General features: G+C 43.4%; 5 protein-coding genes and 1 pseudogene across 13 annotated transcripts; 4 read left to right on the top strand and 2 right to left on the bottom strand.

Moving 5' to 3' along the window:
* Positions 1 to 58,026: 58,026 nt before the first annotated feature.
* On the top strand, positions 58,027 to 58,679 carry LOC101389661 (grpE protein homolog 1, mitochondrial pseudogene; annotated as a pseudogene).
* Positions 58,680 to 85,613: 26,934 nt separating this feature from the next.
* SELENOK (selenoprotein K) lies at positions 85,614 to 91,285 on the top strand. The gene is made up of 4 exons (XM_004419828.3): positions 85,614 to 85,769; positions 88,965 to 89,055; positions 90,518 to 90,601; positions 91,195 to 91,285. Exons 1-4 carry the CDS (start codon positions 85,751 to 85,753, stop codon positions 91,283 to 91,285), a joined length of 285 nt encoding a protein of 94 aa, XP_004419885.2. The 5' UTR covers positions 85,614 to 85,750.
* Positions 91,286 to 94,905: 3,620 nt separating this feature from the next.
* ACTR8 (actin related protein 8) lies at positions 94,906 to 109,345 on the top strand. The gene is made up of 13 exons (XM_004419827.3): positions 94,906 to 95,104; positions 99,070 to 99,240; positions 100,473 to 100,583; positions 101,218 to 101,322; positions 101,600 to 101,773; positions 102,595 to 102,688; positions 102,906 to 103,038; positions 104,335 to 104,488; positions 105,425 to 105,520; positions 106,029 to 106,169; positions 107,110 to 107,374; positions 108,102 to 108,265; positions 109,065 to 109,345. Exons 1-13 carry the CDS (start codon positions 94,982 to 94,984, stop codon positions 109,206 to 109,208), a joined length of 1,875 nt encoding a protein of 624 aa, XP_004419884.1. The 5' UTR covers positions 94,906 to 94,981; the 3' UTR covers positions 109,209 to 109,345.
* Positions 109,346 to 112,014: 2,669 nt separating this feature from the next.
* On the bottom strand, positions 112,015 to 126,113 carry IL17RB (interleukin 17 receptor B). 2 transcript variants are annotated; one of them, XM_087431746.1, is made up of 11 exons: positions 126,054 to 126,113; positions 124,161 to 124,185; positions 123,267 to 123,407; positions 121,633 to 121,760; positions 121,064 to 121,190; positions 119,165 to 119,212; positions 117,531 to 117,674; positions 117,092 to 117,165; positions 115,744 to 115,847; positions 114,469 to 114,563; positions 112,015 to 112,697 (listed from the first exon to the last, which is right to left on the bottom strand). In XM_087431746.1, exons 1-11 carry the CDS (start codon positions 126,111 to 126,113, stop codon positions 112,135 to 112,137), a joined length of 1,509 nt encoding a protein of 502 aa, XP_087287872.1. In that variant the 3' UTR covers positions 112,015 to 112,134. The 2 variants fall into 2 exon arrangements, with proteins under 2 accessions (XP_087287872.1, XP_014648522.1); XM_014793036.2 differs by having other exon boundaries at positions 114,469 to 114,567; positions 115,748 to 115,847; positions 117,092 to 117,157; positions 117,532 to 117,674.
* A 25,762-nt stretch (positions 126,114 to 151,875) lies between these two features.
* CHDH (choline dehydrogenase) lies at positions 151,876 to 160,784 on the top strand. The gene is made up of 7 exons (XM_004419825.3): positions 151,876 to 152,619; positions 153,305 to 153,456; positions 154,249 to 154,378; positions 155,430 to 155,564; positions 156,924 to 157,066; positions 157,523 to 157,625; positions 158,640 to 160,784. Exons 1-7 carry the CDS (start codon positions 151,917 to 151,919, stop codon positions 159,056 to 159,058), a joined length of 1,785 nt encoding a protein of 594 aa, XP_004419882.1. The 5' UTR covers positions 151,876 to 151,916; the 3' UTR covers positions 159,059 to 160,784.
* Positions 160,785 to 163,448: 2,664 nt separating this feature from the next.
* On the bottom strand, positions 163,449 to 504,005 carry CACNA1D (calcium voltage-gated channel subunit alpha1 D). 8 transcript variants are annotated; one of them, XM_087431185.1, is made up of 49 exons: positions 503,873 to 504,005; positions 478,789 to 479,098; positions 474,907 to 475,012; positions 327,160 to 327,299; positions 318,345 to 318,487; positions 313,572 to 313,724; positions 312,845 to 313,041; positions 306,705 to 306,808; positions 270,370 to 270,539; positions 255,488 to 255,575; positions 254,136 to 254,162; positions 249,947 to 250,107; positions 248,791 to 249,016; positions 248,452 to 248,659; positions 245,506 to 245,626; positions 242,335 to 242,449; positions 241,748 to 241,817; positions 240,806 to 240,872; positions 239,917 to 240,064; positions 237,697 to 237,826; positions 234,286 to 234,345; positions 231,560 to 231,666; positions 229,903 to 229,990; positions 229,120 to 229,227; positions 228,982 to 229,034; positions 227,405 to 227,551; positions 225,339 to 225,540; positions 223,072 to 223,230; positions 221,607 to 221,717; positions 213,131 to 213,214; positions 212,583 to 212,666; positions 205,499 to 205,543; positions 204,959 to 205,087; positions 202,505 to 202,570; positions 200,805 to 200,896; positions 199,463 to 199,622; positions 198,754 to 198,881; positions 198,525 to 198,621; positions 196,019 to 196,121; positions 194,516 to 194,617; positions 189,712 to 189,842; positions 175,813 to 175,929; positions 174,728 to 175,095; positions 173,999 to 174,025; positions 172,601 to 172,750; positions 170,928 to 171,091; positions 168,002 to 168,123; positions 166,072 to 166,392; positions 163,449 to 165,550 (listed from the first exon to the last, which is right to left on the bottom strand). In XM_087431185.1, exons 1-49 carry the CDS (start codon positions 503,928 to 503,930, stop codon positions 165,257 to 165,259), a joined length of 6,561 nt encoding a protein of 2,186 aa, XP_087287311.1. In that variant the 5' UTR covers positions 503,931 to 504,005; the 3' UTR covers positions 163,449 to 165,256. The 8 variants fall into 8 exon arrangements, with proteins under 8 accessions (XP_087287311.1, XP_087287310.1, XP_087287312.1 ...); XM_087431184.1 differs by lacking the exon at positions 503,873 to 504,005 and adding an exon at positions 481,051 to 481,470 and having other exon boundaries at positions 239,917 to 240,061; XM_087431186.1 differs by lacking the exons at positions 212,583 to 212,666; positions 503,873 to 504,005 and adding an exon at positions 481,051 to 481,469.
* Positions 504,006 to 576,716: the final 72,711 nt, after the last annotated feature.

The following is a 576,716-nucleotide window of genomic DNA, read 5'->3' as shown; positions in this document are numbered from 1 at the left end:
AGGAAGCTATTGGAGGATATACTCCTTAAAAACAAGGGAGTAAATCAAGAATGAGGAAGTCATGGGAACCAGAATACGAGGGAGGCAAAGAGAAACCTGTGGCTAAAGGAGGAGAACCCAGACCCACAAAACAACTGTATACCTGGTATACAGAAGGCAACAAATCCACAGTAGCATGTCAGAAGGCTCCGAAGAGGCTTCTTCAAGAAGACAAAACTGACAGAATACTTGATATGTTTAGACGTATTAACAGGTGATCTGACAGTGTTACACAAAGTATGATCTGGTGCTATCCATGAACTCTTCTAGAAATGTATTTTTATTGTATTTTATAAAAGTAACTATCTGTAACAAATTAGAAATTTAAAAAAAATCGTCCTTCATCACAGATAGTTTGAGAAATGCTATTTTAGACAATGGGTTGAATCAGAAATAAATATACAGAAAACTGAAGCAAAAATTTTTTTTAAAAAGGACAATTATTAACTTGAGAGAAAACAAAATTGTGCAGGAAAGAAAAAGTAATTACTGCTTTCCACATCATTGAGCTCTGAAGAGCATATAGAGTCATAATAACATAAACACTAAATATTGATTTAACTAAAATTATGATAAATTATCCTGGGAGGATGGGAAGTAAGCATGTGTGGCGGGGATAGGACAAGGTGGGAGTTAATCATCATCTTCCATGGGGGGTAGTCAATAGATATAGCCAAAAAAGGGAAAATAAAGAAGTAGCAACACAGCCCTGTTAGTTATAGATATGGAAGGGAATTTTTTGAGCCAGCTGAAAAGGGTACAAGTGGTTCCCCATGGGGAAGGAGAGATAGGAGCACGGTAGACAGGGGACTACTGTTTTTCTTAACAAATCTTGAAGAACTTGTCTCTTTGAACTATGTGCCTACATAACTCTAATAAAACTAAAAATCTGTAGTCTGGGAGCAAGCAATTCTGCACATACAGTCAGCCTTCCGTATCCACAGGTTCCGCATCCATGGATTCAACCAACCTCGGATCGAAAGGCCCACAGTGGTTGCGTCTGTACTAAACATGCCCAGACTTTTTTCTTGTCATTATTCCCTAAGCAATACAGTATAACACTATTTACATAGTATTTACATTGTATTAGGTATTATAAGTAATCTAGAGATGATTTAAAGTTTACAGGAAGATGTGTGTAAGTTATATGCAAATACTGTACCATTTTATACAAGGGACTTGAGCATCCTCAGATTTTGGCATCCCACGGGGTGTCCTGGAACCAATCCAAGGGATGACTATACTTCAATAGGCAACAAGATTACCTAGGCCTAAAGATTATTAAAGACTATCATATAACACGACATAATAATTAATGCTCACAGGGGGGCTATGTTCCAGATAACCTGTTTAAGAAGGCAGTTAAGTGTATAGCACATTTCAGAAAGATATCTCTCCAAAATGGTTAAAGAAAAAAAAAAAGATTTAGTACTTCAAGTAGTAAATCGTCAACCAACTAGAAAACATCACTATCCAAACCGAATTTTTCCATCAGGGTTCCAGGTAGTATATAGAAAGCTAACCTTGAATATCAGGCTACTATTTTGAATCAAGAGTTTTAAAGAACAGTAGTTCTAGTGATCAATCTTGACAACTTCAAATAATTCTTGAATATATACATAATTCTTGAATGTATAGTATATATAAATCTTGAATATATATATTCTGTATATATACATTCTGTGTGTGTGTGTGTGTGTATATATATATATCCTGACATTCTGTAAGACGTGGGTTCTTAAAGATAAACTGGAGAATGTTTAATTAACCCTATATTGTAACATAGAAGCACAAGTTCCCTTGTATATTCCCTTAAATATTGTCCATATTTTGTACAGGTGTTTAAAATATTATAAATCTGTCCTAAACTTACCGAGGTTTACAGATGGCCTTGTACATAATCCATATTATTATAATTAGGCATTGTTAAGCATTCAACTGCATTCTAACCACAGCAACAAATACAAAGACAGAGACAGCCTTTGCCCCAGAGACCCCACTCTAAATAGATAGCCAGGGTAAATCAAAGGGAAAAGAAAGAACATAGCCTCTAAGACAGGCAGCACCATTTCTATCCTTCTTTCTTTGGAAGAGATAAGGTGATTTAAAATGAAGAGGTCATGTCTTTGTTTGCAGAATCATAAAAATAGAAAACATAAGAGCATGAAAGAGTTTTGGAGACCATCTAATTCCTGAGTGTTGAGGGTGGGAGGAAGGAGGAGTAATTGCCATAAAAGGTGTGTAAATATTTCGTGCATTTTCCCAGGGAGAGGCTCCTTGGTGTTCACCAAATTATCAAAGAAGCTTGTGAACCTTTGTCTAATCCCACTCTGTCATTTGGCAGATTTATGCATATTAGAGTTAATAGAACTCAGACTTTTAGTGTACATTTTTATTTACAAGAAGAGAAGGAAGGTCCAGGGAAGATACAAGATCTGTCCAGTGGGCAGCTAGAAAGTGGCAGAGCTGGGAAAAGAACCTGGTTTCCTGACTCCCAGTCCTGGTCTCTTTGCCCCATCTCGCTGCCTCTAGCATGCTGCATCTGCCTGTTTACAAATTACCACGTATGTAGCTAATTAAATCAGTCATACATAAGGAGTTAATTTTCAATAAAGGACTAGCGATTTTTACAAAAACATTTTTCTGCCCAGATGTCCAAGCCAAAAACCTGGGCAGCATCTCTGGCTCCCTCCTCTCCCCTCAACATCCTCTTCCCTAACATCTAATGAGTCATTAAATCTTTTTTTTATATAATTTTATTTATTTATTTACTTTCCCCCCAAAGCCCCAGTAGATAGTTGTATGTCATAGCTGCACGTCCTTCTAGTTGCTGTATGTGGGACGCGGCCTCAGCATGGCTAGAGAAGCGGCCCGTGGATGCACGCCCAGGATCCGAACCCGGGCCGCCAGCATTGGAACACATGCACTTAACCGCTAGGCCACGGGGCTGGCCCATGAGTCATTAAATCTTACCTGTCCTCTGCCCTAAGTAGCTCTGAAATCTCTCCATCCCCACATCTAGGCCACTACCACCTCTGCCTCTGACCATGACAGACTCCTAACCTGACTTCCTGGAGAGACCGTCAAGCAAAATACATAAGGAATTCAGAATCCAATGGGATGGTAAAGAGATTAATTTAATCCAATCAACTGGTGACAAAACTAGTCACAATATAGGTGATAAGAGTTGAAGGAAGTTAAGAGAAATAATGAGCCATGGTGAAAGACTTCTAAGAGAAATGGAATGCGTTGAGTTGTAATAAATCCCAGTGGAAGGTATGGCCATGGAAGGCATCCACCAACAATGGAAGGCAGAAACTGACACTAAGAAAGGGCCCAGTGGCATGGGTACAATAATCCAGGTGGTATGTAGTACCGGGTCCCAGGTCCCAGTCTCAAATATGATTGGTAAGTAACGATATCATGGTCCTAATTTTTTGACCTAGTAACCGTAGCCTGTCTGAGGTAGTAATACTGCTCCTCTGACTCAGGTCAGTGACTTTACAAACTGAGATGGCTTAAAAAAAAAGGTACCTTAAACCTGTAATTTAATACTGTTAACTAGAGAACTAAATTTTGTAACCTTCAGGAAAATCTGTGTACCTTTTTTATTTAAAAATGCAATGTCTGATACGGCATTTGGTGAACCTATGTGGTTTATTTCAGATTTGGCATTTTTAAAAAGTTTTTAAAGGTGTACTAAAATTTGATCAGGTTGCTAAGGTTTTTGGAATGTTTGAAAGAATATGCTTTGTGACATTTAAGATTTTGACTTATTATATTTGCAAGAAATGCATCAATGCTTAGGAAGCTGTTGTTGGTTGTAAGATTGCTGTGATAGTTGTAAGTCTTCCCAACCAGGCATTTGGAGTGCTTGAAAGAAGTCAGATATATTAAATAAGTCTATAAATGTAGTATACTGTGTTTAAGACCATTAAATTGGCTAACTGTATAATTAGGGATAAATGTTTAGGGGAATGTAATACACATTAATGAAAGTGATTGCTCTTATTTGCACCTCTAATTTAAATATCTGCAATTGTAAATAGTTTTTCCTGATGACAATGAGAGACTCAACACACAAACAGTGGCCAGACCATATACAAAAATAGAACTCTGACCCACAACCTGCAGCAACCTGCCCAGGAGACAAACCCCTTATCTGCAGTTGGTCTTACCAGCCCAGAAAGCCAGCCTGCTGTGAGTCAGACTCATAGGAAGTCAGACTCATAGGAAGTCAGACTGTTATCTCTAGTAATAATCCAAGAAGTCAAACAATAACTTCTGGAACAATCAACCCAAAATGGCCAGGACTTCATGAATCACTGACAGTTTTCCTAATTTTTGTCCCTGCTTTCAACTTAGGACCAACTAGAATAAACCAAATATTCACCCCTAACCCATCACACAGGATGCCCAGCTCCTAGTCAGCCGGCCTACAGCTGCCCCATGCCAACCGCCAACACTCCAGGCATCCCTGAAGCCTTCCCTTTTTCCCACTATAAGGCTTTCCCACTCTTCTGCCTGCCTTTGAGTTTCTGCCAAAACGCAAGTGATGGTGGCTGACTCCCTTGTATAGCAAGCTCTGAATAAATAGCCTTTGCTCATTCTCATTTGGTTAGTCTTCATTTAATTCCACAATAAAATGCCCCCCTGGACATTAAAAATCCAAACTGACCCAAGTGTTGGTCTCTCTGATTCATCCTCCATGCTATGGCCAGACCCCCTTCATGCTTCCCTCATGCTCCTTGGGATCCACTCCAAACTCTTCCACACAGGTAACACGGCTTCTCCCAACCTGCTCTGGACAGCCTCCTCTGCTGTCTCTCCCCTCTCTGTGCCTTCCTCTCTAGGCTCTGGCTCTGCCAAATTTCAGTTCCTCATGCCTAGAACCTCTATCCCATCCACATTGCCTGGCTAACTCCTCCTTGTCCTTGAGGTCTAGCTCAAACGTCACTTCCATTCCTGCCATGTGCTCCACTCTATCAGCACTTTCCTCGCTGTTGTTACCTCTCATTCCTGTGCCTTGCCCCCTTGACCGTAAGCTCTACAGGGGCAAAAACGCTATCTGTCTTGCTCACTGTATCCCCAGCTACTAGCTCAGTGCCTGGCACATGATAGGCATTCAGTAAATGAACTTGTCAGTGGGAAGCCAGAGTTCCTACAGATGGCCTGTGGAAGGGAAGATTAAATAATTGTTTTAAAGGGATATGCTAATGAGAAGATTTTTACAAGTACAAAAATCCATACTACTTCCAAAGAAGGAAACATATTTAGCTATTTCAATTCAACAAACATTTTCTGAGTGCCCCCCAAATGCCAGTCTCTAAACCAGGTGCCAAGGATAGAAAGAAAATAAGACATGAATCCAGCTGTCAAGGACCCTGCTGAATATTGGAGATACACAGATAATTAAGATGTGCTCCTTGACAGCAAAGGACTCACTCTATAGTGGTAAAAACAGATACGACAACAAATGATCACAACCTACAGAGTACGGTAGGGCAAATCATAGAAATGTGCACCAGGTTTGGAAGCAGCACACATCATGCCCACACAAATCACACTTGTCTACCTTCCTCCCTACACATTATATTTTCCTGAAAGATTGTGTGCAAATTAAGTGTTTGTAAATCAAGTCATTTGAAATGCCTCCAAGGTACCTCTCTGTTTAAAGAAAGCTTGTGGTGATTCTTTTTTAAATCAATTTCTAATTTAATTCTTTTGTCAATTTGACACAAATAGAATAATCTTTTTTTTGCAAAGCAGATCACAATTGTATTACATTCTAGGAGCCAGAATGGCCATGTGTAGAGGAACACAGTAAACTTTAAGAGAAGGAATTTTCTCTTGGGAGCTTCTGATGGTGCTCAGGGCAAGCTGCCCCAGGAAGCACCACTCTGGTATGCGGATTATTTCGAGCTGAAGACAATAAGGACTCAGAGAGCTCAGGAAAAATATTTGAGTTTCCCCTCTCAAACTGCCTAAAAAAATTTAAAACCAAAAAATTTGTTTTAGGAAGGGGTTATTATCATGACTGCTATAAAAGATAATTTAGGATAGAGGTTACAATAGAAAAGGCACCAACAAGCCCATCTTATCGGGAGTTCTGTCTCTCTGGCCACATTCTTTGGATGGCCCTGCGAGGAGTTGTCAGACAATCATTTACAAGGGAAGTCTCCATTTGTAAAGGTATCTCTCTCTCTGTATTGAGAAAAAGGGGGGGTGAGCTCATTTCTAGTAACTTATCAATGTGGAAGTGAAGGAAGTAAAATTGTATTAAAAATTAAAAAGTTACTACCTTAGAGACAGGCACCTCCACGCCCTAAGGATTCCTGGTATAGGAGGGAACGTTTATCGATCCTGACTGACTCTATTCATGAAAGACCCACCCTAAACTGTTCGGGGAAGAATTGAGAACAAGAGAGTGCTCCAGAGGGATAAGTTTGGGAGGGTCGGGGTGGAGGGGGTCCAGATGGGGACGCGTGTGTGTAACCTGATAATCGCTTCGCGCCATAGCAATTCGCGCCATAAAATGTAACTGTTTAAATGTTTTAAATTAGCCAATCATGTAAGACCGTGCCAACCTTTTCCCGCTTTGTGCTTCCAAACCCTATATAAGAATTTGCCCTTTAAGGTCCAGGGTCGACTCCTCTGTCTCCTGCGAGAGATACGTGTCGACCCGGAGCTCCGCTTAATAAACCTCTTACCTCTTGCGTTTGCATCAAGCTCGGTCTTCTGTGTCTGTGGGTCCGCGCCTTCCCGAGGCTGGAGTTGGGGTTCCCTTTTTGGGATCCTACATTTGGGGGCTCGTCCGGGATCTGTGTGGTCACCCCAGACTCCGAAGACCCCTTGGAGGTAAGCCTGAGTGACTGGGTGTGTGAGTGTGTGCGGCGCCGTGAAGCATTGTTTTGGTTTCCGTATCTGGGCAGCCGCCGCTTCGGGCCGTGAAGACCGAGCGGCTGCAGTGGCAGACGTGCTGGGAACTGCAGGCTGCAACCCTGGGGGACGCCCCAAGGGACAAGGAGAGTCAGGAAAGCCTGACCACCCCCTCTTCAGGTGGAAAAAGAAACGGCACTCTTTTTCCCAGGGAGGACACGAAAACCCCTCCCGTCTGAAGCCGCCTTCGGTTGGCTTGTAGAGACGCCAACCGGGCGAGATTGTTTATGTTTTGGTGTGTCTTTGGTGTTCGTTGTTCTGTTTTTGTTCGTCACGTGGACCCCATTTGACGGGATGGGATCCTACAGCTGGAGGACCTGCCTTCTCCCTGGACTACTGCAGATGGTGAGATACGGGAACGCCTGACAAAAGCCGGCAAAAAGGTAAGACTTCTTACCACGTCAGCCTCCCGGAATCTCTATCTGCGGAGTCCGGCGGAAGGAAATGGTGAGAATTTTTTTCTCTTTCTAAATTTAGATTGGCAGGAGAAAATATTTGGGAAACTAGTTTCTTGGGCTTTTAGTGACTCTTGGTTTAAATTTGGTAGAGTACTCTTGGTTTTTGATCTTGATCCCTTTTCCTCCCAAAGGTAATCTCTGTTTTTCTCTTTTGTCTGTGTCTTTTGTCATAAGAAGGAAATACCATAGGGTAGGACGCAGGCATAGGCCCTATTAGCCTGCTGTCCGGGCCGGCCCCACAGACTGGTGAGTTTGCGGGTCTCACCAGACCGGCGTCTCCAAACTTTGCTGTGGGTTATTATGCACATGAAGTGAAGGTCATTGCCGAGGGCATCTTGGAAGCCAAAAAGGCCGCAAATTTAAGTGGGCGCGGGTCGAGCAGTTAAGAGCCATTAGGGCGCTCGCCACTTTCAGAAGACTCCCGTGACAGGATAAGTTGGGTCACGGAACGGGGTAGATGACACAGGTCCCCCGCCAACTGCAAGAAAATGTCCGTGCAACGACGAGGTACTCTGTAAAGCACACAGTCCCCGACCCCGCGGCACCTTCCCCCCAGGTATTATTCTGGCTCCAAGAGACCTAAGGCATGACGTGGTTAGAGCTGTCATTGTGCACGTAAGGAAAAAAAAAAAAAAAAAAAAAAACCGGATGAGGTTTTTCCTTCTGTCTTGTTCTGTGTCCTGAGAAAACTTGGCTTTGTGACCAGTGAGAATATTCTCCTTGGTCTCCACCATACGGAAGGTGCATTTACCGGGGTACACCTTGGTGGCCAGTCGAGTACACTGGGGTTCCGAACTGTCTCTGTCCGGCTGGGCCAAGCTCTCAGGGGAGTCTGAATATCTTTGGGAGTGAATTCTGTGGATCATGGGGGCTACATCATCTGCGCCCTCACCAGGGACGCCTCTTGCGTCCATGGGAAAGATTTATTCTAAGCGTGGAAAGTTACCTCCGGGTCTTTCCTTAAAAAGGCTTATTGGTTCGAGTCACTATTGGAATAAATATACAAGTGAAGATCCTACTCGTCAATGGCCAGACGACGGATCCTTTAAATTGGAAAAACTTCTAAATTGAAGAAAAAAAAAATGTTTTGAGAGCTCTCACATAATTGCTTAATTGGTACCTAAGAATTAAGGCTAGAAAAAGGAAGGAAAAAATTTGACTAGTCTTAAGACCTTGACTCAGGTTACAATTGAGTTGAGAACATGTAAAAGTGTAAGTGTTGATAAGATTATAAAGGTTGGAATGTTTGAGCTAATTTTATATAAAGAGGTTACATCAACCTTGCCTGAGTATGTTTTAAAATGTCTGACTGAAAATGCTCCCCTGGTCCAAAATTATAAGACCAAGACCTATTGATAAAAATCTTAATGATAACTATGTTTAAAGGTATAAGAAGTGATGAAAACTGCATGAAATTTTGTAGGAAAAAACTGATGTTATTTCTATTACAGAACTGGTTAACAAAAATAGTAATTTAAATGATGGCTAATTTTATCTAAAGTCTTATGAAGTCTTGTAGGCAATCTAAATAATTATTGGGAATAAGTAACTAAATAGTTGTGAAAAAGATGAACGTTGGATAAACTTTACACAATAATTATGTGTTATGGTGGTTACAGCTTCCAAACTCTTTCTGGTAACTTAAAACTTTAGAGTTTTGCTAAATTTTATGATAAAAATTCTCTGAGTATCATCATTTCCAAATAAGATAAGATATTAGACATTGATTGCTAAATGTACATTTGTCTACTTTTGGCTTTTCATTACAGGAAAACTAAAAGGTGTTTTAGGTCTATTGGTAAACATGTGTTTTATTAAAAGATTGTACTATAAAGTAACATATTTCTAGAAGTTATGAAGTGTTCATAAATTTTCCAATCCACAAAATGCTAATGTAAAAAAGTTTATAACTGCTTACTTAGTTTTTACTTAGAAGTCAAAGTCTATAAGGGTTAAAATTTCTAATTAATATATGTGATTAAAGCTACTAAAAAATTAAGAAAAATATGTCTGTGTACAAGAAAAGTAAGATGTATAAAGAAGAAACAAAGAATGGAAATGTTTTGTTTGGTCGATTAAGAAAGATAAATTTGTCCTCAAGTACTAGAAGGGAAAAGAAAGACATGGGACAAATTCTGAATGTAAAAAGAAAGTTATAAGTTTGTGAAAGAGGAATTCTGGAAAAAGAGTTTTTACATGGTCAAGTTGGCTAAGATTAAAATAAATTTAATTAAGTAAATGAGTTTTAATATCAAAAGTAAGCTGGTACAAAATTATAATTTGGTCTTATTTCTCTTAAAAGGATAATTTTCTTAAACTTGATAAAGAGGTTACAAAAGATTTTTCTTTACCTTTGAGTAAGTCTACCTAAAAGACAAAAAATCTATGTTTTGTTAAAATAATTTCCTGTGTTCAAAAGACTGAGGTCTCTATTAAGGCTTTTTGGACTGTTAATGCTATGTTTGCTTTGACTGTTTATATTTTTGACAAGCTCCCCCAAAATTCATATCTTAAAGTCTTTTTTTACTTTTTTCTTTGAGAATTTTCAAAGGGCCCTGGAACTTCTCAAAGAAATTTGCTCTCTTCCTATAAGGGGAAAGATACTAAACTTATTAGGCTGATTCAGTATGTTAAATTACATGGAAAAGATTGTCAGACAAGTGATGATAAGTCTGCTTAGGTGCTATTATGTGGGTAAATGTTATTGATATAGGTGTTTTAAAATTGTACAACATTACTGAAATGCTGATCTGTCCTGATTATCAGTCATAATTCTGGTTATTATTATTTTAAAGTGTTGTATGTCACAAAATTAACCAAATTTCTCTGTCAATTGCCATTTTGCTCTAATGCTTTTGCAAAATGTTTTAACTTCAGAAAAATTCATAGAAAGTGCTCTGACATTTACACTGAAGTACAGGCTTCTGATAAACTTTCTGATCATAAAACTGAACTTGATAAGAAATTACAGAAATCTGTTGGAGAGACTGATAACTTCATGAAGCTGCTAACAAAAAGATTGGGATCAAAAATGGATTACACAGGACTGGATGAACTGATTATAATTTTTATGATTTTTCATTTGAAGTATTGCTGAATTTTTAATGTTTTGTTTTTTCAGATTTAAGGAAAACTTTTTCTCTTTTCTCCTGAGCTAGCTATGACTTATAGCAATTTGGTAAATAATACTTTTGTAAGTAAAATTGAAATATTTATCTTTTTCTCTCTATCTGATCCCTCGAATTTGGAAACTCTTAGTGAGTATTGTTGTTTTCATGGCAATATAGTTATTTGCATAAGTTCAATAAGAATCTGTTCTCCTTGTAACAGGACACAATTGGAAACACTGGTTATATTACCAAGGTTATGACTGGAACATCATATTTGCGATATAACCATACAGCTTTTGAGGAATGAAGATTGGACTTTATGGAATAAAGCCACGTGGAAATATTGGCCTGGTACCTTGTGTTCCAAGCAGCACTTACCAGGATAAGTAAAGAATGTCACTTATCTGGCAGGTACAAGGAACCTTGAAATATTTTGGGAAACCTCGGAATAGAGGAATTCACCCAAATTTATAGGTATTGCAGGCAAAGTCTGGTGACAAAATCCTTGGCTTGGCTTTCCTGGCCTCGAGAGGCCTTTAAAGTTCAATGTGAGATTCCTTATAAAAAGTTCCAGCAAAGCAGATTTAAAAGAGCCTATGTGATCAATTGCTATTCTTGCTGTACTTATGTTAATAATTGGGCCAACTCTATTAGAACTAGACTTATTTTGCAAACTAGTTAGTTTTAATTTTGCTATCTTAATAAAAATGAGGGTGATTTTAGAGAAAAAAATTATATTTCAGTAAAAACTATAGTATACATTTGCAGATATTAGATCCTAGTTTTGTTAATTGTCTTTTGAGGTTTTTATTTTATATCTGTTGACTAGACTGGATCCTGATTTCTTCCAGTCTCCTGAAATATCTGGCTACAGATCTCCAAACTAACGTTTTTGATTTTTTCCATCATTTTCATTTGGAATCACTGAGAACTGAACCTGCCCTTTTTCCTGAAGACTTACAAACTGAAGCTGATAGACTTGCTTCCATAATATAGGCGTAACCTTGAGAGCCCACCTGCATCACAACCTTCCAAAAGGAACTCAACTGAACTGATCTATCATCAGGACTATGAAATGTGTTCAATGAGATGAAACAATCTACCAACTCAGCCTCTGGACTATGAAACTTCTTTAAGTTTCAAAAGGACTGTGAAACTTTTAGTTTCAAAGGCGGGACTGTGGGAGATCAAAATTTGGCCACCCTGAAATATATCTCTTTACCTTGATTGTTTTCTCTGAAGGACATTTGACCTCCCGCAGTACCTACTGGGCAAAGATGACACAGACTGTTTAACTTAGTACGGGGAGCTTACTACACCTTAAATGGCTCCAATCTGAAATGACTGAAGCATGCTGGCTATGCCTAGCGGTCAGCCCCCCCTTATTATGAAGGAATTGCCACCATGGGGGTCTATAATAACACCACGGACCACACGACTTGTCTTTGGGGCAAAGAAGGGCGGATAACCCTAACGGATGTATCGGGGACCGGTTCAGGACTATGCTTAGGAAAAATTCCCCCGGGCTACCAGGCTCTATGTAATAAGACTGAAGTCAGCCTTCCGACCACTCCTGGTTATTTTTTGATACCAGGGCCCAATAGGTGATGGGCTTGCTCCACAGGCCTGACCCCCTGCATCTCAACTGGCGTATTCAATTCGTCACAAGATTTTTGCGTGCTTGTGCAGTTGGTGCCTAAAATTTATTATCATACTGCCAATAGTTTCGAGGATGAATTTGACCAGAGATCCAGATTATGGAAAAGAGAACCAGTATCCCTCACCCTGGCTGTACTCCTGGGACTGGGAGTTGCCGCGGGCGTAGGGACTGGCACTACGGCCTTAGTCACAGGAGAAAGGAGATTAACTGCCTTGAGCAATGCTATAGATGAAGACCTCAGGACTTTAGAACAGTCCATCTCTAAATTAGAGGAGTCCCTCACCTCCCTGTCTGAAGTAGTGCTCCAGAATAGAAAAAGATTAGACCTGCTGTTTTTAAGAGAGGGAGGACTTTGTGCGGCCCTTAAAGAAGACTGCTGTTTCTATGCAGATCACACAGGGGTAATCCGAGATTCAATGCAAAGATTAAAGAAAAGATTAGACATGAGGCAGCAAAGCAGGGAGGCGCAACAAGGCTGGTTTGAATCCTGGTTCACTAAGTCCCCCTGGATGACGACCTTACTATCCTCCCTAGCAGGACCCTTGTTGATTCTTTGTCTACTTTTAGTTTTCGGACCGTGTGTTTTCAATAGAATTACTGCTTTCATAAGAAAAAGGGTCAATGCAGTGCATGCTATGATGCTCCAACGCCATTACCAAGCTCTCCCACGCAATGAGCCACTGATAGTAGACACCGAAAACTAAGTTCTAAGATTAGAACTAGGGACAAAAGAAGAAGTGGGGAATGAAGGAAGTAAAATTGTATTAAAAATTAAAAAGTTACTACCTTAGAGACAGGCACCTCCACGCCCTAAGGATTCCTGGTATAGGAGGGAACGTTTATCGATCCTGACTGACTCTATTCATGAAAGACCCACCCTAAACTGTTCGGGGAAGAATTGAGAACAAGAGAGTGCTCCAGAGGGATAAGTTTGGGAGGGTCGGGGTGGAGGGGGTCCAGATGGGGACGCGTGTGTGTAACCTGATAATCGCTTCGCGCCATAGCAATTCGCGCCATAAAATGTAACTGTTTAAATGTTTTAAATTAGCCAATCATGTAAGACCGCGCCAACCTTTTCCCGCTTTGTGCTTCCAAACCCTATATAAGAATTTGCCCTTTAAGGTCCGGGGTCGACTCCTCTGTCTCCTGCGAGAGATACGTGTCGACCCAGAGCTCCGCTTAATAAACCTCTTACCTCTTGCGTTTGCATCAAGCTCGGTCTTCTGTGTCTGTGGGTCCGCGCCTTCCCGAGGCTGGAGTTGGGGTTCCCTTTTTGGGATCCTACAGAAGATGAGGCCTTGGGGCTGTATAATAAACCTTACTCTTGTTTACTGTGCTTTAGTGGTAATCTCTTATAACTGACTCCCCCCACCCCCAAATCCTCCTTTGTCATTGGCTGAAAATGGTATTTAAGACGAGAATTTCTGCTATTGTGTTGAGAAACGCAGTGTCCCTGCTTTCTCCCATGTATACGTGTTATTAAACTTGGTATTATTTTCTCCTGCTAACCTGTCTTGTTGATTATTTGGCCAGCCAGAAGAACCTTAAGGGAAAGGGCAGAGGGAGATTCTCCCTCTTCCCCCGACAGTTTTGGCGAGCCAGGCAGGAGAAGCACTGGCTGGTAAGTTGCCTTCTCTGTCTGGAAGACCTGCCTTCTCCCTGGACTACTGCAGATGGTGAGATATGGGAACGCCTGACGAAAGCCGGCAAAAGGTAAGACTTCTTACCATGTCAGCCTCCCGGAATCTCTATCTGTGGAGTCCGGCGGAAGGAAGTGGTGAGAATTTTTTCTCTTTCTAAATTTAGATTGGCAGGAGAAAATATTTGGGAAACTAGTTTCTTGGGCTTTTAGTGACTCTTGGTTTAAATTTGGTAGAGTACTCTTGGTTTTGATCTTGATCCCTTTTCCTCCCAGAGGTAGTCTCTGTTTTTCTCTTTTGTCTGTGTCTTTTGTCATAAGAAGGAAATACCATAGGGTAGGACACAGGCATAGGCCCTATAAGCCTGCTGTCCGGGCCGGCCCCACAGACTGGTGAGTTTGCGGGTCTCACCAGACCGGCGTCTCCAAACTTTGCTGTGGGTTATTATGCACATGAAGTGAAGGTCATTGCCAAGGGCATCTTGGAAGCCAAAAAGGCCGCAAATTTGGTGGGCGCAGGTCGAGCAGTTAAGAGCCATTAGGGCGCTCGCCACTTTCAAAAGACTCCCGTGTCAAGATAAGTTGGGTCACGGAACGGGGTAGATGACACAGGTCCCCCGCCAACTGCAAGAAAATGTCCGTGCAATGACGAGGTACTCTGTAAAGCACACAGTCCCCAACCCCGCGGCACCTCCCCCTCTAGGTATTATTCTGGCTCCAAGAGACCTAAGGCTTGGCTAAAGCTGTCATTGTGCACAGAAGAAAAAAAAAAACAAAAAAAACCGGATGAGGTTTTTCCTTCTGTCTTGTTCTGTGTCCTGAGAAAACTTGGCTTTGTGACCAGTGAGAATCTTCTCCTTGGTCTCCACCATACGGAAGGTGCATTTACCGGGGTGAACCTTGGTGGCCAGTCGAGTAGACTGGGGTTCCGAACTGTCTCTTTGTCCGGCTGTGCCAAGTTCTCAGGGGAGTTTGTCATAAAAGGCCCAGTCCATAAGGGCTTTTGTCGTCTTTACCTTCGTTGCTTGTTAGTGCTGGAAAAATCCCATTCCAGTATCGCCCGCCCGGTGTCACAGATTAGCGGGTCTGTGACTGGAGGCGTCCCACACTATTGTGGGAGACCGGAGACACCGTTTTCACTACACCATCCTTACCGCCTGTGCAACGAAGGTCTTTACTGTCTCTGAATATCTTTGGGAGTAAATTCTGTGGATCATGGGGGCTACATCATCTGCACCCACCCAGGGACGCCTCTTGCGTCCATGGTGAAGATTTATTCTAAGCATGGAAAGTTACCTCCGGGTCTTTCCTTAAAAAGGCTTATTGGTTCGAGTCACTATTGGAATAAATATACAAGTGAAGATCCTACTGTCAATGGCCAGACGACGGATCCTTTGAATTGGAAAAACTTCTAAATTGGGGGAAAAAAAAATGTTTTGAGAGCTCTCACATAATTGCTTAATTGGTACCTAAGAATTAAGGCCAAAAAAAAAAAGGAAGGGAAAAATTTGACTAGTCTTAAGACCTTGACTCAGGTTACAATTGAATTGAGAACATGTAAAAGTATAAGTGTTGATAAGATTATAAAGGTTAGAATGTTTGAGCTAATTTTATATAAAGAGGTTACATCAACCTTGCCTGAGTATGTTTTAAAATGTCTGACTGAAAATGCTCCCCTGGCCCAAAATTAAAAGACCAAGACCTATTGATAAAAAATCTTAATGATAACTATGTTTAAAGGTATAAGAGGTGATGAAATTTACATAAAATTTTGTAGAGAAAAACTGATGTTATTTCTATTACAGAATTGGTTAACAAAAATAGTAATTTAAATGATGGCTAATTTTATCTAAAGTCTTATGAAGTCTTATAGGCAATCTAAATAATTATTGGGAATAAGTAACTAAATAGTTGTAAAAAAGATGAATGTTAGATGAACTTTAAACAATAATTATGTGTTATGGTGGTTACAGCTTCCAAACTCTTTTTGGTGACTTAAAACTTGAGAGTTTTGCTAAGTTTTATGATAAAAATTCTCTGAGTATCATCATTTCCAAATAAGATAAGATATTAGACATTGATTGCTAAATGTACATTTGTCTACTTTTGGCTTTTCATTACAGGAAAACTAAAAGATATTTTGGGTCTATTGGTAAACATGTGTTTTATTAAAAGATTGTACTATAAAGTAATGTGTTTCTAGAAGTTATGAAGTGTTTATAAATTTTCCAAGCCACAAGATACTAATGTAAAAAAAAGTTTATAATTGTTTACTTAGATGTATAAAGATACAAAGAATAGAAATATTTTGTTTGGTTAAGAAAAATAAATTTGTCCTCAAGTACTAGGAGGGAAAAGAAAGACATGGGACAAATTCTGAATGTAAAAAGAAAGTTATAAAAGGTTTGTGAAAGAGGAATTCTGGAAAAAGAGTTTTATGCATGGTCAAGTTGGCTAAGATTGAAATGAATTTAATTAAATAAATGAGTTTTAATAGCAAAAATAAGCTGGTACAAAATTAAAATTTGGTCTTCTGTCTCTTAAAAGGATAATTTGCTTAAACTTGATAAAGACGTTACAAAAGATTTTTCTTTACCTTTGAGTAAGTCTACCTAAAAGACAGAAAAAAAAAAAAAACTGTTAAAATAATTTCCTACGTTCAAAAGACTGAGGTCTCTCTATTAAGGCTTTTAGACTGTTAATGCTCTGTTTGCTTTGATTGTTTATATTTTTGACAAGCTCCCCCAAAATTCATATCTTAAAGTCTTTTTTTAACTTTTATTTCTTTGAGAATTTTCAAAGGGCCCTGGAACTTCTCAAAAAAATTTGCTCTCTTCCTATAAGGGAAAAGATACTAAACTTATTAGGCTTATTCCATATGTTCAATTACATGAAAAACATTGTCAGAACAGTGATGATAAGCCTGCTTAGGTGCTATTATGTGGACAAATGTTATTGATATAGACGTTTTAAAATTGTATAACATTACTGAAATTCTGATCTGTCCTGGTTATCAGTCATAATTCTGGTTATTATTTAAAATGTTATATGTCACAAATTAACCAAATTTCTCTGTCAATTGCCATTTTGAGGTCTTGTTGTTTACAGACATTTCTTTGCTCTAATGCTTTTGCAAAATGTTTCAACTTTAAAAAAATTCATAAAAAAGACTCTGACATTTACACTGAAGTATAGACTTCTGATAAACTTTCTGATCATAAAACTGAACTGGGTAAGAAATTACAGAAATCCGATAGAAAGACTGATAACTTCATGAAGCTGCTAACAAAAAGATTGGAATAAAAAATAGATTACACAGGACTAAATGAACTGATAAAGATGATTATAATTTTTATGATTTTTCGTTTGAAGTATTGCTGAATTTTTAATGTTTTGTTTTTTCAGATTTAAGGAAAACTTTTTCTTGTTTCTTCTGAGCTAGCTATGACTTATAACAATTTGGTAAATGATATTTTTATAAATAAAATGAAAATATTTATCTTTTTCTCTCTACCTGATCCCTCCAAGATTTGGAAACTCTTAGTAAGTGAATATTGTTGTTTTCATGGCAATATAGTTGTTTGCATAAGTTCAATAAAAATCTGTTCTCCTTATAACAGGACACAATTGGAAACACTGGTTATATTACCAAGGTTGTGACTGGAACATCATATTTGCGATGTAACCATACAGCTTTTGAGAAATGAAGATTAGACTTTATAAAATAAAGCCACGTGGAAGTATTGGCCTGGTACCTTATGTTCCAAGCAACACTTACCAGGATAAGTAAAAAATGTCACTTATCTGGCAGGTACAAGGAACCTCAAAATATTTTGGAGAACCTCGGAAGAGAGGAATTCACCCAAATCTGTAGGTATTACAGGCGAAGTCTGATGACAAAATCCTTGGCTTGGCTTTCCTGGCCTAGAGAGGCCTTTAAAGTTAAATCTGAGATTCCTTATAAAAAGTTCCAACAAAGCAGATTTAAAAGAGCCTATGTGATCAACTGCTATTCTTGCTGTACTTATGTAAATAATTGGGCCAACTCTATTGAAACTAGACTTATTTTGCAAGCTAGTTAGTTTTAATTTGGCTATCTTAATGAAAATGAGGGTGATTTTAGAGAAAAAAATTATATTTCAGTAAAAACTATAATATACATTTGCAGATATTAGATCCTAGTTTTGTTAATTGTCTTTTAAGGTTTTTGTTTTATATCTGTTGACTGGACTGGATCCTGATTTCTTCTAGTCTCCTGAAATATCTGGCTACAGATGTCCAAACTAACGTTTTTGATTTTTTCCATCATTTTCATTTAAAATCACTAAAAACTGAACCTGCCCTTTTTCCTAAAGCCTTACAAACTGAAGCTGATGAACTTGATATAAACTTAAGAGATGACCTGACGATACCATCAGTTCCATCAGAGACATTTTAAACTGCAAAAGATACTTTGACGCTGACATCTAAAATTCTTCTTCACTGGCTGTCCTCTAAACTCAAAAACTGGTTTACAATTTGCTCTAACCATTAACCTTGTTTTTCTTTCGTTTACACAAATATGCTTTTAGAGTCTGCCATGCTGTTGGCACAATTTAGAAATCCCGTAGATTCTTAACTTCTACAGGAACTCCTATTGCTAATAGACACTTAATTGCAGCCTTATTACAAGCTATTCACCTTCCTTCAAAAATTGCCATTGTTCATTGTTCAGCCCATACTAAAGAGACTGATGTCATATCTTTAGGGAATGACAGGGCTGACAGAGCTGCTAAACATGCAGCTCACTATGGACCCCCTTATCTGTTTTCCACCCAATTCTTAAACCTGCCTTTATCCCTGACTGATGTCATTAACTATCAGGCAAATGCCCCACAATCTAAAAAAGACAATTAGATACAAAAGGGTGCCAAACAATTATCAGATAGATTATACATTAGACCAAATAGACTTCCAATAGCTCCTTTTCTTTTGACTTTTTGGCTTACACTTATCTCCCACCAAATGGGACATATGTACAAACGGGGGATAGTTAAGGAACTGAAAGACAATTGGTTTTGCCCTGGCATCCATAAAATTTCTGACCAAATCACCTCCCAGTGCACAACTTGCAAATCTTACCAAGTCTCTGGGAGAAATCAGTGTGATCCAGGAAGTCCTCCCAGGCCCACGCTGCCTTTTGCGGCACTCCAAATGGATTTTATAGACTTGCCTTCAGCTTTAGGTTACTCTCACTGTTTGGTTATTGTCTGCATGTTTAGTGGGTGGACTGAATGCTATCCGACCAGACATGCAGATGCCACAACAGTGGTAAAAAAATGAATAACTGAAGTTATTCCTCGTTTTGGCATTCCTTTATGGATTGAATCAGACCAAGGAACTCATTTTACAGCAGAGATAAACCACTTGCTTGCAAAAACTCTGGGGTATTCATTAAAATTTCATACCCCATATCACCCTCAGTCATCAGGGCAAGTGGAACGTAAAAATCTAGATATAAAAAGAACTCTAGGAAAAATCTGTCAAGAAACTGGACTTAAATGGCCAGAAGCTCTGCCCTTGGCCCTTATGAAGATTCAAAATACTCCAAATAGAAGGCATGGATTGACTCCTTTTGAAATAGTTTTTGGACGTCCAATGCCTACTGGTGTCTCTAAACCTTCAATTCCTGGATTAAATGAATATTATGGGAACTTAAGTGAACAATTTGATGCTATGACTTGTTATATACAAAAATTAACTAGTATACTTGAAGCATATCGTCAACAGGTAAAAGAGGCATGGCCACCACCTTCTGACAAGCCTTGCCATCCCTTTCGACCAGGAGACCGGGTGTACATCAAGGTCTTTAGAAAAAAACACACACTGTCACCTCGCTGGGAAAGACCTTATGAAGTCTTACTGATGACCTGCACTGCCATCAAAATAAAGAAAAAATCTTCCTGGATCCATGCGAACCACGCCAAAATAGACCCAGAACATCGCTCTCAAGACAACTGAGAGATAATCCCCACAGGTGACCTTAAATTAAAGATTTCGAGGGCCAAAACACAGGCCCCAGAAACAGCCGACATCACGAAGTAGACAGCTTTTCCCAAGATCACGGATCAAGAAAACCTACTTTGACCCATTTCCCCCCCCTTGCTTTAAAATTCCCTATATATATATACACACTCACACACACAATCTATTAGTGGATATATATATATATTTTAATCATTTATTAAAAAGCTGACTGGAGAGTGCTGGTCTCTATCTGCTTCCCTCTCTAAGTCTCCGCTATGGGCTCTTTTCCGATCTGTGTCTTGCTTTTACTAACCCTCTCCTTTTCAACAGGTCGGGCACAGACCAAACACCCCCTCGTGCCAGTTTACCAAGCCCTAGCCACGTTAACTAATCAATCTGACTGTTGGTTATGTCAACAGCTAGATAGTGCAAAAAAAACCTGAACTCGTCTTTGTTCCTGCTGATGTGAACACCTGGTGGACTAAGTACGGAAAATAGATGAGTAACAGAGTATGGTATCCGCAACAAGGGAAACTTCACTCTGCTTCTTCTCCTGGTGGCATCTTCAGAACTCTCAAGGAAATTGTAAGTGACTCTATCACTACTCCCTCTGGCACAAACATTTGCCAAATCACCAAGTGCTCTAGATGGCTTACGAGCCACCCGTGTGCAACTTGGGATATAGCAGCTATCCACATGGTTAAGCTGCCCAATGCCACAGACTATATATGGGTGGATCAAAAATCTGGACTCACCTGGTCAGGTGACAAGACCTGGCTTTATAGCTGTCAGAATCAGACTGCAGGCCTCCTGTACCAGCTATTCCGCAATCTGTTCTGTTCTCACAGACTGACAGGAGTTCATGGGAAATGGAGATGTTTAGGTAGTAACAGTGCAAGTGGCACAGATCATAAAATAGTCCAGATCCTGGGAACTACAGACTCAATTCTAACCTTGTCTTTAAACTACACTGGTCTTTTCATTTTATGCGGCAACAAAGTATATAAAAGATTCCCACCTAATTGGTCAAGACGATGCGGACTTAGATACCTGGCTCCTTCTGTCACCAAGCACTCCACCTTAAATGCTAGCCAAATTACAAACTTGGGTTCGTTTGTTCATAAGATTGTGCCACATAAACGTGCCAGTCAAGAAATCGTGGAAAATCCATTTGTGTATCACAACTCCAAGTTCTTTTCAGCCTTGAGAGTCCTATTCCCCGGCTTTGGAGATTATGAGTTGGAAAAAGCAATATTAAATCTCTCTATGGTAATGGAACAAGAGTTCAACACCACCATGCAAACCTTAAACATACTCCAGTCAGAGATTAACAGCCTAGCATCTGTGGTGCTCCAAAATCGACGTGCTCTAGACGTACTCACTGCCCAGCAAAGAAGAACATGCGCAATCATTAGAGAAAAATGTTACTTTTATGTGAATCAAACAGGTCAAGTAATATCTAACTTAAATCTATTAAACGAAAAGATTGACATTTTTCATCAGATAAACAAAGCTCACACATTTTATTAGACTGACTTATTTCCAGGATTGGGGGACTGGTTTAATAGAGTGTGGAAAAATATACTCCGATTTGTTCTTTTCTGCTTGTTCATCCTCATTCTAATCTATGTTCTTTTCTCTCTTTGCAGACTTCTTATCACTCGGGTACTAACACGATTTCTCTCTCCATAGTCACCAGCTCAGCTTTAATATGTGAAACTTCTAGGGAAGTTTCAGAGGAGGGAACTGATGGTGCTCAGGGCAAGCTGCCCCAGGAAGCACCACTCTGGTATGCGGATTATTTCGAGCTGAAGACAATAAGGACTCAGAGAGCTCAGGAAAAATATTTGAGTTTCCCCTCCCAAACTGCCTAAAAAAATTTAAAACCAAAAAATCTGTTTTAGGAAGGGGTTATTATCATGACTGCTATAAAAGATAATTTAGGATAGAGGTTACAATAGAAAAGGCACCAACAAGCCCATCTTATCGGGAGTTCTGTCTCTCTGGCCACATTCTTTGGATGGCCCTGCGAGGAGTTGTCAGACAATCATTTACAAGGGAAGTCTCCATTTGTAAAGGTATCTCCCTCTCTGTATTGAGAAAAAGGGGGGGTGAGCTCATTTCTAGTAACTTATCAATGTGGAAGATGAGGCCTTGGGGCTGTGTAATAAACCTTACTCTTGTTTACTGTGCTTTAGTGGTAATCTCCTATAACTGACTCCCCCCACCCCCAAATCCTCCTTTGTCATTGGCTGAAAATGATATTTAAGACGAGAATTTCTGCTATTGTGTTGAGAAACGCAGTGTCCCTGCTTTCTCCCATGTATACATGTTATTAAACTTGGTATTATTTTCTCCTGCTAACCTGTCTTGTTGATTATTTGGCCAGCCAGAAGAACCTTAAGGGAAAGCGCAGAGGGAGATTCTCCCTCTTCCCCCGACACTTCCTTAGCTGCATTTGAAAATACCCCATCAGAGGAGGCTACTGGGTGTGTGTGTGAGGAGGGTGGGGCCAAGGCCAGGTCTGAAGGCTCAGGGCCTGCCCACTCAGTGCCAGCTCTAGCTCTGACTAGTTCAGTCACCTTGAGCAAAGCCTGTGCCACGCCTGGTATTGCCTCCCTCCCTCCCGCCCTCCAAGGGCTGCTGTGAGCACCTAGGTGCCTTTGAGAGAGCTCTGTCAACCACAAAGTGCTCCAAGCACAAGGGGGTTCTCCCATTACACCATACAGGGAAAATTAAAATCCAGAAAGCTATTTTCAAAGGCAGGGGGTAACCCTTCCTAGGGTCTTAAGGTCCAGTGACCAGGAAGCAAATGGTCTTAGTCTCCAGCCTTCCAGGCTCACTGGTCTCACTTTTAGGTCTCTATGGAATATCTCACAGGGGAAGGAACTTGACTGGAGATAAATGACCCTTGAGATGTGAGTCCCTTGGGCCAGACACAAGCAGGGAAGCTCACCCTGCTTCAGATGGGACGAGTAGGCCAAGTGAGGAGAGCAGCTGGGGGACTCTGGTTGGATGCAGCATCTTACAGAGCACATGCTTCACTCCACTGGCATGCAGAGCACAAGAAATGAAGCAACAGCAAAACCCTTCTCCATGTGCAGTAAACTCAAGGGCTCATGGCGAGTCTGTGGTTGTGTGTAAAGTATGTAGTATAGTGCCTCGCACCTAGGAGGCTGTCTTAGTCAGTCTGGGCTGCTATAACAGAATACTATAGACGAGTGGCTTAAACAAAAAACATTTAATCCTCACAGTTCTGGAGGCTGGGAAGTCCAAGATCAAGCCACCAGTAGACTCAGTGTCTAATGAGAACCTACTTCCTGGTTCACAGCCAGCCATCTTCTACTGTGTCCTCACATGGTGGAAGGGGCAAGAGAGCTCTCTGGGGTTTCTTTGATAAGGGCACTAATCCCATTCATGTGGGCTCCACCCTAATACCTAATGACCTAATCGCCTCCCAAATGCCTCAGTCCTAATACTATCACCTTGGGGACTACGTTTCTACATATGAATTTGGGGGTGTGGGGGATAGGAACATTCAGTCCACGGCAAAGTCAGTCAGTAAACAGCAGCTATTATTAGGTACTTGTCATTAACGCTGCCCACCGAATATTCTGGCTGTCTGCCTTCTGAGCACGTGGTAAGATGATACTTCCTGCTTCCCTGCAGGTGGGTGGAAACACACAACCAGTTCCAGCCAATGAGCTGTGAGCAGAAATACGAAATTAAACGTCACTCAATACTACTACTTACACCGAAGATGATATTAGCTACTCTGTATACAGATTGTCTACTGTGTGCCAGGGACTATACTGGTATCTTAATATACATGATCTTATTTAATCTCCTCACAAAGATACTGTTGTAATCCCTACTTTACAGGAGGATCCTGAGTTCCAAAAAGCTAAACACTTACACAATATGTTGTTTTTGATGGAAAGGCCAGAATGCAAATTCAGCTCTGTCTGAGAACACATCCCTTGTTCTTCCTCTGTGCCCCATCACTACATATGGAACTTGGTCGGCCTCCTTTTTCCATCTCAGACGAATTTAAGTCTGGAAAAGGGATGAAGGCAGAAGAATTCTATATACTGAAGCAAAAGTTCTTTTGATCTCTGCTTGGAATATTCAAAGGTTTAGTGCAACATAAAGATAATACTAGGTTTGAACTCCTAGGCATAACCAGACAACTGGCATGTTGGATGGTCCTTAAGGGCATTTGTGAAACCTGCTTCCCCTCCTTTCTATCTACAACAAACAGAGCATCTGACCAACTGGCTTCACACTAGAGGCTCCTTGATGCTGTACTGAGCCCCAATCAGGACCAGGCATGTGCTGAGCCCCGGGGAGACGGTATGGAGTAGCCAAAGCCACTGCCTTCAGGATACTTACAACACAAAGGGTGGGCTGACAACACCTACATAAGCAAGAAGGTATGTAAAATAATTACGAATCAGGAGAAGGGCTAGAAAGATACAGTGAACCTGCCTCACCAATTCTTTTTCACCTTCCTTTCGGGAATATAAGCAGCTTTTGGTGGTAAAAGTGGGTGGGGGCTGCTGCATACCCCTGCTGCTACCTCCTTGCTGCCAGGTCACTGTGAGAGTAAATCTAGACCAAATTCCAAGAGTGAACAGACTTTTTTACAAGCAGGAAAAGTCCCTAGCATGTTGGTAGGCAGGCAGAGGCCCCTCTCTGCCCTCTGGTATTCGGACCAGCACCTTGCAGTGAAAGACAGACACCTGGTGCACTCAGGACAAGATCCACAAGCTTTGCAACAGGAGCCCGGAGCCCTGTGCTGCTGGCAAGTGCCAGGCTTCCCATTTCCCAAACTTTCTCCTGCCAAGGCCAGGAATCTGGCTGCCCCACTCCTGAACAATGTGTGCCCTCAGGGCTGACTTGGCGGGCATGTGACCAGTGTGGGCACACAGAGAAGGGCTCACACTTGGGCTTAACGTTCCACAGTCACCATATTGAAATTTCAGTGATTTTATCTTTGAATTTGTGTTTTGTAAGAGAAGCGCAAAGGGACAACGGAGTATGTTCTGGGGGCTCAGAGCCATGGTCTGGCCTCCTGCTGCTTCCCCAGAACAGGTTCTCAGCTTCTGGCATCCTGAACCCCATCTGGCCTTCCACTCCCCACCCTGTCCCACCTGCTGCTACCCTTTGTCCCCACTGGGGACCAGAGCATGAGTGTAGGAATTGTTGGGGTCAGCACAGATGCCATGAAGTGTTTCTGAGTGGGACATGGCAGCGCCAGAGGTGGGGACCCAGCAGAGGCAAGCTTCTCGCCCAGCCCAATCAGGTACCTAGCATGTCTCAGCCAGAGGTTGCAATACTCTTAGGGGTCATGCACCCACTGTGGGCCGGGTGGTGGGCCTGTGGAAAGAGTTGCTGCGTGGCTCCCAGTTGGGCACAGTGCGTTGGGCCAGAGGTTGGCAGGAAGGGAACCTGGAGATCAGTGGATCCTGTGAGCAAACTGAGTCACAGAGGAGGACCCCTCACCTCCACCTGAGTGCCTGTGAGGGTTTGCACTTCTCCACATGTATCCCGGCGGTTGAGAGAGTATGGCATTAAATAACAAAGTAAAAAACACCATGACAGGTCAAGAGAGAGTCCATGGAAGAAGAAAAAACTGTTACGTCTTAGAATCTTTAACGTTACTTTTTCCTGCTTTCTGAACAAGGGGCTGTACGTTCGTTTTGCATTGAACCCAGCAAATTATGTAGCCCATTCTGCATACCCTAACCACCACTAATTTCACCGGTCAAAAATTACTTCTATGGCCGGCTCCGTGGCTTAGCGGTTAAGTGCACGCGCTCTGATGCTGGCGGCCCAGGTTCGGATCCCAGGCGCGCCCCAAGGCACCACTTCTCTGTCCAACCCAAGGCCGAGTCCCACGTACAGCAACTAGAAGGATGTGAACCTATGACATACACCTATCTACTGGGGCTTTGGGGGGAAAAAATGAATAAATAAAATCTTAAAAAAAAAAAAAATTACTTCTAATCTTCCTATGTTTATTAACCAGGCCTAAGGGGTTGATTCAGATTAGGACTCTTCATATGCTAATTAGCCACCCAGAAGGTGTCAAATGGAATAATTTTTTGGTACTCACATCCTTTTCAAAGCCAAACACAACCAATCCGATATAATGAAGGAAACAAACAGGATCTTGAGACAGGGTAAAGATGGAGGGGGTTTGTCTTAGTTTCTTTGAGCTGTTCCTTTGAGTAACAGAAATACTACAGGCTGGGTGGTTTAAACAACAAACGCTTATTCCTCACAGTTCTGGAGTCTGGGAAGTCCCAGATCGAGATGCTGGTCAATTCAGTGTCTGGTGAGGGTCATCTTCTCACTGTGTCCTCACACGGTGGAAGGGACAAGGGAGCATTCTGGGGTCTCCTTTATACGGGCACTGATCCCATTCATGTGGGCTCTACCCTAATGGCCTAATCACCTCCCAAAGGCCCCACCTCCTAATGCCATCCCCTTGGGGGTTAGGATTTCAACATATGAATCTGGGGGAACATGAACATTCCTTTCAGAGCAGGACACTGCTGTCACTGAGGTGGTCAGGGAAGACCTCTCTGAATTACAAGCACAATGAGGTGCCCAGAGATTGAACTCTCTTGCAAAATACTTTTCTGCAAAATACATCACCAGCTATTCCACTCTTGGTCTTGTAGAAATAATTCTGGTTTTGTAGAAACACTTGGGTATGTTCGTAAAGCCTGGAAAAAGGTTTGGAAGGACACATACCAAGCTGTTATCAGTGGTCACCTCTGGTGGGAGAGGATTGAGGGGGTTGGGGGATTTACTCTGTATTTTTTAAACTTCTTCATTGTTTACATTTTTATTAATGATAGCAGTAAAGTCCAGTGGCCTTGGAGCCCCTATATGTTCAGAGATGTTTTGCTGTGTAGATGAGGCAGCATGGAGCAGGTTAAAAAACCAAGGTGTGGAAGGTGGGTTCAAACCAGACAGGGTATAATTTTGGGCAATTACTTTCTCTGTGCCTTATTTTCCTTACATAAGATGAGGATGATATTAAGGCCTACTTTATAGAGTATGTGTGAAGATTAAATGAGCTAATCCATATAAAAGACTTAAAACGATGCCTGCACACAGTAAGTGCTCAGAAATGTTAGTGATCATTATTAGCAGTAGGACATGTTGGAACCCATTGTTTAGAAACAGTGGTCCCTGGGAAGGGGTGGGATATCCTGGGCCTTCCTGGAGGAAAAGAACCAAGAACATCTCTGAGGCTCAAAGTCACAGGAACCTGTTAGGGCCTGGAGTGGCTATAACCAAAGCTGCAGGCTAGGGAGGGGCAGTGAGATTACCATCAACTTGACCCTGAGGGTCCACAGAACCAGGTCCAGGAGGCTGGCTCTTCGGCCATGAGCTGAGTGGGCATCAAGCAAGGCCCTTCTGCACTGCCCTGGCACTCACGGAGACGGAGACTTCACTGCCTCAAAAATAACCATCTCACTAGAGCTGTAACCTGGCTACCCTCTGCTTGGCCTGCAGTGCCCACAGCTGAGTGGACCACTGGCAAGGGAAAAGGGAGGCTTCCTCCTTCCCCCAAATCCTGAGAAAACCGGCAAGACCAGAGAGAGCAACTTGCACCTCGGCCTCCCCCTGCCCCCTGCACTGGATGAGGCTGCCCAGTGTAGGGGAGGAAAAAGTTTCCCTCAACCCTCTCACGGTCCCTGGCTGGGTCTGAAAAGTAAACTGACAAAGACAGATTAGCAGGAGAAAATCATATAAATTTATTTAATATAAGTGTTACTTGACACAAGAGCCTTCATAAGGAAATGAAAACCCAAAGAAACAGGCTTGTGTATTTTTATGCTAGGTTTGATGAAAAGTGGATGGTCATGGAGGAATGTGATAGCTTAAGGAATATGAGACAAGTGCAATGGACTGGGGGAAATTTAGCAAGTCCTGTTTGTTCAGATTCTTCTTGACATCCCTTTGTCTTTAGAGATAAGGATGCTCCTCTGGGTGTAGGGAGGGCAATTCTCACATGAAGGTTTTATGACCAGTTTCAGGGAAGAAGGGCGAAGGTGCAGGAGGTCAGAGTGTCCTCCCTGTTTGAAATATTCAATACGCCAACATGCCGTATTTGGGGGGAGAGCATGTCCTGAACTCCATCCCCAGGACTGCTGGACTCTCTGTTTTCTGCAGTGACACCAAAGGCAATGAATACTGACCACTTTGGACTGAGTCAGCCCTGGGGTTCTCGGAGTTATTAGAAAAGGAGGGCAGGGGAGGGGAGTACCAGACTTCCTCCCAGTATACGACTGTGGGGATGGGGCACTCAAGTGTTGTCATTTGTGTCCTTATCTTAGGTCACTTTTTACACCTCAAATTGTAAGGAAGAAGGCCTCAATTTCACGAGTCAAGGCACCACTATCCTACCTGACGATTTTCAGAAATGGAACCACATTGCTTGAGGTGGTGAATTATATTTCTCCAATTTCAAGAGTCAATTAGACATCATGTCTATTCATTCCTTTTCTACCCAGACAATCTGATAGGTGATTGCCTTCTTACTATTATATGCTCACACCAACATATACACAAAAAATGACTTGTGAAACAACACTTTAAAGACGAAGCTGGCTTATAAAGAGGAAAAAAAGGCATTTACCACCCATCTCCTTGGACTCAGAGGCAGGTGCCAGATGTGCTATGGAGCTGCCATGCCAGTACTAATGGTAGCGTATTTTCTCTCTGCCCCATAAAGTACCAATAACAAGTCCTTAATCAGACGCCCTCATCATCCAAGAGGAGGCTCATGCCTTCCCGGGCACCTGTGATTACGGAGCCTCTCTGCTCACAATGAATGCCTTTCTGTGAAGGGAACTGGTGCTTTTTAGAGGGGCTCGCCTGGCAGCAGCAGCAAGGAAAGCCTGTCTGCTTGCTGGCTCTCTCTCTCCAGCACTGACACAGTGTAGGGGGGAGCTTCAACAGGACGACTTGTCTACATGACTCGCTCCCTCCTGCAGCCAAGCACTGACTGCTCTTACCCATCGGGCAGTCCCTGCACCACAGTGCTGGCAAAGGGATGTAACAGTGAGCAATACTGTCACCCTCTTTAGCCTCACTGAGCTGAAAGTCTAGTCGAGTCACAGGCAGTTAAAATAAAGTGCTTCAGGAGCTTGTGTGCCCACCAAAATTCATGCTCCTCCTTCTGTCACATTATAACACTGTGCCTGGACAGTGACCATGGCAACTAGGTGACACCATATTCATGTCAGTGAAATGGGGGTGGAAGGGACACAGGACACCTCCACTCCAAGGCAGTAAGGGGTACATGTGCCTTCCAGCCCCTCTTTCTCCTTCTGCCCCAGCTGGATGCTGAGGACTTGGAAGCCCTAGAAGGTGGCAGAGCTACAATGTGGACAGAGTTCGGGGCCTTGAATCACCCTGGAGAGAACCCCCTAACAGCCAAGAGCACCTGCATTGGATATTAGATGAGGGAGAAATAAAAGCCACTGAAATGTTGGGCTTTGTCTCTGCAGCTGGCATTTTCCTGACTAGTACAATGCTGTAGTTGGAGAAAGCAAAGGATGCTTGGGAGCACCCAGCAGAGGCACCTCCAGGACCACTCCCAGGAAGGACTAATTTCTGGGCTATAACCTGAACCAGTAGGTGCAGGCCAGCCTAATGAATGAAAGGGTAAAAACAGTTTTTCAAGAGTAAGGAATAGCACATGCCTGGGCCTAGGGGAAGAAAGAGAATATAGGAAGCTCAAGGAACTGAAAAGTGTGGACAATTGTAGAGCAGCAGTGGTGAGGGAGAGAAGGAGGGGAAGAAGGGAGGGTCGCGGCTGTAGAGAGGAGTTGAGGGTCTGGTTAAGCACACTCAAACCTGCAGCTCTATCCTGAGGGGCATGGGTAGCATCAGAGAGGTGACGTGATATGTCCTAAAAGATACTGGTGACTGACTGTGGCGTTGTGAGTGAATTGGAGTATTCATGGAAGAACACGTGTTCGTTATTTTCTCTTTTCTTGCCAAAAATGTACAAGGACCATGCCTCTGGGAAAATGTGAGTGGCCTACTGTTGGAGCCTGGAGGGGTTCCCAAACCCCACAGAGGCCTCAGGAGTTTTTGAGAGGCAGGTGCCGGGCAGCTGGATGACAGCATCAATGATCTTTGTTTACAGCATGTCAGGGTGCCAGACGAATTCCCAGGGCCTCGGAGGAGGCCTGCATGTGGGAGCGACCCTGAGATGAAGACCCCCAATCCTCACTGATGGCTGAGGGGCTGCAGCCAACCGAGCTCATGGGGCACCCACCAAGATCCTCAGCACACAGAGGGGGACTTGCTCTGTCTGCTGACTCATGGACCCACTCACTCTTGAAGGCAACAGCGTAAAGAGCTGAACTGTTTGTGCTGTTGGAAGAGGACTGTCCCAACTCTGGAGAAGCATAAGGCCTACCACCACCACCACTCCGCCTCCAACACCTTGCAACACATCACACATGCCCACGCACCCTTCCTTCCTCCCGGTGCCTCTAATGGGCCTGACGGATTCTCCTGTTAGCGCGCCAAAACACAAAAAGGGAGACTGAAGCTGCTTCCCAGACCCTGACGGTCTCTGCAAATGCCTTTGACCGCTCACCCTTTCACTAAAGCACAGGGAAGAACGTGCACGCACAAGTTTAACTTCTGCAGGGCTCAGCAGGGAAGAAACAGTGTTTATGGAGGATTGCTCGCTCATCTGCTCCTCTAGACACTCTTAATTTATGCCTTGGTTAACCCACCAATGCAGAGGGAACCTGGAATATGTCCCTTTGATCCCTTGCAGGGAGATTTTGCTGAATCCTGCTGTAGTATGATGTCACAGGCCGATACTGAAGGCTGTGACAAGACACAGCCCTGAGGAATCTGTTGTTTCTTCAGGGAGGATGCTGCTGAGGGCTATGCTTGCTGAATTCCACAGGGGTCCTCTTTATGGAGCCCTGTGAGAGAAGTTTCTCTCTGGTTGGATTTCCAGGAATTATTGTGCTGCTTCTGACCAACAGACCTGACTCATGAGACTGATCATTTTCCCCCTTTTGAGCTGGTTGCTGGAAAGCCGGGGCCAAATTTAGTGTTCACCCCTGGCGAGGGCTCAGAGCCTCATGGAGCACATTTTGTACTCCCCGTTTCTTATTTTTCCCACCTTTATCTTCCTTTTGCTCTAATTTCCTCACTTTGCTAATCTTTATTTCATCTTGTTGTACTGCATATAGTTTTGCAACCCACCTTAAATCCTTTTTGGAAAAAGGTGGGAGTGAAAATAAATAAATAATGGAACTATTAGCTATCTTTTGCCATCGTTATTGTAAAACAGCTACTAATGAACAAAATATTACACTCTCAAGCAGAACATGGCTCCTGGTAATTAGGAAAGGAAGCGGGGAGGAGAATAATGACAAGCGGCATAGGTTAGCATAGACAGAAAGGAGCTTTAGGAATATTTTTTAATGCTGTTCAATGCAGAAGTTTAGCAAATAGAATAGAAAAGGATATTCATCTATCAGGATTTGGTAAAAGATAAAGGATTGCTGCAACCAGTCTAGCTGGGTGTCTACCATCGGTGATCTTTGGGGCCGTTCATGGAAGTCTGCAACAGTTTTTTATTCTGAGCCAAATTCTTGTCCCTCTATACAAGTTCTAGCTGCTGGTGATTCTAAAGAACGACTTCGTTATATTTTACATTCTTTGGGAATCTTTTCAAGGGAGTGAAATGTATATATTCATATATATGTTCACATATATATTCCCATATATGTTCATATATATATCCACATATATATTCATATATATAGACTATATATTCATGCATAAAAGCAAATATAGTTTTTGTGACGGCATACACGGTCTTCCTTGGAAACTGGGAACTTTGCTATTCACCTTGGCTACATCCCAGATTCAAGATAGACAAATTGTGCACATTATCCATAATCCTAATCTTTTTTTTTTAACCAAATAAAGCATCACACACAAAGTCATTTTCTAGCATATCAACCCTAGCCCTCACCTGCTCCAAAGCCATCCATCAGTCACTCCTCTGAATACTTGCTAAATTTTATCCACAAATTCTTAGTTCTTCCAATGCCATGTGAAATTCTGATAAAATTGGTGCTTTCCATTTTTTTCTTCTCCCATTACTTTGCATACATTTCTCAACAGATTGACAAGCCTACCTATGAATAGAATGGAAAAGATGCATCTTTACAATTTCCCCAGAAAATGTGCTTTTCCAGCTTTCTCTCCTTCCTCCAAGAATGTCTGAGGCTGTTTGGAGGGATGTTGACAAGAAGAGAATATAATTCCATATTTTTCACGCATAGCCTTCCAGGAAACTTGCTCTGCCCAATCATCACTGATGGCTGAGGGGCCCCAGCCAACAGAGCTCATGGGGCACGCATCAAGATACTCAGCACACAGAGGGGAACTTAGGATATTACCACAAACTTAGTGGCTTAAAACAACACAAGTTGATCTTACAGTTCTAGAGGTGAGAAACCTGAAATGGGTCTCATTGGGCTAAATCAAGGTGTTGGCAGGGCTGCATTCCTTCTGGAGTCTCTAGGGGAGAATCCATTTCCTTGCCTTTTTCCAGCTTCTAGAGCCTACCCACATTCTTTTGTTTACACCCCTCTCCCTCCATCTTCAAAGCCAGCAATATCAGCCCAAGTCTGATCTCTCTGGTTCTGACCTCTTGTTCCACTTCCCTCTTCCACTTGAAAGGACCTTTGTGATCATCTTAAAGTCAGCTAATTAGATTCTATCTGCAACCTTAATTCTTCCTTGCCATGTAACAGATTCACAGATTCCAGGTATTGGGACATGGCATTTTTGGGGTGCCATGATTCTGCCAACCACAGCACGAGTCCTCTAAAAAGAAGTCCAAATATAGTCTCCCGTAAGGGATTTAATAAGTTCATCTTTATGCAGATACCAAAATACATAAGTCATCAATAGTTACTTTTAAATTTTGTGGCACAGTCATTTCAATAATCTGGAAGCATTTCCCATATTTATTTCATCACCCTCACAGTAAAGAAAATCTCATTCAGGGACATTTTTTTGTTTTTCCAGTTAATGAATCAACAGAGAGGCAAAAGTTCTCCTAGATTTTCTAATGGTCTAATGTAGGCCTTTTCATCAATGCCCAGAGAGCCTCTACTTCCAGGCTCGTGGAAAGATGGGAGCTTACTCCCTTACTCCATGGCCAAGTGACTTGCAACCCTTCCAAGAGCCTGGAAGTGGCGCCCCTCTCCTCTGCTACATTTCATTGGCGGAAGCATTTAATTGTCATTGCTCCACTCTCCAGCCCTCTCTTCCCCTGACACAGTGATCACAGAAGAGCGTGTTAGCATGGATGTGGCATAAGATTGACATATCCTGGAATGATGAGTGAACACATGGAGGACAGCTGCTTTGAAGAGTTCCTCTGATTTACAGTAGAGTTTGCATGAGTGAGAAATAAACTTTTGTTGCACTAAGCCAGTAATATTTGGGGTTATTTGTTATGAGGGGTACCAGATTTGGGGTTATTTGTTATGAGGGGGAGCAGAATATGCCACCTCAAAATATTCCACTTTGGCATATTGATTATTTTGAGCTGTAGGCATTTGGAAACAGTATATGCAGGGAGAGGCTTTCCCTGATCTCTCCTTATCTCCCTAAAGACAGATGCTCCAAAAGGAAATCACTTGTCGTAAATCCTCTCGCCAGGAGTTTCATCAACCAGGGAAGATTGACTCTTATCACAAGAGAGAAGACTAGAAGTTAACACCACATCCACACAAACTTTGTCACAAACTATCATATCTCCCATCTAGTCTTCTAAGGGTCCATTCATCTTTCCTAAAAATCACTTACTCTCCCCTAAAGGGCCTACATCCCCTCTCCCCTTTTCCTATTAAGACAGTATTTAATCCTGAATTCTAAGTCACCTCAGAGTTACTCATTTTCTCTGGGTATCTCCCTTGTATGCATGAGGTATACATGTTAATAAACTTCTTGTTTTTCTCTTGTTAATAGTCTTTTTTCAAAGGAGTCCCAACCAAGAATTCAGAAGGGTAGAGAGAATTATTTTTCCTCCCCTCTAGTTATCATAATATAATATTGCCTACCTTGATTGGTACATGGCCTATCTATAGAAGTATCCGCCTCAATACCAATACCAAAAGAAGGGAAATAATAGCATCATCATTTAAGGACATTACTGGCAAAACACCCAAGCTGGAGTTTATCTGACACACTTCCCAAGCTGTTAGATTCTACTCTTAAAATATTAATGAAAGTCCACTACAATATAAGGAACAAATATTAATCTTTATATTCTTATATTGATAAAAACAAGCTTTGGAACTCCCATTTTATAACAAAGTATTCTTTGCTTATTAACAGAATATTGATTATAAAGTTAATCATAATTGATGATGAACCAAAGATTCAGGAGAAAGACCTTTTGGTTAAACGGCTCATTGTCAAATGCTGACAAATGTAAAGCAAACGGGGTTTCAAAGCATTGACAATAATCTGTGCTTGGGATCTAGAAATCAAGTTCCATATTAAAGAGGAATTAAATTTTTGTTTTCTTTACTGCATTCCTAACAACCATTAGAAGGATCTAACCCAGGTGCTCTGGGCACAGTGGTATGTACACAGTAGGAATCTAATAAATATTTGCTGCATGATAGAAGAATCTTCATGGCACCTTATATTCAGAACAAGTCTGTTATTACAAAGGCACCACCAAAAAATGAAAATTTTGCTCTTGTTGCATGCCTCCAGCACTGGCTGTGAGAGCATCAAAGTACTGATACTGACCAATAGTTTATTCCATTTCAACCCAAACTTCTCCTCAAATCAACATGCCTCCTCCTGTTGGCTTAGGCTTAAATGATCAGACCAACCATATGGAATACTAATTTCACATGCAAATGAAGCATTATTAATCATTGACTAGTGTGAGCAATGAGCCATTAATTATTTATCATACACAAGATTGAGAGACAGTTTAGATCAAAAGTCCTGTTGTAAGGAATTTACTTTAATAAAAACTTCTCTAATTTTCAAAATAAAAAGGAATGAATTAGTCAGTCATTACACGACCTTCATTGCCTGAGGAATTGAGCTGTCCTGAAAACTGCAAATTGGGGTGCCTGCTTCAAGCCACAGGCTGCCAGGGCACCTTAGGGGCCAACAAGAGAGAAGGAGCTGGCAGCTCTTGCAGAAGGACACAGACAGCATACTGAGTGCACTCACCTGCTGGGCCATGTCTATACCTGCAGCATGTCTCAAGTTCATGAATAGGCAGGGCGTACGCATTCACACTAAGAGGCCAATCGGAGTCCTAGCCACAGGCTAAGACTAAGGTGACTAAGCCCCGGGGTGGGGCCCCACAGGGACAGGGACAGGGCCCTGGTGGTTAGTAAGGAAGCAAGCACCTAAAAATGGAACTCCTTTTCTAATATCTTCTCTCTGCATTTCATGTATTGATTCCATACTGTTTTTTCTCATGCCTTTTCCTCATACTATAAAGTCTTACAGACTGTGCTTGGGAGAATGAAGTCTCTCCCCTGCTCCTCCCCAGCTCTGATTCTGTACCTATCAAAGGAAACTGAGAAGGGCATAGCAAAGGGGAGACAGAGGGGGTCCTATATGCCTCGGTATCCAGTCTAGGGGATTGCCAGTTGTTGCAAATTCTTACAATGTCAACAGAGTATTGGGAGAAAAGGAGAAAACACATTCCATCACTCCCAAGTGCCATTTACCTTGGCCATGCTGCTAGAGATGGATCTAAGGTATTTTTATGCCTGTGATTGGTATATGGCGTGAGGGTCAGATTTATTTCCCCTTCCATACTAAACGAACCCAAGTTGTAAAACTACTCAGCAGTAATGAATAGGCAGGGAAGATCTCCAAAAAGATGCCAGGCCACATATCTCTCCATCTGCCACCACCCTGGGATATGGTGATGAATTTTCATGGGGTAAAAAACAACTATATGCTATATGCTGCGAGGACAGCAAAGAACGAAGGTCAGTGAGAAATCTGTTTCAAAGCAGGAGAAGTTTTGGACACATTCACACTTAGCTGACAAGATCCTGCCCAAGTGTCAGCTATCTCACAATTAACTTTACTTCATGTAATGCTACTTGGACATTGTATTTAATTACAAAATTTGTTGTTCAAACTTTGCCAATGTTGTGCTGAAACAGTGGGTTTGAAAAGTAAAAATCTTTGCCAAAAATTAACCATTTTTATTTACATTAGGTCCAAAAATAATTTAGCTGGTTTTTAAAAATTGAACTAACTGCTTTGGGAGCTGCATTGCCTAAACTGGCTAGATACATTGTCAATATTTGATAACTCTTAGGCATTTGATAGGTTTCCTCCTTTGTAGCAGTTGACTGGAAGTGGCTACCTGGGGCTCAGTATTTCAAGGGATTCTGAGGTCACATGCAGGCTTCAGCGGATAAACATTTGCTAAATGATTAGTGATGCCCATCAAGGATGTGCGGCAAAGGGGTGGGGGTGGTGGGGGAGGATGGGGGGATGTGGGGTAGTGAGTGGGTGGAGGTGGATTTCAGGGCATGAGGAGCAGTGCTTGTGTCATATATGGTGTCCTATTGCCCTGTTGTGGGCATTGAACCAAATGATAATGCATCTGAAGTTCATAATATTGGAGAGAGAGTACTGAATTATTATTACACTTCAAGGAATCCTTGGTCCTTCGTTAAAAAAAAATTGTTTGACAAATGCAAATGTACCATTAACATTTCTCCACTGAAGGGCACATTTTTTTTGCTGAGTACATAATTTTCCCAATTATTAAATTAAATTATTAAATAAATACTACCAGGAACACAACAGCCTCATTCCCACCATGCATGAGAACTGGGTGTAAATGCCGCCTGGCTTTCATAACTTCTCCAGCTGAACTGGATGTTTGTGTAATTTGACCTTTTTCTTCCTACACGCTGGTGAAGTTGAGGCATCAAGGAGCTAGCAAAATTCATAAAAACTGCAAGTCAGAGTCACTCTTTTTTGAGAAGGCAGCACATTTAAAAAGCATCACTTGTAATTATAAAGCTATTATAAAAAACATTTTAAAAATGTGGAAGTACATTAAATCTACTCAAGAGAACAGACACAAGAACATGGCCTAATGTCATCTCTTGGAATAAATTTAATATGTTGAAAGTTGCTTCATTTAAAAATAATAAAAATGTTCAAAAATCATATAAAGCATTTTAAAATTAAAAGTCTATACTCAGGAAATGAACAGATACTTTTTAGGGGCTGCCTTAATGACTAATACAAACTGTCAGATAAGGACTTGAGCAGTGATGAATCAAAATGAATGAAAGATTCTTCTTCATACAGACCTAGAACATGAGCTGTGATGGCCTAGCATAAAATCTTAGATAATTTTGTCTACTTCCAATTCCATACGTCAAATTGCTTTCAATGCTACAAGGATAGGAAGCACAAATAAAGAAAATGAAGGCCTAGAAAAATGGGAATTTGATCCTGAACCTTTCCAAAATATTAATAACAGTAGTGGCTTCCATTTATGAATCCTGACCATGTGCCAGGCACTGAGTGAGACATTTTATATATATTACTACATTTAACACTCAAAATAATCCTTTAAGGCAAGGATTATTATTATCTCCAAATTATAGATAAGGAAATCTCCTTATCTTCAGAAGCTCACCCAAACATCCCACAATTGTAATGAAAATTGTCTATTAATATCAAAGAACAGAATCACACAGGCCTGGGCTCTATGGTGTCCACTAGAAGTGGGAAAGAGAAAGCTGCAGGCTTGGCTCAGCCCTAAACTGAATTTGGCTGGGCTCCTACTGGAGCACAGAGAACAACTTGATCCCAGTTACGAAATCTCTTCTCAATGCATCAGACACATAAGTTATTCTCTAATTTTCATCTTCTCAAAGATTAATAAATATCATTGTAATAATTTACTTTCACATCCAAAACTTGCAACAGTTTAGCATATATCCATCCAGACTGTTTTTTGATGCATACACATATACACACACTTTTTGTTTTTACAAAATGGGAATCATACCACACACAATTTTCTGTAACATGCTTCTTTCACTCTATCACATACATGTGTATCTTTCCACATCAATATACATAACTCTATCTTCTTCTTCTCAATGACTGCCTAGAATTCCACTGAACAAAGTACTTTTACCTATTTAACCATTTCCCTACTGTTCCACATTTGAATTGTCTGTAGTTTTTGCTGTTGTAAACATGCTGCAATAAACATCCCTGCATGCCTGCGTGAGTATTTCTGTGGTAAAGACACCCAGAAATACTACTGCCGGGTTAAAGAGTTAGGAACTTAAACATTTGATAGATACTGTCAAATTGTTCTCTAAATGATCTTCATAATCAACTTCTTTTTCTCTGCATGTGTTCCTTTCCTGCTTTGGGGGATGGTGTTCAGACTATGCCACCCCCTCACCCCGCCTTTGCCCCTCTTATCTGTCTTCTTCACTTTTCCTGGTCTATCCTCCACTTCTATATGCTTCCCATCGTTTTACCATGCTGTTTGACTATAAAGTGACATAAAAGCATATTTTAAATTTTAACTTATTATGAATGAATTTTTCTGTTTCTACTTAAATAATCAGGTAGTTTTATCTTTCATATGTCTCTCTCTAAAAACAAAAAAAAAGGTAATAAAATGCAATAAATAAGTTACTTCCATGTGGCCCTTGATTCCAATGGCAGGGAAAATGCCCCACCTCTGCCCCAGATACACAATTCTAGTGTGAAAAATGTCACAATCCATCCATATAGAAAATTTCAAAACTTCATTTCATTATCATGAATTACTTTTGGTACGTGATGCTGAAACATCCAGATATTTAAACTTTGCAGGTTTTAATTAGATATTCAGTGTTAATAGTTAGGATAAGATACAAGCAATCATGATCACAAAGAGTACTTGCAAGAATTATTTTTTCCAACAAACCTTTGGCATAGCAGAATAATAATCATGGAGAATCTGTTTGACTTTCATTTCTGCATAACGAATGTCTCCAAAAACAAGTCTCCACCTGGTCTCACATGCTTATTTCCCTTTAGGAGTCAGTAAACTGCCCCTGGACAAACACACAGAAGGCAGTTCAAGGACTTAGAAGACCCTAGAAAACAAGTCTTGGGGGCTTTCAATTTATTTATCCAGAAAAAAAGAAAACTTTCTATTTCTAAGGTAAACACTATAGAGAGAAATACAAAGAGTTAACTTTGATGGGAAACAGAAGAAACATCAATATGGTGTGCAAAGCAAACAGCAAAGTGAAAGGATAAAACCTAATCAAGAGAAAAGATGAAATTTCCCTTGAACTACATATAGGAGTAGTGATGTAGAAATCACATATGCATGTGTGTTGGTGGAGGGAGACTGTTTATGTTCATTGAAAATGTCTAGAAGGATATGCATCCAAATGCTAATATTGGTTATCTCTGGGGATTGGGATTATAGGCAGTTTCTTTTTTCGTACTGTTTGTCTGAACTTCCTAATTTTTCTCCAGTGAACACAGATAACTTTTATAAAAAAATCAATGAAAGTTAAAAATACCAAGACATTTAAAAGTCTTTGCAAAATATAACTAGGCTCTGTCAAACTCCAAATACCTGACATTTGACTTGATAAATTTTGTTAGACCCCGAATTTCCACACTTTAACAAGTGAAAGACTGTTCACAGAGTTGATAGAATGAAATGGAAAGTCCCAGAAATACCAATTAAAGATAGTCAAACAATTTGGTTGTTGGTATTAAACAATTCAATATTTACATAAGATAGTTAATAAGAAATGGCATTTACTATCAAGGACTTGTTTCCAAAACATTTTAGGAGCTTAGAAAAACGAATAATTTCAAAGTGATTCAAACCAACAGGTAGTCCAAATGGAACTTCTTTACAAACAGTACTGGATGGGTTATACAAGCTTGGCTTGCCAAAGGACAGACTTATTCAGACGCCAAAGATTGTTTATAGTTTGCACCTTAAATTTCCTGCAACTTCAAGGCTGTGCGTTGCAGTGTTATGTATAATAGGAAAAGACTGGAAACAATCCAAATGATTATGACCAAGAAACTGGCTAAATAAACCATGGCACACGACACAATGGAGCACTATGCCACCAAAACAAAGGAATGGGCGTGATCTCTACCACCACGGCATAACCACTAGGAGACTGTTAAGTGAAAAAAAGGAGCAAGGGGACAAGGTTTATAACATGGTATCTTATGGTGAGAAAAGGAGACGGGGAAAAATATGGATAAGTGTACATATTTGCTTATTTTTTCAAAAAATAAAAAAATTGAAGGATAATCCAAAAACTGAAAAATGATTACCTATAGAGAGAAGAAGGGGACAAGGTAGGAATGAGGATAGAAGCTAGAATTCTCAATGTACCTTATTGTATAGTTTTGACTTTGAAACCATATAAAAATTTTACAGACCTAAATATTTTAAATAAAAAAGAAAAACATTTACTGTATCTTGATTGAAGTTTACTTTGGCTAACAAAATCTTTCACTTCTACTAAGTTGGAAATTCATAAATAGAAATGATAAATCTTTCTAGTTTCATTATTCCTTAAAATGAATATTTTGCCTACTTGAACTGTTAGGCCAAATTTTATGGTTCCCACAAGTTTTTTTTTCTTTCCTACCAATTGTTCTGCTCTACAGATAGAGAATTTAGGGTTGAGAAAGAGATAAGTGGGTTTTGGGGGTTTCTTAAAAAATTATAATTGGGGCTGGCCCAGTGGCGTAATGGTTAAGTTCGCATGCTCCGTTTTGGCAGCCCAGGGTTCAAAGGTTCAGATCCCAGGCGCAGACCTACACACTGCTCATCAAGCCATGCTGTGGTGGCATCCCACATACAAAATAGAGGAAGATGGGCACAGATGTTAGCTCAGGGCCAATCTTCCTCAGCAAAAGGAGGAAGATTGGCAATGGATTTTAGCTCAGGGGCTGATCTTCCACAAAAAAAATTATTATTAAGACTTTACTTTTTTAGAACAGTTTTTTAGGTTTATAGCAAAATTGGGTGGAAGGTACAGAGAGTTCCCATATACTCCCTGCCCCTACACATGCATAGCCTCCTCCATTATCAACACCTTCCTTCAGAGTGGTACATTTCTTATGGTTGAAGAACATAAATTGATACATCATTATCATCCAAAATCTATAGTTTACATTAGGGTTCACTCTTGGTGTTGTATATTCTATGGGTTTGGACAAGTGTATAACGGCATATATCCATCATTATGGCATCATACAGTGTATTTTCACTGCCCCCAAAATCCTCTGTGCTCCACCTATTCATCCTACTCACCCCCACCAACCCCCAGCAACCACTGATCTTTTTACTGTTTCCATGGTTTTGCCTTTTCAAGAATGTCATATACTTAGAATCTCATAGTATGCAGCCTTTTCAGATTGGCTTCTTTTACTTAGTAAAATGCATTTAAGTTTCCCCCACGTCTTTTCAAGTGGTTTTTAATATATCAATATCTTCCACAAGAGAAACAAATTCCTCTTATTCCTTCAGAACTTTGTTTTGATGTTTCAAAATAATCGTAGAAACTAATATTTCATTGAGTCTTTACTATATGATAGGCACGCTAACTTTAAACCTTATGTATGTATTTTCTCACTTGATCTGCCCGATGACCCTAGGAGGGAAATACTTTCATTATCCCCATTTTAAAGATGAAAGGCTAAAGCATAGAGGTTAGTCACCTGCCCACACACATGTTTTTTCTTTAACAACTTTATTGAGATATATTTTACATGTCATAAAATTCTCTCAATTCAAGTGTACCACTCAATAATTTTCAGTAATTTTACCAAGTGGTACAACCCTCACCATAAATCAGTTCCAAAACATTTTCATCCCTCCGACAAGATCCCTCATGCCCATTTACAGTTAATCCCTATTCATATCCTGAGCCTCAGGCAATCACTAACCTACTTTCTGTCTCTATATTTCTGGGAATTTCATGTAAATGAAATTATTATAGATGGTCACTTGTATCTGACTTCTTTTACTTAGTATGTTTCCGAGGTTCACCCATGATCAGCATGTGTTAGTAGTTTTTTTTAATTGCTGCATGGTATTCCATTGTGTGAATATACCATATTTTGTCTATACATTCACCAGTTGGTGGACAGTTAAGTTGTTCCAGTTTGGGACTCTTAGGAATAACCTGTGTGCAAGTCTTTATGTGGACTTATGTTTTTGTTTCTCACTACCTAGGAGTGGAATTGCATATTATACAGTAGTTTTATGTTTATCTTTTTGAGAAATTGCCAAAATGCTTACAAAGTGGCTGCACCATTTTACATTCCCATCAGCAGTGCCTGAGAGTTCCCGTTTCTTCACATCCTCACCAACATTTGTTATTATCTGTCTTTTTTCTTACAGCCATTCTAGTGAGTATGAAATGGTATCTCATTGCAGTTTTAATTTGCATTTCCCTAATGACTAATAATGTTGAGCATCTTTTCATGTGCTTCTTAGCCATTCTTTTTTTTTTTTTCCCTGGTGTAATGTCTGTTTATAGCCTTTGGCCATTTTTTGATTGGGTTATTTATCCTATAATTCAACTGTACTTACATGTTTGCAAATTCTTAATATGAGTCCTTGACTGGATATGTGTTTTGCAAATATTTTCTCCCAATCTATTTCTTGCCTTTTCTTTTCTTCATGGTGTCTTTTGTAGTGCAAAAGTTTTGAATTTTGATGAGACCTAAATTATCAATTTTTCCTTTTATTGACTATGCTTTTTTCGTATATGTCTTTGCCTAACTCATGGTCCTGAAGATTCTCTTGTATGTTTCTTTTCTAAGAGTTTTATTGTTTTAACTCTTACATTTAAGTCTCTGATCCATTTTAAGGTAATTTGTGTGTACGGTATGAGGTGAGAGTCTAAGTTTATCTTTTTGCATTATGGATATCTAATTATCCAAGCACCATTTGTTGAATAGAGTATCCGTTCCCCAGTAAATTACCTTGGCATCTTGTAAAAAATCAATTGACTATAGATACAAGCATTTATTTCTGAACTCTCAATTCTGTTCCTTTGATTTATATAGCTATCCTTGTGCCAATATCACATTGTATTGATAACTGTAGCTTAATAGTAATCTTTGAAATTGGGAGATAAGAATCCTCCAATTTCATTCTTCTTTTTCAAAATTGTTTTGGCTAGTCTAGGTATTTGCATTTCCATATAAAGTTTAGGATCTTCTTGTCAATTTTGCACCAAAAAACATGTAAGAATTTTGAAAGGAGTTGCATTGTATCTAAAGATTAATTTGGAGATAACCGACGTCTTAACAATATTGTGTCTTCCAATCCATGTACATGGAATGTCTCTCCATTTACTTAAATCTTCTTTAGGTTGCTTCAGCAAAGTTTTATAATTTTCAGTGTACAAGTCTTCAATTTCTTTTTAAAAATTTATTCTTGGGGCCAGACCAGTGGTGTAGTGATTAAGTTCACACACTCCACTTCGGTGGCCTGGAGTTCACAGGTTCGGATCCCGGGCGTGGACCTACGCACCGCTTATCAAGCCATGATGTGGCAGGCATTGCACATATAAAGTAGAAGAAGATGGGCACAGATGTTAGCCCAGGGCCAATCTTTCTCAGCAAAAAAGAGGAGGATTGGCAACGGACGTTAGCTCAGGGCTAATCTTCCTCACCAAAAAAAAAAAAAATTTATTCTTGAGTATTCAATTATTTTTGATACTATTGTGAATGGAATTCTATTCTTAATTTCATTTTTGGAATGTTCATTGCTTGTATACACAAATACAATTGATTTTTGTATACTGATCTTGTATCTTACAGCCTTGCTATAGTTGTTTATTGGTTCTAACAGTTTTGTGTGTGCGTGTATGTGTGTGTGTGTGTGTGTATTCCTTAGACTATTCTATATACAAGATCATATCATCTGTGAATAAAAACAATATTACTTCTCCCTTTCTAGTCTGTATGCCTTTTATTTCTTTTTCTTGCCTAATTCCACTGGCTAAAATCTCCAGCACAATGCTGAATAAAAGAGGCAACAACAGATATCCTGGCCTTGGTCCTAATGTTAAGAGGAAAGCATTCAGTCTTGCACCATTAAGTATGATGTTCACTGTAGGTTTTTCATAGATGCCTTTTACCAGATTGAGGAAGTTCCTTTCTATTCCAAGTTTGTTAAGAGTTTTTATCATGAATGGGTATTGGAAATCGGCAAATGCTTTTTCTGTATCTATTGAGATGATCATGTGGTTTTTGGTGTCTTACATTAGTTGATTTTTGAGTGTTAAATCAACCTTGTATTCCTAGGATAAATCCTACTTGATCACGGTGTATAATCTTTTTGGTATATTGTTGGATTTGGATTGCTAGTATTTTGTTGAGGATTTTCACATCTATATTCATGTAGAATATTGGTCTTTAGTTTTTCTTTCTTATGATGTCTTTTTCTGGCTTTGGTATCTGAGTAATACTGTCCTCATAGAATGAGTTGGGAATGTTCCATTCTCCTCCATTTTTTGGAAGAGTTTGTGCAGTACTGGTATTATTTCTTTTTTGTATGTTTAATAAAATTCACCAGTGAAACCATCTGGCCCAGGATTTTCCTTTGTGCAAAGATTTTTAATTGCTAATTTGATTTCTTTACTTGTTAATTGTCTATTAGTTCTTTTTTTATTTCTTTCTCAGTCAGTTTCAGTAGTTTGTGTCTTTCTAGGAATTTGTCCGTTTCATCTAAATTATCAAATTTGTCTGTATAAAATTAGTCATCAAAGTCACATGACTTTAAGGAGTGAATCTGGGAGTTAAACAAAAGGAGATCTAATTCAAACCCCCAACCTTTACTGTTACACATACTGCCTCCCATTCATTTATTATTCAATATGCTATTTCAGGAACCAGGCATAAAATGACAAGCATAAAGATGTTAATTCAGTCCAGTTCTCAGAAGTAGTAGCAATGACATGACCCATATATAAGGGACATGATTTTCAAAATAAACTGGAACATATACTTTACGAGTGGATCCTCGTGGTTTTAAAACTCTTCCCAGAGGTTCCCAGATGTGACTCCTTGACTGCTTGTGCTCTGAGATCAAAAGGTCTGAAAATCATTAGGGTCCATGCAACCAAATGGGTGACATTGAGCAGGAGCAGACTGCAAACACAATATGTGCAATAGTGAGCATTCTCTGTGATGGTAGCCTTTCAAGAGCAGTAGATGCTCTGATTTTTAGTAATTTTGTCCATTCCTGTTAGCCTAAATGGAAAACTATTCTTGTGAACAAACAGAAAAATACGAATTCTAGAATTTTATGGTTAAGACCTTAGAGGTCATCTAACCTAAACCTATCCACTTTTTTTTTTACAGGTAAAGAAAACAGAAACCCTAAGAGGGCACTAGCTTTTGCCAAGGTCACCGAAGCAGTTGAAGGCAAGGTCTTCATTGAAACGTAGTCAGGTGGTTGGGAAGCAAACGTATGGAGGGGAAAAATAAAAGAGAAGGAAGGTTGTTTAGGATGGCAAGGTTATTTTCTTGGTGCATCAGCATCTTCTAACTCTGGGATGATTTAAAAATAAGTATAGAAATATTTAAGAATTTCAAATGTGTAGTATTAATATTTTCAGGTTAAGGAGTTTGTGCATTTTGGGCCTTTTATATACTTATAATGTTTAAGAGAATTTGGTCTAACGGAGCAAGACGTCATCCTTGTGATTCTAATTTTAAATGTGTACTTGATTTAGACTTGTGATTCTAAGTTCAAATCTTAATAAGTTTATTACAAAACTGAATAATTTAATAGAACTAAAGGTTTACCATATTTATAAGTTTAATGTATTAGATTTATAAGAGTTATTTAAGTATTCAGGAAGGTTTTGTTAAGTCAGACAATTATAGTATTTAAAAGGAAATTGAATATATTAAATTTATAAAAGCAGTTTAAAAGGAGTTTAACCAAATTTGTAAATGAGACCAAACATTAATCAAAGCCCCCTTAAAAATGACTGTTAGAACTTGCTGGGCTTATAAACAAAATAATAAGATTTGTAATCTAAATTTAAAAGCTTAAGAAATAAAAGGATTTTTTTTTTAAATTCTAACTTTAATAAATCAAAGACTAATTTAAAAATCAAAGTTACTCATGGGTAATCTCTTGTGTACAAAAACTACCATTGAGGACCTTAAAAGTCACATTTAATATGTTGGAGCAGAATATCTCTTGGGTAAGATAGGCTGTCATTCAATAGGCATGTATGAAGTGCCTACTGTGTACCAGAGACTGTGCTGGGTGCCAAAGACTGAGGAGCTCACGGGCTCCTTGTGGTGGTGCTCACACGAGGACTCTAAACACAGCCAACCTGTACAGATATTAGCTAGGCAACCAAAGGTATTGAGTTGCTTAGCATTCTCCATAAAATAAAGCCATACTGCTAGGGCAGGATACTATTTTGAAATAGTAAAGCACAACAAATACAGGAATCAATGCTTGGCTTTTGACTTTCAAAAGTCTCTCCTTAAATTAGTTACAAGATTTGCAAAAATGCATGGTAGGAGATGGCTTATCCTGTCCAACAGTTCCCCGTTCCCCACCCCAGGCTAGATCCAAATTCCTCGGCTTAGTGGGAAGGAGCAAGTGGGAAAGAGGGGAAGAAAAAAGAAAAGTCCTAGATGCTAAGGCATCTCTGAGAAGGAGCCCTGTACCTGCGTCTCTGGGCCAACTTCCTGATGAAGAGGAGGGCAGATCTTTCCCAGTTAATTTTGGACGTTTGAGAAAGGGAGAGCTACGCCCTCGTCCCCAGGGAGCCCAATAGGTAGCAGGACCCAGAGCTCCCCCTGCCCTGTGTGCTCAGGTTTGTCTAGGCAGAGAGGCCACAGGTAGCCTCACCAAGTGGCTTAGGAACGGCAGCATGACCTCAGGTGGCCCTGAAGAGCTCAGAAGTGGAACTCCCCCAGCCTAGGAGGGGCTAGTGTCTTGGCACTGTGCTCAGTACCTTCATGCCTACCTCATTTCACCCTGACAACGGCCCGAGGAGGGAGGCAGTTGCAGAATCTGTGCAGATGAAGAAATGAAGACTCTGCATTAAATGACATGCTCAAGGACACACAGCTCGACAGTGCTGGAGCCAGGTCTCGAATGCACCTTCCTAACTCTTATGCTGTATTGCTTCCCATTAAAATGTATATAATATCTATCACCTTTCTTGAGAGATGGATGAGGTGGAGACCTGTCTTCATGCCTTGTAGCACACAGAGAATGGCAGCAAGCCAAAGACAAGGACCCAAGCAGAGAAAAAGATAAGTCAGGCCCTGACTCAGCATTGTTCTTGATGACAGCTAAGCTAATGGAAGCTACAAAACACAGCCAAGAAAATTCATTTTTTTCTCCCTTTGCCGAATAGGATCTGACTGTTTGGGGGTCATTTAAAGGCCCTGGCACATATCTTTAGCACCTTGTGCCCTTCTTAGCATTCCACCCCTCAGTCTACCTAGCTGTACAGGAAGAACCCCGCAAGAGGGAAGTGAGGGATTACCTTAAAAATGAAGACAAACTTTCGTGAATATTGCTAAAAGAAGAAAATTACCAAACAGTACACAAGTAGGATCCAGTTCTGTCTTACTGTATGCAAATGAATACATTTGCATGGAGAATGGGCTCTCTCTGGACAGTAGAATGATGAGTAATTCTATTACCTTCAGCGAGATAGAGCTAAGTGGTTAAGATGTAAGTGGCTTGGTTTTGAAGCCCCACTCTGCCACTTACTGGCTGTGGGACCTGGCTGTGGGTGAAGTGACTGAACCTCTCAGAGTCTCAAAATTTTCATCTGTGAAATGAGGGTACTGGCAGAACCCACCTCACAGGGCTGTTGTAGGATCATATCAAATTGTCCCTGAACTGAGCTCCGCAGATGGCTTGGCACATGGCAAGCACTCAGTTATCACATGTGTAGACAACCTCCACCTTCTTCCAGAGGCCATAATGCAGCTCCTGGTTTCACCACTCCATTGGAGACCACCCCACCCAGGCTCCTACAGATGTGAAATCCCAGAGCCGGCAGTGGCAAAGCTCAGTCCAGAACCCAGGGCTCCAACCACCATTCCAGTCTCTCTCCACCCCTTCAGGGACTTCTCCCCGGAGCATTCTCTGCATGAGGGTCCCTTGGAGGGTCTCCTGTTGTCATTTGTCAGTCCCCTCAGGTTCTGCGCACCCAAAGAAAGTCTGGCTGTAAACAGCTGTGTCAAGGAAATCCAAACAAACCCTGTCAGACACTCCTAATCTGAAAGGAATTCTGTTCCACCTAATTTAAGCACTGACAAGTCAGACTATAGAGACATGCAGAAACTATTGCATTGTTCTAAGAATCATGTCACAAACGTATATGCTAACGAGAAATATGAGAGAGAGAGAGGGTAAATGGAATCTAGATACAGAGGAACAGAGACTTATCTCATCCCCATGTGAAAGTTTGTTTTCTACTTCGAGTCACATGGGTATTTGGCCAGGAGAAACCGAACTCCATGAGACCCATTTCGAGGACCCGGCATAGAACTCGCTTTGAACTTGTGCCCCCGCAGGGGGTTTGAAAAAAAACAAGACAAGGCTGAAGATGACTAGAAGTTCTTAAGAACTGTAAGTCTGAGTGCTATGGAAGTAGACAGACCTTGGTTTAAATGCCTTCTTCTCCACTTGCTGTGCATCCTTGGGCAAGTTACCTAACATCTCTGAGTCTTCGTTTCCTTACCGGAAAGATGAGGACAATCCTTAACTCACAGGGTAAATGTAAGAATTATAAAAGACAATGCATATAAGGACCCGAGCACACGTTGAAATTGAACAGATGACAGTCCTTTCCTTACTTAGAAAACTACATCCCAAAATCAATTAGCAATTTCTGCTTAAGGCTTATAAATTTAGTTTCATGATGATTTGCCTCAGAGGAAAAGGTATATACATAAAATTCGGAAACTGACATCATCCAGACTTGGGTTTAAAGTCTACCTCTGCCATTTTCTACATTTTAACCTTGAATGAGTTGCCTCAGTTTCCTCAAGTGTGAACTGGAACTGATCAGCGTAACTAACTCAAAGGGGTTAAGGATAAAGCTTGCAAAGTGCTTGGCATGACCCCTAACATTCTAAAAATGTTGGCTGTTTATTTTTGGCTTTGTTTCTATTTTTCTCAGAATTATTCATATAATTGCCTTGTACCTTTCCTTCAATTTATGCCTGAAGTCATAGCCACAGATTTTGCATTTCACAGCACGGCGCATTTCCACTGCAACGATTTTATCCGTATAAAACTTGGACAAAAAAATATGGAAATGTTTACTTAGATAAACCTAAGAAACTGACACGGAAATAATAGAGCCAAACAGTTTCTTCGTTTTAGAAGCACCCTGACCCAGCATAAGACAGCTCAAAGGGTCCATCTGCAGACTGAAATGGAGAGATAACAAATATATCCAGCAGAAAATTACTGCTCAGTCTGCTCAGAAAGAGAGAGGCTATAAAGCCCCTGGCAGCCCAAGTGAGTGTGGGTGAGGAGGGAATGAACGTTTATTAAGTATCTGCTATGTGTCAAGGGCTGCACTTACACTCTCTCCCTTGTCAGTCACACCGCTGCAGCCTGTGACATCACAGCTAATGCCAAGCACAGTGGGGTTCTTTGTTCCCTTATGTTCTTTTCAAACATTTCCTTGAACACTTAACAGATACTAACTCGTCGAGTCCTCTCAAAAACACTTCAAAGTAGGATTTATCATCATTTATTAAAAAGGGAACCGAGGCACAGAGAAGTTAAATAGACCTGCCCTGGGTCCACAGCTAATAAGTAACAGAGGCAGAATTTATTTATTTATTTATTTATTTATTTATTTATTTATTTATTTATTTATTTATTTATTTATTTTTGTGAGGAGGATCAGCCCTGTGCTAACATCTGCCAATCCTCCTCTTTTTTTGCTGAGGAAGATTGGCCCTGGGCTAACATCCGTGCCCCTCTTCCACAGTGGAGCTCGCGAACTTAACTGCTTGAGCCACGGGGCCAGCCCCCAGAGGCAGAATTTAAACCCCAGTGCTAAATTACACTGTCATTTTAGTAGTGAGATGATCCTGGTGTGAAGCTGCACCACCAAAGTGAATTAGCAATGAGTTGGGCTACACTGTGAGAATATTGTATCTTAGACTGCTACAGTGATTATCAGCCGTTTTGGGTGGATTTTTTGGGGGGTGGGGGAGTGGAGATTTGGGCTATTATTAATATTGCTATTACTGTTATTTGATTAGGTAATACATTCATGTAGTTCAAAATTCAGAAGGTACAAAAGGTATCCAATAAGTGCCCTCTCTCCCTGTCCATGCAGTCAGTACCTTGCTGTGAAGGCAAACAGTGCTACTAGTTCCTTGGGTATCTTTCCAGAAATTTCTCATGCATGTACAAGCAGATAAACAAATACACACACATGCACTCAAGGTAACATATTATTCATGCTTTTCTGCACCATGCTCTTTTCCTGGGACCCTGTATTGGAGACCATTCCATACACAGGGAGCTTCCTCATTCCTTGTGAGAGCTGCCAAGTATTCCGTTGTGTGATTTGTCCTCTATTGGACATTCAGGTTGTTTCCAGTCTTTTGCTGTTCCCAACAATGCAGCAATGAATAACTCTGTTGATAGATCATTTTTCATATTTGAGAGTACATCTGATAACATCCTAGAAGTGGAATTGCTGGGTTAAACAGTATGTGCATTTGATAGATATTCCCTTCTTCCCCTCCACAGAGATTACCCAAATTTCAAACTGTGTGATCATTGCCACTCTTATTTATGAGTGTCCAGATCTGTTTGATTAAAGAGTTCCTGAGATTTCAACTGCTTATCTGCATGATCTGAGATGCTGATGTTGATAAAAGGGCAACTTTCACCCATAACTCACAATTTTAAATTTGACTTTCATCAAAAGGGTATTTCCTACTGATTGGCTATTAAATAAAGATTCAAAATTGGAATGTACAATTTTTATATCACTAAAACACTGCTTTTATCTGCTTTATGTGTTGGGATGCTGCCCACGCACCACATATGGTTACGCAGACAACATTGCAAACAGCACCCCCTGGAGTTGTGACAACTGTATACAGCAGTTCTGGTTCTGCCTAAGATTTCATTTAGGAGAAGTGTGTAGGGGGAGGTGTTCTATTTAAGGTAAAACACATTTGAGACCCCTGCTAAGTTAGACACAGACAGTTACTTTATAAACGCTGCTTGATGTTGATGATGGTGGCTGAAATCCCAGTTCTCCCTCTGAGAGCTTACAGACTCCCAGAACATTGTTACAGCAATCTCAGACGACCTAGCTGAAATTAACTTTAAACCTTGCACCAAAAGGAAGGCTAGATGTCAGCGGCAGCTTGTCCTCATCAAAAGACAGAACACAGGGTAATCACAGGGACTGACCCACCAGCTTCCCGACTCCTGGATGTTAAATTATTATCTGTGGGAAGTTAGATAGTGGTACGCAGGAAGACGTGTCTTGGAGATGGAAGGGGTCAGCCTAGTGGAGCTAAGCTTTATTAGATTTAGATACATTCACAAGTGTTTATCACTTATCTTGTGAGATACATTGAATTAGCTGTGCTTTGCTTTCCACCAAGCATCCCAATATCCTAAATTAGATTTGAAATCAAGCTGATATTCACCGGCCCGGCCTGTGGAGGCTGGATGTTCAGGGAATACGAAGGATCTTTTATTCTCCCAGCGGGACAGCTTAGCAACCCGAGTGTTGGAAACGAAATGCTGCAGAGGCTGCCACGTTCACTCCTCCCTTATCTCTGGCATCTTATCTTCGCCTTCACAGAAGAGTGACCACAAAGGAGGCACCAGGAGGAAGAAGGATGTTAAAGCACTGTGGATGGAGAAGGATCATGTCTAATCCCCAGCAGCCGCAAGAGCTCAGCTCTGGTGATAAAGGGATCTAGCAGTAATCCAACCTCTCAACAAAGAGATTTAATATCCTGAGGGGTGAGATCCACTCAGCCGTGCAGGGTCATCAGCTGATTTAATCCAGCCAGGTTTTTTTTTTTACAGATAGAGTAGCTCCTCTCTGCTTGGGTCTCCAAGACTGATAGCATTTTAAGAGAGTGAATGAATGAAGTAACTTACTTTCCGGCCTGATTATATGTGATATTCACATCTTAAAGATACAGTTTACTAACTAAACTAATGCCCAATTTGCTGCTAACCTAAACACAACCATTTCTCTAAAGTCTAGAAGCCTTGCACACTCTCCTTGTAGGGCATTTCCCTGCATTACTGTGTAGTGTGGTGACACCTAGTGGGAGAAAGAAGGAGAGCACCCGAGCAGGAGCCTGGAAAAAATTGTATTTTCGGTGACTTTTTTCCACGAAGTATATAGAAACTGCACTCTGTGGTAGGCAGGGCCACCAGTTCCAGTTGAAAAGCTCTTGCGTATTTCCTCCATGCTAACAACAAATGTAGCCTTATCTCCTTTTAAAACTTTTGTGACTTGACTCCTATTTAACGTAGTATTGGAAGTCCTAGCCAGAGCAATCAGGCAAGAGAAAGAAATAAAAGGGATCCAAATTGGAAAGGAAGAAGTGAAACTGTCACTATTTGCAGATGACATGATTTTATGTATAGAAAACCCTAAAGAATCCACCAGAAAACTTTTAGAAGTAATAAACGAATATGGTAAAGTTGCAGGATACAAAATCAACATACAAAAATCAGTTGCATTTCTGTACACTAACAACGAAGTAGCAGAAAGAGAAATTAAGAATACCATCCCATTTACAATTGCAACAAAAAGAATGAAATACCTAGGAATAAACTTAACCAAAGAGGTGAAAGATCTGTACACCAAAAACTATAAAACATTTCTGAAAGAAATTGAAGAAGACACAAAGAAATGGAAAGATATTCCGTGCTCTTGGATTGGAAGAATTAACATAGTTAAGATGTCCATACTTCCTAAAGCCATCTATAGATTCAATGCAATCCCTATCAAAGTTCCAATGACATTTTTCACAGAAATAGAACAAAGAATCCTAAAATTTATATGGAACAACAAAAGACCCCGAATAGCTAAAGGAATCCTGAGAAAAAAGAACAAAGCTGGAGGTATCACACTCCCTGATTTCAAAATATACTACAAAGCTATAGTAACCAAAACAGCATGGTACTGGCACAAAAACAGACACACAGATCAATGGAATAGAATCGAAAGCCCAGAAATAAACCCACACATCTATGGACAGCTAATCTTTGACAAAGGAGCCAAGAACATACAATGGGGAAAAGAAAGTCTCTTCAACAAATGGTGTTGGGAAAACTGGATAGCAATATGCAAAAAAATGAAAGTAGACTCTTACCTTACACCATACACAAAAATTAACTCCAAATGGATTAAAGACTTGAATGTAAGACCTGAAACTATGAAACTTCTAGAAGAAAACATAGGCAGTACGCTCTTCCACATTGGTCTTAGCAACATCTTTTCAAACACCACATCTGACCGGGCAAGAGAAACAATAGAAAAAATAAACAAATGGGACTACATCAAACTAAAAAGCTTCTGCACAGCAAAGGAAACCATCAACAAAACGAAAAGACAACCTAACAATTAGGAGAAGATATTTGCAAACCATACATCTGATAAGGGCTTAATCTCCAAAATATATAAAGAACTCATGCATCTCAACAACAAAAAAACTACCAACCCAATTAAAAAATGGGCAAAAGACCTGAACAGACATTTCTCCAAAGAAGATATACAGATGGCCAACAGACACATGAAAAGATGTTCAAAATCACTAACTATCAGGGAAATGCAAATCAAAACTACAATGAGATATCACCTCACGCCCGTCAGAATGGCTATAATTAACAAGACAGGAAACAACATGTGTTGGAGAGGATGTGGAGAGAAGGGAACTCTCATACACTGCTGGTGGGAGTGCAAACTGGTGCAGCCACTATGGAAAACGGTATGGAGATTCCTCAAAAAATCAAGGATAGAACTGCCATATGATCCAGCTATTCCACTGTTGGGTATTTATCCAAAGAACTTGAAAACACCAATTTGCAAAGATACATGCACCCCTGTGTTCATTGCAGCGTTATTCACAATAGCCAAGACTTGGAAGCAACCTAAGTGCCCATCAAGGGACGAATGGATAAAGAAGCTGTGGTATATATACACAATGGAATACTACTCAGCCATAAGAAACGATGAAATCCAGCCATTTGTGACAACATGGATGGACATTGAGGGTATAATGCAAAGTGAAATAAGTCAGAGGGAGAGGGTCAAATACTGTATGATTTCCTTCATTAAGTAGTAGATAATAACAACAATAAACAAACACATAGGGACAGAGGTTGGATTGGTGGTTACCAGAGGGGAAGGGGGGAGGGAGGAGGGTGAAAGGGATAATTCGGTACATGTGTGTGGTGATGGGTTGTAATTAGTATTTTGGTGGTGAACATGATGTAGTCCATGCAGAAATAGAAGTACAATGATGTACACCTGAAATTTTTACAATGTTATAAACCACTGTTACTGCAATAAACAAAAAATTTAAAAAATAAAAAAATAAAAACTTTTGTGACTTGAATAAGGCAGAGAGATGAGAAGTTAATAAACACTGTTCTGTCCAAAACACTTCTCCCACAGAAATGATACTTGTTTTAGGCCTGAGTGAAGCCTGAAAATGGCCATTCTAAGATTGGGATGACTATGTCACTTAAAACAAGTAGCCCCATGGCTGCCACGGTGGTTTAAGAATGGGCAGACTAGGAAACAGCCTACTGAAAAGACTGCCCTGCCTCCCAAATATTTCCTTCCTCACCTGTATCAACGCCTGGATTTCCACCACTTTGTAGCTTATTCCTTTGGCACTGGAAAACTTTCTGCAGCCTTTAACAATACATACTGAGTGCAAATGAGCCTGACATGGGTAACAGTGATAGTTTAAGCCTTGCTAACATTCTGAGGAAGTAAGGTACATTAAAGCTGAGACCAACTGACTATTTATTAAAGAAGCTAGAAGGGGAATTTATATATTGGATCAAACTAGATGACCTTGAGAATTCCTTGTCTGTGTAGGGGAGGAAGGCTATCCTCTACCCACTCTGGGTCCTTTCTGGCTGGGCTACAAATTAAATTGACACGAGACCAAATAGCAGGAGAAAATCAAACAAAGCTTTATAACATGTATATATGGGAGAAACCCAGGAAACTGGGTTTCTCCACAAAATGGCAGAGGTTCTCATTTTAAATACTATCTTCCGCTAAAGACAAAGGAGGATGTGGGGGGTGGGGATTATGGGAGGTTACCAGAAAAGCACAGTAAATAAGAATAAGGTTATTATGCAGACTTAAGGCCTCACCTTCCGCATTATAAGTTTCTAGAGATGAGGTTGTCCCTCCTTCTTCCCAGTATAGAGAGGGAGATACCTGTACACATGGAGATTTCTCTTACAAATGTAAATTTTTGGTAAACAGAACTTTGATAAGAATGGACTTAGCAAGGACACTCCTGGTCTATCCACACCCAGAGTTATCTACAGTGATAGCTTGTCCTGGGGACAAGGCAGCTGTCCTTTTAGGCAGTTAGTGGGGGGGAGGTCAAAGTTTCTTTCAGAGTCTTCTGAGCCTTTATTGTCTTCAGCTTGAAATAATCCGCATACCAGAGTGGCACATCTTGGGGCGGCCTGCCCTGAACCCCATCCCATCATGGTTATAGCAACTAGCTGAGATCTAGGCCCTGATGAAAATGGAGTAAACGAAGGTGTGAGGAGAAGGACAGAGGCTGGGAGGTGAGAGATGGGAACTGAAATCAGACGAAAGGTAGGAGGGACCCAAGACCCATTTGTTACCCTCCAAATCATTTTTATTTACAACACTTGTGACACCAAATGCATGGTGTCTTTTCCAACACCATTTCTCCAACTCTCTGACACCATCTAAGTGTCCTATTCACTTCAATTCTAACACTATCTAGCTGGAGTTAGCATCGGATCCCACAAGCTAAGGGCTCTGTCCCACAAGACTGTCCCCCACTTCAGATGCCACTCAAGTCCCAGGTTGTCACTTCTGACTGAACGGCTGTAAATTCAGAGTGTTCCCACAACTCCCTCCTGAGGTTCAATAATCCACCAGAATGACTTACAGAACTCAGGAAAGCAATTTACTTACTGTTACCATAATGTAAAGGATACAAATGAGCAGCCAGATGAAGAGGTACATAGAACAAGGCCCCGAAGGGTCTAAAGCACTGTCCCTTGGAGTTGGTGTGTGTCACCCTCCGACACATGGATGCAGTTTCAGCCATAATTCCAGCATGTTTTTTTGTAGAAACTGGTAAAATGATTCTAAAATGTATATAGAAATGGAAAGGACCTAGAATATCCAAAGAAATCTTGAAAAAGATGAACAAAGTTGGAAGTTTGAAATGAATCAAAATAATGAAATACCGAGGGATAGGTACAAGGATGGATTGATGGAGAGATAAAGCAAGTATAAAAAAATGTTAACAGTTGAAACTATGGATAGATATAAGGGTGTTCACTCTAAAATTCTTTCAATTTTTCTGTACATTTGAAAATTTCATCATAAAATGTTGGGGAAAACTTGTATGAGTCTTTATTGAAGGTCTTTTGGGAGGGACAGCTTATTTCACATGACACACAGCAAAGCCTTCTAAAAATTCTTACTCATCTATTTCCTCAAAGTCCCACACCTAGCTTATCATTACAAATCTGCATTATTCTTCTGTTCTAGAATGTAAGGAAAGTATCTACTTTTTTCAATAAAACAAGAGAGCTCAAATGTATATATCAAAGGTAGAAGCCAGTGAAAATACAAAGATTTAAGGCAAGTGACAAATTTTACTCCTTACTTGATAATCACAGGTTGTTTCTGACCCCAGATGGTAATTTAGACTTGATTCCAAGTGACCACAGGTATTTCCAAAAATCAAATTTATCTTTAAAAGATGAGATCATTCCACCACTAAGGAAATCTGAAGTAATATGACTAAGGCTGAGTTTTAAACATGTTTTACACAGTAACAGCATTGTTAGAATAGTATAAAACCTCACAAGATAACTATTTTGAAAAGAACCATATCTATTTGGAGGTATACATTAAAAGAACTTTCTAAATTAATTGCATTGTTTCACATTCTAGAGCAGAACAATAATGGATGTTCATAATGATAAGCTTATGTCATCAAGATTAAATTACAAGTAGTATATTGTATACCACCAGGCATGATAAACAATTTTGAAAGACTTCCAATAGAAAGAATAAATCTTTAAAAGCTCTGATGCTTGAACATCAGCTATCTGAAGAATTTACTATGTGGGATAGTTTGGTCTATTTCAGAATATTATATATTATTAAATTCACTTCTGGATACATCTTGACATCTTATTTCTTCTAGCATGGGATATAATCTTCAAGCCAAGACTTCAAAACATTAGCTCTCTCTACAGGTGTATTGAGAGACATCACAAAGCGAGCATCAGAAATTTATATCCTAGCAGCAACAGGATGACTAAAAGAGAAGACAATTATGTTTACTTCTGTTTGAACAGCCCATCAAATTGATAGTAAATCCAATGAAAAGATAGTATCTCCAAATGATGTTTTGTGGAGTTCAGTATTTATAACATATTCCTAAGAACAATACGTGTGATGCAGTAGCTGTAGATAATCCCTACGTGGTTAACTCTCTAACTTCAACCTTTTTTCCTTCCTAGGATTCTGGTGAGGATTAAAGGTGAAGGCACTTGTAACGCACTTAACACAGTGCCCGACATTAGGTACACGCTCAGTAAGGGCAGCCTACTGTTATATGTTATGGATTGTGGGCACAGCATTTTAAAAAGTGTAACATATTCGAGTGGTGAACATGAGAACATGATGTAATCCATGCAGAAACAGAAGTATAACGATATACACCTGAAATTTATACAATGTTATAAACCAATGTTACCACAATAAACCAAAAAATAAATAAATAAATAAAAAGTATAACATGAGGTGCATGCATGCGCAGGGCCACGGCGGCAGTAATGGCGGTTCGGTGGCCTTTACGTTGTCTATGCGGCCCTCCCCTCGGCTGTTATGCACAACTACTAAACAAAAGAAGAATGGCCAGAACTTGGAAGAGGACGTGGGTCACAATGAACAGAAGACAGATCCTCCCTCTACAGAGGAGATACTCATGGAAGAGAAGGTCAAGTTAGACGAGCAGCTAAAGGAGACGATGGAGAAATATAACCGAGCTTTGGCAGATAGTGAGAACTTGCGGCAGAGGAGCCAAAAATTGGTGGAGGAGGCAAAATTATATGGCTTTCAGGGCTTCTGCAAGGGCTTGTTAGAGGTTGCAGACATTTTGGAGAAGGCAACACAGTGTGTTCCAAAAGAGGAGATTAAAGACGACAATCCCCACCTGAAGATCCTCTACGAGGGGCTCATAATGACTGAAGTCCAGATCCAGAAGGTGTTCACAAAGCACAGCTTACTCAGGCCAAACCCTCTAGGGGCCACGTTCGACCCTTACGAACATGAGGCATTGTTCCACACCCCGGTTGAGGGCAAAGAGCCGGCATGGCTGCGCTAGTTAACAAGGTGGGGTACTAGCTGCACGGGTGCACCCTGAGAGCCGCCCTGGTGAAGGAAGCGTAGCTGTCTCTGAAGGGTTTCAGTGGGTTTTTTTGGTAATCACTTGCTATTACTATTAAAGGCTGGCTCATCCTTTCTCATCTATGAATATTTTGACCTTCTCCCAAACCTTGGGGGAAAGCTTCGGTAACCCCTGGGATAAACAGAAAATTAAGCCAGTTGCACAGCTGCGTTAAATAACTCTAATTCAGGAGTCTGTTCGTTGATTTTTAATACATGTTGAATAGTTCCACATGTTTACAGTACAGGCCGACAGGACACTATCGGACCCTCGAGTATCAGGAATAACGCTGTATCTGCTCAAACTTGGGTGACGTCCAAGTATTTTAAATGAATAAATGGTCTTCGGGAATCCTGCTCTTTTGCTAGCTGGCTGTGCCCAGCTGCACTGTGTCTTCTGCATCTCATTGTAGCATGCAAGCTCCTGGAACCCTTAACCCATTACATTTCATTCAATGAAGGAAAGGCAAGCATTTAAACATTTTTCTTGCTAAGAAAGATTTTATGATGCTCCCCTCGGTAGGGAACACAGGTGAGTTCATTACAAGTAGTTACTATCTAGCAGCTAGAAATGATTGACTTCTGGCTTTTCTTTGAGATGTGAAATGAGCACATGAAACTTAAGAGTTCTCACCTGCTTATTTTGCTAGTAACTAAATTTGACAAAATCATTTACTTTTGCCTTGTTCTGTTCATCTATTTGTAGAAATGTTTAAATCTACACTCGACTAGTTACTGATGACCTGACAGTATTTTCCCTAGTAAGATGGACTTGCCCAAAATCTGAGGACTGCATGCTTGGTATAATTTACATGTTAAATGTTTAATTTTTAAATTTTATTTAAGAAGATTAAAGCCCTCCTATGTTTATTTTCCTACTTTCTGATCACTATTTTGTGTACTTTGGTGGAGGAGATCCTTACTAAGGAAAGCATGACAGCTTTCCTGTTCTCTGCTCAAATCCTGAAGCTGTGTACTGGACGCGAACACACAACACGCCTGAGCTTCGGTACCAGAAAAGAGAGCAGCCTCCCTCTGGTGCAGTTGCAGGCTGGCCTGTGACTGGGCCTCTGCTGGGGGCAGACATGTCTGCCTACAGACCGTGAAGGGGACCTCAAACACTCAGGAGCCACAGCAAGAACACATACCATCTGCAGAAGCCAGCTCCGAGACTCGCCATAGGACTATCCATTCTTCAGTTACATTAGGGGAAAGTCGAGTGATTGAGGTACCTGTTATACGCAAGAGAAAAAATAACCTTCCACTGCCTTTGCTTCTAAGAGGTACTTCTAGGATTGAAGGTCAATATTGTTAAATCCATTTACTGCATTAAAAAGATGGGGCAGTTATTTATTTTGCTTATAATTTTGAAAGATGTAGGTAATATTGGCATAATTAAAATTCCAATTTATACCATTTCAAAACATTTTCCCCTTTTCCTTTAAGCTGCCTTAAATTATTTGGTCAAAAACATACCCCAGAGCTAAAGGCAGCATCATATATCGAGAAGATATCCAACTGGGCCTTACAGCTCTGCTTTTTATACTGTGTAGCTGTGTGTACATCATTTCACCTCCCAGGAAATCATCTGTAAAATGAAGGCTGAATAAGAAAAGTAATTTTCAAACTAAAAAAAATTAAAATAAATAAATAAATAAAAAGTGTAACATGCAAGTCAGGAAGGAGAAAACAAGAAAATTGTTTCAGTTAATCAGTCCACTCCCACTTACTTTCAAAAAAAGCATCCAAAACATTTGGCATTAATTACCCAAGTATTTTGGGGTTTGTTTTCATTTTAGTTCAAGATTTATATTTTTATCTTCATTGATTTTAAACGACATAATACAAATATTCTAATTTTTAAAAAAATCATACCAAATTGAAGCATGTTAAGATAAAATGTGAAAGCTCCTCTCTCTGCCTCTTAATTTTGCTCCATCTCCTCCCCAAGAGATGTCAACCTGTATCTGTATCCCTCCAGTCATTCATCTCCATATGAAACAGCATTCACATTCTAGGCCTTATCCTGGGCATTTCAACACAAGATTTCATTCTCTTAGTCATTGCATAAAAACTTCAAGTTCTCCCCCTAGTAAAGTTCCCTCTGCAGCTTTGATAATAATCTCAACACATTTGAAAGGATTTGACAAGCCCACCCATCTCCATCCTCACAAATAGACATATCTCTGCGTTAACTTAGGAATTCAGGAGACTCAGATATACCACAAGATTTTGGAGGCCCAATTCCATCAAAGAATCTGGAAATAGGAGACTCGAACGCTCACTGCCACAGCCAACCAAGTGAGTCATGTGATAGGTTGGAACCAGCTAATTTCTTCTAGGCCTGCTGTCTGTCTATTCTGCTCTGAGGAATACAGTAAAAGATGAGCCTCAATTTAATAAAAGTATCATAGAGAGATTCCACAAGGCTGGGAACATTCTCTTTCTTTGTCTATGCAAGTTATCACACAGGCCATGAAATGTAGAAAGAGGCTTTCCAAATGAAATGATTCCATAGCAAATATGCCACATAGATGACTAAAATTCAGCAGATTATGCTTGCTGCCATTCTACAGGTGCTTTTCTAGGCAGGCATTATATTTTGTGAGCTATCTGTCCTATAGCTTTGATATTCTGGAAGGACTGATGACATCCATATCTTTTCAAATAGGGCAGTTTTCAATTGAGCTACATTCAGCAACCTACAAATCAGTCTGCAAGGCACTGTGAGGAAGATGGCTTTCAGACCTCAGCTATGTCACAGGTGATTCTGCCGAGAATCATGGAATACAGATGTTCTGAAACATTTGATGAGCCCGAAGTAGAACAACATCAAAAGTGAGCTTCCCTTTGAGCAAGTGTAGGAGAGCAAAATTTTCCATCCCAAAATGTGTCTCTTTGGGCATGAGGATTATTTTAGGTTGATTATTTTTAAGAAACAAAAGACTCAGGAAGAGCTTTTACTTCTCGCTTACCTGCCTAAAAGAATTTAGATAAAGGGCCTGTTCCAGGAAGAAGAGCCATCACCAGAGATATCTACAAAGAACATGAGCTAGGTGTGGTAGACTAGGGGAAATTTAGCAAGGCCTGTTTGATCAAAGTCCTCTGTGTGTCTCATTGTCTCTGCATAGCATGGCAAACATTTGTTTACCAAAGATGTGCTTTTCCCATCTTCCTGTGAATTGTCTTCCTTCCCATTGAAGCTCCAGACCCCTGCTCCCTTCTTCTTAGCTTTGGATGGCATACAAACTCAATTGCGTGACTCCCTGTGTGCCTCAAATTCTTATGGAGCCCTGTACGTACAAAATTAAATTTGATTTTCTCCTATTAATCTGTCTTATGTCAATTTAATTCTTAGACCAGCCAGAAGAACTTAGAAAGTTAGAAGAGAAAGTTTTCCTCCTTGACATAAGATACATGGAAGCGAAAACTTAGCTGACAGCATCATGTCACAGGACTCTTTAAATAATGTGAAGAAATGAGGCAAGTGCAATATTTATTTCCTCATTGCATGAAATTAGATCTCCACTAAAAAAAGATACATGACATAGAAATAATCTGTAAATTCTTGTGAACTTTAAAAATGGCAAAATAAAAATAGTCACAAAATGTTTCCATTTCTATAGCTTTCTATAGCTTTGTTAAAGAGTTGCTTGGCTTCAAAAAATTATACGTTTGCTAGGGCTGCCATAACAAAGTACCACAAACAGCGTGGCTTAAACCATAGAAATTTAGTGTCTTACCATTCTGGAAGATAAAAGTCCAAAATCAAGGTGTCAGCAGGTTTGGACCCTTCTAAGGTCTGTTAGAGAAGGATCTGTTCTATACCTTCCTCCTTGGCTTGTAGATGGCTGTTCTCTTCCTATCTCTTTTCACATCATCTTCCTTCTATATGTATCTCTGTGCCCAAATTTCCTTTTTTTATAAGGACACCAGTCATATTGGATTAGGGCCCACCCTAATGACCTCACATTAACTTGATTATCTCTGTAACGACCCTATGTCCAAATAAGGTCACATTCTAAGGTACCAGGAGTTAGGACTTAAACATATGAATGGGGGGGGAGCATAATTCAATCCTTAACAAGTAATTTAAAAGTTACTTGAAGGTAAAAGTTACAGAAAGATGCATGGTGTCGCTTAAACCATGAAACTTAAGTTGGGCCTTACAAAGAAAACAAAAACCTGCAATAAAATCAGTCACAAAGGAGTTTCTTGTTGTCAGGCATCAAGAAAGGAAGGGAGGGAAGGAGAGAAAAAGAGAAGGGTACTAATTAATTGAGCTATAAAACCTTACGCAGTGGCCAAAAACTTCTCAAATTTGATGAAAGACATGAATATAAGCATCCAAGCAGCTCAAAGAACTTCAAGTATGGTAAACTCAAAGAGATCCACACCAAGAAACATTATAATCCAACTGTTGAAAGGCAAAGACAAAGAAAGAATCTTGAAAGCAGTAAAAGAGAAGTGACTCGTCATGCACAAGGAATCCTCAAAAAGATTATCAGCATATTTCTCATAAGAAACTTTGCAGACCAGAAGGCAGTGACTAATATATTCAAAGTGCTAAAAGAAAAGAACTGTCAACAAAGAACCCTATATCTAGCAAAGTAGCCCTTCAAAAACGAGGGAGAAATTAAGATATTCTTAGAATAAACAAAAGTTGAGGCAGTTCACTCCATTGTATGGATATACCACATTTTGTTTACTCATTCATCAGTTGATGGACACTTGAGTTGTTTTCACTTTGTGGTTATTATGAATAATACTGCTATAAACGTTTGTGTACAAGTTTTTGTATGGACATTATGTTTTCAATTCCCTTGGGTATATATCTAGGAGTAGAATTCCTGGGTCATATGGTAACTCTGTTTAACTGTTTGAGAAACTATCAAAGTGTTTTCCAAAGTGGCTGTACCAGTCTACATTCCCATCAGCGATGATAAGTGTTCTGATTTCCCCACATTCTCATCAACACTTGTTATTGTCCATCTTTCTTATTATAGCAATCCTAGTGTGTGATATCACAATGAGATATTTCACTGCGGCTTTGGTTTGCATTTTCCTGATTACTAATGATGTTGAGCATCTTTTCATGTGCTTATTGGCCATTTGTATATCTATCTTCTTTCGAGAAATGTCTATTCAAATCATTTGTCCGTTTTTAAATTGGGTTGTTTTTTTATTGTTGAGTTCTGTATGTATTCTGGATACTCTTATCAGATATACAATTTATAGACTTTTTTCCCATTCTGTGGGTTGTCTTTTCATTTTCTTGATAGTGTCCTTTGATGCACAGAAGTTGTTAATTTTGACAAAGTCTAATTTGCCTGTTTTTTCTTTGGTTGCCTGTACCTTAGGTGTCATATCTAAAGACACCATTGCCAGATCCAAGGTCACATAGATTTATATTTATGTTTTATTCTAAGAGTTTTATAGTTTTAGCTCTTAGATATTTAGAGCTTTGAGTCGTTTTGAGTTAATCTTTGTTTATGGCATAAGCTGAGGTCCAACAACATTCTTTTACATGTGAATACAGCACCATTATTGGAAAGACTATTCTTTCCTCCCATTGAATTGTTTTGGCACTCTGTCAAAATCAATTGACCATAGATCTATGGATTTATTTTTAGACTCTAAATTCTATTCCATTGATCTTTATGTCTATCCTTATGCCAGTACTACATTATCTTGATTACTGTTGCTTTGTAGTAAATTTTGAAATCAGGAAGTGTGCGTCCTCCAACTTTGTTCTTTTTCAGGATGGTCCTGGTTATTTTGGGTCCCTAGAATTTCCCTATGAATTTTGGGATTAATTGTCAATTTCTGCAAAAAATCCAGTTGGGATTTGATATAGGTTTTGTTGAATCTGTAGATCAATTTGGGAAGTATTGTCTTCTTAATATTGTCTTACTATCCACAAACATGGGATATCTTTAGATTTATTTAGGTGTCCTTTAATTCCTTCCAACAACGTCTTAAGCTTTCATTGTTCAGGGCCGGCCCCGTGGCTTGGTGGTTAAGTGAGCGCGCTCCACTGCTGGCGACCCGGGTTCGGATCCCGGGCTCGCACCGACGTGCTGCTTCTCCGGCCATGCTGAGGCCGCGTCCCACATACAGCAACTAGAAGGATGTGCAGCTATGACATACAACTATCTACTGGGGCTTTGGGGGGAAAAAATAAATAAATAAAATCTTTAAAAAAAAAAAAAAAAAAGACTAGATTGTGTTCATTGTTCAAGTCTTGCCCTACTTTTGTTAAGTTTATTCCTACTTTATTATTATTATTATTATTTATTATTATTATTATTTTTTGTGAGGAAGATCGGCCCTGAGCTAACATCTGCCAATCTTCTTCTTTTTTTTTTGCTGAGGAAGACTGGTCCTGGGCTAACATCCATGTCCATCTTCCTCCACTTTATATGTGATGCTGCCACAGCATGGCTTGACAAGCAGTGCGTCAGTGCACGCCCTGGATCCAAACTGGCAAACCCCGGGCTGCCGCGGCGGAGCATGCACACTTAACTGCCTGTGCAACTGGGCCGGCCCCCATATTTTATTATTTTTGATGCTATTGTAAATGGATATTTTTTAACTTCATTTTTGGACCATTTATTGATAGTATATAGAAATACAACAAATTTTTTATATATTAATCTTGAATCTTGAAACCTAGCTGAATTCATTTATTATCTCTAATACTTTGTGTGCGCGCATGTGTATGCGAGTATGTGTATTCCCTAGGATTTTCTACATATAAGATCGTGTAATTTGTAAATTGAGATAGTTTTATTTCTTTTTTTTCAATCTGAATGCCTTTTATTTCTTTTTCTTGCCTAATTGCTGTGGTTAGATCTTCCAGTACAATGTTGAATAGAAATGGTGAGAGTGAACATCCTTGTCTTTTTCCTGATCTTAGGGGGAAAGCATTCACTCTTTCACTTATTAAATATAATCTTAGCTGTGTTTTATTTTTTTTTAGAGAGACTTTTATCAGGTTGAGGAAGTTCACATCTGTCCTCATTTGTTGACTATTTTTTATCATGAAAAGTTTTAGATTTTGTCAAATGCATTTTCTGCAACTATTAAGATGATCATGTGGTTTTTCCATTAACATGGTGTATTACATTGATTTTAGATGTTAAAACAAACATGCATTCCTGGGATAAATTACAGTTGGTCATGGTGTATAATTCTTTTAATGTGTTGCTGGATTCTGTTTGTTAGTATATTTGGTGAGGAATTTTGCATCTCTATTTATCAGGGATATTGGCCTGTAATTTTCTTTTTTTGTGTGTGATGCCTTCACCTGGTTTTGGTATCACAGTAGTACTGGTCTCAAAGATGAGCTGGGAGGTGTTCCTCCCTTTTCTATTTTTTGGAACAGTTTGTGAAGGATTGGTATTAATTCTTTAGATATTTGGCAGAGTTCACCAGAAAAGGTACCTGGTTCTGGGCTTTTATTTGTAGGAAGATTTTTGATTACTAATTTAATCTCTTTCCTTTGTATAGATCTATTTAGATTTTCTATTTCTTCTTGCATCAATTTAGGTAGTTTGTGTCTTTTTAGGAATTTGTTCATTTTATCTATGTTATCTAATTTGTTGGCATACAACTGTTCATAGTATTTCCTTATAATCCTTTTTATTTCTGTAAGGTCAGTAATAATGTCTCCTTTATCATTCCTGATTCCTGATTTTAGTAATTTGAGCCTTCTTTCTTCTTTTTCTTGGTCAGTCTAGTTTAAAGCTTATAAATTTCATTGATCTTTTTAAAGAACCAACTTTTGATTTTGTTTATTTTTTCTATTCTCTATTTACTTTACTTCTATACTTATCTTTGTTCTTTCCTTCTTTCTCCTTGTTTTGGGTTAAGTTTGCTCTTCTTTTTCTAGCTTCTTAAGTTGTAAGATTAAGTTATTGATTTGAAATCTTTCTTTTTTTTTTTTAATACAGGCATTTGATTTTATAATTTGTCCTCTAAGCATTTCTTTCACTGCACGCCATAAGTTTTGGTATGCTGTGTTTTCATTTTTATTTATCTCAAATTACTTTCTAATTTCCCTTGTGATTTCTTCTTTGACTCATTGGTATTTAGGAGTGTGTTATTTAATTTCCACATACTTGTGAATTCAAGTTCATCTCTGTTATTATTTCTAATTTCATTCCATTGTAGTCAGAAAAGACATTTTGTATGATTTCAATCCTTTTAAATTTATTGATACTTGCTATGGCTTAACATATATCTATGCTGGAGAATGTTCCATATGCGCTTGAAAAGAATATGTATTTTGATGTTTTCAGGTGGAGTATTCTAGAGATGTCAGTGAGGTCTAGTTGGTTTATAGTGTTCAAGTCTTCTATTCACTTGTCCATCTCTGTCCAATTTTCTTGCCACTATTGAAAGTGGGATATTAAAGTATCCAACTATTATTGTTGAATTGTCTTTCTTCTTTCCATTTTGCCAGTTTTTGCTTAATGTATTTTGGGACTCTGTGGTCAGGTGCATATATGTTTATAATTGTTATATCTTCTAGCTGTATTGACCTTTTTTTTTTCTTTCTGAAGAAGATTTTCCCTGAGCTAACATTCATTGCCAATCTTCCGCTTTTTGCTTGAGGAAGATTCACCCTGAGCTAACATCTGTGCCAGTCTTCCTCTATTTTGTATGTGGGTCACCGCCACAGCATGGCCACCAATGAGTGGTGTAGGTGTGTGCCTGGGAAACAAACCTGTGCCACTGAAGCAGAGTGCACTGAACTTAACCACTAGGCCTCAGGGTCAGCCCTGTATTGACCCTTTTATCATTATAAAATAACTTTCTTTGTCTCTAGTGACAATTTTTGCCTTAAATTCTACTAAGTCTGATATTAGTGTAGCTACTTCAGCTCTCTTTTGGTTATAGTTTGCATGGTTTATCTTTTTTCATTCTTCTACTTTCAACTTATTTGTGTATCTAAAGCTAAATATGTCTTGTAGACAGTATATATCATGTTTTTTTTCCGACCCATTCTGCCAATCGTTGCCTTTTAATTGGCATGTTTAACCCATTTACATTTAATGCAGTTACTGATAAGGCAAGATTTATGTCTACTATTCTGCTATTTGTTTTCTATATGTCATGCCTTTTTTTGTTTTCTATTCCTCCATTACTGAATTTTCTTGTGTTAAATTCTTTCTAGTATACCATTTTAATTTCTTTGTTGCTTCTTTTACCATATATTTTGAGTAATTTTCTTAGTGGTTGCCCTGGGGTTTATAATTAACATCTTAACTTTTAACAATCTAGCTTGAATTTATACCAACTTAATTTCAGTATATATAAAAACTTTGCTCCCATATAGATCCATCCCCTCTCCTTCTTTGTGCTGTTATTGGCATTTAAATTACATCTTTATTAATTGTTTTCCCATCAATAATATTTTATAATTATTGCTTATTGTAGTTGTCTTTTAGATCAAATAAGTGGGGAAAAAAAGAGTTACCAACAAAAATACATTTAAGTTATCTTTTATATTTACCTATGTAACTATCTTTATTGATTGTGGAGAGGTGAATTGTGGCCCTCAAAAAGAGATGTCCATGTCCTAATCCTGAAACCTTTAATGTTACCTTTTTTGGAAACATTTGAATGTTACCTTATCTTTGAAGATGTAATTAAGTTAAAGATCTGGAGATGGTATCATCTTGTATTATCTAGATGGGCCATAAATCTAATGATAAGTGTCCTTATATGATAAACACAGAGAAGAAGACAAAGAGAAGGAGGCAATATGAAAACAGAGGCGGAGATTGGAGTCATGTGGCTACAAGCCCAGGACTGCTGGGAAGCCATCAGAAACTGGAAGGTGCAAGGAATGGTTCTTCCCTAGATCCTCTGGAGGGAATGTGGCCCTGCCAGATTTTGGCTTTCTAGCCTCCAGAAATGTGAGAGAATACATTTCTATTATTTTAAGACATCTAGTTTGTGGTAATCTTTTTCAGAAACTCTAGGAAGCTAATACACCAGTGTTCTTTACTTCTTCATATGGATTTAAGTTACTGTCTGGTATCTTCTCATTTCAGTCTAAATGACAACCTTTAGTATTTCCCATAGGGAAGATTTTATAGCAATGAGTTCTTTCAGTTTTTGTCTAGGAATGTCTTAATTTCCCCTGTATTTTTGAAAGATAGTTTTGCTGAATATACAATTCTTGGTTGACAATCCTTTCTTTTCATCACTTAGAATATGTCATGTTATTGCCTTCTGGCCCCCATGGTTTCTGATGAGAAACCTAGTGTTAATCTTATTGAGGATTCCTTCTGTATGATGAGTCACTTCTATCTTGTTGCTTTCAAGATTCTCTCTTTGGCTTCAGCTTTTGACACCCAGATTGATTATCATGTGTCCAGGTGTGGCTCTCTTTGATTTTATCTCACTTGGAGTTATTTCAGCTCTTGGACAGATAGATTAATATTTTTCACCAAATTTAGGGAGTTTTTGGCCATTATTTCTTCAAATATTCTTTCTGCTTCTTTCTTTTCTCTCCTTTTGGAAGTCTCATTATGCATATGTTGGTATGCTTGATGGTGTCCCACAGGTTTCTGAAACTGTTCACTTCTCTTCATTCTTTTGTCTTTCCGTCCATCATATTGGATATCTTTCTTCAAATTCATTGATTCTTTCTTTTGCCTGCTCAACTCTGCTATTGAGCCACTCATTCTAATGAATTTTCATTTCAGTGACTATAATTTTCACCTCCAGATTTCTTTTATTTTATTTTTTTTGTGAGGAAGATCAGCCCTGAGCTAACATCTGTGCTAATCCTCCTCTTTTTGCTGAGGAAGACTGGCTCTGAGCTAACATCTATTGCCAATCCTCCTCCATTTTTTTTCCCCAAAGCCCCAGTAGATAGTTGTATGTCATAGTTGCACATCCTTCTAGTTGCTGTATGTGGGACACGGCCTCAGCATGGCAGAAGAAGCGGTGCGTTGGTGCGCGCCTGGGATCTGAACCCAGGCCGCCAGTAGCGGAGCACGCGCACTTAACCACTAAGCCACAGGGCCAGCCCCTCACCTCCAGATTTCTATTTGGTTCTCTTTTTTAAATAATTTTTATCTCTTCATTAATATTTCTATCTGTTGAGACATCATACTCATACTTTTCTTTAGTCCTTTTGACACTGTTACGTTTAGCTTTTTTAACATACTTAAAATAGCTGATTTAAAGTCTTTGTGTAGCAAGTGCAATGTTTGGATTTCATCAGGGACAGTTTCTACCGTTCATTTTTTTTTTCATCTATAGGTCATACTTTCTTGTTTCTTTACATGTCTTATAGTTTTCATTAAAAACTGGACATTTCAAGTAATACAATGTTGCAACTCTACAAATAAGATTCTTTTCCTTCCTCTAATTTGTTGTTGTTGCTGTTTGTAGTTTGTTTAGTGACTTTTTTTTAACTAATTCTGTAAAGGCCCTATTTTTTGTCATGTGCAGCCACTGAAGTCTCTGCTCAGTTAGCTTAGTGGTCAGTTCAGAGAGTTCTTTAAACATCTGGAATCAATTAGTTTTAATCCCACTCTTTGCTGAAGCACTCTGTGTGTCTTGGGGCCTGCCTTCAATGTTCAGTCAGGCAGTTGGCAATTCTGCTTTACTCTTCACTTTCTACTTGTACAGAATCTCAAGATCAGTCAGCGTTGAGAGTTTAGGGCCTTCTTAGGTCTTTCTTGAGCATGCAATCAGCTCTAGGCATGCACACAGCCCTATAGATACAGGTGACTTCTAGATTCCCCAAAACATGTCAGACTTTTTCAAAGCCCCTAGAGACATCTCATTGCCCAGTTTTTCCTTTTAAACATTTTGGTTATCTTTTCCCCAACTGTTATTTACTTCCTCAGGCAATCACAAAGTTAATCAGTTGCTTTTAATTGTTTTCAACAAATGCCCCTGGGAAAAGCCTTTTCCACACTTTCTGAATGCTGACAGCCTTGCAATTGTTGTCTTTTAGGGAATCTCCAGACAAGTCAGATAATGACAATTTTCTCTGAACGAGGCTTTGAAGGTGCTCCAACCCCATTCTGCCCCTCTGGTGGCTGCAAGACTGTTGCTTCTCAAGGCTACTACAGAGCTGGAGAGGGGGGAATGGGAACAGGGCTAGTTAACACACCAGAAAGATTGCTATTCTTACTGAGATTCAGCCATTTTCCTTGAATAGAGGGTCTCCAGATTGCTGTAAGTCTTTGCTTAATTTCTACAGTTCCAAAAAAGTTGATTCTGACAATTTTTGCCAGTTTTCTCATTGTTTTTATGGGGGGAAAATTTTTAGAGATTCTTACTCTACCATTTTTGCTGATGTCTTCCTAATGTAATATTTTCATGATTTTTTTTTTACTTAAAAAATATTACTTCTTAAAAAGTACTCTGGTAATAAGGTGATGGTGAGGGTATCGACACAGTATTTGGTACTTTCCTAGTTCCCAGAAAACATATCACATTTTTATTCATCAAATCACTAGACCAATGGATTTTTCTCCCATGGACACAAGTTTTGTTGGTTTTCTCTTCTTTATTGAAAAGTTTTATTTTTATTAAAATGTTGCATTCATCTATAGATTAAAAGATTTATCAAGACATATCAACCACTGCAATGTATTTTAATCCTGATTTGAAAAATGAAAATTTTAAAAAAAATTTTGTGACAGGAGGGGATTTTTGAACACTGGATATTTAATGATATTAAGGAATTATTGTTAATTTTTTGTTGATGGAAAAATGGCATTGAGATCATATAGTTTTAAAGAGTTTTTATCTTTTAGAGATACATGTCAAAATATTTACAGATAAAACTATATGATGTCTAGGATTTGCTTCAAAATAATCTGAGGAAATGGAGGAAAGTGGGTAGGAGAATGGATGAAACAAGACTGGCTGGGAGTTGACAATTGTCTAAACTGGGTAGTGAGTACAAAGGGGATTATTATACTATTATACTTTTCAATGTTTTGATAAATAAATGAAAAGCAATAGGCTCTATTGGAGTATATGAGGAAGCCATTTGGTGTAAAACTAATTTGGCCTGATCTTATTTTTCCAAAAGGGCCTGACGTGGCCTGTTGAGCATGCATTGTACGTCTGCTTTACATATTTACTATGTTCCAAAGACAAGAATGATTCCTTTAAAGAAAGGGATGTAGCTTCCCCCGTATCTGCATTTCTCTAAGGATAAGCATCTCTTATGGAAACTAAGGATTAATTACTGACCTGCTGTACTCACCTTGTGACCACTGACCTGCTGACCACTGATCTCCTGTGCCAGCTAAGCATCTTGTGACAATTGTAAATGGGACATTCCTATCATATGTGATTTATGCTCTTTGTTCCAAGATTGTATATAACCACTCTGTACACCCCACGTCTTTGGTGCCCTTTCTTCCTTGGGGAAGGAAGGCCTCAGCTAGTCCTCAGATCTGGCTCATAATAAACTCACCCCAATTTTGATTTATAGATTGATTATGGATTATTTGCATCAACAGTTTGAAAATTTCCATAATAAAAGGCTTGGTGGGGTTTTTTGTTTGTTTTTGTAATGTTATGTTTCTTGAAGCCTGAGCCTGTAAAGAATTTTAGTAATTTCTACTGGGCATGTCTTAAAGCACAGGTTGCAAACAGGTGGCCCTTGAGCTGTATTTGGCCCATAGGCATGTTTTGTTTGGCCAGAACCATGTTTTTAAAAAAGATGAATTAGTCACCATGTTAACATTTTAAAACAGGGACATTTAAAATAATCATCCTGATTTCAAGCTTCTCTTGAAACCATCAGAAGCTCTGGCTACACTGGACTCTCATCCCACATGGTGACAACTGGCTGGAGCTGAAAAGTTTCTGCCCCCTTTAGAGAGGAAAGGTGTTCTCTGTTTGCTGCAGTTTCCACTTTCCTGGCCTTTGCAGGCTCCTAAGTGTGCCATTCCTATCTTATTGTGACTTAAAGGTTTGTTGACAATAGGAGATGACAATGAACAATATTAAAATGTTTACTTGAGTTTAATCATGGTATAGTTCAGCTATCCATTGAACAACGTACAATGCAGCTACACATTTTGTTCTGTAGAATAAAAATAATTTAAGATATTTTACCCATATATAAAACATTCAAAAGAGACAGGAAAATATCCTGTACGACTCGATGCCAATTAGAACTTTTCTAAAGTGACAGTCTACCAGTTAGGTTTTAACATATAGACAACAAATCTAAGTCAATGAGAAAATAATTGTCTTTCATAAGATAAACTATGGAAACAGGATGCTTAAAAAAAGCAGTCAATTCAAGTTAATCCCATCATAAATCTTATTAGTTTTAAGGTATGTGATCATTTGGAGATTTGGCTGAAGTGAAAGAATTTTTGAATGACAGATGCAATCTCATCATACTTTCTTCATTTCATTTCTAGCTCCTTACTGCTCCTGTCAAAATACTCTTTATCTTACAAGATACACTTCAATTATCACTTCTCAGGAATCCTTTTCCAAGTCCCTTCAGGTAACATGTGCTCTTCCTCCTCCACATCTATTGGGCACTTAGTGCGTGATTCTCTTATGACACTTGGCCTTCCTCAGTCTCATATTAGTCATTTGTGCTGTCACAATCCTCATCCTTCTCGTGGAGAATGAAAGTTTCTTAACGGCAGGGACTCCGCAGCCAGACTGCCTGGATTTCAATCCCAGTTCTACCACTTGTTAGCTGTGAACAAGTTACTAACATTCTCTAAGCCTCAATTTCCTCATCGATAAAACGGAGATGATAATCATCCCAACTTCATAGCATCACTGTGAGGACTCAGTGGAATAATATATGTATAACAGGATGTTAAAATGGAAGTTTTGACTGAGGCACCTGGACAAAATAGATGCAATATTTTGAAAGAGGAACTAGAGCAAGATGTGTGTTTTCAAAGTAGCCATCTGAAAACCAGCTCCTTAACTCCTAAGCTCTTCTCCACATGGGGACACAAAAGGGTCCAAGAGTAGAGATTGAGGAGAATTCTTAAAAGAGGATTTCTTTGGAGATAGTTATTCTGCGATTCCTCCCCTAAGGAGAATAGGTAGAGAGCTTCACTACTATCATCTCAAGTTATGAGAGAGAGGCTTTAAGGAAACCACCTAGAGAAATGAATATGCACCCCTAAGGGTGCTGTAGAACTATAATGTGTGCTTATTATATTATTTAAGACTATGCTATTCTGTCATAGAAGATAAGGAAAATGAATAGGATGGATGTTAAAAAGATAGTATGTTAGTAACATCTAAGGTGTGATAAAGATAAAAAGAATAAATGGATTATATGATTTTTAAAAAATGCAACAGGGGCCGGCCCTATGGCCAAGTGGTTAAAGTTCTGCACTCCCCACTTTGGCAGCCCGGGTTCACAGGTTCAGATCCCAGGCACAGACCTACACCAAGCCATGCTGTAGTGGCAACCCACATACAAAATAGAGGAACATTGGTATGGATGTTAGCTCAGGGCTAATCTTCCTCAGCAAAAAAAAAAAAAAAAAAAGAGGAACAAACGAGAGTATGTCTTATGGATAGAAAAGGATGGAGAGACGAAGTCATAAGGTAATGGATCATGCCATCCCCATACTGACAACTGTGTTATCCCTTAATTGTTCATCCACCTGTGAGATCTGTTATGGTCCATTATGAACCTACCATGCTCTTCTCAAGAGATGCACATAAAATCCATTGCTGCTCAACAGGCTAATTGACAAGCTAGACTCCTATGTCTCTCTGACAGAGTAAGTACGTTGGCTCTAAGCACCTTCTATCTGCTGAGCCTCAAATCTGGTTCTCATAACCACACCATCAAATCTGGTTCTCATAACCACACCATCAGTGGGGAGACTGATGCAGCAGGGGGCCAGGGTCAGGGGATGGGGAGGAGGGAGGACACGTGAACAATGAGTAACAAAGGGTTCAGGTTTGTATCCTATCCCAAGCTGTTATAAACCTAGCCATCTCTTTCCATTTGCTTTTCACTGTGTGTTTTAAATTGGTTGAATAAATCACATCATTTGAGCATCCTATTTTGGTCTGTGAGAGATTCTATTCTGTGACCTCTGGGATAGCTTGCCTGGTAATGTACTAGAAGCTCCCTCTGCATCAGGATAATTTTCCACATGACAGAGACACAATAGGCTGGTGTCTGACTCCTGCCTAGAAAACCTAAAAGGTGAAGGAGGTCTGGATGGCTACTTTTAAGGCGAGAGTGAAGATGTTTCTGCTATGCTGGACTTGGCTGGCACTCCCAGAATTTGCCAGGCAAAGGTTGTGGGAGAGAGCTGGCATTGGGTTGACCTGGTCCTGTCAAGATGGCTGCCTGGCAGGATGGCAGGACTGAGCAGAAAAGGCTGGAAGTAAACCATGGATTACCAGGAACAGAGGAAGGAGCTGTGAGTGAGCCAAGAGCAGGAATACAGATGCTTTTGGCCTTATCTAGGGTGTTATTTGTGATAGATCCCCAGAAATTGAGAGAATTTCAAAAGAATCCAGAAAGGGTTCAGAGGGCACCAACCCAGATTATGCGGGACCATACGTAAGAAGTTTTCTGGTCCCTTTAGCTCCCCCTCCCATCTCTAGGGGTCAGAAACCACAGCAAGTCAGCTCCAGGAAGTGGAATTAAAAACCCCGGGGTAGGGGCCGGCCTCATGGCTTAGCGGTTAAGTGCGCGTGCTCCGCTACCGGCGGCCCGGGTTCGGATCCCGGGCTCGCACCGACGCACCGCTTCTCTGGCCACGCTGAGGCTGCATCCCACATACAGCAACTACAAGGATGTGCAACTATGACATACAACTATCTACTGGGGCTTTGGGGGAAAAAAAGGAGGAGGATTGGCAATAGATGTTAGCTCAAAGCCAGTCTTCCTCAGCAAAAAGAGGAGGATTAGCACAGATGTTAGCTCAGGGCTGATCTTCCTCACAAAAAACAAAAAACAAAAAAAACCCGGGGTAGGTGTGGGGGGCAAGAAGAGGGAACCATCTAGTCATACCCACTTCCTGCCTATAGCAAGCCTCATCTGGGAATGGGAAAAGCCTTAATTTTCAATCAAGATCAGGAGTTTTACTATTTCTTAGGACCAAACATTCTTCTTCTTAAATTGAAACAGAGTGTATGACCTATGAGAAACCAGGGAAGTCACGGGGGTGCCCAAGTTTTCATTTAGAAGGATAGAAGAACTAGCGCCACTGAACAAAATGTAAAGGAGTGATGGGAGAAAATAAAATTATTAATCACAACCCATAAGTCTTGCCTGTTCAATACGATGTTTACATATGGAAAGTGTTTAGAACAATACCTGGCACATCGTAAGTGCTAAATAAATATTAGCTATTATTATTATCTGTGCCATTGCCAAGCATGATAACTCTTACATATTAAGAGCCTAATAAATGTTTGTCAAGTTAAAATGAATTCATAGTAGGGGTGATTGAATACTTTAATGGATTCTCAAAAAGTAAAGTGCCCAGAACTTTTTTGAAGCTCTCTCCTGAAATCCACAGCTCATTAAAAAGGATAGAAAAGAGAATACCCTGAAACATCCAGAGGTCTTTTTTTTCTGACTCATATCAGAAAAACCAGGGAAGCTCTTAAATAGGCCTCACATCATCCAGAGGATCAAAGGAAACCTTCTCTTTCTCTAGTCTTAGATTTCAAAAATAATTTCTTTATCCCTAAAACTGAAATAATGCTTATTGGGGAGTGAGAGCTACAGAAAACAAATTGCCCAGAGGATGTTCCAGAGCACACTTGGTGGGCACTATGTGGACAAATCTCCCCAATTTCCTTGCCCTGTAGATCCTAGGCATGACCCAGGGGCTCTGCAGCCCATCTCCACTCTGTTTTAGAAGGCAGCTCAAGTCTTGCATTTCACTGTTTGTGTATTTAAAGGAAATTACTTATTTTCAGCATTGATTCCCTGCATGTTTTTTCCAGAGGGTGACTTCCAGCTGGCAGGCAAAAATCATTGAGTTGGACTCTAATTTTGTCCCCTGAAAATAAGACTCAGTTGCCACAGTTTATTTTTCATACCCTCTAAATTGTACTAAAGGAAAGCATGTTAGATCAAACACTCATAGGGCAACTTTTTGGGTTTGTTTTATGGTCACTTACTTTGAGGATTTGTTTGTTTCAAGTTTTTTGCCATTATATCAAATTCCATAAATTTTCTTGATTCACAGGTCATTTTTTTCAGCATGGTCAAAATACTGGTAGGATAATTCTACTGTATCGACAATCAGTCAGCTACCCAAAAGAAGGGCTGAAGATCTACAATGGTCCATAGCCTTATTTGAATTCTTTTTAAAAATTTTTATTTAGAAGTATGATAGGACTCTCTGAAAAAGCACATTTAAAATGAATGTTTTTATTCAGCAACCTTGCCAATAGATCATTCACAAAATTTGAACACCTAAATCTTCATTTTGATCAGCATTCAGGATTATTTTGAGCTAACTAGCAAAGAGTTTGAAACTATGTTTACTTGATTGTTACTAGACTCTACTCACACTTAGGGAAAACTAAAGAACATTGACTAACTCACTTGAGTGGGGTGCCTATGTGTATACTTGTGTGTACTAGAGCAATCAGGCAAAGCAAAGCCTTATTAAATAAAACGGCCTTTAAAATGTACTCCAAAAGTTAACAACTACCTGAGCAAATCCTTTGGTTATTAATTTTCTATCACTTCTGCTAGAAAAAAAACATTTTGAAGAATGTACAAACCATTAAAATGAAATTAGAGATGAATCCTTAGTTTCTAACAGTGTAACTTGAAAAAATTATTGATGTTTATTTCTAATGACAAAAGAAATACATGTTTATTGTAGAAAATTTGGGAACTATAGAAAAGCACAAAGAAAAATTACAGCTCTCATAACCCCATTTTTAGTGTATTTCTATATATATATATTTCTTTCTTTTTTGCATTGATATCATACTGTACATAGTGTTTTGTAATCTGCTTTTTTCACTTAATATATCATGAATGGTTTTCCATTATTTTAATATACTGTATGCTATTGTAATCCAGAATTTAGGTAATCCCCCATTGTTGCACAATTTTATGACTTCAATTTTTTCATTTCAAATAACACTGGGCTAAATATCCTTGCACATAAATCTGTTTGAACATCTCTTATTGTTTCTTTAGAATAAACTCTAGAAAAGGAAATGCTGGGTTAAGGATATGAACATTTTCAAGGGTTATGATGGAAAACGTAATTTAGTGGGGTTTCTTTGGAATTTTACATCTCTAAAAATAGTGACTCAATTGAAATACATGGAGTCATATTCTGGGTGGTTCCCCCGTGCAGGAACTGTCCCAAAGCTGAGCTCCCTGGTACCTGGTGAGCCTATTAAATCCCAGTGTGAACTGTTTGTGCTGCCACCACCACTGCAGCAGTAAGCCTGAGTGACAGCTCTCCGTCTTGTGTGCCAGCCCTTGTTGGCAGCCTCTACATCTGCTCTCGTCCCTTGCCAGCCAGCTGACTGTGGTACAGGAACTAGAGAGACCAAACAGGTCAGCAACGCAAGGTGACTATATCCATTTCCACTTGCTTCTCCTCTTTTCTGCACATATGGTCTCCAACACCTTTGCGAAATGTCTCAGTCTGAACGTGAAAGACTGGGTGCCACTAAGGAGTAGCTAAATACATTCAAAATGAAATGAGAAAATAATATCAAGCGACACTTCTTCAGTTACCAGATTCCATTTTCAGATTCTCTGTTTATACTTCCCATCAAAAATAAGCTGGAGTTTCATAGCAAAAGAGATGAATTACTGATAATTGTGAAAGATGATTTTTTGAAGTTGAGAACCATATTTGACCTTGGGTGATGTTAACCAAGCTGCTTGTGTTATACAATTAATAAGAAAAAATAAAGTGATGTTGAGGCAACAGCAACAGCCTGTCTAGACACCTAGTTGAGGCAACAGCAACCTCCCTAACAGTATCCTTTTGAGCCTAGCTAATAATCTTTCCAAGGAACAGTCATCACCGGGCCATAAAGAATTCTTCCCTAAGAGACTATAAAATAAACCTATTTTCACTGAACCTACATTAAAAGGACTGAGAGTGTCAAATCAAGGTAAGGTTTTATTCATCCGTTTGGTTGCAGAAAGATTAAAAGCAGAAAGTTCATCGGCAAAATAAATATTTTTTTAATCGCCCACACATTTTAATTTACTACTTATAACTATCCTTTCTGTTCGTAAGTAATAATGTGTTTTGACTATGCTAGGAAAATAGCAGTTGTTCTGCAAATCTTATTTATACATAAATAACAGAATTTTTAAAGTCAAAGGCAAACTAGTGTTTAATCTAAAACCCAATCTAAATTGTCATGTTGATTAGGTTAAATAAATGCATCAATTTCCACTTCTGTTATGGAGGATTAAGTAATTTGTACTAACTCTCCTTCCAAGGACAACTAAAAAAATCTGGACAAAATAATGGGGGGAAAAGCTTTAAAAACATTAAAGAGCTGGTAAGTGAGTGAGGAATTGCTTCACGAAGATCCAAGAGAAGATGGAACTTCAAAGAAATGAGTCTGTCATTGAGGTTTCTATTGCCCAAGAGGAATTTGCTGAGCAGTGCTTATAACAGCATCACTAAGCTAAAGGGTCAAAATTTAGAATCCTGGGTTAGAGGGGAAGATAGGAGACTTGCTCTTCATGGAATATCCATTTGTATCCTTTGATTTTTGTAATACATACAGATATCACCTTAAAACAAAACAAAACAAAATCTAAGGACTATCAAATTCTCTGCTGCAAATCATTTAGTGAATAAGAATAATAAATTATATGTTCCTTAAAATCAATGGACACACATATATATACTCTAATTTTTCAAAATATAAAAATCAATGTTATTTTGAGACTTATAAACATAGTAATAGACTGTACACTTCTCTTATATTTTGTTACTCCATTTTTAGGAATCTAGAGATAAGGCTTAGAAAGAAATACTTTTTTGTACTATAGAATACAATTCTAAAAATATTAAAAATTTGCTTTTAATGATCAGTCAATGGCCCTAGGATAGAGGCCAACAAACACCTTACAAATCTGGACCAGTATTCCCTTCCATTTACCACTACAACAGTTTCCATTACAGTTACCAAGATTGCTAAAACTGGATCAGGAGTTTAAAAGGTTAGAAATTATAATTAGAATAGTATTTCTCTTCCCATAATGGAACCACAAAATTGAATCTAGATATTCCTTATTCATTTAAAGATAGACTGTTTAAATTTAACCACACAGGCTCACTAATGAAACTGATAATATAATTTTGTCATATGATTTAGAGACTATGATGAAATCCTCAATTTTTTAATCAACCAAATTCTCCAAGGAAGATAGCACTGTGAATTTTTATAAACATTTTCCCATTTTGATGCAGAAAATGAGTTCAAGTCATCTAAGAAAGTGACTTGTAAAGCAATACAACCATCACTTCAGCTGAAGGGATGAAGTGCTTATTTGCTCAAAAAAGTAAGCCCCTGATTTGCACAGCAAGTCCAGTCTGAGGCTACATAACTTAAAAGAAATACAAAAAAGTAGAAGTTACTGTGAAAGGCAACAATAAAGAGTATAACGTAGAAAAATGAAACAAAGAGCTAAGATTTCTGAGCCCAGATGAAATTAAGTATACAAAGAAAATAAATGTAAGGACAAACACATAAAAGGTTAATAAAGAAAATAAGTGACTTCTGTTTTCCATGTTCCCTAAAGGCAGTATTGAGGGCATCTTACTCTTTTGAGGTAACCCAGCATTCCTATCTTGTGGTCAACACTAACCCTCTCCACCTCCCAACCCATGTGGCTTAAGTGGGATTGACTCGAGCTCCAGCTCCAGAAGTAGCTATCATTCAGAACAGCCCATCCTTCTGGCCAAGGGATTGGTACAAAGATGGGAAGGTAATTGACTTATAAATGTTTAGGGGAATTTTATGTTTAGGATATCTAGAAAAGAAAAACTGTGGGAAGCTATTTTGCAACTTTGAGAAAACTGAGATACATTCAAATAGTCTTCAGAAACCACTTCCCATTCTGTACTAGGAGTACCACATTGGATTATATCCTCCTATTTCAATACCTTTGCTTATGCGTGGAGAAGCATTATAGCACAGGAGTTAAGAGCACAAACTATAGAGCCAAACTCTTGGTCGTAATCTCAGCCCTGCTTCTTACTAGCTGTGTGACCTTGAGCAAGTCACTTGAGCACTTTATGACTCAGTTTCCTCATCTGTAAAATGGGAATCATAGTTGAACCCACTTAATAAGGTTGAGGTTTAAATGAATTAATACCTGAAAAGCACTTAGAACATTTCCTGGTATACGGTAAGAGCTATGTTAAATGTTAGCTATTATTATTATTGCTGTAAGGATTAAATGAACTAATAAATGGAAAGTGCTTAGGACAGTGCCTAACATAGTACACCCTGTATTAATATTATCTGTTACAAAGACCATTCATTCATCTGTTCAACAAATATTTACTGAATGCCTTTTCTGTGCTAGGCCAATGTCTTCATTCTTGACTAGCAGTGTCCAACAGAAATGTAACATGAACCATAAATGCAAGCCAAGTACGTAATTTAACATTTTCTAGCAGTCACATTAAAAAAGTAAAAAGAAACAGGAAAAATTATTTTTAATAAAATATTTTAATCCAATATCCAAAATATTATCATTTCAATATGTAATCAATATAAAAAATTGAGATATTTTACATTCTACTTTTCATTCTAAATCTTGGTAACCTAGTGTGTATTTTGCATGCACAGCATATCTCAATTCAGACTAGCCACATTTCAACTGCTCAACAGCCACATATGGCTAGTAGCTAACATGCTGTTCTTTACATTAAAGAAGATTAGGGGAAGAGGGGGAATGTTATCTTTGTCCCACACCCCATCTTGCTACTAATTATATAAATTTTTTCAATTTGCACAGTCCTTTCATATTCATTATTTCTTTTGATAGGAACATGCCTCAACTTGAAGAATGGATTAGATTTTAAGAGGTGGGGAATATTCCCATCAAGGGGGAACACATGAGCAGAAGCAAGAAGGAAGGGAAACAAGGGGTCTATTAGGAAATTAAAAGCCAGGGAGATAAACCTAAGAAAATGTATCAGGGAAGCCCTCAATGCCAGACCAGAGAGACCTGACATTACTTGTCAAGGGTGGGGAGAAATTGAAGGTTGTGAGCAGGAAAGAGGCAAGATTGGATTAAATGGGCAGGTAAATATAACATGAAAGGGAATGGGAAAGGCTAGAGGTAGTTCATTAGGAAATCATTACATTAAATCTCAGGAAGAAATGATCTAGCTAGAGGGATGGAAGGGAAGAGATAGCCTGGCAGGATCTGGTACTCAGGAGATCCAAATATTAGCCCCCTTCCTCTTTTAGTGATTGGAGAATTTTTCAGGGACCTTTTAGAAAGATATTTCTCTCTCTATTTAGACCAACAAATACCTGAATACCTACTACCTGCCAACGACTATGATAGACCTTGAAGATACAAAAGGGAACAAGGCAGGTAGGCTTCCTAACCTCTTAGATCATATATTTTCTTGAGAGTGTGGGGGACCAGAATTTGCCCCCCTCAAACTGTGCCTCTTTGGCTTGATTATTTTTAAGAACAGAAGATTTAGGAAGAAACGTTGACCTCCCGCCTAAATGCCCCAAAGAATTTAAGACAGAAGGTCTGTTTCGGGAAGGAGCTAATTCCATAGGTAACTATAGTATAATATAAACTAAGTGTGGTAAACGAGGAGGAACCTAGCAAGGCCTATTTGATCAAAGTCCTCCCTATGTCTACTGTCTTCACAAGGTATGGCAAACATTTGTTTAGGAAACATTTGCTTTTCCATCTCCATGTGAATTACCGCCCTCCCCTTTGGAGTCCCAAACCACTACCCCCAACAGCCTCCTTTGTCTTTAGCTGAAGATGGTATTTAAGGTGGTGGCTTCAGCCATTCTGGCAAGTTACTCAGTTTTCCTGGGTTTCCTCCATGCACACGTTATTAAACTTTGATTTTCTCCTATTATTCTGTCTCATGATTTAATTCTTAGACCAGCCAGAAGAACCTAGAAAGGTAGAGGAATATTTCTTCCTTCCCTACTAAAGAGACAAAAGCCAATTATCAGAGAAATAAAATAACTTCACATTGTGATAAGTACTATGAAGAAAATAATCACGGAGATGAGTGGCCAGGGAAAGGCACTCAGAAGTGGTGACACTGAAGCTGAGATCTAAAGGTTGAAAGGAGCTGGATGCGCAAAGAGTGAAGAGAAGTGTTCCATGTAGAAGGAAAAGCATGCAGAGTCCTGCAGGCATGAAAGAACTAGGGGTGTTCAACAAACTAAAAGAACAATGTTGCCAGAACATAATTTGGGTGGGGATGGTGGCAGGAAGTATAGTGAAAGGCACAATCAAGTGGACAGGTCAAGATGGGCCTGTAGACCATGACAAGGAACTGGATTTTATTTTAAGAACAATAAGAAATCACTAAATTTTAGTATCTAAAAGGTTGTAGGCAAGTGAGTGAGATGATTTACATTTTAAGATCTCTCTTGCTGCAGTGTGAAAAACTGCTTAAGGCTCGTAAAGGTGGAAGTCAGGACTTCAGCCAGAAGGCAGCTAGAGTAGAGCAGGTAAGAGACAATGGTGGCACCATCTAGATTAAGACAGGTCCTCGGGAAAATTAATGACTCCCCCTCAGTATTTTTGCAAAAATAATCCTCTATGATTGTGCTGCAAAAATTTCAAGTTAAGGATGTTGTATTGTCCCAAAAAAGTCAACATGAAATTAAATCATTGTTTATTCTAGATATTAAAACATATTTACAATTTTAACCAATATTGTTAAATGCAAAATATGATTATTTCCAAAATGTAATTTTCAGTTTCATTTTAGTTAAGGTGATTGGGAACCTTTCAGAGATGACAGGACTTGAGAACTGAAAAAAAAGCAGCCATTAGGACTAAATGGAAGCAGCAGAGTAAACACACATCAGCACATAGTATGCGGTCGCTATCTAATGAATGACCAAGCGAGATTCTTATTCACCTGCCACCTCTACAATGCTGGCATGTGGTGGCCATCAATAACAAAGAAGCAGAGAAAGGTCTGGTGCTGCAGTATTTATTTTTCACAGTTGCCTTGCAAGAGCTGATTAAAAAAAAACCCAGTGAGTTCTGGTGAACCAAGAGCCAAAACCCTGGTTTAAAAGCAAACAAACACATCCAAAAGGTGCCCGTCTGCGTATTAGTGCTGCCTAAATAACTAGGATAGATACAGCCAAAGGTAGCATAAGTTAGCATAAGGGAAGCCATCTTATAGAGGGGAACCATGTTGGAACTATAAATGACCCTGATCCACAAGATACCCCCTTTGCTGAGCCAGCAATGCTTTAGTTTGCAGGTAGCCTGTGTGGGAGATCAAGATTTGGCCACCCTGAAATCTATCTCTTTACCTTGGTTGTTTTCTCTAGGGACATTTCACCTCCCCCACTAACTGCCTAAAAAATTTGACATGGTGGCTCCTTCCTGGAACAGATCTATCATGATGGCTGTAAAGATAACGCAGGGTAAATGTTACAATAGGAAAGGCACCAACAAGCCCCTCATATCAGAAGTTCTGTCTCTCTGGCCACATTCTCTGGATGACCCTGCGAGGAGTTGCCAGACAATCATTTACATTTATAAGGGAAATCTCCATTTGTAAAGGTGTCTCCCTCTCTGTTTTGAGAAGAGAGGGGGATGAGCTCATTTTTAGTGACTTATCAATGTGGAATGTGAGGCCTTGGGCTGCATAATAAACCTTACTCTTATTTACTGTGCTTTAGTGGTAATCTCCTGTAACTGACTCCCCCCACCCCCAAAATCCTCCTTTGTCATTGGCTGAAAATGGTATTTAAGACGAGAATTTCTGCTATTGTGTTGAGAAATGCAGTGTCCCTGCTTTCTCCCATGTATACATGTTATTAAACTTGGTATTATTTTCTCCTACTAACCTGTCTTGTTGATTATTTGGCCAGCCAGAAGAACCTTAAGGGAAAGGGCAGAGGGAGATTCTCCCTCTTCCCCCGACACCTGGATAAGTCCCACTCGCTTGTGAGAAACATGCATGCTCTGCCACTTTCTCAGCCTTGGCTTATACATAGACCTCCCTATCACCGTAAAGCAGGACCTTTGTTCTTTAAGTTTTCCCAGGAACTTAAGGACCTCCAGAAAGGAGCCCTATGCTGGTTTCCATCACCGCTGACGAGAAAAAGGGATGATCCGGCATCTCACAGACTACAACACCCGATGGTCACATTCCAAGACCCCCCTCTTTTCAGCCTGGTTGCCCTACATAACTGCTTCAAAATTTTGTAGTTTTAAGATGGTTCTTTAGGACACTAGTCCACCATCTTCCCCCTTGCAAGCTGTAATAAAAAGACCCTTTCTCTCCTACCACCTTGCCTCTGGATTGTTGGCTTGTCTTTGCAGCGAGCAGAGGACCCCTATTTGGCGGTGACATGTGGAGTCCGAAAGGCTTGACAAAAAACTTCCCTCCAGTCTGGTCACCGCCTCAGCCCGAAAGGCACTTCCCTCCACGTCCTCAAATGTCAACACTTCTGGAAAATTCTGAGGAATTTCTTATGCCTGAGATTCTCCAAGCCCCTCCACAGGCACCAGACTTGCCTCCCCCAAGCCTGGGCCTATCAAACAGCTAAAAAGCAGCTTCTCTTTACAGGACAGTGCAAACGAGCTCCCCAAACTCAAATCCAAAAAGGCACAAGAAGGCTCGCCTTTAAAAGACAAATCCCAGCCTGCACTTTACCGGAAGTCGCCGGCGTGAGGAAGCAAAAACGCCGGTCTGGGCGTCTCTCCCCGGCAGCCAATGGGCTCTGTCCACCTCCCGCCTCGTCGCCGTTTTATCTAATCCTGGGCTGTGACGCTAAAGGGCGGGGTGCGGAGGAGATACGGAAGCCGAGAGGGGTCAGCCTCCTCGTCACTCGGGAGGCGGGGAAGCGGAGGCAAGATGGTTTACATCTCGAATGGTGAGTTGGAGGGGCTACAGGGGGCGACCGCTGGCGGGGAGGCAGGACCCCGGGTTTCTTCCATCCTCGGCCGCCGGGCTGGGTGCCCGTGGCGGCTGTCCTGGACCTTGCGTCCGTCAGTCAGGCGGAGTCGGAAGCGAAGTCGGCCCGGCTTTCGGTGCGTCATCCGATGGTCCGTCAGCCGGCGGGCAGGGGCCGAGTCCCCGTGGCGACGACGGGGCCGGTGCCCTGCGTCCTCGCCCTCGTAGAGCTTCTTGACGGTGGGACTCGCGACAGTGGTCTGTCTTCTCGGGCGTCCGTGTTCGTAACTAGTAATGGCAATAGTGTTAACACCATCTGCGTAGCGCTCATGCCTCGGGCACTGAGCGTAATCCACTTATCAACTCGTTCAGTCTGTATAACAGTTCTGTTCAGGAAAGATTTTATTTTCCTGTTTTATGAATGGAGACTCTGAGGCGCAGATAAAGTAAATAGCTTGCTCGGGATCATAAAGGTAGTTGATGTCTCAGTTCGGATTCGAATCGAGGTAGGCTGACGTCAGCCTCCTTGCTCTTATCAACTCGCTCGCCTTTCCTTAACGTGTAAAGAGAGTTAGATGGAAGCTTTGGATAGGCTTTTTCTTCCAGGAGAGGGTAGCTAGGTATTCATGTAATTTTTTGCCCAATTTCAGGGGGTACAGGAAGAGGCACCACGCCTTCTAGAATCAAGTTAATTATTCCCGGAATAGAGAATCTGAGAGAGACCTAATTCAGTGACTCCACAAAGCAGATGACTGCCAAGGAAAGACACAATATGGCTAGGTTAGAACAATGCCAGAACTGCCTGCCCACCTGTTGGACTCAGGTGAAATAAATGCCTTGGTGCAATCTGGAGTTGTTCTTGGATCAGTAGAACTAGGTCCTGGTTCTATTTGAGTCATCTGTTTATTTTCAGAGATGATCAAGATAGTCAGTGAGAAGCCTTCTGGCTGAGTGCACTTTACATTTCTTTGCTCTTCAAAATGGTACTCTCTCTTCCTTATCTCCCACTTAAAAATCTTTGAAACAAGTAGGTTGAAGGACACTAAAGAAAAGCATCAAAGTTTCATCTTAGTTTTGGGCACTTGCAGACTTGGTGTTTTATCCTTTGTGGTTAAGGCTGGCAGCTTCTATTTGTGCGTTATTGAATAATTCTTTGTATTTGTAGTGTGTCTTATTTTGTATGCATTATCATATTTCATCTGCCTGAATAACATAAAGGTCCTATTAGGGCCTTTTGTCTCACTTTTATAGTTGAGAAATGCCAGTTGCATTCAAGGAACTTATTTCTCTCTGAGGATATTGGGAGGGGAGGTTTCTGCCTTTAGAAACTAGGAGAGAAAGTGCAAAAAGCAAGATAGAATGATGCAAGTGCACACAAGAATCACAAAGGAAGACTTGATGGGTTCCAATTAGATCTGTTTTCTTAGAAGGACTGTATTTATCAGCACTTCATAGTTGACAAAACATTTCTCTTACTGTCATGACTTTTTCAACAATCCTTATGATTAGCCCTTTTTCAGAGAAGAAACATGTCACATCAGCCTTTGAAGCAGAGCTACTAGGAGACAGAACCAAGCCTCTCACGCATGCTCTGTCTTTAAGTGTAGCTCTTTTTTCTCAATAGCTCTGTGAGAGCGCAGGGCTGAGTGAATATCATACCTGAAAGCGAGATGGTCAAGGAAAGAGGAGAAGTAAACCCTGGCTGGAGGGGTAGAGGTGAGCATGAAGTCCTTAGGAAAATGGAGAGAAGAGGTAGTTGACAGCTCTTCTCCCAAAATATTCTGACCTCTTGATTTGCAAGGCTGTAACTCAAGAGCAGTAACTTCTCACATCATAGCTTCTATTATTTAAAGTAGTTTGAAAAATAGATCCATTTTTGCTAAAGATAAAGCTGAAGTCTATAATTAGAATCAACAGTATCCTGTTATAGAAAAATAGTGGTCATTTTAATGAATAAGCCAAATTCTCTCGGTACTTAGAGCACACAGATTCTTTGATTTATAAAAATTTTATCATTATAACTGATCCCAAAGACTTGTAAGATTATGTATAAAGAATCTTTTTATATAAGCAATAGAAAAGAAATACTCTGAACACATTTAGGAAAATGGAAGTGGTGTGAGCATTCTTTTATATTTACCCATCCCATTTGTTTTCCTCAAAATACTTGAATAAACAGATATTTGTACACGTATGTTCCTATCAGCATTTTCACAATAGCTGAAAGGTGGAAGCAACCCAAGTGTCCAGGAACAGATGAATGGATAAATAAAATGTGGTATACACATACAATGGAATATTAATCAGTCTTTAAAAAGAAGGAAATTTTCATAGATAAGGAGAACAGATTAGTGGTTACCAGAGGAAAGGGGGTGGGAGGAGGGGTAAAGGGGCTCATGTGTATGGTGACAGATAAAAATGAGACTTTTGGTGGTGAACATGATGCAATCTGTACAGAAACTGAAATATAATAATGTATACCTGAAATTTACACAATGTTAAAAGCCAATATGACCTCAATAAAATAAAAAAATAAATTAAAAAAGAAGAGAATTTTGACACATGCTACAGTATAGGTGAACCTTGAAGACATCATGCCAAGGGAAATAGCTAGTTACCAAAGTACAAATATTGTGTGATTCCTCATGTGAGGTTCCTACAGCAGTCAAATTCATAGAGACAGAAAGTAGCATGGTGGTTGCCAGAGGCTGGGGGGAGGGAGAAATGGGAAGTTAGTGTTTAATAGGTACAGAGTTTCAGTTGAGGAAGATTAAAAAGTTCTGGTGATGGATGGTGGTGATGGTTGTACAACAATGTGAACGTACTTAATGCTGTAGAACTGTACACTTAAAAATGGTTAAAATGGTAAATTTTTTGTGTATGTTTTACGACAATAAAGAAAAAGAAAAAATACTTCGTGTCACCCACCAAAATTACAAACTGTAGGAAGGCATTTGACATATTAAAGGTATGACCCCTAGATCACAGAGCTTTACTTCCCTGAACCCTTCCTTAGAGTTATGTGCACATAACACACCTCTGCTTTTGTTGACCATTTGGGACAAAGGACAAGTTGAAAACAGAGTCTGTGATTGTTACCTAACTGATTAAATGTAATGCATCTTGTGTCAGGGATTGGTAGCACTAACTGAAATGTCTTTATTCTTGCCTGTAGGACAAGTATTGGACAGCCGGAGTCAGTCCCCATGGAGATTATCTTTCATAACAGATTTCTTCTGGGGAATAGCTGAGTTTGTGGTTTTGTTGTAAGTATAGGAGTGCTCTTAATAGCCCTGATATTTAAGTTGACAGAAGTACCTTAGGTACATTATGTTCCATATCTTAAGCTCAGCTTTCCTAAAGCAGTTTTTAATTGTAAATTTTTTATTAATAGCTTTACTAAGGGAAATGAAGACTTGCGTAGTGGTAAAGCTGCCACCAGACATCTTGAGATTATGAATATGTTAGTTGAGTTGGTAAGGTTGACCATATCTTAGCCTTGATGGTAACCATTTCAACCTGTAGCTGTGGAGCCAGGCCTGCCCATGCTAATGCCAAATGACAGCACCTCTCTTTCTCTCTACTATTCCTGGCTTTAGTGTGTATGTGCAACTTTTATTCCATATTATACAAGTGAACAAGGGGAATTAGAACTTGATGAAAAAGCTCCCAAGTAGTGAACTTTTTTTTAAGAGAAGGGTTAGAATCAATACAGAGGAGACAAAAATTTAAACTTCTCCGTAATTTCAAGCAATTCTTAGTTAAATGCATTTTTTGGTCTTTTATATGCTGTTTGTTTTATAAAAATTGTTCATAGCTACTAACAAGTCTTACTTATCCTAAGTTTGAATACATAGTTGAGTGTCTCATGGGCAGAGAACTGCAGAGATGCAAAGATGTGGGAAACAGTCCCTTCATTGACTTTAATATCAGTAAATATCTTCATATTACAAGGGGCTTTGGGTGGGCATGATTGTGGGAGGCAGACTTCAGGGGAAGTTATTTCAGGTGGATGAAACATAGGAAAGATGGCAGAGAAGTTTGAATATCAGGCTGTGATCTTTATACTTAATTTGATTGTAGCTGTGGTTTAGAAAGATTACTCTGATGGCTGTGTGTAGCATAAATTAGAAAGGGTAAAACAGAAGAGACAGTTTCATAGAAAAATACGGCAGGGGACAAGAGAGGCCCTAAGTTAAGCTACCCAGTGCAAAACTTCTTTAAAGTCTCTTACAGACTTTACCTACTCCATATTGTTTATTAAAAATATTGTTTTAACTTCAATTCTTCCCCTCCACAAATAAAGAAAATTCCATTTAAATGGATTCCCAGAAGGCCACTACCCTCAGCCACTCCCTCCCCAAGGTAAGGTTAGGTAGGCTGTCAGCAGGGGAAATGCAGGGGCAATGAATGTGCAATACTGTAAAAACAGACTCTGGGACCCGACAGCTGATAGAGAGTGGAGGAAGGAAGTTGGGGTGACTCTGGTTTCGGAGTCATCCCTAGACTTTGTCTAGTCGGGTTATCAGTAAAAAAGACAAGGAAGGGTGGCTTTGGCACAGAACATAACACACTTGTTTAGACACATGCTTGCATTAGATGGCGTCTAGCTGGCTTCGAGAAATGTGGGTTGGGCACTGAGGCAGTTTAGTCATCCTCTTACAGAGATGATTGTTGAAACCATATGTTGACAGTGGCACTTCTCTTGTTTTCTGCCCCTTGTTTCAGTTTCAAAACTCTGCTGCAGCAAGATGTGAAAAAGAGAAGAGGTTATGGAAGCTCATCTGATTCCAGATATGATGATGGAAGAGGGTATAGCTTTTAAATTAATAATAGATTTTTTTTCCTTTTTATATTTTGATTAAATATTATAGATAGATACGCACATAGGCTCATGGAAATTAAAGGTTTAAATTCTATTGCACAAAATTAATGCATTACTGTAAATTAAGTCAAGTTGCCTCTGATTTGATAATCAGAGTTAATCTGGCAAAGCTAAAATATACATCAAATATCTCATGGGAAATATGTAAATTAGAGGAAGAAAACTGATGGCCAACATTAAAATTTAGAGATTTCACTTTAGAATCTGTATTTCCAGCTGCTAATGGAAAACTCAGAAGATCAAGCAGCACTGGGTTAGGCTTATGTTTCCATGGGGCAAAAATCAGCTGGAGCTGGGTTTCGGTTGGGCATTTAGGGGGTGCTGTTCAGTTCATCACAATCCTTCCTTGACTCAACTTTCCTCCTCGGCACTAACTATGTGTCTGCTCTCTGTAAGGGTTTGAATTTTCGACCTAAATGGTAGTTCCTATTTTAAAGAAAAGAGTCTATTTGAGTGTTTAAAAGGAACCAATTGAAGTAATGTCTACTAAACGGTAGAAATTAACTTTTTCTTTTTTTAGGCCTCCAGGAAACCCCCCGAGAAGAATGGGTCGAATTAATCATCTACATGGCCCTAGTCCTCCTCCAATGGCTGGTGGATGAGGAAGGTAACTTAAAATCTGAAATTCTGTGGGGATTTCATTTTGAAAATGCCTCCTTAAGAAGGTTTTCTTTAGGAAAAGAAGTTGCCCAACATTTTGTAATTGCTCAGACATCACCATTTGGAAGAATATTTGTATCTTAACCCTTGAAAAATTCATTGGCTTTATTATCCAAGTGCCTTTTGAAAAAGGTTTTTATAACATGTAATGATTGTTGGGTTTTTCATACAGATCCAAATTAATAACTGGTAACTAATTATAATGTTTTCTTTTAGGTAAATGTCTGCTCTAAGAAGCAGACAACTGGGCATGCACATTCATAGTAGAAGGAAACCATCAAGAAGTGGAGGGCTGATCATGCTGGACAAGTAGATGGATGTGTACGTCTAAATAAGGGTTGCGCTGTGTCCTCACAGATGAATGAGGTCGTGCTGGGAATTCCCTCCACAGGGATCTGGCATGACTGACATGCAGTTCTGAAAATGCATATGTTTGTCTCATTGTCCTTTTTGTATAGTTTATGAAAGTATTAGTATAGTTTTAATAAGTAAATATTTTTAGGTTACAAAACTGATTTCTCATCTTTATATAATTAAAACACAAAAACTCCAAATTCAAAGAAAAATAAAAGGCTGTGTATTAGTACTATTAGTGTCTTCTTTTTTTTTTTTTTTTTTTTTTTTTTAAATTTTTATTTTTTCCCCCCAAAGCCCCAGTGGATAGTTGTATGTCGTAGCTGCACATCCTTCTAGTTGCTGTATGTGGGACTCAGCCTCAGGATGAACGGAGAAGCGGTGCCTCGATGCGCACCCGGGATCCGAACCCGGGCCACCAGCATCGCAGCGCGCGCGCTTAACCACCAAGCCACAGGGCTGGCCCAGTGTCTTCTTTTTCAACTTCTGAAATAGTTGATTGTTAATTTGTTCTCGTTTATAAATAAATCACATTGTATTTATTTCAATAGTATGTATACAATATCTGTCCTCTTGAATTAATTTTTATCTTGAAACATTTGTCCCATGAATCTTTAATACATGTCTGATTTGCTACCAAATATAATTATCAGGGTATTTATAAAGCCATAACCAACAAAACTGAGCTACAAAATGAAGATTTGCTAGATGATCTTTAAATTCATGGACTTCAATGCTATCTTGACAAATTTGAATTCTAAACTATTGCATAAGATACTGCCTGTTGGCTTTAACCACATCTGAATGCTGATAACTCTTATTCTTTCAGTATAGTGGAAGCCCTATGAGGTTAGAGATTTTGTTGTCTTTACCCCAGTGCTTTGAACAGTGACTACATGTAATAGGCACTGACATATTTATTGGAAAAATGAATAAAACAGATAATTGTACTTCCAGTGTTTAACAGGCTTTGAAACCAAGTGTTCAGGTAAAGGCATTTTTATGTCTATTTGTAAGTATTTATTCAACCCTGTTTGCCAGGAAATGGGGATGTAGTGACATAAGACAGTGGTCTTCAAAGATAAGGAAAGAGGCAATTATAACACAAGTTTAAGGATAAGGATAATGAAGATAAGTTCACCCATCACTCAAGTCTGTGTCAGACATTTTATCTTTTACGTACTGCTAATTCTGACACCCTGAGTTAGGTAGATGATATTTGTATTATATAGACACACACAAGGGCTCGGTAAAGTTCAGTAACATCCCAGATAGTATGGCTAGTGAATGAATGGTGGAGTCAGTCTGTCAAACTTCCACCTAAGGCTGCAGTGGGGGAGACAAGGGCAGAGTCTCAGTAGGTGATGGCTTCTCTGCATGTGACCCATGATCTTCCCCCCCATCCCCACCCCCCAACTGCTGCTGCAGGACTCTTCCTTAGGGCTTATCCTCAAGTCCTGACTGCATTTGACATTTAGCTGTCCCACTCTGCATGTGAGGTGGACTCTTGTAGTGCAGAATGTAGCCTCTTGAGTAGCTTGTGCTCAGATTCGTCTTCACTACTCAAGAGCTTATGATCTTGAGTGAGTTATGTCACTCTATCCCAGTTTACTCATCTGTAAAATGGGGATTAAATTCCTTCCTCAAGGGGTTCTTCACTGAGCAGTATTTAATCAACAGATGTTTATTGGGCACCAACCATATGCTGAAGAGAACAGTGGCAAATAAGACAGAGTCTTCTCATGGAGCATTCTTTCTAGTGTGGGAAATAGTGAGCAGACAACATAAGTACAGGCAATTCCTGCTGCAAAGAAAATGACAAGAGGATAACTGGAGGAGGCGTCTCTGAGGTGACATTTGAGTTGAGACACGAGAATAGCCGAATGATGGGAAGGGCTTGGTTTGTCTGAGAAGCTGAAAGAAAGCCTGTGTGGCTGGAAATGCCAAAGGAGGGAGGAGAGAGGTATGAGGTGAACCTAGAAATGTAGCAGGTACTAGATTAAGTATGGCCTTTTAGGCTGTGGTTAGTTTAGATACTGTTCCGTGAGCAAAGGGAAACAGAGTTTAAAGCATGGGCTTAATTTTTGTTTGAGATAACTCATTAGTAATATTAAGTGGAGTGCTGGGTATGTGCTATTGATTGTCTTAACTACTTCATAATATTTTAAAACTTGGTGGGGCCTGCCCTGTGGCATAGCGCTTAAGTGGCGCGCTCCGCTGCTGGCAGCCCGGGTTCGGAACCCCGGGCGTGCACCAATGCACTACTTGTCCGGCCATGCTGTGGCGGTGTCCCATATAAAGTAGAGGAAGATGGGCACAGATGTTAGCCCAGGGCCAGTCTCCCTCAGCAAAAACAGGAGGATTGGCGTGGAGGTTAGCTCAGAGCTGATCTTCCTCACACACACACACACAAAAAAACAACTTGACACTTGGGCAATTGTCTGAAGAACAGATCACAGGAAAACAAGACTAAAAGCAGGAACTCCGGTTCAGAGGCTGTTGTCGTCTAGGTGAGATGATAGTAGCTTGGACCGGGTAGTGGCAGTAGGAATGGAGAAGCGCATGCATTCAAAATATATTTTAGGGACTGCAGGATTTGCTGATGGACTAGATGTAGAAGATGTGGGCAACTGAAGAATCAAAGTGATATTACTGGGATGGTTAAAGTGGGAGTAGGGTTCTTTTGGCGGGAGGAGGATCAAAAGTTCCATTTTCGACATATTTAAGTTTGCAATGCCTTGTCGACATCCAAGTGAAAATTCCAAATATATCAGTCTGGATTTCAGGAAGAAGTCCAAACTGGAAATACATATTTGGAAGTTTCTTCATATCTAAAGCCATGAAACTGGATAAAGTCATCCAAGGAGTGTGTAGAGAGGAGACCTAGCTCCAGAGAACACTAACATCCGCGTCTGGATGAGCACGGCCAGTCATGTATGAGGACAACTAGGAGTATGCATGGTGTCTGGGAATCCAGAAGGGCCAGGTGTGAGGACAAAATGAGATACCAGTTATTGGCTGGTCCGCGGTAAACACTCAAAACAAAAACCAAGTTTCTAGCCGGTTGCTACAGCCGGAACCAATCACAGCAACATCCACCCACTCCACTCCCCGCCCCGCCCCGCCCGCGGCCCCCTCAGGGTAGCCCCGCCCTTCCACTGTCCCGGAACTCCCCGGCCGCCATCTTGGTTGTGGGCAGCGGGCGGGGAGGCTGCGCCTGCGCGGGGGCGCTTGTCGTCTGGCTGTCGCGGCACAGCCCTGAGACTAGAAGCTGGTGGGTGCCGGCGGCCGTGATGACCCAGGCGGAGAAGGGCGACGCGGAGAATGGGAAGGAGAAGGGCGGGGAGAAGGAGAAGGAGCAGCGCGGCGTGAAGCGGCCCATCGTGCCCGCGCTGGTACCGGAGTCGCTGCAGGAGGTGAGGCGCCGGAGGCGGGGCTCGGTGAGGGCCTGCGCTGTCGTCGCCTCGGCGGCGGGGCAGGGAGGCTGGAGGCCGCGTACGGCCTCGGGCCCCCACCCTCGTGGGTGTTGCAAGGGGGTTCTCGTTCCCCTCCCGGGTCGTTGCGAGCCGGGACGCCGGGGCAGGGGAGCGCCGCGCGCTGGGGGGCCAAGCGGGCTCGCTCCGAGGCCCCGGGGCGACAGACGGGCCAGTGATGCGTCCCCACCGCCCGCCGCCACCAGCCGCCGGGCGAGCCCCGGCTTCCCCGCCATGAACCGAGGACAGGGCTGTCACCTACCGCCCGAGTTGCTGTGAGGTTTCAGTGATCGCGGGTGGAGTTAGCACCGGGCCCGGCTCCCGGGGAGTCTCTGCCAGTGCTTGGTGAGGGAGAGTTAGAGGTTCAGGTTTTCTTCTTCTTAGGGAAATCTCAGGTAGTGGAGGTCATCTCAAACTTAAAAGCAAGGAAAAGGCAGACATTTGTCTAAATAGACATTAGGAACTAGTGTGTCAAAAACAGAGCTAGATTAAGTCATTCTAACCAGAAAAAAATTATTTGCAGTAGCATGGCAGGCAGAGGGTCTTTATATATATCATCTTACTTATTGGTGAAGAAAACACCAACAGTGCTGTAGGAAAACGGGCAAAGGCAGTGTACAATTCTCAGCAGAGATAAGGAGGTGTTCAATGGGCAGAATTTCATGTTGGACATCTCTGAGGGGGCTTCGTCACTGGTAGGTGGGTTAAGGATAATACCCACCTAGCAGGGCAGCTGTAAAATACACCACACAGTGCCTGGCACATGGTAAGCCCTCAGAGTGGTTATTACTGTTGCACAGGCCTCAGTTTCTCCACCTGTCTAGTTGAGGGGGCAGACTGGATGGTCTGTAAGGGCCTTGCAGTTCTCACCCACTAGGATTCTCCTGCTCTGGGAGGGGGAAGCAGGAAGGAGAGCTCCCAGTTGGGGTGGGGCCACGGGTATCAGAGCGTGGTGTGGGATGGGCTAGTGCAGAGGACCCAGTGGAAGTAGTGGGCACCCACAGCAGGTACCTCCTCCAGCCCTGATGGCCTGGGATGGTTTCTTCAAAGGAAGTGATGTCTGGATTAAGACCTGAATGACGATTAGGAGTTAGCCAGGAGGAAGGAGGAATCTCGGAGAACAGCGTGGAAAAGACCTGGGCCAAGACAGGATACGAAATGTTGGAGATCAAGATGTCTGGAGTTGAGGAAGAAGAGGGAGCAGTAGATGAGACTGGGGACTTTAGCAGGGGCCATATCATGAGGGTTATATAAGCCAAAGGGTCTGCCCTCTTCTGAAGGCGATGGAGAACTTTTGAAGAATTAGCCAGACTCTGAGTTACATGATTCACTCAGTTAATCCTCACAGTCACTCTATGAGGTAGAAACTTCATCCAGAGCAGGGAAGTGACACAGTCTGAATTTGAAGCCAGATCTTTGAATCCAGAGCCTGGGCCGTTAAACACTATAGCAACATTTCCTTAACTTTTGTCAGTTGTATAACACCATTTGATTTTTCCATATCCTCTGTGGCACATGCTGTTATTTGCTTAATAACTTTTTACTCTGTCTTTTTTTTTTTGTGAGAAAGACTGGCCCTGGGCTAACATCCGTGCCCGTCTTCCTCCACTTTATATGGGATGCCGCCACAGCATGGCTTGCCAAGTGATCGTCAGTGCGCGCCGGGATCCGAACCGGCGAACCCCAGGCCGCCGCAGCGGAGCACGCACACTTAACCGCTTGCGCCACTGGGCCGGCCCCCTACTCTGTCTTATCTTAAGCAGTAATATCCAGGAAATGATGTGTGGGGTGTACTGGCTAGTTTTTCTAATACATTAAAATAAATATGTAATTATTAAAAAAATATTTGTCCACACTTTTGAAAACTGCATTTACTACCCCAGAGCTTTTAAGTCAATGTCCTGCAGCCTATGTGCCATTAATGAGGTACGGGTATCCCTGATGGCAGGCAGCGTCATCTGTTTACCCTAGTCTGCTAGACAAGTGTTGTCTGTCATAGCACAAAAAGCTTGGAAAGTACTGTTCAGTATCATGCCATGTGAAAGTGACGACATTGTCATTCAACAGGTACCTCCTAGGCTCCTTTGTACCATGTGCTGGCATAGAGTAGTGAAGAAGACAGAAGTGATCCCTTCTCACAAGAAGATTTTTGTCTATTGAGAGGGCAGACAGTAAATAATTGAGTGACAAGTGTCATGAAAAGAAGGGATGCTGTAAGATTACAGTCATGTGCCACATAACAACGTTTCAGTCACCAGCAGACCGCACGTACGATGGTTGTCCCATAAGATTAGTACTATATAGCCTAGGTGTGTAGTAGACTGTACCATCCAGGTCAGTGTAACTAGGTCAGCCTAAACTCTGTGATTTTTGCACAACTACAAAATCGCCTAATAACGCTTTTTTCAGAATATGTCCCCGTTGTTAAGTGATGCTTGACTGTATATTGCAGGAGAACAAGGAAACCTAGTCTGATGACATTTAACTTCAAACTTGAAGGAAGGAGTAAGATTTACCAGGGAGAAAGAACATTGCAGGCAAAGGGAATTGCCTCTGTGAAGGCCTGGAGGTCAGCATGGTGAGTTAAGAAATCAAGAGACCTCTAGATGGGGAAGATTAGAGAGACCAAAAAGGAAGTTGTTCTAGAGTAAGGCTAGAGAAGTAGGCAGGGTCTTGATCTTGGAGGTTCTGGACTTTATCTTTTTGGCAAGCTATGGAAATGTTTTAAATGCAAACATGCCAAGAAGACACAAGTGTAGCTCAAGGACAGGGCAGAGTCTGTGCTAGCTAAGGAGTCATGCTGGAATGGTAGCTCTTAACAGAGGGATCCTGTTGTTAAAGGGATTATCAAAGTCCCTTCTTCCTTCCCCCACTCCCTACTGAAGCCTTGGGTCCCTCAACAAGTTTACGTGGTAAAGGTTCCCCAAGTGATTCAGATTATATTTTGCCCCCTTGAGAATTACGGATCTAAAACAACTATCATCTAAAAGTAGAGTCCACAGTCATCACTCGATTGTCCAGATTCGTGCTGCTGTGTCAGTCCTTGTTCACCATCTCCCAAGAATGGATTGTGAAATGCAGCAAAGTTTTCTGACTTATGAGGATAAAATTGTGAACTCTGGCTTTTTAACCCCAAATTCTTGCCAGATCAGGTAAGTAGCACAGAACCAACAAGGGTAAAGTGTTTTTAAAAACAATGACCAAAGTACGGTTTATGCACACACTTGGAAGTGGCCTTACTTTCCAGCATTACAAAATAATACTTTTATCCTTACATTAATTTCTTTCCTCACCTGTTCAACCAGTGGTTTTAAACCTGAGTGATCATACTGATCACCTCAGGAGCTTTTGAAAATTGCAGATTCCTAGGTTCTCTCTGTGGAGATTCTGAATCAGAAAATTTGTAGTTAGAGGCTTAGGGTCTTTTTTTTTTTTTTTTTTTTTTTAACAAGCATCTTTAGGTGATTCAGATTTGGAACCCAGCACTTTACTAGTCATAGTATTCCCTACACACTTATTTCTCGTTTAACTGTCTTCCCCAGTAAACAGAAGCTTCTCTGACGGTTGGGACTTTGTCTTGGTCACCATTGTATCCAGAGAAATGCCCAATAATTATAGGTTAATTTACGTTGGATTATTATGGTTTCATTCATTTAAACAAATATTTGTTGGGCTATGTATTGTGAGTCAGATCCTGGGAACACAGATACAAAATGAGTTTGTATTCAGGCAGAGAGCAGTAATTGGATGCCTCTCAAAGAACTCGCTTTACTGAGTTATTTTGATACCTTTGAGTTCGATGGTCTTTACAGGAAACTAACTTCTTAATCTAGCCTGTGACTATATGTTATTTAACTTGTTACCTGCATGTTCTTTACTAAGGTGATGCCTCTCGTTTATATTTGCAGCAAATACAGAGCAACTTCATCGTTGTCATACATCCAGGTTCAACAACTTTAAGGATTGGTCGAGCCACAGACACACTTCCTGCCAGCATTCCTCATGTCATTGCACGAAGACACAAACAACAAGGGCAGCCCCTATACAAGGACAACTGGCTCCTAAGGGAGGGACTAAATGTAAGTCAGAAACAGAGGACCTAGAGAGAAAACCAAAGGTTATTTCCCTGAGAGGGCGTAGACATTCAAGTGTACTGCAATAATTTTGAATAAACATTTTCATAGCTTTAATGGGTTTTAAGACAATAGCATCATTCGGGGTTACAAATGTCATTTTTCATCTGATAGATTGTAAAGAAATAATTATAACAAAAGTAAGTCCAATTTTTTTTTAACCCATCAGGATGAATTGAATATTGATAAACATGATCTTTAATGGAAGATACAGAATTGTCACTCACTTAAAATGATGCGTTCAGGTCTCTATTAACTGCCATATTTTCTCTTCCAGATACTTAGAGTTTAAATTGAACTCATATTTTCAGTCCATAAGTAAATTGAATTGCTACAATAAGCACTTATTACAATCTTAGGTCAAATCATAATTTAAAGGCAAAAAAATGTATTTCCTTGCAGTAAGCATTTACTTTATCCTGTTTTGCAGATGGTAATTATCAGGAAAAATTTTCATGATAGGTGTTAAATATGTATATTGCATCATAATCCACTTTTAAGTTTTAAATCAAGGATAGTTTTAGGAACTTGCAGTTTCTGTAATTCTGATAGTAAGCCTTAGGGTTCCATTTTTTTAGCATAACTAGCAGACTATACTTAAGTCCATTTCTAAGTTTAAATATAACTTGACAATGTAAGAGTCTAAAATTCACTTATGTCTTTGGATCTTATAATTCTACTTTAGGGAATAAATCTCAGGAATAAAAATGGAAAGAAAACAAAATAACATTTCTACAAAAGTATTTATGGATACTGTATCACGATAACTTGAATACTTGTTGATTAAGCAAAGTAACGTGAAGGAATATAACATTGTTACAAATCATAAACATGAGAATTATATAGATGTATGGAAGAGTCTCTGAAATACTTTGTGAATATAAAGTAGCTATGCTCTGACCAGTGCTATGAAAAATTTTATCAACCAAGTCATTTGAGGTTATAGATTTTGGCAAATAGTTGGTTTATGGTGAGGGTTCCTTTCTGACTTTTTTATTTATAAATAATAAAAAGATTATTTTGAATTCTAAAGATTAATACATATGACAGATTAAGAAAATGCCTATTTATTGACAAGGGAGCATTTCCCATTGCTGGATTAAATTAGTAGTTTGCCAGATTGCCTTCTTTTTTCACTAAATTGTTTGTACTGCTCATCTTTCATTTTTTTTTCCCAGAAACCTGAAAGTAATGAACAAAGACAAAATGGTCTTAAAATGGTGGATCAAGCAATATGGTCTAAAAAGATGTCAAATGGTACAAGACGGATTCCTGTGTCCCCGGAACAGGTTCAGTCTCGGCTCTTTAGATTGGTTCTTTTACCACAGTGATTATATCATAATGCTGTTCGTGTGCCCTCTCTATTTTGTTATGCAAATGGAAGATGGGATTTCCTTAAAAAAGAAAGAAAAAATATTCATAACCACCTACGGAATACCTGAATCAGTGTCATATATGTTTAGGCAAGCCAAATAATTTTTAAGGTAGTGGTTTTTATAGCAAGTGGATGAAAAGTTACAGTTTACCTGAGTCTTAAGTGTATAATTCCAGGATCTTGGTGGGAAGCTGTATTCTTACTACATTAGTCATTTTATACGATAAACAATCCTATCAGGAATGGACATGAGTCAGTATGATATATAAATTTGTATTCAACTTTAAGCAGAGTGTAGTATTAATTTTGGACTGGCTGTGAATCACCACCTGGGTGTTAAAATCTTGAGAAAAATCAAGATTGCGGAAGAGGGCAAGAGAATCCTTTTGTTACCAGTTAATATTTTGCCAAATATCTTGGATTTGTGATTAAAATTTGCCACTGTATCTGGTCTGTGAGAGAGAGAAGAAAAGGGGACTCGTATACTATACCCGCCGGCTTTTTTCTTGCGTAAATTCAGAGAATTTTCTGATGGTCTTTCATTTCAGGCACGCTCCTACAACAAGCAGATGCGACCTGCAATTTTAGATCACTGTTCTGGAAACAAGTGGACAAACACATCTCATCACCCTGAGTTTTTGGTAGGAGAAGAGGTAGGAAACTTCTTTACAACGAAATGGAAAGAGAAAACTTGATCCTACTCCAAAAATTTATTTACTTTGCCATCCAGTTATTGTTTTCTAGCATTCCATAATCCTACTTTGAGGACCAGATATTCACACTGGCTCCTGAAATGTTAGATTCTCCACTCTCAACATTTAGAACATTCAGCAAATGTTAATAATTTCTGGCCTTAGATTTTTTAATGTGAACCCAGAAAACCCTGAGAGAAGAGTTTTAACAATGTATCCATCTCCCTGTCTTTTCTAGGCCTTGTATGTTAATCCATTGGACTGTTATAATATTCACTGGCCTATTAGAAGAGGTCAGTTAAATATTCATCCAGGACCTGGGGGCTCTCTTACAGCTGTTCTGGCAGATATTGAAGTAATATGGTCTCATGCCATACAAAAATACTTGGAAATCCCACTGAAAGATTTAAAGGTGAGCTAAAATTCCCAGTTACTTGGATTGCCTTTAAGATTCTTGGTCAATAAAAATACATTACCCAGGGCTGGCCCCGTGGTTTAGCGGTTAAGTGCGCGAGCCCACTACTGGCGGCCCGGGTTCGGATCCTGGGCGCGCACCTACGCACCGCTTCTCTGGCCCTGCTGCGGCCGCGTCCCACATACAGCAACTAGAAGGATGTGCAACTACGACATACAACTATCTACTGGGGCTTTGGGGGGAAAAAAAATGGAGGAGGATTGGCAATAGATGTTAGCTCAGAGCCGGTCTTCCTCAGCAAAAAGAGGAGGATTAGCACGGATGTTAGCTCAGGGCTGATCTTCCTCACACACACAAAAAAAATACATTACCGAGTTGTCTGTAATACAGTGTTCTTGAAGCATTCTCGGTCTCAGAGCATTGAGGATATCTTTTCTTCTTCACTGAGTTCCCCTCTGGTGCTTTCTCTTTTTCTTATTCTGTTTGTTTCTTTCATGTCTCTCTCTACTTCTCTGCAATTAGTAAGCTTTCTCATGTTTATGCCCTCTCTGGACCTTTTTCAGACACACCAGTTGTCTTATTTTTTATTTCATAAGTTTTAAGTAATTCAAAGGGAAAAACCCCCAAAACTTTAATATTTTCTGTTTTTCCATAAAACTCAAAAAGTTGCAGAGAGGTTTGAGCTTTTATTCTGGGCCTCTAACCATTACTGCTACTCCTTTAAAGAGAATCCTCTCTGAAGACAGGTGTGGTGACATTTATTTTGACTGGACTCTAGTGTTAACTATTTTATCTTCTTTCTTTGTTCTTCTTTTTAGTATTATAGATGTATCTTGTTAATTCCTGATATCTATAATAAACAGCATGTGAAAGAATTAGTGAATATGATCCTAATGAAGATGGGTTTTTCAGGTATGTCTGATATTCCAGTGAAACCTACTTGAAATGAGATTCTTTTTCTTTTTTTAATGACAAAGTTAATCTGATTCACTGCTTTCCTGAAATGCTTATTTGAGAGGATCACCAATGCTTGGACACTTGCCCAGAGGTTCCTCAACTTTAATTGATTATTTGTCTTAGGATCTTCACTACTCCCCAGCTGAGTGCTCCTCTGCCTTTTGTTTTTCAGGGATTGTGGTCCATCAAGAGTCTGTGTGCGCCACCTTTGGAAGTGGTTTAAGCAGCACGTGTATTGTAGATGTTGGGGACCAGAAGACAAGTGTGTGCTGTGTGGAGGATGGGGTCTCTCATCGGAACACTCGGTAAGGAACTCAGGAGGTGGCATTCCCCACTCCTTCTCCCCTCACAGTCTGTTCAACTATAAAAGATCACAAATTAGAAAGAAATTTTTTACAAGGAATTGTATTTTCAAAGTTTGTATAGGAAACCAGCATTATTGTGGAAGTGCAAATTCTATAAGGCTATAAACAACTGATTTTACCCTTTCCGTTGGAACTCTCTAGTATGAGTTCAGTCAGCAGCTCCTGAATGTCCTAGAGTGTGTTGTGTGCTTGCCCACAGAGATTAGCTCTGTGTCTTTTGCTGTGGTCTGACATACAGATACCAATCACACTCACAGCAAAGCTTTATTTAAGCAAGTTGTGTAGGAAAAAATAGGTTTTCGGGTCTGAATTCTCTAGCTAGCTAGCATTTTTGAGTATTTGCTTTTCTTGTTGTAATCATGTTCAGAGAGTAAGGAATAACTTTGTGGTGGTTAGGTTCCTTCATGATGTCATTACTGAAACAAAAGTTAATGAAATAACTATCAGGAGCAGGTTTACTCCTTATCCTTCCTGAGACAAGCCCAACACAGGTAAGCACAGTCAGGTAGTGCACATATGGCTTCTCTGCAGTATTCTGTGCTCCCAGGATGGCTTCTTTAGGATGCTTTAATTCTCCCTGTCTCTCACATAGGTAGTTTGAAGTCTCAAGGTATAGAAACAAATTTAAAAGAGGGCCCAAGCAGTCCATGAGAAAGATTAATCTGTTGCCTCCCACCCCAAGTTACAATGCATTCAAAAACTCTAAATGAGTTATTTTGGTTCATCCATTGTTTGTATTATCTAATGCCAGTAGTTCTCAAAGTATGGCAAAAACACTAGACCCAGGTCTCCTACCACTAAAATAACTCAGCAGTGGTCTTTCCAAACTGTAGAAATGTTCAGTTAGTGGATAGTATTCTCTAAGACTTTCTCCCATAAGTTTGTCTTATGGTGTCAGTGCCTGCCACCTTTACTTGCTGGTGAGTGTAGATAGGCAAACAACTGTCATGTAGTAAACATATTGACTTGGAAATGAGCTGGATTTAATAATGTGTATTCTGTTTCTTGGAGACTTTTTACAAACAGCTTGACTGCTTCTAGGTGCCCCATCACTGGTTTTTTCCAGAGTTCCCTTTCTCCCATCCATCCATTCTGTCCTTTCATTCTTTAATTTATTCCGACAACAAACATTTCTTGAAACTTGCTGTGTTTCATTGTACCTAATTGAGTTCTTGAATCACCCTTTGCACCTTCTTAACCAACAGATACCCATGTGCCCTTTTCTCTTAACTTTAGGCTCTGTCTGGCATATGGGGGATCTGATGTGTCAAGATGTTTTTACTGGCTGATGCAGCGAGCTGGGTTCCCATACAGAGAATGCCAGTTAACAAATAAAATGGATTGCCTTCTTCTGCAGCACCTTAAGGAAACTTTTTGTCATTTAGATCAGGTGGGAGCAAAACCAAAATTGCTGATTATTTTTGTTTTCAGGAAAAATTTAAGATATTTAAAAGGCAATTAAAATTTTAACAATATTATGCTACCCTTTCAACCCAAGGCTTGATAAAGCCTTGAAAAAAACTGAAACTTTTAAGGACAGAGTTTTTTGGTAAGGTCAGAGCCGTGATGATGTGTCTCAGGCTCTGGAAAACACAGCTTGTTTTTCTAAGAAAGAGAATTTAGCAAATTTCTTTCTCTGTAGGATCTGTGATCATTCTGCTAAAGGATGAAGGTAAACCTTTAGGTGTAGTGAACAGCAGCAGGTAAATGTTTAGGTACAGACATTTAATAAAATAGCACCGTTTGAAGCACTTCCTTAGTATTGTAAACAGTCAACATTTAATCATTGCTCTATGTGGATTGTTACCTTTTTATACTTTTTGTTTTAGACATTTTTATTTTTTTACCTTAAGTAATATAATTTTGAATAAGAAAATTGTGAGAAACATAAGACTAGGTAACATTCCCCAGTTATTGAGGGAATTGGCTTATTGATTTGGGTCTTTGTTTATATTACTGTGTATCAATAATGAAGAAAACAAAAAAATGCAGATGGTGGAAATTTCAGAAACGTTAAAAGAGAAGCAAGGTACAATTGAACTCTTGTTTTATTAAGTTCCACTGAAGTGGTAGAAAGTTGTGGAGCAGGCTTTTTTTTTTTTCAACTTTATGAGTTTTTTTTTTAATTTTTTGTTTATTGCAGTAACATTGGTTTATAACATTGTATAAATTTCAGGTGTACATCATTATACTTCTATTTCTGCATAGATTACTTGGAGCAGCCTTTTTATAGGTGAGATTTAGATGGTAGAGAGGCTTAATTGTAATTTGAGGAGTTTACATGCACTTTTACTGATTCAGTGACAGCATCTTTTCCTGGAATCAGGATATTTCTGGGCTTCAAGACCATGAGTTTCAGATTCGACATCCAGACTCCCCTGCCCTACTTTACCAGTTCCGATTGGGAGATGAAAAACTCCAGGTAACATATGGGTATATTTCCATGGGTAGAAAGAAAGTCAGCCGTGTTCAATCAGACTGAGAGAATATGCACTTGCTGGAAACCTCATGAGGTCAGAATGTCACCTAGTTGTGGATTATCCACGAAACCAACATTTAAGCAACTGATAGAGTACGGATTAGAACAGATCTGAGGACCATCTTTTTATGAGCCACTATGTGATTGGTTGTTATTTAGAGAGAGAGGCACCATCCTTATTAGGAAATTATAAAGTAGATTGCTAGGTACTTTACATTTGCTTTGAGATTTCTCTCTGTGGTGTCATATCACCCATTCAGTTGGATGGTAAGTGAGTTTTCTGGCCTATCATGCACTGAAGAAGTAATGCTACTCCCAAAACGGAATGCTACCCAGTCTAACTTCTAGGATCTGATTTGCCTGTTTTGATTTTGGAAGAACAAAATTTAATGTATCAGTTTTTTCAAGAGGCAGTACCCTCAGTTGATCCTTCTTTTCCTTCCATGCACAGGCTCCAATGGCTTTGTTTTACCCAGCAACTTTTGGGATTGTTGGACAAAAAATGACAACTTTGCAGCACAGATCCCAGGGCGACCCTGAGGATCCTCATGATGAACACTACCTCTTGGCCACACAGAGCAAGCAAGAACAGGTCTGCAGTAATTCTGGTGTGAGAGGAGACAGCTTTGTCCCTGAAGCAGTTTGCCCATAATTAATGGATCATGGCAGCCACTGCAATCTTACAGCCTACTAAAGCTGATACTATTTTAAGAAATGTAGAGGAAATGAAGTCTAAATTTAAAATTTGGATGACAGATTTCTGTATTCAGCAGACATTAATCTACTTTTCAGAATACCAGTCCACACATTTAAAAGTTAATTTAAAGAATTTGGTGTATATTATTCACTTACATTATCTACTTTTGAATATTTATCGAATAGTATTTTCAGTAAAATCTCACCTACTTTTTAGTTTTAAGGTGAAAGGTATGTGGCATAGGCAGAGCTGAATTTCTTTGTCCAAAGCTGATCTCAGTAATAGGATGTCTGATGCAGGGGCACAAACTAAAGCTACTATCTGCCAATGAAACAGCAGCTCCTGATGGAGAGAAGAGGGCTGTAAACCTTTTCTAGTCTTTGTTCCTGTCCCAAAGGTGAGCATGAGGTGGTTAGATAAGGTCTGAAAATGAGGATTCCATAACAGCCACTGGTCCAAGAATTCCACTGAAATATTCCACTTAAAAGCCTAGTTCAAGGGGGAAAAAGTCCATCTACGCTGACATTTCAATTTTAAAATCCAACCAGTATAGTAAGGTTCTGAGATCTGCCCTGCCTGCCAGTGACTGCTTTAGAATTGTCAACTCATCCTCATCTCTGTACACCACCTGTCACTCCAGGTTATCTGGGAGGTGGGTACTGGGTGGTTGGTTGTATACTATCGTGTATTTTCTCACTGCACCATGGCGACAGGCCTTCGTTTTATAGTAGTGTATAGTAGGCGGGGAGGGAGGGTGGGATCTAGCTGGAACACATCAGCAGTATTCTGTCGTGGTCATACCATCTACTTGATTGTTCTTTTCATTAATTTAAAGTCTGCAAAAGCTACTGCTGACCGAAAGTCTGCATCCAAACCCATTGGATTTGAAGGGGATCTTCGTGGCCAGTCCTCTGATCTTCCAGAAAGACTCCATTCCCAGGAGGTGGATTTGGGATCCTCCCAGGGAGACTGTCTGATGGCTGGCAATGATTCTGAGGAGGCCCTCACTGCACTGATGTCCAGGAAGACTGCCATTTCACTGTTCGAAGGGAAAGCCCTGGGTCTGGATAAAGCCATCCTTCATAGCATAGACTGCTGTTGTAAGCACATTTGAGGAGGCGGGGAGATAGCAATTAAATGAAGTGGTTCAGGGGGTGGTTGTGTAGTATGGCATATTCATTCAAAACTATCGAGCACTTAGTTTGTGCTTCATTGTCAGGTGTTGGGATTTGGTTCCTGGCCTCACTGAGCATGTAGCCTAGTGCTACATTTGGTCAATTTATCACACAAATGTGAAATCACAACTATGGCAGGTACTGCAAAATTGAACTAAAGGGTACTGACAGAGCTTCTGATGGAGGGGTTTAACAAGGGATTTTCACTCAGTAGGGGAAGTTGTGGAGGGTGGGAAGCAGGGAAGGCTTCCTTGAGGAATTGCTGCTTGAGAGAGATCTAAGGGGTGAGTGGGGGTTAGCCAGTCTCAGATGGGGTGGCATTCCAGGCAGAACAAGAAGCCTAGGTGAAGGCCAGAGTGGCTGGGAAGCAGGGTGTGAGGGTCAGACTAGAGGAGTGGTGAGTACACACCACACTGGACTTTGTTGGTCCCTTTAGAGATTTTGGTCCTCATCCTGCAAGTAGTAGGGTGGGGGGTGGGGGAAGCAGTGTGCTCACATTGGTGTTTTGCAAGATTCTTCTGGCTGCATTCTTGAGGGTGGGTTGGAGAGAGCTTCTTAAGGCTCTTGCAGTTGTCCAAGCAAGAGATGATGGGGCTTAGGGTGGTGGTGGATATGGAGAAAAAGCGTGGAAGGAATATCACTGTCTTTTCAGCATCTGATGATACCAAAAAGAAGATGTACAGCTCCATCCTCGTGGTGGGAGGTGGTTTGATGTTTCATAAAGCTCAAGAATTTCTGCAGCACAGAATTCTCAACAAAATGCCACCTTCATTCAGGCGAATTATTGAAAATGTAGACGTGATCACAAGGCCCAAGGTATGCTGTTCATGGTGCGAGTTGGACTATATACAGATGAAACCAGCCTTGATTATTTCTAATTGTAATGTGTGTGGACAGATAAAATCCTGGGAGGCTTGGGCTTGTGTCTGGAGAATTCTTGAGGGCTTGGGGCAAGTGGGAAAAATTAGTTTCAGCAGGTCACAGATGTGGTGGGAGGAGCTCTGGACCAGGGGACTGGATTCCTGGGTTGTAGTCCCTCCTGCGCTCTCCAGATTAGCATGACTTTGTGAAAGGACTGGGTGGGGCAAGAAGAAGACTGCTCTCTCCCCTCAGCCAGAAGAGCTCCATTTTTCTGTCTTTCATGTTAAGGATCTGACTCTGGTTCCTGGACCAGGTGATCTTTAAGGATCTTTTTGGCTTAACTATCTTGAAAAGAAACATAAACCTAGGAATTTAGAAACAGATTGTGTCCATATTTCATTATATCTCACAGATGATTCCTGGAAACATTCATATTTAATTTTAATCCTGAGGGAGGGATTGTGGGATATATTTATTCCACTCACAAACTTCAAATTAAGTTGTTTCCTTACATATGTTCCTGCCTACAGGGCCTGTTTGTGGAATAATAGTGAATAGTAGCATCTTCAGTAATAAAAACTAAAAAGTTCTCTTGTCTATTGAAACAGAAAGATGTCTGTAGTGCATGGATCTTTAATGCAGGTTGAAATCTATCCTATTAGGTATTGACCCAGCAGAGTTTTTTTCCACCCCTAAATTCAAGTAAATGACTAAGTCTTGTCTGCTTATGCTGGAATATCTTTATCACCCGTAGGACATGGATCCCCGGCTGATTGCGTGGAAAGGAGGGGCGGTGTTGGCTTGTCTTGATACAACCCAGGAACTGTGGATTTATCAGCGAGAGTGGCAGCGCTTTGGTGTCCGCATGTTGCGAGAGCGCGCTGCCTTTGTGTGGTGAAATGGGGAGGAAAAAGTCACTGTTGAAGACCACAAGCAAGCCTCTTGATATAAAAGACTCTTACAGAATATATGTATTTTAATTTATTGACCTAAGATGCTTAAGTTTCATGGGAAATAAAGGAATTTTAACTTTTATATTGAGGACATGACATTGGTGTGAAATTATAAGCTGCTTTTGTAGTCAGGACATTTGAGAATAAATATGAACTTGCCCTTCAGTGGTAAACTGTCCTGCCCCTTTCTCAGGATCTCAGCAACTCCCCAGTGATGTAAAATGCTGCTGTTGAGTGGTTCTCAGGTGTTGAAGCTCTTCATTGAAATTGACTTCTGAGTGTCTCATGCAACCATGAGGGGTGGGTGTGTGACTTATATACCTGAATTGTGAGAAGAACTGTGGTCATGACATTTTCCCTCTTGTCTAGTACAGCAGGACATATGACATGACCCTTGCTCATTCTAAATAGGAAAAAAGTTTCTTGTTTTTTTCCATTTTCTATTGGATTACAAAAAATATTGGGGCCCATTCAGGTCTCGATTTCCAGAGGCAAAGATTTAAGGCTGGGCTGGCTGGCTTTTGTTACCTGACATGCTCTAGGGTGGTCTTGGGGAAAGAAAAGAATCATTTAACCAAAACAGAACAAAAGCTGTAAAGGAAAACTTGTTTCCTTCCTAAAGCCAAATAGAGATGATTTAGGTATAGTTGCGAGTTAACTTGTGTTGTACAGATAAACAAGGTGACTGTGTAATTACTGCTAACTTAATTATCAAGCCCCCAGTTTTCCTTTATCTGAAGAACCAGTGGAAGCGTTTGGAGTTCTTTCTATTCAGTATGATGGTTGACCTTAATCTGAGCAGTGTGAAGGAAAATCTCAGTAATACAGACAGTTATTACCACCAGTGGTCCAGGCCTTGGTGAAGCCTTCTGAGCCCATGGCTAGAGGAAGCAAAGGCATTGTCTGGAGATGGGAGCCAGTCAGTGAGCATAGCCTGTGGCTCAGACACCTGGGAGGATAGAGAGCATGCTGATTCCTGCCACTCCCTGCTAGGCACCCGCTTCTACCTTCCCACTTGACTAAGAGAGGGGGTAGAGCTCGGGGAAAGACAAAATAAGAGACGGATAAGAGATGGAGGTTACCAGTGGACTGTAGAAACAGTAAGGATGTTTAGAAGTCTTAAGGCATGGAGAAATGCTGGTATTGGAGCATTTTCATAAATAGGAGTAGTCTATATATCTGCTCGGTAGGTTAGGAATAAAGAAGAGTCCACCAGAGTAACAAAATTTTAACTTGCTAGTACTATTTGGGATGTGTGTCTTCAATCGGAAAATTTTATGTTCTTTGATTTTTTTTTTTACTTTTTAACAAAATAAATTTAAACAGTGTTGATTTTATTTATGTTCCTAGGCTGTTTCAACACAATTTAGTATTGGCTACCTAGTTCCAAAAGCATAATGTATTTCTGTTTATAATAGTTTTTCACATAATAGCATATGTGATGTTGGTAGATGTTGATTCAGATGAAGTTAGTTTCTGGTCCAAGTTTTGATATAAGCCATGTCTATCTTCTATTACCAGCACTTATAAACGCTGTGAAAACTGATCATGACAAATAAGTGAGCTTTACCACATTAAACATATTTCCTCAGCCGTTACTAAGTATCTGCTTGTGAAGCTAGACACGGTGAGTTTTCACTCTATGCTGCTTTATTTTGGTTTTTATTTTATCCATAGACATGTATTAGAAGGAGTGGTATGGCCCTTTAAGGATAATCTACAGATAGATTTTAACAGTTGTCCACCTGAAACTGATCCACCTTCTAGAGCAGATTCATGATTGCACTGTGTGAAAGAGACAAGCATTCCTAGAAAAATACGTATGTTAATGTAATAACCTTTTGGTGACCTCTGCAGTAAGAAAAAGATGCTTTTAGGAAAATAAAAAGTTGAAAGGCTTAAAATACCACGTATCTCTGTGTTCTGTAACTCTGGTAGTTTCTGTTTTTACTTAAGTAAACCATTATAATAACTCAGTTACAAAAAGATTACTTCAAGAAGGCTAACTTCCAACACAACAGGAATTATTTTTGTTTTGAACATGAAAAGTTTTGTAATAACCAAGAAACTCTGAACTCTGACAGTGACCTCTAATAGGTAACTTTGGGCAAAAGTAGACATCAGGTCTGCCTGTAAGGTATTTTGGTGTTCATGTTAAAGTCACCGGTACAAGGGTCAGACAGGACGTGACTCTAGTTCAGAGAGGGAAGGTCCTGTGCAAATACCAAATAATACAAGTGGTTACACATATACTAGGTCATCTGGTCAGCAAAGATGGATTCAGCTTGTTATTTCCTGTTTTTGTTATCTTAAAAATAAAGACGTGTGTGTATAATAGAGGGTTTTTCACCTAAGAAGTTACTGAGTGACTTAGCGAGTGCTTGTTAAATCTGGTATTCATTAATTAAATTTAGAAATGTTACCGAGCTAAATAATTCTACCTACAGTGCAGTGCATGGATTATTCAAGAATGGATGTTTGGCTGGAAGGTGCTTTATCATTGCATTATCACAATGGTTATAGTTTATGTTATAACTATTCTTGATTTTTAGGTATGAAATTGATTTAGCTTTATAATTATAAATTTAGTCTCCATTCCTTAGTTAATGCTACAAGTAGTTAACATTTTTAACAATTTTGTTGGCATAAAAAGTTTAAATTACTAGGCTAAGGCATATGTATTCAGTTATGATTCCTCCCTATTCCTATTGCTAAAGCAGGTGTGTGTGTGTGTGTGTCTGTGTGTGTGTATGTGTATAATCTTCCCTACAAGTAGCCTGTATAGTAAACTTCAGAATCATCATAGATGCTTTTTTCCCTGTAATTGGAGGGGTAGGAAGGCTTCAAGGTCTCTTGCTTCTCATGGGTGGGCTACAAGGCAAAGCATCTGTTGTGGCAGGCTTGCAGCCTTTTTCCCACTGACACATGCTGCTGGACGTGGAGAAGTTCTGTGCAGAAAGCAGTAGCGTCCTTCATGAGGCGGTACTTGGGGCAGACATTGAGCGCGTCATAATCGTCTTTGGTATCAGCCTCTCTAAAATATACCACCATGTATTTGCACAGGTGAGTCTGGCTTCTCAGATCGCTGCAGAAGAGGTTAAAGGCAAGGGGGAACAGGTCTTGGGAGTTCTCATGAGGGCTGCCCTTGCTCTTGCCACAGGTACCATCACACACGTTATTGACATCATCAGAAAGAAGGAAAATGACTTTATCTGCTGCTTTCTTCTGAGTGGTAAGCCACTGCACTGGACCCATCTCGGCTATTTTCTTTTTCTGCCATTTTTCAAGGATAACTTCACTTCTGCAATGGTTTTGAAGAAATTCAGTGAAGTAACAAACTGTGTGATGAAAACATATTTCAGATGGGTAAACCACAAGAACCTTAATGGGGGGCAGCAGTGTGGTAGTAGGGAAGGAAGTCGTCTTGATCCTCTCTGTGGGGCAGAAAAGCATTTGTTATTTATGAACAGCAAATGGCAGGCTTTCACTCTAGTGTAAACTATCGCTGATAAATGATCCCTTGCTAGGGAATGTCAGCTGAGCACCAGAGACGTTGTTACTGCCAGAGAGGAAAATACCCTGATGTTCCTTTTGAGCACATCACCTGAAACACACTGATGCTTAAACCTTAAAGATGCTTTAAAAGATGTATTTTCTAAATTCCTATCACTAAATCAGTCCTCTTAATCAAGCCATATCTTTTCAGATAAATTCATAGAAACTGTTTAGGTTTAACATACTTTGTTTTAGGTAAGTTGTTGTAACTTTAGTATTTTTAGTGCCATATATAAACAGGGACACATGATCTCTGCCCTTCACATCATGTTTTGAGTTGGGTCAACTCAGTAGTTGTTCCATCTTCTACCTGCAGGGGGCAGAGTTTCTTTATCGTTCCATAGGTTAAGTGGTACCCCATTTCAGCTGGAACTTAACTGGAATTCTGTGCTATAGAACAGAAACTATATATGAAAGTACTGTAACTAATACAGGCCAAAAAACATCTTCTAAATTTAAGTATTCCCAAGGTCAAAGTTCTACATGGCTTGCTTAGTTTAGATCATGAGGTTAGTCTTGTTATACCTGCAACGTCACAAATAGCTCAAAGGCTGCATTTATATTTCCTTATCTCCATGTGGAGAAGAGAAGCGGAGGTTTTCAGTGGGCTTCCCTCTAGCTGTGTATCCATATAAATACTCTGATTTCTGTATTCAAATCCTCAATTTCTATATTCAGATCCTCAGTGTTTTAGATTTGCCAAGGTCCTTAGTGTATATGAATCCAAGTGAGCATTGTTCTTATGCCTTGGAAGAATTATATTTAAAAAGTAGGAACTAGCATAGAGTACCTATCACAGGTAAAATGCAGTTCATTATTAGCTGTCTTTTGCCGCATTTCAGTACTTTAAAAAAATTTTTTTTTGAGGAAGATTGGCCCTGAGCTAACATCTGTTGCCAATCTTCCTCTTTTTTTTCTTTCTTTTCTCCCCAAAGCCCCAGTGTATAGTTGTATATCCTAGTTGTAGTCCTTCTATTTCTTCTATGTGGGATGCTGCCTCAGCATGGCTTAATGAGCAGTGAGTAGGTCCGCTCCAGTATCCGAACGGGCGAACCCTGGGCTGCTGAAGCGGAACGTGCGAACTTAACCACTGCGCCACCGGGCTGGCCGCATTTCAGTACTTTAGATGCTTCAATGGTAAAAATAAAATGGGTGATAGTCACCAGATCTGGAGGTCCAGATTCTTGCTTGTCTTGGCAGATGCGAGCCATTAGATCAGTCTTTTTAGGAGAGCTCTATGGCATTAAGTAAATGCTGTCTAACTCCTGTCTAATGCCAACATGTGACTGCCTCTAGAGGAATCTCCTTTAAAAAAATTCAAAGTGTAGGGGCCAGCCCCATGGTGTAGTGGTTAAGTGCACGCGCTCTGCTGCTGGTGGCCCGGGTTCGGATCCCAGGCACGCACTGATGCACCGCTTGTCAGGCCACGCTGTGGCGGCATCCCACATAAAGTGGAGGAAGATGGACACAGATGTTAGCTCAGGGCCAGTCTTCCTCAGCAAAAAAAAAAAAAAAAAGAGGATTGGCATGGATGTTAGCTCAGGGCTGATCTTCCTTACAAAAAAATAAAATAAATAAATTAATTAAAAATAAATTCAAAGTGTTATTTCCTTATTCAGGTTTCTTTAAAGAACCGAATTTAACCCTTACCATGCCTCCACATAAGGTAGATCCCGACCGCCAGCACCCATGTGGCCACCAGCAGAGCTGGGAGGAGAAGAGGCAGCCAGCCACCCAGCACGCTTCTGCCTGGGGAAAACAAAGCTTATTCACCTTCAGCAAAACAAAACCAAATTTATCTCCTGTTTGGAAACTAAGATTTTTACTCTATACTTTGTAGAAGTTTAGATCCCTTTAAAATCAAGGGTCAGTATATTTCTAGGGGTTCTGCACATTGCTGTATGCTGTAGAGTGTCCAGGTCTTGCATTAGATTCTCAAAATGGATATGGGACCCAAGTGGTTAAGAACAGTCCTCTAAAATCACTCTGGCTTCTTACTCCACACATACACAGGCATTTTCACTGTGGTAATCCAAAGTTTACATTCTTTTTTTTTTGTTCTTTGACAAATTCATGTTATTCTGGGCACAGTTGCTTAAATATAGTATGCATAGATGCCATTTTTAAAGGCTGTTTTCTTAGATTGGCAAATGTGGGGATAATGCCACCCCCTCACAGGAATGTCAGTCAGCTAAGGTCAAGCACACAAAGTGCTCAGGAGTCCATAGGCACTGTGCCCACACCGAAGTCAGGATTGTTAGGCACCTGGGTTGTCTTCAGTTGGTTTGGCTGAGTTTCTAAGAATGACACCTTCCAACTTTTGACCCCACCTCTGGGCTAGCTGCAGAAACATTTTCTTTGTCCATCTGTAATGAAAGAACTAACAACTTTAAATCCAGAGACACATTTTCCAGAACATGCTGCTCTCAAGCACCAGTGAGGCGTGTCTTTTGGTGCCAATGTTCCTAATTTGTTATCCAAATGTTGGTGGCTTGACCACATCAGGTTACAGTAACAGCTAGGCCTGGGCCACTGAGACTGATAAGAAAATCAAAACACAGTGCAATGCACATTCCCTTATATACTCAGTTCATTTATTCTGTTTACTTTTTTCACCAGATCCTTGTGGCACTTTGAACATCCATTTTCCACTGTTTATTTTTTTCCCCTCTTGTGTATATCCTGCTTCATAAAGGATCTTGAGTGATTTTATAAATAAAGCCATCATTCCTACTCAGATTACAGGCTCTCTGGGGCAGCACTGACATCTTTCCCTGCACCCCATTTCAGCGTACACAGGCAGGGACGCTCTCCCTCACACTCCACCCTCCTACACACACACACCCTGTCACATGTTGAATGGTGATGTGATGGTGGGACCTTCATGTCCTGAGCCTCTGGTCATCCTGTGAGATGACCAGGCACTTACTGGTATCCTGAGGGGAGGAGGCTCCTGTGTGTGGGCAAAGCTCCACAGTTCCCCTGCGTCGGATGCAGTCGGTGCCACAAGTATGGAAATACGGAGTCAGCTAAGGAAAAATGAGAGAGGCTCAGAAAGTCCAATCAGCATTATCTACTTCCACCCAAACTTCTCTTCCCTTTTTTTCTGGTTTCACACCCCACCCTCCAGCATTGTAATAGGACATTTTTTTCCTTGGTTACACTACTGGAACAAAGCCCTAAACTCCAAACCCGTGACCCAAGACCAAAATGCCTTCTGAGACTCCTGGGTTGTGAACCTAAACTTTGTACATGTTGCTATCATGTTAATTTCCTTATCTAAAAGGGTTAGGTCAGGCCTTAATACATACACAAATATTTCCTCTAAAAAAACAGAGCAGTAGAGCTCCTATTGACGTGTAAGTGCCCTGGCACTAGGAAAGTCTGATTCCCTGGAAAAGGGGTGTAGTCATAATATGCTGACAGGTATTGCTCCCTCTGGCGTGTCTGAGCACTGCGTTTCTGTTCCAGGGAATGAACAAAAGCTCCCTATATCTTGGGTGTAGCTGTGTCCCACTGGGACCCTCCCTGGTCCCACATCATAAACTCAGAGTTGAAAGGGACCTGAGAGCATGTGTTAGTCCAACTTCCTGAGGCCCTGAGAGGACAGGCAGCTGCCCTTTAAAGTTCATATACTGACTGGGAACCCAAACCTTCTGATTTCAAATCCTTTGTTGCTTTATTTTGCACTTAAAACTGAAGCTTGGGAAAATAAAATGGTACTCCTATCCCAGAATTACTCTGAAGCTCTGTGACAAAAAAAAAAAAAAAAATGGAAATAAAAGCACTTTAGAAAGTCAACAGCCACTCATAAAAGCAATAGGAACCATGATTGTTGGTCAGCTTCCTGAGCTCACCACTGTAAAGACAGACCAGGATTCCCCATTAACATCACTTCATGCGAGGGCCGGCCCCATGGCTTGGCGGTTAAGTGCGTGCGCTCTGCTGCTGGCGGCCCGGGTTCGGATCCCGGGCGCACACCGACACACCGCTTCTCTGGCCATGCTGAGGCCACGTCCCACATACAGCAACTAGAAGAATGTGCAGCTATGACATACAACTATCTACTGGGGCTTTGGGGGGGAAAAATAAATAAATAAAATCTTTAAAAAAAAAAAACAAAACATCACTTCATGCGAGACTGCTGGGAGGAGTGAACTGCGGGAGAATGCAGCCGCTCTCTCTCTGAAAGGACTCATCAAAAGCAATCAGTGGTGGAACAGTCAGTCTTCCAGGGCCCGTCCCCTCCCCAAAGCGCCTCATTAAACTTTACCTGGACCACAGCACCTTCACTTTCCCCAGTCACTGGAATCACCACAGAAGCGCGAGTTAGTTTGTTCTGGTGCAGACAAGTGAGACACAATCAACAATTATGAGCCACATGAGTGAGGCTGCCAATGAAGATACTGCGCTCCCCAAACTGACTTTCAGGTCACTGGACTGAATATGTGTGAATGAGGATCCGTGTCATACTTCTGAAACCTCTACCTTTGGTGGGGTTTAGATTCACAGGGACATTTCCAGGGATGCCCCCAGGGGTTTGTTTTTCTTTGTTGAATTAATCAAAATAGCCCAGCACATTTGGACAATAGACAGTTCAAAAGAGCCTGTCTAGGGAATCCTACAGTGTCTACATTTTTCTTTAACAAGGTAAGGAAAGCAGGAGGTTGAGGATAGGGGTGGGTGTTAAGGAAATGAAGGGAAAAAAAGTACCTCCAACACATTAGAAAACCCAATTACAGTGTTATTTTGGATAAGAGCCATGTATCTGTTTCCAAGGGGACTGGTTGTAAAATTCACTTCTACCGTCTTCTCGTTCTTTTTACAAGCAGTGATGTTTGGATCCCACAGACTTCCTGTGAGTCGAGAGAGAATCACATGGATGAAGTTGCCGACTCCTCCCTCATCCAAGTTCCCAAAAGGCCTTGACAGAAATAAACCCAAGTTCTCAGGCCCACAACCAAGAGATATGGACTCTACTACACAGTGTACTTTTATTCGTCATTGAGAATCTCAAAGTACCTGTGCCCAAGAAAGTTTAGGGGTCCCGTGTCACTGCTTTCCTAAAAGAGCCGTGGGCTGAGGGTGGTGGGTTCCACCACTCACTCTATTCTCAACATCCATTTTGAGTTAAGGGCTGGGGTCAGTATTTTCTCCTTTCCAGGGTGGGGAGAAGGAGCCACAGGTCTAAGATTACAGAGCAGGTGAATTTAGGATCAGGACTACAACTCCTAGGACATCCTGGGTTCCAGGAGTTTCCTCCATCAGACCATTCTGCTGGCTTTACTAGATGTGAAGAAATAAGGAAATGCCTTATAGCTTAGAGGATACCCTGACAGGTCTACTCTGTGAGAAAATGTCAGTTGTTTCATTTATGTGACTTGCAAATCAGCTCTAGGTTCACCTCCAGGAACATGATATATAATGGCATGCACCATTTTCTCCACCTAGGAGACTGTTTCAAGCCCTAGCCCAGAACTGTCTTTAGGAGCTCAGGTCTGGGACTGATTGAAGGCCCTCAGAGCTCCTCACACCCGCAGTGTCCTCAATTATCCATCTCTCTCTTGGCAGAAGGCAAGTGAGGAAGCACAACGCCCAAGTCTGCCTTCCAACAAGACCATGTGCAGCTCAGTCTGACAGGGTACACAGGGATGCCTTGTGGGGTGGGGTGCCTAAAAGATTGGGACCAATTCCGCCAGATACCACTAGCCTCATCAGCATCCTAAGACTACGTTACCCAGAAATTTACACAAATCCTTGTAAAATTCTTGGAAATTGGACACTTGGGATGGATTATCCTGAAGGGGCTTATTTAAAAGTTCAAGGGTAGGGGCAGGTTCTAATAGTCTAGCTTGTGAGAAGTGAACCCCTGTGAGGACTCAGGTTGAAAGCATACTTCTAGGTCATTACTTTAGCTAACATTCCCACCTTGAATGTTTGCTAATCCAAACAGAAGGTTCTCAGGGTTCTCATGGCCACAGGTCAGTGGTACTGGTGTCTGAGCAGGTGGAAGCACTTACAGATTCCTCTTCAGTCAGGAAGGAGGGGCCTTTGATCACACCACTGTAAGTGCAGTTTGGGCTAAAATGTTTAACCAAGGGAGTGGAGTGTTTTTCTGTGACTACTGCTCACTACATAACCTACTAAGAGTCTGTCCTTCCATGGACAGACTGCCTGATGCAGTGGGCACAGCACTGGCCAGGGATCAACCTTCACTGTCTGAGCAGCTTGCATACATAGCTCCCCTGCTCTAAGCCTCAGTTTCTTCGTGCAAGATGGATTGAGCTGTGCTGGCCCAAGTTCTGAGTTTCTTCTAAGAACAAAAGCAAATGCTGTATTTACTTACCTGCCTCGATGCACTTTTTTTTGTACTTCATTACGTGGTCTAGGCAGCCTGGAAATTTGAATGAAAGTTTTTACATTTTAGAAAAAGGTATCTGCTCTGCCCCCTTGCTGACAAGTGTGCATGCACATATGCTTACCACACTTGTGACGAATTGCCAGAACATTCAAGATGTGGGTTAAGAAGCAAATTTAAATGGGACACTAACATTTTACTGTTAAACTGAAGATTATCTACCCATGAAGTGATAACTAGAGTCTAATTTAAATACAACCTTTGTCAAAACACTATCTGTGATCCCCAGGAGAAGACTCAAACCATCCTTTGAAAATGAGGCTTGGTAATATATGTAAACACTGCCCCTTCCAGGAAGTGGAGCTTAATCCACCCCACCCCAGGGTAGGGTAGCATTAGTGACTTGTTTCCAAAAACTAGAGTTGGGAAAAGGAAAAATGGTAGATTTACATGGAGAAGCCTGGCAGACACCACTTAGCCAAGCAATGAAGGTGACCACCACCATGATGTTGTGTGGACGTCACCATCCCTGACAGGATGCCATGAGAAGGGTGCTTCAACTCCACAGTACTCTTTCCCAAAGCCTATATCCCCAGTCTAATCGAGAGACAAATGGCAGACAAACCCAGATGGGGGCATTCTACAGGATGCCTGGCCAGTATTCCTCAAGACTGCTGAGGTCATGAAGAACAAAGAAAGACTAAGAAACTGTCACAGACCAGAGGAAACTAAGCAGATAAGAGACTAAATGCAACTGGAACAGAAAGAGGACATTAATGGAAAAGCAGGCGAAATCCAAATCAAGTCTGGAGTTTAGTTAATAGAAGTGCACCAATGTTAGTTTCTTAGTTTCGACAAATGTACCGTGGTAACTTCAGATGTTAACAATAGGGGAAACAGAGTAAGAGGTGGGAACTCTTTGTACTATCCTTGCAACTTTTCTGTAAGTCTAAAATTATTCCAATATAAAAACGTTTATATTTTTAAAAATGAAGCTTGGTCTCAAAAAGAAAGCTGGGAACTACTGTGTAGTAAATGATGTGGCACCAAGAACACCCTGGACCACAATCTCAAAGAACAACAATGAATTTGGAAATTGCCCCATTTGGCTTCGATGCTTCACCTGAGACAGAGGACAAGAGTGGGGTACAGAACAGGTTGCCCAGCCTAGATGGGGTGGCGTGGGAACTGCTGCAGCCAGGGACTGTGCTGGACCCTTCACACATGATCCCCTCTTATCCTCGCCACAGCCCCATGCATGACATTGCAGTGTGACACTAGAAAGCTGATCATGTCACAGAGCAGAGGAAAGAACCCAGCATTCACTTCAGCACCACGCTGCCTCTCACCGACAGCCCAGATGATGAGCCTACTGGAGTCCGTGGATCTTCAGAGACTCAGCCACACACTGTCAAACAATGCAGCCTGCTAGGAAGCCGAAACTAGAACAAACGTTTTGCATCAGTGACGTAAACAGTGGCTAAAGTGCATTGGTGAAGAAGGACCAGAGTTTGAAAGCCAGCTTCACTTTTACTGTGTGTGTAACACAGGGCAAGTTACTTAAGCTCTCAATTTCTCCATCTGTAAAATGGGGCTATCCTAACCTTGGGGTTGCTGGAGGCTTAAGTGAGATGATATATGTCAAGTGCTCAGCACAGTGCCTGACACACAGGAATGGGCTTTTTCCTACATTTTACCCGACTTAATCCTCTCCCCCACTCTGTGAGTGAGGTGCATTTCCTATTGTGTCCGTATGACAGATGAGGAAACTGAGTCTGAGCAAGGCCAAACGCCTTGTCCAAGATACCCTGGCCTCTCTGTACCAAACCACATACCCCAAAGCGAGCGTCCCAGCAAGACAGAGAATAACCAAAGATTGCAGTTTACCTGGTGAGGTGAAATTCACAGACATGGAGGGGCCATCTTCATTCATATTTGCATTGGGGATATTATGGGCCCCGATGAAATAGAGCGTGTTCAGCTCCACAGGAAAGCCTATGTAGGAAAACGTCCACTGAAAGGCAAAGCAAGGAACCCCTGAATTTCCAGAAGACTGCAACACAGAAACGTAGTTCCTTTGTGTATTGCCCATTTCATTTATAATTTCATTCCTTATCTTACTGTTGAAATTTATGTCTCTAGCCAATTCTACTAAGGGAGTGGACCCCACACAATTTGCCAATGTAATTCAGAATCAGAGTAATGTCAAATTTTAGAGGTAGGATATAATTTAAGTTCAGCTCCCCTCACTTTGCTGATGGGGCAACTGAGGCCCAGAGATGCTGACTTGCCCAAGGCACACAGCAAAGTGGCCAAAAATGGGATTTGAACCCAGGCATCCTGCTCCAAGCTCCAAGTTGCAGCTGCTCACCAGCCTGAGTGTGCAGCACATCATCCATGCTCCCCAAGCAAAGGGCCTAGCTTTAACAATTAGCCAAGGGCTTCACTGTTCTTACTTTACCGCCAGAGGGTCTGGTCTGAGTCTGGAAGGCCTCTGTGTAATTGCACCTCACGCAGCTATAGGACTGGAAGTTGCTTTTCCCTGTCACGCAGATCTTGGTGGCCTTCAAAAAGCGTATGCTGGCTGCCGAGACAGGCAAGAGGACAGTTGTTTATTTAGCACCTACTATGTGGCTGACTTGATGCAGACAGTTCACATGCCTTATCTCAGTTCGTATTCACAACAGCCCTAGAAGGTAGGCCCCGTTACTGTCCCCAGTTCACAGACGGGGTGAGTGAGGCTCAAGGAATTTCAGGGAGCTTTGCCTAAGCTTACAAAGCTCAGCAGCAGCAGAACATGGATTCAAATCCAAAGCCCAAGCTCTTCCCTCCTCACAGGTGAGCCTGAATTTCACAGGATACCTGCAAAGGTGACTCTAGTTCTGCACTATTCTGGGTGTCTTTTAAGAGGAACAGTCTTGCCATGGGGAATACCACAAAGGTCCTCCAGTGTCATCACCAAACCTGCCTGTTCTGACTCCACCTTTATCCGTGCTGATCCTTCTCCCTGGAATACCCTTTCCTCCTATTCTCTACCTCTCCAGGGCTTACTCCTTTAAGGCCCAACTCACGCCTATAGCAGCAGCTAACACACAAGAGCTCACCCTGTGCTAGGTATGGGGCCAAATGCCTTCTTGCATCATCTAATTTAAAGTGGTCTCACTCCTCTCTGCCCCCATCCCACTCAGATGGAGCACTGCTCCTTCCGGGATTCCCCTGACACTGGGCCTGTACCTGTGTCTGCCTCCCCCGCCCTCTAAGAACCCTGTTGGGCAGGGATGTAGCCAACTTGCCTCCCTGTGCCTGGCACTCCCAGATTCCTGACTGGATGGAATTTAACTGAATTTAGCGGGGGAAAACCACCAACGTGGGCTTTAGGATTCATTCATCGAAAGACCTCACAAGCTGCCTTGGGGAAATGCCGGGACTTTCATGATTTGGGAAATGGAAAAGTAATCTACCTAAGCCAGCACTTTTCCTAAACTTGGAGGAATCATCTGTGGCCTTACTCTGTTTTCTTCCACGAAACAACATAACATACAGAAAAGTACACATCCTAAGTGTACCACTTCATGTGTTTTCACACTGATGTAGCCAGTACCCAGGACAAGAGGCACCCCAGGAGTGCCCCTCACGTTTCGGTCAGTCACTCCCCACCCAAGAGGAACCACTGTCCTGACGCTTAGCCGCCTAGATGAGTTTTGCCTGTTTTGCACTTTTTGTTAATGGAATCGTACAGTAGGTACAGCTATAGGCATGCATTCAGATGTGAATGTGAACTCTCTTGAATCTGACTTCTTATGTTTGTGAGATTCATCCATATTGCGTCTAGTTATAGCTTGTTCATGCTCACTGCTGTATTGGATTCCGTTGTGTGGTTCCAATTCTACTGTCAGGCATTTGAGTGCTTTCTATTTTTTGGCTTTTATGAATAATGCTACTATGAACATTCTAGCATATGGCTTTGGGTGCATGTATGTATATATTCTGTTGGGCATATGCCTAGGAGTGGAATTAATGGGTCATACAGTCAGCACATTTCTGCTTTAGTAGGCACTTTAGGCCTTATCTTTGATTGATGCAAACTTACCATCTGCCCGGAGTATCCAGCTTACATTCATCAAAATTGAATAGTCCTCTGTTGCAATCCTGCTTTTAACGGGTTCCACTCGGAGGTCCCTCAAGTCTCCTGGGGTCAGAGGATGTTGAACCATCCACTCTGGAGACGGTCCTAGGAGAAGGTGAGACTGCCCATGACAGTCCCCTCCCTGGCCCAGTCTGATGCCATCTGCTCTAAGTGACCCCCCCCATCCATCCTTTATTTACAATTCATCTCTTCTTCCTGCTAAGGCAGGCCAGACATTTCTCAGTGCTTTATGGCTGAGGTGATGCTCAACCCCTGGCCTCAATCTACAGAGCACTTGGGACCACTCCAGGTGCCTGTGTACATATGTATGTATTTGACACGTTTATTAGGATCAGTCCTGCCTTCCTCATGCCTCAGCCTGGACTCCAGCCAGCTGGCCCACATGACTCCCACTTCCCACCTCCTAGTTTTTGCTGGTACCATCTCTCCTCCAGATCACTTCAATCCACGTTTCTTGGGCAGAAGCCCACCTATTCTTCAAATGCTATCATCTCAAACACTCCCTCTTCTCTAAAACACTTGCTTCCTGTTCCTAACTGTAAATGACCTCCCTCCCACAGCACTTGGTCTCCCTCCGAGGAGTGGCAGGCTTTGCTATCCACCTTGCACAGCAATTCCTGCCCCGCCTGTGTCCCGCTTACTGGCCAGGAGGCCAGCCCATCGGAAACACTGGGAGCTCTGCTTTGGGCAGATAGAGGCTTCATCTACATCGGCTAACAAAGCAATGGTTCACCCTGAGCCTGGTCTCGATGACCCACTGCCTGGATTCAGGCCCCCTAAAAGTTCAACTGTCCTTTCACTGTACAGCCCCAAATACCTGTTTCCTAGTGCACCTACCAGTTTCAGAGCCACACTGAATCGTCTGCAAGAGAGAAAGAAACCAAGTGTCACATTGAATGCCAGCAAACCACAAGCCTTCATTTGCCAAATTAGACAAAACAGCCTCTTTTTCCTAAAATTCATATACAAGTGACAAACACTCAAAGAAAAGCTGAGCTGGTTCCACTTCACAGTTTGGGGAAGACTAAGCTGCCCCATTATAGGCTATGATAGACCATAGATTAGCCATCAGTATACTTCATCCTCCAGCCCACTTATCACCTCACTTAAAGACCAGGGATGGGTCTCCACCCCTGTCTGTGCCTCGGCCTTCCCTGCTACAAGCAGGGGATGACTCTGGACCATCACGGAGGCCCCTTCACACTCTAATGTTTAACTGTAGGTTTTCAGGACAGTCTATTCATTTATCTTCCCCAGGTTACAGACTGGCTGTGCTAAGATGATGAACAGAAGAAAGCTATGAATGCAGTCCCTAGTACCATCCCCAGATTCTTTAAAATACAAAAGAATTTCTTCTAATTCCACGCCTCTTCTAATACAAAATGATTCACCTGAGCTCTTTAGAAAATCATAAAGCAACTGTGATCTCATCACGTTATCTTTTTAAAAGAGCTTTAAAAAAATAATACATATCCTCAGTGTCCAGGAAAAGCCAGTACTAAATCTTTGGAGTTAACTGCTCATGTCTTTTTATAAGAAAAAGTAACTAGTACTTTGGTTTTAGAATAAAATACTGGACCCAAAATATTTAACTTTTAGGCAGCAGCAAGTTCCAGTGACAAGACCCAGTGTGATAAGACCAGCAGCTCTGGAGTCTGATCCCTCTCAGCCTCAATGTTTCCAAACACCTTGTAAGACAGAAGGCAAGCCTTCTGACGGTTTGAGTAATCTGGGTTTGGGTGAAATCGTCAGTCGGTCATCTTTGTCTTTTTATAGCTGAACTTCAAGGATATCATCAGGCTTTTTTTTAGACAAATAAGCCACCATACTGGGAGCTGAGTTCTTGTCAGAGCGCTAGTGAAATGAGTTTGTGAAGAAGCAAAGCAACAGCTCTAAACTTTACAGAGTTCCAACTGTTCGCCTTATAGCAACTACTGCAAAGGCAATGAATTCCCTGTGGAAAGGGCAAGGGGGCCTCGGAACTGAGACAGAGGGCAAGGAGAGTAGCTGAAGACAGGAGAGCACGTGACCTGGGTTTGTCTGTTCATAACCATTTAACAAGTAACCACCATGCTTTTATGGTATATGCTGCACTAAGAGGGCAGGGATATAGTTTCAAATGCTATTCTGCAGATGAGCTTTTTCTTCTTTAATGACCCAGAAGATTCCCTCATCCTTCAAGGATGGGGAAGAAAGGAAATCTTCCAGAGAATTCACGAGTTCACCAGCTCCGGGGGCACAGTGCCCCAGCACAGCAGAATCAACATGGCAGAACAGACAAGCGGTAATGAAGAAGCAGTTCTTGTGCCCCACAAGGTGGGCAGACCTCAAGATGCCAAGCATCAATACTGAGCACCTACCATGTGCCAGGCTCTTTGCTGCTGCCTTCCGGGCCCTGTCGCTGTCCCTCACTGCACCCTGTGAGGTAGGTATTACCCTTCGTTTTACGGATGAGGACACTGAGGGTCAGTAAGCATAAATGACTGAATCAAGAGCGCATGGTGGCATTGAGGCAGGTCTGTCTGGTTCCCACGCCCCTGACTCAAGCAGCCTGACGCCCAATGCCTGCCTGGCCAGGACCAGACGGGCTGCCCCAGAGGGTACAGACGATCCCCCTCTAGACGGCCCTCCGCGAACGCCTCCAAGGAGCGTGAGCTGGCGGGTCGGACGCCGTCTGGGTCTGGGGTCGAGGGACAGGAGCGCGGGAAACGGGGGTGGATGAGGGCTTACCGGCTCTCGGGCCATGGTACCCCAGCACAGCGCGGCCAGGCTCAGCAGCGCTAGCGACATCGCGGGGCCCCGGCCAGCCTCCCGCCGTGCTCTTATGCCCGCGCCCCGGGCCACCCCTCCGGGCTCCGCCTCCCACAGCGCCGCCCCGGCCCTGCCGCCCTGGCAGAGGGCGGGCCCCTCGCCACCTCCCCGGGTGGGGAACGTAGAATCGCCCTCGCCTGCAGGGGCTCGGAGGGATGGGCCGGGTCCGAGCGGCTCGGGGCCCTTCGCGGGCAGAGCCCGAGCAGCCGCGGCGCGCGCCGGCCCCCGCGCACAGGTGCGTACAGTGAGCCAGGTGCACCGACTGCGCTCACGCCCTTGGGCTCCGCGCGCCCCGCCCGCCCGAGCCCGGCCGGCCAGCCTGCGCCCCGGCCCTCGCCCCGGAGCAGACTGGGTCCGAGCCGCCTGCGGTTCCCTCCTGGCCGCGGAGAGCGCGCGGTGCGCCGGCGCCGCCAGTTAAGTGGAGCGGGGCAGGGCCGGGCCGCCGCCGCCCGGCTCCTTCTGCTCCTGCTCCGCCGCAGTCGACGGTCCCGGCACTCGGCTCGAGCCGCCGACGGTGAGTAGCGGGGGACGCCGCAACCCCCGGTCCACCCGCCCCACAGCGGACCCCGCCCCGCACGGCCCTGGCGGCAGTCCCGGTGGCCTCGGGGCCGGAGTTTGGGTGGGTCGGTAGCACCCGGGCTGGACGCCGAGACTGGGGTTCCCTGGAAACAGAAGGGGTGGGACGCGGGCAGCCGAAGGCTCATTGAGTTCTTCGGCGACGCTAGTTCTTCTCAGGAACTAAGTTATATGTTAGAGTAATAGAAATGCTCCCTTTCTTCAGGTTTTCCGATAAATGTATATTTCCACAAAGTGAGGTCTCTCACTAGCACTTGGGTCCCCGAAGGCGGAAGCCTCCAGCACTATCGGTTGGGAGTTGCCCTGTGCCCAGGATCTCGCCCCGCTACGATACCTGCAAATTATGGGCCCGCCTTCAGAGATCCCGACCCAACCCCACAGATCAGGGCAGGGTCCGGGATCAGCGCTTAACAAGCCCTCCCTGGTAATTCTGACGCCGGTGGCCGGGACCATCCTTTGAGACACAATGGTTTGCAGGAAAGTTAACAAAAATCACTTGGGCTAAAAGTGGATCACAGAGCTTGGAACTCTGCTGCTTCAGCCCCCTTCATTTGTAAAGGACAAGGTTGGGGTGACCAACTCAAGGTCACTTAAATTTGTAGGCTAAGGTCGCTCCATTCTACAGATAAGGAGACCAAGGCCCAGAGAGGGATGTGGGACTTATGGATGGAATTGTCAGCTGGCCAGAATTTCAACTAGTCAAGCAGCTGTTTTTGCTGAGGTCCTAATGTGAGTCAGGCCTGGCCCACCAGCTGGGTTCAGATTTGGGCTTGGATGGAGCCAGGCCCAGCCTCAAGTTCAGCTGGCAGCCCTGGCATGCATACCTGTGGGGTTCTAGGTGACGTTCCCAGAGGACTGGCCTTGTCCCTGACCAAGGAGTGTTGCTCAAGTGAGGTTGTTGCCTCACTGCCCTTGGGGCTGGACCACCCTGGGTCCCTTGCTCAACTTCTCTGAGTTGCTTTGAGCCCAGTGTTCCCTGAGATCATTTCCAGCTTGAATAGCTGTCTTTCTTCTCAGCAAACACCTGCAGGGTGCTAATACTGGGGTGCAAAGGTGAACGACACACGGGTGCCGGCTGATGGGCACTCTTGGACTGAGGATGAGTGTGGTGAGAATACGTTCAAAGGCACATGGGCCCGCCCTGCTGTGAAAGCACAGATGGAAACAGCCTTGTCTGCCAGCTCAAGACCATGAACTTTGTCCCATGGTGCCAAGGAACCACGGCAGAGGTTTAGGTAGTAGTCAATTTTCAGTTTTAGAAAGGCCACTTGGGTGGCTGTGCAGGGCAGTGTGGGGCCACCCCCTCTGAGACCAGCGAGGAGGCAGCTAACCACAGCTAACCAGTGAACTATCTGTTCACTCGACAGATAGCTGAGTCCCTGCTGTGGGCTCTGAGCTGTGCTGGCTGTACAGCTGTGCGCCAACACAGGCCCTGTGGGAGCTTGGGACTATTGATGCGAGGCTTTTGGGGACAACCAGGGATGCAGACATTAAGCCTGGAGGTAGGGATTGTAAGTCAGACATTTATAGAGGGGAGGAGGATAGGGCCCGGGGGAAAGAGAGCTTCGTGGGGGTACGGGCCAGGAGGGGCTGCACCAGGAAACCCAGGAGTGAGGGAGCAGCCTGTGGCACTAGATGGGACAGAGAGGCCAGGGAGGGCCTGGCTTGAGGTGGGCCCCTGGCTTAAGTCACTGGCATTAAGGGGGGCTTTGGCAAGAGGGGGTGAGACAGGCCTGGGAGGAAGTGTGTTCAGAGAGGGGAGTGGGGTGGGGTGGTTTTGTCTCGGAGGTTCTTTCTCCAGGGGAAGGAGCTGGTGGGCAAAGGAGAGAGGAAGGGTGGCGTGAGGGTGGCATGCAGGTCGCTGAGCATGTGGGTAGGAGTGGAAGGAGGGGAATTGGGCAGGGGGTGCTGGCCACTGACTCGGGACAGACTGAGCAAGTCCCCTCCACCCACTGCCCTGGGGCCAGGGTGGGACAGAGATGACACCACCACCCTGGTCCTGGCCCTGGCCCTCTGGGGCTTCGGGGATTCAGATGATGCCCACAACCAGCTCTGCAGATAGGCTTGCGGCATGGGGGGTCGAGAGGAGAGCCCTGCAGCCATAGCTGGTGTTGTCTGTGGGCAAACAAGATGTCCCTGCCTGTCTCCTTAGCGTTCTCTGCACTGGCCCAGAAGGTCATTCCAAAAAGTGTCCCTCCATGAGAGGTCCTTGTTCATTAAACATGCAGTCTCTGAGGTGACCTGCTGGAAGGGACACCATTTGCTTAAATGCCTAAACCCAATAACTTTGTGGCTTTATAAACTGGAGGCAGGGCCACCACAGGTCGAGAAGTCTCAGATTCCTCTCTCTCTGTGACTTCTGGCAGGTCACTGCCCTTCTCATAGCCTCAGTTTCCTTTTCTGTAAAATGGTGTGATGAGACAGTGAAGTGGCAATGGCTCAATGAGGTGACTCAAGTCTGTGAGGGAAGCGACCTCTGGAGATGCTCTGATCTTCCCCCTTCAGTCATGAATTCTGCCAGCTCTGGGTTTCTGAAAGAGCCACCGTGCAGTGCACTTTCAGGTCTGGGTTAAATGCTTGAATGAACAAATGAATGCATACCTTCCTCCAAGCCTGGCGCCTAAGCCTGCCCATCCAGGAGACAGGCTGGGCTTCCTCCCCCTTCTCCTCTTCCTCCTCAGGTGGAGTGAAGGTCAGGGCCTCTACTGGAGCTGGAAGACCGCTCTGTCCAGTACCCATAGCCCCTGATCCTAGGCCCTCTGAGACAGGTTCTGTGCTGCTGCTGGGGGTCAGATCCCCTGGCTGTGCTGCTCACTCACCGGCTGCTAGGCTTGGATGAAGCTCTTGGTGTCTTGGAGCCTCAGTTTCTCCATCCATAATATGGGCTGACATCAGTCCTGCTGGCCTGGCAGGGCCACTGGGAGACTCTAAAGAGATAGGAAGAAAGTTGAAGGATTTAAGGTGCTGTGTAAATTTAGGGCTAGGGGAGGCAGGACAATGAAAAAACAAATTCATCTCTCTACAACCCAAATAGGGACATTCTTTTGGACCCAAGTGCAATGACACCCTGAGGTTCTGTCACTTTCCTCAGACCTTTCTTTCTCTGCTGGGTCCATCCCTGATAGAACAAGGGGTTGTTGACATGTCCCAGACCCAGCCTCCGCCCACACAGGTGGAATTTTCCACTTTTTTCCTTTTGCAAATATTAATCAAGGTCCCGGCCGGGCAACAGTGGACTCATTGTCTCGTGAAGAGCAAGCTGTTTCTGGCAAATCCTGGCTGCCTCCCAGGGCCCTGGAGGCTGGGCCTGAGCTGGGAGATGGGTTCACTGGGAGCACGCCTGCCCTTGGTACTCTCCAACCCGAGTTCTGCTCCAGCTGGTTGGGCTTCACAGAGTCAATGGTAATGCCTGCTTTGAGCCAGGGACTCTGAAGCCACACTGAGAGCTGGCACCCCAGTGTTCCCAGTAGAACCACACAACTACAAACATTATTTCTGGTCCAGTGAGGAGGGGCTGGCCCAGGAAAATTCACAGACGCAGGCTGCAGTGTGAACTCAACATCAGTACTACTCCTACCAGCTCCCAGGACAACACCCCATGAAGTCACAGCCCATGTGTACTTGCATTGATTTTCACATGTGTTGTCCCATCGGGGCCTCAAAGAAAGTCCAGAATGCAGAGGAGGCAGGTGCCGTTGTTGTTTTCTCAAAGCCCCGTCTGTCCGTGGGGTGATGAGGTCAGCCTCACAGGGAGGATGTATGGAGGGAGGGTGGAGCAGTGAGCACCATGTTGGACACACGTAGCAGGGTTGGTGATCTATTTTTTAATCAATGATACTTATTAGTAATATTGTTATTAGTCATAGTTGCAGCATCAGTATCCGTACTTTATGGAGGAGGAAACGGGATGAGTGAGGCCGTGCAGGGAGTAGAGCGAGAATGGAACCCAGGCCAGGCTGTGAACTTGATAAAATCACCATGTGCTTTTAGCTTCGCACTTTTAATTCTTTGCAGTGTGTTTTTGCTCTCCTAGGAAGTGCGTGGCTCTAGTCCCATTTTATAGATGAGGAAACTTGAGATGTGAGATTTTTTTTGTTTTTTTTTTTTTTATAATTTTATTTTTATTTTATTTATTTTTCCCCCAAAGCCCCAGTAGATAGTTGTATGTCATAGCTGCACATCCTTCCAGTTGCTGTATGTGGGACGCGGCCTCAGCATGGCTGGAGAAGGGGTGCGTCGGTGCGCGCCCGGGATCCGAACCCGGGCCGCCAGCAGCGGAGTGTGCGCACTTAACCACTAAGCCATGGGGCGGGCCCGAGATGTGAGATTTTAAAGTAGTGAAACTTGAACATGGAACTCTGAACATGGAACTCTAATATATAAAACAAATACAGGCGATGTTGCATATTAGTGTGAGTTTATAAGTTTGTATTTGTTCTTTTTTTTTTTTTCGTGAGGAAGATTAGCCCTGAGTTAACATCTGTTGCCAATCCTCTTTTTTGCTGAGGAAGATCAGCCCTGGGCTAACATCTGTGCCCGTCTTCCTCTACTTTATATGGGACACCACCACGGCACGGCCTGACAAGCAGTGCATCAGTGCACGCCTGGGATAGGAACCTGCGAACTGCGGGCCACCGCAGCGGAGCGCATGCACTTAACCACTGCGCCACCAGGCCGGCCCCGATATAAGTTCGTATTTGTGATTTTTTTTTTCCTGCGTATCATAGTGAGAGCAGCGATACTATTTTCATGAGCGCACTCTTGAAACCAGGAACTCTGGGTGCTGGTTGATGTCTTACTCTGGCCCTGGTGCCTGATTGATTCCTGCATTTCAGTTCAGTGATGGAGTAATTTGTAGTTGACACAAAGAAGCAGTGGGACTTTTTTAAGCAGTTCGCCTTGCAGTCGTAGGACCCTGTGGTGTTAAACTCATCCAGAAGTTTGAAAAGGAACTGGTGGTGGGCCTGTGTGTGAAAGTTGGCTGGCTAACTAATGTCTCACTACTGCTCAGGTGGTTTATAAACAAGAGTGTGCATGCTACCCACTAGGCTACTGGGATGTGATCTGGTGCCACTGCCACGCCGTGGCTGGAGATGGCGTCTTGACAGGGCCGGCGCTCAGCGCCTCCTGGGCCTTGCTGGCTTCTGGTGGATACTGTGGTAGTGCACCAGCAAATGTGGATTAACATCAAGCAAGCTTTGCAGGGCTGCTGCTCTCTAGTCAGTGCTGGGTTGTAGGAAGTGCTGGAGTCAGCGCATGCGGTGGGAAGGCAAGTTTTGTCCTGGGGTCTTCGGCAGGCCACCTACGTAGATGAGTTTGAGTCTCCAGGGGATCAATGTCCAGTCCATAACCGTGCTTCTCAAATGTGTGGTGAGGGACCAGTCATTTGTTTGGTTTTTAAATTTTAATCTCTCACGGGCTTATTAAAAAATAAAATAAAAATTGTTATAATAAAAACGAAGATACATAAAATTTAAGCCCATTGTCTTCTTATGAGACTTAACAGACATAAGGTCACTGTGTCAAATCGCTGTAAAAGTTTCTAAACTCTGACTTTCTATGCTGTACTTATCTTTCACAGACAATTGAAAATAGCATGTGGGCGGGCACTGGCCACAGACTGCCTTGAATCCTGTCGCATAGGGTGAGGTGGGTGTTTTTAAGTTGAGATTTAAAGAACTGGTTAAAAGTGTACTTGAAGGAGGAAGCTGGTAGTGACCGTTTGTGGAACACTGCAGACTTCTGTGGAATGGTCTGAAATCCCTCAACCTAGTCCTGGCTCTCCATCTGGAAGGTTCCCCGGCCCTAGTTTCTTCCCCTCGCTCCTTTAGTGGGGATATTTGAGATTTAAAACAAACAGCAACAACAAAAACCCCCTTTGTTATGGAAAATTTGAAACCCATAAAAAGTTAGCCAAAAGAGATGGTTGAACACCACATCCCAGTTTTGTCTGTCCCCCTAATCCCTGGGGTTATTTTGAACCAAATCTCAAATATTGTTTATTTTTTCTATCAATTTTTCAGTACGTATTTCTGAAAGACTCGTTTTAAACAACTACAGGACCATTGGCACATCTGACAAACAAACACTGATTTCTTAACATCCTCAAATATCCAGTCAGGGTTCAAAATCCCAAGATTCTACATAAGATCCATGTATTGTTCTCTCATATTCTATGGATTTCCCTCCATCTCTCTCTGTCTTGTTCATTTTTCACTTGAGTATGTTGTTGAAGAACTGTATGGAGTTTCTCTTAGCCTGGATTCTGTTGATGGGTGTCCCTTCACATGTTCCTCTGACCTTTGAGTTTCCTCTGAATTGGTGGGTGGATCTAGAAGTGTGAGCAGATTTGAGTTTGAATTCTTGGGGGAAAATATTTCATAGGCATTCTCCCAGTCAGACCCCTGTCTTGACTTGAAGGAGAAGTTTGTTTTTTTCATTGTCTCCTGTGTGTGCAGTTACTTTGGTGGGGCCCAAGCTGACCCTCCGCTGGTTCTGGGCTCCCCTTCATTCTGAGATCACTGCAGCTGCTGTGTGGAGAACAGATGGTGAGGTGGCACGGGAAGGGAGCTGGGGTAGCAGGGATGCTGCTAGGATGCCGTTGGAAGGGTCCCAGCCGGAGATGATGGAGCCTGATCCAGGTGGATGTCCATGGGTGGACAAAAGTGGGCAGATTCAGCAGTGCTGGCCCCACTTCTCATAAGAGAAGTCACTGCCCCACTGTGCCTCGGTTTCCTGAAGTGTCTGCCTCCTCTCCTGAAGTGAACAATGTATTTTTATATCTTAGTCAAATAACAAGCATTTATTGAGTGCCTGCTGTGTGCCTGGCTCTGGGAGCTGCAAGCTCCCCCTACTGCTGAATGTGAGTGAACAAACATGGTTGCAGCTCTGTGGACAGGCCCTGCCAGGTAGAAATCTTGGTGAGTTGTAGCCACTGGGCTGCCAGGCTTCTGGTGGCCTCTGAGCCCAACACTGTGCCTGGCCCAAGGAGGACGTTCACACCCCTAGAGAGAGAAGAGCAATCCCTCTTTCTGGTGTGGATCATTACTGCATAAGAGCCAAGGTACCAGGGTCTTTTGTCCCCTCCACCCGCCTCTGGTTTCCGCTCTGACTTACCAGCGTCCACCTCCAGTGTGCCCTCATGTCCCTGCTGTCACCTGGGGCCTTCTCTGCTGCAGGAACCCACTCCCCGAGGCCTAGTGCAGCCCAGAGTGCAGGGGGTGGTTAATGTCTGGAGGGGCACCCCTCTCCCTCAGGGGTCAGCCCAAGATGCTCCTGCTCGCCCCCCCAGGCCATCAGGTGATTGATTCTGGGAGGGGCGCTGGGGGACTTGACCTCAATATTGCTCCCTGCTTCCTAAACACACCTTGTGTGCATACCCTGCCCACACAGACTGAATCCACAGAGGCACCTGGGAGGGAAAGAAATGGGGGCAAGCCCAAGGAGCTGTCTCTAGGGGTCTTGCACCCAGGTCCCCTCCCCGAGGGTATTAGGACTCTAGGTTCTCCTACCTTACACTGCTCTTGGTGAGCTACAACCATGGAGGTTTTAGAAAGCGGGGAGACCAACTAGGGAGTGGGGGGCTGTGTACAGAGGGCAGATGCCTGAAACACAGGGCACAGGGTCTCACAGACACTGCGGGGACAGTAGAGGGGAGGAGGGAGAGCAGATTGCTTTCGAGTTGCTGTGAACATCAGAGGCACCTGCAGAAGCCAGCCCCCTTGCATTACCAACAGGAGATCCCCGGCCCCAGGTCACACAGCAAGTCCCAGCAGAGCTGCGGACGAAAGCCCAGCCTTTGGTGCTGCATCAGACTCGGGGGCTTCCAGCTTGGGGCTTTCTTGGCAACCCAAGGCATGTCCAGACCAGCGTCTGCCCTGCCCCGTGTCACCCCCTCAGCTGCTGCACCAAGAGGGCCAGAGACAAGTGGGCCCTGCCTAAGCAGACCAGAGTCATCTCCAAAGCAGCAAATGATTAGCTATGTCGAGAAGAGAAGAGAATTTCTGATCCATTTGTTTATTGTGCGCAAGTATGTGGGAGATGAGATTCCTAGGAAGAGAAACTTGATTTTTAAAGAGAATGCCTTCCTTTTAAAATTTTTTAAACATTGAGCTACAACAGTGCAGGGGGTTGTAAAGTGTACTGATGGTGAAATTTTTTTTTTTTTTTGTGAGGAAGATTAGCCCTGAGCTAACATCTGTTGCCAATCCTCCTCTTTTTGCAGAGGAAGATTGGCCCTGGGCTAACATCCATGCCCATCTTCCTCTACTTTATATGTGGCACGCCTGCCACGCCATGGCTTGATAAGTGGTGCGTAGGTCCGCGCCTGGGATCCACACCTGCGAACCCTGGGCTGCCAAAGCGGAGCACTTGAACTTAACCACTATGCCACCGGGCCGGCGCCCTGACGGTGAATTTTGATCTGTCTATACATCCAGGTGACAACCACCAGGTCAGGATCCAGAATGCTCCCTGTGCGCCTCCTACGTGGTACCTCTGTCCATCCTGGCAAAGACGTATGAGTTCAGCATGCGCGTCTCTGACTGCCCAGCTGTGGGTGTCTTAGACCACATGCAGGCCCATCTTCCTCAGGTGTCCATTCAGCCAGCGTGACAGAGCACAGAATTTGAGAAGGATTGATGTTAATTCTTCTTTAAGTGTTTGGTAGAATTAATGGGTGAAGCCATCTTGTCCGGGGCTTTTTTTTTGTTGGGAGGTTTTTGGTTACTGATTCTATCTCCTTACTAGTTATAGGTTTTTCATATTTTCTATTTCTTCATGATTCAGTTTTGGTAGATGGTGTATTTCTGGGAATTTATCCATTTCATCTAGGTTATCCAATTTGTTGGTATACAGTTGTTCGTAGTACTCTCTTATAATCCTTTTTATTTCTGTAAAATCAGTAACGATGTCCCTACTTTCATTTCTGATTTTACTAATTTGACTCTTCTCTCTTTTTTTCTTAGTCAATGTACCTGAGGGTTTGTCAATTGTTTTTTGAAGAACCAACTTTTTGTCTTCTCTCTTGCTTCTCTGTACTTTATTTCATTTATCTCTGCTCTAATCTTTGTTGTTTCCTTCCTTCTGCTAGCTTTGAGTTTAGTTTGCTCTTTTTCTAGTTCCTTAAGATGTAAAGTTAGGTTATTTTTTGAGCTCTTTCTTCTTTTTTAATGTCTGCATTTACAACTATAAATTTCCCTCTTAGCATTGCTTTCACTGCATCTCATAAGTTTTGGTATGTTGTGTTTTTGTTTTCATTCATCTCAAGGTATTTTCTAAATTCCCTTGTGATTTCTTCTTGAACACATTGGTTGTTTAAGAGTGTGTTGTTTAATTTCCACATATTTGTGAATTTTCCAGTTTTCCTTCTGATATTTATCACTAGTTTCATTCCATTATGATCAGAAAAGATATTTTGTATGATTTCAGTATTTTAAAATTTATTAAGATTTGTTTTGTGGCCTAACATATTGTCTGTCCTAGAGAATGTTGCATGTACACTTGAGAAAAATGTATTTTCTGCTGTTGTTGGATGGAGTGTTTTGTTTATGTCTGTTAGGCCTAATTGGTTTGTAGTCTTATTCAAGTCCTCTATTTCCTTATTGATCTTCTTTCTGGTTATCCTATCCATTATTGAAATCTGAGTATCAAAGTCTTCATTTATTACTGTAGAACTGTCTATTTCTCCCTTTAACTCTGTCAGTGTTTGCTTCATAGATTTTGGGACTCTGATGTTGGATACATATATGAATTGCATGTTTTAAAACTTTATTTGCATAACAGTCTCATTGGGTCACACCATCCTATAGTTTGCTTTTTATATTTTGAATATGTTTTTAGATTCATCCATGTTGATGTGAGGTGCTGTGATTCCTTCATTTTCACTGCTGTGTGAGATTTCTTTGTATGACTGTACTATAACTTTTCCTGTGTCCTTTGTATCTCCATGTACATTTTGGAGTCAGCATGTCAATTTCTACAAAAAAAATCCTGCTGCGATTTGATTGGCATTGCATCAAATCTCCCCAAATCAATTTTGGGAGTTGGCATCATAACAAAATTAAGTTTTCCTATTCGTGGTTATCTCTCTCTATTTACGTCATCTTTAATTTCTATCAAAAATGTTTTGTAGTTTTCAGTATCTAAGTCTTGCACATATTTTATTAAATTTACTCAAGTATTTCATTTTTCCTGATGTTCTTGTAAGTGGTATTGTTTTGCCTTGTGGTTGCCCCACAGAGTGTGGGATCAACCCCACCACCACCCAAAATTTGTTTGAAAGTTGAGACTGATGATGCCACATATGTACCAAGAGGCTATGAAAAGGTTTATTACTCACATAATGGGGCTTACTAGGGAAAGCAGGGCAGATGCCCAAGCTGGTCTGGGATAGCTTGAATGAAGGGAAAGATGAGTGCATCTGGTTTTTATTATGGTTGTGTAGTGGGAACAAGGTAAGGATTCTCGTATATGGATTGGATTTGCATGATTTGAACTTCCCCACTGATAGTGAGGGCAGGAATGCTAGAGCTTTCTTATTGACTTGCCAGATATGGGGCACAAAGGAGGAATGGGGCTTGAAATCTGTCAACAGTCAAACAAATCAAAAATGGACTCAGACTCTTTATTACTTTTTTTTTTTTTTTTTTTGTTGAGGCAGATTGTCCCTGAGCTAACATCTGTGCCAGTCTTCCTCTATTTTGTATATGGGATGCCACCACAGCATGGCTTGATGAGCGGTGTGTAGGTCCGCGCCCAGGATCCAAACCCACAAACCCCAGGCCACTGAAGAGGAGCGCGCAAACTTAACCACTATGCCACTGGGCCGGGCCTCTTGATTACATTTTTTTCGCTTAAGTTTTTAGTTGTTCATTAATAGAATGTAAAAATACAATTGACTTTTGTATGTTGACCTTGTATCCTGTGACCTTGCTAAATTCACTTATTAATGCCAGCAACTTTTTTTGTAAATTCCTTGGGAATTTCTAAGTAGATGATCATGTTGTCTGCAAATAAGGACATTTCTAATTGTTTTTTTCTAATCTGTATGTCTTTTACTTTTATTTTAATTAATTAACCTTACATTCCTGGTTAGAACCTTCCTACAATGTTGAATAAACGTGGTGAGAGTGAACATCCTTTCTTTGTTCCTGGGGATCTCAGGGGGAAAGCTTTCAGTTTTTCACCATTTGGTACAAAGTTAGCTGTAGGTATTTCATAGATGCCCTTATCTGGAAGTTCTCTTCCATTCCTTAAGTATACAGAGATTTTATGGATGTTGAGATGATCATATCGTTTTTCTTTTTTGGTTTGTTAATATGATGAAATACATTGATTTTTGAATATTGAACCAACCTTACATTCCTAGGATAAATGATGTATGCTTTTCATATGTTGCTGGATTTAATTTGCTAAAATTAGTTTAAAAATTTTTGCATCTTTGTTCATGATGGATACTGGTCTGTAGTTTTCTTTTCTTGTGATATCTTTATCTTGTTTTGATAACAGGATAATGCTGGCTTTAAAAAATAAATTGGGGAGAGTTCTCTATTCTTCTGTTTTCTATAGTATTGGTATTATTCCATCTTGAATGTTATATTTTACCAATGAAGTCTAGAGATTTCTTTGTGGGAAGAATTTAAATTATGAATTCAATTTCTTTAATAGATATATACAGCTATTTAGGTTATATAGTTCTTCTTGAATGAGCTTTGATAATCTGTCTTTCAAGAAATGTATTTATATCATCTTAATTATAAAATTTGTTGGCATAAAGTTGTCATAATGTTCTTATATTGTCCTTTTATTGTCTGTAGAATATGTAGTGATACTCCTCTATCATTGCTGATGTTGGACATTTGTGTTCTCTCTCTTCTTCTCTTTGTCTGGGTAGAGGTTTATTAATTTTATTAATTGTTTTAAAGAATGGCATTTTGGTTTTAATTTTTTTCTACTTTTAAATTTGTTTTCAATTTTCTGCTGTTGATTTCTGCTGTTATGTTTATTACCTTCTTCTGATTACTGTGGGATTAATTTTCTTTCTTTCTGATTTTCTTAAAAGTGAAATTATAGATCATCAATTTGAGACCATACTTTTCTAATATGAGCATTTTAATGCTGTATTTTTCTCTCAAAGCACTGCTTTACCTTAATCCCACACATTTTGATCTGTTGTGTTTTCATTTTCATTCAGTTAAAAAATGTGCTAATTTCTCTTGTGATTTCTTCTTTGACTCTTGGGTTATTTAGAAGTATGTTGTTTAATTTCTTAATATTTAGAGATTTTTCAGATATATATATTTTTTATTTCTAAATCAATTCTTTTGTGGTCAGAGAACATACTTGTATCATTTCAGTCCTTTTAAACTTGTTGAGATTTTTATTATGGCCCATAATAAAGTCTCTCTTGGTGGTGTGCACTTGCAAAGAACAGGTATTCTGCTGTTGTTTGGGTATTCCATAATAAGTATTAATTAGGTCAATTTAGTTCAAAGGTTGCTCAAGTCTTCTATATTCTTATTGACTTTTTGTCTTAGTGTTTTATCTATTACTGAAAGAGGAGTGTTGAGATCTCCAAGTGTAATTGTATATTTATTCATTTCTCTTTTCAATTGTATCAATTTTTGCTTCATGATTTTGAAGCTCTATTAGGCACATTCACATTTATAATTGTTTTGTCTTTATGATAAATTGATCCCTTTATCATTTTGAAATGTCTTCTAAACCTTGGTAATATTCTTTATACTGAAGTCTACATTGTGTGATATTAATATAGTCACTCTCTTTTTTGTTAGTGTTTATGTGGTGTATCTTTTTCTGTTTTCTTACTTATTATCTATGTCTTTATATTTAAAGTGGGGTTTTTTTTGTAAACAGCATATATTTGAGTCTTGCTTTTTTAATCCCATATGACAATCTCTGCATTTTAATTGGAGTGTTTATACTATTTACACTTAATGCAGTTATTGATATCATTGGATTTAAATCTATCATTTTGCTATTTGCTCTTTATTTTTCCCATCTCTCCTTAGTTTATTGTACCTCTTTTGATTATTTTATCCCCACTATTGACTTATTAGCTACAATTCTTTGTTTTATTTAATTTTTTTAGTGGTTGTGCTAGGGTTTACAATATGTATCTTTAACTTATCACAGCATACCTTCAAGTAATATTATACCACTTCATGTATGGTATAAAAACCTTATAAGGACATTGAGGGTATTATGCAAAGTGAAATAAGTCAGAGGGAAATACCGTATGATCTCACTCATTAAGTAGTAGATAATAACAATAACAAACAAACACATAGAGACAGAGATTGGATTGGTGGTTACCAGAGGGGAAGAGGGGAGGGAGGAGGGCAAAAGGGATAATTCGGCACATGTGTGTGGTGATGGGTTGTAATTAGTATTTGGGTGGTGAACATGATGTAATCTATGGAGAAAGAGAAGTATAATGATGTACACCTGAAATTTATACAATGTTATAAACCAATGTTACTGCAATAAACAAAAAATTTTTAAAAAACCTTATAAAAGTATACTTATATTTCTCCCCCTTCCATCCTTTGTATTATTGTTGTTATATATATTTTAATGCTACAAATATTATAAACCCTATAGTATATTTTACTACTTTTGCTTTAGACAGTCAATTATATTCTAAAGAGATTAAAAATAAGGAGCAGTGACATCAGCATCATGACAAAGTGAGTTGTTCCCTTTGTCTCTCCCCTCTAAGTTACAAGTAAACAGACATTCATTAACCAATAGAGGATTCCCTACCCAACACAACAGGATGCCTGAGAGATCCACGCAGCTATACATCTGAAGGTGGGTGGACTGGATCCCTGGAAAGCAGTGGAACTAGGTGAGCAGACCCCTCCCTGTCCCCAAAAGCAGTGATCCAGGTCACAGATTCTCACACAGCAGCCAGCATGACTGAGTGGAGGTAGGGGCAGCATGGCCTGCATGTGAATGCTTTCAGAGTGGTAGTCTGGCCTGAGGGAGCACTCACCGACCAAGGCGGCCCCACCCATGCAAACACTCCCCACTGACCAGCTTTGGCCAGCCTTTACGAATGCAGAGTGGCCCAGCCGGCGCAACTACCAGCAGATGGGGCGGGATCAGAAAACACAGTTCCTGCCCACCTCCCCAGCAGTGGCAGGTGGAACCTGCGGCCTGATACTACCACAAATGCACCATCAGAGGATCAGTTCATCAAACACCATGAGGAACTACAGTAACACTGCAGAACAGAAGGAAAATGACAAGTCTCCATAAACCAATCCCATGAAGTCACAGAAGATTGCAATCTAAATGACAGAGAATTCAAAATAGTGTCATAAAGAAACTCAGTGAGTTACAAAAAAACACAGAAAGACAGTTCAGTGAGCTCAGGAATAAAATTAATGAACAGAAGGAATACTTCACCAAAGAGATTGAAGCCATTAAAAAGACTATTGAAATTATGGATATGAAGAACACAATTAATGAGATAAAAAATAGTGTAAAAAGGAGTGACGTCAGCATCATGGTGGAGTGAGCTTTCCAGTAAACTCTTCCCCCGACGAGATACAACAAAAGGGTCAAGCATAGACCAACAAGAGACACACTGCACAGAGAGACATTGGAAAGACCCACACTGCCACACATCTGAGAGTGGACGTGCTGGGGCCCCCAGAGGAAGTGGGGAGAGGTAAGGAGAAATCCTCTCCCTCCCCATCAGATAGGCGTCTCAGGTCACACGGCTCCCAGAGAGAGCGGAGGGGCAGCCCTCTGCAGGGAAACTATAGCTCTTTAGGCTCTCTAAGCCAGTGAGAAATTCCACACAGAGGAGAACTGCTGCAGGGGTGCCATCAACATCTGAGCACCGTAGGAGAGCAGATAATGAGGGGCGAGTGAGAAGCCCCCCCCCAGAGACCCAGCAGGCAAGGGAGAGAGCCCCTCACCCCCGCATGCCTGACAGTGCAGCTCAGCCAACTAGTCTGAGCAGCCCCGGCGAAGTGTGGGCAGCCTGCAGCAGCGGAGCAGCTGGGGCAGAGTGCAGGTGGCCTGTGGCAGTGGCGGAGTAGCCGGGGCAAGGAACAGCCGGGGTGGAGCACAGGCAGCCGCGGCGGCAGGGTAGCCAGGGTAGAGCGTGGGCTACCTGTGGCAGAGGAACAGCCGGGGTGGAGTGCAGGCAGCCCACAGTGGTGGAACAGTCGAGGTGGAGCAGAGCGCGGTCAGCCCGTGGCAGCAGAACAGCCACAGTGGAGCGCAGGGGGCTCAGATTACACAGCCCTCGACCCCCACACAGTGATGGCAGGTGGAAACTGCAACCAGATATTTCCAGGATGAGAAACAACAAAGCTAATACAGCAACCATAATGCAAAAGTACATTAAATCGCCAGACCAGAAGGAAAATGAGAAGCACTCAGAAATCAACCCTGAAGGCACAGAAATCCATAACCTAAACGACAGAGAATTCAAAATAGCTATCATAAAAAAGCTCGATGAAAGACAAGAAAACATAATTCAACGAGATAAGGAGTTTCTTCACAAAAGAGATTGAAATCATAAAGAAAAACCAATCAGTATTGATGGAAATGAAGAACACAGTGGAGGAGATAAAGGAGAATATGGAATCTTTAAAGAACAGAGCTGACAATGTGGAGGAAAGAGAATTAGCATTAGAGGATAGGAATACAGCTATGCTCCAGATGGAGGAGGAGAGAGAACTAAGACTAAAAAGAAATGAAGAAAGTCTTCGAGAAATATCCAACTCAATTAGGAAATGTAACATAAGAATTATAGGTATTCCTGAGGGAGAAGAGAGGGAAAGAGGAACAGAGAGCCTATTCAAGGAAATAATAGCTGAGAACTTCCCAAATCTGGGGAAGGAGCAGGAAATACCAGTAAGTGAAGCCAATAGATCGCCTAAATATGTCAATAGGCAAAGGCCCACTCCAAGGCATATAGTAGTGAAACTGGCAAAGATCAATGACAAACAATATTAAGGGCAGCTAGACAAAAACAAAGAATAACATACAAAGGAACTCCCCTCAGGCTCTCAGTGGATTTCTCAACAGAAACTTTACAGGCTAGGAGAGACTGGAATGATACATTCAAAATACTGAAAGACAAAAACTTTCAGCCACGAATACTCTATCCAGGAAAATATCCTTCAAATATGATGGAGAAATAATAACTTTCCCAGATAAACAAAAGCTAAGGGAGTTCATGGCCACGAGACCCCCACTACAAGAAATGCTCAAGAAGGCCCTCAGGCCTGAGAAAAAGAAGAGAAAGGGAATACAAAGGTTGGAGCAAGGATCAAAATAGGTAAACAAAATCAGAAAAATAGTAGATCTTCACTAGAATAGGATAGCAACCACTTAAATACCAAAATCAAAGATCAAAGGAAGGAATTCACCAAAAATAAGTATAACCTCATCACTTTAAACACACACCCATAACACAAGATAGAATGAGTTGTGACAAGAATAACTTAGAAGGGGAAGAGGAAAGAGATAGAATTGACTTAGTAAAAGGGAATAAGAGGCCATCAGATAATGGACTATCTCACACACAAGATTTTTTATACAAACCTCAAGGTAACCACTAAACAAATAATCAGAACAAAATCACATAGGATAAATCAAGAGAAAACTAGAAGAGTCATAAGACAGAACAACCAAACTGAACTGGCAGGCCAAAACACATGGGATAAGAAACAAAGGAAATGCAAAAGAACCAGAAAATAAGTGATAAAACAGCAACATTAAGTCCTCATATATCAATAATTACTCTAAATGTAAATGGATTGAACTTGCCAATCAAAAGACACAGAGTGGCAGAATGGATTAAAAAGCAAGACCCAACAATATGCTGCCTCCAGGAAACACAGCTCTAAAGACAAACATAGGCTCAGAGTGAAAGGATGGAAGACAATACTCCAAGCTAATGGCAAACAAAAGAAAGCAGGTGTTGCCATACTCATATCAGACAAAGTTGACTTCAAGATAAAACAGGTTAAGAGAGATAAAGAGGGGCAATATATAATGATAAAAGGGATACTCCACCAAGAAGACATATCAATTATAAGTATATATGCACCCAACATATGCACACCAAAGTACATAAAGCAACTAGTAACAAACCTAAAAGGAGAGATTAACAACAACACAATAATAGTAGGTGATCTTAATACCCCACTTACATTAATGGATAAATCATCCAGACAAAAAATCAATAAAGAAACAGTGGACTTAAATGAAAAACTGGACGAGATGGACCTAGTAGACATAAACAGAGCACTCCATCCAAAAACAGCTGACTACACATTCTTCTCAAGCATGCATGGAACATTCTCAAGAACAGACCATATATTGGGAAACAAGGCAAGCCTCAATAAATTTAAGAAGATTGAAATCATAACAAGCATTTTTTCAGACCATAATGCTACGAAACTGGAAATCAACCACAAGAAAAAAACTGGGAAAGTGACAAAGATGTGGAGATTAAACAACATGCTATTGAACAACCAATGGATCATTGATGAAATTAAAGGAGAAATAAAAAAATATCTGGAAACAAATGAAAATGAAAATATGCCATACTAACTCCTATGGGATGCAGCAAAAGCAGTCCTGAGAGGGAAATTCATAGCAATACAGGCCCACCTCAACAAACAAGAAAAAGCCCAAATAAGCAACCTTAAATTACACCTAACAGAACTAGAAAAAGAAGAACAAACAAAGCCCAAAGTCAGCAGAAGGAGAGAAATAATAAAAATTAGAGCAGAAATAAATGAAATGGAGACCAAAAAAACAGTAGAAAGGATTAATGAAACAAAGAGTTGGTTTTTTGAGAAGATAAACAAAATTGACAAACCCTTAGCCAGACTTACTAAGAAAAAAAGAGGAAAGGCTCAAATAAATAAAATTAGAAATAAAAGAGGAGAAATTACAATGGATACCACGGAAATACAAAGGATTATAAGAGAATACTATGAGAAATTATATGCCAACAAATTGGACAATCTAGAAGAAATGGATAAATTATTAGACTCATACAACCTCCCAAAACTGAACCAAGAAGAAATAGAGAATCTGATAGACCAATCACAAGTAAAGAGATTGAAATAGTAATCAAAAACCTCCCAAAAAATAAAAGTCCAGGACCAGATGGCTTCTCCGGTGAATTTTACCAAACATTCAAAGAAGATCTAACACCTATCCTTCTCAAACTATTCCAAAAAATAGAGGAAGATGGAACACTTCCTAACTCATTCTACAAGGCCAACATCACCCTGATACTAAAGCCAGACAAAGACAATACAGAAAAGGAAAATTACAGGCCAATATTGCTGATGAACATAGATACAAAAATCCTCAACAAAATATTGGCAAACCGAATACAGCAATACATTAAAATATCATACACCATGATCAAGTGGGATTTATACCACGGACACAGGGATGGTTCAACATCCACAAGTTAATCAACGTGATACACCGTATCAACAAAATGAGGAATAAAAACCACATGGTCATCTCAATAGATGCAGAGCAGGCATTTGACAAGATCCAACATCCATTTGTGATAAAAACTCTCAACAAAATGGGTATAGAAGGAAAGTTCCTCAACATAATAAAGGCTATTTATGACAAACCCACAACCAACATCATACTCAACGGGGAAAGTCTGAAAGCCATTCGTCTGAGAACAGGAACAATACAAAGCTGCCCACTCTCACCACTCTTATGCAACATAGTTCTGGAGGTTTTGGCCAGAGCAATTAGGCAAGAAAAGGAATAAAAGAAATCCAAATAGGCAACGAAGAAGTGAAGCTCTCACTATTTGCAGATGACATGATTTTATATATAGAAAACCATAAAGAATCCATTGGAAAACTATTAGAAATAATCAACAACTACAGCAAAGTCGCAGGATACAAAATCAACCTATAAAAATCAGTTGCATTTCTGTATGCTCATAACGAGCTAACAGAAAGAAAGCTCAAAATGATAATACCATTTACAATTGCATCAAAAAGAATAAAATATCTAGGAATAAATCTTACCAGGGAAGTGAAAGACCTATACAATGAAAACTACAAGACATTATTGAAAGAAATCGATAATGACATAAAGAAATGGAAAGATGTCCCATGCACATGGATTGGAAGAATAAACATAGTTAAAATGTCTATATTACCTAAAGCAATCTACAGATTCAACACAATCCCAATCAGAATCCCAATGACATTCTTCATGGAAATAGAAAAAAGAATACTAAAATTCATATGGTGCAACAAAAGACCCCAAATAGCTAAAGCAATCCTAAAAAAAAAGAACAAAGCAGGAGGCATCACAATCACTGACTTCAAAACATACTACAAAGCAATAGTAATCAAAACAGCGTGGTACTGGTACAAAAACAGACACACAGTTCAATGGAACAGAATTGAAAGCCCAGATATAAAACCACACATACACAGACAGCTAATTTTTGACAAAGGAGCTAAGAACATACAATGGAGAAAGGAAAGTCTCTTCAATAAATGGTGTTGAGAAAACCGGACAGCAACATGCAAAAGAATGAAAATGGACCATCTGCTATTGCCATTCACAAAAATTAACTCAAAATGGATCCAAGACCTGAAGGTGAGACCTGAAACTATAAAATTCATAGAAGGAAATATAGGCAACACACCTATTTGACATTGGTCACAAAGGAATCTTTTCAGATGCCATGCCTAGTCAGACTAGGGAAACTAAAGAAAAAATAAGCAAGTGGGACGTTATCAGATTAAAGAGCTTCTACAAGACAAACGAAACCAGGATCAAAATGAATAGACAACGCACCAGCTGGGAGAAAATATTTGCAAAACATATATCTGACAAGGGGTTAATCTCCATAATATATAAAGAACTCACGCAACTGAACAACCAAAAAACAAACAACCCGATCAAAAAATAGGCAGAGGAAATGAACAGACACTTCTCCAAAGAAGATATACAGATGGCCAATAGGCATACGAAAAGATGTTCAACGTCACTAATCATCAGGGAAATGCAAATCAAAACAACACTAAGATATCACCTCATGCCCATTAGAATGGCTATAATCACCAAGACAAAAAACAACAAATGTTGGAGAGGATGTGGAGAAACGGAAACCCTCATACACAGCTGGTGGGAATGCAAACTGGTGCAGCCTCTATGGAAAATGGTATGGAGATTCCTCAAAAAATTAAAAATAGAAATACCCTCTGATCAAGCTATCCTACTACTGGGAATCTAGCCAATGAACCTGAAATCAATAATCCAAAGAGGCTTATGCACCCCTATGTTCATTGCAGCATTATTCACTATAGCCAAGAAGCGGAAGCAGCCCAAGTGTCCCTCAACTGATGATTGAATCAAGAAAATGTGGTATATATATATACACAATGGAATACTACTCAACCACAAAAAAGACAAAATTGTCCCATTTACAACCACATGGATGGACCTGGAGGGTATTATGTTAAGTGAAATAAGCCAGGAAGAGAAAGACAAACACCACATGATTTCACTCATATGTGGAATATAAACCAACACATGGTCAGAGAGAACTGTACTGTGGTTACCAGCGGCAAAGGGGGTGGGGGGTGGGCACAAGGGGTGAAGGGAGACATGTATATGGTGATTGACAAACAAAAATGTACAACCAAAGTTTCACAATGTTATAAACTATTAAGACATCAATAAAAAATAATAATAATAATGTAGAAACTATAAAAATAGAGCAGACTTTATGGAGGACAGAATTAGTGAATTAGAAGATAGAAATATAGAAATGCTTCAGGTGGAGGAGGAGAGAGAACTAAGATTTTTAAAAAATGAAGAAATTCTTTGAGAAATATCCGACTCAATTCAGAAAAGTAATGTAAGGATTATAGGTATTCCAGAGGGAGAAGAAAGGGATAAAGGAGCAGAGAGCTTGTTCAAAGAAATAATAGCTGAGAACTTCCCAAACCTGGGGAAGAAACTGGACTTAACAGGTACATGAAGCTCTTAATTACATCAATGCAAAAAGATGTAATGCCTTCTCCAAGGCATATATTATTAAAACTGTCAAAAGTCTATGACAAAGAAAAAATATTAAGGGCAGCAAGGCAGAAGAAAATAACCTACAAAAGAACCCCTATCAGGCTTTCAGCGGATTTCTCAGCAGAAACCTTACAGGCTAGGAGAGAAGGAGACGATATATTCACATTACTGAAAGACAAAAACTTTCAGCCAAGAATACTCTATCCAGTGAAATTATCCTTCAGATTTGACGGAGAAATAAAAGCTTTTCCGGATAAACAAAAGCTGAAGGAGTTCATCACAACTAGACTTGCCTTATAAGAAATGATGAAGGGAGCCCTCCTACCGGAAACAAAAAGGCAAAGGTTTATAAAGCTTTGAGCAAGGAGATAAATAGACAGACAAAATCAGAAAATTGCAGCTCTCTATCAGAATAGGTTAGCAAACACTTAATTATAACATAAAAGATAAAGGGAAGTAAAGCATCAAAAATAACTATAAACACTTCAATTTAGTCACAAACTCACAACACAAAAAAGAATAATTTGTGACAATAACTCAGAAGGGAAAGAGGAAAGGGATGGAACCTGCTTAGGCTAAGAGAGGTAAGAGGCTATCAGAAAATGGACTATCTCATCTGTGAGATCTTTTATACAAAACTCATGGTAACCACTAAACAAAAACTCAGAGCAGAGCCACAAATCATAAATAAAGATAAAACTGAGAAAACCATCACAGAAAACCACCAAACTGAAATGGCAGTCAGAAATACATGGGAAAAGAAACAACGGAGATATAGAACAATGGAAAACAAGAGATAAAATGGCAGTGTTAAGCCGTCATATATCAATAATCACTCTAAATATAAATGGATTGAAATCTCCAATCAAAAGACACAGAGTGGCTGGCTGGATTAAAAACAAGACCCAACAATATGGTGCCTCCAAGAAACACATCTCAGCTCTAAAGACAAACATAGGCTCAGAATGAAGGAATGGAAGATAATACTCCAAGCAAATGGCAAGCAAGAGAAAGTGGGTGTTTCCATACTTATATCAGACAAAGCAGACTTCATGAGAGACAGAATGGGGCAGTATATAATGATAAAAGGGACATTCCACCAAGAGGACATAACACTTATGAATATATATGCACCTAACATAGGAGCATCAAAGTATATAAAGCAACTTTTAACAGACCTAAAGGGAGAAGTTGACAGCAACACAATAATAGTAGGGGACCTCAACACCCCACTTACATCAATGGATAGATCATCCAGACAGAAAGACAACAAGGAACCAGTGGCCTTAAATGAAACACTAGACCAGATGGACTTAATAGATATTTAGAGAATATGCCATCCAAAAACAGCAGAATACACATTATTCTCAAGTGCACATGGAACATTCTCAAAGTAGACCATATATTGGGAAACAAGACAACCCTCAATAAATTTAAGAAGATTGAAATCATATCAAGCATCTTTTCTGGCCACAATGCTACGAAACTAGAAATCAACTACAAGAAAAACCTGGGAAAGTCAAAAATATGTGGAGACTAAATAAAATGCTACTGAACAACCATTGGATGAATGAAGAAATCAAAGGAGAAATCAAAAAATACGTAAAGACAAGTGAAAATGAAAACACAACATACCAGCTCTTATGGGATGCAGCAAAAGTGGTACTAAGAGGGAAACTTATAGCAAACAGGCCTACCTCAACAAACAAGAAAAATATCAAATAAGTAATCTTAAACTATACCTAAAAGAACTAGAAAAAGAAGAACAAAGCCCAAAGTCAGCAGAAGGAGGGAAATAATAAAAATTAGAGAAGAAATAAATGAAATTAAAACCAAAGAAAACAGTAGGAAGGATCAATGAAACTAAGAGCTGGTTCTTTGAGAAGATAAACAAAATTGACAAACCCTTAGCCAGACTCACTAAAAAAAAGAGAGAGAAGGCTCAAATAAATAAAATTAAAAATGAAAGAGGATAAATTACAACAGATAGTACAGAAATACAAAGGATTATAAGAGAATACTATGAAAAACTATATGCCAACAAATTCGATAACCTAGAAGAAATGGATAAATTCTTAGACTAATACAACCTCCCAAAACTGCATCAAGAAGTAATAGAGAATCTGAATTGATCAATCACAAGTAAAGAGATTGAAACAGTAATCAAAAACCTCCCAAAAAACAAACATCCAGGACCGGATGGCTTCTCAAGAGAATTCTACCAGACATTCAAAGAAGATTTAATACCTATCCTTCTCAAACTATTCCAAAAAATTGAAGAAGACGGGATGCTTCCTAACTCATTCTATGAGGCCAACATTACCCTGATACCAAAACCAAAAACAACACAAAAAAGGAAAATTATAGGCTAATACCACTGATGAACATAGATGCAAAAATCCTCAGCAAAATATTAGCAAATCAAATACAGCAATACATTAAAAGAGTCATACACCATGATCAAGTGAGATTATACCAGGGATTCAGGGATGGTTCAACATCTGGAAATCAATCAATGTGATACACCACATTAACAAAATGAGGAATAAAAATCACATGATCATCTCAATAGACAAAGAGAAAGCATTTGACAAGATTCAACATCCATTTATGATAAAAACTCTCAATAAAATGGGCATAGAAGGAAAGTACCTCAACATAATAAAGGTCATATATGACAGACCCACGGCCAACATACTTAACGGTGAAAAACTGAAAGTCATCCCTCTGAGAACAGGAACAAGACAAGGGTGCCCACTCTTGCCACTCTTATTCAACATAGTACTGGAGGTTTTGGCCAGAGCAATTAGGCAAGAAAAAGAAATAAAAGGTATCTAAATTGGAAAGGAAGAAGTAAAACTCTTGATGTTTGCAGATGACATGATTCTATATGTAGGAAGCCCTAGAGAATCCATCAGAAAACTATTAGAAATAACCAACAACTACAGCAAAGTTGTAGGGTACAAAATCAACTTACAAAAATCAGTTGCATTTCTATACACTGATAATGAACGAATAAGAAGTCAAGAATACAACCTGGCTGCCTCTTTCTCCTGTGCCTACATGAATGGGGAGTGGGTGGGAAGCAGGAATCTTTCTCTGCACTCTTACCTCTTAGCCTGCCTCCATTGATAGGCTGCTGTTGTTACTTGGCGTAGACTCATGGAAGGGGTGGGGGGATTTGTCAGGGTTTTCTTGAGGTTTCGCAGTTCTCTTCATGCAGCCTCAGTCTTGGGCAGGCCTTGTGTGCCTGAGCCTCATGGGTGGGGCTTTCTCAGATGTTCTTGTGTCAGTGGAGGTCTTGATGGAATATCCTGGTTCTTTTCCACCTCTGTGCACCGAGCATGTTGGGACTGATTTGAACATTGTTAGGAAAGGACCCTCCAAAACTATTGGCGTTTCTTTGTTAAAACTTCAGCACCCTACAGAGTGATCTTTGAAGACTGTAGCTCTGACTCCATCCCCAGCTGAAAAGCCCTCTGGTGCACCTGGTGGCCCTCAGGTCAAAGGCTTTGAGTTCTGCAGTCTTGAGCCTCTCACCCTGGCCTTCCTTCAGTTAGTTAAGTCTTATCTGTCTCCCAAGCCCCAGACCATCAGTTTTGAGGGCAGATATCTTTTTCTCTGTGCATTGCTAGAGATGAAGTGGTGGCTGGCACATGGTAGGGGCCCAGCAACTGTCTTGAATGGATGAGGGATGAGTGCAAGCCCGGAAAGCCCTTACCACCCCTGCTTTCCAGCAGAGAGACTCCTGCCCAGCCTCCAGGTTCCTGCACAGATGTCACAGAGAAGCCTTTCTGGGGACTCCCCAAGTTTGGGGAGGGGCCTCTCTTCTGTGCATGTCAGTCCTGGCATAGATCTTGCAGTACTGGTATTTGTTTGTACCTCTGCTCCCTCCTCCTAGTTCCCCAGGGCAGGGACATGCCAGCCACGCCTGCCCTACCCAGCCCTGGGCAGACACATGGTGAGCCTACAAGGAGACCTTTGTGGCACCAGCGTGGCTGCCCTAGCTTTGGACTGATTCTGTATGTGCATGCCAAGTTAACATTTTTAAATCCTCTTTTCCTGTTTTAGGAAAAGTGAATCATCACATTCCCTTCCGTGGATAAGAGGACTTGGGCTGGAAGCATGTGGTGCGTCCTGCGAGGCTGGAGGCGACAGCGTGTAGGCCCATGGGGAGCTCTGGGACAGCAGTGGCCCCTGGGCATCCGTGCTCTGGCCAGTGCGGGCTCCCGGAGTAGGGACGAGTACAGCCATGTGGTGGTGGGTGCCGGCTCCGCGGGCTGTGTGCTGGCCAGACGGCTCACGGAGGACTCTGACAAGCGTGTGCTGCTGCTAGAGGCTGGGCCCAAGGACACGTATGCAGGGAGCAAGCGGCTCTTGTGGAAGATCCACATGCCCGCAGCCCTTGTGGCCAACCTGAGCGATGACAGGTACAACTGGTACTACCACACGGAGCCGCAGCCAGGCCTGGACGGCCGCGTGCTGTACTGGCCGCGCGGCCGGGTCTGGGGAGGCTCCTCATCCCTCAACGCCATGGTCTACATCCGCGGGCACGCTGAGGACTATGACCGCTGGCACCGAGAAGGTGCCGCAGGCTGGGACTATGCACACTGCCTGCCCTACTTCCGCAAGGCCCAGGGCCACGAGCTGGGTGCCAGCATGTACCGCGGCGGTGAAGGCCCGCTGCGTGTGTCCCGGGGCAAGACCAACCATCCGCTGCACCGGGCATTCCTGGAGGCAGCACAGCAGGCCGGCTACCCCCTCACCGAGGACATGAACGGCTTCCAGCAAGAAGGCTTCGGCTGGATGGACATGACCATCCACGAAGGTAGCATAAGGCCCCCATCCCCCACCTCTCTGGGTCCTGCTTTTTTTAAAGAAAGAGAACTACTGTCTATCACAGCCCCATCCCTCCTGCCCCCATCATGGTCAGCAAGTGTGGATAAACTCGCCAGGTATGAGGTGGAGGGGGTGGGACATATGGCACCCCCTACAGGCCACAGAATACAACCCAGAGCCAATGAAAAGTGCCTAGGAGTTGGCAACACCTTGGGCATTCTCTGGGCCTCTGGCCCCAGTTGGTGTGGATAATGGAGGGTCAGGTCTCTGAGCAAAGAGTCCAAAGTCCTCTTCGAGACTTATAGATGAGGAAACTGAGGCACAGAGCAGAGAAGGGCCTTGCTCACAGCAGGAGAGAGGCAAGGCCAGGGGGACCCAAGCCTCCTGCCTGCCTCCACAGGGTTCTCACCCCCTTTTATCAGCCGCTTCTGGTCTCTGTCATCCTGTCAAGGGTGAAGGCTATTTTTTCACCTGCATCCAGGGACCCCTAGGTATATGTGGGTTTCAGTTGGGCAGGGTCTTTTGGGCTCAGCCTTACTTTGAAGGCAGAGCTTGCACGGTCAGGGGAAGAACAAATTCCCTCTTGCTGCAGCGCCTTCCCTCTTTGCCCTGCACAGGTAGGTGCCGGGGGAATGGGCAGGGGCTGCGCCTGACACCCTTGCTCTGTCCTGCAGGCAAGCGCTGGAGCACGGCCTGCGCGTACCTGCACCCGGTGCTGAGCCGCCCAAACCTCACCGCTGAGGCCCAGACGTTTGTGAGCAAGGTGCTGTTTGAAGGCACCCGCGCAATGGGCGTGGAGTACATCAAGAATGGCCAGAGCCACAGGGTGAGCGAATTACGGCGGGGCCAGGCAGTTCACAGCAGGAAGGAGGTGGGCAGGGACCCCGGCAGTTGTGCTCGGTGTGGGCAGGAGTCATGCTCTCGTCCCCATCAGCACTGTGCCAAGGAGTGAGCAGCTGGTGGCAATGGCCTGAAAGACTGTCCCTAGGGCCTCGCAGGAGGCAGTGGCCTGTGGAGGTGAGGAAGCCCCCCGTCCAGCCACTGCAGAGAGCCTGTGGTGCCCTAGCTGTGAGTGAGTGCCCCCTGTGAGCCTCGTCTGCCCCTCCCTGCCTCAGAGCAGCCCCTCAGTGCCTTCCACACCTTTTCAGAAATTGATAGGTTTATACTAAGGCTTTAGAAACCATAAATGTGATCATACTCCATATTTCTGCACTGCACTGTTTCCCACCTAGCGGTGTGTGAGCATTGTTCTGCATCCCAGGTGAAGATCTGGCTCACTGCTTGCTTTATTTAAGCCTCTCTTGGAGTACCTTTTATCATTTTTTTCATTTAAGCTCTACAGTCTTGTTTTTTTAAGACCATCGTTACTGTCTGGGTGTTGCAGAGTGTATCAGAGTAAGAGCCACGCTTTAGTAATGACCGCATACCGTAGCTGCATGTGTGGGGTGCTTTCAGCAACATCAGCATGCACCCTGAGCATCCTCTTCCTCACTCTTGGGCCTGTGAGCAGGATCTCTGCCCACCACTTGGGTACGTCATGCCAAGGCCACATTCTGAGGGTTCTGTCTGGCTTTTCGGGAAGGGAAGTGTGACCTGCATGGCCCTCTGCCTCTTCCAGGCTTATGCCAGTGAGGAGGTGATTCTGAGTGGAGGCGCCATCAACTCGCCACAGCTGCTCATGCTCTCAGGCGTCGGCAATGCAGATGAGCTCAAGAAACTGGGCATCCCAGTGGTGTGCCACCTCCCTGGTGAGCCCCCTTTCCCACTGCTCCCCAGAGGGCGTCTATGCTAAATAAAATGGTTTATTGTATTGTATTAGCATGGAGTGGGGAGGGGACAGGAGTCAGTGCTCCTTGGAACTGTCACATTCTTCCCATGAGCCTGAAGTTCCCCTATGCCTCACTGGACAGTCCTGCCCCCTGGGGACCCCAAGTCTTCGTGCTATTTTCCTCTCTGCGCCAGCCATCCTATCTCATTGAGAGGCAAGGCCCCTCTAGCAGGGAGCATCTGCCCGTAAAGCCCGCTGGGCCAGGCTCGGGAGGGTCACCAGGGCAGCTCTATGGAGAGAGGGGTCCAGGCCTTTGTGTTTTCCATCCTCAGAACTCACCAGCTGCCCTGACGTTAAAGATGCCAACTCAGTGCTCCAGAGCATGCTTTTCATGTTAAGACAATTCTCCCAGGCCTAAAATTTTTTATAAACTGTCTTTGATGCCTTTCAGGGCCTGGCCCTGGCTCTCTTGCCGTCTGTTATAACCCGAGCTCCCGGAGGCCTGCGCCTTTTTGCACTGAGGCTTCATAAAAAGTCTTTGAAGGTGCTGTGAAGGTCTATGACAGTTACCTGCCCAGTGTCCCCTTGACCTTGGATGACCTCACGCAGCGTCTGCACAGCACAACGGGGCCTGCTTGCCTTCTTCCTCAGGCCAGGGGTGAGGGTGGGGCTGGCAGTCCATCTGCCGTCAGCCATTCAGCAACGGCTCCGCGAGCGGTGCCTGCTGCAGGCGGGGGCCCTGCCCTCATGGAGGGTGCTACTTAGCAGGAAGGCACCTGGATGGTTACAGGTGTTGTCCTGGAGTGACAAGGGCAGGTGGCTTTGGTGGCATCTAAGAGGGCCGGACTTGGTGGGGAGTGTGGGAATGGTGTCCCTGGGAAGTGACCTTTAAGCTGAGACCTGGGGAATGATCAGGCACTGGCCTGCCAGATAAGTGGATGGGGAGAAGTTTTCAAAACCAGGGGGATGTTGAGAGGCCAGCTAAGCCCCCTTTGGTAGCCATTTTTCCTCACCACTCCTTCCCGTTTCAGGAGTCGGCCAGAACCTGCAGGACCACCTGGAGATATACATCCAGCAGGCGTGCACCCACCCTATCACCCTCCACTCGGCACAGAAGCCCTGGAGAAAGGTCCGGATTGGTCTGGAGTGGCTCTGGAAGTTCACAGGTGGGCGTGCTCATCCATGACCGTGGTAGAGATGGTCTGTGGGTAGTGCAACCTTGTTCCTGAGGTGCAAAGCAAGGGCTCTGGCCCCAGGTTGCTGGTTCAAAGCTGAGCTTTGCTATTTACCTCAGCTCTTTGAGCCTCTGTTTTCTCATCTGCAAAAGGGGGAGACACAGTTCCTGCCTAACGGGCTGGTGTCAGGACCAGACGCAACAGCACAGCACCTGCCTGGGTCCTCAGGCGCTAGGTGCTGCTCTTCCTTAGAGATGGACAGTGATGGCCTTGTGCTGGACACCATCGGGGGTCCAAGGAGCCAGGAGAAAAGACACAGAAAGGCACTTGGTACTACACTGCAGATACAGCACCCATTGCTCAGCATTTTCCATTTGTTCTCAAGCTGAGTCTCAGAGTACTGAGTGTGGCCAGGAAATGGGGCTTTGAAATCCTGCTCACTCAGCATGTATTTCTCGCATACCTACTATGTGCTGTGCTAGATGGTGAGAAGTGCCGATAAGGCAGGTTCCCTCGGGGAGTTTTCACTTTAGTGGGGACAATGGAAAGAAATCAAGTAAACATGCTAAGTTTTAAGTACAGTGAAAGAAAGATCAGAATGCTAATTCAACTAGAGGATGGTGGCAGAGGATCTGAGAAGCAGGAAGGATATGTGCAAAGGCCCTGGGGCTAGGCATCTGGTGGGTTTGAAGAACTAATATGTTGGGCTGGGGAGACTGCAGCACATTGAGGAGGAAGCAGTAATGGGAGGTGGGATGGAAGAGGGCCTGAGCTGGATCATGAGGGCTGGTTGTGTGTGAAGGGTGGGCTGCAGGAGGCACAGCTAGGTGGGAGCACCAGCAAGGAGGCCACTGGAGCCACCAGGTAAGAGGTGATCTGGACTTGGACCGAGGTAGGGGTGGTAATGCCAGGTAGATGGGTTCATGTCGATTTTGGAGCTGAAGTTGGTGAGACTTTCCGATGGGCCGCATGGTGGGTGATAAGGAAGAGGGAGGAGGCAGGGACAGCTTGAGTTTCTGACTTCAGCCTTGTGTGAAAGGAAGAGTCAGGGGGTGGAGCCTGGGCTGGGTGAGGGTCAGGATGCCCGTGGGACATCAGGTCTCGGAGATGAGTTGGCAGCAGTGGAGTCGAGGGAGAGGGCAAAGCTGAAGACCCTTGGCATGTAGCTGGTATCAAAAGCCGTGGTACTGGGTGAGCCCACCTCAGGCAGAGAGGACAGAGTTGAGGACTTGGGTCCAGGCCCCAGAATAGAGGCCAGGAAGAGGAGGAGGAGCTGCCCAGGAGAGAGGAGGCCGGCTTACCTGCCACACCCTGACTTGCTCTTCTGCCTCGTCTCCTTCTGATCCTCAGGGGATGGAGCCACGGCCCATCTGGAAACAGGTGGGTTCATCCGGAGCCAACCTGGGGTCCCCCATCCGGACATCCAGTTCCACTTCCTGCCATCCCAAGTGATCGACCATGGGCGGGTCCCCACCCAGCAGGAGGCCTACCAGGTGAGCAGATAGTCTCATCTTCTTGGCAGGCCACATTCTCCTGCTGCAGCAAGGCCTTCAGGGAGGGGGCCCAGAGCCTGTGCCTGAGTGGGGAGAGGAACGGGGGAGCCAGAGTGGAGTGAGGCAGTTGGCATGGTACCTGGAAAGGTGAGACTCGCTCCTAGCTCAGGGCATGTGCGCTAGGTCCTGAGCACAAGAAATGGACAAATGAGGCTGACTCTGCCCGGGGATTGCCAGCCCCTGAAAGTTTTGGACAATCAGGTATAAAGCTGGGAGACAGGAGTGATTCATTGAGGGGGTTTTTGATCACTTGTGGAAGGGTAGCGGGTAAGACGCAAATACTGAAATGGATCTGCTCTGAACTGACTTTGGATATAGAGTCCCATCCCTCAGGAAACCCAGGGCCTCTCAGTTGGGGGGCTGATGCAGGTCACTGCTTCTTCTGGGTTCTTCTAGGTGCATGTGGGGACCATGAGGGGCACGAGTGTGGGCTGGCTCAAACTGAGAAGTGCCAACCCCCAGGACCACCCTGTGATCCAGCCCAACTACCTGTCAACAGGTAATTCTCCAGTCACCTGTCTCCCCCAGGCCTGGGCTTGCTGGGCCATTGGTTGAGTGAAGGCCTTTATGGGGTTCATGTTTGTCCCTGACCACATTTTCTGAGATAGAGTCACTCTCTATCCTCCCTCTGCCCCATCATTCTAGCTGTAAACTTGCACATGCCGCTATGTGGTGGCCTGGGTCATCTGAAGTAACCCTGAGATGTCATTTTACACAATGGGGGAGATTTGAAGCTTTCAGAACAATCTACCAAGAGGTTCAAGGAGATGTGGCTGTGTACATACAGCTCACGGAGCGTTTTTCCTGCCATCACTGTGAGCATCCTCCAAAAGTGAATTGTATTCCCGGGCCTGCCTCTTTGTGTGCAGCAAAAATGAGCATGCCACAGTGCTGGCCCGGTGGTGCAAGTGGTTAAGTGGGCGTGCTCCGCTGCGGCGGCCCGGGGTTTGCAGGTTCGGATGCCAGGCGCGCACTGACGCACCACTTGGCAAGCCGTGCTGTGGCTGCGTCCCATATAAAGTAGAGGAAGATGGGCACGGATGTTAGCCCAGGGCCAATCTTCCGCAGCATAAAAAGAGGAGGATTGGCATCGGATGTTGGCTCAGGGCTGATCTTCTTCACAAAAAAAAATATATATATATATGAGCATGCCTTATCACATAGGTTGTGCCCAGCAGTGACTCATGGGGCACTCACGGCCACACTGTGGCAGAGGCAGGGCTTGTATTCTCATCCCCAGTTTACAGATAAAATTCAGATCCCCGATTTAAACCTGGGGCCTCTGGGGCAGGCTGTGTCCGTCCAGGATGGTGCCTGTTTGGGCTCCATGAGCCCCTGCTTGGTTGCAGTGTAACCATCTGTGGGTAGGTGACAAGCAACCTGGTGGCTCAGACCTCCATGTCCCTGAATTGTGTCCCCTGGGGCAGCTTGTTGAGCCTCTCCATTCTGAGAATCTTCCAGCAAGGCCAGCATCGTAAGAGGTGGAGTCTCACCTGTTTCTTTTCCTCGACAGAAACTGATATTGAGGACTTCCGTCGGTGTGTGAAGCTGACCAGAGAAATTTTTGCACAGAAAGCCCTGGCACCATTCCGGGGAAAAGAGCTCCAGCCAGGAAGCCACGTCCAGTCAGATAAAGAGATAGACGCCTTTGTGCGGGCGAAAGCGGACAGCGCCTACCACCCCTCGTGCACATGTAAGATGGGCCAGCCCTCCGATCCCACTGCTGTGGTGGATCCGCAGACCAGGGTGCTTGGAGTGGAAAACCTACGGGTGGTCGATGCCTCCATCATGCCCAGTGTCGTCAGCGGCAACCTGAATGCCCCCACCATCATGATCGCAGAGAAAGCAGCCGACATCATTAAGGGGCAGCCTGCACTCTGGGACAAGGATGTCCCCGTCTACAAGCCCAGGACCCTGGCCACCCAGCGTTGAGGCAGTCACTGCCTGAGAAGCCCCCTGACAGGCTAAGAGGGCCAGTAGAGCCCTTGCTCCAAATGCTCTTTCCTGAAACTATCTAGAACGTTAGGATTTGGTGGTTGAGAATTGGATAATTTCTTAAGAAATGAGACCAATAGTGCTGGTCAGTGAATCAGGTTCCTTTCTCCAGCATTTCCCTGTGGGCCCTTTGGGGAAGGCCAGTATTCTGGTTGCTGCTCCTCCTCCCTGCCTCCTGGAGGGATGGCAGAGGGGCGGGAGGCCAGCGGGGGAGGATGATTAACTCCTGCCATGTTCTTGTCTCGTGTTCATGGTGCTCTCCAACCCAGGGTCCTGCTGCCTTCGTGGATCCTGGTCGGACTCAAGGAAGGTGGTTCCTTCCCAGGCCTCCCTCTGAAGGCCAGCCCCTCACAGAGCAGGGGTGCTGTGCACCGAGGCTGGGTGCTGGCTAGACCTGCACTGGTTCTCCAAGGGGGGCGTCCTCCATCTCAGGCTGCAAGCTGTAGCTGAGGCCATGAGTCGCACAGTCAGCTCAGCGTGTGCAGAAGCCTCCAGCGTCCCTGTTCAGAGGGGAAAGCTGCCCGCTGGAAGAAACACAGCCTTCTCCTTTCTCTTCCGCTTCCCGATTTCACTCCCAGAGTGAGGCAGGAACTGGTGCTCAGTTGTGTCACCCTGAGGGCCTTGCAGCCCACCTTGCCGATGCTCTGGTTCTTATTAAACACGATCAGCCCAATGAGAGGATTTCTGGGCCTTGTTCAAGGAGAGAAGAGTCTGGAGGGACTCTTCGCTATCATAGATTTCATAATTTAGCATTTTGAAAGATTTTCTTGTTACCAGGAAACCTGGAAACCCAGAGCAAAGCCCACATACCAGACCGCCACTCCATGCCAAAGCAGCCAGCCCGAGAGGACGCTTTCCTCTCAGACTGGGGAAATGACTCAGCAGTGGACAAGGCTGGCTAATTCCTATTCTTCAGACGTCCGTGGGAACAGACCAGGGTGGAGCCGAGACTGACAGAGAAAGCAGTCAAGTAAAACTATGCACCCTGAGCCTGTGAAAATGTAGTTGAGTGAAAGAAAAATAAATTGGCAAAAGATTTGAGTTTTGCGGGAGAAAACAGTTACAAGTAGCATTTAAAACAGCTCTTGATCTTTAAACTTCTTATAATTCAATAATATAACCCAGTAACTTATTTTTGAACTGAGATGCCTTATCCAGACTGTTCTGACGAGGTAATGAAAACTAAATGCATTTTGTATTGATTTTTCTGAAGCCATCCAAAGCTACCATCTATGGCAGGGAAGCAAAGAATTGCTACGTGGGAACCTGCCAGGCTGGGCCCAGAATGAGGGTCAGCTTCACCCAGGATCAGAGTGGACTGAAGTGGCTTGGAGGCCTAACAGCCACAACTTATGTTTCTGAGGAAGACCTTCCAGGAAGGTGAAAAGAAGAAAACCATCACACCTCTCCTTCCTTTAAAAATTTTAAGCAACTCTTGTTTGATCTTACCTGTATCTTGCTTTATTTTCTATTCCAAGGGAGAGTCAAGAAAGAAAATTCTAAACTGCCAAGAGATTTATTTCTTCTAGAGAGGAAGAAACGCCCCACAGCCGTGGTCCACAGCCATCATCCTCTGGTTCCTGGAGCCGCCTGCAGGGGCAGAGGAACAGCAGACAAGTGCAGGTGCCAGCCCCACTCCTCTGAGGGCCAAGAAGTAACAAGTTAGGTGTGTGTGTGGGGGGGGGGGTCCCAGGCGACCGTGACTATGCTGACCTTCTCTGGTGTGGTATGGCAGGTGACACAGCCATTCAGCTCTGACATCTCTGTGTTCTCTGGTGTCCTCAGCCTCTGAGGCAATGGCTGATTTGCTACTGTGGCTGTAACGTAAGATAAGCAAAATGACATGCGATAGGAGGAGCCTGTCCCTGTTCGGCTTGATGACATCCAGGCCCGTCTCCCACTCTTGCTTACGGGGCCTTGTTCCATATGATCACATGATTTAGCCATGCACAGAAATAAGTTTCAAAAGAGAAGACCGTCAGTGTTATAGATCAGGACCCACAGAAGGTAAAATGGAAAACTGTGCTTTTGGGGTTCAGACATAGGACAGAATATTCTGATAAGAAGCAGTTCCTCACGAGCCCTGACAGGTGAGTGCGGTGGCCTTCTGAGCAGAGTGGAGCAGTGGCCCGTGCCATAACAAGGGGGCTGTCTGAAAGTCCCACCATCACGAGGGAACCTTCGACCTCAGAAAGAGGGCTGTTGGCTGAGGAAGCCATAGAGGGGAGCAAAGTGCCGACTCGAGTTGGGGAGGATGAGCCACAGTCAGGCGGCCCATGGGGAACACAGAGACCAGGCCAGCACTCGGCCTCTCAAGGAATCGGGCAGACTCCGTCATTTAAGCCCCTTAGCAAAAAGCTTGTGATACCTAAAAACCAGAAGAATGCATTTTTCAAAAAATGGTTGAAAAGGCATAACAGAAGGCTGTGCATGTACCTAGTGAACAGCTCTGAGGAGCACTGACCCCTCTGAAGAAGCCTGCGTTTAAGCTGCCCCATCAGCAGAAGGTTCTTCCTGGTAGAATAAGGGACAGAACATGCAGGTGTAGGTGCAGCCTGACTGCAGCGTGACCGGGAGATGGCGGGTCCCACAAGCAGCAGGTCTGGCGCCTTTACAGACAGCCTTTCTGCTTCAGGAACCACCATTTCCATAAATTCAAAAATAGATTCTTCTCTCCAGACAAACCACATTCCTCTGCCCAAAGGTTGTTTCATATTTCCACTGACCGACCTAACATCAGCTCTAATACCTAGATCCTTTTCTCTTAAAATTCAGAAAAACACTCACCCTCACCACTGGCCTTGTCTTGAGACCCAGGCAGTCTCCCATCTCACCTGCCATCATCCCACCCCTACAGGGTGTCCTCAAGACCACTCTCTCAGTTGTTCCCACGTTGGAAGCAAGGGCCCCAGGCCTGCTCCTCACTCTTGCCTGCTCTCCCAAATCCCCAGTAGAGGAGGAATATATTTTAGAAAAATAAAAACTTTTTCAACAAATTAAAGTGTAGCTGGAGTCCATTTCTTTTTTTTTGGTGCAGCAGATTGGCCCTGAGCTAACATCTGTTGCCGAGCTAACATCTCTTGCCAATATCTTCCTCTCTTTGCTTGAGGAAAATTGTCACTGAGCTAACATCTGTGCCAGTCTTCCTCTATTTTGTATGTATGTGGGATGCCACCACAGCATGGCCTGATGAGTGGCATGTAGGTCTGCACCCAGGATCCAAACCCACGAACCCCAGGTGGCCAAAGTGGAGCACGTGAACTTGACCACTATGCCATGGGGCTGGCCCCTGGAGTCCATTTTTGAGTTGGGTAGGCTCATAAAGAAGCCAGAGCTCTGTGCTTGATGACAGTTCTATCGCTAACCAACTTGCAGAACAAATCGACCACCCACCATAACAATAAGATCCTTTGTAGGAAAACAGGCAATTGGCAAAGTTAGTTACTTTAGACCATAAAAATCAAACATCAAATAAACTAAACTGCCCTGGTTTCTTTCACAAGCGTGGGGTCAGCAATAAAGTGGGTTCGTCAAGCAGGTAAAGCCTATACTGTGCACCGAGAAGCTTCCAGGGCCTCCACAACCTGCCCTTCCAGGCCTGGGGCTGATTCTGAAACATGTTGGACTAGAGCTGGGAAGCGCGACCTGGCCGAGCTGTCTGGATGGAAATCACAGAGACGGTTATTAACGAGGCTCTTGCTCGCTGATAGTTAAATCAGAGCTCCTACTTCCATTTTGTGATATTACGAGAAACACAAAATTAATGACGCTAAATGCACTGCTCCTGGGGACACAACAAAATAATGAATTTTTTTTTAGGAGGTGGGATGGGAGCCAAAAAGGAAAGACATTTAATCTTAAAACTTTTCTAAAACAAAGAAAAAATCATGCTCTACAACTTCAAATTTTTCTTACAAAGAAAAATTTAATGTTAGATGCGAGGTTGCAGCAGGCTTAAAGCAGACAGATATGAGGAGTGGTGCAGCCCGTAAAAATCCAGTTTTTAGGTACTGACTGGCAAAGATCATCGCCCATACCAGAAACTTCAGTCCTGGTCGGGTGATGCTGGACTGATGGTGTGAAGCCACACAGTAAGACCCACACCCAACGGAGAAACACAGTCCGAGATGAGGCGACAGTGGGTTAGCCCTTTAGGAGAAACAGTGCTCTCTGCAGCTGGTATGAAGTTACCATCAGCACCAAAGGAGCCAGGAAGGTAAGAAGAAATCTACATAATTACAGAACTGCCCTCAAGAGTGCCCGCCCCTTCTAAAGCTCTCACTAGCAAACACCAGCTCTTTGCAAGGAGAGCTCCCAAAGACAATAAAATTATTACACAGTTTTATTCTGAAGAACATGTTGCATTTTAATAAAAAAGAATTTATGTCAGGAAAGAGTCATTTACAAACCTTGAAGTGTTTTTGCTTGGATCTGGAGTAAGAATGTCTTAAGAAGAGGTCTGTAAGGTCTTGATAACAAAGTGTTGTTATTTACAAAAAAAAAAAAATTAACACGTTGTCTATGTAACATTTAAAAATTTTGAACCCAAAATTGCTACCTGTCTTTTTGACTGCAGGGAATCCCTGCCAAGGTACCTTGATAAAGTCGGCATAATTCTGTGAACAGAAAAGGAAGCCTTGACAAGTCTAATGATCCAAAAGTGGGGTTTCCATCGGGAAGTACAATCAGCATGTGAGTGCATTCTAATGAAAACTTCAGCCCTCATTCAATTGCATATAAAAGCCCTCAGAGAGAACACACAGTACAGCAAATGTTTTATAAAAAGGCAGCAATACGATTTGTACAGACCCCGACATTCTAATCCTGCAGATCTTCACTTTGCTCCCTCCGTCCCCCCGCCCCTTCTCCAGCACTCCTAGTCCCCAGGGGATAAGAGCAAAGGGACTTCGTTCATCTTTGCGATGGTTTCTGTACCAGAAATGCAAAAATGTCCTGTGGGGGCAGCTGAGAAAACCAGAACTGTGAATGCCATAGGGTCAGAGCAACCAGCTTGACCTCCTTTGTCATGAACTTTTCAGAGGGTTAGCAGGGGAAAAAAGACAGTTGCAACCCATGGTGGATCAAAAGGTACAATATCAAATCATAGAACTTGCACCCAAAGACAAGACCGCGAAGAGTCATCTGGTATACCTTGTGTAAAGATAGGCTCATAGTGACTCAAAATATTTTAGAAAAATCTCTGTAGTGTCAAGTTCTTTTGAACTTAAAATTGTACCCCCAAAAGATTTTCACTGACTAAATGAGAATTGGCTCTATTTCTTCTACTTCTGGATAGCCCAAGTAAAAATACTAATAATTTCTAGATTTCAGTGGGGAACTACAATTATTAGGACCCATGGATATTGCTGCAGTTCAAATACGGTACAATAATTACAAAATATAGACCATCTCTTTACAAATACAAATTATAGTATATTACAAGTCATGTACAGTAAATCTATAATTTTTAAACAAACTAGCGTATCTAAGTTTACCTGGTTGCGAGTGCATTATTATTCCAGTTTACAATTGCCCTTAGCCTGACGGTCAGACACTGACCGTCGGAGCGATGCTCTCTCATGTAAACTGGCGTCACGTAACAGAAGGGTTCTGCTCCCTTTCAGGATGACGGCTGGTAGGTAGCTCCTGACTTACACACTGTATTTCAGAACAGCTAAACAGGAACCAGGAAGCAGTGTATTTTGGGGGAAAGGGTGTAAAAATGGATATGCTGGGCCCAGTGAATGTCTGATATGCTAGACCGATGGCTGAGGTAATGACACAGGTATGGTGATCGTCATCACCTGTAACCTTCCCCACCGTGCTTGCAGGCAGGTGGGCGTGGGTGAGTGCCCCAGGTGCGCTCTGGACGAGCGGGCGGGGCTCGTCCGACCTCCTCGCAGGTCCTCTCCGAGAGGGCTGAACCTGCCCTTTCCCGCAGCTGGGGCTGGACACGTGTGCACGGCTGTTCCCTACCAGGTTTATGGCTTCCTTGAGGCATGACATCACTTGTACAAAAGTCTAATTGAACATGGACTCCACACTAGTGCCTAAACTTTCCTAACTACGAGGCACTTTTTCCCTGGCCCTCCGGCGCCCCACCTGAGGCCAGAGTCAGTCCGCCCCTCCTGGGGGCTACAGGGTAGTGATGCATATCATTTCATCTGCCAGGTCCTCCTCATCTCTCCCGGGGTCCGGCTCTTCGTCACTGTAGCCCGGCCCGAAGTCCTGGAGCTCATAGTCCTGCCGGTGTGCGCCGGAGCCCACGTCCCCATTGGCCCGGGGATGCACGTTCCCGTTAAGCAGGTTGCTGGCTGCACTCTCCATCTCGTCGATGGTTAGGTCACAGGCATCGGCGATTTCGTGTTTTGTCGCCGACACGAACTTTGGGTCCCTTGCATACCGTCCTAAGCCTTCGGATATCAGGACCTGTACAGGAAAGAGGATCAATGGTATGAATGCGTGATAAGGCTTTGGTAGGGGAAAAATGACAGAAAAACCACCTCGAGCACTAACTGCATGATGGGCTTTTGGGACTCAGCCAATCAGGTTTGCTAGACCTTGTACATAACTACACGTAAATGTAAATGGCTTTGGCTTTGAAAATGTCATGGAGCTCAAAAACTACACATGGCCCAACAAGAGTGAAACCCATTGGGGAAAAATGTTTTAGTATAAACCGGTAAAATTTGCAGGAACAGCACCCATAATCCTAGGCACAGCTGATTCATGAGACTTGGCAGTGGTGGTGTTTTATATTCGAACTTTAAGTACCATCCTTGCTTCTAACAAGTGGGCAGAGTCCAGATTCAAAGTGACGCCCCCTGGCTCTGGAGCCCACCCACCTGCAGAACCACCACCCAGTCCTCCTGAGCGAGGTTCTCCACAGTTCCACCTCTGCTGTGCCTGGAGCCTGCCCTCCTGTGGCATACTCAGTGAGCTGTACTCACGGCCTCCACCAAGCTGTCTGCGCTCCTCTGCTTGTCACTGTTTTTGTTGCGGAAGCTGCTGGGGACAGTCAGGCTGGCTGGTGTGAAAGTCCGATAGGAGATGCCAGGCTCATCCGTGTACCATGAGCTGCGGTGCAGGGATGGCAGGCTGCCGTTGACCTGGTCCAGGGCCTCCGACCGCTCGACCTGGATCAGGGGGGTGTAGCACAGCGTCCAGTCCCGGTATGGGGGGGTCGCTGGAGGGGTGGCCCATGACCTGGTTGAGTGGCTCGGCGAGTACTTCTGGGCTTTAGTTGAATCTAGGCCTGCAACTGCCATGATCTGAGGAGAAAGGGCAAGGTGGGAGACCAGAGGTCCTCAGAGGTCCAGGCCTCAGGCCCCCTCAGAACAGACCAAGTGTGAGGCACTGTTTCACAGGGGCAGCCTCAGACGAGGACTTGAAAAGGACATGAGCACAGTGAGTAAATTAGATGAATTGGCAGTAAAAATTTGGCTTTCTAGCAGACTGTATTTTCTTTTTCCCCAAATCCATAATGTATTTCCAAAGACTGTTCCCCAGTAGGAAACAGTTGCTAATTCATGAAATTGCTTTAGAACGTTAAAGACTCAGGGAAGATGTACAAGCTGTGGTATATGAACATACCACCCAGTTCACTCTGGGTTTAAATACAAAAGTACTTTCAGGGCAAACTAGCGATCCTCAGCACTGGTAGGGAACACAGCTGGTTCTCTTCACTAGAGCAACTCGTCACATGGCCAGCATTTGGTCTGTTCTGAAGCTCTGGGCACAGCCCTGCTCCTTCCACCTACAGCTGCACCATGGTAGGTCTGCCCTGGCATCCCACTGCACAGAGGGACACTGAGGCCCGGTCTTGTGAACAGCACAGGCCCGTGGCCAAGTCGGGAGCCACGACCTCCCGAGGAGGCAGTGCAGACAGGCAGATCTGGGCCTCGTTGGGGCAGAGCAGCAGAAAGAAGACCGTCTTCAGGCTCGTGCCTGTGTAGACTGCCAAGGCTGCTTGGTTCATGGTATCTGATGGCCTGGACCTTCCCTAGGGTTGTCCTTCTTCCATGATAAAGCAGGACACAAGTAAAAATTAACGTAAAAACCGAAGGCAGAGAAGTAAAACATTCGCAGAGAGATGTGAGCAGAAAATCTGAAATGTGGTTAGTGCAAGCTAAGGACGCTCACGGTAAGAAACCAGCTGGGAGAGCTGGCTCGGCAGATTTACAGGCTGGGGGCCCTGTAGGATGGAGCTCTCCCTGCCTCCCCCCCGCCACCAACACATACACAAGTGGACAGATCTCTGACGTGCTCTCTTCAGAAAGAAAAAGCACCCTATCTTGTCCTTGAGGCAAAGCCCTGGTGAGTGGGCTCCAGTCTGCACTCCCTCCTGTCCAGCCGCCCTCGCTGTGTACGGGTCCTTCTCCCTGGACCAGACTGCCATTGCAGGCAGAGGGGAGGTCCACCCACCCTCGTGACCATGGGGCCCTGCCTCGAGACAGCTCCATAAACATGTTCTAATGAAGGAATGGCCTCTCAGAGCAGGTAAGGGGCAGCGCTGATTGTTCAGGGTCAGCTGAGTGGTCCCAGGTGGTCTTCAGTGCTGGAGGGATGTGGGGGAGAAGACTGTGGACTGAGGCTGAGAGCCAGCTCTGGAAGCTGGCAGCCTTGGATTCAAATGCCAACTTGGTCACTCACCTCCTGTGTGAGCTTGAGCATGTCACCTGCCCTCTCTGATGTCTGCTTATCCATAAAATGGGGCTCATGATAGTATCTATTGTTGTTACAGGATTGAACCCGAGGGTATGTGAAGGTTCTTTCCTTCCCTTCTAGTGCTGGCAGCCAGGGGAAGGCGGTGTCCTGAGGGTGGGTCCCATGCAGGGTGCCCCTCGGGCACTGGGGGAAAGGTCAGGTGGGCCAGCTCACCTGTTGCTGCATCAGGTGCAGAGGCAGGGCCGTGCGGTGGGGGAAGGCGGGGGATGGCGGGACCTCCTCCTGGCTGCTCTGCCTGCGCAGGCACTCGAAGTTGAAGGAGGACCTCCGGTGGGCTGAGGAGTTAAAGCACATGGTGTGGTTGTTAAAGAAGTTCTCTGTCAGGACTCTGGGGCTCTGGGAGCCAGGGCGGTCCACTGGACATTCAGCAGGGACCCCAGGAGGAAGCAAGTGGTACGTCCAAGAAAAAGCATTTGGTAGTGAGATCTCAGAGCTTTGGAAGGGAGGATGAAAAAGAAACCCAACTGAGGGATGTTTTTAAAAAGTGCAAGCTGGTTTCTTGTAAATGCCGTGCCTCTTCACAAGGGGAGGAGCTGAAGGCATCCAGAGGGCAGCTGTTCTGACGTGAAGCCCCCGGCCCTACATTCCCGGCCCCGGGAAAGCAGCATTTCAGGTCAAGTACAAGCTGTCATTCTAGAATCCCACAGGCACTTGCTGACTGCCCCGTTCTCACCTTGGGGGCCGCGGTATCTTGCTGGTGCTCCCGTGTTCACACCCATCTTAAAGGGAGTACCTTGCTAGCTGCCCTATCAGCTCAACCAGGTAACAAGCAAATTCTCTCGTTGGGAAAGACCCAGCTTCTCTAGCACCAAAGACAAAACCAACAAAAAAGAACACTTCTAACTTTAAAGAACGTAGCTGTCCTGTTAACAGCCACTCTGGATAGAAGCTTATACACAGGCTGAATCATGACAAGAGATTCAGAGCTTGGGGCTTCACGGGGCACCAGGCCCAGGAGGTCAGCCTGGATTCTGGGTCCCCAGGCACAGACCAGAGGCCTCCCCGTGGAAACACCTCCACCCTCACAGGTGCTGGCACGGTGGGTGGAAGCTGCTCTGGGAGCCTTGCCGATAGTTTGCAACGGGGTGGCCAACTCACTCCAACAGCTCCTTTCTTGACCTCTGCTTTCTAAGCTCACAGAGCATTTCTCATGCCCCAGCAAAACTCCACACACCCCTAATTCCTGTATTGGAAAACTGCAGGGACCAGCCTTGGGGGAGATCTCCCAGGTATCCTGGGGCTGCACATGAAGCTGCAGAAACTGGGTTCTGTTTTAGAGGGCCCTGCTCTAAAAGTGCACGAAGACCAGGCTGAGCCCTTGGCAGGCCACTGCTCAAGGGAGAGGAACAAGACAGACAACCAGTCCTCGTCTGGCAGGCCCCACGCGCACTGTGGGGCGTGCTGGGGCCTCCTCGAGTTGCCTATATAGGACACAGCCGTCAGACAGCCAACCTCCGTCCCCCACACAGGGGCCGAATTCAACAGTGCACTAAGGAGGATGGGCTTCTCTTGTCCGCACAACCTCTAGGACCCTCCTAGGATCAGATGGCAGGGGCCAGGGGCTCAGAGCCAGAAAAGGAAAAGCACCACCCCTCTCACTCAGGTGGTGCCTATCAGTTTTGAAAATGGGTCCACGTACAGCTATCATCTTGTTTGCTCTGCACAACCATCTCTGATGGAGGAAGTAATCACACTGTAGCTGAGAACACAGGCCGAGGAGTTCCACGTTCTCCCTGCCCAAGGTCTGAACTCATGGGCAGCAAAGCAAATAAAATACATTTTATTTGCTCTTACAAATAAAGAGGGCAGCCGCTCTTGCCCGCTCAGATCCCTCGCTTCACTAGGGTGGCGCACGTGGATGGTGGGCATTAACACTGCCACCAAAGAGAGTGAAGGGAGGTGTGAGGAGGGCAGTGGAACTCACATGAGCAAGGGGCATCCGCCCGGCCTCACCTGCACATGCGTCATCCGGTATTTATGGAGACAGAATTGCTGTGTTTAGCAGCATGTGTTTGGGGCTGTGAAATTAAATATTAACTATGGAAATAGGTCTGATTACACTCCCTTCCCAGCAGGGTTGTGACAGCTGGAGAGAGGCAGAGGGCCCTGGGCGCCACCCAACCACATTCATTATTGTGCATGTAGTCAGCAGACTCGGAGCCGACCTGTCTTGGCTATTTTTGGTTACTGATTAGAGTCCTGCTCAATCCTGGGTTGAGCTTCATTCCTCAGAAACACCAGAAATGGACATTCTTTAACCACCATCAAGATGCCCACATGTCCAAAATCACGCTGCCCAGCCAGGAGCGGCTGCATTTCTTTTTGCAGCCTGAGTTCCTCCCTCAAGGTGACCCAGATCTCCTGGGGGCGCCAGTTACGCCACCTGCACAAGAAAACCAGGTAGGGGAGCATCCAGCCTCTGCTCCTTCTCAGCAGGATGGGATGCCCCGGCCCGAGGATGGGAGCGCCCACCCTAGAGGTCATCACCAAGGCCAAAACCTGCCCCACAAGCAGAGGGCACTGGCAGACCCAAGGCAAAGATGAGAGAGGAGGGGGGAAAGGTGAAAAAGGAGGAGAACTCCCCAGGTGCGGACTGAGGAGAGATGGACACCACAAGTTTCAGGTGCCCCTCAGAGACGTGGGCCTTGTAAGATAGGCCTGGGCTCATCCCTTCCCCACAGAGGGTCAGTTACCCCATCCACCCGAGGGGGCCTGACAACAACATGGTGCACGTCTTCCTACCTCTCAGGATGGATCCCAGGCTCAGAGGCAATGATAACATGCACAAAACATGCCTCTTATCAGATGCTACGTACTGGGCAACTTTAGGGCCACACACTGCCTTTCTCTGTTCTCAAAGAGAGTCAAGAACAGCGCTGAAGTGGCTCAGGCTCTCCCACGTGGGATACGGATAAGATAAAGGGAAGATGATAGGATCTCCAACCAGGCGGCTGGTCTTAAGGACTAAAGGTTCCTGACATGGCAGGACCACATCTGTCACATTCTCCAAGGCTGGGGTTGGGGGAGAGGCACGCTGTTCTCTGGGAGGCTTCACCCAAAACAAAAAATCTGGCCTCACATGTTGGGGTGGGAGGTAGTAGGCGTCTCCTTGGAGATCTCCGGGAATCGTAGCAAACGGGTGAGTCATCGTCCTCTAAGAAGCCTTGGGGGTGATGGTAGCCTCGAGGCCGCTCGAAGTCCAAGTTGCTGCCTGGATATCGGTTGTAGTAGCCATAGTTTTGCCTGGTGGTCAGGAAGCCCAAAGAGAGTAAGGGGCCCATGAGAGCCTAGTGAACAAGGCCTGTCCCTTAGCTCTAACAGACCCACATCTACAGTCCTCTCCCCACCTCCTTGGACACAGTAGACTAGCTGAGAATAAGGCAGTCCTCAGCTTCATGGAGGATTCTAGATGGAGGGCACAGGCCATTACAGGAAAGTTCAGGACGGCAGGCCTACGATGAGTGAGGTGCTGGTGGTTTCCCTCCCTGGGCAGCCTCAGACCCGGGTCAGATGTGATTGCAGGTGCCCTGCAAGCCTGACTCTCACCCGCTCACCTCTTCCTTGAGAACCCCTCTCCTGATGCCTGTCCCTGGCCAGGTGCTGGGCTGGGCAACAGGACACAAAGATGCATGAAGCACACCACCCCTCCCCCACTCAAGGAGCTTAGCAGATACCACACACACACAGACATCCAATGCAAGCTGAAGAAGGTCTGCGCCAGGAAAGGAGTTCAGGGTGGGTTCCGTGAGCTTTGGGGAGGGGGAACATTTCAGTTCCAGTCAGGGAATGAGAAGCAAGTCCCTGCACCAGGCTCTTGAAGAGAGGGTAGAATCAGGCCAGCAGAGATGGGGAAAGGGGTCCAAGTGGTGGCCATGGTGTGACGGAGGCCCAGAAGGAGGAAACTCAGAATCCATTTGGCTCAGAATCAGTGGTTCCGGAAGTGAGGCGTTATAGGAGGCTAATGGAGGAACTGGTGGAGAGCAGGGTGAGGGGGGGCAGGCTGCGGCTGGCCTGGAATATGAGGCTGGCCTGGAATATGAGGCTAACGTCTACTAATAGCTCAGGTGCCAGAGGTGACCTCACTGCAGTACCACATCCACTTCAATGGGCCACCTGGGCATGGTGAGATGCAGTTTATAGAGGAGAGGGTGGCAGACGATCTTTGTCCCCTGCACCGCCTGCTACGTGTCCCAAAGCAAATTACCCCTTTTAACTTCAAACATTCTTTCTTCAGCACAGTAGCCTGGAGAGGCACCTCTGCTGAGAGATGCCACTCTGACCTCGTCTTCTCATCTCCAGGAGGGACCTCTCGATGGGAGTGGGCAACAGGTGCTGTTCATTAGGACCCCATGCAAGCTGCGGGCTGGCCAAGCTGCCATGCAGATGAGCCCCCAGCCCAGAGCGCTCAGCATTAATGAAACAAAATAGGATCTCTCAGAAGACAGGGACTGATGGAAAGGGGTAACCCGCCATGAGGCAGGCCCAGCTCTCACTTCCGGAGCCTCTACTAACAGCCTCACAGGCCCCTGGCAGAAAGAGTGACTGGGTCTAAAGAACAGCCTCCAATTTGCCTCTCTCTGGCCCTGTTTCTCCAGCTCTGACTTGTCCTGTGGCCTGGAGTCTGTGCTCCTGTCTTGCTCTCCAGGACAGTCCTGGGAGCAGCCGCAGGGGCCCACGGTCTCATGAGCGAGCAGAGCACAAGGGGCAGGAGAGGCGAGGCCCCCAAGGTCGGCCCAGCTGCAGAGCCCTCACCTACTCCAGGTTGGCGAGCTGTCATCCTCGTAGTACTCCTCACCACTGAAATACTCCTGCTCCCCCCAGCAGCGGGGGTCCCGGAAGTAGCCGTGAATCTCTGGGTCTTCCTGGCAGATAGTTGGGAACTGCTCATCTCCTGAGTCAGACCTGCAGTTAGGAGAGAGGACCTGAGCGCCTGGGTAGGCAGCAGATAATTCCTGCGGCCATGCCTCAGCCTATGGCCAGCACCCCTGCCCGAGGTGCTCCTGGTCTCTCCCAGGATGCACCTGCCTCACGTGGGACTGGACTCCTAAGGCCTCTGGCAACGGCGGGGGGTGAGTGTGTGTGTGTCTGTGTGTGTGTGTGTACATGCACACGCCAGGAAGGCATTTCTCTCTCAGCACCCCGCACAATGCTGGTGCCAAACCACTATGCCCAGAGGCCTCAGAACCAAAGGAGTAGGTGTAATTTGGGGAACAGAGCAAGAAAACAGACCTAGAGACCTGCAGTGATCGGCAGCCCTGGGGAAATGATGCTGGACTCCCAGGCCATCCACTCTGATCCCTGCTCCTTCCTACCATGGCCCAGGGTGACATCGGAGCCTCGAACACAGAGGCTCCCTCACCACCAACTTCCCACTGCGTCCAACCCAGGAAGTGCGACGGGAGTTTAAGATACAGTGTCACAGAGGAGACTCTCCTGGACAATGTCTGCCAAATTTTCAAAGACTGCCCTGCCCCGGGACTGCCGTAATATCTCCCTGAACACCAGCCAGGCTCTGGGACATCACATCTCTCCAAAGAGAGGACAGTTTTTCCTCCAAGTTCTTCAATCTCTCGCCTGCCCTCCTCTGGCTCAAGTTGCTCCCGATTTCATGTGATATAATTAAACGAGGAGACCTATCCTCCCCGTCGCCAACAAAACAACCATCCCACACATTATTCAACCCAGTTCAACAAACAGGGGGCAGGATACACTGCATGTGTGTTGAGCGCTGCAGGGGAGACCAAGGAGAAGACCTGGCCCCTGGTCTTGAGGAGACTGGGGTCATGCTTTTATGAAGCCCCCACAAGAGGCTTTGACCGCAGAGAGCAGCAGGCAGTGCCCAGGCCCAGGCATCTGGAAGTGCACAGTGGGCTCTCCCAGCACTGTTGTGAGGCCTGCAGGGGCTGGCTAGTGGACATGCTGGCATGTGAATCTCAGTCCTTGGGTGGTAACCGTCTACACAGATATGGATCGGAAAGCTCCTTGGCTTAGAAATCAAAACAACTACCTCCGACTCCTGAGTCCACAGCCCTGAGCTCTAACATCCTAGTTGGCTCAAAGGAATTTCTCATCTCAGCATTGAGAGAGGCTAGCTGGTCACACTTATAACACGCAGTATTTAACACATGAACACAGGCAATGAGCACATACCTAATGTAAGTTTCATAATAGCGGGTTCTATCCAGGAAAAGCATAACATGGGAGGGAAGGAGAAGATACAAGTTAAATATTTCCAACAACATTTAAAATGCAGATATCAGGCTACTTCCTAGAGCAGAGGTCAGCAAAGTATGGTTCACAGGCCAAATATGGGCTGCTACCTGTTTTTGTGTGGCCCACAAGCTACAAACTGTTTTTATACTTTTAAAGGACTGAAAAAAAATCAAAGGAAGAAAAATATTTTATCACACGTGACTATATGAAGTTCACATTTCGGTGTCCATAAATAAAGTTTTATTGGGACACACCTAAGCGTTTGCATATTATCTACGTTGCTTTCTCCCTACAATGGCACAGTTGAGTAGCTGCGATAGAGACTTGATGGTGCTAGAAGCCTGAAATATTTATCTGGCCCTTTACAGAAAAAGCGTGCCAACTCCCGTCCCAAAGTACGTTAGCACAATTGGGGAGGGCAGAGTTTGCAGCAGCTGCTGCCATTTTAAGAGGCATCCCACATAGCGCGATACAGGACAGCAGGCGGCCCTTTATCCTTGAGGTTCATCACGTGGCTAGTGCCTGAAGAGGCCGTGACATCGTGGAGCTCACAGGTTCTAATGCAAATACCCACTGGGAATCTCCTGCACGTGCCAGAGCATGGGGAGAAGGAACCGCCTTGGGCAGACACTACGTTACCAAGTGCAAACACATTTTAAAGGTTACCTTTTAATACTGGACCTTCTTTGAGGCTCACGGTCATGCTTGTGGGAGGAATGATGCCCATTTTCAGACACATGCTCAAGGTTCCCAATGCTGGGCCGCTTTCCAGGGGCAGCTTTGGACATATTGGCATTATTGAGATTGGCATTTGTTGAGCTGGGAACTTGCTTTCCTATGGAATTATGGTTATGATGGTTATGACACACCGAATTTCCTGCTGGAGGAAACAGCGGTTTCTCAGTATCACTTGCAGGTGGAATTGAAGGCCTTTGGACATGCAGGGGACGGTGGGTGGTATTGGTCTGCTGAAGGGAATCTCTCCTATCACTATTAACATGATTGACATGGTTTCCAAGCAGGGCACCATTTCTCTGCAAAATAATGGGAGACAACACCAGGTAATTTAACAAGTATTTGATGCAGGCTAGCTATGTTAGGTAATTTTTTTCTACATGAAATACAAATTCTAGGTAAGCTCCATAGGATCTCTGTAGAACAATCTGAGTGTCTCAACGATTGGGGTGAATGCATCTGTGTGGCAGCTGGTCCCCACTGAAATGAGGAAGGTTACCGATTTCTGAGCTGGGGAGCAAGCTCTCAGCTGTCACTCGAGTGTGTTCTTCCAGTCGCTCCAAGTTGAGGTGACTTATACCCAGCAGGGCTGGTTGGCAGCCCCAGCGGTTGAGGTTGGGAGTAGGCAAGCTCTCTGGGCTGGGGAGCTGGGGGATTGAGGGTCGGCTGGCAGATCAAAGAGCTGGCCCAGGGAAGAAGGGGGTGGTTCCGGCAGGCAGCTGCTAGAAGGACCCAGGATGGTCATCCACACCGGCCAGTGGCTGTGGCCAAGCTCCTCTGAAGCTGCCAGTGTGGGGCAGAGGAGCAAGCTCAGGGAAGGAGCAGGCCCGGCCCTAGAAGAGGTGCTGTTGAATGGGGAGGCCCTGCTGGGGGGAGGGCATGGTCCGCAAGCCCCTCTATGCCCTGGAGCTTGTTTGCGTTCTCCGGGCTCTTTTGTGGCTCATGAACTACCCAAACTAGAGTCCTGCCCCACTATTTCCAGGTGGCCAGTGTGTAGCTAGGCGTGGAATAATTACTTTGAATACATCTTCTTCTTCTTCTCGTTTTGTTTCCTCGGGCTCATCATCTTGCAAATCACATGATATAGCACGCCGGATTTCGGGCCCAATGTCATGCAGTGTCCTTAATCCCGCCTAGATCAATGAAAATGGCAAAACAGATTAGACAACACGAGTGCCCTGGGCCTGGCCTGGGTCCTGGCTTTGCTCCTGCCTGATTCAGCGGTGGGAGGGGAAGGTTTCTCCAAAGGACAGCCCAGGGAACCGACTGCTTGTTGAATGGAACTGAAGGAGTCCCTGCAGCCTCAGGGTTGTAGGGTGTGGCCAGAAGTTCAAGATAAGCCTAGCATGGGGTGCTTGAGGCCCTTAACCCAGTAACCTCCTTTTCCAATACCCCACTTGCAGGGAACAGTGCCTGGTACTAGGGTCTGCCGTGGCCAAGAGCCCATGCCCATGTCTAAATGTCAGTCTACGGAACAGTGGCCTGCAGAGCGCCATCTCCCGGAGCCCCAGACAGGGCAAGGAGCACAGCCTGGCTATTTTACAGGGACGGTGGCAAGGACTCGCTGGCTGTGTCCAGGATGAGGAAGGCTACGTGCAATTGCCACAGTGCAAGCAGACCAAGCAGCCATCAGGGCCACTGGTTCTGCTAAGAAGCCATGGGAATGAGGGAGTGACACACACACTGCAACCACCAGCACACTCACAACCATGACAGATGGACTGACACACACACAAACCTGGGCTGCTGTGCAGTGCCAGCCTCTGAGGCCATCCACGGTGCCCTGGCCCACAGCCTGTGCTCAGGTTGAGAACGTGCCAACAGTCAGGTCATCCTCTTGAAGACCACAACACGTTGAAAGGGGCTCACCAGCCTCTGGAGGCAGTGTGAGACTGCCTCCAGTCTCCAGGTGCCCCCTCCAGGCCCCTCACAGACATTCTGCATTTCCCTGAGGCCCTCACAGAGGCCTTCCTCACCCTGGGCCTGGCTCCACTGGGACACGGCCTGGAAGAAACCCTTCTGTTGTTCCCGACTTCATTAGGGAAACATTCGAGATGCTTACGGACTATATATGGGGAAGGTGCAGCTGCTGACTCCGAGAAAATTGATGTTTTGACCATCAATTTGAAGAAAAACAGCATGCTGACTTAAAGACTAACAGGGGCAGTATAGCTACCTTATCCTTTTCCACAAAAAGACTTGCATCTGAAAGAGGCCTTTCCTCCCTGCCCCCAGGTCTAAGGCCACCCGTCCTGTGGCAGGGCAGCACTCCCCCATTTGCTGGCAGTCTGTCAGCAACTCAGAGCCACTAAAGGCTTGGAAAATGTGTGAGACTCTGGCTGTGCAGGTCTCCATCCGCAGCTACTCCAACATCAGGGTGGTCTGCAGAGGAGAAGTGGGCCAAGTGGGGGGTCATCAGGGGAGGGGACCACTTTCCTGTCTTTCCTCCACAACCCCCAGCAGCAGGTGGGCATAGGACATAGACAAAGCATGATGACTGAGACATGCCCAGCAGTGGCGAGGGGCGGGAGGTGAAGTGATGGTGGCCACAGTCTGGCCAGATCCAGCAGGGCTAGCCCACTGGTGTGGGAATGCTCAGACTGGTCTTCCGCAGAAGCTAGTGGTGATGATGTTCATTTAGAATGTGAAGTCATATGGGAACTTCCCAAGAGGCTCTTGTGAAAATGGCCTCATCCATAATAGCACCCAGCCTATGAGATGGTCCTGTTAAAAAGGGCACACCAGGGGGCCGGCCCAGTGGCGCAAGTGGTTAAGTGTGCGTGCTCCGCTGCCGCGGCATGGGGTTCCCGGGCCCGGATCCCAGGCGCGCACCGACACACTGCTTGGCAAGTGTGGCGGCGTCCCACATAAAGTGGAGGATTATGGGCACAGATGTTAGCCCAGGGCCAGTCTTCCTCAGCAGAAAAAAGAGGAGGATTGGCAGATGTTAGCACAGGGCTGGTCTCCTCACACACACACAAAAAAATGGCACACCAGGCTGGGTCTGGTCTGAACCATTCTTTGAATAGAGGAGCAGCAGGTCTTTCCATTTCATGAATTACAGAGGTGAAAGAGCTGCATGGAGTCAAGTTTTAAGTTTCCTGGCTAGGAATGCTGTGGTCTTGCAGGGGAAAGACACAGGTCCCAGAGCCAAACCCAGAACAGTTCATGGTGTGGTCAGTGCACGCATACATATGTACACACACACGTACGTGCAGACACACGTTTTTCCTCTCTCAGGATCCCCAAGTCCAACACATCTGAGCCTGGGGAACCATCTGGCTTGGAGGCAGACCCAACTTGCCATTCTTTTTTTTTTTTTTTTTTTCTGTGAGGAAGATCAGCCCTGAGCTAATATCCGTGCTAATCCTCCTCTTTTTGCTGAGGAAGACCAGCTCTGAGCTAACATCTATTGCCAATCCTCCTCCTTTTTTCTCCCCAAAGCCCCAGTAGATAGTTGTATGTCATAGTTGTACATCCTTCTAGTTGCTGTATGTGGGACGCGGCCTCAGCATGGCCGGAGAAGCGGTGCGTTGGTGCACACCCAGGATCTGAACCCAGGCCACCAGTAGCAGAGCGCACGCACTTAACCGCTAAGCCACAGGGCCGGCCCCCAACTTGCCATTCTAATGGAAACATCAAGAAGGAAACTCTAATGTCAAGTGGGTGAAACCTCTTACATAGCCAAGCTGCAGGTATGTGCAGAGAGGTGGAGCCTGGCAACATGAAACAGCCTGCAATTCCTTCCTTCCACATTTTTTAGGGCACCGTTATCAAGGGAAGATAAGCCCAGCCAGGGTTTCATCGTCCGACTTTGGATCACTGGGAAGAAAGGGCTGTTACATATCTGAGGCTCCCAAACAGGAGACCAGGTTTGAGACACCTGCTGCCATCTCCACAAAATAAACACAGATAACCATGCACTAAGTCAACACCTCCAGGTAAATTATGTACGTTAATCCATGTTACAGACAGCATGGGCCAGGAACACACTGCTGAGTTCGAATAACAACAGATAATCCTATTCATTGTCATTCAACTGATTGAACTAGGTCTGATTAAAAGAAATAGAAAACTATTTATTTGGATAATTTTTAACATCATCCTCTGTTGACGGGTTGACATTTCACTGAAATATACATATAACAGAATTGCATAATAAAAACAAAAACTGTCTCCAGCACATCTTCAATGATACACAAGATTAGAAAAGTACAGTGAACAGACACAGGACAGAGATTTTGTTTGCAACATAAATCATGGAGAAGGTTGAGAGGTGACCCAAGAGGCCACTTCCAAAGACAAACAATGACAACATATTTATTAAAGAGACATCAGAGGAGGAGAGAAAGCATCACTCTCCCCAGACACGAAAGCAGAGGTTTAGAAATCATGATTATATTTTGCTTGCTCCACGTAGGAAGAAACACACCTTCTAGGAGTCAGGGACTGACTTGACTCTTTCTCGTGGGATCAGGGGAAGGGCAGGGTGGGGTGGGGGGCTGCATGGGGTAGGGGTGTCTGCCTGGGTTGGGAATGAGGGAAGGAGATGTTCCCAAACTTGAACTGAAACAAAGATTAAGCACAGCACCCTGAATTTATTACATATCACAAAACATGATAATGAAATTTTTCTAGCACACATATCAAGCTAACAGGTAGCTTAGGCTGCTCCAAAAATTCCATAGGCACAAGTTCCAATCCCCAAAAATGCAGAAAACTGTCTTAAACCCTTGAAAAAGTTACTTTTTTCCCTCACATTCCTAAAAAAGAACATTTTTTTCTTGAAATAAACACTTTACAATCAGTAAAATTATCTATTCTTTTGTATTTCATATCTGTGTCTACCTCTATCAGCAAAATACTATTTTAATTTGAAATGTGGTCATTAGCACTTAAACCAATACAATTAAAGCCATATAAAGTCATTCCGCTAACATCACAGTAGAATTATGGTTTTGAATAAACACAAAATTGCTATAAAAGATAAACATTATTGATTTAAGATGTCCAATTATATAAAATATTAAACAGAATCAAGCCTAGTTTCTGGTTGATTTTTAAATGCTAGATGTTATCATAAATATTTTTTAAAAAAAGAAATGTTGGCGCTTTGCCTGTAGACTGCTGCTTGAAATTTTAGACACCATTTAATTGGAATTTTATAGATATTTACTCTATTGAATGATTAAGTCACCCAAAAAAACTCCAAACTGTAAAATCTCTCTAAATATTTCTGAAGCAATAGCATAAAAGTATGATATTTTAACATCAAATATGAACATTCATTTACCTTCCTTTCTCTTGCCCACCTTTAGGGTTATGTTTTTCCTACCTGGGTGCATTTGAAATGCTTTTGCTGCCTCTCCCCCTAAGCTAGCTCCATCAGACACACCAGTCACCTGCCAGCTCTCGGCACCACGGCAAGCACGTACAAAAGCCCGGAAACCCCTCCTGAACATACACTGTAACAGTGCAGATAAGAGATGTGAGTCTCCAGTCGGGACCAAGCCAGGCCATTCATCTTCGAATGTGAGTGCCAGCCTTTCAGACTCCAGCCAAAGAGCCTGCGTCTGGCAGAGCCTGTTCTCCATCACAGGCAGGTTTCGCTAGCCAGGGCTGGCTCTGCACGACCATCTCGTTAAAGACAATTCTGGTTAACCCGTTAGCAGGATTCAGCCCCTACCCAGTCCGGGGGGATAATTTTAGACTAGCTCCATCAGAAGAAAGAACTGGAGATTAAATTCTTATGGAATAAACCTGCTCATCTACAAGCTGTCCCCTGCCTCCTCCGCACGCACACATCACACACGGGCACACCCCTTCTTTTGTTGTCGTCATCCTCCAGGGAAAGTGTGATGGTGTGGCCTTTGTGTCCATTATGAGCAGTCCTTGAGTTATATATAAAGGTTTAGAATCATGAGCACAACACCCCATGAGTCATCCACAGTGATTCCGAGCCTCCCTGAAAAGTCAGCTGTAACGTTACCCTATAAGTTACCCTTGGCGTCGCACTCAACTGTACACACTGAGTTTGTTACCATCACTTGTAAAGATAAAGCACACTTAAAAAAAATTACCTAAAGTGATCTATGACATTTCCCTGCAAACAATCTGATAGAGCTAGCTGCTTTCGTTCCACCTTGATTCTTGGTTGTAGTTTAAGACCAGAATTGGAGAAATTCTTGCCAGTTTCCTGATAATAGAGAGAGTATTACTTAAAACTTAGGCTCAGCAGAAGCCGCAAATCACGACTTCTATTCTGATGGCATCTTTGTACCTGTCAATGTGATCTCACATACTTCATCCCACTACATCCTGGGAGGGAGGGCAGGCCAAGATTTTTCCCATTTGGTTAAGTGACCTGCCCCGACTAGTGAAGGCTCAGCTAGGACTCTTGATCCCCAAGCCTGCAGTTCTCATGATGCCGTGCTGGCCCCACTTGGACCACCACCAAGATAAAGTCGTTGAGTCTACGGGAAAGAGTGCTGGGATCAATTCTCAATCATGCACTCACTCATCACCGTGACCCCTAAATGACTGTGGGTGCCACTCAATCAAGGTTAACCTTTCAACTAACTTAGCAGAGCTCTTTATCACTAAGTCAACATGGAAACAACAAATGATCACAAGATGTCACGAAAACTGATCCTATGCTGGGCACACATCCTTGTCTCAGCCATGCCACTCTGAGGAGGTGAGATCTTTAAAAACACTGACTATCACGCACTGCTTCAGACCACCATTCCTCTAGATGGGCACAGGCAGTGAGACGTGGCCATGTGGGGAACAACACTCAGTCTGAACTTAGCTGGACACATGGGGGCACAGGCAGCTCCATGTCTAGGTGGGGGACTGGGGATGGTTCAAGTTAGGGGCAGTGCTATATGCAGAAGGCTCTTACCAGGGAGATCATAAAGAGGCTCCAGCACCCTTTTCCTTGAGGGTATTTGGGATTCTTCCTCTAGAGCAGCAGTTTTCAAAGTGTGGCCCAGGGACCTTGGGGCTCCCTAAGATACCTTCAGGGATCCATGAGGTCATCGTGATTTGCATACTACTACTAGGATGTTCTTTGCCTTGTACACTCTTGTTCTCTCATGAAAGCACAGTGGGGTTTTTCAAAGGCTACACGCCCCGTGATGATGTCATCTCTCTGGCATTTTTGTGCTTGCATATTCTGAGTTTTAAAAATTTGTTTTGATTTATAATGCAGTAAATATTGAAATAAAAGCATCCTTAATAATTTTTAAGAGCACAAAAGGGTCCTGAGACCAAAGAGTTTGAGAACTGCTGATAACCTGTCCTCAGACAGGCAATACCATCTTTTCCTCAGGCACCTGACTCTTTCACCCCATCCAGGATTCCTGTGACTCCGCTGACCTTTCTCCACTTTTGGAAGAAATGTCCTTCCTGTGGCTTCTCTGGGCTAGCCTGTGGCACTTCTGAACAGATTGCCTTCACTGTGCCTTAGGCATGACATGTCCCCTCCCATTACCCCAAACAGCCACCTCTCCTAGGTCTATGATGTGCCAGGGAGAATAGACTCACACAGGTACCTACCCAACCTCGAAACAGTTAGCAAGTGTTAGCAAGCTCCTTCCCATGGATAATTGAATCGTGACACATTTGGGCTAATGAGGGTACTAGGTGGGTATTATTCAATAACACACTAAGATAAAGACCTTTTGCTACTGCATAATATAACTTGCCTTAACTTCTTTCCAGTAATTCTACCTTCTCAAAGACTTTGAAAATAATCATTACTGTTCTCAGAAGGGAAAGGTCGCCCACTTCTCAGAAAAAGTAGAGAATCCAGTACCCAATAATCCTGTGGATTAATTTAGTTTTTAATTGGGTCACACCATAGTGTAAGCTACTTAGAAAGAGCCTGATGCCCAATCTTACATCTGCTTTCCTCCAATGGATACTGGCCTGCGTCGTGTCTTCCATCCAGGAGCTTAAGAGTTTAGCACCATGGATTGTGGAGTTGGGTACCAAGTTTGCTGAGTGAGTCTGTGACAATTCTGAGATAACAGACTTGAGTCGTGTCTTACAACTTTTCTACATTGAAAGCCATACTCTTCTGCCAAGGTTTTAGGAGAAAGGACAGAGGTGTCTGCAGTTTGACTGTAAACCAAGTCTCAGGGAAGACTTGTTTCCCTTTTGAGCCGAGGCCGGAAGTAGCCCCCCACCATTTCTGGCTGTCTTTCATGAACTAGCCTTGGCTACCAACGACCACCAGTGCCGTTACTCAGCAACACAGCCAGGCCCACGTGGGGCAAGATTCTTGTTTCGTTTAAAGCATTCCCTAAGTTCCATCTAGAAAGTTACTATTTTCCAGTTTTTACTTATTTGGAAGGACTGTGAAGAAAGGCATGTGGAAACACCAGCCATGCAAATTGCCTGGGGCTGTTCTGCTGAGGCTTTGGCATATGGAGACAGATCTGGGAGACAGTTGGTCACACTGGCTCTCTGAGAGAGGGGCGACACAGTGGGTGAGCAGACCATCCTTCAGTGTTTAATAAACTTGACATCACGGTGGGTCAGAGACGAAGAGGGATCATCTGTCTGATGGTGGACCAGCTCTCATCTGTGCCCACAGGGCTGACCAGCTTTCTTTTCAGGGATGACAGACCAAATACTTAATAACTGGTACATCCCAGGCGCTACCCAGTCAGAGCAGAAGTAGGCCTGCAGACCACAGTAGGGTCCGAGAGGCCCCGCTACACCAGGCATTAGCCCTTTAGTTGCTGGATCACAGAGGGGTCTGGAGAGGGGCCGGGATGTTGGCAGAGCGTGAAGAGACTCAAGGTGCTGGGGCCACATTGCTAACTGGCAGGTACAGACATGCCTCAGATCTTCACATGGGGTCCAGCCACACTGCAGCGTGATGGCTGGCTTTCAACGCCAGCCCCACGTCACCACTCACGGTGCTGTGTGAAGAAGTCAAACCTCCTCTCAGGCCCCCTGGCCACTGTGGTGAGAATCTGTTAAACCCACCACGAGCAACTAGACTTAGGATAATCCGCACATGTGGGAGCAGAATCAGGGGCCAGGTCTGTTTCCATAGTGAGGCCAGGGAGTCCACTTAAGTCCAGGCAGGTCAGACCACTTGGTATTGTGAACCCCTGGGGTCAAAAGGCAAAGGTCACAAAAGACATCACCGGAACACCCTCCCTCAAAGCTGGGAGGGACCCTGTCAGTCACGCACAGGATGGGCCTGCAGGACTTCCACTAGCACGCCTCTCCCCACTGGTGACACTGCTCCCCCATCTGCCTTGTCTTGGATGAGCACAGCCAGGAACAGGGCTTCCCCACATTCTGCAGGCTCTCCCCACCTCGTTCTCCACAATCCCTCATGCATGTAGACATGCATGCAGCCTCCAGCCTGCATAGACCAGGGCAGGTAAAAAGAACTTATAACCCTTCCTTTCTCAAGACACTTCAGAAACTTCAAGTTCTGACACTAAGGTTACTTTTGAATATTGATTTTAAAACTCAGATAGGCTCCTCTGGGTATCCTGGGCTCAATGTCAGATGTACTGACTCCTTAACCACTGTTTGGAATCAGCTGAGATTTTCAGATGGGATGCCCTCATGAAGCAACTTGTGCAAAAATCTACTGTTCGTAAGATGTGAAAACACAACCTATAGAATTACCTGTTTACATTTTTACGCATTTCCACGATATCTTAAAAAGGAGAGAATTCTCTTTCTCAATGGGTAACTACAGTACAGAACAGAAAAGAGATCAAAGAAAAACAAGAATTTCTTAAAGTTCTGGTAGTAAACAGGCATATGATATTATTATTGTTGTAGTCTTAATAATAAGCAATTATACGTTCAAAGTGCTTTACAATCACTTAGCTATTCCTCACAACAGCCCTGTGAGGTAGGTCGACATTATTACCCCCATTTTACAGATGGGGAAACTGAGGCACAGAGAGGTTAAGTGTCTTGCCCAAGGTCACGCAGCAAGTGAACGCTGGAGCTGGGACTAGAACCCCGGTTCCCTGACTCCCAGTGTCCTTGAAACTAGACCACACTGCTTCCAAAGAGGCACCCCCAGACTGGCTTTGAGCACGAGTTAAAGACGGACAATGTTGGATGAGGTTTGGGTGTGGTGGTATTTCCCGTAGACACGTTAAGATGGAACCTGAGGTGTTGCCTGGATTGGTTTTGGCATGCGGGTGTATGTGTTAGTTTGAATGGGTGTATCTGAGCTTCCTGTCCTGCCCACTTCTCACTGCATTCTGAATGGGGTCACTGCAGAGAGCAGGAGCCGGATGGTCAGGAGGTTGTGACAGACTGGCATACACAAAAGGAACTCGGTCAGCTCAGCGCCAAGGGGCCTGCCGGTCTCTGGGAGTTCGGGCAACCTAGGGATGTAGGACTCGGGAACGGAGTCAGCTGCCCACCTTAGGCAGGTCTGCTTAATCTTTTTATTTTTTAAACTTTTCATTTTGTTTTGTTTTACTGGCCAGTATCAGGAAGTTGTGTTCATTTCGTTTCTCTGCGGGGCGGCTGCCCCCCTCCTTTGCTCTTTCCCACTCTTTCCCTTTCTCTGAGTCTCTGGTTGGAAGGAAAAACTGTTAAGACTTGCACGTTCCCTTTCATGAAAAAGAGCCACCACGAGCAGCGTCCGCGATGGGAGGCCACGGCTCGGCAGGTGAGCCACGGCCCTGCTTCCACCTTCCGGAGGAGTGCTTTGCTTGGAAGGGGTCTCCCTGGGGCCTTGGGTTTGCTTTTTCCTGCATTTCTCCTGAAATGCTGTTTCAGTGGAAATAAGCCCACTTGAGACTTTTCCCTTTCAAGGCCTTAGCCACAAACGCCTTCCGACTAACGAGCTTGGTGCTGTAGCTCAGGCAGAAAATTCTAAAGCATCCGTTCAAGCATCTGAAACAAATGAATCAGCCAGTGAAATCTCATCTGTTAGCATCTGTTCTCCTCTTAGATTAAAAAAGAGAAAAAAAAAAAAAGCCCTTTTTATGTCTTTAGATGGCATGCTTTAAAAAAAGAAAAAAATCTTGCTACTTTTTAGACTAAGGTGGCTAGATAACAGGTATCCGATATTCCACAAATTATTCCATTTTTCCTCTGTTTTTATGCACTGAGCCTCCCTCAGAAGGCCACATCAAGGCACATTAGGGACCAAGTGCCATTTGCTTCTTGTATACCACCCACCTTTTCATTTGACCACCTACATCACCATCTGTTGGCTGGGGCACAGGCTTTAACATTATAAAACCTGACAACCTAATTCTTTACAAGCTGGAAGTAGTGGTCTCCTCCTTAAATTCAAATTCCAAACTGGTTAAACAAAAAAAAAAAAAAAAAAAAAATACTATCCTTCTAAAGTCTTCCTGTCATTAAGGCTCCTATTTGGGATGAATGGGGGACAGTCTCCTCAGATTCCACCAGAGTGTCTTTTGCATAAAGGAAATCCTTGAACGTCGAAAGCAAAAGAAATGAACAGAACTTTTCCCACTTTAGGATCTTTTTTTTGTTTGTTTTCCATGAGATACTGGACTAATTCATGTCTGTATCTTGCATGGACATCCTCATCTGGAAGGTCTGATGGGCATTACTCTTTGCTGTGAAGGGCACTGAGAGTGCTCGTGGCTGCAGAGCTGTGTTCCTTTATTTACTGGCTCCTCGTGGAACCTTGCAGGTCACTTGGATGCAGCAACAATGATGAAGAGCAAATGCTGAGTCAAACTAAAGTGAAATGGCATGTAGGGGATGAGTGAGGGAAAAAAAAAAAGAGGCCTGATGCAGCTTCTCCGATTCCCTCTGTAGAGGGCTGGAGAGAAAGCTGGCTTTTATGAGAAGATGGATGGATAGATGGAAACTGCACACTCATTCAGACCACATAGGCCAGAGGACACGAGGTGCCGAGCTCCTACCCACTCACGGATCTAGGAGCTCCTCAAGCCATTTCCCTTCATGTAGAAGGGGACACTGTAGTTGGTCTGAACAGAGGGAGACCAGATGGAGCCCACAGGGTTGAAAACCAGAGTGCATCTGTGTGCCCTTGAAAACCATTCCACGGGAAGGGCAGAGGATGTGGACCAGTTCTGATCCTGTTCAGACAGACTGCACGCTACGCAGCACAAGCACGCACATGCCTATGTCTTGACTTCTGCGCTCACACCATGATGCCCACACTCCACTTTCCATGAGCAATCGGTCTGCCAGCCATGTGGCACCTGTGGCATGAGGAGGAGCAACTTATCCCACTTCTCAACAGGCCATGTCCACTTTCAGGGCTTCCCTGAGGATCCATGGACTTGTCCTCGTGACACTGTTGGTACATTTCTCCCGCTGCAATTCAACCCCATTTCCCTAATTGCTACATTGTCACGTTAATATTTCATCATGCGGAAAGGAAGGGCCTCCTCATGCTAATTAAATGTAGAGTGACAAATCTCATTTACAGCCATTTCTAGAGCAGAGGAAACCAAAAAATGTAATGAGAATTATCCTTTAAGGAAACAAAAATTTTCTATTTTTAATGTTTGCTTCAGATTCAAATGCATTTTCAGAATTTATCTGTCAAGATTATGAACACAATTTTCTAGGCTGTGTACTCAACATAAATTATAGACATAGCCTCAACTCCCAATGGAACCATGTGAAAATATGCTGATATTATCATCTAACTGGAAATGTTTGAATTTCACCAAGGAAATAAAACTCTTTCTATAAACAACAAAATTAAAAATGTTTAGGAGGAAAAAACTCTCAACATTATTGTAACACAATGTAATAGAGTCTTTTAACCTGTGACTTATAAATGTAGCTTTAGCATCATTTGAATCTTCAAAACCGAGTGAAGCCCATCCATGATATATGGTAATTACTTACTAATTAATTACCTAGCCATGTGTTGTTTTTCAGGTTTCAAACATCAAAACACTATACCCAGCCACCAGAGCAAGCACTGAAGCCATCTAATTGGGAAGTCTTGGGGATTCACAAAAGGTATAACTCTGTACCCGGGTCGTCATCATACATGTCTTCCACAGAAAACACAAGGGTCTCATAGCATAGAGCTAACATGGTTACTGTAAATTACAACATAGCCATCCATGAAAGAGTATGTTTGCCCCTCCAGAAAAGTCATCAAGTTCCAGTGACCCACCACCTAGAATCTGAGAACAGCAAGCAGTTCCCTACAAGTAGAAGGCACCACGGCACTCTGAAATCCAGCCAGCCTATCATCCAGGCCCAGAGCTACTTTAGGGAAGAGCCTTCAGAAACACATTAATCACTCCCTTTCCTTGCACCCATCTTGGCCATACTGTCCTCAAGAATGTAGGGCCCAGCGACCTATTCAAATCCGCAAACACGTCTTTTCAGTTTGCTTCGTCTCTCTAAGGCATCTTGTGAACTGTGATCAGGAGAAGGGCTGTCACTTTTACCAACTGGATCTGCCAGAGGTGAAAGAGCTTTACTCACAAATTCCACAACTGGAGACAGCAATTAGCTATTTGACTGAGCCTGTGATTCACTGAGCTACCTTAAGGAGATGTGATCAGACAAAGAAATATCAGAAATTGTCTTCCGTCAGATTCAACACCATCCTGCCCCCCGCCCTGCTGCTGTCTGAGCAGAGCAGAGGTTTCACCATGAATCAGCAGGTCACTGTCACACAAGGTCATCTACTAACCCACCATATGCATACGCACCCCACACTCCTCCATTCATTCATTGTCATTCATGTTCATATTCTCTCTCTCAGCGAGACCACAAACAAGCCTTCCCTGTGGTAGTTACCATCACTTTGAACACAAAACAATGTCGGGCATTTTTCCCAGAAAAAAAATGAAGGACTACTCCACATTGAACCTTACCAATACCTACAAGGCCCAATTTAAGACACGTGGTGATAACAGGGATATAAAAGTAATTTTAGAGTAAATAAATTAAAAAGGACAAAATTCCCTATCTTGTTCATGAAGGACTTAAAGCATTCCAGGTAGCAGAGTTGCCAGGGCTTTTGATTAATTTGGACAGTTGTTTCTGACAGCTTGCCAACCTCTGTAGTTTCCTTTGTCCTGTTCTTACCATCTTTTTCTTGTTCCCCCTTCACCCTGCTTTCTCCATTACCAGCACTCACAGACTTCCTAGGTCCTTTTCCTGCAGGTCTCCACTGTGATTCCCTTGCCCACACCACCTCCCCACCCGCCACCTGCTTCCTTCCCATCAGAGCTTTGGGCTTACCTATGATTCTCTATCCTCAAATGTATGGACCCTAGTTGGAACCAGAGGTTCCTGAAAGCCACATCCACACTCTAGGAGCCTGGGGTGGGGCCAGGGCTGGCGTAGGGGTAGGGACCAGAGGCTGGCCTGGGTGTGAGAGAGCAGCATTTTCACAGCAAGCCTCAAGGCCATCAGGAGACAACGCACAGAGAGACAGACACATTGCACATACACGCACACACACACACTAGGAGGTGATGGATGTTACTGAAATGGACCGAAAACCAACAAGCAGTGGGGTAAGAAACAAACAGAAACAAAACAAAGCACTTGCGTTCAGATGGAAAGCTGTTTCTGGGCAGCTAGGGCCCGAGCCCAGGGCTGGGGGAGGGTGGGGGCCTGCTTGGAGGACACTGCCTTTGGAGAAGCCTGGAGGAGACAGCGTGCTAGGGCAGGTGTGCCTCTGCCGCTGTCCAGGGGCCCAGCCCCGGGGCCGCAGGGAATGCGGGGCACAAGAAAGAAAGCCAGGAGAGGGAGGCACTTACCTCATGGCCCAGAAATGGCTAGTCCACATTTTGGGGAGTGTGCAGTATCTCAGTTAAACAAAATCCTTGTGGTACTGCTCAACCATGAATAGTCAGCTCTCTAGTGTTTCAAATAAGCTTGCAAAATCGTTAGTGAAAAGAGAAAAAAACAAAACAACAATTCACCTGTAGGGCAATGGTGGTGTTCTTCGCAGGGTACTTTCCCACCAGTCCTTGTTCTTTCCGTTTCTTGAATTTCCTAAAGTAGTCCTGTATCAGGAAAGTGGCATAGAACTTCCCCACGGTTACCTCATCATCTAAACGGAGAGACCAGACAGAGCTCTCCCAAATCAGCACGTTTGCACCAAGAGCCTAAACCCTGGCTGCTGGCTGGGGGCAGGGAGGGTGGGACGGTGCAGGAGGCACTGAGCTCTGGGCTTACAACATAGGAGACTAGGTCTAGCAAAAAGCGAGGTTTTGCAAAGCAGTTAAGGCTCAAAATTAGAGTCAGTAAGTGAACTGATACTCAAAATTACAGAAAATAATATATTTGTCATGAGTTTAACAGAGCAGCGTATTAGTAACACTATGAAGTGCTGTCTTGGTTATTTACTTAAAACAAAAAGTACAAAACAAAAAAGGCTTCACGGGTCATATTTTCACCCCTGTGCATAGGGATTTGCATGCGCAATTACCATGAACACGAACGGCAATTAACCATCCAAATCCCGATGCCTTGAGATAAAGATAGAGACCTCAGAAAGGCGACAGACAAGCTCAGAAGAAGAGGAAGGTTCAGAAAGGTGACTGCAAACCCAGATTTTCACGTGCTCCCCTAGTTCTCTGCCAGTAGCCTCCACGGACTGTTTCTTGGTTTGTAATTCAGAACTGCTTGCTTTCGGCACTGCAAGCGACAGCTCCAACTAAGCTCAAAGTGGAGCTGACTTCTTTCTGCTTTGTTCAGAAGCAACCCCAACAGTATCACTGGGGAACTGGAACTCTGCTGGGCATTTTAAAAGTGATGCATGAGGCAGAATAGGGGCTCTAGCCATCTTGTGGTAAACCACCTTGGCAGTGGAAGTGAGGCCCAGGGGTCTCCACAAGCCCTACTCTCCCAGGGGTGCTCGCCACCAGATCTGCAGTGTGCCAAGGGCTCCTGGGAGGAAAGCTTAAGGCCCCTTTAGCAGCACACCCACATGGGGCCGTGCTGGGGCTGGGGGCTGTTGGCCATGACTTGCAGAGGCTGGGAGGAGGAACGGCTGCTGACCCTCAGGCTTTAGCACAGCTAAACTTTTGGCCAGGTCGCCCTTGCAAGAGTTACATGTGATCTGGGGCAAGGGGTTCAACCCTTCTGGGCTTGTGTTCTCCTGTGTAAACAGGGCTGTGCCTTTTAGAGGAGCTGTGAGATGTACAGAGAAGAGGCATAAAGCACTCAGCCCCCTGCTTCGTGGTCCTAAGCACCAGGCAGGGGCTGGATGACTGTGAGCCCTCAGAGTCACTGTTACTTTATACAATCTGCCCACAGTGGCATCCACTGAAAGCGACTGTAGAGCATGACAGGTTAGGGACACTGGGAGCCACTGTATTCACTAACACACCCTGGGTGGGGTTCATTTAGTGCCCACTGGGAGGTGTCCCCATCTGGACACCACTGGGCTCCTCTCCAAACTTCCTTGTCAGAAGCCCCTACGAGAGAAGATGCCTTAGGGTGCTCGGCCTCAAGAAGTATGTTACATTCCTTCTAAACCCAAGCTGGGCAAGTCCTAGGGTGGTGTAGGAGCCACCAAAGTGAACCTATGGCTTTGCGTAGCATGTGAAACCATGGTCCCTCATTAGTCTCAGTCTAGTCTAAACTGTCCAACAATGCTCTGTCCGTAGGTGAGGGGTGAATGGAGACTGCTCAGGTCCTGGCATTTCACCCTGCTCTGCTCTCGGGCCACTCCCCATTTGCCCAGGGTACATGTGGAACACCAGTTCCAGCTACCCTACTACTAGGCATTATAGGTGCCAGGCCCCGGCCAGAGGAGCTCCATGTGGGTCTGATGGCCTCTTCACAACAGCTCTGAGATGGTGGACCTGCTCATCCCCTCCCACAGGTGGAGAGAGGTTAAATGACTTGCCCCAGGCCAGTCGAGTTGGGATGTGAGCCCCCTGAGCCTGACTGAGACTGGGCCCAGGAAGAGTTCTTAAGAACAGGAAAAGTCCAAGCTATAGCAGGATAGAAAAGGAAGGAAGAGAAGGAAGGAACGAGATGAGGCCATTTGAGCTCAGGACTGGAGAGAAAGAGATGAGGCCAGCTCTATGTGTTCTTCAGGGAAAAGGAGCCAAAGATCCAGGTCAAGGAGCCAAGGCCCAAAGACAAGGAGAGCCTCTGGGAGAAGAGGGACTTCTAAAGTGAGGCGGAAGACCCATGAAATGGCAGGAGAAGACTGGAGAGTGGAGGTGAGAACACGAGCGAGATTCAGAGATGGGAAACGAGACAGCTCAGCCCTCATGACAGAGAGTGCGGACAGGCTGTTCCCGCAGCCAAAAGCCCTTGTACCACTGAGACTCAGAAGGAAAGGTCCCAACTCGTATCCCATGGCTCATTCCTGAGTATCACGCCTCATTATCAAGCTCATGATGACCTGGGGGGCACCTCACATCACACTGGTGCCAGCAAAGCCTCCTAAGACGGGCACATACTCTGTTCTGTCACCCGGGGCTCCCTAAGCACCTGACATCGGCCAGTCCAGGCACTGGGAGCAGCTGGCCCGGCTCAGTCTGCTGCTCTCTGACCAGGTTACAGTACGAGGCACATCAAGCCCCTCAGCCTCGGGGAGCTGCCCATCTGCTGGCCCAGAGGGCTGTACAAATATTTCTGTTTTCTAAGGGTGTCATGATGTGGGCAAGGCTGAGAACCACTGGTCTACTAGAAGGTAAAAGAGGAAAAACAAAGAAACAAATGGTGAATACAGACACTTGAGTAACCCTGCCCAGCAACTCAATCAGGGTCTGTTCACTGAAGCCTGGAAGTCACTGTCTTTTGAACTCCTTCAGTGGCAATAGCACTTATTTGAGATTCAGCCTGGATAAGCACTACCCTGGGCACAGAAACAAGGACACGGAACTTCTGGAGCATTCTTTCTCCTACTAAGGGCCCCTTTCCTCCTTCTCAGGTTTCACAGTGCCTCTTGTGCCATTTTGGAACAGATTAACGCTTGTCATCCTAAACCCCAATCCATTTTAAGAAACACAGCGGAAAAGCCAGTGCCCTATTGGGCCAAGAAAGCAGGAGAATATTTAGCCTTTATTAGAAGTCTGGTAGAGCTAAAAGTTGATCAGTTTTTCAAAGGAACAGAGCTCAGATGGTGGGCCAAATTCTGGACGTTTTTTCTAGTACAATGAAAAGAAATGAAGTTTCACAGTAATGCGAATGACACTGTCCAAGCGAGTCTCGCCAGGATGGGCACTGACGTGCGAGAGAGACTAGTTTGTAACGAAGGGGGCATTTCAAGAGAGACGTGGGGTGGAGCGGGGAGGCGCAGGGCTCCGGACCATGGGAGGAAGGTTTACTCAGGCCGCTATTCTGAAGCATGCATCTGTATTTCAAGAAACATCGTCGGGGAATATAGTTGGCAAGAGATAACTCTGATTCCATGCCACCACCCTAAAACAGAATTGCTTCAGAATATTCTTAAAGACTGAGAGTTGAAAGGAAGGGAGGCTGCAGAAAAAGCTCAAGCACATCGTTACAACAATTTACAAAAGCAATTGATCTAAGCCATGCGAGCACCTGGGTGCGCAGCTAAAAAGAAAAGAACGAAGACCAGAGAGTTGTTTTAAACGTGCAGTATCAGTTCCCCTGCGGAGAGCCAGGCTTCTCTAGGTGGGAGTTTTGGTTTTTTTGTTCTTCTGGGGGTTTTTTGTTTTTGGGTTGTTTTTTGCTTTCCCTTTATTATTTATTTGTGGGTCGTCTTCCCCAGCTTTGAGCCGGTGGCCAGGTCAGCTCTGGGTGGCTCCCTCCAGCGACAAAAGCTCGTACTGCTTCTCGCTTCACGCTGAGGAGCAGAGCTGGCCAGCATGCTGCTCTCTCTGGCCCCCAAGAGCCAGAGGTTGTCACCTTTCCAGAGGGAGAGGCGGTGGCTATCATCCTGCCCCGGGGTTCCAGAGTCGGCTTCCAGACCTGAGCCAGACCAATCTCGAAAGCTGCAGGGGCAGAGATACTCTAGAAGTTTGGTTGGTTACAAAAAACACCAAAGGCTTATAATGTGCCCAGGGCCGGGGATGGCTGGAAGGCTGGTGTGGGGGCACTAAGTGAACGGATCCTGCACCTTTAAAATGTGAAAATAAAACAGTCCAAATACAACCACCTCAACCTCTAAGTCCATGTGTACTTAAATGAAAATGGAAAAACAGTATATATATTATATATATATGTATTATATATATATAAATCTGAAAAAAGTTTAGTCAGTTATTTTATGATAAATAACAAAAGGAAATAAGCATGCCTGTTAGTTCTGTCTCTTCTCGAAATTCTAATTAAGGGGACATTTTTGGTAATTATGGTAGTAAATTCAGTCTTGGCAAGAACATTTCAAAAATATCATTTTCTAAAAGCTATTTTTTGTGAGAGGTTTTCAACACTATGTTGAAGGATAAACGGAAACTAATTTTAAATATTTCATTTTGGACAAAAAAAATCCAGGCTTTTCACTTTGAGGCAGCAAGCTAGTCCTCTAACATTAATTCCCCCACCAACAAGGAAACCCCTGCTCCAGCCATCTGGATCTTGGTTTCCTTCCCACTGAAGCCTCTCCTTTGTCTGGAATGGTCTTCTGATCACCCAAATAATTACAGCTATGGCTGGAGGGCCTTCTTTAGCTGTTGGCCTTAATGCTCTAGCTGATACAGACAACATTCTGCAAACACTCCGGGCTTGCTGGAGACGCTGTCACTGAAACCAATGGGTTGGCCAAGAACTACTTAAGAAATAGATGACACTGACCACCAGCTGGAGGGACGACTTGGTCAAGTAGTTTCATGCTGGTTTTCTTCCAGATTTTCTTTATCACAGCTCGGAGTTCTTCATTAGCTTGCTCCAGGTTCCCTGAATTCGAAAAGCAAGAGGGGAAAACAAGCCTTGCTTCTTCACCCAGCAAAACCTCACTGTTCTCACTACAGCTGCTTCCCTCCCAGCCTGAGCTGGATTAGAGATGGCCCCAGGATGGGTTTCCCCTCCCCCCAGGCTCTCCCCTGTTAGGGACATGCACCTTTCCTATATTCAGCAAATAGTTATCAAGCCTTCCAATGGGCAGTCACTCTACTGTGGGGACAACCGTGTTTTATTCTGGAATTTAAGGCCCATCTCAATCTGCTCCTGTCCTACCCCCCCACAGCCAAGACCTACTCCTTTCCCACGGCTCCCAGCTTAGAATGCCTTTTAACTCCTTCGCTGGCTGTTCCAAATCCTGCCTCCATCCTTGATGATCCAGACTAAATTTCACCCAAATAAGACTTTTTCAATTTCTACTTGCATGTACCCGTCAGTACCACATAATCTTGGTCTTTTATTATATGAGCTAATGTTTGTCTCCTCAACTAACATGTCAGTATATAAAACCATCCTGCCTTCTGCATCCCTCATTGCTGCTGGCCAGGGGCCAGGGAGAGATGAACACATTGCACAGAGTACATGTTAGCTTGAAGAGGCTGGCTTTGCTGGATAGATTCACCCTGAACTCTGGGGCTGCAAGAAAACAGCTGTCCATCGACTCCTCACATGTCCCTTGCTGGCCCCTCTTCCCTCTCCTCCACCAAGTGCGTCAAAGAGTTGGCTCCCTCACAGTCTCCACTTCCTCACCTCTTGGTCACTCCTCGACCCACTGCAGTCTGCTTTCCATCCCACCTCTACAGTCGCCACTGAGCCAACTCCAATGGCCACGCTCCAGGGCTTGTCCTACCAGGGCTGAGCGTGGCCATGAAGACCACTCTGGTTTGCTCTCAGCTGGGAAGATGCTGGTGCTAATAGTATTTCCCAAGTGCCGATGACGTGCTAGCACTACAGATGGGCTCCCGCAGACATCACCTCCTCTCATCCTCAGGACTTCCCCTGACGTAGGTGTATTTATTTCCTCTTAATAGAGGAAAAAACTACTGCTCAGAACAGCAAAATCCCTCACCGCAGGTCACGCCATCAGTAAGGAACAGCTGGATGACCTCATCTGTGATGGTTCTGCCTCTGCCCTGATCTCCCACCTGTTCCTCCTGCTCTGCAGTCAGCAGTGGCATGAGTCACCTCAAAACTTTCTGGGACAAAGGGAAGCATTAAGGAAGGAAAGAAGGAATGAGGGAGGCAGGGACAGCCAGCTGGCCCTCGTTCTCATTACACTCATCATCTCCTCCCCCACGGCCTCGCCTTGACAAGAAAAGGCCCAGATGGGAGGATGCAAGGTGGGGATGGCATCGCCTCCCTCTTCTACCACCTGTGCTGCTTCCAGGGAACGCTCACCTTCAGTCTTGATTTTAAGAGCCGTTCGAACCAAAGCAAAGAGGGTTGCATTAAACATGACTGTCCCATCACTGTTGAGAGGCATGTTCATGGCAACGAGTCTCTGTAAACAGAAAGAAAAGTTTCTTAATAGGATGCGAATGACTGATGACAGCTGTATCCCTTCCCGATGTTTATTCTGTTTATCCCTCATCTCTTTCCCTCAATTCAATACAACAGCCATTTGGGGAGCACCTACCATCTGCAGGGCTCTGAGATGACAAAGATTAAAGCTTTAGTCATGAAATGCAAATGCTGGCACTCAGATGGTGTGTTTTATTTTGTTACCCTTAATTGTTGAATCAACGCACTGTTCCCGCATTCTTCTCTCTTTCTCATTAACCAGCTCTCTCTGTGTCTTGGGGTCAGCTCTCCATCCTGGGCACATCCTTAAGGCTGTTGTGAGGGTAAAATGATGTGCCAGATACAACGAGCCAGGCTCAGGGCTTGGGATTTAGGTCCTCAACCCAGAGGGTCCATGATCATTCCTAACACAGGGAGTGTCCTTCAAGGACCCTGCCCTGGTGAGACCATTGTGTAGTGTTTTGTACAAGTCCATGTGCTTTCTCCGAGTGTTTGGTCTTTCAGACTAGGATCCCCACTTCCTGCTTCTCTTCTCTCTCTCCTGGTCCCTCTAACACCAGCACAGAGAGTTGGAGAGGACTTGGGTTAGTGACACCCTCTCTGGGCCCCATTTACCTCACCTGTAAATGCAGATGACATGCCCACACCAAAGGGGCTGCCCATGGATTAAAGGAGATCATAGACACGAAGATTTCAGCCTGGTGCCTGGCACACGGTGGGTGCTAAAGAAGTAGTACTTGTCATTGTTAATAGTTTCAAATTTCTTAATTTTGGCTGACAAGGTGTCCCAAGAAAAATATTTTAGAAACTTTTTCTCCTCCCTATTAATGAATTGGAATCTTGTGTTCACATGACTCATCCTATCTAAATTCCTAGTCCTATTGCCAACCATCCCCATTTCCAAAACCAGCAGAGGCAGCCAGGATAGCCTGGACACTCATTTGCTTTTCCTGGCAAGTTCCTGAGTCCATAAAACGGACCACTTGATGCCTTAAGGACACTCAGATCCTTTACATAAAAGGGTCTGGAAATGCGAACCCAAGACGACAGCCATGAGCTAGAACCTATCCTGCTTTTAGATAGCAGAAAAGAGGCTGGTACTGGAAAACTTAGGGAAAAAAGTCAATTTCTGCAGCTTATTCTCTGTACCCACATCCAGAGTCCAGGCTGAAGAGAAGCAAGGACCCAAAGGATTTGCCAATGGGGCTTTCTGAACTTGCAGGGCAGGAAACGAGGAGCTTGGCTCAGAAGAGTTCTTTGAAAGCCCGAAATACATTGCAGACTCCACTCTTACCTTGGGTTCTGTCTAGAGCTGGCCCAGGAACCTGGAGAGGTAAAACCCCTGACCACAGAATCCCCCAGGATCTGTGAGGGGAGGGGGCCAGTTGTTGGGCAGATTGGCTGGATTTCTATAAGGTAGAGTTTCAACAGGCAAATCTTGCATTTCTCCTTTAAAAAGGGGAATCCTTTGAGGTTGCAACAACTGACACAACGTGGGTCACTGTGAGCTCTATGGAAGGAAAACAAATCTCAAGTATGGCTCACAGAGAGCATGGTCTGATGTGAAATCTATGGAAGCCGGGTAGGAGATCTGGATCCATCCCTGAGAGGCCGGATGCACGTCTCACCAGGAAAGAAGCCCATGCCCAGTGGTTACCACAGAGCTCTGGCAGCAGAGGGGCCACGTGATCCATACATCACCACATCCACCATCACAAAAGCTATGAAATGTCCAGGTCACCAAATTTCCTCCATTCACCTTCCTAAGTAGATCTCTATGCCATCCCCTCCTCTCTATCCCCACTTTCCTACCCTCACTCATGGCCCTTGTTACTTCACACTTAGACAACTACAGCAGCTCTCCTGGGGGCTCTCCCGTCTCCAGTTTACTTCTCATTGCCAAGAGTCAACTTTCTAAAATGTAAGTCTACTCATGCTTCTTCCACGGGACTCAGCATGGCATAGAAGGCTTCTCACAGCTACACTCAGCTTGTGCCTGTGCCCTTCTGCCACTTTCTCTTCTGTTCTAGCCACATCAATGACTCCCCATCCTCCTGCTTCTGCATCTGGACTCTCTGTGCTCCCTTTCTGCAATGACTGTCCTGCTCTGACAAACTCCTACTTCTCTCCTTCTGGACCTGATGCAAACGTCACCTTCCCCCCATCCACCCAATGACAAATTACATAATTCCCTTCCTATTCTTATGTTGGCTGACAGGCTGTCCTAAGAGTTACATATCTGAGAGCTCCTAAAGGACAGGAACCACATATTATTCATCTCTGCAGCCCCAGCGCCTGACAGAGTGTCACTTAGTAAGTGTTGTTGAATGAAGCAGGGAGCCCCTGCAAGAGAGGCTGTCAGACACACAACCAGGACACTTACCTTACAAGCTACTCTGTGTGGGCACAATTTCCCAAACCCCAGGGGAGGCTGGATGCGTCGGAGCAGAGTGACCACATCAAGGTGCTTGATCCTCCCCCTGGAGACAAAGTACGACATGAGGTCCAGGTCAGTTGGCCTGAGCTTTGAGTCCATCCCACTCTCCATGAAAACCACAGCCAACATTCCAGAAACAGCCCACACAAACCAGATGGAATCCTTTTCAACCTACTTTGCCTCAGGGTCATATTCTGACCATATTCTTTTGAATTCGTCTAAATGGTGAGGCCCCAGAATAGACCAGTCCCGGGTCAGATAATCAAAATTATCCATGATGACAGCCACAAACAGATTGATGATCTGAAAAAGCAAATCAGAAGGAGCGGGCTTTAGCTGTAGAGGGATGGATTGGGTTAGATCCTAGTAAGTACTTCCTAATTATAAGGGTCATGAAACTTTCAAACCCATTTCTCCAAGAGAGGCTGTAAAAACATTCCTTCTAGAGCATGTTTGAGAAAAAGGCAGGCTTCTAGTTTTCCAAAATGGCCTTGGTGTAGTCCCAGGGGAAGAGAGGGGATGTATTATCTAGCCTTCTGAAGTACACTGCAGTTTTATAACTTCATTGTCACCAAATAACTCACACCCTTAAGTCACTGCTACGTGTGGTGGCTTTGAAATTTTTATACAGGAATCAGCAGCCTAAGAAACTGGGGTGGTGACTTCCCGAAGCCGATTAGTAAGCACCAAATCCCTGCTCACAACAAAGGCGGTAGTAACACTCGCCTAATTAAGCAAAAACCTCCCACTGCCAAGTAGAGGGTACAGTGCTCATCAACATAAAATACCCCATAGCGATTTGACGGGGCAACATCATTGGTCTGCATCCCAACTGCTACACAAACATCTGTCAATCGAGAGGAGGAGCTATTCTGATCACTTACCAGAAATGCGCAGAGCATGTAAAAACTGATGAAATAAACAATGGCAAAGTTGCTCCCACACGTGTATTCCTCCCCGGGGTTGTAATCCGACTCCGGGTCGCAGAGCTTTCCCGGGAGGCAGGCCAGCATAATTTCCTGCCAGGCCTCACCTGTCGCACACCTTTTTTAGATTAAGCAAGGAAAGGGCTTTAGTAGGGGAAGGAGGGATTTGAGGCTTAGACTTTTAAGGAATTTTAAGAAAAAATATTTTTTTTTTTTTTTTGTGAGGAAGACTAGCACTGAGCTAACATCTGTTGCCAATCCTCCTCTTTTTGCTGAGGAAGATTGGCCCTGGGCTAACATCCGTGCCCCTCTTCCTCTACTTTATATGTGGGACGCCTGCCACAGCATGGCTTGATGAGCAGTACACATATAATCCCTAGGTCCATGCCTGGGATTGGAACCTGCGAACCCCAGGCTGCCGAAGCGGAGCAAGAGAACTTAACTGCTACACCACCAGGCCAGCCCCAAGAAAAAATATTTTTAATTAGAGCAAAACCTAATTTGGGGAAAAGCCAGTCTGAATTAGCAAAAATCTGAAATCCTTGCTTATTTTCAAATGCAACTTATCTCAGTAAGTGGAGGCCCTGCTACAACTCCCTTTGATTTATAACAATCATTTGACACAGGTACATCAATTCTTTTCTATAAATGGATGTTTGTTTTTGTGTCTTCTCTACTTTAAACACTTACATTATAATTTTTAATGATTATTAATCATTTTTTAATGACCTAACATCTGACAACTTCATTGGTTTCCTGTTCAATTTTGTTGAAAGCAAAGAACTGGAAACTACCTAACTTGCGAATGACTTGGTATCTAGTCACTAGAGTCATTAGAAATTACTTGTATGATTTCTAGAAAGTTCTCTCACTTTGAGGTACCTTGTTTACAAAGTTAATTAACTGGGGTAAATCCCACAAAATTTGAATTGCACATCTTAGGATGTTCTCCGTTGGCTGTGCAAAAGGCCTCTACATTCCTGTTAAATGTCCATGTTTCTGGTTGTGTTTAAGTACATGCTCCCATGCATACGCATATGTCCTATAACTCTCCAGGTGGTCTTCATAGACCTACTAACTCCCAAATGGATAAATCTTAAGCCAGTCACAATCTGAACGACCACAGCAGTTTCAACAGTCCAGCAAAATTCCTCTGTGACTGAAATGCTAGGGTCTCTGTTTAAGAATACAAACAAACACAACTGGGATCAACCGGGAAAGGCCACACTGCTTTAACAACAGGTGTCCTCTGTCACTCTGGAGCCCAGAGCTAGAAACAGGACGAGCCAGACTCAGTTACCTGAAGAGCAGCAGCACCGCCTGCGGAAAGGTCTGGAAATTGTTGTTCCTGTTGATCTGGTTGTTATCTCTCATGGCAACTTTCCCAAACATCTAAGTGGAGAATTATTAGGAAAAAAAGAATAGATTTTGTCATACAAAGACAACCCCATATGTGAATTTAGAACTGATTCAAGTTTGATTGGCACTTCATTCATTCAACAAACATGTGCTGGGCGCGACCGTGTGCCGGGCACTGTGCTAACCACTGGGAACACCGTGAAGTCAGGCACATTCTCACCTCAAGGAGTTCCTACCCTGGGGAGGACACAAAGGTGACTAGACAGGCTACCCCTCCTGATAAGAGCTGGGAGGGTCCAGCCAGCCAGGGAAGCACAGAACAGGCTCACATATCTGAGGCTGGAGGCTTGGGCCAGGGAAGGCCTCTGGGAGAGTGACATTTAGGTCCAGAACTGAAGGGTAAGTAGAAGCCTACCAGATGACAAGGAGGGTGAAGAGTGTTCCAGGCAGAGAGAGCACCGCCTGCAGAGGAGCAGAGGCGACATGCACAGGTGCACCAGGAAATGAAAAGATTGAGTGTGCACAGAGAGATAAAGGTCAGGCTGCAGACAAGCGTGGGGGACCGTGGGTGGGAGCTTGTGGGCTTTACCTTAAGGGCCAGAGGAAGTCAGTAAATACTGTACTTGTGGGGATTATAGAAGCAGACTGACATTTTAGAAGACTGACGCCTGGCCAAGCCTCTCCAGAGGACCCATGGTGGTATGTGCAACGTGGTTTACGGTTCCCTGAGACTACTCTTGTTTTGTATGAGAACATCGTGTCACACAAGACCCTTCAGGGCACACAGCATCACATGCTGCTGAATTACAGGGGCTCATGTGTGCTGACTCTTTGTTCATAACTCCTGAGAAGATTCATAGTAACTTGCAAGTGCTTCTAGGCTTCACAATAAGAAAATAAGCACAACCATTTCCCCGCGCTGGAATACTTCACCTCTGTCACTCACAGCCCTCCCTTATCTGAAAGACGGCATCTGAACCAGCGGAGCATGTGGCGGAGAGGCCAACCAGGAGGTCCAGCGCCACACGCTGCTCGCCACCTCCCTTTCCTCCTGGAGGCTCTGCCCCCTACTTACCCACTTCATGTTAGGGCTTAGCTGTTAATGAAGCCCACTCCCTTTCCCCACCCCAAGAGGAGCTGGGTAGTATCCTGCAGCCCCTCAGCCAGGGTCACAGAAAGGTCTGGTTTCATGCTTCTTCCTAAGGGGTGCTACTGAGGCAAGATAATAGTTCCAGTTCAGCCCTCACCACAGCATCTGGAAATAGTTTGTTTCAAGTGAGAATCTCACTTGGTTACAAGAACCATTTCCTGATTCCTAAAATCAGCTATGTGTTTTCTCAATCAGTTGACTCTCCCAAGACTCAGACTGGAGATGAGGGGTACCACTAACTCCAGCTTTCTGTGGCATATTCCAACCTCTCCTTGCTTTTCTCAGCCTGGCCCTCTCTGGCACAGGCTCTTTCCTGTGGAACTCTCCTACGGAGCCACAGCTTTCTCATCTCCATATCTCTTCAGCAGCCAAGGCATTTCGCTGAAAAATCATGACCTTGTCTTTCCATTCCACCTCACCAAGGTACATCTTGCCACAGATTTGGGGCTACCCAGCAGAGGGGACCCTGGGAAAAGGTGGCTGGAGCTTACCTGCATGCCGATAACTGCATAGATGAAGAACAACATGGCTATGAGAAGGGCGACATATGGGAGCGCCTGGAACAGAGGAAGCACGTGGCTCAGTGCAGGCCTCTTGCCCCTGTGACTGCTCAGGCACAGACTGAAGACCCACGTGGGGCCACATGCTTTTCTTTTCCGTGTTATATTAAAAGGACATCAACAGTGAGGAAGGACTTTTTAAACCCCAGCCCAGCACCATGACCTCAGTCCTGAGTATACCAGCCACATGCACACCTAGTGTTATGAAGCTGCAGGCAGGATGTGCTTTCCACAGTCATTAACGGTGTATCCTAACCCTAAACAGTGTCAAGGCAGACACATCACTCTCATAATAATGTTTAAATTCATCACTGGATCTCTTTGTTGAAATTATCACAATTGATCAAACCATTCCAGAACATGGACGTTTAGATTGCTTCCACTTTCTTTTGTGGGCATGTTTGGGGTGGGGGCGAGGGGCTATTGTAGATCATGTTGCAAAGGAACACCTTTATGCAAAATCACCTTGTGTCTGCTGAAGTATTTCCTTAGGGTGAAGTCTTAGGAGTGGAATTACTGGGTCAGAGGGGAAGAACCACTTTCTGGCTGTTGCTGTAGAAAGCAAGACACCTTTCTTAAAATGCACACTTTCTGAAAGGACCACAGAGTTGGGGGTTGAGCTAGGGAAGAAAACAAGCTAGCTGGGTGGTTGCCAAGCCTGGGATCTCCTTAGGAATGTTAAATACAAGTAGATGGATCGGGTTAGACTCCTGGTCCTTTAACCAATGTTTCTCAACTGCTTTTCTACCTTATCACACGTGACAGAGATGTCCATGTATATGGCACACCTCCACGGAGTGCCCAGACTGTTAAACTAATGCCAAGCACATATGCTTAAAGCATCCACTTTCTCTCCTACCCAAGAAAGGTCATCAGAAAGCCAGTGGCTAAAAAACTTTCCGACGTGTGCCAGCTCTGGATCTGTGACTACCAGCCTGGTCTGGTGCAGTAGCACCATCCTGACAGCTGGACTGGTTAACAGAGTCCCACAGGGTTCGTTTCAGGCTTTCCTCACCATACCTATATACATTTTCTTCCTAGATTACCAAATATTTAGGGATTTTGTTGGTACTGTTTCTCAGTTTTCATGAACCACTACTCTGTGACATGAATTTATCTATAGTGACCAAATCTTTAAAAAAAAAAAAAGTTTAATAATTTCTTTAAAAGTGAGTAAGAATGACATTATTGCACGAATTCATTCTATTTTTATAGCAGTTCAATCAGAAACTTTGGTATTTTATATTAATAACAACTGTCTACGATTTCATTTCTCACCAAGACCATAGCTCACCTGTCTGAGTCCCCCCACTTCGCCCGGCTTCTCTCACAGCTGCATTCCCGTTCCTCCTACAACCTCATTTTCCCCAATAGGACTTGTGATTTTCCTTCATTGAGTTTTTGGATCTACCTCCTTCCCCAGATGCGATCCCTTCTCCTCTTTATGTGTTAAAATCCTTCCCACCGCAGAAAAATGCTTCCTGGGATGCTGACACTGGTTCCCTCAGAGACGGAGGGTGGCAGTGTGAACTCTTTCTTTATACATCTGTGGATAGCTTCATTTGTTAATGGGAATATTTATGACTTTTGAATTAAAAATAGTCAAATAATAAAGAAACAAAGATTCATGATTCACTTTCTGATGTTTGTGCGTATCTACAAATTCCCTATGTGGGTGCACCTTTTAACAAGAATCTGTACCCTTCTATAACCCAATGGATTTAGTGCAGAAGACTAGACTATCTGGGTAGGGTCCTGGAAGGTACAGGAGAAGCCAGATTCTGTTCAAGAATAGACGAGAAACAGGCTGCACCAGCCTGGAGAATCATAGATGACAAATGAGACTTGGCTTATGCCTAAATGTCCTCAACTCTGTAATCCTTTCAGGCAATGGATAACCTGGAGATGGTGATGGTGTGCTGGCTTAGGCGAAGTGGTCTCTGATTCGTATCTAGATTAGTTGACAGACAGGACTGTTGCAGCCTTACGAAGATAAGCCATCCTAGCAAGAGGCTGTTAGGCTTCCAGGGATCTGCTGGGACCCTCACTCTCAAACATCACCATTCACCACTGGGGATTCGGGGGAGGACTGAGGAGCTTGGAGGCTCCTCATCTCTATCAGTGTTGGAAATGTTGCAGATCTCTCAGCTGCTGGTCCTTACTGCTTTCTTTTTTGTTTCCTGTAAGCAAGTAATCCTATCTGATTTACCCAAGTAATGCTGGTTCCGGGTCTCTCCAGCATTCCATATTCTCATGTTCTCACGTGACTTAGGTGGTCACAGTAGTCACGCAGAAGGGAGTCTGGATCCTCCACGACAAGGGACAATCACTGACTTACATACGATCTTCAAAGACAAATAGAGAAGCCCTTGGCATGGCTCTTACCTGAAAGGACTTAATAAAAGTCCACAGCAATGTCCGGATGCCTTCCCCCCTGCTGAGAAGCTTCACCAATCGCATCACTCGGAAAAGACGGAAAAAGGTGATGGAGATTCTATTGCTCTCTTCAGAGTTCTGAAGGGTTATCATGGAGAGGTCAAACCCAATGGAAAGTAGAACATGCAACACTTTCAGAAAAACAGCAACAGATGCAAACAAAGGTGACAGAGGTAAGAATTGAAGATGTGTTTCTAGGGCCTTTTCACCTTAAAAAGCATGATATGAAAGGAAAAGTTACATGCTAACAACACAGGGCTTGGAAAACTGCGTCCACACAGCACATGCATGTCCACGTGGTCTGGTGTGTTAAGAGGAGAACGCTGGACTGGTCAAGAGAACTGGACACTAATGACGAATGCAAACCACTGCAGACACCGTTCTGGAAGGACAATCATGGAGAATACAGAAAAACTAGTGGAAAACTCGACATGGTCAAATAAACTCAAGGAAAAGGCCCAGCCCCTGGGGACTAGTCACTGATCTTACCCCTGGAGTAGCAGTTGGGACAGGGACATTTTCACTTTCAGTTGGCTTTAAGAAATCAAAGATTGAAAATGCATTAATGAACCAGGAATAAAGCAGTGGTTCAGGAGGACATACCCTCCCCCTTTCGAAAAATTTGTGGTTAATGTCCTAGGACCACACGCCTGCTCCCTCCCTGAGAAAAAGCCAGGGGCACTGCTTGGAACTGGACTTGAGGTTGGGGAGCCATTGACACAGGCGCCGACATGTTACTTTCTAATGCACAGCCCAGGACATGCTGCTCCAAGGCTGACAGACATCCAATAAAAGGTAATGCTGCAAGACCTCAGTGTCCCTAAAAACAGAAATGCAGAGAGGGACTCTGCTTCTCATGGGGAGATTGCTTAGGCAGGACTGTGGGTCTCAGCAGCAGGCCACTCCTAACTCTGAGGAACAGAAGGACTCTATCATATGAGGCAGAATCGGGGCACCTGCTGCAGCCCACAGACCTCCTGGACCACAGTCTGTTCTGGGGTCGCATGCCTGGGCAGGATGTGTTCGATGACGCCCTCTCAGACAGGGCTGCCGAGGAGCTGGACAGACTGAGTCAGTGTAAGTAGGAGAAGAGGCTGGTTTCCCTGCAGAAGCCTTCACGGCCCAACCTACAGCTCAGACTGCTGTCAGAGAAGAGAACGCTCGGCTCTGCACGTATCTCGGGAAGAAACAGCTCAGAACCAGCTCACCCTGAGCTCCAGCAGTTCTGCCTCCTCTGCAGTCTGGCTGGGTTCCTGTCGCTAGAGCCCCAGGGTGCAGAATCACAGCACTCATCGCCCTATATGCACCTGTCACCCCCTCAGGCTGTGAGCCCCCAGAGGGCAGGGACCTTGCCTCACTTTGCTCAGTGCCCAGCATGGTATCTGGCACTTATTAGGTGTCCAATAAGTGTTTAAGAGAATGCTAAGAGGTTGTAAGCAAACTCTAACAAACATCAGGAGGCATCTTTAAACTACACAGTAAGGGCTGAACAGGAGTTGGGAGATGATGGCCTTTCTCTTCCCTTCAGTAGGGTCACCCCCACTGAAGCAGCTGGTTTACCTGGTAACCAACGAGGAAGGAGCTCTTCTAGTGGGGGGCCCAGAATGTCTGGGTGCAGCCTGGAGCTCCTAGGGGGCCTTTCTGCATGGTGTGTCTGTACAGCGAGGGGTCTGTGTGCATGCAGGGATGTGCACGCTAATCTGATGGGTTCTCTTCCCTGGGGATACAGGGAAAGTAAGGGCTCCATTCTCAGATCTCACTCTCATCAACAGCTGCCTCCTGACATCAAACACAAAATTCTATAAAATTCATAGAAAATAAGGAGGTTGGGCACATCATATCACAAGCGAAATTTAGCAATGAGAGTACGAACCCAGGACTAACAGGTTTTGATAAGGTTAAAAAGAAGTCCCTGCTTCACCTGGGATGCTCAGAATGTGAACTCTCAATGGGTTTGTCCAGCCCAGGGTCACTATTTTTATTTTCTTCTTCTATTATCTCACCTCAAAACAAATAACATCTCCTTAAAGGGACAGATGATGGTTTTTAACTCAAGACCTTAACAAAAGAAGGAATTCGTTTTCCAAAGTTCTCACTGTTTCCCACACCATCATCCCAAAAGCTGTGTGCAGGGAGGATTCAGTCTCGCCCATGCAGCTGGAGGGTGAGGGTGTGTGTGTGTGTGTGTGTGTGTGCGTGCGTGTGTGTGCGCGCGTGTGCACGCACGCATCTTTGTGCCGATGCTCAAGGGGACCAGAGTGTGCATAAGACAGAGCACTCTCCAGTATACTTTTGAAATGTCCATAACTTGTGTGTTGGACCTGTAAGAGAATAAGGAGGTCTGGTCGGGGAGACACTCTTTCTGGCCACCGTCTGGCCCAGGCCTCTTTTGCCTGCCACTCCCTATCCTGCTCCAAATCTGACAGATCTTGCACCACCTCCTTCCTTGCGACGTGGCCAGACTGACTTTTGAAGTGCACATCTCTTTCTCAACTGATATCTTTGAAGTATGACAAATCTTGGGCTATGAACTTGAAACCCTGGATATTCTTTTGTTTAAAAAAAAACAAAGATAAAGAGGAGACAGCATTTGTGAAGGCACAAGGCAGCACAACATGCAAGAAAGGCAGGAAAGAGCAAATGGCACACCAAGCTGCGCGCACCCCTGTCCAGCCTGTGACACTTCCCCTTTCCCCACATGCCACACTGGGCAGTGAGGACCGCTGCAGGGGAGGATGTCACTGGTAGCATTGGGGGACAGTGCAAGTTGCCAAAATATCTTACAAATTGGAGGAACTCTGAGGATGGCTTTGCCCAAACTACAAATGCCAGCCTGATGAAAAAGCAGGCCAGCTCTCACTCTGGGCTGCACACTGGAACTGCCTGGGGATCATTAACACCATCTGATGCCTAGGTGCCACCCCAAAGATGCTTATTTAATTGCTCTGGGGTGTGTCTGAACTTTGGGGGTTTTAGAAGCTCCCAGGTGATTTTTATGTGCTGCCAGAGCTGAGAACTGCAGTCTTACACCAGGGTAGAGGTAGGCCATGTCTTCACCTGGTCACCCACACCGGCTAATTCCCTTTAGGTCTGGAGTGGCCAGAGAGTGGAACCATTAGAGCTGAGCAGTGGGTTCTTTTGGAATTGATGAGGGTTCAGTCCTCTGATGAATGCAAAGAGATTAGACTCCATCCACATCTTCCTTTCAAAGGATGGAGGCGGCTTGGAAACAAAGGGAGCTGGTAAAGGGTGGAAATGGCACATGAGTGAGCTGATGCTCTGCTGGACTCCTGGCATCAGCCACAGGACACCCCTTAGAGGACATGAGAGTGAGGAAGGACGCACCCTCAGGTAGCTTTCCAAAGACAGCTGCTAGAGGCTGCGTGATCAGTTTTTAAAGAGGGAATCCCAGTGTCACCTCAGGGTTTGGACCAGATGACCTCAGTAGCTCCTTGCACCCCTGAGATGCCACATACTTCATCTGGGACCCCTACATGGAGATGGCCACTCAGCCTCAGGAGGCCAAACTCTATGCCAGGATCCAGAAAGCTCCTTCGATCCCTGGGGCTCTCCTGAGGTTCCTTCCAGCCCGTTCTCACAGGCTCCCAAGCAGGCTCTTGAGATACAGGCTTGGGGCCAGCCCCCTGCAAGGAGGCAAACAAGCCCTGAGTTCCCACGTGCAATCAAATGGATCAGCCTGCTCTTTCCGCATTAATTCGTACCTTTTCCTGGAAAAGCTGAGAGAATTCAGGCAGGAAGCAAACCAGCATCCCAGAACCAGGTAACCTGAGGCATCCCGGAGAGCCCAGTGTTTTGGGGGAGGCTCCCTCTGACTACTTCTGACCTGGCATGTAACAACTCTGGGAGGGAAGGCTTCTGTATTTGGGATTGCTGAGTCTGTGTCCAGAAACCAGCGACCCGGTCCCTAGAAAAGGGTCAGCATACAGAACGGAGGGCTGAACAACCTGCCCACAGGTTCAGAACAAGAAGTTGAGTGCAACTGTTGGCCACCTGGTCCAAACTGGGTACCTGAGAAGTCAGGGACAATCCCTGGGAGTGACATCCTACTGACTTTTTAAATGCTCTTCAGTAAGTGATAACAAGGCAGACATGGCTTTTAAACCCACATTTTGCTTTCCCAGCAATGATGATAATGGGTAAAGACTAAATGTCAGAGACAGCCATTCCCAGGTTATGGAGAATAAGATGCTAGGTCATTTCACCATTCAAGGAACATACTGGCACCAAAGAGGGAGCAAACGTGAGCCTGCCAGTCCTCATCTGACATTTTAGCAGCTTGGGGAATGTTATGACCAAATGTGATGAACACAAGTCCATGAGAGCTATCAAACCAGGATCAAGCAGGGTGGGGACCGTGGGAGAGGGCAGCAGGATAGAGAGGGCCAGGTGAGCGTGCAGGCAGGACAACGGAAAGGGCCATCCAAAATGTTTTTGCAAAGAATACAAACGCAAGCTCGATTCCTCATTTCCAGGCCAGATCATTCATTCTTGAAGACTGTGTTGGCATGTCACAGAGCCAAGTGTAACTGACCAAGGTGGCCCCAGCTCAGGCCCCAGCTCAGTCCCCAGGCTGGAGACAATGAAATATGGGATGGGAAACAATTTAGATGACCATGACCAACAGCATGTCCTGTGAAACTCAGTGAAAACCAAAGGTGGGGAAGCAAAATGAGCACAAAGTCTTTAAAGTGCTTTTGCTTCAGCAACGACTTCACCGTATATATGTTTATATATACTTGCCGCTACAATTTTCTAAAAACAAAACCAACATGAAAATCAATTAGGAACAGAAAAGAAAGATCAACAGAGGTTGGGGGAGAGAGCACAGCAAGTTAAATATTGCAAAAAATCATGACTTATGGCAGCTAAAGCAGCCAACAGTGGACCAACAGTGTTCATGCTCAGCTGACCCAGGAGCTTGGGGACAAGGCCACCAAGGGAGATGATGTGCGCCACTCCCCCTGGGGACCCAGCGTGTGTGGAGAGGGGGCGTAGGAATCAACAGTTCCACTTGGATAGTTACACCATCAGAGGGTAAGGACACCCAGTCTCTTTTATCTTTGTGCCCATGGCCTACGAATTGTAGATCCCCAATAAGCACGTGTCAAAAGACTGAATAAAGGAAAAGGTGGCCTTAGGCATTCCCTCTGCAATGAGGCCCAGCACAAAAATGCTGAGCTCTCCTAAGGTGGTATCCTACCGGCCCAGGGCGGAGAACTGGCATCGCCACTGGCTGAGGACGGTGTGGTCTCGGGCTACATCTGACCAGGGGAAAGGTCACTTACTGAAAACCAGTAAGAGAATGTTTACGGAGTGATTTTGAAAGTCTGACTGAATGCCAAAATGGGCCAATGAAAGCCTGTTTTGTACAGACACCCAATGTCAAATGCTAACTAAAAAATTTAGTGTGGGCTTTTACAGACTCGTGGCTTTCCTAACTGATGAAAGGCGAGGACGGACATGTCTGGGACACTGATGAGCATGCTGGGCCAGAAGGGACAGCTGCCATGGGCTCCTGCCCCAGCACACGGCAAGGCAGCCAGGAAGCCAGGCATGTGCCGTCACCGAGCACACCGGCCAACAGGTGGATCAGGTGTTAGAGAGCTGGGCTGTTCACCTGGTGAACAAACCTTGGCCACATTCTGGTACCCAGAAACGAAGCATTTACACCCACCACCTGCACAACACTGTAAGCACTGAGCGCTCCAGGGAGACCTGGTGAAATGGTAGTCACTATAATTTCACTTCCATTCTAGATTGTCTCTGACTGACGTAAGGGTGGTTCCAAAATTTTCCTGTAAGTATTCTTGGATTTAGGTTGTAAGCACTTGACACTGTGAGATAATTAAGCAGGCAGAGTCTGGTCATAAACTCAGGAGAGAGCCCAAAGCAGCCCAGTGAGGGTCCTGCTGTTCTCCCATTAGCATCAGATTATTTTATAACCAAGCATAATTCACAATGAACGGCAATTTTATAGCTGACTTACAGAATATCTCACATAAAGTGGAATTTACTAAGTCTGGGCTGATGGAGGCTGGGGGACATATGTACCTAGGTCTAGTAAAATACCATTTTAATACCTTGTCATAGCATGAATTTGGGTGTCACAAGGCTTAAATCACACCCTCATGGACATGGTAATGTCTTATAGTCCATTTCATTATTATTACATGGAAAATCTACATTTAAAATAATACCATAGTATCTCCCTAACACTTTGGGTTTTTAGCAAGTATTTTCACAAATATTCATATCATTTTATCATCACAATGTATCTAAGAAGCAAGGAGGGTAGATATTTACCCCGGTTGATCCACGAGGGAACTGAGGCCTGGGGCCAACAAGCCAGTTTTAAACCAGGACTAAACTAGCCCCTGCCAGGTCTCGGGGCTGCCAGGCTGGCGGCTGTCCCACTATTCTACACTCCAGAATCAGCCTGGACCCAAAACCAGTGGCATAAAGAGATTTCATCATTCTTATTTGATGCAGGCAGTCTAGGCACCAGGATGGACCATATAATTACATAGATGTCAGCCAGGCAGAGCGTGATGGCCCCTTCCCAGCCAGGCATTGAGGGAGGAGGGCCGGGCTGGCAACATGGAACAGAAAGCCAACACTGCACACAGTCCCGCCCCATGCTCCGCTCAGCCCCACGAAGGGCTCTGCACAACCTGGGCACACACACTGGACACCCACTAAGACTTGCTGATGAGCTGGGGACAGACCAAGTGGGCAGGGCCATTTCTGCCTGCCTCAGGCCCTCTGGCCTAGGCATGGGTCAGATCCGAGAGGAGCTGGTGGGAGGCAGTGCTTCCCTTTCTCGAGCCTCTTAATTTTGAAAGAGGGCTCTCAGGATGCTTCTTGAAGGGGGCTGGCTCCACCTACCATGCTGCTACTACACTCGTTCCTTCGTCAAAGGATTCAACTGAGTGCAGCAAAGGAATCCTGACGTATCCCCTGATACGCACTGGGCCCTCCTGCCCCTGGTCCAGGGCAGCCTTCAACCTGCATCACTGTCTGGGGAGCTAGGATGGACTGTTCCCCAGTGTCACCAGTCAGACCTAGCAGACACAGGGTATAACTGAGGACACCAGTGGCATGTCCACGTGCTCAGGGCACGGCTGTGGGTTTTCCCTCCCGTGCCTTCACATAACCACTGTGGGTACCAGGGCACATGTTATGAACCCCGTTTTACAACTGGAAAAACCAAGGCATAAAGCAATCAGATGACTGCCAAAGTCACAAAGCTAGCAAGTGATAATGTTCACATACTCACATAATTAACTCCTAGCCCTTAACATTTTCACAAGGTCTTCTTTTAAAATAATGTTTTCGTTTCAAAATGGCAATTCTACATTTACTTCCCCACTCTCTTTCAGGGGAGGGGGCTGGGGTGAGGGAGGGGAGACTATAGAATGTTCTTAGTCTTTCTAAACAAGTATGTGCATGGATTTCTAAGATGCCCAGAGATCCAGGGGTGGGGTTTCTAGTCTCCTCCATGTCAGAGTTAATGAAAACAATCACATTACAGGACACAAAGTTTGCTACTTACATTCACTTCAGTTATAGCAATATCAACGACGCTACCAACAACAATCAAGGCATCAAAAGTGTTCCATGCATCAGTGAAATAGTGCTGTTAGGGCAAGCATTCAGAAGCCACAGAGGAGAGGAGGCACAATAGGAAAAAAGAAGAAAATGACAGTGTTATAAAAGGCGAACATTCTAGCATTATGCCACCCGGCTACTTGAAAAGTCACCCTAAACCAAACGTATTATAGGCATGTCACTTTGGGGATTGCTTCCGACATAGCAAATAAAAACAATTACAGACACCTATCATGCCCTGCCTACCAGTGACCTGCGTAATGCTGCAACATAGTCAGTCCTCCAAAAGGTTATTGGTGTCCAAAAAGGCCCAGGATAAGGCTCTATCTCAATGGCCTCTTTTCCACAGCTCTCATTAGACAATTCCGGTTTAGATCAAGTGAAATTGGGATCTGTGACTTGTCCAGGTGATGCCAGTGTGGGGCAGAAGGGGAATGTGCACAGACAGAGAGAGCACAAGAGGCGGGCGGCCACAGGCGGGTGCGTACTCACGTCAGCTTCGCTGAGGGCCACATCTATAATGCTGCCGATTACGATGAGGGAGTCAAACGTGTTCCAGGCGTCACTAAAATACCCCTGGACAGAGCAGGCAGGGGGCAGACGTTTATGAGCACCAATGAATGAAACGCCACACAGACCATATGGGGACACATCCGAGGCCCCGCAGCACCCATGGCAACCAAGTGGGGCGGGAGAGCCAAGGGGAGGCAACAATACTGTTCACTGGTGGAAAGGGACACAGGGGAGTGTGTGTACCTGCATGTGAGAAAGAGGGTGCACGCATGCACACACGTACACACACAATGCAGAACCATGGCCCTGAGCAGTACCAGACCAAACAGAATATCTGCAGGACAGAGGAAGACATCTGGCAACCCTGCCCTGGCACCAGGGTCACAATCCCAAACCCTCAGAAGCTGATGGAAGAGTAAGGCCCTCCCTTTCCTTGCATAGGGTCCCTAATCACCCCTCTTCCTCCTCTTCTCCCACTTGAAGAGCACTGTGACCGGCCATCTGACATGATCTCATTTCTGTGCCCTTGAAACAAACTAGTAACCCTTCCCTCCCCTTGCCTGTCCAACAAGAATTACAAAAGCTGTGCCCTGTGGCAGGATGCCCGAGACAAGTCCCTGTCCTCCCAGAGCTCTCAGTCTCACAAGGACACAGACAGGGGGCAATGACTTACAGGGAGAAAGGCACAGCAATACACACAGTCTAAGGCACAGAGTTGTGGCAAAGAAACTCAGTCTGCATTGTGGGGATGGGGGCTCTGTAGGGAAGCCACGTAGGAAGTAGGTGTTACAGAGGAAAAGGGCAGTGAAGGATGACGAGGATGCTCGAGGGCTCCCACTATCCTCAAGAGAAGCCCCAAATTGCCAACGGGCTCCTCCTCCCCCCCAGCTCTTGCTCTCTTCCCCTCCCTTTTCCCCCTCCAGGCTAAGAGGACTCCTTTCCATCCCTCAAAACCACCATCACGTTCTTCCACACCTCTGGATGCCTCTGTAAGCCTAGCCTCCCCACTCGAACTCTATCTGCTAAATCTACTTCCTCCTTCAAGGTCAGATCTAATGCCCGCTCCTTGAGGGAACCTTTTCAGATCCTCCTGGCTTCCATCCCCATCCTGTTGACTCTGCATCTCTCTCATGTCTTGACCACTGAATCTGGGGTCTTTGTCTGTGGGTCTACCCCACCGAAAGTCCTCTGAGGATGAGGACTATGCTGATTATTCTCTCTCCTCCTCCACTGACCCCACTATCTAGCCCAGAGCCTTGAACCCAGTTAGTGCTTGACACATTGCAATTTCTCTTTCATCCATCAACTTGCACCCTACCGGTCATTCAGCTCTGCCCGGTTCTTGTTTCTTCAGGTCCTTATATTTTGCAACAATTCTGAAGGTACAACACATCCCTATAATTGTGAATTACAAATCCGTATATATGTGGCATACATTTTACGTATGTCCTCTTCTGGGCTCAATATAGTACGTGCTAAATTAGCACCTGTTGTCTCCTGACACCACCAGGAAGTCCTTGATTGGAGGGGGTGGTGGGGAGCGCGTGCACAGAGGCTTCTGGTTGCAAGCTCCATGACTCTGCCAGTAAATCAACCATGTCTTTTCAAAAAGTCAGAACATGTTTTGGAAATAAAAATTCACATCTAAATTATGTAAAAAGGGGCCCAGCATGCTTACAGTTGGGTACACTTAGTGCTGGATCAAAAAAACAGAGCAGAAAGTACTTTGAAGTGTCAGGTCCCATGAACTTGTGATCAAACGCAGGCCCAGAGGAAGCCACTGCAGAGCCCCAGGCTTTTATGACACGATAGAAAATGTGGACATGTTGGCTGTCCTAACAACTGGAATAGGGATGTTTATCCTAGTTACTCTTAATCACGCAAGTGCATTTATAGGGGAGCTATGACACTGATTGATGGTTTGGTTTTATTAAAAATTTCATCTTAGATAATGTAAGATTTTCCCAACCAGCTGCCATGACCTCTGAGCCACTCTTCACCCCTCTCCTCCTGGCCTACAATCATAGTGCCTCTCTCACACATGACCCCCATCTCGGCCCTCTAACAAGTGAACAAAAGGAGTTCACCTGCACCAACTCTTATGATCTGTGTATACAAGTCTAATGGGAAGGTCTACGTACTAAATACCACATCTTACATCTGCTAGCTTTTCTTCTCATGATGCAGGGCTCTTGGCTGGTAGAACTGAGGAAAGGTGGGCCGCTTTGAGGACTAGACCAGTGCCGCTCAGCATGAGGGTCACGTTGGGTAGAGATGAGATAAAGCGCTTGTACCAGGACGTAAAGGAACACACTGCTTCCTTCATTGAGGAAGACTCGTAACAAAAAAGTCAGCTGGATCAAAGCATGCTGAGTGCGGCCGCTGACATCCCCATGTGGTGAGAGTACAGGTTCTCTCGTAAACTGTTCACATGGTCGCAAGTGGGTAACACACAGCTGGCTGACCGGCAGCCTTGCCATAGAGTATACTTGAGGGGCAGAGCCCGCCCTTTTCTTTGTGGATTTAACAGCAACTCAAAAGTTAAAGAGAGCGTGGTGATCCTCCCCCTCTGCTCAAGAGAGGAATTGATGCCTTAATAAAATAGTTGGTCATCAGTTAACAGTCAGGCCTCTAGGTACAAAGAGAGCAGAAGACCAAGTGTTCCTCCTTCTCTCCTGTCCTAGCACATGACCAACCCCTGCCCGCGTCTGCACCACATGCTTTACTCCTCCCATTACAGTGCATCATTTATGGAGGCCAAGCCCACCTGTGCACTGGATGCCAGCCTCTCTCACCCACTTCGTTTATTCCTGAACAACTCCTCTCTCTCTCTCCTGCTCTCCCCCCGGCCCCCGCCCCCAAATTATCAGAATTCACCTTTGGATCATTCCTACCATTCTACAAACTATTCTCCAGCTGGCCCATTCTGGCCCACTGTGGTGTATAAAATCCCTTTAAATCAACATAATAGGGGCTTAACATTTGGGTCCTGGAACTTTTTGGTAATCTCATCAACTCTCTTTCCAGAAGATCCCTCACACTCACAAAATTGTGCCCAAATCCTGGAGGATCCATGGACTGAAGACTGACACCCCTAATCCAGTGACAGGAGGCTTGGGTTAGGACAGGTGGCTGGAATCACAGGCTCTGATCAGGTGGCTCTGCTAGAGATCCAGGGGAGGCAGAAAATGCCAGCCCTCCTTTTATGCCTACATCCCGTTTCCCTGTTTAGTAGCCTCCTAGGTAATAAAATCACTGTCAAGTGAGCACGACTCAGTGCCCTACCCCTTTCCCACCAAAGTCACCATAGTGTCTAGGCAACCAGAAGATGAGACATGGGCTTCTAACAGAGCATGCATCTCCATGCTGTCTCCTCTTGGCCAGTGGAGAACCTCCTACAATTGAATACTGAGTCCAGGGCCGCTCAAGTGGAACCAGCAGTCCCTACCAGCCCAGCCAGAGTCAGTCCTTATATCATTTTTGTCCAGCCCATGTGCTTAAAAAGACCAAGCAAGTCTGCCACATGCAATAACATCTATTACTCAGAAACATTTCTGACTCTGAGAATTCAAACAATAAACCAGACTAATGTGGGCCTTAGGGCCAGGAAGCTCCATTATTTCCAAGAACTCTATTCCGGTTATCTGTTGATAACTGTTTCCTGCCCTACTGTGGGCTCCTGGAGGCAGGGCCATGACCAGTAGCCAGGATAGAGCATAGGTGTGGCACACAGTAGGGGGAAATGTTTATGGAATGGAAACAAGAAAAGCAGCCCAAGTCCAGGTTCTTTTTGCTGCCTGGAGACTCTCTCATCTGCAGATTTGAAGAAGCCTATACAAATGACCTGCCTTTTGCTGTTAACCATGGCAGCCAGACCACTCACCAATTTCTGCCAGGGATTGTTTGGGCAGTGTTTGACCCAAGTGATGACCCAGAGTGCCAACTTTTGCTAGAAACTGGAACTGACAGCTTTCTAACTAGCATAAGCCTTTTCTAAAGGTCAAGCGAGGGCTCAGAGAAAAAGCTCTTCACTTTTGGCCACTCTACTCTGCCCAAACATCCTGTGATGGAAAAGCAGGTACCATCTGAAAGCCTCTTGGCTATCTGAAGGCTCTACACCTAAAGGCTCCTCCATTTACTCCTTTCATTTATTCCACCAATCTTTACTGAGTAACCAGCACGTAGCAGGCACCGTGTGAGACAAAGAAGACCCAGGCTGCGACCTCGAGTAGCTGCTCATCTCAGTACTAATGGAGTAGTACTGATGATGGTGATGCACAGTAAGCATGTAACAGATGCACACGTGAAGGGAAGAGCTGACTCTAGCTGGGCTGGTAGGCACAGTGTCACAGAGGAGCCAACATTGCAGACAGGCCTTACAGGATAACAAAGTGGGAGAAGGGCCTCCAAATGCAGAAGCACAAGCCGTGGAAGCGTCTAGCATGTTAACAGTTGGGGATGGGGTAGGCAGAAGGAATGACAGGGAGAAAACGGCTGGAAATGAAGCAGAAATGTAAATGGGCCAGTGTTTGGCAGAAGACTTTGACCGTTAGACTAAGAAAATTATATATTTTTTCTCCTGCAATAGGTGGCCAGTATCAGAATTTCATTGGAAAAGTCGTGTGGCCAGCTCTGGGTTTACAAAGGGAGTATGTGGAAGGTGAATGGCAGGGGCCTGAGGCCAGCAGCAGGGAGATGATTTAGTGGTCAGAGTACCTCGGAAGAGAGAGGGCAGTCGAGGTTTGGATGAGATGGAGCTGGCCACTGAAGCCTCGAGAGTGTACACATTTACCAGGTGAGAAGGGGACCAGGAGAGAGCTCTGGGAAACCCCAATGTTGAAAGGACAGGACAAGCCCATGAAGAGATCTAACATAAAGTTCTGGTGAACGAGAGGGATATTTGGTCTCAAGCATTATTCAGCATTAAAATAAATCCCCTAAAATATATATGATCACTGAAGAACTGAAAAGACAGTATCCAATTTCCTTTCCAGGAGGTGGAGAACGAACTCCAGGAAGACTGCGGGGGCTTGATCAAGCAGCCATATTCCCACCAGGCACCCTAGGGCAGGGAGTGCTGTCCTGGGAGGCTGACAGGACCAGATGACCCAGTGTCCTCTGTGCACCAGCTCTGAACAGAAGCATGAGGACAGCAGTAAAATATTTTTTCTTTCCCCAAGCCCAACCACTCTTTACTGTTTCCAAGCCCAAGTGGCTAGGGGTATAAATTAGACATTTTTGAGGTAGAACCAAGATCAACATGCTTTGAGGTCTAAGACTTGGGAACAAAGTGTGCCTCTCTGGGGAAAAGTCCACAACCAAGGCAGGTAACCTGGCCTGGAACACATGCTGGACAGAACACCAGATGGGTGACACCTGGAAGCACGAAGAGGGACCCGCAGACAAATCAGAAGTGCTCTTTATACCTGTAGGAGCCAGTACTTTGGAAAAGCCCCTTCTTCCTCAATCTGCCTGCTTGAGGTAAGAGAATTCATCGGAGAATTCCAGTGAATTCCCTTGAGATTACTGGAGGGAAAGGCCAGGAGAACGGGGCTGGTCCCTTACCTAAATTATGGCCAACCTTTCAAAACCCTAGGGCGCCATGGTCAACTCCAAGTCAAAAGCACAAACAAGAGTGCACAAGGTCAACACCCACCTGCGGGGTTTCCCTTGGGGAGCTGACACACACTCAACAGCCTGCTGGCTTTGCCCTAATTCTCTGGCTCTCTGGCATCTCACCACCTTCCACTCTTACCTGACCCAGGCTCAAACAACTCTTCCCGTGCAGGGAGCCTGCCTCCCTCACCAGAGAAGCTCCCAGCTCTGGGTCTCCTGCCTCTGAGCCTCACCTCAGCCCTTCTGCTTCTGGAGGGTCCTGGACTCTTCCCTCTACATGTGCTCTCTCTCAGGAGGCCCCGTTTCTCAGTCAGGCTCTTGAACAGAGAAGTCCCAGGTCCCAGGGCCAGGTTTCTCAACTTGTTTTAACCCTTCCTCCTAAAACACCTTCTCGCCTACCAGGAAGGATTTTGTTGAACTTCACTTTCTGCAATTCTATTACAAAACAGCCACAACCCTATCTCTCCTGACAGAGATGCTGACGAGTTCTCCTAAGGTGTGCCCCTCACTGCAGAGAACCCCACCCCACGGACCCTGTTACAGAGCTCCTCACGGGAGACAAAGATTTTCCTGAGATGAGACTGAGGTGGGCCAGGAGGTCCAACCCTCCGTCCTACATGACCATCTTCTCGAAGATTGTTCCTCTGCAGCCTTTACAACGTGGTTCTTCAGCCTGGCTGCCCCTCTGGCAGGGAAGGAGGGGCCTCACTTCTCTGTGAAAGACCCCTAGCCGGGCTTGGTTTGCTAACACTGAAGACAAGATGAGGACAAGTCAGGGAGCATTTTAAGACGGGCTTCGCTTCTTGGTGAACTGAGTCTCTCCGGCTCCTCCAGACACATAACAACAACATAAAATCTCTCCCCCTGGCTCTGGTGAATGCAGCGACAGTGCTCCTCAAGCATAGAGAGGCTGCTATTGCTGTTTTAAAATTTCTCTCAATTGTAATCTGAGGTTATCTTATTCACTGAAAATATCCCGTTGGGTAAAACTACAAAGCAGCACAATTTCTAGCGGAAATCACTCATCTTAAAACTCTGATCAATCAGTACTGATTATAAATTAGCTACTCATTTCCCCTTATTATCACTAGTCTGTTCACACGCCACAGAACTCTCCTCCCAGGTTTGCTATCAGCAGTTTACTGGGCCAGCAGTGTGCTACAAGCCATCGAAGAGACGGCCTGAGAGAGGCTACCCACATACAGACACACACACACACGCCATGGGCGACTGTGCCTTCTCTTTAGCCTGGAACGAGCTTTCAAAAACTTCAGAGCTTCATCACCAGGCAAGGGAAGATACAGCAGAGGATCTAGGAAATGTTCCATAGATATGTTCTGTGTTGCATTTCTCAACAACAATTTTGACATTCTTACTTTGCAACCTTTTCCATCAGTCCAGACAAATATTGTTCAAAGAGTAAAGGGGAAAGGGAAGCAAATCAAAATCTCAAAAGAAATTAAGATGAATTTGGAGAAGGAGGAAATGTTTATGTATGTAGATATGGACAAGTCACAGTAAATAACATCTGGCCATGCAGAAAGTGCCAAATTTGACCCCACTGCAATCACCCCAATTGGTCACTTACAAGTGTCCTTTCTTTTTGGTCCACAAAGATCTGATAAAGATTGCATAGAAATTAATTCAAATTAAAGAAAGGAACAGTTGTGAATTAGAATTCCACGTAAGTATGGAGTATATGAAACCATTATTTCATAATCCAAGTCTTAAATTACTGTTGTCAGATATGCTACATACAGATGAACAAGTATCTGGTCACTGAACTCTGTCATTCTCTAACTCTGATTGTTTGAAGCTTTCCTAGAAAAGAAACTGAGGGTCAAATGCCCCACAGCTCAGCCAGGATTTGCCCCTCTGTCTAGGGTCTTAGAATGAGGGAATATCATTGCCTGATGATGGTGATGACGATGGTGGCCAGTAACAACATTGACATGTCTACAGCATGGTAGTACATGTCAGGTACTCTTCTAAGCATGGCACATATAGTGATTCTTACTCCTTACAACCACTCTATGAAATAGGACTATTAGTGTCCCCATTTCATGGATGAGAACATTGAGGCACAGAGCAGTTAAGTAACTTGCTTGAGTTAGCAAGAAGAGAGTAGGGATTTGAATCCAGTCTGGTTCCAGAACCGTGCATGCTCTCTGACACTGCACTTCTCTGTCTCTTCTACTACAGACACTGACAACCGTGGAACTGGATTCATTCCCTCCAAAGGAGACACAATACACTGAGTAGTCCAATAGAGTTTAAAAATTTCATGTCTTGTTTTGTCTTAAAGTCAAGTGAAATTTTTCTAAATTAAACAAACGAAAGATGGTATGGCTGTGAGAGGTCCGCAGCTGCTAGAATTTCCCATAAAAGGTGAAAAAGATGCTGTAGACCAGGAACAAATAAAACCAAAGTCTTCATGCTGGAAATCTAAAAGTAAAATCAGGGCCGAATTCTTTCTGATGGGTATGTTAAAACAATTCCTCCAATGCTCAAGTAATGAGGCCAGTTTCCCCGAGACAGCATGATATATGCTATTCTAGAAACAGAAAATCAGGTTTCAAAACAATCTCCATTCTACAAATTCCCAATTCTCTCTTCCCTTCTTCTTTTTCTCAAAATTGTTTTTACGAGGTTTTGTTTTTGCAGATTTATTTTCCCACATGTATACAGATGCCTTAATCAGATTTTAACATTATCAGGTGATAAGCCAGTTAGCGGCCAGAACAATGCAGCATAATTCAGTAACGCCAGACTAACAGGAAGTGGGTGCTTCTCTGGGGTGATTCAGCGACAGCCTTTGAAAGTGGGTTCGGCAACTCACCTTAGGTTTAAATGCAATGACTTTCAAAACCATCTCGACAGTGAACACCCCAGTGAAGACCATGTTCAGAATGTCCATGGCGTCATTGAACATCTTGGACTGCTCATAGTGCTGTGGATGAAGACAGAAGCACAGTTCTCAGAGGTCCATTCCAGACTTGCAAAAGGAGGCTCCCCAGCCCTCTCCTCCCTGCAGGCATCCCTCCTCCACCTGGACATGGAGGCAACCTCCACAGGCCAGCATCCTCTCCCAACGATTCCACTGGCACTGTGAGGTCACATGGTTAACTCCCCACAAAGCGCAGGGGGCCTTGACAAGACGAGGATGACTGGATGAGGAAAGGGAAAGACGTCAATTTCCTGTGCTCAGGATAAAGGAATCCACCCTTTCTTCTGGCAGGGTTTATACTCAGGGCCTTGACCCAGGCACCATGCATAACACACCCACAAGTCTATGAATACAGGTAGGATTTGGTTACGGATAAATTTTATGCCATTTAGGTCTATATTCAATAAAAGGCAACATTATCTTGACTTCACACTTTTCCCTACATCAGCATATGGTTCTTCTCATTCATAAAGAATTCTTAAATGTAAGGAAAGTGCCAGAAAATTTATCCTTGGCTATCTTTAGACCCATTTTCCAGACAGCAGTGGGAGTTGGTTTGATTTGCTCAAGTTCTTGAAGTCAGTGTGAAAAATGAATCTAGACATTGGTCTTTGCTTCCTGTCCTAGTGCAATATCCACCAGACCACATAACTGCTAGAAACGCTCACTATTAACACTGCACTGTAGTCCAATGTGAACAATTGAGTGGAGTTACACTCTTTGCCCCCAGCATGAACAAGGAAGAGCTGTAATGTAGGTCAAACTCGATACTCCAGGAACTGGAAGATTCCTCACTGTCACTGAGAGCTCTTTGAGGACAGGAATGTGACTGAGGTTTTGTTTTTTAACATTGGGTGTTTACTCTGTGACAGGCCCAGAGCTAAGTGCCTGACGTGAATTATCCGGTATAAACTCTATTTCTGCAGCGAGCATGATAGATTTCCCATTTTACCAATAGAGAAAGCAAGGCTCAGGGGGTTTAAGTAACTTTCCCAAGGTCGCCCAGCTGGTAAGGAGTAAAGTCAGGATTGAAACCCCTGTCTGCCCAACTCCACACAGACAGGGCATTAGTCCTCAGACACTGCCTGGCCCACTGTTTATGGAACTGAATGCCACGCTCAGGCTCCATGGAAGTGTTTCCTACAGTCACACTGTACAGTCTCTTAAACAAAAGAGTGATCTTAAACTCCTACCGTGACCACTGTTAGCCAGAATGGGATTCTGGCCAAACTACAGCCCAGACTCATCAGAAATCAAACCCATCCTCTTGTGAGGGGGCGGCACTCCACCCTCAGGATTTGGGGCATGGGGCTGTGCAGAGGCCCAGACGTGACCCCACGGCTGTCTCCATTTTTACCTGCATGGCCAAGCAGAGTGTGTTGAGCATGATGAGGACAAACATCATGTATTCGAAAGGCGAGGAGTTCACCACGTACCAGAACTTGTACTGGTAGGGGTTTTTGGGGATGTATCTCCGCAGGGGACGTGCTTTCAAGGCGTATTCGACACATTGACGCTGCAAAGGCAGAAAAGAGCAGGAGGGGTCCTGAGCACATCCATGGAAGGAGGACACAGTTCTCATCTGTTCTGAGAGCCGACGCACACCTACTGGGAGGGACTGTGGACAGAAACTGCTATGGCAACAACCACGGGCACCACTCTGCATTGCTGACAGAGGGCCCCCACCTCCATGACCTCATCTGACCCTCACAGCAACCGCGGGCATGGGCAGAGCACCCAGTTTGCTTCCCTTTCAATTGCTGAAAAACTGAGGTTCGGAGATCTGGACTGCCTTGCCTGAGGTCCAGTGGTGCATAAGCACAGAAGCGAGGCCTAACCCAGGTCTTATCCCTCCCTTTCCTCTACACCGGGGGATTCCGTCTACAGTTCTCCTGCCCGTGCCGTCATCCAGGAAAGGAAGCCAGGTAATGAGAGGCACAGAAGTCCTCAGGTAACACAGAGGCGGGGCTCACTCCCTGAGACTGGACTCCCCCAGCTGCTCCGGGATGGACCCACATGCAACACCTCTCAGGAGCCAGAGCATGTTGACCATGAGCATCTAATGGTGAGCTAGCTGTGTGTCCATCTGGGAGTTTTTGAGGCTTGGGAGCTTGTCATGATCCTCTCAGAACCTCCAGGACGTGGTCAGTAATGATGGCCAGAGCACTGTCCTTCCCATTCGCTTTGGGGCCGAGACTGGTCCACGCTCTGCAGAAAAGCCCAGAGGGAGCCCCTGGCTCAGCATCAGGCTCTACCTGCTCCTGGGCCCAGCCCCACCCCCATTCCCCCACTTTGACTCCAGGTTGTGACTTCAGACAGGCACCCTCTGTCAGGGACCTGGCCCTGCTGTGACCTCACGTGCTGAGTGCAGAGACCCCTGATTTGAACCTGTCCTGGACCTCAGGTGGTAGCACAATTTCAGCTCTGATGCTGCCTGGCTAGCCTGGGCCTGGGTCTTTCCCTGACACTCTTCTTCCTTGGGGGTGGGGGGCTGAAGAGCCGGGCCAGGCCTCCCTCTGACTGTCACTGGTGGAATCTGCAAGGACACTTTGACAACTCAAAGCAACATCTTCCTACAAACCAAGCGGCACTATCCTCATGTTTCCCCCAGTGGGTACAGCTGCAGCCCGGGACAGTGCCTCATGACAGCCACTTCCTCCAAAAAGGCCCAGGCTGGCCGATGATTCTTGCTCACTATGTCACCATCAAACAGAGATGCTACAGATAGAGGACCTGGGGGAAACTCCCAGAGCAGAATCTCGATCTCACAGACAATCTTTTAGGGCTGAAAGGGGCCTCCAAAAGCAATCCTTAATGCCCTCGATTTAGAAAAAGGGAACAAGCCCAGAGAGAAGCGGGGATGCACCCACAGTCACAGAGCAGGTGTGGGTAGAACAGCACCAGAACACAGGTCAGCCAGCTCCCTCGCACCATCACGTGATCAGAGCCAAAGGCCCCTGCTTCTATCAGATTGGTTAAAACAAGGTGCTAGATAAAGAGAGAATGACGGTAGAGCAATCTCAGTCCCAAGTTTAAAGTTAGCAACTTTTCCTTTGGTGTGATAGAGTACTTCCTCCTAAGTCAACAGTTCTCAACCAGGGGACAACATCTGGAGATGTTTTTGGTTGTCACAACTGGGGAGGGGAGGGGGTTGCTCCTGAATCTAATCTAGCAGGGATGCTGCTAAACATCCTACAAAGCACAGAAAGCACAACAAAGAATTATCCAGCCTAAAACGTCAACAGTGCCGAGGGTATACAAGACCATCCCTCAGTAGGGACTGTGGGAGTGTCAGTGGTGCTCTCTGGCCCCTGGCCACACCACCCGACAAGATTCTGAGCTGTCACTAGGGGGTCATGACCACAGAAAGCGGCCTAAGCATCCTCTGACTTCTCACCCACAGGTCTGGGCTGGACTTCACAATTACCAAGTCTAATCTGTATCTGGGAACCTAACTCTCAACAGCAATGCCTCAACTGGCTGAGAACGTGCTCTGAACAGGACCCCAGCCCAGGGACAGACAGCAGGTGGGTGCCCTTCTCCGTGCATGGGGGAAGTCATCAAGAGAGAAGTCAGTCCTCTCTCGCTCAGGGGATGGAAGCCCAAACAGTGTGTGACTTTAACCTGATTTTTGTCCAGCTCACAGTTCTTATACTCTTTCTCTCCCTGCTCCTGAAATGTGACGATGACGAAGCCCACAAAGATGTTCATCATGAAGAAGGCTACGATGATGATGTAGATGATGAAGAAGATGGAGATCTCCACACGGTAGTTGTAGACTGGGCCGACATTCTCTCCATTCGAGTCGATGGCTTTATACAGCAACCTGGAGAGCAGAGGACTGAGTGAGCACCGCCAACCCCACTCTGCCCAAGCAGTCCAGCCTCGCTGCCTCCCAGGAGTGTCCCTTTCCTGGACACTTCCGTGGGCACTGACTGCCAGACCCCTCACTGGGAGCCCACCCCAGGGCCCCTGGACAGCAGGTCTCTGAGATCCCCCTTCACAATAGGCCCAGTCAGCCCAGTACCTAGAGGAGGGCACCTAGGATATATTCGTTGACTGACTGTTTTGAGGACTGAAAAACAAAAGATTTCACAAACATTCAACAATGCTCCTTCCTATTCACAGAGAGAAGAGAGGTAGAACGTCTCATGTTAGACATTGGCAGAAGTGAAAAATGGACACACGCTGGCAAAGATAATAAGCAAGCAACCAGAGAGGTTATTCCAAAGAACTAAGCGAGGTTCCCCCAAACTGAAATATGCACTAAAATTAAACAAATGCCAAACAGAACACTTAACAGGAAGTGGAGGAAATACTGTAACACCCTCAGGTTAAAGTGACCCCCATTCGGATGCAGACTCAACACCTCCAGGCACCCACCCCGTGGACACACTATGCCCGACACTTGCACCTTCACCTGGAAAGGTGCACATCACTGTCATCCCCCTCTGACGGAAGCTCAGAGAGGGATCAGAGTGCCCAAGGTCACACTCCTCGGGGCAGAGCTAGGAGTTGAGCCCGGCTCCTCTGAGCCCCAGGTTTGCTCATCTCCCCTCAGCTGCTGCCCTGATTTGCTAAAAGTGCAGTTTCAAAACCTAAGACTGCAGCCAGTGCCTCTACAGAGTGAAGGGTCTTACTCCATGCCTCTTCTGTCCCCAGGATGAATTTTCTAATGAACAAGCCCCACTCCTCCGCCCTTTTTCTCCACAGGAACTCCTCTAAAGATCCCTGACTCTCCCATGCATCCAGAGAGTTCTGCCAGCCTGAGAGGACCAGCCTGTCCATCTTTTGCAGTTCCTCTGGGCATGGGAACTTGACATTCAGGACTCCATCTACGTATATACATGCTCTGGTGACAGGAGCTGGGGTGAGTGGGGCATCAGAGAGCAGAGAGTAACAAAGGTACAAGAGACTCTCCTGTTACGTTCTACCTTCTTCCTACATGTCCTTCTTTACCCATCAAAATCCTAGCCGCTCTTCAGGACCATATTCCGCACATCTCTGACACACCAGACTCTCCTGCCTGGCTTGGCCGCCTGACACTCTGACTAGATTTGGGCTTTGAAGGCAGGAACCATGTAGAGACAGCTCTGTTTCTTCCACGGTGCCTAAGACAGCGTGCTGCACAGAGCTGGTACTGAAAGCACATTTTATGAATGAGCAAGTGAGTGTGTCAGTGAAAGACTGGCAGCAGTGGCACAATGGCAGCCGTCCATGATTGGCATATATTAGTACTCAATAAGTACTAGGAATGAATGAATGAATGAATGAGTGAACAGTATGAGACATTCTCAAGCCCCTCTTCAGAAACAGTGGGATGGCTTTACCCACATGGCTACCAATGGGAGTTGGCATGACAAATGTCTCTGAGGACTCTTCATTCCCATCCAGAGACGCTCCCCAGGAGCCAGCTAAGAGAAGCTGCCTGCCTGGGATCTATGCCACCCCCACCTCACAAATCCGAGAGCCCTGTCAGCTGGCCACAAAGGCTACTCACTTGCCTATTCAGACAGAGGAGCACTGTGGGCCAAGAAGTGATTGATAAGTGGCCTGAAGTTAAACAGTCACAGGAAAAGCCTGTAACTGGAGAAAAGAAACGGGACTCACTCCAGGAGAGATGCTCAGCCCAGAGTGCCCCAAGAAGCAAGGAGGAGCCTCTCTGGAAGACGTCCATGCTCTATACTTACGCAGGCCAGCCCTCAAATGTGGAGACCGTGAAAAGCGCCATCATAGCAGACAGGACGTTGTCAAAGTTGAAATCACTATTTTGCCAGATCCTCTCACGGACCACAGGGTTATCAACATCCCCATCCTTGTAGAGGATGAAGAGCCCCCTAGAGAGGAAGAGAAGTGTGGGTCACCCTAGACTGACATTCACTCAGTCACGGCTGCCCCAAACCCACCTCCAGGCACCACCACACCCACCTGCCAGCCAGGCCACAGACCTGAGTGCTGCACAGTCTGGGTTTCTCTTTTTCTTGCATTTAATTCTCTGCATTTAATCTACTCTGCAGTTCAAATAATCATCGAGTAACGACTAGTTCAATGAATATTCTCCAGAGCAACTAGACAGACGCCTAGCATGTGCCTGTTAACAAGTGAAAACTAGTGAACAGTAAACACCTCTCACACACAACAGGCTCAAATTGCGCAGCGAAGAGTCAGAAGCTTTGGCTGTAGAGAACTCCATAAGCACTGGGAAACAAGCCCAGATATTCTCTTATCTGCATTTTAGTATTAATCAAATTCCTGCTCTTCATACTAACAATATTCCCAGTTTTTTCCCCAAAGAATGCTATAATTTCTGGCACACAATACTTCTCATAGAATTTCATTTCTGGAAGGAGTCTAGTGTCTTCATTTCACAGATGAGGAAGTAGAGGCTGAGAGAAGGAAAGGAAGGTGTCTTTACATGGCTGCTCAACTCCAGGGGGCGCCCTCCACCCAACAGCCTGCATGAACGGTGCCCCTGGAGGCGTACAGCTACAGCCATATTGCGATCAGGGCTCTCTCACTGCACCTTCTGCTGAAGGGACACCCCAAAGGGACGTAAGTGCACGCAGGGAAAGCTCAGTTGGTGATATCTCAAAAGGACGGGGAACACAGACTTCTGCCAAGTTTTAGAATTTTAGGCAGTGGTTTCCATGTCTGCCTTCATATTCTTCTGGACATCTTGGGGTAAGAGGCATGAGTATTTCCCACCTTGTCTCTCTTCTGTCCCTTCTTATGAGTGGAACTATGGTCAAAAGGTGGGTTACAGGAGCTGGGGTAGAGAAGCAGCCTGGAAAACTTGTCAGAGGAGGGTAGCCAGCTCCTGAACACCAGGGAGTGGAGCGTCAAGCTCTGGTTTGGGTGAAAAATTATCCACGTGGCTGTAGGGGGAGCTTTCTGGGGCATTTCATAATTGCTGTTTTAGGTTTTAGTGGGTTTTTCCCCCAGTTTACAGATTCTACACCAAACATCGAAAGCCACCCATCCATTCTTTCGGGGTGATGAAAAGCTCTGGAGTAGACAGAGAGGGTGCTTACACTGCAATGTGATTGCATGGAATGCCACTGAACTGTACAGTTTAAAATGGTTAATTTTATGTTACATGAATTTCACCTCAGATAAAACAAAAACGCTCCACCTCTCCAGCCATGAGCTGAGCACACAGACCTCTTGTAAGACGGGATGAACACTTCCAAAATGCTAGCACAAGCGAATCCTTGAAGTTTTCTATTTGTTTTTCTAAATTCCAAACTCTCGAGTTCAGGACACTCACCTGCATTCTTCCGGGTTACTTTTGGCTTCATCTGTGCAGCGATAGAACTTTCCCTGGGTACAAAACAGACAACAGTCAAATGCAGGCTTCCCCTGGAGGAATCAGCTGGGCTCCATGCTTGAAGGCGCCTTCCTGTACCTTGAACAACTGGACCCCAATGCAGGCAAACATGAACTGGAGGAGGGTGGTGACGATCATGATGTTGCCAATTGTCCGGATGGCCACAAAGACGCACTGGACGACGTGCTGGGGAGAGAGGACAGAGGAGCACGAGAGGATGGAGGAGGAGTGTTACTTGCCTTTGTTGTTTTAGCCTCAGCGTGAGCTAATACCAGCCAAGATTTTCTACGTTTTTGTGCATTTTATATGATTTTCCAACTTTGCGGCCCCTGTGCCTCGTTTTTCAGGTAGTTATCTGTGGGGAGTTACCCCCAGGGCATCGTGGCCACCCGGGTGGAGCACCCTGTAAGTGGGCCCCTCCTTGTTTCCTCCACAGCAGTTAGCTGAGTCAGAAGAAATGCCATTGGGTGCAGCCCTGCCTGGCACACAGGCCCACAGGCCCCACACCCCATAAAAGGACTTAGGAAAATGCACACCCTCTGGCCTTTTGCACAACTTGTGGGAGAACAGACTTAAAGACTAAAATAAACCCAAAGAAATACTATTAATAATGAAACAAGTAATAAATGAACAGTAATCACATAAAGAAAAGTACCTTAAATGAACACAAATAAAGAAAATAATAATTTTTAAAATGCTATCAGCACTTGACAGAGGCAGCTTCATTGGTTAGAAACATCCTTTTCAAACGTATGACCCACTTTAAAAACCATCAGCACTCAGCCCAGCCCTGGCCCAGAAAAGTGAGTAATCACAGCTAACCCCAACCAAAGCAAGCCCAGCCTGGAGAGGAATCCAAACCTTAAGTCCTTTTGCTCTGTTGATTGCCCTGAGCGGTCTCAGGACCCTTAAGACCCTCAGAATCTTCACAACAGAGATGGCACTGGATCTAAGGAAAAGAGCAGAGGACAGAAAGAAAGTAGAGTGTGTCACAGATAAAATACTTGGAGATGATTTCACTTGGCCTTCACTTTACACCACTACACAATGTGGCGGGACCCACGCGGAGCTGAGCTGAGCTCTGCCCACGACTCACATATGAAGGGCCTTCTTCCAGTGCTCACTGCACAGTCCCTTCTGAGCCAGGCCCCTGGGCCCTGTGCCTAAGCACACAGCTAACGCAGCAGAAACAAGACTTAGGATTTGCTTTCTTCTTTTCACTTGGTGTAAGCAGTAGGCAGTACTTGGCTTTTAGGCTTCAGTTTTGTGTTCTGAGTGTGGAGACCTGCTGCGGTGGTCTGGTGCTGGGCTTCTCTGGCCTTCTAGGAGTCCACTATTTGGTGGGAGAGATGGGAAATTACAACCCAGTGTGGCAAGTACGACAACAGAGGTAATGCAGCCTGCGGTGCTAGAGGAGCACAACCTTGGGGGCCCTGGGAAGGCCCCCGAGGTGATACCCAGGTGAGTCCAAGGGGGGGTGGGAGTTAGCTAGACAAAGGGGGAAGGGGCTCCAGCCGAGGGAGCAGCACCTACGAAGGCGCTAGACGAGAGAATGCAGCTCATTTAGCACCACAGGTGGCTGAGTGTGGCCACAGCACATGCTTAGGAGGCAGTGGGCAAGGGCTGCAGCCGCAGAGGGCAGGCGCAGCTGGGCGTCTATAGGAGCTGCAAAGACACCAGTGAGAATGTCCTTCTAAGCTGCAACAACATGGCTCCCTCCCCAGGGGCATTGGTGGGAGGTGAGGAGGACCAACACAGAGCGCTGTTTCAGGTAGGCATCCTTGGTCTTCACAGGGGGATGGAGCCTCCCCACTGACCTTTAGCTCAGAGGTCGTGTGCACACACGTGCGCTCATATAGGGGTACCAATGGTCAGCACCTGAGCAGAGGTGCTTATAAGCAAGGCCACCCCTGGATGCTCCCCTTGGAGCCTCTGTCCCCGACCCCTGAGTAGGGCAGGCAGGCGGTATGCAGCTCGGACTATTTTCCACCAGAAATCCCTAAATGCCATGGAAAGGCCCCAGGGCCCTGACTTGCAGCCTCGTCCCCTCTTAGCTGAAAGTTTTAATGGCCAAAAAAAAGGGTCATAGCAGCTGATATATCCTGGAGATCAAGGGAAGGCTTCAATATCCAAGCTGGTCCTAGCCCCTCCTGTATAGATGAGGAACTGAGAGATGTCCTCAAGGCCCTGGGGCCAGCTCCTAGAGGAACCCAAACTGGAACCCAGCTTCCCTCCCTCCTAGGTAAGACTTCTTCATCCTCTTTTGAAAGCAATTATCACAGAGAGTAATAACCTAACAGAAGGCATGCAAAGAAAAAGAGAAACACAAGAGCATGAGTTGTCCCAATGCTTTCTGGCATGGGCACAAATTAAGCTTCCCAGATAATTAATGTAATCATTAAAATGATGCCTAGCCTTTATGAATTATGTTAAAATTCCTCACATAAACCACCCTGCCCAACAGTCCTGTGTACACACACACACACACCCACCCACCCACCCACCCCAGAATACTTACTGGATCCCAAATGACACCAGAGACACTCCAACAACCAGCATATCCAGCAAATTGAAGTAGTTCCTGCAGAAAGCCCCTTTGTGGAGGAAAGCTCCAAAGGTTGTCATCTACAAGCAGAATCGTGAGTGATTTACTACTCTTTCTCTTCAAAGGAAAAGAAACCTGGGCTCTTTACAAAACCTTGAGAAAAGTATGACTTTATGAACAGGGTGCGTTAAGAAGCCAGAAATGTAAACCAACAGGGTAGAGCAACCAAATAATTTGTTTAAAAATGGAAAAAGGGCAGCTGATTTCTGATACATTTTAAAAGAAGAGACCAATACAGACTTTATTACAGTGATGACAAAATTCAAATATGAAGACATTGTTGGCATGTCCGAAGAGCCTGTCTCAGGAGAGAGCCCACACGACCATGCTTGTCAGGACATAACTGCTGCCCAGACAACTTGGCTTCTCCACAAAATGCCAGTTCTGGCCCCTCTGAGACCCCAGGAGAGCCTGCATTGGTCCAATCCAGCCTTCCCAGTGGGGGCTAGAAAAAGCGCTGGTGTCCAGTGCTCACAGGCTCTGTTCACATGGAAACCTGCATCATTTTTCCAGGTACCCCTTACTGCTCCTGGCGGTCCTTAGCCATACATCCATTTTAAAGGGCTCCTCCAAGTCCAGTTACTCTAGCACGTGCAAGGTGTGGCTAGGAAGTGTCACATGCGTCTCACTGCTCTCCAGTCACATGCCATGTGTACCCAGAGCCCACATTGTGGGTGCTCCAGTGAGGTTCCTACTAGTGATGGAAAAGGAATTTCATGAGGAAGTTCCCCAGAGTAAAAACAGCAAAATACATAGAGTTCACTATTTAAAAAAAAAAAAAAAAAAAAAGAGGGAAGGCTCAGGTAAGTATAGGGGAGGAGAGGCAGAGTCAGGAACTACACTGGACCATATGAAATTGCCAATACTCAACCCTTTGTGACCTATAAAAATGGCAATTTCAAATGGTTTAACCAAAATAGCCTTCCAAATCTTCCCAAGGCCACCAGGAACCACCATCTCAGATGTCAGATGCTTCTCGATGAATCTCCATTTTCTGAATCCTTCTTGTTTTAGCTTATTTTCCACCCTCTAAAATGCTTTCAAAATGAAGAACTTGGAAGACTTAAGTCACTGAGGCAAATATATAGAAATTGAAAAGCAGTAATTGTTTTTTTTTCTTTTAAATAAACCTGTACCTCATTTGCCCCAAAGCTCAAGAGTAACTGCATTCATTTGACAATGTAAAAATGTGGAAAGCAAAATAAAACCTCAATTAACCAGGGTAACAGAATAAGTAGAACATTTCCCCATTCAGTTTGAAGAGAAGGCAAATTACCGAAAAAAAAGCAGCTCAAGATCAAATCGAGGCCGATGACTGTCCCTGTACCCCACCACTGTGCCTCGCGTGTCTACGTTCCTAACCATGGAGAACGTGTCAGCACACGCTCACGACCCAGGCAAGGGTCTCCCTTAGGAAAAAACTGTCAGCCAAATCCACCGGTTTAAAGGCAGGAAAATGAACTCACATTTTTAGAAGATTTTTAATAAAGGTTTAAACAGAGGTTGGATGGTTTTGTGCTAAGATTTTCATTAACCAAAAAGAAAAAGAAAATAACTAAATATACCCATTCTCTGGCAACATTAATTGAAGTTTCATTTTATGAAAGATTTTGTAAAGAGCCCAAGTTCTACAGTAGTCTAACATAAAATACATTTTTTCCTGAGATGCACACACAGAAAACCCAAAAAAGAAAATTGTGGTTAGACATCCTCATTTCCCAGCTTGTCTCCCCACTAGGAGCTGATTGCTCTGACAGTTGTCATGGGCCACGCTGCCCCAGCACTGCAAGGACGCACACCACTTAGCAGGTCTGGGAGGTTCTCGGCTCTCTGCAGTGGGTCTCCAGACCTCTGAGTACAGAAGGAATGAGCTGCCCCCAGAGGGGCCTTCACCCTCAGGACACAAACCACATGCAGCAATGGCAACTGTTAGCTCATGCATGGGCAGCACATTTAGGACACCCTGTCCAAAGGGTGCTCTTTTGGTTTGTGTAAATGTAAGCCCATCCATTAAAACAGATATAAAATATCTTAACACAAATAGACCCAAGTTATCTTGCAAATCCTGTTGCAAGAAAATAGTGTGCTACTATTTTAGGCCACTGAAAACAATTCAGTCAAAGAAATGAAAAGAGATACATTCCCTTCATAGGATAAATGCTTTTCCTCTGACTTGGATGTCAGGAAGGGTGGAAGAAAGTTCACACATAGTGATGTATCCTGTTATCAGCTGACACATTTCAGAGGATATAAAAAAAAGCATAATATAATTTCCAATCACTATTATGAAGCCAAAGTAGCTTCCACATGCATTCAAAGGTTAAAAAGAAATAGCAAAAACAAGTTGAATGGTTACAGGAAAAAATCCTTTGGATAAAAAAAAGTGTAGCTTGATCACAGAAGATAAAAAATAAAAATAATCAAAAGCACGTCACGCTTCTTTGCCGTGTGTCACACGTAGGAGCAGGCCCCTAAACACACTGCTGTGGAACCTGTTACCTTCAAAACGATCTCAAATGCAAAAGTACCAGTGAAGACATAATCTGCGTAACCTAGTATCTGGAAGGTAAACAAAGAATTGCAACTATTATTGCTACAGCTGCTTTAGGCTATGTGAGGATCAATGAAAAAGCCGTTACCTTTAACAGGATTTCAACAGTAAAGATGGCTGTGAAAGCATAGTCAAAGTAACCCAGTATCTGCAAGGTACAACACATGGACATGAGAAAAAGGCATTCGGACAAACTGACAGCTGCATGCCCATGGGTAGGACAGCTACACGCCCACGTGGGTAGAACCCCCACATGCAGTCAGAGACCATTCTCCTGGGGTAAGCCCGCCACTCTGGAGATAAGTGCCAAGATGCTCATAAATGCCCCATTTGGTCCAATTATAGCTCATCTTTATGACCAACAAATAACATCTGGGAATACTTACCTCCTTTAACCACTCAGGCTCTCTTCCCAGTCTCATGTCTTGGACAGACAGAGGCTCATTTCTAGAAGTGTTTTATTAATAACCTTTGCTCATCAGAGCACTACATTGACAAATTACTTGTGGCACCAGATAAATTAGAGTCTTACACACATTTTAGATTTTTAACTGCATTTTTGGCTGAATGAAATATGTTGCCATCCAGCTGAGCTTCAGATTGGCAGAGAAATGTAAATAAAGATATAAGTGGCATCAAACGGACCAGAAGCTTTCACACGTCTCCTCCAATTCCAGTCCATTTAATCAGCGAGTAAACACCCTTCCCCCACTGATGTGCGGGCTGGATAAATCTGTAAGGAAGAGTTTCACTTATGGTCTTGCTCTGCATCAAACACTGCTCCCTCCCAAGGCCAGTTCTTACCTCGCCAGACCCACTCAAACAGCGACTGACTCAGCCTCTGAGTTATCACTCCAGGCTACTTTATCACATTCCTGAAAATACCTTCTACTCTCCAACCAAGCGAGTCCTGCTCACCCCTTCTGAGGTCCCTGAGTCTACTCAGAGCTACAGGGATAGGAGGGTAGAGGAAGTGGGCCAGCAGCAAGAAGTCTGACCACTCAACTAAGGCTACTCACAGGGAACTCTTCCCCACAAAGATGGCAGCTGAGACTCTGCCAGCAGAAGAGGCCATCTTGATGGCTCATCTTTATGACAACTATGCTCTATGGTTTGAAAGAACTGAAGAGAACAGAGCTGGAGGGGACCACGGAGACCACTCAGGCCAACTCCTTTCACTTAACAGACGTGGATGCTAGGAATAGGGACAGCTGCTGAGGCCACGCAGCCAGTCACAGGTGTTGCTGAGCAAGGAGCTAGGCCTGTGGAATGCTACTCAAGAGCCACGGGCCCTGTTGTTTAAGTGTGGGGTCCACCTCAGGGGTCCTTTACTGCTGTTACAATAAGGTGAGGACCTCTGCTTCAAAGGCCAGCTCTCCTCAGCTGAGTTCTCCAGAGGGTATTCATCGTCCAAACTGTTTCTGTTTTTGGATTTACAAATTTTGCTGGAACACGTCTGTGTATCTGTGTTTCGGGCCAGAAACAATGAAAGGTATTTCCAGTACAGTAGGCCCCCACCACCCCTCACTCCTTATTCCCTCCTAGGTCACAGCAGGACTGTCAATGTTGAAAGCACCTGGGTAGCCAAGAAAGACACTGCCGCCCACAAGCCAACAGCCACCTGGTGCCGGTGGTCAAAGCTCTTAGATTTCAGTTGTTCTTTCCTCACTCAGTCTCCATTCTCTTTTTCACTAATAACTCAGCTAAGATTAAAAAAAAAACCCAAAAACTGCACGACTCCAGTTATATTGAGGTATCTAAAGTAGTCAAACTCATAGACAGAAAGTGGCATGGTGGTTGTCAAGGCTGGAGGAGGGAGAAACGGGGAGGGGAGCTGTCGTTCAATGGGTATAAAGCTTCAGTCACGCAAGATGAATAAATTCTGGAGATCTGCTGTAGAATATAGTGCCTATCATTAAGAATACTGTCTTGTACACTTAAACATTTGTTAAGAGGGTAGATCTCATGTTAAGTGTTTTTATCACAATAAAAAACCCGTAGGATTTTAAAAGCAAGATATATACTCATATGCACATCTATCAAAAAAGAACAATAACATTCTTGGGAAAAGCAGTAGGGAAATAAACTCATGGATAAGTAATTATAATAAAAAAATAAGAACATGAGGCCCCATGTAAATTAACTTTCGTCAATCTGTGTTCTAGACTAGCTCCTGACCTAGTCTGTCACATACTGATATTTTTTCCCAAACAGCTTTATCCCCTTGAGTCTTATTATGATGATGGAATTCAATGACACGGAGATCTTTGTTCCATTTGAATGTCTATATAGAGACAGCCTCAGAATCTCTAATGAAAGCCCTAACCTGCGAGCACAGATTAAGATAGGCCCAAGGCCTTTGTCTTTACATCAACACCAACACATGCCTTGGGGGAACATTCTTTTTATCTTCATGTCAGAGTGCGGTTTTATCAATCCAATAGACTGGGTTTGGCAGGCTTCAAACCAAGAGCGCTGGAAATGGAAAGACACCGCATAAGGCTTGGTTGTCACGAGAGAAATCCTGGGGCGCTGATCTGGTGATTTGTCTTCATCCTCAAATCTCTAAAAATATCATGTACAGAAAGAGGTACCAACCAGGCAAGGCAGTGACGCCTGAGGGCCCCGCACACTTGCTGGCCTCCCTCTCCTGGGACGGTTTCTTGGGAACCATCTGAAACTGCGCTATAACATCAAGGCCAGAGAGTCAACAGGTTACTCATCTTCTGAAGCCAGTCTCTGGATTGTTCTCAGAGCTAAACTGGCTGAGCTGCTAAGATGGGACTGCTTAGGCAAGAACTAATTTAGGTATCAGTTTCTGTCCCTCATAGACACAGTGGAAGGGTGCTATCCCTAAATTATGCAACTGATTAGTAGTACAAAACTTAACTCTCTACTTGTTTTCTTCGTAAAACCCCCCATGCCCCACCAAAACACAGTTCTTCCTCTTCACTGAACCACTCAACTCCACAGCCCATCTTCCCCCTAACTTGTATTTCTCCTCAGTAATGGAGCCAAGTAGCCGTGTGAATCTAAGTCCACATAAGATAAGTCTTCCCTGCCAACTCTAAACAAGAGCTCCTGGGCATGTGACATACCTGGTTTCAATTTTACTTTCTGTCCTGATGGACGCTTCCACTAGGCAAAAATCTCAAAATAGGTGTGAATGTGAATTCGACCCAGGAGGGGAAAAGAGACCAAATGTTGGCAGCAAGGAATGAAGAGGAAGAGAAGCAGGTCCCTGAATGCACTACAAGTTCCTGAAGAGTACTTAAAATGAAGTTTAAAATACATGATTCAATCAAGGTTTGTCCCGATGAAACAGAACCTCTCTGGCACTTACAAACCTGACACACGAAATGCTTGCAGGTGAACAAGAGGCCTACTCTAGCTTCCAGCCTCATGGGCCTCCACAGGCCCTGCCCTGCCTGCCTCTGCCTGAGGGGACAGCACTGATCCCAGATGGAGCCGACCCGCCTGTCCTCACCCAGTGGCTTACAGTGTTGCGGAAGGAGTGGCTGCGGATGGGGTCCTCGGCGGCGAGGGCGGCACTGCTCAGCATGATGAAGACGAGGATGAGGTTGGTGAAGATGTGGTGGTTGATGAGCTTGTGGCAGCCCACGCGGATCCTGCAGGGAAAGCCACCGCATGGAGACAGCCCCAGACAGGGCCCGGGCAGACCGGCCAGCGCTTTCAGGATCTGGGGCCTCTCTGCGGTGACAGGTCAGGCAGAGGACAGCTGTCTGCTGTGCCGCCCACGCCCCCCTCCAGCAAACCAGAACCACCTGACCATCAGCCCCCTGAAACCCCGGGACGGCAGACCCTGAGGGCCCGTGGTATCCTGGCTCTGTGTGGGTGCTCAAGAGGCCACTCACTGAGTCCTTAAAGTGGGGATCATCACCCTTCTAAAGGTGGAGAAATGAGGCTTCAGCATGGGAAAGGACTTTCTTAAGGGGACATAGCTAGTAAGGACCAGAGGCGGATTTCCAGTCCAGGTCTGACTGTGACGTTTTCCCACTATAGCATGAAGCTCAGCTGCTCACCTTCCTTTCCTCAGAAAGGAGACCAGGTCAGAGCTCATGGCAACAGCTCACAAAGAATGAGAGCACCCCCTTTCTTGTATGGCAGCTGGGCTATATTAAAACATGACTGGAGTAGTGAGGCTTGGTGACGTCTCCTGTTACGTGGAGATTCTGTCATAGGCACTATTTCTTTTTGGGGTGGGAGTTGACCCCCGACAAGCACTCCTGAGAAAGTGAAGTGAAAGCTACGTCATCGTGCAAGAATCTCACGGGATCTTCCTGTACCGTGTGACAGAGCCACCAGAGTCCTGCGGTCCTGTGAAGCAAGGCAGGGCCATGCGTGCCCAGCTCCCCGGTCCCGGCTCTCACGATGGCTCCATGGGCCCTCAGAGCCTCTCCTGCTGCCCTCAATGTCCATGGGCGAGTTACTGCCTGACTACCCTGAACCTCAATATTTGACTTCAGAATTTAAAGATCTTTTTTGTTTTTTGGCCCATAGAATACATGTAGGTTTTCCTTTGAAAAGATTTTTTCACTTTTAAAACTAGAGTCAACTTTACATAAAGGTGACCCCTTGCTTCAAATCCTCCCTTGTGGGGCTGCTTACTGCTGGGATGTGCCCCTGGAGGGCTTGCAGGCTGTCAGCAGCCGGGGAAGGCCTTCCAGGGCTGTGAGGGCAGGAGTGCTCACAGCTTTGGGGGAAAATCAATGCATTCTTTCAACATACAAGATACAGTGAGCTGTAGGTGTTGGTTACGTCAGTTGAATAATTTTTTTTAAGAGACACCTAAACTCTCAACAGTGATGAGCTATAAAAACTACCATCAGATCTTCAAGTCCCTACGGACTGCAGCATGCCCTGTTTCCCACCGGTGTCTCCCACCGGGGCCTGCGAATTATACAGAGTTCTTCTCTGACAGCCAAGAACTACTTCTGCAATTCTAGAAACCTTTCCAGGAGCCATTTATACCCCCTGGCATTTCACTCAATCCCAGATGATTTAAAACCTAGAAACCAGCTAGTAAATAAACGTCTTCCTCTTATCATACTTGCGAGTAATTACCATGTTCCTGGTGAGCACGTTATCATTTAACATGAGAAATGCTATGTTAAGCAGAATATCATAGAGCTGAATTGAATAGCTACAACCTATTACCTATCATTGAGTAATATTACTTTACAGCCATAAAACTCAAGACCGAGAAATGATCAGCTAAACTGGATCTCTGGACGAAGATGCTGTGCAGAAGTTGGTCACAAAATTGTCACCCCACAAAGCATCTTAACAGAAGACCCATTTGTGAAGAAAGGGTCCTTCGCATGGAAAACACTTCACAGGTGACAGCCCATGGAACACTAAGTCACAGGTATTCCACCACTGCTGGCGCCGGGGCAGGGGTTAAGGGGGAGGAGAATCTGGAATGGCGCTCCCCCCAGGACCTGGTCACACCCCTCCAGCCCCTTGGTCCAGGAGCAGGAAGGCCAGGAAGAGATGGACAGAGGGCAAAGGCAAGGCAGGAGCAGGAGAGGGGTCGGAGAGGGGTCAGAGGGGGATCAGGTGGCTCAGGGGGCTCCAACACTCACGTGCAGAAAAAAGCTATAAACCACCTTCCTTCACCCCATCCCAGCCACCCTCAACAACCTGTAGGGTCCCAGGTGAGACGGGGCAGTGATGTGACCAGAAAGGGGGTATTTACGGGTTGGTCTTGCTAAGAATGAAGAAAGCGCTCCCTTCAGGAATGGGAGCGATTTTCTCCTTCATGTTCAACTCCGAGATTCTGCGAGGACGGGGGCCAGCTGGAACCTCAGGTTCATCCTCCTCCTCCTCCTCTTCCTCTTCACCTACTTTAAATGAGACACTTTTTTTATAGGCATGAAATAAACCAAGATTGCATTTGGGTTTGAATTATTATTCTCAATTCACATGAAATTTGGCTTAAACTTGAACAATATCTATCAGCTTACATTAATCAAAACTCTTCAGAATATGGACTGAATGTGTGTGGAGAGCCGAGAAGTGCGCCCATCCATGAGTCTGTGTAGTCGTGGGAATGAGGTCCCTAGCAGTTTAAGACGGGAGCACAGGTAGAAGGTAGCAGCAGTGGGGTTCTCACTGCCATCCCCCCAGCACCTGGCTGTTTCCCCAGTAACCTCTTGCTCAGCCTCAGCCTGGAAAATCTGTGTGGGACTTCAAGTCACACACAATCAGTGACCCAGGCTCCATACTCCACAGTCCCTCCTACATCAGCCAATAAAGGCACCAGTCAAATGCGAAAGTGTCAGGTGAATAGTATTAACTGGTCACCTCCTCAAGAGATTTCCCAGCAAAAGCTGGGCTTGCCAGGATCCACCTACACTTTTTCTCCCCACCACCTGGAATTTGGGTTATGTAAGCTGTCTGCGACCAAGAGAAAAAGAGCTAACTGGCCCACAAAGGGACTAGAACCATGGCCTCGACAGCCTCAGCAGCCCAGTGTGTGCCCCAACTGGGCTAGCCAGCTACAGACTCAGCTGCTGACCACACAGTGGTGGCAAAGCCACATCCCTCAGGAGCTGAGAGCCTGTCTCTGGCCTCCACCACCATACCTGGCACATCACAAGGCGGGTATGGGTCCTTGTCCTCATCCTCTTCTCGGTAGTCATCGATTGTAACCTAGGATGACAGAGAGGTCTTGGGAGGAGGGGAGACTCTGACTTAAATGCACTTTAGAGAGCCAAAGTGGAGACTCAACCCCACCCTTCCGCACAGAGCAGAGTAGTTCTCTTCAAAGTGTGCGCTGTACGTGAGTGAGTGTGTAGGGACAGCACATGTCCCCAGATGATGATTCTGCTTAAGACAGAAGGTCTGAGGGCAGATGAGGAGAAAATTGGTATAACCCCTATCCAGCCATGGTTAGCCAGCACCATCCACACCTTTTCCTATCCTAGTGATGTCACACACACCGCATGTATGCCATGTATGGTAACTACATTGTAGACTCCTGTCTCTCTACTAGACTGTAAGTCTCGTGCAGGCAGGAACCTCGTTGGTCTTGATGGTGCCTGATCCCCAGTATCTGACACACAGTAACCACTCAAAAAGTATTTACTGATTCAGTGAACAAATGAATGAAAAATCCAGAGCTGTCATAAGTGGGATGAAGTTAGACAGTATAGCCCTGAGCACCCAGACCTCCTGATTTTGAGATCCCTCTGGGGGCAGACACCTATTAATAATCCTTGATTTTAATCCCCACTGAGAAGATACTAACATAGGTCAGGTCTGACAACACAATTCCAACAAGGAAAAAATAAGTGGTCAGACCAGCCAAATATATACTGGTTCTCTGGTGAAATACTGGTTAACAACCAGCTGAGTGCCTAAATTCCCTCAGAACCCCCCTGGAAAGCCAGCGTCTATAATGGTGTGCCACACACTCACACCACAATATCACACAGGACACTTTCACTGAGTAAATGGTACATTTATGGTGCTATCAACAGAATCATTTTGAAACAAAAAGGGGAGAAGGGCTTCAGAACACACACCTTGTTGTCACTGTTGGCTATCTGGTTGACTTCTGGTTTGTTGGTCTTTTTATTTTCCAGGCTCTCTTTTCTACAGAGACAAGAACACAAGAAACCAAGTAATCATATTGCTACGTATAAAAATGCTAATCAGGATTCTGAATCAACAGTGGCCTGATGAAGGAGAGAATTTAATTGGAAACAACACTAACAGCAAGAACATAGCACAACCCACACTCAGAGCTTCCTGCTCATCTCAGTGCACTGGACTCATTACACAGATCATCTTATTAAAATTCTCATCCAAGAGCTAATCAGCATTGAATGCTTCATTTATTTTATGACGCCAAAATTAACCGCAGCCATTCTTTAAGCATGGGGACGTGCAACTCCTACTCTCAACTCCGAGGGAATGACAGCCAAGGGCCTGGCTTCTGCCCAAGACTCCATCCTGGTTGGTTTGCCCCACGTGGTCATCCACAATCACCACAAAGCAGCAACATGGGAGTTACAGCTGCCTGGAGTCCAGGTGGCTGCCCCAGGCCTCACCTGCAGCTGGCTCCCCAGGCAGTTCCCTGAGCAAACACTTCAGGTGAAAATGGGGTTACCTGGCAATCTTTTTCCTCTCCTTTTCTTCAGCTTCCTCTTTCTGAGCAGTATTCAAACTTTCAGCATCAGCCAAATTGTCTACAGCGATGGCCAAGAAGACATTCAGTAGAATATCTAATTTGAAAATTTTAAGGGTACAACACATTTCTAAATGCAACGACATCTGGTCAACAATGGCAACGTGACCCCTCTGTGTTCTGGGAGGCTGGTAACAGGGGACTGTCCCCTAGTGCTATGTTCACTTGGTATAGCCAGAGGACCAGAGCCCTGTTTTTTAAAAAAAAACTAGAAACCTGTAGAAGACAGTTTGGAAAAAAAAAATTAAGATTCACTAAAATCCGTGAAAACCTACAAACCTTACCATTTCCTTTCGTGTGTGTGCATATGTGCATGCCTGCACGTGCACACATGTGTCTCTCTATACATCTAGGTATCTATAGCTGATACGCATTGCATAAAACAACCTATAACATTAACATGGTGTTTTCATGCATTTTGCATTTCACTTTATGCATTTTGTTACTTTCAAAACACACACACCCATAACATATATCGGGGGCATGCTTTCCAAAACAGACACCTTTAAAGGCTACACATTATTCAAATGGTGATCCTATTGCATGAGACAGTCTGAGCTTTTCTCATCTGAAATGGCCCTCAGAGTCTACGATACCTCATTCATTCATTCACTCCACAAACACTGACCGACTATGGCGTGCCTGACTTATTGCCAGATGGTGCCAGACTATTCTTTTGAGTAGCCGCATGTGGCTATATCTTTGGCTACTGTGGTTGAATTACATTTTTTCAAATAGTAAAACGTTAGATGATTACACAAGTTATCAGGTTTTCGGCTCTTACTATAATGTTAAATGTGTGGTTTTCCCTGAATGATTGAAAAAATAAATTCTGAACAAACTTCCCAAATCAGAAGATGACTGTTTCTTATTCACTATCAGTGAAGTACATTTTTGAGAAGGACAGGATCAAAGGTCAGTAAGTCAAGACGGTTCTCTGCTACTGATGCTTCTCTTTGGCTGATGCACAGCCATCTGCATGCAAGACTGCAGGAGCCCAGGGACCCAGAGATGGGAGAGGCACACCACTGTCCCACATGCCCTGTGCAATCTGACACTTCAGGGGCTGCTGAACATGTAAACAAGCATAACCCAACAAGGCACTGATGATGAGAGAGCTTCCAGGGGATCTCACGCTTGACTAATCTATTCAAGTCTTTACAGAAGATAGGAACGTGAGTGAATTGTATTAGGACTTTCAAAATGCCTTTGATATGCTAGACTATTTCTTAAACAGAGCTGCAATGAGCCTGGGGAAGCAGTTTGTCCTGGGCTGGACGAGGGTTGGTAACACAAGCTCTCCTCTGACGGACGTGGGGTAATCATGGCTCAGAGAAGAATTAGTGCTGGGACTAACCGTACTGAGAATTCTCACAATGATCTCAATGAAGAAATGATACATCTCTAGTCTTGCAATGACACTAAACTCTCTTCCAGGCTCTCCTGGAAAGCAAATCCAGAGTAATACACCACAGGAAAACCTTACAAGTTCCAAAGTAACTTGTACAAGTTCCAAATACCCATCATCTGTATTTAGAGGCCTTACCCAGATCCTCCTAAACAGTAGTGTGCTATGGAATTCATTCGAAAAGATCTACCAAGCACCTCCGACATGCCAGACACTGTTCTGGGTGCTGGGGGCGTGGGAGGAAACACGACAGACTGGAGTCCAGCTCCCAGGTAGCATTTATTCCAGCTGGGGGAGATAGAACATAAACTATTTAGGCATTTCAGATAGTGGTATGTGTGCTACGAAGAAAACACAACATGTAACCAGACAGAGAGTAGCCAAGGAATACTTCTGTGCAGACTTAAGGCCGGTACACTGCTATGGCCTAAAGAGTTAATCACGAGGAGAGCAGAAAAAGAAAATATCAATCGTTCAGTTCACAAACATTTACCAACGGCTGACTGCGCAAGACCCTGTAGTATAAGCCATGAGAGACGTGAACACAAAAAAGAAAAGATTCCTGACTCAAGAAACTTATCCTCTAGTTGGGGAGATGGAGAAGTGCCCACCCCAAACCCCAGCAGACGGCAGAACCCACCCCAAACCCCAGCAGACGGCAGAAACCGCATGCTGTAAGAGACCGCTGCATAAAATCTGGCAGGAGATGGGCACAGGTGGCTCTCTGCATGGGGGACTAGAAGGATTTCTAGGTGTTGAGATAGGGGTTTCCATACAATACCTTGAAGCACAAAGCATTGTCCTTACGGGTTTGTCCCGGGGTTTCCACACTGAAGACAATTCACTAACAAGCCAGAGAAGATTAGGGAAAAACAGCTAAAGGGATCTGGGACTTCTTAGGAGAAGAATCCAGAGCAGGATGCTTTACAATAAAAAGATGAAGACCAAGAGTGGTATTCACATGTCCATACACTGCTCTTTCACTAAACATCCCCTGAGGGCCTCCACCTGCCAGGTCTTGCACTACCAGGGAGGACACAGATAAAGCAGACAAAACCAAAGGTCACAGGGTCACGAAGGGTCCGACTAAGGTGAATAGAGATTGAGAATTTTCAGAAGTCTAGGATTAGAGAGTACCTCTTTGCAAGGAAAAGGAATAAAATGAGTCAGAGAAAAGACAGCAGCCTGATACAGCTGCTAGCCAATGGACACTTGATCCCCAAAGACGCACAGATCAGCAAAGCAAAATTAGGTTCAGGGGAGCTTAGGTCAATCCACTGAAGGGGGGTTCCCTGTTGGTTACAAAGGGTCTTAAGAAGACACAGATGCGCCCCCAACCTCTCAAGGATGATGGCACAGAGGACAACCTGGCTTTGACTTAAGCCATCGCTTGGGATCTGTGACACCGAGCTGGGTGACCACTGGTGCAGCCCACGTGCTGTCTCATGCTCCTTCCCCTGGCCTGCTCTCATTCCTCAAAGCCTAACTGGAACTCTGCCTCTACTCTGGCCTTCCCATCAACAGTGAAGAAGAGTATATTAACACGGTAAGGGCATTTACCTCCCACCACAACTGCTACCACCACCACCACCACACCACCACCACCACCACCACGGGCCAATTCAGAGAGGGAGAAACAAAACAAGACAATGACACCACAGTGCCCTCGTCAGCTTGAAGGATACAGTTACCGCAAATGAAGAGGATGATGAAGTAGATGCAGACGATCATTCCCGAAGATGACGGGCCCCCATACGCCATAATGCCATCATACATCACAGCATTCCAGTCTTCACCTGTCAGAATCTAGAAGCCAAAACTGGGATCAGCCGGCAGGTGGACTCACAATTCCCAGTTGTTCTCCCAGGGCTCCTAAATCTGGTTTAAGTCGCCTTTCACAGTCCAATTTATACTGAACAAACCTATCTGCTATCCCAGAGAGTTTTCAAAACATGATTTCTTTTTCTCCCCAAAGCCCCAGTGCATGGTTGTATATGCTAATTCTAAGTCCTTCTAGTTCTTCTACGTGAGCTGCTGCCACAGCATGGCTACTGACAGACGAGTGGTATGGTTCCACGACCAGGAAACAAACCCAGGCCACTGAAGCAGGAGTGCAGAACTTTAACACTAGACCATCGGGGCTGGCTCCAAAACATGACTTTTAATCATACCAATACATGAGTTAATCTTCTGGTGAAAATAAAGTAACATTACATACAAGACTTATGTACTCTTTGATGACCCCCCAGCCCAGTTTTAGTCCTCTCCCCAGAGAGCATGCTATTGGTGTCTCTCTCCAGGAGCTTTGTGCATTTATACATATATACACACCCAGAGAAAACAAGCAGTTGGTGTCTTCTCTGATTTATTAGACATAAAGAGTATCATACTATATAAACTTTCTGCAATTTGCTTTTTTCCCCACTCAATAATATACTCTGGAGGCCCTCTGTGCCAGTAGGTTCACCTCATTCTTTTTAACTGTGCCTGGTAGTCCACATAGTTAACCAACTGTGCAAATGGGGAATTATATCTATGAGTTGTTAGAAGCAGGGAATTCCAAATATCTCATGTAAATTTACAAACTACCCCATGAGTAGATACTCATGACCATCTGAAGTTTCAAATTTAATCTTCTCTACTGATGATACCTGACAATTCAATCCATCGTGAAACAGAATCCGATGAACACGAACAGCAATTTAAAAATATACTATCTTCCACAGAGATTGAGAGAGCGAGAGAGTGAGAGTGAGATCGCACGCTCCTTTATCTTTTATCTGGACAAGATATTTTAAAAATTAAAACTGTTGTGGATCACAACCAAACAGAAAAACGGGCAAATGATTTGAAAAGATAAAACAATTCATAGAAAAGGAACTATAAATGGCTGTTAGTCACATGAAAAGACATTCAGGTTCATCCCTGATAAGAGAAGTATGAATTAAAACTCCAATAAGACAGCATTTTCACCTATCAGACAGGCAACAATCTAAAAGTGTGAACCCCCACTGTGGTGAAGAGGAGTGAGGCCACGGGAAGGCTCCACACTGCTCGCCGAGGAGGAGTTACTACTCCTGTAAGGAGCGTCCTTGGATGAGAGTATCAGCGTTGAAAATGGACATACACCCTTTAAACCAGCAACTCCACTTCTGGGAATTTATCCCACAGATCTACTCACACACGTGCCCCACAATGTATGTTCAAGGTCACCCACAGAGCAAAGAGCGGACATGACAAAATAGTTATCAGCAGGGGACTGGTTACACGAATTATGGCACATCCACACTATGGAATTTATGCAGCATTGAAAAAGAGGAGGCAACCTTTTATGAACCAATAAGGAAGATTCTTAGGACACTTTAAATGATAAAAAGCAAGATGGAAAACAGCATGCAGAGTGAGCCACCATCTGTGTATATTCATCTATAGGTAGGCAGGTTAACTGCTTTATATCTATGAGCAACTATATCTCAAGGAATATACAAGAAACTGATTAATGGTGGTTGCCTCCTAGAAGGGGAAATTGGTGGCTGAGTGGCAGAGAGACTTGTAACTTTATATCCTTCTGTAACATTTGAATTTTGTGCCTCATATATGTATTCCAAAAGCCACCACCACATAAGTTTCTCTGAAAGAAATCGGGATAAAGAATGACTAATCAGTGGCCAAAATTAAGTATAATTCAAAAAATTAAAGCTATGGCTTTATAGCAGTGCCACTACCTCCATTCATCTCAAAACGGCCAAGTGGGAAAGGTTCTTAGAGATCATTCCCTCTAGTCTCTTGTTTTTTCAGAAAAGGATAGTGACTTTCCAAGGTCACAGAGCTGAGCACAGAAAGAGCCACCACGGGACCTCAATGTCCACTGTCCTCTCAACAGGCCTCTCTGGCAGGGCTCCTAAGCTCACCGACATTGAATGTGAAAAGCAACAAGGGCGAGATGAGTCTTTCAAATTTATCTGCTAGGTTCTATCCAAGGAAGGGCTTCAGCTCACAACACAGGAAGAGGGGGTTTAGAACACCTCAGCTTACAGCCAGCTGGGGTGGAGAGGCTGCTCTGAGTGCAGAGCCGCCTGCACACTCTGGCACTGTCACTCCCTTCTCAGCCCAGTGCCTATAAAGGCCTCAACAGCCCAGATACCCTCAGAGTCTGTGTGTCCTCATTACATCACACGAAGGAGGACAAGAAAGGGGCAGAAGCCTATCACAACACTTTTATCACCTTGATTCCTCTGACTACACACCAAAGCATCAGGGCTTTAGAATTCACTGCTTTGCATAAATCCATTATAACCAGGATTACAAAACTTGCCTGCAATCACAAATTAGCAAAGAACAGAAAGAGGATTTAAAAGCCTATCTTACAGAAACCTCATGAAATCAAACAGAAGTTTTGGGTTTATTATTTTTTCAATATCCAGCGGTCTTATAAAAACACTCAATCACATCACAGAGATAGCTGGAGCAAGATGCAAAATAAATGACTTATATGGCACACAGCTTATCAGAACATTATTAGGACAGAGGTTACTAATAAAAACGGAAGCATTTTGTCTTATTGAGTTGTGACCAGACAAGAAGGCATCTCATGATGTGCTCCTCAGGGAGAGGAGGACAGGCGGACTCACCTGGAACACTGTGAGAAGTGCTTGAGGGAAATTGTCAAAGGTGCTTCGCTTGGTTTGCGTTTCGTCAAAATTAAACTTGCCGCCAAACAGCTGCATTCCAAGCAAGGAAAAGATGATGATGAAGAGAAAAAGCAGAAGCAACAGCGAAGCGATGGACTTCATGGAGTTTAACAAAGATGCCACTAAGTTGCTCAGGGAAGTCCAGTGCCTACAAGTCAAGATGAGGATGTGAGCCCAGAACACCCGTGCGGACAGAGCCAAACATCACCTGCCCAGCGATGCGGCTGATCCCTACCCCATGTCCAGAAAACATCTGCAGCAAGACACACATGTCCTTACCTGGTCACTTTGAAAATTCTCAAGAGACGCACACACCGAAACACAGAAATCCCCAGGGGAGACATGATTTCCAGTTCCACCAAGATCGTCTCAGTAATTCCGCCACACACCACGAAGCAATCAAACCGATTAAAAAGAGAGACGAAATACGCCTGGAGACCCAAGCTGTACATTTTTACCAGCATCTCACAGGTGAACAGAGCCAAGAGGACTTTGTTAGCGATATCTGGAAAGACAAAGAGACATAGGTTGGGATCTCACGGTGGGGGTGGCTCAGATTCCTCTCCGCACACCTCCCTCCCACCAGTCCCCGTGGGAAATGCCCCAAGCACTTCTGTCCCTCTCTCTGGTACCGCACCCACTACAGAAGAGTGGCACTAACGTTACAGTCTGTTTGCCTGCCAGGTTCTGGTCCTGCTTCTGCTACAACATAGACGTGTGACTCTGGAGAAGTTCCTTGAATTCTCTGGGCCTCAGTTTCACTGATTATAAAATGGGGAAGGCTGGTTTATCACATGACCTCTGACACTTTCCAGCCCTAAAAGCCTAGGATTCTGCGTTTAGATCACCCATCGTATTATATTTTTTGCTTCAGTCACAGACAAAAAGACCCATCTGGTCTTGCCTACGGCATGATATAAGCAGCAGTTGCCTGCCAATGTCATTTATAACAGCAGCAAATACCACCCAGCAGGCTGGAGAGCTGGACGGAAACAGCTCTAACTTGATGTAAGGCAGGCCTTCTCGACAGCTCAAAACTCAGAATGGGCTGTCTCTGGGGATATGAACAATAGGGGAACCACCACCACTTGCCAAGAATACCATAGGGAAAAATAAAGCTTCCCATGGGGGCAGGGAAAGGGCTATGAGGTCCCTTCCAGCTGCAAGATTCCTTGATCCTAGGTTGTCATGGGGTTAGGACAATGGGATGCTCCGGCCTTAATCAGCTCCAAGGTGCTTCATTCACCATACAGCACAGACCGCACCCCCACTCCAGGTGCACCCTATGTTTAGATGGTTCTACCATCTTCCAAGATAATGCTTATAGAACTGTTCCAATACTTTATTATACATCCATCAGATAAGACTAAACTGCAGTTGGACAGCTTCAGGGATCCCCAATTCAGAACAAAAAGCGAGTGGCCTCTGCTTGTACCTTGAATCTGCGTCAACCAGTCAGGCTGGTTGTAGTGCTCCGAGGAAATGGTTAAGGTGTTGAGAAACACCAGGACGATGACCAGCCAGTAAAACGAGACAGACTTCACAGCAGCTCTGCACCTTCTGCGGTTAAATCGGTTCCAGCGACGCCAGCGGCGGCTGAAAGAGACGCAAACGTTACTCCCTGGATGACAGACACCGCATCTGAGTGTCCAATAAACATTACTGAGAAGCAATTGGCTTTCACTTGAGAGGTCTGGATTGGGGTGGGGGTGCAAGAAGGAAAGACGAGAACAAATAGCATAGAAATTAACAGACTTCATAATGTAAATTATGTTGGTCTTAAAATGCAACTTTTAAAAGTATGATCTTAATCATGCTATCGGTTTCCTTCCTATGGCTTTAGATAACTCCAGAATCTGTCATACGCAGTCCTCAAACCAGTTAGAAAATCTAGACATTCGCAGATTTGGTGCAGATGCAAAACGGCACTCGCACATGTATGTGGTTCACATTCCCACCATACGGTGCACGGATCTGTTCATGCTATCGCTGCAGAGAGCCACTTAGCTCATTATACACATCTCTTGCAGCATCTCTGTCATCATACGGAATTTATCAGGCAGCGAAGTGCTCCAAAACCACAGCTTTCCTTTTAGGGACATTTCCAGTCCTTTCTCAAATACGTGAGGTTCCTCTGGAGCCTGGCCGAGTTGTCAAAGCTGAGTAGGACATGAGTGTTCATACTGAGTCATCAGGTGCCCTTTCTAACCAGTCGATGCTCAAAATATACCTTTAGGAGAAGAGCCAATATTGAATTGTGTTTTCATACAAATAAAATGAGCTGAACCCAACAGACAAGTAGCATGTCCCCTACCTACTTTCATTTCCTGTCTATAATTAGGGAAAGTATCCTCTCCCTTAGCCTGTCTCCCTGTGGAAAACGTTCCCTGCCACAGGATGGTTTGGTGAAGTATGTTCCAGGGAAGGGCCAGCCAAGTGTCGATGTCAGCCTCGTCCAGGCTGGGCTCACTGACCGGGGCGGGTCGCACTTTCTTTAAGGGCTTGAGTCAGAGGACTCTCTAGGCTGTGTCCAAGCTGCAGCCCTGGCTGACTAGGCTGTACTACGCTAAAAACACCATGACCCAGGGACTGGGCAAAGAACTCTTCAGCAAGACCTGGAACAAGCAAGGTGCATTTTGTTATTGCTTTTGCTATGTGGTTTCCAATGGTAATAGCAGCTGGAAACATGATGACCAGCAAAGAAAAATTCCACAGAGGACACTAAAGACTGCCCTCCTCCAGGCTGGGTCTCTCCTGTGATGCATAATTCAGTACACACAAGCAAAGTGGTCTGAACAAGATCCAGCCTGGGTGGTCTATTTAGGCTATAGCGACAAGTCACAGGTGTCTCCCAAATCCAGGAGACCTCATTGTCACATCCCCTGAAATCCTGCAGAACTGCACCCCCCCATCTTGCCCCTTACTGGGCGCTGAGTGTCCAGGCCCTGTACTGGGGACTGGGCATATTGAGATGAAGAAGGCATGGTCCCATGACCCCTGTCCTTGAAAAGCACGCAGGGCTATGGCAAATAATTATAAATCCATGGCAAGTGCTATTCCCAGGGTACTACGTAAAGAACAAAGATAAGGGAGGTGCAGATGCTCTTTTGGAAGAGTCAGGAAAGGCTTCTCCAAAAAGCTGAGATTTGGGCTGGCTCTCAGTAGTCGAGTAAGAGCCAGCGGCCAGAGAGAAGGGCACTCCACCCAGAGGAGCCTGCATGGCCAAAGGGACCAAGGTGGGAAGAGACAGAGCGTGTGGTACATTTGAAAGCTGAGGGCAGTCCAGTACAGCTGCGAAGTGGGGTGGATGGGAGGGTTGTCAAAAGACGAGGCCAGAGGTGAGCTGGGGGCCAAGTTATGAAGGAACTTATACGCCCTCTGGCAACAGGGTGGCATGGAAGGGCTTCCGATTCTTTTTATTTATTTATTTATTTTTTAATTTTTTGTTTATTGCAGTAACATTGGTTTATAACATTGTAAAACTTTCAGGTGTATATCATTGTACTTCCATTTCTGCATGGACTACATCATGTTCACCACCAAAATACTAATTACAACCCATCACCACACACATGTACCGAATTATCCCTTTCACCCTCCTCCCTCCCCCCTTCCCCTCTGGTAACCACCAATCCAATCTCTGTCTCTATGTGTTTGTTTATTGTTGTTATTATCTACTACTTAATGAAGGAAATCATACGGTATTTGACCTTCTTTAAAGTCAGGTTTATTGAGATGTAATTTATATATGGTAAAATGTACTCTTCTTAGGTTTACAGTTTGGAGCCACCACCACTATCAAGATGTAGATTATTTCCACTACTCAGAGGTTCCTTTGTGGCCCTTCGGGTTAATCCCCTCTCCTCACACCAGCCCCTAACAGCTACTGATCTGTTTTCTGTCCCTACTGTTTTGCTTCATCCAGAATGTCCTATAAACAGAGTCATACAATACACAGTTTTTTGAGAGTGGCTCCCTTCCCTTAGCAAAAATACTTTTGAGATTCATTTGTGTTGTTGCATCTATCAGTAGTCTTTTCCTTCTTATTGCTGAATATTAGTCCATCATATGGATGAACCACAATTTGTCTACCCATTCACCATTTGATGGACATTTGAGTTATTTATGGCAATTATGAATAGAAATACTATAAAAATTCGTGTAAAAATTGTTTGTGTAGGCATATATCTTTATTTCTCTTATATAAATACCTTAGAAGTGAGATTGCTGGGTCACATGGTAAATATGTTTGACTTCACAAGAAACTGTCAACTTTTTATTTTTTATTTTTTTTAGAATCCATACAAGTTGGATTTCTTTATTTTTTTTAATTATTTCTTTTTTAAGATTTTATTTATTTATTTTTTTCCCCCCAAAGCCCCAGTAGATAGTTGTATGTCATAGTTGCACATCCTTCTAGTTGCTGTATGTGGGACACGGCCTCAGCATGGCCGGAGAAGCGGTGCATCGGTGCGCACCCAGGATCTGAACCCGGGGCCGCCAGCAGCAGAGCACGCGCACTTAACTGCTAAGCCATGGGGCCGGCCCTCAACTTGTTTTTAAAATGGCTGTGTTATTCGACAAGTAGCAATGTATGAGAACTCCCATCGATCTGCATCCTTGTCAGAACTTGGTACTGTCAGATTTTTAAATTTGATCTATTCTAATAGGTTTGTAGTGGTATCTCATTGTGATTTTAATTTGCATTTTCCTAATGACCAAGTCATCTCAGGTGCTTATTTGCCATTCATCTCTCTTCTTTGATAACATGCCTGTTAAAATCTATTGCTCATTTTTTTATTGAGTGGTTTTCTTATCATTGACACTATTGCGTATATATTATTCTCTCTGTATACAGGATACTATACTATACTATATATACTAGTCCTTTATCAAATATGTTTTGCATATTTTCTCTTCCAGTCTGCAGCTTATCTTTTTATTTTCTTTCAAAGAGCAGGATTTTTAATTTTGATAACTTCTAACTTATCAGTTTTTTCTGTTATGTCCAGTGCTTCGGGTGTCGTATCCAAGAAACTTTTGCCTAATCCAAGGTCACAAAAATTTTCCCGTTTTCTTCCAGAATTTTTACAGTTTTAAGTTTTACATTTAGTTCTATGTCTGTTTCAAGTTAATTTTTGTACATAGTGGTAAAACGTTGTTTTTAACTGAAAAACAACATACATGGAAAAGGACACAAATGACAGGTATATGGTTCAATGCGTTTTTACCAACTGACCATGCAACTTACATCCAGAGCAAGAAACAGAACATGACACCTCAGAAAACCTCTTGAACCCTCTTCTACGGAAAGCTTAATTTTAAGCAGAAAGTGTCTCTCTTAGAGAAATGACTCTGGGAGGCAATATGAAGGGTTGATTAGTAGGCAAAACACTGTTCATCGTTGTGTCTTGGTTTGCTTGTTTTAGGGGGAGATCTTCGGCACCTCCTACACTGCTCTCCAGGCAGGTGCTTAATGTTTCCTGGGGGGATTGATCTTCTATGTGAACATTACAGCCCAGAGAGCAAAAATCAGGTCTAGAGCAACTCCATGTAAAATTCAGAAGTTAGAACATAAAAACCCAACACATGGGCTTAAGAAAAAATAGAAAGAAGATACTGACCTGAGCTTGGATTTTGAGATGGCTTGACTGAAAGAAAGACAAAAAAATATGATTCCTGTTAGGAAGGCTTGAGCATACACTCCCCCATCATTTCAGCAGAGATATTGTAAAAGCCATGCACAGAAGCCCAGACTCAGCACCCCAGTCCCCACGGTGGGCCAGCTGGTTAAGAGCAGAGCAGGAGGCAAAGTGTTGCCAGTGCCAGGCGGGTCAGGCTGAGCACCCTCCAGGGCCCAGGCAAGAGAAGACTCTTAGCCAGAATCCCTGAGCAGCCCCAGCACAGGCAGTGATGCCAGGGTTCTCCCCCTACCCCCGCCCCCACAGTCCCCAAACTGAAGCCAGCAGGCCTTCTCCTGCCCGTGACTCAGTCACTCATCTCAACAGCAGTATGTGCTGCTACTATAGCAAAAGGAGCACTAGACTAGGAGTCCTAGCTCTGCTATTCACTAACTGCAGGAGTTTGGGCAAGCAGCACACCTTTTTGAGCCTCAGTGTTCTCATCTGTAAAATGGGGAAGACAAACCCATTCCCTGCCTACTTCATGATATTGTAGGAGGGCAGAGCAAGAGAAAGGAGGCAAATTCACTTTGTAAACTGTTGAGGATTTGGTCCAGAACACATCATTGTTATGAACCTCTGCCAAGAAGACCGAATTCTCTTAAAAACCACACCTGTCCTTTACAGACATAAGACCTAAAGGACACCAGAGGAAGCAAAGTGTACTCTGCACATTCCACACAGCCCGTCCCCATGCTACCATAGCCCAACTCATCTAGAAAAAAGCCAAGGGGTATTAATGTGCGGGCATCCTCCATCGTTAAGGGAGGGTGGTGCAGGGCTCCAAGGAAAAAGTGCTGTGAGCAGAGGAGGGCGGAGCCTCATATCCAGCCACTATGCATGAGGTTGGGAGAGCCCGTGAGGGAAGGAAAGCTTAAATAGGCAGCATATGCTAGTCAGCGACTCTGCAATACAAGCTCTTCTTCAAAGCACTGCTGCCAGCGTCAGCCTTGGAGGAGAAGCAGGGCTTTTACCCCCACCGCCGACACCCAGAAGGCCCAGCCCTGGCCGCGCCTCTTCTTCTCCACCAGCACCTAGTAGACACAGTGGAAGGCCGGTTACCTGGCACGCCCTGGAGCAGGTGGGCTGCTCTGGAGGAAGAGGCATGTGAAATGCAGGGGGTCTCGGGGGCCAGGGATAGGAGGAAGAGCAAGGGGTCCAGGGTGAGCCCACCCACTCCTCTTGCACCTGAGGCTATGGCCCCAGGGCTCCACTGAAATCTGGGGTGTCTTCCTCATATTTGCTTCTCTAAGAAGATGGGAGGAGCTGAGAGGGCAAGTGGCCTCCTCACTCACCAGAGACTTCCACAGCAGCCTTGGCTCTCGCCTTCTCCATTCACGTTCTCTGTGTTCACAGACTCGGTTTCGCTGGTGGGCATGCTGGCTGTGGGGAGGAGAAAACACTTTAGTTGGCACAGTGGAAGCACTGTGCACCTGGGAGTGAGACAGACAGAGATCTCCACCACCAGGGAGACCCTCTGGGAACCCGGGAGAAGGGTGAGGAGGGCAACGAGGGGTCCTCAGGGGCTTGACTGGCAAAAGAAAGTGCCAAGAAATCAGGCACCTCCACTGCAAGGGAGCCTTTGCTTCCGTGATCTGCTGAGAAAGCCCACAGAAACCCCCATCAGGAGGAAATTCTGTCTATCCAGACACCTCCCAAGAAAAGAAGCCTAGGGACCAAACTGAACCCTGTCACTGTGCCTAGCACCAGCCTATCCTCCTGATTTCCAGGTTTGCACTGAGGCCACCAAAACATCTCAGCTATAGCTACGTCTTTGCTTGACCTACAGGTATATGTTAGAAAATCTGTGAATAGATCAAATACTCCATAAACTTCTTATTTTAAATATACTGAAGGAGAGGAGGTATTACAGATGGAGGAGGGCATGAAGTTACCAAATGCAAAATCTTTTTAAAAGTTTTTAGAGCTCTACTCATTTTTAGTTAATTTATCTGATGTCTAAGTTCCGCTGAGCTTGTGAAGCCCACACACAGAGGGTGCTTACCGAAGAAGCGGGCACTAGAGCACCACGGAAGTATAGTCTCACGGGTGGAAGAAGGTTTTCTCCCAACCAGTGACCACAGGGCAAAGCTGACTGTGGTCCCAGTGCCACCAGGGTCTCCAGGCATGTCTCACTCCTCCCTAGCAGAATCCTGAGCAGGAGAAGTGGAGGAAATGTGGAAATGCACCCCCTAGTGTCGGGAGGCCCAGGGACCCACCAGAGCCACCATCTGGCACATGGGCGTTTTTTTTCATCCACTTGATTCAGCCCTATAAACATCATGAGCATGTGCTGGAGACCAGGTGGTGAAGGAGGTGTGGGGCACAAAGAGGGACATGGCCCTGCACCTGCCCTGGAGGACCAGTGGGAGAGGCAACCCCTCAACGGATTTCAATTAACTGTGAAAAGAGCTACCTCAGGGGTCTGTGCAAGGAGTTCCGGAAACGCTGTAGTGAGGAATGACTAATTCTGCTCTGGGGTTAGGAGAGGTCAGCAAAGATGGAAACATGGGAGAATCACCTGAACACACGTGCTGCTTCTCCCTGATGCATAATGTGAACTGCAGCAACTGTTTATAGACCTTATGGTGTCAACAGGAAGGCTTTCCCCCGTGGCTCTGCCCACATGGCTCCCCCTAACAAGGATGCCTCAGTTTCATCTGCAAACACTGGTAGTGGTGCCTGGAGCACTGTGGTGAAGACTCTGAGGCCAGCGCAGGCGAAGAGGACAAGGAGCTGGATCAACGGCTCTGTCTGCACAGCTGCATGTCTGCTGACCTTGCTCAGGCCAGAGACATGACGTGAATGACAAGGATGAAGGCGGACCTGACTCAAAGGACCCAGAGCTCTAAGGAAAATCTTTCTGAGGCACCAGAGAAGATCCTTTTCCTTCTGAGAGCACCCAAGGAATGGAGCCTGCTTCGGTGGGAGTCTCAACAGTCATATCCAGGAACATTTAGGCAAAGGTTTCAAAAGCGAAGGCAAAATGAGCAGAATTACAGATCCATACCACCCTATGGTATTCTCATAGAATGACCTTTTTCTTCCTTAGTTAAGTCAAAAGAAACCAACTACAAACTTTGATTCACTTTTCACTACTCCACGCAAAAAAACAGACAAAAACAAACCAACCAAAAAAACCCCACAATCCAATCATGGAAAAACCTTTAACAAAAACTCCATACATATAGACAGACAGATACACACACACACAGAGGAAGCTGCTCACGCAATTCTCTTTTCCATGACTGTTCCATGCCCTGAATCGAGCAGAAAGACTAAAAAACTGTAAAATTTAACCAAGTTCGTTGTTATGGGTTCCTCCCATGGGGTCACCCTTCTCTTCAGGAACAGGACAAAGAATCACAGTGGGAGACCCTTACAAAGATAACCCTGAGTCATCTCTGAGGAACATTTTTCTTGGTGGGTATTGCCACTATTGAAGGGACAGAAGTCAAGAGCAGCATGATACGGGGGGTCCTCGGGCCTGTTGGGTCCTGACTCTGCCCTGGGCTCTGGTAAAGGGTAAAGTGGTGGTGCTAACTCCACATTCTTGAGGGTGACTTCCATCTCTAACAGTTTAATACTTCATGGTTCTAATATGAATCATATTGTAACTTCAGTTATTATTCCCCAAAGAGCAAACTTCTGATGAACAGGCTAAATCTTCGTGGCTTTTCACTCTCTGGGGTCATGTCCCACGATAATATCACTAGCTGCTGCATTCATTCCTAGCTTCGTTTTTCAAACGATCTGATCAAAACAGATAAATTACAGACTACCTATGGGAAAGAGGGACATAGTTTTGCATTTCTGGCTCTGTGCCAACTACTAGTGTATGAAACGTACTGCCTACTCCTAGACTAAGTGGGAGGAAAGGTAAGAAATACACCCAAACTCCCCAAACAGAAACTCAGAGAGGCTAACTGTTGGCACAGTGTCAGAGCTGCACTGATAGGGAGGAGGACTCCTCCTGCTCTCCCAACAGACTCTGTCCTTCAGTTGAGGTGGGACAGTAGCTAAGAGCAGGCTCTCAGGTTGGTCAGATCTAAATTTAACCCCACGTTTGTGACCAAACTTCTCCAAGACTTCATTTCTCACCTGTAAAATGGGGATACTTACTTACCGGGATGTTGGCAAAACTAAATGAGATAAGACACATAGTGGGTCAATCCAGAGTGGGTCCACAGCATTGGGTAATCAGTGGGGCTCAAAACGGTAATTTGGTCATCTCAGGAAAGCTCTCCTGGAGCTCCCTGGAGGCAAAGCAACACTCCCTATATGGCCCAAATCCAGTGTCCCTTCACCCTGACCACTTCTATTATGGCACAGAGGCATCAAGTGCGAACAATCCTCCGTACTCCCAAATCAGCTTTGGCCACCACTCTCAGTTTGTATCTTTTCTGCCTCAAACTGAGTTGTTATTGTCTAACTTAGCCTGTTATGGGGATAGCAGCTTTTCTGTCAGAATTATTTGACACGTATAGAGCCAGGGGCCCATAATAAATCAACCTATTCCAGAATGACGTCCCAGGGCTGAGGAGGAGGAGTGGAGGGGGAAGGAGGAGGAAGAGGATGTGACTATGCTTGAATGTGGTGACCTCATTTGGTCCCAGAAATGGATCTTGATCCAGCCCCTAAATCTGAGCAGAAGAACCAGGCTCCGATGGGGGCCCTGACAGCCTTTCCATCCACCCTAGCCTCTCACTCCCAGCCACAGGATACCATTTCCTTTTCCAAAAGAACATAAAATATCAGGCCCAGTGGGCATAACCAAGGACCTTGTTTGTCCATTAAAGCATTTCACCCTTCGCTTGCATGAGGCATTCATGTTTTTAATGTTAATAAATTGATATGAGTTTCACATCACTTGGCCCCAGTAGGATCTCATCTATGTTTTAAAAAGTCAGACAGGAGAATGACAGACAGTTAGAACTAGAAGGTTCTAAGTTCACTGCATGAACAAACTCTGTGATTTCACAGATGACAGGACCGACCAACCTGCCTCGGGACACACAGCTCAGACGTGAGCAAGCTCTCCTGCTTCAGCATTCTTCCCACTATGCCACACCACCCCGGTGGTTTTGGTATATACTTAAATATACTGGTACACGTTTTGGTATTGGTCTATGATACATATATTGGTATATCCTTAAAATTCTGCAAATCAAAAAGGTCCAAAAGCCAAACAAGCCTATTATCCATCAGCCTTGGTTTGCTGTCCTGATGGCCTTTATCAACCTCTAAAAACCTGGCATATAGCCAAATCACCTCCAGAAGTTCAGCCCAGTAAATGGGGATAGAACAAAAGTCAAGCTGCTATGGTGACTATTGAGACTTCATAAAAATCCAAGCAAGTAAACCTTTGGGCAAGTTACTGGAGTACATGCCCTTCTTCCTAACTGGCTACCATAGCATCATGGCTGCCCCGTTCAGGGTGACGGCTCTGCCCCTTCAGTACAGATCCAATATTAATTGCTGACAAGTGGCTGGGCCTCATTAGAGACACAAGCAGAGAGACCCCCTCAGAACCCACCATGTCACCTACAGGCACCTGTCCCCCCTGCAGAAGTAAGCCAGGGGCCATTTGCATGCAGAGAAGCTATAAGTCCTTTTCCCTGACACTTCCAGGGAATTTTAGAGCTTTGCTGGGGAAGTTGGGTTTTTTTAAATATAAATTTAAAAACTATTTTCAGTGAGTGTGGGTGAAACCAGGCATTAGGACAAGCCTGTCACCTGTAATGGGATGCTGACTTGCACTGCATTTTGCCTGCTGAAAATCTGGGGAAGCTCAGGGTCTGCGCTCTGCAATCTATTCCAGGTACTGGGATCTCTGGGGAGAGCTCCAGAGTAGACCCTCAGGCTTCAAGTGTGGGCGCACCGGGAAGGGGCCCTGAGTGCTGCTGTCGGTGAGGATATGACACACTCTGGACTGCAGACGAGAGCTGTCAAGGCGTCCCCAGGTAGCTGGGCTGCGCCCCTATTCAGAGCGCTCTCTGTAGATAGTAGGTCACATGGTTTCTCCTTAAAATCTTGTAATGGGTCCGGATGTCATCATGGGCAATGCCACACAAAATAATCCAGGGAAATACACTGTTGCTCAGGCCAGCACAACTACTAGCATTTTCACCAATGTGCAAAGATTCCTTTAACTACTAGCACTCTTAAGGACAACATACTTCTCAACCAAATCTGCCTGGCTTTTGAATTCAGAGGGAAATCAACACACATACACACATGCACACACATGGTGAACGAGTCTGTGTGTGGGTCCAAGTGGGCAGCCCCTAAATTACGTTTACCATTAACAGGCACGTCAAAATCTGAGACCAACTTCCTTCAGTGACAGAGGCTACGGAGATCAAAGACTGGAGAAGAGATGTCAGAGAAGCTTGGTCTTCGTCATCGGTGATGTTGGGTCTAGTCCCTTTTCCTCTCGGGGTTTAGTTACCTCATCTATAAAATGAGCTCTTGGGTAATATTATCTCTAAGACCCATTTACCTCTGCCCTGCTAGAACTGCTGTGAAGAGGAAACACCCAGAGGCTAGCTGGTTCTACTACCAGCACCAAGGGGGTTTCCCTTGCGTTCTCACAGCTTGGCAGGGAGAGCAGGGAATGAGCAGAATTGTGAAGCCACTGACCATCATCCCTCAGGAGGGCTACCAGGAGTCCAGCAGCCTATCCAGGAGAACTAACTCCAAGTCACCTCCAGGCAGAGCCCCTTGGAAAACAGAACAGCACAGGAAGGAACAGCTCCCAGGAGACCTCAGCCAGCCAGAGAAGACCAGGCCAAACTGAGCCCAGAGCTCCCCAGCCTCCTTGTGGAGCCTGGTACACCAACAGCCTCCTTCACAGAGGTCCTGGGCCTCTGGGAGCCTCACTCCTCTGTTCTCCATCTGACAGCCTTTCAGGCACTCTCGGGATTTCTTGTAGCATTTCCCTCCATGCCCCAGCAGCCTAAAGCTTCTTACTCTTTCCTTTCAAAGGAAGCAGGGGGTGGTGGTGAGGTTGGACAACTGAGCAGTGGCAGTCATGGGTGTCTTCCTTAGGGACAGGGGATCTGAAGCCAAGATCTTGTGTTTTTACCTTATTTTCATGACAAGCACGAGCAGAGCCACAACATCCCCTGAAAGAATTTGCCTGTGCTCGCTAGTGGTGACAAGCTTAGCCATCACAGGGTAACAGACTCTCATTGCTGTAAAGAAGCCAGACTCTTCTTGGAGAATGTGGGTCAAGGCCAGACCAAGGTTTCTGTGTCTAAAGCAAGAATTAGGCCCTGACAATAACAACTGCTGTAAGACCAGTGACATGGGAAGCACAGGGTCTACGCAAGAGTTCTTGCCCCACCAGCATTACCAGCAATGGAAAGTCAGGGGCCTTTCTTTAGGGTCCCTAGGTATCTCAGTCAATAAAAGACCACCCTCACCCAAAATCTAGAAAGTTTCCTGAAAATATTAGGCTTCTTACTTTCCCTAAAGATCTCAGAAAGCTAACAGGGAAGCCTCAAGAATCCTTGAAAAATCACAAGGCCCATGCTCCCACTCAGGAGGGTGGGCACCTACCTACATGCCCAAGGAGAGGTCTCTTCTCTTCTGGGGACAGACCACTCTTCTTGTAATAACCTACCCAGAGCCAGAGTCCTAGGTCAGTCTTTGAAAACGTCTTTTCTTACGTCCATGACACTATTTCCTGCTTAGTGGAAGCCCATTTTTCCTACAGAGGCCTCCAGGAGCTGCATGGAGCCCCGCCCTTCTTCACAAACCCTCTGCACACACTAAAGCTGAACTAATCAGCTCCATCTCTGCCCCTCACTCTCTGCCCACCCTCTTGCAGGTTCCATCTCCTCTCGGGGCCACAATGTGATTTAGGAATGACGAGGGGCTTTATCTGATGCTCTCTCCATTCCCTTCCACTTTCAGGCCTCCTGATGAAAGTAGGACTCTAACACCACCTTCAGTCAGACCATCTGCCGCTTGTTCAAGTCCAATTCCCATAACCTCTGAGCTCAGCATTCCCATGGATGGCAGAGGCCACTCCCGAGAAAACAGCGCAGTGTGTCTCCTCTGCTCTCTTAGCAGCTGGCTTCACATCCCTGCAATCTGAATCCTCTTAAATAGATTCTTCCTCCAGAGTTGCCTGACTACAGCCAACCTTGGTGGCAGTAACTAGGTGGACTGTGCCCGTGTGCACAGCAAAGCTTCGTGCTGCAGTGGTGACTTGGGCAGGCAGGGCAGGACGCCAGCTGTTTGCATAACCACCCTGCATGGGGATGGTCCTGACGCTAACCCCGGGGTTTCCTATGAGGGGTTATGTTTAGCAGGATTTTAGGGCATAGCTTGAAACTTAATTGTTTCCCACATGAGCCCTTCCTCATTCCCACTCGCAAAGGCAAGTACCCAAAAGTGTTTGTATCCTAGAAGTATATTTTTAACTTCATTCTTGAAACTGGCACTACTGGCTTTAGCTTGGCCCTGGGCAAACCAGCCAGAGTGGAAGACCAAGAGGCCATTTGAAAAATGTAACCAGGAAAAAAAAAAACCAGTCAAATAACATCGTTGGAATTTCTAAACAGTTTAGATGAAAAGCATCATTTGGGGAAAAGTGTTTAAAAAGTCTGTCTTCCAGTCTAAGAATATTCATGCTGAATTAAATAAATTTTCTGGGTTGGTTCAGCTGCTTCTTTAAAAGGTACAGTTCAAACAAAAAGAAATTGCAATGCTGTCCTCGCAAAGTCACACATTCTACAGAAAGACAAGAAGAAAACAAGACCAAGTTTCAAAGAAATCAAGCAATTAAAACACAGGCATCTTGCGAACACACCACACAGGACATGCACTTCACTCCACGCCTATGTGGAAGGAGGAGGCGTCAGAGGTCTTGGAGAAGAGTCTCCAGAAGAGCAAATGCAATCCCAGCAATTTACCGTGATCTTTAGCCCTGCGTTGCCGAAAGCAGCAAAACTTCCTTTTCTTCTTATCTTCCTTTAGCAAGTCGGCCACTGTGACCCCTTCAGGTTGAACACAGGCAATTTCATTACGCTTCAGTAGAGGCAGCAAGAGCAGTGCAGACAGGGCCCGAGGACCAAGAGGCAGCCCGTCCGTGGCCTCTGATACCAAAACCCAAAACTGTCCTCCTCCCATGTAGAGATCTACAGCTCAGGATCTGACCAGTAGAATGGAAGTACACATATGCCTGCCTTTAAGAACCTGTCCTAAGTAAACAACCAACTAACTCGCTCTAGACAAAGGTGTCCAGGGTTTGGCCTCCCCTCTTAGAAGGGCGTTAGGGAGAGGGCACTTTCGCGGGAGTCAGGAGTTCTGGGCGCTAACTGGCTGTGACAGTCCAACCACTGTCGTTATCTGAGGCAGGACATGTGGGAGTTAAAAAGGTGGGCTCTGGACTCGACAGACCAGGTCTAACCCCAGTCCTGCCACTTCCTTGCTGGATGACAGTGGACAGGTTATCTGGTTTTGCTAAGCCTTAGTTTCCTCACTTGTTAGATGGTGGTAACAGTCAGACCTACACTTCACAGGGCTGTTTAAGAGGTAAATAGTAAACATGGTAATATAAGCATTAGCAAGGCGTGGTCAACCATTACTACCACGACTCCCAGATGGCCACTAGCTCACAATAAAAGTGATTCCAGGGTCTCCAACCCCTTCCAGCTCTGTGACACAATGGTCACTCCAGGCTGGCTAATCTTTGGAGTGGAGGCCACACGGCCCGGGAAGGCAAGTGCAGAGGCAGGTGGGGCGGCAGGAGGAACACCGAGCCGGCTAGGGCGTGGGAGAAGCGGGCACTTACACACACGACTGGTGGAATGTAAACTGGCCTCACTTGGCATAACACTCCCATTTCTAAAAAGAGCCTCCTCTTTGACGCAGCAACACTCTTTCCTCTCCCACAAGAACGTGAGCATGAGCGTGCAGACATCTGTGGGGATTAACGGTACCTAATGTGCAGACTGTGGCAGAACCTGGGTTCAAATCCCAGCTTTGCCACTTAACAGTCATGCGGCCTTGGGAAGCAAATAACCTCTCTGTGCTTTAGTTTCCTCATCTGTCAAGTGCTTTATTCTCAGTGAGGAATAAAGGACTAATGCACCCACAGCCCTCAGAACAGTGTCTGACACATAGGAAGCACTTGATAAATGTGAGATGATATTATTTTGTGTTCTTTTTCATTCAACAAATAATCATTGGGAGTTCACATGCATGACAAAGACCATGCTAGGTGCCAGTCACACAATGGAGAGCAGAAACAGACCCCATTCCTGCCCCCATGGAGCTCACAGTCTGGTGGTAGAGGAAGACATTAATCAGATAATCACAACAACCAGCGTCAGAATGCAACTCTGACAACTGCTACATAGCAGAGGTCCACGTGCTACAGAGCATGTAGTCCACTGTGGCAGCTTTTACAATAGCAATTTATTGGAAATAGCCAAAATGTTTTAAAAACATGGATAGATGTCTATGGCACACGGTTTAGCGAAAAAGGCACATTGCAGAACCATCTGTGCCAGGTGACCTTATGGTGGGGACCTCTGAGCATGCTGTCTGAGAAAAATCATGCATTTTTAGGTACATAGGTGAGGTCAGAAAGAACAGGCCCCAAACTGCCAAATCTGGTTCCCTCTAAGTAGAGGGACAAGAGCATGTTACTTCCTACTTTATATACTTTGATAGCATATGAATTCTTTGCAATATTCATATATTACTTCTATAATTAAAATATATTCAAAACAAACAGAACCCTAGCTTGGGACTCCACAAACCTGGCTGGAGTGCCTGCTCCTCCTTGTCTCCATCGTGGGGTGACCATTCCCAAGTCCGTCTCCCACCAGCTCCTATGAGGCCTACTCAGGGCAGACCACTGCTCCCAGTACCATCCCAGCGGAGTCGTGTCCTGTCGCCGACCCCAGCGCTGGGCCCTCCCCAATTATGGTACTCTCAGCAGCCTCTCCAGAGAGGGCAGTTCACCTGGACGCATCTTTACCATCTGCAGCCCTAACTGTTGCTGTTTGCTTTACAGCTTTTAATTGAATGTTTTCCATTTTGAACTTGTGCCCTGAGGTAGTTTAACAGCGACGAAAGCAGTTTTATAAATCAAATTTTATAGACACAAGGTTTTTAAACAGGCCCAGCAAATTGCCATGTGATTGCCAACAGCTATGCCATCCTTGGTTTTCTGCCCACCCCCAAATCAAACATCACAGTAACAGGCATCCGAGTGGCACGCAAGGAAGGGAGGCGGTGGCTATGGCAACTTTGTACACGAGACCTGGGGGGCAGAGTCCCAGTGGGAGGCAACCAGGGGCAGTGCTCACAGCCTCTAGGACCGCTGACAAAGGGGAGACAGAGAGGCTCTCCTTGTGGTCTGAGTTGGAGTTTCCAGTATTGCCATCCCTTTGTCTGGGTAGCAAATATCCCCCCTTACAGGGATTACAGACCATTAAGAGTTCCTACAGTGAAACTGCTCTGCTTTTCTGGCCAGAATTTTAGAATGAGCTTCCTTTAAAATGATTTCATTATTTCTAATGCTATTTTTTTAAAGACTAATCACTGACAATGAGAAGGGTTTAAAATAGAATTTTAGGCTTCCAGATTTTAATGGGCCTAGAAAAACTCCATTGTTAACTCAGAAGCAGCTGCGTACGTCTGAAAAATCACTTTGAGATTTGGCAGAGTTTCTTAAGAAACTTGAAGCTCAGCAAAAAGTTAAATAAATTATCCTTGAAAATTTCCCAAACGCTCGGGAACTAACTTCCCAGGGAATTTTGTCCACTCAATTAATTGTGTAACACCAGATTTCTAACAACAAAATTAGGGAGCTGACATGTCAGTCCATGAACGCACAAAGCTGGAGCTCCCAGACACCGCAGCCACGAGACAGCCCAGGGAGAGGCCTGACTGCCTCTCCTTTTGTCTTCTTTCAAGTGAAAGCCTGCAACAGTGTGATAGTCAGTGTGATAGCATCCAGGAGCTCCCAACCCTGGCTTCACACTGGAGCCTCCAGGGAGCTGTAAATGAAGCCACTGCCTGGTCCCACCCCAGACCAGCTAATAAGCGTGGGGGTGGGGTATGGCATCAGGATGCACTTACGCTCCCCAGGTGATTGTCATGTACAGCCAGAGTTGGGTAGCACAGATGCAGACAGCGACATTTAGTAGATGAGAGAGAAAAGATAATGTGAGCACATCTCCAAGCACTTAATTTGACATCTGTTCTCTGACAGCAAGCACCGACACACTAGAAATGGGCTTCAGGAGCCAGAAAGCTGTGTTACCACATCTTGACAGCGATCAAGTCAACAGGTTTGTTTTCCATCAATACTTGAGACCCTTATAGTTTCTAAATAGGAAAGTATGGGGACGTGGTCCTAAAAGGGGTCCTCATCCTGAGGTTGGATAGAGGTCTAGTAGTATCTGTGAAAAATTATTCTGTTTAGGTCGAGTTTTACTGGAGTCTGATGACAACAGCAGCAGCAAGTACTCCTACAGCTATGGTGACTCCTACCAGATACAGAACATTTAATCCTCTGACACCCCTATGGGCAAATATCTTTATCCCCTTCCTGTGGACCAAGAAACGAGGGCTTGGAGATGTTGGGTAATGTGCCTAACACTCAAGTCCTCCAAAACATCATCCAGCCCAGCCCCTCCTCCCATGGGCTCGTGACATCTGCTGCTGTTAATGGCCTCCTATCCACCCCTTAGCTCATCTAGGCTGAGGCTCAGCCATCAGGAAGGGCTTCTTCTCACACCATCACTTAATTCCTCAATGTCTGGGAGGAACCTGTCCCAATGCCATCCCGGCCCCAGCTGAAAAGGGCAAACAGTGGAGTTAGCCTCCTAAAGCAGTATGGGTAAAGATGCCCTATCCCCTTCCCCAGAGAATGCAGGAGCAGGGCGGGGGTATAAGGTGTGGGCATGGATTTTTGGATTAACACACCCAGGGAGGACGCTGGCACCAACAATGCCCACACTTCACTGACTGCTAACAGATGACAGCAGTCAGACCTGGCATGTGCAGGTGGTAAATCCACTACTGTTTGTTGGTGAGGAGGACCATGGGGGCACCTCTGAAACTCTCTCCCCCTGTGGTTTCTAGCTGTGATGAGAAGAAAATGGTTGGCAGCCACGGGAGGCCCCAGGGGAACCCCAGCAGCACTGCTTCTCCAGAAGGTCTGGGCTGCCGAGGAATATATTCAGGCAGGCTCACTTCCTTGTTGGGAGAAGACTTGGAGCTCTCTCCTTAAGTCAATTAAATCTGAACATGGTCCCACAGCCTGGGACGTATGTCTTTATTTCAAACCTTAATCATCAAGGCTGTGGGAATCTGATGACTCGGGAACTACTGTGAGCCTCGCTCCACAGGAAACCCCAGCTAGATAAAGAACAAGGGTGCAGCACAGAAGTACGTGCTATTCTGGATCAAACATCAAGCCGATTACGCACGATGAGTCGCACATCACTGCACGCAGCAGAAACCACAGTGCTGACGTCCCCGAGACACGGTGCAGCTCTATGGGGTCACTTACAAAGTGAATTCTGAGGATCTACAACTTTTAAAGGGGCCTTATTTCTTTCCTTGATTATAGTACTAAGTAATGCTCTTAAGGGCTTTGAACATTTGTAGCCTTCTGCACCTGGTTGATGCCATTTCCTCAGCCTGAAGAGCACCCCCCACTCCACCTTTTGCAGCCAAAGGAGCTCAGCGGGAATGCTGCCTCTTCCAGGGAGCCTTCTTTCCTTGCAACCCACCAGCCCGCACCGCTGCACCCTTCCAGGCTCCCACAGCAGACTGCTGGCCCTTGATGACGGTGCCAGCTTCTCCACTCCGTCTTTCACTAAGGCACTGCTTCTCTGTCTTCCCTCCCGGCCAGGTCTCCAAAGGCCACGACACTGGTTTAGTCATCCTGTGGTCAGGTTCTTACAGACAGTGGCAGGACACAGGAAACGAAAATCCCTACTCCTCAAATCACAGGCCACAAACACAACTCCACCACAGCTGATGTTGGCAACACTGACACGGATCCCTGTCCATTTGCAGAGGGAGCAGTAAAGAGATGAAAGACATAGGCCTGCAAGATACCCACACTCAGCCGCCTATAAGACACATCTGAGCTAGTCAAGAGAGGCGCTCTGCTCAGAGGAAGGGACAAGACTTCTGCTGACTGACAGACAGCACGCCACATGCTGGGCTCAGGAGAGGCGGGCAGATGTCGGGCAGACCTCCACAGGTCAGCCTCAAAGCTGCAGCTCGGGAATGAAGAGGAAAGAGCAGGGTGAGCATCCCCCAAGCTGCATGTGAAGGCCTTGCTCTGGCCACATCGCAGGTGCAGAAGCTCCGCGAAGGCCATGGGATTCAGGCTGGCTCAAACACCCAGGGCAGAGCTGTGCTGGAGGCCCCTAGACGCTCTTCTTACACCTAATCACCTAAAGGACATCACCGAGTGTGCAATGTAAATAAACGTCCACTTATAAACTCTGATCTCACAGTCAACAAATGCAGTCAGCTCCAGAAACCCTCCCGCAGTTTCCTGATCCTCAGGTGAACCCTGGCCTCTTCCTTGAGGCAGCAGTGGGTGTGCGCCTGGGAAAAAGCGGGGAGGGGGAGGAGGAGGGGTGGACACAGGCTGCACTCTGCTGGCTTCCCCATTAGCACACAGGGCTGAGTCAATTGTATGCACCTGTGGTAACTGCAAACCCTCACTCACACCGTCCCAGCTAGAAGAAACCTACAGGCCATCTCAGTTAGGAATCCCCTCCACCGTGGCCCCAGCCTCAGCTTCCACACCCCCCTGCCTACAGAGGCGGCACAAGTTGGCCTCACCCACAATCCCTGCTTCGTCTCTCCCTGACCTGCATACCCTCTATGCTCCAGCCAAAGGAATGACCTGCCGCTTCCTGCCTGAGCCTTGCGTTTGCCCATCTCCATGGCCCCCTCACACCATTGCCTGGGCTCAGAATGTTTCTCTTGACACAGAGCTGTGACATCTCAGATCTATCCATCCTTCAAGGCCCAAGGCCAATGCCCCCACAGCCCTCTCCCAGAACCCTGCAGCCAGCCCTTCCTCCTCTCAGCCCCCCACCACACTGCCTGCCTCCTCTGCGACCTGATCTCTGTCTCCTTGTGCTGCATTTCCTTGCATGCAGACCTGCCCTTCCGCAGAAGGAGCAAACCATGTCTTCTCCATCTCAAGAGTCCTCCTGGCATCCAGCACCCGGCCTGGGTGAATGAAGGAGTGACTGCACAGCATCTTAGACACTCTGCTCGAGGGGGGCGCACTCAGCTATCATCCACAAGGGAGGGCTAACTTGGTTTCCCAGGCCTCTTAATGGACGTGCACCCTTAAAATATGTTCTCAGTCTTTACTATCAACTATTCTAGATTTGAAACAAATCACAAACATCTTAGACAAATCCACTGCTGAATTTCAATTTCCACTTTCACCTGAGGCACAGATGGCCCCAGGAGGAGTAAGAGCACATCTGCCGGGAAAGTATACAGTAAAAGCGACACCTTGGTTGACAACGGCAATTAATTCCCGAGGTTGACTGAGCATCGGGCCTTCCTGATACAGAAAGTGCTCTAGGGTGCCTAGTGCCACTGTGTGGGGTACCAGGTGGGTGGACTCCAAAGCAGCCACTCATGCCTCCTAACACTGCCCAGAACGTTGACCTGGTGTCTTCCCAGCCCCTGACGGGCTAGGCATGTGGCTTCCCATGGCTAGCACAGCGGGGAGCCACTTCAGGTGGCAGAAGGGTGGGGAGGGACTCTGCTCTTCAAGTTCTCGTCCAACAACACTGCTGACTCTGAGGTGAAGGAACCACAACTTCGTCTCCCGTGGTGCAAGGCGAATGTGTGTCTTCCTAAGCCCTGTGCCCACAGAGAAGGAGCTGACTGAACTCCTGGGGCCATCAGTGAGTTGGTTGACCTTCTGCAACCACAGAGCCACGAGACCACCTAAAAATCTAACACCCATACCTCAGGCAGAAATTCAGAGTGGGTGTAAATGCACTTATTCTCTCTGATGTGCAGGCAGAAGGAACAGATGGCTGAGAGGAGCCCATCGGTCTCACAGGCAGGGTCAGAGGTGAGGACTGCCTGCCGCCGGGTGCCTGAGTCGCACACAAGCTCTGTCTGGTCAGGAGCAGCAAGCGCTACGTACTATTGCGTTTGCTCTCCTCTCCGCCTTCCTCCTCGTTCTCAGGATCAATATCTTCTGCTTGAGTGATCCAATCCAAGTAGCCCTTCAGATCCTCTTCTAGCTGCTGCTTCTCCCGGAGCTTCTGGAAATCTCCCCGCGCTTTAGCCTTCTCTCTTTCCTTTGAGAACTCTCTGAGGGATAGGTAAAGAGAACAAGCACACATCAGGACATCCTCGGGGACCCGCACCATAAGCCATCTGCCCCGCTGCACAACAGTCTTGTGGCAGGACACAGAGCACTGTGTACAGCCACACGAGCACAGCAACAGGGGCCACACACGTGGACAGGACATAGCACAGTGTCTTCCCAAGCAAGACTGTGGGTGTCAGAGTTGCAGAGACCACACCAACACACATGCACTGTCTCTTAGAAAAGGAACTCCCTCAGGATTTCGGCAGTCCCAAGGAGCCTAGACCAAAACACCACGTGTTGCCATGGCAGGCCTCTTGACACCCCCCGCTGGGGGCCTGAACTCAGAGATGTCCCACCTCCCCCAGACCCCCCTCAGAGAGCTGGCATTACACGTCAAAGAGAAAGGAGCCAGGAGGGCCAAGCTTGGCCGAAGAGAGCACCAAGTTTAGGGCTCCTGCAATACATTCAGACAAAACTTAGCATCTGTATTGTGTGCTGACCCCTTTGTCCCAACCAAGAGCCCTCAGGGGCTCCTGCCCGGGGCCCACACCATGCTACCCTCCCCACCATCTGCAGGTTCTGGCCAGAGCACTGGACAGGGTCAGGGCGGACCGACCTCACAGCCCCGTTCCCCCTTCCCAGACAGGAAATGGAGCACTGGGGAAGCACTGCCATTTGTCTTAACTCTCACTTCTTGCCATGATCTTTCCCCCAAAAGTCCTCCCTGCAGGAGGCAAAGAGGCAGTACGATTTGTTGCCCATTTATGGGAACACCTGCCTGGAAAGGCTTTGGCAGACATGTAAATGTTCCCAACTGTTCGTTGTTCACTCTACCGTTCATGTCTGCAATCCTTTAACTATGCATGTATACAGAATCCCACTTTTGCTCAGGCAAGTTTGAGAGTCAGGTGGATGATTATCCCATTTTCATATACAAGGAACCATCTGCATTTCCAACCGTGAATTGTTATGGGAGCCAAATTATGCAAGTTATGGATTTAGTAAGTACAATTAAAAAGATGAGATTACACAGAGACCCCTGGATTCTGACAGAGGTACATCTGTCTTCCTTCCAATCCAAAGCCGGCACATCTCCCTCTCAGGGACTTCGCTGACCCAACCCAAGGGGGAAATGACCTGCCTACATAAAGCCAACCCCCATTCTCACCCCTCCCTCCCCTCCCTCAACTCTAGGCTGTCAGAGTGCGGAACAGATACGGGAACATCCAGGGACACTGATACTTCCAATAAGAAACTGGAATGCTTGCCAAGGTGCCATACCCTGCCCACAGTTAGAAAGGATGCCACACACTGCTCCTAAATCACCCACTTTTCAGATGCCCTGGAAGCTGTCCTTGGCTCTGTTAGGGCTGGTCTGTCCCCAACTTCACCCTCTGGGAAGTGAGGAGGGTGCAAGGCTGTGGGGCATCCTGGGTCCAGCTCACAGAGGAGCTGACTCCAGGGGGTTTACAGGATGAGCTCAAGTTGACCAAGACCCAGACACAACTGCTGCACTCCCAGCCCAGGGACCTTTCCTCCTGGGGAGAATACCTTCCTGTCTCAAAAAAGAAGGGCCTTCACAGGCAGTGTCTTGCTGCTCACACAAACCACAGCCTGAGAATGACCTGGGGCTTCTAGGCCTCCCAGGCTTCCTGAGATAGGGGGCATGCATAACTCAGTCCTGGGCAGGTTCACCAAATTCATCTGAACTCTGAAAAAGTCACACTCCATCCAGAATCACAGCCCTGAACAAGTGGAGGCCCTGGAGTGTCATGTGTCAACATGAGAATGCATTATATAGTTTGTTTTCTTAAATACATTGTAAAGAACAAGTATGTGGCCCTTCAATTCTATTGTTTACCAAAGTATCCAACTACAAATCTTTGTACCTGTTTTGATTCTGAACTTGGAGTACTAAATTTACATGATCATATACAAACGGTATTCTTATTCTGGATTCATAGCTGATCTGAGTTCTTGAAAAAAACTACAAAGATAGTAAAAGAATTACCCTGCAAAACTTAAGGGCTTTATAAAAGGGGATTTTGCTTTATTATCATATTTTATGAAGTTTCTTTTACATTAGAAATACAAAAAGTCCCTCTCTAATGTGCTGGATCACTCTTGCACATTCTTGGTTGCTGGGACCCAGTAAAGCATGCATAGGTAAAACTCTACTTTGACTAAAGTTTCTGAGAATAAAAAAACACTGCCAAGTCCTGACTTATGACCCATTTATTTAAAATAATAGTACTATTACAATCTATTCTATAAAATATCTATAAACATAATGTAAAATATAATAATTTAATCTATAAATTAATAGTCACTATTACGATAAAACAAAGCTGTTAATATAAACCCTCTGACCTGATTTTAGACAGTTTTGAATGAACTAACACTTAGAGGCAGTAACATTTACTGATGGGGACAGAACTGAGATTCACAGGCATAAATCTCTTCCTGTCGGCCATGAGACAGGGTGGAGGAAAAGGTGCAGGGAGGTGGGATCTCTGTAATAAACCCAGTTGCCCCCTGGTCCTCCTAGACCACACTGGGCTCTAAGTCTGAAGACCTGGATTCTGGTCCCAGCTCTGTCACATTTCTCTTCTGAGCTTCAGTCTCCTCACCTGCAAAACAGACATAATACCTGTTCTACTGTTTCACAGGGATTAAGTAAGACATTCAATAAGATACTCTGAAAATCACAAAGCTCTATACAAATGTGAAGTTCAAATGTATAATATCTAGTTGTTGAATCTGGGCATAAAAAAAGAGAATTGGAAGAAGTTTCTCAAATACTCAAGGGAGAAAAATTGCCAACAGCTCTGAATGGGCTCAAGGCTGCATGACCCCAGCAGAACTGAGGGAAGCACAAAAGGACACGTGGGATCCCAGGGCTCAGAGTGACCTTGATGGACCAGCAAGTGCCCTATTGACCCAGTACCGCTATCTGCTCAGTTGAAATTAACTCACTCCCATCACAACAAACCTTCCATTCCAGAACATCTCACCTGTGTCCACTGAATCTGTATTAGCCTCAGTGGCTGATCAAAACAAAACAAAACTGTTTTCCATTTTGCATAAGAATTCATCATTCTAGAAGCCCATCACTACGGGATTAAATAATAGTCACTATACAAAAGTTGATTTAACAAAGCTATTGATAGAAACCATCAGACTTTTGCAAGTGACTAGAAACCCGACAACTCACATGTAATAGAAACCTACTTGTTCCAGATCAGAATTTTCTTTATGGTGCATTCCACCAAAAGAAAAGAGATATAACAAGGCTTGGACAAAAAGGTACATATAGTAGTATGCTACTGTTTATGTACGAAAGAAGAAGAAATGGGAAAACATACATATTACTGCAGGATGTATCTGAAGGATAAAGCAGAAAATAAGGGATGGGGACAACGGAGTCGGGGAGATAAATGATGGAACGACAGTACTAAGTATACCTTTTTCTATAGTTTTAACTTTTAGAATTACATTAATGTTCTACACCTTAAAATTTTTTTAAATTAAATCAACAAGGATGGGACAGAGGAAAAATACCCCTAAACTGGAAGTGAATTGAAACGAATGATTGTCCTTCCAACGATACCACAACCACACTGAAGGAGAAAGACAAAACTAATTTGAGTAGCTCATGGACATTTGACTGCACACCCTCCATCTCTGGCAGGACTGAGTGAAGGAAGGACTACAAACAAAGGCTGAACTCTTTGTAGGAGGTTTGTTTTTTGTAGTGACATGGACGAAACAGTGCTGAAATTATTTTAGATGTATTACAGGATTTAACAAATGAATAAATGTGTCAACGTTGTTGTGAGCCAGGGTTCTCACTGTGGAAGGAGGGATATAGAGATATGGAAAGGAGGAAGACTAGAAAGAACCCTCTGGGGATGGACTGGAATTGGAGGTATTGATGACCTCTAAAAAATGTATGTGTGTGACTATATGTAGCAACGTAAGTACATGTATGTGTATGTGTATGTAAATGCATGTATTTCCTAGCTCTGTCTGTTGGGAAAAGATCTAGAAACGAAGGCACTCCAGTAGTTACAAGCACACCTGGCACCCAGATCTTTGTCTCTAATACCATTCCCCATTAAAAGGACCAGGAGTCTTTGGAGAAATGGCTGATTCCAGGGCTGGGGCAGGGTAGGTACAAGACTAAGAAAGTAAAGAAGTATTCCAAAAGAAACAAAACAAAAACAAACATGATGTGGGCACGCCATAAAGACATAGGAGGCAGAGAAGGACCTCCCACTAGCCAAATCTGGGATATTTTGAGCCCCAAAATAAGGATGGTAATGAATTTTTAAATATTTTAGAAAATCAGTCCACACCCCATTATAGATAGATAACAAATGAAAAAGCAAGAGAGATAAAATTTTAATACAATGTTAATAATGAATGAATTGGAGTAAAGGATACATGGACTATTCACTCTGCTATTCTTATTCTTAAAACTTTTCTGTATGTTTGAAATTACTTTCAAGAGAAAATTTTTGAAAGCGTTTGGAAAATGTAATTGTATTAATCAAATGCAAATTTATGTTGTTATATATTCATTTCAGCTTACCAGCTAGATTGTAGGCTCCTTGTGGGAATGGACAATGTCGTCCATTTCTTATGTTTTTCTTTCCACATCTCTGTCTCCCCCATAAAGCCCCCTTTCAAGCAGGCATGCAAGAAGTCTGGGCACAAAAAATGCATACAACAACATGAGCCCTACTCCTTAAGAGGCCAGAACGCATCAGGACAGAAAGCCCGTGGTTCCTGAGATCACCCAGAAGCATGAAACAGGGGTGTCTGAGCCCAGGCATGCTGTCTGAAGCAGCCCCCACCACCAGCCTGCCACCTTCCCTTATCATTTACAGGCCTTGTGGAGTGGATTTTCTGTCTCTAGGCTGTTAGCACGTCTCCCCTCTAGGGCTATCTCCTTTGTAAGGAGCAATTTCTCAGTGAGGAATCTCTGCCAGCCAGACATGACAACTACCAAGCATCTTACGCTGGCCAGTCTGCACACACCACGCCCACTGAGGTAGGTGAAGGAGCTGTAGCCAGAGCACCTCCTCAGGGTTTGCCTTCCTCTCAGCTTCAAGTTACGGTAGACCTGGACTCCATCCGGGTGCTGTCCTGCTCAGAATGTCTCAGAGCTCCTCACTGCTGCCCTTGGGAATCAAGGTCAAATCCTGGAGCCCAGCGTTGAGGGCCTTCCAGGCTTCTCCCACCTGCCATTCCCGTTTATTTCCCCTTCTTATGAATGTACACCTTGTCCTTTGCTTACACTCTTCTCAATTCCTCAACCTTCTGAGCCTTTGTCTACAGAACTCAATCCACCTTAACAGCCTTCGTTCACCTTTGAATTCCAGCTCACCTTTCAAGACCTAGCTTTCCCTGGCTACTCCATCCCAAGGGTTCTGTCCTCCTTTGAATCACCAGAGCTCTCTAATGGTTGAACACTAAGGTATGGATATGTGTGTGCCCTATCCCAGCCACCCTCCTCAAGGTGGTATCCCTCACAGAGCCCAGCACAACGCCTGACCGCCATCCCCACTGGAGAGTGTCGACTGTGAGGGAGGGACTGTTATTACCTTCATTATGCAAAAACGAAGGCTCAGGGAGGTTGGTCACACGAGCCCATCTAGCTCCTAAATCCACCCTCCTAAGCACCTCAACATGGGCACAGAGGAGGCAGAGGAAGAAGACAGTAGACATATGGAGGGATGAGGATCAAAAAACAGCTTATAGCCAGTCCAGGAAGGGCCTTAAATCCCAAGCTAAGGGATCTGGATTGTTTCCCTGTAGGCAGTGAGGAACCAGCAGAAGTTTGATAGGGGAGAGTCACCCATAAGCTTTGTTTTATAAGAGTGATGTGTGAAGATGAGATCAAAATAAGGAGGAAATGATGGTGAGGAGGCCAGAAGGCATTCCGTAAACACTTGGGTGATGGGCTAGATTTAACATCAATAAAAATGCAAGTCAAAAATAATATTGTTCTAATCAAATTCCCAACTTTCTTACACTACTGTTGGGAAAAGCACCTATGAGGCCTGTCATTGCTGACCCCCAGCCATCCCCACTCGATGGTCACTTTCACCTCTATCCTTTCACACTGGGCCCAGGTCTGGCACACCCAGTGTCATCTTCTCAGATAATACAGACATTCCTGCATGGTCAGATGATGCCCCACCTGCCACAAAAACATTCCCTGTCTACCCGTTCAGGAGGAAACGCAGGATGGGCGGGGACAGAGGAAGGACAAACAGAAGATTAGATGGAGAAGAGATGCCACAGAAGAGCCACGTGGCTGGTCCTCAATCTTGGGAAGGCCATCACGGAAAAGAAGAAGCAAACTCGCTGTGTGCCCCGGGGAGTGGGTAGAAGTTTAAGAGCATTGCTTTCAGCACAATACAAGGAAAAAATTTCCAATAGTCCAAATCCACCAAAGATGCAATGGGTGACCTTGGGAAGCAGCAACTTCCCCGGAGGGGTGCAGACAGGGACCTTCAGTAGAGAAGGACTAACACCTTGGCCAGGTCCACACCACAAACCACATCCCCCATCGCACCCAGGCCAGCGCCTGGCAACACACCGGCCTGTGTTGTGTTCAGCTGTTCCTGTAACTCGAGTGTTCCTGGCCTCCTCTACAGGTCAAAGGGAAAGCAGGACCCCTCACGGCTGCGGATGGTCCCTTCCTCACTTTCTGCTCCTGTTGTTGGGCAGCAGTCTGGTGCCCTCTCTTAGACCTAGCAGCCAAGTCTGGCGGCACCAATGCCAAGAAGCAGAAGGGCTCAGAGAGTTTAGAAGAAACGGCTGGGAAGGGTTCTTCCTGTAGAGCCATGTGCAACCACACGCCCCCTGACCCTCACACAGGCCCCAGCAGAGACCTTCAGATGGGAGAGAGAAACAGAGAGAACAGGTGGAAGGCTCTGAGACAGGCACAGTCTGAGCCATGGCCACCTTAAGCAGCCTTCACCTGTGACTGCCCGGCCCTGGTGCCACCCAGCAACCAACAGCAGCTCCAGCAGGTCTGAGCCTGCACAGGGGAGCTGATTTGGTTTCCTGCAGGAGAGCCCATCTAGGCCACGGGCCCTCTCTCTAGCAATAACAGAAACAAACCTTTTAGGTATTTGGATTTTTATTTGGAGTCCTCCAAGCGTCTTTACATTCACTGTCCCACAGGCCCGTCACTACCTCAGTGTGGGACAGGCAGGATGAGGATTTTCACTCCCATCTCACAAAGGCCAAAATTGAGGTCAACAAGGTGATGTACTGGCCATGCCATACGCCCTGTAAACAAGACAACCAGGCTCCAAACCAAGTGCTCTTTCCATAGGATGCCCCATTCCTCTGCATCCTGGCTCAGGAGATGCATAGGCTGGACACTTATTGGTCAGGACTAGGAAGGGAGGGGCAGGACAGAATGCACTGCTCACCCCCATATTTTGATTTTTTTTCCAGAACCTTGACTCGGGCTCAGAGAAAAATGATAGCACCCTCTTTGCTCCTCTCCCCACATGCCATCCCTCACTCCCCAGGAAGCACTGCTCCAGGGAGATTCTGTCTGAAACCAGCCAGCCTCCCTCTCAGGACCCCCTACAAAGCCCCAGGGGCTGGGCACATGCCCCACACTCTGCAGAGAGCTCCCCAAACCCTAACACGGCCCAGGTTTACAGGCCCTGACATCCTGCAGTCTGGGAGCCCTGGCTCAGCCAACACCAGAGAGAGAGCGCACTTAGCCTGAAGCAAGCGAAGGCATTCAAATGGCAGCACAGGTCAGATGTGACCGCCAGAAATGCAGAAGGACTATACACAGTTTGCTCTGGAATTTGTTATTTCTCAAATGCCCCATAAAATAAATGGGCCACTGGAAATCATGTTGTTTTGGAGATAGGCTTTTTCTGGGGTTGTAATGCTATTTGTTTTAACCAGACCCATGCAAATTAAATTTAGACAAAGTCAATGCCTTGAAATTTACACACATGCATGCACGCACACACACACAAACATACACAGAAAACAAACACAAACTAGCAAAAAAACCTCCAATGAGCAAGGCCAACAGAATCAGGAGGACTCAGATTTCTAGTAGAGCAGAGGACTTAGAAATTCACCAAAAACAAAGCAGCATTTATAAAAAGGCAAAGAGTAAGGGAAGTTGAAGAAGTAACCCGCTGATTTTTATCAGTAGAGGCCAGTCTTCCTTAGACCTAAATTACTTCCCCCTCACAGACATAAAGGAAATGAAACAGAATGAAAAAGTAGTTTGGTTAAAAAAGAATTACGTTTAAATATAATTTTTTGGAAAGCACATAAGTTCAGTTTCTGCTCAAGGAAACTAAGTGTTTTGAAAAAAAATCAACACTACTGTGTGATGTTTCATAAAAAAATTTTTTAATTGTTGGCACTGGTTCAGTTCAAAGTTCATCAAAATCATTAGCTTTGTTCCAGTTTTCCCACAAAAAGCCACGAATAGCCAAAGCATGTTCTCTCTGCATGAGACAAACAGACCAGAATGGGGGCAGAGGCCTGGGGACTGCAGCACCCCATCAATAAGATCCGCTCCTTTGCAGATAACATCCAGCGAGGAGAGAAAGCTAACCTGTGAGAGTGTCCTTCAAGGGCAAGTTAGGCACTGGCCACCAAGAAGAGGAGGGGAACCACTGGCTGGCAAAAGGGACAAGAGAAAATGGAGGACCCTTGTTTACACGGTAAATATGTTGACGAAAATGTTTAACAATCACATTTCTAATCATCACACCACATTACGACTACTCTTAAGGAACTCATTACTGAAATAAACCCCGTGGTGAATCCTTTTGTAAAGGATTCAGTGCCTAATTTTTCTGTTCGCGAAAGTTTGGGTGTATTAAAGGATTTTCTCAAAGCAATCCTCCCCTTTTCATGTCCTTGACTGCTTTTTATTGACATGAAAATCTGTGAAGATGCTTTAAATAGAAAACAGTTTCCATCTTTAGGGAAGATGAACCAATTTCAAAGTAGGTGATTCCCAGCTTTTAATGACTAGGTTGAGTGATCTGCGGTGAACGGCCGCTGAGCAGCCTGTACACACCAAACCTCAGGGAATGGGTACGTGTGGCACTTACCCTGCACAAGAGCAACGGGGATCGGGATGGGGGAGCAAATGCGCGATCTGTCTGGTCTTCTTTATCTCTCCTGGTCCTTTCTGACCACTTCTTCCTTGAATTCTGTGCTCCAGCCATCCTAAAGTTCACTCATTTCTCCAGGGCACAGAGATCTCCTTCAGCTCCAGGCAACTGTATATGCTGATCCCTAAGCCTCAACTGCTTTTCCAGATACCATCCCACTTGGCTAGGTCAGCCTAGAAGAACACTTTCCTGATGTCCTCAGAGTCTCTGGGATAAGAGTCTCACTTGTGTAGAATTTACTTCACAGCCATGCAATTGTTATTTAATATTCTCTTTTATACACTACACTGTAAGATCTATGAAAGAGGGGCAGTGTCTGTCTTATCTTTGTCTGTCAGTTCCCTATCACAAACCCTGGCCTTACTAGTTACTTGATAAAAATAAGCTAAGTAAATTTAATAAATATCTTTACAGGCTCAGGGTTTACATTAATGACGATCATGTCAAGGACACAGATTGTGGGCTCTGCTTAGGATGTAACTGATCACAAACACCCATGTAACTTTCTATCACCTAAAACTGTACCCATTATCATTAAAAAATAAAAATGAAGACAGCTAGAGTCTTGTACAGGTCTAAAAAAGTCACCCATAGAAATGAAATATGTCAGGTATCTTAGAACGAAATACACTTCCTTCACCACATCTCCTTGTCTGAGGACAGAAGAGTTGCTCTCTCTTTGAAGAGTTAGTTTCCATGGCTACCAAAGATATTCCAATGTTTCTAGCCAAAAATCTCCCCCAATAAGAATCCATGCAGGTTGCATGCTAAAAGTTACAGACTTTCTGTTTCAATGTGTCTTTTAAAAAACATGTTTTAAGAGGTATTCTTCAGAGTTTAGGCTAGGGGGCGAACTCAAGATGGCGGCGTAAGCAGACTCGGAACTCACCTCCTCCCGTGGACACAGCCAATTTACAACTACTTGTGGAAAAATTACCCCTGAGACAGAAGTGAAAACTGGATGAGAGGAACTCCTGCAACAACGGACAATCCTAATTGAGGTGGAAGAGGCAGAGACTCCCTTCTGGAGAGAAAAAACGCCGCCTTCACAAGCCGCAGTGCCTCACGGCCGCCCTGGAGCAACACACAGGTCCGCAGCCCTCCTTGGAGGCGAAGGGCCCGGAGCCAGGGAGCGCCCCCGCTGTGGGCATTTTGTGGACCCAGCACAATCGACACCAGCAGCATAATATCTGACTTTGTCTGCTACTAAAACATTGGGGAGTACCCCCAGAAAAGCTGGTTCACAAAGAAACGAAAACCGGCTCTTAAAGGGCCCACACGCAAACTCACCCGTTTCAGAAAGCAACCTAAAATCACCAGAAAGAAAGGTGCACAGTGCTGTGGTGAAGAGAGACTCACCTAATAGGCCCTGAGTGCATCTCGGTGAGAAGTGAGACCTCTCCAGGGACTGGGACATTGGCGGCGGCCATTGTTGTGGCCTGGTGTGGGCGTGCTGACACAGACGCTGTTGGAGTTCTCCCTGAGGCCTGCTAGCCCAGGGTCTGCCCCACCCGCTAGAGCACCGATTTAATCCAGCTCAGCCAGGGCAGGCAGCCCACCCTAGAGAGTGGCCCTACCCAACAACAAGCCCTCAGGCAACTTGTGGGCCTGCACAGATTGGTGACTGGATTCTCTGCAGCCTGGCAACTGAGCCGACTTTAGTGGGACAGGGTGTGCACAAGGAGTGGGTGGAGAGTGTGGAGCAGTGGCGGAGTGTGTGTGGCTCCCGCTGTGGAGAGACTGGGTCTGCTTGGGGAGGTCGGGGCGTGCACACGGGGCAGGACTGTGTTGACTGTGTGTGTGTACCTGTGGGCGCCAGGACTTGTCAGCTGCAGAAGACTTGTTTCTCAAAGACCCACATAGGGGGTTTGCCCCACCTTCCAAAGCCTGAAACAATTGGGTGCTCCTGTGCCTCAGGCCAGCCCCACCCAGCTGCAATCCTCAGAGAGCTGACAAGAGACCTAATGGGCTAGAGGCTTACAGCAATTGTAAGGTCCTGAGCCTAACAACCTGCCACGCTGGGGGCCTACTCACTTAAAAGAAATACTGCAACACAAATGTGGTATTAGAACTTGTAGCCAACTGTGCTGGGGCTCCCCACACCTGATAAAGAGACTGAAGGGCCCACAACAACTACAAGCAGCTGAGCATTACAACAGCTGGCCAGGAGCATAACTCTGCCTCCCTGGGCACCTACAGGGAGAGCAAACAGGCTACAACAGAAGGACACACGTAGCCCACATAGGGGTCACCCCTGGAACATTGAGAACTGAGGGAAGCACACTGGAAGCCTCCTAAGGCATCACTTACATAAGGTCACCTATCCAAGAGCAGGAGACATAGCTGACCTACCTAATACATAGACACAAGCACAGGGAAAGAGGCAAAATGAGGAAGCAAAAGAATACATTCCAAGTAAGGGAACAGGACAAATCCCCAGAAAAGGAACTAAGTGAAACAGAAATGAGCAACCTACCCGACAGAGAGTTCAAACAAAGAGTGTTAAGAATGCTCACTGATGTGGGGAGAAGAATAGATGAACTCAGTGAGAATGTCAACAAAGAAATGGAAGATATAAAAAAGAACCAATCAGAAATGAAGAATACAATACTGGAAATGAAAAATTCATTAGAGGGACTCAAAAGCAGAGTAGAGGATACAGAAGAATGGATCTGTGAGCTGGACGAAAGACTAGAAGAAATTACCCAAGGTGAACAGGTAAAAGAGAAAAGAATTAAAAAGAGTGAGGACAGTCTAAGGGACCTCTGGGACAACATCAAGCACACTAATATCAGTGTTATAGGTGTCCCGGAAGGAGTAGAGCTAGACAAGGGGGCAGAGAATCTATTTCAAGAAATAATAGATGAAAACTTCCCTAACCTAAGGAAGGAAACAGACATCCAGGTACAGGAAGCACAGAGAGCCCCAAACAAGATAAACCCAAAGAGGCCCACACCAAGACACATCATAATCAAAATGTCCAGAATTAAAGATAAAGAGAGAATCCTACAAGCTGCAAGAGAATGTCAAGTTACATACAAAGGAAACCCCATAAGGCTATCAGCTGACTTCTCAGCAGAAACCTTAAAGGCTAGAAGAGAATGGCACGATATATTTAAAAGTGCTAAAAGGAAAAAACTTACAGCCAAGAATACTCTACCCAGCAAGGTTATCATTCAAAATGGAAGGAGAGATCAAAAATTTCCCAGACAAGAAAAAATTAAAGGAGTTTGTCACCAAGAAACCAGTGCTACAAGAAATGTTAAAGGGACTGATTTAAGGGGAAAAGAGAAGACCACAAATAGGAAAAATTATCTACTTCCATGATAAGAACGTAATGGATACAAATGCACAAAAAAGAGGTTAGATATGATACCAAAAACATGAGGGAGGAGGGGAGTTAAAGAGAACAGCTTTCAGACAGAGGTCAAACTAAAGTGACCATCAATTCTGTAGAGAAGAAGAAAGGAACAGAGAAGGACTACTAAAACACTGAGAAAAAAAAAAAAGTTAAAAAATGGCAGTAAGTACATACTTATCAATAGCTACTTTAAATGTCAATGGACTAAATGCTCCAATTAAAAGGCATAGGGTGGCTGATTGGATAAAACAGCAAGACCCATACATATGCTGCATACAAGAGACGCACTTCAGACCTAAAGACACTCACAAACTGAAAGTGAAGGGATGGAAAAAGATACTCCACGCAAATGGCAATGAAAAGAAAGCTGGGGTAGCAGTACTCATATCAGACAAAATAGACTTTAAAACAAAAACTGTAAAAAGAGACAAAAAAGGGCATTACATAATGATCAAGGGAACAATCCAACAAGAGGATATAACGCTTGTAAATATCTACGCACCCAATGTAGGTGCACCTAAATATATAAAGCAATTATTAACAGACATAAAAACAGAAATAGACAGTAACACAATAATAGTAGGGGACTTTAACACTCCACTTACACCAACAGATAGATCATCCAAACAGAAGATCAATAAGGAAACATTGGCCTTAAACGACACACTAGAACAGATGGACCTAGTAGATATATACAGAGCATTCCATCCAAAAACTGAAGAATACACGTTCTTTTCAAATGCACATGGAACATTCTCCAGGATTGATCACATATTAGGCCACAAAACAAGTCTCCATAAATTTAAGAAGATTGAAATAATACCAAGCATCTTTTCTGACCACAATGGTATGAAACTAGAAATCAACTACAGGAAGAAAATCAGAAAAGCCACAAATACGTGGAGATTAAACAAAATGCTACTGAACAACGACTGGGTTAACGAAGAAATCAAAGAAGAAATCAAAAAATACCTGGAGACAAATGAAAATGAAATTACGACATGCCAGAACTTATAGGATACAGCAAAAGTGGTTCTAAGAGGGAAGTTTATAGCAATACAGGGCTATCTCAACAAACAAGAAAAATCTCAAATAAACAATCTAACAATGCCCCTAAAGGAACTGGAAAAAGAAGAACAAACAAAGCCCAAAATCAGTAGAAGAAGGGAAATAATAAAAATCAGAGCAGAAATAAATGAAATAGAGACCAAAAAAACAATAGAAAAAATTAATAAAACCAAGAGCTGGTTCTTTGAAAAGATCCACAAAATTGACAAACCTTTAGCTAGACTCACCAAGAAAAAAAGAGAGAAGGCACAAATAAGTAAAATCAGAAATGAAAGAGGAGAAGGTTACAACAGACACCTCAGAAATACAAAAGGTTATAAGAGAATACTATGAAAAGCTATATGCCAACCAATTCGACAATCTGGAAGAAATGGATAAATTCTTAGAATCATACAACCTTCCAAAACTGGATCAAGAAGAAGTAGAGAATTTGAATAGACCAATCACCAGTAAGGAGATCGAAACAGTAATCACAAACCTCCCCAAAAATAAAAGTCCAGAACCAGATGGCTTCCCTGGTGAATTCTACCAAACATTCAAAGAAGACTTAATACCTATCCTTCTCAAACTCTTCCAAAAAATTGAGGGGGGGGGGAAGCTCCCTAACTCTTTCTATGAAGCTGACATTACCCTGATACCAAAACCAGACAAAGACAACACAAAAAAAGAAAATTACAGGCCAGTATCACTGATGAACATTGATGCAAAAATCCTCAACAAAATACTAGCAAATCGCATACAACAATACGTTAAAAAGATTATACACCATGATCAAGTGGGATTTATTCCAGGTATGCAGGAATGGTCTAACATTCGCAAATCAATCAACATAATACACCACATTAATAAAATGAAGAATAAAAATCACATGATCATCTCAATAGATGCAGAGAAAGCATTTGACAAGATACAGCATCCATTTATGATAAAAACTCTGAATAAAATGGGTATAGAAGGAAAGTACCTCAACATAATAAAGACCATATATGACAAACCCACCGCTAATATCATCCTCAATGGTGAAAAACTGAAAGCTATCCCTCTAAGAACAGGAACCAGACAAGGATGCCCACTGTCACCACTCCTATTTAACATAGTACTGGAAGTCCTAGCCAGAGCAATCAGGCAAGAGAAAGAAATAAAAGGGATTCAAATCAGAAAGGAAGAAGTGAAACTGTCACTATTTGCAGATGGCATGATTTTATATATAGAAAACCCTAAAGAATCCACCAGAAAACTTTTAGAAGTAATAAACAAATACAGTAAAGTTGCAGGATACAAAAGGAACATACAAAAATCAGTTGCATTTCTGTACACTAACAACGAAGTAGCAGAAAGAGAAATTCAGAATACAATCCCATTTACAATTGCAACAAAAATAATAAAATACCTAGGAATAAACTTAACCAAAGAGGTGAAAGATCTGTACACCGAAAACTATAAAACATTTCTGAAAGAAATTGAAGAAGACACAAAGAAATGGAAAGATATTCCGTGCTCTTGGATTGGAAGAATTAACATAGTTAAGATGTCCATACTTCCTAAAGCCATCTATAGATTCAATGCAATCCCTATCAAAGTTCCAACAACATTTTTCACAGAAATAGAACAAAGAATCCTAAAATTTATATGGAACAACAAAAGACCCCGAATAGCTAAAGGAATCCTGAGAAAAAAGAACAAAGCTGGAGGTATCACACTCCCTGATTTCAAAATATACTACAAAGCTATAGTAACCAAAACAGCATGGTACTGGCACAAAAACAGACACACAGATCAATGGAATAGAATCGAAAGCCCAGAAATAAACCCACACATCTATGGACAGCTAATCTTTGACAAAGGAGCCAAGAACATACAATGGGGAAAAGAAAGTCTCTTCAACAAATGGTGTTGGGAAAACTGGATAGCCACATGCAAAAAGATGAAAGTAGACCCTTACTTTACACCATACACAAAAATTAACTCCAAATGAATTAAAGACTTGAATGTAAGACCTGAAACTATGAAACTTCTAGAAGAAAACGTAGGCAGTACGCTCTTCAACATCGGTCTTAGCAACATCTTTTCAAGCACCATGTCTGACCGGGCAAGAGAAACAATAGAAAAAATAAACAAATGGGACTACATCAAACTAAAAAGCCTCTGTAAAGCAAAGGAAACCATCAACAAAACGAAAAGACAACCTAACAATTGAGAGAAGATATTTGCAAAACATACATCTGATAAGGGCTTAATCTCCAAAATTTATAAAGAACTCATGCATCTCAACAACAAGAAAACTACCAACCCAATTAAAAAATGGGCAAAAGACCTGAACAGACATTTCTCCAAAGAAGATATACAGATGGCCAACAGACACATGAAAAGATGTTCAAAATCACTAACTATCAGGGACATGCAAATCAAAACTACAATGAGATATCACCTCACGCCCGTCAGAATGGCTATAATTAACAAGACAGGAAACGACATGCATTGGAGAGGATGTGGAGAGAAGGGAACTCTCATACACTGCTGGTGGGAGTGCAAACTGGTGCAGCCACTATGGAAAACGGTATGGAGATTCCTCAAAAAATCAAGGATAGAACTACCATATGATCCAGCTATTCCACTGTTGGGTATTTATCCAAAGAACTTGAAAACACCAATTTGTAAAGGTACATGCACCCCTGTGTTCATTGCAGCGTTATTCACAATAGCCAAGACTTGGAAGCAACCTAAGTGCCCATCAAGGAACGAATGGATAAAGAAGATGTGGGATATATACCCAATGGAATACTACTCAGCTATAAGAAACGATGAAATCCAGGCATTTGTGACAACACGGATGGACATTGAGGGTATAATGCAAAGTGAAATAAGTCAGAGGGAGAGGGTCAAATACCGTATGATTTCCTTCATTAAGTAGTAGATAATAACAACAATAAACAAACACATAGGGACAGAGATTGGATTGGTGGTTACCAGAGGGGAAGGGGGGAGGGAGGAGGGTGAAAGGGATAATTCGGTACATTTGTGTGGGGATGGGTTGTAATTAGTATTTTGGTGGTGAACATGATGTAATCTATGCAGAAATAGAAGTATAATGATGTACACCTGAAATTTTTTACAATGTTATAAACCAATGTTACTGCAATAAACAAAAAATTAAAAAAAAAAAAGAGGTATTCTCCAAAAACATGGGCTCTTTTCTCTGAAACCCCTTTCTCTGAATGAAATATATCACTCAGTCAAATGAGCCAAGCCAACATCATCACATCTTTTCATGACAGGCTTCAAATAGTCCTATTTAAGAAACACACCTTGCTAGACTCGTCAGATTCCAGTTTTTAAAGAAAAATAAGGAAAATGTGTGCCTGAAGTCTGACTGAGGAGGGTGACAGAACCATTACAAATAAATATGTTTGAAGGTACCAGCATCCCCAAGGCATGTCCTGCTTATGCACCAACACAGTGTGCTGTGTGAAGGGCCTGGTTAAACTGCCTGCAATGGAGAGACAGCTGGATCTGCCTATTCAAATGTCTGCAGGTAGGGTCTGACTGCAGATGAACAACACTGGCCCCGGGAAGAAGCTGGAAGTGAGCCCACCTGTTGGGGTGTCCTCAAAGCAATACCTATAGGAATTTCAGCCCAAATCCCACTCCCTGGCCATGTCAAAGGCAAACCACCTGGTGAGAGGCCCTGAGAGGAGATGGGGTCTCTCCTTCCCAGAAGGAGTTCCTCCTTGAAGGGCAGGATGGGTGGGAAGTGCCCCCTCTGAACCATCAGACAACTGAGAACAAGGAGATGGGCATCATGTTATAGGGGAGACTCAGGGATTCAGAGAGATCCACCCCCCAGCAACAGGATTCAAAAGGACCACTTGATCTAGAATGGACTTATTCACATGCAGTTTTAAGAGGAAAAAAGAAACCAATTTCTTTGAAGCCTTCATAGTCCACTATTCCACTTTGCTTTGAGTAATTAACTTTGGGAAGAGAAAGAAACGGACAAAGCATGAAAAACAGAACAGTTTAGGATGCATCAGCACAGACTCAGTCTGGGTAGATGGGATCCCACAGGGGGTTCCCCCTCACCAGACACAGAAAGAGCTTCCACTGATGAGAAAAGCAGCAGCTTGGGCTCCAGCGACAAGCAGATCTAGATTTAATTCCTAGCTTACTAGGAATTCCTTACTTACTAGCTGTATGACTGAGAAAAATGATAAACCTCTCTGAGCTTTGCTGAACTCATCTGTAAAACCGAGGCAAAAAACACTTCACTAAAGTAGTAGAGAAGATTGAATGCAACTATATAAAGCACTTAGCCCAGTGCCTGGCAAACATCTTAGCTGCTGTATTAACAACAACAAGAAGCAATAAAGAATCACGCTCTCACACAATCCATACCCTAGAGTTGACAACCCAATCCACAGACCTCTCTCCTCATCCGAGACACACTGGCCCACAACTATCTTCCACGTGAACTCCTTCGTTTCCATCTCCACCACCGCATCCCAGCCCAGACTCCCATCACCTCACACCTACCCCACTGCCACAGCCCCCAGCCCCAGAGCTCTCCTCACTCCATTCCACCCTGCAAGGCACCAGCTTTACCTTCCAGGCCCAGCTCTTTTCCATCACCCTCTTGTTCAAACAGCTCAACGGCTCCCATAAATTAAAGAAAAAGTCCTGCCTCCTTCATTGAGCATTCCCAACTGTGCATCCATTCTCCTGCCCCACTGCTCACCAGCCAGCACAGAGCACCCTGGCAGCCTCACTGGCTGTTCACCAGCTCCTGATGCGTGTGATGCACCAGGCCCTGCTTTCCTCACCACTTGCCGGGATCTGGAATGTGCCCTCCTTTCTTCACATCCTTACAAATGCCCTTCCCTCAATGCCCAACCTGAGTCCGGCTTCCCCAGGAGAGCCACACTGAACCCTCCATTGTGCTCCTAGGACGCACTGCTATGTACAGATGGTGCTAAAATAGTCTTGACTTAGAGCCAAAGAGGGAGAGGATGCAGTGGTTGGCATCCATGCAGGGCCCTGGAGTTTCTCGTGTTCGTAAGTAACGGCATATGATTCAAGGACGGGGGGCCTCTGGGAACAGCACCCCTCTGGCAGGTGGTGTGCACCGCCCACTGAATTAGAATCCTTCAGACATAGCACAAGCCTCCTAGACTCAGAAGCTGCAAAGCCCCAAATGCCTGGAGGCTCCAAAGGTGGCAGGAGATAACTGAAACCAAGATTTATTTTAAAGTAGAATTTCAAGGGAATGATGTAGTTCTGTGTGGATTAATATTTTATCCCTGAATCCAAACCAAACTCTTATGACAATCAGACTTAGGGAAATTAGGTTAGTGCTTCAAGTGCCACTCCAGGACCTAAAAAGATGTGGGGCCCTGGAGAGAAGAGCTGGCAACTGAATGTTCAGACTGCAAATCAGAAGGCTTTTCAAACTCTCAGAAACAACCTCCTACAAGGAGATGACAACCTGGCTAACATTGAGCACTCCTCACATTTGGAAAGGTCTCTTCGGTTTACAAAGTCTCCTCCCATCCATTTCTCTGCTTGGCTCTTAGGACAGCTCTGCAATTACCCAGCAAATGAGGCCACCTAATTTTAGGAGTGAGAAAACCTTGACTTGGAGAAGTGAAGTATATTGACGAAAGCCACGTCTCTAGCAAGGATGGAGCCAGGACTCGGACCTCTGAACTAGGGCTCTTCTCACTACAACATGTAGAAACCAATAACCACAGCAACTAGCGATCCCAGCAGCCAAAGGAGCCACCGCAGGCCAGGTAGCACTCAGAGATCTGAGCCATGGCACTGCCACAACTGTCAGCTGGGCTATCCACACCTGCTGGAATAACCAGCACCCCAGGCTGCATCTGTGGAGACTGAAGCTTCTGGAACACACCATAGGCTGCATGAGCCCAGACCACAAGGGATGGACAACATGGCCCCAGACTAAGTGAGCCAGGGTCTCTGTTAGCCAAGGACCCTCTCCCATCAGAAGACCTCACCACCACTAAGCCTCTGCTCTCTTCGCTGATGCCTTCAGCCACTGCTCAAAGCACGAGGCACATGTCCAATGCCCAATCCCCATCACCTACTGCACCATCATCCCCACGTTCCTCTGAGCTTCCTCGGCCATCCCTCACTCTTCACTCCACGCCTGGAGAAAAGCAGCCAGGCATGGCTACAGAAAGTCATACGTTGGGATAGATCAACATCAACACAGGTTCATCATCACCAGCTTCAAATAGGACATCAATGCTACCTGTCATCTACTGTGGTTCTCTAATCCACTCAATCCCCAACTCCCTGCAATGACTATTTTGAGCCTTCTCCACTCGCCTCGGACATACAACTCTAACACCTACCCCTTTACCCTCAGTGGTTAACCCTGCCTCCTGCTTCACAGAAACTAGGAATCAGGAAGGAATACTCCCAGCTTCCCACTACCAAACCAAACTTATATCTGCCCCCTTTTTCTTTTCCTTTCTTCTCTTTACCAAGAAAAGCATCTTCTCTTAATACTGTTTTCTGACATCTTAATAAAGTGAGTGTTCTAATCCATGAACATCATATTGCCTTCCATCTTTTGTAAGTCTTCTTTCTTCAGCAAAGTTTTGCGTCAAGAGGTCTTGTACATCTTTAGATTTATTCCTAGGACCTTGATTTTTTTTAGGCTATTTTTTTTTTTTGTACCTTCCATGTCTCTGCTTAACATTTTGAACATACGGAATATAGTTATGATGTCTCTTTTTATGTCCTTTTTCTGCTAATTCTAACATCCGTGTGAGTTCTGGATTGGTTTCAATTGATTGATTTTTTCTGCTTCTTTACATGCCTAATGACTTTTGATCAACTGCCAGACATTGTTAAGTTTTATCTTGTTGGGTGCTAGATATTCCTTTATTCCTATAAATATTCTAGTGCTTTGTTCTGGGATGCAATTAAGTAACTTGGATCTAAGTGTTGGATCCTTTCAGATCTTGCTTTAATGATCTGTTAGGTGAGTCTGGAGCACTGCTCAGTCTAGGGCTAATAATTCCTCACTACTGAGGCAAATCCTTTCCCAGTACTCTACCCAATGTTCTGTGAATTAGGAATTATGTCTGGCTAATGGGAATAGACAACATTGCTGGCCCTATATGAGCACTGAATACCATCCTTTCTAATCCATTAGAATGTTCTTTCCCCAGCCTTGGGTAGTTTCCTCACACGCATGTGCTGAAAGGTACTCCACTGAATACTTAAGGGGGACCTTCTGCTGATCTCTCGAGTTCTCCTTCTATGAAATTCTCTCCACTCCGGTACTCTGTTCTGCATACTTTAACCACCTTGGTTTCTGCAGAATCTTAGCTTCATTTTCTCAACTCAGAGAGACCACAGGGCTCTGCCTGGGTTCCTCCTCCTCATGCTGTGGCCCAAGAACTCTCTCAAGCCAGTAAACTGGGGCAGTCATGGAGCTCATTTAGTTTATTTCCTATTTCTCAGGGATCACTATCCTTCATTGCCTGATGTCCAGTGTCTTGAAAACCAATGTTTTACAGACATTGTCTGTTTTTGTTTTACTGTGGTTGTTTCAGGTGGGAGGGTAAATCTGGTATCTGTTACTCATCTTGACCAGAAGCAGAAATCTCTTTTAATTCTATTTTAGTGGTATTTTAAATCAATTTTATCGAGATACAAACCACAAACTGTAAGATGCACATGATTTAAGTTTACAGCTTGGCTAATGTTAACACCATGTACACAACACCCTAACCAAGATATAGAACATTTATAACACCTCCCAGAAAGTTCTCTCATCCCCTTTCCCAACTGACTCTTCCACTGCCCACCCTAGAAAACCAATGACCTGATTTCTGTAGTACAGATTAATTTTGCTTCTTTCAGAACTTCATCTTATGTTCTCTTTTGTATCTGGCTTCTTTCCCTCAGCAAATTGTTTTTTGAGCTTCATTGATTATGTTGTATTAGTACTTCATTCCTTTTCACTGCTGAACAGTATTCCAATGTCTGAATATACCACAATTCACTTATCTATTTACCTGTTGATAGACGTTAGGGGTTTTCCACTTTGGAGCTACTACGAACAAAGCTCCACGAATGTTCACATACAAGTGATTTTGTGGACACAGGTTTTTATTTCTCTTGGGTAAATACCTAGAATGGAACTGCTGAGCCACGTGGTAAGTATGTGTTTAACTCTGAGAAACTGAGAAACTTTTCCCAAGTGGTTGTACCATTTTATGTTTCTATGAGCAATGTATGAGCACATCAGTTGCTCTACACTCTTGGCAACACTTGATACTGTCTGTCTTTTCGGTTTTAGCTATTTTACTACACATGTAGTAGAATCTCATTGCAGTTTTAACTTGCACTTCCCAGATGATTAATGATATTGAACATCTTTACATCTACATTGGCTATTTATATATACTCTTTTGTGAAGTATCTAAGTCTTTTGCCAATTTTTATTGGGTTGTTTATGTTATTTGTTAAGAGTTCTTTGTATATTCTAGACACAAACCCTTTAACAGATATATGTATTGTAAACACATTCTCCCATTGTGTGGTTTCCCTTTCAATTTCTTCTTTCTGAAGGGCAGAAATCTTTTTAGAAAATATTTATATTTTTAGCTTTTTAATTAGATCTATGATCCATTTCAAGTCAGTGTTTGTGTCTCATGTGACCTAAGGATCAAGGTTCATTTTTTTTTCCAGACAGATATCCGGTTTTTACAGCATTTTACTGAAAAGATTATCCTTTCTCCACTGAATTATTTAGCACCTTCGTCAAACAGCAATTGATCATATACATGTATTTCTGGATTTCCTATTCAATTGTTCCATACGTCTTTTTCTTTTTTTTTTTTTTTGTGAGGAAGATCAGCCCTGAGCTAACATCCATGCTAATCCTCCTCTTTTTGCTGAGGAAGACCAGCTCTGAGCTAACATCTATTGCCAATCCTCCTCCTTTTTTTCCCCCCAAAGCCCCAGTAGATAGTTGTATGTCATAGTTGCACATTCTAGTTGCTGTATATGGAACGCGGCCTCAGCATGGCCGGAGAAGCCGTGCGTTGGTGCGCGCCCGGGATCTGAACCCTGGGCCGCCAGTAGCGGAGCGCGCACACTTAACCGCTAAGCCACAGGGCCGGCCCCATACATCTATCTTTATGCCAAAATGACACTGTATTTACTTTGCTTTATGATGAGTCTTGAACTCAGGGAGTATAAATCCTCCAACTTTGTTCTTTGTCAAGATTGTTTTAGTTATTATAGGTCCTTTGCAATTATATATAAATATTAGAATCATCAGTTTCTAAAAAAAAGGCTATTAAGATTTATACATTGCACAGCAATAAATACATAGATAAATTTGAAGAACGCATAGATAAATTTGACATCTTAACAATAGTGAGTCTTCCAATCCTGATCATCAGACGTCATCATTTACTTAGATCAATTTTAATTTTACTAATCAGTGTTTTGTAGTTTTCAGTGTAGAGGTCTTCCATATCTTTTCTTATCTTTATTCCTAAGTATTTTGTTGATGCTATTGTAAATGATATCTTCTCAGATTTTACTTTCCATATGCCTATAGCTTGTACATAGGAATAAACCTGATTTTTGTATATTGACCTTATATCCTGTGACCTGGCTATATTCATTTATTAATTCTATTAGGTTTTTTGGTTGATTCATTAGAACTTGCTAAGTAGGCAATCATATTTTCTGTGAACATAAATAGTTTTTGCTTCCTTTCTAATCTTTCTGCCTTTTATATCTTTTTCTTACTTTAATGTACTGGCCAGTACTTCCAGTATAACACTGAATAAAAGGGGTGAGAAATAAATGATTATTTTGCTCCTAATCTTAGGAAAAAAGCATTCAGTCTTTCACCATTAAGTGTGATGTCAGTTATAGTTTTTTTTTTTTTCTTGTAGATGACCATTTTTAGGTTGAGGAAATTCCCACATATTCCTAGTTTGCTGAGTTTTTATCATGAATGGTTATAGAATATTGTCAGTGGCATTTTCTGCATTTGAGATGATCACATGATTTTTCTCCTTCATTGTTAATATGGTAAATTACATTGTTTGATTTTCCAATGGTGAACCAACCTTGTGTTTGTAGTATAAACCCCACTTGGTCATGAGGTATTATTCCTTTAATATTGTTAGATTCAATTTGCTCATTTTTGAGAATTTTTGCATCTATATTAATAAAGGATATTGTTCTTTTCATATTATGCTTGTTAAGTTTTGGTAGTAAGGTTATTCTGCCCTAAAAAATGAGTTGGGGAATGTCTCCTCCTCCTCTATTATCTGAAAGAGTTTTTTCTAGAAATGGTATTTCTTCTTTCTAAATTGTTTGACAGAATTCACTTTTCACATCATCTAGGCCTCCCGTATTCTTTGAGAGAAAGTTTGTGATTCTGAATTCCATATAAAAAGCAAATTAGGGCTCTTCAGTCTTTTATTTCTTCTTGAGTCAGTTCTGATAAGCTGTGTTTTTCAAGGAATTTGCCCATTTCTAAGTTACTGAATTTAATGTCATAAAATTGTTTAACCTATTCTCTTATCATTTTAATGTTTATAATATCTGTGTTGATATCCCTTCTTTCATTTCTAATACTGATAACTTATAATTTGCTTTTTTCTTTTTTGATTAGTCTGCTAGGGATTTATCCATTTGATTAAGCTTTCAGAGTCCACTTTCATCTTTGTTAACTTTATCTATTATTTGTGTTTTCTATTTTATTGACTTTTGTTCTTCATTATTTCTTTTTTCTACTTCCCTTGGGTCTAATTTGCTCTTCTTTTTCTAGATTCTTATATGGGAATGCAGATCACAGAATTTAAACCTTTCTTCTTCACTAATATAGGCATTTAAAGCTATAAATTTTCCCATAAGCACTGCTTTAGATGGATAATGCAAATTCCAAGATGATGTATTTTCATTATCATTCAGTTTAAAATATTTTCTAATTTTCATTGTAATATTTTTCTTTGAATTGTAAGTTATTTAGAGATGTGTTATTTAATTTTCAAATATTCAGAGAACTTTCTAGACTGTTTGTTATTGATTCCTATTTTAAATCTATTGCTGTTAGAAAAAAATATGTTGTAAAATTTCAATCTTTTGAGATTTAGTGAGATATTTTTGTTTTGTTTTGTTTTTTTACAGTCCCGATGCGATCTATCTTGGTGAATGTTCTATGTGCTCTTGAACTAAGTGTGTATTCTGCGGTTATTGGATGCAGAGTTCTATAAATATCAATTAGGTCACTTTGGTTGATAGTTTTTAGATATTTCTATACTTAGTGTTTCTAATCTCCTTGCTCTATCAAATACTGAAAGAGGATTATAAAAATTTCATCTATGTTTGTAGATTTGATTTCTTCATTTAATTTTGACAGCTTTTCCATCGTGTATTTCAAAGCTTATTAGGTACAAGAACATTTAGAATCATTATATCTTCTTGATGAATTGACCCTTTTATGATTATGAAATGTCTCTGTCTCTGAAACATCTCTATCTCTGGAAATACTCCTTATACTGAAGTCCATTTTGTGTAGTTGGTATTAAGATAGTTACCTCATTCTTTTATTTTTAATCTGTGTCTTTCTATTTACAGTATCTTGCATTTTTATTCATTATAGCACTTTCTTTCAATTAAAATGTTGTGTCCATTTTCATTTAATGCAATTATTGATATGATTGGGTTTATGTATACCATCTTGCTATTGGTTTTCTGTTTATTCCATATGTTCTTTGTTCCTTTCCTGCCTTATTTTGGATAGTTAAGTACTAGTACTATTTAGGATTCCATTTTATTTCTTCTTTTTGCTTTTAAGATACCACTTTTTTAACCATTGCACTTGAGATTACCACATGCATCCTTAATTTATTACAGTCTATCATGAATTCATATTGTATTATTTCACATATAATGTAAGAATTTTACAACAGTCAAGTTCCATTTAGCTCCCTTCTATCTTTTGTGCCATTGTCATATAGTTTACTTTTAGACGTTATAGTCCCCATAATACTCTCTTATTTTTACTTTAAATGACTATCTTTTAAAGAAATTTAGAAATGAGGAAAAAATCTATTTTTACCTTCATGTTTACCATTTTTGGCATTCCTTATTTTTTAAATGTATGAGTTTTTATCTGGTATTTTTTTAGCCTGAAGAACTTCCTTTAACACTTCCTGTAGTGCAGATTTGTTGGTGACCAATCCTCTCGGCTGTTTGTCTAAAAACTTCTTTATCTTACTTTTTACAGAGCATTTTTGCTGAACACAGAATTCTAGTTTTTTCTTTCAGCTCTTTAAAGATGCCATTCCATCATCCTCTGGCTTGCACTATTTCTGAAAATAAGTCAGTGAACGGTCTTATTATTTTTCCCTAGTATGTAACTGCCTTTTCCCCTCTGGTTTGTTTTAAAATGTTATTTTTTATTTTCAGCAGTTTGTATTTGATGTGCCTTGGTGTGCTGCTTTTTGTGTTTATACTGCTTGGAGTTTGTTAAGCTTCCTGGATTTGTGAATTTACAGTTTTCATAAAATTTACAACATTTTCAGCCATTATTTAAAATTTTTTTCTTCCTCAATCTCTCTCTCCTACTTCTGGGACTCCAGTTTCACATATAAGATTGTTTATTATTGTCCTATAGATCATGAAGTCTTTATTGATCTTTTATCCCTTTGGTGTCCAATCTATTGTTTATTTCAGACAATTGTGTTGTTTCTATTTATTGAGATTCACCACCTGTTCCTTTATTATGTCTATCTTTTCCTTCAACTACTTAAACAGGTTTATAGTAGCAATTTCAAAGTCTTTGACTGCCAGTGGCAACACTGTTGTCATCTCTCAATTTGTTTCCTTTGACCTTTCCCCATGTGATTATGGATCATGTTTTCCTAGTTCTTTTCATGTCCCATAATTTTTAATGATGTGGGGAAACATCTGGGGAAGTTTGGATTTTTGTATCTTCCTTTAATGGGTATTGACTTTTGTTTTGGCAGGTGTTTAATTAATTGGCCACTTGGCCTGATCCTTTTGAAGCTTGTTTATAAGATTTGTTAGGGCAGGTCTAGAGTAGCTCTTACTCCGGGCCTAAAATAGCTCCATCCCTAACATCTGGCTTTTCTGAAGTCTCAGTTGAATGTCCAATGTATTCATCAATGTCAATCCACTCCAGCTGGTCAGAGCCCCTCCGTCCCCCCACACTAGGAGATTTCCAACAGCTCACAGCTTGCTATCATGCCTCAATAAGTCTCACCTAGCACATAGCAGCTTAGTATATGGTCAAAGATTTCAGAGAATCCCTATTCAGATTTCTGGAGCCCCTTCTCTGTACACCTCTCCGCGGTGCTCTGTCTTGAAAATTCCAGCTGTCTCAGCAGCCTGAATTCCACTCTTTGCCTTCTCAGCAAATACACTGCTGTCTTCTGCTGGGCTCTGCCTCCTTATGCCACAATTCTAAAAGTGTCTCTGGGCAGAAAGCCAGGACAATTGTGGGGCTTACTTCACGTGTTTCCTTTCTCTTAGGGATCCCAATCCTGTACTGCCTATTTCCATCTTCTGGAAAAAAAAAAAGTGCTTCATATATTTTGGCCAGTTTTATAGTTATTTATGGTGAAAGGTCCATTCTGGCACTGTTACTATGTTGTGGCCGAAAAAGCATTACAACAGCCTTAATTAAGTCTCCTACATCCAGTCTTTTATACATCTAGTCCATTCATACTATTGCAGTCAGAGTGATTTTTATATGCAGATTTTCCCAACATTTTATTAAGAAAAATTTCAAACAGTCATAAAAGTAGAAAGAATTATACAGTGAACACCCATATGCCATCACTTCCTCATTAAAATTCATCAGTGGGTTCCTTTACCCTTCAGCTAATGACCCAAATCTGTGACATAGTCTAGAAGGACCTTTGTGATCTGAGCTCTGATGATCAGTCTTTCTCCTTCTCTTCTCCACTCTCCTTTCCAAGCCCCCTAGGTTCCTGCCACCCTGGCTTTGTTCAGTTCCTTCAATGTCCTTTTCTCCTTCCTATTGTAGGACCTTTGCAAGGGCTTTTCCTTTAACTGGAACACCCTCCCCCAGCCTCTTCTCCTATCTTGCCTGGACACGATGGCTATTCATTCCCTTCACTTCCTCTAGGATGCTTCCCCTCACCTCTTAGACATCAGTTATGCCCATTAAACACTCTTACAGCACCATACACCTTTCTTTCCAAGAAGTTATAAAAGTTTATAATTATAATTTTTGCCTTCCCCATTAGATATAAGCTTCATGAAGACAAGAACTCTGTTTTGCCTCACCATTGTAACCTTAGTACCTATCAAGGAGCTTGGCAAATACTCTACTACTGTGTAGGCACTCAAAAAATATTCATTAAATGAATGAATTCAAGTCTTTTTTTCTTAAGAAGTCTAAGAAAGAGAAAAAAGTATCTAGCAAGATTTTTCTGCTTCTTATTAGTATGTTATATTGAATCCAGCCAGGTGGTACAGGATCAGCCCTAAATACTGCCTCCAGGTCAAGCACAGCTGTGCTAGCCCAGGTTGGTGAGGAACAAAGTCATTCAGAAAGATCTCCAAAGACTCAGGAAATGGAGAATTTTTCATTGCTCTTCTAGACAGCCAACCTAAATTCTCATAACACTATGGATCCGTATCGTCATTCGACTCTCAGAGCTATAGCTCTGAATCCCACAGCTCTGTTTCAGAGAAAAAAAAAATTTAACGATATATCCAAGGGTTTAGAACCAGACAATGCCCAACAACTCATTCTGTGTCGCTCCCCATGTGCTCTCATCTCACACACCAGGGCAATAATGGTGGCTCGCCTTTGCTTTGTGGGACCTGTAAAGGCTGTCTCATATGGGGAAGAGGATTCCTATGTCTTGGGTGCATACATTTGCTGAAATATTAAAATGAAACGCCAGGAAAGGAACAACTGCTGAACTTTAATAAAGATGAGTTCCCTGCCCTACGGACATATTGGTCTTCGTATACTGAGCTGCCCCGCTATATCAATATTTGATCTCTGTAAGCAGTTTTACCAGCCTGTAAAATAATATTACACAGAAGAAAAAAAAAAAAGACTGGCATAAGGTTGACAGTAGCATCTTAGAGGCAATCGTCAATATGTTTCTCACAAGAAGTCAAATTATTAAATTCATAAACATCCCTTTCACTGTAGAAGTGACAGCAATTGTTAATGCCACAGGGAACACAGGAAAATTATGGCTTTAATTTCAACCATTAAGGTACCAGCAGCTTTCTTAAGAGCTGGGTCTGTGCATGAAAGCACTGTAATGAATTCTCTTCCCCCAGGATTTGGGATCAACAGCCTACTCTGCAACACCAATGCCCTCAACTACCTCTCCACTTCTCCTGAACTGCACATCAACAAACCAGAGCATGGTGGAGGGAAGGCTGCCAACAGAGCAGCTGCTTTGTACAGAGCTCTCCATGGCAAAATGGGTACCCAGGAGGACACATGTGGCCAGAGGTGCCTCCTGGGTCCTCAGAGGTCTTTGCTATGCGTTACAAGAAAGAACTTGGTCAGGAACAGATGATAGCCACAGCTGACAAGTGAGAGAGCTCCACTGAATCTGTTGCTAGTGTCTGGCTGCTGTCCACTGCTGTTGCCAGGGAAACAGACGTCAGCTTGATGGAAACAAGGATCAGCGAAAACTTGCACTTACCTCGTTTCCACTGATCCCGACAGCCATTTCTATGGAAACAGTAGCTGCAAGCCAGCGGCAGAGAGGTTACCACTCACTTGTTAATGTCAGGTGTGGCTACCAGCCTGTGCACTTCAGGTTCCTTGGTACCAACAGCACCAGGATCCAGCTGTCAGCTACCCCCGACAGCCCTTTAACTCTGCAACAAGAAAGTTCAGTGTTTAAAAGTATATATAACGTTGAGCTTGGTTCTTTATTAGAAAAAGGAAATTTAGCATTGTTCCATTTAAAGCTGAAGGGGGCTTAATTTCTTGTTCTACCAAAGCTAAACCAGGTCAAGTTACTAAAGGACCATGGACCTCTCCCTCCACATTCAACCCCACTCACAAGATTACTTCCAAGTTCAAGAAGAGAGACATCCAACTGTGTGGACAAATCTTTCACAAATCAGCCTAGTCAAACCAAGGACAAATCCAGCTCAGTGTGGGGAAATACGTTGCTGCAAATGATCATTAAAGGTGTCTTTGTCTGGAATTCTGGCAGCCTGATCATGGCTAATTACACACAGGAAAATCTTTTTTTTTTTTTTTTTTTTTTATTAATTTTAAGAACTACCAACAAAGAACCCTCCACTGTCTCTCTGGCTTTAGAGAGACAGTGCCTTCTTAGTCTGCTGGCCAAGATATGGAGTTAACTCACTAATTCAGTACAATTTTATTGGGTAATATTGTGGTAACTACTCACACTGATCGCCTGGTTATCAACCTAACAATACCCTTTTCAATTTTGTAAGCAATTCAACTACTCTTATAAGATGCAGATATGTCAGAGGAGTATATTCAGGAAAAAATTCTTTTGTTCATTTTTCTATCAGCAGACGCTGGTAAAGTGTTGAATGAGAGCAAAATCTAATCCCAGTCACGAATAATTTATAAGACTGCCTATTCCCAGAGGGTATGTCTCCACTTAGAAAACATTCACAAGTGATACAACCACCATCTACTTGGTATGTTTTGCCTCCCGAGCCAACATCCAAGGGGAGGAAATCAGAGGCAATCTCGGAGCTACCATGGCTCATTGTGGTATGAACTTAAATGGACCACAGTGCAAATTACAATGCCCCAAACCTACTCTGTAAAATTCTGATATAATACAGTCTACAGTCCCACCACTACCACCACCTTCCCTCTCCATTCTCTCTATACCAGCAGTTACACAAGGAAAGTAGCCATGCCTGAGTCTTTGTCGAGACTCTGGGATTGGATGTAACTAGAACGGGGTACAGGAAGGCCCAATAGTGAGATTCAGACGATCAACTGGTTTGAAAATGGCCCTTGCTTTTCTGTAATACTTAACCTCATCCATGTTCCCTCAAAATTTCTAAAGTTAAAATAAACAGGCCTCTAGTAACATAAAATTGGATTAATGATTTAAGAAGATACCCGTGACCTGGTAGATCTGGAATTTATTGGGACACAAAAAACACAAATTAATTTAGAGCTGAATGTTCTTGAATTTATAAACATGGGCTGGGTTTAAATTCAATCTTATGTCATAAAATCTGGTTTTCAAAGAACATTTATTTTCTAACAACAAACAAGGCCTGCTTAAGAAAAGAAAAGTGTTTCAAATATCTGTCATAAGATACTTGTAAAACCAAAGCTTTGAATTCATACGCAAATTATAAATGATGTTAATCTATTCTGTAAAGGAGGCCCAGGAAGTGGTTTATGTAGTAATATCCTTTAGTAATCAATGACTTATATCATTATATATATATATGTATATGTATAAAACATTTAAAAATACTATATAACTTTGACTTTTCACTAATTCAGACCTATCTTGGCTGATTATTATTAATTAGTTAAAAACGACTGAGTTGATTTTTTTCTTGCATCAAATGCCATTTTATACACTTACTCGAGCCATCATAATAACAATGACCCAGCACTCCACACTCCTCAGCTCACTGCATCCTCATGCAACTCCACATGGTTGGTATTATTAGCTCCATTTCACAGCCAGGAAAGTGAGGCTCAAAGAGGTAAGAAACCTGCTCCAAATCTCACCGTTGGTAAAAGGTAGAGCAAAGATTCAAGTCTTGGTTATCGAACTCTAAAGCCAGTGTGTTTAACCACTGTGTTACAGAAACACCATTCCCCTCTATTTGTGTAAAAAAATCACTGTCAGATGTAACTTCAATTACCACAATTTAGAGCTGCATAATACTTTACAGCTGACAAAGGACCTCCACAGCCTCCTCTTGGGGGCACAGTGTACAGTATTAATGTGTGTACAAAACACATTTCTCTTCGTCACTTCCTGGGAATTCAGACAGCGGTACACTTTAGGTCATTTCCAAAGAGCCCCTTTGGCTGTTCCCACTTCACGCAGGGAGGGGACTGGGCAGAGGTCCATGGATTTAAGATAAAGATACATTAAATGAGTAGAATCTTTTGTTTATTTTTTGAAGCACTTCTACTTTCATTAGCTGATTCAAAGGCAGCCACCCTGCGGGGAAGGCGGCACGACGGGATCATTCCTGTTTGAGGGCGACTGAGGAGACTGAGGCCCAGGGCTACTAAGTGAAGTCCCCGAGTTAGTGCATGACATTGGCGAGACAAGAACCCAGGTCTTCTAGTTCCCTTCTCATCTGCCAGGCCCTTCTTGGGGGTCTGAACCACACCTCGGGGGCGTAGAGGGCCCTCTACCTTACCGCAGGTGTGCCTGGCATTGGGTGGGTCCTGCAGGTGAAGAAGTGAGCCCACTGCGCAAGACCACCACTTTCCCTCGGGGAATCTGGCAGTGATTCTAAAGAAACAAAGCACTGAAACACTGTCTTCTCTTATTTTGCCTATTTACTGACAAAAACCTCAAAAGAGACAAGGAGTTAAATGAACAATTACAAAAGTGAAAAATCACCATTCTAAAAAGCCAGCATGAGAGGAGAAATAATCCGTCTGAATTGTAGACTGAAATGAGACATTCTTTCCAACCCCCGGTCATAACAGGACCATCTCCTCAATGACAACTTAATGTGATATCGCAACACGAGTTACAAACATTCTCAGCTCCTCCCACAGAACACTATCATCAGAGCTAAAAGTCTTCATCTCTGTTCATGGTTGGCCACACAGAGTAGACAGTTGATAAACTTCATACTCACCTTGAGAAAAAGGGTCTCTTGTAAAACCAAAGATTTTTCCAAAGCATCAGTCCTATAATGCTTTAAAAATGTACCAACACCAACCCAAATGTGCAGATTAAAATCAGTTCAAGAATACAATAGGATGGCATGGCCACACACAAAAAAGAGCCAAGGAGCAAAAACAAATATTTCCAAATGATTAACAGACTTAAAGACACACAGCATCATTTAATGATTCTTCATCAGAAAGCAATAGCATGGTCTTAAATTTCTAAAATTCAGCGCTTTTAGGATTGTTTTTGTTGGTCTGATGGTCCTTAAGAGACTTTGCAACATAAGTCATCTTCCTTTTAACAGTTACATCTTCTAGTTTTGTAATCCCTCTAGTGTTCCCTAAAAAATTTGTGAAGAAGCCTAATATTAAAATAAAAATATTTCAAATTTGCTTTAACAAGTAAATGAATACAAATGACCCATTTTGACTTTTTGTTGCTTTGGAGGAAGGTCAGGGGATTGTAGCCAGGCAGAGAAGAATTATTAGGAGAGGTGGGAGCACGTCAGCTTGTCACTGGTTTCCCCTGGTAGACACCTTATCATCTTTCAAGATCCAGCTCATAGACACGTGGCTTTCACAGCCCCTCGGTCTACACTTCTACTCTAGCCTTGCCATCCTGCACTGCTCAACCACAGTCTCCCCCACTAGACAATGAATGTCTGCGCACAAGGCCCCGGCTGCGTCTTAGACATCTTGGCACCCCTGGCCTCTGGCCCAGAGCCGGCACTCAACAGGAACTCAGGAAATGTTGGTTAAATCAGTGAACACGGCTGAGAGGCTCTGTTTTGCAGAGGAAGCTCTTACTTTACACAAAGTCCCCTCAGCACTTTCTACCACAGCAGCCTTACGGGTGGAGTCGAGTCAGTGCACAGCCCCCGGGAGTGGGGGCACAGCATGAACTGACACTGAATATCACCGGGAAGTCTTGGATTTTATTTTAAAAACTCATGTGTCATTTGCATTCTCCTTCATAAGTGTTCTAGTTTTCATACAAAAATGTTTTTAAATCACTAATTAAATTATTTTCCCCAAAGTATATTTCAGTATATTCGTTGTTCCATGAGGGTATGTGCCTTTCTTTTCTCCTCCAACTTTGAGTAGCCCCCGCATGGGGTTGCATATTTAACCCCACCATTATAATGAGGAGCCTCTCCTCCCAGCTTCTCTTTTTTTCTTTTTTAAGCAGCTTCATCATGCAGGGCGATGGTTCCTGCTCTGGGAAGTTCAGAGATAAGGCATGTCACTGGCACTGTTAAAATTAGTGGTTTCCATGGCCTCAGTCAGTTTAGTTAGGTTTAGGAGACATGGGGCGCCAAGGAATTCACAACAGAATTGCTATTAACCTTGTACGGGCCGTTCTTGTGGCAAAATCAAGCACAACGCTGTTTCTCTAGGGATAAATTACACCCTTACAATCCCAACACTAACCTAAGGCCACAGAGGTTTATTAGGAGGAAGGTACTTTTAAAGTTTTAAGTGGAAGAACATGAGGGTTGAGGAGCCATTTATCTGTAGAAGGAAGCTTTGGTAGGGGTGGGGGGTACACTGTCACATCCTCAGCTCAGTCTCGGCACCCCCACTCCTCCCACTGTGGGGCGCCAGCTCCTGGCCATTTCTAGATAGAGGCTTCACATGACAGTGTGTGTCCATGGTGTAAAACTGACCCCACTCTGTCAAGGAAAATTCCAAATGCGTAATCCCCTGAAAACAGGCAGGCAGGTTAGAGGGAAGATGAGGAGAGGAAGCAGAGATAGACAACTAGCTCTGCTTTCTGCTCTGGTGATGGCAGTGTTCAGAAAAAATGCGATCAAAGTCTCTTCACTGACTCAGCATACATGAAGACATCACTTGCCCGAGATACAAGCTCAGCAAGAGGAAGATAAAGTGAGTGAGGAGGAGATAAACTCACTTGGAATCAAGTCTATCAACTTGGAATCAAGTCTATCAACAGTATTTCCTGAGGATGTCTGGGCTCAGGGAGTGACAAAGGCTCCTCCAGGGGAGATGGGCACCTCCTGGGCCTCCTGTTGCACCCCCAGCCCCCCAGCAATGGTTATATGCTGGAGCTGCTTCTGATAGAGCCTAGACAGCCCCAGCTCCCTTCTCTGGGGTACTCCCCTTTCTGGGGTATCTGTGGGATGGGGAGGATGCAGCGCTGCCCAAAGGAGCTCTGGAATGGCATCTCCATCTACAGGCAGCACAGGGCCCAGAAACACCAGGAGACCCCTTCCCGACCCAGTCTCCACCAAACCCTCTTTATGGAGAGCCCATCCACAGAGCTGAGGTGGTAAACAAAATGAAATTTCAAAAATGGTGACTGAGTGACAAGGACAATGATGAGCCCAGGGGAAATGTATGTGCAAAAGCTGATCATTACCCTGCATTAAACAAAGACTCTACAATTAAGATTAAAAATGATTTTGAGGGAAAATTCTCACAGTGACAGCAGCAGAAAACCAAGCTAATAAATGATCCTGATCTGAAGGATGTAAGATTTTGTTCAGTATTTATGTGCTAATCTAGGCTTATTTCTCCTTCACAACGAAATCTGAAACACCACTGGAAATATTCATGACACACTGTGGGTAACCTAAAAGGGCCAGGTTATGTACCAATGGGAAGAAAACCACAAAAGACAAAGGCCCTTTCCTGGGGAGACCAAGGCTGGGAATCCTTTTACTCACTTGCAATCCACTTCTACACATTGGCATACAAATGTGGCTGGCTTCAGGGAAACGTTTTCATTAAATTAATAGTGTTTAGCAAGCGTCAGAAACAGAGAATCTCACAGACAGATACAGGCAGAAAGAATCACAGTTCAATCCAAAAGCAACACACAGAGGGGACATCAGAGTCCACAGGCATGCAGAGAAGCCACAGGGAGCAGCTGGGAGACACGCAGAGCTGCCTCACACGTGGCAGCAGCAGAAGGTGCAACATGGATCCAACTGCTTACCCACTAAGGACACCAAGAACCAGGTTAAGGACGAAAAATGAGCCAAGGATGATCAGACTAACAAAATACACCCATGGCCATTCCCATCCTATCGCATCATTTACCTGTAAAATGTAAGGAGATCAGTTATCAGTTATCCATTTACTAAAGAGCGGAGCCCCAGGAGCAGCTGCCAGACCACTCAGGGCTTTGACTGAAGGGTAGTGCTCCTAGGACAGGGACCCCGCCCAGCGGTCCGTTGTTTTGTCTTCAAATAAGTCCTGCTGCTGAAATCTATGAATGCGGCCTACCAAAAGTCAGCCAGGGCCAGCTCATTTAGCTACTGTTTTGTACCAATTAATCTGCACTGTATTTGGATCCAGACCAATAAAGCAATTATAAATGTATCTCATCTTAGGACAGACAAAAGGGCATGCAATGGAAACTTATATTTAAATCCCAAGTAACAATGCTGATTAATTTCTGGTCAATAATCATTCTATAGCTTTCTTTCACGAAGGTTGGTGAGGTTCCAGGAAACATCTTGACTTAGGAAGCCTCAGCAGAAAAGAAAGCATCTCAAACGACTCATAAAGCGCTTGGCACCCACCCGGGGGCCCCCATGTAGCAAAGCCTGTGTGGTCTTGGCAACTGTCCTCAGGACTCTGCTTTCAAGATGAAAGAGGTGTAGCTTACCCGCTCAATACACCAAGTACAAGATTTAGTACGAAAAATGACCCAAAGATGACGAGACTGACAAAATACACCCAGGGCAATTCAAATCCCATAGCATCATTCATCTGCAAGAAATAAGATGGTCTCATAGGAGTGGGTTAATAAGAGAATCTAATAAGGAGAGAGGGTCACATTAGAGACAGCATTCTATACATTTAATTAAACGTTTACTTAGATTCAAATCAGAGACAATAGTAGCCAATGCACATTCATTATATATTCCCAACACACACACACACACACACACACACACACACGTGCTCACACGCACGCACACACACGAAGAGTCATCCAAGCTTTCAGGGCAAATAATAGCAGACTTTGACATAGGTAGAAAAATCAGCTGGGATTTGGCTCTTTCTCACAGGAAACTGCCTTGATGAGGGATTTTCAGGAAGATCTTGGTAGAGGACAAAACCAGTGCTTAGCTGGAAACTATTTTCCACTCTGCCCAAGTTGTGAGGACTTTTTTTGCTTCTAAAATTTGTGACGGTGTAAAAGTCTTAGTTATAGAGACAAACTTGCAACACTTGACTCTCTAAATTCTTTACTTTAAAAAAAAACCCTAAAATAATAACTTTCCCTTAGAAGACAACCTATTCAAGGAAACCTAACCCACCTTAAATCTGAATTATCTGCAAGCAGGGAGTGCAAGCATAGCTAAATTACTGCAAAGAAGAAAAGTGTTCAGAAGTCAACTAGCTGACACATATTCAAGGTTTCTTTGGCGAATGAGATTTTTCCCCACTGCACCCACAGGAAGGACCCAGGAGAAGGAAAGAAGCTCTTAGTGTCCACACCTAGCTCTGACCTAGATGACCTACCCCAGGAGACCTGGCTCCCGCTGGGAGCTGACTGGGATGACAGGTGAAAGAAAACCCAGTGCCCCTACTTCTGGGACAAGCTCATGCAGCACAGTCAGACATCTCCTCCCTGACAGACCCTCCCAGGGCAAGTCGGGTCACGAGCAGCTCTCACAGTGGAGCAAACAAGTGCTTTAAGGGTCACGGCTGGATGGAATTTTCCAGGAGCACAAGTCAGTGTTAAATGGGCAAACCCTTCTCCCAGGAAGGAGGTGTTAAGGAACAGGCAGGGGACAGAATGAATGACCCAGGCCTGACTTTGCTGGAACACCCAGAACCTTTGGCCAATAGAACTATACATAGTCTGGGCCAATTCACGGCTCTTGCCTTGCAGGTAGGTGCAGGCCCTTAGGCCTTTAAGCATGTGCTTTCCTCCACGTTATCTGGCTCCAGGTTTTAGCTTTACAGAATGAGGCTCATGCATTTCACTATGTTTGCCTCACGCAGAAGCCAAACAGGAAGAGAGAACATTAAAAAAAAAAAAATTACCTAACATCTGTTGCTGAAGTCTACAGAGAGGGCATTAAATCCCTTATGAATAATATTCTATTTAATTTCAAACACCTGTTTGGCCACATGAAAATTGATGTGCTTAATAGAACTCATATCAGTCTGCACATCTTACATTGGCAATTAGAGTAATGAATGAGCCAGGGCCGCGGCTGCAATTGTTGATCTAATTAAGTTGGATAAACTAATTTCAGCAGGAAGGCAGAGGGTAATTCTTCCAAAGCAACTACACCACTAAACTTATTTAAAAACCCATGTGTGGAGGAGAAGAAACAGGCTGCCTGGTGTAGTGGCCAGAGCCCAGCCTGGAGTCAAGAGCTTCCACAGAGGCCCCTCTGGGCCTGTTTCCTCTGTTGGAGCAGGAGTGCGTACGATGGGGAGAGCGTGCTCACGGGGTGAGGGAAGGACGTGCAAGTCCAGGACTCCCGCCAGGAGACCCTGCTCTTCTACACCTCAGGCAGAGTCAGTGGGCCGAGCCATCTGCTTCACCCATCCTCATTCAGGCCTCAGTCTCGTGTTCCAGAGAATGGCGCTAGGAACAGCTGTCTGCTCCACTAGGGAGGGAGCTTTTTTTTTAATTAAAGAAACTTAATTTCTTAGGAGTAGGTGTTCCACAGATTCACATTTGCTCAGATCAGAACTATCACACGTAATGACAGCTGGGGGCTGGGGACAGTTGGACTAAACAAAGGCCACCACAGGAGACTCTAAATCTCCAGAAGGTGGGGAAGAGGAACAAAACAGAAGCTTTGAGGGCCAGTCTTTCTCCCAACTAAACCTTCTCAACCCATCTCTTTTCAGAGACTAGTATTTCTTAGACCTTACCATATGCATAGCCCAAGTCAGAATTGGTCAGCTGTTCCCAAATATACCCATATGAAAATAGAGACTCTGCTTGGGGTTTTGTCTGCATGGTCTTTACAACAATGAAGACATCAGCATGAGCTGAAACATTTCAATTTAGATTATTAATTTTTAAAATATTTATACCAAAGTCATTATGTGGTGGCACCAGGTGCCCAAGAAATAATATTCTATTTAATTTCAGTTTTCCCTCATTTCAAAGGCTGAAATGCACGTTCATGTCTCCAATTAAAGGCCAATCTAAGGCTTTTTGTTTTTTCCAACTGTTGAAAACACTACTGGAAACTTGGTATACTGGTTGTAGCTCCCCTGAGCATGGAACAAGAGAAAGGCGCAGAAAGGCAAGCCCTTGGCTGGCTAACGAGAGGAATTTCCCAGGTGCCTTGAATGAAGCAGATTATCAGCTTGACCATGAGAACTTCCTGTTAGAGTCTGACAGCCAGCACCTCCACAGGTGTGTTCACTGAGGCACGAGCTTGGTGCTAAGGCCAGAGGCCATAAATGATTTACATGGGTAGCTCTCTCCTGAAATCAACACTACTCTAATTAATTTCCTACATTTATCTGAGTTGAAGAAAAAAAAATCAGATCATGTGGTTTAATTCTGCATCTTGTAGACAAGAAAATTAAAACCCAGGGAGTTTTGGTGACCTACCCAAGGTCACACAGCCAGCCCTATCCAGCCTTAATACTGTTTCCTTGCACTACACCCTCCTGCCTCTGTAGATACCAAATACGGGTGGGTCAGATGGCAGCATAATTACGTTTATGGAACTCACTTTAGAAAAAAGCTCTACAATAACTTTTTTCCATGGGAAGTTAATAATCCCACTCCCCACACATCCAAATGGTTCTAAGTGTGTCTTTCTGCATACTGGGTCCACCTGTACTTCTGTTCTCAAGACCCTGCCAGCCATTTGCCAGACACTCTTGAGAACTGAGGCATCAATGAGCTTGAGAACCCTGACTGAATATAAACTTGACAAGATGCAAAACAATCCCTGGGAAAGACTTTATCCACCATATACAAACACCTAAAGGATTAAGAAATGTGCTTGCAATCAATATTTAAACTCTATCTCCTTGGTTATCCCTCAAGATATTCCCTTTACACTCTAGTTATGGATAGAAATTAATATATAAACATGGCCCATCTACACTGAGGCAATGGGATTGTACACTGAAGAGTAACGGTAACTAGCATCTGTTGAGCACCTGCTCTGTGTCAGGCACTGTGTTGGGCAGGGATGGTCTGTTCTGGATCACAGCCATGTGGCTTCCAGCTGATCGTGGCCCATAACATATTAAGAAGGCTTGGTGCCTTGGCTCCTGCCTCTCACTACGATGAGTTAATAAACGTAATCAACATGTACTTTAAAACAACCTGATGTGTTTCAGAGACTAAGATCTTAGTGAACACTCTGGAAGACATTACTTAGCTGCCCCCTAGTGTTCTAGAAGGATTCACAAACCTCTGACAGTAGAAAGATGCCAAGGAAAGAGTGCTGGGTTCTAGTCTAGACCAGGGGTCACCAAACTATGACCTGTGGGCCAAACCCAACCCGCCACCTGCTTTTGTACGGCCATTGAGCTAAAAATGGCTTTTATATTTTCAAATGGTTGAAAAAAAATCAAAAGAATATTTCATGACACATGAATATTATACAAAATTCAAATTTCAGTGTCCATAAATAAAGTTTTATTGGCACAGAGCTACACCCACATGTTTTCATGCTGTCTATAGCTGCTTCCAAGCAACATGGGCAGAGGGCAGAATTGAGTACTTGTGACAGACACATTATGGTCTGCACGTCCAAATATATTTACTATCTGGCCCCTTAATAAAAAATAGTCTATAGGCCTCTGTTCTGGATCAAGGGCCACAACCACCTGCTGGAGGACCCTGGGGATGTTCAGTGGTCTCTCTATACTCCACTGTTTCCCAGATCTTCCATTAAGGGATATAGACTGCGATAATGTTGATAAATTACTTGAGTTCCTCCATCGGAATAAAGATGCCACGTAATACATAGCGAATATAATTATTATATTGTCAAATTATTAACTCTGTGATTGTCATATTAACAATAGAGACAATAATTATATGCTCCTAGGTGATACTTAAAGGTTCTCAAGAAACTTTTGTTTCTGGGTGTGTGGAGTTTTCTCTCTAATTGCACACTCCCAGAGTTTTCACTTGCGTGACAATAGGAAAACTGTCATGAGAGAATCAATGTGCAGAAATAAAACATAAAGTATAAAATTGTCCATTAGTCAAGGCGTGTTGGATCAGCAGTGGACAATTCACCATGACAACAGAGAAACAGAGCTGAGAGGAGTCACTGATTTTTATTTTTTAAACAAATCGAAATGTTCTTTCCTTTACTGTTTGCAGGGGAAGGATCAGAGTTTGGGCTATCCGGATGATGCCTTTTCTATTTATCAGCAACTTCAAGGGAAGACTGGGATTGAGACCTCAACTAACATGACTAGGAGTTGCCACTTAGAAGATAATAGTGAAAACGAACCCTTTACCTAATTGAGGGTCCCCTTGCATGGCCATGGTCGTGGCTCATCCAATACAATCTCCCTCCTTCTTCCTCTTCATGAAAGGCATTGTCTTACGGATATAAACAACAGATGTGCATACCCACACAGACACACACACACACTCTCCTATGACAATAAGAAAAAGGAGGGGGAAAGGGAGAAACAAGATATAACATGTTGGTGATACTTAAACCTCATTACCAAACTAGACTCACACTTTGGGGACGAAAATAAAAACATACCTTTTTTGCCTAACATTGAATATATAGGGACTTCTACAATCCTGTGAGTATGGTGTTCACTGCTGAAGGGAAGCAAAACACTAACAGCAAAAACCTATTTATAACCATGAAATGCTATGGCCTCTGAAGTTATAGAGTAATAAGAAATCCTATAAAGTGTCTAAAATTTAGATACTGTCAGAAGCTACTTCTCACCACTCTGCAGGCCTTCTAACTAGATGCTGCCCATTCAAGAGGCATTTTATTACTAATTGCCTTTTAACAGCAAATAAACTCAGCTCTGGGAAATGGCTGCTAAAATACTACTGCTCTTCATTTATAGCAAACCCTTCTGGCCCTGTAAGGAACGAGAAGAACCAGACCTTCGCCATTGAAAGGGTGTCCACCTGTTTTCACAGCAGGTTAGATGGGTCCCCCAGCCCTGGAAGCTTGACATGCCATTTCTACCCTCTCTGCCAGAGTTCTATAGCTCCAAAGAGAAAGGAAGAGAGAGCTAAGGGCTTGTGCTGGGCTGATTTACAGTGAAACTGAAGATGCAAAAGGGAAAGACTGTAATAGGGGGAAAAGCCTTTTGGCTTTAAGGCTGTACTAAGTTATGGAGAGAAGGAAAATGATCCAATTTATATTCCCTATCTTCCATTCAGGATCTAGTAGCAGGATCTAGTAGAGCAACCTGCCTTTATGTACAAAAGATCAATTTTAGCCCATGGAAGTCCAGGAGCCTCTTAACCTGGAAAATGACCCCTGGTTCTCTAAGAGTTTAATCAGGATAGCCCTGGCCTTCTGGAGTTCCTCCAAAAAAGGGACTAATTGGGCATACTCAGCCACAATTCCCCAGGCAGCAGTGGGGAACAGAGGAAGCCAAGATTATACAGCAGCCTCCTAGAACCGAAACTAAGGCCCTGAGGGGGAAGATGATGGGTCTTGCTGAGTGAAGAGAGGGTCTGCTTCCCTTCCCAAAGAACTGGCTTCCAGGGTTTCTTTTTCAGCCAACTCTCCAATGGCTCTAGCTAATGAAACACTTTTATCTAAGCAAAGAATGCTCCAGAAACTCTCTCCTCCAGCTGCTTACCCAGTAGAGCACGTCTGTCCAGCCTTCCATAGTGATGCACTGAAACACAGTGAGCATGGCAAAGGCAAAGTTATCAAAGTTGGTGATGCCTCCGTTTGGGCCAACCCAGCCACTCCTACACTCTGTGCCATTGGCGGTACACTGGCGTCCATTCCCTGAGAACGCACACGGTGCTGGGTCCTCTTCAGCTACGATATCTGCAAACAGATCAAGAAGGCTTCACCACTCAAGGGAGGAATATCAGGAAACCCAAGCAAGCAGAAGCTGAGTACCCTTGCCAGAGCCTGGAACACCCTACTTCCCATCTACGCTGTCTCAGAATCCTACTTGTCCTTCAGGGTTCACTTCTAATACTCCCTCCTCCATGGAATCTGCCATGTCCTCTACTCAGAATCCACTGCCCTCTCCCCTGTCCTCACCTACAGCACCTTTCCTAAGCCTATACACAACAATGCTATTGATTCACCTCACGTTCTAGTTTTGGGGGCCCATCATATTGTTTAGCAGGACACATTACATGGGAAATCAGGATAGAAAAGGAGATTAAATTCTCATTTATACTTTACACAATTCTTACTAAGAACTGGCTCAGTAGATTTACTGGTATATTTGGTGCTTTTTTTTCCCCCTCTCATTTTGTTTTAGATTTTCCCAAAACCACAGAAGGTTTTTTTGGGAAAAACCAAATTTTTTTAGAGTTAGGTTAGCTACCATTTTCATCACTCACCTGAGTCAGCAAAAAAACATGTTTTGTGCATTTTTCCAATAAAAAGTTCCAATCCTATAATAGCATAGATTATGATTACAAATAATACCAAAAGGGCGATGTGAAGGAGGGGGACCATGGCTTTTATAATGGAGTTCAGGACAACTTGTAAACCTAGGAGAGAGAAAAATCAGTGTGTGAGCCAGGAAAACATGTCAATGATGCATATATATACTTCCTAATGGTGCCCGCTCTATATAAGAAACATGGTAATAAAACTCAAACAGATATTTCAAACATTTTATTTTATTTTTTGAGGAAGAGTGGCCCTGAGCTAACATCTGTTGCCAATCTTCTTTTTTTTTCTTTTTCTCCCCAAAGTCCCAGTACAGAGTTGTGTATCATAGTTGTGGAGTTGTAGCTCTGCTATGTGTGATGTCACCTCAGCATGGCTTGATGAGCAGTGAGTAGGTCCACGCCCAGGATCCGAACCAGCGAACCCTGGGCCACCGAAATGGAACGCCGGAACTTAACTGCAACACCACGGGGCCGGCCCCCAAATCTTTTAATTAACTTTAAACCTGGATGTGAGATGAGTTAAAAAGGAACCTTAAAGATCATGTAATCGAACCCTCACTTGACAGATGGAAAAACAAAGGCCTAGAGAGGTGACTGCCCAATCTCAAAGTCAGTTATTCATTTCTGCATTTGTTCACCCATTCCACAAAATTCCTTGAACATCTACTACGTGGCAATCCTAAGGTTTAGTGCCTCAGGGGATACGAAGATGTATTACATAAAGGGCCTTCTCTCAAAGAGGTTGGGTTCTAGGAGATAAGGATTAAATGTAAATTACTCTACTCTAAGGTAGCACGCAGATGCTATATGAGTAATACCAAACAGTTAAAATCAAAGAGGAATAAAAGACATCGCCTCTGAGTGGGGAGAAGAAAGAGGACTGGGCAGCAGCTCCCCTCTCGGAAGGGCCTGAAGGCTGAGCAGGAGGTGTTTCCACAGGTGGGCATGGAGAGAGCCTACTCCAGGTAGAGGGAAGAAAGCACCAAAAGCACAGAAGTGAGAGGCACAATGTGGGCTGGGGGCAGCGAGTCTTGGTTGGTGGTCACACAGTGGAAAAGAGTCTCAGGAAAGAAAAGTGGATGGCAGCTAGATAGCCCTAGGTTTTGAATTCAGGTTAGAGGGCCAGACTTCAACGGATCAGCCACTTTAGAAAGATGAATGGGGCAGCAGTGGACAAGACCAGTGGAGAAGTGGTTGGAGAGTGCTGGGCTCTTGGGTAGGACAGCGTGAGGATCAGGATGAGATCAAAACTCCGCAGCTGAGTTTGAGGGAGAGGAAGGTGCCCATGAGGCAAGGTCATGGGGCAAATCCTAGTGACTGAACAAAAATAAGCATGTCAAAAGGAGGCTCTCCTGGAATGGGGGATAGGAGAGGGGCAGAAGAAGGAGAGGGGTGAGAGCAACTTTAGACCTGGTGAGTTTGATCACGGCATCACATGAAGAGGGGAGGGAGGCATCCTGCAGCTGAAATGTGGGCTTGAGAGATGATGGAGGGACATGGGAAACTGGAAGCTAGCCATTGAGTAATGCTCAGAGCCATGGTATAGGAGAGAAAAGAGATAGGGAAAGAGGGATGGTGGGGCAAGACTCAGGGTAAGGATTAGGTAGAAGGAAGCAGGAGACTGAGGGAGAGTGGTCAGCAGGAAACTAGGCTTCCTGCCTCCTGTGTTTAGTGTCCTGTGTTCTTTCTACCATCCTGGACCACAGCTTCTGGTCGATGTAGTTCACTCTTTTCCTCATTTTTCTTTCTCTTTTCCTTCCCTCCCCGCACTGACTCTCCCTCCTTCAAACTCCCTTCTTCTATTATCTTCTCACTTTCCCAATACATATTCAAAGAATGAAAGAATATAAGAAGCTGAGATGGTAGAATTAAATAAGAACACACCAAGCAAAGAGAATACTTATCAGCAATAATAACAACAGCTCACCATGATAAGATGTACATGGGAAAGGGTTAGGGACAGGACAAGGAGGGAAGACTGATAGGAGGATTTCAGACTCACAAAGAGCCCATCTTTCCAAAACCCTCATTACAACTAAAATCCTAGAGATTGCCTTCGGATATTTAAACGTTCAAACGGTTTCTTTAGGAAAAAATTATCAACAGGATGAATTTTAATGTTTTTGCCTTCTATAATGAATTGAAGGAGAGGAAAAGAAACATCTGCTCTAATCTACTTGGACAGGGTTTTTGGGTTTTTTGTTTTTTTATTTTTTTAGACATGGATGGGCCATCCAAAATCATCATCCAGTAGTTAGCTCTTCTAAATTCTACAGCAGTGAGCCATATGTTTTATGAATATGTTTATATTTATTGTAACTATTGTATTCCAGATTGGCCAAATTTATGAAATAATGAAGTTGCATCTTAGTGCAAATGTGTATAATTTCATAACACAAGGCTCATTTGTACATTACCAATGTGTACAGCAGATCTCCCGGGACTCTGATCAAGGAGGCAGTGGGATGAAGTGGAAAGAACAGTGGGCCAGGAATGAGGAGCCTGCAGGTCTGGGGCAGTTTGGCCCCCATTAGCTGTGAGAACCTGCACACAGCGCTACCTCTTATCAGGCCTCAGCTTCCTCATCTAAAAGATGATGCACATGGAACAGACGATCTCTCGGGTCCTTTCTCACTTTGATAGTCTAGGATTCTGATACGCACTTAGCAGTTGAGTGCGTGGCCAAGAACTCCACAAATGTCCGAACTACTATCTTTTGACACATTTATTTACCTTCCACTAATATATATTTACATCCATACAAAATCCTGTCTTAGAGGACAGTCTGAATTCTCTTTAGAAAGGACTAGACAATTCCCAGATAAGTGTAAACAAACTCGCCCAGGCATTGTTAACAATTTCAGGTACTTGAGAAGAAACCACTAGGCCACAGTCGCCAATCAGTGCTGGAAACAGCATGACCTAGAGCCCCCTACAGCTCTCCCCAAAGCCCAGTGGGTCTGATGAGAGAACCGGATGTTCCCCACCAGGGCAGTTAAAATATGGGCCGAGAAGTCCTCACACGGGACTCAGATCTCCATTTCTCACGACCTCTGGGAGAGCATGATGCAGATCTCTGTCAAGCTTCAAACAATGTTTTGGGGGGAAAGGAAGAAATACAGTTTAAAACCATTTTTCAAGAGCATCCAGGAGCACTGGACTAGTCATTTAGTAAAAACCCATTAGGCAAGGGAGCCGAAACAATGCTACGCAAGTTCTGCGAGTTTTCCAGGCCTGCGACTTGCATGATGCACAAAGCCGCAGCACCCGTGTGTTTGCTCGCAGCACACACCGCAGGCAGGCTGGCCTGTCATTTGCTCTTTGGGGGAAAAAGTTGTCATGGTTACTTTGAAATTAGATTAAGCTGTAACAACTAAATCTGAAAGAACATGTTTGCTCACTAAACTTCTCATTTAATCACGTTACACGTAACAGCGCCAGTCACTTGCAAGGTATTTCTATTTTTCTCAATTGCTTCCAGACAGTTCTGTGGTTTTGACTTGTGCTGATCTTTTTCAATGAAAATAAATGAACCATCTGGAAAAACAAGTACACATAAAACACCACTTCCTACTTTTAAAATGTTAAATTTGGAAGTCGTTTGCTTTTTTTTTCCAGAGAATTTTTAGTACGTTCTGAGCGCCAACAGGTTTAATAAAATTTCATGAAGAACTTCTGGAGAAACAAAAACATGATCTGTGCTCTTCTGATGGCTTTACGAGTTGTGAAAAACAGGCACACCCTGCAGCCCCATATCCTTCCTCCAGCTGTGAGCAGGCAGCCACCTCACAGCCACAGTCGTGGGAGAGGCGCTAGGATTTCTACCCCCTGAAGCCCCAACAGAGGGTGTCCAATCAGGGCAGAGCCCAGCGAAGCACCCCCCCACACTCCTTATGGAAGGATAAGAGGCCTGCAGCTCCTGGCCATGGCACAAACAGGGCATCTATTCCCCCTCAGGTGGCACTCAACCTGGCTTGGAGGTCTGGAACAAGAAGCAAACTAGGGTCTGGCATGGACAGGTATCACAGCCTAATGGGATGTGGATGGTAACGGCATCTCTCACCACTGAGGGCCTCCTCTGTGCTCCAGACCTTGTGCTGGGGGCCCTGCCTGCATCATCCCATTCAGTCCTCACAACAACCTTCAAGCAAGGACTGCCGTGCCCTACATACAGGGAGGACACAGAACATCCACCTCTTCCTCCCGAGCAGGACAGACACAATTCCTAGCATAGGAGAGCTAAGCAGAGTTTCAGGAGTCCAGACCCCTGTTGCTCCTGACTTTGGAAAAAAGGCAGTCAGCTGAGCCCTCCAACAGCCTCATCTACATAAGCCACCACTTTCAGAGAGGCAGGCTTGGGGTGAGGGAGGTGATGGCAGCGTGGTGTTAGAGAAGGAAAACCAGACTGGAATCTGGGGGCCTCAACTCAAGGTCTCATGCCACCACTTACTTCCTCTCTCCACAAGAGCAGATTCTCTCTCCTACAGAATCAAGAAGACAACAGTCACCACCGGCCCCTCTCAGGGCTGTCATGGGGATCCAGGGTGACAACGCAAGCCAATGTGTTTGTAAACCGCGAGGACTGCGTGGTGGTCTGTGGAGCCCTCAGCTGGTTTGCAGCAACTCACCTCGTAGCACTCTGTTCCACAATCCCGACACCCACCCAGAAGAAAAGCATCAACACACTCCTGGCTTTAGGAAACAAAACGTGCTTACTGGGCACTCCTGATACTAGTCGAAGTGGTCGTAACACTCGAAAGGCGCGGAGGGCTTTGACATCAAAGCCTCCTGATTTGCCACTAGAGTGGTTACCGCCTTCTGTTTCTTTGGTTAATTGTTCCAAAATTACACTAAACAATCTGAAAGAAGAAGACGAGAGAAAGAAATGTTAGAGTCTGTCACCCAGGGAAGCAAAACAGGATGATAATAGTAGTTATTTTTGAACAAGGGCTAATTGTGTGCGGCTGCTACTTAAATAAAGGGAAAGCAAGGCAAAGGCAAGAACTGGGCTATGCATCCTGAACTCGACCCTCACATCTAGAAGGACTGGGAACTGGGATTGATCTCATCTGTTTTCCTGCCAGTGGAGCACACTTGAGCAAGTCAGCCCCCATGGAAGAGGAGACTCGCCAGGGACCCAATGGTGACAAGTAGGATTGCCCAAACAGAAATAACAACAATAATCATAGTGGCTACCATTTATGAGCACTATGTGCTAAGCACTTCACGTACATTATCTCATTAATTCTCACAAAACACTATGCAGTAGGAAGTATTTCCAACGCCATTTTACCTGTGAGGAAATAAACTCGATGAGAACAGTAACTTGCCCAAGGTCACACAAATAGTGGCAGAACTAATATATGAATCCAGGTATGTTGGCCCCACTAGAATGTAGGTTCCATGAGGGCAGAGAATTTTAGTCTGTTTGTTCATTTGTTCATTTAGTCTGTTGTAGCCTAGTGCCTAGAACAATTCCTGACATATAAGAGGTGCTCAAAAAATATCTGATGAATAAATCAATGGATGAATATTGACTTCAAAGTCCCAACTCTTAATCAATACGTTATACCACTTCCAATAAAGTGTCTCTCTCTCTCTCTCTCTCTCTCTCTCACACACAGACACACAGACACACACACACACACACACACACACACTCCTCCACCCCCATAGGGATGTTCTGGGAATGATGTAAATCACAGATGCTAAGGAGCTGTGCAAAGGCCAAAAGCAGTAACCTAAGCTATTAATACCGTCATTTTCTCTTTTGAAATGTGAATAATATTGAATCTGGCACCCACAACAAATTTTTTCCTACTTTCAGAAGGCTTTTCGGATAAAGCTATTTTCAGGCAATCTGCTCATTTGACAGTTACTTTTGCTCTTTCAAATAAACATTTATTCTTTGGAATTGTTGCTTGTTTTTCAAAATAAATATAAATTTGCCCATTTCAAATAGAATCAACTCTGGCCCATCAGATTGTGGGAATGACTGGCCCAGCAACAAAGAAAAGGTTTCTAAAGTTTAATTAGCAGCCAAAGCAGAAACTCTGCCCCCACTGGCACGCCTCTGGATCGCCAAGTCACGAAGTCCATAAAACCCAGGGTGGTCTGATTGCAGTCCTGATTAGGCATAGTCATGTCATTCTGAGGCATTTAAAGACCAGTCATTTGTTTTAATAACAGTACAGCAATTAGCAATGAACCTGGGGTTGAGGGGAAGGCAGGAGGAAATAAGTTAGGTCTCTATCTTTGCAAAGCTTCAGACAGTGGGCTCTCTCTAGTTATTTCCCATATTTCTATATATGAGAAATATATCAAATTTATGACAAGTTTCTATCATTAGCATAGTTTTTAAATTACTATAAACCCCTGCAGCAAGGCTAAAGTTAAAAATCTCCCCTCCAAAACAAATTCATAGCTTCACAAAAACAAAGAAAAAAGAAGCAAGAAAACCTCAAACTCTTCTGAAATGTGGCAGCCACAGGAATTTTCATCCCAAAGGGTTAGGAAGGTAATTTATGCAGGTGATGACTTGAGATTGCTTTCAAGCATCAGTGTTTTGTCATGTACACGTCATGGTCCTTTTATCCCGTTCTTCAGCAACGCCCTTGAAAACAGGTGAATAATGTCTCTCTCCCATTACAGAGGAGCCTGAGTCAGAGAGGGAAGCTGGCTGCCATTTCCAGACAACCAGAGGGCGTAAGGGGTCAGGGACTGGCTTCCATTCCTAAGAGTTAGGAGGCATTAGGAAAGTCCCTCTCCTTCCCTGGGCCTTAGTTTCCCCCTCTGTAAAATGAGAAAACTGGATTAAATGACACAGAGCCCTGCTCTTCCCATTCTAATATTCTGTGATTGTACTCTCTTCACCGGCCCTCAACCAAAAAAAGTACCATGTGCCTGAAGAGATACGGAATGAGAACCAAGTATTTGATCCTAGATTGTTATTAAAAGTTTATCCCAAGACAGGAGAAAAAAGGCAAGGAGCTACATAAAGTGACACAAGTTAGAAGCACCAGAATGAGCACCCCATGTTCTTCTTCACGAAAGCTTAAGTGATGAGCCTGAATGCTTGAAATATGTTTATTGAAAAATTAGAGGGGTGGGATAGAAGTTGGCTCAGATCAAACTTTTCTACACAGAGAATAATATCCGCTCTGGTAGACACATTGAGTCCTCTTGTGGTCACATTACTAACAGTTAACATTTCAGAAATATCAACTCCTTTCTTAATGTCTCTGTTATTGGGAATCTTGACAAAAGCAATAGGTCACGGTTGACTTGGAACGGAAAATCCATTGGATTGCGATAGCCTGCAGTTGGAAACTTGAGTGAACAGGAATTTGATTCAAATGAAGACATAATTTAATTTTTCTTTTTCTTTTTAAACTTTTCTTCCGCTCTTTGACTACAATTTAGTGCATATTTTAGATAAAGAATAATGTGATGTTCTTAGGCTTTTCATGTTTGAGAAAAAAAAACAATCTTTAAATTAGCTTCTTAGATGATTTTTTTTCACTTTTTAGGTCAACTTTATCCCAGCTTAATTTATATATAATAAAATATACCCATTTAAAGTGTACAACGAGATGAGTTTTGACAAAAGCATAAGCCCAAGTAATAAACACCACCAACAACATACAGAACGTTTCCATTATCTCCAACAGTTCTCTCATGTGCCTGCACAGTCATCCTCCCTCTAAGCTCAGCCTTAGGTTATCACTGATTGGCTGTTTATGACTTGGGTTGTTTTTTCCTTTTCTAGAATCTTACATAAATGGAATCATACAGCTTGTTCTCCTTTTGCTCACCATGTTTTTGAGATTCATCCAAGTTGTTACATTTATCAGCAGTTCATTTCTTTTTATTGTTGAGTGATTTTCCATTGTATGAATATACCACAATAAGTTTATCCAGTTACCTGCTGAGAGATATTTGGGTTGTTTCTAGTTTTTATTCTATTACGAATAAAGTCTCTTTGTGAACATGTACTTTCACTTATCTTGAATAAGTACCTAAGAGTACTACCAGTAATATGGTCATATGGTCAGTGTATGATTAACATTGTAAGAAACTAGCAAACTTTTCCCAAGTGACTGGACCATTTTCCATTTCTACAAGCAGTGTATGAGAGTTCCAGTTGCTCCACATCTTGGTTAACATTTGGTATTGTCAGTCTTTCTACAGATAGCAATACTAGTGGGTATGTAGTGTTGTCATTGTGGCTTTAATTTGCATTTCTCTAATTACTAATGATGTTGAACATTATTTTCAAGTGCTTATTGATCATTTACATATCTTCTTTTGTGAAGAGCCGTTCAAATCTTTTGCCCATTTATGTACTGGGTTGTCTTCTTACTATTGAGTTCTACGAGTTCTCTATACATTCTGAACACAAGTCCTTTGTCATATATGTGTATTGTGAATATTTTTTCCTAATCCATGCCTTATTTTTTCGTTTTATTCACACTGTCTTTTGAAGAAAAGTTTTAAATTTTGATAAGGTCCAAAATTTCAATTATTTCTTTTATGGTTAGTGCTTTTTGCATCCTAAGAAATCTCTGCCTACCCCAATGTCATAAAGATTTTCTCCCCAAAATTTTATAGTTTTAGCTTTTACATATAAGTCTATGATTCATTGTAAGGTAATATTTGTGTATGCTATGAGGTAAGAATACAGGTTCTTTTTTTCATATGAATAAATAGTTGTTCCAGCACCATTTGTTGAAAGTTTCCCCAATCCACTGAATTATCAAGGCACCTTTGTCTAAAATTGATTGATCATACACATGAGTCTATTTCTAGACTCTATATTCTGTTCCATTGATCTTTATGCCTACTCCTTATGCCAATATCACATTGTCTTGACTACTGTAGCTTTATAGTAAGCCTTAAAACTAGGTTCCAGCTTTGTTCTTAAAGATTTCTTGGGCTTGTCTAGAGCTTCTCTAATTTCCACATAAATTTTCAAATAAATTTGTCAATCTCTACAACAATCTTGCTGGGATGTAGATTAGGATTCAATTTATAGCTCAGTTTGTGAAAAACTAATATCCTAACAACACTGAGTCTTCCAACCCACGAACATTGTACATAATTCCATGTTCCATTTGGATCTTGTTTGATTTTTCTAAGGTTTAGTCATTGTCAGTGCACTATTTACCCCTAAATAGTTCATGTTTTTTAATGCTATAGTAAATAGTAATGACTTTAAAATTTCATTTTACAATTGTTTATGACTATTATATAGAAATTTATATGCTTTTTTATACTGACCTTTATCCAGAAACATTGCTAAATTCATTCAGAAAACATAATCGTGTATGGCTTTAATCTTTTTAAATTCACTGAAACCTGTTTTATGGCTCAGAATATGTCTCTCTTGGTGAATGTTCCATGTGCAGTGAAAAGAATGTGTATTCTGCTCTTGCTGAGTGAAGTGTTCTAAAAATGTCAATTAAGTCAAGTTGGTTGATGGTACTATTCAAATCTCCCTATATCCTTAGCAATTTTCTGTCTAGATATTTTATCAACACTCAAGAAAGGAGTATTAAAATGTACAACTACAATTATAGATTTGTCTATTCCTCCTTTCAGTTTTATATGTTTTTGCTTTGTGTATTTTGAAGGTGTATTATTAGGCATATACATATTTGGGATTATTACATCCCCTTGATGAAATGACTCCTTTATCATTATGAAATGTCTATCTTTGATAATATTCCTTGTTCTAAAGTCTACTTTTTTGGATATTAATATAGCCACTTTAGCTTTCTTTTGATTAGTTTTTGCATGGTATGTGTTTTCCTGTCTTTTTACTTTAAAATTGTTTGTGTCTTTATATTTAAAGTAGGTTTCTTGTAGACACTATAAGGTGGGACTTGTTTTTTTTACATATAAAATCTGATAAACTCTGGATTTTAATAAAGATTTAGCTGGGCTTAAATCTACTACCTTGCTATTTCTTTTCTATTTTCTCTGTCCACTGTTCCTTTTTTCTTCCTCCCTGCCTTTTTTGGATTGAGCTTTTTAAAAAAAAACTCCATTTAATCTCCAATATAGGCTTATTAGCTATACTTCTTTATTTTTCTAGTGGTTCCTCTAGGGTAAATGTCAGCAAAAATTTTCTGTCAAGTGCCAGATAGTAACTATTTTAGGATTTTCAGGCCATAGAGTCCCTGTCACAACTACTCAACTTTGTCATCCTAACACCAAATAGTTATAGACATGAGTGAGTGTGACTGTCTTCCAATAAAATTTTATCTACCAAAGCAGAAAACAAAGTACTTCGTCAATTGGGGGGGGGGGGGCGGGAAGGCAGTACACCAGATTTGGTCTATAGGCTGAAGTTTCCCAGCCTGTGGTCTAGGGTTTACATCACTCCACCTACTGTACAAGCAATTTGCAATAGTACATGGCTATTTCCTTGTTCCTGTCCTCTGTGCAATTGTTGCCACATATTTTACTTTTATAGAAGTTATAAACCCCACAATACATTATTATTTTGTTTTAAATAATCAATTACTTTTAAAGATATTTAAATGTGAGAAAAAAAATTTTATATTTACCCAGGCATTTACCCTTTCTGGCATTCTTCATTCCTTTTCTATAGATCCACGTTCCTGTCTCATGTCAATTTCCTTCAGCATGAAGAAATTCCTTTAACTTTTGTTGAGGTGCAGGTCTACTGGTGATAAATTCTCAGCTTTGGTTTGTCTGAAAAAGTTGTTTTTTACTTCAATTTTGAAAGATATCTTCACTGAATAAGAATTCTAGGTTGACATTTTTCCCGAGCACTTTAAAGATGTCTCTCCAGCGTCTTCTGGCTTGCATAGTTGCTCACAAGAAGTCTGTAATGTCTTTTTCTCTGACAACTTTTAAGATTTATCTTTGGTTTTGAGCAATTTGATATGGTTATGATATGCCTTGATGTGGCTTTCTTCATATTTATTTTGCTGGGCTTTGTCAAGATTCTTGGATTTGTGAGTTTATATTTTTCATCACATTTAGAAAATTTGGAGTCATTTCTTCAAATACTTTTTCCTGTCTCCCTTCTACCTTCTCTCTTCTGAACTCCAAATATACGTATGTTAGACCACTTGATATTGCCCCACAGGTCACTGAGGTGGTGTTCATGTTTTTCTCCATCATTATTTTTTGTGTTATTGCTATGTCTTCAAGTTCCTTGATTTTTTCTTCTATTGCATCTAATTGGCTGTAAAGCCAATCCAGATAATTTTTCATTTTAGATATATTTTTCAGCTCTTGAAGTCCCATGTGGTATTTTTTTTTACATTGTCCCATCTTTCCTAATTGTAGTCATGCATTCCTTTAAGTCCATAAACACATTTATAATGGCTGTTTTTAAAGTCTTGTGAAGTAATCCTCTACTAATTCCATCATCTCTGTCATTTCTAGGCTTGTTTCTATTAATGGAATTTCCTCCTGGTTACAGGTCACATTTCTTTGTATGTCTAGTGATATCTGACTGGATGTTGGACACTGTTAAATGTCTGGATTTTGTTGTCTTCCTTTAAAGTGTTGAGTTTTGTTTTAGCAGGCAGTTAAGTTACTTGCATACCAGTTTGCTCCTTTTCAGGCTCCTTTTCAAACATTATTAGCAAGGGTTTCAGGTAGTCTTTACTGTAGAGCAGGAGTTGGCAAAGTATTTTGTAAAGGGACAGACAACAAATATTTTAGGCTTTGTGGACCTAAACTATGCAACTCAACTATGTAAACAAATGTGACTGTGTTGCAATAAAACTTTATTTACAAAAATTGGTGGCAGGCTGTATTTGGCCCATTGGCCACAGTATGCCAACCCCTGCCTTAGAGCTAGTTTATCCATACTACTAATGGCCTTCTGGGGTCTCTTCTGACAGTCCAGGGTTGTTCAATGAGGTCTTTCCACTCTGGTTGATCAGAACTTGAACACATCCCAGACTTCTGTGAGCAATGGTTACAATTTAGTTTACAGCCTCCAACTTTTCTTTTTTCCCTAACAGTGTTGTTTGCCTGGCCTCATGGAATCTCATCCCATGCAACTGTGGCTTAGTCTTCAGCCAAAGGACCCCAAGCCATATTTATGGAGCTCTCTCTAGAATAGTTTCCTCCCCTCCCATACTATGCCTCTCAAATTTCAGCTACCTCAGGCTCCCTGAACTCTTGTCTCTGTCTCAACTCAAGGAGGCCACCATACACTGTTTGTTCCCTGCTGTACTATAGTCTGAAAAATGTCTCCAGACAGAAAGTCAAGCTGATTTTAGGGTAGGGACAAAAGAAATGGAGCTAAGCATCTCCACCCTCTAGCTGTACAGAAAGTCCAGGGTCAGGAGAGGCACAGCAAGATTATTCCAGAACCAAGAGACCTGCAAGGCTCCTGCTTGCCATCCCTTGTTAGAGTTCACCAAATATAGGAAAGTATGGTACATATCTACCACCTGCTCGTTTTAGTTGCACTACTTCTGCAGTAATATCTTAGACGTCAGTGTACTACAGTGGTTTTTGCAAAAGCTAACTTTTTTCCCTCTAAGTCTAATTATCCCACTGGCCACCATTTTGCAACCCATTTTAACTTCCTAGGTTTGAAAAGACAGGCTCAAAATTTATCCTAGTCTCCCAATATCCAGCTGCAAAAGGCAGTTGAACAAAGTCATGGAGAAGAAAACGGAGAAGCCATTTAACAATCTCTCTCTATAGGACCAAATGCAATTTTTAGGAGCAACCCATTTTACAGCTGGATAATGAAGACTCAGCAAACGGATATATTTTCCTATGTGGGTATTTGGTCCAAAGACCCAGCATTCCTCTGACACTGATTCATTTTTCTCTTGCTGGCGATATTTCCAGGTATGAAAGGACCAGAATAACACAGGCCACTGTTTTTTATTTTAACATTCTCCTTTAACTGAAACTGTTGGTGTCTTCTTCCTGTGACAGGATTTCGGGAGAATGCCTGCTTCTCTGCATTTTCTGGCTTACTTCATTTCATGCCAGATATCTGACAGTACTCAGACACTTGTTTTCTTATTTAAACGGGGTAGTGGCATGCCAAAGTTTTTCCCACAAGTCAGTAGAAAACATTAATAGCTTTGCTCAAGGGATGTTAAATAGCAGAGTACCTCACTGCTACGAAGGATTTATTACTTTTTACTGTTTCATTTTGGTTTTTTAACTTAACAGGGTGCTAAGTATAAGAGTTCTACTCATTTGACTCTAATCGCCAGCAGGGCTGGCCTATCTGTGAAGACCCAAGGCCTTGTAAGATGAACCCTCTCACATCACAAGCTTAAACTTCCATCTCTAACACGTTACTGAAAGGGGGAGTAAAAACAATGAGAGAATGTCAACTCAGTTTCTGCCCAGAGATTGACAGCAGCATCACCAGTCCTCAAAGAACTCCTGACAGGTTCTGGCTGCAATCACTGGCATAAAGGAGCAACCATATTCCCTCAAAAAACTGTGTTTTCTTTTACTCCTCGCCTCCCATTTTCAGAACAAACATTCCCCTAAAATAAAAAGTACTTACCCTACTATTACTATAACAAAATCCAGTAAATTCCATCCATTCCTAACATAAGCATTAGGATGTAGCAATAATCCATATGCTATAATCTTCAAAAAGGTCTCGACTGTAAAAATAATCAGGAAGGCATATTCTACTTTTTCCTGGGAAGAGAAACAAAGAAACAAAAAAAAAAAAGGAAAGGAAATAGGGATTAGAATCAATATCTCAGAGAGATAAACATTTTTCTCCAAGCAAAGATTTATTATGAGAAATGGAACAATTAACACTGCACCTGGGCCAGGAAGGCATTTTAATTCCAACACTGAATTTCTCATAAGCAACTAAGCGTAAAACACTTTTCATTCAGGGCTGCATGGCTGCATTCTGCCACCTGCCCTGATGGGTGTGCAATGAGTCTGCCTAGGACGTAGTGGGCATGTTTGTTATTTGCACACATTTGCAAGACGCAGTATGTTTTCCTCCTGAGACTGCCAAATCAGGCCCAGGAAAGCACAGGATGCAACCAAGATTCCAACAGCGGCTTTGGATAGAATGTCCTTTGGAAGAAAAAACATGCGTACACTTTGACCCTCTCTTCCTCTTGGTTTACGTCTGACTTCTAAGTCAGGGTCAGCTTTGTCACTGAGCAATAAGGTGACTTTGGGCAAGTCCCTCTCTTCTCGACCTAAGTTTCCTCATCTGCGTGGTAAGGAGGGTGAATTCAGGATGGCAAACCATTGCCTGCTGATTGACGTGTGGCTTCTCCCCAGCTGACACCATTGAGTAGTCACCATGCACGTTCCCAGGCAGGCTGGGCTCAGCCTCTGAGTCCTTCTCGTCTAACAGTCCCAGCAGCCGTTCCCATCTGACTGCCCCACACCTTAGAGACGCCACCCTCAGGCTTAATGATTCTTAGAACCTTTCCAGATCCACTCACACAACTCCATGAGTACAGAAAACACATCCATCAGCAGGTATAAAAATTTTGACTCCTTCCTCTTTTTTAAAGGTTTTCTTTATACAGCTTCAGTTTTAATAGAAATATGGGCTGACCGGGATATGTGCGATTAATTTTACAAGAGGCATTTCCTGGCAAGAAGCTACTTAAATAATAACTAAATGAAAAACCATCAGTAATTAAAACTCTTCCATATGGACCATAAAGTCCTCTACTAATATTAATTCTACTCTGTGGGACCTGAAGAAAGTTACCAATACCTTAAGAAAATGGAAGTCATGGAATTCACTTATTAAGATACCTAGTGCAAAAGGTCAAATGAATTCAGCTCAGGAAACACGTAGTGAGTGCCTCCTCTGCATGATGGGCACCATACCAGGAGCCAGGATTAGAAAAATGTCTCCACTATGGTCCCTACCCTCTATGTGGAGGTGGGGGTTTCGAATACGCACACAGAGAATGTCCCAAGAGAGGCAACTGACAAAGAGCAATTCTGCATCTTGAGCCCTCTGACACTAATTAAGTGTCACTAGTTAAGACACTAGTTGACACTAACAAAGAGTTATTAGTCCACTTCTCCCCTGCAAGGACATTGCTTTGTTATATGTGACCACTATTTTGCCTAAGCTACCCTGGGCTTGAGCCATCTGCCACCAGAGAGCTATCCCTCTGTCACCAGTGAGTCCCAGTCCCAAGCTGAAATTCCCATGTCTTGCCACCACATCCTTCCTCTTTACCACCAGGGGAACCATCCAACCACTGCTGGACCCCAGCCTTCACACCCATTCTCTACTCCCCACTGGTCACGCCAGAAAGCCAGTTCATCCGTTCTTCCCTCCCTGTCATTCCTAACCTGCCCTCCAGAGCGCCCTTTGATCCTCAGAACACCATCATAGCAGTCTAATAAAATCTTTTGTGATGTGAGTTAGCCAGAGTCGCTGTGTTTTCAATTTTAAAAGTTTAGCTTGCCCCTGACCATACCCATGCTTCCTCCAAGACCTCCCAACAGGTCCTGTCCTCGGCCTGGCTCATCCGTGCATCCCACACCCTTCACCAGGCTGCGAAGACCACAACCCCACTCCCTCCACACAGCCGGCCCTCCAGGCAGGGGTGAGCAGGCTCATGAAATGCTCCCAGAGCAGCAGCACACACGCCTGCTTCCTGGCCCCACACAGACCTCCAAGGACTCCTTTGTTACTCTCCACATTCCCTGTAACCTCACACCAGCAAGGGCTTGTCTTCTGTTCACTGCCATATCCCTGAGTGGAGTGCTCCCATGGGAGGCGCATTCAAACCACTGTGGATGTTCTGAGGAACAGAGACTGACTTTGCTACTGGCTGGGGGGGAGAGATCCTGGAAGGCTTCAATGAGGCAGCAACATTAACTTTGAGAGCTAAAAGGAGAAGCAATATTGTTGTTTTTAACCAGAAGCAAAAATCCTTGAAAATACCAATCCACCGTTCTCAAATTAGACCCTGATCACCAAATGTATGTAGATCGTCAATGTTTTCGAGACTTAGAGTTCTAAGGGAACAAGATAAGCCGAAAACAGCATGCTGATTTTACAATTCCTCTTCCCTTTTTATCCCTTCTGCTTTATTTACTAGGCTAGACAGAAAAAAAGGCTTTTGCTGCCATCAATATTCATAGCAGTTACATCCCTACGTCAACACAGCGTTATACTTTAGAGCAGAAAAACAAGGCAGGGAACAGAGAGTACACCTACCCAACACAGCTTGTTTTTCCTCTTTGGCTTTTATTTGTAAGTAATTTTGCCACAATAATACAAGGGCTATTAGTATAACTGAATTGTTTGGGCTTCTTTTACCCCTTCTTTTGTCCTCCTCCCTCTCCTCTTTAAAGAATTTGGTTTCTCTTTCCAAAATCCTTAGTGCATTACTTGATGGGATTCATTATAAGAAATATAACCTTGCTTTAATGTGATTCTTTATTACAGAGACTCTACCATAATGCCAAATGAACAAGCACAGCCTGGAGAGCATGCTAGACCAGTGTGCCTAGAAGCCAGTGTCATCCTGGCCCCCAATCCTGCCATTAAAAAGGACTCATAAAACAAATAAGCCTCCACATTAAGCAAATGTAGTGTAAAAAAATCTTGCAAAACAAGAATCATGGGGAGGGAAGGTAATTACCTTACAAAGGATCGTTCATTTGAGAAAAGACTGTTGAGTTAGCAATTTGAAAAGGAAGCCACCAAGAAAGTCAGCTTGCTAACTGGGCAAGGTGGGAATGTGCAACCAGCCGAAGGAGCCCATGAGATGTCGCACAGAGAAGATATGGAGTCTGCGGCAGGACGCAGGAGAGCACAGAGGAAGCAACGGCAAGGATGAAGAATAGGACAGCTGAAGAAGAGGCAAGTAAGAACTCTCCAGAACTGGACATGAAATGAAGTGTCCCCTTAGCAGGGGCTGTACCTTAAAAGCCCAAACCAGGCTAAACAGAAAGAGTAAATGATCCTGTACCCCAATCTCCCTGCCTTTGCCAGGCATGCCATGTGCTTGTGGCACTCACCCTGCCCCCATCAGGGACTCTCCTCTCTGACAGGGGATCCCAGGTGGGCAGGGCCAATCAAACCATCTTTTAAGAAACCACCAATTCCTCTTAACCAGAGACCACCCTATAGATGGATGAAAGTCCCCCACAAGAACTCAAGCCACCGGAAAAATAAAGGCTCAAAATCGAATTCTGAAACCTGATTTATCTTCTTTAAACAGTGAAGTTTCACCAAACAGGAGAGGTTCTAAACCAACAGTCTCTAAATCAGTTAACCCTACACAGAAGCTTGAAAAACAGAAACCATCAACTGTCAGGGAGTGGGAGACGTCAGGATCCTTAATTGTACTTGGTTCTCTCCTCTCCTATTCTCAGGGATCCTTTTACTAGTGCTGGCGTACAAACATTCATCCGTTATCCATCTATCCATCCATCCATCCATCCATGCATCGCTGGGCACCTGGGTCCTCCTCAGAAAGCCTGAGCCCCACCCTCATAGAGCTCCCAACCTGCTGTCAAAAGATCAACAAAGGCTTGCTGAGCCACGTAAGATTCACCTCTTTGCCTTGCTCATCCACACACATGGCCCAAGTCTCTGGAATGGTCTCCTGGCTTACACTCTGGCAGTAGCTGCCCCTCCCCTCCAGAGACACACCCCTTCCATGCCCTGTAGTACTGGGCTCCCTTACTGGCAGGAATCATCTCCTACTCTGTTTGTAACCCCAGCATCTAGCACCATATTGGGCATACACAGAGAAGGAAAAAGGGAAGAAATAAAGCCACAAAGTTAGGCTTAAAGGGGGCTATAAAAACACGAGGTTTTGTGATCCTAGCGTATACATCAAAAAGCAAAACAAGTAGGGTAGGAATCTTTCTAAGTTACCATCATTTGACCCAGCCCACCCTTCCAATTCCAACCTGAACCCCCACAGTCAAGTCCTCATCCTTCCATCCCTCTCTAGCTTCCTCTTCCAACTTCCTCACTTCTCTCCTGCATGAGTCTCCACTCCACGGCGTGGGCCAACCTGCTCCCTCCCACACATGCAGGATGTTTTCTCTCCTCTGTGCCTTTGCCCACCCTGCTTCACCCACGTAGTGTGCCTAGCCCCCATAGACGTAAACTTCCCTCTTCACAGCGAGCTCGCAACTCTGACACAGGGCTAAAACAAACCCAGCCCAGTTGAGCAGGAAGAACACAGGGCTTGGAGCCATATCTGTTTTCTGCTAGCTCCAGCTCAGCCACTGATTCAGGTCTACTTCCTCTTCCCTCTTTCTAGAATGGTGTCCTCCATCTGGCTTTTTCATCAGGCTAAGTTCTACTTGTCCTTCAAGGCTCAGCTTAAATGACCCTTTTTCAGCGAAACCATTGCCGACCTCCCAGACAAAATCAGGGCCCGCTGTTAGATGCTGTCAAAGTTCCTTACACTTCTTCATAGCCCTCTTCATAATGGAAATTTAAAATTTTTTAAAATTATCTCTTTTATATTTGCCTCCCCAATAAATGATAATTTCTGTAAGATCAGAGACCATTTCTATTTCATGCATCATTATATTCCCAAGGCTTGTCACAAAAATAAATACTCGATACTTCTAAGTGAATGAATAAATGGGTAAAATGAGAGGTTTTGACCAAATATTATTCAATGTCCCTTCCTGCTAAGAAGTTCCATAATTGTTTTCGTCTGCTCAGGCTTCCATAACAAAACACCATGGACTAGGTGGCTTAAACAACAGAGATCTATTTCTCACAGTTCTGGAGGCTGGGAAGTCCAAGATCAAGGTGCTCGCTGATTTGGTGTCTGATGAGAGCTCTCTCCCTGGCTTGCAGACAGCTGACTTCTCATTATGTCCTCATCTGGCCTTTCCTTGGTATTACAGGTAGGTAGACAGAGATCTCTCTCTTCCTCTTCTTATAAGGGCATTAATCCCATCATGAAGGTCTCACCCTCAAGACCTAATCTAACCCTAATCACCTCCCAAAGGCCCCATCACACTGGGGTTGAGGTTTCCACATACAAACTTGAGGAGGACGCAAACATTCAGTCCATAACAATAACACAAGGGCCCCCTTGGCTTTGCCCTGCTCCAGGAAAACGTCCATGACCAAATGCCAGGGAGAAGCCTCACAGCGTAACCTTCCTGCTCCGTAACCACAGCTCCTGAAGGTGGGCAGGCGTATTCCAGTCAGAGTCAGGAGCACGTGCAAAGACAGATGGGTCAAGGGTGCTGAGAGGTCCAGAGCAGCGGGAGCTCTGGTGTGAGGGACGGGCAGGAAGGGAAGGGGGAGGGGGAGGCAGAAGGGGCGGACTCCAGGGAAGCCATGAAGGGCCTCATGTGCCAGGCTACGGGGCTCAGCCACCGTTTCTCGCCTGTAAAATGAGCAGACTGAATCAGATGATTCCAGCTGTAAAACTACACTTCTCTGTGACCGGATGAGCAAAGTCCAGACACAGCTCCAGAGGGAGGCTCTGTGAAGGCCCAGAGACCCCCCGGGGAAGAGAGCCAACCAGGAGCAGCAAGATCTGAGAGCAGCTGCTGTTTTTTCAAGTGGCCGGGTCACCTGAGGTCACCGTGGCACGTTCAGGCCAGGCTTGCTGAGATCCTCCCACTAGCGGCTTTACACATTTCAGAAGGTGACTTCAGGAGCCATGGGACTACTACTATAGGGTTTCGATAAGTGATTCAACCTTTAGTAAAACTCTGGTGGGTGAACCACGGTGGGGTGACCAGCAGGCGGGCCTCGGCTCAGAGCCGCTTAGATGGAAACAGAGGTAATTTTTCCCTCCATAGGTATTAATGAAGTATGTACTTAGAGGGCCTCCAATGGGTAGTTTAATGCCACATTTACATGAAGAAACTGGTTAGAATAGTCAGTTTGCCATTGTTTTTCTTCACCTTTGGTTTAAAAGTACAAATTTTAGATGACATTTGTGTCCCCTGAGCCCAATTCTAGTCTCTACAGCTGGGTCACCCTGGTTGAGTCATTTGTCTCTTCTGCTGCTCCGTTTTCTTATCTATAAAACAAGGATAATCATCCTTGCCCTACCCATGCAGGTGAGGGTGAAAATCAGATTAAGTAAAGGGTGGGAAAGAGCTCCGCAGACGGTTGACGCTTCACGATCTCGATCTCGCTGAACAAGGACAGAGGCGAGACAGCTCTCCCAGCCCCTGGGGAAGTGCAGTCCTGCAAGGAGGGTCTGGAGACCTGAGAGAAACCTCTGAAAAGTTTTCTCCAGAGATCCCACGCCAGTCCAGTGACCCCATGTGGGGCAAGGCCCCTGCCCAGGATGCCATCCAGAATGTGCCCAGAGATGACAAAAGGAGGTGGCCAGCAGGGTGGCCTGGCTAACTGCTCCACGGAGACCAGCTTCAAAGACATCTAGTCTGTGAGAAGAGGGCAGCCTCACGCCTGGGGCAGAGGAGGCTGACAGGGCACTCTCTCTGGACGCAGCCTCCTCGCTCACCAGCAGAGCAGAGGCAATTGTTGCTTTGCCGCCAGGGCTAAAGCAAGCACTTGAGTGGGGTGGCTAATTATGGTTCTTTCCTCCCAACAAAATTCCCAGGGGTAACAGCTCCCTGACTTTCCTCTAAGAACTGCTCCTTTCCTACTCTCAGTCCAGGGGCTACAAGGGTCGGCATGTGGCCCAGGTTGCTGGCTCAGGGATAGGCATGTGACCCAATGCGTGCCAACCAGGTCCAATTGGAACCAACCCTGGGATTTTCACTTCAGCAACTAGGCAAGAAGTTCTGTCACTGGCTGGACTTAGCTCTGAGAGGCTATAAGCCTGGAGTTACCAGGGTTACGTGGAGATGAAGAGCCAACACCAAGGGAAGCCAAGACAAAAAATGGGGCAAAAGTCAAACAGAAAGACAGAGAAACTCAGACAGAGGCAAGTATCTGACTCTGATGCCATTATATGAGCCCCTGGATGAAGCTGAACCTGAACTCAAAATTCTCCTCGCCACCTTGGGCTTTTCAGTTACAAAAGCCAATAAACTGAGCCAGTTTGGGTTGGGTTTTTGGTCAACTGAAATGAAAGAGTCCTCACTAAATACACAGGGGCTACAGGATCACTCTGCTTCTCTAAAAGTTGAAGCATCTAAGAGAATCATCAGCAGCTCCTCATTTCTCAAGAGCTTTAACCCCTTCAATGACTCCTTTTGCCCCACAGGCTTTGGGATGGTTCTCTACATAGGACCCACGAGTCCTGCAAATCATTGCCTCTGGGAATTCATCTAGGCTCAGCTTTCCAAATTTACTCCTTTGATCTCTGTCGCTGTCTTCAGTTTCAACTGGTTTCTTGGGCTCTACACACTCCTGTAAACTTGATGCCTCAGACTTGCCTTGCTTCCCATCCCACCCATCCTGGGACATGGACTCTGAGCTCCCTTGGTAGAGGATACATTCCATGGTTGGCAGCCATGCACTTCTTCACCCAGCGTCAATGCTAAGGCACTGTCCAGTCCACCCCACCTTGCCTGGCACTTCAGGCACCCTATTTCAACTTAATCCAACAACATTCACTGGGTAACAACTCCATACCAGGCGCAGTTCTGAGTACTGAGGATGCAAAGACGGCTAAGACATTGTTCATATCCTGGAGGGGGATGTCAGATGCACAGATAAAAATTTCAAGACACAGCAGATGACAGTCAAAGCTAAAGCAGAGTTCTGGGAATCTCCTGTGGGGAGATGGGGGATGGAGCAACTACTAGTGTCTGGAGCATTTGGGAAAGCTTCCTGAAAAGCATAGGACTGTATCACATCTAAATTCCTCCATCTGGCATCGCCAAGGACCTCTACAATCTGTCTATGCTCTACCTACCAACAACCAATTGATATCTGTTACCCAACTGGGCACAGGGCCCCCGCCCTACCTGATTCCCCTTCCTCCTCCAGATCTCCCTCTGCTCCAGTCCATCAGTTCCCATAATGTCCTGCGTATACGTCATACTCACCGGAACCTCTGGTCTTTGTGACTGCTCTTCTCCATGACCGAAAGCACTTCTCTCTGTTTATCTAAATCCTGCTCCACTCTTTCCGGGAAGACCAGGGAGTTTTATTTCCTCTGAGCTCTATTCTGCTCCCTCTTTTGCAAGCCTGATGCACCTATCAGGGTAGACAAACGACCACCACGTGCCTGCTGCCTCTGCTCCCCCAGCATCCCTGCCGCAGACATCACTCACTGGTCTTCTCACTGGCGTAGCGGGCACTCCTCCCACTCCACCTCAATGCAGCTTCCCCAGGTGCTGTCAGGCATCACCCACTGACCCCAGTGGGCATGCAAGTCAAAACTGTTTGCCACCCCAGAGTTAAAAGTTGCACCACATGTTTTGGCACCTAATCATGAAAGTAAATCATAACAGCACATGAGCAATGGTACACACGGCCATGAAAGAGAGCAGAGAAGGGCAAGGCACTGGCCTATTTTTGGGGGGTTTTTTTGTGAGGAAGATTGGCCCTGAGCTAACATCTGTTGCCAATCCTCCTCTTTTTGCTTGAGGAAGACTGTCACTGAGCCAACATCTGTACCAATCTTCCTCTACTTTATATATGGGATGCCGCCACAGCACGGCTCAATGAGTGGTGTGCGGGTCTGCACCCAGGATCCAAACCTGCAAACCCCAGGCTGCTGAAGCGGAGCATGCGAAGTTAACCACTACGCCACCGGGCCGGCCTCAGCTCTGGCCTGTTTTCAGGAGCCCCTGGTCCACTTGGGAAGGTAAACCTATTGATGTGTTGTCTTGTATTATTTGTAGATTGTCAGTACCCTGAAGGCAAGAACCACTGCATCTACCTCTATAGAACCCTCTCACTGTACGGAACACAGAACTGAGCACTTAGCCTCAATAAATACCAAGGTGGCATCATCCACAAAGAGAAAAAACAGAGCCATGATCCCAAGGCTGCATTTTTAAGCACCTGGGCCAAGATCCTGTCTGACTGTCAGGGACCCCACAGCAGTTATAACATCCAGGCCAGAATCGCATTCACTATCTCCTAGTTGGAGTCACAGAGTTATGCTTTCTAAAGCGTGTCAGGCCTTTACATCCCGTTCTGATAGCTCAGGTCAAGTTGGATGGCAGTAGGATTACGTGCCGCACGTGGTGCTGATCAAAGCAGCTCACTACCTCCCCGGGCTCTGGGGGACCTGGGTCATGTGACAACTGCCAAACAGCCATCATTTTAGAAAAGAATTCTTTTCTGAAGAATTGGTTAGTTCACATGACATGAGCCAAATGCTCCAACATGTCTATTTCCTTGGCCGAAAAATAACAAATGAACAAACATTTCAAGATGGCAGGAACTGAGTAAGTTTAAAACCAAACATTTCCATTTTGACAAGAAAGCAGTCATTCCTTTTCTCCATTAACAGAGAAAAGCCTTTGCAATTTGTATATGGTTAAATTCCCTAACATCTGAACTAGAAATGCAATCCTATCTCGTTTCCCCAGTGCTCACTCATATCCCTGTACACATACCACTTCCACACCTGGACACAGCACTTGGAGCGTAAGGAAACACTTTCCAATCTCTTATCTCAGCTAATTTTCCAAGCTACAGAGTAAGACAGGCAGAGGAGGGATTATTATTTACATTTCACACACAAGGGTCACAGACATGGAGGTTTTCTGGCCACAGTTAGGAACAACAGCAGCAATCTTGCCCTCTGGAATGAAGAGACCTGACTACACCCCCCTTGTGGGGAACCGCCTCCACGGCAGTCCCACACCTGCCAAACATCACCTGGGCTTCTGTGTTGTTCCACCCAAGTCACACCAGGATGACCTCAGCTTAGGGTCACCTAGGCAAGCCCAACTGAGCAACCCCAAGATGCACCTTGGGGGTCACAGCTGCTAACCGTACAAGTCGTACCAGGTGGGTGGGGCTGCTCCCATTTAAGAAGTTTGCAGTCACATCTCAGAAGCACTTCCACCTCCTACAGAGAGGCCAAGAGCCTGGGGTCACGATCTGGCTCTGCCACTTACTGGCTTTGTGGACTCAGGCAAGTGACTTTACCCCTCCTCACCACAGCTTCTTCATCGTAAAATGAGAATAAGAAGGGCAGAAACTGCCTCTGTTTGTGGTTGAGTGTAAATGAGGCAACACATGTGAAACACGTAAGCCAGGTCTGCCTGTGGCACCCCCATAGACGTTGGCTCATTTTACTGTTGTGGCTACGTCACATGCCCTGGCCACCCTCCAGAACAGCACACAGAGCAACTGCTAATGACTCACTAAGTTAGCACTGGGGCAATGGCCTAACTTGCTGCCAGCTCTGCAGGTCTACACCCCCACAGTGCACACACAGCTCCCTCAGGTGGGCCTGCCCCGGTTAGCCCTGGCTGCATGTTGGGGGAGATAGCTGCCCCATCTGAACCTGCTCCTACGCCTTCCAGCACTGTCCAGCAGAGTCTGTCCGTGGCCCACCATAGACAGAACAGTCAGGAGGTAAAACAGGGCCCAGTTCCCAGGCCCCCTGTTATCCCCTCCCTTCACTGTGAAGGCAAAGGGTCAGCGGGGAACGGCCAGCATTCAGCTCACCAGTCGTTTCTCTCCACCATAAAAGCTACTCTGTGGGATGAACAACCCTAATACGTGGTCACTTTTTTCCCAGTGAATGTGATGAGACCATAGGAACATAGATCACTTCTTTCTGAATAAATTTATGAGTCAAAGTTTAAAAATACATAAAGTATGGAGTCTATAACTGAGATAAAGTGTTCAATACATTCACTGAGAAGATTAAAAACTCCATGCCTATAACTCACCATTGTTTTAGTACTAGAAAGTAAAATTAATTTAAAAGACATTGAGTGGCTTAGAAGCCAGGCACCACCCAGTTGTGGCCCTGAAGTGGAAATCAATACACAAGTCAACGACTGAGCAGAACCAGTCTTTGCAGACCCACTCCTGGCTGGCGAGTGTCATTTGCATTGATCTGGTCCTTCCAGTCAAGCCTCTCCCTATCTGTCGCTTAACATCTCCCATCCCCCAAGCTCAAGAGCCACACAGGCTTTCTACAAGCAATTCCATTCCCAGCAAAACTAGTGGCTCCAGAAGCAGTTACTAGAGGATTCTACTTGGTCAGGTGGCTAGGGCTAGTTAATAATCACTACTGTTCTTTTTAAAGTACATTTTTATTTGTTAAAACCTGCCTTGCTCAAAAAAAGAACTCTAGATAGCAAGAATATAAAAATGAAGTAGGGGAGAAAGGGAATGATATATGGCTGTTAAAAAGGAGGAGGCAGATCTATATGTAAGGGCAGAGCAGGATGTCCGTGATACATTACTACAGGAATAACATGAATAATATCCCCTTGATGTCTGAAAAGATCTCTTAATAAGCCAGTCTACAGCTCAGACACCCAAAAGTGAAGAGGCTTGCCTCTGAGAGCAAGATCATGGGCAACTTTCTATCCCTACTTTTAGTTATCTCTGATTTCTGTGAGCTTTTCTCATTGAGCATCTTTTACTTTAAAATCAGCTGAGACTCTAAATACTTAGGACAAAAGAATAAGGTGAGCAAGAAAAATTAACAAGGAAAAGAAAACAGGAATAAGACGATTACAAAGATGTATACTGTGAAGATATCTCTTTATTAATATGTCCGAGAGATTTATAACAGCCAACGTGAAAAAAGGAAATCACACCAGTGACACAAGTCACCTTATCCTTTATTTTTTTTTATTTATTTTATTTTATTTTATTTTTTTGTGTGTGAGGAAGATCAGCCCTGAGCTAACATCCATGCTAATCCTCCTCTTTTTGCTGAGGAAGACCGGCTCTGAGCTAACATCTATTGCCAATCCTCCTCCTTTTTTTTCCCCAAAGCCCCAGTAGATAGTTGTGTGTCATAGTTGCACATCCTTCTAGTTGCTGTATGTGGGACACGGCCTCAGCATGGCCGGAGAAGCGGTGTGTCGGTGCACGCCCGGGATCTGAACCCAGGCCGCCAGTAGCGGAGCATGTGCACTTAACCACTAAGCCACGGGGCCGGCCCACATCTTATCCTTTAAATGAAATTGCTTCTCAGCACAGAAAAAGATTTCTCCAGAGGATTTGCATAGAGAGAAGAATCAGCTGACGATATGAATTGAGCACCAATTACAGGAAGTAGATTAACATTTGCCAGTCTTCATGGAATTTATACTGTTATGGAGGAGAGAGGACTTTTAAAATGGAATACATATGAAATTAATTGTGCAGTTTACATCCAGCAATTTTTGAAAAATGAAATAGAATAGAAAATAACAGAATTTAGTAAAAATATGTATATTTTCATCAAACATGTTTCAGATGACATATACATGTACATTTGGGAATTACAATGTAAAAATGTATCTATTACCTCTGGCCAAGGTAAAAAATAAATAAATAAATAAAAAGTTGAAAAACTCAGCTTCAGAAGCCAATAATCTTGGACCCACCAGTGGACACCAGTGGGGATAAATATCCACTCTCTTACTATCATGCTTGCTCACACACGCTCTCTCCCCCACACACATACATCCAGAAAACACCTCAAGTTAAAAGGTATTTAGAGAGCCCCTAACCGTGTGAAGAGCCAAACACCCAATAGAAGCAAACCAATAGTCAGAAGGAGCCAATAGTCAGGCAGGGATGGGGATGGAGCACATTTCCTGCAGTTGGCTTCCAGAGGAAGAACTGAACCTCCAGATAAGCAAACAGAGACTTAGGCCAGGGTTGGGCAGTGAGTTCCCTGCCTGTCCTAGGAGATCAAGTGGGGTCATCTCAAAGTCACCTGTCTCTAGGGTCATCTGGAGAGGGAGGAGAGGAGAATGGTGAGACCATGATGGGAGTTTATATGGGAAGCAGGAAGACATATGCTTGCATTGGGGCACTGAAGGCAGAAGAGAGGATGGGGTGGAGAAGAGCACCAAACCGAAGGCTTTAATTCACAGATACAGTGCCCACACTAGCGAGCTCTCCAGAGACCCACCACACTGTCCTCTAGTAGAGGAAGAACTGAAACCCAGTGAGGGAAAGGGCAGCACCACCACACTGAGCACCCGGAGGAGGAAAAGCAGCATCAGACACTTGGAAGCTGGACATGGAGAGGAGGGAAGGTGCCCAGCAGACCTGATCTACCTCACAGCCTGCCCATCTTCCCTGATCCACCTTGAGTCCACACAGCAAATGGCTCATAAGAATCCTGACCGGGACAGGAAGCAAAACACACCCCCACTCGGCCCTAAACCTGGGGCAGCGGGTCAGAGAGAAGCAGGGCAGGGAGCACGGGGGCATCTGAAGACCTGGGCCACAGGTCCCCACTCGAGACTGGAGCCTGCAGGCCAAGGAAGGTCCACAGAAGCTGCATGTCACGTGTGACGTCTGGCAGGCACAGGGCTGCTCACAGTCAGGCACAAACACCTCCTAGCTGGGAACAGGGCTGTCAGAGCAAGGGGCATCTATAATTCACAGGGGGACACAAAGGGAGAGAAGGGGCTCCTCTCATCTGTTTATGGAAAAGGTGGTCAGCTAGGATAAAAGGCTCTCTGTGCTGGGCAGGCTCAACAGAGCTCAACAGAGCCTGCGCTGTCATTCTAAAGCATGTTTTCGTATCTTCATTCCCTGAATGAGACGAATTCTTCCCTCAGCTTTCTTCAGACTGTGAAGTGATCCCCCAAAAGAACAATCTTTTAAGGAAGCACATGATTGTGGATAATGAAAAACATGTTCAAATCGTGGTTCTGCCCCTGACCAGCCGTGTGGCCCTAGGGAAAGCACGGAAATTCTCAAGCAGCAGGGACACACAACCACCCTCAGGGAATCAAGGATTAATACTGATGACAGGAAATGCCTGGCACATGGTTTGTACTCAATAAAGTGGCTGCTGTCACCACAGTGGCTGTGTTGTGAACAAGAGTGTCTCCACAAGCTCTGGGGTCGGGGTGGGCAGAGGATCTCTTACTAGTCAAGGGCCGGGTTCTGGAAAGTTGAGAAGTCATCCTACTCAGTTTCACCTTGTGTTGCCAAAATGCCAAGGCCCAAGGGGGCACACCAAGGCCCTCCCTCCCCAACATTTGTACCCTATGACAAAAAATAGTACTAGAGGCTCAGAAAACATAGGAAAGATCATAAATAAACAAGCACCTTGAAATCACCACCACTCAAGTCCTGTTTCGCTAGCTGAAAGCTCAAAACGACATCCATCCTGTTGATTCAGGACAGACAGATGCCTTTTTAATGGTTTCGTAATCACTAAGATCAATCATCATTTTAATAACAATTAGTGTTGGAAAAGACAACAGGCTTAATCACAAGTGCCTCAATTCAAAATTCATTAACAATGTGACCAACTGAAATCACTGCACTTGAGCTCTCTACTTCATAAATGTGCCCCCTAAGAGAATGGTAAAGTGGCTTAATGTCTACACTCTGCATCTTAAAGCTGCCTTTATCTGTCAGCATAGTTCACTTCCCATAGTCATTCCCCTATGACTCTAGCATTCAGGCAAACTCTCATCATTAGGATAACTTTGAGACAGCTGAACAAGAACCCACGAAAGCTTAAACAGCTAAATAGATGCTATTTTCTAAATATCTAGGTTCATCATTTATAAAACATCCCAGTGAGTTAGGATAAAATGGAGTGAACAAATACAGGTTTTCCTTTAATTACAGTAATGTTGGTGAATCAGACCTCAAATGTCTGGAAATTACTACTTTCTACAACTTGTAAGTCTGCTCAAATGCCAAACTTAAAAAAATCCAAATCCAGAATAGTTCAACTGTAACATCCAGTCTTGCATTTTTTACAGCCTAGACACATGAGAGCACAGAGAGAGACACAGATGTGAGATAAGACTGACCCTCCTTACAGCCAGTGAAAGGTAAATGTGGGGTTCTGAAAACAAGCAGCTGTATCACCTCCATAGGGCCTGCCCTCCACTAGTTTTTACTGACTTGTAAACCAGCAGACATCCATTATACCAGGATAAGGAAAGCTGAAATTTGGCTGGATGACGTCTGGCTACCAGCCCTCAGCTGGGCAGCACGGTGAATTTGAAGTCAGACAGTGTGGATTCCAAGTTCCCACTTGGGCCAGCTACATAACCTTGCACGAGCCCTTCACCCTTCTGCACCTTGGTTTCCCAATCAGTGACAGCATTGTCCAAGGGATAAATGAGACAATGCGCAATGCTCAGCACACAGTATGCACACAATAAATGGTTGTTATCATTATACTGGGAATTGAGGGCAGAAGTTCAGGTCTTGACTTCTTTTCTAACACAGTATAAGCTCTCTAAATTGATTTCCTTTTAACCAACTCATCAGATGAACTGACATTCTTTGTTCCTTCTCAGTAAAAGATAATGACTAATGCCCATGCCAAACTGAACTCATGTGGTTCCTAGGTTAATTTCTAGAAAACTTATACATTTTTGTTCCCGACAATTGAGTTGTACGCTTACCAAGAATTGGTTATGTTTGTTCTCAAGTTTATATCAGGTGGATCTGTTACTGTAACTACCTAACTTAATTGAATACTGTTTGAAATGATGACATACGAGTGCAAAAAGAGTTGTGGCTTCCACAAAAACTCGGCTGAATCCTTTGGAAGCACCGCATAAGGAATGTTGCTCAAGGTTTGCTGGGCACGATGACAGCAGAAGATAAGAGAAAAACCATGAAGTTTTAGAATTTCTCTCAGCTTTCTTCTCATGCATCTCTAAGTTCTTATTCTATTTTTAAATAAAACAACTGGAAATTGTAGGTACATTATAGGTGTAGTTTATGCAATAAAGAAAATAGACATTGACCAGTAGGTGCATAATACTCAAAAGAAGCCTTTGGCCCTACTCCAAATGATTGGCAACTAAATGTCCACTGATATATTCTAGGTCAAAATAATCTTTAAGATGTGTTGCTATCTTTTTAAGTGAGTCTTTCTATGACTGACTTTTTAGAGTAAGCAATTTACTAGGTCAGCTATCAGGGCGAGTGCAGCAGGAGGCCAGAGAGACTCACCAGAGCTCACTTTGTCCTCAGTTCCCCCCTAAGGTCTAGCATCTGACTACGCTCTCCATGAGTATGTGTCTAAAAACTGCATAATAGGGGCCGGTCCTGTGGCTTAGCGGTTGGGAGCGCGCGCTCTGCTACTGGCGGCCTGGATTCGGGTCCCAGGTGCGCACTGACGCACCACTTGTCCAGCCGTGCTGAGGCGGCGTCCCACATGCAGCAACTAGAGGGATATGCAACAAGACAGTTGTATGTACAACTATCTACTGGGGCCTTGGGGAGAAAAAGGGGAAAAAAAGGAGGAGGATTGGCAATAGATGTTAGCTCAGGGCCGGTCTTCCTCAGCAAAAAGAAGAGGATTGGCATGGATGTTAGCTCAGGGCTGATCTTCCTCACAAAAAAACCCCCAAAAAACTGCATAATAGAGTGCCAACGTACTGTCATCAGCAGTGCATGTGTATTTAAGTAAACGTCATATTGCCACAACTAGTGAGGCACTGGTAGAGTACCAAGTACCACTACACACTTGGGCTTGATGTCTGCCAACTTTCCAAAGGCGAATGCTATGTCACCACCTCTGTCCTCTCAGTGTGCCAGAGTAGGGGAAAATGCTCGTGTCTGTGTCAGTGTGGTGATAGTGGCAGCATTACGTGCTAGGGCAAGAAAAAGGGAAGGAGGGAGGCAAAGTGTGTGAGCAGGAGTGAGCCAGAGAGAGAGAGAGACCATCTGAGCAAGACAGACCTACCCAGCGTCACACATGGGAAAGGAGGATGGCAGCCACTGGTGTGAATTCACTGCCGCTCTAGAGTGCCCAGAAAATTACCCAGGTGCTGACTGCCAACTCCTGACCTTCACTAGGACTTCATTTAAGTTGTCTAGAATTCTTTCATTCCATATTTTATTCTGTTTGATGCACAGTGCCTGAGCATCTGCTACGTGTGAGGAGTGAAGAAGGGAAATAAGGTTCTCTCTCGGAGTCTACATAAATTTCCACAAATGTGATGACTTTCTTAGGAGAAGACTGAAGACCAGCCTATCGCGTCAATTTTGACCTAGCGACTCCACAGCAGAGCAGAACCCTGCCCTTTTTGCACCATCCTCTTACCTTCCAGTGTTTTATTAGCTAAAGCTCCACTGCTATTCATAGGGTTTTTGTGGCCAATTTTTTCGGAAGTAGGTGGCCAGGTCCTCCTTCCTACTCTGTCTTACTTTGGAAGCTCTGCTGAAACCTGTCCACCAAGGGTGACCCTGCTAATATTTGAAATACGGGTGGCATAGCTTTCAGCATGACAGCAACATGCAGCCGCCACAGTACGGCACCCGACAGACAGGTGGTGTGGTTCCCCAACCAGGAAACAAGCCCAGGCCATGGCAGTGAGAGCACGGAATCTTAACCACTAGACCACCAGTGCTCTGGCTAGCTTAATGTTATGTCCTAGTTAACGATCAGCCAGAGAAGACTTGAATTGGTGTAGAGGCAATCAGGCAAGCAGTGCTCCCTTCTTAGGCCAGATTAGACTATCGGTGACAACGCAAAACTTGTACTTCTCAGGGATTGGCAAAGTACCGCCCATAGGCCAAATGTGATCCACTAGCGAGATTTTTGTAGCTAAAGTGTTATTGCAACACAGCCATGCTCATTCGTTTATGCTGCTTCTGCACTACAAAAGCCGAGTTGAGTAGTTGTGACAAAAACTGCACGGCCCACAAATATTTGCTGTTTCCTTGCAGAAAAAGTTTGCTGACCCCTGCTCTGGACCCTTAGCGCCCACGAGATAGGACGCTCTTGGCGTTCGCTTCTCTGCCAGATAAAGAAAAGGAGAATGCTAGTGATTATCTAGCCTTGTCCTTCTTCTAAGATGAATGGTCTAACATTTTTGCTTAATAGCTAAGAGACGTGTGAAATACTAGCAAAAATCTTTGCAAAAATAAACCTTTTTAAAAACAGGTTCTGACAGTTCTTCCTCACTTCTTCCTGTGAAAACATACAGGCACTAAAATTACAGTGACCACGGAGGCTTTCAACACACACACACAGTCACATATGGCGCTTAGCTGTGGGTGAAGGTACACACTATAATTCAGAACTGCAGGCACAAAAGAAACTGCTACTTAGGGAATATTTTTTAAAAGACCTTGAAGGACCCTGATTCCTCATTATTCCCAAAAGCTTTCAGTTTTTACTCTGTATTTAACCAAAGTTCCTATGAGACTATTAAAAAGCCCATAGCCACTGTGAAAATGAGTTAAAATAATATTTTCTACAAAATACTTGAAGCACCATGGCATTCATCCTTTAGAGCTGGGTTAGGAGGTAGTACTACAATTTGGTCTGTCAGCGCTGAAGTGTGCGTACAGCAGACCAAGAACAGTGCGTGTTGACTCCTTAAGGTTTAGGGGACAAGGCGATTATAACAGCCTCAAATAAGACTTAACATCCGTCCTTCTGCAAGAAATTATCCTCAGACTTTGACTAATAACACCATCACAGAGAAACACCAAAACCATGAAAAGATAGCGCAAAGAAAGGGTGCAGGTTCTGCATTTGATACTTGTGCACGTGTGCAGACAAGATATGGCAGGCAGTGTGGGTGAGGATAAAATTCTTCATTTTGTACTTAAAAAGGAGTAGGGTGAGATGTTTCCTGTTACCAGGTATTAGAGGACAGGGCTCTCTGCTGACAAGAAGTAGTAAGTACCTCATTTTCTAAGTAACCAGCAAACAGGACAAAACACCTCCCCACCCAGGGCTTACTGAGCCAGCCCTCTACCATCCACCACCTGCCACTCCCATGGCCACAGTCTAGTGAGGCTTGAGGAGGGCTCAGAGCGTCATCAGGCTGTGACAGCCTTGTGTCTCCAGATTGCAGTGTCTCCCCTAGAGGGAGGCCCCCCTTCCTAAACCCAAATGACAGGGACTCAAGACAATCATAAGATGGTCATGCTCACAAGAAGGAAAAACTAGCACCTTATCCCCTCAGGGGACTCTCTGCTTCTGCCACAGTCCTGAACTGCTGCTCCCCTTCCCTGATCAGGGAAAAGCAAAGCAGCAGGGGCTGTCATCATGCGGCCTGCTGGCCTGGCAAGGACCCGTGAGCTTCTCATGAGCCAAGTGGACCCAGAGGGTACTAGGCTTGAGCTATCTCTGGGACTTCACCCCAGGGGACTGGTCACCATGAGAGGTCACCCTAGCGACAGAGGCTGTGCAGTGGAGATTAGTGGCTGAGCCAGAGCCACATGTCCCAAGGGAGGACAGGACCTCCACAGAACACCCACACCTCAAAAGACCCTCTGCAGAACCCCCCAGAGACCTGGCATCTGGCCAGGGTGCTGCCATCTGGCCAGTTTTAGCTGAAGAAGCTGCAAAAACCAACCAAGAAGAAACCCTCAGTCATGCCCAGTCAGATAAAAAGGCATCTGTCCTTTTAGGGCTCCCCCGCCTCTCCCTCCTCAAAAATGGAGGAGTTAGAGCTGATGTGGTGCAGGGGGAGGTGGAGAAGACAGGGACACGGAGGGAAGAGCAGATCCTGCTCCCTTCCTACAATGGCCCAGGGGAGCCCTAAATCAGGTTATAACGCTGAAGTTTCAATAACTGAAAATGACTTGGGAAGTATGGAGCCTGCCCAGGATGCTGTAAAGAAAGGAGAGAGGCAGATTCGCCACGGCACAGGAGAAAGCAGTGACTGGAAACATTGAATGATTTCATGCTAAAATATAAATCGGTAAATTGAGGCTCGGAGAGAGGAAAGAACTCACCCAACATCATAAATCAAGATGGTAGCTAAGCTGAAACTAAAAGCCCAGTCACCTGTCTCCTCCTTTCCCCCTGCACAATGACACTTGAGTATGACTTATCCATGTCTGACTTAATTAGAGGAATTGGCTCAGGGCCTTGGGTCAGGTTACAGATCTTCCCTCCTTAAGAGCCTCCATTACTCTCTTCATTTCCCTACTCAGTCTTTTCCTCTCTCATCTCTCTTTCTCCCATCTTTTATGCAGATTCCTTCTATCACCTGCCATGCCTGCCCTACTCTTCCCCTCTATCTGACAGGTCCTGATTGTTAAGACCATGCTGTGCATCCAGGTTGTTCCTAAATACTCAGGCCTAGATCACAGTTCTAAGCTATTTCCAGATCAGGGCCACCAGGAAACCACTCTAGAGCAGGCCTTTCTGGAACCTGGCCATCAGCCACCACCTTCTCTTCACCCCGATGACCGTGAGGGAGCATGCACGGGGCAGCACTGACCATCCAGGCCCACCACACTAAGTCAGTAAGAGTTCAGAATTGGAAACATCTTTGATGAGCCCCACTTTTAATTAGGAGGAATACAGTGAGCTTCAGACATTTCTGCTCCAAAATTCCACTATTCTGTATATCTCATTAGTCAATTTCCAACTTCTAAGCTAATCTAGAAAAACCCCATGAAGCAGAACTACAAACAAAACTCTTTCTTTCCCTTCACTCCCAGTCCAGTTGGTGAAATTTCTCAGTTGGCCCCCACCCTGCTTTGAAGGCAAGGAGCTGGACCAAGTGATTCCATGTGTCCCCAAGTTCTCTCTGCATAGGATACCCTGGACCTCTGCACATCTGGTTAGCCCACGCCCCCAACAACACGTCACCAGGCAACCAGCCTCCCTACCGTATGACTTATTTTCTTAATTTGTTGCAAACTCATAAAAAGATCTGAAGGTCAAATAGAAATCTGGGTGGTCAAATTATCTACAGTGTTAGCAAATTCCTTTGTCTACACCTGACACAACATGGGCACTTAGTAGTTAATGAACAAATGCACCCACCCTTCTAAAGTTGACTATATTAGAAAACAGGGCACAGAGCTGGCAGAGTCGGGCGGGCTCGGGGGTGGTACACGGGTGGTGCAGAGAACACCCCCAAGTCCCGGAGTAGCAAACCTTCCTGGGAGTTAGTGAACAGTGCCACCATGGACCTCATGCAGCAAATCACACAGCTGAAAAGCAATAAGGAGAGTACAACAGCCGCCTTCAAGAGAAACGTGGGAGGTAAGAGGGACTAACCCGCCAAGAGGAAAGTGCCGGAGACACAGTGGGGACACAGCCATCGACTCATTTATAACCAGGTGGCTCTTCCAAATGTAGGGATGGTAGAGCTTGGGTCTATCACACCAGCATCAGTACCAGTGTTCAGACCCAGCCTCCCTCCCTGCCCTTCGGGGCTCCTTCCAGGCACTCTCTCAATGCAGGGACGTCAAGACCCAGACACAAACGAAATGTGGTCTTGGCCTCTCAATGCTCCGTACCCAGTATAGCCCACTGTACTGAGTTCACTCAGAGACAGGTTGAACCCTCTTTATTCAGGGCTGGAAACAATGGAAGAAACACGTGAGCCACTGTGACACTCACTTGCAGACTGACTCTCTCTCTCTGCTCCCCTTCCTTCCCCTTCTCTCTCCATTCCTTTATAAAAATATAGCAATTGATCAGCTTTCTTGCACTCCTATTCTACCAATGCAATTTTCGCTATCACTAGAATGCTTTGAATATCTCCGAGTTTCTCAGTGTATCAGCAGGGCGTCCATCTCTGTGATGCCCCCATTCAATCCCACTGGCACCATCTGGACAAGTCCAGTCTCACGCCTATCACCTGGGGAACTTGCTGTCCCTCACAGAAATTCTATTTCCAATGACTGATCCATCAAGGCGATAGCTCCAGGATTGAGGGGTGTGCTGTCTAATCAAAATAAGTGTAATACCAATCAAGGGCTTGTTGGGATATGGCAGAGTGCCTCCACTGGAGTCCTTCCCAAATGAAGCGCCACGTAATGGGAGGTAAACACCAGGAGAACATATCTTGCAGATGTGTGATTACAGCTGGGCTCAGGCTGGCAAGAAGAGGGAGAGTAAACCCCCCAGAAAACAACCTGGGTGGCAAAGGCTCAGCATGGCAGAAGAGGATGGGGCCAGGAGAGGAAGGCAGAGTGAACTTTACCAGCCACACAGGCTTAGGCTTGCTGTCTTCTGTTGTTTTCATTATCATGCGAGACCTAACCAGCCAATGTGCTGAATCTCTTTTCTTCTAGTTTGCCTTTCCTGTACCTATTATTATATAGATCAGTTCAAAAATTAGGTTCATTGGAAATAAAAATGAGAACTATGTTGCTCTGACTTCATTCCAGGAAAACAAAAAAGGAATGAGCATTGATCTAATCCTTGTCCTTAGTTCACTCTATGATTATCTACAGTGGTTTATAACTTCCCCTCCCCACTCAAAGGCTTGCTAGGATTGCTAACTTGAACAACGTCTCTGATATTTTTGTCTAAGGCCCTGAAAGTTAAAATGAACGGCCATTTCAGCTCTTGTACACGACATCCACCACTGCACCATGGACAGGTTACTGCCATCAGAGGGGAAACGATGTTAAATAAAACATCATGTTTTATTTAAATCTGTTGAAAAGCTAGAACTTTGTTTTGGTCACTGAGTATATCTCAAATTATTTAGTGCACTCTGAGTCCCGCCCATCACTATTTCCCAATCTCTTCCTACTTGTTTTTTTGTTCTGCAAATTGACAGTGAAAGCAACAATTCTTAAGCTACTCCAAGCACTCAGCACTTAGGGAAGCACACCTTCAGATGATCACACTCAAGGGGGAGAGAGAATCACAACTGTGGTGAGAAAATTAACTCAAAGGCATCCAGGTGATACAAATGAGTCAGAGAGGCTGGAATGATTCTTCTGAACTTGATAAATCAGCTATATTGCAGAGGCTCCTAAGGCGAATTTTAATGGAATTTTGAAGATAAGCAAAATAGCCATGTGTAACAAAGGGCAATAAATCACAATTATTGTCCATTCATATTACTGCAACTTGCATCCTCCACTTGAGCATATTTATTCTAAAATTTATTATAAACATTTTCAAACACACAGAAAAGCTGAAAGAATTTTACAGTGAATACCCACACATCCACTACCTAGATTCTACAATTAAGATTCTGTGTGCTTTATCACATATCTAGCCACCTCAATCCACCCTTCAATGCATCTTATTTTTAGATACACTTCAAAATAAGGTGCAGATCTCTATACACTTCATCCCTAAACCTTAAGCATGCATATCATTATCTAGAGTTCAATATTTATTTACAGGATTTTTAAAGTAAAATTTACACATTGAGAAATGTATTAATCTTAGGCATGCTATTTAATGAGTTTTAACAAATGCATGCCCCCCATCAAGATATATAATAGCATTATCACCAAGAAAAGTTCCGCTGAACCTCTTCCCACCCAGTCCTCACCCCACATTCTCTAGAAGCAACCACTATTTTGATTCTTACCACCACAGATTAGTTTTTCCCATCCAAGAATTTATATAAATGGACTCATACACAGTATTTACTTCTTCTTAAACTAGTTTATATTCTTCTAGCAAACATTTCCCAGGGGAGACAGCTTCCACATTTCATTAGTTTCATTTGATTCCATTCAGATTTTGTGTGTGTGAAGTACATTTGTTTCACAGATAATATAAAAAGTTAAATCCCCTGGTACCATTTGATGACAAACTTTTGAAAAAACAAGAATTTCTGCCTTTATTTTCTCTGGGGCTGAATTACAAGGACAGATGCACGTTCCCTCTTAGCAAGAAGAAAAAACAAAGTCTTCTTGGTTACAAATAATATTATCAACAGTCTCCTCTGTCCTGTTCCCCATTTTCCATCTGCTGACACCCCCCCCAAAAGCAAACAAAAATCTCCAACTGCTTCAACCATCACCACTGCCACTTCAGGAGCTTTACTAACAAATAAATCAACAAAAAGCAAATAAAAATACAGAGCTTTAAAAGGTGGAGAAACAGAGAAAGCATAGGAACCATATGAAGCAGAACTACCTTTGGGGAGACAGATTCCTAGGCAGGGCTTACCTGCTAGGATATGAAAATAGCCAACTAGCTCTGTGGAGATATTTCTCCCCATAAGGAAAAAAATTCCTTCCCTTTTGTTACCTTGCCTGCAATTTTACCAACTAGATAACTACTTTTGGTGAGCAGGCACACTATTTGAAAGCAGTAAAAGCTTTGTAAGGATCCTAGAACTATTGGGCCTTTATATTTTTTGCATGTTTATGAATCAGTTTGCTGTCTCCCTAAACTCTGACTGAGATCAATGGCAATGAGGCAGTGAGTGGGTAAATGAGAGACAGGTAGTTTGAGACCAGTGAGCATTTAGGATGGTGGGGCTAGATGGTGGGTACCTCAGTTGAAAGGTGGAGGGAAAGTCACTGGGAGTATCTTAGGCCTAAATATAGAGAGCCTTGGAAGGTCTGGATGATGTCCAAAGGAAGGGATAAAATTACACCAAAAATAATCCAGCTACTTTTAAATTGTACCTATGTCTAACCGGTTAAATAAAAGAGTTGATATAATTCACCACCCTCTATGACAAGCCACCCTTGCACCATCCACTCAAGACCCCAACCTAAACGTTACTTTAGGCCAAAATCCAATGTCATTATTAATATCAACTGAAGCATAGGTTCAGTAAATATCTGCACACTGAACCTGAATTGAACTGATTTTATGCAATCGCTTCAATAAGGAAATGAATTCCCGATTCTAAACAACCAATGTACAAACATATTTTGGAACACAGTGTCTCTATAAACAGAATTGTGTCTGCTAGACACGTGTACATAGATATAAAAATGCCGAGGCATGAAGAGATTTGACTGACATGCAGGACTATAATACGAAGGATTTGGAAATAAAATATTTCTAAAATTTCTATGCCAGGTACTAAGAAACAGGAAAAATTTTTCAAATTGCTCACATTAAACCAAGAGTTACAAAATAAAATCCAGTGAAAAGTATATGAATCTACATTTGTTGTAAAGTGAGAAATACCTTAAAAACTTTTTTATGGCTCATAAAGAAAAGAGAACTGGCATTTATTGCATGCCAGGCCCTAGATGGGTTAGGCCCCCAACAACCACATTGGGAAGACATTATTATTAGCCCATTTTACGTACTAGGAAACTGAGGCTCACAGAGATTAAATAACTAGCCCCAGGACACAAAACTGGTGCCTGATGCAGCCACAGCTAAAACTCTGGTTTGACTTTCCTCTTCCTAACATTGGTTTGCAAATTATTGGAATAGGTTTGTTGTGTTTTGCAAATGTATTTCAAAATAATTCTAATGTATTATCAGTGCTTTGTATTTTTTCTTATTAACAGACATATGTTTGAAGATACCTCCTCCCTAAACATCTGGGTATAATGCTTATGCATTTTCTATTTTTCCCAGTTTTACTGAGAAATAATTGACATACATCACTGTTTAAGTTTAAGGCATACAGCATGATGGTTTGACTTACATGTATTGTGAAATGATCACCACAATAGGTTCAGCTAACATCCATCTTCTCATATAGCTGCTATAAAAAGATACATCCTCACCAACATTTGGCATTATCACCTTTTTTCATTTTAGTCATTCTGGTGGGTGTGTAGTGGCATGTCATCATGGTTTTAACTTGCATTTGTCTGATGACAATGTTGAACATCTTTTCATGGGCCTTTTGGCCATTTTTATCTTCTATTAAAAATATCTGTTAAACCTTTTGCCAATTTTTTAAATTGAAATGTTTGTTTTTTTATTATTGAGTTGTACAAATGCTTTATATGTCCTGAATACAAGTCTTTTGTCAATGTTTTGCAAATATTTTCTCCCAACTGGTGGTTTGCTTATTCATTTTCTTTACAGCATCTTTTGATGAGCACAAGTTATTTTGATGATGTCTACTGTATCAATTGCTTCCTTTACGGTTATCGCTTTCTGTGTCCTGTCCTAGAAACCTTTGCTTATACCCAAGCCCTTATTTTCTTCACATAAGTATACTCAACTGTGTCATCACCTCGGTTTGTTTCATCTCCCTCCTCTCCCACTGCAACTTTTTTAAGTTCATTCAAGGACTATTTTTTTTTATTTATTTATTTTTCCCCCAAAGCCCCAGTAGGTAGTTGTATGTCATAGTTGCACATCCTTCTAGTTGCTGTATGTGGGACACGGCCTCAGCATGGCCAGAGAAGCGGTTCCTCGGTGCGCACCGGGGATCCGAACCCGGGCCGCCAGCAGCGGAGTGCACACACTTAACCGCTAAGCCACGAGGCCGGCCCCCCACTGCAACTTTTGAGCAGCACACACCTGGCTTTGTCTCCACCACTACCCCCTCCTCCCCATCCCAATCACTCAGCTGTCAGCAGGCAGAAGAGCTGGGAAAACAGGCAGGGCTGGCTCGGGACACACTTAGGTGATCTCTTTGGAGCTCTCTCTGGCTTAATTCTGGGACAAATTTTGAAAAGCCAAAAGGAACCAGTCAACACACAGGGCCACCTAGATTCAACCTCAAATAGGGGCCTGAGGGAGCTGCAGCCCCAGACCCACTCATATTGATTTTTGCAACTTTGGTTTATTCCGTTCTTTTCCTTTACTTGCATTCAGAGGTTTCTTCCACAGTGTTTCAGGTAAAACTTGTTTTCATTTGTAATAAAAGGATATCCTCTAAGCTTTTACTTATTGGGGCAGGGGGAGGGTGCGGTGCAGAAGAGGAAATGGAGTTTCAAACTGGTGTTGGAGGTTGTGTGTGCAACTATCTATTCTCTTCCTCATTTAGGAAGTACCCTTCTTGCTCCTCTCTCGGTGTTCTGGGGCCTATGCTCCTATGGCAGAGTCATGGCTAGCCCTTGCAGGATGGGAGTATTTCTTCTCAGGCCTCAGAGCCTGCCCCCTGTGCCTCCCTGCTCTCTGTTGCCCCCAGGCCTCACCTGGTATTAAAGTTCCCAGTGTCTTTCAAACAGCAGTGGAATCTTGCAGACGCCACCCCGAATTAGTCTCTTCTGTTGTGCAAATCCAGGTATATCTGCTCATCCCCAAAACGCAGGATGCAAACCAAGTTCTTACACGAATCTATGATTTCAAATGTTTGGGGGGAGTTCTCAGTTGGAAGAAATGTTCCCATACCACGAAAGTATAAATTTTGTTCCTTTGGGTTTTCTTCTGCTTTAAAAGAGGGACCAGAACTGGGTTCAAATGGTAGAAATTAAAGATCTCAATACCCGTCTCAAAAAAAGCCGTCCTCCTCTTCCACTCCCTACATACACTGTCCCTGGAAAGCCCACTCAATAGAAGTCCACTCCACCCTCTCAGAGCCTGGGTTTCTCTGCTTCAAAGAGAGGGAGGCAGGACCAGAGTCTTTCCAGAACTGATACATGATGATCCTATAATTTGTCTTGGTGTGTTCTTATTTTCTGTTCTACTTGTATTGCTATTTAATTTTTCATAAATTTTCTTCATAGCACTTATAACAACCTGTAACTATTTTGATTACTTATCTCTTTCCCTTTTAAACTGCCTGTGCCTCCAGCTAGAAGCCTAGGAGACATTTTCTCTGTCTAGTTTGCCACCATACTACCAACTCTTTGCACAGTGCCAGGCACAAAGCAGATGCTCAACAACCACTTGTTCAATAAAGATGCATGTGTCCTGTCACTGAGGTGAATTTGTAAATTTCTGGTAGAGAGGGACCACGACTTCCACTTCTGCATCTGCCCAGTGTTCTTCATACCTAAGAGAGAAATGGATCAAAAGGAAGCCTTCATCTCTGGACCAGTGGGCCAAGTAAGTTCTGTAGAAGGATGCTACACTAACCCTCCAACGAGCAAGGGAGAAGGTCAAGTGGGGCAGGGAAAGGATACCAGGTATCCTTGCTTAGAGCCAGAAGATGAGGGCTTGAGCCCCAGTCCTTGTAAAATGAGGATGGTAATTGTAACAATGCCCCCCTTAGCCACCTCACGCACTGTGAGGGCCAAGTCTGTCAGCACCAGTGAAGGCACTTGGAAAACGCACACCCATCTAAGAATGCTGGTTATCATTTCCAGCACCTCACCGTCCCAGGCACACTACCAATGCTTCACAGAGGTTTGTCAAATTAATTAATTCAAGGGAATAACCTGAAACTAGGATCTTCACAGAGAAACAAAAGGCGGAAAAAATGGAGAACTTTACACAACTAATTCCAATTCTGAATATTAATTAGAGAGGTAAGGTATGAGCAAATTCAAAATCCAATTCAACCTCTTTCTACTAAGACCAGGTCCATGAACAGCCCTGTGCAAGGTGGGGGGTGGGGGGGTTGTGGGGTTGCAAAGGGAATGGAAACTAGAGCCAAAGGATGGGGGGCCTGTTTTGTTGGTGTGATTTCTGCGTCCTGACTGGACTAGCTGTCATGCCAAGACTTCACAGGCATTGTTTCTGCATGGAAGGAGGTAGAGTTAGCCAGTGAAACAGACTTGAACCAACACAGGAGAGATGATGCTGGTGGGAGCAACCTTCTTCTGAGAGCCTACTAGTTGCCTCTAACAAAGGGTTCCAAACATGTTATCTCACAAAACCCTATAGATTCAGAGTTGTTAACCCCACTTCACAAGTAATGATACTAAGGCCCAAGAAGTTAAACAATTTGCCCAAGGTCACATGGCTAGCGAATGGCGGAGCCAGAATTTGAACCCCAGTCTGTTCAACATCAAAGCCAACATTGGACTGCTCGACTACACCACCTTACAGCTGTGAAAAGTACTACATGGACGTACACTCTAGGTGCTGTAGGTTATATACAGGAGGAAAGAATTCATTCTTTCCAAGGGGAGGAGACTTTATGAAGAAAGACATCTGAGCAGGGATGGGTGGAAGCCCAAAGAGCAATGGTGTGCACAGGGGAGAGACAGGTGCAATGAATACTTATGTGAAAAGTCAGGGGCCGTCCTGGTGGCATAGCAGTTAAGTTCGTGTGCTCCGCTTCGGCGGCCTAGGGTTCACCGGTTCGGATCCTGGGCACAGACCTACTCACTGCTCATCAAGCCATGCTGAGGCGGCGTCCCACATAGAACTAGAAGGACCTACAACTAGGACATACAACTATGTACTGGGGCTTTGGGGAGAAAAAAAAAAAAGAGGAAGGTTGGCAACAGATGTTAGCTCAGGGCCAATCTTCCTAAAAAAAAAAATCAGGGTTCTGGGTAAATTCGGGGACCAGCAAATCGTCGAGGCAGCTGCAGCATGGGTTTTGGGGCCTGGGGGGCAAGGAAGAGGTGACACAAGAAAAGCTGATGGGGCTAGAGCACCTCAAGGGCCTTGAATGTCGTCCTCAGAGTTTTATCCTGTGGCCAGCCAGACACTAGAGGCTTCTGACCAGAAGAGAGAGAGTGAGGGGTGGTGCCTGCTGTCAAAACTCTCTCTTGACTCTGACTAGGCAGTAGCAACAGCAGCAAATCTCGCTGCCAGGGAAGTCCTTCAGTGTCAGCACAAATCAGGGCTGTCCACAAGCTGAGTGCTCCTGCAAAGCCCAGCCAGCCCGGCCATCTGAGGACAGCCACACACTGCCCGCAGCACTGCCAGCACCTGGCACCCTCACTGCCAGCCAGTCCCACTGGCCCTGTCACGCTCTCGCCTCTCCACCCAGCTCTCCAAAAGCACAATTAAGGTAAGACGCACTCTGGGTGGAGGGCAGCTGCCAGGAGACCTCAGAGAACCGCAGTCCATGGGAGCTGGCGGGTCCCAAAAGGCCCAACCCTTCCTGCACTGCAGATCCCTGTGACTTGGAGGCTGTGGGAGCTGGTCAGGGTCACCCAGGTCAGAGGCACAGCGGCTCAGGGCTTCTGGGCATTGCTTCCCCAGAGAAGGACCCATCACCTTCCACGTGCCTGGCCCTGTCCTGGTGCTGGAGGCAAAGGGTGAAAACGACAGAGGGGTATTCTCCTTACGGAGCTCCTGTTCTGTGTTGAGGTCAAGTGCTCTCCCCACTACACATAGATGCCTCCATCCACCACTCCCAGCACACTGGGTGCTCACGGGCAAATATCCTGTCTCCCCACTGTGCTGCTCCTCATGTCCTCAGGTCTGAAGACAGTCACTAGTCCAGCACAACATCTAGCATGGGGCTGGGCTTGGCACTGGCACAGAACACTAACCATCTACAGCCCTTGCTAGGCAGCCACGACTGACCGTGCAACTGGACTAAGTCGCCTACTCCCTGTACTTCCCTTTCCTCCACTACAAAATTATAAAAATAAAACCTAGCATTGATTAAGCACCGACTCTGAGCCAGCCATTATGCTAAGTACTCCACAGGCAAGGTATCATTCAATTATCATAACTCTAAACCCTACAAAACTGGAAATATTATTCTCAGTGTTTTATGGCTGAGGCAACTGAGGCTTAGAAGGCAAAGTAAGCTAACTGAGGTCACATAGAGGTGGCAAGTATGTCGCTCCATAGCTGGTGCCCTCCACCCAAACACTGAACTACCTCTCCCTGCCTCCCCTCACACCATCCCTACTGATATCAGGGGGCCTCTGGGAGCATCAGGGGAGGTGACAGAGCCCACAATCAACTCTGCACACATGAGCACTGTACAGAGTACGGGGAGGGGGCTGTTGCTGTTACAGACAGAGTATTGTGAGGCAACCGTCGCTACGCATGGTTGGTCCTGACAGCATCACATAAGCGCTGGGCCTGGAGGGATATGCAGGATTTGGATCAGCAGAAAGGAGGACAGGGGCATCTAGGCAGCGATGCTGGGGGAGGTGGACACCATATGAAGAAAGGCCCAGAGGCTGGAATAGATGGTCAAGGCGCAGTAAGTCAAATCGTCCCAATTATATTCAGTAACGCAACCTCCAAAACCAAATCCTGCACCCTTTGCCCTCAACCCACCAGGTAGACATAAAATCAGTGTCTAGGCCCCACCTCCATGCAACCTCGCCAGCACATCCTCCTCCCTCGACCCCCAAACTCAGATCCCAAGCATATTTAAAAAAACAGAAAGAAAAGGCAAAGCTGGCATGGTTCCGAGTTTCAGGCCTCCTGCCTTATTTCCTATAGGCTCTGGCACAGGGCTTATTTGCATGGCTGATTAGATAACCAATTATAGAGTGGAATATTTTTAGGTCTTCATCTCAAAAAAAAAAAAAAAACCAGGGAGAGAGCATAGTGTGTTTCCTCGTAAGCCTGCTGCACTGCCAAGCACCGCATCAGGCCAGGGAGAGGGCAGGAGGAAGAAACTGGAATGGCTGTCTTCTCATTAAGTCTGGTTGACTCCAGAGCAGTCTGCATCTGTTTGGAAAGGAGAGAGAACATGCATGTGTGTGTGTGTGCGCCTCTGTGTAGGGGGCAATGAGGAGAGGAAGCCAGGAAAATACAGACTGAAAATGTCAAACTGCTCCATGCCTGCTCTGGCCTTCTCTCCACAATGTTGCCCCTTCCCCACTCCCTCCAATAGGTCCCAATCCACGGCCACAGAAACGAGCACCGATCCTAAGAGTCCTGGGGCAGAGACATGACGACCTGATATTGGAGGGCCAGTACCCTTTCTTCAGCTCCAGACAGAATGGAAGTCAAGCTCTGGACACTGATAATGACGATGATGAGAATGCCTCATGCTTCAACCCTCCTCTGTGCACAACCCCTCACATTAACAACCCACTTTTATCCATACTGTCCCAGCTGATCTCACAACAAAACCTGCAACGTCACTGGAGCAAGAGCACACTAGAAGTGGAAGGTTGTCAAAGGATCATCAAGTCCAAACTGCCCCCCCTTCAGAGGGAGATTCAAAGACCCAGAGAGAAGAAAGGATTTACCTAAGGCTGCACATCAAGTCATGGTAGAGAGCAGATGAGATAAGCAAATGTGAGGATCAACAAGCCAGCTATAACAAAAACACAGAAACTGCAGGAAAACCTGGTATTAGTTCAATATCAAGAAGAACTGTCAGTGCCCTGTCCTCCAGGAGTGGCTGGTCAACTGGAATAGCTTCCTAAAGACTCAGTTATGGTACCAGGTGGAACAGAATTCCCTGAAAGGAAGGGAGTCTGTCTATATGCTTTCAATCAGAAACCAGGATATGGTGTGGTCTCTCCCAGAGCCAGAATACACGGATCCAGAATCTAAAGGGTGGCTCCTCTCACTATGACACGTAATAACCAACTCGAAGAATACCCAACTCCCATCTCAGCAACTTTGATCTGCTGGTTTAGAGATCTTAGTCCCCAAGGAAGGAAGACTTCCACCAGGGTACACAACCTTGGTTCCACTGAATCTGAACATGAGATTACCACCGGGACATTCATGCCACTAACCCAACATTTCAGGCAGGCAAGAGGGGGTTAATCTACTGACTAGAGTGACCGATTCTGATTAGCAAGGGGAAATTGGGTTACTTTTACACAGTGAAAGCAAGGAGGCAGTCTGGAAACCAGGTGATTTTCTGGGGCACCTCTTAGTACTTCCATGCCCTATAGTAAAGGTTAATAGAAAATTGCAGCAATCTAAACAAGGCAGGAAACTGAAGACTTGGACCCTTCAGGAAGGAAGGTTTGGGTCACTCCACCAGATAAAGAATCCCAACCAGCTGATGCTGTGGCTGAGAGCCGGGGAAATACAGAATGGGTAATGGAAAAAGGAAGCCACAGATGGCAACTGTGGTCACATGACCAAGTAAAGAAATGAGGACTGTCGCAGTTTGGCATATTTTCTATTTGCCCATTATATGTGTATTTTTATTTGTTATGTTAATCATTTTCTTCTATCTCCTTCCTATTTTGATTTTATGTACAAATTGCTGGAAGTTAACTTAGGTAACGTGTTAAAGTACAATTTAGTCTTTAGGTAACAGAATATCCAGTAGGATTGTGAGTAATTAATATAGCCAGAAAGGAAGACAATGGCTCCTGGGGACTGGGTGTCTCCTCACTGGGGGGAACAGGTGAGAACTTCTTCACTTGTAACAAGGCTGTATCTCGTTAAGCAGAAACGGTTATTATGTTATTATATAGGATTTCAAGTGTGTCCACATTCAAAGTCAACAACAGCAAGTGGAATCCTTCTCACTCTTTGAATCTCTCTGACACTCCTTCTAACTGTAACTTGCTCTTCGGCCCTCCTTCTCTGATTTTAAGGGTCCACATGATTACACTGGGTCAATTAACCCAGGATAATCTCCTTGTATTCAAGTCAGTTGATTAGTAACCTTAATTCCATCTGCAAAGTCCTTTTTGCCACGTAACATAACACATTCACAGGTCTATCACCAGGGGGCAAAGACAATAGGGGCCAAAATCCTGCCTACCATGCCATACGACCCAGTGATATGCAATTCCAGTCTTTGTTATTTTTCCCAAGAGTAATGAAAACGTTCTGTCCACACAAAGACTGGTATAAAAATGTTCATAGAAGCTTCATATGTAATAGCCAAAACCTGGCTATTTATTTGTAATAGCTAAAACGATGCTTCCAATGTTTGGACCCAAATGTCCAACAGCAGGTAAGTGGATAAACAAATTGTGACATATCCACATAATGGAATATCACCCAGCAATAAAAACAACAAACCTTTGATACACACACAAGAGTACATTCTGTATCATTTCATTTCTGTGAAACTCTATGAAAGACAAATCTAATCCATAACAGTAAAAAGCAGATCAGTGTTTGCCTTGGTTCAAGAACTGGAGGACTGACTAGACAGGGCACCTTATGGTGTCATGGAAATGTTCTATATCTTGATTGGGGTGGTGATTATAGAGGTATATGCATTTATCAAAACTCATCAATCTGTTCACTTTAAGGTATACATTTTATTATATGTAAATTATACCTCAATAAAGCAGGTAATTTCCTTCCTCAAGCATCAGACCCCAAACCATACATAACCTCTGGTGATGGTACAGAAAGTCTACAACCCCCGGCCTGCCACTGTGCCCTGCACCCAGATTCTGGGATTCTGTCATTTCCAAGTCTTCCCTCCTGTCTTTTTCTTCCATGGTCAAGGATATCAAAGCAGCCAGCTCCCACCCAGGTGTGTGGGCAATAATGCAGTTAAATGTAGTTCACCATAATTGAAGGTAATTCGTGCTGTCACATTTGCTGTAACCAGAGGTCTCAGGAGCCAGAGAGGCTGCTCACATTAATTGTAACTGACACCTCTTCCTTCCTTCAGGGGAATCCAGCCCCGGTCCAGGGGTTTCTTCACTTTGGATTCAAGTAACCCCAATTGGATCTCTCAATCTCTCTCACTTTTTACTTTTTCTTTCAGTGAAAAATGACTAAGATGGTTAACAGATAAAAAGGAAGAGACAGTTGAGAAATCTCAAGTCAGCCACTTTGATTTGGTAGCAAAGCTGATATCAGCACTTTGGGCTTATTATTAGGTCCAAAAGGACCTGAATACTGACATGGTTGATGGCTTTCTCCCACTCCTATGCAGCCTTGCTGGTGCCTCCCAGCCTTTTCCTCCTGGGTCCATTTAGAACTAGGTAAAAGCAGACACAAACAGGCCCAGGGTCCCTCTCCCCAGAGTGTGCTCAGAGAGCGAAGAGAGGGCAGACGCTTTAGCAGAGCACAGCACCTTCTTCCCAAAGGGCTCAGTCCCGAGGGCCCGGGCCTCTAGGGGAAGTGCCGCTTGGCTCTGAAAATGGACACGCAGACCCAGGCCACCGCTCTCTCTGCCTTTGTTTGATCGTATCTGACGTTTTCTTAGCCTTGGAAGAGGAACACAGTCCTGCCTCATAAGGCTGCTTTGAACATTAAATGGGATCATATTTGTAAACGTTCTTTGAAAATCAGACGTAGCATGTTATGCTTCTGTTCTAAATTCTGGACTGCCATGTTTTAAGGTAGCATGATCCCCACCATCCTAACTGTTTCCCTGATTTTTGTTACCTGTCTGGCTCCTGTGGGCATCACAGTCCACAATCCCTGGAGAAAACTATAAAATGTAAAATGCTCTGCATCAAAGTTCTTACTCCGATTCATATTATCAATAGCCAGCTAACTAGCTATCCTTCAGTGTGCTGACCAATTAGACCACTTCGATTCATTTGAGTCCCTTCTCCCTCTGAACTCCTATAGAACCCAGGAGCCTATGATCATTTACTGTGTTCTTGGAAAGACTAACTTATTTTGAGGGGACAGAAAGTGATAGCTCATCTTTCTTCCCAAGGACTTCCACGGTGCCAGACACATGGAAGCCCACCATGGTGATCTCAAGTGCACGGTGACTGTTGATGTCTGGAAGTCTCTCCCCACCTGGAGTTGTGGTTCTTACCTTGACAACTGCTGTGTGGGGTATCGTATGCCATTTATTTCTAACAGTATAGTACCAAAATCTGTCAATCATCTATTGTGTTTTGGTTATTTTTTTAATGAGTTAGGTGGATTCGTGTTACCTCTTGAATGATCTCACTCTTGCTTACGTGTAGTAACAGCGAAGATGAGAAAGGAACGGAGTCACAGCAGGGCTCTGGGAACTGGGCATAACCAGCAGTGCAACCACAACAGCCCAGAGTGAGAAACCATGACAGGCATGCCTTTACAGCTGTGACCACCAGAACCTGGCACGGACTTTGTGCTGCATAGACCTTAGGAAGGCCCACACTCCTACACTTCAGACCATGAGATGAAGGTGAAGTAAATGATCCCAGATCTTTAGATTTGGGGCTCTACCCCCTGGGAGCAAGAACCCCCACCTTCACCCAGGGGTTGAGACTGCCATTACCAAGGGACATGCTTTGTACACGTCATAGACAACGCTTCCACATGTGTGAATGGCACTTTCAGTTAACGAAGCTACCGTGAATATCCACCATTTCATCCAAGTCTATGGCAGCTCTGTAAAGTAAGGATATTTATCCCCATGTTACAGCCAGGACCAGCAGAACCAAACCAGCTGGTAGACGCTGGTCCAAGGGCTACCACTGACCCATCCTGGCATCTCACTTAGCTTTTACGATCTCTTTATTAAAAAGCTTTTAAAGACTTTTTAGCTACACGGAGAAATGCAGAGAAGGGGGCTGAGGAAGTGTTCAATGACCCCTCCAAAAGCCCTCCTTTGTAATCTTCCTCCTCAAGGGTATGCCAGCCCCCTTTTTCATTTAGCACATAGCCCCCAGCTTGTTCCTTGCTCCCAGACTAATGAGTTTGGAATGACTCTATACTAAGCCCTACTCCCCATCTACCAGCCAGTCATCCAAATGCCTGCTCACTGTATCTTCTGCACTGTCCCCTCTACCTGCAGCTTCCACTTCTGCAAAATCCTACACTCACAGAGCCATTGTATCTACACATTCAGATGTCAGAATCCAGTGTGCCCACTACAAACCAGGATCCAAAAGCTGCCCACTTCCAAATCCCTTTTCAATTACACTCTGTTCCCACTCCTCACCTAGTTAGCAGTCTCCATCAACACTTTACCCCACGGCAAGGGAACCACTCAGCCAGTAAAAACTGACCTCAATAAGAAACAGAGCCAGACTCTCAGCCCCAGGCTTCAGGTGTCTTTAGAGGCCTAGAATTTTTTTCAGACAAATCTGCCTGTGTAGCCTCTCCCACATTACCTAATGAAAATTTATTTAAACGTAGACACCTGCTGTCAGACCCTCTACTAAATATCCTGCACCCTATTAAATATAACTGTTAGACCATGCAAGTCAGAGGTTCCCAAACACCAGTCCATGGACCAGCTGCACCAGAACTACCTGGAGAGCTTTTTGTAAAATAATAACAACAACTTCCTGGGTCCACCCTTTCCCCTGCCCTGCAAAATTCTAATTCCGCTGGTCTGGAAAGGAACCAAGGGCATTGTATTTTGCAGTTCCCCAGGGACTTTAATACACAGCTAAGTTAAGGCATCACTGCTCCAGGGAGCCCTATTACATCCATGGGCTCTCCATCATCTCCGACTTGCCAATCTTACTGCTGCTGCATGAACTGGGACTATCAGCTATAGCTTAGGCTAGAACATTCCATTTCTTCACCCTTTGTCACTAAGAGTATTTGAATGGTATTTTGCAATTTACGAAGCATTCTCTTTTGATTTAGAGAATCAAATGATATGCCATCTATCGTCTACTATGTCCCAAGAACTGTTCTGAGTGCTTTAAATGTGGAAAGTCATTGAATCCTCACAACCACCGCATAGAGAAGGTTTATTATTATCTCTGGTTTTACAGATGAGGAACCTGAGGCACAGAGAGGTTCAGAAACCTGCTCAAGGTCTTAATATCAGAGCTGGGATTCAAATCCCAGCATCCTTTCACACTTTCAAGTCTTCAAGCCCATGCTATTAGCCACTCTACTCTACTGTGCAAGCATGAGCATTATTCCCACCTTAAAGAGTTTAGGTGACTGGCTCCAGTTCATCAAAGTATCTGGAACAATTTCTCAAGGGAGAGTGTATCTGTTCCACGTGTCAGCTCAGGCCTCTCAGAAATCTCCAGAAGCAAAACCACAATCAAGAGCACAGGTTCATCATGTGTAAGTTGACACTTCCCCGCCAGCCCTCCTGCCTGCACAGCCCAAGGAGCCTATCTGTGCCACATGCACAGCATGTGACAACATTCTGTGCCTCATCTGCGCCTCACTGTCCAGGAAGGACAACTTCATCAGCTAGCAAGAAAGCGCTTGTCAAAGCTGCAGCAGCTACATAATCAGAGAGTTTTAGAAATGGAAGGGACTGTCAAGACCAAGTCAAGAAACAGAAAATAGGTTCTATCTTACATGCCAGCTCTGATCAACTGGCAGAGGTTGTGAGGCTTAGCAAAGCGAAGGAAAGAAAAGGAAAGAAAGAAGGGAAGAAAGAGGGAAGGGAAGGGATCCATGACCAATTAGTCATAGATGGGAAGGGAGCTTGCAAAAATCACAAAATCACTTAATGACAAGGGAAAACCCAGAACTCAGTCTTGGCTTCTGCTCCAGGGTCCACGCATCATCCACTTAAACACGAACCCTAGGCTGGTATTAACTTCTCTTAATTGCTGTTACAGATAAAAGTCATCAGCTCTGACCACAAAACAGTTTACCATCTAGCAAATGAGACCGCATGTATTCACTTACACCCACCCTCATTCCAGAAAGGTCTTAGCAAAGACAATACAGGACAATTCAGGTGAGTAAAGAAGCGGTTGGGATGGTAGCATGCATTACTTTCTATATACAAATGCTTTGAAAGCTGCAGCAGGGTGTCATGGTCAGAAGAACAAGCCTTTGGTCTCAGGTGATATGGGTCAAAATCCCAGCACCTCCACAACCTAGTTGTGGGACAGTAAAAAAGCTTACCTCCATGAACCAGTCTACTCAGATCTAAAATGAGGGTGAAATACCTATAGCAGGGGGTCACTATAAGGATTAAATGATTATGAAAAGTGCCTCCCAAAATGCTTAGCACATACTAGATGGTAGCTACTACCATTATTATTATTATTGCTAACAACATAATTTACGTTTTCTATAAAGAGTCAGGAAAATCCGTGATTTAAGCCATAACAGAACAGCACACTCAGGGACGACTGAGGTTTGCAGGGCTCTTTTCTCCTACTGAAAATCATCTCAGCTATTTTTAGAATCCCAAGATGTCTAAAATCCCAGGGTTTTTAGAATCCTGGGGTTTGTTTTAATCAGTCTCCTGCTTTCTCCCTTGCTCCTAAACCAGTGGTTCTTAACCAGGGGGTGATCCCAGGGGCGGGGCACATCTTGGTAAAGTGGGTAGGCGCACAGCAGTGGGTGTAGACGAAAGGAGCATATTTAGCATTAAAATGTAATTTCATAGTTTAAAAACCTCGATCAAGCCTTTGTTGATGGGACATACAGAGAAGAAACACAACCTTCTTTGCACATTAATGATCCTCACGGAGGGTGGGGCGGGGGCAGCTAGCATGCACGCAATCCTGGAAAGCAGTATCAGAATCTTTGAAGCTGGGGCCAGGGGTTTTATATTCATGACAAGAGGGCATGACCTTAAAAAGGGGGACAGGAAAACGCTATGCGGTGTGTGCCTGAGATGGTTTCTCTCCTCACATCAAATGTAGAGTGTACGGTGGAGTTACAGAGCAGATAACCCAACATGTTAGGATTGCCAATAAAGGAAAGAATCAACAGACTCTAAGTGAGAGCTGGGGTGGGGATGGGGCATAAAGGATGTGTGTATTATGTAAGGATCACCTAGTTTGATCACTCAGAACAAAATTCTTCAGCAATTATTATCATACGAAAATTTCTTAAGAACAAGGACCATACCTTTTGTCTTTGCATGCTCCCATGCAACAATCATGTAACTGATGAATGAATGATAAATCCCATGGTGTAGAGAGGTACAAAGCACATTCTGATAGACATTTGCTGAAAGGTGGGATTGTGGCGGTTAAGGGCACCAACAACGGAACTCTTCAAGGATTCAATCCCGGTTCTGACATTTGCTAGTGGCACGTCTTTGGGCACTTTCCTCTCGGTACCTCAGTCCCCTTATCTCAGGGGTTGTGAAGATTGATTAAAGGAGGGATTAGACACTCTGGAATCTGGAATCACAGGCTCAGCTCAAGCTCTCCTGCCCTACAACCCTTGGTGATGGCCCAATTATTGGATCGGTGGGTTGTAACAAAAAGCAAGTATTGAAGGGCCTCTAGGCCTCTCATTCAGGAAAAGGAGAAACAGAATCAGCTAATGTCTCATCTCTATGGACCAACGAGGAAACTGAAAGAAAATGGAAACCAAAGCTCTGATTTCTCGGTGAGAAGCTCAGAGCCCCTCAGAGGATGAAAGGAGGAGAAACTCTATGATATTTGCTGGCCGAATGGAGAGCCGAAGCGTATATTGAGTCCTAGGTGGAACCACTAGTTTTGCCAAGGACAGAGGTCCAGACCAAGGCCACACCCAGGCACCCTTGGTTCTGATTTCACCAAGCCGGCCCTGGTGCCTGTCAGCCCCTCAGTATCTGCAGAATTTCTCAAGGCTGAGAAACCAATTTCTTCCACGCCTGGGTAATTCCCAAGCAACTAAATGGATTGCTTCATCTAGCTGCAAATAAGCATGAGAAATTTCAGCCTGATTAGTTTGTCTGAACATATAAATGTCTGACGGCAGGCTTTCAGAATTAGGACGGACAACTCAACTCTGGTCACAGCACACCAAAATGGCGGTGGGCCCGCTTGTGCCTACGGTGACTGCTCGGGAAGCCTGGGTGCAGCAGAGAGGAGACTGTAAGACCCATGCTCTTCGGGTGAATAAGGAGAGATTCGGGCACAAATGAATAAGAACGTCCAGATAGAGTTCATACACAGCCTAGCGTTTTACTTACATTATGTGATTCAATTAATGCTCACGTGTAGTTTAAGGATATGCCCATTTTATTTTATTTTATTGTGAGGAAAATCAGCCCTGAGCTAACGTCCACGCCAATCTTCCTCTTTTTGCTGAGGAAGACTGGCCTTGGGCTAACATCCATGCCCATCTTCCTCCACTTTACGTGGGACGCCGCCACAGCATGGCCTGACAAGCGGTGCATCGGTGCGCGCCCGGGATCCAAACCCGGGTAGCCAGCAGCCAAGCACAAGCACTTAACCACTATGCCATGGGGCCGGCCCCTACTATGCCCATTTTATAAATGAGAAAACTGAGGCTTGAAGATGTGAAGTAACTTGTATCTGATTTGAAAGTCTGGCTGTTGAACATTCAGTTATTTTAACATCAAAATTTCTCAGTTTTTACTCCCTTTTAAAAATCAGCAACAAAGCAAATACATTGGCAACTCACATCAAAGACACAGAATTCCGTGTACTCTTTGTTTCATTCAGCAATTTCATGTTTGAAAATTCATTCTAAGGAAGTAATCACGGATGTGTATGATGATTTTGCCACCAAGATGTTCAGTGCAACATGGTTTATAGTGGCAAAAAGAGGAAAACCACCTAAATTCCCAACATCAGGACATGGGTTAACTGGGACAACCACTTGAAGGAAATATTATGCAGTCAGCCAGGAGAGCTCAAAGGTCACATGACAGGCCACAAGACGTTCATAGTGTTGGTTCAGTTTCAAGAGTATATTTTAAATGATCCCATTAAGAAATATACAGATATTATTTTATGGTGTTTTTGTTTATCTGTGTTTCCTAGATGTTCCAAAATGAATGTTTTACTTTAAAACATTTTTAAGCTAACATGGAAAAGGAAATGCAAGCAGAGCTGCCCCTCCAGGAGAACCTAATGCATAAAAAAGTAAAAGATTCCTTCCATTGGAAAACTGCTTAAAATTCAACTTGCATACAGTTTTTTACCAGGAACATACCTGTGGTATTTAGAAAAAAGGCACAACAATAACATATCCAAATTTGGCCACCTAAAACATTTAACTTCCGTGACTAGCGAATCTGCTGGTGCTCTCAGAACATTTTCTAATGGCATCAAGTTTCTCAGCTGTCTCAGGGCCCAGAAAGGTCTCCCAAGATAACAGGGATGTCAGTGGCAGAGCTATGCCAAGACCCAGTCTCTCAGAGCCCGGGCCTGGCACGTCCCTCTCCACCAGCTACGCCCCCACCTTCGCTGATTAACCACAAGTTCAGTTCCCTTCACAGCAGTGAGCCCCAGGGGTTGACTCTGTAATTCCTTTGAAGCAAGGCTTTCTTTTGGCTTTGTGTAGAACGCACTTCGTGTAGAAGAATGCACTCCAAAAACAATCTCTAAGACCTACTGTTTGAGCCTGTGAAAACTCATTAGTAAAACTTACTAATTACTTATTAATTATGACTTGTTAATGTTTAATACTGAAACATTTTAATTCCATTACCACTGTACTTCCATTAGTCTAACTACCAAGCACCTTTCATTTTCAAATCAGAATTTGATTAAGAAGTGAAGCTAAAGGAGAGAGGAGCTCTAAGGAACAATTTTAGAGATTCCCTGTAAAGACCCGACAGATCCCTAGAAAAACGTATTCCTAAATGACAGAGAGTGATAAATATCAAACTGCCAGAAAAAGGCCATGCAAAAGAAAAATAATAGTAATTGATTATTGAACACCATCTTCCCCAGAGTTACGGCCTTGCTTTCAGGCGTCAGCTGAGATGAGATGCTGGTGCTCCATCTCCGTTGGAGGGAACACAAACAGTGGCCGTGTGCATTCTTTACAAGCCCACTGAGCTGCCGGCATTCCTTGGCTCGTCACCAGCATCAGAACTGGCCCTAGCTTTCTGGCATTTTTATTGGAGAGATGGGAAGGAGTTAAACATATAAAACCCAGAATGACAGCAACTTTTTTAGCAACAGCTGTCAGTGGAGACTCTTTCATCTCCCTCAGAAAAGTGGGGGAATTCAAATAAGCCAAGTGGAGCAGAGCCTTCTACCGCCTGAGAGGAGGATCAGATCAGACCTCTGGATCCCAACAGATCTGGGTTTGTGCCCAGCTCCACCACTTCCTCGTGCTGCAATCTTGAGCAAATGCTCGGCCTTCTGAGCTTCCGTTCTCTCATCTCTAACACGGGTATGACTGTTCCCCCAACCTGCTCTATTTTTTTTCCATACCAATTATCAACCTCCAACATCATTTATAATTTACTTAGCTATTATGTATATGGTTTATCATCCGTCTCCCTCAAGAATATAACCTTCAAAAAGGAAGAGATTTTTGTCGGGCTTCTTCACTGCTGCATCCCCAACACCCAGAACGATGCCTGGCACATAGTAGGCACTCAAATACTTGTTGAATGAATAAAAGACAATGAGAACTCTAAAACATTTCTCAGATGGTGATAAGAATTAAATGATCTAACAGTGGAAAACACCTGACACACAGAAATCAATTGTACATACCATCTTCTCCTTCTAAACTTTTCAATGCACTTTTAGGGTTATCTTCTCATTTCATGGACCTTAAAACTAGAAAGAATTTGGAAAAAATCACATGGTTGAGCTCTCAGCCTTCAGGTGGACGACATTTTTGTCCCCCTTTTAGAGTTGCAGCACCTAACATCTAGAGGAATAAGTGATGCAGTAGTTTCCCACAGCCGCTACAACAAATTACCATACATGTAGTAGCTTAAATCAACACAGATTTATTATCTCAGGGTTCTGGAGGTCAGATGTCAGACTGGGTCTCACGGGGCTAAAATGGGTTTCACGGGGCTAAAATCAAGGTATTGGCAGGACTGCGTTCTTTCTGGAGGCTCTAGGGGAAGAATTGCTTTCCTGGCCTTTTCCAGCTTCTAGAGGCTGCCTACACTCCTTGGCTTGTGGCTGCATCACTCTGACCTCTACTTCCATCATCACATCTCCTTCTCTCACTCTCCTCTTACAAGGACACTTGTGATTACACTGAGTCCACCTGAATAATCCAGTATAATCTTTCCATCTCAATGTCCTTAACTTAATCACATCTGCAAGGTTCCTTTTGCCACGTAAGGTAACATATTCACAGGTTCCAAGGATAAGGATGTGGACCTCTTTGGGGCCATTACTCAGCTGGATTTTCCCTAAAATGACAGTTGTTAAATGGCAAAGAGAGGACCACCACCCAGGGTTCCTGCCTCCCAGCAGAATCTCTCCCAACACTAGAGTTACCTCTCCTCAAACTCGTGAGCACATGCGCATGCACATACACACACTTGCACACACATGGCAGAAGTTATTACTGCAGAGTGAGAAAGCAGGGGCCCCAGCGGTAGAGGACCAGGGCACACAGTAAGCCTGTGGATGTCTGGGACTGGAGCCCAGGTTCCCTGGTCCAGCCCTCCTTCCCCAGTGTCATGGGGGCTGCTCTAACATCAGCCAAAAGAGGAGTGTTTCTGCAGTGCACAGTCTACGAGGCTCTCGATGTCCATCGATCTTGACCTCATTCTCCATCTCTATTTGGTGTTTAAAGCAGCAAGTGACTAAGCCTTGTTTCTAATGATGACAGAATTCTGCAACTGAAAAGAAGCCCCAGGAGATCAAAAAAGCCTACCCTGATATCAGCCTGGGTTGTCTGTCCACAACAGATGCCACCATCTATGATATATTTTATCGCACACACCCCACATTCCCTCCTGCCCATCTGGGCACATGTCACAAAATGCCTCTATCATTCATGTCCTATGAGCACTAGACTATAAACTTCTTGAAGACAAAAATCATGAAAACACTTTTAAAACTTTGTTTCATGAATTCTGACGCAGCATCTCCCTTGCTACAAGTTCCACTGCCTTCTAGACAGACTGAGTCTGGTCAGGCAGGGGTCACACCGGAGCAGCGACGGAAGGCAGGCAGGCAAGGACCCAAGATGGTTGTGGGTCCGGCGTGAGTCTGTGGGCTCTGGGAGCTGGGTCAGGGAGCACTAGGGAAGCAATTCCAGAAGCCGAGTAGCTCTTGGGGCCAGTTGGAGACTGAGAACAAACGGATGGGCCTTCCTGGTCCTCAGGGGTCTCCACCATGATCCAGGGCTTCACAGATGGCTCTGTACTATGGGTGAGGGTTCTAGGGGTGAGGTGGGGAAAGGTGCATTTCCTCCTCTCCTTGGTTTAACCTCTGGTGTTCATCCTTTCCTTCCAAATGAAAGAATTCTTACTACCTGCCTCAACTCCCTCCAGGTGCGCCCCCGTACCTCTCATGGCTGCGACCTTTACCTTCTCCAATGGAAAACAGCACACTGAGGATGAGCTGGCCGAGTAGCCATCACATCATAACCACTAACCCGAAGACAGTCTCCTAAAAAGGTTCAACTCCCTATTAAACAGCTGTGTATGTGAGTTGTGTTGAACTAATGAACCATTTTAATGGTTAAACAATTAGCTTCACTGAAAGAGACAACCAGTGGACAGACAACATGGAAAAAATACAAATTGAAACCTGAGGGAAGAAATCAATAGGAAAGCAACAACAGGACATTAAAGCTGCAAGGGAGAGACCTCCTGCCAGTGCCCATTCCAGATCAATAGGGGAATTCTGGAAGATCTCATTTCCATATTTGGATGACTGGGGAAAAAACGACAGGAGAACCATCTCCAAGTCTCAGAGGACTCCGTGCTCTGATCAGAAACCTTTACATCTTGGCTGAGGGGAAGAAGAGAGGCTCCCCAGCGCCGTGACCGCCTGCCACATATACACAAGCGTGTGGAACTGCTCCAGAACGTGAGAAGAGAAGCACTCAAGGAGACTGCTGTTCTCTTCTCCACACAGAGTGGTATCAGCTGGCCTTCGTTTCGCTCCATAAAAACACTTCTTTCTGCCTCCAAGTCTTTGTATCTTCCTTCTGCTTTGAAAACTCTGTCCCAGAGCTCCATCGGCCTTTCCTGGCCACCCTATCAGGTACTCTCATGTCACCTCACTTTATTTCCTTCATAAGGTGGCTGCTCTCTCAGGTTACCTTTTCTGTTCACCTGATCATTTCCTGTTCCCCCCAGTAGAACATAAGCTCCACTGGGGCCTGTCCACCACATATCCCCCGTACCAAGAACAGCCACTTGCTACCTAGTGAGTGCTGGATAAACACCTTGTGAAAGGGTTGAGTTCACTAACGGAAAAACCTGGCCTGAGGAGCCTGGCCTCCAACCTCCCATTTGACTTGAGTCTCAGTAAGTCCAGAGCATTTGAGTGACTTTGTCCCCATCCTCAAGTATGGGTTAAGGCAGCCACCTTTTATCTCAAATGCTTTCTAGTTGGGTTATTTCAAATGCTTTAAAGTAATACATGTCTTAAAGCTGTTCTCTAAGTTTCGTCACTAGCACGAACCAGACTTCACACCTATGGTGAAGGCCTTTCTGTCCAAGGGAGTTTCTCACTTCTTTTGCCTTTACACACGCACACACACACACGCATGCACACTCCCTCCCTCACGGGCTCCTAGTCAGATCTTGCCAGGCCCAGTGGGTTCTCTTGCTGAAGTTAATTTCTGTTCTTCCTTTTTCTAAGATTCCACCTTACTCACATCTTTCTTTTTTCACACCTTCTAAGAAAAGCAGTAGCTCCCTGAAGAACGGATTCTAACGTCATCATTTCTGACTGAAGCTCTTGCAGAACTGGCTGGGATTGCAGCCATCTCTGCTGGCGACCCAGGTGGGCAGGGAGGACACAAGGCCACTTCGCAGCCCGAGGGCAGGTGAGGCACGGCCTTCTGCCCACCTGCTGGTTGTGGGAGGAGGGGAGATCGGCTTAGAAGGAAACAATTCCAGCTGCCTGGGTGGCCTTGGAGCACCACCCTTCTCATACTTCAAGGGTGAAGAGTAGCCACCACCCTTTCTTCTCCCTCTTTTCCCTCACTTGCTCATGACTTCAAAACCAACAGGATGTGCCTGATACTTCTACAATCCTCAGAGAGAGGGGAACATACCCTTACACACACAGCTACAATCAACAACATTCTCATCACCATCAAATGTACAAGTGCCTTTGGGAAGACAGTGAGCTCACTGGGCTCGGGGTGTATTTCTTCCCGAGTGTTTACCACGTACGTATCTGCTGTGAGAGAGAGACGCAGGAGGCATCTGGAGTCGCGAAATTACACTTAAGCTATACTCCTTTTGCATATGGGCCTTACCCACAAGCAATTAGGCAGGTGCCCTTCTGTTCAAACACAAATAACTTCCCTCCTCCTATGACTGAGTTTGTTAGTTCAACTTCCTTAAGCTCATGAGAGATCTGAGGCAACATTACATAAATTATATTGTGTCCCTCTGCTCCTCAAAACCCTCAAATGGCTCTCCATCTAATTCAGAATAAAATCCAAGGCCCTTATGGGGACCGAGAAGGCCCTATACAATCTAGGCCCCCATAATTCTCTGTCCCAGCCCCTTCCACTCACCCCACCTCACTCCATTCCAATCAAACCCACCTCCTTGCTACTGTGGGAGATCAAGATTTGGCCACCCTGAAATATATCTCTTTACCTTGATTGTTTTCTCTGAAGGACATTTGACCTCCCCCACTAACTGCCTAAAGAATTTGACATGGTGGCTCCTTCCTGGAACAGATCTTCTATCATGATGGCTGTAAAGATAATGTAGGATAGAGGTTACAATAGGAAAGGCACCAAGCCTCTTTTATCAAAAACTCTGTCTCTCCCTGACCACATTATCTATAAATGACCCTGAAAAGAATTGTCTTCCTGCCTTCTGAAGTCCCAGGCCACTACCCACCCCCAACACGCTCCTCGCCTTTAGCTGCAATACTTAAGCAAGCAGCTTAGACAGAGGGACGAGTTGCTCATTTCTGAGTTTCTCCCATGTATACATGTTATTAAACTTGGTATTATTTTCTCCTGCTAACCTGTCTTGTTAATTATTTGGCCAGCCAGAAGAACCTTAAGGAAAAGGGCAGAGGGAGATTCTCCCTCTTCCCCCGACACTACCTTCCCAAGACAACACGTACACTCTCATCTCCTTGGGGCCTTGGTACTTGCCGTCCCTTCTGCCTCAAATTTTCTTTCCATGGCTCTCTGCAAGACAGCTCCCTCACTTCATTCAGGTCCCTGCTCACATATCATCTCATCAAAGGAGCCTTTCCTGGCCACCCAAAATGTACAACAGCATTACCCTTCCCCTATTCTAATTCCCTCACTCTGTCTCCCCCACCAGAATACAAGCTCCATCTCTGTCGCGTGTGTGTGTGTACTGCCTGTCTCCTCCCACCGGAATGTAGCTCCATGAGAACAGGAACCTTGTTTGATTTGCTGCTCGCCTTGGTGCCTGGATGAGTGCCTGTCACACAGTAGGCAGGTGCTCAGTAACTCCTGCTGAACTGCTGAACGAATGAGAGCAATGACGCCTTAGTGTGCAGAAGGATCAGGGACTCCTGGCAAGGCAGGGAAAGAAAGGGGCAGTGGGGACAAGGTCCTGCCACCCAGTTTTGCCAAAAGTTGGTGACAAAATACACTGAGTGATATGGTGTTTCACAAGCATCCCAGGGTACACCTGATATCCAGGTATTAATTAACAGCAAAACTAGGTCGACTGGTTATTTCCTTCAGTCAACGAGCTTTTCCTGAATGCCTAGGAAGAACTGAGTCCTATGCTTTGTGTGGTTCCCAGAAAAGAGGAAATGTCACTCCTGTCTTCAGTAGTTTATAACTTTAGAATTAGAAAGCAGCGGGCCGGCCTGGTGGCGCAAGCGGTTAAGTGCACACGTTCCACTGTGGCGGCCCGGGGTTCGCTGGTTCGGATCCCGGGCGCACACCACGCACCGCTTGTCAGACCGTGCTGTGGTGGCGTCCCATATAAAGTGGAGGAAGATGGGCACGGATGTTAGCCCAGGGCCAGTCTTCCTCAGCAAAAAGAGGAGGACTGGCAACGTTAGCTCAGGGCCGATCCTCCTGACGAAAAAAAAAAAAAAAAGAAAACCTTGTAGAAAGCAGCAAACAAGGGTGAATCAAGGTGACACTGAGCAGATAGACCAATATATACAGGCTTAACACAGTCAGCGGACACATAGTGAGGAACGTTCGTGAAGTTGATATTAAAGAGGGTAGTGAAATCGTCATTTGCAACAACGTGGATGGCCCTTGAGGGTATTATGCTAAGTGAAATAAGTCGGATGGAGAAAGTCAAATACCATATGATTTCACTCATAAGTAGAAGATAAAAACGACAACAACAAACACACACAAATACAGAAATTAGATTGGTGGTTACCAGAGGCGAAGGGGGAAGAGGGTAGGAGGGAGAAAGGGGTGACTGGGCACATGTGCACAGTGACGGATGGTAATTAGCCTCTGGTGGTGAACATGATGGAATCTACATAGAAATCAAAATATAATGATGTACACCTGAAATTTATACAATGTTACAAGCCATTGTTACCTCAATTAAAAAAAAAAAAAGGGGGAGTGGCGGACACGATGTTGGAGTCAAGGAAAGATCTGGAGAAAGGATTCCAAACAGAAAGAATGAGAGGAGGAAGTACAGGAAGAACCACTTGTCTTGCGAGAGGTGGAGAGAAAGCAGCGCAGTGGTGCCGAGGGGTAGACCTGGGGATGTGGGAAGGGAGACTGTCGTACAGGTGGAAGGGGTTTTGTGTTGTAGGCTCAAAAATCTGGGTTCAATGCCCTCTCAAAATGTTTATTCCAGTCTACAAACGTTGACTGAAAGCCCACTTGTAAGAGAAACACACACAGCACAAGGCGGTAGAGACTTCTGTTCCCACAGTGGTAGAGAACAGCTCAGCAGATACTTCCTGGATGCTCACCATGGGCCCCGGAGGTCTCTATGTGCCCCACACCTGTATCAGCTCATTGAATCCTCTCAGCAATACCAGGAGGTGGGTACTATTATCATTTTCTAGATGAGGAAACTGAGGCTCTGAGCAGTTACCTGGCCCAAGGTCATCCAGCTGTAAGTGGTGAGGTCAGGAATTAACTTGAGCAACTTGGTCCAAAACCCACGCCCTTCACTAACACTTTGGACCCCATTTCCAGACAACAGAGACTATAACTGTGAAGACCAAAGTGATTTGGGAACCAAAGATCAGGACTCTCATGTTGACAAAGATTTTTGAGCTGCTTCTGGGTATGAGAGAGAGTCTGGGAGATGGCATTTGGATGCCAGAGTGACAGGATTTCTGAGACATTTCCTGGGCATGAGGAACAGAAGGTGTGAAGTCAGGGCTTCCCTGTGGAGCCTGGGCCAGGTCTTGAACAGATAAGTGCACAAACAACGAGTGAGGATGGCAAGTATAGAGGATCAGGACAGGGTGCCAGGAGAGCACCCAGGAAGAGGGAACCCGACCACAACCAGGCAGGCAGAGATGACCCCCAGGAAGCAAAGGAGGAACTAGACCCGAAGACGCAGCAGATGAAGGGAGGGAAGAGCAACCCAGGGAGACAGACAGTCTGTAAAGAGGCTCTGAGCGGGGAAGGAACTTGACTCAGAGGAACAGAAAAGGCTGGCATGGCCCAATAGTCGTGAACCAGTGGGCAGTGGCTGGGCTGCCAGTGGCAGAAGAGCTGGCTGGATTCACCAGGGCTGGGAATTTCCTGGGAAGATGCAATGGAAAGGACAAATGGGAAGAAGGTGACTTGAAAGGTCTGAAATCTAAGCTGGCCAAGGAGGAAAGCAAAGGTCTGCAGGGATTACAGAGGACAGAGAACAGGTCCTGGGGCAGCGCTGAGCAAGTGAGCTGGAAGGAGCAGGGGTTGAGGCAGAGGCTTAGAAGGTGGAATATTACCCATTGCTACAAGGTCAGAGGTACGAGAGTGGGAGTGGTGACTAAGGGGAAAAGGAGAAAGCCCCTTGAAACGAGAGGTCAGAGTGTTCAATGGGACGTCCATATAATTTAGCCCAAAGAGGTAGAGAGGAACATTACAAGCTAGCTGTCAGGGTCATGGGTGAACCAGGGGGACTATCTGGGCAGTGGGCAGACCAAAATGACCCTGAATGGGGGGAGGGGATTTGGCTAAAGTGACCCAGAGAGGACGAGACCGACCTTGACCCACACTCAGCTGTTCTGCCTCCCCCGCCCTGCTCTACGCTACCTCACAGCTGCATTCCACTCAAAATGCTGCAGGAACAGTCATGCATTTAGGACAACTTCATTCTCACAGAACGCACACTCCATTTGTCACCCCAGGCGAAACACACCTCAGCAGCCACTGTCTCCCACAGCATCTTTAAACGCCCAGTTGTGCACACGCTTAGAAAGAAGTGCGGAGTTCTCTCCCCAACTCCCATGCATTGTCTCCGAAATATCATTCCTCTTTCCATAATCTCCTAGCTTATAAATTATGCTAATGAGGAAAGGGCCTCATAACATTAATAATGAAATACAAGACGTGAAGTTTATTTGATAAAATATTCATCAAAGTTTTAATTAAATTGAAAAAAAAGATAGTGATTTCTGCACGAGGGAAAACTCTACAGATTTAAAGACTTAAAGAACCACACGTCTGTCACCATTCAGAAGCTTGAGTAATCAGAGCAGTGACACTGTGCAAAATTGGTATGTCCATGGAGTGGCTAGGAAACGAGAGGTGCTCTCCAAAAAATGCGGATATCACAAAATATTAATCAAGATCTTTTCTCTCATTTTCTACTTGAAGAGATCTTTACTTTTTTTTTTCACAAAGGAGATCAGAATCTATTAGTTATATATAAGTATATACATATACACACACACTATTTATATAGTATATATAGTATATACATCTAACTATACAGTTAGATGGCGCAACTCAATAAATCATAAGTACCTTAAAATTCCCAATTGTTGGCATGATTTCTCAAGAGTTTTAAATAACTTTAAGGTCAGAAAATACCTGGTTAAAATTTATACCTCAAAAACTAAAAGGTAAAAAAGAGCTGGCTGGGTGAGTGGCGCTGGTCCTCACACTCGTGGGTGAATTGAGGCTTGACTGGCTGACCTCTGTGGCCCCTCTCGGCTAGAGTTCTCCGACTCTGCCAGACAGACAGTGGAACACTGAACAAGGGGCACAGTGCCATTAGCCACCTCCACGAATTCAATTTATTCTCATCACCTCTGTGAAGCCCTCTCTATCTACTCCTTAAGCAGAAGGAGCATCTCCCTTCTCTAAACTACCCCCACCTCATATATAACTCCACTCATTGTTGTGCAAAGCTCACCCTCAGTTGCAATTATCTGTGTAATATCTATCCAGCTACTCGGATACCAGCCCCAGGCTACAAGCAGGGCTGGGTCCAAGACATGCTTATGTTCCCTGTGGCAAGCAAGGAAGAAGGCAACAGAGGGTGCTCAGCCAGCACTGATGAATGAGTGCCTCTTCCCCAAGTCTTCAGAGGGCCTCACAGAGGGACTCCTTTGAAACCCAAGAAGGGCAACTGTTTCAGGGCTTTAGTGGGCGAGACCTAGAAGCTCCTGCCCCAGCAAGTCTGGAGTTCTTGTTGACACGAACAATCAGTTGCTTCGATAACAATAGAGAGTCAGGAAACTGTGCGTACTCTATAACTAAAGAAGACAACCTTTGGGTATTTATCCAAAGAATTAATCCAAAATTTGAAGACACTATGAAGGTATTTCAGAATTATCTCTAATTGTGCAATGTACCATAAGGATCTGATTAAGTAAACTTGGGTAGAACAACATGGTGGAATATACACAGCCATAAAAAAATGTCACCACCAAGACCATGTACCAGCATTACTTCAACCAACCATTAGTTATTAAATTAGCAACACTCGGATATAATACTAAGTTCATTTGTTGGTTCCACTCACCTACTGGATTTTCCTTTTGCATTACAGGGTCTTTTCTGGGACCTGAGGAATAGCCTTTATTAAACCAACTCCAAACATGGTAATAACTCCCTTAAATCTCTAGTTCCTAATCCAGGCCTTGAGTAAAACACCCTCACAAGAAATGTGGTCAAGAGGAGAGAACACAGAATTTGGTGGCCTAACCCATGCCCACTATTTCAATTACTCACTTTGTGTCAGTAGATCCAAAATTCACACCACCAGCCTAGTTTTCTCTTCAGAGCTCCAGCCCACTTGTCTAAGATCCTACTGATGTTTCCACTTGGATATTTTACAGGCATCTTAAACTCAGAATGTCCCAAACTGAGTCCATGATCCTGCCCTCCTTCCCAAAACTAGCCCTTTCCCCAAGGTTCCCTAACTCAGAAAATGGCCCTATCAGACATCCAAGCCAAAATCTTGAGAATCTGTCTTACTTCTCCTCTACCACAACCAAACAATTCCAAACTGCTCTTCAGTCTACTTCTCAATATTCCTCAGTCTTCCGCTTCTGTCCATCCCCACTGTCACCACCATAGTCCACATCACCAGTATTTCCCCCCTGAACAACTCTACTAGCTGCATGACCAGGCTCCCTAGTTTATTATTGCCCCTCCATCAATATATCTCCACCCAGTCACCAAAGCCATGTCTCTAATACATGTCACTCCTCTGCTTAAAACCGTTCAATGGCCCTCCACAGCCCTTAGGACCAAATCAAAGCTCTTGCCCTGGCTTGTAAGGCCCCCCATGATGCGACCCTGTGGTCCTCAACCTTTGCTCAAGCTCCATCTGGTTCCTTGAACATGCCATCCCTGAATAATCTTCATGCCTCTTTTCACTTAGCAAAAGCCAACTTACATCCAGATCTCATTCACCCACCACGTCTCAGGAAGGCCCACCCTGACTCAGATCACTTTAGGTCCTTCATGTCTTATATTTGTCCCTGTATCTGTTTAATGTCTTTCTTCTCAACTAGATTATAAGCTTCATGAAGTTAAAGGCAATGCTTGTCTTGTTTTGAATTAAAGGATCTAGGTTCAGTTCAGTTGTTCACTAGCTGGCAAGTAACCTTGAGCAAACACCTCATCTTCTGAAGGTCTTAATGTCCTCATCTGTAAGATGGGAATATTTAATATCTACTTATCTAATCTAGGGAGTTTCTGGAAATGACAACAGAAGTAAAGACAGTCTAAAATTTTTTAGGCTCTAAACAAAAATGTAAAGGATTATTATTACTATTGGTTTCATAATACTAACAGATAGTCTCTAGTCCTTGTAAATATTTTTTGTGGACTACAATGACTTTAAAAACCTGAAATGGGTTAGTTTTGCTTTGGTATTTTTTAGGCTATCTGTTCTTATCATCACAGACACTGTAGGGTGTCACAAAAACTGGGTGAGGAATGGTTGCCTCAGAGAGAATCAAGAAAATCAAAGTAGTAGACAGGGAGGCCTGATAAACACACAGGATATGGCTCTCTGTCTTCCAAGGGGAAAAAACTAGAACAGAGGCAAGGAAAAGTCAGTGGGGAAATCTTCTCCTCTCTTTCCCCTGCATGAATTCTTCTGGCTAAAGCGCTCGCAATGGGGTTGTCCACAGTCGACCGAGAACTGAGCCCTTTCCCTCATCTCAACAAGCAGCCCAGCTGTGTGATGAAGATGCTCAGGAGAGTTCACTTTCCAAGGTTTTCCAAGGGAGTGAGTTTGCCAGCCCATTACACACAGATCCTACATGCAGTTTAGGGGTTACTTTGTTCCTGAACAAACAGCTGGAACTACTTAAACCAAAGGAGGAAGAGAACAAAGGACCCGGAAAGAAGTAGAAGCTCCCGGAGGCAGGGACTCTAGGTCGGTGCTGTGACAGGTCCCTGTTGTGAGCCAGTGCTGAATGTTCTCATCTAGGCCTCCTCGCCACCTACGTGCGTGAGCTTCAGTTTCCTCCTCTGTGGAGCAAGGATAACACGGCCTGCTGGGCCTCCCTCCACCAGTAGTTTTCAAGGTCAAGTAGGGAGATGTAAAAGCACTTTATAAAAGGTAAAGCCCCACATGCCTGCACTAGGTAGCTGCCATCCTCTCCCAGGAGGCCCTCCCCAGGCAGAGAGCAAGCATTAGCAGGAGGCATTACTCTGAGGCTCAGGCCCGGTAGGAAACTGAGCTCCCCGAGACAAGGTCTTCACTCTCTCTCCTGCTTGAATCAGGTGTTCAATTCATGTGACACCAACAAAGCATGTTAGGGAAGTAAATTCACAAAGCAGGCTTTGATAATGCTGGGATGAAAATAGGTCAACCTGCTTTAAGATTCAAACCTGGCCTCAACCCAAAGTCTGATTTTTTTTAGTCAAAAAAAAAAAATTTTTTTAAGACAATGACAATTCTTCTGGCATTAGGATTGTAAGTGGGCCAGTCGCATCTGCTAAGCAGCAAATCTATGCTACACACCACTGATGAATATCCCAGCCTGACTCCCAGAATCCTGGCTCCCCAAGAGCAAATGGACCTCAGACAATAGTCTCAGGGGATGCCACCCCAAAGGCCTCTCTGGGTAGGCAGACAGCTGTGCTCACCGGAGCATCAGCCCTGTATTTCACTTTCCTACTTCTATTAATTAAACAACTTATGAAGTAAGCATTTCAGCAGAAGTCTAGGTGTGATTAGACAAAGGCGCGTGAGGATGGCAGCTCTGACCCACATTTGAAAAATGAATTAGGCAGCTTAAATTGACATATCCCTCTCTTTAAAAAAAAAACAGAAAAAGAAGTGGAAGCATAAAGAAAACGCATGAATTGAGCTTTTCATTCTTCAGGAAACCCTCAAGCACCAATACACTGGGAGATCTTTGCCTATTGAGACATTATATGTTTTTTCCCCAAGTCCCTCCCACCACTCTGGATTTCCAAACTAGAACTAAGAGCCTCTCATAGAGACATCTACACAGGCAGGAAGGCAGGCATGCTTTGCAGACACACATTCTTTTAAGCCTTTCGTTAAGCAAATACACCAGGACTACAGTTCCAGCAATCCACTGACCAACAAATCTTCCAATCTTCCAAGAACATCGAAGAAGAAATCATCTCTGACCTTCAAGGAGCTCACAGTTACTCTGGGGAACAAAATCCCCAACACAATTTGAACATGAGAAAGTGATCAAAGATGAGCTCCCTGAGAGCTGGGACTGAGTCTTACTTCTTTCTGCATTCCTGTCTTAGGACCTGAAAATGCTGGGTGGTGAGGGATGGATGGATGGACAGGCAAGTGGATGATGGATGGACAGGCAAGTGGATGATGGACAGAACTAAGGGGATATAATGCATAAGATGTTAAAGATGGAAACGAGGGTAAAGATTCTGGAGGGTTTGGGTAAGGAAAGAAAATAAGGGCATCTCTGAAGAAGCAGAAGCATCAACCCAACCACCTCCTGCCCCACCTCCGCATCCCCCACCAGCACACATCACAAAATTTCTTGGGACATTTGGGTGCTACCTTGCGTTACAGAAAGCTCCCTGAACTGTGTGTGTCTGTTTGCGATCTCCCTCTTGGCACATGTTAGGCAAACAGTGAGCTATTGAATGAATGAGAATGAGATAGAGGAAAGGGTGTATGGGAGTGTAATATGGGGTTCCAGATCCCACCTGGATTAGGACTGGCCCAACGTGGCTAAACACCCTAAAACACTATACGCCACAGCTGCTGTCTTTCTAAGTAAGGCCAAAGCCCTTAATAGTGGAAACCAAATGCTCTCCTTGTGCTTTTCTAAAAAGGAAAAAAATGACTTTGAAAACCTATGAAGGGGCCCACTCTTCTCCCTTGATGTCACCCACCATGCTACAAAGCAGTCTAAGTCGGATGGGAAAACAAATGACCCTGCCAGTCCAGCTCCATGCAACTCCCTGATAGGCCACAACCTGCAGGCCTACTTAACAGAAGCCAAGGCAGCCGCCAGCGGCCCTGCCCTCTGCTGGGCACCTCACGTCCACCTGGCAGAGCTCCTGATTATAAACGGTACAGACTCACCAAGCAGAAAGCCCCTGAAGAGAGTCCCAACTGGTGGTTTTGCAGCCACGGGAGTCTTTATACTGCCTAAGATGCACGTGGGCTGCTGCGGGCACGAGTTGTTCTCAAGTCAAGGAGGGGCGACAGGAGGTTCCCAAGCATGCCCCCCGTAACAGGTGGAGAGGCACATTTGGGTCTAACCCTACACCTGGGGATCACAGGGCTTAAGAGCACTTTTGAAAGAAGAGAGCTCAGACTGTGTCTGGCAGGTGCTGGGCAGACAGCCCCAGCCCTCAGCTTGCTGGCAGGATGTGCCAAGGCTTGTCCTGTGCTGAGTAGGGAGAGACCAGGCAGGGAGACTGACACTGGAAATGACCACAGGGTCAGCCTCAGGATCCTAGAGGCAGCCAACTAGCCTAAAAAGTCCACTGTATCGCAGATCAGTGTACACGTGGACTGATACCCATATCAAAGCCATTTTATTCCCTGAACAGACATCACAAATAACACATGTCCAAGGCCAAGTTCTGGGCAGGGTACTGGGGGTGGGGGACGACAGAGAATAAGACACAGTCTGCTAGGGGCCGGCCCTGTGGCTTAGCAGTTAAGTGCACGCGCTCCACTACTGGCAGCCCGGGTTCGGATCCCGGGCACGCACCAACGCACCGCTTGTCCAGCCATGCTGAGGCGGCGTCCCACATACAGCAACTAGCAGGATGTGCAACTATGACATACAACTATCTACTAGGGCTTTGGGGAAAAAAAAGGAGGAGGATTGGCAATAGATGTTAGCTCAGGGCCGGTCCTCCTCAGCAAAAAGAGGAGGATTGGCACGGATGTTAGCTCAGGGCTGATCTTCCTCACACACAAAAAAAATAAGACCCCTGCTCATCAGGGGTACAGTGTGAGGAGGTCAGCGAACTACTCCTGAGAAGAGTGAAGGCTTTCAAACTGAAAATTTCCCCAATAAACTTTATATGATTGACAGTTTTTTAAGTAAGATGTTAAAATTAATCCACATGCCAACCTTCTTCCTCCTAGACCATAAGGTGTATATCCTTTCAAGAACAGCAGAAACTCTCTGAAAATTGGAGGGAAAAAAGTGCACGTAGATACAAAATCACGCACACAATTTCAGGTATTTCCCAGATCACGTGAAACCCAACGGAAGGCTCCTAAGGAGTCCAGGGACCCCTGGATCAAGAGCCCTGCCCCAAAGGAAAGCTAGTTGCACCAACTTGCCAGGCTATTTGCACCAACAGCACGGGAGCAGGAGGAGGTGGGAGTCATGAGCTGTGACAGGGAAGACTCAACTTGCCTCTAGTGAGCCCCACCTCCCAGGTTCCTGCAGTTCCTTCTTGGCCACCCCACCTAGGGATTCATTCACCCCTGACCTTTCTCATCTCATAACTCCTTCCTCTGCCTGGAATGCTTTTCCCTGCTACCTCCAAATGTTCAAACCCTAATCATTCTTTCCAAGCCAAGCTCACATGTCCCTCCTTTAAGAGCCTTGCCTGCCTATCTCCCTACCCCCAATAACCATGAGGAAGGCCTCCTGCCCCTGAGTATCCAGAGCACTTTCTCTGCCCCTCTCTTGGGTCCCCGGCTACTTTACAAGTTGATCTGTAATTTTCCTATAGACATGTCACCTCTCTCTTCAGAGTCAGGGCCTTAAAGGCAAGGTGTTCAGATGCTTAATCTTCCACTGTATAGCCTCACTGTGGAACTTAAACATGAAATGTTTGCTGGTGAATGAAATATTGTTCATAAAACAGCCACAGAAGGGAGGCGGGTGGATGTGCACACTTGTGAGAGAGTGAGGGAAGGACCACCTATAGAAAGGAGGACCCCTTCCCACTGTGCTTGAAAAGCAAGTCAAGGAAAGAGAAATGTTAGGATATTTAAATGAAAAACACAGGAGCAAATATTCCCATCAAAAAGAGAATGCTAAATCAAGCACGAGAGTCTGTGCATACAATACAAATGATGATAACCAGGAGGGAGCCCCCAGATGTTGGCTGATACAGAAATCAGCATGATGTTATGAGAACAGTCCACTGGAAACAGCTGTTTCTGGAAATCCAGACACCATCCTGCGACAGAGCAGTACCCATAAACCTAGAGGTGCAGGTAAAATTAACCAAGCATTGGCCTCTCTGCTCAAAGTGCCAGCCCCATGGCCTCTTGGCATCTGCACTTGAACTCATCAGCAGGGAGTGGAACAGGGCAAGAAGACAAAAGGTTGGGAGCTCCAGCTCTGCTGTCATCCAGCCCTGGAACCCTGAGCCTTAATTTCCCTGTATTTAAAATGAGAATGTTCAATTATAAACTCAGAATCTTTCCAGCCCTGAATTTCTAGAAATCCATTAAGTATTTAGCAAATACCTGCTCTGTCTCACACCAGACTGGGCGCTGAGGAAGTTAAAGAAGAAATGGTAAGACGAGGCTCTTTCTTCTCCTGGAACTGGCCATTGCTATGGACTGAATGTTTATGTCCTCCAAAAATTCATATGTTGAAGCCCTAATCCCCAGTGTGATGGTATTAGGAGGTGAGGCCTTTGGGTGGTAATTAGGTCATGAGGATGCAGCCCTCATGAATGGGATTAGTGCCCTTATAAGAAGAGACAGAGAGATGATTTCTCTCTCTCCCCACCAAGTGAGAATATAGCAAGAAGGCGTCCATCTGCAAACCAGGAAGTGCGCTCTCACCAGATACCAAATCTGCTGGCACCTTGATCCTGGATTTCCCAAACTCCAGAACTGGGAGAAATAATGTTGGTTAAGCCACCTAGTCTATGGTATTTGTTACAGCAGCCCAAGCTGAGACAGCCATTTACTACAGAAAATGAGACAAAATATAACTGAGAGAGAACTGAAATCATTGTGTGTGTGTGTGTGTGTGTGTGTGTGTGTGTGTGTGTGTGACGTGTGACGTGTGACGTGTGTATGCACCTGCCCAGGGAAGATTCTAAAATATTTCACAAGGTTAATAGTGGTTATCTCTGGCCACCTCTTATGGGTAATTATTATTTTCATATTTATACTTTTCTGTGATTTCCAAATTCTCCACAGTGACAGTGTATCTGATTTATTTACGTACTTATTTAGGTAAAATGAAGCCATCAGTTCTCAGGGCAGACTGGGAAGGAGGTGCATTCACATGAGCCACACATCCAGTATAATGGGTGTTTTGGTAACCCAATACCATCACGTTTTGGAATAAGAACAAGTCCTCACATGGGTACAAGACAACTTTTCCCAAGCATTTCACATCTATTCTTTCTCCTGAGCTGTATAAACAGCCCTCAAGATAAGTAGAGAAGTAACTAGTAGCCCCATTTTACAAAGCAGGATTCTGCCGGGCCCACACAGGATAGCTAGCCTACTTAACCAAGGTCTCCAGACTGGTTAGTTGGCCAAACCTAAACTTGAATCCAGCCCTTCCAACTCGTAGTCAGTGCACTTTCTTTTATCTACTGTCACTTACTTCATTTCCTGAACAAATATCAAATGACTGCTATGTGTCAATCACTGCACTGAGCAGTGGAGAAAGAGGAAGCAAGGGAAGGAAGGGGAGATAAAGGCGAAGGAAGAGGAGGAGGAGTAAATCTTGAGGACTAAAAGAATTTGGATGGGGACACTCACACATGACTCTTAGAAATGAACTTCTACTGTAACGTAAGAAAGACAGACGTATCCCATTCATTTATTCATTCACTCAACAAATATTCAAGCGTCTACCATGGGCCAAGTACTGTGCCAGGCACTGGGAAATACATGCTGAGCAAAAGAGAAATGGTCTCTGCCTTCACAGCTCTTGGTGCCAAAAAGGGCCACGTGAGGTTGAGGATGCTTTAGCACAAAGCAGTTCCTACACCACTAGAAGTCACAATTCACACTCCACAGATGGCAAATGTCTCTTTCTTCAGACAGTAAGACAGGACTGAGCAGCACTCACCATCAGTGTAACAGGAGTGCTGAGATGAAATCAAATATGTCACAATCATTGAGGGCAAAAGAGCAAAGCAAGGGAACTCCTCACTTTTCACCTCACTAACTTCATGGCCTCCCATCGATGCATCATGTATTCCTCCATAGCCCCCTTAATAAAGAAGTGGGGATAATCTCCACATGCAGAGCATGGCACACCTGGATGGCCCCAAACTACTCCTTTCGTAGAAAAGACGCACAAGCCAGAGAAAGCCATTTTGGATGACTGGGGGTAGGGCAACACCACAAAGGCAGGAAGAGCTGTGGTGGTTTCTGTGGGTACCTGGAGCCCGTTTCAAACAAAAAAGTGCAAAGGTGTACAGATCTGTCCACATGACTGGAGTGAAGCCCTTTAATCTTTTCACAAGCCTCGCCCTGGTTCCTCTGGCCCTGAGCTACTTCCTCGATTTCAAGACGCCCCAGCACAGCATCTGGGGCCTAGACAGCACCGCCTTGACCTCGTGTCCTTACAATAAAAGTGCTTTGTCTATGTCTGCACCAGACAGAAAACAGAGTACAGTGTTAAAGGATCAGACCTGACAGGTCAAAACCCCCTGCCCTTCCCACGCACTTCTCAGAGCCCTGCTGGCTGAGACATGACCGGTCAGCAGCTGGTCAGGGCCCTAAGTTCAGGACAACCTTGATTTACTTGAAGGGTGTTTCTGAAAATCACTAGGTAAATATACAGTTTTGTTAACTTAATTTCTATGCTAACTGAACAAAGGGAAATGAATTCCCTCACAAATCTTTGTAAGAGATGAAATAACCACTTCCAAAACCTCAGAAAGGATATCGTTTTCTAAACAATAAGGTTTTTTGGTTCAGATGTCATGTATCAGCCATCTTTAACTGTGGTGCCCTATAATAACAAGGTCCTTTAAGTAAAAGAAACCAAAATAGGAAACTACTCATGAGGATGTTTCAAAATTAAATAAGAAATGTGATTATGATTAACTCAAGTTCAAGTTGTGATTTACTGTTTTTAACATGATTGCTCGGTCCATCTGTTTGATTTCAGAACGCCTCAGAATGTCTTTTCTGGTTATTTTACATTCATTGAATGCACCTGCCAGTGTCAGCTCTAGCTTACTGTTGAGAGTATAAATATTAAGATAGTCTTTTAAATTTTGGTTTGGAAAACCAGCCTTACCCACCGTAAGTCCCCAGCTCAGAGGACAGCACTGAGCGTGAGAAGTCCCTGTGTCAAGAGCTGAAGTTCAGTCTGGCTCCTCTCTCTCCAACCCTTCACATTCAGTCTGATGCCTAGACCTGGCCACAGGTGTCAGATGTATCCCCTCCCCCTCTCCATCCTCATCTAGGCCCCTAATATCTCTTCCTCCAAACTATGCAAATGGCTTGCCAACTCCTGCCCCACCTCTGCTCTCGCTCTCTTCTTCACTCCAGCTAGACACATCCTGAAGCACAGCTCAGACTGACATCACGCACACACCACCCCCCGTCACGGCGGGCTGTGTAACTTACAGGGCCCAGCACAAAATGAAAATGCACGGCCCTTGGTTTAAAAAGTACTAACAATTTCGAGACGACAGTAGCAGAGCATTAAGCCAAGCGTGGAGTCCTTCTGAGTGTGGGGTCCTGTGCAGCTGCATAGGTCACATGCCCATGAAGCCTGTCCTGGAGAACTAGTGTCTAAGGAATCATGGCCAAACTTCTGAGTACAGCATTCAAGGTCCTCTACTGCCTGGCTCCATGCTATCTCCTTCTGGTGAACCTCATGCTCCAGAAACACAAAACTCCTCATCATTTCACAGAGTCACCTTTCACCATCCATCTCCATGCTTGCTCACACCCCTCACCATCAGGAATGCGAGTTGATGAGTCCCTCCTCCATGCCCTCACCAGACCCCAGACTTCTGTCTGGGCACCCATGACTCTTTGTGATGTTCTGCCTCTACTAGAGCAAGGAACTGTTATTTATGCCAAGCACAGAGCCTGGCATAAAGTGAGCCCCAAGAATGAATGAATCAGCTCCCTCTCCCTCACCTCTCCTTCCTCTCAACCCATCTTGCTCCCTACAGACTTCCTATGAAGTCACATCTGGCTTTCAGGGCTCAGCTCCAATGCCAGCTCCCCCATCAGGCTCTCCCGTGTTCTCCAAGCTGCATGGGGTCCTGCCCTATTCTGTGCTCCCTGGAGCTTCCCTCTTCCCTGACAGCATTTTCCCATATTCCACCTCAGACCACAGTATCTACATACTTGACCCACTACCCACATCAGTTAGGCTGTGGACACCCCAAGAAAGGGGCTTCTCCTTGTTCTTTCCATCCTCTCAGAACTTCTGAGTGTCTTGTACATGGCAGATTCTCCATGAGTAATCTGACTGAATAACAAAAACAGATTAAATGACATTCCCCCCTGAAATGCCCCCTCCTTAAAATAGATCTTTTCAAAACACTTCAAGGTTGAGGGTAAGTAAAATTAAAAACTTATGAAAGTATTAAAGGTAGAATCATCTTAATGTGTTAAAGAAGTGGTGTTAGAAGCAACATAGAGAAGCTGTACTCCCTAGGTAGTAAAATGAAGAAGAAGAGAATGGATTCCACCTATGGGGAATTGTCTGCCGGGCACTGCACGAGTCTCTCTGCCCACATCACCTCAGTCCTCCCACCACCAGGGGAGCCACTCTCATTGCCTCACACTCTGTGGACGCCCCACTCCACTCTCCTGGTGAGGACCTCCTTCTCTGTGGGGAACCTCTTCCTCATGTGGTTTAGGCAGAGAGGACTCCATTGTCTGGCCGTTGCAGGGCCAGAAAACTCTATTCCCCTGGCCACGGTGGAAAGGATAAGAACAGACTGTGCTCCCAGCCAAGAACTCAGAGACCACCATGGGATTTCTCTAATTTTTCTATTGGGAAATGCTGTATCTTTTGGCTGGGTTGCCGAGTTGGTAAGAAATTATTTGAGGCAGCCAGTGGCCATCTCCCCACCACGTCTGAGGAGAAAGGGCAGAGACAAGCACTGCTGAGAGATAAAGAGACAGCCCCTCACCAGCTCCGTTAGAGCTGGAATCTAGCAACATCCAAAGCCAGCTGCACCCCTGGCTTCCTAGCTACACGAGCTATGAACTCCCCTGTTCTGCATAAGTCAATTTGAATTGGGTTTCTGTCACTTGCAACTTGGAGAGTCTGAATGAGTACAATTCTGAGAAGGTACATGTTACCCCACCTTACAGATGAGGAAGCTGGGCCTTAGAGATTCAGTAAAGCACAAGGGCCACACAGCCAGGAAACATTGGGGCCAGAAATTAAACCCAGGACTCTGATGCCCACATCTCACTATCCTAAGATGGGAGTTACCAAGCAGAGGCTCTACAGCTCTGAGAGCCCCTACGGCAAGAAGAAGGGAAGAAAATGTCATTATGGATTGCACTTGACGTGATCCAAAGCAATGCGCCCTTACAAAGACCTAAAATAAACACACAGGTGAACATTATAAGCACTTGTCAATTCTACTGGGTGAATCAAATGAATAAGTGTGAAAACTGAATGGAAAAAGGACTAACCTTTCGTTGGTGACATGGGTAAATTCTGATTGGCTGCTGCTCAGACTGGCCACCACGTTCCACCAGATGGTAAAGGCCAAAAATAAAAACTGCTCAAAAGCAATTTAGACAAATTCAAGAATATGAATAATGACTCCATAATAGCTCATTAAGGGGAGTTATCCATATCTGAACCACACCCCTCGATGTTAAGGTGATGGCAAGAAGGGTCACCAGGTCCTCCCACAAAGACTCCCTTAATTCCACTCTCAGCGTCAGAATGCTGGACTGGAAAAACCATTAGTCTGATGGAGGACGGAGACTCTTATGTTCCTACAGGAAATCATTACAGAAAGCAATGATTCTCTGAATACAATGGCTTTTAGTAATTCTGCACACTGAAGATTTCACTGAGAAGCATCTCAGCCACACACCAAATTTTACCTAAATCCATTTAAAATTTCAGAGGATACACTCACCAGAAAATGTTCCTTGGTCACCATTTTGTTTTAAGAAAGCAAACTGACCTGCAGGTCACACTTTAGGGGCCTCTTGTTACTTTTGTAATGTAACAAATGTCAGTGGCATTTTCCCCCTCCTTCATGGGGCAGCGTGATGGAAACAGATGGTTACATTTCCCCCATTGAAAACAGTAGCAATCTTCCTCTATGGGTCATGCATCTGGCCTGAAACCAAGACATCCAGGAGAACCAATAAAACAAAGATGCACCAAGGACCATGAGCATCACGTGCTTTGTCAAGTTTCAGTGTAAGAGGGAAGTTGCCCAAGAGACACAAAAATTTCCTCCCAACTACAACCTCACAGATAGCTTTGGAAAAATAATTGTAATAATTTTTTCATCCTCTGTTTGGCCATTTATAAGCTTAATTTTAAAATCAGGAAAAAAAAAAAAAAAAAAACTTTGCCAGTTAAGGGATATTTTCCCTCCTTCCCAGACATTCCAGAGTTCTCTTAATGACTTCTGCTTATCAGAAGGTAAAGAAAGGTGTGCATTCTGCTGTGGGGCACAAGTATTATCAATATTGCAATTAACAATCTAGCACCAAGTCTTATCACATGAAAGACTGTGTCTAGCGCCCCTGCGGTAAAAAGAATGGACTGGTGATTTTTTAAATGGATGTAAGTAGTGAAAAAAAATCTATCAAAATAGATTAAACCAATTGGTGTGTGCCTTCACTCTCATGAAGTAACATTTAATGACCTAAAGGGACACTGCTATATTTCTACTGGGCTGGGTAATCCTCTGTTAGTTTAGGTAATGCTGAATGCTGTCTGTACCAGCAAAAGGATGACTGACCCTGGACCCTGAAAGGCCAGCACTGCAGCCACATCTGTGGAAATTCAGAAATCTCCTGACGGGTGGTGACAGCTCTAGCAAAGTAGGAAGCAAGTCAAACAAATGATTAGAACTGACTAAAGACATGAACATAATCCCAATTAAATCCAGTTCCTGTCTATCTCTGACAAGACCAAACAGCAAGCTGGCCCGAACCACAGTCCCACCCTGCACGCCGACCTCCCTGCCACACGGCTTCCCCCTCTGCCACACCAACAGACCTCTAGCCTTGACCGGTACCTCCGTGAACTCTCCCCTGACCTTCACCCGCACCCCACCCCACACAGCACGTCTCTCTCTCCCCGGAGCCCCCACAGCTCTTGGTGCACAGAACAGGCGTGGCATTCATAACACTGAGGTGGTCAGGTGTGGAGAGCTCTACCTGCAGCCCTGTCCTGTCAGCTCCTTCAGGGCCCAGCCTATGGTCAAATCCTCTCTGCACACCCCAGACCAACACAGCTTCAGGCACATTGCGGGGGCATACACAATCCTGGGGATTCATTCAACAGACAAGACCCCAACACTTAGATGTGCCTGCCCTATGCTCTGTCTTAAGACTTCAGTGGGGTCATGAAGACAAGACATCATTGCAATGTCACCGAGGAATCCAGAGCAGGACACGTGATGGAGAACGGCAGGGGCCTGCCATGTGGGTTTGAGAAGGGGAATTACCCTGTGGGCTTCATGAAGTTAAGTCATCCCAAGGTTTGCTTTGAGCTTTATGGGCTTCTTCCTTATAATCCCTGAGGAGTCCAAAGCAAGCTGGCAGGCTGGGCATGCTGGCATGCATTAGTGCGTGAGTGAGAATATCTGTAGGAAAGAATGCACGTGAGGACCATGAGCACACGGGAGGGCTCCTGTCTGCAAGGGTGTGTCAGTGTGTTGGGGGGTGGGGGGGCTGGAGATACGCAGATGAAAAAGGGCTCTTCCTTCTTCAAACTATAGCTGCCCAAGGGAAGGGCCTGAAACGGCAAAGCACATGAAAATGCGGATTTCCTTAGAATTTAACAAGCTCCTAAGAAGAAACTATTGAAGGCTTGAAACAAGCCTCCCTTCCCATCCATCTGGGAGAATTTCACTGTCAATGATTTTGACCCACACTTAACATTTTGTGTTCAATGTAATCCGGTTTACTTCAGAATTAAAAATAAACACTGCCCTGCCATTAATGGAATAATCTCCCAAGGGGCTAATGAGAGCACCAAGGGGGCCAGATAGGGTCCTCTCCTGATTTGAACCTTTCTTCTGGATCCACAGGAGAATGAGCACTTCCCTTTCACATCATCCCACAAGCTCGAAACAGTACAAAGTCACGTCCTCATCAGGTCTAGAAGAGAAGGGACACGTGTGTGCATGGTGCGTATGTGAGCATGGGTGTGCATGGCGGGGGGAGGAGACACAGGGCCACAGGGCAGGGCTCTCATCGTTTACAATAGAGACCACATACAATACGCCACATTTCTGAGCATTTTTCTTTGCTGTAGCTACCAGGCATCCTGAGACGGTACACAGACTCATCTTCTCACTCTCTCTCCTCCATAGCACAATGTAGCACAAAGAACACTGGGCCCCAAGTCAAGAGACCTATACTGTAAACCTGCTTTTTATTCATACTCATTCTCAGATTCTTTCACTTCAGAAAAGTGCTCGGAGCAGAAGGTGGTGATGGCTGCACAATAATATGTATGTATCTAATGCCACTAAACTATACACTTTAAAATGGTTAAAATGGGACATTTTATGTATATTTTACCACAAAAAAAAAGTGTAAAGAGAGCCCATTCTGAGCCATTCAATAAGCATACATTATTCATGCAATCATTCATTCATTCAACAAACATTTATAGAGTGCCCAGGTGCCCAGAACTATTCAAGATACGTGAAAGAACAGAAACTCATGGAGTTTTCACTCTAGTTGGGAAGACAGACAATAAATAAGATAAAATGTGCCATATGGTGGGTAGCAGTAAGTACAAAGGAGAAAAATAAAGCAGAGAAGGGCCGTATGAAGTGTTAGGGGCAGGTGCAATTTTAGACACAGGGGCCAGAGAAGTTTTCATCAAACAGGTGACTTTGAGGAAAAATCTAAAGAAAACAAGAGTCAGCCATGCAGATAACTGGGTAAAAAAACACTTTCCGGACAAATGGCCCAGCAAGTGCAAAGGCCCTGGGACAGAAGCCAGCCTGGTATGTTGCAGGAATGGCAAGAAGACAAGTACGGCTGGAGGGGAATAAAGGAAAGGCAGAGTAATAGGAGATGAGTTGGAGACGGGGAAGATTCACATGGATGAGCAAAACAGACATAGGCCCTTCCCTGACAGCAATCAGTATAGGAAATAACCAATTAACAAATAAACAATTATAGATAATGCAATCAAGAAAATAGCCTGAGTACAATGATAGAGAAAAACATGGGAGAAATTTTTAGGTAGAGGAATTAGGTAAGGCCTAAGGGAAGTGACATTTAAGCCAGGAACTAATGGATAAAAAGGAGTTTCCAGGTGGAAGACATACATTTGAAAACTCTGTGGCAATTAGAGCTTGTTATGTTAAAGACACTAAAATGATGTTGATGTGGCTGAAGCATCACAGGCAAAGAAGAAAGGAGAAAGGGATACGGGAGGAGGGGCAGGGATCATGCAGAGTCTCAGAGACCCCATGTGAAGCCCAAGATCGATCCATATAAGAATGATCTATAAAAGAGTATTTAGATGGATTAGCAACAGGCTCAGATTTGTTTTTAAAAGGCAATCTGGCCACTGTGTGGAGAAGAGATTGGAGGCACAAAAGATGATGGGAGTTCAGATGAGAGAGGCGGCAGAGAGATGAAGAGGCACAGGGAGGTTCCAAACAAATCCCGAGGCAGAGAGGACAGGACTGGTTGATGATTCTGATGGTGGGATCAGAGATAGAAGGAACCCAAGAAGTCCTGAGACTTGTAGGGTCAGCACCTGGGTGGTTGGGATGCCATTGCCGAGACAGGGAAGGCTGGGAGTGGCCAGGCTCGGGGGAAGAGCTGGGTTCCAGTTTGGACGCATGAGTTTGAGGTGCCTTTGAAACATACCAGTCGAGATGACCCATAGGTCAGGGGTAGAGAAGTAAATTTAGGATTCAATAGCAAATAGCATATGAAGAGGGAGAAACAGACAGACAAAAAGAGCTTGGTGACCTCAAATAAATCAGACTACGGCTGTATGGTAGTTTGCTCATCTGTAGAACCAGGGTGACGTCTAACGCACTTCCAGGGAATTTTATGAGTCTCAATCACTCAGGGTCTGAAGCTCCCCACCACCTACTATTTAGGGACCAGCTATGGTCTGGAGTGCCCGTCACAGCAGAACAGCTTGGGATTCATGATCATCGTCACACAGGTCATGCTTTCTCATAAGTAAGCCTCTGTGATAAAGCTCGTTGTCTTATACAGAGAGGCATTTAAGTTGGAGAGGTCCTAAAAAGACCAGGTTATTTTTCTGTTTAGGGTTCATGTTTAACCTAAGCACACATCTGCAACTGCGGCTCCTCTGGAAAAGGGTGGCTGTCACCCTGTGACAATCATGTGATTGCCCCTCCTTTCCCAGCCTCTCTGCCAAGACAGAGCCCCTCATGACTCCCTTAAAGGCCTGTGTAAGACAGTGGGTTCTTGGCCACAAACTCCCAGCTGGTACAACCAACTATGGACAGCTACAGTTTCCCAGTAAACGATGTAGGGGGTTGAGTAATGAATCAATATGTAACAACTCTCTCCAGCCACCCACTGCTCCCATCCCTGCCACATGGCATAATCTATGAGTTTGGTTTTCAGAGGGGCAAGTCTTTGTGAATGGTGCCACGGTTTTTTTTTTTTTCCATCTAAAGCCTAAATCTCCTTTTCCTTCTCCCCCAGAATCATCCATCACATCAGCAGAGAGAAACCTATATCCAAAGCTGTCCTCCATGGACCCATCTCCACAGAAAGAGTCAGACACACACAGAAAACTAATGGTTCAAACACTTCCCCACAACAAACTTGGTCCTAAACTCCCTCTCCTGCCCCACCAGCTTATCTTGACTCAAATCCACAAAACACCCAAAATCACTAGTGGCAAACGAGGACATGACTTAGGGATAATGAGCCATCTTGACAGGAAAGCTGTGAGACTATCCCCAGACTTGCCCCAGTCCTCCCAGAGGTGGGTACGGACTGGCCTGAGAACCATCCACGTGTCCCTGACTGGACCAACCTCGTAAGCCACATCATGAGACACAATCTGACTCTTCCTTCAACACCCAGCTCCGATCTCACTTTTTCCAGGAAGCCTTCTCTAACCATTGTTAGCTTTTGCTAATCACTCCTTCTTTGAAATCACAGCACTTAAATTTAGCCTGTTCATTTGGCACACACCACATATTTCCCAGGAATATACATTGGACTGCATCTTGCACTCGATGGTTTGGCTCTTTCATTATCGTTTAACAGTGTGTATGCGAGTCCATGTGTGTGTGCTCGTGTACACACCTGGATATGTGCTGGCAGGCATGGTCTCAACTTTGCTCAGTTTCCTTTCAAGTGAAGCCACATGCAATCCTGCTTCTCTAAGTAGGTACAGTCAATAAATCATCATCATGAATGTGGTTACAGTTGATATTTAGGGTTCAAAGCCAAAAAGCTCCTTTAAGATATTTTTAAGCCTATGTTGAGTTTGTATTTAGTAGCATCACCTACACTTTCTATAGCTTACAGCTCAGGGCAATCAATGTAGAAGTTAAGTGTCTCTAAGTCAAAGACAAGTAACCAAGTATTTATCGAGCACTCGCTGTACACTTGGGAATTATGCTCAGTGTATATATAAAGGCATTTTAGAAAGAGCCTCCCCCACAAAATGAGCTCCTTTCTCATTAATTAGGAGATTCAATTCCTCCAGAACATTCCATTCCTAAACACTCTAGTTAAGTAAATTTTACTGAAAGACAATCCTTGAACTTTATAGCAGAACAAATTCCTGAAAAAGACTCTCTAAGTTGAAACAATGTAAATCAAATGTAATTTTCCAATGTTATATTAGACAACTGTATTTTTGACCAAAGACCAACTGCCAACATTTAAAAGGAAAAATTGAACTTTTCTTTTTTTCAGAAATTTCAGAATTGCAAGCAATCCTAAAGATCATCTGTATAGCAAAGGGCAATAATCATAATAGTTATTATTGAATACCTATTATGCACCAAGAATTATGCTAGATGCATTCCATATAGTCAGCATTTAATTTCTCCCAACAGTCCTATGAAACAAATATCATTTCACTTTACAAATGAGAAAACTAAGGCCTAGGGTTGCATGTTTTGACTAAGGCTCTGTAGCTATTTAGTGGCAGAGCAAGAATCTAAACTCAGAAGTATTTGGCTCCAAAGTCAAAGATCTTTCTACTACTCATGGCCTCCCTAAATCAATCATAAAGAATACACTTAATACTGCATGCTAAAATGCCCGATATTAAAAAGGGCTATACATAAACAATGATATCATTTTGCCAAATGGATTTATTAAGAGATTTCTGGCCGGCTCCGTGGCTTGGCGGTTAAGTGCATGCGCTGTGATGCTGGCGGCCCGGGTTCCGATCCCGGCGCGCCCAGAGGCACCACTTCTCCGTCCAACCCGAGGCCGAGTCCCATGTACAGCAACTAGAAGGATGTGAACCTATGACATACAACTATCTACTGGGGCTTTGCGGGGAAAAAAATGAATAAATAAAAAAATCTTTAAAAAAAAAAAAAAAAAAAAAAAGAGATTTCTAAGACAAGGACCATCAATGAAGGGCTAGAGCACGTTGGATGTAGGTAGAGTTGAGACAGGGTATGAGAACAGTGAATTATGACAGTCTTCACTGAACACTGCAACCTAACACATTCACTCTGCTGGTGCTGTGACTACGGCAGGAAACAAAACCTCCCTCCTGGTGCTTCCATTCTAGTGGAGGACACAGAGATGACAACCACCGCCAGCCTGGAAGTGGTGACAAGTGCTTTGGAGGAGAACACACACGATGAGTAGGACAGGGTGTGCCTCTCCAAGGGCAGGTGATATACAAGCCTGGAGTGCAGAAGCGAGGCGTGAGCTGGAGGTACATGGGATCTGAGGCCTGAGCTGGAGGTAAGTGGGATATCAGCTTCTGAATATACTTAAAACCACAGACTGGGTAAGATCCTTGAGGTAGGGGGTGCTGACAGAAACAAGAGGAGGTCTGCTGACTGCACCCCAGAGCACTCCAACGTGAAGAGGCTCAGGGAGAAACAGTAAAGGAGACAGAGGAAGCAACAGGTGAGGCAGGGGGGAGACCCAGACAGTGGCATCCTGGCAGCCGTGAGAAGACTGTGGATCAAGGAGGAAAGGTGGCAAGTATTTCAGATGAACTGAGTACAGAGAGGACTGAAAACTGACCACTGGATTTAGCCACACGAAGATCAGGAGTGACCTTGGCGAGAGCAGTTTTGGTGGAGTAGTGGCAGCATAAGCCTGGTTAGACGAGTTCAAAAAGGAATATGAGAAGAGAAATATGCAGCAGGGAATTAGAAAATAATTTGAGGGGGCCGGCCCCGTGGCTTAGCGGTTAAGTGCACGCGCTGCACTGCTGGCGGCCCGGGTTCGGGTCCCGGGCGCGCACCAACGCACCGCTTCTCCGGCCACGCTGAGGCCACGTCCCACATACAGCAACTAGAAGGATGTGCAACTGTGACATACAACTATCTACTGGGGCTTTGGGGGGAAAAAAAAAAAAGGAGGAGGATTGGCAATAGACGTTAGCTCAGAGCTGGTCCTCCTCAGCAAAAAAGAGGAGGATTAGCATGGATGTCAGCTCAGGGCTGATCTTCCTCAAAAAAAATAAAAAAAAGAAAAGAAAAGAAAGAAAGTAACTTGAAAAGTTTAGCTATAGAGGAAAAGAGAAAAATGGGGAGCCGACAGCTGCAAAGGGATCAATGAAGAGTTTGTATCTAAATGGGAGAAACAATAATACATGTTTATGTAGTGATGGGAAAGATCCAGCACAGAAGACTAAACCAACAAAGCAGGAGAAAGGCACAGAACCACAGTGCCATGAACTTGAACAGGCAAGACTGGACGCACCCTGGAGCGCAAGAGCAGCGCTGGCCTGGGCGAGGGGCATGGATGGTTTGTCCACGTTACACAGAAGCTGCAGCACCTGTGGACAGAAGGATAGGCAGATGGCTGGATGTGGTCGTGGGAGCTTGCAGACATCCTCTTCTGGGGGCTTCCATTTTCTTAGGGAAATACGAAGTAAGGCCATCAGCAGAAAGTGAGGATGGGAAGGAGGTGCTGGAGGTTTAAGGAGAGAGGAGAATATATAAAATTGGTATCAGAAATGAGAATGAGAGAATGGGCTTGATTAAACATAGTATTAATGCCAGTGGCATTAAGTTCTCACTTGAGGTCAGCGATCGTTTTAAAGACTACCCATCATCATAGCTAAATGACGTTTCCAACCACGCTTAGCTGCATGGGAGCAGGTACATAAGACGATAAATAGTTGCAGTTATTCAAGTTTGGGGTCTTACCAAGCAAGTATGCAATACCATCTTACTATCTTACTTTCATAAGGACTTCATCATCCACAAAGAATTACATTCTCTCACTCAATCCAAACATCACCCCCATGATGTTTCTGCCTGTGTTCAGAGAGGACACTGAGGCTCAGTTACATTAAATGACTTACTTAGGTCACAAGGCTAGGTCTTCCAACTCCTAGCCCAGTGCTCTGCCCAGGCCATGCTCCTTCCAGTCAGAAAGAGACCATAAACCAGAACTCCTCAATCTCTAGAATTCCCAATACAATCCTGCCTGGCAAAACCAGAAAAAGCTTTGGCACTTGCTTCTGCCTGAGCACCATCCAGCCGCACCCCAGGCAATGTATACACAAGACATATCTTGTATACTACACAGAGGTCTGCCCATTAGCTGCTCTTCGTCGCAATCAGCTATTTACTAGTGAAGATGTTCTGAACTGTAGACAATTGGCTTTACTTATTTTTTATGAATACAGAGTTCTCCATTAGTGGCTGTGTCATCTGCCCTTGATCCCTTACATTAATCCTAGACTATAAGTTCTCATTCCTCGATAATCGAACTCTTGAGGCTTGAACTCTCTGGTGAGAAGGGAGTAGGAACATAACTCTGCTTTGGAAGGCATGTGAATTGTTGAGGGTCACAAGGGCACCATTAAATGAAGTAAAAGCAGAAAATTACTCAGAGAAGACTTGAGGTCAGAACATTTGAGAATACCCCAACTAGGGAATGGGGTGTAATTCTCTCTAGTCCATTTTGTCCAACATCACAGGAGGTCAGATGAGCAACAAAGACTCTTTCACAATGAGAAATTGTTTGTTTCCTACAGATCCTGCACGGATAATGTAAACAGTTATTGAAATTTTAAAGTGTAATTTTGACATCAATAATAAATTTCACATAAGCCAAAGTTAACTTCACCAATGCATTATTAGTAAACATTTACTGAGCGTGGGTACTATGCGTCAGGCACTGTGCTAGGCACTGGAGATCCTGGAGTGAACAAAACTGACTGGCCCTTCTCTCATCAGGATTATAGTCAATGGAATGTTCTTACATGAGACTCAAGAAAAGTACATCCAGGAATTGAGAATGAAAATGCTACTTCATTTCAAGGTAGAAGTTGGCATAAGCAATTACAGTGCTGCCTAATATGCTGCTCTCCTCCTTGGGGAAGACAACTGCTACCTGCATCCTCTGTGAACAGAGAGCTAAAGAGTCTGCCACGAGCAAAGCAGCATGCGAGGCTCAGTCCTATGCCCTGAAGGAAGACGGCAGGGATGACAGAAGGGAAAACGTCAGACAGACCCTTGCTTCAAAGAACTTAGTGTATGATGAAAGAAATACCCATAGAAAGAGCTACCTAAACGGCTCTAGTTTCTAACAGAGAGGCAAGCAAGACGCTGTGGGAGCTCTAGGAAGGCGCCAGCCGGCTGGTGGTAGGGCACAAGCCTGCTCCGGAGTCCCTCTCTCTGCCCTCCTCCTTTTGGCAAGGAGCTGCATTCACTCAACAAAAAGCAATCAAGTAGCCTCCGCGTGGCAGGCACTGAAGATACAGCAATGAACAAACAAAGTCCCTGTCCTCTAGGAGATGACTTCCTAGTGTGTGCACGCAGGGGAGGGGGAGCAGATAATACAGCATGTCAGGTGCCACGTAGGAAACCAGGCAGAGAAGCGGGGAGGGGCGGGGAGCGGGGCGGGGGGCAGGGGGTGCGGGTGGATGTTATTATTTTAGAGGTTGGTCAGGGAAGACCTCTCTGAGATGATGACATATGAGCAGAGACTCAGGTGATTAGGAGTGAAACTAACATGTATCTAGGGAAGCACATTCCAGGCAGAAGGAAGAGGAGGGCCAAAGCCTGAGGTGAAAGTGTGCTCGGCATTTTGAAGAACAGCGAGGAAGCCATCGTGGCTGCAGCAGAGTGAAAAGGAGACGTCAGTACGGGATGGAGGAGCAGCATTGACAGATGATGTATTTCTTTGGTCCACGGTAAGACCTTGCTATGACCTGAAGGCTGGAAAGACTTCAGACTGTCAGGTTTTACTTAGGGAAATGTCTCCGCATTGTCTAGGAATTCTCAGGCCCTCTGTCAAAAAGAAACAGTAATTATAATTTCACAAAGCCTTATCACACTTCGCTTTGGCCAACCAGGTTGGGAAAGGCTATAACTTAGAGCACTGGTGTTATTTGAAAGTTGACTGCTATTTGCAGCATGAATAACACTTTCTACAGACAGAAGGGTCACAGGCAAGAGCAGTTTGTGCCTGAATAGGGAATACACATTCTATTTGCTATGACTCTGATGTAACATTTGGAGAGCAGAAATATTCCCACTGGAGACTCTAGGCATTCTAGTTCAATTCCTTCAACAGGATCAAGACAACCTTAAGCACCAAACTGTACACTGGCCTCTTAAGACCAACTGGGTTCCGTTGCCTCTTACTTGGTGAATAAGGCAACTTTTTTTTCCCCGTTTAAAGACACTTTAATTTTTTTTTTTATTTATTTTTTTCCCCAAAGCCCCAGTAAATAGCTGTACGTCATAGTTGCACATCCTTCTAGTTGCTGCACGTGGGACGCGGCCTCAGCATGGCCGGAGAAGCGGTGTGTCGGCGCACGCCCGGGATCCGAACCCGAGCCGCCAGCAGCGGAGCGCATGCACTTAACCGCTAAGCCACAGGGCCGGCCCTAAAGACACTTTAAAGGCAACTTAATCAAAAAATGCAATATCTTGTTTTTCAACTTATGGAATCATACTACACATAGCTTGTGCAGTTTCTCAGCATGCATTCTGAAACTACCAATGTAACTGAACTTAAACAGAAGAGACTATTAATCCATCAAACTGTTCCTTTTCTTTCCCCTTCCCCTCCATTTCACAAGATTCAACAGCCTTCTATACGCCACTGCATGGTATGCATTTAAGGAGATTTTTGCCATGAGGATAAATCGAGCATGAGTCACTCAAATGAAATGGTCTCTGCTTAACTTTTAGCAAACAAGTAAACGCAGTAGCAATGACAAATCATTTTCCAAAAGCCCAATATATGAATATATGGTTACAGTCAAAAATTCTCCTGCTATTCTGCTTTCAAAGCATAAGAAACTTCCCAAGACATCCCTGATGAAGTAGAACAAGGTGGAAGTATCTGACTTACCAGATAACAAGAATTATTATAAAGTCATAGTAATTAACACAGTATGGTGCTGATGCACAAATTGACCACTGAAACCAAATAGAGAACCCAGAAATAGACCTGGGCATTCAAGAAAATTTGATTAGTTATAGAGCATGTGCTGCAGTGGAGTGAGGAAAAGGTTATTTAGACTTGTAAGTAGTCTGTGCTGAAACAAATGATTATCCACACAGAAAAAAATTAAACTGTACCCCTACCTCACACCAAACACAAAAATCCATTACAGAGCAATTAAAAATCTAAATATTAAAGAAAAAACAAGTTGTAGAGGACAATATAAGAGAATCATCTGCATGATGTCATGGTAGGAAAAGATTTCTTAAATAAGAGTTCTTAAACTGCCTGGGTTCAAGTCCTGGCTCTACAATTTACTAGCTGGGTGACCTCGGCAAGTCACTTAGCTACTCTGTGCCTCGGTGTCGTCACCTATAAAATGGGGATAATAATAGTACTTGCCTCTAATGTTGTTATGAGGATTACACGAGTAAATATTTATAAAGTGCTTAGAAAAGTGTCTAGCACATAGAAAGTGCTCCATAAGAGCTTGTTAAATAAACTAAAGAAAAAAATCCATGAAGGAAAAGATGGATAAATTAGCTGCATTAAATTTAAAATTTTCTGCTCATCAAAAGACACCAAAAAGAGATCAAAAGGACAAGCCACAAACTGGGAAAGATATTTGTAGAATATATAATCGACAAAGGATTAGTAGCCAGAACACATCAAGAATTTCAGTGAGTGAATAAGAAAAAGACAATCCAATAGAAAAATGGGCATAAAACTAGACAGACACCTCAAAAAAGAGGAAAACTAAATGATTATATAAGAAGATGTTCAATCTCATTAGTCTTCAGGGAAATACATATTAAAACCATAACAAAATACCATTTTGGAATCATTAGATTAGAAAAATTAAAAAGTGTGACATCAACTGTTAGTAAGCATACAAAAGCAAACGCAACACATACATTATTGGGGGGGTATAAATTTATATGACCCTTTAAATCTGGATTTATTTGTATTTGTATGTATTTATTAAATTTGTATTGTATTATTATAATTTATTAAAATTGTATTTGTATGTATATAGCCCAGTTGGAAAACATCTGGGAATCATCCAGTAAAGCTAAAGATGCACACACACCTGCAACTCTACTCCTAGGTAATCCTCCGCACGTGCACACCAAGAGAAACTCAGAAGACTACTCACAGTAGAGCCATTTGAACTAGAAAAAAAATGGAAACATCACAAATGTCACCAACAGTAAACATATAAAAAGTGGCTAAGATCCTACCGAGGGTCTCATTCTGGCTTTACCACTCACACAGCTGCATTATCTTAGGCAGATTACCTAGCCTCTCTGTGCCTCAGTTTCCTCAACTGTAACATGAGGAGCGATAATGGTATCTACTTCATGGGGTTATTGCAGAGATTGGATGTGTTCATACAGTCTGCAATCCTTTATCAGAAATTTCTGGGTCCAGGTATGTTTTGAATTCAGAATTTTTCAGATATCAGAAAATGAATACCTAACATCCCAGAAGGATCTGGAACAGCACTCTATAATCAAATACTTTTCATGTTTCTTCAGTGCAACATTTGGAAATTGACACTAAAAGGGACAAAAACTATAAAAAGTCTCACACAAGCTTGAGAGAATTTGACGGATGAAGAAATGTTATAAAACTGGATTGTGGTAATAGTTTTACAACTCTATAGGATTACTAAAAATCATTGAATTGTAGACTCAAAGCAGGTGAATTTATGGTATGTAAACTACACCTCAATACAGCTTTAAAAAATATATAGTTTTCAGCTTTGAAAAAAGTTTCATCAATTCAGATCACGCTTTACCACCAAATGGGCTCATAACAAAATCCAATTCAGTTTTAGATATTTTTTAATTTAGAATTGCAGATCAGAGAATGCAGACCTGTATTTGTAGAGCTCTCAGAACACATATGAAGTGCTCAACATGCAAGTATCTATTATTATCATTACTATTATTTTACTCGGCCCAGTGTTTCTCAACAGGGGTTCTAGGAGAATTTTGGGCAGGACAATTCTTCATTGTAGTGTAATCTTACACTCTAAATTCCAACACCACCTTTCAGCATTTGTGACAATTACAACTGCCCCACACATTTCTAAATACTGAGGGAAGATAATGCCAGTTGAGAACCATTAAGCCTATTAAACTCTAAATTCCTTAAAGGTAGAGACACGTCTTACTCACTGTAGTAAAATGAGAATACTTTGTACAAGAGTATGTACAAAAATCCCTAGCACAAAGCAGCACTCAAAATGTAACTTCATTTCTCCTCTTTTTGATTTTTTATTACTGTTTACATTGTCCTTTTCATCACATTTGGAAGGACATTACATCAACTACATAATTAAGACACGCGACATGAAAGTGATTTTTTTAAATGCTAGAATGAACAAAGAAAGCAATGAACAGTTTCATACTATCCCATAAAGTCTTTAAGAAATGCTTTACTATTTGCAGAACAGACTTCAAACAAGGTATACAGTACTTCATCAAGGCCCATGGTTTCTTAAGCATTTATTGCTGACTTCCACTGATAAGAGTTCAAAGAAAACGGCACTAATTTATGTGGCTAACATGAAATCAAGCAAAGTATAATCTAGAAGGATACTGTGAAAAACTGAAGACAAAAAAGAAGCAATATATTTACTGTCTTTTCTTTTATAGCCACAGAGCTCTAAGTCAACGGCCATCACAGCGTGGTCCAGGACCAGGCATGTTCTCTACAACTCTCTCCAGCCCTCCAGTGACGAAGTACACCACCCACCTCTTCCCACGGTCCCTGTCTGTGGTTATGATGCTCGCTGCCAGAACCCACAACATCACAATGACAGAGAAACAGACATTGGCTGGTCCAATCCCCTATTTTATAGGCAGAGAAACTAGGACCCAGAGAAATGAAAAGACTTGCCCAGATTCATGCAATAATAAATGAACTAATCTGGACCAGAACACAGAGGTCTTGAATATCAGGTCTTTGGATGCCCTATACAGTTATCAATAAGGTCTTTTTGTACAGGCACAAGTCAAAATGGAGAAAGGAGATCTGCAGTGCCCTAGACTGCAAAGAGCAACAGCCCTGGCACTGGACCGGCCTGGATACAAACCCCAGTCTAGTCATGATTTGGGACATGCTAGTAATCCTCTCTGTGCGTCAGTTTCTTCATCCATAAAATGAGGACGAACGTGTTTACTTTACAGGGTAATATGGGGATAAATTGAGACAAAATACGTAAAAGGCCCTCTCTCTCTATGCAACCTAAGAAATACAAAAGAAGATTGAGATGCTACTTTAGTTTACAGGTTTCATCTACAAACACTCCACAAGATTTCTGGAACCTCTGTTGCTTTCCTACCTATGTTTCTCCATAACAAGTAGAAAATAACCCTTATGATCAGGAAGTGTTGTTGGTTAGGGCCATACCACCATCCATGACAAAAGCCAGGGGTCGGTAAACTTTGGCCCCCGGACTGAATCTGGCCCACCACCTAAATGGTAATAAAAAATAAAAAGAATATTTCATTACCTGAAATGTATTGCCTGCAATGGTAATAAAAAATAAAAGTAATATTTGATGACACACGAAAAATATGGGAAATTCAAATTTCAGTGTCAATAAAGTTTTATTGGAACACAGCCATCCTCACTCGTTTATGTATTGTTTATGACTGCTTTTATAAGACGACGACAGCCGAGTTAAGAAATTGTGACAGAGACCATATGGACACAGACTAAAAGATTTACTATTTGGCTCTTTACAGAAACAGTACACCAACCCCTCCTTTAAATTAAAGAAAATGTAAGCTTATTTCATCATAAGCACTATGTGAGAATTCCATGATACATGTTATGAACACAGCCTAGGGCCTCAGAAAACCAGGCTTGGCAAATCCCACCCTACACAGCGTTTGGTTTATAAACAATGATGTTACGACTAATATGGAGGCTCCAGTTCCAGGCAAGATGGATTAGGAACACCCACCTTGGGGCCGGCGCCGTGGCTTAGCGGTTAAGTGCGCACGCTCCGCTACTGGCGGCCCGGTTTGGTCCCGGGCGCACTCCGACGCACCACTTCTCCGGCCATGCTGAGGCCGCATCCCACATACAGCAACTAGAAGAATGTGCAACTATGACATACAACTATCTACTGGGGCTTTGGGGAAGAAAAAAAAAAAAGGAGGAGGATTGGCAATAGATGTTAGCTCAGAGCCGGTCTTCCTCAGCAAAAAGAGGAGGATTAGCACGGATGTTAGCTCAGGGCTGATCTCCCTCACCAAAAAAAAAAAAAAGAACACCCACCTTACCTCTCTCACTGAATGCAAATATAAAAGCTGGACAGAAAACATGAAGCATCTGAGGACTCTGAAAAGTAAATGGTAGCTAGTAGACTGGGGAAGGAAATGAGAACTCAGAGTACCACCAAACCCGTGGTGACTTCTCCGTTGTTTTTGTTCCCTCTAGTATCAGTCAGCCTGGATTCAAAGGCCCAGAAGTGCTCACTAGGGATGAACAGAATGAATTTGAAGAGAAATCCTCACTTTTCTAACCTAAGAAGCCAAAAAGCTAACTCCTAATGTTCAGAGAAATTCTCTGTTTGTTTGTCTGTTTCCTGATCTCTCCCACCTCAGACCCAGGCAATCCCACAATGCCACAGAATAACAGCAGAGGTGAGCAGGCACCTAAAACTCAGAAAGAGGAATGATTCTACGAAGAGGAATTGTAGCTCCAAGAACAAGGGGGTAAATCTCCATTGCTTCTTTTCCTCTCTGGTCTTTTACTGCTTGGCTCTGGACAGTTACAGAAAGTATGCAGCACAGCAAGAGAAGCAAAGTCCTGGATTTCTGGCTGGAGGACAGCAAAACAAGGCCTCAGGGAATCAGAAATTGTCAGCGAGGTTGCAGAAAGAAGGGAGCTCGAGGGAGTTATACTACAAAGTGGTATATTAACATCTGGGCTCACCTCCGAGCTGTTCATTGTGGATCTGATCTTAAACAGCATGCCAACAGCTTTGAGATTTGCACTTTGGAATAGAACAGACTGGGCCCAGACTCTGCAAAGGCTTTGAAGACTGAACTGATGTTAGAAACACAGCCCACAGAATGCAAGTCAGAACTTGCAACCAGGTCCATCATCCGCTTACAAAAAGAAAACAATAAACAAACAGTCTCCATACGATATAAACAAGACCCAGATAATCAAAACATAATATCCAAAAGGTCCAGAATAAACCCCAATTACTCAGCATATGAAAAACCAGGAAACTCTCAACTTGCAAAGAAAAATACAATCAACGGACACCAACCTCAAGATAACACAGGTACTGGAGTTAAATAATTTAAAGTAGCTATTATAACCATGCTCCAAGAAGTAAGGCTGAACACTGTTGAAACTAATCAAATGATAGACACTCTCAGCCAAAAAACAAAAGACATAAAGAACCACCAAATGTAAATTTTAGAACTGAAAAATACGATAACAAAATTTTAAATGTCACTAGATGGACAAAGAATTAGTAAAATAGAGCCTCAGGGACCTTTAGGAAAAGTAGCAAAAGATCTAATATTCATGTCATCAGAGTCCCAGAAGAAGAGAAGAAAGAGTGTTATGTAGAAAAAATATTTGAAGAAATACTGGCTGAAAACTTCCCATATTTGGGAAAAGACCTAAACTGACAGTTTCAAGAAATTCAGCAAACCCCAAACAGGATAATCTCAAAGAAATACATACCCAGACACATCATAATCAAACTGCTGAAAACTAAAGGCAAAGAAAAAAATCTTAAAAAAAAAAAAATCTTGAAAATAGCCAGAGGAAAACAACATTTAACATATAGGGAATAATGATTTGAGGGACTTTTCAGAAGAAACCACGGAGGTCAGAAAGAAGTGGAACAGCATTTATAAAGTGCTGAAAGAAAAGAACTGTCAACGCAGAAATTCTATAAACATCCTTTGGAAATCAAAGTGAATGACATTCTCAGAGAAATGAAAACTAAGAGAATTCATTTCCAGGAGACCTACTGTAAAAGAAATGCTGCCCACAAATTAGATAACCTAGATTAAATGGACAAGTTCTTAGAAAGAAACAGACTACTAATACTGATTCAAGAAAAAATAGAAAATCTGAATAGGTCTATGACAAGTAAAGAGATTGAATTAGTAATCAGAAACTTCCCACAAAGAAAAGCTCAGGCCCATATGGCTTTAACTGATGAATTCTACCAAATGTTTAAAGAAGAATTAACACCAATCCTTCACAAACAATTCCACAAAAAAAAGAAGAAGAGGACGGAATACTATGAGGCCAGCATTACCCTGATACCAAAACCAGATAAAGACATAAGGAAAAAAACTATATATAAATTATTTATTAATATAGATATAAAAAAATCCTCAACAAAATGCTAGCAACTGAATTCAGCATATAAACATATAAAAATGATTATATACCATGACCAAATGAGATTTATCCCAAGAATACAAAGTCGGCTTAACGTATGAAAATCAATGTATTACCATACTAATGGAATAAAGGATAGAAACCACATGACCATCTCAATAGAAGCAGAAAAATCATTCCACAAAATCCAACAAACTCTCCTGATAAAACATTCAACAAACTAGGAACAGAAACTTCCTCAACCTAAAAAAGGTTATTATGAAAAACCCATAGCTGACATCACACTTAATGGTGAAAGACTTAGTGCTTTCCCCCTAAGATGACGAACAATACATTTAAATGAAATGCTAAAAAATATTGACATAATCCAAAACGAGGCAGCAAAGGGCAAACAGAAGAATGAAAAAGACAGAACAGAATATAAACAATAAAATGGTAGACCTAAACATAAACATGTCAATTATATTGAATGTAGAAGATCTAAACACACTAATGAAAAGACAGAGATTGTCTTCAATGAACTAAATCAAAGACCACCTAAAAAATGGAGAAATATACCATATTCATGAATTGGAAAATTCAATACAGCTGAAATGTCAATTCTCCCGAAAGTTGATCTATAGATTAAATGCAACCAAAATCACAGTAGGCTTTCTTTGTAGAAATCAGCAAGTTGAATCTAAAATTTATGTGAAAAGGCAAAGGAACTAGAATAGACAAAACAATTTTGAAACATAAGAATAAAGTTGGAGAACTCAAACCACTCAATTTTAAGACTTACAATAAAGCTCCAGTAATTAAAACAATGTGGTGCTGGTGAAGGGATAGACACACAGATTCATGGAACAGAACAGAGTTCAGAAATAGTCTCAAGTACGGCCCGTTGATTTGACAGATGTATAAAGACAATTCTTTTCAACGACAAAAAAAATGTGTTGTTGGAACAACTGGACATCCATTTGCCAAAAAAATAACCTCAATATAAGCCTCATACTTTGTATAAAAATTAACTCAAAATGGATCACAGATTTAAATGTAAAACTATAAACTTTTAGAAAAAACACTGGAGAAAATTTCTATGACCTATATGACTCTATATGAGTTGGGTAAAGAGTTCTCAGATATGACACCAAAAGTACAATCTATAAAAGAAAAAAAAAAAATCAAAAAATTGGATGTCATCAAAACAAAAACTTTTGCTCTGTAAAAAACACTTAAGAGAAAGAAAAGACCAGCCACAGAGTGGGAGAAAATACTTGCAAATCACATATCCGATAAAAGACTTGGATCCAGAGTACATGACGAACTCTCAAACTCAACAGTAAGAAATCAAAAAATCCAATTTTTAAAATGGTCAGAGGATAGAAATAGACACTTCACCAAAAAAGATATAGAGATGGCAAATAAGAACATGAAATAATGTTTAGTATCATTATCCAGTAGAGAAATGAAAATTAAAACCAAAATGAGATACCACTCCACACCTATTAGAAAGGCTAAAAATAAATACTGACACTATTAAGTGTCAACAAGGTGCAAAGTAATTGGAACTTTCATATGTTTCTGGCAGGAATGCAAAATGGTACAGCCACTCTGGAAAACCGAGTTTGGCAGTTTCTTATAACATTAAACATACATTTACCATATGATGCAGCAATTCCACTCCTAGGTGTCCACACTAGAGAAACGAAAACTTGTGTTCACACAAAAACTTGTATGTTTACAGCAGCTCTATTGATAATCACCAAAAACTGGAAATAAAGGAAATTTCCTTCACCAGGTGAATGGATAAGTAAACTGTGGAATATCCATAAATGTAACACTACTCAGCAATAAAAGGAACTAACTAATAATACACATTATTGAACATGTATGAACCTCAAAGGCATTATACGGAGTGATTCTATTTACATGACATTCTAGAAAAGACAAAAATGTAGTGATGGAGGACAGATCAGTGGTTGCCAAGGGTTAGAGGTGAAGGGAGAGTGACTACAAAAAGGCAGGACGAATACATTTTGGGGGAGATAGAACTACCCTGTATCCTGATTGCGGTGGTGGGTTTAAGAATCTACGCATGTGTTAAAGCTCACAGAACTGTACATTGAAAATAAAAGATGTTTACTCTATGTTAATTTTTTAAAATCAATATAAGAATAATCTTGGCAGGGACTATCCAGGCAAGACAGAATACCCAAGGGCAGAGAAAGGAGCCCTTGGTGAAATGCAGGCAGGCACCCTGTCTACCGAGAGGCAAACAAGGTTTAAAGATTCTTCCTTCCCAACAGGTCATCTGCAACCGATAAGAGAGAGAGGGGAAGTGATGAATGGAGTATCACTGAGAATGATTTAAAGAGAAAAAGAGAGATGAGTCAATATGGCATTAAACGAAAGGGCTGTGAGCTTTAGGCACAGAAAGTCATAAATCCCTCTTTACACTTGCCTTTTGTCCACTTATTTCTGTATTCCCTAGGAAGTACCTCATAGGAGAATAGAAAAAGCAGCAGAAAGAAATAGGAAAAGGGGCAGGAGGTCCACCATCTACAGCCACTTTCCAACTCACCTCTATTAGCACGGCCCTATCCCGCAGCTAGTTCTATCACTGTGACTGAGACCCTCGTTCAAATGTTCAATATTCTCCATGGTTTCATAAAATATGGAGCCATAAAAAACATAGCTGGAAATTCCAGTATTGATTCACCTCACAAGTCTGTGACACTAAATGCTTGATAAGTCTTTTTCAGTTTCTAATTCAATCATTTGGGTATAGCACCCTCATGGGACAGCATTAGATATACTACCCAGAAATAGTGGCATATAGGCTACAGGAAACATGATTTTGCTCCAGTCATTATTTTTTACCCTCATTGTATTTTAGTATATGTTCTTTAAATTTTCATATAATCCTATATACTTGCCAATAACATTAACATTTAGACTGCAAATTTAAAAGGAGGGGTTGTTGTTTGTGACTGAATCAACGCATGAGAGTCAAGGGGAATTTACTACCTTCCCACGCCCAACGGAACACTTCTCCCATTCATAATCAGAAACAGTCATCAAACTCAACTGAATGCTGAGTCTGAGAAACTTAACCAGCTTTAGGAATCACTAATCAACAAAATATTCACTGATTGTTTACCATGCAAGACCATGTGCTGATTCCCGAGTGGTGACAAAGGGATAAAATGTTGGCCACCAAGGTGTTTTAACCTCACGCAGTGAAAGCCACATGCACGGTGCTGTGACAGAAGGAACAAAGAACCACCTAATCCCTCCTCTTGAGGAGACTAAAGTGTAACTGAAGAGTGATGATGAATGCATTTGAAAGAGACCCAGGAAACGGGAAGGAACGCTAAGTGCACATTCAATCCAATGGCCATTCTGTTGTGGGCTGAAAGATGGTGGACAAGGGAAGCAGTTTCTGGAACTCCTCAGGGCAAGTTCACAGAGAAGTGAAGTTTGGTGGAAAGGCTCATACACAACATCGTGCCTGGAGAGTAGGAAAAATTCCCCCATCTGTTAGGGTGATGTGAGGCCAGATACAGCATGATTTATAGGAAGCACATGTGACTGCTAACAGCAGTGAATCTAGTTAGTATAAAAGCAGTTTACTGACTCACAATTTCTCTCCTTTTTTGTAAATAACTTTTTATTATTTACCTTACGTATCTTTTCTCTGTGGTGTGACGCTGCAAAAAGTTTTAAAACACACATATGCACCCACACAGCTTAGGACAATTTCAAAAAATATATATACAATTGTGATTCGTGCATAATTTTCTACTTTAACACAAGTTTCTAGGCAGCAAAAACTTGTATGGAGTATGAAGAGCTTCCATCACAAAGGCTTATCATTATCCACAGAAGAACCTTTGAACTTAATCTTAACAGTCCTCATTTTTATCCTCTCTTCCAATGCAGAGGCTGACTGCCAGGGCTAAATACTACAGAATCTCGGAGCCTGTGTGTGTTGTGTGTACCCGTGACTTATAATACAGCTGGAAAAAGACCCTATTTACTGTTACACTGTTTCCATTGCTTTGAGAAGAAAATGGTCTCATTACAAATTCTTAATGTAATAACTATTTCTTTTTTCTAATCATAAAGTATTCCTTGTAGGAATTTTGGAAATCACACACACCTCACTATGTCTTAAAGAGATACATGAGCAAATCCCTGGAGTCTTGATGCTGTGAATAGTCTAAAGATGCTCACACATGCATAGGAACACATAAGCCATGTTTACCTAGGGCAGTTTTAAACTTTCCAGTATTTCCTCCTCTCCGATCTATGCGTGTGGTTTGTCATTACTGTGTGGGTAACACTCCAGAGCTGCACTTTTGATCACAATTCTGGCACCTGCACTACTTTCTACCTGAACCACAGGAAACTCTCAGCTGATGATCCTCCTTGACTCCCTCCCCCCACCCTAGTCCTTTGGATCGTATTCACAAACAAGATCGTAACGCTTACTTAGCCTGTGCCCCGTCCTGGGGGAATGTCTTATATCAGTAGGCTCCGATTACTTCTTAGTTCACTGAATGTAGCCTTAAGGAAAACAACGTCCTGTTCTCTCCCTCTGCACCCCAACTCTTTCAAGCTGTGTGATCTCAGCAAGTCACTTAACTTTGCTGAACTTCCTCTAAACTAAACATAATAATGGCACCTGCCTCATAGGATTCTTATAAGGTTTAAATGGGACAATATGTATATAGTGTTTAGAATGGGGCTCAACATAAGAGCGCTCATCAAATGGTAGCTCCTAGCGGAGGGGCAGGGTGTGTGGGGAGGAAAGTGGTTGCAGCAGCAGTGCTAGTAATATTTCCACTACCATGACCAGTATATACCCTTTATGAATGGTAGAAACTTGTTCTTAAAATGCAGGAGGAACAGGAGGAGAGCAGTGGTGCTCCTGGAGACTGCAGCCAGTTGACGAAGCAGACAGTCAGACTCCTGCAGCAACAGTGTAAACACATTTTTGTATAACTTGCTAACTGAAAGACAGAGATTGTGTTGAACACAAGTCCAGCCTAATTAGTCAAGTCACAGAAATTAGGAATTTATTAAAAACATTGCTAAAATGTTCCCCTAATTGGTAGCAAGGCCATTCTGAATCAGTGTTAAGTGTCAACTGGAATATGTTAACAAATAAAACAGCATTATTTTAAAGTAACCTTTGTTTCCTAAGCTAAGATTGTTGCCTCATAGCGGTTTTTAGTGTCCCTGCTTTAACGTGTGTGCAGGCAGCTTGATTTGTATCTGTAAGTAACTGTTTAGTGTGCTTGGGAGTTTTTAACATAACTTGAAAGTAACTGCTCTAACACAGGCTCTGAATTGCATCGTTCTGTCCTGTGTTTACTAAGCACTCAGCAGGTGGAGGTACAGTGGAAACACACAGAAGAATAAAATGTAGTTCCTGACCTGACCTGAAGAAGTTTATAGTTTAGGAAGGAAGAAAATTCACAGGAATCGTAAAATCCTTTTCAAGTGTATCATGGCAGTTCCAAGTTGAGACCAGAGTCAAGTGGTAACATTATCTTCACACGCCACAGGCAAACAAAATGAATACAAGACAGTTAGGAAAAAAGGTCAGGAGGCAGCTCAAGATGGCAGCATAGGAAGATCCCACCCACACAACAAATACACAGCTACATGGGGAACAATTCCCTCTGAAAGAACCTGAGCACTAGCTGAACACCTGCTCCACAACAAAGGATGAAGGGCCACGCTGAGACAGGAAGGAGAGGCAGAGACACGCTCTCAACAACCCCACTCCCAAATGGCAACCCACAATCATACGAGATCTCAAATCTAAAAATTAAAAAATAAATGGAGATTCTCCCCGTCCAGGAGCAAGGTGTTTGTACCCCACACCAGGTACCCCAACTCTTGGGTCCTGCAACACCAAGAAAAGCCCCCAAAATGTCTGGCCTCAAAAACCAACCAGGCTTATTTATGTTCAAAAGAAACATAAGGCTACAGGGAACAAAGAGCCTGCTTTCAAAGGGCTCGTGCGTAGACCCACTCACCCCAGGACCCAGCACAGAAAGCAGCAGTTTGAAAAGAGCCTAGACCATATGTGAAGGAGATTCACCTGCTAATCTTAAAGCATCTGCCAGGGGGCAGAAGTCTGTTGGGATTCTCTCCAGGGACCAAACACTGGCAGGTGCCATTTTTACAGGCTCCCTCTACCTTGTGGGCTCCGGTGGGCCCCATTTTCGTACTCTCACTCTAACCTATGAACATCAGGGGGCAAACAGCCCTGCCAGATGCAACAGGCAAGCAACCTCACCCTCCCTTCTCCCCACACCACTCACATAGCCCTGACAGAGCCAGCCAGTGCACAGGTGTGCACAGCCCACACAGGAGGTGCCCCCTGAACACCAGGCTCAGGTCTCTAGGGGGAATTGCATTTCTGGACCCCACAGGTCTGAAACAATCGAAGAGACAGTTCAAAAGACAACCAAAAACTAGGGCAAGGTTAAACAATAAGGTTCATCTCCTACACAGGGCCACTCCTTCAAGACAGGGAGGGATAGCTGTTTTGCATAATACACATAAACGGAAAGTCAAGCAAAATGAGGAAACAAAGGAACATATTCCAAATGAAGGAACAATATAAAACCCCAGAAAAAAACTTTAATGAAATGGAGATAGGTAATTTACCTGATAAAGAGTTCAGAGTAATAGTCATAAAGATGCTCACCAAACTCAGGAGAAGAATGGATGAACACAGTGAGAACCTCAACAAAGAGAAAGAAAATATAAGAAAGTACCAATCAGAACTCAGAGCTGAAAAATACAATAACTGAACTAAAAAGTACACTGGCAGGGGGGCAGCCCAGTGGCATAGTGGTTAAGTTCATGTGCTCTGCTTCAGCGGCCTGGGGTTTGCAGGTTCGGATCCCAGGCACAGACTGATGCACCACTTGTCAAGCCATGCTGTGGTGGCGTCCCATATTGAGTAGAGGAAGATAGGCATGGATGTTAGCCCAGGGCCAATCTTCCTCAGCAAAAAGAGGAGGATTGCCATTTGATGTTAGCTCAGGGCTAATCTTCCTCACACACGCAAAAAAATACACTAGAGAGAATCAACAGCAGACTAGACGATACAGAAGAACGGATCAGCAACCTGGAAGACAGGGTAGTAAGAATCACTCAATCACAGTAGTAAAAAGAAAAAAAGAATTAAAAATAAAACAGGATAGCTTAAGGGACATTAAGCATACTAACATTTACATTACAGAAGTCCCAGAAGAAGAAGAGAGAAGAAAACGGGCAGAAAACTTACTTGAAGAAATAATGACTAAAACCTTCCCTAACCTGGGAAAGGAAACCAACATCCAGATCCAGGAAGCACAGAGAGTCCCAAACAAAATGAACCCAAAGAGACCCACACCAAGACATTATAATTAAAATGGCAAAAGTTAAAGATAAAATCTTAAAGGCAGCAAGAGAAAAATGACTAATTACATACCTTGTGACAAATAAAAATGAAAACACAACATTCCAAAATCTATGGGACACAGCAAAAGCTGTTCTAAGAGGGAAGTTCATAGTGATAAAGGCCTACTTCAAGAAGCAAGAAAAATTTCAAACAACTTAATGTTACACCTAAAGGAACTAGAAAAAGAACAAACAAAGCCTAAAGTTAGTAGAAGGAAGGGAATAATAAAGATTAGCATGCAAATAAATGGAATAGAGGCTAAAAAAAAAAACAATAGAAAAGATCAATGAAACTAAGAGCTGGTTCTTTGAAAAGATAAACAAAATTGACAAACCTTTAACCAGACTCATCAAGAAAAAAGGAGAGAGGGTTCAAATAAAATCAGAAATGAAAGGGGAGAAGTTACAACTGATAGCAAAGAAATACAAAGGATCATAAGAGATTACTATGAATAATTATACACCAACAAATTGGACAACCTAGAAGAAATGGACAAATTCCTAGAAACATACAATCTTCCAAGACTGAATCATCAAGAATAGAACATCTGAATAGACCAATCACTAGTAAGGAGATGGAACCAGTAATTCCCAACAAACAAAAGTCCAAGAGCAGATGGCTTCAGTGGTGAATTCTACCCAACATTCAAAGAAAATTTAATACCTATCCTTCTCAAACTTTTCCAAAAAATTGAAGAGGAAGGAACACTTCCAAACTCATTTTACAAGGTCAGTGCTACCCTAATACCAAAACCAAAGACTCCACACAAAAAAAGAAAATTACAGGCCAATATCCCTGATGAGCACAGATGCAAAAATCCTCAACAAAATATTAGCAAACCAAATTCAACAATGCATTAAAAGGATCATATACCATGACCAAGTACAATTTACTCCAGGGAGGCAAGGATGGTTCAACATTTGCAAATCAATCAACGTGATACACCACATTAACAAAATGAAGGATAAAAATCATATGATCGTTTCAGATGCAGAAAAATCATTTTACAAAAATTCAACATCCATTTATGATAGAAACTCTCAACAGAGTGGGTATAGAGGGAATATACCTCAACATAATAAAAGCCATAGGTCCAGCCCGGTGGCTTAGTGGTTAAGTGCACGCGCTCTGCTACTGGCAGCCCGGGTTCGGATCCCGGGCGCACACCAACGCACCGCTTCTCCGGCCATGCTGAGGCCGCATCCCACATACAGCAACTAGAAGGATGTGCAACTATGAGGTACAACTATCTACTGGGGCTTTGGGGGAAAAAAAAGGAGGAGGATTGGCAATAGATGCTAGCTCAGAGCCGGTCTTCCTCAGCAAAAAGAGGAGGATTAGCACGGATGTTAGCTCAGGGCTGATCTCCCTCACAAAAAAATAAATAAATAAATAAATAAAATAAAAGCCATATACGACAAACCCACAGCTAACATCATACTCAATGGTGAAAAGCTGAAAGCTTTTCCTCTAAGATCAGGAACAAGACAAAGATGCCCATTCTCACCACTTTTATTCAACATAGTATTAGAAGTCCTAGCTACAGCAATTAGGCAAGAAAAAGAGATAAAAAGCATCCAAATTAGAAAGGAAGAAATAAAACTGTCATTATTTGCAGATGACAAGATACTATATATAGAAAACCCTAAAGACTCCACCAAAAACCTGTTAAAACTAATAAATGAATTCAGCAAAGTTGCAGGATACAAAATTAATACATAGAGGCGGAGTCAAGATGGCGGCGTAGGCAGACTCTGAACTCACCTCCTCCTGTGGACACAGCCAATTTACAACTACTCGTGGAAAAATTACCCCTGAGACAGAACTGAAAACTGGATGAGAGGAACTCCTGCAACAACGGACAATCCTAACTGGGGTGGAAGAGGCAGAGACTCCCTTCTGGAGAGGAAAAACGCCGCCTTCACAAGCCGCCAGCGTCACGGCCGCCGGGAGCAGCTCACAGGTACGCACCCTCCCTGGAGGCGCGGGGTCCTGAGCCGGGGAGCGCCCCCGCTGTGGGCATTTTGTGGACCCAGCACAATCGACACCAGTGGCATAATATCTGACCTTGCCTGCTACTAAAGCTTTGGGGAGCACCCCAGAAAACCCGGTTCACAAAGAAACTAAAACTGGCTCTTAAAGGGCCCGCACAAACTCACCCGTGCCAGAAAGCATCCTAAAATCACCAGAAAGAAAGGTGCACACTGCTTTGGTGACAAGAGACTCACCTAATAGGCCCTGAGTGCATCTCGGTGAGGGGTGAGACCTCTCCAGGGACTGGGACATTGGCGGCGGCCATTGTTGTGGCCTGGTGTGAGCCTGCTGACACAGACGCCATTGGAGTTCTCCCTGAGGCCTGCTAGCCCAGGGTCTGCTCCACCCGCTAGAGCACCGATTTAATCCAGCTCAGCCAAGGCAGGCAGCCCACCCTAGAGACTGGCCCCACCTAACAACAAGCCCTCAGGCAACGTGTGGGCCTGCATAGATTGGTGACTGGATTTTCTGCAGCCTGGTAACTGAGCTGACTTGAGCGGGGCAGGGTGTGCACAAGGAGCGGGTGGAGAGTGTGGGGTGGTGGCGGAGTGTGTGGGGCTCCCGCCGTGGAGAGACTGGGTCCGCTTGGGGAGGTCGGGTGCGCCTGCAGGGCAGGACTGTGTTGACTGTGTGTGTGGACCTCTGGGCGGCAGGGCTTGTCAGCTGCAGAAGACTTGTGCTTCTCAAAGACCCACATAGGAGGTTTGCCCCACCTTCCAAAGCCTGAAACAATTGGGTGCTCCTGTGCCTGAGGCCAGCCCCACCCAGCTGCAATCCTCAGAGAGCTGACAAGAGACCTAATAGGCTAGAGGTTTACAGCAATTCTAAGGCCCTGAGCCTAACAACCTGCCACACTGGGGGCCTACTCACTTAAAAGAAATACTGCAACACAAATGTGGTATTAGAACTTACAGCCAACTGTGCTGGGGCTCCCCACACCTGATAAAGAGACTGAAGGGCCCACAACAACTACAAGCAGCTGAGCATTACAACAGCTGGCCAGGAGCATAACTCAGCCTCCCTGGGCGCCTATAGGGAGAGCTAACAGGCCACAATAGAAGGACACACGTAGCCCACATAGGGGCCACCCCTGGAATATTGAGAACTGAGGGAAGCACACTGGAAGACTCCTAAGCCATCACTTACATAAGGTCACCTATCCAAGAGCAGGAGACGTAGCTGACCTACCTAATACGTAGACACAAGCACAGGGAAAGAGGCAAAATGAGGAGGCAAAAGAATACATTCCAAGTAAGGGAACAGGACAAAACCCCAGAAAAGGAACTAAGTGAAACAGAAATGAGCAACCTACCTGACAGAGAGTTCAAACTAAGAGTGTTAAGGATGCTCACTGATCTGGGGAGAAGAATAGATGAACTCAGTGAGAATGTCAACAAAGAAATGGAAGATATAAAAAAGAACCAATCAGAAATGAAGAATACAATACTGGAAATGAAAAACTCATTAGAGGGACTCAAAAGCAGAGTAGAGGATACAGAAGAACGGATCAGTGAGCTGGAAGAAAGACTAGAAGAAATTACCCAAGGTGAACAGGTAAAAGAGAAAAGAATTAAAAAGAGTGAGGACAGTCTAAGGGACCTCTGGGACAACATCAAAGCGCACTAACATCCGTGTTATAGGTGTCCCGGAAGGAGAAGAGCGAGACAAGGGGGCAGAGAATCTATTTCAAGAAATAATAGATGAAAACTTCCCTAACCTAAGGAAGGAAACAGACATCCAGGTACAGGAGGCACAGAGAGCCCCAAACAAGATAAACCCAAAGAGGCCCACACCAAGACACATCATAATCAAAATGTCCAGAATTAAAGATAAAGAGAGAATCCTAAAAGCCGCAAGAGAATGTCAAGTTACATACAAAGGAAACCCCATAAGGCTATCAGCTGACTTCTCAGCAGAAACCTTACAGGCTAGAAGAGAATGGCACGATATATTTAAAGTGCTAAAAGGAAAAAACTTACAGCCAAGAATACTCTACCCGGCAAGGTTATCGTTCAAAATGGAAGGAGAGATCAAAATTTTCCCAGATAAGCAAAAATTAAAGGAGTTTGTCACCAAGAAACCAGTGTTACAAGAAATGTTAAAGGGACTGATTTAAGGGGAAAAGAGAAGACCACAAATAGGAAAAATTATCTATTTCCACGATTAGAACGTAATGGATACAAATGCACAAAAAAGAGGTTAGATATGATATCAAAAACATAAAAGGAGGGAGGAGGGTAGTTAAAGAGTACAGCTTTCAGACAGAGGTCAAACTAAAGTGACCATCAATTCTGTATAGAAGAAGTAGGAACAGAGAAGGACTACTTAAACACTGAGGGAAAAAAATAAAAAGTTAAAAATGGCAGTAAGTACATACTTATCAATAGCTACTTTAAACGTCAATGGACTAAATGCCCCAATTAAAAGGCATAGGGTGGCTGACTGGATAAAAACAAGACCCATATATATGCTGCATACAAGAGACACACTTCAGACCTAAAGACACTCACAAACTGAAAGTGAAGGGATGGAAAAAGATACTCCACGCAAATGGCAATGAAAAGAAAGCTGGGGTAGCAGTACTCATATCAGACAAAATAGACTTTAAAACAAAAACTGTAAAAAGAGACAAAGAAGGGCATTACATAATGATCAAGGGAACAATCCAACAAGAGGATATAACACTTGTAAATATCTACGCACTCCAATGTAGGTGCACCTAAATATATAAAGCAATTATTAACAGACATAAAAACAGAAATAGACAGTAACACAATAATAGTAGGGGACTTTAACACTCCACTTACACCAACAGATAGATCATCCAAACAGAAGATCAATAAGGAAACATTGGCCTTAAATGACACCTTAGAACAGATGGACCTAGTAGATATATACAGAGCATTCCATCCAAAAACCGAAGAATACACGTTCTTTTCAAATGCACATGGAACATTCTCCAAGATTGATCACATATTAGGCCACAAAACAAGTCTCCATAAATTTAAGAAGATTGAAATAATACCAAGCATCTTTTCTGACCACAACGGTATGAAACTAGAAATCAACTATAGGAAGAAAATCAGAAAAGCCACAAATACATGGAGATTAAACAAAATGCTACTGAACAACGACTGGGTTAACGAAGAAATCAAAGAAGAAATCAAAAATACCTGGAGACAAATGAAAATGAAAATACGACATGCCAGAATTTATGGGATACAGCAAAAGCGGTTCTAAGAGGGAAGTTTATAGCGATACAGGCCTATCTCAACAAACAAGAAAAATCTCAAATAAACAATCTAAAAATGCACCTAAAGGAACTGGAAAAAGAAGAACAAACAAAGCCCAAAATCAGTAGAAGAAGGGAAATAATAAAAATCAGAGCAGAAATAAATGAAATAGAGACCAAAAACAATAGAAAAAATTAATAAAACCAAGAGCTGGTTCTTTGAAAAGATCAACAAAATTGACAAACCTTTAGCTAGACTCACCAAGAAAAAAAGAGAGAAGGCACAAATAAGTAAAACCAGAAATGAAAGAGGAGAGGTTACAACAGACACCTCAGAAATACAAAAGATTATAAGAGAATACTATGAAAAACTATATGCCAACCAATTCGACAATCTGGAAGAAATGGATAAATTCTTAGAATCATACAACCTTCCAAAACTGGATCAAGAAGAAGTGGAGAATTTGAATAGACCAATCACCAGTAAGGAGATCGAAACAGTAATCAAAAACCTCCCCAAAAATAAAAGTCCAGGACCAGATGGCTTCCCTGGTGAATTCTACCAAACATTCAAAGAAGACTTAATACCTATCCTTCTCAAACTCTTCCAAAAAATTGAGGAGGGGGGGAAGCTCCCTAACTCATTCTACGAAGCTGACATTACCCTGATACCAAAACCAGACAAGGACAACACAAAAAAAGAAAATTACAGGCCAATATCACTGATGAACATCGATGCAAAAATCCTCAACAAAATACTAGCAAATCGCATACAACAATACGTTAGAAAGATTATACACCATGATCAAGTGGGATTTATTCCAGGGATGCAGGGATGGTTTAACATTCGCAAATCAATCAACGTAATACACCACATTAATAAAATGAAGAACAAAAATCACATGATCATCTCAATAGATGCAGAGAAAGCATTTGACAAGATCCAGCATCCATTTATGATAAAAACTCTGAATAAAATGGGTATAGAAGGAAAGTACCTAAACATAATAAAGACCATATATGAGAAACCCACAGCTAATATCATCCTCAATGGTGAAAAACTGAAAGCTATCCCTCTAAGAACAGGAACCAGACAAGGATGCCCACTGGCACCACTCCTATTTAACATAGTATTGGAAGTCCTAGCCAGAGCAATCAGGCAAGAGAAAGAAATAAAAGGGATCCAAATTGGAAAGGAAGAAGTGAAACTGTCACTATTTGCAGATGACATGATTTTATATATAGAAAACCCTAAAGAATCCACCAGAAAACTTTTAGAAGTAATAAACGAATATGGTAAAGTTGCAGGATACAAAATCAACATACAAAAATCAGTCGCATTTCTGTACACTAACAACGAAGTAGCAGAAAGAGAAATTAAGAATACCATCCCATTTACAATTGCAACAAAAAGAATAAAATACCTAGGAATAAATTTAACTAAAGAGGTGAAAGATCTGTACACCGAAAACTATAAAACATTTCTGAAAGAAATTGAAGAAGACACAAGGAAATGGAAAGATATTCCGTGCTCTTGGATTGGAAGAATTAACATAGTTAAGATGTCCATACTTCCTAAAGCCATCTATAGATTCAATGCAATCCCTATCAAAGTTCCAACAACATTTTTCACAGAAATAGAACAAAGAATCCTAAAATTCATATGGAACAACAAAAGACCCCGAATAGCTAAAGGAATCCTGAGAAAAAAGAACAAAGCTGGAGGTATCACACTCCCTGATATCAAAATATACTACAAAGCTATAGTAACCAAAACAGCATGGTACTGGCACAAAAACAGACACACAGATCAATGGAATAGAATCGAAAGCCCAGAAATAAACCCACACATCTATGGACAGCTAATCTTTGACAAAGGAGCCAAGAACATACAATGGGGAAAAGAAAGTCTCTTCAACAAATGGTGTTGGGAAAACTGGATAGCCATATGCAAAAAATGAAAGTAGATCCTTACCTTACACCATACACAAAAATTAACTCCAAATGGATTAAAGACTTGAATGTAAGACCTGAAACTGTGAAAGTTCTAGAAGAAAACATAGGCAGTACGCTCTTCGACATCGGTCTTAGCAACATCTTTTCTAACACCACATCTGACCGGGCAAGAGAAACAATAGAAAAAATAAACAAATGGGACTACATCAAACTAAAAAGCTTCTGCACAGCAAAGGAAACCATCAACAAAACGAAAAGACAACCTAACAATTGGGAGAAGATATTTGCAAACCATACATCTGATAAGGGCTTAATCTCCAAAATATATAAAGAACTCATGCATCTCAACAACAAAAACTACCAACCCAATTAAAAATGGGCAAAAGACCTGAACAGACATTTCTCCAAAGAAGATATACAGATGGCCAACAGACACATGAAAAGATGTTCAAAATCACTAACTATCAGGGAAATGCAAATCAAAACTACAATGAGATATCACCTCACGCCTGTCAGAATGGCTATAATTAACAAGACAGGAAACAACATGTGTTGGAGAGGATGTGGAGAGAAGGGAACTCTCATACACTGCTGGTGGGAGTGCAAACTGGTGCAGCCACTATGGAAAACAGTATGGAGATTCCTCAAAAATCAACGATAGAACTACCATATGATCCAGCTATTCCACTGTTGGGTATTTATCCAAAGAACTTGAAAACACCAATTTGCAAAGGTACATGCACCCCTGTGTTCATTGCAGCCTTATTCACAATAGCCAAGACTTGAAGCAACCTAAGTGCCCATCAAGGGACGAATGGATAAAGAAGCTGTGGTATATATACACAATGGAATACTACTCAGCCATAAGAAACGACTTAAATCCAGCCTTTTGTGACACCAGGGATGGACATTGAGGGTATAATGCAAAGTGAAATAAGTCAGAGGGAGAAGGCCAAATACCGCATGATTTCCTTCATTAAGTAGTAGATAATAACAACAATAAACAAACACATAGGGACAGAGATTGGATTGGTGGTTACCAGAGGGGAAGGGGGGAGGGTGGAGGGTGAAAGGGATAATTCGGTACATGTGTGTGGTGATGGGTTGTAATTAGTATTTTGGTGGTGAACATGATGTAGTCCATGCAGAAATAGAAGTACAATGATGTACACCTGAAATTTTTGCAATGTTATAAACCAATGTTACTGCAATAAAAAAAAACACCACAAAAAAAAATAATAATAAATAAATAAATAAATAAATACTTCTGGAAAAAAAAAAAATTAATACATAGAAATCTGCTGCATTTCTATACACTAATAATGAACTATCAGAAAGAGAAATTAAGAAAACAATTCCATTTACAATTGCTTCAAAAAGAATTAAATGCCTAGAAATAAATTCAACCAAGAAGGCAAAAGACCTATATTCTATAAACTAAAACACCGATGAAAGAAATTTAAGAAGACACAAATAAGTGGAAAGATATACTGTGCTCATGGATTGGAAAAATTAATATTGTCAAAATGTCCATAATTCCCAAAGGAATCTACAACTTCAGTGCAATCCCTATCAAAATACCAATGGCATTTTTCACAGAACTAGAACAAATAACCCTAAAATTTGTATGAAACCACAAAAGATCCCAAATAGCCAAAGCAATCTTGAGAAAGAAGAACAAAGCTGGAGGTATCACGCTCTCTGATTTCAAATTATACTACAAAGCTATAGTATTCAAAACAGTATGGTACTAGCATGAAAACAGACACACAGATGAATGGAACAGAATAGACAGCCCAGACATAAACCCATGCATATATGATTAATTAATCTATAACAAAGGAGGTAAGAACATACAATGGGGAAAAGACAGTCTCTTTGATAAATGGTGTTGGGAACACTGAATAGCTACAAGCCAAAAAATGAAACCAGACCATTATCTTACATCATATAGAAAAATTAACTCAAAGGAGATTCAAGACTTGAATGTAAGACCTGAAACCATAAAATTCCAAGAAGAAAACATAGGTGGCAAGCTCCTTGACATCAGTCTTAGATGTATTCTTTTGGATCTCACTCCACAGACAAGGGCAACAAAAGCAAAAATAAACAAGTGGGACTACATCAAGCTAAAAAGTTTTTGCACAGCAAAGGAAGCCATCAACAAAACTAAAAGACAACTACTGAATGGGAGAAAATATTTACAAGTCATATATTCAATAAGGGGTTAATATCCACAATATATAAAGAACTCATACAACTCATTATCAAAAAAACAATCTGATTAGGGCCAGCCCAGTGGCATAGTGGTTAAGTTCGCGTGCTCCGCTCCGGTGGACCAGGGTTCGTGGGTTCGGATCCTGGGTGTGGACTTAGGCACTGCTTATCAAGCCATGCTGTGGCAGGCGTCCTACGTATAAAGTACAGGAAGATGGGGACGGATGTTAGCCCAGGACCAATCTTCCTCAGCTAAAAGAGGAGGATTGACAACAAATGTTAGCTCAGGGCTAATCTTCCTCACCAAAAAAAAAAAAAAAAACCCAATCTGATTAAAAAATAGGCAGAGAACCTGAATAGATATTTTTCCAAAGAGGACATATAGATGGCCAACAGGCACATGAAAAGATGCTTAACATCACTAATCATCAGGGAAATGCAAATTAAAACTACGAGATATCAGCTCACACCTGTCAGAATGGCTATTCTCAAAAAGACAAGAAATAACAAATGTTGGTGAGGATGTGGAGAAAATGGAACTCGCATGCACTGTTGGTGGGAGCGTAAATTGGTGCAGCCACTATGGAACAGTACAGAGGTTCCTCAAAAAATTAAAAATAGAACTACCATACGGTCCAGCAATTCCACTTCTGGGTATTTATCTGAAGAAAACGAAAACGCTGATTCAAAAAGATAAATGCACCCCTATGTTCATTGCAGCAGTATTTATAATAGCCAAGATATGGAAGAAACCTAAGCATCCATCAATAGATGAATGGATAAAAAAGATGTGGTATATATACACAATGGAATACTACTCAGCCATAAAACAGAATGAAATCTTGCAACAACATGGATGGACCTTCAGGTTATTATGCTAAGCGAAATAAGTCAGACAGAAAAAGACAAATACCATATGATTTCACTTACATGTGGAATCTAAAAACCAAAACAAATGAACAAACCAAACAAAACCAGACTCATAGATACAGAGAACAGACTGGTGGTTACCAGAGGGAAGCAGGGTGTTGGGAATGCGTAAAATGGGTAAAGGGGATCAAGAGGTACAAACTACCAGTTATAAAATAAGTCAGTCATGGGGATGTAATGTACAGCATGGAAATACAGTCAATAACGTATTAACTTTGTAGGGTGACAGATGGTAACTAGACTTATTGTGGTGATCATTTCATAATGTATATAAATGTCGAATCATTATGTTGTACAACTGAAACTAATATAATACTGTATGGCAATTATACTTCAATAAAAAAAGAAAAAAAGTCAAAAAATACATATACCAGGAGAAATCAAACAAGAGAAGGAGATCAGCCTTACACTGCATATGTCAAGAACAGAAACAGAAGAATCTGGTGGAAAGGCAGTGTGGCAGAGCTCCTGACCCCACTTCTACTCCTCAGGGTGTAATTCTGAGAAGGGGAATCAACAAAATCCTGAGCACTCTCACTCACAGGCTCCAAGGTGGAGAGAAGCAGGCCGAGGAGGTAAGCCCACAGTCTTCAAGAGTTGAAATAAAGTTCAGGAGAAGGAGGCAGGACCAGCTTGCCTGGATGGAGGGAGTGTTAGGTAGGAGTCCAGCCTTCACGCCCTGGGTAAAAAGAGAACCAGTGAAGGTGCCTGACTTGGGCGGGGCGGGGAGGTGGGAGGAGGACCTCAGAACATTATCATTGTGAGCCTCAAAGTGTGGTTTTAGGAAAATTACGGTTTATTCTTCCCAGCATCTACCACAGTAGGTGGCAGACAGTAAATACCTCACAGTTCATTTACAAGCACCTAAGACAAGCAAGCACATACATGTGGGTGCTAGTGATGCACATGGCAGCGGCCGTGACAGAGCGGGCACAAGGAGGCTGGGCTGTACTGGGCAGCAACACGCTTCTGTACCCACTCCCCCCTGCTCACGGCAGTCCAGCCCGCATGACAGAGGCTCGGGAACCTGGACAACTTCCTCTGAAGTCTGCACTTACAGAGAGCTTGAGAGAGTCGTAGCCTCTCTAGATGGAGGGCAAGCTAGGGTACTTGACCTTAAACCTGCCCAACTCCGAAACCAATCAACCCTCTGGAAAGTCGCCATGTGACCTTGGCCAAGGAAAAGCACTGCTCCTATGCTATTTAAGTGCACATCAGCACCAAAATGAGGGAGAACATTTTTTTCTGGGATTGAAATCTGGCACCCTGGAGCTTAGGTCCATTGTAAATGTATTTCCTCAACTATGGAAACAGTCATCTAATTAAATGCCAGCCAAAATAAGATAGGAGAACTATATGTTCATCAGTTTAAGATGTTTTTTGGCATAGAAATCCCCCCCAAAAAAATGAAGCTTTAAAGAAAATTTGGCAAACAATTAGGCCCTAATTACTTTGCCTTGATACCTATTCAAACATTTTAAACAGGAATGATATCATCACTGTAATTTTATTTATTTCAGAGGGAGCTGACAAAACAAACTTCCAAATACATTTCCATCTCCAAGTTAAGGATATAATTACTCATTTAAGTAAAAAACACTTCTGGGTCCTGGTCTCTCTCTCTCTCCCTCCCCTCCACCACTCCTTATTAGAATATCCATAACGCAAAAATGTGTATTTTCTGCCAAGCATCCTCTCTCACCACCTCTCAGGCAGGCTGGGCGCATATGGGCTCTTCTCATGTGGTTCTCCTCAGACAAGAAGCAATAAAATGAAGGCAGCAAGAGAAAAACTTAAAAAGTCTACAGTGACTGACTGCAAAGATGACTGAAAAACAGCCAATCTCCAAAAACAAATGAAAAGCTACCCAACCTTCTAAAACCATGTTGCATATCCATGGAGAATCTTCAAAATGATCCATGAAATAAACATCTTCTCCAAAAAGAAATTGGCAGTGAGCAGGTCACATGGTTGCCTGACCCAATTATAGGGGAAAGCCTGATAGTTCATTAAAGGTCAAGGAACGCAGAGTAGGAGACTCACCCGCCTCTGGTGTCACGGATGCCGCTAAGGGAGAGATCTGGACCTGAGGCGAAGGGAGAAATCTATGCCATCAGACCTGTGCCATGCTTCCAGGGTAACTTCACACCATTACTCACTGCCCTTGAACATCCTGGTAGCCAGGGAATGTTAAAAACAGAGGAGAACTTGATGCTTCTCTGCATTGCCTGATCCAGGTGCCATATCTCACCAGTTCAGGACAAGAGCCCCATGCCCAGAGAGGAACCTTGAAGGCCAGCTACCTGGCTGCTCCCACTCGCCCTGACCAGCACCCCTGGAGGGGCATCCCTGGTTCTACCATCTCTCCTCCAGCAGGCCCTTCCACCATGGCCACGGAGAACACTTTTTTATGAGGGGCCATACGGAACAGGTCAACAGCACACATCACTTCTTCCTCCCAGCAGCTCCAAAGAGGCCTTAGTATGATCATCAGGTCACTTTCATCCTTCCATGTATCCAGCTGGAATCTCCCCCACTTTAACTCCCTTCATTCCATCCCATTCTATACTGATACGCAGAACCGCTTAGGAGAAAAAACAATCCTTCGAGTATTTGAAGGGAAGAAGACCTCTCTCATGGCCTCTAATTTACTCAGTTAAAGGGCCAAGGTGAGCAGACAGTACAAGAACATCATTAATAGAAAATCTACCAATTTAGAATTGATGATACCACTTCTGAGCTATCTACAAAGAACATGCGTGAAAAGCCAATGGAGAACAAGAAAAGAAATTTTTTTAAATAAGCAAGACTCCAAGGACAAGTATAATTTCCTTAAAAGAATCAACTTTTAAAGAATTTTATGTCTTATCACAGCCCTCTTTAGAGCAAGCACCTATTGACTTATATTTCTGGTTGCAATCATTTCAGATATAACACAGAATCTTCATAGAATCTCAGACCAGAAATTCCATCACATTTCCTTACCCCCTCACTTTAAAGTGGAGGAGCTAGAGGCCCGGAAGAGTAATCATTTCTGCTCAGGGCCCCATAATTGGTAATAGGGGCCTGAGTCTTCTGACTCGTCACCTCGAGATGGGTTCACTATATCCACAGGGTCAAGGGCCTCTACATACGTATATTCAAAGTCATGTGCCCATGTCATTTCCATCTGACAGAAGCAAGGTAAATGGATCTACATGAAAGCACATTCAAGTGTAGGACAATTAGGCTGCATAAATGAACACAAACTATTGTGACATCAGTACACGTGACAATAAATGACTACAGTGCTCAGCTATCCTCTGCTGCAGAGCTCAACCCCAAGCAGCAGTGAGAAGACTGATTTGCATTTTCATTTAATTTATGGATGTTTCTATCATTCTTAAAGCTCTGTAAGTGTTCTAAAACAGCACAAAGATGTATGAAGCCTTGTAAATAACCAGATTATTTAATATTCTATATTCAAACTCTTCTACTATTACTCCTCAACACCCCCCTACCACCAATTATTTTTAATTCATGATGCTTAACAAGTACAACAGAAGCCCCCAATGAATACCTATTGAATTAATTTCCTATATTTCAGGCCAGAAGGATATGTGGTCACTTTCTCTGCTGCTCAGTTTCCTCTTCTATAAACTGAGGATAATGATGCTACCTGTCTCCTTGAGCTGTGTGGGCGTTAAATGGAAACACATGGAAAGCACTATTGCAGTGCCTACAATAAGAACCCAATATACAGCTGATGTTGTTCCTATATTTCTAAATAAATGGCTCTCTCATTCCTTAACACAAACAAAAATTAGAAGGAGAGAGAAATTGCAAGCAAAAGTAACACCTAACAGACAGGGGGCAGGGGTTGGCGGCGGCGGGAGGGACAGCTACAAGAATCAGCAAAGTATGAGACTCCAGAGCCATTTACTGCCGGGGCAAACAAGCTGAAGGCATCACTCCTCTGGCACAGCATAACCTTCGATGTTCCCAACAGTGACCCTGTGTGATGGAGAAAATCTCATGTTAGGTTCCGAGCAGTCTGCTTAAGAAGACAGTGTATGTGTATATGTACTACATTTCAGAGAATTTCCTTCCAAAATGACTTTTAAAATATAAAGAAAAACTTTGCTTACAATGGATAAAATTCAGTTTCAGCCCTCTGGAAAATTCAGCTCTCTGGAAGGATACATACAACCTGTGGAGGAACAGAAGCCAAGGTGTGTAGTCTTCTTCAGTTACTTTGTACACCATCAACTAAGCCACAAAGCTAGTGTATTTAACATGCTTCTTTCTACCCATTCTGCCAAATCACCCTTCAGGAGAGAAGGTACAAAGAAGGAGAGCAAAGACATAATGCAGAATGAATCACAGGACCAAGAGAGGAAACAGAAAACTAAACCACAGAGAAATCTGCAAATCACTTCTATTCCACGACAGAAGGGAAACAAAACTTCCCTTATTTAATGAGCCCAGACCTCTCTTTCACTCGCCCAGCTGTGAAATCTGGGATGATCCTCCTAAGGATCAGCCTGATACTCTTTTCTGAGCTATGCCTCTTGCTCTTGCTGGAAAGGCTGCCCAGCCATGCCAAGGAAGTGGTCGCATTTTATTACACCCTTAGCGGAAAGCTTTGGTAGAGAGAGGATGTTAGAGGAACGAAGTGAGAACTTTATTGCCTTGTCATTTCCAGCTCTACTCACAGCAAGGAAACCAGTAGTACTAAAATTTCACAAGTAGAATGAGAGGTCTCAGTGAAAGCTGCCAACATCCCATTGTGGGTCATGACAGCCAGCAGGAGAGGCACTACCCCTGAGGGAATACTGTCATCACCTTAAGAGCTGGTTCAAAACGTGCCTCCTTGGAGAAACTGCTCTGTCTCTTCTTGTCTTCAAAGCCCTCCAGCCCACATAAACACAACCTCCATGGTCTCCAACTACGGAGCACAGAGTGTCAAGTAAAGGCAGGCAGAACCCTAACCGAGGCACCCATCTGCAGAGCCATCTCAAGACTTCCCAGAAGAAGAGAGAAAGTAAGAGAAAGCCCAAGGCAAGGGGACCAAGTCTCTCTCCATCCCGGACCCTGGCACATTCACAGAATGCAGAAAAGAAAGAGAACCAACTGACACCATAATTATTCAAGTCTCCCTCCCCTACTAGATTGCAGACTCCAAGAGAACAAGAGCCACATTTTCCTTATTACCGACATTTCTAACACGCAGGGGAGGGCAAGGCTGCCAGCCGCCCTCAGTCAAGAGCTACCAAGCAAATGAAGGGGGCAGGCAGGCAGAGGTCAGTGAGCAGTGAGGGCCATGACCAATGAGCCTTCATGCTTTGCACTCAGCACCCAGTGACAATGAGAGTTCTGGACTGAGACTCAGGATGCCTCGTGGTACTACTGATTTGGGCATTTATTCAGTAAATAACCCTGGGCAAGTCACTCCACATCCGGGAAACTCAGTTGCCCTCATTCATAAAATGATGGGGGGAGTAGCAATTCCGGTCTCTCTCTTGCACAAGACTGTTGATGGGATCCAAAAGGAATAAAAAAATAAAAGCTCTTTGGGCAAATGTTCAGTACTATATAAGCAAAATGTAATAATACAATTTACTGCAAAGAACTTTTCTACAGAAAGTCTCACTGTACATGTGAGAACGCCATCTTATGATTGTAAATGTTCATCATTTGAGTAACTTTTGCATGTGTTTCTTCATAACCATGTTGTACATTGATATTATTATCTTCATCATAAAAATAAGGAAATTGAGGCTCAGAAGAGTAAGCCACTTGCACCCTGTTAGGAAGCAGGGCCATTTCTATCCACTTACTTTGTTGTCTTTGTATGATGCAGTATACTTAGTAAGAATTATGCCAATGGGGCTGGGCTGGTGAGTTGAGCCCTATAACACAAAACTTTCAGCATTCAAAGACATGGGGGGTAGCCTGGAGTCGGAGACCAGGGGCAAAAATAAATGCAGAAGAAATGCCCCATCATACACACAGCAGGATCTCTTTGGAGTTGGCTTCCCACCCCTGCTAGCCAAATCCTGGCTCTCCTGGCCTTTCAAGGGCTAAATTATGGTTGTGAGCAGTGGGTCACCAGAAGCCTAAGCCAAAAGCCACTCTAACAAAACCAAGGACAGATTCATCTGAACTCTGGCCACTAAACAGCTATATACTCAGTGCCCACACAGAAAGGTACAAACACAGTTTGATTTGAGAAAATTCTGACCCATTGAGGTGCGGGTCCAAGTACGGCTCTGTGGGTTCCTGGCATCAGCCAGACTCCAAATCCAGCAGCCAGTTCCCCCAGGGCCCACATCTCCCTCTCAACACTACGACAGAGCAGCCTGATGCTGACCTTTCATGGTTGAGCAGTGGTAACATCTAAATTACAAGCTCGGCAGCTGCAGCCACCACCAAAGACACAGGCCTCCTGCAGCCATTAAGCAGCTTACAAGGAACTCAGGTGCTGGAGGCCAAAGAGGCCCAATATGCAATATTTGTGACCACTGTCATTCCTCTAAGAAAGAATCTCCCTTTTCCCCATCTTTACACACGTCTCACCCTCGACAAGCTGAGGCCCAGTTTGCATCCGTTTTCCATTCTAAAAGGCACTGATCCACACTGCTGCTGCCTATTTCTCCCTGCTTCTGTAATTGCTTTACATGAAGAGTGCGTGAAATGGAAAGTGATAAACCACACACGGCATGCAGGAAAAGAATTACATCAGGATGCACAATAGAAACAATCTGGCCTTTCCACTGTTGCCAGAGGGCCTCCTCCCGCCCCTGCCCCAACGCAGCGTCATCCTGTGCCCTGAATACCAACTGCTTTTAGAATAAGAAAGTGTCCACATTGGGTTAATTGCATCAAACAAATCGAATTTTTACATTTTACTACCAGGGATTTTGAGGTCAGTCTTTACAAGCCCTTATGTTTTTACCCTGAACCCCGTTACTTTGTTTTCATTTATAAATAAAGAACACCATGACCTTTTGAGCTGTCAGAAGCCCATAAATTACTGCTGTACTATGACAGTCCTAGCCCGAAGCTCCCCTGGAATCATCTCTCCTGAAATCCTCACCCAGCTCCTTCAAGAACCCCTTTCCGGCTCAGTCTCGAGACATGGGCAAAGGCCCAATGCAGGTGCATTCACATTTCACACATTCATTTTAAAGGGAACCTGGAACCTGGTCTTCGCTTTCAAGAATATGCTCTCTCACAAGCTCTGAGGCCTTGGGATGGCAGGTCATTAAATGTCTGCAAGCCTGCTTCCTCATCTGGGAAAATGCATTTTCCCAGTCATTGGGAAATGACAGGGCATGACAGTGATTGCCCTGTCAATCTCGTGAGGAGGATCAAACAAGGAAGCACTTTGTACTCAATAAGACCCTCTTTAAACCTACACAACCAAAGAATTACAGTCATGGGCAGAATCATTTAGAACCACCCATCATCTCCCCATAGAGGAAACTGAGGCCCAAAACGTTCAAGTGACTTGTCTAAGGTCTCATAGCATGGTTTTCTTCGTGAACACAAAGGGAAGAATCCAGAGTTTTCTGACCTTAACTTCCATCTCTCCCCCTCTCTGGAATTACAGAACATTAGCTCATCTTTACTGAGCACTTTCTCCAAGCCAGGCCCCTCCCAACAACCTGGAAGCCAAGGGGCAGGTGCTGTGGGTGGCCCCACATTCTACAAATGAGACGCTAAGCAGTCTGCCAGGTCACACAGCTAGAAAGCAGCAAAGCTCAGATCAGAACTGTGCTACTACAAAGCACCAGGACCAGAGCCTTTAACCATCACGGCTCACTACCCTCAAACCGCTCCATCCACTATACTCTAACCTTCACATCTAAATATGCCATACCCAGAAGAGACGCAGCTCAGTTTGTAAATACAGCTCTTCTTTTGATATTACTTCAGAAAAGAAGCTCTAACCCACCCCCTCCCACCCTGCTCTGGAAAGAGACACAACTGCAGGTGATCCCAACCAACCAGCAGGCAAGTGACGGATGACTCACCGGGTCAAGTCCCGTCTGATTTTTTCCCTCGCCTAGATCCTCCTAGGACTGGAGGTTCTCATGACCTTTTCATAGTACATGGAACTTTCTCTCCCAGATTTGCAGGTTTTCAGCTGGCTGAGAGCCAGCCCCAGTCCCATCTGTCTCAGGAAGCCTCCAGCCAGCCCCTACCCCTCACCCCCACTCCACTTACCTATGAAACCCCAAAGAAGTTATTGTTAGTCCTACACTTTTCCATATTGTACCACATGCTTTCTATAATTGTATGTGCTGCAGAATGTGCCCCTTTATAGACTTTTTTTTAAATGTTTCACAGGAGAGAGAGTTTAAGAGTTGGAGGAGTAAAGAAAGACTGAGGGGACACTTGGGGACAAGTAAGACCTTCCGTGAGATGGACCATGGTATGAACTCGTCAAGTCTGGATCCTCTCCCACCCCCCAGTCCATGGACCATCCTGATTTATGACTTCTTTGTCCTCAGTCCCAAGGTCCTTTAATGAATTAGCAATGGCCTTCAGCAATGGGCTGACAGAGGTTGGGTGGATATAAAAATAAATCAGAGGCATAAAAACAGACTAGAAGGCAATACATAGAAACATTAAAAATGGGCATGCCCGTGTGGTAGAGTTACGGGTGGCTTTTATTTTCTTCTTTGTGCTTTTCCTTGTCTTTTAACTTGTATTATTTGATATCAATTCCATGTCCCCTCTCCCCTGACAAGAGAAAGTTCAGACTCTGGCGTTGGACAGATCTGGGTATGAATCTACCACTTGTGACCTTGAGCAACATAACCAACCTCTCTGAAGGTCAGTCTCCCCACCTGTAAAATGGCAGGACTGCCTCCACCATTTCAGTGTGGGAACTAAATGAGATCATGACACCTCTGACTGTCACAGACTATTTTCCTGCTTTTATAACAACTCTAAAATGCACAGGTCTAGCACATAGTAAACAATCAATAAACATTAGCTATTATTAGGATAATAATTATCATTCACGTTTGTCTCAATCGGGTGCTCTATTCCTCGGTAAGGCCAGAGTGTCTACACAAGACCAGGCGGGCATGAAGAACTCATGCATACACATCAATTCCGGAGTATACGCCATATATATACCCGAAGAGAGGGCCCCGAATCCTGCCTATCTGGGGAATAACAAACACTAACTCAACTGTACGCACTGAAGTTCTTTACCCCTCTCCTCACCCCGAGCATCAGAAAAGGTGTACTGAGAAATGGGGGGTTAGGAAACGTACTATTTAAAATCTGTATTAATTATAAATTCAGAGAAGTTACACAGCTTTGAGTTAAATGAGTTTGGCGGGGTTTCAATTTGTGGGGAACGTTGTGTTTTGGTTTGTTTCTTTTGTCCTGCAACAAGAACTAATACCGTCGACCCTTCTTTAAAGAGCCTCTGAACAGCACTGACTCAAATTTCGTGAAGGAGGAAATCACAGTTACTTTCCTATCTGTCAGTAAGTAAACTGGCCATTTCACTTACATTACACTGGCATCTGTTTTAGGACCCTTCCTCCAGATCTGGGAATTCTGTATCATCCATTCTTTTAAGCAAGCACAGAACTTACAGGGGAAACCTCACTGAGCCAGCTGAGGAAAAATAGCTCCATTGATGCTTTTTTTTTTTTAACATTTTTTAACAGCTTCATTGAGATATAATTCACATCTCATACAATTCACCCATTTAAAGTATACAATTCAATCGTTTTTAGTATATTCACAGATATATGCAACCAGCACCACAGTCAACTTTAGAACATTTTAATCACCTCAAAAACAAAACAAAACAAAACACCAGTACCCTTTAGCTATCACCTCCTATCTCCCCAGCCTTCCACCCCAGCCCTAAGCAACCACCAATCTACTTCCGTCTCTAAACATTTCCCTATTCTGGACCTTCATATTAATGGAATCATATAATATGTGGTCTTTTGTGACTGGCTCAGCTGCTTTGATTTAAATGATGTCCTGAAGGGAGTAATACCCAATTAACGGTAAAAGACCATTATACAAACAATATACTACCCAAACTCCTCTATGCAATGGTAATCTGTTTGAAGACAGTAAATCTCATAATCAATCCTCCACCTTCCCCACAGCATCTACTACTCCCTAGAACACAGTTAGGTGCTCAGGAAATGTCTGAGGAAAAACAGCTGCACTCAAAGATATACTAAAACAAGAGAGAAAAAGGCATTCCAATTTGAACAAAATCAAAGATCCAAAAGGCTGGTGCGAGTTCCTACTTTGGGGAGGATGATTACTCAGGAACCCAAAAACTCCCAAGTTAGCTTTCAGGAAGAACCTCACAGGCAGTGGACAAGGCTTCTCCGTGCTGATTCGAGAGTACAGTTAAGCATCTCCTTCCTCTCTGTTCTTTATGGTGTACGCTCTACACAAGCACAGACTCTTCCATGAGATTTGCTCCAAACTATAATTTGGCCAAATCAGCAATTTCTTCCTTTGAAATATGGAGAATGGTAGGTATAGATCTTTTAAAATATAATCATATTGCTATTAATACAGATTAAGTCTAAAACAATCACTTCGCATCCAGATAACTTCTCTGGATGTAGCCAGTTGGACCTTCTAATTTAGACTATATGAAATGCTGATTATTTTACTTGTATTAACTGAGAGCAGATATTACTATCTATTGCTATTTTAAACAACCAAATTGTTTGACCCAGAAATCCCACTGTTTAGAATGTGCTTTATAGATATACTCACAAAAGTATGCCAAGATTACGCACAAGAGTTTTTTTGCAGCACCAGTTTAATGGGAAATGAAACTGGAAACAAACAGAATCAGCATACAGACGATGTGGAAAGATTTCCAAAATAAAACTTTGTGAAAAAGTAAGGTACAGAACAAAGTGAGAGTATTATTCCCTCTGTGTAGTTTTTTAAGGGAATGTGCATAGAAAGACAAAGCCGGACAGCTTTTAAAAGATCAGATCTTATTACATAATTTTACTATAATATTTTAGCACTTATTATATGTCCTAACCTCTCAGGGTTGAGGAATATTTCCTAAAATAAGACATAAAAAGCACAAGATCTAGGGGCCGGCCTGGTGGCGTGGTGGTTGGGTTTGTGCGCTCCGCTTTGGCAGCCCAGGGTTCGCAGGTTCAGGTCCTGGGCGCGGACCTACACATCGCTCATCAAGCCATGCTGTGGCAGCGTCCCACATACAAAATAGAGGAAGATTGGCACAGATGTTACCTCAGGGACAATCTTCCTCAAGCAAAAAGAGGAAGATGGGCAACAGATGTCAGCTCAGGGCAAAACTTCCTCACCAAAAAAAATACAAGATCGTGTTAATCAAAAGACACCATAAAGCAAGTGAAAAGATAAGCCACAGACCGGGAGAAGACATTCATAACACACACAACCAATGAGAATCTGTATCCAATACTTATTTAAAAAGCCCAGAAATCAATAAGAAAAAGACAATTCAATGGAAAAATGAGCCAAAGACTTGAACAAAACTTCACAAAGCAAGAAACCCAAATAGTCAAACATATAAAAAGGTTGGACCTCACTGGTAATCAGGAAAACACAGTACTAGTCACAATGAGATACCACTTCGAATCAACAGACTGGCAAAAATGTTGAGTCTCACAATTCCAGGTGTGGGCAAGGATGTGAAGCACAGGACACACACACACTGTTGGCAAGAGTATCAATTGGCACAACTCTTTGGAAAGAAGGTACACATACCATTTGAGCCAGCAATTCTACTACTTCTATGTATATACCCTTCATAAAAGTAAGCACGTGTGCACCAGGAGACAGGCACAAAGAGAGTCTTAACAGCATTTTTTTAACAGCTCAAAACTAGAAACAACTCAAATGTACATCAGTGGAATGGACAAATTGTGGTCTATTCATCCAATGGAATATCATATTGCAAAAAAATGAAAACATAAATGAATCTTACAATGTTGAATGAAAGAAGATATAAAAGAATCCATGCAGCATGATCCATTTGTATAAAATGCAAAAACAGACAACACCAAGCTATATTGCTTAGGGATGCACACATAAATGATAAAACAAAAAAGCAAAACAAAGAAGTGATTCCCATATAAGTCAAAAGAGTGGTTACTCAGAGGAAGAGATAGATGACTGTGGTCAGAAAGGCACCCACTAGAGTACTTCTGAGCTCCTGCCATGTTCTGCTTCTTGACCTAGTGGTTACATATATGTTATACTTTATGCCTTTCCTCTGTGTGCGTTTACTACAAAAAGCTGTTTGTTTGTTTATGGATATGCACCTCTGAGCCCAGATTGTAGTCTTGAAATACTATTTCCCACTAAAAAGAAACAGGACTGACTTCCTGAAGAAATGGCTGATTCCAGATCTGGGGTAAGACATGTCATCTTGAACACCTTGTCACACCATCTTGCCATACCAGATAGAAAGAAAGCTATCAAAGACTACTAGACTCATGTCAAAAGGACTCAGGGGTCAACTTGAAAAGGCTCACACAGCCAAAAAGGGGATAATTTGAGCAACAATAACTTTAATGGAACACAGTAAATGTGTGTAAATCCGTAGTATTTTTTAAAATTACAATAACAAAAAACCGAACCAGTCACCCTTAAAGGATGCTAATAAGCCAACTCAACACTTTCAAAACCGGTAAATATAGGGGAAAATCAAATATTTCAGTTGATAAATGGCAAAGGAATGATCCATTTTACAACCCATAATGAATGACTGGAGGTACACATTAAACACCAGTGAGTGCTAACATCACAAAAAGACAACCAGATTTTAAGTGCCTCCTATTGGAAGAACCCAACACCACCTATGAAGTAGCCTAGCTAAAAATAATAAAATAATAATAAACAAAATAAAACAAAACTTGAACGTGATCGAGCCTCTGGATCCAACTACCAAATCAGAGGACAGAGAATATGTTAACCAATACCACAGGGATGTGAAATATCCACATAACAAATAACCTCCTTTCTCTGAAAAATAAGTGGCAAGGAGAAAAAAAAGAAGTATAGAGGAACTTAGAGATTAAAACTGACTTAGAAGACAACAATCAATTACACTGTGTGGACCTTATCCGGATCTTGATTCAAACAAAGAGTAAAAGAACTTATGACATTTAAAAGACAACTGTGAGAAGAAAAGACAACTGTAAGTAATATCCAATGCTCAAATTTACATTAAGGAATTACTGTTAGTTTTTTTTTATATGTGTTAATGGTCTGTGGTTATGTTTTTATAAAGTCATTATCTTTTAAAGATATGTACAGAAATATCTACAGATGAAATGATGTACCCGGGACTTGCTCAAAGTAATATGGGAAGTAGATTCCACAGATGAAACAAGATTTGGCCATGAGTTTAAAAGTGTTGAAGCTGAACGACGGGTTCATGGGGTTTGTTAAGTTTTTGTCTTATGCTGTATACATTTGAAATTTTTCCTAATAAAAGGTTAAATAATTAACTTAGAAGTATTTAGCTAGTAAATTAAGCATGCTATGATTAACTTTATTTAAAAAGGTTATACATAGAATATATTCTGGTATAACCACAAAAAATTTTTGGCATGTTAAATATTAAATTATTAATAGTGTTACCTTTGGGTAGAGGAATTGGGATAGAAGAAAATATAGGGGACAGCTTTTTATTTTATGCCTTTCTTAAACTGTTTGAAAAAAATTCTACCATGAGCATTTTTATTTTTATCACCAAAAATGTTAAAAACAGTGATCTGAGTGTGGAATTAGTGGGCCATGTTTGTTATTCTTTATACTTTTTCTTAATAAAATATAAAAGTTAAAAAAAAAAAAAAACCCTGAATTTAAAAGCTGAACTTCAGGGGCCGGCCCCGCGGCTTAGCGGTTAAGTGCGCGCACTCCGCTGTTGGCAACCCAGGTTCGGATCCCAGGCGCGCACCGATGCACCGCTTCTCTGGCCATGCTGAGGCCACGTCCCACACACAGCAACTAGAAGGATGTGCAGCTATGACATACAACTATCTACTGGGGCTTTGGGGGGAAAGAAAAATAAATAAATAAACAAACAAACAAACAAATAAATAAATAAAAGCTGAGCTTCAAAAAGAAGCCGTGTATCAATTAATGCATGTTAGAACTAAAATTCCTCACTATCTAGACTCAGGGTTGGCAATCTTTTTCCATAAAATGCTAGCCAGTAAATATTTTAGGCAACTACTCAATTTTGCCATTGTAGCACAAAAGCAGCCATAGACAATATGTAAACATGTGGGTGTGGCTGTGTTCCAAAAAAATCTTACTTACGGACACTAAAATGTGAATTTTATATAATTTTTACATGTCACGAAACAGTATTATTCTTTGGATTTTTTAACCATTTAAAAATGTAACACACCATCCTTAGCTCACTATTTTGCCATGCAAAAACAGGCAGCGGGCTGGGTTTGGCCTGAGGGCCATGGTTTGCCAACCCTTACTCTAGACATTTGTCATTGCACTTGGACCCTCTAGTCTGGAGATACCATCTGGACTGTAGGGAGTGTTGGCTATTTTTACGTCTTTTAACCTGGTAGTTCCCATGCATTTCAACAATGCTTCTGTGAAAAATCAGTACCATATGTTAACAGGAATGTTTGCAATTATTTCATTAGAGATAGAATCTATTTTCTCAGTTTAAAAAAAAAAAGTGAACGGTCAAGAAGACACAGATTTGCTTCAACCCATGCCAAGTTCAGCTTAAAAAATGACGAGACCAAGAGAAAAAAAGCTTTGACTCTTAACCTCCCCTGTTATTAATTACATGACTTAAGCTTCAAAATCTTCTGCACAGAAATAAAAAAGAAATTCAAAACTTTTCGGCCCTTTTTGGAGCCATGCATCCTTTCAAAATTTCCATGACAACAATATAGTTAAGACTCTGAAGCACCAGTGTCCACAGAAGCACAAACAGCATGTGTTGTTTTAGGTCTGGCCATACATTGTAACAAAATAAAACCAACAAACAAAAGCAAAAGAACCACCCAGGCCTTCCATAGGCTTATCAAAGGGCTTATCGGTAACTAATATTTGGCACAAATTTCTCATTTGATCATCATTACCACCTATGAGGCAGGTACTTTTATTCCCCTTAGAGAGCCAAGGAAACCAGAGCCCAGGAGGTGAAGTGACTTGCCTATCATTGCGCTAAAACTCACAACTCTGGAAACGTAATCCAGTGTCCTCTGTATTTCACAGTTTAAGAAACTTAACCAGATTACCTAAATCTAAACTGCAGTCTTCCTCTTCCAGAAAACGAATAGAAATCTGTGGTCCAAGACATATCACAATCTTCTAATATATCTGCCCCAGATTTCATCTAACTTTTATGGCTGATAAAACAGGATTTCAAGTACTAGTTTACTTCTGGGAGGAAGGGGATCCTTGTTTGCTTTTCCTAACCTCAAAAGAAACACCATGTTCTAATTCTACTCAGCAGAAAACATTCAGAAGATACATCCAACGCAGAGCTCTAATTTACAGCCCTGCCTGCAAGCCTTTTCTACATGGGAGGTACTGCTTGTCAGTCAATATTCACCCACAGGACAGGAGGCTAGAATTCTAAGCCAAAGAAAGATTTTTACTTACCTTTAAACAGAAGTGACAGGCAAATACCACATAATCTATTCTAATACTGGATCCTTTATTTCCTGTCACTCCACTCAGATGCCTCACAGATGGGCTGGTTTCCCTACCATTCATTTGGGGAGGCGGGATCACTGGGGACGGCTGGCGAGGCGAGGCGAGGGGAGGCTCAGATTGCTCCCGCCTGCCTTGCTCTGCATCCAGCAATATACTAAGGGGAGGGTGCCCAGGCTCCACGTTCCCAACTGCAAGTGCTGCCATATTAGAGGGGCTGGAAGGAAGGATAATCAAGATGTGGGCACGAAATCCAAGTTCTCTACTGCTTCTTGTGTGCGGCCTCTTGACTGAACACTTCTTGTTCCTCCTCACTCACCCAGGTGTCCGTGTGCCCCTACAAACAGGGATTTGTGGAGAGGAAAAGGTGCCAGCCTATATGAGTGATCTGAGCCAGAGAGAAAGACAGGAAGACACAGAGAGAGACGTACACAGAGCAGAGAGAGAGAACCGATGAGGTGCATAAGAAACGTCCTGAAGGGGAGCTGGCACGAGCGGACATTTGCAAATAGTGATCCGACCCAGGGCTGACAGCCAAGTCTCTTACTAATACGTGCATGAAGAGACATATTGATATTAAAATAAACATATTACATATTTAATTATACTAACCACAGTTCATGATTTAGATGAACAGATGATTGGAGTAAAAAGAAACAGTATGCATGTAAATATGACAGAAGGTAAGAAAAGCCAGCAAGTAGGCAAAGAAGGGCAGGAGGACATGGGTGGGAAGGACATGGGTCAAAAGAAATGAGTGGGTGGAGAGAGATGGGGTAAAAGGAGACCAGACTGGGTCCTGGAAGCAGCAAAATATGTCGAGGACATACAACGAGGGGACACAGAAAGGAGAGGTTCCAGAGGTTGAAGAGCACCACCCAGCCACTCCAGGGGCCAGAAAATGCAGATATTATGCAAATTCAGTCCCTCTCCCCTCGGGATGTGGAGGGAGCACAGGAGAAGTTGAAGGGACAGAATGAGCACAGGCCCTAACGATGCTCTGCATGTACGAGGCTGGGGGAGATAAAATTAGATAAAGTAAAGCTTAAGCCAGCAATTTGGAAAGAAAAGCAATCAGCTGAATTATGAAAAGGAATAGCCACAAAGTGGAGAGGAGAGGGTAGCTGGAGTAGCCTACGTCCTCCACCCCCACAGACCTTCTAGAAATAGCTCAGGCATCTCTGGGGGCCACACCAAAGGGCTGAGGGATCCGAGGTACTTTCTTTGTAAACCCAAATACCTGGAATCACTGTGAAGAGGTGTCCAAATAGGCCCTACACACAAGGAACACAACCTAGAAGAGGGAATTCTGCTCCCCTACGTTGTCCCAGGGTAACCGATGTCCTGGGTTTCTACAGGGGCCTCAGCTCCTCCACAAGTGGCATACATCTGCCACTGTGAGTCTTTCCAACATTATTCCTCTGAAATTTGCCACCTATGTGATCATTCTATCATATGTGTAATTATTAACGACTGTGCTGTGATCAAGTGCTTAAAAATACAGCACCCATCTCAGCGCCCAGCATACAGTTGATGCCAAATAATTGTTTGTCAAGTGAATAAAAGCTACTGCTAAAAGCCAGGCTAGGAAAAAAAGGGGGCAGTGACACCTAGTAACTTTATGCCCAAAATCTTTTCCTTCCATATTCAAGGAGGATTAGCTGGCAGCTGCACATGCTCGGCGCCCCCACCCACATAGCAGCCTTGGACTCCAGAGGAGCTGCCTCAGGCCCCTCACAGGGAAGGGCCAGGGGTGTGGTCCCCACAACCTAGGTCTGCCTACAAGGTCAGAACTGAAGGTTACCCACCAGTACTTGCATAATCAGGAAAACTTTTTATAAAGAAAAGCCTTCCCCTGATGCTTACCTCACATGAAAGTACAGAAAAATGAGCTGTACAGACCATTTGATAGCAAATAACATAAGAAGGAATTTAAACACAAAATCGATCCCAAACTTTCTTGACCAAAGTCACCCAAATCTGTTTTCCATTTACCTGATGGTGCTCCTCCCACAGAAATGATTTTTAAATGTATATCTGACCTACTTCTCAAAATGATTTAAGGTGATATGTAATAAAAGACACAGAAACAATAAGATTGTCAAAATAAAAATAAGTAAAAAAATCACACAAAGAAGTAAAAAATACATATTTAAAACCTTGGCCAACCCAGCAACTATAATCAAGCAATAAATTTAGCTCTGAGCTTCTCTGAAGCCAAGAAAAAAAGGAAAACATGATGGGAAACACAGATACATTAACAGAAGATACATTAACACAGAACAATTAACTCAGAGAGATATCTCAAAAGGGGCATGGCTATGACATCAAAGGAAGTCTGATGTAGTAAAAAGCCCAGGTCGGAGGGCAAAGTTCTCAGTCTGCATCTCAACCACCCTCACTAGCTGGCTATGTGGTTGCCGCCAACGCCACCGGAACAAAAACCTTCTCAGAACCCTAGAGGTTCAGTCAAGGGTCCCAGAGAAAAGACCGCACAGGGCCTGACGCTGAGGGGCAGCACCTCCACTCCAGTGAGGCGGCACATCAGGCACAGTCACACAGCAGGTAACAGCAGGCAAGTGACGGGAATCTACGCTTGCTGCCTTCTCTTCAGCACACTGACCACCTCTCCACGCCTCCCCGCTATACAAGTATCTGCCTCATCAAACATAAGAATATAAAATCCAATATACGTAAAGTGTTTTGAAAAAATAAATATCAAAAAAATAAACATAAAGGCAACATCCATGCACAATTCAACAACGTCATCATCTCAAACTCTAGCCAATGCCACTTATCTTAAGAATCAAGAGATGTGATAAAATTCTAGTGTTACCAAACCAATAATCCAAGGGGTGAGCCAGAGAAATCAAGACCCCAAATAAGTTAACTTTGTTTCTTTTGGTCTAAATTATCTGCTCTGACACTCACTATAACCTAAATTTTCTGCTTGTTGCAAACACTTCATTTCCCGTTGTGTAGTACAGAAACATTTCACTCCTGTCTCTAAATAACTAAAAACTACTTGAGAATGTCAAGTAAAAAAAATAAATAAAATGCCTCCATTCTGTCACTTTTTTTTTAATCAGACCTAGAATATATGTGCCAATATAAACTTTGTCTTTTCAATTACAATTAAAAATGCATTATTTTTAAGGCTATATTAAACAATACACATGCAAAGAGTAGATCCTAAAGGGAAGACAAAGGGGGGCTTGAGTAGTTAGCTAGGGAGGGTTTCTTGAAGGAGGTTGGACTTGAAATAAGCCTTCAAGGATGAGTGGGGTATGGATGGGCGGAGAGCAAGGAGAGACATTTCATGCTGAGGGAACACTTTATGCAAATGTAGACACGATCCCCAATCCCAAGACCCTTTTGATAAGGATCCCCCAGAGGAAGAAGTGAGACTGCTACAAGCGGCAGCACCGAGGTCAGGTCTGTGGCATCAGAGAATGTGCACGCCACCCCAGGGGCACTGTGCAACTCGGCCCACCCTTCAGGAACCGGTGACAACAGCAAGACAGAGGACACCCATCAATCAGAGGTCACTAGATGCTCCAAGCAATGTTGTGCGTCCCTGCTTATAGGTGCCAGGCTTGGCCCATAACTCACTCACCTTCCCTGGACTCTTGGAAAGAAAATAGAGGAGAATATTCTAAATCACAGGAGGATATAACTTCTCAGAGGTGCCATCCTCTAGAGTCAAGGGGCTAAAGAGAGGCACAGCAAGTACTGCCGAACACTGAGTAGGATGTGTGTCTAAACACGTCATTCTGCAGACAGAGGTGCAGAAGCTGGTATGTTTCCTAAAGCATCACAACACACGCCCAGAGCTCTTCCCAAACGACTCCCTTTCTCCCTGTACTTTTCCTGGATGCACTATCACTATGGGAACCCGCACAGTTGCTCCCCGTTCCCTCTCACCCACTGCTTACTTAACACAAGATTTCTCCTTCACCAAAATTGATGGTTTGTTTTCTTCTAACTCCATTCTGTACTGAACCGCTGCTGAGTTAGACTGAATTTATAATCTTTTTTTTTTTTAACAGAAGTCTCTCAAAAACAGAAACCACAGCAGTAGTGGTAACTTACAATATCACTGATACAGATGAAAAAATATTTTTATTTTATCTGAAGCCATGTGACCAACCTTACGCAAAATAACTCAACAGGTAAAAACACTAGCTAACTTATCAATATAAGCTTTCATTTGAGGGAAATAAAACAAAACAGGGTAGAGAGAAGAAAAAAAATGAGACAAATATTAACATACAATAAAACCTTATTAATTGAATACTCCATAAATTAGACAGGAATGACAATCAGATAATTCATTCCCTCAGTGATAAAAGAAATTTTGCTAATGAAATTTTAGCCTAAGGGAGGGTGTGAGTTCATCTCACTTAAAATATTTTCCAGCATCTTTGATGCATTACTTCATATACAATAAATATACTATTCCACAGATGTTTCACATGTTAATAAGCAGAGATTCTTAGCTGATCATTAAAACAATTCTACCTCTTTTACCTAACAGCCATCACTCTATGCACTTAAAAGTAAGAAAACTAGAACTCTCCTGCTGATCATGACAGAGTAATTGGTACTAGACTACTCATTTTATGAGGCCAGCATAACCCTGACACAAAAACCAGACAGAGACATTACAAAAAAAGAAAATTACAGACCTAATATCCCTCAAGAATGCACATGCAAAAATTCTTAAAACACTAGAAAATTAAATCCAGCAATCTACAAAAAGGATAAATATACCAGGGGTTTATCCTGGGAATAACATTTGGTTTAACATTCAAAATTCAATGGAATTTACCACATTAATAGAATAAAGGAGAAAAACCATATGATTACCTCAATACATGCAGAAAAAGCATTTGACAAAATTTAACACCCTTTCACAACAAAAACTGATAGCAAACTAGAAACAGAGGGAAACTTTCTCAACCAATAAGGACACTTACACAAAGCCTACAATTAACATTGTACTCAATGATGAAAGACTCTCCCTTTGGGTTCAAGAATAAAACAAGGATATCCACTCTCATCACTTCTATTTCAACAGTGTACTGGAGGTCCTAGCCAATGCAATAAGGCAAGAAAAACAGATATATACATGCATAAACATCAGAAAGCAATAAATAAAACTGTCTTTATTCACAGAATGATTGCATTCATAGAAAATCCTAAAGAATCTTCAAAACAACTACTGAAACTAATAAGTAAATTTGACAAGGTGACAAGTACAAGGCCAATATATAAAAATCAAGCATGGGGCCAGCCCAGTGGCACAGTGGTTAAGTTCGCGTGCTTTGGCAGCCCAGGGTTCACAGGTTCAGATCCTGGGTGTGGACCTATGCACTGCTTACCAAGCCATGCTGTGGCAGGCGTCCCACTTAAAGTAAAGGAAGATGAGCACAGATGTTAGCCCAGGGCCAATGCTCTTCAGCAAAAAGAGGAGGATTGGCCACAGATGTTAGCTCAGGGCTAATCTTCCCCACAAAAAAAAAGAAAAGAAAAAATCAAGCATGTTTCTACAGAACAGCAATAAACAACTAGAAGATTCTTTTTTTAATTCCATTTACAATAGCATCAAAAAACAAAATATTAGGGGTAAATTCGATAAAATATGTATAAGGCCTCTATGCTAATAATATTGCTGAGAGAAATTAGGGAAAATCTAAATAAATGGAGAGATACACTACATTCAGTGATTGAAAGACTCAATCTTTTAAACTGTCCTTTGCCCCAAATTGATCTATAGATTCAGTGCCATCTCAATCAAAATTCCAGAAGGCTGTTTTGTAGAAATTGACAGGTTGATTCTAAAATTTATACGGAAATGCAAAGAATCTAGAATAGCCAATAGGTTCTTGGGGGAGGAAAGAACAAAAATTGGAGAACTTATACTATTTGATTTTTAAACAACAATAAAGCTTCAGTAATCAAAACAGAGTAGAAATGGCATAAAGATAGACAAACAGATCACTAGAAGTCTAGAAATAGAATAAAATTGATATGGTCCATTAATTTTCAACAAGGTTCCAAAGCAATTCAATGGAGACAAGAAAGTATTTTCAACATATGTTGCTGGTAGACCCAGATATCCATTGGGGGGAACAAAAAAGATGAACCTTGACTCCTACCTCACATCATAGAAAAAAATTAATTTGAAATGAGACCAGAGGGGCCGGCCCCGTCGCTTAGCAGTTAAGTGCGCACGCTCCATTGCTGGCGGCCGGGGTTCGGATCCTGGGCGCACACCAACGCACTGCTTCTCCGGCCATGCTGAGGCCGCATCCCACATACAGCAACTAGAAGGATGTGCAACTATCTACTGGGGCTTTGGGGGAAAATAAATAAATAAATAAAAATTAAAAAAAAAAAAAAAAAGAAATGAGACCAGAAACCTAAATATAAAAGCTAAAACTATAAAGCTTCCAGAATAAAAGAGAATATCTTGGGAGCTTTCTTTAGGACCTAAAAAATATTAACCATAAAAGAAAAAAAATTAAAAATTGACTTCAAAATTAAAATAAAACTAGAATTCTCTTCAAATATTCTGTAATTCAAACTCCAGTCTTCTCTTAGTTATTAGTATTATTTAGTATGTTCTGGCTATGTATATTTGAGAACATTTCCAGAATGTTCTAAGAGTTCTGGAAAGAAAGAAACAAAGTAGTTGCATGGATTATATTTAACATCACTGAAAAATACTTTCAAATATAGCTAAAACTCTAGTTTCTCCACATTGAAGGACTACAGTTGGACAAAACAGAGACTGATTCTTAAGGATTTATTCAGAGTCAAGAAGAGGGAAAAAAAGGGGGAAATGACAGATATCAAGAGAAGAGAGGGGACTTATAAGGCAAGGAATATAATAGAAAATAAAGAAATAAGGTCTCCTTCTATGAGGTGTTTACAACCATTTACCTTACATATGAGGGGATTATTCCAAGATCAAGAAGAAACAGTTGATATAGAATACCAGCTAACACATTCACTGACTCCATCACACACTCATTCAAATGTAATCAACCACACATGATATTATACACAAGCAGCCAGGAGTTTCCAGTGCCTATGTGGAAGATGTGGGAGTGGGGGAGAATTCCCTCATAAGTAATTCCAAGTAAAGGCAAGATGTACAATACCAGAAGCTTCCAGTTCCATGAAAGTGCTTTCTTAGGTGATCTCCTTCCCTTGACCTTTATACCATTTCATTTCATGATGTTTCCAGGGCGTCTCATCTCAGAATGTGTGCTGACCACCAGTATAAATCAAGGTTCCTCAAAACCTTTTCACTCCAGGTGAGTTCTCAAGCCAGCCTTGACTGCAAAATACCTGTGCTTTTGGCATTACAGTGAGTGAAAGAAGCAAAACATATGACAGTACATACTGTATGAGTCCATTTATAATGAAGCTCATGAACAGGCAAAACTTAATTGATTCTGACACAAGTCAAAATAGCGATTTCCTGGGGCAGGGGGGGCGGGGGAGGGCAAGGGCATGAAGATACTCTCTGGAGTGATGGAAACACTCTATATGTTGATCTGGGTGGTGGTTACATGGGTAACCACACGAGTATATCTGCAAAAATTCATTGAGCTGCACACTTCAGATTTGTGCACTTTATGCACTCACCATATGTTTGGCATACTTCAAATACATTTGTTAATCTGTGCTCTGGTCTCACGTGCTTGGTGTATTCTACTGTAGGAGACGTCTTCACAGAGACATCTGTGTACCTTTAGACTAGAAGTCTGGGTTAAGGCCTTGTGTGTCTTCACAGAATGCCCGTTCCCAGTGTATCATGAGCCCAGTAATCTGGTTTTAATGTGAACTCTTAGTCAACCAGACGTTACTCACCCTAAAACCACCTAACAACCAATAAACTTGCCCCAGATGATCTTGCTTTTGCTGGTTCTCGACCATTTCACTCACATGTAAATAAGAAGGTAACACACAGAGAGAAATTTATTGTGCACAATGCATTTGACTAATCTGGTCTACATTTTCAGATGTCTTGAAATGGAGGCCCATCCAAAAGACCTATATAATAATATTAATAATGTTCCAACAGTAGTCTACTGGCTTCTAGGCACATTCAATTTTTCTCAAATAATTAATACCATCACAATTATTATCCAGTAGTTTAAATAGTACTAGTGCATAGTACTTTGAGGAGTGTGGCCAGGAAGAAATGAGCTAAGTGTTAACAGATTTTAGAGTTTATCAGATTTTAGAGTTTATCTTTCACAGTAGTCCAACCTCCCTGAGAAATCTTTACCTTTACCAAGATAAACGACTTGGATCTCAGCTAGGCAACCTTTTCAGATTCTAATTAGGAAGCTACCGACTGTAACTTTGAAATGTTACAAACTTGACTTATGTCATTTCATACAACACAAATTAAGCTAATTTGCGTTAATGGCAGGAGAGGTTCGCAATACAATCGCGATAAATCAGGCCAATGAACAAAGAAGTAAAAGCACAATCTTATTTTCCACTAAATGAACTCATGGCTTCTTATTTTGAAGAACTATACAATATGGCTCTCCAGTCAAATCCATCTGAAACCATGGTAGATATCTAACAAATTCAATGAATTACATCAGAAAGGCAAATCCACTCTGGAGTAGAAGAATACTACATTGGACATAGGATATCTGAGAAGATTCCTAACCATAGGACTTGTCCCACAACTCTCCAGCCACCACGCCCTTGGGTGAATCACAGATAAACTTCCTTATCTATAAAATGGGAATTGTGATTGCTGCTTTGTTTCATCACAGGCTGTTCTAAGGATCAAATGAGAGAATGAACACAAAAGTACTCAGAACTATAGAGTACTGTACTCTGTGAGGGCCATGATGTTTGAGAGCTTTCTAAAATCTCAACCTTGATGAGGATCCATCTCTCAAACTCTGAGCAGGTGTGGACAGTGGAAGAAAGATTTTCATAGATTTACAGAATGGTAACACTAAAACGAACTTCAAAGAGATTACCGGGCAGTACCCCCTGCTCATTTGAAAAATTAGGAATAACAATAGCCACCTCTTATGGACGGTTTTACTATGTTCTAGGCACTGTGTTTTACTCATATCACATCATTTCTCACAACAACTCTATGAGGTGGTTATCATTTTACAGACGAGGAACCTAAGGCTCATTACACAGTCAAGCTGTACACCCAGGTCTTTCTCCAACATCTCTAAAATCTGTACCATTCACCACCCTGCTATATGAACCCCAGAAAGACTACAATATGTTTATCTGAATAATGTGGCTAATTGGAGTGATGCCGTTGCACCAACTGTCCTTATTCACCCTTATGCATTTGACAATCTCAAAATGGTAATCACTACGAAGATATCTAATATTAGAGGCAAAGTCCTAAGGCTCATCCTTGCCCCTGGGCAAGAAAAATGTTCTCAGGGGAGATAGGATTTGGTGTCTAAATCCACAGTGCAGCTAAAACCACATGGTAACAAGACGCTATACCCACAGTGGAATAAATTCTGACTCAAGGGTATGTCAGGTGGGAATACAGCCCCAAGTTCAGCCTGCCCCAACAATGGGTCAGGCCAGAGTTCCAGCCTGACACTATTACCTTTCCTCAGCAATCAATGCTTTGATTTCTCTCTGTTCTTAGCCCAGGGGCTTAGGGTAGAGTTGGGTCCACCAGGTTCACAAGTGAAGCACAGGACCAGGGCTTAAGTCAGTCAGTGCTTCACATGACCCTGGCCACGTGACAGGGTTCAGGATGTGCATATGATCCAGCCTGAGCCAATGGGATGAATCAAGACTGTCTGGTATGGCTGGGACAAAAACTCTCACGGTCTTTTGCTGGAAGGAAGGTGGAAGGATGCAGGCCTAGGAACTCCTGGCAGTCATCCTGCAATTATAAGGGAAGGGCATGTCTGAGAATAAAGTCAACACACAGGAAGCGGAGTCAAGATGGGGAGAGAGAAACCAGATCCTGATGACATCATTTGAGCCCCTGAGATGACTCCAGATTTATCTCCGGACTAGTCAGTTATGTGAGCCAATAAATTCCTCTTTGACTTAATCCAGTCTGTGCTGAGTTTGGGCCCAGTACTCGGACCAGAGGAGTTCTAATATAGGGGCTCACTAAGGGCCATCTGTCCCCCATTGAACTGTGAGCTCCTTGTGGTCAGGGACTGACTTCTGACTCCTTCCGTTAACATTCAACGAATTGGGCTGATCTCGGCACATTCTGAGAGCTCCAAATATATGGGAATTAAATAGGTCACTTTCAGGCTTTACAGAGCAAAGCCTACACCCAAGGCAGAAAATAACAAAAACCTGCAAGGCCCCAAATTGATCATTTAAACATTACTTCTGGCTTATTCCCACTGTGTTCCCACCTCCCCCACTGCAAAGCTGCCATGTTTCATACGGCCCACTACCTACTCTTCATCCCTGGATTGTCTCCTCCCTAGGAAAACTGTTTTAGAAGAAGACAGGAATAAATTCAGACGCTGATCTAGCCCTTTTTTTCGTATTAAAAGAAATAGGGTTAACACTGAATACTTTTCAAGCTGTCCATAATACACAGAAATATAGGGCCTGTGCTCACTCGCGGTACCAGGTTTCTTACTTCTGCAGCCTCCGAAAAGCTAAGCAACAGCTATGAGTTAGAGACAAAATTGAGATCTTATTAGAGTGTATCCTGTGGCTTCTTCTTAGGAAGAAGGAACAAGAGCCGAGCCCTAAATGTTCAGCCCCAAGTCCTTGCTGACTCAAGTAAGGAAAGACACAGAGCAATCTCTCCTCTACTGCCTACATAAGGAGTTTTAGAAACTTTTCTCCCCAAATGAAATCCTAAGTGCAACCTCAAACACAAGGAAGGGAGGAGAGAGATGGCGGGAGAGGAAGATGGACAGAGGGAGGGGGGCTGCTCCACGGGTAACAAGAGTGGAGCCCACAGCTCCATTCTGCCCTGCCTCTCCCCAGCTCCAGGCCCCTGAGGTACCTCCAAAGGACCCTTGAGGACTGCCCCAGTATCATTTCATTGCTTCTCAGAAGATATGAAATACAAGGAATAAGTAGCAAATTAATACACGGTTGAAACTCATGGCTCAAATGAGTGTTTAAAACCATTTCCATTTTCCTTGGCTGAAAAGGCCAGATATCCACAGGCTATGTGAAAAAGAAAACAAAGGCAATGATCCAAGTAATTCAGCCTGAAAACTTCTTCTGCTCCAACCGGAGACACTTAGGCCCCGGTAAAAGCCGAACACGGAATTAATTAAAATGAAACTCAAAAGAGCCTTCAAAGGCCAGATGGACAGGTGCTCTGACCTGGGTCACATCCCTGTCCCATGATCTTGTCCCCAGAGCCCTGTCCCTAATAACTAAACTAAAAGTACTCCAGCTGAGCCTAAGATGTTTCAATCTGTTTTTAAGATTTTCATGCAGATCTTTTGTAAACTGCATTTCTAGTGCTAAACTGGTACATAAATTTATCTTGTAGTTTTCTGTGCTGGCACAGTAGTCATTAAGCTTGTCTTTGAAAAGAACTGTTTTCCACCTCTGGAAGAGAAAGCAGAAAAGTTCCACTATTAAGCGAGATATGCTGTGTTTATGGCATGGAATTCCTTCCACAATTCCCTGCTTGCCCACTCACTGCTCTGGGAATCCTTCCCAGGATGTCCTGTTGGGTTACATCTACCCACTGCCCAATTCAGCAAAAAGTAACCCTTACTTCTCAGTACAAACCTGAAAGTTCTCCAGCTCTGATAACGTTTAAAGGCAAAATGGGCAACTCTCCCTGTGACGGACAGAAAAATTATTCCATTTCTTCTGGTCACTATTTCCAAATTAGAACTGGCAAAGTTTCAGGACCACAGGGAGAAGGGACCTCACACCTCAGAAACCCATCAAAAGGGGAGTTTTCCTGAAAAAGAAAAAGCCCACAGACATCTACTAAATGAACACACCGTACCAGTCCCCAAGTGGTGACAGAGATGACGCTGTCCTTGCCCTCAAGGCTCTCACAGTCTGATAGATGAGGCTGACTTCAAAAATAACAAGTCTCTGTTTCACAACACTTTCTTTAAAGTCAAGGACAGACCTCCCTGCAGAAAACAGATCGTGGAGATCAGCTGGAGAGAAGGAATGAGAACCATGGGTGATCCTGCCTTAACTAAAAGGTTTCTTAACACTTTCTAATGACGACAATGGCAAAGGAAGGCTTGAAGGCAAGATCTAGCACCTAACGTGGGTTAAATTAACTCATGTCTAGGCCTGGCAGTGTCTCCAAGAATTCGTTTTGCCTGTGTGTTTGAAGTACCTGTCCCTTTTGCAAATGAAGATATATAACACAGCATGTGGAATGTGCATAAGGCAACGTGGGTGTCACAGGACCTGGATTCTAACCTCAGTTTTGCCAACACTAATTTGCTGTGAGCCTGGGTGAATCCCTTCTCCTCTGATACTCCCTAGGCTCATCTCTGGTCTAATACTCCATCTTGGTACAACCACAATGTCTTCCATCCTTTTACATAAAGCTCTTCCTTTGAGACTCTGTGCAGCCCTGGTCACCTTGGGATCAGTGGCCTGGATGGCCCTCAGGATTATAGACACCCAAAATAAAGGCAACCTGCACCAGGGCGCTAAGCAGGACTAGGCCAGAATCTGCCATGTCACTGTCTTGGGACACCAGGGTTCCAACTCCTCCCGCCTCCCTCTCACGTCACTTCACAATCTTGCAAATCCTTGGGATCAACTGCCTCTAAAGGGAAGTACCCACTCAAAAGGCTATCAACCAATGCAGCCAAACGAACTAAACTCAGAAGTCCTTCAACCTCTTCCTCTTGTTCAAAGAGCAGATCAATTTATTCATTCATTCATAGGAGTTAGCCTTTCCAAGAAAGAACACACTCCTCTCAAGCATCTTTCAGCTCTAGTTCTGCAAGTCACATCTATTGGCTAAAGTGAGGGAAGGCACTAGTCTCTTTACTGGCAACCAAGACCACAAACTACAAAAGGGAAGTGTCTCTGCCACCAGGGCCCACAGAACATCTAATCTGAGTAAGGGGCTTGCCAGGAAGCTCAGAGGCAGCTACATAAACAGCAAGTCTGAGTGGCAGGTGGATGAGGAACATACAGAAGACAGATCAAGGCTGTAAGTCCTAGGCACCAACCTGGGTCAAAGGCATGGATAGAATGCCAGTGGGCAGGGGACACAAATTTCTCCAGGCCAGCACTGTCCAACAGCGCTAGCTGCAGTGATGGAAATGTTCCCAGTGTATGCTATCTAATATGGTGGCCTTATATGGATACTAAACAACGGAAATGTGGCATGACTGAAGAACTGAATTTTAAGTTTTATTTAATTTTAACTTAAGTTCTTATAGCCACATGTGACTAGTGACTACCACCCTGGACAGCACTGCCCTAGGCGATTCTCTCATATAGTGCACTCTCTGAAAGAAAGGACCAAATTTCTGACAGTACCCTTCTCTATTTAAAAACAAATGAACTATGGGGAGGCACTTTAGGGTCAGTCCCATCTACAAGCAGAGCACAGTTTGAAGCCTGTCTGCTTCAAGGGAGATGAGAATGGTTCAGAGCTACCAACTCTCTTTCCCTACACACCTAACCTAAACTTCCCACCCTCAGAAACAGTGGGGTAGAGGGCCGGCCCGGTGGCTTAGCGGTTAAGTGCGCGCGCTCCGCTACTGGCGGCCTGAGTTCAGATCCCGGGTGCGCGCCGACACACCGCTTCTCTGGCCATGCTGAGGCCGCGTCCCACATACAGCAACTAGAAGGATGTGCAGCTATGACCTACAACTATCTACTGGGGCTTTGGGGGAAAAATAAATAAATAAAATCTTTAAAAAAAAAAAAAAAAAAAAGGAAACAGTGGGGTAGTAGAAACAGGACACCCCGAGGTGAAAGTCAAGAGACTTAAACTTTAGTCCTGACTTTTTTTGGTCTGTGACCCTGAGGAAGTCCCTCCTCTCTGAATCTCCCATCACTAGGACAACGGATGGTCCTACCTCAATGGCCCTACCCAGCTATAAGATCCTAAGAAAGTACATGGCACTTCATCAAAAATAAAAACTTTTGTGCTTGAAGGACACCATCAAGAAAATGAAGAGACAACCCTCAAAAAGGGAGAAAATGTCTGCAAATCATATCTGAAAAGGGACTGGTATCCTGGATATATAAAGAACTCTTACAACTGTATAATAAAACAAATAGCCCAATTTGAAAAATAGGCAAAGGATCTGAATAGACATTTCCCCAAAGAACATATACAAATGGGCTAATAAGCACAGGAAAAGACGCTCAACATCATTAGTCATCAGAGAAACGTAAATCTGTAATGAGATACCACTTCACATGCACTAGGATGGCTAGTACCCAAAAAACATATATTAACAAGTGTTAGCACGGATGTGGAGAAACTGGAACCTTCATACATTACTTGTAGGAATGTAAAATGGTGCAGCTGCTTTGGAAAACAGTTTGGCAATTCCACAAAATGTTAAAGTTACCATATGACCCAGCAAATTCCACTCCTAGGTATATACCCCAGAGAACTGAAAACATAGGTTCCTGCAAAAACTTGTACATAAGTGCTCATAGCATTGTTCATAATAGTAATAGCCAAAAAATGGAAAAAACACAAATGTCCATTAATTGACAAAAGGATAAATAAAATGTGGCATATCCATACAATGGAATATTATTCAGCCAGAAAAAGGAATGAAGTATCGATACATGCTACAACATAGATGAATCTTAAAAACATCACGCTAAGTGAAAGAAGCTAGATATGATAGATCACATATTATATAATTTATATAAAAATGTCCAGAATAGGAAAATCCATGGAGACAAAGTAGATTAGAGGTTGCCTAGGGCTGAGGAGGGAGGCGGGAGGTTGGAGGGAAATAGGGAGTGATCGCTAATGGGTATGAGGTTTCTTTTCATGGTGAGGAAAATGTTCTAAAATTGATTTTGATGATGGTTGCACTACTCTGTGAATATAGTAAAAACTGCTGAATTGTAGAATTTAAAATGGACAATTGTACGGTATGTGAATTATCTCTCAATAAAGCTGTTAAAAAAAAAGAATGTACACGCCATCATCCCATCTACTTAGTGGAGACCAATTAATTCTGTTCTTTATTGCCCCCAGGTCCCAATGCCAGGTGCCAGTGACCAGCTGTGATCATCTAACTAGCTACAGAACACTCACTTAAGTCCAAGACGCCCCACTTATAAACAAGGGGACTATTTTTAGAGCAGTCTCTGTCGACTTGCACAGCTTCACACACGGCAAGGGTGGAGCTCTCTTTGCTGAATCTAAGATTAAAATATCTAACTTAACTGGTATCAAAAGTGCATTTTTCCAAAAAGGCAAGAAAAAAGAAATGCAGAAACTTACATATTGTTCTAAGGCAAGCCCAAGGAGCCCTACTGAGAACTGAAGTTACTCTGCTTCTGTAAATCGCCAAACAACAGGTGTGAATGGCACAATTACATCTGTTCCGAGGATCCCCAATCCCTGGCAAGGGTCAGGACTGTATCATCACTCCCCAGAACTGGGGTAACGTGAAAACATGCCTTGCCAGGGGTGAGGGAGGCTTTAAGAACCAGGCTATGGCTGGGAGGAAAACATCTCACTTGAGCGTTTTGCTGGGGCCAACAGCTGGAGAGAAAAGCTGAGGTAGAAGAACTCTCGGCACAAGAAGCAAGTCGGACCAGATGAGACTGCAGACTTAGAGAAGTGTGGCTGCAAAGTAGCAAGGCTGCGCTGTTGAATAAACACACCAGAATCATATAAACAAGTATTGTTCCCTTCAAAGTAGTAAGCTTGGGAAGCTGGACACCTAATTCTGGTAACATTGCCATCCCTCAGAGTGTTTCCAAAATGCCAGTACAAGACCTTCTTCAGAGCCTAGGACACATTCCTCTCAGGATCCTCAAAGATAAGAACACTTGGATCTTTGAAAATAGATTTGATTTTCTTACAATACCCAAGAGTGTCTCTAAGGAAAGACTGGTGAATAAGGCCAGTGATCAACTTGGATCTCCCCATTTTCAGCCAGAAGCAAAGCAAAATGAAAAGTAGAAACTGGCTCTGAAAGCAATTCTGAGGACACGCGTTCCCGCATCACTGGGATGAGGGTACAGCCTGCAGAATAACGCCTTTGAAAGGGGCACTATGTTTTGGCTGTGTAAATTCTGATGTTTTCATTACACAATCACTGTCTCTCCCAACGGGGTCTCTCTCTCTTTCTCTCTCTAGTATTCTGCTCCCAGGTTGGAAAGAGGGAACATCAGGCCCATATTAAGAAAACAGTCATAGCAATTAAAGCAACCTCAGGGTGCCTGATGCAGACCCAGCGCTGCTTCATCAAATGGCCCATCATTTACCAAACAGCCCATACCAGGAGCAGTGGAGGATTTGGGACAGAGGGAAGACTGGGTCCCTGTCCACAAGAGGTTCACACTCGTGTTAGAAATAATAAGAAAACAGCGTAAGATCAAACACAAGCAAGTCTGTGGTTCAGATGACAGGGCTGCTTCCACCCCAGGGGCTGGTCTGTGAGGTTCCACAGAGAACATCACAGCTGATTTCATGGGCCCACCTTTTAGCACACCACACGCAACCACTGCGCATGGCAAGGAGTCAAGGCCCAAATGTCAGAACCTCCAGCCTCAGGCTGGGACTACACATGTCAGAACCCCCAGCTCCAGGCTGGGACTACATTCATTACCTCAGTTTTTATCACAGACAAAAGGCAGGCAGATTTAGGAACAGAGTGAAGATGTGATATTAACTATGCTCTGTTCACACTTAAAGCCAGGAAATAGCATTTGCTTGCCTAGAGGGCTGGCTGGGTCACAGGCTTATCCACTACTAGGCAGAATTGTTTGTGGTTTGCATTTCAAAAGCACGGTGAATTCCACAAATCTTCAGGAGCTCAAGGAACAGTCAGGACTTCAAACAGCAGCTGGTCTGTGAACATTGTGAAGGGGCAGGGTCAGCTCAAGCTGTAGCTCTGATTGTGGCTCAAGCTGTGGCTTTCTCATTCCTTCTCTCCCCCACCTCAGCCTCTCCCCAGCACCCCAAGCATGATCGCTGTGGCTGTGCTGGTGGATGTGACTTTCCTTCCCTGTAGCGGGGGCCCACATGTGGCACTGGCATCATGGGGAGACAAGAGTGGATGTAGGACTCAGCCTTGCACGGCTTTCTAAAGGGATCAGAGGGAAAGGCGAGGCCTGAGTCCTCTCCTTGGAAGGCACTCTCAGCAGACAGTAATAATAGGGATACTGCCTTACATGTGTATACTGCTTTCTAGATTCTAACACACTTTCACCCATATCCCATTTTCACTTCCTACTTTATGACCAATGAGGAAAGCAGGGTCACATGGAAGTGAAGGTACAGAGCAGGAACTCAAAGCCAGGTCACCTGACTCCAAGTCAGCGTTCTTTCCACAACATGCCTCATGCACGCAGCGGGGCACAGCACTGAAACAGTGAAGAGAGACCACAGGACCTGTTTATAATCTTATGGGTTTATCACCTCAGCAAAGAGTCTTTCAGTTAACCCCAGTGAGCTTCATTTGCCTCATCTGCAAAATGGGAGTGCTAGTCACCACCGCATGACCTGTTGTGAAAACCAGACAAGAAAACAGCTACAACATCCTTGCCTGGTACCTGAAATCAAATGGTGCAAACTTCGAGACACAGGCCCTAGAAGCTCACTGCACAGAGGGGAGCCACTCCCATCTAAAACATCAGCATGGCCACGAATGCCAACCCCAGAACCCCCAAACTGCCCTTGGTCTTTCTGCTTTCAGTCACTGAAGACTATGAACACAGGCTCCCTGCTGCCAAAAATGCCGACCTCAGCATCTGGGCAGGCTCAGCGGGCAGCCTCTCTGCGGCAGCACCAGGCCACTCACTCGGCTGCCCCGACCAGCTCCCACACAGCTCTTCCCGCTGCCGGCAAGCCCCGAGCTGGGAGCAGTCAACAAAGCCCTTGTTGAAGAAAAGGGAAGGGGCGTGCTCCTCTTCCCACCTCCATGGACAGGGCCACCATAAGGAAAAGAGGAAAAAAAGAAGTCCTAGGGCCAAGAAATGACCACTCCTGAGAGAACACAGGGATATGACAGGCGTGGCCTGTGACTGTGATTTTAAAAACCCTATAGCACTCCAAGTGAGGAAACAGGAGGAGTTCCCCCAACACTCAGACACCACTGAACCCTGAACTTTACTGGGAGGCAAGAGACTCTCCCTGCCACCATTCCCGACCAATTAAATACTCTTTTGGTAAACTGGGGCTCTCTCACACGTTATTTCATTGGCTCCTCACAAGACTCCACGCTAAAGGTGAGACAAGCACTATTATCCCCATTTTACAGATGAGGAAACTAAGGCCAAGGAAGGTAGGATAATTGTTCAGTCACAAAGCTAGTTAGCAGCAAACCTGGATCCAAATCCAGATCTATTTCCTCCAAAGTCTCTGCTCTCCTGAAGACAGGATAACACAGGCTGAAGAGGAGGGAGGGAGTCAGATGAGGGAAAGCCCTAAAAGCCGGAAAAAGTGAGGCCTGATGTATAAGGAAATTGTGTTTAAGAGGGTTCCCTTACAAAATCACTTTTAATCCTCTGAACAATGTGAGGCAAGTGTTCCCATCATCACTCCCACCTCACAGGTGAGGAAACTGAGGTCAGGGACCACATGGCAGAGAAGAACCAATGACAACCTAGGTTCTACAGAGCCTCACTTCTGGCAAGTCACATCCCACCTGTTAGCCTCAGTCTCCCACCTGAACAACGTGCAGGGAGGACTCCGTGAGGCCCAGGAACAGGCAGGGTGGGCCAGGCCCACGAGGTCTGCGTCCTACCTCTGCCACTTCTGGCTGTTTGATCTTGGGTAAGTCATTTAACAGCCCCAAGCTCGGCTGCCTGCTCTGTAAAATGTGAGCGACACTCACAAGTTACCCGTCAGAATGAAAACAGACCCTATGATGGGAGCCCAGGCAGGCGCTAGCGATTATTGTCATTCTTCCAATTCTAGGAATCGCCCAATCTTCCTTCCTGAGAGCAAGGTAATCAGGCCAGAACTCCCGACACCTGTTTTGCTCCTTAGCACTTGTTTTCTTTCCTCTTCTGAGCAACATTTAAATCAAGAGATGGTCAAGGGTCTCCCACTTGGGCTGAGCAGGAACAAGACACAGCCGGTCAAGTAGATTCCCAGGGAGCTAAGAAAGTAGTCTAGAGACACCACCAAGCTTCATGGGAAGGTGTGGAGCTCCGGTCTTTTCTACCGGACTTCAAGGATAACTCACTATGCAGAAGTAGGCTTCCGTCTTCCCAGCTGAGGTAGAAGCAGATCCTGACCATTAAACCAGTCCCCCTTTGTTTCCTCGGTGTTCTGGGGGAACTAAACAGCCCTTTACTGTTGTCTGAGTGAAGATGGGGTATGGTCCAGGTCCTCCTACGACCGGCAGGATAGCTTTCCATCACTTCTTCACCAGGTCCACCCCAACACCCTCTATGACTACTACCGGCTTAGGCTACTCAGCAGGACAGACGGCACAGGTCAGTCTGGTGAAAACATCTTCCGTAAAATGGCTTTGGTGAGCAAACCCCCAACCCAGCAAACTGTCCAGAAAACTTTTCCAGTGTGGCTGGAGGGGTTTGACCCTCATCCAATCCCCATTCTGCCACTCCCTTACCAGGTCAGGAGCAAGTCGGTCAGTCTTGTCTGACCCCAGTTTCTTGTCTGTCACAGGACTGTGCTGAGGCTTAAGGACACGTCACCCTGGCTCACAGCAATAGTGATAACCCACACTGACTCCACGTTTTCCAGGAGCCAGGGCCTGGGCTAATCCCTTTAGCCACTTTATTTCCTCTTTTACAGAAAAGGACCAGACTCAGCAAGGAAAAGCAGCTTGCCCCATTATAGGCGACGAATGGCAAAGCTGGAGACTGAGCCCAGTCTGTCTGACTCCGGAGCCCATAACCCTAACTGCTTACTCCTACAACCGTCCAGTGGTCGGCACAAACCTCTAACCCACACCGCAAGAGCTCCCGCCCTTTCCATGCACAAGTAACACTTTTCAAGGAATTAAAATGCAATACAATCTACTTTATGCTCAAATCTAAACTCTACTCATTCCCATTTTAATTGGGTGACTCAGAAGGCGCTTCAGAAGGTCGGCAGAGGGCTGCAGGGTTGGTAAAAACCTCCACCCCAACCTGGACGTGTCTCTGGCTGGTGGGAGTGAGGTGGTACAGAAACACTCCCCAAAGCTCAGTTCCAAGCCCTAACCCAAATCATGAATGGGAAGCCTGCCCAGAGAGACCAACCTCGAGGTTCTGACGTCAGCTCTGCCCTTAGCCTCACCCTCCTCTGCTCAGGGTTTAGACAGCACCAGCCCGACTTCCCTGCATGGCCTAGTGGTGGAGTGTGGAACCCCACACTTACGTCTTACGTCAGGAACCCCAGGTGTGAATCCTGGCCCTGCCAATTACTAGGCCCTGCGGCCTCGTGTAAGCAATTTATCCACTCCGGGCCGTGTTTCCTCACCTGTACAAGGAGGATTTTAGTGGCGTCTTCCTCGCGAGTCTATGGTGAGGATTAAATAAGAATTAAAGGAGGGCCGGCTCCGTGGCTTAGCGGTTAAGTGCGCGCGCTCTGATGCTGGCGGCCCGGGTTCGGATCCCGGGCGCGCCCCGAGGCACCACTTCTCCGTCCAACGCGAGACCGAGTCCCACGTACAGCAACTAGAAGGATGTGAACCTATGACATACAGCTATCTGCTGGGGCTTTGGGGGGAAAAAAATGAATAAATAAAATCTTTAAAAAAAAAAAAAAAAAGAATTAAAGGAGACTATATACAAAGCCCACCTAGCTCAGTAGATGTCAAGCATGAGCTCGTAACAGAGGCAATCCCTGTGCCTCCAGATACAACCAAAAAGACAGGGAATGCTAAGCACACTGGAACAAGATAACTGAGAGAAAACCCACTGCATTTGTCCACCAGCTCTGCTGATTCTCTCCCGCCCTCCCATATCCACTGGCCAGTGCCCTGCCTCCTTCCATAAAATAAGGCCAAAGGATTTCTCCATGTTGGTGTGCATGAAGAAAGTAAGAGAATAATTTATGCAGTAAAACAGAGGAAGGAGGAGTGATCAAAACTATCTTTCAGAAGATTAAAAAAATCAAGGAGATAATTAAAAGTTAACTGAATGCTCAGCTTGCTTGGAAGAGACATTCTTTTGTCATCTGATTTTTCAGACGTCCTGACTGCCCCTGGTATTCTCAGACCCTGCCCCGGTCAGAGAGGAAGTGCCTGGCTTCAACTCGGATTCATAACTGTAACTGCAGAGAGTGGCAGAGGGACTGGGAGACAGACCCCCAGGCCTAAGTCCCCACTTGGCTCCTCTCTCTCTGTGTGACCCTGAGCAAGTCAACTGCTGGGACTGAAAAAAGAATACAACCTCCTATAAGTCTGGAAGGTCCTTTCCAATGCCAACCTCACTGGTTCTGTGATTCATCTTCAGTACCATTCAGGGTCAATCAGAACCAGGCCATCTAACCTACTGTTGCCCCACCTGGCTCTAATGATATCAATTAGCTTACTCAGTTGGCCAACCTAAAATATACCAAAGCTTTCTGTCCTGACCATACTAGTACCACCCCATGTGGCTTTCTAGAAAAAGATCTATTAAACACCTCTCTTTTACCAAATTCCTGCTGGGTGTTGCCACTTCCCCGCATTCTAATTTAGAACTTTAGATGTTTTAATTTCACACCCACCAGATAAAAATTCTGACAAGAGCTTTAAATAGATTCACCATTAATTTATCTTTCAATAATTCAGAATTTGTGAAAGCCCAAAGAGAAGTTCACTTTTGCGTTATCATGAAAAAAGGACTAAGGGGTTAATTACTGGTATAAAAGGGCAGCATTTTACCCATTTACCCATTCAAGCTGTTTTTGTACAATTTAAAAGCAGTCATTTAAATATAAACAGTGTTTCATTATACCTCATTGTTATCTATTTACTGAAAAACATCCAAGGATGTCTTCTTTTTTTTTTTTTTTTTTTTTTTGTGAGGAGATCAGCCCTGAGCTAACATCTGCCAATCCTCCTCTTTTTTTTTTGCTGAGGAAGACTGGCCCTGGGCTAACATCTGTGCCCATCTTCCTCCACTTTACATGGGACGCCGCCACAGCACGGCTTGCCAAGCGGTGCATCGGTGCGCGCCCGGGATCCGAACCGACGAACCCCCGGCCGCTGCAGCAGAGTGCGCACACTCAACCGCTTGCGCCACCGGGCTGGCCCCTAAGGATGTCTTCTTTTAAAAATATTGGTCATTTCCTTAGTTTACATTAGAGTAAAATAATAAAACCACATCTCTTCCAAATGAGGGTTTTAGAGGGGTTCTTTGCATTAATTCATACTATCCTTTTGTATTCTGACTTAAACCAAGTTAGGACAATAAGTTAATGTGTTTAATGGACTATATTTTGCACATAATAAACACTCAAAAGGTACTTTACATATGATTAAATGATAGCTGTGTTAAACTACTCTTTTTTTAATTTTCCCCGCTTTAGTTCTACAGTAATTTATATGACAAAAAAGCAAAGGTCTTACAGAATATAGAGTGCCTTCATTACACCACAGTTTAACATAGTGCCCTAACCCTTCAGAAACTATGACTCCAGAGACTGTCTGCTTACAGGGCATCTCTGACTGGCACAAAAGCACAGCAAAGACACGACTCACTGAGTCCCAACAACGTGCCTGTACAAGGACTCATGCTGTAGATTCCTCCCTGGATTTGGTTCCTAGAAAGTGCTTCTCTGAATGAATGCGCTGCTTCCCATCGTTGAGAGGAGAAAGACCGAGTAAATTAGGATGTGCTCCCTTTTGCTGCCACTGCTGGAAAACCTGAAGGCCAACTCAGTGCCCAGGTGTTTGACTCTCAATTGCCTCACCTTTCATCAACTTCCACTTCCTAAGCCGCCTCAGAGCTTTTGGAGGTAGGAAGGGTAGAAACCCTCTAATAAATTCCATAATAGCGGCAAGATTTTACATATGTGTGAAAATAAAATAATTAATAATGAAAGAATATGGGACAGCAGAAACATACCAGATTAGACATTTTTCTTCCCCAAAGGAACATAAAGGCAGTTTTCATCTTGGAACTGACCTGTAGCAAGCAAATATTCCAAAACCAAGACTTGATTTTTATATTAGAAGCTTATTTACCTATTAGCTACCTAGAATGAAGGTTTCAGTTGAAAGAGCTACAGTCCCCAACTGCATGGCGCCCAAAGTAGGGGAAAGAATAACACGCTTTGGTGCCTTTCATCTGAGTCTTTGGTTCAAGAGATTACAAACCTAGTGCTCAGGGTTCCTGGCTTTGTGCTCTAACCAGGTGCTCTGGACGTCTATCAACATCCAAGAGAGAGGCTGTCCCCTACCCCCAAGAGTTCCTTTCCCACAGCCTAAGATAAAGAACAAATGAGGTCACCCATCAGAGTTAAGTGACTGCTGATCTCAAGGAGATGTGGGGGTGGGAGCTTAAATCGATAGAGGCTTGATGGAGGGCAATGTGGCAGTCAGTATGGAAATTAAAAACGCACTACCCTCCCACCCAGGGAGTTTATGCCTGAGCACTTATCCCAGAGAAATGTTTGCTTGTACGAATAAAGAAGTACACACAAGGATATTCAATGCAGCATTGTTTCAAGTAGCAAAACTTTAGGAACTAACCTAAATGCTCATCAGAACGAGAACAATTAAATAAACTGTGGTACATTCATATATGGAATATTTTATGGTAACTAAGAAGTTGTTAGATCTCTACATACAGATATGGAAAGATCTGGCAGACACGCTAAGTAGAAAAAAGGAAGCTATATAATGCATGTATTATGTTCCCACTTGTGGAAAATTTAAAAATACTGAAACTGTAATTACGTATTTCAAAAGGCACAGACTATTTATGCATACATACACACATGCACAGTGAAAAACAGTTCTGAAAGGATCACACCAAACTGATTACTGTGATGAGAATGAGTTGGGTAGGTGAAAGGAGACTATCACTTTATCTGTATTGTTTTAATTGTTTAAAAGAATGTATTCATGTATTACTTGTGTGAATTTTGAATGATAATTTATTATAAGCATGCAAAACATGAAAAACAAAGAAGGCTGTTCTCTGACCCCATGTTGTGGGTCTTCCTTAATGAAAGGGCGGCTGGCACAGCAGCACCGGCGAGAAATCAGGGACACGTGAGCCTGGCGTGCTCTGCATAGCAGGTCTCAATAAATATTTGGTGAATAATGGTGCCTTGACTTCCTTTCTTATAAACAAGAGTTCTTAAAGATCTACAAAAATATCTGTAAGTACGCTGTGCTAGACTTCCCCCTGGACACGGGAAAAGGAGGAAGATGACTGAGGCAGGGGAAGGCGTGAGCCTCTCACCCAGCCTATTGTGAGTCCCCAGGCACAGCTGACCAAGGGTCCCTCCTCTGTTCTTACCAGGGGGATCCACCTGCGAGCCACCTTCTCCCTGAGCAGTCTGCAGCCTGCCTTCCCTCCCTCGGGTCAGCTCCCAATTCCCTCCAGCCTGACCCTCACATTCACTCATTCAATAATTTCAACAGATGTCCTGTGATTTCTAAAACTACCACTCAGCCAGTAGGGAGGAGGGGGAAAAATTAGCAGAAATAATTGCTTTGAGGTTCTGGAGAAGAAAGTCATTTCCCCAGCCTGGGCAGTGTCTGGGGCCCTGCTTAGTAAAACTTGTCAGAGGAAGGCTTCATCTCGCAGGTGTGTGTCAAAAACATACACCCATCCATCCACCCACACTTCTCCCCAGCTCACACACACACACACACAGGATCCATCACCTCAAGCAGTGCCTCCTTCAACCCTATCTTCAGCTTTTCTCACTGAGTCCTCCTCCCCACTTCCCATTGCCAGCTTTGCCTGTCCAGCCAAACAGCCTTACTGCCCCAAGAACCTCCCATGTGAGAATACCAATCTCACTTCAATTATAAAGGGAAGATACCTTCTGCCACTTTCCTTATTTTGATCAAATGGGCAGAATAGAACTTGGGGGACACATCCCATACTGTTGATGGCAGAGAGCCCCAGGAGTCTGAGCACGGTAGGAGGCAGAAGGCGGAATGCTGACATCTCTTCCTGGATGACCCGCCAATCCTCCACCCCTACCCCCATCCCTGCAGGACAGGGACACCCACCAACATCCCTCCCCTCAGTGCACCATCCACCCAACAATAACACCCCACGAGGTCCTTCCCTATAGCTCAACTGCCAGGATTTCAGAGCCTCTGTGATTTCTTTACGCATTTTCGTAGGGAGGAGCTACTGGGGGTCTGTTCTGAAGTCCCCACCACTACCAGGACCAGTATTGAACGAGACATGTGTCTCTACTGCTGGGAAGTTGACCCCCCATGTCAGGTTTTTCTCATACTTTGCAGATAGTTAAAAATTAAACAAATACTGATGGGGAAGGTTAAAAAAGGTAACTACCCACAAATCTGCTACAGGGGTCTCTTGTTTCTCACACAATCGTTTTTACAATATTGAACTGGAGCTGAGGTTAAGCAAGGAACGCATCTCCCCATAGGCCTCCCACAATGGGCTGAAGGGGATGCCCATTTCAGGCGGCAGGTCTGCTGGAAGCCAGTCGGACTCTGCACAGAGACCTGAGGGCCGGGGTGCTAGGGGGGATCCTGAGAACCTCTTTTAAGCTCCCTTTCCAGTTATGTCTGATAAGATTTCTACCCCCTGGACTTTTCAGTTAGCTGAGTTAATATAGTACACAAACACACACACATACTTTTTTTTTTTCCAACTAAGCCAATTTGAGTTGTGTTTCTACAACTTGTAATCGAACAAGTTCTGGCTAATACACCAATAAATCCAAAAATCCTCACTCTAAGATAGGCTCTTTTGTTAAAGCGTCTGGGCAGGGAAGTTCCAGTGAATAAGGTGTGACTATAAAACAATGAGATTCATTTTTTAACAAACCAAAAGAGAGAGGATCCCTAGGAATTTTTCTTAAGGAACCTGAATAGTAGCAAATTTGAATTCTTTAAGAGTTGGATTTGATACTGGAAAAACTGTCAAAACTCGATCAAAGTCTGTTCAATAAAAGATGAAGCTAGGTAACTTGTTCTTTGTCAAAGTGAGGTCAGACTACAAAAGAGATGCGATTATTTGTATAGCACATAAACTGGTTCACAGTTCATGATTAGGAAACCAGCTCTGGGAAAGTGTTCCTACACAAGTCGATCCACTCTTGGCATTTTGCTGCTCCCCCTCCACCAACCTCTACGAGAAATGTGACACACACATCCACTCACATACAACCACTCACAGACGGCTCACGCACAACGCTGAACGCAGAAGCCAGCTCATGACGAAGGGATTCAAAAAGTGTCCACAATCACTTGTCTTTCTTCTCTCCTGTTTCAGATTTAAAGAGTTAAATTTTTCAAGAAAGATACAATCCTGAAATTAAAGGCAAAGTTTGACAGGTGTTTCCTGGGATTCTCATTAATATCGGACAATGAAAGTCAGCCTCTCAGGCAAACATTACTCATTAGCCAATTGTTGAAAATTAACTACTGATCTATCAGGACATACCATGGAGCCCTTGTACGGTCATTCATTTATTTATTCACTCATTCCACATGCATTTCCTGATGTGCCTACTGTGTGCCAGGCACAAGGTTAAGTTCACCACACTACAGAGATGAATCAGACTCCAGCCTCAGCCTCTAGGAACTCATATGCTGGTTTTATCCAAAGTAACTGTCAGCCCCCAAAGCCCATGTGCAGAACCACCACACCCCAAGCCACTTCACAAAGCAATTATAAAATAAGGGGGGAAAAGGCTGATATCTGTAAAGAGGAGAGTTTATCATGCTTATGAGAGTGCAGAAGGAAAGCAAGCACTTTCACTTAGGCAGGTGGGGTGGGAGGTGGGGAATGGACAAGGTTCAGAGCAGGGTGAACTGAGGAAGCAGCTGTCCTAGAACAGACAGAATCTAGGCATGCAGAAATAAGAACGCCCAATTCAAACAGAAAGACAACACAGCAAAGACACAGTGTGGATGAGGTACAGAACTAACACCCAGCTGACAGGCTAAGCCCAATGAACCAGGTTATGAAACTGTGTTTCAGATATTACAATTCACACCACTCACTATGTACAAAAAATGTGAGATGCTACACTACGTGAGCATGCAGACACAATGAACTTGCTTTTTAAGCCCAGGAAACACTGTACATTGGGATCTCAGTCATGGAGGAGAGAAGGCAATCTAAGTAGACTGTCCCACAGCATTCCTGGCCACTGTAAGGCATCTGGTCCCACTGACAAGAGTCCACAGCCAGCACTGCTCCCCAGAGAGGCTCCCACCACTCTGCTACTCTGAGCCCTGGAGCCAGAGCACAAAACGTACTAGACTGCTCACCTCTGAAACCCAGCTGCGAGGGCTCCTCCAGCCAGAGGCACATGAGAAGAGGATCAAGAGACCCTAAGCTTTTCAGGAATAAACACTTATAACTTCCCACCCACCCCCCAGCCAAGGACCTCCAAGGAGTCCCAAGAGGGAGCTGCCACCCAAGAAAATCCTGAACATGGCTCAGAGGAAAGGACGGGTGAGGTGCTTCTCCTGAGAGAGCTGTTCATTTGGCGGTCATCGACAACGCATATTTTCTGAACATCTACTACATACCACCACGCCAGGCACCGCTGAAGATTCGAAGACAATTCATTATGAATTGTATTCTGAAGATGCTCCATAAGATAAAGATAAGATATGCACATAAATACCCAAAATATAGGGTATTTTATATGCAAAGTGCCACGAGAGAGGGTCATATAAGAGACACTACTTTGGATCAGGGTCAGAAAAGGCCTCATGGGAGAGACGTAATTTGAGATTATTCTTGAACAGCTATAAGCACAGTGACATGGGAAGATGGGGTGGTAGAGAGGAGGCGGCCTTTCAGATGGAGAAAGCAGTGGAGGAAAAGCCAGGAGGTGGAGCAAGTATAGGGAAGGAGTGTTTCGGAACGGTTGGTGGACAAACAGGTGGGGCTACGAAGGAGAGGAGTAGAGGATAAATCAAAAAAAAGGTCAGACAGACCAAGGGGGACCTGGCCATGCGGTCTGTCCTTTCCTTGGTGGGCAGTGGGGAGCCAGTGAAGCCTCAGGATCACTTCTCCAGCAAAAGTCATCCGACCACGGTGTGAATGGAGAGGAAGGGGAAGACGGGAGGGATGCTGTGGAGGCAAAACGTCAACAGCTAAACACACACACAAATGGGCCTCAACAACAAGCTGAGAAAGAGGGCAGAGACTTAGTAAAACTTCCTGCAGAGTTTAACAAGCATTTACTGAGCCCCTGGTATGAGCCAGGCACTTTGCCTGATACAAGGATAGGGAGGCCTTGGCCGTACTTAGCAGACATCAAAGAAGGTCTGAGCTGGCAGAGGAGCACCACTATTTTGGACATTTCTCATTGGAGGCAGTTCAGCACTACAAGGAAGGTGGCAGTAGCCTGGGGTCGGGGAGGACCAGGAACAGGCTGCACAGACTGAAAACTTCAACCGCATCAGTTTGCTTATGAGAAACTGAAGTTTGGGAAGCAAAATAAAGCGTTTTTCAACACAGTGTACAACACTGTAATCATCCCCACTCTGACACTCCATAAAGAAGAGCTCCCCGCCGCACCGTGCTAAGAAGAAAATTAAATAAATGACATACGCTTTCAATAAGTGGAACTGAGGAAATACTGCCACAGACTGAACTAGGAGGGGTATTAGTGTGGGAACCGAGTTGCGCTGTTTCCATGGCTTCAGCCTCCACTCGTCCCTGCAAGTCTACAAATGAAAGCTGCATAGAACCTTGAGATTGTTTATGTTAAAAAAAAAAAAAAAATCTAACCCTGGGAAAATTTGCTGCCCCCAAGGCAGTCCCCAAATCCCCAAAGCTCACTGAGTTACATACGACCCAGGCCAAACACACGTTGGACCAATGGGGATGGCCACAAAAGTACTTATCCAACAAAAGTAACAATTTCACTACAAACGACCTGTAACAGCCAGAAACGTCTTCCACAAAGCTGGCCCTGAGTCTCACTCTCAGTGCGCAACATAGGCAATTTTCACAGAGCTATGAGGCCAAGAAAACTGCCAGCTCCCTGGTATGTACAGCTTGGCAACCCATATTGGTCTCTGCCCTTCGTTTTGCCATTCACATCAATTGAAAGGTATTTACTACAGATGAAAAATAAGCTTTGTTCAGCTGCCTCTAAACCGATCCCAAAAATAGAGCAATCACTTTGGTACAAATTGGGTCAAATGTATTAAAAAAACCCGGCTCCCTGGTGAGAGGGCTGACATGGCATGGGACCTTGCTAAGAGTCAGGGGGAAATCCACAAAGATCTTCCCTTCCCACAGTGGGAAACGAAGTATTGAACAGTCAGGCAGAGAATACTCATCTGGCCATGTGACCACCCGAGTGAACCCGAGACACAAACTTGAATGCTGTGAGTTTCAGAATACTAAGAGGTCAAAGGAATATATGCCGGTTTGAGAAAGGCCTGCCAAACCAACGCACTGCCCGCTTCCCCCACAAAAAAGACCAGTGTTTAAGAATTGTCAAGAAAAGATCCACTGGGGAGGCGCTGCCAGAGGGATGAAGAGAGATTTACCCATTTCCTATATTTTATTCCCTCACTTGTTAGCTGAGAAATCCAAATGGTCTGACAGCACTTAGATTAGTGCCCCAAATTTCCCTGGAAAAAGTCAGAATATTAATTGGCTTGCACACGCAGCTACATTAATTATCCCATTGATCTGAATTAATCTGCCTTTCTGAAAGGTACTTATTTTCTAAGTTTGTTTAATCATGTTCTTTCAAGCTACAAAAAGCAACAAACTGGGTCACCATCCACGTTGTTAAATTTGGTAAAAAGGCTGACACCATCTGTGGCCTAGACTACGACGATCTATCCCCACTGATGGGGGCTTTTCACTACTTCTGCTTGTCCTTTAAAATGAGCGTCTAATGTCACACGTCTACAACCAAATCAGAAGCTATTTAAAATATCCAAAGTTGCACAAATCATCTCGAGCATAGTATAAATATATACTAACAGTTAAGTGATTATATGTATATCCAACTCCCATTTACAGTTGTATTTTCAGTAGCAATATCAAGAATTCTTTTAAATTCTCTGGAGACCAGACTACAAAAGCCCAAACATGAATAGATATCATGTTATATCTGAAATATGCCACAACATTTTAAATGTAACATGAAATCCTACATGAACCATTAAAGCTAACATCACAAGAGCATAATTTCAGTATCTTCAGAACCCAGCAAAGCCCCCCCAACCCAACACTGGTTCTGCCTTTACAACACTCAGTTAAGAACAGCCAGCCCTACTAAGATACAACTTCAACATGAGAAACAAAAAACAAATGGAACCAGCTAAAAGAGGAGAGAGCAAAACAACAGAGTTTCCTGTTATCCAGCACCAGCACCCCCTTCATCTGTCTTTCTGCATGGCCTCCAATGATAAAGGACTGATCCTTGCAAGAAGGATGCTGCAGCTCCAGAAAAATCCTGAAATGGCTTCTGAATCATCAAGAAAAGATTACAGAATGTCAGAGGTAAAAACAATCCTAGTGATCTTCTCATCCAACCCTGTTAATTGACAGGTGGGTAAACGGCAATGCAGAAAGGATACGGGAAATGCCCCAAAACACAGCTAGTTGACACCCGAGGGGGACAAGCTCCTGGTCCCACTCTAGTGCTCTTTAGTGCTTTTTTTTTTTTAACTATATCGACCTTTCCCAAAGGAAGTTCCATGAAACACTGGTTCTGTGATGTGTGTTGCCAAAAAAATGTTTAAAGAATCCATGACCAATTACTTTTAGGGACTAGCTGAGTTAAACAAAATGAAACTGTTTTTTTAACTACAGACCTTCCTGAAGCTTTTACTAAGCTAATGTGCACGATAAATCTTTAAGAGGGCAATAAAGTATGTGGAAGTATCCCAATTTATTTAACCATAGAATCATTTTATCTTGGGGCATTTCACGGACTAGGAGCAGGAAGTTCAATACTATACAGTATTCTTCTTCAAACTATGCTCCATGTAGATTTATTAGTTTTGTTGTATTTTCCTTCTCTAAAAATTAATAGTTCATGTACAAAAACTATGATAATTCTCTACTTACCAGAAAAATTGACCAAAAAAAGTACCCACCACTCTCAAGTAACACTGGATTAAAAGAAAAACAAAAAGCTAATATTATCAGGAAAAAAAGACAATAAAAGCCTATATCGAGAGAAAAGTTATTTTAAAATATGCTACAAACCTCTTCCACAAAAAGTTCCACATCTATTTATACAAGATTCATGACTTTAAACACTTTCATTCAGTATAAATTTGAGAATACAGGTCAAAAAAGAAAAAAACACCACAGTTGCAAAGCTCCAGGAAACATCACACGCATAGCTGTAAACTTCAACCTCCCAGAAAGCCAGCTGCCAGTTTAAGTATAGAGGCAAATGATAACCACACATCAGGACAAGCAGGAACTCCAAGGACACTTACCAAGTTATGATTTGTTGAATTAGAATCATCTTCAGGGAATGGGATGTAAATAGCTAAGGCCACACAATTGGCAAAAATAGCCAATAATATAAATATGTCAAATGGTCTGAAAAATTTTGTTAAGGTACGTATGTATTACGCCAACATAAACCATCTCTCTCATCACACTCCCGATCACACCATTTTTGAATCACTTTTAAAGTGAAAACTATATACACAAATCCTTTTTGGACTGACTGCTCTGACTACTAGGTTTCCAGCAGAAGCAATCGTCATGGGCATCTCTCAGTAGATCTTCCTATCAAATGACCCCTCCATGTCCTTTTCTTCTGTTGCAAGGTTCATGTTACACTCATTCTTCTGCTGTACATTTTATACTAAAACCTAAAAGTACATCCAATTAGGGCACTGTGTGAACCAGGTTTCTGCTTGCTGCAGTTTAAAAGCGACAAGGGCCTTAGAAAGCTCAATTCCTGCCTGCTGTAGATACAAAGAAAAGTCATCATGAGACAAGTCTCTTCCACAAATCCTGGCCTCCATGCGTTAGAGCCATTTCCTCGGGGGCCATTCTTGGCTGGGTCAGTCCGAATCTCCTGTCTGGACTGGGGCAGGCCAAGTCACCAGGACCTTCTCCATCTACCTGTGACTGTCTCATAGCTTGTTCCAATACCTCAGACGCTCTAATAAGCAAGCCAGGCTTCAGTTGCCTCCTCTGCTTTCTTCACTAATCAATGGCTATCACTGTTTCAGATGAGAGCCAGACCAGAGCTCAGTTTATAATGTGCTGTTCCTGTGTTCAATTTATAAACAAATTAAATAAAGAGCCATAAGAAATCAGCACCAGACACTTTCAAAGTATGATTTAACAATTCTAAATCTCGGGAGTCTGTCTGGAAGAATCACCTTGAGATCAGCTTTCAACAGATACTTGCTTAAACATTCTGGTGTTATTAAGAGACATTGTCAAAACTGGCAATACAAAATTTGACATCTGCCAAAATGACTGTTTTTCTTCTTTTGGTTTTCAGCCTTTCGAAATGCAAGGTTTCATGAGCACCAACCTAATCTGCGACTCCGGGGCTTGATTTTGTGACAGCATTTCTTCCATACGTTCACCCACAAAAGGCATGGCCACTGGTTTAACTAAACCAGTACTAAAGTACTAAAGCTTTGAGGATATGAACAGACCCTTCATTCATTCTGATATCCTCCTGGGAAATTTTTGGATTTCCCAGAAACACAGGACCCCTTACCTCTCTGAGGATACCTTAAGTTTCACGAAACCTCAGCCCCTTGAAGAGCTTCAACACTCACTGAAATAGTGGCACAAAGGACATTAATCCTCTTACTAATTTTGATGGGTTTATTTTTAAAGCCAGTTAGCATTCATTCATATTTATTCTTTTAACTCACCTGTATGAGAAAATCTCTTATCTAGAGATCCAACTTTAAGACTGTCTACCTTAAGACTTCAGAATCTCCTTTTCATTTATCCTTTTAGCAGTTCCTACCGAAATTTAAAAAGCCAATTGCTCCAATGTTATCCTATATAGAAACACTCACTGTCTCTCCCCTCCCCCACACCACCATTCTTCCCTTTTAATTTCCCAATACCTAAATGATAAACCAGCAAATCCGAGAAGTACTAACACTATTCAGGAAAGCCAAACCTAAGTATTTTTTTCTTTATGGTGGTCCAGTTTCAATCTCCAGGTAATGGTGGATACTATCTCGCTGCCACAAGATGTTTACAGGCCAAGCAGAATAGAGCAATAGAGAAATAGATGGGTCTGATCCTAAAAATTCCTTCTGATAAGGCGAACGCTCCTCATTCCCCCAAGAGGCAGGACACTCTGCCTTGCTTGTGTGTGAAAACAATCTAGACTCTCACTCTCCCAGGACTGACTGGGCCTGGCACAGCTGGCTTTAGGAAGATTTCTATGACCTGCTCCCTGAATGAGAAGGAAACTGTCATTTGAAAAAACAAACAGACCATGTATTGTTTAAAGATCTCTTCTACAAACGGTCCCATCTGTAGGCAGGCTTCTCCTTGCCTTGGCAGCCACATCCCCTAATTCCTGTGCACATGTGTCTGGCAATTCGGGAAAGGGAGTTGGCAGCATGATCCAGGAATTCACTCCATACACATAAATTGCTATATACAAATTACTGTGCACAAAGAAAAACAGCATCAGGCCTCCCACCTCAATCCACATGACATTAATGACCCCACCGAGAGGTCTCTGCTTACTCAGAGCCACGTCAAGCCAACCCGAGGAGGAGGAGATCTTTCTGGCTAAGTGCAACCTCTGCCTCTGACTCCAGCGATGTCACTGAGGCCCAACTATTCACTTAGCTCCCTACTGGGCCGACACTAGTGGTCGTCCTCAGACTAGAAAGGAACTTAAAGAGAAAACACATCCACACAGCCTCAGCTATGTGAGAGACACCATAACTCCCTCTAGAGAAGAGACATCTGTTCTAAAAAGGAAAAGCACATGAAAACCCCTCAAATCCTACCCTTGCATTTGGCTGCTCTCTCCAAAACCTTTCTAGACAGTTACCTCACTTTAACTCGTGTCCAGAGCACAGAAAATAGCCAGCTAAGACAGAGGGCACACAAATAGCTGCCTAGCTGGGTCCTCAAATTATAAAGGGGTTTCAGCTCCACTTTCTAGCCGGTTGCCAACATCCTCCCTTTTTAGCGTGGCCCCTCCTTCCTGGGTATGGTGGGGGAAGCCCTCTATTCACACTCCTTCCTCTGGTTAGGAACTGCTCTAAGGCTCCTCTCAGCCCCAAATAGACTTCAGGGAAAAAGAAATGCTTTGTTTTACCAAGATCAATGAATCACCTGACTAATTAGAAATCCATTTGCTCAGGAAGAAAGCCCCAGTCAACCTTTTCTGAAGGGTGGTAGTAACTGGAGGCTGGCCTCCAGATTTGGGGAAGGGGTGAGCAGGCAGAGCACCCTAGTTTTCCAAGACCTGGGACCTCACAGCCATCCTGGGGCATTTGGAGTTCAGTTTTAAAAATACAAAGGAGACACCCAGAAATGCAACTCCAGTCCAAGGACATAGACAGAATTTTTTATAAAGCAGCAACTGCAAATTCCTCCCCGGAGAGGGCTGCTCTCTAACTCATATGGGCTCAGGAAGAAGAGGCACACACAAACCTCTCCCTTCGCATGCTCCCTCACGCTCACATTTCAAATGCTTTTTTGGAACTTGTCAAAAGGAAATTCCAGGAAGTCATAGCATTGATGAGCAAATTGCTCCCTCTCCATGAAGCAAGTGTTCATATTTGTAGCTACCTGAACAATTAGAGTCACCAAATGTCAGAGCTAGAAGCAACCTTAGCATTAATTGGAGTTTCAGAAGCAAACTCCAAACATCAGAATAAGAAGATTCCACTAAAGGTCAAAAAATGTATTTATTTCTAGTAGTCTCGTAGTCTTTTTTTTTTTAAACCGCATACTTTATTTACAATAGGTTCAATGCATACCACTGACGAAAAACAATGGTGGATTTCAACTAACCATCATTTCGTTAAACTAACCAAATGACCAAAGGTTAGTTTCATATTTAAATTATCTCCCACTTTGAAGTTTCAGGCTGTCGCTCCCTCTCCCCACCGCTATACACACACACACACACACACACACACACACACACACGAGGCTAAATATACCCATAGAGCCACCCTCTGCACCCTGAGGAGATAGGAAGGTATGCATATACAATGAAACCCTTTACACACAGCTTCCTCTGTTGCTCACATTCCAGACTGCTACCGCTTTGTAAGTGCCATTTCAGAAAGCAAATCCTTCTAAAGAACAGATGGTAAAAGAGAAAATGAGAAAGACTTCCCCCAAGAAAAGGATACTTCCATTCCACTATGCTAATGCAGGCTCTTCGGATGGGGTTATTGAGTGATAAACAGAAGAGGGCTCGGGCAGGTCTGCTGTTGGACGAGTTACCCTGTTTTTTGCTCTTGGCGTATTGCTGACGTTTTCTTTGGGAGAGAGATCCTACAGGTGGGGGTGCGGAGGTGCTCATAGTTTGGGCAGCCTTGGCCTGTCGAGCAGCATCGATTGCAGCTTGCCAAGACAGGACGGTCTGCTTGGAGCTATTCGGCTGAGAAGTTGGTCCTTCACCAGAAAGAGGGAGTCTGGTGCTTCTTGCATAGTTTGCCTCTGGGAAAAAGAAGAAAAAGAAAAATTAAAAGAAAAAAACAATGAGAATCCAGTGTCAGAAAAAAGCAAAAGTTGTCTCCCACTGATAGTGGGGGGAATGGTTCCCATGTTTCCACTGTAAACCTCGTGTCCTATTTTTCAGAGGCAGGGGTTTGAGCAGCAAGAAAAGTCTCTGCCCTGAGTGTCAGTCACAAACGACCACTGCTGCAGTATGCCCAGGGGGGTTAGCACCTCTCTTTACCCATGTCTCCACAAGGAGTCTTTTAGTGCATTTCTTCAGACAAACTGAGGTCATTCCCACATTTATTCCACATCTTTTCTGACTTTTAAAACCCATGTATCTCTAATGAGTTAACAGATATGTACAACAGCTTTTCTCCAAAATAACTACCACCATCACACACACATACAAAAAGGCAGTGCCAATAATTCAATAGTCTTAATCATTTTCAGGCTGTTACTCCAACATCTTTCCACAGCCACAAATGCATTTTTTTCAGCATGGGAAAAAAAAAATCCTCCACTGGCACCAGGGCAATACCAAAAGCCCCATAACAAATATCTAGATTATGCACTGACACTTCCTGCAAATGAAAATTCATGATACTTGGGACTCATTTCCTCCACAGGCTTCCGAAAACAGAAAACATCTTTAGGGCTTTTTTGCATTTTAAATTGCAGCCGCAGCAGCCAAGCCAGCATCCAGAGAAACAGCCCAGGCAGGCGGCCTGCACCCCTACACCTAGGACAGACACGCTGACTGATGCCAGGGGCCCTCAAGGCCTAAGTAGGAATCATCCCAATGTAGGCTGGCATCCAGGTGCACACAGGGCAGAACCCCAACGGGGCTCCATGTGTAAACCCCCTCTAGCTTTGGAACAGGCCGCCACCCAGGCAGGTCTCCAGGGCACCTGCCTGGCTGCGGTCACAACCTCCTTACATAGACAGAAGTCAAAGTTAAGAGTAGTGGCGGAGGTAGAGGGAGGGGCGTTTGCTAAACCAATTCTCGCTAAGTAAAGAACAAGAGAGAGTCAAAGCAAGCACAGGTCGGCCTGCCCAGCAGCTTGAGAAGGGGGCCATGGGGGCGGGCAGTGAACAGTCCAGAGCCCGGGGAGGAGTCGTGCCTAGCCTTCCCTTGGGGAGCGCTCACCCAGGAAGGCTGAGAGCCCACGGGGGCTGTGGGGAGTGCCGGTGACCTCCAAACGGGGGCGGGGGGGCTGGTCAGGAGCTGCTCCTGCCTCCCTCGACCTCGCCCGGCCAGCGTGGTAAGTGCACGTGGTGCCCGGGCTGGGGAGGGGAGCCCCACAGCGGCAGCACTCCCCGGGCATTGCTAGGTTACCGACGTGTGCACAGCGGCACTGGGAGCGGGAATACGCGCTCCACCCGACCCCCTGGCCGGCGATTCCGAGACCCGGCCTCCCTCTCGAGGGGAGCGGTGTGCTTCACCCACCGGCGCGAAGGGTGAAACCGGGCAATCCTAGAATTTTCCGGATGCCACCAGAGATCGTCTTCCTAGTCAACCAGGGGGCCGGGAGGGAGAAGAAGGCGAGAAGAGGCTGGAAAGGGGGTTTGGGCTGAAGACTAACAGCCACCCCCCCCCCACATCGCTCGGGAGCGTTGGAGGAAAGTTGAGCCCGAGGACACTGTACCAGAATCACCTCGGCTTGCCGCCCCTCCGGCTGCACAGTACTCCACGGACATCCGGGCCGCCCCCACCCCACAAATGCAGAATTAACTCTGACATTCAAGGCCTGAAGGGGAGAACGGAGTGGCTGTCACGCATCTCCCCTTTCTATGTAGACGACACCGAGCTAGCAGCATCCTCTCCAACCCTCTCAACCCACCCAGCGCATCAGAGACGGGAGGGGGGTGGGAAGGAAGAGGGGGTGGGAAGAGGAGGACCATGACAAGGATTAGATTTGGCAGCGGGTGCCTAGGCTCTGGCTGCTCACCGTTCGCGTGGTCCGATTGTTGCCGCCGTTGATGCTGCATTTTTTTCATCATCATCATCATCATCATCCACGAACATTTATTGAGCGCCTACTGTGTGCAGGGCACTGTGCTGGGCGTTGGGGCGGGGGAGGAACGGGTAAGGGGGTTACCGATAGGTAGGAGCCGCGGTCCCTGCCCTTATTCTCGCTTCAGCAGGGGGTGGGGAGGGACGACGGCAGATAACAGAAAATAAGAATAATTTATAAAAACCGCTCACCACCCACGCTCTCTCTTTTTCAAAAATGGAGCAAAATAAACTTTTTTTAAAAAATAAGATCAGATGTATATATTATCTTAATAATATATACATGTAATTTTTTGCTGCAAAGAAGAATTGGCTTGGTCCCCTCCTCTAGTGGAGGGACGCCGCGGTGATGCGGGCCCGGCCGCCGGGGCCGCTCCGAGCGCCCTCCATGCCCGCCCGCCGCGGTGCCCGCCGCCCGGTGCCCGCCGCCCGGTGCCCGCCGCCGCTGCCGCCCGCGCCGCCGCTGGCTCGGGACCGCGGGCAGCCGGAGCTCACATCCGGGGACGGAGGCGCTCGCTCGCTCGCCTGCTCCCCGCCCGCCGCGCCGCGCCGCACGCCGGCTTCGCCCTGGCGACGCTGCGCGCCCGCCGCCGCCGTCCCCCTCCTTCCCCCCGCCCGCCCCGAGCCTCCCACGGGCCCGCCGCGCCCCAGTGGTCGGCGGCCCGGCCCGGGGCTCTGCCCGCACGGCCCGTGCGGTCGGGGTGGCCGCCGCGTGGGACTCGGGGTGCCGCCACCCCGGCCTGGCTCGGCTGACCCGCAGGCGCCAATGGGTTAAGCGCGCTCCTGCCGCCGGCCGCCCGGTTAACCCCCTCGGCGCCGCAGGGTGCTCTCCCCCCTTTCCCCCACGGAGGCGGGCGGGGCCCGCGGAGCCCGCGGATGCGGTGTGCGGATTAACCGCTCCTCCCCCTGCATGTCTTCGGGGCTGGGGGGATGGAATGCTTAGGCTCCCGCCGCCTGCCTGGGCTCTGCGCTGCGTCCTCCCTTCGGCACACCTGGAGGAGGCCCCGCCCCCTGGGAGCACAGGTGCAGGCGGGCGGTCGTCGAGGGGTTCTGCCTAGCTCCCTTACCGCTCTGTGCCGGGCAAGCGCCCCCCTTTTCCTACAGCTCTTTCTGGTTGCGGGGGGAGGAGGGGAATGGGGGAGTCCTGCTCTCTGGAGAGCGCTCAGTGCCCGGGTAACAGCACCTTCGGAGCTAACCGGGTTTCCAGAGCCTCCCCCCTCCCATCCCCGCCCATCGCTGGGTCTGGCGCTTCAGTGGGTTCTAAGACGGTTGGGAGGGGTAACATCCCTCTCTCCCTCTTCCTCTCTCTACCCCCTTCTCATCCCTTTCTCACCACCACCCCCCCACGTCTGTTTGGAGGCAGGTACAGGAAAGTAAAAGCTAAGGTCTTTCAAACCGTTTGTGTTGCTTAAAGGAATAGATAGTGCTGCTGAAGCTGCTGACTCCCGTGTGGGAGCTGAGGAGAGTAGTTTGTTTTCTGGTACCTTCATTGTCATGTTTGGGTTGAGGAGTTTTGCAAACGGAAGCTCTTGTCTAGAGGGGAAGATACTGTATCTAGTGGATGACTGATATTTCTCATTTAGCATTTTTCTGGCTATTGGAGAAAGGCGTCCGCTTTGTTACTTCACAAGATTCGATTTATTTGCTTTTGTTCTGATCTGCATGTTCCTAGAGCGTCTTAGAACGTTTGAGAACAGTGTCTTTAAAGCAAAAATAAAGCCAGAAGCTCAGCGTGAAATAAATTAAGGGAAGGTGCTCTTTGGCCAAAGAGGGCGCACTGGGCATCCTCAATTGTTGGGGGCCTCCTGGGGGAAGAAAGTGGGGACCAAACAGAAGTCTCTACAGGGGCTTCCTGAGAGAGGTGTCGGGACTGGAAGGATGGAAACAACCAGGCTCCTTGTCCTTTTCTCTTTTTTTTTGCTTTGTTTTTGGAGAGGAGGAGAGGCAAGGAAGAGCCCTGTGGCCTAGTAGTAGTATAAAGCTGGCCTGGGCCACCTCATCTGAGGCTGCTTCTGAGCCCAAATCTGAAGGGATAGAAGACGGTTCCTTTCAAAGAACTTTCCCATCCAGGGACCCGTGAATCCTGAAGCATGTATAAAATTCACAAATATAACTGTCACTTTCAGAACTCTAGGTCTAAAGCTTTGCCTCTTGAGACCTATTCTGCAAAATCCCACCCTAATGTTTGCTCACAATTCAATTCAGTTCAGCCAGGGTTCATAAGGCACCTAAGAAGAGAGTCTAAGCTAGGTGTTGTCGGGACAAATCTATGGCACAGCGCCTCCCTCAAGGACATACAATCTAGTGAAAGAAGAAAAGTGTGTACATCTCAAATACTATGGGAACATAGGAGCTATAACAGGTATGAAGAAAGTGCTATGCAAGCGCAAAGAGATTCATTATAATTGGGGCAATCTGAGACACTTTCACAGAAGAGATGGTATTTTAACTGATTCTTAAAAACTGACGGGGAGGGGAAGAGGGAGTGATGAATAGATGGAAGACAGGGCAATTTTAGAGCAGTGAAGCTGTTCTGTATGATACTGTAATGGTGGATGTAGGACATGGTGCATTTAACACACAGAGTGAACCCTAATGTCAACTATGGACTTTGGTTAATAATAATGTATCAATATGGGTTCATCAATTGTAACAAATATACCACACCAATGCAAGATGTTAATAATAGGGGAAATTGTTGAGGGAGGGAGTATATGGGAACTCTGTACCTTTTGTGAAATTTTTCTGTAAACCTAAAACTGCTCTAAAAAATAAAGTCTATTAAAAACAGTGACTAATTTTATTGGGCATAAATGGGGTAAAAGGAATAATCTTTTGGGGAAGAGCAAAGGTGAGGGAGACGCAAGTGCAGGATGTGATGTGTTTGAAAATAATTAGGAGCGAAGTGCGGTTGAGGCGCAGGACACCTGGGCTGGGACAATGCAAAGCCAGTGGAAGAAGGCTTGCTGGCTTGCTAAGAAAACCAGATTTATCTTCTCTGCAGCGGGAGCCAGTGAAGGTGTTTAAGCTGAGAAATGACATGATTAAATTATGACTCGGGTCCCCGGGTTTTAACTTTAGATCTTAATGAGTTTACGGAATTAGAATTTTTAACATTTTTCCATCCCAGCTTCTGAGTCCTATCTTTGCAATGTCTCCAGCAAGACTTTTTTTTTGTTTCTCTAGGGCCTTGATTCAGCACAGCTCTGAATGCTTTGGCCCATTGGGTAATTTAAATATTTATATTCCCATGATAATGTGAATTACTAAATAGATAAAAAATAGTAGCTAATATTTTTTAAGGGCTTCCTCTGTGCCAGGCACTAGTATAGACATGTTACATGTGTTAATTCATGTAATTCTCATAACAAGCCTGTGAGATAAGTACCTTAATACCCTCATTTTACAGATGACAAAACTAAGACACCAAGGAGTTAAGTAATTTGCTCAAAACAACACACATTTAGTGGCTGAGACAATAAGACATGGGGAAAGGCTAGAATAAAAGATTTCAGCTCTAAATCAGCCACATGTGATAAGACTCAATTATGTCACTAACACTATTGTGGAGTTTTAGTCCCCAAGCCTTTATATATAAAATACTCCCATTTAAAGTCACCGAGCTGGCATTCTAGAAATGGTTAACTGCATGTATTTCATTTCAAAAAACCTTGCTGAGCCTCAGTCCAGATCCTCACCACCTCACACCCCTGGCTCATTACCTAGATGCCCCATCATTTCTCTTCCGACAAATAACTTGTCTTGTGCTCAAAAAACACCACAGCACTTCCCTAACGAAAAAAAAACGCTGGTTCCTCCTTCCTTTCATGTCCAACCTCAACTCCTCTGACTAGCCTTCAACCTTATCATTTCGCACCACTCACCTTCACTGTGGTCAGCAGTCTCATTAGGCCGTGAACGTGCTGTGCTCATTTCTGACTCTCTGCCCTGGCTCCTGTTTATCCACTGACCTGAAATCCTGCCTTGCTGTCCTCTAACTAAACCCTCTCTATTTAACAAGTCCCCGCCAAGTGCCTGCCTCCTCCCAGAAGTTTTCTCTGATTTCTCCAGCCACTACAAACTCACGCACGCCCCCACCCCACCCCCGCCCCCACCTCCCTTTCCCTAAAGGCCTACAGCACCTGGTTATTCCTTTGATTACAGACCTTCTTGTGTCTTGTTGGATTGCTTCTTGGCTATAAATCCTGTCTCTCCAAACACAGTGCAGGTCCTTAAGCAAGGATCACGTCCTTAGCCCCCTCCCCCCACTGCCAAGTGTTCTGCTCACAGCAGGCACTAAATACTCTGATTAATCTGCACAGGATCATAAAAGCCCACAGATATCACTAGAAATTGTCAACTAATATTTACAAAAATCCTATAAAGTTTATGGCAGGACACTTGGCCCTTAGGTGATAAAAAATATAAAGAGGGGAAATTGAGTCCTTTGTACTCCAGGAATTCTAATTAAGGAAGACAAATAAACAGAGCCTGAAGACTCTCTGCAGAATACACCCATAAACAAACTCGGAAGTTAGGTCTGAATGAGTCTCTGCATCCTCAGGCCCTCGTACTAAGAGGATAGCACTGACCCACTAACCACCATTCAGGTGGATAAAGGGGGTGGGTACATGTGTTCCAGGTGGAGGAATGGCATGCACAAAGTTAGGCAGATAAGTCCAGAACATGTGCAGACATCAGTAAGTAAGTGGTTAGGCTGGGACCTGGCAATACTTCAGAGATAGTGGTAATAAGTGAGGTTGCTAAGTCAGGATGGAGTGGAATGATGGAAAATCCCCAAGTCTGGCTCACCAGCCTGGGTGTTGTCTTGTAGGCCAGCAGTTCTCAAGCTTTTTGGTCTCAGGACCCCTTTACCTTCTTAAAAATGATGGTCGACCACAAAGAGTTTTCGCTATGTAGATTTTATCAATTGATATGTTTGTATTCCAAATTCAAACTGAGAACATTTAAAAATCATTTATAATTCACTTTAAAATAGTAATAAGCCCATTGCATGTTAACATAATTTTTTTTTAAGAAAAGTAACTATATTTTCCAAAACAAAATAGTGAGAAGAATGGCGTTCTTTTACATTTCTGCAAATCTCTTTACTATCTGGCTGAAAAGAAGACAGCAAGATTTTCATGTCTTCTTCAATATTCAATTCCTAGTGACAGAATGTTTGAAGTTAAGTATATGAAGAAATCCAGCCTCACACAGATGTGAAGAGGGGACTATTTTAAAGATTTTATTTATTTTATTTTTTCCCCCCAAAGCCCCAGTGGATAGTTGTATGTCGTAGCTGCACATCCTTCTAGTTGCTGTATGCGGGACTCGGCCTCAGGATGAACGGACAAGTGGTGCGGGATCTGAACCCGGGCCACCAGCATCGCAGCGCGCGCACTCAACCACCAAGCCACAGGGCCGGCCCGAGGGGACTATTTTAATAGCCTTTTCAGATAATTGTGGATATTCTTTGCTGTGACACCAAAACTCGACTTTTAAAGGTCAGTTGAAATGTGGAATTTGAAACCATATCAGTGAAACTTTTCGTACTCTGTTACATTAAAATCTATCAATTGATATTGCACCTTTGAATGGATCTTTTTACCCATGCATAGTTTGGTAACATCATCCATTGTTCATTTGGAAAATACTGGTTCACTGAGTTACACAGATTTTCCAAATGTTGACACATTTCATTATACACTATCAAAAAACCATGTTCATTGTTATCGCCACCAATCTGATCAGAAAGTCTTTAAGTATTGGGAAGCTGTCAAGCTCTCGGTGGTAGATAGAAGTTTTTCAAAATTCTAATTTTCACTTGAAAGCTCAAATTTTATAATTGGCACAAATACTGTCAAGTTTTGAGGTAACTGGCTCGCTTCATTCATTTTCAAGAAAATGTCTGCCAAATACTCAGGCCTGAATAACCAAAGTTTGTCATTAAAAATGATGTTCCATGAAAAAGCAACCCATTCAGCTTCGCACCTCCAACCACACACAAGTGAGACAACCATTGTTTGCAGCAGCAATGTTTCATGCATACATCCCAGCTTGTCACCCAGATTATTAAAGAGGACATCTACACAAGGGCTGAGATTTAATAAAACCAGTAATTTGTATTGCTTCATCAAGGAGATTCTTAAGTAAAACCAGCGAATTTTTTTTACTGCAACTGCATGACAGAGATGGTGCATTACACAGTGTCCACCAGTATACTTTGGTGTTACTGCCTTGATTCATGCTAAGACACCAACGGTTTTAACTACTGTTCATTTTGCACCATCGGCGCATATGTCAACACGGTGGAAAAGGCAAATAAGTCTTAGTGTTACCATGAAAATAGTTTTGACCCCAAGACCCCTTGAAAGGATCTTAATGTTCCCCAGGTGGGGTTACTAGATAAGATACAGGATGCTCAAATATTGCTTGGGACATATTTATACTAAAAAATTATTGTTTATTTGAAATTCAAACTTAATTGGGCATCCTATATTTTTATTTGCTACAACTGGCAGCCTTACCTTTGGGAGTCCAGAGACCACATTTTGAAAACAGCTACTGTGGAGCTATTTTTGAGCAGAGAAGTGATAGCAGAATTATGCTTCATGAAAATAGCACTAACCCCAGCAGGCAGAATGGATCAGAGGGTGGAAAGATTTATAGGTGCAGGAAATTGTGATGGGTCACTTAAGAAGATGTTCCTTCTTAACTGTAGTTACTGAGAGGAGCAATGCTATTCTAAGCTTTGGCAAGGAAAACGGAAAGACCTACCGAAGGCAGCTTCCAGCCTAGGGGGGTCCCCTATCCATGATGCTAACTAGCCACCCTCCTCCCAACGCCCCCCACCTTCCACCATCAGGATTTCTTGATTACAATTGACTTACACTCCACCCAGCAAAATTTAAAGGCCTTTCTTCTTGCTTTGGCAACATGGAAAGTAGAGCCCAGCTGGTCTTTATCCCTCATCAACTAACTATTCACTTGAAGAGCAGGATTTATGTTTCACATCAGACTGAGTAATTCCAGTTCCTTTAACTGGTTCATTCCCATCCCCCTTGACCCAATTCTTAAATCTTATCCATCATTCTCTGATACAGCAAATCCTCTCCATTTCCCCAGTTGGGAAATCCTGGCAGAGTCTACTATATACAGTCAACACCCCATTATCCACACTGACTGACGGAAGTAGCGAAGGGGGCAAGTCTTAAGTTTCCCATCTGTGAAATAAATTGGTTATAAAACGTGATCTCTAAGGGTTCTTACCATTCTAATATGGCGTATTGGAGAGCCTAGACTTTGGGGCCAGGTAGATCTGGGCTCAAACCGTGGCCTTGCCAGCTACTAGCTATGTTGCTTTGGGGAACTCACTTACCCTCTTGGGGTAAAATAAGGGTAATATCACCCATCTTATTGATTTATTGCAAAGATTTAAAATAATGTTACAGAGCCTCTGATACATACCATCAAGTTGAATCATATAGCTTATGTGAATTTAAATAAACGCAATTAGAGGGAGAGAAAGGGAGGGAGGGAGGGCACCATTTAAATGATGCTGGCAGGAGTCTCCCTTCCTTTGCGTGCCCTGACTTGAGAGCTTACCTCCCTGCCCCATTAAGATCAATCCACTGTAATGGCTCTCCTTTTCATTAACAGCATTCTGTCATTCAATATAGTCCCGAAGCAATAGAACACAGTTGGGTTTTTAATAGTCTTTGTATTTTGCTTAATTTTAATTTCTGGTATACGCTTTAGTATTTAAGATGCAACAGTCAATACTGATAACCCCCAAAGCAGATCAAGCAGGAGGACAGAGATAATAGTAAAATAGGTATTTATGTACATGCACATGTACTGCCTCATGGCACATGCTGAGCGTGGAAGTGGACACACACAAACACACAGCACACCCAATATTGGGTTTAGTCAACACCACTGCACAGCCACTTCCAGGTTAAAAGCATTAGCTAACCACTGGAAATAAAATCGGTGTATTCACACGCGGTAATGGAAAAATAACGCAAGTCTGCATCTGATCAACCACAGGAGCAAATTTACGAGGACAGGAAGTTGTTTGGGAGATCCAGAGAGTCAATAAACGTCAGAAATTTTATAGTTCAAACATTATAGTTTCCTTTCTGTTTCTTCAGAGCAGTTGTTTAAATATTCAATTCACAAAACAAAAACTGGTTTAAATGGCACCAGGATCTCTCAGACCCAGCACCTGCCATATATGCAGCCTTCTTTACTTTTCTTACTACTGTAAAAGGATCTAAGTTACAAATCCTTGATACTGACATAAGCTTTTTCAACTTTCAAATCAATGTTTTGGGGGGAGCATTAAGTAGGAAATAATAAAAATATTAAGAATCTTCATTTCATCAGTTTTACTGATGAAACCCTTAGAAATAAGCAGCATAAATCTTGAGTGCCTTGTACCCCTTTAATCTCCTTTGATCAACAATGTAGAGAGTACTTAGCCAATTTAGGAATATTTTCTTTCCGTTTAACAAGAATGCAATATGAAAATGCAGTAACTTCTCTTAGCTTCATGATTATGGTCATATATGAATGCTAAAAATTGTAATTGGACTGTGGGTTTGAAAATATGATAAAATAGCCAGATCTTTATATATCCTAGGTTATCAGGACATACACACACACATACACAAAAGTGCCACTTTTAAAAGGTTCCAATTTGAGAAATTTTTATAAATGAAGAGTAATATTGTAGGAGCCAAAAACCTTTATTTGGAGGAGAATCATTATACAAACTTAGATAACTCACTAAGGATTATCTGTTTCATGTTCTAATAACCAGGTTGGCACTGTATTGCAACCAAAAATATGGAACATTCTATTTGTCAGTTTTATCTTTTTTTTTTAGGTCGCTATTTTTAATGTGTGTTTATAATACACTGAAGACATCTCAGTCAATCATGTATTGAGCAAAATAATCACCATGGCAGGGAGACACACATGGTAGTCTTTATTGTCAACATGTCTATAAAACTGAATAAATATTTGTTAGTGTTCCATTTTGATAAATACAAGGAACACATGGGGCTGAATGTAAACATATCAAAAGCTCCGTAATTTTTTAAAGACTGATACTACTTTAGTGGTAAATAACAAACAATGCCAGGGTGGATGGGAGGGTTTTTGCAAACACACTACATCAGAAACAGACTAGACCTTTGATGATGTGGCAGAGTAACCAAGGGGCTGAAAGACAGAATATTGGACATCTTGTCCCATGAGGCTAAATGCTTAAGTGGTATAAAAGGTCTTCAGGATTCTTAACTTTCTACCCACAGCTTGCTCCCCCTTCCCTTCCCTTCAGCAGGCCTCTCCTTGGCTTCCTTTCCCAGGTCCTGCTTAACTGGGTTCCTTTTATCACCCAGAAGCTTTCCTTCTTAGAAGTTTCTTCTCTTCAGTCCCTTTACTTTCTCCTCCAAATATTTCTTCATAAATCTCCAAAATGCCCCAATTACTATAGCTCACTGTAGACAACTAAAGGCAAAGTGAATAAAAAGAATCCTACAGGAGTCAGAAGACTGAGGTTCTCGTTCTGGCCACACTTAGCTGACCTCCTAGAACGGGGCAATTGTACACTTGAGAACTAAGAAAAGCAGTAAGAGTGAGAGGCTCGGAATCCCAGCTCTGCTTGGCACCGGCCAGGAGAACTTCAGCAACCACCTTTTTCTGAGCTTGTTTCTTCACCTGTGAAGTAGCTACCCCACGAGGTCATAAAGTATAAGAGGATCATAGGAGATTGGTATGCGAAAGTATTTTATAAATTATAAAGCTCGAGACCTACAATTTCCAAAGTGTACTTCCCACAACAATAGCATCAGCATCACCTGAGAACTTGTTAGAAATGCAAATTCTCCAACTCACCCCAGACCTACTGACTCTGAGACTCTGGAGGTGGGGCCCAGCATCTGTGTTTCAACAAGTCCTCCAAGTGACTCTGATACACACTAAAGTTTGAAGACTGCACTAGACACAAGAATTGCTTTTCTTCTGGTTATAGTTTTCTATGGTTCTGAATAGATCCTGCCAGTGTAAAGAGTTGATGCCCTTGTATTCCAATAGTACTTCTTGTGTGAAGAGCACAATTGCTTCTTCTCTTCTGTTCTCCTCCTGATTCTCACCAAATCCCAACAAAGTAATGCAATTGGATCCATTTCATGGAATCTCAGAGCACTTATAATGTGGATCAGACAATTTATGACATCTTCGAGGGCTGGAAAATATTTTACCACAAGGCCAGCGCAACAACTTGATGGAAAACTGTGTACTACAGTTTCAAGGATACCAGAAAGATCAAATTCTACATGTTTTCACCCAGCTCACTGATGCCAGAAATTCTATCATCACGGCTTAAAGCTTTAGTCCTCCACCTGAAACACCAATATCTCTGGAAATAGCACAGTGAGCCCTTGACTTCTCAGGTAGGGGAGATGGAAGGAAGAGAACATGAGCACCTTGTTCTCAGGAAGTGGGATGCCCACACCTACTTTAGGAAGTATACCCTAAAGGGAGTATCTAGGGTCACTATAGGCCACTTCGCTTCCTTCACAATTTTGCCAAAGGTCAGGTGCGCACACAGAACCAGGTGTACATCGTAGGTGCATAAAAACCTTAAGGATTGACCTGGGGAGTCTCAGGCTGAAGGAGGAACAATGAGTAGACCACAGCAGAGATAGAACCAAATGAGCAGATTCTTACTATTTGGTGCACTAGGAAAGATAGAAAATCTCCCTAATAATCATGGAAATGAATCTTCCAATTTCATTTGGTCCTCCTCTTCCTCACCTGTCTGTACATTTGACATCCTGGTGTCCTTTTTTAAAAAAGTACTGTATTGTATTTATATTGTACCTTATAGTTTACAAAGCACTCTCACACGCAATATTTCATTTGCTCACTACAGCCCTATGAGGAAGAGAAAATTCCTCATTTTACTGAGGAGGAAACTCGTGCAAAGCTACTGCCAGTAAGTAGCAGAGCTTCCTTAGATTTGAACCCTGGTTCTCCGACTCCAAGCCTACTTCTTTTATCTCAGTGTGTATTTTCAATCTGGTTTGCACCCTACTGCTGAGATGATCCATGCATTACTGCTCAACTCCCACACTCTCTTAAAGAGAGGGATGCTAGGGCTACGGAGCCCTAGTGCAGAGCGTGAATCCCAGGCTCCCATCATTCGAGCAGGTTCCCAATTTGCTCCCACTGTGTACCTCCTCCCTGCTTTTAGAGCACAGAGCTTAATGATTCCACAGATGGGCAACGCCGTCAGCCGTGGAAAAGAGACTCTGCTATACACAATTGCACTCTGAAAATATCACCGTGGAAGTGTGTAGCTGAGTCACAGAGTTGGCAGGGGAACTTCACACAGGCCAGGCCCTTCTGGTGACGAACTCCACAGAGTTATCACCATTTGTCTTACATGTCCACAGGACCATTCTGATAACTCTGCAGCATGGCCAAGGGCATGGTGCTTCCCTGACTCTAGGCAGACGGTTGCTGAGGCCAAGCTGGAAAGACATTCTTTGCACTATCATTGAGGTCAGGACACTTGTTTTTGCATAGGAGTTTGGCCTCAAGTTTTCTAAAATTCCTTCCAAGCCTACCATTCTAATTTATATATAACAAAAGCCTTTATTATGTTACATGGGGGCCTTGGGGGTTGCAAGGTGCTTCCTCATTTCCCACTGCTTCCTGCTCTCAGAAGGCCCGCTCCCCACCCCTGCCTACACACCAGCCCTGCCTCACCATCCTGGTTCACTCGGAAAGCCTGACTCCCTTCTCTCTGCCTAGTTCAATCTTACCTCTCTGTCAGTTTCCAGCCTAGGCCCTTTTCTGCCATTTAGTCTTCCCCAACCACCCTGTGGTTTATTAATCCTTTTTTCCTCTCATCTCCCACAGCTATAGAAAGTGTGGTGATCATTCCATCATATAACAATCTCTGCAGTTGACAGCACGAAGAAAACTGGATGGAGAGAGATGTGGAAACTGGGCACCATTGTTGACACATTGTAACTGCTGGCAAGTCATTTTCCCTTTCTGAAAATTGCCCCAAATGGTGAAAGTCTACCTAGTAAAGGCTAAATTAGATCAGTGATTTTTTTTTTAAAGTCACTTATTTTATCTTTAAAACATCCTCAGAAACTTGGTCCAACAGAATGGTCCTGTGGACATGTAAGACAAATGGTGATAAACGAAATGCAGACATGTCAGCTGAAACTATTCCTCTGAACATTCAAGTTAAGGGGAACTTTAAAGATCACTGATCTAGCTGTCTCTCTCCTCATTTTACTGATAAGGAAGCTGAAGCCCTGAGAAGAGGCTAGCTCACTCACATGCCCAGTTTGTTAGCAGCAGATTCAGGACCAGGGTCCAGATTCCTAGTTTTGTTTTGTTTTCTTGATCCAGTAACCAAATAGCATTCATTTCAGAACAAGAAGCTTTTGATTCTTCCAGATATAGCATCTTCCTAAGTATTTAAGGGGAGCCACTACTATTTTAAGTAAACAGTGTGCCAATGCACTGTGACCGGCTGGGCTAGATAAGCCTCAGGAAACATGTGTAATGTACAATGTTAGAAGATGGCAATCTGCAAGGTAGGACATCCTACCCATAGCAGAATCCTCCTGCCTTCCATAAGCAGTCAGCCCCTACAGTCCAGTGTAAGACTCCTGACGGTCGGGCTTCAAGGTCCCCTATAATCTAGCCCCATCCTAACCTTCCAGCATCCCTCCCAGCTGGAACGTTCCACTCAAACTTCTGTTTCTCACACATACCTTATGCCACTGCTAATTCCTAAACCACCAGATCACTTCTAGGCACAGGAGCCCACATGGACATGGTTAAATCTGCTCCATCACCTCTTGAAGTGTGGAATTGAGTGAGGCAACTGCTCAATCAGAACATGGGTCCAGACCTCACAAAGGTTCCACCCTTTCAGGAACTGTGGGCATGCTCTTTCCAGGGTAAAGGAACTTTTCTTTTCTCTTTTGGCTTCCTAATGACACCTCAGGTGGAGTTCCACTGTGTGGAGCCCAGACAATTGTCACGCTGTGGCCAGAGATGTTTAATTGGATTTTAAAAGACGAGAAGGCAGCAGGGAGCTGATTGTCGGCCCTCTGACAAGGTCGAGCGGCATAGGTGGTCTGGGCAGGGAGGGCTGAGGCAAGGGGAGGAAATGTGGCACTGGCAGTAGAGCCTTTTGCAAACTCCTGTGTTCTGTTTTTACCTCAAGAATTTGACTCTCTCAGGAGGCAACCAAGACTTCCCTTTTAATTTACCCTTCCTCATGAGAAAAACTTCTCTAAGCTGTAATATCAATAATTTATTTTATATTTTTAATAACACATCCATTTCCATGCTACCCTTTAGGCCTCACTAAGTCTCTGAGGTAGGTGGTCAGGGAAAATATTATCACTCCCAGTTTATAAAGGAGTAAACTAGATTAATTAAGCTGGGACATGAGTTTGTCCAAGGTTATACAACTAGTACACGGCTAAGCCAGAACTAGAGATCAGTTGTCAAAGATCACTGATGAAACAGTAGATAAAAGCTGTTTCAAACACGACAAGTATACAGTTCCAATTCCTGCATCTTAATACCACTCCCCAAAGAAATAAAGATCCCTTTGTTGTGACAGCACATGGAGAGCAGGCTGTGCCCTAAAGGCTAATTAAAAATGGAGGTTCCCACATACACCCTTCATCCTTGGATTTACAGAGACTTTACACAAACACAGACATTTCCAGGGCACACGAGGATGTCTATGTGCTTTGCTGTTTCTAGGCACAGAGGAGTTTATTGGTCCAGGAGAAAGCTAGTCACTAAGGGAAACCCATGGATGCCGCTCTGAGATAGATAGTATATAGTGCGGCAATGAACCCAGATTGCTACATTCAACTTCAAGATGAATAGGGTTCTGGCAGATCAGATCTGCCACTGGATATGCAAAGTGATTCTTTCACGTTATTTTTCTCAGAAAGATCTTAGGAGAAAACCTTGAGAATAAACGTATTTTCCTAATGCTGATCTTTAAGACTGCCACCCCCCACACACACCATTTTTAAAAGCTTGGGGGATGGTAATTTTCCTGAAACCGAGGACAGCATTCATCCTTTCAGCCTTGCCTGTGAAAAGATTTTCACCTTTCTCTCAGTATGATCTACACACCTCTGAGAAAGCATAGAAAGCAGCTATAGCCCTGTAAGAAAACTGGCTAAGTGGCCACCAGGAGCAGTGGCTCAGAGAAGACTGGAATATTGACGTTTGTTTCTTAGACAGCAACTAAGCCAAACCAGCCAGAAACATTGACACTTTTCAGAGAGCTTTGTATGCCCAAAGCAACTGGATTTCAACATGCATTTTGTTAATGTAGCTCCTATAAATTCATGGTGTTGAGAGAATACAAAAGAGACACTGTCTTAATCCAAGAAGAATTTACAATCCCAACACACTTAAGAATAACTCAAGAGACTTCAGGTTTCAAGAGGACAGAGTAAAGATATTTCCACCCCCATTTTCCTCCTGGAAATTACTCTAAAAATAACAAGGAAAAAAATCCAACTTTGATGGAACTTAAAGATATTTGTAACCCTGAAGCACAATACATGAAGAGAGAAAGCACATGAAGAAAGGTAAATGACTTAGCAGAGCAGAAGAAGGTAAAATTTAGTACTTCCCGAGAGAGATTCCAACAGAAAGCAAACCAATCAACACACCCTCCCCTCCCAAAAAGAACAGATAGTCACGGGAATTGGGGCACCACGTACTGTAAAAAGCTGTGGTTGAGAGTCCAGTCTGATAATAGTAGAGCAGCTTGATCAAAGTGTCCCACCTACAGATAATAATTATAAAATCAGGACAAATTTTTTTTTAAACTATGAAAATATTGGACAGTAACCAAAAGGAGGCAGAAACTGGAGAGAAGTTAACCCTTGAAAGATGGGAACTGCACTGGGTGAGATTTGATGTTTGCGGCTTTTTCCTGAGGGCACTCCTTATCTTTGCAGTGTGGCTTGGCAAATTTATAGCCTTTCTGTCTTGAGGTGTTAGATGACAGAGTTCAGAGAGGTTAGAAGATTATAAGGCAAATCCCTGAAAGGAGGGCTCCAAAGAGGATATGATCCCAACAATCTGATTATAAACTCTACCCAAATCCTTTGTTGACCACTGTATTACTATTTCATGAGGGAGACTCCAGCAGACCCAACAAAAACAGCAGCTACTAGCTGGAAGAACTTAGTGGAGATTTTAGCTGTAGCCCAGCTCAGAGGAGACAGAGTTTGGAGTCTGAGTCCAGCTAAGTTAAGTCATTTCAAGGACAAAAATCAACACTTTTTGGACGAAAATACCTGATTCCAGAGTCTCTAAAACTCATTGTTCACAATGTCCTGTATACAATTAAAAGTTATTAAATACAAAGAACAGAAATATGTGATGCATAGTCAAGGGGATAAAAAGGAATTAATAGAAACCAATCCCAAGGTGACACAGATGTTACAATTAGTAAACAAGACTTTTCATTATATTTAATGACTTAAATAAAAACATAGGCATAATGAATGAAATGAAGCTGACTCTCAGCAAAGAAATTGAAACTATAAAAAATGAAAAGTCTTGGGCCAGCCTGGTGGCATAGCGGTTAAGTGTGCATGCTCTGCTTTGGTGGCCCAGGGTTCGCAGGTTTGAATCCCGGGCACGCACCGACACACCGCTTGTCAAGCCATGCTGTGGCAGCATCCCATATAAAGTAGAGGAAGATGGGCACGGATGTTAGCCCAGGGCCAATCTTCCTCAGCAATAAGAGGAGGACTAGCATCGGATGTTAGCTCAGGGCCAATCTTCCTCACACACACACACAAAAAGAAAAGTCTAGAACTAAAACTTGTAATAACAGAAATTTTAAAATTCACTAGATGGGCTTAAGAAAAAGTTGGAGGGCCGGTCCCGTGGCTTGGTGGTTAAGTGAGCGCGCTCCGATGCTGGTGGCCCAGGTTCGGATCCCGGGCGCGCACCGAGGCACCACTTCTCTGTCTATCCTGAGGCCGAGTCCCACATACAGCAACTATAAGGATGTGCAGCTATGGCATACAGCTATCTACTGGGGCTTTGGGGGGAAAAAATAAATAAATAAAATCTTAAAAAAAAAAAAAAAAGAAAAAGTTGGAGATGGCAGAAGAAAGAAAGGCCCCATGAACTTTAAGATTGGTTGGTAGAAATTTATCCAATCCAAAGTACAGAGAGATAAAAGACTAAAGAAAAATGGAAGAAACTCAGGGACTTATGGTTCAATATGAAACAGTTTAATATAACTGGCAAACAGAAATTAGAGAAAAAGAATGAAGCAAAAATAAAGTTTGAAGAAATAATGGCTGAAAGTTGCCCAAATTTGGAGAAAAATATCCAAGAAGCTCAGAAAAATGCAAGCAGGATAAAAACAAAGAAAAACCATGCCTAGGCACATTATGATCAAATTTTTGAGAACAAAAAATAAAATCTCAAAAGCTACCAAAGAGAAACAACATATTACACCTAGACTGAAGAACAACAAAACAAATGACAGATGACTTCTGATAAGAAAAATTAAGTATAGGAGACAATGGAAGAGTGTCTTTAAAGTGTTAAAAGAAAAAAAAATCATTCAGCTCAGATTTCTATACCCTTCAAAAAAGAAGGTAAAATTAAATAGCTTACAGATAAATGAAAACTTAGAGAATTGCAACCTCGCTGCAAGAAATGCAAAGTGAAGTTCTTTAGGCTGAGAAGTTCCTCAGACACTAGATAAACACTAGATTACCATATACCAGAAATGGTAAATATGTAGGTAAATGTAGAATATTATACTTTTTCTTTTCTTCTCATAATTTTTTTAAAGGTATATAACTATTTAAAGCTTACATTATAAAACTATCTTGTAGGGTTTAGAATGCATGAAGATGGAAAATATATGAAAATAATAGCAAAAAGAAAAGGGAGATATTTGGACTGTACTCTTGCAAGTTTCCTATATTTTATGTGAAGTAGTGCAATATTAATTCTAAGCTGACTGGGATAAATTAAAAGCGTGTATTGTAATCCTTAGAGCAACTACTAAAAATATGCAAAGACATATAGCTAAGAATAATTAAAATGGAATGCTAAAACATATTAAATCAACCCCCAAGAAAGAAGGAACTGAGGAACAAAAACTATATAAGATAAATAGAAAACTAATAAAAATGAGAGACCTAAACCAACCATATCAATAATTACTTTAAATGTAGACTGACTACATACTACAATTAAAAGGAATAGATTTTTCAGATTAGATAAGAAAGCATGATTGAACTATATGTTGTCTATAAGAGACTACAAAACATTGCTGAGAGGAATTGAATTAAGGTGTCAATTCTCCCTGAATTGATCCCTCTATTCAATGCAGTACAATCATAATCCTGGTAGGTTATTTATTTATTTATTTATTTTGAAATTGACAAACTGATTCAAAAATTTACAGTTGTGCGTCGCTTAACAATAGGGATACCTTCTGAGAAATACGTCCTAAGGTGATTTCATTGTTGTGCAAATATCATTGAGTGTACTTATACAAACCTAGATGGTATACCTACTACACATCTAGGCTATATGATACTAATCTTATGGGACCACCATCATATATGTGGTCTGTCATTGACAGAAACATTGTTAAGCAACACATGACTGTACATAAAAGTGCAAAGGACTTAGAATAGTCAAACAAAAATAGGTTTTTTTTAAAAATGTAAATTTGGAGGACTTACTCTACCTGACGTCAAGACCTATCATAAAACTAGAGTAATCAAGACAATAACATATTGGCATAGGAATAGATAAATAGATCAATGGAAAGAGGAAAGAAAGTCCAGAAACAGATTCACACTTATACAGTCAATTGACTTTTGACACATTTGCCAAAGCAATTTAACCGGAAAGGGAAAGTCTTTTCAACAAATGGTGCTGGAACAACTGGATATCCATGTAGGATAAAAAAGAACCTTAACTCCCTACCTCACACTATACAAAAAATGATTCAACACGGATCATGGACCAAAATATAAAAAGTTAAAACTGTAAAAATTTTAGAAATCAACATAGGATTATATCTCTGCAAACTGGAGGTAGGCAGAGATTTCTTAGGGCACAGAAAGCAATATCCATAAAAAGAAAAAAAATGACAGATTAGGCTTCATCAAATTAAAAATTTTTGCTCATCAAAAAACACCATTGAGAAAATTAATAGGCAAGCCACAGATTGGGAAAAAATATTGGCAAAACATAGCTGACAAAGGGGTTGTGTCTAGAATGAAGAATGCCTACCACTCAACAATGGTGAAAATGACTATCAACACCCAATGTTGGCAAGGCTCTCGATTAACAAGAACTTTCATACAATACTAGTAGGAATGTAAAATAGTACAATCACTCTGGAAAAGCTCTGGCAGTTTCTTATAAAGGTAAACATATACCTACTCTTTTATCCAGCAATTCCAATCTGGATACTTACTCAAGAGAAAATACGTCCACAAAAAGTCTTATGAAACTTCCAGTTTGAGGTCCAGCATGTAAGAAGCTTAGAAGTCACTGCTCTGTCCTAACAAGAAGCAAGAAGCTGAACAAACTGAAACATCAAAAACTCCTCTTAGATCCATAAGAGAAGTGAGGTCACAGGGCAAACTGCTGGCCCCAAAATTGTAGAGTCAGACACGCAGACACAGAGAATAACAACTTACCAGAGCAGAAATCCACAAACAGAAACCTCCTTGGGAACCAGTGCCGGGGTAGGAAAAATTGAACTATATTGACAGATTGCTCGAGGCTCAGTGTGGACGAGCCTGAGAGATAAAAACTCCAGGGGGAACTAGTCATCAGGGGAGCCCCACACTTTTGTGAGCTTTACCTCCAGGAGCTCTACCAGGTCCTCCAGCGAATATCAGAGAAAATTCCCCTGGTGCTTCTGGCAGGGTAAGGAGAACAGGAATCATTTTGAAATAGGCCAGTGCATTCTGTTCTTAATAAGGCCTGCCCTCAGGAGAAACTATTTTACCAGAGCCTAACCTACTAGGGTTTTATCAAAACCTAACCTACTGGGGGAAGGAAAATACCCCAGTCCAGCTCCCACTAGCCTATCACACAGGAGATGGGAAACACCCAACTTCAGCCCACTCTAGCCATCCTGTTCCACCTAAGGGGGTGGGGACTGAGAAGCACATGTGAAGTTCACAGTCCAGAGGCACAGGCTAACTAAAAGGTTCAGACCTAATGATAAGATTATAAAATGCTTCCCCGCTCCCCACATCTTACCACCACATTACTAAAGTCCTATTTAAAGAAGTTCCTTTTATGTAGTATATCACGTCCAGCTATCAAGAAAAAATTACAAGGCATACTAAAAGGCAAAAAGTGCTATTTGAAGAGATAGAGCAAGCATCAGAACTAGATTTAGGTATGGCAGGGATATTGGAATTATCAGACTGGGAATTTAAAACAACTGGGATTAATATGCGAAGAGCTCTAATAGATAAAGTAGACAGCATGCAAGAACAGATGGGCAATGTAAGCAGTGAAAGGTAAATTCTAAGAAAAAAAATAAATGCTAGAGAAAAAAACGCTGTAACAGAAATGAAGAATGCCTTTCTTGATGGGCTTCTTAGTAGAGTGGATACAGCTAAGGAAAAACTTTCTGAGCCTGAGAAACTGCCAAAACTGAAAAGAAAAGAGAAAACAATATATAAAAATCAGAGAGCAGAGTATCCAAGAACTGTGGGACATCTACAAAATGTGTAATATACGTGTAATGGGAACACTAGAAGGAAAAGACAGGAAGGAACAGAAGAAATATTTAAAACAATAATGTCAAATTACTGTCTGACACCAAACCACAGATCCAGGAAGCTCAGAGAACAACAAGCAGAATAAACACCAAAAAAACTATACCTAGGCATATCATATTCCAACTACAAAAAAATAAAAAATCAAAGCTAAAGAAAAAAATCCTGAAAGAACCCAGAGTGAACACCTTACCTATAGAGGAGCAAAGATAAGAGTTACATATGACTTATCCTGAGAAAGCTGCAAGCAAGAAAAGAGTGGAGTGAAATATTTAAAGTGTTCAGAGAAAAAACACCACCAACCTAGAATCTGTACTCTGTGAAATTATCCTTCAAAAGTGAAGGAGAGGGGCCGGCCTGGTGGTGCAAGCGGTTAAGTGCGTGTGATCCACTGCAGGGGCCTGGGGTTCGCCGGTTCAGATCCCGGGCGTGCACCGACGCACTGCTTGGCAAGCCATGCTGTGGCGGCGTCCCATATAAAGTGGAGGAAGATGGGCACGGATGTTAGCCCAGGGCCAGTCTTCCTCGGCATCAAAAAGAGGAGGATTGTCAGATGTTAGCACGTGGCTGATCTCCTCACACACACACACACAAAAAAAGTGAAGGAGAAATAAAGAATTTCTCAAGCAAAAATTGAGGGAATTTGTTGCCAGTAGACCTGCCTTGCAAGAAATGTTAAAAGAAATGCTTTAGAGAGAAGGAAAATGATATAGGTCAGGAACTCAGATCTACATAAAGAAAAGAAGAGCATAAAGAAGGAATAAGTGAAGGTAAGATAAAAACTTTTATTTTTCTTATTCTAAATTGATCTAACAGATAAAAATTTGTTCAAAATATAATAGCAACAGTGTATTTGATTATGTATGCTTATGTATATTTATATGATTATGTATGCTTATATATAAGTGAAATGAATGAGAGCAATGACAGAGAGATGGAAGGGAGGAACTAGGATTATTTTGTTATTATAAGGTACATATACGATCAGTGAAAGAGTGTAGTGTTATTTGAAAGTGGACTTAGATGAGTTGTAAATGTATATTGCAAACTCTAGGACAACCACAAAAGAAGCTTAAAGAAAAGTATAACTGATATACCAGGAAAAGAGAGAAAATAGAATCATATAAAATGCTCAATTAAAACCACAAAAGGCAGAAAAATTATAGAAGACAAAAATAACAACAAAGAACAAGGGAAACAAATAGAAAGCTGTAACAAATATGATAGATATTAAGCTAACTATATCAATAATCATTTTAAATGTCAATAGTCTAAATGCACCAATTAAAAGATAGAAATTTCCAGAATGGATCAAAAACAAGAGCAAACTATATGTTTCTATAAGAAACCCACTTTAAATATAAATACACACATTGGGGCTGGCCCGGTGGCACAAGTGGTTAAGTGCGCACACTCGGCTGCAGCGGCCAGGGGTTCGCCAGTTCAGATCCCGGGCACGCACTGATGCCCCGCCTGTCACGCCATGCTGTGGTGGCATCCCATATAAAGTGGAGGAAGATGGGCATGGATGTTAGCCCAGTGCCAGTCTTCCTCAGCAAAAAGAGGATTGGCAGATGTTAGCTCAGGGCCAATCTTCCTCACCAAAAAAAACAAAAGGGTGGGGGGGCGGCCCCATGGCTTAAGTGCGTGCGCTCCACTACTGGTAGCCCAGGTTCGGATCCCTGGCGCACACCAAAGCACCGCTTCTCCGGCCATGCCAAGGCCGTGTCCCACATACAGCAACTAGCAGGATGTGCAACTATGACGTACAACTATCTCCTGGGGCTTTGGGGAGAAAAAGGGAAAAAAGGAGGAGGATTGGCAATAGATGTTAGCTCAGAGCTGGTCTTCCTCAGCAAAAAAAAAAAGAGGAGGATTAGCATGGATGTTAGCTCAGGGCTGATCTTCCTCACACACACAAAATATATATATATATAAATACACATATAGGTTAAAAGTGAATGGGGGCTGGGCCCCGTGCCTTAGCAGTTAAGTGCTTGCGCTCGGCTACTGGCGGCCTGGGTTCAGATCCCTGGCGTGCACTGACGCACCGCTTTCCAGCCGTGCTGAGGCCGCGTCCCACATACAACAACTAGAAGGATGTGCAACTATGACATACAACTATCTACTGGGGCTTTGGGGAGAAAAAGGGAAAAAAAGGAGGAGGATTGGCAACAGATGTTAGCTCAGGGCTGGTCTTCCTCAGCAAAAAGAGGAGGATGGGCATGGATGTTAGCTCAGGGCTGATCTTCCTCACACACACACACACAAAAAAAGTAAATGGGTGTACTTTCTCATAAAACAATATAGTACAACTACAAATGACAAAACTGGGCCCCCAAAGCTCATACATTAGAAAAATAATAGGAGGCGGAGTCAAGATGGCGGCGTAGGCAGACTCTGAACTCACCTCCTCCCGTGGACACAGCCAATTTACAACTACTCGTGGAAAAATTACCCCTGAGACAGAACTGAAAACTGGATGAGAGGAACTCCTGCAACAACGGACAATCCTAACTGGGGTGGAAGAGGCAGAGACTCCCTTCCGGAGAGGAAAAATGCCGCCTTCACAAGCCGCCAGCGTCACGGCCGCCGGGAGCAGCCCACAGGTACGCAGCCTCCCTGGAGGCGCGGGGCCCTGAGCCGGGGAGCGCCCCCGCTGTGGGCATTTTGTGGACCCAGCACAATCGACACCAGCGGCATAATATCTGACCTTGCCTGCTACTAAAGCATTGGGGAGCACCCCCAGAAAACCCGGTTCACAAAGAAACTAAAACTGGCTCTTAAAGGGCCCGCGCACAAACTCACCCGTTCCAGAAAGCATCCTAAAATCACCAGAAAGAAAGGCGCACACTGCTTTGGTGACAAGAGACTCACCTAATAGGCCCTGAGTGCATCTCGGTGAGGGGTGAGACCTCTCCAGGGACTGGGACATTGGCGGCGGCCACTGTTGTGGCCTGGTGTGAGCGTGCTGACACAGACGCCATTGGAGTTTTCCCTGAGACCTGCTAGCCCAGGGTCTGCTCCACCCGCTAGAGCACCGATTTAATCCAGCTCAGCCAAGGCAGGCAGCCCACCCTAGAGACTGGCCCCACCTAACAACAAGCCCTCAGGCAACGTGTGGGCCTGCATATATTGGTGACTGGATTTTCTGCAGCCTGGCAACTGAGCTGACTTGAGCGGGGCAGGGTGTGCACATGGAGCGGGTGGAGAGTGTGGGGTGGTGGCGGAGTGTGTGGGGCTTCCGCCGTGGAGAGACTGGGTCCGCTTGGGGAGGTCGGGGCGCTCACACGGGGCAGGACTGTGTTGACCGTGTGTGTGAACCTCTGGGCGGCAGGGCTTGTCAGCTGCAGAAGACTTGTGCTTCTCAAAGACCCACATAGGAGGTTTGCCCCACCTTCCAAAGCCTGAAACAATTGGGTGCTCCTGTGCCTGAGGCCAGCCCCACCCAGCTGCAATCCTCAGAGAGCTGACAAGAGACCTAATAGGCTAGAGGTTTACAGCAATTCTAAGGCCCTGAGCCTAACAACCTGCCACACTGGGGGCCTACTCACTTAAAAGAAATACTGCAACACAAATGTGGTATTAGAACTTACAGCCAACTGTGCTGGGGCTCCCCACACCTGATAAAGAGACTGAAGGGCCCACAACAACTACAAGCAGCTGAGCATTACAACAGCTGGCCAGGAGCATAACTCAGCCTCCCTGGGCGCCTATAGGGAGAGCTAACAGGCCACAATAGAAGGACACACGTAGCCCACATAGGGGCCACCCTGGAACATTGAGAACTGAGGGAAGCACACTGGAAGCCTCCTAAGGCATCACTTACATAAGGTCACCTATCCAAGAGCAGGAGACGTAGCTGACCTACCTAATACGTAGACACAAGCACAGGGAAAGAGGCAAAATGAGGAGGCAAAAGAATACATTCCAAGTAAGGGAACAGGACAAAACCCCAGAAAAGGAACTAAGTGAAACAGAAATGAGCAACCTACCTGACAGAGAGTTCAAACTAAGAGTGTTAAGGATGCTCACTGATCTGGGGAGAAGAATAGATGAACTCAGTGAGAATGTCAACAAAGAAATGGAAGATATAAAAAGAACCAATCAGAAATGAAGAATACAATACTGGAAATGAAAAACTCATTAGAGGGACTCAAAAGCAGAGTAGAGGATACAGAAGAACGGATCAGTGAGCTGGAAGAAAGACTAGAAGAAATTACCCAAGGTGAACAGGTAAAAGAGAAAAGAATTAAAAAGAGTGAGGACAGTCTAAGGGACCTCTGGGACAACATCAAGCGCACTAACATCCGTGTTATAGGTGTCCCGGAAGGAGAAGAGCGAGACAAGGGGCAGAGAATCTATTTCAAGAAATAATAGATGAAAACTTCCCTAACCTAAGGAAGGAAACAGACATCCAGGTACAGGAGGCACAGAGAGCCCCAAACAAGATAAACCCAAAGAGGCCCACACCAAGACACATCATAATCAAAATGTCCAGAATTAAAGATAAAGAGAGAATCCTAAAAGCCGCAAGAGAATGTCAAGTTACATACAAAGGAAACCCCATAAGGCTATCAGCTGACTTCTCAGCAGAAACCTTACAGGCTAGAAGAGAATGGCACGATATATTTAAAGTGCTAAAAGGAAAAAACTTACAGCCAAGAATACTCTACCCGGCAAGGTTATCGTTCAAAATGGAAGGAGAGATCAAAATTTTCTCAGATAAGCAAAAATTAAAGGAGTTTGTCACCAAGAAACCAGTGTTACAAGAAATGTTAAAGGGACTGATTTAAGGGGAAAAGAGAAGACCACAAATAGGAAAAATTATCTATTTCCACGATTAGAACGTAATGGATACAAATGCACAAAAAAGAGGTTAGATATGATATCAAAAACATAAAAGGAGGGAGGAGGGGAGTTAAAGAGTACAGCTTTCAGACAGAGGTCAAACTAAAGTGACCATCAATTCTGTATAGAAGAAGTAAGGAACAGAGAAGGACTACTTAAACACTGAGGAAAAAAAAAAAAGTTAAAAAATGGCAGTAAGTACATACTTATCAATAGCTACTTTAAACGTCAATGGACTAAATGCCCCAATTAAAAGGCATAGGGTGGCTGACTGGATAAAAAAACAAGACCCAGATATATGCTGCATACAAGAGACACACTTCAGACCTAAAGACACTCACAAACTGAAAGTGAAGGGATGGAAAAAGATACTCCACGCAAATGGCAATGAAAAGAAAGCTGGGGTAGCAGTACTCATATCAGACAAAATAGACTTTAAAACAAAAACTGTAAAAAGAGACAAAGAAGGGCATTACATAATGATCAAGGGAACAATCCAACAAGAGGATATAACACTTGTAAATATCTACGCACCCAATGTAGGTGCACCTAAATATATAAAGCAATTATTAACAGACATAAAAACAGAAATAGACAGTAACACAATAATAGTAGGGGACTTTAACACTCCACTTACACCAACAGATAGATCATCCAAACAGAAGATCAATAAGGAAACATTGGCCTTAAACGACACACTAGAACAGATGGACCTAGTAGATATATACAGAGCATTCCATCCAAAAACCGAAGAATACACGTTCTTTTCAAATGCACATGGAACATTCTCCAAGATTGATCACATATTAGGCCACAAAACAAGTCTCCATAAATTTAAGAAGATTGAAATAATACCAAGCATCTTTTCTGACCACAACGGTATGAAACTAGAAATCAACTATAGGAAGAAAATCAGAAAAGCCACAAATACATGGAGATTAAACAAAATGCTACTGAACAACGACTGGGTTAACGAAGAAATCAAAGAAGAAATCAAAGAATACCTGGAGACAAATGAAAATGAAAATACGACATGCCAGAATTTATGGGATACAGCAAAAGCGGTTCTAAGAGGGAAGTTTATAGCGATACAGGCCTATCTCAACAAACAAGAAAAATCTCAAATAAACAATCTAACAATGCACCTAAAGGAACTGGAAAAAGAAGAACAAACAAAGCCCAAAATCAGTAGAAGAAGGGAAATAATAAAAATCAGAGCAGAAATAAATGAAATAGAGACCAAAAAAACAATAGAAAAAATTAATAAAACCAAGAGCTGGTTCTTTGAAAAGATCAACAAAATAGACAAACCTTTAGCTAGACTCACCAAGAAAAAAAAGAGAGAAGGCACAAATGAGTAAAATCAGAAATGAAAGAGGAGAGGTTACAACAGACACCTCAGAAATACAAAAGATTATAAGAGAATACTATGAAAAACTATATGCCAACCAATTCGACAATCTGGAAGAAATGGATAAATTCTTAGAATCATACAACCTTCCAAAACTGGATCAAGAAGAAGTGGAGAATTTGAATAGACCAATCACCAGTAAGGAGATCGAAACAGTAATCAAAAACCTCCCGAAAAATCAAAGTCCAGGACCAGACGGCTTCCCTGGTGAATTCTACCAAACATTCAAAGAAGACTTAATACCTATCCTTCTCAAACTCTTCCAGAAAATTGAGGAGGGGGGGAAGCTCCCTAACTCATTCTACAAAGCTGACATTACCCTGATACCAAAACTAGACAAGGACAACACAAAAAAAGAAAATTACAGGCCAATATCACTGATGAACATCGATGCGAAAATCCTCAACAAAATACTAGCAAATCGCATACAACAATACGTTAAAAAGATTATACACCATGATCAAGTGGGATTTATTCCAGGGATGCAGGGATGGTTTAACATTCGCAAATCAATCAACGTAATACACCACATTAATAAAATGAAGAACAAAAATCACATGATCATCTCAATAGATGCAGAGAAAGCATTTGACAAGATCCAGCATCCATTTATGATAAAAACTCTGAATAAAATGAGTATAGAAGGAAAGTACCTCAACATAATAAAGACCATATATGAGAAACCCACAGCTAATATCATCCTCAATGGTGAAAAACTGAAAGCTATCCCTCTAAGAACAGGAACCAGACAAGGATGCCCACTGTCACCACTCGTATTTAACATAGTATTGGAAGTCCTAGCCAGAGCAATCAGGCAAGAGAAAGAAATAAAAGGGATCCAAATTGGAAAGGAAGAAGTGAAACTGTCACTATTTGCAGATGACATGATTTTATATATAGAAAACCCTAAAGAATCCACCAGAAAACTTTTAGAAGTAATAAACGAATATGGTAAAGTTGCAGGATACAAAATCAACATACAAAAATCAGTTGCATTTCTGTACACTAACAACGAAGTAGCAGAAAGAGAAATTAAGAATACCATCCCATTTACAATTGCAACAAAAAGAATAAAATACCTAGGAATAAACTTAACCAAAGAGGTGAAAGATCTGTACACAGAAAACTATAAAACATTTCTGAAAGAAATTGAAGAAGACACAAAGAAATGGAAAGATATTCCATGCTCTTGGATTGGAAGAATTAACATAGTTAAGATGTCCATACTTCCTAAAGCCATCTGTAGATTCAATGCAATCCCTATCAAAGTTCCAACAACATTTTTCACAGAAATAGAACAAAGAATCCTAAAATTCATATGGAACAACAAAAGACCCGAATAGCTAAAGGAATCCTGAGAAAAAGAACAAAGCTGGAGGTATCACACTCCTGATATCAAAATATACTACAAAGCTATAGTAACCAAAACAGCATGGTACTGGCACAAAAACAGACACACAGATCAATGGAACAGAATCGAAAGCCCAGAAATAAACCCACACATCTATGGACAGCTAATCTTTGACAAAGGAGCCAAGAACATACAATGGGGAAAAGAAAGTCTCTTCAACAAATGGTGTTGGGAAAACTGGATAGCCATATGCAAAAATGAAAGTAGATCCTTACCTTACACCATACACAAAAATTAACTCCAAATGGATTAAAGACTTGAATGTAAGACCTGAAACTGTGAAAGTTCTAGAAGAAAACATAGGCAGTACGCTCTTCGACATCGGTCTTAGCAACATCTTTTCAAACACCACATCTGACCGGGCAAGAGAAACAATAGAAAAAATAAACAAATGGGACTACATCAAACTAAAAAGCTTCTGCACAGCAAAGGAAACCATCAACAAAACGAAAAGACAACCTAACAATTGGGAGAAGATATTTGCAAACCATACATCTGATAAGGGCTTAATCTCCAAAATATATAAAGAACTCATGCATCTCAACAACAAAAACTACCAACCCAATTAAAAATGGGCAAAAGACCTGAACAGACATTTCTCCAAAGAAGATATACAGATGGCCAACAGACACATGAAAAAGATGTTCAAAATCACTAACTATCAGGGAAATGCAAATCAAAACTACAATGAGATATCACCTCACGCCCGTCAGAATGGCTATAATTAACAAGACAGGAAACAACATGTGTTGGAGAGGATGTGGAGAGAAGGGAACTCTCATACACTGCTGGTGGGAGTGCAAACTGGTGCAGCCACTATGGAAAACAGTATGGAGATTCCTCAAAAATCAACGATAGAACTACCATATGATCCAGCTATTCCACTGTTGGGTATTTATCCAAAGAACTTGAAAACACCAATTTGCAAAGGTACATGCACCCCTGTGTTCATTGCAGCCTTATTCACAATAGCCAAGACTTGAAGCAACCTAAGTGCCCATCAAGGGACGAATGGATAAAGAAGCTGTGGTATATATACACAATGGAATACTACTCAGCCATAAGAAACGACGAAATCCAGCCATTTGTGACAACATGGATGGACATTGAGGGTATAATGCAAAGTGAAATAAGTCAGAGGGAGAAGGCCAAATACCGTATGATTTCCTTCATTAAGTAGTAGATAATAACAACAATAAACAAACACATAGGGACAGAGATTGGATTGGTGGTTACCAGAGGGGAAGGGGGGAGGGTGGAGGGTGAAAGGGATAATTCGGTACATGTGTGTGGTGATGGGTTGTAATTAGTATTTTGGTGGTGAACATGATGTAGTCCATGCAGAAATGGAAGTACAATGATGTACACCTGAAATTTTTGCAATGTTATAAACCAATGTTACTGCAATAAAAAAAAAAAAAAAAAAGAAAAATAATAAAACACACAAGTGAATAATTCATGAGTTAAAAAAACCATAACAAATATTATCAAATAATTAGAACTACTTGTGAAATGCAGCTAAATTAATACTTAAAGGATGATTTATAGGCCTGAATGCATATGTTAAAATATAACAAATATTAAGAATTATGATCTACAGAAGCAATTCAAGGATTTAGTAAAAGAACAAAAGACTAAACCCAAATAGAATGAAAAAAATATTGAAGGCAGTAAAGTAATGAAGTAGAAAATGAAATGATAGACAGTAGTATCAAACAAAGAAGATGTTTCTTAAAAATATTAATAAAATAGACAAATCTCTGCCATGGTTGATCAATACAGAAAACAAGGAGAATAGATAAATTGGCAATATTAGCAATGATAAATTTATTATTTAGGTAATACTAACTGCAAATAAACTTCAAAATGTCAATAACTTAACAAAATAAAAGTTTATTTCTCACTCATCAAACTGTTGACTGCAAACGTTCTGGTTAGCAGGAGGTTCTCCTCCACTTGCTGATCTAGGGAACCAGGCTTACTCTGTCCTAGAACCTTCACATCTTCTAGGACTTAAGAGTCTTCTTCATTAAAAAATAGAAAAAGTGAATAGATGGAGAAAAATATACCACACTAACGCTAATCAAAAAAAGCTGGATTAATTCCAGACAGAGCAGACTTCAGAGCAAGGAAAGACATCAGGGTTAAAGAGGAGCGTTATATAATGACAAAGGGGTCAATTCTCCAGGAAGATAAAACAATCCTTAATGTATCTGCCTAACAGCAGAACATCAAAGTACGTAAGGCAAAAACTGATAGAACTGCAAGGATAAATAGATAAATTTACTATTATAGTCAGAGACTTGAACACTTCTCTCTCAGAAATGGACAGGCAGCAGGCTCCAGCAGGCAGAAAATCAGTAAGGACATAGTTGGACTCAACAACACTATCAATCAACTGGATATAATGGACGTCTATAGACTACTTCATCCAGCAACATCAGAACAGACATTCTTCTCACGCTCACATGGAACGTTCACCAAGATAGACCATATTCTGGGCTGTAAAACAAACCTCAATAAATTTAAAAGGAAAGAAATTATACAATGTCTTCTGTCAGACCACAATGGAACTAAACTAGAAATCAATAACAGAATGATAGATAGAAAATTCCAAAATACTTGGAGATTAAACAACACACTTCTAAGTAGCACATGGGTTAAAGAAGAAATCTCAAGAAAATAGTTTAAATATTTTGAACTAAATGAAAGTGAAAACACAAAATTTGTGGGATGAAGTGAAAACAGTGTTTAGATAGAAATTTATAGCATTACACTAATACCAAAACCAGACAAAGACATTAGAAGAAAAGAAAACTACACAAATATCTCTTATGAATGTAGATGCAAAAATCCTCAACAAAACATTAGCAAATTGAGTCCAACAATGTACAAAAAGAATTATACTCCATGGCCAGGCTGTTTCAACATTTGAAAATCAATTAATGTAATCTATCACATTGACAAGCTAAAGAAGAAAAATCACACGATAATATCAATAAATGCAAAAAAAACCCACATTTTATAAAATCCAAAACCCACTCATAACAAAAAAAAACCTCTCCATAAACTAGAGATTTCCTCTACTGGATAAAGAATGTCTACGAAAAACCTACAGCTAACATCATACTTAATGGTGAAAAACCAGAAGCTTTCCCACTAAGATCAGGAATAAAGCAAGGATATCGCCTCTCACCACTTCTCTTCAACATTGTACTGGAAGTCCTAGCTAATGCAGTAAGACAAGAAAAGGAAATAAAAGGTATACAAATTAGGAAAGAAGAAATAAAATTTTGTTCCCAGATGACAGGATCATCTATGTAGAAAATCCAAAAGAATCAACAAAAAAAAAAAACTCCTGGAGCTAATAAGCAATTATAGCAAGGTTTCAGGATACAAAGTTAATATACAAAAGTCAATCACTTGCTTATATACCAGCAATGAATAAGTGTAATTTGAAATTGAAAACACAACACCATTTACATTAGCACCAAAAAAAATGAAATACTTAGCTATAAGTCCAGCAAAATATATACAAGATCTATATGAGGAAAACTACAAAATTCTGATGAAAGAAATCAAAGAAGAACTAAATAAATGGAGAGATATTTGATATTCATGATAGGGAGATTCAATATTGTCAGGATGTCAGTTCTTCCCAACTTCGTCTATAGATTCAATGCAATCTTAATTAAAATCCCAGCAAGTTATTTTGTGAATATCAACAAACAGATTCTAAAGTTTATATGGAGAAGCAAAAGACCCAGAACAGCTGACACAATATTGAAGAACAAAGTTAGAGGACTGATACTATCTGACTTTGAGACTTACTAAAAAGTTATAATAATCAATAAAGTGTGGTATTGGTGAAAAAAATTACAAATAGATCAATGGAACAGAATAGAGAGCCCAGAAATAGACCCATATAAATATAGTCAACTAATCTTTAACAAAGGAGCAAAGGCAATACGATGGAGCAAAGATAGTCTCCTCAACAAATGGTACTAGAACAAATGGACATCCACGTGTAAAAAAATGAATCTAAACACAGAGCTTTACAAAAATTAGCTCAAAGTGGATCATAGACCTAAGTGTAAAATGCAAAAATATAAAACTCCTAAAAGATAACATAGAAGGAAACTTAGATGACCTTGCTCACGACAATGACTTTTTAGATACAACACAAAATGCACAATCCATGACAGAAACAATTGATAAACTGGACTTCATTAAAATTAAAAACTTCTGCTCTGTAAAAGAAACTGTCAAGAGAATGAGAAGACAAGCCACAGACTGGGAGAAAATATTTGCAAAAGATACATTTGATAAAGGACTGTTATCCAAAATATACAAAGAACTCTTAAAACTCAACAATAAGAAAACAAACAACTTGATTAAAAAAGGGGCCAAAGACCTTAACAGACACCTCACCAAAGAAGATATACAGATGGCCAAGAGATATATGAAAACATGCTCCACATCATATGCCATCAAGGAAATGCAAATTAAAACAACAATGAGGATACCATTACACACATATTAGAATGGCCAAAATCCAGAACACTGACAACACCAAATGCTGGCAAGGATGTGGAGTAATAGGTTCTCATTCATTGCTGGTGGGAATGCAAAATGGCCACTTTGGAAAACAGTTTGGTGGTTTCTTACAAAACTAAACATACTCTTACCATACGATCCAACAATCATGCTCCTTGGCATTTACCCAGAAGAGTTGAAAACTTATGTCCACACAAAACCTACACATGGATGTTTATAGCAGCTTTATTTATAATTGCCAAAACTTGGAAGCAACCGAGATGTCTTTCAGCAGGTGAATGGATAAATAAACTTTGGTATACCCAGACAACGGAATATTGTTTGGCACCAAGAAGAAATGAGCTATCAAGCCATTAAAAGGCATGGGGGAAGCTTAAATGCATATTACTAAATGACAGAAGCCAATCTGAAAAGGTTACATACTTTACGATTCCCACTGTACGACATTTTGCCCAGCTCCTGCTCTACCTCCATCCACTGCCTGATTGCAATTGCATGAGACACCAGGAGCCAGAACCAGCCCGTCAAGCCCTTCTCAATTCCTGACCCATAGGAGCAGTGGGAGAGAATAAAACGATTGTAGTTGTTTTAAGCCACTATGTTTTGTGATAATTTGTCCAGCAGCCATAGATAACTGAAACACTGACAATCGAGTTAACCAAAATTTGAGATATAAGTATATTGGATTAAGGGAAGAGAAGAGGGGAGTGAAAGAAAGCTAAAAATCTTCATCTACCAATTTTTAAAGTTAGTAGATAACGTATAAAATTGATAAACCAAGAGATAGTGTATATATATACATATATATATAATATTTATAAATATAGAGGACAATACCAAAGAGGGAAAACATTTAAAGATTTAAGAAGTGGTTACTTCTGGGAAACAGATTAGAATGTGTGTTTGGCAGGGACTACTGTTTTTATAAGCCTTTTACCACTATTTAACTTTTTAATGTATGTTCATTTATGACTATGTTAAAAATAAAAAATTTTAAAGAATAACAGAACACACACAGAAGTCTCTTCTCTCCAGTCTTCAACAAAGAAAAACATGGCCCAGCTTTGCATAAATACCACACATTTCTGGTGCCTACCGGGTGTAAATCACTGTGATGTGCTATCACTATGGGATAAAAGACATGCGTACACATGGTTCTAGACTTTGAAACACTTATAATTTATAGAAGAGAAAGAACATGGAAATTAAAAAGATAAACATCATAGATTACCATGATTTAATCAGCTAAGTGGTATGGATAGCCGGTGCTACAGGAAATGAGAAGCTGGCAGTGAGCTCTAAAGATGAGAGAGACTGCAGAAGGCATTGCTGAGGAGGACAGGGGGCCCTTATCTTGGGGCTAAAGATAGGACCTAGTGTCTGGGTCTTATACAGTAGCACACTCATATTTGGAACCTCTGGTAACTTGGCTCCACTTTGGCACCCTGCCCACTCTCCAATATTCTTGCAGTACCCTTTCTCGTGTTTCAGTGAGCCAGCCAATCGCAGAGTCCCATCACTGATAATATTAATGGTAAACTCCTGGAAAATCAGCCATAACAATAATAATGACAAAGATCACTCACATGTATACAGTACTTTACAGAGCACAAAGCTTATTTCATTTCATCCTCATAACTGTGAAGTAGGCAAGAAATTATTACACCCATTGCACAGATAAGGAATCAGAAGACTCTGAGAAGGTAAGTGAACCCCCTGATATCCCACAGCAAGAGGATGGCAAATTGGGATGAAAATTCGGATATTGTAACTCCAAGATTGGCAGATAAACTCAATCCATTCAAAACACAATTTGGTATATTCATGCTGCCAGACTCCTTGGTCAAGCCAGAGCCAAAGGGTTAGAAATGGGAAGAAAGGGGAAAAGGTAACACCAATTTTCACATCATCAAGGTTGTCTTATGCTCCTTGGCATCCTCTACTGAAGTAGAGGAGTTAGGCTATAAATAACACGCATCGGAAGAACTTCGGCATCCAGTACTCACTGAATCTCACTCAAGGCAAAGGGACTCTCCATGGAAGCAGCAATGATTAGAAAACAGAGAAAAGAAAAATGCAGAAAATGGAAGTCATGTAGTGTGCTCAATTCTGAAAATACCAGGAAAAGAATTTCTGGGTATGAGCAAGCAGTCTCCTCACAGATCTTGGAGGAAAAACAGAACTCAAGAACACTCCCAGCTGAGATGGGGAATTAAATGAGTTCTCAAACTTAAGAGGCCTCGAGGGAGAGCAGAAGTAAAAAGCCAGAAACATCAACACCACTTCTGGGAGAGAAAAGGGGAGGAGATCTGACTCAGCTATAATGTTTAAAGCCTGGGAATTACCTTTCAGGAACACAGTGTGGCCAGAAAAAAAGCTCATCAGTGATTCTAATATTGCCCTCAACCACCTAAAACAGGTGCAAAAACCAAATGAACAAAAGGAGGAAAAGCCTGACAAGCTCCCAAAGCAGTTGTGACCTGTGGGACATTTACCAAGATTCAAACACAACATTAGCAATGCCATCTAGCAGTCACATGGCTGTTTCAGGTTCACCAAGCACTTTTATATACATTAATTGCATTAATGCAGTCTTTCTCACGTTTAATGAGACAACTGAGACCCCCAAAAAGGTAAAACGACTCATCCAAGGTCAGATGGCTATTTAGTGGTAGAACTAAAAATAAAACTCAGATCTCGGGAATCTCAGATGACTTTGGCTTGAAAAAAGTTTCTGAAAAGGTTTTACTCGTTTTAAAGCTCAGAATTCAGCTTTTCGAAGCATTGAGACGGGTCCCATTTTAATTTGGTGACTGATTAGTCCCTGTGTAACTGACTCATGGACCATAAAAAATAGTTGAAAGAATGATTTGGAATACATAGAGAGGAAAACCAGATGGACATAGAATTCTCATGCATTTGAGGAAGTGTAAATTTGATAAACCAGGTGAATTCCTAGAGGAGAGAGAGAGAGAACACAGCCCTATAGGGAGGTCAGTATTTCCACTGGACTCAAAATCACTCAGAGCACTATCGCAACTTCGTAGCTCACAGATGGTACTCACATGAAACCCCGCGACCCAGAGGTTCACAAGTGGCAGAGCCAGCACCAGGCAAAAATCTTAGCTCCTGCATCTCGTCTTCCCCCTAGAGCCATTTCTCCCTACGCCTACCCCATCACTGTCTTCTGACCCTCCTCCCCTTTCTCTCAGAAAAATATACATACCTTTCTCTCAGAAAAGACTCTAGCTTCAATCATTTGCATGTTAATATGTATTTAAGGCTTTATGTTATCTTCCCCCCAGGAGTTTGTGTTTTAAGTCTTTTCTTTAACGGAAAAAAACTACGCATTAGTGAAAGGAATTTTAAGCATTAGCCAAATACTTTAAGAAAAATCTTCTCCCCTCAACAGAAACACCCAGCTAAAGGAGCTTCTTGGTGCCCCTAAAATCAAAGCCATCCCCAATTTTCTTTGGAAGAAGAGACAAAAAGTAACACAAATTTGTAACATAAGGGAAAAAGGAATATCTATACAAGCTCTCCTTAGCATTAAAAATAATGAACCAGACAACTGTATACAAAGAAAGAAGTAGGTTTGGGAATAATACACAACAAAATCTCTGTACTGATTCTGTGTTCTGTTCATGTCTCCAGTTCCCCAGTCACCCTGTCAAAGGCAAACATCAAAAATAGTTAAATCTACTCTCCATCTCTGCTCCTCCCGCCTTCTTACAAACTGTAACACTGTGTCTGCTAACAGGTAAACACATCTCTGTAGGCTCAGTTTAAACAGCTCTAGCTCTTTGGCCTAGAAGCTCATGCTGTTCTTTCCATGTGTAATAACAGACCTTAAGGCTGTTCCTCTCATGCGTATATTGAATCCCTACAATGGTCTCAGCACCAGGTCGAGTGCCACATGTAAGAACTTGGAGTCTAGTCAGGAAGACACACACCACAATGAACAACGAATTAAACAGAAGTGTATTGTCCTCTCCACCTTCTAATTCAAATGGTTCTCTCCTCCATTTCATTGCAGCAACCTACCTACCCTCACGCTGACATCCTGAACCTTATCATCACACACACACACGTCACTTCTGTTTTTCCAAGTTCAAACTCCAACATCCTATTTTTTTGATCTACTCACTCAAGTATCCCAACTACAGCAACTCAAACATCACTTTGGAACTGCAACGCACTTTCTCACATCCATCCATCCATCCATCCATCCATCCATCTCTCTCTCTCTCCACTTCCCTCCTATACTCTTTGGATTCCATGTTTCATCTTTATAATCACTTCCTTGCAAATCCCCTTGACACTCTTGCCCCTCTCCTTCTATTGTTGTGCTGCCCTGACAAAACCTCCCCACTTGGATATATTCAGGCATTTTCCTTCACCATGTCTTTCCCTGAGTTCTGGAAGCAGCGTATTTGACATCTGGGAATACTATTCAAACTCATTTACTAAGTGACATGGAAGACTGCAAGTTTTATGTGGGTCCAGAGTAGGAAAGGACTCTATAGCAAGTCCAAGCAGTGATGCATTCAGCTCTGTAACTTGGACCATCCAACCTGGCAGAACCTATGATTCTAGAGGTATATTTGGTGGGAGAAAAAATGCCATAAGGAGTTTATGGTAAACTCCTGCAGGAGAATCACAACATAAATCCCAAGGGTTCTGGAGCAAGGTCATGATATCCGCAGCACAGAACTATATACCATTTTAAAAACTTCTTCTAGGGCCGGCCCCGTGGCTTAGCGGTTAAGTGCTCGCGCTCCGCTGCTGGCGGCCCGGGTTCGGATCCCGGGCGCGCACTGACGCACCACTTCTCCGGCCATGCTGAGGCTGCGTCCCACATATAGCAACTAGAAGGATGTGCAGCTATGACATACAACTATCTACTGGGGCTTTGGGGGAAAAAATAAATAAATAAAATTTAAAAAAAAAGAAAAACTTCTTCTAGTGTGCTACTGGGCTGTGAGGGAGATGGAGTGTCTGGTCGTAAGACGTCGAGTGACCATGTGGCTGAATTTGCCCATCGTGACGAGAGTTCTGTCAGACCCACCAAGTCATAAGGTGGGATGGGCCCGACAGTGATACATCATTAGACTGAAGTAGTACATCTAGGGTTGAGTATGAGTAGTGACAGAGGGCACAAAAAAGCTGCATGAAGCAGGTAGCCCAGACCCCTAAGTCCTCCACCAATGTCGTGAGCACTTCTTCCTCAGCTCACACCTATGGCCACCTGGGAGGTCCTTTGTGAACAGCTGGCAGAGGAGGAAAAAGGCAGAACATGGTTCACAGATGGAGTGACTTGATATGTAGGTGCAAGCCCAAAATGGACCACTATTGCACCCGGGAGCCAGCCCTGGTGGTCTAGTGGTTAAGATTCAGTGCTGTTACTGCTGTGACCCGGGTTTGTTTCCCAATCAGGAAATCAACCACCCATCTGTCAGTTGTCATACTGTGGCGGCTGCATGTTGCTGTGATGCTGAAAGCTGTACCACTGGTATTTCAAATACCAGCAGGGTCACCCATGGTGGGCAGGTTTCAGCAGAGCTTCCAGACCAAGAGAAACTAGGAAGAAGGACCTGGCCACCCACTTCTGAAAAAATGGCCATGAAAACCCCATGGATAGCAGCAGAGCGTTGTCTGATATAGCGCTGGAAAGTGAGAGGATGGCACAAAAAGACTGGGCAGGGTTCTGCTTTGCTGTACACAGGGTCGCTAGGAGTCAGAATTGACTCTACGGTGCTTACATCAAATTGTACTCTAGGGTGCCACTGAAAGACAGCAGCTATGTGTGTCGCATCTGGTTATCCACTGTATATGGAGAGACGAGTGACCTGAAATAAGAATATACATAGACTTCTGGGCAGAAGTGAATGACTTGACTGGTTGGTCAGGGTAACAGAAGGAAAACGGAAGATGAAGGACAAGGAGGTTTGGAGAGGAGGCATATGGATGAAACTATGGGGAGAAACACAAAGTGTGAAGATATTTATATCACATATTAATGCTAACCAGATAGCATCCACCACAGAAAAGGCATTAAATAATCAAGTAGATGGAATGATGTAGCCAGTGGACATCAGCCAGTCTCTATCATTGGTTACTCCAGTGCCAGCATGATGGGCTCATTAATGGACTAACCACGGTTCGGGGATGAAGGATATGTAAGGGTCCAACAGAATAGGTTCTCATTCAACTAGAATGATCTTACTGTTGCTGCTGCCAAATACAGTTGTCCCTCGGTATCCACAGAGGATTGGTTCCAGGACCCCTTTGGTTACCAAAATCCACGGATGCTCAAGTTCTTTACATAAAATGGCATAGTACTTGCATATAACCTATGCACATCCTCCTGTATACTTTAAATCACCTCTAGATTACTTATAATACCTAATACAGTGTAAATGCTATGTAAATATTTGTTATACTGTATTGTTTAGGGAATAATGACAAGGAAAAAAAGTCTGTACATGTTCAGTACAGATGCAACCATCATAGGCCTTTCAATCCACGGTTTGTTAAATCTGTGGATGCAGAAGCTGCAGATGCAGAGGGCCAACTGTTTCTAACTTGCTAGCAACAGAGACCAACTCTGGGTGTCTGATATAGCATCATTCTTTAAGGAGACCAACCAGCCACCTGGTGTCAAGTTCATTACCCTAGACCCCTTCTTGCTGGAAGGGGCAGCAATTCATCTGTTGAAATTTGACAGTTACCTTTGTCTTTCATGCCTATGTGGCCTTTAGCCAGCACCATTGTCCGAGAAATTACAGTGTTCAGTCTACCAACATAGGATCCTGTACAACAGTACATTAGACCAAGGGACTCATTTTACAGCAAAGGAAGTGAAGTAGTGTGGCACATAACCATGAGATCCACTGGTCCTATCATATTGTTCATCTTTCTAGAAGCTGCCACAGTGACAGAGTGATAGAACAACCTGCTGAAGGTGCAACTGAGGTGCCAGCTTAGAGATGATACCCACAGTGTATGCACGTGGCTTACACATAAGGCAATGACTGTTACATTGTGCTGTGTCCCAAGAGGAAAAATGCATAGGTCTGGGAACCAAGGGGTAAAAGTAGGAGTGTCTCCTCTTACTATCACCCCCAATGACCCACTAAGGGAATTTGTGCCTCTTCTCCCTGCAACTTCAGACTCTGCGGGTCTAGAGGTCCTGTTTCCTTAGGTGTAACACTTCTACCAGCGAAGGCATGAGAGTTCTATTAAACTTGAAACTAAGCTACCATCTAGTCACTTTGAGCTGCTTATTCCAAAAGACCAGCAGGCAAGGAAAGGTGGCACCAAGTCATTGATCTTGCTCATCAGCAGGAGGTAGGACTGCTACTACACAAGAGGGACAGGGAAGAATGTGCTAGGCATCCAGGTGACCCACTGGCTCATCCCTGTATTCCCCTGCCTGATTTGATGACATATGGGCAAGTAGAGAAGACTTGGATCTCAAATATTTCAGGAATGACCAGGAGTTCAGCCCTCACCACATAACGTAACACCTAAGCCAGCAGCTGTGCTAGCCAAGGGTGAAGGGAATTTGGAATGAGTACAGAGGAAGGAAACAGGGAGTATCAGTTGCAGCCTTGAGACCAGCTGCAGTAGAAAAGTATTTCATCCCACTAACTTTGCTCTTATAGGTTTTCCCAGGAAAAGAGACCAACCAGAATCCCTGAGAATCTCTTCCCAGATGGGGTGAACAGAAGTACAGCATACAATGGGGCAGGGAGAAGTCAGGTTTCCTAGACTGTATTTTAACCACTCAAATTGACTAGAAAGTTATAGGATCTGTCAAACATCCACTAAGAGGTAGGAAATTTGGTGAACAAGGTTGAAAGCAGTCACTGGAAAAACATAGTTGTTTTAAGGTTATATCCAAATGAATTGAGAATCCTCAATGAACTGATTATTCTTGTTACTCGTTCATTGTCTGTCTCTCCCATTCCTTCGTAACATCCAGGAGGGCAGAAATCACCATGTCTCTTTGCTCATCTAGCACCTAGTACAGCGCCTGGCACAAAGCAGTTACCAAAACATCGCTCTGGCTCTTAGGCATGTGAATGGAGTCATAAATCACGTGCAGAGGCAGTAAGACCTAAAAGCCAAGGGAGAGCTACGAGCACTCCAGTGTACAGAGGAGGCTCATGGGATTAAGCTGGGCTCTCAAATGTATCTAAGTTTCCCTCTTTTCTCCTTGTACAGTAGGGGAGGCTCTTTTTACTTTCAACTGTAGCTTTTCGGTCCCATGTAGGTGCACAAACAAATTGTTAAAAAGAACATTGCTTTACATGATATATGGGAATTCTTTAAAAATATAACATCATTGCTCCCCAAAGATTCATCCACTGGGGAATCACTACGGATTAAACTCCTACTGTGCGCTTAATGTTGTGTTAACTGCCTTTCAGTAACTAAATCTCCCTGTGAAGGTCCAAGACAGACTGAGTTAATACTGAACTCATTTCTACAACCAAGAGTATTGCAATGGGTTCTAGGTTGCTCTGTTTTATGTTTAGAGACCAGTGAACAAGACTTAATAATGGAACTATGGAAATGCTGCTGTCATCCCAAACCTCCCCTTTCGGGTGATTTGAAAACACTACAACCTCTGCCACATGGATCTAAGAACATTAATGAGCTGCTAGATCCTCCAAATGCAAGTCAGAGAATTGAAAGGCCTGGAAGGTGAAAGTTCTAAAGTGACTAATTTAGATATTTCACTCTGATTGGTAAAATTTTCTCAACAAAAACATTTCAAGTGTTGAAATGTATAAAAACTGAGAATCTCAACCTAATTTTAATTAGTCCAGCTTCTTTATTTTTAATTAAAGTATCTGTGTCTAACATTTCTATCAAACAGATCCTCCCACTTTGCAGAAATGCAAAGAAAGTTCACCTCTCTGAGTTTGCAGCAGTCACCTTCCAACTTTCTTGGACAGAGAAGTCTGTTTGCTAAGCCTGGATCCAATATACACAGTTTCATGAGTATATAGCCAGCTCTGGTGGTCTAGTAGTTAAGATTTTGTGCTCCCACCACTGTGGCCCAGGTTTGTTTCCCAGTCAGGGAACCACACCACCTGTCTGTCAGTTGTCATACTGTGGCGGCTGCATGTTGCTGTGATGCTGAAAGCTATGCCCCTGGTATTTCAAATACCAGCAGGGTCAGCCATGGTGGACAGGTTTCAGCAGAGCTTCCAGACTAAGGCAGACCAGGAAGAAGGACCTGGCCACTCATTTCCAAAAAAATTGGCCATGAAAACCCTATGAATAGCAGCGGAACGTTGTCTGATATAGCACCAGATGGTGAGAAGATGGTGCAAAAAGACCAGGCAGGGTTCTGCTCTGCTGTACACAGGGTCGCTAGGAGTCGGACTCGATTCTTTGGCACCAACAACAAATGAGTATATACAAAAGCATGCCTGTAACAGTAAAATTCAAGCTAACAAAAGAGGAAAATCCCCCTGTTCCAAAAAGCTACCTGCCCAGAGCAGAAGCTGTTCCCTATGGCACCTACCCATAACGATCTCTCTGCCATCTACCTATACCATACAGGGTACACACTGAACTACCTTGAATTGTTAACTTGATCACAAGTTCCTTGGAGCCATGCATCTCACGTAAGGCCTTGCATAATCAGATGCTCAGTAAATGTATGTGAGAGACAAGGAGGGAAATAGATAGTTGTGTAGTCAGCATCAGGTCATGAGTGTTTGAGAAGCTCCTCTGGAGCTAGAACAGCAAATACAAACAGATAGTACTTATCCTTCCCATTTCTAATGGAGGTGGGGGGCAGGGCTGGGAGGAGAGAAAGAACAAAAAGAATAAGAGACAGAAAAACAGGGACAGAAAACATACCCTAATGTAACTTCTGCTTGTCGTTCTCACTCTTGTTTCCCCCAAGGGCTAGAAGTACCCTGCCAGAACTATCAGTTACTGTGCCTGTGGATTGGGTAGATGAATGCAGGCTGAGCATGAAATTTCATTGGGGTGATTATTTCCTGAGCCATGACATTTCCCAACATCTATTTTTTGCAGTGAAGAGTTTAGGTACAAGAACTGACATCTTCACTGAGTAAATAATGTTTCCCTGAATTAAACTCTTCTAGCATTAGTAACTAACATTAGAGTATGCATTATCTGCATACTCTAAAATCATCCTACATACTGGAGAATTTCCCTATGAAATGAAAACACTGATTATATGTGCAGTGAACACTTATGTGCTTTTCCAAACTTGGTCAAGAACAGTTCTTTTTTTAAAAGCTTGGCAGACGATTGGAAAAGGCCATTCTTTTAAAGTACATACAGAGATTATTTTGGAAAGCTGGAAAGTGGAGGCTTATAAGTTTACCAAACAGTCTGAAGGAAAGGTAATTGGTTTCCCTGAAAAGGAGTAATTGATTTATTCCCTTTCACATCTATCTATAGGAGCCATAGGTACCTAAGAAAGGAAACAGACGCTTTCTTTTGGACCAATTTATAAATCATAATTTGGTACTTTCTGGTGCATATGATACTCATTTTGTGTAGCTTAAGAATCTTTTTACATTGTTTAAAATAAATTAAATGTCTTCCAATTTAGTTGTGACTTTAAAAAGCTTTCTTACAATTAAAATAATATATACTCATCTTGTTTTTATCGTTTAATATATTGAGTTCTTCTTCATATCATTAAACAGTCTTAAAAATCTCTGGGTTTTTTTGACTTTTCAAAAGTAACTTCAAAAATATCTCTTTTAGGGGCCAGATGGGGGCATAGTGGTTTAAGTTCACGTGCTCTGCTTCGGTGGCCTGGGGTTCACAGGTTCGGATCCCAGGTGCAAACCTACATACTGCTCATCATGCCATGCTGTAGCAGCGTCGCACATACAAAATAAAGAAAGATTGGCACAGATGTTACCTTAGGAACAATCTTCCTCAAGCAAAAAGAGGAAGATTGGCAACATATTTTAGCTCAGGGCTAATCTTCCTCACACACAAAAAATATATGTATGTGTGTGTGTGTATATATATATATATATATATATATGTATCTCTTTTAATGTCTGCATAATATTCCAATGAATGTACCATATTTTATTTTGCTATAATTTCTCCAGTTTTGACCATATGACTAGTACTGAGATGAACATGATTGCACTTTTATATTTGCCCAAGTTTCTGATTATTCCTTTAGGACAGAGTCCTAGAATGGCAATTACAGGTCAAAAGGTATGAATTATCTGAAGTATTGACTATAGATGGTACTTCTCGCCTCCTCCTCCAACCCCATTTAACACTTGGATTATCTGGAATCCTTCCCCTAATGTTCACCTTCAGTACAGATTCAAGCTACCACTGATAAGATTTTCCATTTGCCATCAATATTTTTAGACTTTAAGCCTATCCCCAAGGAGATGTTAAACATCTGGATAAAATTTTTTTACGGTTTTCAGGATCAAGATGGCCTTCTTCTCTCAAAACTCTCTCCAAAACAAGAAGGAAAAGAAACAGAAAGAGAAACTCCATATAAAGTCAGAAAGTGGATGGAGGAAGGCTTAATGACTTAACAGAACGGGAAAAGGTCAAACCTGAGGGCACACGAAAGAAGAGGCCAGTGAAAGAGAAGCTGATTCACCCTCAAGAACTCTAGAAGAATTTAGGAAATGTTAAGTACCAGCTAGAAGGCAGAGGTGAGCCAGAGGCAGCAGGTAGGCCTCAAGATCCTAACCTCCACCTGGCATATTCAATTGATTCCCCTTCCCATGGGAGACAGAAGGCAAAGTCTCTGGAGAAATTGAACCAGAGAAGATCAAGTCTACAGGACATTAGGCCTGGAGCATAGAGGGTTTTCAGTGAGGAGCAAAACTAAAAACTGGGAGATAAAGTGAAAATTTGCATACTGAATATGAGAACCTCAGCCCCTCCCACTGCATAGCTACAAAATATTGTAGCCAGGCTTCTTACAATCCTTGGGCAGGAGATTGGACGATCCTTTCTTGGAGAAGCTGAATGACACATGAACAAAGACCTATAGGTGCTGATATTTGAGGGTCCCCAGCAAAAAAGCCAGCCAGACCCATCCAATTGTCCTATTGTTAAGCCCATCAACAACAAGTCTTGCACATACACATTCATTCATTTAATAAATATTTATGGAGTGACAACTATGTTTTGAGTACAAGGAATTCAGCAGTAAACAAAATTGCTAGAAATCCCTGTCTTCATAGAGCTTCCATTCTAGTAGGGCATAACAGACAATAAACACAACAAACCAGTAAATGATATAGTATATGGAAGAAAATGAAGCAGGAAAGGGGAATAGAGAGTGCCAGAAATTCTAAATAAGGTGGTCAGAGAAGGATCCTCTGAGAAGGTGACACTTGAACACAGACTTGAAGGAGGTGAGAGAGTGAGCCATGGGATACCTGGGAGAAGAGAGTTCTAGGCAGAGGGAAGAGAAAGTGCAAAAGCCCTAAGACTTCTGTGGCTGTAACAGAGTGAATAAGAATGACAATTGTAGGAAATGATGTCAGAGAAGTAATAGGGAGCCAGACCAGGTATGGCCTTGTAAGGTCATTTGTGGCAGACAGACTCAAAGTGGCACCCCATGACCCCAACTTCACACCTCTTTGTAATTCCCTCCTCTTGAGTGTGGATGACATCTGTGACTTGATTCTAACCAAGAGATCATGGCAAACATGATAGGATGTTACTTTTGTCATTATGTTATATTATATAAGACTCTGTCTTGCTAGAAGATTTGCCCTAGTCTCTTCCTCTCTCCCCTTGCTGGCTTGAGGAAGCAAGCTTCTGTGAATCCTACCACCATAAGGAACTGAATGCTGCCAACAATCACACAAGTTAGAAAACAGGTGCTTCCCTAGTTGAGCTTCCAGATGAGAAACTAACCCTGGCCAGTACCCTGACTGCAGCCTTGTGAGACCCTAAGCAGAGGACCCAGTTAAGTCATACCTGGACTTCTGAACCACAGAAACTGTGAAGTAATAAATGTGTCTTGTTTTAAGCCACTAATTTGTGGCAACTTGTTACACAGCATAGAAAACTAATACATCATTGTAAGAACTTTGATTTTTATTTGGAATAAGATGGGAAACCATTGGAGCGTTTGGAGCAGAAGTGATATAATGACTCATATTTTTAAAAGATCACTCTAGCCTCTGTTGAAAATAGTCTATAAGACATAGGTATGGAAGCAGGGACACCAATTAGGAGACTGTTACAATAATCTAGGAAAGGGATCATGGTGGTTTGGACCAAGATGGTACAGGTGAAGGTGGTAAGAAGTGGTAGGATTCTAGATATATTTTGAGATACACAAGCAGCTCTTTAGACTTCATCCTTAAATATAAATAGACAGCCTAGGATCATCCGACATTTGAGAAATATTAGAAATATTGCTAACTTAATAGGAGAAAATAAAACAACAACAAAAAAAATCAGAGAAAACAAATACAATCCAAGGAGCAGAAGAAAACGCATTAAGAATCTCAGAGAAATAAGAAAACATATTTCATCCTTTAAATAACAATGAGATGCTATATATAAAAGTTTTAAAGTAATAATTCAAGAACAAAAAAGCTCTTCAAATTAAAAATATATAAAATTTTAAAATCTAGGAAAATCTTCTTAAAAATAAAAGTAAAACAAAAAGACCAAGAAATGAACAATAATAATGAAAAGAAAAGGAAAGTAGAAACATTCCAGGAGGTCCAATTCTAAATAATAATTCCAGAGAGAGAACAAAGAAAACAGTGGGAAAGAAATTATCAAAAAAAAAAAATTATCAAAAAAAAAATACAGGGAAATTTCCGAGAACTAAAGGACATGATTCTCCAGACCGAAAGGGCCCACCCACCAAGTGTCCAACACAATGACCCAAAAACAACACAGGCCAGGCAAGTTATTGTAAATTTTCAGAACACTAGGGTTAAATAAAAGATCCTAAAGCAACCAGAGAGAAGAAACAGGTTGCCTACAAAGAACTAGAAGTCAAATGGCATCAGACTTATAATAGCAACACCAAAGCTGGAAAACACTGGAACAATGCCTTCAGAATTCTGATGTAATGGGAAAATATTTTTTATCTAGAATTCTACACCCAGACAAACAAGAGTGAAAAATGTGCTTTTTTAAAATTTGCAGTTTCAAAAGATTTATCTTTCACATACATTTTTTTCAGAAAGCTACTAGATGTGTTTCACCAAAATAGAGAAGTAAACCAAGAAAAAAGAAAGATATGAGAGCCAAGAATCAGGGGCTAGAAAACAGGAGCCAGATGAGATGAAAGGACTTCTCAGGATGATGGCAAAGAGAAGACCTAGGAAAATCCTGTCCTGCAGTCCTAGAGAAGGACGGGTCCAGTTTGGGAGGGAAGGGCAGAAGGCTGTCGAAGGGATGTCTCCAGGAAAGAAACCATGAAACTGAAAGCTAAACTTTGCATCTATTATAAAGAGACAATAAATAATGTCTAAAATGATGACCCAAGAGATCATAGTATAGAAATCTTGTTTTTTAAAATATAAAGAAAACCTGAAAAAATGGCTTAAAAGTTGAAGATGGTTGCCTCTTGGATTGGGAGAAGCCATGGGACCACTGATTTTTATTAGCCTTACTTGAATTTTTAAAATATGTTCATGTATTCTTTTGCCAGTAGTAAAAATTAGTTTTAAAAAATTTAAGCGGTTTATCATCCAGAATCCGGCAACATCACAGGAAAAAAAATGCAGCAGGCAGTGTAATTAAAGGAGAAAATGCTATCTTATCACAAATAGAGGAAGCACTATGTGTTATATAACATGAGAGGCCCTGGGAAGGCTCCCACCTCAACTCCTCTCATCCTCAAAGTTAGGGATTAATTCACAGAATCATAGTGTTAAACAGAGTCAGATTGTCACGAAGCTAATGAAGCTTAAGTTTGCACAGGCCTCTTTCAAAGCAATGTGTTGAGATATAAATATGTGTATGTGCATATATATATATATGCACACATATATATATAAAATTCCAACACACACAAATATATACATATACATATTTTAAAACTATAAAATATATTGAAATATAAAATATTAAAAATACGTATATATATTTTTTCATAGGTCATTTGCAGAAGTAAAATATTTCAACCACAATTGTTAAGAATTTTGTTTCTTTCGGCTTTGACTTTCCTTCTATCACACTTCTTCTAGAGTTGGGTACCATTAGAATAGAGGTCATTTTGGGAATCTGGATAAGGGGAAGTTGAATTGTGGATACATTTAGTTTTGCTTTGCTGAGAAGTATTTATATGGCTCAGAGTCACTTTTGTAGAGTTAAGTGTTTTGCTTTCACTTCCAATCTAAGATAGACTTCCAGGAATGTTCCTCCTATCCACTCTGCTGACTCACCTGGTATCTATCATGGCATGAAGGTGCAGAACTAAGGTCATGTCATGATATGAACATGTCCTCTGGCATCCAGCCTCAGAAGTATGTGAGTAGTCGAGGAGAAACAAGGCTTAAATTATACATAACTAGAAGCTAGTCCACGGGAAATTCTTCCAATCATCAGACATGTAAAATTGTGAATGAAGGATAAAGTTTTCATTGATGCCAAGTCAAAGGAGAGGTTCTCTCCTAAAAGAAATATACTTGATAATAAGGCCAATACACATATAAAAATACCTTTTTTTTTCTTTTTTGGTGGGAATCATACAAAATAGAATATATCAGAATTCTTGTCTTTAATATCTTGCTTACTTGACATGAAATACTGACTTTGATGAAGATAATGTAAATTAATATTAAGCTACAAAAATGAGAACATCAATGATAATGAGTCTTGTCAATTTAAGGAATACTCACGATTGGTCACTGTACAATTTTGTTTTTTATCTTAACAGCTTACATATAAAAGAAACTAGAAGTTTTCCTAAACTTGATAACAATCCTAGAAATTTACATGATAACCAATAATGAGCTGTGAAGCTAAGAGAAACTTTTCTAAACTATCACTAATAGAAACGAAATTTGATCAACCATGTTAAAGGAAAGACTGAATTATCCTTCCTTGCCTCTCTAGAAAATGATATTCATTGTCATGTAAAGAGATGATCAGAATGTGCTGCCAAAAATGTAGGGAAAAAGTATTACAGACGTATACCAAGCACTTAATTAATTTTTAAAATACTAGGTGTTTTTGATGTTCGTGGTACTTATCAGCTTTAAAAATTTTTTTATTTGGTTGCAATTTCTTTTCTCATTGTAAATAAATGCCCATGTTCCTACCTAATTTTGTATTTGTAATTTTGATTCTTTGTTTAAAGAGGCCTTCAAATTGAATAAGCTTTGTGCCCCACAATAACTGGATCTGCCCTTGGCTGAGCCTATACAGACTTAGAACATCATCTAGTTCAGCAATTCTCAAGGGGGGTAGTACTGCCAGCCCCCTCCCCGCCGCCTGCCCCAGAGTATGTTTTGGAAATTGTGGTGGGTGCTTTTGTTGATCTCCCGTTAATTTGGAGAGATCCTACTAGCATTTGGTGGGTAGTGGTGAGGGATTCTTGACATCCTGCGATGTGGAAGAGTCCCACCCACACAGAATTGTCTCCCTTTCTCTTTGAACATTACATAGGTGAAAAACGTGTATGTAATTATCTGAGCCCAGAACAAAACTCCTTTCTACATATAAGCACACGGCTTTTTTTTTTTGCACTGTTTAAATATATACTGATTTTTTTTTAGGAAAGCAACCAAGAAGGGAGGATCATACTTTATTTTGTTTGGAACTTTACCAAGAAACATTCACCATTTCGGAAAATCACATCACTGACAGCAATGCCACTAGTTAAATTTGATGGCCTATAAAAATGATAAACGAGGGTCAGTACCACACATTCATAGTTGTAGCCTTTGTAGCTGTCGTATTTATGGTGATTTTACACATAGCTGCAAACATCTCACTACTTTAATATGTCTTCTGGTGTAGGTGGGCCTGAGCATTCTCATATTGAAATACATATTGTTTTATATAAAATAGTTTCCTTATATTTCATTTTTTTATTACACTTAAGGTACTATGTCCATTTTTAAATTACGAATATATGTAACGTGTTATTTCTGAATTTCATTTCAGAATAGTAAAAGGGGAGCTTAAAATGAAAAGGAAGACATTGATATGGGTGATATGGCTAAAAACCACCGATTAAGTTAACTGCCTCATTTCATAAATAAGGAAACTGAGGCTTTTTTGTCCAGGTTACAAAGTCTGTCAATAACAGTACTAGGACCAGAATCCAGGACCCTCTCTCTGCCTTCAGAGGCCGTACCACTGGACCAAGCGACTTTCCAACATTCTCAGACATTACTAAGAATCTGACCCCTATTGAACTAGGAATGCCACAGGGAAGGGAGGTAAAATAAGTTCTGGTCCTAAGTTTGAATGGTATGATCTTATTCTTTTCAAGTGGCCTAGAAATTCAGAGAAGCTTCCTGCCTGCATCAGACACTTGGGAAAAGTGTCAAAGTGGGGAAAGTCATTAAGAAAGGATGTGGAAAGAAACAGTGACAAAAAATGCCAAAGACAAACTTCCTGAGAGTAATCCCATGAGAGAGGACGTTTCATTTGCCATCTGACCTGGGCAGCGGCATTGCCATGACCGATGCATTCTGCCTACACAGACTCTCAGCACACATCTGACCCAGGATTCAGAGAAGGAAGGTAACATCACTCGTCACAGGGACTGTCCTGGAAGAGTTGCCATCGCCATGACATTTGAGAGCACTCTCATGTAAATGGACTTAATTCCAGCTTAATTCCTTGAGTCAGGCTGGAAACATTAATTTCCTGGGCGTACAGGATCTTGTCTGGATTGAAGTGCAAAAAACAGTTCATTTTCCCAAGTAACCTAGAAATCCACACTGAAAAAGGAAGGTACGGTCTTTCAAACAATCCAGGGATTAACCATGAGGATGAAGGAGAGGCCAGATCTGCCATTCGAGCACGAGTAGCTTAATTCTGATACATTTTCATGAATCAGGAAAACTAACCATAAAATTAGATTTAGTAGTTAATATTAAACATGTATGTGTCTAAAACCGAACTTTTATTCCCCCACTACTACCACCCAAAACCAGCTCGCTCTTCTGACTTTTCTATTTCCATTCAGGTGCCACTGTTCTTATAAGCTCAAAACCTCAACGTTTAGACTGTTACCGGTCCCTAACTCTGTACATTCCATCAATTGCTAGATTTCCTCTGAAATTTTCCTATGTCCCTGTTTTGTACTCTTTCTGCTACTAGTTTAAGCCTCATCGTTTTTTTACCTGGATGACCTTAGGAACTGCCTAACCTCTCTCTCTCTTTTCTCCATTCATCTTGCCAGGTAATGTTCCTAAAGGGCAGCACCAATTATATCATTCCATCAGGCATTCGTTTGCTCATTCTTTCTTTCATTCATGCATCAGATGCTTATGCCATCATGTGCCAGGCAATGGGAATACAGTGGTGAGCATGTCCCAGTCCCTCCTCAAGGAGCTTACTATCTGGAGATGGATACAGAAAATTCAGCAAGCATTAGAATTCAGGGTGTTAGGTGGTATGACACGGTAACCATAGGGGAGACCCACTGTAAAATGCACAAATAATTTGAACAAGATTGTTTACTATATTATTCTCTAATTGGTCTCCACTTGTTCTCCAAATCAGTGACTTATTAAGAACTTACATGTATTCAAGGCTATGCTCATCACTTACCACTCTCCGGTATTAGACCATCATTTGTTTGGTCTGTTTATTGTTTGCCTCCCCCACTAGAGTGTAAGATGGATGTGAGCAGGAACTTTGTCTTGTCTTACTGTATCTTCACTACCTTGAACTGAGCCTGATACAGAATAAGCACTTAATAAATATTGTTGATTTGATGAATGGATGTTAAGTGCTCTGAGAGAGACAAACAACCTAAGATATTTTCTCAACCCTGAAGGGAATTTTCATCTGGTGCTTGAAACTATTGAACAATACAGAATAATTTATAAGCAAGAATTAAATTATTTAACATAGATTCATGCTGTGAAGCTGAGAAAATAGAGTAAAATGATCAGCAAATGCTATAGTGATTGGAGAAGCTTCCAAAAGAAATGGAACCTGAATCAAACTCTGAAAGATGACAAGCTTGGGATTTGGCATGAGGGAGATGAAAGCAATGGGCAAAGGCCAGTGAAAATGGTACCTAAGAAGACCAGACAGATTTTAGAAGAGTTCCTTTTGGGGAAGAAAATGGGAAGTAAAGTTGTAAGGGCAGGTGAACCAGAGATTATGGACGATCTTCAAGAAAAAAGAAGGGTTCAGACTTGAGAGACAGAAATACAAAGCCCAGAAATAACAAGATTAAAATCTTGCCTCCTAGGTTAGATTGCAGCAACTCGCCTTTTCTTGGGTCCTCATCAAACAATGACCATGGCTAGTCATACAGTAATTGTTTAATTAGCCCTTGCTGATTAATAGAATTTCAATCAAGTCCTGGGTCTTCCATTAATCCTTTATTACTCACAGACCCCACTGGAAAGGGGCAATTGCATAATTTTATTTCCCATCCATCTTTTGTGACTTTTTTCATGTCTGCTGCTGTTTATGGTCCAAAAAAAAAAATGTATTACCAACTAAGTCATTGCCTCATTAGAAAGCAGGGTCTGATCTGAAACCAATTTTTCAGAACAATGACTTGTTAAGTGCTGAAAAATGCAGTGTTTAGTCATGGAGAAAATAAAGACAGATTCACCATGCAATCTGGGTCTTTTTTAAACACTAAAAGATGAGAATTTTAACAAGTGGAAGGAACCAATCCATTATCAAGTCTCTGCTCCTTCAAAAAGGGAAACAGAACATGCTCCTGAGTGCACAAACAGAAAAAGCTTCCATCTCCCCACTCCCTGTATTTTCTTACTTAAAATTCAGAATGAATGTCGGCCTTGTAAGAAGTTGAGGAAGCTCAGAAGGGAAGGTGTGTAGAGCTCAGAACAAATCTCTTTGTGAAGGACAAATTGGGTGAGCAATTTCAGCGGGGAGTGTGAGGGGACACAGGCCTCCAGGGTTGCCAGTGGCCACTGAGTTCTCCAAGGAGGACAACGAGGTCCGGATGCTGGGAGGAGCAGCTGTGAAATTCAGCGAGTGGGAAATCACCTGCAAACATCAAAGGGAAATGGACCGAAGGTGATGCCAGTTTTACTTAAGAAGTATCTCAGAATAATTCAGTGGAAATAACTTCCATCCTATCATTTATATGGTGTCTGAAAGATAAATGGATAGAAAATGGAAAGCATTTGACTCCATCCATTAAGAAGACCACTGAAGGAAGAAGAGTGGCAGAATACTAATGCCACAGTGTTTTTTTAGCACGAAACAGAAAATATGCCAAGATATTTCTTTCCACAGCCCTGAGTGCATAGTTCAGGATTCATTTCCTCTGTGAACTAGTTGCTTTCCCTCTGCTCCTGGACACAGATTTTAACCATAACTCCAACAAGTTAGTCAGCAAATTTGTACCATATGTCACAAGGGAGATCAGATCAGAGAACGGAAATAGCTCTACTCAAATTTATCTTCAGTTTTGGAGAAAATATCTAAAACGTAGGTTCTAAAAACTATGTCCATCATATCATATTCTTATCTTAAAATATAATGTAAAATGAAGAAAGCAGAAAACATCCCTGACACAGGGTAGGCTTTCTAGAGTTTCAAGCAGTTGCTACTTCTTTGTCTCAAGTAGTCTCATCCTGGTCTTGTTGAAGAGGATTACGGAAATGCAGGCTTTGAGGGGCATAGTCCTAACTATATAATGTGCACTCATCTTTCCCTCCTCTTCTCTTCCCTTCCAGCTCTGAGTGTTTGACTATAGATCCACTTTTAAGTTAGAGCTACATGGTTTGGCTCTTAGTTATAAGCTGTATTATAATTATACTTTTAATGTATTCATGTTAATCTCATCTCCCTAGCTACAGTAAATTTTAAACTCTCTAGAGTGCGGGATTATCTTCATTTTTGTGTCTTCCAGAATGCCTACAAAATTGTTGGGCACACGCTTTGGAAAACAGTTTGGCAGTTCTACAAAAGTTAAACATAGAGTTACCCTCTGACTAGCAATCCACTCTTATACCCAAGACAACTGAAAACATACATTCACACAAAAACGTGTGCACATATATGCAGAGCAGCATTAGTCATAATTGCCCAAATAGTGGAAACAAGCCATATGGTCCATCAACTGGTGAATGGATAAACCAAATGTGGTATATCCATACAAAAGACTATTACTTAACCATAGAAAGGAATGAAGTACTGATACCTACTACAATATGGATGACCCTTGAAAATAGTATGCTCAGTGAAAGAAGCCAGACACAAAATGCCATATATTGTATGATTCCATTTATATAAATTGTCCAGAATAGGCAAATCCATAGAGACAGAAAGTAGATTTGTGATTGCCTGGAACAAGGTGGGAGGAAAGAGTGGGGAGTCACTGCAAATGTGTATGGGATTTCTTTCTGGGGTGATGAAAATGTTCTGAAATTAGACAGTGGTGATGCTTGCACAACATTGTGAATATAGTAAAAACCACTGTATTGTATACCTTAATAGGTGAATTTTCTTGTATGTGAATTACATCTCAATTTTTTTTAGTTTTGGGTACATAGAAGAATTAGTGTTTGAAAGTGAAGTTTCCAGAAATATATTAGGGGAAAAAACCCAGAAACTATGCCTAGTAACTTTAGTACACTTGTTCCTTCCTATCACTATGTTATGAGCTAGGAGCCTTCTCCACTCCTGGATACTTCCCTGAGAGAGGCTGTGCAGCAGCCAGGAAAACACTGCTCAGGTCCTCTGCTGCAGGGAGCACAACTGACTGATGGCCCCATCTGCTCCTCCTCTAGATTTGCCACCACATTTGTGCCAGGCTTCTGCTGGCTGCTCCCAACCAATGACTGAGCACAGTAGGGGTACTAAGGCAGGCTCGTTTCAGCAAGACACAGAATCCTCCAACAGGCAACAATGGCTCGAGGACTCCCCATCCACCTGGCATCACTAAGAAGTTGAGTGTTGGCTCTCCTCTGTGGGCCAACACTCATGATAGGAAAGGCAATCACAGAGCTAGCCTCGTTAGTATCCATGGGGCTGATGGGGCCCAAAGTAATAGAGATGAGGAGGGCAGCCGAGGGGGCTTGACACACAGAGTTTGAAGACAGTTAATAGAGCATGGCATTCGGAGGGATAAAATAGATAGGCAGCCATCAAGAGTGCTACTTAATTTAACATCTATAAGCAAAAAAAAAGGCAAGAATGGAGGAACAACAGGCTGAGGGTGGTCACCCTAATAAAAAGTCACTTTCTGGGGCTGGCCCAGTGGCGTAGCAGTTAAGTGAGCTTGCTCCGCTCCAGCGGCCCAGGGTTCGCTGGTTCGGATCCCAGGCGCGCACCAACGGACTGCTTGTCAAGCCATGCTGTGGTGGCATCCCATATAAAGTAGAGGAAGATGGGCACGGATGTTAGCCCAGGGCCAATCTTCCTCAGCAAAAAGAGGAGGATTGGCATCGTATGTTAGCTCAGGGGTGGTCTTCCCCACTAAAAAAAGTCACTTTCCCTTCTCAGTTCCCAGATCTAGGCAATTTTTAGATCTAGAATCCACTGCCTAAAAGAGCTGAGGTGGCCAGGTCCATAGGACCCAGAACAGCACAGCAAGTATATACTGTAATGGTTCTCCCAGTCCTTCTCCAAAGGACCTCGAGCCATTTACACATGTGATTATATAGTAGGGATAAGGAAATTCCCAGGCTTTTTGAGAACTATTGGACATAGAATGAGTTAACACTGATACCTAGAGACTCAAAGCATCATCATGGCCTCTCTGTTATCTTAGTGGGGCCATATACTCAATAGAGCCCTGTCTATAGTCTGGATCACACAGGCCCACTGGGTCCTTGGATCCACCCAGTGATCATTTCCCCAAGCCCTGAATGTATCACTGGAATTAATATACTTGGCAGTTGGAGTAACCCCCACATTGGGTCCTTGGCATGTGGGGTAAGAGCTATCATATGGAGAAGGCCAAGTAGAAACTGAAACTGAGCCCCACAAGCCAAGATAGTAAGTAAAAAACAATATCACTTGGGGGGGGGGTTGGAGATTAGTGCCATCATTAAAAACTTACAGGATGTAAGACCTATCATATTTCCATTTAATTCAGCAGTCTGGCCCCTGCAGAAACTGGATGGATCCTAGAGGATGCCTGTGGACTACAAGCTCAACCAAGTAGTAGTCCCTCTTGTTGCTGCTGTGCTGGGCATAGTATTAATGCTAGAGTAGACTAATAAGGCCTCAAGGACAGGATATGTACTTGATTTGACAAACGCATTCTTTGCCATTCTGCATTCACATGAGACAAATGACAATACTCATTTACAATATTGCCTAGGGTTATGTTAATTCTCCTGTTCTCTATCATGATACAGTTTGAAGAGTCCTGGCCACTTGGACATCCCACAGAACATCACACTGATCCACTCCATCGATGACAGGATGAGCAAAAGGTAGCTCGTATGCTGGAGGCCTTGAGAAAACACATGTGCAGCAGAGGGTGGAAGATCAACCCTGTGACCTGCCACTGCAGTGAGGCTTTTAGAGGTCCAGTGGTCGGGGCAGGCCAGAATATCCCTTCCCAGGTAAAAGACAAATTGCTGTATCTTGCATTCCCTACCACAAAGAAGGAAACACAGTGCCTGGTAGACTTCTTTGGGTTCTGGAGGCAACACATTCCACACCTAGGAATACTGCTCCAGCCCATACCAGGTGACATGGAAGGCTGCTTGGGCCACACTATCTAGCAGACCCCATCATGTAGGGGGTGTTAGTGATAGAAAAAAACATGCATTGTGGAGCCTATGGCAAGCCCCAGTGGCAGAATCACAATGCAGGCCCCTGGGATTCTGGAACAAGGCCATGCCATCCGCAGTGGAGGATTTTATGACTTTTCAAAAACAGTTCCTGATGGGGCCCTGATAGAGACAGAATGTTTGGCCTGGGAGTAACTAAGTGACCATACAGCTGTCCATTAAAAGCTGGACTCTGTTGGACCTGTCATAAAGTCAAAAAGTGGGACAGGCCCAGCCATCATGAGATGGAAACGGTACATCTGCTACTGAGCCTGAGCAGGAACAGAGGGCACAAGAAAGCTGCATGAGCAGGTAGCCCAGAGCCCAGATCACCCAGCACAGCCGCACCAGTGCCTTTCTCCCTGCTTGCATCTATAGCCACGCGGGGAGTCCTAGACTAGCTGGAAGAGCGGGAAAAGGCCCAAGTTTGGCTTACAACTGACTTAAAAATCTGTATGGTATGTGAATTATATCCCAATTTTTTAAAATTTTGGGCACAAGCTGTATGTGGGTACAAGCTGAAAATGGACAGCAGCTGCATTACAGCCACATTCGGAGTTGGCCTTGAAAGACAGCAGAGAAGGAAAATCTTCCCGATGGGTGGAGTTCTGAGCAGTGCTCTTGGTCATGCACATGTGCGGAAGTGGCCTGAAGAGAGAATATAAAGATTCTGAAGCTGTGGCCAGCGGCTGGCCCTTTACTCGGGGGCCCAGAAGGTGGGTAGTGCCTACTGGTACTCCCTTGCCTCGTTGTAACCGTAAACAGATATATGTAGCAACACCAGCCTGAGAAGGGTGTGATTACCAAGGGCTCAGCCCCGTTGAGATGAAGGTTTGGGTCACTACCAGGAGGTTGTCACATCTGCCAAGGTGATGGCTGTGGGTGAGGGGAATTTAGAATGGATGGTGGAGGAGAGAGAGGATGAGTACCAGTTGTGACCCTGAGACCAACCTCCACAATGGGCCATTGTTCATCTCATTAACCTCTTCCAGGTTTCACTTCAGGAAGAGAGGCTGATGGGAACTATGGAGAATTTGCTCCCTGAGCTGTGGAGAGAAGCATCTTTGTGCAGTGCAAGGGCTGGACACTGGTGGCTGTGAAAATGAGCAGCTCATACCTCCTGGAGTGGGGCATGCAATTGACGGACAGCCGCAGCCAATGATTAAGCACAGTGGGGAGATTAAGGTAGGCTCATTCCAGCAAGACATAGGCCTCTTCCAACATGTAACTGGCTTGAGGTCTCCCTGTTGGCCTGGCTGAAGCTCTTTTGGAACCGTGCCACAGTCTAAACTCTTCTTACCCAATCCCGCTTCCTTCCCCTCCTCCTTCCTCAGGTGTCAGACCTGCGACACAGTGTCTTCCTTCGTCTGCTCCCTCCCAGAAGAAATCTCTTGCACGTCTAATGCCATCCTGGAATCTGCTTCTCCGTGGCCTCGAACTAACACAGGCTGCATTTTAGTTGGGCTCTGTGAGCAGAGAATAACGTTGGGAACAGCGCTTTGTGAATGCAGAGGATTTTTATCATTATCCACTCTGCCCAAAATAGGTGTCATTATTACCTCCTGCCAGGAGTTGAGGAGTGATTGAGTGGAGTGCACTAGCTATAATCTAAAACACTAGAAATGATGAATGAGGTAAATTTAGAAACTACATTTTATCAGTTCTCTTTGTCCACTCAATCTCTACTGACCAGACAGTGAACAGTGCTAACACCTGCGTAGTTCCCTACACATACTGCCAGGAATGCTGGGATCCGGAGCCACTGAGGGACTCTGGAGACCACTGAGGGACTCTGGGTTTCTGTGGAATTCAGTAGAGTTGAATGAAACATAGGTGATTTGGAATCTAACTAGAAAAATAGGCAAGCCCATTTATTGCTCTAGGAGAGCTCCAAGCTTCCCATCAGAGTGAAACAGTGAGAACAGCCCATTCGTTGTAGTAACCTAGCCAGTGACGCAAGTGTCAATGTAGAGCCAGGGCTGGTCAGTATATTTTCAACACTCTTTCATGTCTCCTTCCTGGAACGCCCCTCTTCTCATCTGGAGGCTCCTCCACACATCCTAGGGTCTGAATGAAGGATAGCAACGTAATATGCTTTCTTTCTCAAGAGTTCAGCTCTCTGAAAAGACTTCTGGTGAAGTGAAATTTTTAAGTGTAGGGAAACTCTTCTGGAAAAAGAGGATTCTTCCACCACCTGTCACTTGTAACAGGTCTTACCATGCACAGGAAATTGTGTTGAGTTGGCTGAAGCTTTAAAACCAGAAATCACTTTCAAATATGTTGTCTAACAGCTAATGAGATCCTCAATCGACAGAAGGAAGCAGGGCAGGGACTGGCATTCTAGTTTACAGAGAAGGAAGAGACTCAAAGGAGAAGTGCTTTGCTCAAGACCACAGGGTCAGACCTTGCTCTTCCCACTGCCCCACTGCTTGCCTAACCTGAAAGAGCATTTAGTCTTTAAGTGTACTATTTACTCTTCACTATGAAGACAATCACATCTATTTCATCAACAAAGGTGGATGACGTCAGGAGACATCACATTCAAGATTTTTAAAATCCTAACTAGTGACTGTATTGGATGCTGTGATGCTCCACACTGAGCTCCTTTCAGGGATGAAAGTCACTCCCAGCTCCTAGGAGTGCCACCAGCACAAAGCCCTCAGCTGTCAGCCCCACACGAATCACCCTAGCTGAAGACAGCAGCACTGCCAAGGTCATGGCCCCTTACCAAACCTTCCTGCATCTAGTGACTCTTTGACATGGGAGTTTAAGACTAAGCCCTCTTGCCCCAACTTGGGACAATCCTAAGGGTTGATGCCATCCCAGCTTCTGAACTCCCTCTGGGGTCAGCTGAGGCCGCCACGGAGACTGCATCACAGCTCAATTTCCCTTCTCTGCCACAGGTTTTGATCCTAAGTGCAATTTCTCATAAGTCTCTTGCATGCTAATCTTCAATTGGTACCAGACGTAGTCTGAGAAAGCTGACGTTAGGTTAGGATTTTGGAACTAGATCACCCAGTGGCAATGAGGATCCCACCACTGGTGGGACTGTGTGGCACTAGGTGGCATAAGATAGCAGTGCAATTTTTAAAATTTTTACCTGTGGTGAACGGGGATGGTATAATGGTGGAAAGAAAGGCACTGGCTGGCGTGACATATCATGCATTAGAGAAATACAGGATAAACAGTAACAATAAGGATAATGTAATCGCGTGGCTATTGCTAAACACAATTGACACTGTGGAAACAGATAATGGAAAGCTGAGAGTGATTAATCATCAGTTAAAGGTGTGAAAGCCAGATGACTCTTTCACAGAGTATGAAGAGGCTCTCATCACCTGTAGTGGGAGGGCAGAAAAAGCTGAAGGTCAGTCCCAGGCCTTAATAATAAGATGAGCTGAGAGCTCCAAAGTAGAAAAAACTCCCCACCAACACTGATTTACTATGCCAAGGACAGAGTCCTGGTTGGGAAAGAATGGGTCCATGACACATGGGATGGAGACATCTGGGTTGATCCATCTGAAAATGTTGAATCCCTATATTTCCCTGAACTTTCTGAGGCTGCAGAAGTGGCCCACTCCTCCCCCTCTTGCTTGGAGATGATGCAGAGGTTTCTCCCCAGCAAGAGGACATGGGCCTCCCTCAGGATTCACTCTCATCTCCCTTTTCAGTCACTAGGCCAATGATGAGTTTTAAGTCACAACATAATCCAGCTGTGTAATTGTAAGTAGTAAATGCTCTTTAAGTTTAGGCAAGCTGGCAGGGAAGTGAGAAAAGATGATCTGACCCTGTGGCCTGGTAGGGAGGAAGGAGACCACACCACAAAGGAGCTGCAAGACCTAGTTAGCATGTGGCAGCAGGAATGAGGAGGGTGCACGTGGCCTGGATCCTGAGGGTGCTCCATCAAGCAGGACAGAACAGAAGGTTGAATAATGGAGAGTGTATCACTTTGGGAGCACTCTCCTGGGATACATGATATAACACCCTGGCAAGGATCCCAGGAGATGGTGCAAACACATTACTAGGATGATTCCTAGAAGCATAGAAAAGGCAATGGGCCACACTAAGTGAAGCAGAACTTCCAGGGCAGATGATGGAAGAAGGACTAAAAGGCCAGGGTGGGTGGTACTAGAGTGGATATACCATGCAGGAAACCCACCAGAGGCTACACCACTTACCAAAGCTAAGAAGTTCAATGCTGGCTGCCCTCTGCGGGCCAGGGCTGATGGTAGAGAGGCCATTACAAAACTGAGCTCACTGATAGCAATGAGGATGAGGATGATGGGACCCACCCCACCAGCCTTCCCTGCCCCCATCCAAAAGTGGCCAGGTGGTGATGCTTAACCGTCAGAGGGCAGGTGGGGGTAACTTATCACAGTGAGTGGCAAGGTTGGAGGGGCAGCCAGGATGCCTGAAACACAGAGTTAAGGAGATGATTAATAGAACACAGGATCCCTAAGGACAAAATAAGTGGGAAGCCAACAAGGGTATTACTCAAACTGTAAAATCAAAAGAAATCAAGGATAGATAATCAGGAGGCTGACGGCCATTGCCTCCCCAAAATGTCATGGTCCCTTGCCCAGTTTTTGAACCTGAGCCAGTTTTTAGACAGAAATAATTGCCTGAAGGAGAAGTCAGACCCCCAGATGGAAGCATCCTGTAACACGATAGCAAGTGTACATGGTAATGTTTCCTCATGTTTCCTCCACAAACGGGCCTATAGCCATTACTCTGGTAAAGCACACACTGAGGAAGGGGGACTGCCTGAAAGGACTGTTGAACACAGGGTCCAAACTGACATTAATTTCCAGAGATCTGAAACAGCACCAAAGGCCCCCGTTACAGTGGGGTCAAGTGGGACTTAGCTAAAAACTTGAGTCCTGGCCCAGATCTTGTTCACAGAAAGTCCACTCGGTCTGCAACCCACGTATCGGTCATTTTTCTGTTCCTCGAATGTATAACAGGAAGGACATACTTAGTGTCTGGTGAAATCTCCATATCAGTTCCTTGGCCTGTGGGGAAAGAGCTATCATTATGAGGAAAGCAAAGTTGAAACCTCTGAAACTGACCCCACTCTGGGCTTAATAACAAGCCAAGATAGTAAATCCAAATCAATATCTCATCCAGGGGAAATGGCAAAAATTAGTGCCACCCTTAAAGATCTAAAGGATGCAGAGAGGATGGTCCCCATCATGGCTTCATTTAATTCACCAGTCTGACTCCTGCAAAAAATAAGACAAATCCTGGAGGATGGAAGTAGACTACTGCAAATTCAACCAAGTAAAATCCCCAACTGCAGCTGCTGTGCCAGATGTGCTGTCTGTGGTAGAGCAGGTGATGGTGGCCTCAGGTATGTGGTATGATCTGGAAACTGCATTCTTTTCTCTCTCTCAGAAAAGACGATCAGAACCAGTTCACATTCACTTAGAACAAACAACAGTATGCATTTACAGGCTTGTATACAGTAGATGTTTGTAGTCTTGCCCCAGAGCTATATTCGCCTTCCCACTCTCTGAGGAGATCCAGTGGTCTGGCTGAAAACCCCACAGAACTCACACTGATGCTCTGTATAGATGATGATGATGCTCATTGGACCAGATGGACAAGTGGCTAGTACACTGGAGGACTTGTTAAGACATGTTCTCCAGAGGGTAGGAGATAAAACCTATGAAGGTTTACTGATGCATCAGTTAAGTCAGTTTACCCAGGAAGACAAGCCAATCGCAATCCTGGAGGATCCTCTCCCAGAACTTACACAAAAAAGTGGATCCAAGCAGCACAGGGCTAGACTCGTGTGAACGCTGAAAGGGAAGGAATGACACTGCTGAGCGTTCCGCTGGCAGAAAGCCCTCAGCTCTCAGTCCCCACCCCACCTCTGCCGCTGGGACCGCCTTAGACGAAGATAGCCACCTCACCCAAGCTCACACTTCCTTACTGGTGCAGTCCACGTCCAGTGACTGACCAATGTGAGGTGCAAAGGCCAAGCCCCTCACCCCAGCTCAGGACACCAGCTTCAGAACTCCGTGTGATCAACCGCGGCATCCTCTGAGACAGCGTCAAAGCTCAGATTCTCCCTCTGCCCAGTCCTGCGTTCTTCCCTTCCCTTTTACAAGTGAGGGTCCCCAAAGCACTCCCTAATAAACCTCCTGAATGCTAATCTCAGTGGCGGAGTCTGCTTCCCAACCTAACCGCTGCAACAGTGAAAAGCTGGAGCGAGCCTTGACTGTGACCCCAGACCCTGACCATGACATCAGTATTTGAGCAGGAAGTGAGCCTGCCGCTACCATGGTCCTAAAATCTATATGCAGACAGAAGAGAGAACACTTCAACTTTTAAGCAGTAACTTTTAAACTTTGTCAGGCAGAGGCTATAGGCTCCTTTGAGATTCTGATGAACGGTCTGGACCCTGCCCCTCAGCCCCCCCAAAAATATATATAAATACACCCATGCAAAGGCATCAAATACTGCATAAATTTGACATAGGTCATGGAATATCTAAAGACCCCAAATTAAGAATTCTCAGTTTACATCATCTCTAATAGACTCTAAATTTCTTGAGATTAAACCGTATTTCCCATAGTGAGACATATTATAAGCACTCAGTAAAATTTTGCTGATTTGCATTTTGTAGGCACTCAACAAATGCCTGCTGGTTCGGTGTGGTTTCAGATATAAGGTGTTGGACTAAAACTAAAATTTTCTCTTTCTCTAATTGTGCCACCCACCTCCCACCCAAGAGTGGTGACTGCCAGAATGTCCACCGCTGTACACCTTTATCTCTTCAGCTTGAAGTTTTGCTTCAATGAAATGAAGATGCTCCTGAAAGATAGCAAAACAGCTTATCACAAACCAGTTTACCCTAGCATGAATCAGTTCCCATTCAATCTCGAACACTGGTGTCACTCAGACGTGGTGGAGAATCATCAAGAGGGCACTGGACACCAGATAGAACTCAACTGTTGAAGGACTGGCAACAGATGAAGGAAGAGAAATTGCTGGAAATGGGTACCAACTTGACCAGCTTCAGCTGCCCTGCATTGGAGGACTAGCTCTGTGCTCAGAATGAAGTTGCGCCAAATGTAAGCTCAGAGCAAATTAAAGTAACCCCAAGTTTTGCCTGATAAAAATATATAATTACTTTGTGACATTCTTTTTGAGGAAAAACAATAAGCTTGTTATAAAAGAGCCACTGTATTAACATAACTGATTCTACATTAAATTTAATTTCCTAAGAGGTATGCAAGATCATTTTGAGGCCATGTGATTCTTATCTGCTACTCTTGGTTTATCAGCTCCCCCTAATCTCCTCTTTAGGCCCCCTCGCCTGGATGCTAAAAGCATTACACAGGGTCTCAGATCAAGCAGCTTGTCCCAATTCCTGACATTCTCTGGGTAAGGGAGAAAGCACATGCCCAACACAGACCTCAGTTCCAGGCCTCCGGGCTTTCTTTAGAACCGTTCTTTTATATGGAGAGATACGAGGATGCGATGGAAAGAATTCTGGAGTAAAAGCAGAAGATCTGAAGTTCCAGCCTAGCATTTACAAACTGGATTCTTTGGCAAATCACTTTACCTACAAGTCCCCTAAAATAAGAATATTACCTGTCCTGCCCAATAGTATTCTGTGAGGACCAAATGAGATAATATATGTGAAAGCACTTTGTAAACTGGGATGCATTAACACTCAGGTAAGTTTTATTTCTGTCGCCTCTGAGCATACCTCTCCTTCTCCTCTTCATCTCACCCTTCAAAGTCTTCTACCCTCTCTGAGATCTCTCTAATCTCTCCTACTTTCTTTATCCAACTCTCTTTTAGGTTTCTCCTAAATGTTTAATACATTCCACACAATTCTGCACTTTAGATACCATCTTATGTATTCACTGTTTCATGTACATTAGTCCTCTCTGCAATTTGAGTGTAAGCTCATTATCAACAAAGACTATGTCACATATTCTTAAATCACTCTTCTTCTTCTTTTTTTTTGTGAGGAAGATTAGCCCTGAGCTAACATCTGTTGCCAATCCTCCTCTTTTTGCTGAGGAAGATTGGCCCTGGGCTAACATCCGTGCCCATCTTCCTCTACTTTATATGGGACGCCGCCACAGCATGGCTTGATAAGTAGTGCATAAGTCCATGCCTGGGATTCGAACCTGCGAAACCTGGGCTGCTGAAGCGGAGCGCTCGAACTTAACCACTACACCACCGGGCTGGCCCCTAAATCAGTCTTCTTTAGCTGAAAACATAATAGGTCCCCAATGAATAGGAATTTCACAAACTGATTCTAAAATTGTGTGGAAGAGCAAAGGTCAAAGAATAGCCAAACCATTCCTCAAGGAGGATAATAATATGAGGAAACTTTCTCACCAGATAGCAAAACTTAGAAAATGATAGTAATCAAGGTAAGGTTTATTGGCACACAGATGGAGTAACCAGTAGAACAAAATAAATACAATCTGAAAGTGTCACGCATATGTAGAAATGTAACATATCTCAAAAGTGACATTGTATATCACACAGGGAAAAATGGACCATAAATGGTGCTGAAACAACTGATTACCCGTACGGAAAAATTAAATTGGATTCCTACCTCACACTAAATATAAAAATCAATTCCAGGGGCTGGCCCGGTGGTGTAGTGGTTAATTTCGCATGCTCCGCTTTGGCAGCCCAGGTTTTGCGGGTTCAGATCCCAGGCATGGACATACACACTGCTCATCAAGCCATGCTGTGGTGGCATCCCACATACAAAAAAATAGAGGAAGATTGGCACAGATGTTAGCTCAGGGCCAATCTTCCTCACCAAAGAAAAAAAAAATCAATTCCAGATTCCTTAAAGACTTAACTGGGAAGGCAAACTCAAAATTTTACAAGAGATTATCTTGTGACTTTGGGATAGGAAAAGATTTCCTAAAGAAGACAGGAAAAGCGCTAACCTTAAAAAAAATTGAAAATTTTTACTGCATTAAAATTAATAACTCCTATCTACCAAGACATCCTAAAGAAAATGAAAAGGCAAGCCGTAGTCTGAGAGGATGTATTTGCAACACATCCAAGGAGCAAAGGATTTGTATCCAGAATACATAAACAATAATAAGAAAAAGACTCCTCAGCAGGCTTGACAAGGTCTGCGGGGGAGACAGTTTTGGAGTTAGAGTCCTGCCAACTTTGAGGGGCTGGGGGTAGGCTTGCCACAGATGTGGGCTTTGCACAGACCTATCCTAACAAAGCATAAAACTAATTCTGCACAAATTCAAGGTGACCCACCAGTAACTGAACTGCCTACTAGAACAAAAATTATCACTCTTCAGATGAAGACAACAAAATCCAGCATCTCTTCAATGCATCAGCAACAATTCCCAGTATGCAATCAGAAGTATTAGACATGTTGGGGCTGGCCCCGTGGCTTAGCGGTTAGGTGCGCGTGCTCCGCTACTGGCGGCCCGGGTTCGGATCCCGGGCGCGCACCCACGCACTGCTTCTCCGGCCATGCTGAGGCCGCGTCCCACGTGCAGCAACTAGAAGGATGTGCAGCTATGACATACAACTATCTACTGGGGCTTTGGGGAAAGAAAAAAAGGAGGAGGATTGGCAATAGATGTTAGCTCAGGGCCGGTCTTCCTCAGCAAAAAGAGGAGGATTAGCACGAATGTTAGCTCAGGGCTGATCTTGCTCACAAAAAAAAAAAAATAAGTATTAGACATGCAAAGAAACAGGAAAATGTGACCCTAATATGGCACAGACATTGGATTTAGCAGATAACTTTAAGTTATAAGTATGTTCCAGGACTTAAAGGAGCATATGGTCCTAGTGAGTGAACAGATAGGGAATCTCAGCAATAAAATACATTTTTTTAAAAGATCCAAATGGAAATTGTAGAATTGAAAAGAACAATATCTGAAGTGAAAAATTCACTGAATGCGCTTGATAGAAGAAGAAACTGTTAGCAAACTTGAAGACAGATCAATAAAAATTATCCAATCTTAAAAACAGAAAGAACAAAATTCAAAAAAGGTAAACCGAGCCTCAGGAATTTATAGAACAATTATCAGTCTTGTATACACGTTTTCCAGTTTTGGGAAATAAACTTTTATTAGAACAGAGCCACACTGATTCACAGAGTTGAGTAGTTTCAACAGAAACTATATGGCCTGCAAAGCCTAAAACATTTACTATCCGACCCTTTACAGGAAAAGTTTGGTGACTCCTAGGCAAGAGGGGGAGGAAGCAACGATATAGAAACACATGGACAACAGTCACCTGGCAGAAGCTAGAACCACAGTGGCCTGTCCGGAACCTAGAGCCAGGAGGAGACTCAGCCACTGCCACTTTCAGAAACACTGCTCAAGGCAGAGAGAGGAAGAAATAGCTGACTTCTCTTCCTTGTGCCATCCCATCTCCCCCCAATGCCTCGCACTCCCCAAACCCAGCTGACACAAATGCCTGAAACACACAGCCTGCGGGAGTCAGCCTCCTGCAATACAAAGCACATCAGTAGAAGGGCAAGAAATAGATCTGACAGCAAATCAAACCAAGAACTGCCAAATACCTTAGAGAAACTCTTGCATATCTGCACCAAGAGACATGGACAAGAACGTTCTCGCAGCATTACTAGTAAAAGACTGGAAACACCCACAGTGTCCATCAACAAGAGAATGGCTAAAAACACTGTAGAATATTCACACAATGGAATATTATACAGCGGTGAGAATAAATGAACCACAGCTACACACAATAACATCTGAAAAATATAATGCTAAGTAAAAAAAATCAATACCAAAAAAATACTATATGACATAATTTATCTAAAGTCCAAAAATGTTAAACAATACGTTGTTTTGTCATATATACCTATGTACTAAAATTATAAAGAAAAGTAAGGAAATGATAAACACAAAATTCAGGATAGTGGTTCACTGGGGTGGGGATGCGGAAGCAGAAGAATAAAATTAAGGAGAAATTCAAAGGTAGTTTCAACAGTATTGGTTATGTTTTACTATTGAGTACCAGCCTCATTGATATTCATTTTATTATTAATCTTCGTAACTTACATATATGTTTGTGTGTGTATACATACACACATACTTAAATATGTATCCAATTTTTTATAATAATTATTTTAAAAGAAAGAAAACCATGTTTTCCAGCTAGACCTTAATTCTCTGTCTTTCCCTTAGGTGTTTCAAGGCCCCTATAAAAGGAGAATTGCTCCTTTAGATTAGAAGACAAAAACAGGACGCTTTGTCCCAAGGACAGCCAATCATAATTGTAATATAGACAAAATGTGTTTTGAGAATATCACTCTCCCTTATAAGATGAGATATAGAAAAACACAGATACACGTTGGAAGGGGCAGTAGAGAAGATGGAAAGATACAAAAGCATTGCCATAGAAGGCCTCTGTGTGCTATACCCTGCTTGAGAGACTCAAGAACCTACAATCTAGTTGTGGAAATGAGACACAGTACGAAGCCATGTGACACGAGGGCCTGGAGAGTGGGTTCTGTAAGAAAGAGGTGGGAGAGAGCAGGACTGACTGGGAAGGTGAAGGAAGGCTTCTCAAAGGAGAGGAGACTGTCAGGACCTTGAAGGGTGGATGAGATGCCTTCCTTTCCTGGCACCTGGGATCCCCAATTCTGTTGATGACTTACTGCAGCATTTGAGTAGGCAAATTCGTATCTATATCTCAGGTTCCACTTTATGGGGGGAGATAAAGCCATCCGCTTTCAAAGGACGTTTAGGAGAAAATGCTTGGTGATGTGGAAAATTAGTAAAACCCTTTATTGATATGACTAAAAGGAAAGAGAACATCATACACCAAACACTAACACTTGTTGTCATCTTGTTCTCTAAATTCCTGGGACATCAGCAAAGCAACCCCAGGCTTTGCTAGAGAACAGTGGCTTTGTGCATTGTGAGGCATCCTGCCAAACTCTCCCAGTTAGTCTCCTGCTTCTGGCATATTGATGGCAGTAAGGATGATAGGTTGAGTGCTTTCAGATCTGGATTCAAGGCGTAGCAGAGAACTTTGCACATACTAACTGATTAAATGCTTAATGAATGAATGAATGAATGATCTCCCAGCCAGCAAAGGATAGTATTAGATGCTTCCTTTGACACAAATTGCATAGGATTCAACACACCCGGATTAGTAAAACTGCAAGTAATGTCTAAGAACTTAACTGACACACTTAATACTTCAACATAAACATATGCAAACTGTGCAGCAAATGTTTATATGAAGGATCTTGTTCTTGAAAACAGCATATTTAATGCCTCACAAGTTATATTAATGTTCACTTGTTTTTTATTAGGCTAAGGCCAAATTTCAGAGGTAACTCAGCCAAAAGCCCATGGAAACAGCTTTCTTTGTGCAACCTAAGGGGCCCTGGGAATCTGGGTCTTGTGTCAGAATGCACCACATGTGTTAGGTCACTTCTCTGGCGTCCTCAGTCGCTTAGGATGTGACACACTAACCCCATGGTGAAGTGAAGCCTGAGCATTTCACTTTACTGAGATGGCAGATGGCTCAAGGACGCAGAGTTAATGAATGAATGAGCACAGAGGGAGTGGAGTCAGATAAGGTCAGCACGACGGTTTCCAGTAGCCCTGGCTGAAAATGCTGAGCCCTTTCTCTCTTCCCTATATCAGCACATCTACTTTATCACTCCACAGCTGGTAATCAGACTTGTATTTGAAAAACATAGGAGGGAAAATCAGTGATGCAAAGCTCTCCCCACTCACCTGTTGACGCCAAGTTCAGCTGCCTCTGTGGCTGAGAACTGAAGTTCTTCTTAAAGAGCCTCAAATCTGACAGTTCATTAAGCAGCTTTTCTTTCCATGTCTTGTCTTAATTGCTGACTGTTCCACGGAACACAGGCTGCTCAGCAAACCCACCTGGAGTACAGGTCCTCTACTAGAGGCCAGCAGAGGACAGCAGCAGGTTATCTTTTGGTCCCGCTTACCAGTCCTTGCCAGCGGGCTGCAGGAGCTACACATTCTAAGTGCATTCTTTTTAGTTTTGTAGTAAAATATATATCTAACATAGAATTTTCCATTTTAATCATTTTTGAGTTTACAATTCAGTGGAATTAATTACATTCACAATCTTGTGAAACCATCACCACTATCTATTTTCAAAATTCTTTCACCACTTCAAACAAAACTCTGTTAACCATTAAGCAAAAACTCCCAATTCCCCCCTCCCCCAGCCCCTGGTAAGCAGTTTTTCTTTCTGTCTCTAAGAATTTGACTATTCTAGGTACCTCACGTAAGTAGAATCATACAATACTTGTTCTTTTGTGTCTGACATTTCACTTAGCATAATGTCTTCCAGGTTCATCTACATTGTAGCATGTATAAAAATTTCCTTCCTTTATAAGGCTGAATAATATCCCATTGTATGGATATGCCATGTTTTGTTACCCATTTGTCCACTGATGGACACTTGGATTGTTCCCACCTTTTGGCTGTTGTGAACAATGCTGTGAACATTGGTGTACAAACAGCTGTTCAAGTCCTTGCTTTTAATTCTTTTGGTCACATATTCAATTCTTTCAGGTACATATTTTAGAGTTCCATTTTTATCTGTTTATAATGTTTTTTAGTATATCATTTTGTAGTTTTTTATTGGTTGCTCTGGGTACTACTATATATATAGTATATATATATATGTATACACACCCACATGCATACCCATAACTTTTCACAGCCTCCTGGTGTTGACATTTTCAAATCAAGTAGAGTGTAGATAACTTACTTCCATTTAGGTTGCTTTACTCTCCCCATTTTTAAATATTAGGTATTTCCTCTACACGTATCGAGCACCACATCAGATGGTATTATAGCATATTCTACTACATTTACATCTATTTTTACCCATTCCATTGTTTTTCTCTCCTTTCTGAAGGTCCCAGCCTTCTTCTGTTATCATTTCTTGTGGGTGTTTGTAGAGCTTTCTTTATCTATTCCTTAAAGGAAGGTCTGCTGGCAACAAATTCTTTTCCTTTTCCTTTTCCTTTTATTTCCCCTTCATTCCTGAAGGATAATCTGTCCGAATACAGGATTTGGGGTTGGCAATTCTTTTCTCTCACCGCTTGAAAAATGTTTTGCCACTTCCCCCTGGACCCCAGGGTTTCAGGTGAGAAATCTGCTATCATTTGAATTGATGTTCTTTTATAGGAAATGTGTCACTTCTCTTCAGCTTTTTGAAAGATTTTTTTTCTTTTTTGGTTTTCAGAGTTTAGCAGATTTCAGAAGTTGGTGTGGATTTCTTTGTTTATCCTATTTGGGTTCACTCACTTCTTGAATATATAAGTTTAAATCTTTCACCAAATTTAAGATGTTTTCAGCCATTTTCTCTTCAAATCCTCTTTTCAGCACCATTGAGTTCCTCCTCTCCTTCTGGGACTCTGACAATACAAATGTTAGCTCTTTTGTTGGTGGCCCACAGATCTCTGAGGGTCTGTTCATTTCTTTTCAGTGTCTTTTCTTTCTGTTATTTAGACTGAGTAAATTCTATTGCTCTGTTTTCAAGTTCACTGATTCTATCCTCTGTTGTCTCCACTCCACTAACTGAGCCTATCTAGTGAGTTTTTTATTTCAATTATTGGATTTTTCAATTTTATAGTTTCTATTTGGTTCTTTTTTCTAACTTTTATTTCTTTGCTGACGTTTTCTATTTTTTCACTTATTTTGAGAGAATTTATAATTGATTGAAGTATTTTCATGATGGCTGCTTTAAAACTCTTGTCATAAATTCTAACATCTAATTCATCTCAGTATTGCCATCAGTTGATTGTCTTTTCTCATTCAAATTGTGATTTGCCTGGTTCTTGGTATGATTGATTTCTTTTGTCACTGGACATTTGGTTTAATGTTGGAAGACTCTTGATCCTATTTAAATCCTTTTTTTTTTTTTTTTTGAAGGAATATGTGCTGTTTCTCTCTCTCTCTTTTTTTTTTTTTGAGGAAGATTGGCCCTGAATAACATCTGTTTCCAATCTTCCTCCTTTTTTCCTTTTTTCTCCCCAAAGCCTCAATAGATAGTTTTATGTCATAGTTGCACATCCTTCTAGTTGCTGTATGTGGGACGCCGCCTCAGCATGGCTTGATGAGTGGTGCATATGTCCGCAACCAATATCCAAACTAGCGAACCCCAGGCCACGGAAGCAGAGCATGCGAACTTAACCGCTATGCCACCATGCCGACCCCCTATTTAAATCTTTTTGAAAAACCTTCTCTTTTAGCAGACTATCACTCTGTTTAGGTTTAGCCTATAAGATCTGGTCTACTTTGTGGGCTTCAGTTCCAATGACAGTTTAGTTTTAAGAACCCTTGCAACGCTATTCTGGTTTGCTTCCTTCTTCTGGTGCTGCTAGGGCTCCTGCTCAATTCCTACTGATGCCATCTGCAGGGGGAGAAGTACTTCCTTCAGCCACCAGCTGTCGTTGGGTGATCTTTTGGGGTAAAGAGGTGGAGCAGAAGCCACTGGGTTTGGGTCTCCCTCTGCCACTGGGTAGAGGGCAGGGAGACACAGGACTTCACTGCTCCTTCACTGCCTGCCAGTGCCCTGGCTGTGGTGCAGTGTCTGGAATGGCCTGGGGGTTTTCTGCTGCCACTGTTACCAACAGATCAGACTGCCTATTGGTCCAGGATGTAAAACAGGGGTTGCAGCTCCCTAGTGGGCTTCCCCTCTCCTGTTCCTTTGGCCAGAGAGAGCAGGCTTTTCTTGGGTTCTTTTGTCTATGCCTGTTGGTAGTTCCAGACAGCAGACCTCTCCAGCACCCAGGCCTGGGGTATATGGGAGACAAAAAGAAAACCCAGAGAACTCACCATGTGGTCATCCCTCATGTCTTAAGTTTTCCTAACAGTCTGTTTCTGATTTCCAGCTTTTAGAGTCCTGTTATCACTGTCTTAAAATAAAATACGTCTTAAAATAAAATAAAAACTTAAAAATGTTTTTATTTTAACATAATAAATTTAACATATTTATTATGTTAATAAATAGTATTATTTATTAACATACATAATTCCAAGTATGTTTAGTTGTATTTAGAAGAAAGAATCAGGGAAAAGTGAATCTACTCCGTTTTGTTCCAGAACCAGCAGCCCAAATCAATTTTAATAAATTTGTATTAAAAAACCAAGACATCACCTCTCAAAATTACATAAAGTGATTAGGTTATACACAGAAATATCAACACAGACACACTGTGTTTAATAAAAAGCAATAACTCTGTGAAGTCAATCTAGTGTTTTCGGTTTGTCAATTCTTATTGCCATAAGAGAGAACCAAGGCCTTCCATAGTACTTTACTTTAGAATTGAAAAAAGAGAACCAACTAATAAAAGATTAATTGGTAGCAAAATTCCAACACATCACAGTCAACTTCTGGGTGCTATACTAAGTGGGAGAGGGAAAAAATATACACTACTATTTAAAATGCTTCTGACTGTAATCTCTTCTGATCCAACGGAAGTGGCACAATTCTGTCCAGAACCATGGACTTTTGTGTAGCAATATACATTGATTTAGGTACCCAAAAGTGAGGCCTCAGTCATGACTTGGAAGAAAACTGGGAAACCAAGAGATAGCTAAACTCCTCTGCCCAAGAAATAAAAAGAAACTTGGTGATGAGATTGGGTGAAGAAGGAAGAAAAGAGAAGTGGCAGAGAAAGACAGGAGCAAAGCAATGTGCTAGGAGGGAGGGGACACCACGGAGAAATGTTGACAAAGGACGAGAGTCTCTGATTACTTTTTTAAATTGTTTGCCATGGGATGGTGTCAAGATGGCATCATAGGCAGACTCTGCCTCCCACAGACACAACAAATTTACAACTACTTATGGAACAATTACCCCTGAGAGAGAACAGAAAACTGGATAAAAAGGAACCCCCTGCAACAATGGACAGTGCTGACTGAGGTGGAAGAGGCAGAAATTCCTTTCTGGAGAGAAAAAAGCTACCTTCTAGCTGCAACAATTCACGGCCGGCAAGGAGCACCCTTAAGGTATGAAGCCTTCCCTGGACGAGTAGGGGATCTGAGCAGGGGAGAGTTACCACAATAAGCAGCTTTTGGACTCAGCACAACTGAGACAAGTGTCATAATACCTGGCTTTGCTGGCTATTAACTACAACAGGATATACCCCCAGATAAGCTATCAGACATAGGGGGAAAAAAAGCCTGCTCTTAAAGGGCCCATGCACAAATTCACCCATTTTGGAAAACAACCTAAAATCACCAGAAAGAAAGGTGCACAGTCCTTTGGTGAAAAGAGACTCCTCTGATAGGCTCTGGGTGCATCTTGGTGAGAGGTGAGAGCTCTCTGGGGACTGAGACATTGGCCTCAGCCATTATTGTGACCTAGTACAGGCATGCTGACACAGACCCTGGCAGATGCCATTGGAGTCCTTCCCCGGCCTCTCAGCCCAGGGTCTGCCCCAACCCAATTTAATCCAGCTCAGCCAGGGCAGGCAGCCTGCCCTAGGGACTGGCCCCACCCAATAGCAAGCCCTCAGGCAACTTGAGGGCCCACATAGGTGAAGTGCCTAGATCCTCTGCAACCAGGCGAATGTGTCTGCCTCTGTGGGGCAGGGTGTGCACGAGGGGTGGACCTGCAGTGGTGGAGTCTGTGGGGCCTCTGCAGTGGGGCAACTGGGTCCACTTCAGTGGGTTGGGGCACACACACAGGGCAGGACTGTGTTGATAGGGTGTGTGGCCCTGTGGGCGGTGGGGCCTGTCAGCTGCAGCAGACTTGTGCTTCTCAAACAGCCACATGGGGGACTGGCCCCACCTTCCAAAGCCTGAAACAATTGGTTGCTCCCATGCCTGGCGCCAGCCCTGCTCAGCTGAAACCCTGAGAGAGCTGACAACAGCCTTGCAGGCCAGAAGTCTACAGCAGTTGTAAGCCCCTGAGCCTAGCAAACAGCCAAGCTGGGGGCCTACTCACTTAACAGAGAAACTGCAATAGGAATGTGCTATTAGACCTTGCAGCCAACTGTGCTGGTGCTCGCCACACCCAAAAAAGTGACTGAAAGGACCATAGCAGCCACATGCAACAGCCAAGCCTCCCCAGACACCTGCAGCAAGAGCAACCCGCCATAACAGAAGGACACGTGTAGCCACAAGGGACACTCCTGGAACATTTGGAATTGGTGAATAGAGGGAGGCACACTGCTGGGCCTCATAAGGCATCTCTTACATAAGGCCACCTCTGCAAGATTGGGAGATGTAGCTGACCTACCTAACACATAGATATAAGCACAGATAAAGAGGCAAAATGAGGAGACAAAGGAACACATTCCAAGTAAGGGAACAGGACAAAACCCCAGAAAAAGAACTAAATGAAATAGAAATAAACAATCTACCTGACAAAGAGTTCAAACAAAGAGTCATACAGATGCTCACTGATCTTGGGAGAAGAATGGATGAACTCAGTGAGGACTTCAACAAAGAAGTGGAATATATAAAAAAGAACCAATCAGAAATGAAGAATATAATACTGGAAATGAAAAATTCACTAGAGGGACTCAATAGCAGAGTAGATGATACAGAAGAACGGATCAGCAAGCTGGATGTAAGACTAGAGGAAATCACCTGAGCTGAACAGATAAAAGAATAAAGAATTAAAAAGAATGAGGACAGTCTCAGGGACTTCTGGGACAACATCAAGTGCACTAACATCCATGTTATAGGTGTCCCAGAAGAAGAGAGAGACAAAGGGGCAGAGACTCTATTTGAAGAAATGATAACTGAAAACTTTCCTAACCTAAAAAAGGAAATAGATATCCAGGTACAGGAAGCACAGAGAGCACCAAACAACAGAAACCCAAAGAGGCCCACACTAAGACATGTTATAATTAGAATGTCAAGAATTAAGATAAGGAAAGAATCCTAAAACTGCAAGAGAAAGGCAACAAGTTACATACAAAGGAAACCCCACACAGCTATCAGCTGACTTCTCAGCAGAAACCTTAAAGGCTAGAAGGGAGTGGCACGATATATCTAAAGTGCTGAAAGGAAAAAACCTACAGCCAAGAATACTCTACGTGGCAAGATTATCATTCAGAATGGAAGGAGAGATACAGAGTTTCCCAGACAAGCAAAAACTAAAGGAGTTTATCACCAAGAAACCAGTGTTATAAGACAGGCTAAAGGGACTTATGCAAGTGGAAAAGAGAAGACCACAAATAGGAATAAGAAAATTATCAAAAAAAAAGCTATAAAACCACTGGTAAAGGCAAATATACAAGAAAGTAGCAGATCAACCACCTATGAAGCTAATATGAAGGTCAAAAGACAAAAATACTAAAGTTATCTATTTCCATGATAAGAGGGTTGTGGATACACACACACAAAAAAAGAGGTTAGATATGATATCAAAAACATAAAATGTGGGAGGAGGGGAGAAAAAGAGTAGAGCTTTTAGCAAGAGATCAAACTAAAGAGACCATCAACTTAATGTAGATCGCTATATAAGTAGGTTATTATATACGACGTCATGGTAATCACAAACCAGAAACCTATAATAAATACAAAAAAAATTTAAGAGAAAGGAACCCAAACATAATACTAAAGAAAGCCATCAAACCACAAGGGAAGAGAGCAAGAGAAGAAGATAGGAACAGAGAAGAACTACTAGAACACCCAGAAAAAAGGTAACAAAATGGCAATAAGTACATTCTTATCAATAGCTACTTTAAATGTCAATGGACTAAATGCTCCGATCAAAACGCATAGGGTGACCAACTGGATAAAAAAACAAGACCCATATACATGCTGCATACAAGACACACACTTCAGACCTAAAGTCACTCACAAACTGAAAGTGAAGGGATAGAAAAAGATACTCCATACAAATGGCAATGAAAAGAAAGCTGGGGTATCAATACTTGTATCAAACAAAATAGACTGTAAAACAAAAACTATATCAAGAGACAAAGAAGGGCACCACATAATGATAAAGAGAACTATCCAACAAGAGGATATAACACTTGTAAATATCTATGCACCCAACACAGGAGCACCTAAATATATAGAGCAATTATTAACAGACATAAAAGGAGAAATAGACAGCAAGACAATAATAGTAGAGGACTTTAAAACTCCACTTACACCAATGGATAGATCATCCAAACAGAAGATCAATGAGGAAACATTGGCCTTAAATGATACATTACACATAGTAGATTTATACAGAGCATTCCATCCAAAAACCACAGAATACACATTCTTTTCAAATGCACATGGAACATTTTCCAGGATTTACCACATATTAGGCCACAAAACAAGTCTCCATAAATTTAAGAAGATTGAAATAACACCAATCATCTTTTCTGAACACAATGGTATGAAACCAGAAATCAACTATAGGAAAAAATCAGGAAAGCCACAGATATGTGGAGATTAAACAAAATGCTATTGAACGATGATTGGGTCAATGAAGAAATCAAAGGAGAAATAAAAAAATACCTGGAGACAAATGAAAATGAAAATACAACATGCAAAAATTTGTGATACAGCAAAAATGGTTCTAAGAGGGAAGTTTATAACAATACAGGCCTACCTAAACAAACAAGAAAAATCTCAAATAAACAATCTAACAGTGCACCTAAAGGAACTGGAAAAAGAAGAACAAACAAAGCCCAAAATCAGTAGAAGGAAGGAAATAATAAAAATCAGAGCAGAAACAAATGAAATAGAGACTAAAAAAAATAGAAAAAAATCAATGAAACTAAGAGCTGGTTCTTTGAAAAGACACACAAAATTGACAAGCCTTCAGCTAGACTCACCAAGAAAAAAAGAGAGAAGGCTCAAATAAATAAAATCGGAAATGAAAGAGGAGAAATTACAAGGGACACCTCAAAAATACAAAAGATTATAAGAGAATACTACGAAAACAAATTGGATAATCTAGAAGAAATGGATAAATTCTTAGAATTAACAACCTCCCAAAACTTAATCAAGAAGAAATAGACAATTTGAATAGACAAATCACCAGCAAGGAGATCAAAACAGTAATCAAAAACCTCCCTCAAAACGAAAGTCCAGGACCAGATGGCTTCCCTGGTGAATTCTACCAAACATTCAAAGAAGACTTAATACCTATCCTTCTCAAACTCTTCCAAAAACTTGAAGAGGAGGGGAAGCTTCCTAACTCATTCTACGAAGCCAACATTATCCTGATACCAAAACCAGATAAGGACAACACAAAAAAAGAAAATTACAGGCCAATATCACTGATGAACATCAATGCAAAAATTCTCAACAAAATACTAGCAAATCGCATACAATACCTTAAAAAGATTATACACCATGATCAAGTGGGATTTATTCCAGGGATGCAGGGATGGTTCAACATCTGCAAATCAATCAATGTGATACACCACATTAACAAAATGAAGAATAAAAGTCACACTATCATCTCAATAGATGCACCGAAAGCATTTGACAAGATACAGCATCCATTTGTGATAAAAACCCTGAATAAAATGGGTATAAAAGGAAAGTACCTCAACATAATAAAGGCCATAAATGACAAACCCACAGCTAATATCATTCTCAATGGTGAAAAACTGAAAGCTATCCCTCTAAGAACAGGAACAAGACAAGGATGCTCACTTTCACCACTCCTATTTAACATGGTATTGGAAGTCCTAGCCAGAGCAATCAGGCGAGAAAAAGAAATAAAAGGGATCCAAATCAGAAAGGAAGAAGTGAAACTGTCGCTATTTGCAGATGATATGATTTTATATATAGAAAACCGTAAAGAATCAACCAAAAAACTTTTAGAAATAATAAACGAATATGGTAAAGTTGCAGGATACAAAACCAACATACAGAAATCAATTGCATTTCTATACACTAACAATAAAGTAGCAGAAAGAGAAATTAAGAATACAATCCCATTTACAATTGCAACAAAAATAATAAAATACCTAAGAATAAACTTAACCAAAGAAGTGAAAGACCTGTGCACTGAAAACTATAAAACATTGCTGAAAGAAATAGAAGACACCAATAAATGGAAAGATATTCCATGCTCTTGGATTAAAAGAATTAACATAGTTAAAATGTCCATACTCCCTAAAGCAATTTACAGATACAGTGCAATCTCCATCAAAGTTCCAATGACATGTTTCACAGAAATAGAACAAAGAATTCTAAAATTTATATGGAAGAACAAAAGACCCCAAATAGCCAAAGGAATCCTGAGAAGAAAAGAACAAAGCTGGAGGTATCACACTCCCTGACTTCAAAATATACTACAAAGCTATAGTAATCAAAACAGCATGATACTGGCACAAAAACAGACACACAGATCAATGGAGCAGAATCGAGAGCCCAGAAATAAATCCACACATCTATGGACAGCTAATTTTCGACAAGGGAGCCAAGAACGTATAATGGAGAATGGAAAGTCTCTTCAATAAGTGGTGGTGTGAAAACTGGGCAGCCACATACAAAAGAAAGAAAGTAAACCATTATCTTACGCCATACACAAAAATTAACTCAAAATGGATTAAAGACTTGAATATAAGACCTGAAACCATGAAACTTCTAGAAGAAAACATAGGCAGTACGCTCTTCGACTTCAGTCTTAGCAGCATATTTTCAAGTACCGTGTCTGACTGGACAAGGGAAAGAATAGAAAAAATAAACAAATGGGACTACATCAAACTAAAAAACTTCTGCATAGCAAAGGAAACCATCAACAAAAAGAAAAGACAACCTAACAATTGGGAGAAGATATTTGCAAACCATATATCTGATAAGGGGTTAATATCCAAAATATATAAAGAACTCATATATCTCAACAACAAAAGAACTAACAACCCAATTAAAAAATGGGCAAAAGATCTGAACAGACATTTCTCCAAAGAAGGTATACAGATGGCCAACAGGCCCATGAAAAGATGCTCAACATCACTGATTATCAGGGAAATGCAAATCAAAACTAGAATGAGCTATCACCTCGTGCCCGTCAGAATGGCAATAATTAACAAGACAGGAAATAATAAGTGTTGGAGAGGATGTGGAGAAAAGGGATCTCTCATACACTACTGATGGGAGTGTAAACTGGTGCAGCCACTATGGAAAACAGTATAGAGATTCCTCAAAAAATTAGGGAAAGCACTACCATACGAACCAGTTATTCCACTGCTGGGTATTTATCCAAAGAACATGAAAATGTGAATGCGTAAAGATATATGCACCCTTATGTTCATTGCAGCATTATTCACAATAACCAAGACTTGGAAACAACCTAGGTGCCCAACAAGAGATGAATAGATAAAGAAGATGTGGTATATATACACAATGGAATACTACTCAGCCATAAAAAAGGATGAAATCTTGCCATTTTGACAACATGGATGGACCTTGAGGGTACTATGCTAAGCTAAATAAGAAAGAGGGAGAAAGTGAAATACCACGTGATCACACTAATAAATAGAAGATAAAAACAACAAACAAACACATAGAGACAGAGATGGAATTGGTAGTTGCCAGAGGGAAAGAGGGAAGGGAAGAGAGTGAAAGGGATGATTAGGCACATGTGTGTGGTGATGGATTATAATTAGTCTTTGGGTGGTGAACATGATGTAATCTACACAGAAATCGAAATACAATGATGCACACCCAAAATTTATATAATGCTATAAACCAATGTCACCACAATAAAAAGTTTTTTTAAATTAAATTTTTTGACATGTAGTTCTAAATCTGTTATACACAATGCTTTTTGCGTATGGCATTTGGGGATGTACAAAGAAAAGTTGTTGTGTTCTGTGTCTAGGCAAGCATCAAGGAGAGAGAAGAATATTTGAAAGGAGGTGAGATCTGAGTGAAATCTAGAGTTCCAAGCAACATAGGTTAGATCTAGAGGTGACCAATGAGAACACAAGCACCCAGAAATTCGCAGACCAGATGGGAGCTACGGCGTCGGGTTAGTTTTCTGTACATGTCTAAGGTTAAGGTACTCTTGGCTGAGAGAAACATATGCCTTTGTGGTGTGTGAGCTCGTGTGACTGGAAGATAAAGAGGCATAACTGACAATCTAGCTTCTTTTCTCTTGTATAGCATGGTCGGCCATGAAACTATAACCCGGACCTCTCATGAGTGTAGACAGTAGATAAGGAGCACAGTAGAAGTAAAGGGCAGGCTATTTGGAGTGAAACAACAGAAAGGGAGGGAAGAGGGCAACCCTTCTGCAAAGATGACATGCCTGAACTTTTGTAGATTGAGGAACATCATAGATGTGTTTGGGGACCCCTTCTTAAGGCTTGTTTCCTTCCAGTTTGCTAAAAATACTATGAATTCATATTTTCATATATTAGACATTTTATAAATTTATTGTAAAGTATATATAAGATTATATTGGATCTTTGAAATTTTTAACATGATTTTGAGAGGTCTTTATCATATATGCAGAGAACATATGAAATATAAAATGAAAGTTAAAATTTGGTCTGATTTGTTAATTAATAAGACAATAAATATTGACAGCTTTGATGTGTTTTTCAACTTTAAAGGTAGATTCTCTTGTCTGACAGAAAGGAGAAATTAAGGAGCCTCAAAAGACAGAAAACAAGTTATTTTAACATTATCAAAAAACCATCTTGATGGAAAAAAGTATCTCTGCACATTCTGTCCGTAAACCTAGGAGTTTGATCACCTAGGAGTAAACATGCATAAGGTAAAAATCAAACAGAATTCCAAATGACTGCATTAAATTCTATAGCTGCAAAGCTAACTGTTTCGAAGAAACGGTAGAAGTCTTCCCACTCTCTCACAGAGAACAGGTAGACCCAGCCCTTCTGGGAGTCCTTCATGAGCTGGAGCTGTCATAATGGCTGCTGACCATGTGGTATAGGAGAAATGGCTGGGAGGTGGGGGCGTCCTTGGGGAGGATGACTCAAGGAAGAAGAAAAAAGGAGACACCAGTAATGATCATCTGCTAAACTTAGTATGCCTGGGTGATGGAAAGGACTGACTCACATGGAGAATGATAAATAGCAACAATCACGGGTATTTGCATTGATTTCCCGGAGACTTCCACAAGTTTTCACATGAGTAATCTAATTTATAACCAAGCAGTTCCCTATGATGAGTCTGATGAATCTCCTGTATGAGTCTATGGTATTCCTCACTTCTCATAGAAAAGGAAACTAAAGAGAGAAGGTACATGGCTTCCTGAAGGTCACATAGGATCTATACTAGATGGAAGGTCTCTGGAGGATACTAGAACAAATGGTTCTAGATTACATGGACGACCCATAGTTAAGTCATTGGATGCCTCCAATTGACCCTCAAATCTAGTTAAGTCTGAATAATTGTTGTTAACATAATTTTTGTTAATGTAATTGTAAATCTGAAGGCAATCATCAAAATAGTTCTTGAAAGAAATAATACACAATGTAAAATAGTCATTTAATAATAGTAAAAGCAAGCACATATATCTTGTTTACTATGTGCCAGGTACTGTTGTAAGTGCTTCACATACATTACATCATTAATCCCACAACCATCCTATGATGAAAGTATTATTATTACCTCCATCTTTCAAAGGAGGAAACTGAGGCAGAGAAGTTGAGTAAACAATGTCACACTGCTGATAAAGCAAAGAGCTGAGGTTTAAACCCAGGTAGCCTGGTTCCAGAATCTTAACCACTATTCTAGACTACCTCTCAATACTAATGCTAATAATAACCCAAAGTGAGATTCTTGGAGTATATCTACAAAAATTGGCAATGTCAGGAGAGGGAGAAAGGAAGTAAAACATGCTTTTTTTTTTTCATTTTACTTCAAAGGAAATCAATTTCATTCTTGAATTTGATCATTTGAGGAAAAATACATTCAGATTATAGAGAACTGGAAGGAACATGAGGGAATTTTCACGTTGATGGTAATGTATATCTTGATAGGAGTTTGAGTCACCTGGGTGTATGCATTCGTCAAAACTCAGTAAATGTACACTTCGTTTGTACATTTGATTTTATCCATATTTTACGTCAAAAGAAAAAACTGTAAGTAAGTACTGAATTCTAGTAACGGTATTAGAATACTGAAGTACTGAGGGGGAAGTATACAAATGTCTGTAATTACCTTGGAATGCATCCAAAACTAAGATGGATTGATGCATGGATGGATGGATGGAGAGATAGATAGACGAGTACATACATGATAAAGAAGCAAGCATAGTTATATGTACATGAAAGAGCACTTGGTGAGCTATCCTCCACGTGCCCCATGCTAGTCACAACCTCCATCTTTCCCTCTGAAAGTATAACCACCTTCCCATGTTACTTATGGTTTTATCACCCAAGTGGGCACAGTAGTTTAGTTTGCTCCCTCTATTAACTTGATATATCCCCCTCCATCCCTTTCTTTCCCTTCCAATTTATCTGTTGAAGGACATAGGCTGTTTCACCTATGGAGTTTCCTCCAATCTGGATTTTGATGACTGCAGACTTGTGGGGCAGGTCAGCGTGTTCCTCTGTCCTCTGTATTTCCTGCAAATTGGCCGCTGGATCCAGAGGATTGATGAGACTCAGATTCTATCCTTTAGGCAAGATGTAGTGGCGTGTTCTTTTACCAGGAGGCGTAATGTCTGCTTTTCACTTTTTTTTAATGTTGGCAGTTGTTTGTGCTCAATGCCGAGGACCATTAACTCATTTGAGATAGTTAGGATGGTGATATTCTAACTTTATCACATTGTTTTCACTTATTGGCTGGAAAAATTTTATAAAGAGGTGTTTCCCCTCATCTACCATTTGGTTACCCAGTTGCACAGTTCATAAAGGAAAGGCAAGATAAACAGTCGATTCGTTGTTTTTAGTCACACAGTTTTCACAATAATGAATTGGTTATCTGTCGTCCTCAGAAGGTGACCAATTAGTTTTCTTTTTAGATATTATTATGAAATCATGGATTTAAACATATTTAAACATTATCCTCATTAAGGCTCAAATTGTTTCACCTTTGGCCTGTGGGAGCCTCTTCAAAACGGCCCCTGAGCCTTTTGTCCACAACTCTAGTCGTCTTTGATAGCCTTCCTGCTACATGGTAGGTCAAGATGTTCCAGTTCCTCTTGTACATTTTCTGCTCCAGGCCTAGAATCAGCCATTTCTCCAAGAAGCCCTAGTTACTCTTAGTGGAACATAGTATTTCAAGACTGTAATCTGGGCACTGGGGCTACTCATTGTTACTAGGGGATTGCATCCTTTCTTCCTTACCAAGGATCCTAGTTCTCAAGGACCCAGAGGGTGAAAGAATTAGAGTATCCCATTATTTGCTCTAACCTGTAATAATTGTACAACGGTCTCAGAATAACGCTACCACCACAAATTAGGATTAGAGAAAACAATTAAAAACATGTTTTTCTGAGACCAACCTCATTCTCTCCCCCTTTTTAATGGTTGTACTAGATCTATGTTGGTAGACCATATAACCTTTACATATTATAATCTCTGTCTTTTAACCCTCATTAAGTCTTAGTTCTACAAGCAACCATATATTTCGTGCTCACTGCCAGTTCTTGTGTCAATGTCTCTCTAATCTTTGTGGTTGACTTAATCTCAAGTAGACACTTTAATAAGGGCCCATGAGAACAATATTCCCCAAGTTCTTGCATGTTGATCAAGTTTGTGTCAATCTAACTGGATATAAAACCTTTTGCTCACATTTTTTTTCTTAGAGTATCTTAAGCATATTATTCCATTTTCTTCTGGCATAAATCTTTGCTATCAAAAAGTCTGATAATATTATAAACCAATAAGACCTTAATAAAATAATTTTTTTAAGTCTGATAATAATCTAATTTCCTTTCTTTCATAAGTTACATGCTATTTGTGCCTAAGTGCTCAAAGAAATTTTTTATTTTTTTTTAAGTCTAGCAATTGTTCTAGAATAAGTCCTGGTGTTGGTAGTTCTGGATCAATATACTTAGGTACATGGTTTGCTCTTTCAGTCTGTAGTTCAAAACATTACAGGAAATATTTCAGGAAAGTTTTCTTTACTTTAGGGTTTAGCATTTATTCTGTTTTCTTTCTTTGGTCTTCTTCCTCTCCAGAGGCCCTTATTATTCATATTTCGGATCTCTCTTATCTTCTCTATTTGTCACTTGTCTCAAATCCTTTTTACTTCTTTCTTCACTTCTTTTTGATTATTAAATTCTATATTTCTTTTTATCTTTTATTATGCCTGCTCTACTGTTCCTTCTGGTTTGGTCTTCTTTTCTAAAATGATTTTTTTCCTTTTATTTCTAGTTCTTACTTGAATTCTGTTACTTCATTTGTAAGTTTTTCTAATTCTGATGAATGATGTTCCTTTATGTCTTTTATCATTTTCTCAACGTCTTTTAAAATAGTATTTTACTCTGTTTAACTGTTTTTCCAACGTGTCTTTCTGGCATGCTTTCTTGTCTATACTCCCTTAATTTTTACATAAAAACACTGAGGTCCAGAGAGTGGTTACTCACACAAGTTCACTTTTTGAAGCATGAAAAACAACTTAATTTTAAAAACAAATTTGCGTTCTAGTGTTTTCTTTGGAGAAGAGTAAGGAGAAGCAGTTAACAAAACCAAACAGTCAACAACAGACTAAGAACTCCCAAAGACAGGCCACCCTTGCTCCAGAGACTGGGAGTGTCTTTCAGGTAACTGTTTTTCCCTTTCGTACTTCAAAAGCAAATAAACTCTCAATTTAGTCAGAAGAAAGTGTACCCACATAATGTGCTTTCAAAAAGGTCTAATGAATCTTATTTCCATTCTTCGGCAGTGTCAGATCAACTTCTGCTTTTGAGGTCCTCCCTTCAGAAAAGAATCATCTCTGCTCCTTTGTGTGAATGAAAGGGTGAGATCAATGGCATACTGAATTAATATGGAAGGGGATTTCAAATGCAGATACCATCCAACACCAATACTGAGCAGAAAACTCTCTTCACTGAAATGTTTGATCAATTGTTTGATGTCAAGCAATATTATTTAATTAGACATTTGTCTTTCTACACATAAAAGGACAGATTAGTGTATTTTACAGAGGGATGAATTTAACAATTCCTACCAATAAAATAGAACTTTGCCCTCAAAATGTTTTAACCACTTGAACTTTAAAATGCAACTTGTCTCCACAGTTGTTTTCTATTTCTTTGGATTGATAAAAAAAATTTATTTAATATTAAGATAAATGTCTATGAAAAATAATTATCCTGCATAGCAGTATAGAAAACACCCAAGCACTTCTTTGATTAAAGGACAAAATCTCTGGTCATTTGCATATAACAAAAAGTGGTAGGGGCCAACCCAGTGGCATAGTGGTTAAGTTCATGCGCTCTGCTTCGGTGGCCAGGGGTTCGCGGGTTCAGATCCCGGGCAAGGACAAATGCACCACTCATAAAGCCGTGCTGTGGCGGCGTCCCATATAAAGTAGAGGAAGATTGGCACGGATGTTAGCCCAGGGCCAATCTTCCTCAGCAAAAAGAGGAGGATTGGTGACAGATGTGAGTTCAGGGCTGATCTTCCTCACCAAAAAAAAAAAAAAAAAAGAAGTTGTAAAACTTGGATAAATTGTCGCTGAAAACCTTTCATTAGGTCTTGCCACCTAAACATAGCCTCTAAAGTCCAGAAAAATCGTTATAGACTTTTCCCAGCACTAATTTCTTGTACATTCCCATACTTGTTCCCAAGGCTTAGTCACATTCATTCCCAAAGAGTAACAAGGCTGTGGCCCTGTCCTCAGGCTACCAGGCACTAGAGATACATAAGGAATCACCAACAATGTTACGATAGGGCCAGCCCCGTGGCTTAGTGGTTAAGTGCATGCGCTCCGCTGCTGGCGGCCTGGGTTCGGATCCCGGGCGCGCACCGACGCACTGCTTCTCCGGCCATGCTGAGGCCGCGTCCACATACAGCAACTAGAAGGATGTGCAGCTATGACATACAACTATCTACTGGGGCTTTGGGGGAAAGGAAAAAAAAATGTTAAGATGTGAGTTAGGGAGGAATAAGAAAAGAACACAGAAGAAAAGAAAGAAAAACTTAAAAGGGGAATATGGAAGTAGAGCCGTGGAATAGGACAAAAGGAGAGACAGAAATGTTTAGGAGCCATCAACAATCACCTCCAGCTCCTAAAAGAGAGTCCTATCATCATTGTCACCATCCTCATCATATGGAATCACCATTTATTTGGCACTTGTTGTATACCAAGCACTATATTTGGTGCCTTACATGCATCCTCTCACTTTATTCTTGCAACAACCCCATAAGGTAACCATTCCCATTTAAAATCATAGATTGATTTGTACACAAGTGTTCATGGCAGCATTATTCATACTAGTCAAGAAGTGGAAACAACCCAAATGTCCATCAACAGATGAGTGGATAAACAAAATTTGGCATATCCTTATAATGGAATATTATTCAGCAATAAAGTGAAATGAAGTACTAATATAAGATACAGTGTAGATGAACTTTGAAAATATTATGCTAAGTGAGAGAAACCAGTCACAAAAGACCACATATATATGGTTCCATTTATATGAATACTCCAGAACAGGCAAATCTATAGAAACAGAAAGTAGATTAGTGGTTGCCTAGGGCTGGGAATGGGAGCAGGGTGTGGAGGAGAATTGGGAAGCGACTGCTAATGGATACAGGGTGTCATTTTGGGTGATGAAAATATTCTAACATTGATTGTAGTGATGGTTGCACAATCTGTGCATATACTAAAACCATTGAATGATACACTTTAAATGGATGAATTGCACAGTATGTGAATCATATCTTAATAAAGCTGTTATTTAAAAATCATAGATTGTGAATATACCAGACACTCCTTGGGAGAAGGAGCCCAAGATTGATTTATTTAAGCATCACAATTGGCCCATTTCTAAGACATAAGGGGCCCTAAAAATATGGTGGAAAAAAACTTCTCCCTACCTGGGCTGGGAACCAGGGATCTGAGTTCTAGTGTTCTCCACTAACAAGCTGATAACTTTGCATAAGCAAAATCTTGAAATGTGAGGAGGCACATAATCTGGTGTTACTGAAGAAATACCATGTGCGTTTTGCTTTGTAGGTGCCTTAGTTTGTAAATTCCTTCCTTCAACCTCCACCTAACCACCAAGTGCTGGAGAGTCTATCTCCTTATAAACTCCTCTCCCATCCATTTCTTTTTCCCCATCTCCACCATCCACTGTTCTGACTCTGGCCTCCATCACTTCTAGATTACTGTAATCACTCCTGACAGGGTCTCTCTGCCTCTACTCTATGTCCCCTTCCATTCCCTCAACCACACTGCTGCCAGAGTCATCTCTTTAAAATTAAGGTCTTAGGCATTAAGGAAATGAAAATCGTACAATGGGATACCACTTCACACCCATTAGGATGACCACTATCAAAAAAACAGAAAACACCAAGTGTTGATGAAGATGTGGAGAAATTGGAACTCTGTGCACTGTTGACGGGAATGTAAAATGGTATGGTTGCTGTGGAAAATAGTATTGTCGTTCTTCAAAACATTAAACATAGAATTACCATATGATCTAGCCATTTCACTTCTAGGTATACGCCCAAAAGAAATGAAAGCAGAGTCTTGAACAGATATTTATATACCCAAGTTCATACCAGCATTATTCACAGTAGCTAAAACATGGAAGCAAGCCAAATGTCCATCAACAGATGAATGAATAAGCAAAATGTGTGTATATACATACAAAGGATTCAGTCTTAAAAAGGAAGGAAATTTTGACAAATGCTACAAATGTGCATGAACCTTGAGGACATCATGTTAAGTGAAATATGGCAGCCACAAAAAGACAAATACTGTATGATTCCTTTTATATGAGATGTGTAAAGTAGTCAAGATCATACAGACAGAAAATAGAATGGTGGTTGCCAGGGGCTGGGAAGAGGGGAGAATGAGCAGTTATTGTTTAATGGGTAGAGTTTCAGTTTTGAAAGATGAAAAGAGTTCTGCAGATGAATGGTGGTGATGGTTGCACAACAGTATGAATGTATTTAATATCACCGAACTATACACTTAAAAATGGTCAAGATGGTAAATTTTATGTTGTGTGTATTTTACCACAATAAAAAGATTGGAAAAAATTTTTTAATTTTTAAATTAGCAAAAAAATTAAGTACCCTGGTCTCAGTACCAGTACCACTACCCTGCCTAAAACCCTTCCACGTCCTCTTTGTCTTACAGGATGAAAGTCAAGTTGCTCGATTTCCCATCCCTCAGTGACCTGGCTCCTAGCCTCACCTCTATCAAACTTGCATCCAACAGAGACGACATGCCCTCAGTCCCAGAGATACAATAACCAGAGCACTGGAGATCTCTCACGTATATGACAAGTTCTCACATGTCCATGCCTCTGCACACTGTTCCCTTCATGGAATTGGCTTTCCTCCCCTTCTTCCTATTGTAAATGTCTAGACCAAAGGCAACTAATCTGATTGTCTCTGAGGTGGTGGGTGGGGTGGAGTACTGGCTGAAAAGAAGCACAAAGGAACTTTCTGTGTTGATTAAGATGATTTATATCTTTATTGGGGTGATATTTACATGGATGTATGCATTTGTCAAAATTCATTGAACTATATTACAATCAGTGCATTTTATTTAAAATTTTTATAATAGTAAGCAACAAGAAAAAAGTCAATTTTCCTGTAAGAAGTTTTCCCTGAGCCCCACTTCTGACACAGGCTGATTTAGATACCCTTCTTCTGTGCCCCCATAACACTCTGCAAATACAGTCATGTGCTGCGTAACGCCATTTCGGTCAATGACAGACCACATATGCAACAGTGGTCCCATGAGATTAGTACCATATAGCCTAGGTGTGTAGTAGGCTATACCATTAGGTTTGTCTGAGGACACTCTGTGATGTTCACACAATACAAAATCACCTAACGACGCATTTCTCAGAACGTATCCCCATTGTTAAGCAACGCACAACTGTACTTCTACCACAGGACTTAACTTACCCCACTGCACATACACAACTATTGAATTTATTTGTCTACCTTGCCAGACTATAAGCTTTAGAGGGCAAAGGCTATGTCGTAACAGCTTATTTCCCTAGCATCTACTACACCTTTGAGACATCTCCAGCACCGCAAAAAGCACTCAATAAACAAACATCTATTGAATGGATCAAAATGAAAGATAATGATGGGCAGAAGATGGTGGAGGAGGCAAGAGGGAGACATGAGATTTCTGAGATTGTAACATAACTAAAAAAATATTGCATCACAATGAAATGTAATCACCACCTACAATTAGAATCAGCTTACAGGCCACTCCCACTGTTGGCTACCATCTTCTGTGCTATAGACACTCATGAACAACCTTCATCATCACTTTCTCTACTGCTCCTTTTAAACAGTTTATACCAAGATCAACATGTTTGGGGTCTCTGGGGGACACCTTCCCAATGTGATGTGAGATTTGTCTGTTTATTCCCCTCAACTCCCGCAGATGGTCCTCAACAGAGACAGGTAGAAGCCATTCCCACCGTGAACCAATATCCAGTCGAATAATCAGCAGGAATGATAGCAAATCAGTTCTCCAGGAAAGGCTTCCCCTGCTTCTTGTTTAGGGAATTCAACTCTAATCTCTTCAAAACACATGTCTAAGTGAGCTTTATCATCCCTATAATTAACTTAATTTAGATAAATATTAGTCTCCAGAAATTTTACGTTATCAACTTGGCTATGGCTAAATGGTCCAGGAAACCCTAATGGGCCACAGGAATCAATGAAATGTTAACAAGCATTGACAGCTTAGCAGCTGCCACGGAGGAGAGTAGAATCCAAAAAAGGATTGTGCGACACCAGCATCTCTGTCCCATCTCATCAAGGTTAGCTTCTTGCCACTCTTCTACCGGCAGGGACTGACCCAGCGGCACAGCCTCAGCCTAGGCAGACTGTGAAATTCCTCCCTATCTGAGACCTTCCCCACTCAGCACCCATCCATTAAAATCTCTGTCCAGAAAGAACCGAGACTCATTCACTCAATGGTGGAATTGACTGATACAGACCCATGTTCTCTCACGAGCAATTCCAAACCCCAAAACCCTGAAAACCAAAAATCGTTTTGAAATTTGATGCAAACTTATTTGACAGCACACCCTGGCCTGAACTGACATGACACCATTTGCAGTCTTTATCCTACTCCATGTAAATATTCATCATTTTCTGATTACAGAGAGCTGCCCCAGGCCGTGTTGGCAGAATTACATAACATACAATATACGCAACATATCACCTTTCTAAAATCCAAGAATGTCTGGGTGCCAAAATACATCTGGCACCAAATATTTTAGATATGGGAGTGTGGGATTGAACCCACTAGAAGGCCAGTTGGATCAGTTTGTAGTGGGCGCCCACAAGGACAGGCGGAAAGAGCAAGCCCCATGGTAGGTAGTTTCTAGGTGTCTGACACTGATGACAGAGCAGGGAGTGAGGCACACCAGCCTGACAGCGCTATCCGTAACTCAGAGCATCACCTCTTCCAGGGGGTTTACATTCTAGCAGCCACAATGTACAGGAGCCACAGGATGTTCTCACTGCCTCAGAGACAGGGTCCTGATGCAGAGCTCAGAGAGCACCTACGAAGTCCTCTCCATGGAACAGAAACTTTAGAATCGCCACGGCTAGGTGTCATCTCCAAGGCAACAGGTCAAGTCAGTGAATTGTGGTCCCCACTTAATCGCATCAGTTCATTGATTTCATACACACATCTGGAGTTGAGCTGAATTGTTTACTTGTTATTGAAGTATAACAAACACGCAGAACAGTGCTCATACCATAAGCATATCCCAAGATGGATTTTCACAAATTGAACACACCCGTGTAACCAGTGTCCAGATCAAAAAATAGATTATCTCCAGCATGGCAAAAACCTCCCTCCTGTTTCCTTCTAAGTCGTAATCATCCCCTCTCCCCACCAAGGGTGACCACAATCCTAACTTCTAAGAGTCCATTTTTTCCAGCTTGATTTTTAGATTAAATTCATCAAATGTTTTGCCATTAGGTGGATGACCAGGTCTCCTCCCTACCTTCTGAAGGTGGTACAATAAAACTAGCCTAGTAGGAGTTGAGGCAAAACCACAACAGTACAGGTCCTGATACAACTCAAGAAGCACATGCCCTAACCCAAGCCCAGCGTTGCCTCAAAAGCAAACCCTGACAGAATGTAAAAAGAAGCAAAGCTTGCTTGCAATAAAGAGCACAGAAACTTGATTTAAATAAGAGGATTCAAACATATGTCTCACTTAAAGGTTGTAAAATGCCATTTTTATTGATATAAAATTCACCATTTTAACCATTTTAAATTGTATAATTCAGTGGTATATTCACAGAGTTGTACAACAATCACCACTATCTAATTGTGGAACGTTTTCCTCACACCAAAAAGAAACACCTTATCTGTTAGCAGTTACTCCCAATTCCCCCATCCTCCCATTCCCTGGCAACCACCTGTCTACTTTCAGTCTGTATGGATATGCCTATTCTGGGCATTTCATATAAATGAAATCATACAATATGTGGCCTTTTCTGTCTTGCTTCTCTCACTTAGCATGACGTTTTCGAGGTTCATCCATGTAGTAGCATGTATCAGGATTTCATTCCTTTTTATGGCTGAATAATATGGCATCATATGGATACACTACATTTTGTTTATCCACTGCTCCGTTGATGGACATTTGGGTTGTTTCCTCCTTTTGGATATTAATAATGCTGCTATGAGCATTCACGTACACATTCTTGTGCACTTGTTTTCATATGAAAAGATACGTTTTCAATTCTCTTGGGTATATACCTGGGAGTGGAATTGCTGGATCATGTGGTAAAACTAACATTTTGAGAAACTGCCAGTCTGTTTTCCAAAGTGGCTGCAGTACTTTTGTGTGTGTGTGTCAGGAAGATTGGCCTTGAGCTAACCTCTGTCAATCTTCCTCTTTTTGCTGAGGAAGATAAGCTGTGAGCTAACATCTGTGCCCATCTTCCTCTATTTTGTATATGGGATGCTGCCACAGCAGGGCTTGATGAGTGGTACATCTGAGCACATCCAGGATCCGAACCTGTGAACCCCGGGCCACCAAAGAGGAGCGCGGGAAGTTAACCACTACGAGCTGCAGTATTTTACATTCCCACCAGCAATGTATAAAGGTTCCAATTTCTCCACATCTTCACCAACACGTGTTATTTTTCATTGTTCTTTTATTATTAATATTATTATTATAGTCATCCCAGTGACTATGAAGTGGTATCTCATTGTGGTTTTGACTTATTTCCCTCATGACTAATGATGTTGAGCATCTTTTCATGTTCTTATTGGCCATTTGTACGTCTACTTTGGAGAAATGTCTATTCAGATCCTTTGCTTATTTTTAAGTTGGATCATTTGTCTTTTTAATGTTGAGCTGTAAGAGTTCTTTATGTATTCTTGGTACCAGACCCTTATCAGACACAAGATGTACAAATATTTTTTCCCATTCTGTGGGCTGTCTTCTCATTTTCTTGATAGTGTCCTTTGATACACAAAAGTTCTTAATTTTGAAAAAGTTCAATTTATTTATTTTTTGCTTTGTTGCTTATGCTTTTGGTGTCATATTTAAGAAACCATTGCCCCTCCACCATCATGAAGATTTATACCTGTTTCCTGCTAAGATTTTTACAGCTTTGTAAAATACCATTTTGTTAAATCATGTTTTGATTTATGTAAGACGACTGTCATGCCAAAACTCTCTTGCTATAAGGGTTACAAAAATATAAAGAAAACACACAAAATGTATTTTAGTTTTATCTTCTATAGAATACTGGTTTAGAATGTAGCCACTGGAGTCAAATCCTAGATTCAATACATCTAAGCAGCTCCTCTGGAGAATCTGTGTGTCCTGATTGAGAATGAGTGTTCCAAATTATATATGTGTTCTATATATTTATCTAGAATTATCTATATATGGAAATCTATATAAATATATTGTCCCACCACCAGAAAACATTAATGTGAAAAAAAAACCCAGAAAATTTTGTGTAGACTAATACAATCCCATACCCACTAAGCCATGGAGAGACAAAGGGTATATGAGTGGGAGAAGAGCTGCCAATTGATATCATGATAAAAATACATTTTAAGACTGAAAAAAACTCAATCCCAGTTACCGAATCTCTCTAAGCCTCAGTTTTTGCCTCTGTAATATGGAGATGATAATGCTACCTACCTCATAGGTTATGAGGATTAAATATGATAATGTAGGAAAAGTAATAATAGCATCTGTCACACATAATATGCTCAACAAATGTTAGCTGTTATTATTTTTATTATGTTTAATGTACATTAAGATTGTTTTGTGGTCATTTTTTTTTTTTAAAGATTTTATTTATTTATTTTTCCCCCAAAGCCCCGGTAGATAGTTGTATGTCGTAGTTGCACATCCATTCTAGTTGCTGTATGTGGGACACGGCCTCAGCATGGCCGGAGAAGCGGTGTGTCGGTGCTCGCCCAGGATCCGAACCCGGGCCGCCAGCAGCAGAGCGCGCGCACTTAACCGCTAAGCCACGGGGCCGGCCCAGTGGTCATTTTTTAAATAACACATTTTCTTTGGGATCTTCACTGTTCCCTCTCATAGGAGGGTATAAGGTCTATGGGAGCAAATGAGCAAATAATGATTTGAACTAAAGATAAATAGCCTTGGGAGAAATCTATAGGATTAGAGATAAACTGGAAGTGGTTCAAGACTAAGAAATGTTCATTTTTCCATCTCTTGGGTGATACTCTAGCTACTTGTCCATGGGCACTTTTTGAGAGCTGAGCGGTTAACTTCCCCAACATAGTTAATTGAGCATTTTCCTGACTATTTCTTTGTTTAATGGGAAGGCAGCATAATATAAGTATGACAAAGAGTGAGAATTAGGAAACCTGAGTTTGGGCTCTGACTCTACCGTTAACTGCATGAACCTGGAGTTTTGCCTCATTTCTCTGGCCATTAGTGTCCTATTTGAGGAAAGAAGGAAGGAAGGAAGGAAAGAAGGAAGGACAGAAGGAAGGAAGGAAGGAAGGGGACAGGAAGAGAGGGAGGGAGAGAAGGAGGGAGGGAGGGAGGGAGCAAAAGAAATGCTCTTCTGATTCTGAAAGTCTGATTGTTTGGGACTACATTCAGAATTTCTTTGCATCTCCATTTGTAGCAAGCAGAATTGTTCCAGCCAGTTTTCAAGCTATTTTTGTGTGCTAACCTTTGTGATAGCACTTCTATCACATTTGGCTTTTGGAAGTAATCCCTAGTCCCCCAAATAATCTTCCTTTCTTTGTTTGGTATCTCTATCCAAAAGCCAAGCATCCATACATCTGGAGGGAAGAAAGGCTCTGTGCCAGGCTCACAGGTGGGCATAAATGTTGACTCCTCAAGGACGCTGTGGGAGATCAAAGGGGAAGACGCGCTGACTGAACGTCCAGTAGGAATCCCTGTGAGCCCAGAGCTCGGAGGAACTGTGTCATCTCTGACCAGCCTCAGTTCTGGAAAGGAAACAGAAGGCCCTACCATTTCACAGAGTGTACAGCTGGCCAGCTCACAGCAAGCAGAAGGCAACCAAAATAATGCTTTAAAGTTTCTGCTCTTGCCACTTGTCTCTGGGGGAAAGAAATATTTAGACAGTTCACTCACCCATGCAATGAAAATATATTGAGAGCCTACGATGTGCCAGGCACTATTCTGGCACTGGGAATACAGCAGGAAACAAAATTAAGTTCCTGTACCCACAAAGCTCACATCATAGTGAAGACAGGCACTCGACAGATAAATAAGTAAACAAGTCGGTGTACATGTGTGCATACGTGTATGCATAGGAATAAAAATGCGTGCACATGTGGATGCACATACTTATGTGTATATGTGTCCATAGGAAGGGCTTTGGAAGAAAAAAAGCAGAGAAAGTGGCACAGGGAATGTGGGGAAGGGGGTGGGTGTGAGTTGCTATTTTAAATAGTGTGGTCAGAGCGGGCTTCATGGACGAGGTGACATAAACACAGAACTGAAGGATGAGGAATTGAGATATCTGCAGGAAGAGCATTCTAGGCAGAAAGGACAGTAAGCGCAAAGGCCTGGAGGTGAGAACGTGTGTGTTGCATATGAGGAATAGCGAGGAATCCAGTGTGGCTGAATCGGAGAACTCAAGGTAGAGAGGAGCAGGAGGTGAGTGTGATGAGGTGAGGGGAGGGCACATCACGTAGGCCTTGTAAGACACGGTAAGAACCTTGGCTTTTTTTCTGACCAACATGGAGATCCATGGAACAATTTTGAGCAGAAGAGACATGTGATCTGACTTATGTTTTAAAATGATCCCTCAAGCTGTTAAGAATATACTGTAGAGGATGGTAGCAGGGACACCAGTCAGGAGTTATTGCTATTATCCAACAAGAGGTGATGGGGGCTTAGGCAAGGGGGCTTAGCCATGAAGATAAGGAGAAGGAGCTGGATTCTGGATGTATTTTGAAGGAAAGGCCAGCAGGACTTACTGATCGATGCAATGTAGGGGGTGAGAAAAATAGTGAAGCG

Source organism: Ceratotherium simum, chromosome 5 (genome assembly GCF_057802395.1).
Source record: "Ceratotherium simum simum isolate JZ-2026a chromosome 5, ASM5780239v1, whole genome shotgun sequence".
NCBI lineage: Eukaryota > Metazoa > Chordata > Mammalia > Perissodactyla > Rhinocerotidae > Ceratotherium > Ceratotherium simum.
The sequence above is the reverse complement of the archived record's forward strand: the minus strand, read 5'-3'. Positions and strand labels throughout refer to the sequence as shown.

What these genes read in the sequence shown, in the direction of transcription:
- ACTR8 (XM_004419827.3), top strand. Translation starts at nt 94,982, where the DNA reads ATGACCCAGGCGGAGAAGGGCGACGCGGAGAATGGGAAGGAGAAGGGC. An exon ending in AGTTTTTGGTAGGAGAAGAG is followed by an intron (nt 101,323 to 101,599) that starts GTAGGAAACTTC and finishes TGTCTTTTCTAG; the next exon opens with GCCTTGTATGTTAATCCATT. An exon ending in ACGTGATCACAAGGCCCAAG is followed by an intron (nt 108,266 to 109,064) that starts GTATGCTGTTCA and finishes TATCACCCGTAG; the next exon opens with GACATGGATCCCCGGCTGAT.
- IL17RB (XM_087431746.1), bottom strand. Translation starts at nt 126,113, where the DNA reads ATGTCGCTAGCGCTGCTGAGCCTGGCCGCGCTGTGCTGGGGTACCATG. An exon ending in AAAAAAGTGCATCGAGGCAG is followed by an intron (nt 117,675 to 119,164) that starts GTAAGTAAATAC and finishes CTCGACTCACAG; the next exon opens with GAAGTCTGTGGGATCCAAAC. An exon ending in GTGAAGGTGCTGTGGTCCAG is followed by an intron (nt 115,848 to 117,091) that starts GTAAAGTTTAAT and finishes ATTTTTCCTTAG; the next exon opens with CTGACTCCGTATTTCCATAC.
- CHDH (XM_004419825.3), top strand. Translation starts at nt 151,917, where the DNA reads ATGTGGTGCGTCCTGCGAGGCTGGAGGCGACAGCGTGTAGGCCCATGG. An exon ending in GGACATGACCATCCACGAAG is followed by an intron (nt 152,620 to 153,304) that starts GTAGCATAAGGC and finishes TCTGTCCTGCAG; the next exon opens with GCAAGCGCTGGAGCACGGCC. An exon ending in CCCAGCAGGAGGCCTACCAG is followed by an intron (nt 157,067 to 157,522) that starts GTGAGCAGATAG and finishes GGGTTCTTCTAG; the next exon opens with GTGCATGTGGGGACCATGAG.
- CACNA1D (XM_087431184.1), bottom strand. Translation starts at nt 481,117, where the DNA reads ATGATGATGATGATGATGATGAAAAAAATGCAGCATCAACGGCGGCAA. An exon ending in CTGTTGAAATCCTGTTAAAG is followed by an intron (nt 231,667 to 234,285) that starts GTAACGGCTTTT and finishes TTCTGCTTGTAG; the next exon opens with ATGACAACCTTTGGAGCTTT. An exon ending in AGAAGGTCCAGTATTAAAAG is followed by an intron (nt 174,026 to 174,727) that starts GTAACCTTTAAA and finishes TTTCCTGGATAG; the next exon opens with AACCCGCTATTATGAAACTT.